This window comes from Schistocerca nitens, chromosome 4, assembly GCF_023898315.1.
Source record: "Schistocerca nitens isolate TAMUIC-IGC-003100 chromosome 4, iqSchNite1.1, whole genome shotgun sequence".
Taxonomy (NCBI): domain Eukaryota; kingdom Metazoa; phylum Arthropoda; class Insecta; order Orthoptera; family Acrididae; genus Schistocerca; species Schistocerca nitens.
The window spans coordinates 448287048-448799662 of NC_064617.1; the positions used below are offsets into that span (position 1 = coordinate 448287048).

At 42.2% G+C, this 512615-nt stretch overlaps 1 protein-coding gene across 1 annotated transcript; it reads left to right on the forward strand.

The window, feature by feature from the left end:
* The first annotated feature begins 52492 nt into the window (after positions 1-52492).
* On the forward strand, positions 52493-390615 carry LOC126251627 (low-density lipoprotein receptor-related protein 6). The gene is made up of 22 exons (XM_049952171.1): positions 52493-52788; positions 309478-309563; positions 331207-331326; positions 333022-333212; positions 333309-333599; positions 333733-333974; positions 334083-334246; positions 335816-335989; positions 341035-341268; positions 342217-342526; positions 345114-345258; positions 345345-345475; positions 346272-346425; positions 347500-347749; positions 350922-351210; positions 351289-351440; positions 353967-354217; positions 369280-369468; positions 373534-373720; positions 377847-378159; positions 382147-382335; positions 384961-390615. Exons 1-22 carry the CDS (start codon positions 52734-52736, stop codon positions 385830-385832), a joined length of 4989 nt encoding a protein of 1662 aa, XP_049808128.1. The 5' UTR covers positions 52493-52733; the 3' UTR covers positions 385833-390615.
* Positions 390616-512615: the final 122000 nt, after the last annotated feature.

The following is a 512615-nucleotide window of genomic DNA, read 5'->3' on the forward strand; positions in this document are numbered from 1 at the left end:
ACGTAATTATTAAAAAAGCATGTGTGTGTGTGTGTGTGTGTGTGTGTGTGTGTGTGTGTTTTTCTCCGTCAGTCTGCTAACTCAACGAATTATTTTTATGCTTGCTGTTTGGTCTATTCCGCCATATTTTATGGCTGGTTACACTTGACAAGAGCGATATTTCGACATGCATATATCAGTACACCCGCAGTGCAGTTATGTAACATCTTTTTCCTCATATGTGTAGGGTAAATACAGTAAAAATAAATCGAAGCGTAACACACGAAATAGACACCCATGTATCGTAACATGTGATACAACAGTATCTCGATTTCCTCGTTACATAATTAAAACTATAGACATGTAGATAACAATTCACGTTTGGCAAACTTGTTCGTTTTTCTTAAGACCTACGAAATAACATTGCACGACGATATTGAGAAGAAAAAAACACTTGCAGAGTGACATAGACGTTATTTTCCACACGACATCCGATTTGACCGGTAAACGGAATGTTCGGCCTGAGAAGCTGGGTTTTCCAAACGTACCTAGTCAATAATTTTAGGTTTTTTTTTATATACATGACATATTCACTGTGCTTAGGGGCTCGAAATATCTTACATGTTACTTACCACCATTTTACTGACTATGCTATGATCTCATACACGCTACAGTGCCCAAGTATTTGAGCTCACCACTTTTTTATCTTTAAACACATTGACGCTGTGGTGGCTAGTAAAAGTTCGTCTTTTCTAATGGAGGCAGTGTTTCTAATCATGCTGAAGCAAACCACACAGTTACTCCAAAAGCATCTAATTCTTCGATTATTTTATGCTTCCGGTTTGGTCTATTCCACAATTTATATGGCTGGTTACATTTGAGAATGCCGATATGTCGACATCCATATATCAGTACACCCGCTGTGCAGTCGTGTAATATCTTCTTCCTCATATAAGAGGTGTCAATACTGCAAAAATACATCGAAGCGTAACACACGAAATAGACTGTCATACATCGTAACATTTGAAAGAACAGTGTCTCGATTTCTTCGATAAATAAGTACAACAGTTAGATAATAGTTTACATTTAGTACACTTGTTCTTTTTTCTTAAGACCTACTGAATAAAGATAATGTGAAGAAAGAAAAGCCGCTTTTATATAATACTTGCATAGTGAAAGAGTCGTTGTTTCACACACAATATCCAATTTGACCAGTAGACAGAATGTTCGTCCTGACAAGCTGGGGGCTTCTAAAAGGACCTAGCAATTATTTCTAATTTTTTTCGCGTAAATAACACATCAACCACCCTTAGGGCCTTATTACTGCAGCAGACACCTTGCAGAAGATCACACACAGGTAGATATTTTTTTACTGTATGCAGAGAGGCCTGTCAGTGAAATGTGACAGCAGGTTACTGTGGAGCACTTCCACCTTGAACGTTGCATAGCCTGGGAAACATATATATCATTTGTGGTTGCTATGACTGATAAAAGTAGCACCCTTCAGTATTGGAACAAGGGAGATATGAGCGGAAAGTACTGTTATCCAAGATGGCTACGATGACGTCATCCAAGATGTCGGCTGTGACGTCAATCAAGATGGCGGATTTTGGTGGGAAGTATGAATTTTGGCAGGAAAGAGCCACAGCACCCTCCCCCAGAAAAATGGCGTTATGTTCAAATTCCAACATGATAATGCATCACACCTAAGAAAATGGCGGGAAAAAAGGACTTGCCTTTATTATTTAACCAATTTCAAGCAGATGTGTTCTGCACTAGGTGTGGACTACAACCGGCTTATTTCATATCGTCGCCACCAAAGGACGCCACCGTGACGTCATCTGATGACGCAAGTACCGTTATTCAAGACTTACATACCCAGTGTGTTCACGACGACCTGAAGAGCCCAGCTCCCTTAAAACATATCGTGGCCACCAGAGGGCGCTATTATGAAGTCGGGTGATGACACAAGATTGTCCTCTCTCTCTCTCTCTCTTTCTCTTTCTCTCTTTCTCTCTTTTTCTCTTTCTCCCTTTCTCTCTCTCTCTCTCTCTTTCTCTCTTTTTCTCTCTCTTCTCTCTCTCTCTCTCTCTCTCACTCTCTCTCTCTCTCTCTCTCTCTCTCTTTCTCTCTCTCTTTCTCTCTCTCTTATGCACATTATAACCGAACACACACTGGGTCAGCGGCCCGCAAGAAAGTGATCGCTTACATCATAGCCTCAAATGGCACCTTTATACTTGCGCCAGACTTAGTCTTCTGAAAATATGCTAACGAATTTAACTGAACACAAGTGACACCAACATCGCTCATCTAACCAATCAATAACCTAAGTACTTACTTCCATTTCAATTTTAATCAAATTCAATAAGTCAATTATAAATTTCAGTATTCAATGATCAAATGAGAATTTCCACACTTTCCCCACTAGCAGCGCGGTGTTCATTCATAACCTAGCACCCCCATCTCTAGAATGCGGCATTAGAGAATTTACATTCGATGTTCCAAAGCAATACTTCTTCTGGAACTTCAACATAGAAGGCTTTTAAGTGTAGTCCATCTCTTTATCACCCCCCCCCCCCCCCCCGCAAAAAAAGAAGTCCTAGGCCTCAAGGCCTCAGTGCATTACAAGATGTGATGGTGGATTCCTCATCAGAGTTACCACTGAGGATATTACATTCATTGTGCGAACTTTCCATTTTGTGATTTGATGTAAATTGTTGAGAGCAGGAAATCCAGGCTCATCTTGTATTCACAAAATCAGAGCAGGTTGTTAGGATGGAATATTACTCATTCGGCAGCTACTAAGTTGCTAAGTTGTGGAACAGGCACTGTCAAGGTGCCACCACTAACATGTGGAACTATCATGCCTGTCTTGGACAAGAGGCTGTCTCTTCCGACAGTCTGGGCCCTGAAGATTGCTTGCCACAAGTCAGGATAAAAGAGGAGTGAGAACTTTGTTTCAGCTAGCCTGGCTGATAGTACCTTGTAAGGACACATTGCCAGAGTTACGGTGAAGACCTGAACAGCAGCAAAAATAACCCAGATTAATTCACAGTCTACAAAGACGCCATGGATTACTCAAGGAATAAAGGCATATAATAAAACAAAAAGTAAACTACCTGGCAATCAGAAACAGCCCTGATGTTGATCCTATAGCTCAATACAAGACATAGTGCTTAATATTTTAGTTAGTAACAGAGACATCAGATGAAATACATTGTAAGAAAAAAATAATGAAACCATGCAAAACAATAAAGACGGTATTTGATATAGTAAAGAAGGTGACTGCTGCAATCAGGCATGAAGAGGAGCAGCGCCCATTAAGAATAAAAAATGCAATGGTAGTAGATTTGTGCAGTGTTGCAAAACTTTAACAAGCTTTTGTAACGTTATGCTGTTTCAAAATCTGCTGAAGTGTAAAAGAATTTGTCGCTGTTCGTGACAACAGCTAATATAGCTAATATTGCGAATAGTTCATTGGACATGGGTGTAAATTCAGCACAAATATTTATCTTTTTCTTTTCTTCTTTGCTGCAGCAGCTGATTCTCATAGATAATGTGGTATTCTCCTGACCTGCAGATTTTACAAGTGACATGTGTAAAAAATAAAGTCTACAGACACATAATTTCAAATAATGCTGTTTATTATCACATTGTAGGGCCAACAACAAACACAGATTCTGCCTCAAAATCTGATGGAAGACTGACCTGCCGGTTTCAAAATTCTGCCAGTATTTATAGTAAACACTATAATGGGTCAGTTGTTATAAACAGACTTTAAGTGAATCACAATTAAAAGTTTTACATTTAGCTGAAAATTCAGATGGTAAAATATTTCTAATCTTCAGGTACGTGTACAGTCGTGCTCAAAAGTATCCGAACGACCTGAATTGCATTTCGCCTGATTCGCATGCAACCCACATAACGCAGCTGTCTAGCAGGTCCTCTAATTGCTCCTTGGTACAGTCGTTTGACTATTGAAAGTGGCTCCAACAAGTCACCCCTAAAAAACTCGGCTCTGTAATGCAATAACTCAAAATTTAAAGTAATACCACGATACTATAAATATCAGGGAACACCTTATCACAGATATGACTGTCCTTAAGGCTTGTAAGCTCGCATTTATTGCAATAAATGACATACCTGAAATGTTACCACTCTCATTATTACGTCAGATACGTAATGCACCTAGTAAGTTCGTCGAATTCATGATTTCTTCATCAAAGTAACATACCGTACTTCTTATTTATAACAAAATGACATTAAACATTTAAGTTATTCACGAGCAGCTAGTTGAGAATATGAATGAATTTCAAATGACACAACGAACCGTCTCGTTCTGCATATGGATTCAAACCCAGGTGATGCAGACTAATATTTCGTGACTGACGGAATCTGACAGTCATCCCTGACTAGGCATACAGAGAGTGATATACCTCGATTTCAGACAGTATCAGTTAGCAAATATCTACTTTAAATTACATAACGTAAACATTTTTAACGAACGCGAATTCCTACCTAGCCTCTATTGTCCCTGTTAACGAACTACGAGAGATGTTAAATATTGCTTCTTCACAGGTAACTTTCTTGAAATGCCATAAAGTAAAGCTTTGCGTTGGACAGGGATTCGAACCCAGAACCTAATTGGATTGTTATCGAAGCACAATCAACTGTGACATATCGGATGTTCTCGGTAGTAGCTAGATGTTTTAACTGAAATGACGAGACGAAACATTAATTTATTGCTTCCCAGGACTCCAACCCGCAACCTATCGCTGTTATATTCTAGAGAAAACGAACGTTAAATATGGGTTTGTTACATCAGCAGAGACATGTGAGCATGTTTGAACTAGAAATAATATGACGAAAGGCTCAGTGCTGACTGGGAATCGAACCCCACACATACCATTGTTGGCTACACACAGAGACGTCAGCTACCGAATGTTTCTCCACCAGCAGCTCGGAAACACATCCTTGAACTTACAGTGATCTCTCAAATAGTCCTGAGTCTCACTGGGAGTCAAAACCGTCAGATATCGTTAGTGTTGACAACGAATGAAAATGCATTAAAAATCAAAATTATTATCCACCAGCAGTCAGGTGTTCTCATGCTAGAGCTTGATAATAAATAATGAAAACTTTGGTGCCAGGCCAGCATTCGAACCCATTCAAGCGCAATATGTGGAGATGTTGAGGAATGTGCAGTTTTGAACAAAAAACAAATTGTAGTCGAGCTGTATTGTCACGAATAGATGAAATTCCACGTTAAGTTGCATTCCAAGTTCAGAACCAATTATATCGACATACAGAAGCTCAAATAAAAGATGCAATAAGGGTCCTGTGACCCTACATAGCGTTTGTTGCGTCACTAGAAATAAATAACTAGTATAAGAAAGGTTACTGGTGATAGAGTTCCCACATTTCGCCACCCCTGACTTTTACGTTTACTTGGTAGAGAAGGAATATCATGTTTAAAGTGAATTTCAGACCACAATGCCATTATACCTTCTTCACTTGGCGTAGCCAGAAGAGATTAGAATCTGTCTCTCCCTATGAAAAATCATCAGCAGAAGTTGGAATCGAACCCACACCATCATCATAGGAACCTATCACCAATCCAACAGACCACCAACGCCCCTTCTGTATGACTCATTTTCTATCATGACACCGCTGCGGCACACTCGATAAGAATTCTGACACACAGGCTCCCTGTAGTGGTTTGCAGCGTGTTCAGTACATTCATTTACTTGGTTGATCGAATCGCCATGAACTAGCTGCCTCGGCTACGCAGTGCATACATTCGACTATTTTGTAATCACCGAAATAAAATCACGTAACTGCCACCTACACAGAACTTGCAACAGTGTAGGAATGCAGAAATGTAAATAGGAAGTGTTCCTTTCCAGTTGAGCTACTCCATTGCGCTATCTGTTTGTTGAAAACGTCCTGTAGTGCAAAAGAAAAGCTGTAACTGTCTGTCTCTCAGAAGTCTAGAACCGGCCATATGGATTATATCACAGCACTGTGGAATGCGGAAGTTCTGGAAGAACTGTTGTCGATTTCTGGAGGCGCTGTAGGTAGATGACAGCTAGTAGCGTCACGGTAAGTGTCGCGCACTGTGGATAAGACATCGCGAGTTCTATTGCATTCGCTGCTACATTTTTTACAACGCAATTCTGCTGTCTGCTGAAGTTACCAATTTAATTGAACTTTGAACATAATTCCCTTCACTTCTCAACCCAAAATAGCCGCATGTGGAAAAAGGGCTAACTTCTGTGACATTTTGTTCTTTTCAGGTTTAATAGACGGCCAGGCAGCAGATGCATCTCGAAGCTTTTGTATTATGAATGGGGAGAGTGCATTGTGCCAAAATAGTCAGAAAAGTATTTTCTACATTAGCTGTCGTCTGGTAGTGGCATTTTATTCTTCTTCAAACCTTGTTTGACAGCTTTAACTCAGAACAAGTTTTCTACATGCATGTAATCAATAAACTGCATGTGCATTGTCAGACTGTCATAGATAACATCAGGGAATTCGCATATATCGTTGATGATTAATTTCTCTCTCATGTTTAGTATTGTTTTAACAACACTAAAAGAAACCTTACGAAAATTGTGCACTGCATAATTAGAAATGAAATAAAACTACCCACGATAACCTTACATAACCTTACAACGAAAGTCTCTTTGATGAAACTGAGTATCTGTACACAAGCGTGATTCTATCGGCACGAATTAGTAAAATACTACTCACTTAGATTTCGATTGGGTCTTTGTTTAATTGGTATGCTGTGTCATACTCGACAGGTATGCAAATGTGGCATTTCATAAATAAAGTTATGTATTCCTAGAGACCCAGAATTTGCTTGTAAGCAGCGGAACGAGGCGTTACCTGTCGCGCTGCATTGTAAGTTTTTCACCATTGCACTATGAGCTGATAGTATTTTCTTGTGATTTCCTTATCGATGTTTGATCTGACTGCTTGTAGCTCTTTCACAGAAGGGATAAAAACGTTACATTCAGCGAGAATGGAACCGCGAACCATAACAGACGCTTTTTTCAGAGGTCAGCACGTCACCACAGAGCTAGCAAAGAGGTGTGTGTTGTGCATTCCTCTTACGAGGCGAATAGTGGCTAGAACCCGTAAACTGCTATTTAAAGGACGAGTTTAGTTGCGATTTCCACATGCAACGACTTTTCTGGGCCGAAAACCGTAAATTTACAATCCTTTGTTACAACTCAAGCGATAATAACTCAGATTATTCAATGGAAATGACAGGAAAAATCAAGTGAACTTTGAGGCTTAATTCCGTGCACACCAGGAAGTAACTCGTCGATCACCGAGTTGCCAAATATACCTTGCCTTGTTGCCAAATCTCAGTTACAGTACTAAACATGAGAGAGAAATTAATCATCAACGATATATGCGAATTCCCTGATGTTATCTATGACAGTCTGACGATGCACATGCAGTTTATTGATTACATGCATGTAGAAAACTTGTTCTGAGTTAAAGCTGTCAAACAAGGTTTGAAGAAGAATAAAATGCCACTACCAGACGACAGCTAATGTAGAAAATACTTTTCTGACTATTTTGGCACAATGCACTCCCCCCATTCATAATACAAAAGCTTCGAGATGCATCTGCTGCCTGGCCATCTATTAAACCTGAAAAGAACAAAATGTCACAGAAGTTAGCCCTTTTTTCACATGCGGCTATTTTGGGTTGAGAAGTGAAGGGAATTATGTTCAAAGTTCAATTAAATTGGTAACTTCAGCAGACAACAGAATTGCGTTGTAAAAAATGTAGCAGCAAATGCAATAGAACTCACGACGTCTTATCCACAGTGCGCGACACTTACCGTGACGCTACTAACTGTCATCTGCCTACAGCGCCTCCACAAGTCGACAACAGTACTTCCAGAACTTCCGCATTTCACAGTGCTGTGATATAATCCATATGGCCGGATCTAGACTCTGAGAGACAGACAGCTACAGCATTTCGTTTGCACTGCACGATGGTTTCAACAAACAGATAGCGCAGTAGAGTAGCTGAAATGGAAAGGAACACTTCCTATTAAATTTCTGTATCCTACACTGGTTGGCAGTTCTGTGTAGGTGGCAGTTATGTTATTTTATTTCGGTGATTACAAAATATAGTCGAATGTATGCACTGGGTAGCTAAGGATGGCGATTCGGTCAACCAAGTAAATGAATGTACTGAACACGCTGCAAACCACTACAGGGAGCCTGTGTGTCAGAATTCTTATCGAGTGTGCCGCAGCGGTGTCATGATAGAAAATGAGTCATACAGAAGGGGCGTTGGTGGTCTGTTGGATTGGTGATAGGTTCCTATGATGATGGTATGGGTTCGATATCAACTTCTGCCGATGATTTTTCATAGGGAGAGACAGATTCTAATCTCTTCTGGCTACGCCAAGTGAAGAAGGTATAATGGCATTGTGGTCTGAAATTCACTTTAAACATGATATTCCTTCTCTACCAAGTAAACGTAAGTCAGGGGTGGCGAAATGTGGGAACTCTATCACCAGTAACCTTTCTTAGACTAGTTTTTTATTTCTAGTGACGCAACAAACGCTATGTAGGGTCACAGGACCCTTATTGCATCTTTTATTTGAGCTTCCGTATGTCGATAAAATTGATTCTGAACTTGGAATGCAACTTAACGTGGAATTTCATCTATTCGTGACAATACAGCTCGACTACAATTTGTTTTTTGTTCAAAACTGCACATTCCTCAACATCTCCACATATTGCGCTTGAATGGGTTCGAATGCTGGCCTGGCACCAAAGTTTTCATTATGTATTATCAAGCTCTAGCATGAGAACACCTGACTGCTGGTGGATAATAATTTTGATTTTTAATGCATTTTCATTCGTTGTCAACACTAACGATATCTGACGGTTTTGACTCCCAGTGAGACTCAGGACTATTTGAGAGATCACTGTAAGTTCAAGGATGTGTTTCCGAGCTGCTGGTGGAGAAACATTCGGTAGCTGACGTCTCTGTGTGTAGCCAACAATGGTATGTGTGGGGTTCGATTCCCAGTCAGCACTGAGCCTTTCGTCATATTATTTCTAGTTCAAACATGCTCACATGTCTCTGCTGATGTAACAAACCCATATTTAACGTTCGTTTTCTCTAGAATATAACAGCGATAGGTTGCGGGTTGGAGTCCTGGGAAGCAATAAATTAATGTTTCGTCTCGTCATTTCAGTTAAAACATCTAGCTACTGCCTAGAACATCCGATATGTCACAGTTGATTGTGCTTCGATAACAATCCAATTAGATTCTGGGTTCGAATCCCTGTCCAACACAAAGCTTTACTTTATGGCATTTCAAGAAAGTTACCTGTGAAGAAGCAATATTTAACATCTCTCGTAGTTCGTTAACAGGGACAATAGAGGCTAGGTAGGAATTCGCGTTCGTTAAAAATGTTTACGTTATGTAATTTAAAGTTGATATTTGCTAACTGATACTGTCTGAAATCGAGGTATATCACTCTCTGTATGCCTAGTCAGGGATGACTGTCAGATTCCGTCAGTCACGAAATATTAGTCTGCATCACCTGGGTTTGAATCCATATGCAGAACGAGACGGTTCGTCGTGTCATTTGAAATTCATTCATATTCTCAACTAGCTGCTCGTGAATAACTTAAATGTTTAATGTCATTTTGTGATAAATAACAAGTACGGTATGTTACTTTGAAGAAGAAATCATGAATACGACGAACTTACTAGGTGCATTACGTATCTGACGTAATAATGAGTGTGGTAACATTTCAGGTATGTCATTTATTGCAATAAATGCGAGCTTACAAGCCTTAAGGACAGTCATATCTGTGATAAGGTGTTCCCTGATATTTATAGTATCGTGGTATTACTTTAAATTTTGAGTTATTGCGTTACAGAGCCGAGTTTTCTAGGGGTGACTTGTTGGAGCCACTTTCAATAGTCAAATGACTTTACCAAGGAGTAATTAGAGGACCTGCTAGACAGCTGCGTTATGTGGGTTGCATGCGAATCAGACGAAATGCAATTCAGGTCGTTCGGATACTTTTGAGCACCACTGTACGTGCTTTTAAATTCAATGGCCATAGTAATTTTTGTTCTCATAGTGATATAAGAGATGTTCAATTTAACAATAATTCAGTTACTTGTTTCTTTACTTACAGCCAAACTAGTTAATAAAAGGAGTTCCTATCATATTGAGAGATGAAATTAAGTATAGAATTTCGCACTACATGCAAAATTTATGTATCTGGCTTGTTTGTCAGAAAGTCAGATTTGTCTACATCTTCTAATAAAACACTCATCGTGAACTGTGAAGTTTTAAAAATTAAGTTGTTTTAAAATAGTAACTTGTTTCTGTAGTTCTGAAGACATGAGAAGTTTCAGAACATTGAATAGAAATACATTTGGGTTAATATTACATTGAAATATAGTTGTAGTAATGTTTGAGAAATTATATTGCATCATTCATTTTTGTCATTACGTTTTTGCAAATTACAAAAGAGCCAGATAATCTTATTCGTCCTTGCCTATGTCAGCAGGACATTTCAATACATAGGACGTTATTACATAGTTATTATCTCCGTAATATTTCCCTAAGGTGATTTCTACTCATGTTTGGCTGTTTTGAATTATTGTCTTTTCATATTGTTTACTTCTATGGTTACATGTAATTGCATGTAAATTCAATATATATGTATATCAGATCTGGACATCAGTATCTAGTAAACCAATATTCTATATGTGACTTTGCGTATGATCGATATCTGCAATTACACATAACTATCACTGAAAAAATATTGTTGTCAGGTTCAGTAGATGCTGTGGTGGAATATCTCAGACCACTCATTACAAACAACTTAAGTGATATGAATATGACCTTCACTACACTAGCACAAGTAATGTAAACCATAAAATCTTTAAAATAAAAAAATACTAGTGGTTACTATAAAATATCAAGAGAGTGTGATTCTGAGTTCAGTAATATTTATTTATCTGCATAAGCAGTTGTTTATTAGTGGAACATTTCCTGAATGCATGGAATGTACAAAAGTTAAGCCCTTCTTTTATAAATAAGTATAGAAGTGCAATCAAATTTTTGTCCAATTTTACTTTCGCCAATATTCTTGAAAATTTTGGAATAGGTAATATGCAAATGACTTCTTACCTATCTAACAGCAAGTAATATATTGTCAAAGTCACAGTTCTGATTTCTAAAGAGTTCTGATATTGAGAATGCTATTTGCACATAGTGCAAGAACATACTTAATTCATTCAATGATAAATTATGTGCTACTTTTATACTTTGTGATATGTCAATGGAATTTGACTGTGTACATCACAATATCCTAACAGGATGCTGCAAAACGGTTCAAATCCCATATCTTTGAAGTAAACAAGGGGAATCATTAGGAAAGAGACATGTACTGAACTTTCAATCATCATCGAATTGGGAACAAATTATATGTAGGGTCCTATGAGGTTCCATCTTAAGACCATTACTTTTGCTTGTATGTATCAGCAACCTCTCATCTTTATCATCACTGCAGGCCCAGTTTGTTTTGTTTGCAGAAGATATGAATGTTGCAAAAAATAGCAAATCAAGTATAGTGTTAGAATGATCAGAGAATGGAATTTTCACAGCCATTAATAAATGGTTCCCAGCCAATTCTTTACCACTAACGTTTGAAAAAACATGTTCCATGCAGCTTTTGAACTTATAAGAGATTTCCCACCAATATATGCTAAAATATGACGACAGACAATTATAGAAAATTAACAGAATTAAATTCTTGGGGTAACAGCTTGATAATAAATTTGTCTGGGAGGAGCATACCACAGAACTACTGAAGCACCAAAGCAAATATCCTTGTCTGCAATGTGAATGTTGTCAGACATAGCTGATACAGATATCGAAAAGCCTGCACACTATGCTTACATTCATTCTATAATATCTTGAGGATTATTTTTTAGTGTAATTTAGCAATCCAAGCTAAAGTTTCCCAGCTCCAGAAGCGTTTAATAAGAATTATTTGTGGTGTTAGCTCAAGAACATCCTGCAGAGGTCAATTTAGGGAACTGGAACTACTGCTAACCAATGTATTTATTCTGTAACGAAATAAGTTCAAATTCCAACATGATAATGCGTCACACCTAAGAAAATGGCGGGAGAAAAGGACTTGTCTTTATTATTTAACCAATTTCAAGCAGATGTGTTCTCCACTGGGTCTGGACTCCAACTGGCTTATTTCATATCGTCGCCACCAGAGGGCGCCACCGTGACATCAGCTGATGACACAAGTACCGTTATTGAAGATGGCCGTACCCAGTGTGTTCACCACGAGCTCCGGAGCCCAGCTGGCTTAGTTCATATCGGTGCCACCAGAGGGCGCTCTCCTGACGTCAAATCAAGATGCAATTACCGGTATTCAAGATGATCATACCAAGTGCGTTCACCGCCAGCTCCAGAGCCCAACTGACTTAGTTCATATGGTAGCCACCAGAGGGCACTATTGTGAAGTCGGGTGATGACACAAGATTGTCCTCTCTCTCGCGCGCGCGTGCGCGCGTTATAACCGGACACTCACCAGGTCAGCAGCCCACGAGCGAGCGACCACTTACATCACAGCCTCAAATGGCATCTTTATACTCGCGCCAGACATAGTCTTCTGCAAATATGTAAACGAATTCAACTGACATAAGTGACACCAACATCACTCATCTAACTTATCAATTACCTAAGTACTTATATGCATTTACATTTTAATCATATTCAATAAGTCAATTAAAAATTTCAATATTCAATGATCAAATGACAAGTTCCACATTTTCCCCACTAGTAGCACGGTGTTCATTCACGACCTAGCACCCCCCGTCCCTAGAATGTTGCACTCCTATTGGCTACTGCATTAGTCATGTGATTCGACTCCATAGAACCTAGAACTTGGAATCAATTTTCACCAATGCCACACCCACCTGGACTTGGAATCAAATAGTTAAACTCTCCACCACAATCCTCAACCCAGCACCACGCCCCCTTACCGACCCATGTTGGCAGGCAACATGTACTAACGTGCACTAACATACACTAACCTGTACTAACATGTACTAACATGCACAGCTCATGACATCATCCAAGATGGTGGGGCGAAATGGAGGAAAACAGATCTGAGCACAAGTCTTTATTTTGCAGGCGTTCTCTCCGCCACGAGATTTACTGTCCAACTGACATAGTACACATTACTGCCGTCAGATCGTACCGTCATCCCTCCGATGACCTAATCCCAGATGCTGCCCTGTAGGGGTAAAATGGCGTGAAAATGACTCTTGCTGCACTGGGCTGTTGGGGACAGTAAGGAACAAGTGCACACTATTTATTTTTAAACAACTTATTTAGGCATGCAGTATATCACACTGATACAAAACACTCGCCATCTTATGCTTGGGATCATGTTGCACAGCCCACAGACACATAAACAACTAATTTCAGTACAGACCTGCAAACTGCTCCTAAATAATGGTTCACACTGACGTGTAGACACGCTCAGTACTCGTAATCTGCCAAATAGATCATAGCACGTCCTACAGAGCTGCTCGCGAAATAATGCAATAAACGCACGCAAGCACAGTCCGCCGCCCCCTGTCCAGTAGAGTACACAGGAGGTAGAGAAGTGACGCATCTGTCAGATGTCAAACTTTGCACAGGCACTGCTTCCGCAAGCATGAGGTGGCGGCACCGCCATTCACACATAACACCTGAGAAATTCCTAACGGCTAGACAACGCGGCCGTCAGCTGTCAAAGCACTCATGGATGTCCATTTAGGGCCGCACATGCTACAACCCCCACAAAGTGAGGCGGTCGCAGTTCGGGTCCCGCGCACTCCACCACAGTCACTGAGCCAGCGTCCTCGAACACCGGTGAAAGCTGCATGCCTCTGTACAGTCACTGTTATATTGACATCATAGCATTCCAAAGCGTGCTCGTGCGAGTCTCATAATTGAGGCATCTCTAGGAGTCTTTACCATTGAAGGCAGAATAGCACAGAGTGTGTTGACACAAGCGTTCAGCCAAGCGTACCCGCCATCAAAAACATTCTCAATCTTATTCCTACCTGACATGGCTTTGGGGAAAAAAAGTAAGAGCCAAGTCCAGCTCTCCGTAATATCGACGAATCCAGTTGTCCTCCAAGACATAACGTGATTGCCTTCCTGCCCTCAACATACGCAAATGTTCTCACCGCTCCTAAATCCCAGCACAATCATTCGAGCATTCTCATTCACGCTTATCGAATTTACCAGTCGAATTACTAACACCATTGGTATCGAAGCATCATCCACCTTTTCTTTCTAGGGCTTTCTGTGGTTATTTTGCACAGATTGCTAAATTGCACCGACACTTCCCTCGATCTATACGTCCCCAACCTGTTCTTTCTTTCTACAGACGCTACACTCAGCGGTAACAAACTATTTACACTGATCACCATTTTGCATCGACAACTAAACTTCGCAAAGCTGTCTACAGGTCATCAAATACATACTAGACTCGCAAGAATATTGGAGCGTCAAACTGATTTCCAACCAGGGAATATATCACCGCCTCACATGTCGATGTAGTAAAGATACAGTTCATATCCTCCACCATACAAAATCATCCCTTTTACATCAGTGGACCGAAGTCGCTCTCAGAACTTTTCAACAAATTCCGGATCGTTTCCCCTCAGCACAAACGCGTTACTCTTTCCGCTTACTTGCTCGCTTTTCTGCAGACATCTCCTGACTCGCGGATAACAAGAACACCCATATTTTCGCTATAATATAATTATTTTCGCTGTACTTCTCTATATCAAGCACTAGGCGCCATCATACCGATCGCTAACGCAACATAATGCACAAGATATACACTGGAAATTATTTCCCCACAAACACCAACTTTAGCGAGGTGCAGCGTGCTGTAAACCACTGACTAACTGGAAACAAATAGATTAAACTGATATTTGCACTCTCGAGTACCGAAGTCGATGATGTAACAGATTCCAGATGATCAATATAGTTTACAAACCAAGTAACGCCTTTCCAACGTCTAGAGAACAAGCAAACGTGTGTCCAACACAGCACAATCGATCTTCCCTCAAAGGCGCCAAATGTGCAAAAGCAGTCGACCGAACAATTTATATGGGAAGGAATAACGCTCCAACGCAAACACACTATCTTCTCAAAGTTCCACTTGATCACGAAAGCCACCCAACACATACTAAGTATTAACTTCGCTATTCGGTCGTCTAGAGGATGGTAAAGTTAACTCTGATAGATTCCCACACTCCACCAGGCCTCTGCATTTGGAAGACTGCTACTGTTAACATGGGAACGCGAATAAATACCACCACAGACTTTGCATACACGGACACATTCTAGAAAACCCCTCAACTATATCTTCTATTATTATACTTACAATTAAATGTTACGATCGCGGTCTCAATTGGACGGTATTCGGCAATGAGCGAAGTATCGGAAATACACACTGCTGACCGCTGTGGCTCTGGAAATACCTGTACCCTCCTTACAACTAGACACTCTTCCGTTTGCTATCACAGTAGTCCAAGTAAAATCCATTACCTCCCTACAACAGGAGGTAGACAAATGGGTCAAATGGCTCTGAGCACTATGGGACTTAACATCTGAGGTCATCACTCCCCTAGATCTTAGAACTACTTAAACCTAACTAACCTAAAGGACATCACACACATCCATGCCCGAGGCAGGATTCGAACCTGTGGCTGTAGCGGTCGCGTGGTTCCAGACTGTAGAACTTGGAACCACTTGGCCACCCTGGCCGGCGGACATAGATATTTCCTTTACACAAACACACATACCTTATGAACCTGATGCTCAAATGCAAACATATCACACACCCAACACTAATTTTAAGTATAATATTACCTCATCAATAACTGTTTGCATACGATACGAAATAAAACTGACAGAAAATCAACGATACGTGTGCATGTCTCTTACATTCTTCCGGCGAGTCATACCACCGTGTCAGATCTGTCCATGCGATCACGACATAACTGTTCGGTCTGGGTTCTAAAATTGCCTGTAAATGTAACGCAGCTGCCAACACCTAGCCCAACTGCACTAACCGGGAGGCATAATATAGCACTGTACTCGACTGTATCCAGTCATCTGCACATTTGGGGAGCGTTTGCCCTGTTTTCTGTATGTCTGTGTATATGCACGCCTCGCAGACGGTGTTGGATTTACTGTAAAATTCATCATGCTATCAAGTGTGTTACTTAATATTACAGAACATCGGTGGTGTCATTTCCATCCCATCCGTGCATTGGTTGCCACATAATGATTGAGTGACAACGCTTGTTTGACTTGGGGAACACGTTTTGTGAATCGGTGACAAATTCTGGGGGTTGCTAGCAGCAAAACAGTGATCGCGTACATGAGTGCAAAATGAGGAATCTCTCGAAATGGAACACGGAGACATCTATTCCATCACTGTGACATGAGTTTAAGTGTAGAGGCCATCAATCACTTTCGGATGGTAGTTTGGAAACTCTCCACAACGCTGCCAAACTCTTCTGGCTTCCTTATGTTGTAACTGTCTTTTATTTAAAAATGATTCCATGTTATGCCATCTGCCGTAATAATATCATTTACACCGTGTGATGTCTAGTTTTCTATGAGAGGTCATGAATCAGAGCATCTTAATGTAAGTTTAGAATCTGAGACAGGCATCAAAGTCATGGCAGAAAAACGAAATGTTTGGCGTTGTACAAAAGCACGTTAGAAAACGTTGTTTGACACAACTAAACAGGGTCAGAGGGAGCGTGTCATACGATAATTCGCTTAGAGTATGGGTGATTAACTTTAAAGTGGTCTCTGTGGTGTCTGTATATTTAATAAGATTGTGTCCACATAGGCAGCAGCGGTTTGATGTGTGAATTCGATGATACCGTTAGGAATGCTTCGATGGCCGCATGCTGAGTAATTCTGGGGAAGTATTGTGATTTCTGTTTCTCCGCGCTGGAGGCCGACCACAGCTGTGCGTCTTTGCCCCGACATCGGTGCCTTCGTGACTTCTAAATCTTATGAGCTTTTGTAGTTCGTAATTTTTCACTCTTTGAGGGTGGAAAATAACGATGATAACATGTTGGCATGATAGATTTGAATGGACGCGGATCTGTAGTACTTTTATCTAGTTTCGGAAAGTACCACATTGCGCATATTTCCGCCGAATGGTCATAGCACGGTCCTGTTGCAGTAACTCAGGTCGTTCTGTCTCTACACGGGGTACAGAAGGTGTCGGATATGTCTTTCTCTAACTTAAATTGAAATTAGCACTTGTGGAAAGCTGTAGGGTGCGATTAAAATTTTTTACTGTAATTTTACTGTATCATACAGGTTCGAGGAAGGTGACTCTTTTAGAGATATGAGAGTGCCTGAAATATGATTCACTTGTGGGTGTGAGACTATGCAAGTATGTGCTTCAATGGACATCATTTCTAGCAGATAGCGTAACACTAGAGATCTGAGAAGCTAGTGTACATTTTTCTTCTAGCGACCTCAATCGGGATATCATTTACTACTACTGTCTGTCATCGCCTATAACTCAGCGGATATATCGCGGAACCTCTGATATGGTCTCAAGACAGAATGTGTTGCAAATACTAAAGAATTATCTAGCTGGGTTCGGTGTGATAGAGTCGCAAATAACGCTTGCATACCACGTTCCTTAGCCAAATCACTTTCAAAATTCATTGAATACACACATTTCTACGATTACCGTCACGGTATTTGTCCGAAAAACACCACCTCATTCAGAGATAATATCGTACCTCGATTCGTAAAGCGGGTATAGGTTTTAACATGGATACTTGGGTGCACCTGTAGAACGAAGAGCGCTTGTCAGAGTAACATGCAGTAGTTATTGGGAGCGGGATTTTTTCATTACCATCTGGTCGATTACGTCTATGACACGGTGGTATGACTAGCCGGAAAAACGTAAGAGACGTGCACACGTATCGTTGATTTTCGGTCAGTATTATTACGTATCGTATGCAAACAGTTATTGACGAGGTAATATTATACTTAGAATTAGTGTTGGGTGTGTGATATGTTTGCATTTGAGCATCAGGTTTATAAAGTATATGTGTTTGTGTAAAGGAAATGTCTATGTCCTGTTGTAGGGAGGGTATGTATGTTACTTGGACTAATGTGATAGCACAGGGAAGAGATGTCTAGTCGTAAGGAGGGTACAGGTATTTCCAGAGCCACAGCGGTCAGAAGAGTGTATTTCCAATACTTCGCTCATTGCCGAATACCGTCCAATTGAGACCGCGATCGTAACATTTAATTGTAAGTATAATGATAGAAGATATACGTGATGGTTTTCTAGAATGTGTCCGTGTATGCAAAGTCTGTGGTGGTATTTATTCGCGTTCCCATGTTAACAGTAGCAGTCTTCCAAATGCAGAGGCCTGGTGGAGTGTACGAATCTATCAGAGTTAACTTTACCATCCTCTAGACGACCGAATAGCGAAGTTAATACTTAGTATGTGTTGGATGGCTTTCGTGATCAAGTGGAACTTTGAGAAGATAGTGTGTTTGCGTCGGAGCGTTATTCCTTCCCATATAAATTGTTCGGTCGACTGCTTTTGCACATTTGGCGTCTTTGAGCGAAGATCGATTGTGCTGTGTTGGACACACGTTTGCTTGTTCTCTAGACGTTGGAAAGGCGTTACTTGGTTTGTAAACTATATTGATCATCTGGAATCTGTTACATCATCGACTTCGGTATTCGAGAGTGCAAATATCAGTTTACTCTATTTGTTTCTAGTTAGTCAGTGGTTTACAGCACGCTGCACCTCGCTAAAGTTTGGTGTTTGTGGGGAAATAATTTACAGTGTGTATCTTGTGCATTATGTTGCGTTAGCGATCGGTATGATGGCGCCTAGTGCTTGATATAGAGAAGTACAGCGAAAATAATTATATTATAGCGAAAATATGGGTGTTCTTGTCATCCGCGAGTCAGGAGATATCTGTAGAAAAGCGAGCAAGGAATTGGAAAGAGTAACGCGTTTGTGCTGAGGGGAAACGATCCGGAATTTGTTGAAAAGTTCTGAGAGCGACTTCGGTCCACTGATGTAAAAGGGGCCGGCCGAAGTGGTCGTGCGGTTAAAGGCGCTGCAGTCTGGAACCGCAAGACCGCTACGGTTGCAGGTTCGAATCCTGCCTCGGGCATGGATGTTTGTGATGTCCTTAGGTTAGTTAGGTTTAACTAGTTCTAAGTTCTAGGGGACTAATGACCTCAGCAGTTGAGTCCCATAGTGCTCAGAGCCATTTGAACCATTTGATGTAAAAGGGATGATTTTGTATGGTGGAGGATATGAACTGTATCTTTACTACATCGACACGTCAGGCAGTGATATATTCCCTGGTTGGAAATTAGTTTGACACTCCAATATTCTTGCGAGTCCAGTATGTATTTGATGACCTGTAGACAACTTTGCGATGTTTAGTCGTCGGTGCAAAATGGTGATCAGTTAAATAGTTTGTTACCACTGAGTGTAGCGTCTGTACAAAGAGCAGGTTGGTGACATATAGATCGAGGGAAGTGTCGGTGCAATTTAGGAATCTGTGCAAAACAACCACAGAAAGCCACAGAAAGAAAAGGTGGATGGTTCTTCGATACCAATGGCGTTAGTAATTCGACTGGTAAATTCGATAAGAGCGAATGAGAGTGCTCGAATGACTGTGCTGTGATATAGGACCAGTGAGAACAATTGCATATGTTGAAACCAGGAAGGCTATCACGTTATGACCGGGAGGAGAACTGGATTCGGCGATATTATTGTAAACAGGTTCTGTTAGGCTAGGAATTTTGGTGCATAGAAGCCGAGACAACTAGAAAGGGTGCATTAACTATTTCTGGGGCAGTATAAAATTATAGAAAGCTGGACTTGGCTGATATTTTTTTCCCAAAGACATGTGACGTAAAAATAAGATTGAGAATGTTTTAGATGGCGGGTACGCGCTGCTGAACGTGTGTGTCAACACGCACTGTGCTATTCTGCCTTGAATGGTAAATGCCACATTTGCATACCTGTTGAGTATGACACAGCATACCAATTAAACACAGACCCAAACGAAATCTAAGTGAACAGTATTTTACTAATTCGTGCCGATAGATGCATGCTTGTGTGCAGATACTCAGTTTTATCAAAGAGACTTTCGTCGTAAGGTAATGTAAGGTTATCGTGGGTAGATTTATTTCATTTCTAATAATGCAGTGCAAAATTTTCGTAAGGTTTCTTTTAGTGTTGTTAAAACAATACTAAACATGAGAGAGAAATTAATCATCGATATATGCGAATTCCCTGATGTTATCTATGACAGTCTGACAATGCACATGCAGTTTATTGATTACATGCATGTAGAAAACTTGTTCTGAGTTAAAGCTGTCAAACAAGGTTTGAAGAAGAATAAAATGCCACTACCAGACGACAGCTAATGTAGAAAATACTTTTCTGACTATTTTGGCACGATGCGCTCTCCCCATACATAATACAAAAGCTTCGAGAGGCATCTGCTGCCTGGCCGTCTATTAAACCTGAAAAGAACAAAATGTGACAGAAGTTAGCCCTTTTTCCACATGCGGCTATTTTGGGTTGAGAAGTGAAGGGAATTATGTTCAAAGTTCAATTAAATTGGTAACTTCAGCAGACAGCAGAATTGCGTTGTAAAAAAATGTAGCAGCGAATGCAATAGAACTCGCGATGTCTTATCCACAGTGCGCGACACTTACCGTGACGCTACTAGCTGTCATCTACCTACAGCGCCTCCAGAAATCGACAACAGTTCTTCCAGAACTTCCGCATTCCACAGTGCTGTGATATAATCCATATGGCCGGTTCTAGACTTCTGAGAGACAGACAGTTACAGCTTTTCTTTTGCACTACAGGACGTTTTCAACAAACAGATAGCGCAATGGAGTAGCTCAACTGGAAAGGAACACTTCCTATTTACATTTCTGCATTCCTACACTGTTGCAAGTTCTGTGTAGGTGGCAGTTAAGTGATTTTATTTCGGTGATTACAAAATAGTCGAATGTATGCACTGCGTAGCCGAGGCAGCTAGTTCATGGCGATTCGGTCAACCAAGTAAATGAATGTACTGAACACGCTGCAAACCACTACAGGGAGCCTGTGTGTCAGAATTCTTATCGAGTGTGCCGCAGCGGTGTCATGATAGAAAATGAGTCATACAGAAGGGGCGTTGGTGGTCTGTTGGATTGGTGATAGGTTCCTATGATGATGGTGTGGGTTCGATTTCAACTTCTGCTGATGATTTTTCATAGGGAGAGACAGATTCTAATCTCTTCTGGCTACGCCAAGTGAAGAAGGTATAATGGCATTGTGGTCTGAAATTCACTTTAAACTGTTGTGTCTTGTTCATACAGCATAGACACAATGAGGTAGCTAGGTGCACGCTAAACTAACGCAGACGGGCTTGAAGTTCTGGAACATGAGACTTATTAATGAATAAGAAGAAAAGTACGTATCGTTTTAATACTTATCTTTAATTCTCTTGTTGGAATACATCTCTCTTGAATATTAGTACGCTATTAGCACTGATACAATTGGCGCCTTGCTAGGTAGTAGCTATGGACTAAACTGAAGGCTATTCTATCTGTCTCTCGGCAAATGAGAGGAAAGCTTCGTACGTCTGGTCGCAAGCTATGTCTTCCGTACAACTGGGGCGAGGTCTAGTCCGTGTCTTGTGACCTGCCATGTGGTGGCGCTAGGTTTGCGATCACACAGTGGCGACACGCGGGTCCGACATGTACTACAGGACCGCGGCCGATTTAAGTTACCACCTAGCAAGTGTGGTGTCTAGCGGTGACACCACATAAACATGATACTCCTTCTCTACCAAGTAGACGTAAGGTTGAACCACAATAAAGTCAGGAGTGGCGATATGTGATATCACCAGTAACCTTTCTTATACTAGTTATTTATTTCTAGTGACGCAACAAACGCTATGTAGGGTCACAGGACCCTTATTGCATCTTTTATTTGAGCTTCTGTATGTCGATATAATTGGTTCTGAACTTGGAATGCAACTTAACGCGGAATTTGATCTCTTCGTGACAATACAGCTCGACTACAATTTGTTTTTTGTTCAAAACTGCACATTCCTCAACATCTCCACATATTGCGCTTGAATGGATTCGAATGCTGGCCTGGCACCAAAGTTTTCATTATGTATTATCAAGCTCTAGCATGAGAACACCTGACTGCTGGTGGATAATAATTTTGATTTTTAATGCATTTTCATTCGTTGTCAACACTAACGATATCTGACGGTTTTGACTCCCAGTGAGACTCAGGACTATTTGAGAGATCACTGTAAGTTCAAGGATGTGTTTCCGAGCTGCTGGTGGAGACACATTCGGTAGCTGACTTCTCTTTGTGTGTAGCCAACAATGGTATGTGTGGGGTTCGATTCCCAGTCAGCACTGAGCCTTTCGTCATATTATTTCTAGTTCAAACATGCTCACATGTCGCTGCTGATGTAACAAACCTATATTTAACGTTCGTTTTCTCTAGAATATAACAGCGATAGGTTCCGGGTTGGAGTCCTGGGAAGCAATAAATTAATGTTTCGTCTCGTCATTTCAGTTAAAACATCTAGCTACTGCCGAGAACATCCGATATGTCACAGTTGATTGTGCTTCGATAACAATCCAATTAGGTTCTGAGTTCGAATCCCTGTCCAACACAAAGCTTTACTTCACGGCATTTCAAGTAAGTTACCTGTGAAGAAGCAATATTTAACATCTCTCGTAGTTCGTTAACAGGGACAATAGAGGCTAGGTAGGAATTCGCGTTCGTTAAAAATGTTTACGTTATGTAATTTAAAGTTGATATTTGCTAACTGATATTGTCTAAAATCGAATTCTATCACTCTTTGTATGCCTAGTCAGGGATGACTGTCAGATTCCGTCAGTCACGAAATATTAGTCTGCATGACCTGGGTTTGAATCCATATGCAGAACGAGACGGTTCGTCGTGTCATTTGAAGTTCATTTGCTGCTGCAGCAAAGAAGAAAAGAAAAAGATAAATATTTGTGCTTAACTGAATTTACACCCATGTCCAATGAATCTGCAGGTCAGAAGAATACCACCTATGAGAATCAGCTGCTGCAGCAATGAAGCTGCTCGTGAATAACTTAAATGTTTAATGTCATTTTGTGTTAAATAAAAAGTACGGTATGTTACTTTGAAGAAGAAATCATGAATACGACGAACTTACTAGGTGCATTACGTATCTGACGTAATAATGAGAGTGGTAACATTTCAGGTATGTCATTTATTGCAATAAATGCGAGCTTACAAGCCTTAAGGACAGTCATATCTGTGATAAGGTGTTCCCTGATATTTATAGTATCGTGGTATTACTTTAAATTTTGAGTTATTGCGTTACAGAGCCGAGTTTTCTAGGGGTGACTTATTGGAGCCACTTTCAATAGTCAAACGACTGTACCAAGGAGAGATTAGAGGACCTGCTAGACAGCTGCATTATGTGGGTTGCATGCGAATCAGGCGAAATGCAATTCAGGTCGTTCGGATACTTTTGAGCACGACTGTACATGTACCTGAAGATTAGAAATATTTTGCCATCTGAATTTTCAGCTAAATGTAAAACTTTTAATTGTGATTCACTTAAAGTCTGTTTATAACAACTGACCCATTATAGTGTTTACTATAAATACTGGTAGATTTTTGAAACCGGCAGGTCAGTCTTCCATCAGATTTTGAGGCAGAATCTGTGTTTGTTGTTGGCCCTACAATGTGATAATAAACAGCATTATTTAAAAGTATGTGTCTGTAGACTTTATTATTACACATGTCACTTGTAAAATCTGCAGGTCAGGAGAATACCACATTATCTATGAGAATCAGCTGCTGCAGCAAAGAAGAAAAGAAAAAGATAAATATTTGTGCTGAATTTACACCCATGTCCAATGAACTATTCGCAATATTAGCTATATTAGCTGTTGTCACGAACAGCGACAAATTCTTTTACACTTCAGCAGATTTTGAAACAGCATAACGTTACAAAAGCTTGTTAAAGTTTTGCAACACTGCACAAATCTACTACCATTGTATTTTTTATTCTTAATGGTCGTTGCTCCTCTTCATGCCTGATTGCAGCAGTCACCTTCTTTACTATATCAAATACTGTGTTTATTGTTTTGCATGGTTTCATTATTTTTTCTTACAATGTATTTCCTCTGATGTCTCTGTTACTAACTAAAATATTAAGCACTATGTCTTGTATTGAGCTATAGGATCAACATCAGGGCTGTTTCTGATTGCCAGGTAGTTTACTTTTTGTTTTATTATATGCCTTTATTCCTTGAGTAATCTATGGCGTCTTTGTAGACTGTGAATTAATCTGGGTTATTTTTGCTGCTGTTCAGGTCTTCACCGTAACTCTGGCAATGTGTCCTTACAAGGTACTATCAGCCAGGCTAGCTGAAACAAAGTTCTCACTCCTCCTTTATCCTTACTTGTGGCAAGCAATCTTCAGGGTCCAGACTGTCGGAAGAGACAGCCTCTTGTCCAAGGCAGGCATGATAGTTCCACATGTTAGTGGTGGCACCTTGACAGTGTCTGTTCCACAACTTAGCAACTTAGTAGCTGCTGAATGAGTAACATTCCATCCTAACAACCTGCTCTGATTTTGTGAATACAAGATGAGCCTGGATTTCCTGCTCTCAACAATTTACATCAAATCACAAAATGGAAAGTTCGCACAATGAATGTAATATCCTCAGTGGTAACTCTGATGAGGAATCCACCATCACATCTTGTAACGCACTGAGGCCTTGAGGCCTAGGACTTCTTTTTTTGCGGGGGGGGGGGGGTGATAAAGAGATGGACTACACTTAAAAGCCTTCTATGTTGAAGTTCCAGAAGAAGTATTGCTTTGGAACATCAAATGTAAATTCTCTAATGAAAACTGGGAAACAAATAATTGAAATTATTTTTATAGTATAACCATACACAGTGGTGGCGGAAGTCATGTGATAGCGATATGTACATACACAGATGGTGGCAGTACTCAAGGTATAACCGTTCAGTTCATTTGTCGAGCTGTCATTTTTACTCAAGTGATTCATGACAAAAGGTTTCCGACATGATTATGATCTCACGACGGGGATTAGCAGACTCTGAACGTGGAATGGTAGTTGGAGATAGACGCGTGCGACATTCCATATCGGAAATCGTTAAGGAATTCAACATTCTGACATCCACAGTGTCAAGAGTGTGCCAAGGATACCTAATTTCAGGAATTACCTCTCACCACGGATAACGCAGTGGCCGACGGTCTTTACTTAACGACCGAGGCCAGCAGCGTTTCTGTAGAATTGTCTGTGCTGAGAGACAAAGAACGCTGTGTGAAATAACTGCAGAAATCAATGTGGGACGTACGACGAACTTATTCGTTACGACAGTGCAGCGAAATTTGGCTTTAATGGGCTATGGCAGCAGATAACTAACACGAATGCCTTTGCTAGCAACATTACATCACCTACAGCGCCTCTTCTGCGTTTGTGAGTATATTGGTCAGACCGTGGCCTCGCCAAATGAGCCCCCATTTCAGTTGGTAAGAGCTGATGATAGGGTTCGAGTATGGTACAGATCCCACAAAGCCATGGATCCAATTTGTCAATAAGGCACTGTACAGCTGGTGGTGTAGCTGTGTTTACATGGAATTGATTTGGTCCTCTGGTGTAACTGAACAGATCATTGTCTGGAAATGCTTATGTTTGGCTACTTGGAGACCGTTTGTAGCCATTCATGAACTTCATATGCCCAAGGAATAACGGGACTTTTATGGATGACAATGCGCCGTGTCACCAGGCCACAGTTGTTCATGATTGGTCTGAAAAATATTCTGGACATTTCGACGAATAATTTCGCCTCTCAGGTCGCCCAGCGTGAATCCCATCGAATATTTAAGGGACATAATCAGTAGGGGGTGATGGGGGTGGAAGCACACTTTTAATGTCAAATTAATCAAACTGATCAATTAATTACCCACACGCCCTGATAATGTCATGGTTTTCCACAGTGGGCACGAGGGTCCTTTCCCCCATCCTTCTGGGGGAGATCCTGGACCCCTCGTCCATCCCTTCCCCCTCCACCACCACTCCCCCCACCCAGAAAAGAAATGGAGGGAAACTCGCTCAGTCTGTGTTGAGCTGCTGGACTGGGAGGATCATTACAGTATTTATTTAAACAATGTCAACCTATTTATTTATTTAAACAATTGGAAACAATTTCACACCCTTTATTTAAACAGTTTGAGGGATGGATTCACATTCACTACCAAATATTGCTGGAGTGTCTTCGTGTGCTCATAATACAGATGTTTATTTAAACAATTTGTGGGAATATTCTTTATTTAAACAATTTGCAGGAGAAATTTTCCTATGTGCTACCCACTCACCGACAAGAAGTTCGACAACAATTTCATACATTTAAAACATTACAAAGTCTTTCTGTAATAGACCACGATTAAAAAAGTAGTTAGATTCCGACATACTGAGCCACTTGGAACAATTTATTCTACAAAGCAACAGATCGCGATAAAAAACGTAGTTAAATTCCGACATTCTGAGCTACTTTGTTTTACAAAGTAATAGATCGCGATAAAAAAAGAGAAAAAACATTAAATTCTGACATACCGAGCCACCATGGATAGTTGGAACCTTCCACATCAGGATCATTTTATTCTACAAAGTAATATACCGCTCACATTGGAAGACGTCTCAGTACAATAGATCGTGACATTAAACATGGTCCTGAGAATCGTAGTACAAACCATGTAATTAAATTCTGAAAAACGTGAATATATACGAAGTCTTCAAGCGAGAATACTGTTGCGCCAACAAGCTCTAAAAACAGCTGAGTAAGCGACGAACACCTGCCCCGCCAGGGTTGTGAAATGTCGCTTCGTGGCTGGGAGTCCCGACAGGAAACGGTGATCAAAGGTGGCACTGATCTTAAGCGGTTACTTCCTGTCGCAACACCTGTGCATCAGGCTATGTGTGGGGCAGTCGTCGAGCCTGCTCGGACCTACCTACTCTCTCTCTCTCTCTCTTAAACGGTTACTACGAAACCTGATACTTGAGATAACCTCTTTGTGAACACCTAAAACAGCTCTCCTATTGGCTAATACAGAATCGGCGAAGGTATTTAAAACCCTACCTCCCCCCCACCCCCTACCCCACTCTCGAGCTCAGTCAGTTATTGCTTATGACTGTGCTTAGATTAGATTAGATTTACTTTCATTCCAGTTGATCCGTAGTGAGGAGGTCCTCCAGGATGTGGAACATGTCAGAAAAACAACAATACATGACAAATATTTACAACTAAAACAAATAAGCTAATGTACCATTCCACAGGTCCCAAGTGGAATGATCGTCATTTTTTAATGAACACTAAGGGTCATTTTACAAATACTAATGCACTGAATTTAAAATAAAAAAGTTTTTTATTTATTTATAAGGTAATACAACTACTGTAATACTTATTTACAATGAACACATTACTGCACTGAAATGTGAAATGGTGCAGAAGTTAGATTATACTAACATACACACACACACACACAAATTTTCAATGAACACATTACTGCACTGAAATTGTGCAGAAGTTATGTTGTACTTATATACAAATCAGTTGGTTTTACTAAGAAATTCATCAATGGAGTAGAAGGAGTTGGCCACCAATAAATCCTTTAGGCTTCTCTTAAACTGAATTTCATTGGTTGTTAAGCCTTTTATGGCTGCTGGCAAGTTATTGAAAATGTGTGTTCCTGAATAATGCACATCTTTTTGTACAAGACTAAGTGACTTTAAATCCTTGTGAAGATTATTCTTATTTCTAGTATTGATTCCATGAATTGAGCTGTTGGTTTGAAAAAGTGATATGTTTTTAATGACAAATTTCATTAAGGAATAAATATATTGGGAAGCAGTAGTTAGTATCCCTAGTTCCCTAAACAGGCTTCTGCAGGACGTTCTTGAGTTCACACCACATATAACTCTCACTGCACGTTTTTGTGCCCGGAAAACTTTAGCTTGGCTTGATGAATTACCCCAAAAAATAATCCCATATGACATTATGGAATGAAAGTAAGCATAGTATGCCAGCTTTTTCATTTTTATATCCCCTATGTCTGACAAAATTCGCATTGCAAACAGAGATTTGTTAAGACGCTTCAGCAGTTCTGTGGTGTGCTCCTCCCAGTTGAATTTATTATCAAGCTGTAATCCCAAGAATTTAACACTGTCCACTTCTTCTATCTTCTTGTCATCGTATGTTAGACATATACTCTTGGGACACCCCTTACAAGTTCTGAACTGCATGTAGTGTGTTTTTTCAAAGTTTAGTGACAAAGAATTGGCTAGGAACCAGTGATTAATGTCCACAAATATTTTATTGGCTGATCTTTCTAAGACTACATTTGACTTGCTATTTATTGCAATGTTTGTATCATCGGCAAACAAAACAAACTTGGCATCTGGTAATGCTACTGATGAAAGGTCATTGATATACACAAGAAAAAGTAAGGGCCCCAAAATGGAACCTCGTGGGACCCCACATGTAATTAGTTCCCAGTTGGATGAGGCCTGATAGCTTGATACATGTCTCTTTCCTAATAACACCCTTTGTTTCCTGCCAGAGATATAAGATTTGAACCATTTTGCAGCATTTCCTGTTATACTATAATATTCTAGTTTACTTAAAAGGATATTGTGACTTACACAGTCAAATGCCTTTGACAGATCACAAAGTATACCAGTTACCTGCAATTTTTTGTCTAATGAATTAAGCACATTTTCACTGTAAGTGTAGATAGCCTTCTCAATATCAGAACCTTTTAGAAATCCAAACTGTGACTTTGACAGTATGTTATTTGAGATAAGATGGTTATAAAGACGACTGTACATTACTTTTTCGAAAATTTTTGAGAATGCTGGCAACAGTGAAATTGGACGGAAATTTGATGCTATTTCTTTATCTCCCTTCTTAAACAGTGGCTTAACTTCATCATATTTCAGCCATTCAGGAAATATTCCACTAATAAACGACTGGTTACACAGATAGCTTAATATGTTACTTAGCTCAGAATCACATTCTTTAATTAACTTTGTTGATATTTCATCATACCCACTAGATGTTTTTGATTTTAAAGATTTTATGATGGACATTATTTCTGTTGGGGTAGTGAGGGTCAAATTCATATTAAGGAAGTTACTTGAAATGTCTGGTCTAAGGTAATCCATAGCAGCATCTACCGAACCTGACAACCCCATCTTTTCAGTAACAGTTATAAAATGTTTGTTAAAAAGTTCTGCAACACTATACACATCTGTCACCAATGTATCATTTACTCTTAATGCTATTTGTTCCTCTTCATGTCTGGTTCTACCGGTCTCCTCCTTCACTACATCCCATATTGTCTTTATTTTGTTATCTGATATGACTATCTTTTCCTTGTAATATATTTGCTTTGACATCCGTATTACAGTCTTTAATATTTTGCAGTATTTCTTATAATGTGCTATAGCATCAACATTGGAAATGTTTCGGAGTGACAGATACAGTTTTCTTTTTGTTTTACAAGATACCCCTATTCCTCGAGTAATCCATGGCTTCTTTGTAGACTTTGCTCTAACCTTGGTAAGTTTTGGGGGAAAGCAGTGTTCGAATAAGGTAAACACTTTATTAGCAAAAATGTTATATTTTTCATTCATGCCATGAACGCTGTAAACATCAGTCCAGTGAATGTCTCTGAGGAGTGTCCTAAAATAATCAATTTTTGGCTTACTGATTACCCTTTTGAGCTCAGATTTAACAGATTTTATATCCTGTTCAGTATTAACATTTAACAGAAGGAACTGCATGTCATGGTCTGAGAGGCCATTGACTATTGGTTTTGTAATATAATTTTGTTCATTGGACTTTTCTATAAAGATATTATCAATGGCTGTTTGTGAACAAGTGGCTATCCTAGTGGGGAACTCTACTGTGGGAATTAAGTTGAATGATAGTGTTACTAACTCAAACAAGTTCTTATTGGGAGAGTCTTTAAGGAAATCTATATTGAAATCACCAGCAACCACTATTTCTTTGTTTTTGGTTGTTAAATGGGCCAGTACAGCTTCAAGGTGGTTGACAAACAGATTAAAGTTACCTGCAGGTGCTCGATATACACTTAATATTATGAAGGATTTTTTGTGAAATTCTAATTCTGTTGCACATGCTTCCATATGCTGTTCTAGGCAAAATTTATGAATGTCTATGTTCTTAAATTTATGACAGTTCCTGATGAATGTGGCAACTCCTCCTTTCTCCATTTCTGATCTACAAAAGTGAGTTGCTAACCTAAACCCTGTAACACTTAAAAGTTCTATACCAGTGGTCACATGATGTTCAGAGAGGCAGATTATGTCAGCTGGGTTTGAAGACTCTAATTCATCTATGCAGATAGTTAATTCATTAATTTTCTCAGTCCTCGAATATTTTGATGCAATAAAGATAGCTGACATTTCTCATTGACTGAGTTAAAATTGGGTGGAGTTAAAATATCTGCTGACAGTTGAAAATTCTTAACCAATGGCTGTTTATGCTGATGTAATAAGCTGGAATTATGTTTTTTGATTTCTTTCTCAAACTGAAGATTTGTCTCAGTTCTAACCTCTCTTAAAATTTGCTTTCTTTCTGTCCTCCCTACCCTAAAAAAGGGTCTTTTCTGAATCCTATAACCACTGGTATTTTACCACTCATGACAGTGCCTCCCCCCTTTAACTTTCCTGCTATTTCCCCAGCCAATTTACCCTTCCCCTTCCTGTTGGGGTGAAGGCCATGCCTAGTATAATCCCACCTACTGAGAGAATCAACAGGAACCACACCAATGTATGACCCCGCACCCGACATGAGCAGCCGTTCCAGCTCCAAATTAACTCTCTTGACAGAAGAGTTCAAATGAGGTCGGTCATGGCGCCCAAGAACAGATACAAACTCAACACTAGTATGCTTCAATGCTGATGCAATCTTCGCCAGGTCACACTCTATACTGTACCCAGGATCTCTGTCAATACTGTTACCTGCCCCACCCACTATAACCACGGTGTCTTCCTTAGTGAAATCTTTGCAAAGTGATCCTAAATCCTCTGTCACCTGCTCCAGACCAGCACTAGGTTTAAAAAAATTGGTGACCTGGTATTCTGATCCTAGTTCATCCTGCAAAAGTTGGCCAACACCTCTTCCATGGGAACTACCTAACAACAACACTTTCTTTCTCTTTACTGATTTCCCTACATTCTTACTTTTCAATTTGCTGCTGAAAGTTTGTTGTGCCCTGTCTACACCTGCAACTGCTTGAGGCTCACCAGCTTCTAACTGAAGCAACAGGTCAAATCTATTTTCCACATTCACCATAAAGCTGTCAGACAAAGTTCTAGGCCTGTTCCTCCTGTTGCCTGTTGCCACTTCCCACCTCTCTTTACCCTTCTCCCTCCTTAACCTGTCAAGATCTCCCCTGGCCTTATCTAACTCAGCCTGAAGGGCGGCAATTTTCCCCTCCTGTTCTAGTATCTTCCTATCTCTACTACAAATCCTACAAAACCACTGATGAGTCTCATTTACTTCCCCTATTCCCACGCCACTACAGTCACCCACATGGAAAAAACTACAGCACCCATCACACCAAAGCCCCGACCTAACAATTCTACGGCAAGTCAAGCACTTTTCACTCATGATAAACGTAATAGTTTATTAAGAATAAGTCAGTTAAATTACAGATAAACACGAAAATATGGTTACACAAATTTGGCCTATTCGCAACTGTTTACGCAACTGTGTGTAAACAAAAACAAAAGTGCAAAGTTTCTGAAACAACAACTTAAACTTTACGCTACTTTCCGGAAATGCTAGTTAAATAATGAAGAGGTACGCTAAGTTAAATTGCTGGAGAGAGCAAGGAACAACTAAACGAAATTCTATAGATTTGCTTCAGCAGAACGTAAACAGAAAATACGACTGTACGGTCTTTTCGTGTTTTCTGCTATATTACGTAAAGAAAAATGAAACCTTTAATGGTAGACTTAAACGGCACACTAATACACTTATTTACCACGTATTCAGTACTAATCTATATGTTTTATTATCTAAAATGACTTATCTTTACGAGAACACCAAAACTCGCGCTAGTCGCCTGGCTGCAGGGCTGCTCACTTGTGTCAGTGAGTCTCGTTTATACTCTGTGTCTCGTTGCCAGTTTTCTGAGAAAAATGAAGAGTAGCAGCAGCAATACCAACGATAGTGGTGCCTGCAAACGACATAGAGAGTCGAAAGACACTGGATTACCCTTTAAGTAGGCATTCAGGTCTGATTTTTGTAACATCTGTTCATACACGAGTTCCATAGAATGCGCAATTTTTTATCTTTTTACAGCAGTTTTCCACGAGATCTTAGCTGACCTCGACCAGCAGCTAGAGGCTGAAAGACAGTAGAGGTAGCCTCCAGCAGAAGTTGAGGCAGCAGTACATCAAGAAAGTGAGTACATATATTTTTTTCGTCGTATCTGATGACTTGGGTAGTAAGTAACGATTCTATAGACATTTTTCGTAGATTTGTGTATAAGTTTTAAAATCAATATCTTATTGTAGGCAATCTCGTGGAGTTAGATCGATGGCACCAGGCCGATTCTGACGAGGATGAGATACAAGAATGGGTCAGGGAAATGGCGGCGGAAGAAGAGGCGCAAAGGCGCCGTGATCTGACCCTTTCAGAGGAAGAGGACTTAACGGAATGAGTGGGGGATAGTCCTAATTACTCACTATGCTTATAACAACATGATGGTCATATATAAAACCTGTATTCTTCTTCTTCTTCTTCTTCTTCTCCTCTCTAGAACGTTATACTTAATTTTCTTTATTCTCTCTCTCTCTCTCTCTCTCTCTCTCTCTCTCTCTCTCTCTCTCTTCTACAGCGGTGGTTAGGGTTCCAGGGGCGGTGGCGGCCAAACCAACGGCTGCAAAGCGTGTGGCCCGACGAGGCACGGGTACCCGTGCAAGGTACCTGTCTGTAAACTCAAGAGCGAGCAGCGCTTTTGGTGGGGAAGTGGCCTTTACCTGAAGAACGCTGTCACTGGCCTATAGGGACACCCAAAATCAGTTACCCGTTACCTGTCCAGCGGTGTGGATCGGCGTGCAGCGATATATGCTGTTTCTGTTCGGGGATCGTAGTTTCCAGTGTCGGTCAGTTAACTATATATACTCATTGATATACTTAGGTATCCGGAAGTGATGGATAATCGCCCTGCATTGCAAGAAAATGTGCAAAATACGAAGAGGAGGTATCTGCGGAGTAACGAGGGTTCAGTCGTCTCCAATGTTATAACAGCGTGTGCAAGGAAGCGACACAAAAAGAACTGTTTGCTAATTTTACCAGTCCCAATCAAACGGCTGCAATTTATGCAAACTTCAGTCTCGCCACAATAGGACACATAAGGAAGAAACGTGAAAATAAGCCGCATGGTTTACTGGAATCGCCACGAAAGAAAATTAATAATTTCTGGAGGAAACCCATCGTTATAGACAGTTTCACAAAGTCAGTCATACGACAAACGGTGGACTTTTACATAAACCAAAAACTAGTGCCGACATTACGGAAATTGCTTACTGCTGTGAAACAAAAAATATTTTCCTTGGCAGAAAGATGTTTTACAGAAGACACTACGTGGAAATGGGATTTACCTGGAAAATATCTGTAAGTAAAAGAAAGATTCTGGTAGAGAGAACGGATATAATTGACTGGAGATGTAAGTACCTGAGCCAAGTGAGGAAATTAAGGGAGCTAGGCAGATAATTCTTTTACATTAATGAAAGTTTGGTGGACAACAGCATTACTTACAGAAAACGTTGATACACTTTATTCCATTCTCATAACAAAATTTAATACAGATTCTCTAATCTAGGGTTATACAAAACAAACAATCGTTGCTGCTACCAAAGCACAAACTTTTTTGACAACTGACAAGAGTAAGTATCCAAATGCATAACATTGTACAGATACTTTTCAGACTTGTTTACGAAGACAGGCAAAAAAAGTAATACAACACACGAAGTTATAAATTTCTGGTTACTTGTTAAACACACTTCGTATTGCAAGAAATGTTAAGTTTCAATGCAGCCCTTCAAAGGAAACTTCTATCCTTGAGTAGAAACACAAAGTAGGAACAACCTTAAATTCTACAGATTGGCTGCACTATATAGAATTCGTTTTACGAGTAGCAATAGAGGAACATATATTGACATGAACAGGCATTCGGTTCTATGTTTGTAGTAGAATTCTGACTTCCGTTCTTATGTTAATATTGTTTACTCTATAATGTTGTGTTTCAGAAGAAGCTATCGTCTTTTGTATTCCTTATAGTCTTAACATGGAAGAACCCTGGAGATACTAAAAGGTATCAGATAGATTATATAATGGTAAGACAGAGATTTAGGAACCAAGTTTTAAATTGTAACACATTTCCAGGGGCAGATGTGGACTCTGACCATAATCTATTGGTTATGACCTGTAGATTAAAACTGAAGAAACTGCAAAAAGGCGGGAATTTAAGGAGATGGGACCTGGATAAACTGAAAGAACCAGAGGTTGTAGAGAGTTTCAGGGAGAGCATAAGGGAACAATTGACGGGAATGGGGGAAAGAAATACAGTAGAAGAAGAATGGGTAGCTTTGAGGGATGAAGTAGTGAAGGCAGCAGAGGATCAAGTAGGTAAAAAGACGAGGGCTAATAGAAATCTTTGGGTAACAGAAGAAATATTGAATTTAATTGATGAAAGGAGAAAATATAAAAATGCAATAAATGAGCAGGCAAAAATGAATACAAACGTCTCAAAAATGAGATCGACAGGAAGTGCAAAATTGCTAAGCAGGGATGGCTAGAGGACAAATGTAAGGATGTAGAGGCTTATCTCACTAGGGGTAAGATAGATACTGCCTACAGGAAAATTAAAGAGACCTTTGGAGAAAAGAAAACCACTTGCATGAATATCAAGAGCTCAGATGGCAACCCAGTTCGAAGCAAAGAAGGGAAAGCAGAAAGGTGGAAGGAGTATATAGAGGGTCTATACAAGGGCGATGTACTTGAGGACAATATTATGGAAATGGAAGAGGATGTAGAAGAAGATGAAATTGGAGATACGATACTGCGTGAAGAGTTTGACAGAGCACTGAAAGACCTGAGTCGAAACAAGGCCCCCGGAGTAGACAACATTCCATTGGAACTACTGACGGCCTTGGGAGAGCCAGTCCTGCCAAAACTCTACCATCTGGTGAGCAAGATGTATGAGACAGGCGAAATACCCTCAGACTTCAAGAAGAATATAATAATTCCAATACCAAAGAAAGCAGGTGTTGACAGATGTGAAAATTACCGAACAATCAGTTTAATAAGCCACAGCTGCAAAATACTAACACGAATTCTTTACAGACGAATGGAAAAACTAGTAGAAGCCGACCTCGGGGAATATCAGTTTGGATTCCGTAGAAATACTGGAACACGTGAGGCAATACTGACCTTACGACTTATCTTAGAAGAAAGATTAAGGAAAGGCAAACCTATGTTTCTAGCATTTGTAGACTTAGAGAAAGCTTTTGACAATGTTGACTGGAATACTCTCTTTCAAATTGTGAAGGTGGCAGGGGTAAAATACAGGGAACAAAAGGCTATTTACAATTTGTAAAGGAACCAGATGGCAGTTATAAGAGTCGAGGGACATGAAAGGGAAGCAGTGGTTGAGAAGGGAGTAAGACAGGGTTGTAGCCTCTCCCCGATGTTATTCAATCTGTATATTGAGCAAGCAGAAAAGGAAACAAAAGAAAAATTCGGAGTAGGTATTAAAATCCATGGAGAAGAAATAAAAACTTTGAGGTTCGCCGATGACATTGTAATTCTGTCAGAGACAGCAAACGACTTGGAAGAGCAGTTGAATGGAATGGACAGTGTCTTGAGAGGAGTATATAAGATGAACATCAACAAAAGCAAAACGAGGATCATGGAATGTAGTCGAATTAAGTCGGGTGATGTGAGGGAATTAGATTAGGAAATAAGACACTTAAAGTAGTAAAGAGTTTTGCTATTTGGGGAGCAAAATAACTGATGATGGTCGGAGTAGAGAGGATATAAAATGTAGACTGGCAATGGCAAGGAAAGCGTTTCTCAAGAAGAGAAATTTGTTAACATCGAGTATAGATTTAAGTGTCAGGAAGTCTGTTCTGAAAGTATTTGTATGGAGTGTAGCTATTTATGGAAGTGAAACATGGACGATAAATAGTTTGGACAAGAAGAGAATAGAAGCTTTCGAAATGTGGTGCTACAGAAGAATGCTGAAGATTAGATGGGTAGATCACATAACTAATGAGGAAGTATTGAGTAGGATTGGGGAGAAGAGAAGTTTGTGGCACAACTTGACCAGAAGAAGGGATCGGTTGGTTCTGAGGCATCAATGGATCACCAACTTAGTACTGGAGAGCAGCGTGGAGGGTAAAAAGAAATGGTTCAAATGGCTCTGAGCACTATGGTACTCAACATCTTAGGTCATAAGTCCCCTAGAACTTAGAACTACTTAAACCTAACTAACCTAAGGACATCACACACATCCATGCCCGAGGCAGGATTCGAACCTGCGACCGTAGCAGTCCCGCGGTTCAGGACTGCAGCGCCAGAACCGCACGGCCACCGCGGCCGGCGTGGAGGGTAAAAATCGTAGAGGGAGACCAAGAGGTGAATACACTAAGCAGATTCAGAAAGATGTAGGTTGCAGTAGGTACTGGGAGATGAAGAACCTTGCACAGGATAGAGTAGCATGGAGAGCTGCATCAAACCAGTCTCAGGACTGAAGACCACCACAACAACAACAACAACATAGTCTTAACGCATTTGTATAAATATAAACGCAGCCGGAACGTATCTGTACAGGGCGTCGCCACCGATTTAAAGCGCGGGCCCGGCAGGGCATCGATTACGTTGTAAAACAGCCTGTAGAAGCGCCTAGTGATGCAGCATGGTAGGCAGAGTGGGGACTGGCTCGCTCGCTCCTCAGTTTACCGACAGACTATACAGTCGCGGCGCCTGAAGCTGCCGCAGCCGCGGCCGCCGCTCAGCCCGCTCCTTGTTCTGCCACGGCTCCACCTCCGCTCTGGCGCCCCTGGATGGGGCATCACGAAGAGCAATGGGCCCCCACCCCTCTGGCTACCGGGTCAGGCCTGCAACAACAGCAACAGCAGCGTAGAGAAGCATCACCACAGCCAGGCTGCCCTCACTGGCCTGACCCAGAAGCCTCGCCTCCTACGTCATCTCGTCCCCACCAGAATCGGCGTCAAGGAAAGGTGTGTGTGCCTCGGTGCATAGCCGTTAGCTCCTGACCAGCTTCATCATCAACCAGATGGACATCCACACGTAGTAGTAGCAGTATTATTAGTAGTAGTGATGATCCTGTGGCTAGCGGTTGTTCTCTCTCCAACCCTTTTAGTGAAGTACATAAGGTCAGTGAGGTCATGTTCCATTAGAATACTCGGCGGTTGCTAAGGCCTTTGCGGGTGAATCTCTTTCACAAGAATTGAGAACCCAGCAGGAGGGCTCAGAGACCCAGCCTGGTTTCTGGAAGCGTCCCTTCCTGTGTAGGGAACAGAGCTCGTTTAAGTCATTTGTGATTCACGATATCCCGCCATTAAATGCAGTGCTGCTCTCTGCTGCGAATTAAAGTATCCTCCCAAAATAGCAAGGCAGTGTTCAGGAGAAGAGCCTTAATTACATTTGGGGGGATAATGGCGTCATATCACAGAGCACATCAGTCGCCGAGTGGTTTTGTGAGTCCACCTTTAGAGCTATACTGTCCTGATTTTCCGAGATGGAAGTTAGGGGATCACGTTAAGCTGTCAGCCAAATACTACACCTCAACATCCACGTATATGTCTGTAATCCAATAAATGGAGGGTCAAGTTATATCGAGCTTCCTAAGGATACACCTGCTAAGCAGGCATGCATTAATGTCAAAAATAAAACCGACCAGGCTTGTTTTGCATGGTCAATCCTGGCTTGCGAAAGAAATTAAGAGGAAAATCCGCAGTGTACGTCACGATACAGCATAGTTATTGACTTTCGTAAGTGTTACAACTTTGACGGTATCGAGTTCCCCGTTAAACTGTAGGATATACCTAAATTTGAGCCTCATAATACCGTCATATACGTTAATGTCTATGACCTGGAGAAATGCAAGTCAGATGACCAGAACAAGCGTATAGTCGTCGGTCCCCTCCATTTTTCAAAGTTTGCCAGTGAGCGCAAGATGCGTGTGAATATGCCCTTATTCTCTGGTGACAAAAATAAGGAGAAAGGCAGTTATCATTACGTTTGGACCAGAGACATGTCCCGACTTCTACTCTCTCAACTAAGTAACCACAAGTGTAAAAAGCATATTTACTTAAGGTGCCACAATGCCTCTTTGCACAGACACTATTAGCAAAGCATCTAGTAGATTGCACTTCCAAGGTCACAGTATGTGTTATTATGCCTATTGAGGAAAACAAATTCATAAAGTTTAAAAATGCCAACCACTAGGAGATGTGTCCATTTGCGGTGTACACTCACTTTGAATGCCTCTTCGCTCCTGTGACCCACTCTGAAGGTAACCCCACAGCCTCACATACTACCTTCATGGAAAAACTCATAACATATGCGGCTGCATTCTAGATTGTATCGTCCCATGTTTCAGGTCCAAACCGCTGCAAATCTTATGTTGGGGATAATCCTACGGTTTGGCTTCTCACTGAGTCTGAAAAACCTTCATGGAAGGTTTATGAGCTTCACGGTGACTACGTTCACATGAATAAATCGAAGGAAATTATCTGTACAATAACGCGGTTGACTGTCATAATTCTGAGCTGCTGTTAGATAGGAAATGGGAAACTCCTTGTAGGGACCAGTCATCTTATGGGGAAGTTCCGTGGTGCACCTCACAATACCTGCAATTCGAAGTACCAGTTACAAGGCACATAACCGTTTTCTTCCCTAAGTGAAGCTGGTATGACGCTCGCTCACTCTCTTTCTGAGCACTAGCCTAGTTTCAGCGTGAAGAAAGATCAGGTTAGTGTCCTGCCTCAGATCATTGAGAAATGCATTTCATTATCCAAACGAATGACGCAAAGAATGACGCTCCGCTTCCTTGACTCGCTTTGCAGGCACCACTCCAGAAACTCGTTGAAATTCTACGTCGTGGGGATATGCACATCACTCGAGCTCCAATTTGCGTTGAGGAAAGGTTCCAGCTTGTCAATAGGAATGGGGTTTTTCCATACGAGTATCTGGATAGTATGACAAAATTCAACGAAACCAGGCAACATGACATAACTGCATTTTCCAGTAACCTTACACGCGGTGCCATAAAGGATGCAGAGTATGAGCATGCTGTGAATGTCTGGCGGGAATACAATATCTCCACTTCAGGGGTGTATGAACAGCTTTACATGGACACAGACGTGCACTTGCTTGCAGAAGTTTTTGAGAAATTTGCGAGTCTGTGCATGACCACATGTTCTCTGGATCCTGCCTTTTATTGTATGGCACCTGCATTGTCTTGGGACGCAATGCTCAAGAAAACGAAGTGCTGCATCGAATTATTGACTGGTGCTGACTTGCTTCTCTTCTTTGAGTTAAGGATCCGTGGAAGATTTTGCCAATGTGTCCATACGCACGCCAAGGCAAACAACCCAGGTATGAGTGACAGGTTCAATGCATCCCTTGATATGAGTTACCATAGTGTACTTGGATGTCAATAACTCATACGGGCGCGCCATGCAACAATCACTGCCCATTAGCGAGTTTCAGTAGGTGCCCAAAGAAGAATGTAAGGGATTAGGTGGAAAAATCAAGGGTATGACGGCTGATTCTGATTGGGGTTATGTAGTGGAGACAGAACTCACATAACCTATTGGTTTGCATGATGCGCACGCCGATTTACCGCTGTGTCCACAGCAACTAGTCCTGGGAGGAGGCTCATCCCAAAACTTTGTTAACGCTGGGGAGTAAGCAGAGATACATTATTAACTATCGTAAGCTGCAGCAGTGTCTATAGCTTGGGAAGAAACTGGCTAGAATCACCCAGGCTATCTCCTTCAAGCAATCCCCCCGGTCGAAGGGGTATATCGATCTGAATATGAAACAGTGTTTCCGTGATGTGTAAATTTATGAAAGATTTTTAAAAAAATTTATGAATAATTCTATTTTCGGCAAGCAATGGAGAATTTGAAGGCACTACGTGAAATTTCGATTAGAACCGAGTGGGATGGGCCAGATGGGCCAGACCAAATTTTAAATGGGTCGCAATATTCAGTGAGATCTTTGTTGCTGTAGAGATTGTAAAGGTTGCAATAGGGTTCAACAAACCTGTTTATGTAGGGATGTGCATACTAGATTTAACCAAACTCCACATGTACTACTTTCATTATGAGTTTGCAAAACTCGTTCCACAGATCCAAAATTAATTTATATGGGTCCAGGTAGTTTTATCTATTGGGTGAAGGATTGCGATCCATATGAAGTAACGAGGTACCATGGCAATGAATTCGACGCATCCTCATACGTGGGCGATAATCCTTACAGTATTGTTCCACAAAACAAGGTTATCGGCCTTATGAAGGACAAGACGAATAGATTGCCGATTGTGGAGTTTGACAGCCTGTGAGAAAAAGTATATGTGTATCGCACGTTGGAAGGTGCCACCCAGAGGCAGGTTACAGGTGTGCATTTTATGGTATTCAAAGCCTCTCTATCGAAGACTACTTGCAGTGCCTGTGCAGTGGTGTTCACGGTGCTCTGCCGCAGACGCGGCCATGGCACTTGATATGCCTAACTAGTATCGGAGCGAGAGGACATGAAGTGTATGCTGTGCTGCAATCTAAAACCAGCCTGTTGCCTTGTGACAACAAGTGTCATTTGTGATGATGGTACTGAAATTCGCCCCGTATTCACACTATTCACTTGTTGCGAAAGAGGGGGTGAGAGAGTCTGAGTGAGAGGGAGAGAATGAGTGAGAGAGTGTATGTGCAGAATATTAGGGTCCTTTTATCTAAGTGTAAGTGTGTGTGTGTGTGTGTGTGTGTGTGTGTGTGTGTGTGTGTGTGTGTGTGTGTGTGTGTGTGGTGTAAATATTTATTTACATATATGTGGACTGTGTACCATACACACACACACACACACACACACACACATATATATATATATATATATATATATATATATATATACGCTGTGTGTGTGATGAAAAAACTAAAAAAAGAATGAACAAATATATGTCTATTGCTAGTCATCTAAATATTTATGTACTGTGCGCACACAAGAATATATCTATGCGCCATGTGTTTCACGTAAATAGAATAGGTTTGAGTTTCACATACTGCTAGGCATCTAGTGCAACTACTTTTTAAGTGTAAATGTATATAGATCCTCTCATTCCATTATAAATTATTTCATGCATTGGGGGTGGGGTGGAAGTGTCGATCTATTCTAAATCAGTCATAAATTATTATCATATCGTCTGTTTGCATGGAGAAGTGAAGATCCATACAGTTCATTTGTAATATATACACTCCTGGAAATTGAAATAAGAACACCGTGAATTCATTGTCCCAGGAAGGGGAAACTTTATTGACACATTCCTGGGGTCAGATACATCACATGATCACACTGACAGAACCACAGGCACATAGACACAGGCAACAGAGCATGCACAATGTCGGCACTAGTACAGTGTATATCCACCTTTCGCAGCAATGCAGGCTGCTATTCTCCCATGGAGACGATCGTAGAGATGCTGGATGTAGTCCTGTGGAACGGCTTGCCATGCCATTTCCACCTGGCGCCTCAGTTGGACCAGCGTTCATGCTGGACGTGCAGACCGCGTGAGACGACGCTTCATCCAGTCCCAAACATGCTCAATGGGGGACAGATCCGGAGATCTTGCTGGCCAGGGTAGTTGACTTACACCTTCTAGAGCACGTTGGGTGGCACGGGATACATGCGGACGTGCATTGTCCTGTTGGAACAGCAAGTTCCCTTGCCGGTCTAGGAATGGTAGAACGATGGGTTCGATGACGGTTTGGATGTACCGTGCACTATTCAGTGTCCCCTCGACGATCACCAGTGGTGTACGGCCAGTGTAGGAGATCGCTCCCCACACCATGATGCCGGGTGTTGGCCCTGTGTGCCTCGATCGTATGCAGTCCTGATTGTGGCGCTCACCTGCACGGCGCCAAACACGCATACGACCATCATTGGCACCAAGGCAGAAGCGACTCTCATCGCTGAAGACGACACGTCTCCATTCGTCCCTCCATTCACGCCTGTCGCGACACCACTGGAGGCGGGCTGCACGATGTTGGGGCGTGAGCGGAAGACGGCCTAACGGTGTGCGGGACCGTAGCCCAGCTTCATGGAGACGGTTGCGAATGGTCCTCGCCGATACCCCAGGAGCAACAGTGTCCCTAATTTGCTGGGAAGTGGCGGTGCGGTCCCCTACGGCACTGCGTAGGATCCTACGATCTTGGCGTGCATCCGTGCGTCGCTGCGGTCCGGTCCCAGGTCGACGGGCACGTGCACCTTCCGCCGACCACTGGCGACAACATCGATGTACTGTGGAGACCTCACGCCCCACGTGTTGAGCAATTCGGCGGTACGTCCACCCGGCCTCCCGCATGCCCACTATACGCCCTCGCTCAAAGTCCGTCAACTGCACATACGGTTCACGTCCACGCTGTCGCGGCATGCTACCAGTGTTAAAGACTGCGATGGAGCTCCGTATGCCACGGCAAACTGGCTGACACTGACGGCGGCGGTGCACAAATGCTGCGCAGCTAGCGCCATTCGACGGCCAACACCGCGGTTCCTAGTGTGTCCGCTGTGCCGTGCGTGTGATCATTGCTTGTACAGCCTTCTCGCAGTGTCCGGAGCAAGTATGGTGGGTCTGACACACCGGTGTCAATGTGTTCTTTTTTCCACTTCCTGGAGTGTATATTTGGTTGGATCCTTACGGTCCATTGTGAAAAACCATTATTTCATCTTTTAAGGTGGACATATACATACATCCAGTTCATTGTAAATTATTTCTTCTGTTTAGATGGAATTTCTTTAGTATTAGTGTAAGAAATAACTTACCTCTGCATTAGTTATAATCCTTTGTATTGTGATGTGAGCTAAGATATTTCAATCAGTGCCACTTTGAATCTGTGATGTGGGTCAAAATATTTCAAATAGTGTTACTTGGAATCTGTGATATGAGTCAAAATGTTACAATTACGGATACTTTGAACCTTTTATGGGGACCAAAAGAACTATGTAAAATATTTCAAACAGTTGTGATCTGAACCAAAAATCTGTCGGTAAAGTATTTCAAACAGTGCTACTTTGATCTGTGATATGAATCAAAATGTTTCAAATAGCACTACTCTGAATCAGTGATCTGAACCAAAAAAAAAAAAAAAAAAAATGTGTAAAACGTTTCAACCAGTTGTGATATGGATCAAAAGAACTTCATAAAATATTTTACATTATATGTATAGCTAAGGACTGTGTCAATAGCCACCTGCACGATGTTTGGAAAACAATGATATTTGGTGAATGTATGAAGAAGATGAATACCCTTCATGAAATAATGAAGATGCAGCAGGATAGGGCAAACATATAGTGATAAATGCCTGTGCTGTAACTGAAGATAATTCGATAAAAGTCCAGTCAGTCCTCTGAAGTGCAAGAGACGAGGCATTTACCCCAGAGTCTGCGCATCTGCTGGAAGAGGGGCCACGCACTGGGCTCACGGCACTGCAATGTGGTTGCCGCATGGGCGGCCGCACGCTGAGTACTCCCTGCACGTTGGATATACCCGCAGCCTTCCTCTTTCCCATCCCCAGTGCACGTATACTCTTTGTCGTTGAACACGAACTGTTTCAGACGTTATTAATCTGGTGTTTAAGCAGTGTGTGGAATACCGTCACATACATCACTTGAAGTTGTCATGGGAACTAAATATCAGCACAATACGAAAATATGACATTAACACTTATCGCAACATTAAATGGATTCGTAAGGTGGCGTTTCGGTCTGTCTTGTCAGATGGTGTGATGGCAGTGTTATCCACACTTTATGTCATTGGAGTTGTTGTGTATGAGAAAGTACTCTGAGATGAAAGACGCATGGAAGAGTAATATTCAAATGAACTGCGACTCTCCAAATCAAAAAGCATCTGCAAGGGTCTCATTTAGGCTTCATTGATCAAATTATGATTCAGTTTTTTATGCTGTGGGCAATACTTTTAAAAAATAAATAGATATCATCACGCTTTTCTTCAGCCAGTCTTTTCATTAAGGTTTCTCTCTCGGCCCGCCGACAATTCATCAACTCCATGATTTTTTCATTTTGTCGTGACCTTTTCCTAGGTGGTCTGACCGACGCGATGTCTGCCACGCCTTCGGAAAAAAAACTCTTTTTCTGAAAAAGTTGGCAATGTCTGGCACACCTCTCTGTTACTCGGTTCACAGAACTCAGTAGGCTTTGAACTCCCAAGCGTTACTGAATAATCTTTAAAAATGTATATGCACATTATAATAAATTCAACTTTTATAACATAGATCATGTTTTGGTATTCACTTTGTGTACACTTCATTATTATAATTATAACTGAATATTATGTGGGACGATGCTACTTATTCTTGTTTATTACAGTATGCATTATTTGCGTGACAACTAAGTAATAAAAATTATGGATAAACAGAAAGTATATAGTACTTTTCTTACATGTTCTTTCCACGAATTCCGCTATCTCTCTCCAACCATTATGCTTCACAGTTTGGTCCTTGTGTACTGGTAACGATACATCGTAGATACAAGGAAATTTAGAAACCATTTCTACCAGTTTCTCATCTTCCACCACTGTGAACAGTACTTTTTCCTCGGACATGCCGTCGTGTTCTCCTTTGCGGCTGCGTCTAGACTGCTCTCAGACCGGCTGGGCCGCAGCCGCACGCGGCCGTAGAGTCAGCTGCATGCAACTGACGCAACTAGGGACACAGTCCCGTTTAACACCACCTGTAGCAGTACAGTGCGACAGAGGCACAACGGCTGCCGCATGCGACAGACGCTGCATAGGAATCCCACCTTAAAAAGATTGCTGCGCACATATGAATCCTCCTTGAGACACATCACACGCTTTTGTGGGAAATAGATCCCGAAACCGATATCATCTACAATATCTGATTTTAGACGTCAAAACGAGGGTATTTGGAAGTCGAAGTCGAAATAAATATCTCTGTAGCTCTAAACAGGACGCTCACCACTTTTCGAGTTTTAGCTTCTTGTTTGAAGGCACTGCCGGAGAGAGAGAAAGAGAAAATTTTCTGAGTCTTACAGTTGCTGTGATGTTCACCACTGTTCTGAAACGGCGAGTGGGCTTAGTTTATATTTTCTGCTGGCGTCAGATACGTTATTTTCCTTACTTCTCGAAGCACACACTGGTGTCTAAACACAGGCGGGAAAATCAGGACGATTACACAAGCATAATCCGAAGCACTGTCCTACAGACGAGAGAAATGGCTGAAATTTTCGGTGATTTTTCGATGTCCAGCAGCTGCTGGTCTGGAGATACTCTAACGTCACAATGGCGGTTGAGGGACAGCATCCCACGTGTCCGAACCAGAGGAGATATATTTTCACATCCTTTGCCAGAATATATCATTTACGCGATAGTTCTCGATATCAGCCACATAGAAGTATACTACCAATCGCTTACACAGTGTAATTCTGAAGATAGAGTGGAAATTATACCTCTAGAAACCCGAAACTTTTGCGAGGTGCAGCGAGGCGGAACATGCTGCAAACCACTGAGTAACTAGAAACCTATTTCTCCTGCTAAGAGTTTTACTCGAAAACTCAAAGAACTGAGAGCTCCATAATGAATATCTATGTCAATTATATAACATATTCCAAATCATCCTTGTACTGTTCTGGGTTTCTCATGTCTAGAAAACCAGCAAACGTCTCTTCACCTGTTTTTCACTATCTAGATGCACACAACACACATCACAATCCATGTTCTCTCAACCAAATAAGGACGGAAAATGTGTACAAGTAGTCAATTGGGCAATCTACATGGGAAGGAATAATTGTCGAGCACACACACATGGCCATATTGAGTGTGCTAAAATTTCCATGGAGAACACATGTGATCATGAAGGCCGCTCAACACATACTGAGTATTAGTTCGCTATTCAGCTGCATAGTGGGCGACGTGGTTAGGTCAGCTGCGTGCTTGTACTCCAGCCCCTCTAGTTTAGACGTCTCCCTCTGTAAGCAGGAAATGTCAATCATTCCGGCCACAGGCTACCGCATCAGAACCGTCCTAGGAAGCCAGCAACATATTTATCACTGTAATTACAAGTAATTATTACGACTGCAGTATCAATCTGCTGATATTCTACAATGAGAAAAGTATCGTAAGTACCCCCGTCCTGATGGCTGTGACTCTAGAAATACGAAAATTTGTACCATTCTTCTGATTGACCATAATTTTCCACTTAAAAAACCTTTCCATCTCAAATTGGTACTACACTGGGCAAAAGGAGGTCCAACACGATGTTAGGAGTTATCCCATGACATCTATCACCTCTGTGTTTACAAATTTTAACAGTGCAGGAAACGATATTCTTAGATGAAAATCTAGCTGATACACAACACTACAGAATTTACAGCAGTTAGAATAATGGAAAAGATGCCAAGGTTTGGACAGCATTCTACATAAAAAAAAATTCGTAGATAGTGTAACTGAATTTAAGTCGATTTGAGAATGTCCATGTTAACAACAGAGAGCAAGGATAAAAGCTACACTCTTATAAATTCGATGCACCTGTAAATAATAACAGAAGAAATATGCAGAAAGTAAATCAGTTTTGGGACCTTTTAGAATCAGAAATCACCAACATACCTAAAAACAATGTTAAGATACTTATCAGCGACTTCAACGGGCTAGTTTGTAAGGAAAAGGAATTTAAGTATATTGTAGGTGAACATCCATCCCACTTTCAAACAAACAGGAGTGGCGAAAGGTTGACTGATTTCAAGAAAGCTTTCGATTCAGTAGACAGAGAAACAATAGATAAAATGATTAGAGATTTTGGTATTAAAGCAAAATTAGCAAACATAATTTGTGGAAAAACTAACAAATACTATTTCTAAAATTAAATTATGGAAAAAGTATCTCAGCCATTTATAATAAAAACTTATGTTAGTCAATGGGATGGCTTGACACTTTTACTGGTTAACTGTATTTTAGAAAAAATGCTAATCAAATGGAATTTGGAGCTAAGAAAATCACAAAATCGAACCAATAATTCTACAAAGGGAAACAAATGGAATTGAGGTAAAATGCCTCACTTTTGCAGACATTTTTGCTATACTTTCAGAAAATCTGACAGTTATTCAGATAAATCTTCTGGAAGAAATAGCAAACAGAACTGGTCTCAAAATTTTAGCTAAAGAAACTAAATTCATGGGAAATATTAAAAATGCACCAAAATTCATAGAAACACAAATAGACAAAACACGAGTAGAGTGAGGAAGTAAATTTAAATGTTTTGGAGAAATTATACAACAGAATGGACTAGAGATGGTTGCAAGAAATGTAAGAGTTAACAAAATTGAGAGAGCATATAGTTTGGCAAAGGGTTTTTACAAGAAGATGTGCATATCCGTAAAAACAAAATTAGTACCTTATACTACATTGGTATGACCCAAACATTTATATGGCTGTAAATGCCTAATGATGAATGTACAGAACACAGGTATCTGAATGACAGATTATTAGAAAAATACTGGGTCCCATAGAATCTAAAGATGACGGGAAAATGAGAAGTAATGAGGAGATCTACAAAAATGTAGAGAGAATATCAGAAAAGAAAATTAATCTTTTTTCGACGCCTCTACTGAATGAATGAGAACAGGCTAACGAAACTATTACTCTTGAATTTCTGTAAGAATAAATCGGCAATAGCCTGGATTATGGAAACAAGGAAAGAACTAGTAAGAAAAGAATCGGAAATAACAGACAGAAACCTTTTATAGAATAAAATACTTAATTTAGTAGGCTTTCAATACAGAAGAAATAAGAAAACAAGAACATTGACAGGAAGAAGGAGAAGATAACAGGAAACAACAAGGAAAGATGAGAAACTAAAGTTGTTTTATGATCCTAAATGGTGAATATGAAGATTAAAAACTAAGTGTTATTGAAAGCAAAGTGTTATATTTTTCATTCATGCCATGAATGCTATGTAGATTCCAGTTCATGTCTTTCAGCAACGTCCTAAAACAATCAATTTTCTGCTTACTGACTACTCTCTAGCACTCACATTTAGTAGATTTTATATCGTGTTCAGTATTAACATTTAATAAAGGAACTGCATGTCATGGTATGAGAGGCCATTGACCACAGATTTTATAATATAACTTTGTTCATTAGATCTTTCTATGAAGCTATTATCTGTGCCTGTTTCTGAACAACTAGCTGCCCTAGATGGGAAATTTATGACAGAAATTAAGTATGATAATAGTGTTACTGACTGTAATAAATTCTTGCTGGAAGATTTTTTAAGAAAATCTACATCAAAATCACCATAAACCGCTATTTTCTTCTTTTGTTGTTCAACAGCCCAATAGAGCTTGAAGGTCATTTATGAAAAGATTAAAATTACCTGCAAGTCCTTGATATCCACTTACCATTATGAAGGATTTATTATGAAGTTCCAAATCTTTATAGCTTCCTATAGTTGCCAAAAATCGTAATGTTGCAACTAGATAAATTTGCTTTCCACATACCGGTGTTTAGTCGTATTATTTGAGGATTTAACGAACTTCAGTAAATAATTGGATTTAAATCTAAAGGACAACTGTCAGTCACGACAAGCCATACTTAATTGCAGTAGATATAAATTTCCACTATGACACATGAAATTTGCGCCAAGTTATTGCATTCACAGACACCTGCACAGATACCAACACAAAGTGCAATGTGTGGCACCATGGGGGTAAAAATAATTAGAGTTGTCATAACCTCAAAACCATAAAGCTGATGTCCACCATCTTAGTTGCCTCAAAACAGTACCTTCAGGTGTTTTGAATTGTTTCAAGTCATGAAAGTTGTTTGATCAAAAACGCCAGCTTGAGTCGTTTGTCAGTGTTTTACTCGGTCTGATCGGAGTCTGATGGGTAAAGAAATTGCATTTCATTCCTAAGTTAACTCACTGAAGAGACATTTCATTAGGCCCTTTGTTGGAAAGTATTTTCTCATATGCATAAAATACATATTTCCCAGAAGAAAGCAAATAAATCTTTAATAAATAAAATGATGATTAGCTGCGATAATATGCTTCGTTGGTTGAAATAGTAGGAAGTGGGAGACTCTTCTGGCAAAAGACTGCTTTCTTAGTAACAGATTTTCTGGGCTTCAAACATTAAGAAGCTCTCACCTCATAAAACATGTCTACTTTCCTCTTGCAGTTTATTTTATGTCGTTAGATATTGTTTCAGCTTATTCAAGGTTTGTATGTGAGTTACGTATTTCTTTCTTGCTGTTCATCTGTAAATCAAGTTTACAACAGTAAGCTATACATTTGTCACACATAGAACACATCTCATCTCTGTTGTAGTTAGTCATCAAAATCGATCAATATTATTTCTGTGACATTGAGTTTAGAGGATTTTTTTTAAATATAACAGGTGTAACTTTCGGATATTAAGTTCTTCTGGTAAATATAGCTGTCTACCATCATGAAAACTATAGTGTGATTTGCAGCCTCTCAGTAACTGTATATGTTAATGTCCTTTAGATACAGTTCCTTCTTTATGTTTGTTTGGTCTAGTGTTATGTTATCCTCTGGCCTATACAAGTGCTTTACCTGTAGTATCCAATAACTTTTTACAAATAATTAGACATCTGCCAAGTGCCAAGAATTCTGATTAACATACCTGAACATCCTTTGTCCACCTCGATTAATGTGCACCTTACATACATAAGAAAGTCTTCGAACACAGCTTCATCTGGACTTTTCTATTGTCTTCTTAGCATCACAGAATTTACACTGATAAGTCCAATCAGACGAATTTTGTGTATCATAGGAAGCCATTTGACTGAATTCCTTCATTAATCTATTCATTTCCATATATGGAACGTTCTGAAAACTTAGCAATCCCAAGCACTTACAATCATTATCTGTCACAACGTCCTGTAATCTATTTCAGGAATCATAAACACGCCCCAACACTTTTCTTCCCCTTGTATTCTGCACAGGACTGGAATGTTCATCTTCATTCTCCAACATTTCTGTTGCCTTCCTTCTGGTAAGAAATAACTTCACCAACGATCTCAGTAACAGTTACAAATGAGTGGTTCTGCTTAACCCACTGAGAAAGACTCCTTTCACAGCCTATTCGGATGCTCAAGGTGGCGCAGATTTACATCAGTCTTTGCTTTATTACGAAACAATAGAACAGTTTGAACTTAGTTTAAAATTTGTCAGTGACTGGCAGATATTGTTGGAATGCCAGAAACCTGAAACTACGGCAATATAAGAAGAAGTAGAAAAGCAGAAGGAAAAACTCCAAGTAGAAAATGGAGTTTGATCGTTTTTCCTCAGCACTGAATGAAGATTGATCGTTTTCTTTCACATACATCAAAACCTTAGCTTAGGTTATCGAGCACCTTGACTGTTTCTACAAAAACTAACCTTTCCACATTACATAACTTGCATTCACCTATAATATGGTATTATGAACTAAATTTCAAGTTTTGATGGACATTGATCATTATTCCTGTAGATCCGTCATATATACACAATATTTCTTATTCTGCATGATTGTATCTGACAAGTACACTGTGCCAAATTTGATCTTCAATATTGCGGACGAATGAATAAATAAATGCAGTATTTGTGTGGCATCCTAGTATTATTATTGGTTTATCACAAAGCTTAGTGTATACTTATGTACTTTGAAAATCTCAAAATGAAATTCAGAAGTAAAATCAGGCAATTTATTCCTGAAAAACTGACATAGAGAGGACCTGGCAATAAATATTCTGGGAAATGAAGCAAATCGGCTAATGTTGAAAATATACAATTATTTAGTGCGAAAACCAAATGTTGTTATTTAAATGTTTATTGCAATGTAGTTGAAACATCTGTTTAAGACCTATGTACATGCTACAGAGGTTAGGCTATCATTACTAAAAAATGAGTTACATATCATACTTGTGGAAGCAAAATATCCATTTTACAGGGTTTAGGCTATTGAGACCATTCCTTTACTCACAGTGAGGTCTTTTGAACTAACTAATATAGGAGGTATAAGTTTAAATCCTTATTTATACCATCAGAATTGTCTACTAGTAATGTTTATTGAATTGCAAATTGCTGGAATATGCTTTCAAAAATGAATTTATCGTTTTTTGCTATTATTGGCCACACACTGAATAACTCTTTATAGCGAGAAGATGTGTACAATACAATAACATTGATTCACTAACAGTCCAATAAACTCAATTCTGCACAGAGCTGTACCTCTATGCAGTTCTTTTCTTTCAAGAATCTTCCACTTTGTTGACATTCACAAGTCATGACAGCACATCTTGCTTACTTGTTTCCTCAATGCACACATTTATGGACGAAGAAAGAAACGTAATTAGTTTCTACCAAACCTGAGCATTAGGCATGTGGTGCAAATAATTTGAATGTTGTAAATGTACCGAATAATAATAAGTACCAGTAAGCAAACAAGCATTGTTTTCAGAGTTTTAGCTTCATCAGCTATCGAGGCAAATACAGTGAAAGGGATCGAAATGGGTTACGAAAATATCCTTTTCGCGTTACATACTTCTCGTCTTCGTTATTTGAAACGTATAAATAAAAAAAAAACAAAAAGAAAGTTAAATTTACGAAGGCAAATGCGTCGTATTACTGGATGAAGTACGCATTTAAAGCCTGAGAAACGTTTGAATAGGCCACCCTAAATGTAATATTTACTATTTAAAACAACCGTCGCGTGCACACGACAGATATTACCAACAAAAAGCAATCGTAGACAACCTTCACGGCGGCAAGCTCAATAGAAGTTGTGTGTATGTCTTTGCTCCACTTACGCAGTCGATGTGGAAACACTTATCGAACTACTTATCGACTCCGCGCGACGAGTAGTTCTCTGATACGCCGCTTGGCGGCGGTTGCTTAGACTAGAGTATCTTTGCCAGAAACCTTGTACAAACAGTACCTAAAAAGCCTTGGAGCGGTGGTGTGTAGGTGACGCTATGTTGTGGTATGACTGACAACAAACCGAGTGGTGCAGGTGTTTGTATACACTGTGAACAAACGCCGGTTTGGAATACATCGACTATAATTTTAGAACGGTTCGGGCGATCTTAAGAACACAGCTCTTTTCGTGGACTGGTGTTCCCATCGTCTTGAGTCTATTTATTTCCAAGGCTTGGTAGTTATGTGGAGCGAACGTTCATTTCACCAGTAGAATGTTAGTGGCTTCGTGGATCGTGTTCAGCAGTTGTTTCTTAACATGTGTGACCGGTATGTATGCACGCATGCATTACATTTTGGTATTATATCCCAACAGTTGTGTGGCTTATTAGTGGCAAGTTATTATGGCATGAGTAGGCCTCTCAATTTCATTTGTGATCTCTTGTCAGTTGAATGCACGGAAACATCCTACGTTTGAATAAGCATTAGATAAGCACAAGCAATTTACTTCCAGAGGCTTGTTTGACTTCTGTTTGATTTGTGTTTCTCTATTTGCCTTTTAACGTGCCCATTGCCAGTAAAGATAAGTATAAAGTGAAGGGGTAATATTTAAAAATAACGTGCATTATTCTTTCTCAATACGTGTATGTACTGATTTGACGAAATGTTATTTTCATCAAGGGTAATCTAAATTCTGGTGTAAAACTCCTTCGAAAAATATGGAGAGACTGAAGCTTCTGTGTCACAGATAACTGTTACTAAACTGCTCGTATATATGTTATGAACATTGTGATGCTACTGTAGTTAAGCTATTGTTTGTTTCACGTGTGACTAGTAACGAGCTATAAACAAACGAGTAGTTGGTATCACTTCTTTTATGTTGTATTTGAAGCTGGTATGAGTGTGGAGCGTATGATTTACTGTTAGTTCGTTTCAAACCATTACAACAGTCTGCTTTTGTGTAAAGTGCCTTAGCATTTCATATGAAGGGGTTAAGGAGGTATGAATATATAGCACCTGATGACTGTAAACACACAAAAAGCTGTTGTTCGTATCGTATACAATACTTGGAGCGTATGTATTTTTATCATAGCAACAGTGATGGTTGCATGGAACTGTTTGGATTTCGTTGTTCGGTGAACTCAGTTAAGTAATTCAAACTCTTCACGATGTAACTGTACAAAGCAATTTTCGTGCTTCCTCTTTCAACCCGGTGTGTTGGCTGCAGATGATTTTACGAAGTTCGGTTAATGTTTACAGTAGGTGCACCTGTATTTGGAGTTTGAATGTTTTCTTTCTTTCCTTGCTGCTCATATTGTTGACAATGACAAAATGTACGGTGGGCGTAGCCCACAATTCGCCTAGACAGATGTGGAAACTCATTTACAAGCCATAACTTGGGAAAATATTACTTTTTTTCACCATGATGAACAGCAGTTACACTAGAGAACTGAATTTTAAAATTCCAAGAACCTTACATGGCCGTTATTTAGTTTGTTGTCTTTTATTCGTGTTTCGGCAAAAGACTAACATCGAGGCGGAATTCACCTGAACAGAAAGATAGGAATCAGCATTCTCTTAGGCGCCACCCCAAAAGCGTTCATCAGCCTACCAATGCCTTTGGATACTGGGGGCATGAGGACCTTGGTTTAAAATATTCATTTAAGTGGCCAGCTGTTTCAGTTCTCCTAATAGTAGTAACGAATGTTAAAATCGTTCATTTTGTATATCCGTTCTTGGTGAACTAAGGCAATGTTATGTTTTTTGAGAATGATGTCTTCGGGCCGCAAAATCCCAAGAATTCCTAACCTCGGGTTTTTCGAGTCGCAATTTTTTAACTGGTTGTCAGTGAATAGATAACACCGTCTCGTAACTAGTAGGCCACACTACTTTGCCTATGTTGACAGGTCTTCGAGGTGCAGACGCTGCGTCACATGTTGCCGTGACAGGTAGCAGCACAGATGGTGAACGTTGTAGTTATTACTGTATTCAGGAGGAATTTTGGACAGATCAGTTATCGTTGACTAAACTTGTTTTCAGGTACTGGGGACAGCTTTGAAATACAATGCGCATTTTCTTGATTTCTGCGAAACTTGTCAGCAAGCCAAGTTAGCCCATTTACGTTTTAATAAAATAAGGCATACTTTGAGGAATGTTGAGCAGAAATGCGAATGTGATAGACTTTGTATTGGGGATTAAATTGACCGTACGAAAGTATGTGTTGGGTACTGCACCGATCATCTGACGATTGACATATCTGTTAAAAAGGAAAAAAAAGAGGAGTTAGTGCTTAATGCATTCGCAAACCCGTAAAATACACAAAATCTTCAACATATAAAGACGATTACTAATTAATGGGAAAGGGCACTTCGGCTCATTCGATTTACAAAAGAGCGAAAATATAATTTTCCACTTAGTGACAGTGTACGGATTTATATTGGCATATTCGGACGGGAATCAAACGCTCAAGACGGCGTCATCTCATACAAACCACTTGTAGTATCAGTATAAACTTTTCAATGTTTTCATTAGTCTGTAGAAACTTTACGAGTTTCTTCTAATATGCATCAGTGGAAGTTCCTTTGGAAGGTTTATTTTTTAATTCCTTCTCAACTATGTGGAATTAACTTCTCCGATATTTATCTCGGTGACAATTTTTTTTCCCCTCCAGTAATGGTCACTACATCGCCGCTGTGCGGTTTCGGTGTCTTTCGCTGACCAGAATTGGATCAGTGCTCTGCTCATTCTTAGGATAATTGAGTAGGAAGGGAAAGGCATAGAAATGTCCACAGTCCAGTGGTATCTCAGATGGCTAATTACTCTCTGGTAAACACTTGTAGCTCTGGGTTCTCCAAACGGCCACTGTGGAGTGTGTTCCGCAATGCATTGTTGTATTCCACTCTTGGGGATCAGTTGTGTGTTAACACGCTGGTTAAGACACATCTTTTCCTTTGGACCGAAACACACGCGAGGGAGATCGGTTATCAGGACAAGCATCGAAAAAGATCGTGTGCGACTCACCTTTTCTGTAGGATCAGAATTTCTGGATGACTTGTGGTGGTTTACGCAAATGTATATATGATGAAATACCTACGTTCAAATCACATTTGGGCATGATATTCGATCGAGTGTCGTAAACCAAGGGGATTTTCGTCTAGTCGTTACATGAAAGGTTGAATTTGTCATTGCCCTTTCCTGATACTGTAGTGTGTCAGGTATGTTGCAAGTACATATTATTTGTATAATAATGGGATGTGTTCGAAGCAAAGCAAAGAGCGGAAGTATGCGACATCGTACATGATCAGATTCTCCTAAGAGGAACCAGGCTTCTAAGCAGACTTAAGTCGCCCACCGGTGAACTAATATGCTAATAATAAGCAGTTGTTGATGCGTATCCAAGTAAAAGAAGCTGTACACTGCCGCTAGCCAAAAAACAATGAATTTTTCCTATCATCTGACTTCATATGGTTTCTAGTAGACGTCGTTTTAAAAACATTGAGGATGAAGTGTCCCTCGGTGGGAACGCGAAATGGCGAGTGGTCATGAGACTGGATTCGCATTCGGGAGGACTGGGGTTCAGTTCCCTATCCGGCCATCCAGATTTAGGATTTACTGACTTTCCCAAAATCGATTAAGGCAAATGGCAGTAGAGTTCTCTGATGAAAACACATTTCCTTTGACTGTCCGAGCTTGTGCTCCGTATTTAAATGACCTCGTCATCAAAGGGACGTTAAACACTAATCTTGTTCCCAACGACGAAAGGAGGCAGAGGGAGGTGTGTGTGTGTGTGCGCAAATATGAAGCCAACCTTAATGTTGATGAGAGCCTTACTTTACGTCTAAGAATCAAATGCAGAATGCTAAACGTGTAGTTTTCATCTGAGGCATGAGTAACTTCGGACTTGCCCAGCAAATCGTAGTATCACAGTTCATGGTGTACATCTATGTACTACTGTATTTACGTATATAGTGTACACCGCAGGTACCAATATTATTCATAGGCTGGCCTTTTCGTTTCGTGTACTAAGCAAGAAACAAGTGACACTCTACGCTGAGGTGTGGGATACCTCCGAATATCGTGTCAGACCTCCGTTTGCCAGACGTAGTGCAGCTACTCGACGTGAAATTGACTTTAACAAGTCGTTGGGAAGTACTCTGCAGAAATGTTGAGCCGTGCTGACTGGATAGGATGTCAGAGGAGAGATTACCACAGAGAATTATGGAATGGGTTCAAAAATGGTTCTAATGGCTCTGAGCACTATGGGACTTAACATCTGAGGTCATCAGTCACTTAGAACTACTTAAACCTAACTAACCAAAGGACATCACACACATCCATGCCCGAGGCAGGATTCGAACCTGCAACCGTAGTAGTCGCGCAGTTCCGGACTGAAGCGCCTAGAACCGCTCGGCCGGCTAAGGATTGGGAGCCACCAGGAAGAACGAAAAAGAGGGAGACAGCCGACCACATGGATTAAAAGAATTCAGACCTCCGTGAGAAGAAGAAACATTGAAGAAAATGGAGGCTGAAAATCAAATTTACTCTTTAATCTTGGGCTACCGGAAAATGTAAAATGTTACATTGTGAAACCGTATAATAAATAAAATATAAATAGAGTACGCTGTCTATCGTGGAGATCCCTGACGCTTTTCGTCAGAGTACAATCGGAGAAGTCTCTGATAATGTTGGTGTATCAGTTGTCACATGCCATTTAAATTTTTTCTCTTGAAACATGTGACAGCAAAATTTGGGAATTTAGAATAAAAGCAGAGGCGAATGCAAGTTGCTGAGGAGTCGCTAGACGAAGTCAACAACAATACAGGACGACGTAACGGGTGGCGGAGCAAGGGTTTAGGTATGTGACGTCGAAAATAAAACTCAGTCGACCTAGTGGTAGCTTTCAATATCGCCAAGACCGAAAAGAGCTCGAACAAGTCCAGTCATATGTGGAAGTATGCGCACTATGTTCGTAGTTTTTAACAGCATATTGCAACAACGTCGAATCGCCAGTAAAAAGATAACGCCGTTTGCATTAAGCAAACCAAAATAGGCTAAACAATTCGAGTTTTTTTGCACCACGCAGTCACTTACTTCGTCGTCCGTTCTTGGATTTTTATCAAAAGATAATACAGTAATGATGCTCCAGCCTCCATATTACCCAGACTTGGTTCGATGTGACTTTTCCTGTTTCCAGAAGTAAAGGGTCGCTGTTTCACGAATATAGACGGGATTAAAAACGCAGCTGATACGCAAAGATGCTTCCAGAAATGTTTCGGGGAATGGAAAAGGCGCGGGCATATCTGATGGGATCTATTTTGAAGGGGGTAACGTTGTTGTCGAGTAGGGGTCTCCAGAATACGGTCAGCGACTGAATGTTACCCGGCCCGCGCTTGAGCGAACGTTTTTTTAAGTAGCGCACGTATCTTCCCACTCGTTTAGCTCTGTTGTTGTTTCAAGTTTTCTTTCTTTCGAATACTGTATGAAATATGTCCATTCGCACTAGAAAGAGGAAAGTGAATAGTGAGTGTAGTATTTTCAGTACAACATGGGCCGTAAAATATTTCGGTATAGAGGAAGACAACAAACCAATATATGTTACATGTAAAGAAGTTATTGCTGTTCTTAATCCATTGAGGACCAAGCATTAAAATAATACAATGTTTTTGAAAAAATGTTTATTTGAGCTAATTGTACACTAATATAGACATAAATATACAAAAAGAGATATACAGGTCCTAATTAAAGCACAGCAAAATGTTGCGTTTACGCAATTTGGGACTATAAGGAGTCTTATTTCGTTCTCTTATGAAATGATTGAAAACAGTTTGAATGGAGAAGCACATTACATATTTTGCATTTGTAAATTGTACTTTTACATAACCTACATCTTCTTGCTTTGTTTTCCTCCTCTATTATCATGTGACCTACATCATCATAGTGTATTTCTTTCAGAAGGGAGCATTTGGAGGGACATCCGCAAATGCATTTTCCTGTGTCCTGGGGGGGGCTGCAGTTTCATTGTTTTCTTCATTCTCGGTTGCAGTATCTTCTGATTTCATTAGGATCTAGCATAAGTATGATCGAAATTCAAATTGTGACATATTTCCTTCATTTGCAAGATTGTGTATTTTCCATGAATTCACAGGTACACTGTCTATCAAGTTGGTGAAGACAGGCCACCACCATTTCTTGCCTCTTATCCAAATTCTGTAATCAATGGCAATAGCATTATCGTGTAAATCACTGCCAACCATATGCTGATTGTACTGAGCGATTACCTTGGGTTGGAGCATAGAAGTCATTCCACTTTACCGTCATTACTTCAGTTTTGTCGTCAAAGAGAAAGTCACACATACCCTTGCCTTTTTTCTTAACGCTTGAGGTGGATTCCAAAGGGCACTTTGCAGTGCGGTTCTCCGGAATAGTGTCTGTGGCAAAAAAATCTCACTTGTTTTAAAATGCGAAATAAAGAGTAATTGGAAAAGAAGGTATCAAAATATATACAATGCCTAGGCGGGTTTTCAGCCAGAGAGAGAAAATTCAGATGTTCCACATCCTGCCATCTTGCCACTTAAGGAATGAATTTGTACAAGTAGCCATTTGAACCGCGTAAACACCACAGTCTGAAGCCAAATCTGACAGGTTTTCCTTTGATGAAAATCTTGCTTGAATGTCTCCCAAAATAAGGGACCATTTCCTCGTCAAAAGGGCAAATTACATGAAAATATTCCAAATTGAAGATATTTTTCATTGATTGCATCAAAGGTTGGCCTCACTTTAGAAAACTTCTCAGTTTCATCCAGTCTGTTATTATCAGACAAATGGATGTTTTGTTTGATTGACAAGAATTTATTACGACGTATGCAACTTCTTGCAGTTGGTAATCCTTTGTCTTCGTCTTTTGACCAGTCCAGTTTCATTCCTAGAAACTGCTTCAGCAATGGAACAGTTATTTGAAATTAATGGCGATTATTTATTCAATATCTTCTTAAGTTCCGCAGTAGATAAGGGTTTCGTGTAATAATTAGACGTTCATATACAAGCAGTTATCCCTGTATGTACTGTCTGCATTCGTTTACGGTAGACCTGTGGCAAATTACGATTCAATTCGTAATACGCAAAAGTAAATAAAATGCAAAATTTCAATAAAACCGACTTGCCGGTAGCGAATATTTGATCAGAGTTATTGTTCCGTCTGTAAACACACTGAAACTGCAACCAAACTGAATGAATACCTTTCAAACAAAGGATAACAGTAATAAACTGTTCGGTCAACAATGGAATACCGACATGTTATTATAGTAGAATGAAGCAGCCGTGTTTCACAAATATACTCGGCGGTCCCAAAGTTGCGTAAACGCTACATTATTGTAAATAGCAAAAAAATAGTTCGAATTCTGACGTCTCTAAACAGTAATGTAGTATGATAACAGAAGTTTGAAAGAAGTTCACTGTATAAATTCTTTTAAAAATGATCACGTGCTAATTAGGAAAGAAAATGAAAACTTTCGCAGTGAAATACACAAATTTACCTGGAAGTTTGAAAATTCACGGTGGTCAACGTTACGGTCAGTGATATAATTAAAATGCCAAAATTAGTTTTTTCAGATGTGCCCTCAATGCTGTAATAATGAAATTTGAAATTAGTGCAACGTATTTTATATAAAAAAATTACGAATGAAGTGTTGCGTTAGCGCAACTTTGGGCCTTGATAGGTTAAGCGATACACCACGAAAAAACGCTGTTCAAGGTATGGTGTGTAATTCATCCAAACAGTTATAGGAAAAGCCATCTAAGTTTGCTTGGTAGTCAGTAGCCCTGAATGAACCTGCAGACATGTCTGACACTGCTGAAGTGGTGGTGATTTTAGAGGCATTCAAAGTTACTGAAGATCTAGCAGATCCGATTTCCTTGCAAGGTATGGAGGGAGAAATATGTGTGGAAAATATGCAATGCGATTGGCAGATACCCGAAGATCCTGAGATATTATCCTCAGAGAAGAAGGAGAAAAGGAAGACCGAAGGTTGCGTGGTGAGGACGGGTAAAGGAGGCCATGTGAAAAAGCAGAATGTGAAGCCAGTGGTGTTACCAGCCCTTGACAATGCACTGTGTCATTCATCAGGAAGCATTTTCTAAAAATGTCAGTGGACATATCCTGTGTGTTGAAGCCTGTAATTTATGTCGTCAATTTCATTACATCATCAATTCAAGTCTTTCCTAGAAGAGGATATCTCTGTCAAGTTATCTGTCATACCACGCGGAAGTGAATCGGTTAACCTGTGGTAAAATTATACCAAGCTTCTTTACTTTGAGAACAGAGATTGAAATAGTTCTGGATGAGAAAAACAGTCCTTTAAGTCCTGCCGGACAAAGAATAGATATCGTTTGTTGGCTGGTACTGCTCTTCATTTGAATGAAAAATTTGAAGAAGAGGGCAAGATTATTTATAGCATTTACACACATGGTAAAGCTTTCAGGCAGAAATTCATACTTTTTGAACACATCGCGAGACAGTAAATTTCTTCGCACTTCACCAATCACCAGTCGTTGAATGGTGGACATGGTTTTCCACTTTGGAATGGAATTTTTCGGTGATCTGAAGAAAAAGCTCTCTTCCAGGTTCTCAGAGTTGAAAGTTCTTTCCAAGGAGAAAAATTTCTAGAATCCATTTTCTTATGAAATGGAAGATGTTCAAGCAGCACTGCAAATGGAAATCATTCATCTGCTCTGCAGACCGATGTAACAGTGAAGGTCGCATTTAAAGAACAATCCTTGTTCAGTTTTACAAATTTCTTCCGGAAGAAGACAGCTCCAAGACCAAAGACTTTTGCGCGAGGTTTGTTATCTGTACTTCCTGGCAGATTAACACTGTGTGCCGGACCGAGACTCGAACTCGGGACCTTTGCCTTTCGCTGGCAAGTGCTCTGCCAACTGAGCTACCCAAGCACGACTCACGTCCCGTCCTCACAGCCGTACTTCCGCCAGTACCTCGTCTCCTACCTTCCAAACTTTACAGAAGCTCACCTGCGAACCTTGCAGGATAGCACTCCTGAAAGAAAGGTCCCGAGTTCGAGTCTCGGTCCGGCACACAGTTTTAATCTGCCAGGAAGTTTCATTTATGGGATATTTTACTCATACAACAGACTTAAGTTAGAGCGACAGTTTGAGAAAATTTTGGAGCCAAAAGATAAATATCTTACCTCTCACTAAACGGAGGCCTAGTAAAGAGTAATAAAGTGTACTTGACGTTTTCACTGAATACTTGATTTTTGTTAAAGACAGTAAATAGCTTCATAATTTTCTTCTAGGATTTCTGAGAAAATATGTTATTCGGTCCCACTGAGATTCAAAACTTGATATGTGGCCCTCGAGGTCTAGCAATTTTGCGAATGTTGTTGCAGACGAGTAAGTAAGTCTGTTCAAAAACAGAAAAAAAATCCATTATTCTTTTGAACACCTCTCGCTTGATATGAAGACAAGTAGGGCTTTCGTTACTTACGCAAGTAAAGTCTTTTTGTTAATGAATACTGTGTATGTTGGTTTTAGATTGTAATCCGTTAATGAGACTAGCTTTTTACCAATTGGCATCTCACCCCGTCGTATAAAAAGTGGATCTGTGATGTGCGGAGAGTTTCTTGGAATTCTATGAATGACAAGACTCAATTTCCAGCGTTATCTGAACAATCTATCGTGTTCAGACCACAACGAACATTTAGGCAGCGACGTTATCTTGCTGCGGCGTTCCATTATCAGATTGACGGGGACAGACACGCCCTGCCGTATGACAAGTCCGTTCAAGGCTGCTGGCAACCTGGCGGTCTAGAGACAGCCGGCAGTAATTCTAATTAACCACTCCGCACTGCTGCCCGCCTCTCTTGAATGGCAGCTGTCTGCCTTTGCTTACTCGCACTCGAGCTGCAATAGCGCTCTGACGACGACATTCGTGAGACCCGGTGGCAAGGAGCCTGTACTCCAGGCTTCCTCGAATACCATCGCTTTTTACGTACGTCTCTAAAAAGGTCAAGTGCTTGAAGAGCTCGCTCGTATGACCACTAAGGACGTGGCTCCTGAGCAATAATGCGGTGACGAGAAACACTCCATGTCGCTGACAACCCTCCCGAACAGTATTCTGCTTGTAGGCTAATTAGACTGTAATTTGTGCGTAACACATAGAGTAAAACTGTTGGAATGTTCTACCTCGTGACAACAGTATCGCAGTGCCTTTTAGTGGGAGGGTACTTGAAAATGTTGACTATTATCTGTTGTAGAATCTTAACGTTAAGCTCGACAGTTACACTTCTGCTATTCAAGCAGCAGATAGCATACCTGTGCCCCCAGCTATTTCCTTAATGTCCTACAGTGAACCATTATCTCCGTCACATTGTAAACTAACAGTGCTTTTCTTCCCCATTTCTATTTCCGTTTTCTTCCTTTCACACCAACTGCTACTCTTAGCCTATTATTTCTCTCTCTTCCTCAGGTCTGCGAACTTCTCCCCATTGATGCCTTATTGCACTGTTGTCATAGGTTTGTTAGTTTGATTACTCACATTAAATAAGCCCGTTACGAGGAGATTGCTTAATGTTAATAACTCTGACATTTCTTAAATCCCAGGTGTTCATTATTATTACATTGCAGGATTGTCAGTTTTGCTGTATTCCTGTTGTCTTCTGCTAAATCACTCTATTTGTGTATACCACGCGCTCTGTTATTTTGTTGACGTGTCTTTCAAGAACGTCGGGTCTGCCGCGCTTACGTCTGCCAGATGGATTCCAGTCGAATTTTTTCTTTGACCTCCAATGATAAGGCATTCTTAACAAATGCACATAGCATTTAACGATTCTCTATCTATCACGGTTTTATTTGCCCTGATTCGAGCTCTTACTTCGTCGTTCTCTTTCGCGTTTCTTGATATATTTTTTAATTTTTTTGTGGGACTCAACTGCTAAGGTCATCAGTCCCCAAGCTTACACACTAGTTAACCTAAATTATCCTAAGGACACACACACACACACACACACACACACACACACACACACACACACATGCCGGAGGGAGGACCCGAACCTCCGCCGGGACCAGCCGCACAGGCCATGACTGCAGCGCCTTAGACCGCTCTTGATAATTACGCCCTCCTTCGTAAATAATCCATTTCCATAGCTATTTGTCTTCTTTTGAGATCAACATTTATAATCCATAATTCTGATCCCTAGCATAGGACAGATTCAACCATTAGTCTACCCACTTCTTTCTAATTGTTGTTAGAAATGTTCGTGTCCCGCCAAAAAGAAATCATATACCCTATAACTGTAGTCCCCATTGGTCATATTCCTGATACAAAGGTTGTAATATGAACTCAAGATCATTTTCATCTTGTGCTAATAACCTAGAATGGACTGATCATTGTCAAAATTTCATTAACACCTCTACATCATTAACAATGATTCCCATTCCTTCACAGATGTTCTTCCACCTGCGGAGAACAACTTCTATATATGTGCTGAATAGGATGTCTTAGCCCTTTTGTGACATTAATATGTACCCTATTATCTCTGTGAATTTCAATAATTATGTGCGAAAGATTGTCATCTTTATCTTTCATAGCATCCCAGTGTTTTTCTGTTGGAACCATTTCGCAAGCTTTCGCTAAATCTACAAAGACAGTGTGTAACTCCTTCCCCACCGCTATAAATTTCTCCATTAGCTGTTCTAAAATAAAGAGGTTATCTGAACAAGATCGGTTCTGCCTGAACCCACTCTTGTCTTCCCCAATATGGTGCCCAACATTCTGCCTTGCTTCCTAACACCAATTTTTGCCAAAAAAAGTGGATCATCATGCAGTTCACACTAATGCCTCTGTAGCAGTTGATGTCTTTTTTTATTACCTGTCTTAAATCTGGAAACCTTATAATCCTTTCCAATCTGATGGAATTTCAATCCATTGAAAGCAGTTGTTCATCAGGTGCATTATTCTTTTTTTATAAGTTGTGTCCCCCAGGTTTCAATAATTCCACAGGAATATTCGTTTTAGCTGATGTGATGTTCACTTCCTGTATCGTAATCACTTCTTGTATGGTAACAGTCATATTTCGAACAGTTCCTTCAGTCTTACCATCTTCCTCTTTTGTGAACTGGGGTCTGTCTTCAATTAGAAGACCTGTAACACAATTTTTCCATTTATTTAAAGGAATTAACTTGTTTACTGCTTTTTTAACCCATTTTCTTCATACTTGTAATTGTCCTTCACACTTCTGTGGCCTATGATCCATCTGTTAAACTATCAGTTTTAATGAATTCCTTCCCAAAAGTTGTGTTTTTCTGATGTAATCCCGTTACTTAACTCTTGATTTATTGCCTGGTAATTTAGTGTATCTTGAGGTGACCTAATTGATAAACATTTTTTGTATAAATTCTTCCTTTCCCAAATCAACTTCTACATGACTGCTTTGCAGTTCACATCGAAGTACTTGACAGAGGGTTCACAGAACCAGTTTGGCCATTTCTCGACCTACCCACTCTCGAATAGCAAGTGGGGAAAAATGAACACCTAAATCTGTATTCATGAGCACTGACTTCCCTTATTTTATCTCAGCGGACCTTTCTAACTATGTAGGCGAGAGTCAACAAAATATTTTCACTTTTGAAGGAAAAAGATGGTGATTGAATCTTCGTGGAAAGATTTCGCCGCAACGAAACATGCTGTTGTTTTAAAGATTTCAATTTCAACTCACTTATCATATATGACATTATCTCCCCTGTTTCGCTATAATACGAAAAGAGCTGTCCGTCTTTCAACTTTTTTCAGTATCCTCTCTGTCCTATCTGCTAAGGATCGCATATTTCACAGCAACGCTCAGAGAGATTTCGGGCAAGCGTTTTTGTAATAATCTCTTCAGTAGATTTGTCCGCAGCTCGTGGTCTAGTGGCTAGCGTTGGTGCGTCTGGCTCACGGGGGTTTGATTCCCGGCCGGGTTGGGGATTTTCTCCGCCTGCGGACTGGGTATTTGTGTTGTCCTCATCCTCATCATCATTCATTAAAGTGGAAAGATTGGACTGAGTGAAGATTGTAAATTTGTACGGGCGCTGATATCCGCACAGTTGAGCGCCCAACAAACCAAACATCATCATCTTCAGTAGATTTGATTACTTAATAAGAGTTCTGTCAATAAAGAGCAGTCTTTGGTTGGTTTTTCCTCACAGAAGTTCTTCGCAGTACTTCCGCTTTGTTATTCGTAATTGTAATTCCCGAAATGACAATCCATAACAATCGAAAAATTTGTATGATTTACTCGACATAACTCGCGGAGCTATGGTTAAGCCCTACTTGTACATCATGGAACATAGAGATTTCACTTTCGTAGAATAGTTCGTGAAAACGTGCTCTGCTGAAAGGTGTTGGCCTAGTACACAAGCCCTCACCGCAGTAAATTTTTGGCAGTTTTTTTTTCTTTTTTTTGGGGGGGGGGGGAGGGGGGGGGGGAGGAGTCGTCAATCTTCTGACTGGTTTGATGCGGCCCAGCGCAGATTCCTCTCCTGTGCCAACCTCTTAATCTCAGAGTAGCACTTGCAATCTACTTCCTCAATTATTTGCTCGATGTATTCCAGTCTCTGTCATCCTCTACAGTTTTTGCCCTCTATAGCTCCCTCTGGTGCCATGGAAGTCAATGTTTTCCACATATTCCTTTCCTCTCCGATTCTGCGCAAAATATCCTCATTCATTACCTTATCAGTCCACCCAATTTTCAACATTCTTCTGCAGCACCACATCTCATAGTCTTTGATTCTCTTCTGTTAAGGGTTTCCCACAGTCCATGATTCACTACTATACAATACTGTGCTCCAAACGTACATTCTCAGAAATTTCTTCCTCGAATAAAGGCCCAAGTTTGATACTAGTAGATTTCTCTTGGCGGAATGCCCTTTTTGCCAGTGCTAGTCTGCTTTTGATATCCTCCTTGCTCCGTCCATCATTGGTTAATTCGCCGCCTAGGTATCAGAATTCCTTAACTTCATCTGCTTCGTGTTCATAAATCCTGATGTTAAGTTTCTCGCTGTTCTCACTTCTGCTACTTCTCAGTACATTCGTATTTTTTCGTTTTGCTCTCTGTCTATATTCTGTACTCATTAGATCGTTCATTCCAATCAGCATATCAAGTAATTCTTCACTTTCACTCAGGATAGTACTGTCATCAGCGAATCGTATTATAGATATCCTTTCACCTTGAATTTCAGTTCCACTCCTGAACATTTTTTTTATCTCCGTCATTGCTTCTTTGATGTACAGATTGAAAAGTTTGCGCCCTGACCTGAGACAGTGAATTGTTGCCGAGAAGGAGATAAATCCACAGAAACAAATCATTTGATGAACCAGTGCTGATCAGCAACGGTGATATCATACGAATAGCGCGAAAAAGAAATGCAGGAGATAATTGCAGCAGTCGTATTGTTATCTGTTTCTAAATGTCAGACCTAGAAAGAGTGTAGAGTTATCAAACTTACCGCCGGGCAGGAATGGAACTATATGCACGCTTTTTGTCTCGCTGTGTTTTGTAAAGTTCTCGATTTACTTCCATGTATTTCTTCACTTTCAAGCCAAGTATAAACGACATATGTTGGAATCACAAGCCCGCGTAACAAGCATTAAATTTGTAGTCTGTTGGGAATGCTCTAAAACAGGGCCGGCCAGAAATTCTGCACGCGTGCGGTGCTCCTGCACGTGTGCAACTTCCGGGTCACAGTGTACACGCCGCAGCCGTCATCGTTCATGTAGTGCATGTTTCTACGCACGTTCTAGTGCTCTATCCACAGCTTGCAAGCCAACCATGGGAAGCTATTTCGCGTATTAAACATTTAAAATACTGTCACAGTCTATTCATTGAGACGTCTACCTTTATGTTAAGTTTAACCCAGTAAGACAAGTAATACAGTTAACAACCGAGGGTTTTTATTAAGTCAACGTGACTGACTGCACGTAAATACGCTTAATGTTTTTGATGTAGTATTTAAGAAAGAGAGCACTTAGCGACTTCCAACGAACCTTATTCATGATTGCAAATAACATTAAACTAATGCAAGGTTTCCTGTAACTAATTCTCGGTGCCCTCAGTTACACCCACATAATTTCAGTCTCACAGACCTCTAAACAGAATGATAACCGCAGACCTGTCGATGATCACCTGTTATTTCAATTTCATTATTGCTATATCTTTCATCAGTTCCGTCTGAAATCTGCATAATAACCGACAATTAGATGAATGTTATGTTTTATCGACGAGCTGAGCGTAGTCCTTCACACATTAAAAAAAGACCCCTAAATGTAAGTATACATTGGAACAAACGGTTTAATGACCAATTTTCCTGATAATAATGTAACATGGAGCAGAATGAGGCAATAATGCGCAGTTAGCAAACAATAATTTTTAATTATGGTTCAAATGGCTCTGAGCTCTATGGGACTTAACTTCTGAGGTCATCAGTCCCCTAGAACTTAGAACTACTTAAACCTAACTAACCTAAGGACATCATACACATCCATGCCCGTGGCAGGATTCGAGCCTGCGATCGTAGCGGTCGCTCAGTTCCAGACTGTAGCGCCTAGAACCGCTCGGCCACCCCGGCCGGCTTTTTAATTATGAAAGGAATAAATCCAAACACGTGTATCACTGGTCATGAGAAATGATATAGTTAATATCGGGCACAAAAGCACGGCTCATTGACAAACGCAAGCAGTTGCGGAGATTTTCATCACTTATGCTTGATCGAAACCTTGGTTTATTCATTTTCATCACCGAGAAAAATCTTTCACAAACATATGTCGACCCGAACATGGACATAGCTCTCGCGGCTTCTCGGTGCAGGCGTGGAAATTCTTGTTGTATAAAATTTTCGTAGAATTCTTTTGTATTTCGCACTGCAAAGAACTCGTTCTTCAGTCTTGTATTGCACTGTAGGTCGATCAGTTCCATCTGTAGATCATTCTGAGCATCTTCAGCTGACGTCGAGAACGGTCGAGCAAAGACGCGAATGACAGGAGACAAACTCGTAACAGCTGCAAATCGTGCTCGAAATTGTTTCTTAATTTTTACAATTATTGACACGTATTCTTGAAATGTAGCCCTTTCATGGACCAGTCCAAGAGTCGGGAAATGTACAATGTTTTCTGTCAATAGCTGGCTCTCCCAAAGCGCAAGATTCCTTTCAAAGGCATTTATTTTTTCCAACATGTCCGAAATTAAATTATTTTCACCTTGCAAACTGACGTTCAGGCTGTTCATGTGAGACGTAATGTCCACGAGAAAAGCAAGGTCTGATATTCAACAAGGGTCTTTAAACATAGGTTCACTTTTTCCCTTCTCATGTAAGACTGTTACTATGAGCAAACGTAAATCAAAAAATATTTTCAGCATTTTACCTCGACTGAGCTAGCATACTTCGGTATAGTAAGGTATGTCGCCATACTCGGCTCCAAATTCCTCCAAGAACCGCCGAAACTGGCGATGCGTAAGCCCATGTGTCTTCAGATAGTTTACAGTACCCACAACAATGTGCATGACGTTTGCTAACGTTACTGATTTTGCACAAAGCGCCTCTCGATGCAGAATGCAGTGAATTCCATACAACGTCTCGTCTGTGCGCCCTAGTTTTTTGCGTATCCGTGCTATGAGTCCTCTCTGATGGCCTTGCATTGATGGTGCTTCATCTGTGGTCACTGAGACTAACCGATCCGACACCATCAATCGCTTGCTCGACAGCTTGGAGGAAGTCCGCACATGTAGTAGTCCCTTTCAAAGGTACTTAATCCAAAACGTCCTCTGTTACACAAAGTGCGTTATCGACACCTCGTATGTATATCACAACCTGGGCTGTATCTGCAAGATCTGTTGCTTCATCGAGCGCAACAGAAAGCAACAAAGTCTGGAGCCTTATTTATTAGCTGCCTGTGCACATCGCCGGCCATAGCACTGATACGTGTTGTGACTGTTTGTTTGGATAGACTGATTTCTTGAAACCTGCTAACGTTCGTGGGACACAAAAGTTCTGCAGCATCAGACACCCTTTCACAAACTCCCCTTCGGAAAATGGTGTCCCAGATTGTGCAATTCTTAATGCGATTTTAAAACTTGCTCGCAGTGAAAATTCAGTGTGGTTGTCATTCTGTAAAATTGAAAACAGTACATGATACAGTGTGCAGTAAAATAGACATAAATGTAACACAAGAAACTAAGAGTTCAAGAAGTATCGGTTACTTTGACGTACAGTAAAATCGAGTTGATGTGTCTCATTCATTTTCTTAAGGACATTTAATTTTGCTTGCCGTTCTTCACTGTTGAGTACACTACACTCGTCTTTGTGATATGTATTGTAGTGTCTTTCAGTTGAAAACTTACGCTGGAAGCCTATTATTTAGCGGCACAGCAAACAATGTGAGTTTTCGCCAACGGCTACAAAAAAGAATTGCAGTTCCCAGTCATTTTTAAACGACTGAGAACATAGATCTCTCGTCCTATGCTTTTTCACAGTACCGGCCATTTTTCAGTACCTTTCTGTTAAGGTTACGGTCACCAGGGGTAAACGAGACTTGGTATGTTGCGCTCTTGCTTGTACCACATAAACAGGGAAGTGGAGCCGCCGCCGTTCATTTAGGACACATGTCTAATAACAGATGTCGCTGTCGCACACTTGCACACATGTGCTGCACTACCGCACGTCTGCACACTGTGCAGCGTTTGGCCGGCCCTGCTCTAAAATATTTGAATTATTGGTGAAGCACCTTTGTGTAGCATTTCCATTGTAAAACGCAAGGAACCTGGAAGCTACCAGGACACGCTGAAAAGTAAAGCCTCCGAATTTTTTACGTGAAAACTTGAAAGCTTTTTAAATGAAACAAACCGTATTAACATATTACATCATTATTATTTCAAGTCTATACCTTTATTTCCCAACATAATCACCCTGGAGATGAGCACTTTCTCGCAACGATAGATCAGTTTGTTGATATCGTCACTGTAGAATGTTTGACTTTGTTGACGGAGCCACACTCTCACTTCTGCTTGCACCGCTTCATCACTATCAAAGAGAAGTCCCCGAAGTTTGGAAACAGGTGAAAATCGGATGCGACCAAGTCTGGACGGTAAGGAAGGTGATCGACGACAGTGAACCTAAGGCATCGGAATGTTGCACCACAATGTTGTGTGGTGTGGCGTTGTCATGCTGAAGTGTGTGGACAAACTCATAAGAGTTTGTGCTTTCAGTTTTATGAGGGTCTCGAAGTACCTTGCGGTGCTTATAGCGGTGCCTTTAAGTATGAATTCCAAATGCGCCATACATTGAATATACCAGAACAATGTGAGGATGAGGATGACTTTTTCTGATGATGGCATGATCTTGAAATGTTTTGATGTCTGTCATTCTTTGTGGGGAACTACTCTTGCTTTCGGGGTGCCTAGATTTCATTACCTTTCACAGTGTCGTTAAGAAATCTTTTTACCCTCACGTCCGAAACGCAAAATAAATTATTGACTGATGTCCATTTCTGTACCGCAATTCTGCAGTGATGGCGCGTACGCGCTCTCGTGGTATGCCTTACTTACGTGGGAGATGTGTCCGTGTTATTTGGCGGTTTTCTCTGACTACTTCAGCAACACAATTCCGACTATTCTTGGTTGCTGTACGTGATCGTCCACGTCGAGCTATGTCACGCACACGTTGAGGTTAGCACCAACCACGCACACGTCGAGGGCCGTTTCGTTCATTACGACCACGAATGACCCAGCATTGCACATTACTGATGTAGATACAATCATCGCGGTAAACAGAATTAATTCTTCTCCGGATTCCAATTGGAGGCACGTTTTCTGCGGCTAGAAACTATTGCAGCAGGCTATTTCTCATGCACCGACGCAGTAACAGTACACACCGTCATGTTACACGCTACAATTCGGAGCCCTCTAGCGGCAGATAGTTGCAACTTGCGCCAGCGAAGCGGGAAGGCCGACAGAAGCAAAGCGGCGAAAAGTCGACCGACCAATACGCGTGACATGTAATACTCCACCAGTATTGAGAACAGAATAAAGAATTCTATCGCTATATTTATCATTTTCATCGCAGGTAGTCCGGTGCTGTTAATATTTCATGAATTTTTGACGTTTAAAGTAAACCAGTCGTCAATCCAAAAATTGTTTCCAACGCTACAGTGTTTTTGTAGGTATGGTATTGTTGGTGTTACATCGTTGTCTCCCTCCGACCTTTGAGGTGACTTACTCAGCCAGTTATAGGGGCACATACAGATTAACGAGGATTCCGAAGCGCGGTGGAACTTAGTATCTTTTCCGCACGAGAAACAGCCAGAGGTGAAAGAAAAGATAAGTGATAGATAAAAATCGTAGTATTGACAACTTTAACAGCCCTCTGTGTAAAACGGCAAGCTATAATCACAAGAGCACATGGTAAGCCTTCCTCTTCTTCTTCTTCGTGTGTCCTTTACGGGCTCCCGAAGAACGTTGGCTCGTCAGTCATGCGGCAGATCAAATTGGCATTGGTGCTTCGAAACCCTTCTGCATTCTTCTCTGTCGCCCAAACATGATTTTTCTCTTATCTCAAACCACACTTCTCTATTCTCGTCCTGTGGTATCAATTTCCAACAAAAGTTTGTTTCCTCTAATAATAGGGCCAAGGAACTAGGGACGAGTGTTCACATTCGCATTTCAATCTGTGAAAGATTTTAATGTTCTTTACCCTTTTCTAGTCTACTGTAACCAAATGGTTGTTCGGTAGACATTTTGAATCTTTCAGTGGATGTAAAACGTAACCGAATTTGTTTCGTTTGACGTTGGTGGTGGTGACGACGACGACGATGATGATAGTTATTATTATTTTTATAGTTATTTTATGCTATTTATTTTCATATTGTGTGATTGATATTACTACTAAGCAGTATTCTTGTTCTATTGAAATTTGCCCAAGCTACCTCTGTCAAAAAACTAAACTCCTCCCGAACAGGCCTTGAAGGCCCAACGGTCCGACCGGTCGCCGTGTCATCCTCAGACCAAAGGCGTCTCTGGATGCGGATACAGAGGGGCATATGGTCAGCACACCGCTCTGCCTGCCGTATGTCAGTTTCCGAGACCGGAGCCGCTACTTCTCAGTCAAGTATCTCCTCAGTTTGCCTCACATGGACTGGGTGCACCCCGCTTGCCAATAGCGCTCGAATCGTATAACAAGGATGCTGGAACAAAATTCTTTTGCGTGCGTATTGTGTGTTTAAATAATAATAATAATAATAATAATAATACGGAATGTAAGAATACGAACGCCTGCAGCACTAACGAAAAGAAAGATATTCTGTCGAGTCAGGAGAAATCCACCTTGTTCGACAAACAGAGTATCTTTTGACAATAAAGTGACAAAAGTTTGCGTAATACAATATGTAACAAAGACATCTCTGTTTGGACGCTTATGTGCTGCAGCGGCAGCAGCATTTATTCGCTCCGTGTCAGCGGGTGGTCACCCACGCACAAGTGATACCGCAGAGTGTATCAGTGGCGCTCATCCGGTGGACATTAGCAGGCTGTAGGCCGGTGTCGTGAGTGGCCTGCCGGCTGCCATTCTTACGGGTGCAGCAGGAACGAGGTGCATTATTGTATTCTGAGGTTTCCGCAGAGATGTAGTTTCCTACATATTCGCACAAGGATCCAGTAGAGGCAATAATGGCGGTTGCTGGGCGATGCAAGACAAACAGATCTACATCCAAATTTCGAAAGGCACTTTATTGCGTTTAGCGGAGGGCGGTTCTACTTTGTGTACGTTTCATTGTTCCCCCCCCCCCCCCAAATCCCCGCCCCTCTTTCCCTTTCCTGTTACGGTTGCGAATGGCGCAGCGCGAGAGGAACCTAGAAACTTACGCTCTTGGAATTTTAACAATGAAGCATATTATGCTGTACAACGCCATTTAGTGAAATATTATTAGTGCCTCTTCTCGATACACCTAAGAAAAATTCAGGCAGAATAAAGATATCAGAGTGTTCAAAACGCTTCTCGTCAGATGACCACTGAACTGATCTCCTCTTTCGCATATGAGAATGATGTACACGTCATGATTTAAATTCCCCAGCGATATCATCCATTTTCAGCGCTCTGAACTTCCAGCCGGAAGTGGAATTTGGCAGCGAACCTGCGAGGTTAAATACCTGTTTCAGCAAATTAGATGTACTGCTTTGTGATGACTAAGTTTTGTAAGTTTACCGATCCGGTCGATTAAATGCTTTGGCGTATCATTTGAAAGCGACATGAAATAGAACTGGAAGGTAAGGTAGACTGTACGGCAAGCGAATAGTCGACGGTTTTTTTGGGGAATCCTAGAAAAGCGTAGATTATTTATTTATAAGAGAGACAGCTTACGGAACACTTTTTCGACACATTCTCGAGTATTGCTCGAGTTTCCGGGATGCCCATTGGGTCTGAAGCGTGTTGTTAGGTGAACAGAAATGGAAATCGCAGGAGGGTAGAAGACGTTCTTTTCGCAAAGCACTGTTGAGAAACTTGAGAGTACCGGCATTTACGGCAGATAGCAGAACGATCCTACTGCCAGTAACGTGTATCTCGCCTAAGGACCGCGAAGACAAGGGAAATCAGGACTCGTACGAAAGAAGAGTCTATACAGAGTGGTTCGACACAGTCCAAAAGTTTGTAAGGATGATGCAAGGGAAATTGTACTGAGAAATAATTGTTAACGAAAAAATTCGATACGTTGCTCCATTTCCATATCATTTAGCAATGAAGTTAGCCAGTCAGGTCGTTGGGCGCGCAAATTCAAGCACTTGCACGCCCTAAAATGTGATAATGCACAGACATATGTGGGTCTTTGAGTTACCACTTTTTTTACCGCTCATTACCAGTTAAAAATGTGCCTTTAAAGGAAGTTATAAATTTAAGCTAGGTGAGCAAAAGCTACGTCTGTTCGATTTGAGGAAACCAAACGAAGAACACGTTTGGTGACACCGCCTCTGGCAGGTTGCTTGGATTTTCACGCACGACTACCTGATTGGCTAACTTCAATGCTGAATAACTTGGAAACAGCGCAGGGTATGGAATTTTTTCTTAACAATTATTTCTCAGCACAAACTCCCCTGCAACACAATTACAAGCTTCTCAGACTGTTTCGACCACCCTATAGATATTCGTATTTCCTTCGCTCCATTTGCTAGTTGAACAGGAAGCTGAATGACAGTGATACAAGATGCCCTACGCCATTCGCCGTATGGAGATTTGTGGGGTGTGTATGTAGATGCAAGATCTTCGAAAGAGAACCTGACACTGTAGGACGTCACAGGCTTTCTACACCGCACGCAAAGTACTTGAACATGAAACATTCGTTACCATTCTCCCAAATGCCAAAGCGCCAGCACTTCATTTATTCTAGAAAAAAATGGGTAAGTCGTTTATCAATTAAGTGCGTGCTAGAGACGATGTTCGCGATAAACAGAACGTAGGAACAAATAAGCGCACAGTTTCTTCCGTGGCCGTAGGATGACGTACGAAATGGAGCAAAGAAAGCGAATGAGAAGAGGCGAAGAATAAAAAGGAAAAGGGGAGTAGGGTAGAACACGCCGAGTATTGGAGCCAGCCAGCGGTTGGCACTTCTCTCGCCCTCCGCAATACCCGCTCTGCGATAGGTTTTGCTTGACTGCGGAGCACTTCAGAGGCAGCCCCGGCTGGCGCCGCCAGTGTGCCAGGATACGCGGCCGCCACCGGGCCTCATATGGAAGGGGCGCTGCCTTCAAAGGCGACAGCCGCAGCTCGCCTTGCCCGCTATGATTGCCGCGCGCAGTATTTGCTTGTCGCTGGCGTGCCTTATATTGCTCCTGTTCTGTCAGTTCCTTATCAGGTCTTGCTGTACAGTGTCTGGAAGGCAGTTTTCAACGGTAAATAATTCCCTTCATCATTTATACAAGTACTGCAGTACTTGACCGAATGCCTTTTCTTATAAGATACAGTGGAACCTCGTTAATAAGGACTAGGTGAGGCCGCAGATCATCGATATTATCGAAAATCCCTAGATTCCAGATATTAAGAAAAAAGTTAGACTAACAAGGTGTAAATACAATACACACTCGCACTGTGGGACTTAACATCTTAGGTCATCAGTCCCCTAGAACTTAGAACTACTTAAACCGAACTAACCTAAGGACATCACACAACACCCAGTCATCACGAGGCACAGAAAATCCCTGACCCCGCCGGGAATCGAACCCGGGCGCGGGAAGCGAGAACGCTACCGCACGACCACTAGCTGCGGACCTGTAAGTTTCATTTGCGCCACATTCGCACATTGTTTATGCTTAGTACGATCACAAGGTGCTTCGCCAACATTAGTTCGGCTGATGCTGTGCCCTCCTGGCGTTCCAATTAAACTATTACTTTGTGCCGCTGTGTTGTTGTCTCTGTAGGTGCCATAATGTCCTCAGATTAGATGCAAACTTCGCCAGCTAATTTGTCAGCGCTATCATCTGTCTGTAGACGAATGAACGGCGATAATTTCTCCACGAAAGAATCCAAAGTCTTCAACTTTTCCGGTTATTTTTGGAATCTGACGTCGTTGAAATTCAAACAAAATTCAGCAGCAATTTATCTAACAATTCTCCTTTATCCACCCTCTCAGAGCCTCTAAATGCTGCCCGTGGACACACACAATTTCTCTTTGGTGTTGTTTTGCACTCTCAGCAAACAGGGGCAATACAGTACAGTAAGATTCAATGTTAAAAAGTTAATTGACACCATGCCAAGATTAATGTGTACTCATTGGCTGAATTTAAATTCAATTATGATCATTGTCGATCGTTGCCGCTGTTTCTTCCGGATTATCAGTCGGAATGAACAAGAGTTCCCGGAATAATGAGGACCGGATAAACAAGGTCCACTGTAAATAATAAAAAAGACGAGCATTAAGCTACACGTGTGTACTCCGCAAGCAACCGTATGGTGGACGGAGGATATATTGTACTCGTATACTACTGTCACTACTCCCCTGTTCAAGTGGCGAATGGCGCGCGGCAAGAACGATGGTTGGTAAGTCTCAGCGTGGCCGGCCGGTGTGGCCTTGCGGTTCTAGGCGCTTCAGTCTGGAACCGCGCGACCGCTACGGTCGCAGGTTCGAATCCTGCCTCGGGCATGGATCTGAGTGATGTCCTTATGTGAGTTAGGTTTAAGTATTTCTAAGTTCTAGGGGACTGATGACCTCACATGTTAAGTCCCATAGTGATCAGAGCCATTTTTTAAGTCTCCGCGTGAATTAGAATCTTTCTAATTTTATCTTCATGGTCTTTTCGTGAGATATACGTGGGCGGAAGCAATATATTGATCGACAATTTTAGAAACGTACGCTTTCGGAATTTTAATCAGTAAATCACACAGTTGTACACAACACCTCTCGAGTAGGGTCTGCCACTGCAGTTAAGCTTTCGCCCTTACTTGTGACGAAGCGCGCCGCTTTTCTTTGTATCTCTCTATTTCATACATCAAATATGGGTCAGACGAGGAGGGTTTTCTAAGCTACGTCCTTCGTGGGTGTGACTGCTTCCAGTGATTGTCCGGCAATCGTGTCATGATACGACAATGGATTTACCTGCCTATGTGTGCACAGTTCGTTACGTTTGCATCTGTTGAGGGTCAACTGCTAATCCCCGCACGAGGCGTCGGTCCTGCGTTCCTGCATACACGATCGGTTTAATTCCTAAAAGCGGGCTTGTGCTGTCTCTCTGGTGACCTCTTTGTCGAAGGAATGTTAAACCGAATGTTCTGTTCTCTTCATTTTCTTCCCTCCCTTATAAGAAAGCATAGTTCTTGTTCTTTCGTTTATTCCACTCAAGGAGCGCATTTGAACGTGGTACAGTCGACTCTTACACATTCGAATTTCAGTAATTGGGAATAGTTGTGCGGTCCTTTGGAAAAACATCGATAGTTAAAATAAATCACGTATGTTTTGGTACAGTCGATAATTCGAATGGATAGTCAGGACACGTCGCCAGCAAACACGCTTATAATGCAAAGTTAGCGACTATCTCACCTTCGGTAATGCGAATTGTTTCGTCACTTGTTTCTGTATTTGTTTCATCACTTAACTCTTCGCGGCACTCCTTTGTGTACTCAAAATGCACAATGTGTTACCACAGTCTGGTTTCGACGCAGGCGAGGAAAAGGAAAGGGAATCACTTTATACATCTTCCCAGCGCGTACTCTGGAGGAACCTTCGACAGCGCACTTCCTCCCGCCGCTTGACCTTCACTTACATATTCACTTATATATTCTTTCATCGATGCTGTCACTTTATTGCTCACCTTTAGTCATTTCTTGTGACAGCGTCAGAGCTCTTTACCGGATTGTCCGTATTACTCACAAAACTTCTGTTTTGTTGATTATGAGGTGAAGATACAAAAAAACACGATGTTGAGTCCCTTGTAAGCAGCACTGTGCCGCGCACCGTACGGTGGTCTGCGGACTAAAAATTCTGGTGGAGATTGTCTCCTCGCTTCACACACAAGACACAAGCATGAGTGCAAGAAATATTGGGCCAGTGCCTGCTGCGTCTCCTCATTCCCGAATCGAATGTTCAGGGGAGGATGGACAAGTGAGGATATCCGGTCGTAACTTTGGCCTTCAGCAGCAGCTTCACCGGCACGAGGCTACAAGGGAAGGTCGCCGCCCGCTTGCTAGGCAGAGAGGAATCTTAGGAAAGAGGCCGCACCACGCAGTACCTCCTAACTACGGCGCCTGATTGGTGCTGTCAAAACAGCGCGAGGCAGCCTTATCATTCGTTAGCGTCGATTCCGATGTACTCCGTCCCCTCCACTCCTCATTCTACTCTCCAGCCCCTTTCTGTCTTGCTACGCTGGGCCGTAATTTCCCTTCCCCTTTCCTCCGAGTCTGCGTTGCTCGTTTTTATTCCTTCCTCTATGTCCTTTTTCCCCGCAGCCGGCGCTGCCGCCGCGCCCTTCACGAGCCGGCTGTAATTTTCTCCTCGTTTAGGAGCAGAAGAAACACCACTCTGCGCGCTCGGGCCCGAGGTGCTGCGGTGGTCTTGGCTTCTTTACTACTCGGCCCTTGTCGCCTCGGCTATAAAACTGCGCAAGACCCTTCCGAGTACTGCGCTCCGTGCGTGCGAACGTTTCGATTTGCGTTTGCATATGAGAAATTCTCTACCTCACTGCCGGAGCACAATAGGCGCAAAAATGATGGAAAATTGGAACCGACAATTCTATAAAGAAGAGAAATCGTGGCGGCGGTGGGGATTGGTGTAGAGAATTATCTCGTCCTCTCTCTCTCTCTCTCTCTCTCTCTCTCTCTCTCTCTCCCCCTCCCTCCCCCCCTCCACACACACACACACACACACACACACACACCTGAGAAGATTGCATTACCTTGCAAGAAACTGATTTTTAGTGCCATAGGGAAATTTGCAGCCTTTCTTTTTAATTTGCTATTTCAGTGCTGTTTGTCTTGTAAATAACTATTAACTCGTCTTTAGCAGCAGGAGCAGTATTATTATTTTTAGTCAAACCTGTTTCACACGTAAATCTGGGCTCGTACTGCCGAACACAATCTATTTTTTGTATTTATTTATTTATTCTTTGCCTGAGCGTATTACTTGCCATTTCAGAGTTTCTCGTTTTGTATCTATAAAATATTATACAAAACTTTCGGTTGGCTTTGTGTTTGAGGCCCAATAATATTCGCTTTTACTAGTTTGTGTGTGTGTGTGTGTGTGTGTGTGTGTGTGTGTGTGATAGCAACATAAGCATTGATATGTGTGAAACATTGATATATGTGAAAAATGTCGCATCTATGCATGAAGTTTTAATACATTTATTCTTTACTTCTAAGACACTCCTACAGTCGAGTCAATTTGAAGAAATACCTGACGTCTAGTTGCGCTTTTGACAGCTTTAAACTGTGTAATCGCCGTCTATATTGCTATAAAGACGCGTTGTCATGGAGACATTTATAGAACCGCTTGTAGACACGCGGAGAAGATGCGCCTGACTTACGGAAACTGTCCGGCGTGTTACACTACAAACGCTGTTCCTTTTTTGTTTTCCTTTCTAATAGAAAATTGGCGAAACGCATACCCGGGCAATGCCGGGTTTATCGGATAGTTATCAAATAATTACACTTAACAGAAGAGTGGATTTACTTGTACTAAAACAACTATATAATAATTTAAATGAAATTGACAATCGCTAAAATACAAAGATAATTCAAGAAAAAAGTATTGAAGAACAGCTGGAAGGAGTATTACACTAGGAAGGTAATGCAGAAACAGAGTAAAGAACAGAATTGGCAACTGTAAGAGGATAAAATGTATATCTTCAATGTTGTTCTCCATTACTGTATAATCTTTGATAACGATGATCAGTCAGATCAGTGATCAGAGTCGAAGACAATGGTCTGATCATGGCGTTATGAGCCGAAAATCGGTTAACGAAATAACTTATTAATATAGAGAACACCAACAGTTTGACGCTTTTCATTTATAATTATGAAGTACCAAGAAGCGATGGAAGAATCAATTAGCAGATTTTTGTATACCTTTTCCCGAGAGTAATGCAGTGGGTGTGTCGTACTTCGTCATATTGTGTATCCTTTGTGCGTTGTAATTATATGCAACGTATTTCACACCTTTTTTGCTTCGTACTCACCAGGTATCGCAAATTTAATAAGCAAAGACGACATTTGAGAAAACTTCTGTCGTCACTCTCGTGGAAAGATGTTACTGCCGTTGCTCATTTGTTTGTAGTGTTGGGTTTTGCGCACTGTGGAACTAATTTTGGATGCTTGCTGTAGGACTTGAAATTAGCGTACAGTATTTGATTTTTTTGTGCGTGTTTTAGGCATCTTTAGTGGGCTACAAAGATATATAAGAAATACTTCTTTGTTAGCTGTGAATATTTTATTTTGACATACGTGATGGCATTATGAATCTGAAATATTATCAGCATTACAAGTACCTAAGTTCTGCAGGCTTCACGTGCTGCAGCACCGCACTCATATTTCGCACGACAGCTACTTACCACTTTTCAGTTTCGAGGCGTGCTATCGGTTAAATTTGTTTACGCTGCCTGTTTACGTGTACAATTTTTTTTACCGCCCTCTGATGTGATGCTGTACTTGCATACATTCTCAGACCTATGCAGTAGTTCAGACGAGACAGAAATTTTAAGTTCTGCTTCTTTATCGAGAAAATAATGATAATAAAAGTGTTACGGCCAAGTTTAACAAAAAGCAAATTTATGGCTTACATCTTCTCGTCAGAACAACTCGAAGGAGAGTTAGTTTGAAAACAAATCTCCTTCTTTTCTACAAGTCACAAATTAGTAAAATATTAGAATAAAAAATAATAGAACGTCAGGGAAGGGTCACTTGCATCACATGTGACACGGTTTTCACATAGTATTAGGGGAAATGAACTCTTCATTCACCGATGCGCCTAGTATAAGACAATGAGCTTCGCGTAATCCCTTGTCATTACTCTATATATACGAGGGTTTTTTGATAGGTCTGGTAAAACACACACGCCCACACACAAACACACACACACACACACACACACACACACACACACACACACACACACACACACACACACACCACCACACAAGAAAGAAATTTTTGTTTTGTGAACAACTCGTTGTACTACTCGACAAAGTCCCTTTTGAGGGATATACACTTGTTTCCCCGATCCTCAAACATTTGCATACCATCGAAAAATAGGTTCTGTCAGACTCAGCCAAGTACTCGTTGACTACAGCAATCACTTTCCTCATATGATGAAATTTTTTTCGCAGCAAGCCAAAGTTTCAGGGAACAGACAGAAGTCATTTGGGGCCTGAGTCTGGTGAATAGCGTGGACGAGGAACCAATTCGTACTCTTTCGCCATTGTTTTCGCTGACGTGTGGGATGGTGCATTATCCTTGTGAAAGAGCACTTCTTTGCTTACCAAACCTGGTCTCTTTTCAGCCAGCGCAAGTTTCAAACGATCCAAAAATGAAGCATAATGTGGTCTAGTTACGGTCCTGCCTTTTTCCAAATAATCTGTGAGGATCATTCTTCGGACATACCAAAAGCAGTGGCCATCATCTTACCAGCTGATAAAATGATCGTTGCCTTCTTCGGTGCACTTCCACCAGCCTTTGCCCCTTGTTTTGGCTGCCGTTTCCACTCTGGTGTATACTAATGGTTCAAGGTTTCATCTACCGTCTCAAGTTGGTGCAAAAAGTCGTACAGATAGCGATGAAACACCGCCAGACATGTGTTGAAAAGTTGTACTGGATGCGTTTTTGATCGGCTGTAAACAATCACGGCACCCACCTCGTATACAGCTTATTCGTAGCCAGTTCTCCATGCTGGATGTTATGCACTCGCCCAATTGAGGTGGCTGCAGTCTCAGCAGTGTCACGATGTTTTATTCGGCAGTGTTGCATTGCCCTATCATGGATTTTGTTAGCGGTTTCCTTTGTGGTGGTCTCAACTGGACGGCCGGAGCGCGCTTCGTCTTCGGCGCTTGTGCAGCTGCGTTTAAATTCATTAATCCAAAAGTAACCATTTTCAATGGCAGTGGACACGCTGATCAACTCAGATCGCTATCAACAGAGAACTGTACGCTGTATATTTTTGACGTTCCTTATTCGATCCTTGAGATAATCAAGCTTACCAACTATGAAGGCACAACAAAAATATTCCATTCTTTCATGAAAATTTACCATACTTATCAAACCAACCTCGTAGTACAGGAGCGTGAAATGCTGCATCATACAAGGCTTTGGGCTGAAGACCACAACATCGACAGCACAAGTATTTCAGTTCTCATGTGGTTCATTCTCTTTGAGTTAATCGGCACTTCTGTCTTGAGTGCGGAATATGATCTCGATGCTGGCTACTCTGTACAGAAATATTTGGTAGATACGTTTTATACCCTGTTTGTTGTGACACTGAACATTTCAGAGATGTGGATTCGTAAGATGTTGACCGTTACGCGACTTTAGATCGCAGTGGCGACCAAAATAATTACGCGGTATTCGCTCTGCCTTGACGCCAATGCAATAACAACAGAACACAGGGATGATTGAAGTGCGCTGTTGCCTGCAGTGGTAAAGCATTCTAGTCTAGAGAAAAAAACTAAAGGAGTGAAAGGTGAGGGGATTGCTTATGCGAGGAAAGCCCGATACCTGCCACAGATGCCGTGTGCAACCCCGCTCCTCTTCCCCCTCCCCTCTCCCATCGTCGCCTCAGCCCCCTCTCCATGGGCACTAATAACACACCGCTCCCCTTCCAGTCAGCCACAGCTTGATTGGGCGGTAGACCATTGTTTGTGTAGCGCTTCACCATCTGCCAATTATGGTCAGAGGATCACTTTAGCCTGTCTGCGCGTGTTTTGGGAGCATTGAGTTATTGGGAACGGAGACCTTCAGCTCAACCCAAACCCGATCAGCAAGGAGAGTTTTAGAAGTCTATTCCAATTTAAATATCAAAAGGGGAGTAAAAGTTACGGCTATCGAATGTGAAGTCAAGGAAGCTGAGAGTAGCTTATGAACTACGATGGTGGGCAGTGATAACGACTGTGTAATCAATGAAGTGCCGATAGTCATCTCCATGCGGAGTAAGCGTAGTGGTGCCAGACACAACGTAAGCGATAGTCGAAAACAAGTACCCAAGTTTCGACATAAACTGCACAGTTCTTAAAACTAGATAAACTGTGACGAAGAATTAAAGGAAAAGAAAATTAATTTCCAAACTGCTCATCGCCGTTGTCCAGACAAAATGGGTAAACTCTGTGAAACCTTTCATTTGGATTTATCTTTTAAGTTCCATCACAGTGATCGATCAGTTGTTATTATTGTAGCCCAAACCTTATTTCTGAGGTTTCTGAATTGTTTTAAAAAAATGTGCGAAGTATTTAATATAAATGCTTCGCCTAATCCATTTCTTCAACAAAGTTGCATACTGATGACCTTCACATCAGAATGTTAGAAATCTTTTATTGTTAAAAAATAAAAAGCTTTTGAAATGCATGCCCCAGAAGGATTGTTGGAGCGGTTTCCAAAAACGGAGTGGACCCAAGAGGCAATTGCTGTTACCCCACAACACACTGTGCCTCTTCGCCTGTCCCCAAGGAGCTTCAGAGTAACAGACTGAACAGCAGAAACCCTTGTGTTGATTAAATGTGTAGTTTTATTTATCTACTGGCACGATTCTGTAGTTTTATATGCTAATGCTATATTTTCCAAATATTTCTAGATACTGGAAATAACTGAAAACCATTGGACGCTTGACTGGGAAGTTGCTGTCTGGGGAATATCATTTGGGAGATTGGAGAGGGTTGTTCTTTTACGGCTCAAGTAGTCTACCATGATTTTCCAGAACACGATTAGTAATCATTTCCAGTTACTTCAGCCGTAAGCCTGATGCGAGGGATGGTTGGTTGTAATGGTAAAGTTTTGATAAATTCGCTTCCAGATTCTTTTACGCAAAGCGGAACCATACTATCACCCCTAACCAGGTTAGTCAGGTTGGTGAAAACGAAAAACATTGCATTGAGTTCTGGGCAGGCAAAACATGAGTGCATTTTTCATTGTGTTGCGAGCGGACTCTGTCAGAAGGAAAGGAACAAGGTCCTATATTTACACCAATTCTCAGCAATCTACCGCGAAGTTATGTGGTATAAGGTACTAAAAACGTTCTCTGAAGTTGTCCATTAAACATGACACGCCTCTGAGTAATCCAAAGTTTTCAGACTTAATCGCAATGATCACTAAGTGATACTCATATGTAAGAGATATAATAAACGGGAATAGCAGCTTCCCTGCATCGCCTTTGATAGGAGACCATCATATATGTATCTGCAGTTCTTGCGATGGCTATATGAATCCACCACGACTCATGCATCTGATATTTGAGTTTTGTTTTTGAATGAAATAATTTTGTATATTAGGTCGTGTCATTATAAAATACTAAAACAACTCAATTGCGGACGTTTCGACAGATTTTCTGCGGTTTTCTGTTTTTAGAGCTACGTGCGTACTTTACAAGCCAAGGTACAGTGTATGGCGGAGAGTACTTTGTATCACTGCTAGTCATTCCTTATTTTGTTCCACTCGCAAATGGAGCAAGAGATTATTCGTTTCTGCATGTCTCTCCATACGGCCCCAAATCTCCCTTATTTTGTCACGGTTTTTACATGGAACGAATGCTGGAGACAGTAGAAGTTCTGCAGTCTATCGGAAACGCTGTTTCTTTAACCTTCGTCAATGACGTTTCACGAAAAGATCGTCTTTTGCCCTCCAGGGACATTTCCTCAACACTCGCGCACTTCTCGAACAGATCAGTAACAAATATAGAAGCGCGAGTCTGAGTTGCTTTGATGTCTTCTTTTTATGCAACCTGGTTGGGATGTGAAACACTCGAGCAGTACTCAAGAATGGTTGCAGAAGTGTTCTGGGCGTGATCTCGTTTATAGTGCCATACATTTTCCCCACAACGCTCCCAATAAATCTTAGTCAGCCATTCGACTTTCTCGCAGTTGATCTTATACACTACATGAAATTTTTTCCTACCTATCTGCAATAACTTGAATTTTCCCACATTTTAAGAAAGCTGCCATTGGAAATTCTGTGTAAGTCATCCTGAACCGCCCTGCAGTCTACTCAGTAGTGGTACGTTTCCGTACACAATAGCATTGTCAGCGAAGTCTCAATCTGATGTCCACCATATCTGACATATCATTTATGCACAAGGAGAACTGGAGATATCCTATCACACTTTACTTAAGAAACTGCGGACTTACTTTTCTCCGTTATTCCAATTTCGGCTCACCTTTGTGCGTACCACTGAATGCTAGACTGATGAGTCAAAGAAAGTCGGACGTTTTATTTGTAAGTGACTGGCTTCGTAATCGAATTACTCTTAGTATAAGCACCTCCGTTCCGGCCACAGATGGGCCAATCGGGCCCGACCGACCCCCGTGTCACCCATCATCCAGTGACGTCATGTGGATGCAGTATGGAGCGGGGGTTCAGCACACAGCACTTCCGGCCTTTGTCGGGTTAGCAGACCTCGTGTCTCTAGCACTCGCTCAAGTAGCTCCTTAATCGGCTTCACGAGGCGGAGTGAATCCCGTTCCAGTCCTCCTACCAAGGAAAAATCCATAGCAGTACCAGGAATCGAACCCGTGTCAGGAACACTGACCACTCAGCTGCGGAGTCTGATCTTAAGTAGCAGACCCATGTTACTACTTAATCCCAACCTGTCATCTACCCACAAGTGATTCGTGGCCGGTACGTTACACATTAATGTATCATCGACAGTAGTAGGGTCATTAGAGTCGAACTAGTTCAGGTGAAGTAGGGTAGGAGAAGAAATCGATCGTAGCCTTACCGAAGGAGCCAGCCCGGCATTCATCATAACCGATTTGGTATAAAACTGTGGAATGTCTGGTCTGGAATTTCTGGACGGGAGCTTGCTTTCCGTTCATCCCGAATACCAAGTCAGATACTTAACTAGTGCGTCAGACCTTATTGTTTATCTATAAGGGCCTTCATGCGCTGGCCGTGAGGAGGAGAGACGGATGTCCAAAGGGTGGTGAGCAGCAACTAGGATCGCGGCCAGCCTAGTCTGCGCGCAGTCGCTCTGCAGCTGTGTGCATCCATCGCCACTCTCGTTGGCCGCTGTATGGACGAGTCTAGGCGGCTTTCTTCGCGGGCGACCACAGCCGGCCTAAATAGTTATCTGGGCAGTCACGATCGGCCGCCTGACCACAACCTGCAATTTGCGACTACGTGATCGTTTGCTTTACAATTCCCCGAGAATCTTCCGCTGGCCGTCCTCCCTCCCCTCCCCGCCTCACTCCCCTTTCCCCCGCTGGACTAACCGAGACGCCGCGGTTGCTATCCTGCGTACTGATTGCCGGGTCGCTAAGTTTTTGAGCTCAGTGCTGGCCTTCTCCAGGGGCCTCTAGCAGAGCTATTGTGAATTCATTCCCTCTGTACTTTCACGAGATTCGGAGCATCGTAGGCATAGGCGCCCAACCCGATACCGTTTTCCCTGACTTTCGAAAGACATAAGGTTCCGCGCTGCCGTTTAGTGTACAAAATACGACTACATTGAGTATTGAGCTAGATTTCGTAGCCTGCTGAACTCATCAAGTCGTTCTTAACGGAACGAAATTAGCAAATGTTTCGCAGGAAATTAAAACTCAGTGCCGGACTATGACTCGAATGCGGAACGTCAGAGGAATGTTGCAAAATGCAAGAACGCCTGCAGAGGATAAACGACTTGGTACAATGACTGGCAGTTGGCCCCGAACGTAAAGAAATGTAATGCATTGCACTTAAATAGGCGTAAAGATTCACTGTTCGATTATACTTTACGCCGTCAGGCCCAAATGACCACGCACAACTACAAGGTTTCTCTTTCATTAGATTCTGTTTTGTTTCTTTTGTCTCCAGTCGCCCTCTATGCCTCTCGCCCTCATTGATTCCATCTCCTCACCTTTTCTTTGTTCTTGCTGGTGGTCTTCTTCTGCTGGGAGGAAAATCCATGGGTTTCAAAGGCCAGCTCGAACTAGGCTGACGAGCTTCCTGGCTATTCCAGACAGTTTTATTTATTTATTTAACCTGATCTTATTAGGGCCACCAGACCCTCTCTTACATCGGACCATGGTTTTAGACTTACAGTACCTTTTTTACATCGTAATTACCTAAGAACTAAGTTTCAATATGTCTTCTTAAAATCCATGAAGAGCACATGCAGGTCTTCGCCAGATTCCCACATATTCTGGGTGAGCTGTCACAGGACAGACGTTGTCAACAGTCGAACAACCCTTTCTGAAACCACCTTGATATTCCCCAGTCACTTCTTCTGCAAATGGCTGGATTCTATTCAGTATCCAATTGGACAAAATCGTGTAGCAGAAGTTCAGGACGACGATTCCTCTGTAGTTGGTGCAGTCCATTTTTTCACCTTTCTTGTGTACACAGCAGATGATCGCTATCTTCCAATCTTCTAGGATCTCCTCATAATCCAGATCCTCTTGATTAGTTGATGAATTTTCTTGCGGATTCTCTCCCCTCCAACTTGATGACTTCTGCCTTGATACCATATTCTTTTGGACATTCTTTCTTTTCAGCTTCATTATCTGATTCTTTTTTTCCTCCAATGTAGGTGACGATTTATCCAAATGTACAGTGTACAGATCTTTAGGTTCATCACAGTTGAGAAGCACCGTGAAGTATTTATTGTCTGCATCTCAGCAATTATGAACTCATTCGTGAGTATGGTTCCATTATTGTCCTTGTCAAATTTTTGCGGCTCTGGCATCCCGTCTTCAAGAAGTTAACTTTGCGGTACATCTTTTGCGCCTCTTTTCGCAAGAAATCCTGTTGTGCCTCCTGTATAAGTCTTGTGACGTATATTCTCATTGCTCTTCTCAGAGTTTCTTGGGTAGTTCTCTGTTCGAACTGTGCTTCGCCTTGAGGAAAATCGTCGGCTTCTCTTCTCTTGGCTAATGCCTTGATGCAGATGCATTCTTCCCTAGACCAAATCATCTTACCTCCCCCCCCCCCTCACTACCTCTGATCAGCTAGACTAATGGCGATAAATCATTGAAAACAATAGCAACTGTAAAATACCTTTGAGTAAGCGCATGGAGCGACTGTAAGTGTAACGACCACATGAAGCTGGTTGTAGGGTAGGCAGATTCCAGGCTGTCGTCCATCAGAGGAATTTTGAGGAAATGTAATTCTTCCACGAAAAAATTGGCTTCCAGAAAACATGTTCGACCTTTTTTCGGTATGAACCCTTTATTCTGGGATGACTGCGAGGTTCGATTAATAGGATAGGGAGAGAAGATCGAACGGAGAGAAACGTATTTCATCAGGCGATCGTTTAGTAGGTGCTCAACAAACAACTATGACACACGCTACGAGAGAGGCGTTGTGCATCACGGAGAGGTTTCCTGATAAAATTTTGTGATCTTACATTCCAAGAATGTCGTATAGCATATCACTTTGTCGCATAACCATCTCTTGAAATGTTCAAACAGAGAAAATCAGCAAATTAGATCTCATACAGAGATAAACAAATAAGCGGTATTCCCACGTATCATTCGCGAATGGAGCAAGAAGAGGTGGGGAGGGGAGTGAGAGTGGTAGTAGAAGTTGCACTCGGCGCACACCGCAAGGTGGAGTTGGCTTACGGAGTATGCAAAGTGAACTGGATGTGCACCGACATACTGTAATTTCGAAGATTATTCAGGGATATTTTCTATTTTGGTACAAGGCACCCGTCGTGGCCGATGGCTCATTTCAGAGTAATTGAATTTTGTTTTGATTTCTTACTCCCATTTATCTTTGTACCTGCATTCTACCGTAAACTTTTCCACAAAAGTGCAGCTGTGAACGCGTTCTGTCTCGTCTGTAAACAAATTTGTACCTTTCGGTCACGGTACTTTCTGCTGACCACAGTAACGCCCACTTTACTCGTCGTTCTCAAACTTGTTTTCAGTACTGCAGAGTTCTGCCTTAATGTTTTTACAGTAGTGTTAATTGTACGTTAACAGTGATGAACAGAAGTCTTGTGATTGCATGTAGTGCAAGTTTTTTTGACTGTTGTGAAGGTATTTTGATAGGAACAGACGTAACTGTTGTAACAAGCCAAATAAATCATAATTACATTAATATGTAACAATGAAATCCCAGGCTGGAATAACAATATGAAAACGATAGATTGCTGCTCACCACACGCCGGAGGCGTTGAGTCATAGAATGAAGTCCGGTAAACTTGTAGCTTTCGGAGAGAAACCGTAGTGCACATAATCGTAACTGTGTTCTTGAACAGATTACAAAGTGTACATCGCCCAATACTATGGTGAACCGTCTAAAAATAAGATAAACATTGTTTATTATTCTCGCACGTCTCTTGTATGGACGACGACGACGACGTCACCGGCACTGCGACTACTGCCCATAGACATTCACCGCGCGAACAAGATTCAGTGGCCTTCACAGCTCGATTACTGCCTCCACAAATCGAAGCACTGATGGGGCGTTAGTGTGGTGGCACACACGACCCAAAGGTCACAAACTCCAGTCTCGGTACTTGACTGACAGGGGAACAAGAGGCACTGGGGTGTGAGCCATTGTTCTACATTGATTTACAAACACTTTTCTCTGTGTCCCACAGAATTTTGGCAAATGACACTGTTAATGGAAATCCCATCGGATGGGAGCATTTCCTTCCTGTTCAACTACTCATCAGCCACCCATACTCGACGTACGGGTATTAATCCCACGCAGAGATGAAGTGTGCTCACTAGATAAACTTTCGACGAAGTTCATTGACGTACAAAACGTACAAGAGAACTACATTGAAAAGTAATTGGAAATTCTTACCTAAAAATCCACTCTTCCCCAGTAAGTTCCGAAATGTTTACCTCCCCCCTCCCTTACGTACATGTTGGGTGAAAGGGCTTCCAATACGACGTGGCCATGACCCTCGTTGTTATGACGCCTGCGCAGCGCACGTGGGCCCGTCGTGTAGGGCGTAATGTCGCCCGCCGTTCCCGGATGTCGTGCCGCCCGTGCGTCTGCCTCATCGCTGATGCAGTGCCCGGGGCGGGCGTAAATCAAAACGGCTCGACAGCTATTTGTGTAACATCCGCCGGGGGCCCAGCGACAGCGCGATGGATGGACGTCCGACGATGCGCTACCATTCATCAACGCCAGAGTCATCGGCCGAGGCCAGAGCGGTGCGCCCTGGGGCATTGTCCCCGCTAGCCGCCTGCTTTTCTCTATCCCTCTCCTTCCGTCCCCCCTCCCCCTCAGCCATCCAATCCACCTCCACCCCCCCCCCTCCAGAGGCACACCAAGAAACAGTGCTGTGGTGCTCAATAATAGCATACTGATAGGCTTTTAGGAAAGACACGGGAAGGAAAAAACGCACCACGAAGGAATTATCCAAATGGGACGCAAATTGGTAGACGTGATGTACATGTAAAGACAAACAAATGATTACAATGTCAGAAAAAAATGGATGATTTATTCAAGAGAAAAACTTCACAAATTGGGCAAGTCAATAACCTGTAGCCTTGTGCAAGCAGTTGGCACTCATTAACAGAGTTATTCGATGTCCTCCTGAGAGATATCGTGACAAATTCTGTCCAGTTGGTGCAATAAATCGTCAAAATCCCGAGTCCATTGGACGACCCTGTCCACAATGATCCAAACGTTCTCAATTGAGGAGAGATTCTGCGACCTCGCTGGCCAAGGTAGGGTTTGCCAAGCATGAAGACAAGCTGTAGATACTCTCGCCGTGTTCTGGCGGCATTATGTTGTTGAAATATAAGCCAAGGCAGGCTTGCCATGAAGGGCAACAAAACGGGGCGTAGAACATCGTGGACGTACCGCTGTCCTGTTACGGTGTCGCGGATGACAACCAAAGTGGTCCTGCCAGGAACTAGCACCCCCAAACCATCACTGCTGGTTGTCTGAACGTATGGCAGATGATAGTCAGGTTAGTGTCCCATCTGTGTCCGCGGCGTCTGTAGACACGTCTTCGCTATTCATTGGGGCTCATTTCAAAGCGGAACTTGTCACTGAAGAAAACTGTACTCCAGTCAGAGAGATTCCAACCCGCTATATGACCCGACAGCCATGAGTGATGGTCTGGGGTCCAATTTCTTTTTGTAGTAGGACCGCTTTAGTTGTCATACGTGACACCCTTACAGCGGTAACCGACTAAATTCTCCGTCCCGTTTTGTTGCCCTTCATGGCAAGCCATCCTGGTCTTACATTTCAGCAAGATAATACACACCCCCACACGGCGAGTGTGTCTACTTCTTGTCTTCGTGCTTGCCAGACCATGCCTTGACCAACAAGGTCGCCGGATCTCTCCCCGACTGAGAACGTTTGGAGAATTATGGGCAGGCCCCTTTAAGCAGCTCAGGATTTTGACGATCTAACGCCCCAGTTGATCTGAATTTAGCACGACATGCCAAAGAAAGACATCCAACAGTCCTATCAAACAAAGCCAAGCTGTTATTAAACTTGCATAAGGTCCAAAGGTGGACCGAAGCGTTATTGACTTTCTCAGTTTGTGAAGCCATTCCTCTTGAATAAATAAATTTTTTCTGAGACTTTAATCATTTGTTTGTCTGTAAATGTAAATCACTTCTGTCGATATCCGTCCGATTTGGATAATTCCTTTCTGATGCGTCGTTGGACCGTGGACTTGGCGTTAAAAGACTACATTCTGTTTTTGAGAATTCTCGCAGAGATAGGTCCCCTACAGCTTCCGGTGCCTTTCTTACAGTTATGGCACCCTCCAAATTGCTTTCATTCCAACAGTCAAGAACGACTCCCGTTGAGAATATTTTTGAGCAACGAAAGGCGCTATGATAGTGTACTGTGAGAAACTCAGTGCTTTCTATAGCAACGTTTTGTAACATGGTCCCGGAAATAAATAAATAAATAAATGTTAGGAGCCAGACGTAGAGCTAAAACAGCAGCAGCTGCGTTCTCCAGTAGGGACAGCTGCAGATACAACAAATTTCGCTGTCGCATGATTTCCATAACTGGCTGCGGTCAGCGCAGTCACAGAGAACTTTTAAAATGCCCTGCAGCACCATATTGCTCTCTCCATCTGTGACCGCAGGAGAGCGCGTGCCGAACAGTCTAACTATAATCGTTGCGGCTGGATGTACACAGTCGACACATGCGTTTAGCTTTTTTTTTTTTTCGTTTAACACGCGCTACCCCTCCCCACCCACCCATCCACCCTCTACAGTTGCAACGGACACTAAAATTCCTAAAGCCGTTCAACGTGGGTCATGGTATGATGCTTAAAACCGAGTGTGTGGGGAGTAAAATTCTCACTCGAGCTGGAGCGTGTTGAGGAAACAAAGAAGAGTACCGATAGGAAAATACCGTAACTCCGATGGTAGAATTTCGGACGGCACCTCAAACCTCGACGTACTTTTGAGGAGACAAGTGGTGTGCGTGATCGAGAAGACATTTCACAACCTCACGCACAGTGTGAATCGTCTTTAGCCAAATTTAATTCCAATGTTGGGTCAGGTTGCACAATAATGTTAAGAGTTTACGATATCTGGAGAATAGTTTTGTGGGCTGCGTGTCTTTCATTGAAACGCATGAGCTTCAATATTGCGCCTTACTAAAATTGGTTTGACTTAAAAAAACATGGGCATGCATGCTTTAAGAGCTATGAGCACTTCTTCATTTTTGCGACTGCGGAACTTCAGAATCCATGCGTGTTTTTTTTTAAAAAACTTGTTTGCTTCGAACGATCGGTCCTGTCATATTCTTGAATATTGAACATTCCTTCTGGGACACCCTCAGATTTGTGTGATTTGTGATCAACGAACCGTCTAACAGTGCTGGCGAACCTTGATAAAGAGAAGACAAGAAATGGGAAATTGATTTCAAACGTGGCCCTGATTAAGTTGAACCACGTGAAGACTGCCCCAAAACAGCTAACTCAGGGAAGTAGATAGAGAAGATGCGCAGTATCGTATTGGACTGTAGACGATTAAAGATTAGACATGTCACAAGTAATAACATGGTGGTGTTTTACATAGAAAAGTTATCTACGAGAAAGTGTTATTTACGATGGGCAGCTTTTGAATATCGATCAATGTGAAAACTGAACACCATTGTTTTAAAGTGTGTGAACTTGATTTTTCGTGTCCTTTTTAAATGTGGGTCAGACATGGATTCATGTCACTCCACAATCAAAACACCGATAAAACAGTAGATGGAAGCAAATGACACTGCAGAAAAAAAACAGCCGAACCTTTTTTCAGCATAAATCACCCCCCCCCCCCACGTGGTATTTTTGGCAATGGAGAAACAGTACCTTTGAAAGTACAAATTGTTGGAACGTTCATTCTACTCCTCAGTTTCTGCACCATTTGTCTTCTACGTATCTGCCAGGAAACTTTTGTGTGGCAGCTGTTGATAGGTATTTTACAGAACGTCTAGAACCACGCTTCAGGTGTAAGTTAATTTTTTTTTTTAAAGCCATAGACTTCCATTGCCTTGCCAAGAACTTTTGACCTTACCCTCGTACTTGCTACTTAGTACTCTGCCAAGCAAGTATGGAAGGGTCCTCCTTGTTCACAGGTATATACACTCCTGGAAATGGAAAAAAGAACACATTGACACCGGTGTGTCAGACCCACCATACTTGCTCCGGACACTGCGAGAGGGCTGTACAAGCAATGATCACACGCACGGCACAGCGGACACACCAGGAACCGCGGTGTTGGCCGTCGAATGGCGCTAGCTGCGCAGCATTTGTGCACCGCCGCCGTCAGTGTCAGCCAGTTTGCCGTGGCATACGGAGCTCCATCGCAGTCTTTAACACTGGTAGCATGCCGCGACAGCGTGGACGTGAACCGTATGTGCAGTTGACGGACTTTGAGCGAGGGCGTATAGTGGGCATGCGGGAGGCCGGGTGGACGTACCGCCGAATTGCTCAACACGTGGGGCGTGAGGTCTCCACAGTACATCGATGTTGTCGCCAGTGGTCGGCGGAAGGTGCACGTGCCCGTCGACCTGGGACCGGACCGCAGCGACGCACGGATGCACGCCAAGACCGTAGGATCCTACGCAGTGCCGTAGGGGACCGCACCGCCACTTCCCAGCAAATTAGGGACACTGTTGCTCCTGGTATCGGCGAGGACCATTCGCAACCGTCTCCATGAAGCTGCGCTACGGTCCCGCACACCGTTAGGCCGTCTTCCGCTCACGCCCCAACATCGTGCAGCCCGCCTCCAGTGGTGTCGCGACAGGCGTGAATGGAGGGACGAATGGAGACGTGTCGTCGTCAGCGATGAGAGTCGCTTCTGCCTTGGTGCCAATGATGGTCGTATGCGTGTTTGGCGCCGTGCAGGTGAGCGCCACAATCAGGACTGCATACGACCGAGGCACACAGGGCCAACACCCGGCATCATGGTGTGGGGAGCGATCTCCTACAATGGCCGTACACCACTGGTGATCGTCGAGGGGACACTGAATAGTGCACGGTACATCCGAACCGTCATCGAACCCATCGTTCTACCATTCCTAGACCGGCAAGGGAACTTGCTGTTCCAACAGGACAATGCACGTCCGCATGTATCCCGTGCCACCCAACGTGCTCTAGAAGGTGTAAGTCAACTACCCTGGCCAGCAAGATCTCCGGATCTGTCCCCCATTGAGCATGTTTGGGACTGGATGAAGCGTCGTCTCACGCGGTCTGCACGTCCAGCACGAACGCTGGTCCAACTGAGGCGCCAAGTGGAAATGGCATGGCAAGCCGTTCCACAGGACTACATCCAGCATCTCTACGATCTTCTCCATGGGAGAATAGCAGCCTGCATTGCTGCGAAAGGTGGATATACACTGTACTAGTGCCGACATTGTGCATGCTCTGTTGCCTGTGTCTATGTGCCTGTGGTTCTGTCAGTGTGATCATGTGATGTATCTGACCTCAGGAATGTGTCAATCAAGTTTCCCCTTCCTGGGACAATGAATTCACGGTGTTCTTATTTCAATTTCCAGGAGTGTATCTACACGACTACTCTAAAGTGTTCGGCAGAGGGTTCGTAGAACCACTATGAGGTTTTTTTCGACCGTTCCACTTTCGAACAGCACGCGGGAAAAATGAGCACCTAAATCTTTCCTTGCGAGCTCTGGCGTCTCTTGTTTTATTACGATTGTCATTTTGCCTTGTGTAGTTGGCACTCAACAATCTAGTTTCGCGTTCGGAGGAGAAAATTGTTGATGTCACCACAACGAAAAACCCCTATGTTTTAAAGATTGCCAACGTAGCTCGCGTATGTTACTCGTGACACTTGTCTCCTATATTTAATGATAATACAAAATGACCTGCCCTTATTTGAACTTTTTCGATGCCCTGTCAATCTTACCTGGTACGTGTCCCACACCGCGCAACAGTACTGTATAAGAGGACGGACAAGCGCAGTGAAGGCGGTCCCTTTGGTAGTACATTCGTTGCATCTTCTAAGCGTTCTGCCAATAAACGTTGTCTTTGGTTTGCCTTCTCCACAGCTTTTTCTGTATGATGGTTCGAACTGTCTTGAAAGAGAACTGAGCGCAACCAGTGTTGATACGTCTTTCGATCTTACTGCGGTATTGTAAAATCCCTGCTCATTACTGCAAACCAACAGAAACACCCTTTCTTATTATTTCGAGCTGCGGTATATTTGTTCTCCGGAAGTCGGCGGCTGATGGAAATTGTATCAAATACAGATAGTAATTTAATGAATAAAAAAACATGTCAGTTTTGTAACTCAGGATGAATTATTCTTCAGAGCACAGAAATAGCGTGTTTTGTAGACAGCGCAGTCCATGAAATCACCCAGTCAGAACTGAAGTACCCTAAATCTTTCCTTTTTCAGTATATTTTTTACACTCGAAAATATTTAATAACTTTTGCCAGGAGTCGACTACACAGATGAAAGTCAATTGCACTGCTCAAACCTAATCAATCGAAACAGCAGAGAAGTGCGGAGACGGAACTAACGGGACATTATGCTTATCGCTCCCTCACCACACAGGGGTGGTCATTCACAACAGCCGCGGATCTTAGTTGTCTATTTAGGTATACTGTGCTTCTCTTTACTAAACTAAAATTTGCGTTGCAGCGGCAAAAATTCTCTGACGGACGCACAGTATTTTCTTCTCCCCCTGTAGGTCCGCTGAGGCTAGTGCCTTTGTGTGATCTTATTGTTGAAAGACATTTTAGTCTACTGAAACACCTTTCAACAGTTTAAATTTGCTTGAATTTCCGTCTTGTACTCTGTGCCGAGCGTTTTATGGATTTAACGCGCCCCACTCGCACCTCTCCGTAATGAGACGCTGTTGTAACAGGCGTATTACGCATGCTGGTGTGAATGACTTGTCAGTATGCTACACAGATTGCCGAGACAATCTTCTGGAGAGTGTAATGGGTGGTGGTAACTGCACCGGCGGCCTGATAAACATGCTGTAAATGGCTAATGTGCGATAGCGGTGATGAGATGCTAAGGAAATAAAACAAGCAAAAGGCCAGCGAAACTGCTTCTTGAGGACCCTCCGTGGAGATTGCCTTCGGTCGCGCTAATTGTTATCACTGGGCAGCACAGTTTGTTGGAACATTTTTGTAGCGCGCAGTCCGGAACCGCGCGACTGCTACGGTCGCAGGTTCGAATCCTACCTCGGGCATGGATGTGTGTGATGTCCTTAGGTTAGTTAGGTTTAAGTAGTTCTAAGTTCTAGGGGACTGATGACCACAGATGTTAAGTCCCATAGTGCTCAGAACCATTTGAACCATTTTAGTAATGTTTTCCGAGAATCCAGTATTAGTCAGAATTTAAAAGAGCTGGGAAGACCTGAGATCAAATAAGGCAGAAGGTATAGACAATATTCCCCCGGAATTTCTATAACCATTGAGGGAAGTGGCAGTGAAACGGCTGTTCAGATTGGTGTGTAGATTCTATGAGACTTTCGGAAAAATATCATCCATACAGTTTATAAGGTAGTAAGAGCAGATAACTGCGAAAACTGCCATACAATCATCTTAACAGCTCGTGCGTCTAAGCTGTTGACAAGAATAATACACAGAGAACAAAACAGAATATTGAGGAACAGTTTGATGATGATCAGTTTGGGTTTAGGAAAGTAAAGATATCAGAGTAGTAATTCTCACGTTACGATTGTAGTCGAATTAAATCGGGTGATGCTGAGGAATTAGATTAGGAAATGAGACGCTTAAAATAGTAAATGCGTTTTGCTATTTGGGGAGCTGAGTGGTCAGCGTGACAGACTGTCAATCCTAAGGGCCCGGGTTCGATTCCCGGCTGGGTCGGAAATTTTCTCCGCTCAGGGACTGGGTGTTGTGTTGTCCTAATCATCGTCATTTCATCCCCATCAACACGCAGGTTGCCGAAGTGGCGTCAAATCGAAAGACCTGCACCAGGCGAACGGTCTACCCGACGGCAGGCCCTAGCCACACGACATTTCCATTTCCATTTGGGGAGCAAAATAACTGATGATGGTCGAAGTAGAGAGGATATAAAATGTAGACTGGCAATGGAAAGGAAAGCATTTCTGAAGAAGAGAAATTTGTTAACATCGAGTATAGAGTTAAGTGTCAGGAAGTCGTTTCTGAAAGTATTTGTGTGGAGTGTAGCCATGTATGGAAGTGAAACGTGGCCGATAAATAGTTTAGACAAGAAGAGAATAGAAGCTTTCGAAATGTGGTGCTACAGAAGAATGCTGAAGATTAGATGGGTAGATCACATAACTAATGAGGAGATATTGAATAGAATTGGGAAGAAGAGGAGTTTGTGGCACAACTTGACTAGAAGGGATCGGTTGTAGGACATGTTCTGAGGCATCAAGGGATCACCAATTTAGTATTGGAGAGGAGCGTGGAGGGTAAAAATCGTAGAGGGAGACCAAGAGATGAATACACTAAGCAGATTCAGAAGGATGTAGGTTGCAGTAGGTACTGGGAGATGAAGAAGCTTGCACAGGATAGAGTAGCATGGAGAGCTGCATCAAACCAGTCTCTGGACTGAAGACCACAATAACAACACTATTGATTGTGGAAGAAAGGTTGAAGAAAAATTAATAGACGCTCATAGCATTCGTCGACTTAGAAAATGCTATCGACAATGTGAAATAGTGCAAGATGCTCCAAATTCGGAGTAAATTGTAGGGAAAGACATTTAATATACTATATGTACAAGAACCAAAAGGGAACAATGAGAATGGAAGACTTAGAACGAAATGCTCGGATTAAAAAGGGTGTAAGACTTGTTACAGTCTTTCGCTCTTACTGTTCAATCTATGAGTCTATGACCGATATAATAGAAAAGTGGAAGAGTGGGATTAAAATGCAGGCTGAAAGGACATCAGTGATAAGATTCGCTGTTGTCATTGCCATCCTCAGAGAATTTGATGAAGAAATACAGGTTCTGATGTGCGGCACGAACAGTCTAAAGATAAAGCATATGGATTGATAGGAAACCGATAAAAGACAAAGATAATGAGATTTAGCAGAAATGGGAATAGGGAGAAACTTAACATCAAAATTGGCGATCACGAAATTGACGAAGTTTTAGGAGTTCTGCTACCTTGGAAACAAAATTACTCCTGACGGACGAAGCAAGGACGACGAAAAAACAGGCTGGCGTAGGCAAAGAGGGCATTCCGGGCCAAGAGGATTTGAGGAAGAAGTTTCTTAGAATGTACGTTTGGAGCACACAGCATTTTGTGATAGTGGATCATCGACGGAGGGAAAACCTAAACAGAAGGGAATCGAAGCGTTCAAGATGTCGTGCTACAGAAGAATGTTGAAAATCAGGTGGACTGATAAGAAATGAGGAGGTACTCCGCAGAATCGACGAAGGAAGGAAAATATGAAAACACCGACAAGAATAAGGGACAGATGATACGACATGGCATCAGGTATTAAAGGGAACCGTAGGGGAAGACGGAGATTCCAGTACATCCAACAAACAATTGAGGACTTAGGGTGCAAGTGCTATTCTGAGATGAAATGTTTAGCGCAGGAGAGGAGTTCGTGGCGGGCCGCATCAGACCAGTCAGAAGACTGACGACTAAAAAAAAAGTAAAGTTTAAGTAACTAATAAACGATAATAAAATATAAATAGATTTAATTGACTGTCGGAAACGACGCGTCTGCCAGTTGGAGTGAGCCATCACGATGCTGATACAGAATTATTTTTACGGTGAGTATACTGCTGGTACTTTTGGAGTCATCAGATTTCTGACTGGTTTGATGCGGCCCCCTCACGAATACCTCATCTTTGTATTTGGAGTGTTCGTGTACATACTTGGACAAACAGGGAATGGAGAGCACGTCACGGAGCAAGAACCAGGGACCCAAAGGCATCAAGCTTAATTCGATATCCTCTTAGCCAACTCTCTCTAGCGCACTGAATTGTGCTCAAGAATAGCACTGCCATTAGGATCTGAGGAGTTTCTAGGAATTGAATGCCTTTGTGATTTACGTATACGACATACAGACTCTTAAAATAACAGGAGCATCAAACATTGGCAGAGAGACCATCTTAAGAGAATAAATGAGAGACACTGCTGTTACACAAGATAGGTTGTGGCGATTAAAAAAAGTTTTTTTTTTGTGCAGCATTATCAGCCATTATGTTTAGGAGATTAGCAAATAGCCCGCATCTCGTGGTCGTGCGGTAGCGTTCTCGCTTCCCACGCCCGGGTTCCCGGGTTCGATTCCCGGCGGGGTCAGGGATTTTCTCTGCCTCGTGATGGCTGGGTGTTGTGTGATGTCCTTAGGTTAGTTAGGTTTAAGTAGTTCTAAGTTCTAGGGGACTGATGACCATAGCTGTTAAGTCCCATAGTGCTCAGAGCCAATTTTTAGATTAGCAAATATGAACAGACGGACACAGTTCAAAACAAGGGTCGTGGCCAACAAATCGGTAAAATTGTAGACGAAAATCAGTGGGTTCCTGTGTGACAAGATGAATTAGTCACCCATAGTTACAGTGAATCATAATGCATTGAATGGAAGAGAGAGTTCATTTTTAGTTCTTGACAAACGCACAGGGCTCCAGCTAGAGTGAAGGATTAGACAGTATAGATAATTTGTCATATTTGTTGTATGGAGCACACAGGTGCATACATAGGGCAAAACGATTTGCAGTGTTGCAGAAGTATGTTTTGCAAGGTAATTCGTATTTTCTCCCAAAATACGTTTTTGCGTATTTCATGCTACCTCGAACTACATTTCTCAGGGCGTTCTCCTCGACGTCACATGCAGGTTTTAACCGTATGACTACAGAAGTCTGAGTAGTTAAATCGACGCATTGAATTACCTTAAAGGGACGAGAGAAAGAGGTGATAACTCTCCCATTAGCACAGATTCGCGTTTAGGTCGTTTTTAATGGCAACCGGTTTCATCTTGACGTGTTGTGTGGTAGTAAAATTTTCCTTTCTTTTTTCGTGGTCTGAAATTAACAGATACTCCAGATAGTTGCATCAATTTCGAAGGGTTATATTAAACGGCGTGTTGTAAATAGTTCTAGGTAAGAGACGAAATATGTTATCCAAAGCGCTATGTTTACTTCGTCCGACAGTAGGGAACTTAGATCATAAATTAAATCTTTCACACAAACGCCTCCGCTTAAATTAATTTTCGTTCCAGTACAGGCGGACATAATCTGCACGATATAGGAAAATCAGTAGTGCTGTATTACAATGGGTTATTGTTACTGGACAGTCTCTCTAATGCATTCACTTGAGTAACGGCCACTAACTCCAGAAATACACAGATGTAATATTGAAACATCGGCGATGTAGTGTGTGCCCTTGTATCGTATCAGTCTGGCGCCAGCGTGCAAATAAATATCTCCTCAGGTACTTATAAAGTAGGTGTGACGCGTGTCCACTCCCGTATCTACCTGCTACTGTTGCGCGTTGGGCAATCTGAGAGCAAACACAGCACAAAAAAAAAAAAAAAAAAAAACACACACACACACACACACACACACCAAGCGTGGGACATAGTTGGTTACTAAGTACTGACACTTGATCCACGTTGATTTTGTCAGTAGACATGGAACACAAGCTTCTCAGTACGCTTAATGAGCTGTGATATGGTCACTCTTTTTAAAAGTGTTCCACTCGTGGGCTCCCTGGCACTAACGTACAATAAATGGACATAATTCCGGATTTCTCTTAGTCTATTTCATATTTAATAAGTAACTTTTGAACAGACTAATGGGGACTCATGGGAAGCCCCCTCTCCCTCTTGGTGGCGTTTCATGGAGGATTCTTCTGTAGCTCTTGAATCAGTAGGAGTCAAACTGACTGGTTTTTTGAGTTATGCTGCTCACACTTCCGTCGCTCACACGCACTTACGTTTACAGTCCTAGAGTTGTCATCAAGCGTCCCGTCTAAGAGCAGTCTTCCTGGTAAATGGATACTACGCCCGGCAGATCAACAGGGCATTCTGGTAAAGCAAAAAACCAATAATCGGGCAATGAGGATGATAAACCGGCAATATTCGTAGGTTTGTTAGCAGCATCTCATTCTAGATAGCCAGAATCCTCCGGAAATTTCAAGTTGCAATGTCTCTTCTGTCCAGCGTATACGGTTAAAGATTGTGTTGGATCAGTGAAGTACGATTTGTTATTACGGAATACTGGAGTATATAAATCTTGCCAAAGTGGCATCGCCTATACAGGTCTGACGACACACATGGTGCGTAGAATGAGAGCTACATTCGCCTTGTGCAACCCATGAACAGTGATATTTTGTGAATATTGTATAAGGGGGCGACCAAAAGTTTCCGTTTGAGGCAACTGCTGCAGCGTATAAGCACCGACATGTAGCCAAGGGATCAGTGTGGCATTCGTGTATTTCTGACGTGCGTGCGGTAAATGCGGCATCGTGAACTATGGCGACGTTATTATCAAATGCGCCGAAACAGAACCAGCGTGCTTCTGTTTTTGGCAGCCGACGAACAGACACAAGTGGTCATCCGTCGGAGAGTGAAGAACACGTATGGGGACGTGATATGATATATGTCGAAAACTACCGTTGTTGAGTGGTATGCAATTTTCCGTACTACTTCTTGATAACGTCCCGATATCGCAATGTCGTTGCTCAGAAGTTACGCCAACTCAAGTGGGAGAGACTCCAGCTCCAGCTCCTGCCCTGTAGACCAGATCGCTCCCCATACGATTATCACGCTTTGGGTTCCTTAAAAAAGGCTTTGAAGGGTCGGCGATTCCTGTCGCGAGGATGTGCAGTAGGCAGTTACGTTCTTCTTCACGAACGACTACGTGTTTTACCAAACGGTTATCTGCAACATGGTGCGTTGGTGGAATGATTGCCTCAGTGTTCGTGGCAATTTTGCCTGATCGGCATACCGTTTCTGGACTGTACGACCTTCGAACGGAAATTTTTTGATCGGCCCTTATATCTCAATCAGGCATAAAGTGAAATATCATGAGACCGAATAACTTTATTAAACAGAACAGTGGCCATCAGTTGGTTGATCGCGTTGTTTCGAAGATTTGCCCTCAGCGAAGGCGACGGAGTGCGCCGCAGGCCGCGACGAGCGGCAACCCACCAGACAGCTTAGTTCCGCATTTTCGTCATCGATGGCGCTGCCTGCTGGCGTTGTGGCCGGTCTTTCTGTTTTACGATCGCACCGCATTCACGAAATGCATACAGCGTGCTCATAAATTATGCGACGTGCGTAGCCGATATCACTCTTCGAAGGCTCACCTACAGGTGTCTGGCAGGCGGCCAGATGAAATATCTTTCGATAGTAAACGACGATCAGCTGAACTCACGGAACATAGAGTATTCAGTACACCGCGAAAGTTTTAAGATTCAGAGTGCGGAAACTGTTTCACCAGATAACTCTAAAAGTTGATTAGACCTAATTTCCGAGATATGTTTCAGTTTCAGCCACCGTTTCACTACACAAGCTGCGGTGAAGACAAATTGTCCTCGACTGGCGATTTTAGCGCCCTATTTAACTTGGTGGAACGACGCGTCATGCACGCAGCTCTATTCTCTGTCGTGAGACTGCTGGATAGGCCCTCTTCTTCCCTGAGCAACAATTATGGAGGAATTATACTTGTATTCTGATTGAGCTATAGGTGGCTAAATGTTTCTCTGTTTTCGGACCGCGTCAGATGTGTTTCAGTGATCGCCTGTATCGTAATAATTGCCGTTGCTATTAGACCGCGTGATACTTTGGTATCTGGCTGGCTGGATTGTCAGGGAGACGAGTAAGGGAACTGCGAGAGATGATGTCGATGTCTGTGATGGAGAAGCATTAGTAGCGATGCTGATTCCGTTTTAGGGTGGGTAATTAAACTTATTTTTATGGAGCTTTCCAGCTACCGAGTTCAGCTGTTCTGGTCAAAACAAGAGTACAGTTCCAAACTGCTCGGAAGAGCTACCGTACAGGCGAAAGAAAACCTATAAATCGTTTGGCACACGATATACTGAGAAATCTGAATCTAACAACAAAGCTGCGTCAACTGATTCGTCTACAGAGGATACTAGGATATGTTACAATTAGGGGCAACGAACGTGTAGACCAGATTGTGAAAATGGTACAGCATCTACTCTCCACCAACCTACCCGAACCAAACAGTGATTTTCGTTGCAGACTCGCCAACCTATAGCAAAAATTGGATTGCACGAAGTTGGTGGAAATCGACCGTAACATCAGAGGCACATTGTATTGTACGATTCTGCAACAGATTCCACGCCAGCCTTGATTTCCTAACCGGCGCTCACGAGAAGAAAATTTGTAACGATTAACAGACTAAGAGTAGGTCAGATGAATACTAAGGTGGCGAGAAATTTGTTAAAATTAATTCCCTCTGCAAGCAGTGATTCCTCTCATTGACGAGGGTATTGTACATATAGTAAATGCAGGGTGTCCCCCCGGAGAGTCGTCAGGCGCAACTTCTGTGACGGATGTTTGAAATCCGTTTTTGCAGTGTGTATCTGGATTCAGTCCAAACAAATACTAATCGTCATGTCTTTCATGCCACGCCCAATACCGACCGAAAGCGTCTGTTTACTGTCCTTAAAGCGGAATTTTACGTGTGCCTTTGATAGTGATCTCAAATTAGACTAGTTCTATCGTTCTGTGCTAACAGGCACAGTAAGCACCGAAGAATAACGATGAAGCAAATATCGCACCAACTGGAGACAGCTTCATTAAATGAGAACGTAAAATTCCGCTTTAAAAATCGTTTAGCTTGTAACGGGAAACAAACTGACGCTTTCGTCGACACTGGGTGACGCATGAAAGATATACTGAACTCTATTTCTTTAGGTTGACAAAAGCTACACATTTCAAGAATGAAATTGGAAATACCTGCCGAAGCATCAGAGAAAGTGTGCATGACGACTCGTAAAAAGAACACCCGGTAAATTGTGATGCATAGAAACATCCAAGAGTATTTACACTGTACAGCATTTCAAGAAATAACGACTGTCTTTCTCTTAGAATAGCTCTTAGTACTATGGATAGGCCCGTTCCCTTTGCCCGATGTATATGTCATTTCATCCGTCTTTTTAAAAGGGAACTATAGAATTTGTGGTTATTTTTCTATAACTGGGCTTTACGGTAAAATTCGTGGTTTTTATTGTAACAGTGTAGCCAGGATAATGACTTCGTTGACTAAATATCTTGTTCAGTTATGTTTTATATTTTGTAATGAAATCTGACCGAGTCCTGTTCCATCGTTCGGTGGAATAATAGTCTGCTGAAATGGGCTCTGCTTGAAACCAAATATATTGTAATAATAAAAAAGCTGCCTTTCGTGGAGAGATGTGACCATAGCTGTTAGCTGCTATACTGTTCAAACATTATGAATTACCTCGAAGAAACCGATCAGTTGACACACAGTCAACATGGATTTAGAATACATCGTTCTTGTGAAAAACAGCCAGCTCTTTACTCGCATGAAGTGTTGAGTGCTATTGACAAGGGATTTCAGATTGATTCCGTATTTTTGGATTTCCGGAAGGCTTTTGACACTGTACCACATAAGCGGCTTGTAGTGAAATTGCGTGCTTATGGAATATCGTCTCATTTATGTGACTAGATTAGTGATTTCCTGTCAGAGGTCACAGTTCATAGTAACTGACAGGTCATCGAGTAAAACAGAAGTGATTTCTGGCGTTCCCCAAGATAGTGTTATAGGCCCTTTTCTGTTCGTTTCTATATAAACGATTTGGGAGGCAATCTGAGCAGCCGTCTTAGGTTGTTTGCAGATGACACTGTCGTTTACCTACTAATAAAGTCATCAGAAGATCAAAACAAATTGTAAAACAGATTTAGAAAAGATATCTGTATGGTGCAAAAATTGGCAGTTGACACTAAATAACGAAAAGTGTGAGGTTATCCACATGAGTGCTAAAGGGAATCCATTAAACTTCGCTTATACGATAAATCAGTCAGATCTAAAGGCGTAAATTCAACTAAATACCTAGGAATTACCATTACGAACAACTTAAATTGGAAGGAATACACAGAAGATGTTGTTGGGAAGGCTAACCAAAGACTACGTTTTATTGGCAGGACACTCAGAAAATGTAACAGATGTACTACGCTTGTCCGTCGTCTTTTAGAATACTGCTGTGCGAGATCCTTACCAGATAGGACTGACGGCAGTACATCGAAAAAGTTCAAAGAAGGGCAGTACGTTTTGTATTATCGCGAAATAGTGGAGAGAGTGTCACTGAAATGATACAGGATTTGGGGTGGACATCATTAAAACAAAGGCGTTTTTCATTGCGGCGGAACATGCTCACGAATTGCAATCACCAACTTTCTCCTCTGAATGCGAAAATATTTTGTTGACACTGACCTACGTAGGGAGAAACGATCACAATGATAAAATAAGGGAAATCAGAGCTCGCACGGAAAGATGTAGGTGTTCGTCTTTCCGTGCGCTATACGAGATTGGAATGACAGAGAACTGTGAAGGTCGTTCGATGAACCCACTGCCAGGCACTTAAATGTGATTTGCAGAGTATCGATATATATGTAGATGAAAGGCACGCAACGAAGGTGCTTGACCAGCAGTTGGGCCACGCATTCCGGGCGTGCATCACGGCTGTGGTGAAACTGCGTACCGTTAGCTGCAGGCCTGCTGAGTTGGGCACCTGGCGGCGCACAGAAAATAGAAATAGTGCCTAATAGTAGCCGCCTCCGCGGCGCCGGCGTCTGCCTCTGCGTTGGCGCTCGGGTCAACACACGGGGCGCTCGCTGGTGGAACTTGGCCGGCGCCGTACCTGCCGCTCCCCTGCACTCCCCCACCATTGTGGCTGGGGACTCGAGCCATGCGATAAACCAGGCGCGCGAGAAAATAATTCTCGAGAGAGCTGCACAGGTGCACCCGATCTCTGTCGCACGATACAAAGTCATAGAATAGCGATAGGCACATATACCGATGGCGGTAGTATCGGTTACGCAAGGTATAAAAGGGCTGTGCGTTGGCGGAACTGTCATTTGTACTTAGGTGATTCATGTGAAAAGATTTCAGTCGTGATTATGTTCGCACGACAGCAATTAAGACTCTGAACGCAGAGTGGTTGTTGGAGCTAGACGCATGAGACATTCCATCTCGGAAATCGTTAGGGTATTCAATATTCCGAGGTCCACAATGTCAAGAGTGTGCCAAGTATACCACATTTCAGGCATTGCCACTCAGACGGGCACTTAATGACCGAGAGCAGCGGTATTTGCGTCGAGTTGTCAGTGCTTACAGAGGAGCACCACTGCGTGAAATAACCACAGAAATCAGTGTGGGACATAACGACGAACGTATGTGCTATTGCAGCAAACGACCGACGCGAGTGCCTTTGCTAACGCCACGACATCGCCTGCAGCCCCTGTCTTGGGACCGTGACCGTATCAGTAGGACCCTAGACGACTGGGAAACCGTGACCTGGTCAGATGTGTCCCGATTTCAGTTGCTAAGAGCTGATGGTACGTGTCCAGTATGGCGCAGACCTCATGAAGCCATGGACCCAAGTTGTCAACAAGGCACTGTTTAAGCTGGTGTTGGCTCTATAATGGTGTGCGTTGTCTTACGTGCAATGGACTGAGCCCTCTGGTGCAACTGAATCGATTATAGACAGCAAATTGTTATGTTCGGCTACCTGGAGACCATTCACAGCCATTCATGGACTTCAGGTTCCCAAACAACGATGGAATTTTTATGGATGACACTGCGCCATGTTACCGGGCCACACTCGTTCGCGACCGGTTTGAAGAACATTCTGGACAATTCGAGGGAATGATTTAGCCACCCATCGAACATTTATGGGACATAATCGAGAGGTGAGTTGGCGAACAAATTCCTTCACCGGCACACTTTCGCAGTTGTGAACGACTGAAGAGGCAGCATGGCTCAATATTTCTGCAGGGGACTTCCACCGACTGGTTGAACCTATGCCACGTCGGGCTGCTGCTCCACGCCTTGCGAAAGGAGGTCTGACACGATGTTAGGAGGTATCCCATGAGTTCTGTCACCTCAGTGTGGAATGGTGTGCAAAACTGAAAGACGAAAGTAACTTTTGCATGATGTTCACTGCCAAGTAACATAGCTCGATGAAGCTTCGACCTTTCATACAAAGAACCGGTACAGTATGCTACAGAACGTAACTGAAAGAAATACGCAGTGAGACGCACATAAAAGACAATAATTGCATTAGAATCACCGCGAATAATGATAGTCCCCCGGCCATTGTTCTTAATAGGGAACGCAATTACCATGTTAGGCCATACACGCTCTGGAATGTGCTCCCATGCTGGCCACAAGATTGGTAAAGAATATCTGTGGCAGGGCGTTCCATTCCTCTGCCAGCGCTGTTCATAACTGCTGGATGATCTTTGGTGCATGGGAACGTGCTGCAGTACTTCTTTCCAACGTATCCCAAACATGTTCGATGGATTTTAAGTCGCGGTAACGGGCAGGCAAATTCATTCGCCTGCGTTGTTCGATGCGGTCGCTTATTGTCATCGATAAAAGTGAAGTCACGGCCGATTACACCTCTGAAAAAGAACCGTGACCGGTTAGTGTACTGTGTGCAAAGATTTTGAGGTCACTACGACCACGCAACACTATGCCTCATTACACCACGGCACCTGGATCACCAAAACGGTCACGTACGACAGTGCTGGATGCACCCTCATATTGCGCCGCTTCCGTAACCTCGTCGTCCGACGAAAACTGTAATTCGTCTGACTAAAAAGATGAAGACCACTTGGCGCTAGGTCAGGACTGTACGATAGCCGATCCAGCAGCTCAGAACCAAGTTCCCGAATGCACTGCATTGTTTTTCGTGTGTGAGAGCGGGCGTTGTCCTAAAGCAAAGCCACAGCTTTTGAAAGCTTCCCTCTTCTGTTCGTTTTGATTTTGGTTTCCAGGTCTCGCAGTAACCCATAGTATCTGTCATTATACACTGCTCGACGTTTAGTGGTGTAATGAATCAGACCCGAACTTTTCGACTCTGTATGTTCAGAACAGGGAATCAGTGATCATAAGGCCGTTGCAGCATCCCTGAATATGGAAGTTAATAGGAATATAAAAAAAAGGAGGAAGGTTTATCTATTTAGCAAGAGTAATAGAAGGCAGATTTCAGACTACCTAACAGATCAAAACGAAAATTTCTGTTCCGACACTGACAATGTTGAGTGTTTATGGAAAAAGTTCTAGGCAATCGTAAAATGCGTTTTAGACAGGTACGTGCCGAGTAAAACTGTGAGGGACGGGAAAAATCCACCATGGTACAACAACAAAGTTAGGAAACTACTGCGAAAGCAAAGAGAGCTTCACTCCAAGTTTAAACGCAGCCAAAACCTCTCAGAAAAACAGAAGCTAAAGGATGTCAAAGTTAGCGTAAGGAGGGCTATGCGTGAAGCGTTCAGTGAATTCGAAAATAAAATTCTATGTACCGACTTGACAGAAAATCCTAGGAAGTTCTGGTCTTACGTTAAATCAGTAAGTGGCTCGAAACAGCATATCCAGACACTCCGGGATGATGATGGCATTGAAACAGAGGATGACACGCGTAAAGCTGAAATACTAAACACCTTTTTCCAAAGCTGTTTCACAGAGGCAGGCCGCACTGCAGTTCCTTCTCTAAATCCTTCCACAAACGAAAAAATGGCTGACATCGAAATAAGTGTCCAAGGAATAGAAAAGCAACTGGAATCACTCAACAGAGGAAAGTCCACTGGACCTGACGGGATACCAGTTCGATTCTACACAGAGTACGCAAAAGAACTTGCCCCCATTCTAACAGCCGTGTACCGCAAGTCTCTAGAGGAACGGAGGGTTCCAAATGATTGGAAAAGAGCACAGGTAGTCCCAGTCTTCAAGAAGGGTCGTCGAGCAGATGCGCAAAACTAGAGACCTATATCTCTGACGTCGATCTGCTGTAGAATTTTAGAACATGTTTTTTGCTCGAGTATCATGTCGTTTTTGGAAACCCAGAATCTACTATGTAGGAATCAACATGGATTCCGGAAACAAGCGATCGTGTGAGACCCAACTCGCTTTATTTGTTCATGAAACCCAGAAAATATTAGATACAGGCTCCCAGGTAGATGCTATTTTTCTTGACATCCGGAAGGCGTTCGATACAGTTCCGCACTGTCGGCTGATAAACAAAGTAAGAGCCTACGGAATATCAGACCAGCTGTGTGGCTGGATTGAAGAGTTTTTAGCAAACAGAAAACAGCATGTTGTTATCAATGGAGAGACGTCTACAGACGTTAAAGTAACCTCTGGCGTGCCACAGGGGAGTGTTATGGGACCATTGCTTTTCACAATATGTATATAAATGACCTAGTAGATAGTGTCGGAAGTTCCATGCGGCTTTTCGCGGATGATGCTGTAGTATACAGAGAAGTTGCAGCATTAGAAAATTGTAGCGAAATGCAGGAAGATCTGCAGCGGATAGGCACTTGGTGCAGGGAGTGGCAACTGTCCCTTAACATAGACAAATGTAATGTATTGCGAATACATAGAAAGAAGGATCCTTTATTGTATGATTGTATGATAGCGGAACAAACACTGGTAGCAGTTACTTCTGTAAAATATCTGGGAGTACGCGTGCGGAACGATTTGAAGTGGAATGATCATATAAAATTAATTGTTGGTAAGGCGGGTACCAGGTTGAGATTCATTGGGAGAGTCCTTAGAAAATGTAGTCCATCAACACAGCAGATGGCTTACAAAACACTCGTTCGACCTATACTTGAGTATTGCTCATCAGTGTGGGATCCGTACCAGATCGGGTTGACGGTGGAGATAGAGAAGATCCAAAGAAGAGCGGCGTAACCGTGATGGCGGCGTAACCGTGATAGCGTTACGGAGATGTTTAATAAACTCAAGTGGCAGACTCTGCAAGAGAGGCGCTCTGCATCGCGGTGTAGCTTGCTGTCCAGGTTTCGAGAGGGGGAGCGTTTCTGGATGAGGTATCGAATATATTGCTTCCCCCTACTTATACCTCCCGAGGAGATCACGAATGTAAAATTAGAGAGATTAGAGCGCGCACGGAGGCTTTCAGACAGTCGTTCTTCCCGCGAACCATACGCGACTGGAACTGGAAAGGGAGGTAATGACAGTGGCACGTAAAGTGCCCACCGCCACACACCGTTGGGTGACTTGCGGAGTATAAATGTAGACGTAGATGTGGTAGAAGTGGACCTTTCGTGTCCGAAAACACTGGTAAAATACATTTCCCTGCAGAAACTTGTCTTGCTAACTTTTTTACTTTAGGCGACAACCGATGTTTCCGCACCATGCTCTGCCAGTTGCTGTGCACCTTGTCCTGATGGACACTCGTTCCATCAGTGAATTCTATGCGACTGAGAAAATCTTCTCCTTCCTCTTCAAAACGCCTTAAGTGATTTCGATATTCCCAGACGCTCATGGTCGTGTTGTCGGTTGACCTATACCCTACGAGCACAAACGTGTCGACAATTTATAGATTGCTGGGCGACTGCAAATGCTGAACGGTGGCTGGTGTTCACTTCATGTGCAATGTCGTCAATTATGGCACGACGACGACGACCACCATCGCGTATCATATGCTCACATTTCTCGATGTTTTTGTCCAAATACAATGTGTATAGTCTATCCCAACGCTCTTCGTCAGACAGATTTGCGTCTGCTTGTAAATTTTTCGTGCTCCAATACAGCCATGCCCATACTGCAGCTGCTCTCTGCGAATAATCACCGCAGCTTTAGTCCCTCAGAGTACTGAAAACGTATGATTCTCTTTTTTTCTTCTTTGGTGCAAAAGGGCTACGGCTCACTAATAATGAATCCTCTGAAATCCACACGAATAGAGTTGTCCACCGAACCAACGCAGATAACGCACGAGAACAAGAGTGACGTAAATGCATGCCATTGTTCGATCACTGATGTAAATCTGTGGAGGAGAAAAATAGTTGCTTACGATTATTTCATCCGTCTGCAGAAGGTTGCTTCTGATCGACATATCCACACAAAGGACAGAAATGCATTTCCAGTTTTCCATCGCCACTGTAAGAAGATGCATCCCTCAGAATATTGCAAATGAACGTTCGTTGAAAATGTTTGGTTGTTGGTTTTCAGAGATTTTCTCCGCTCAGGGACTGGGTATTGTGTTGTCCTCATCACTTCAACCCCATCTCCGACGCGCAAGTCGCCCTATGTGGCGTCGAATGCAATAAGTACTTGCCCTCAGCGGCCGAACTTCCCCGAATGGGAGACTCCCGGCCCACAATGCTGTTCGCTCATTTCCATTTTTTCAGAAGTTCGGATTTTCGCTAACAACCAAAATCCAAGCCACATTGTTATAAGATACTGGGGCCAAAGTTGAAGAGGAGCTACATAGGTGCTGAGAGTAACGTATAACGTTCGTAACACTGCACTTGGAGACGAGCACAGAAGCGCGTGCCTAGGCTTGAGGTGAATTCCACGGTGAAAGCCGTTAAATATGTAGAGTGGAGCCTCGCTCGCGCCTCGTTAGCTCCAGCTGTTACTTGGGGCTGTTGCTGCCGGGAATGGTATTTAACGGAGCGACAGTGACATGGAGAACAGGGCGCTTCCCAGAAGCCACAGCTGGTCGCATGGCCGCCTGCGATGCAAAGCACCCGCTCCTTCCCCTCTCAGCATGTGCTTCCGCGAACAAGCAAGCCGGCCCTACCAAAAGCGTTCATCAGCTCGTTAGAAGCGTGGGTCCTATCCTGCTGCCCGCTGTGTCCGGCTACTGGACGCCGTTACAGACGCTGCGCTAGTGAGTAGTAATGACAACAACCGAATAGAAACTGTCGATATATTCGGTTGTCGAAAAACAATCGACTCGTTTGCTTGTAGTTTCACATATCGGTTCAGTTTATCATTCATTCTTTTGACTGAAATCAGTCTGTGGGACCAAACAATTAAAGCATTATTGTTGACAGTGCTCTGTTATTGCCTGTCGTCACCGTTGTTCCGATATTGTGCCAGTAATTAATTTTTAGTTCAGTTTTTCGTCCATGTTTATGAATGGACGTTTTCTTAATAATGAGCATTGTGTCAGAATGCCGAAAGATTCAGTGGCAATAGGAATGGAAGAAACAATATAACTGGTTAAAAAGTGATCCTCAAGATAAATTCTGTGGGGTTCTACCCACTCGTCTCGTGCCTAAAGGATGCTGCTTTCTTGGATAGCTATAGAACCATTCAAGCAAATCACATTAATGGTTTTTATTACAGTAAAGTAGATTGACAATACTTAACTTTGGTTTACAAAGAGTTGCCGCAAGTGTCCATACAAGCGATTAATATAAGGCACTTGTCTCAGTATAAGTTAGGCTGACGGCTCCTCTACTGCGTGGTTTGCTAGTACCTGTCTACTACTGCCTGGTCGAGGCTGGCAGGAGCGGCTCTTATATTCTCTTCGGGTAGAGTTCGCTCCTGTCGTGGTGACCTAGTCAGCGTGCTATTGGCTGACGTCGCCTCACAGCCTTCTCTGCTCTTGCATTCTTTGTCTTCGTGTCGGCGCTTCTCGATACGCCGGAACAAATTCAGTGCGGTATATAGTATGTGCAAAAATAATTCATATTCTGAGACTATATTAATTAAAGAAATTCAAACGAAGTTAACAAATGATGACAAATCCGTCTCGGAATAAATACTTGCGACAGGTGACAGTATATGCTTAAAAGTCAAGTAATTAAGCCACGAAACAGTTAAAAAAAATTGTATCTTCCATGCTTTATGTTCGCGTCACCTCAGCGTTTACCGAAACGGAATTATCGGTGATGGGTGCAAACCAGCGAGAAGAGAGAGACAGAGCTTCAATAAATTTAAATAAAGAAGTAGTTGTTCATTTATTTAAACATAAATTTTTTAACGTAGCAACAATTAGTAACCTTTTAAAACCAATCAAAAATCCATATTCAACAACAGAAATAAAATTAATACGCATTTATGTAAATTTTGAAAACATTTCAGTTTAGGAATATAATTGTTATTCACATCTCCTTGAAATAAGACCCGTTATTTGTGTCTAAAAGTTGGCAGCTCTAGTCATCGTGACTGAGACTGAGTGAAAACATATAACCGGCCTAATCGTGAGAGACTTGCCAGACAGTTGTCTCATCTTAAGTGGAACCGTTGAAGTTTGGAGAGTGAGTGAAAACGTGCATACAGCTGACTTGGCTGCAGAGACTAGTTTCTTTCTTTTTCATTCAACTGGGTTATTTGTGCACATTGCTTTTCTTGACGGTGTGTTTTCAATTTTCATAGTACTTATTTTGCCTCTTCTGTAGAACAACAACTTTCTGCTATCGTCTTCGTGTTAATGACCTATTTACATTAGCCTGTGGTTGGAGGATCACTAACATCACAACACCTTAATATCTTTCTCTTTGTTGCAGGTAAGTGGTGGCCAACCAACAGCGCTTCATGACGACGATGGCAGCTGAGTCTGCAGTATCACCATTCTGTGAGCTGACCTGTTTAAACTATTGTCATTATTTGAACTGAGGACAATACGTTAGTGCATGGTGGGAGGCCCAACAACAACACCTTCTTCTCGGAAGGTAATGCACAGAGAAAAGTCGTGGAAAGGACATAGTAAATTGAGTCGCGTTCCGTTTTGTAAAGAGTTGCGATCTTACGTCGAGCCCGAGATTCGATTCACCGATTGAACCTTTTGAACTTTTTTTTACATCTGTCATTGCACACTGATGAGAATAGGGCAGACTGTTGGAACTCTTCGTTGTTTCCAGCCAAATGCCTGCAAGCTGGAAATGGAGCAAAGGGATACTTAGTTGAGAACAGTTCAGAGTGAATTTTGAGTTTCGGCATTCGCGTAATACCGAAGGGAAACTTTCCGAAAACCTAGATCGAAACAGAGGGAGCTGGACTATTTTTCATTCGTTTCTGGACAAAATTTATTGATTAAAAATTGCGTAGTGACTGTGGGATGCAAAACAACCCCAGATTTATACGCGGAAAGTGGCAGAATGTTGGTGGCCTGATGATGTGAGGGGGAATCAGAATTGGATAACGTGCAGATCCCCACACCATCGTAAGTAATTCTTTGTGAGGTAGACAGTGGTGCAGACTTTCGTTGTTCTGTATGTTTATTCTTTCCTTTTTATGCTCGTTGCTAGACTGTGTGATACAGGGTGAAGGAATCACTCAAATTCCGTGGTAAGCGTGCTTAGCGGACGTAATTCTGTATTTCAGATGTTATACAACCTAGCGACCGTCTCGCACGACTATTAATGATCTGGAGACTGATTTTCGTAATCGGTGGAGTAACGTTCACCAAGGTTATCAATAATTTCATTGTGTGTATTGCAAGCAAGCAGGAAACAGTAACTGCAGTTTATGCAAGCAGCTGCACCAGTCTTCGTTGCTGGCAGTGACATGGTTGTTTTCCATGTTCCGTGGATCGTAATGGGAACCTTTCGCTACTTTCTCAGTAAAAATATGGCAACGTGCTGACCATTTACATGATTGTTTCAAGCTGTGTACCCATTAATTGTTCTTTTGTTTTCAGGCTGTAATTGATAGTTGCCAAAATAGTTCCTAAGGGAGTAAACGTAGTGTGACACACACACACACACACACTGAAGAGCCAAAGAAACCGGTACACCTGTCTAATACAGTGTAGGGCCCCCTCGAGCACGCAGAAGTGCCGCAACACGACGTCGCATGGACTCGACTAATGTCTCAAGTAGTGCTGGAGGGAATTGACACCATGAATCATGCAGGGCTGTCCATAAATCCGTAGGAATACGATGGGGCGGAGATCTCTTCTGAACATCAGGTTGCAAGGCACCCAACATATGCTCAATAATAATTGTGTCTGGGGAATTTTGTGGCCTGCGGACGCGTTTAAACTCAGAAGAGTGTTCCTGGAGCCACTCTGTAGCAATTCTGGACATGTGAGGTGTAGTATTGCCGTGCTGGAATTGCCCGAGTCCTTCGGAAGGCACAGTGGACATGAATACATGCAGGTGGTCACAGGATGCTTACGTACCTGTCATTTGTCAGAGTCGTATTTAGACGTACCAGGGGTCACATATCACGCCAACTGCACACGTCCCACACCATTACAGAGCCTCCACCAGCTTGAACAGGTCCCTGCTGACACGCAGGGTCTATGGAGTCATGAGTTTGTCTCCATAGCCGTACACGTCCGTACGCTCGATACAATTTGAAACGAGATTCGTCCGATCAGGCAACATGTTTCTAGTCATCAACAGTCCAATGTCCGTGTTGTCGGGCCCAGGTGAGGCCTAAAGCTTTGTGTCATCCAGTCATCAAGGGTACACGTGTGGGCCTTCGGCTCCGAAAGCCCATATCGAGATGTTTCGCTGAATGGTTCGCAGGCTGTCACTTGTTGATAGCCCAGCATTGAAATCTGCAGTAGTTTGCGGACGGGTTGCACTTCTTTCACTCTCAACGATTATCTTCAGTCGTCATTAGCCCTGTCCTTGCAGGATCATTCTCCGGCCGCAGCGATGTCGGAGATTTGATGTTTTACTGGATTCCTGAGGTTCACGGTACACTCGTGCAATGGCCGTGTAGGGAAAATCCCCATTTTATCGCTAACTCTGATTTGCCGTGTCACATTGCTCGTGCGCCGACTGTAACACTACGTTATAATTCACTTAAATCTTGATAATCTGCCCTTGTAGCAGCAGTAACCGATCTAACAACTGCGCCAGACACTTCTTATCTTATAAAGGCGTTGCCGAATGCAGCGCCTTATTCTGCTTGTTTACATGTCTCTGTATTTGAATACGCATGCCTATGCCAGTTTCTTACCGCTTCAGTGTATATTTGAGGTAAAATGTGATGGCTGTACTATTTCTGGCCTAGGGAGCCACAATACATGTAATTTATCAAGGTAAGTATTATGCTTGAACTATGCTATGTGTTACTTTGTATCCGTGCGTTTGTTAAATCTGTTGTTAGCAGTTTATGGCTTTCACTGCTGCATGTTCCGTTAATGAAAGAGCCGTTTGAATCTTAGTTCACTATGTATCTTCATTACCTGAATGATACTTTCTAAGTAAAAAAATTGAATGATCGTGTGGCATTGTTGGCCGGGAGGCCCCAACCGGGGAAGTTCGGCCGCCGGGTTGCAAGTCTTATTTCAGGTGACGCGACATTGGACGACTTGAGTGTCGGTAGTGATGAAAGTATGATGTCAACCCAACACCCAGACCAAGAGCGGAGAAAATCTCCAATCCCGCCGGGAATAGAACCCGGGCCCGTTGCATTGTAGGCAAACACGTTACCACTCAGCTAAACAGACGGACGGAACCTAAGTGTTCTGCTTCGATTCGGCAGGGGACAAAAAGGCGTCTCCTCAAACCTCCTGCAATCACAGTAAAAATGAAGACAGTAAAGTGCGATGCGTGATAACACCGTGGAGGGAATACGATCCGCAAAGAGCCTTTTGCACTGACGCCATATGCAGTTGCAAGTTTCCGAGCGATTCGTCGCATTTCTCGCCGTATGGTAGAATTGGGACAAATTGTGTGCGCCAGCTACATACGAGATTTCCTGCGTGATGAGCAGTAGAGTGCAGAAACTGATATGGGAATTGATTTGCGCATTTTTCAGGCAGCTGGCAACAGCGCCTTTTTGTTAAATTCTGCCATGGCGGAGATAATGTTGTGGTGCTGGCAAAAGGTGGTAGCGGCGATCGTTTTGCGCAGAAGACTCCTTGACAGTAGTGGCCTCGGACCAGCGAGTTGAGAGCAGCGCGCTTAGCGGTACGCGACGCAGAGCCCGTAATCGGCGCCCGCGTTTCACAGCGTCCGTGCACTTGGGCGCCACCGCCGCCGCTGCCGGTTAAAACGGAGCCGGTAATTGAGCGCCGCGGAGCAGTCACGCCAGCAGCTCGTCATTTGTTTCCCGTCGTCGGGGACCAGCCCGCCGCCCGTTTGTCAAGGTGGCCAGGGCTGGCCGCTCGTTACTCACGCCGTTATTACGTGTGCATCACTCTCCCGTAATGGCGCCGCATCCTAATGAGCTCGTGCCCGCTCCTCTCTCTGCGCATGCGTCCTTGTGTCCTTCCCCCTCCCAACAGCTCCCCTCTCCTCCATCCGTTACTCCGCCTACAACACTTTTAATCCTCCTGTCCACCGCCACCCTTCCTATTGCTTCAGCAATTAGACGCTTGTTTGTGATACCGCTAGAAGCGGATCGTTTCCCTTTTGCGCAGCTCCCAGGAATCCGCCGTGTGATGAAAAACTGAGGTTGTGGAGAAGTGGAGGGGGGAGGGGAGAGTTTGTGACATTCGCACCGCCTCAGAAAAGTATACAACAGTTTTATTATTTAAAACTTGTCAGCGGTAGCTTCGGATACATAGGAGGGATTGCTGAAAAGTTTATAACTTTGCCTAGGATGAATAAAGCTAGCGTTTTGGAATTACCCATTTATTCAATATATTCTCACCGGAGATGATACACTTGGTGTATTGCTGTTCCAACTTTTCTAGTCCGTCCAAACAAGTCATGCGGTCGGTCGCGAAACCATCTCTTCTCAGCCTCTTTGACATCTTCGGTGTCTTGAAAAAGGTTACCCTTCAGGTGTTTCTTAAAGTTCGGAAACGAATAAGAGTCCGAGGGACCTAGGTCCGGCAAATAGTGAGAGGGTGGTTGAGTAGTTGGAAGCCCAGGGTCGTCAAATTGAATGTGTGCGCAGTTACATTGTCATAGAACAAAAAAATCCCTTTGACCAACTTTTCGTTATTCTTAATTCTTTCCTCCAACTCGTCCTGCACGTTAGCACAATAGTGCCTGGTTATAGCAGATCCCTGAGGTAAATAATCCCAGTAAACGGATGCAGTTTTTTTTTTTTTTTGCCGCTTTCTGGGTACGGACCTTCTTCGGCCATGGAGGCCCTCAGTGGCGCGATTCTTTTGCTTGTTCTTTGGTTTCAGAATCGTAAACGTGAAGCATAGTTTCATCCTCAGTCATTGACGTCGCCAAAAAGGTCCACGGAGCTTCAAAATGGAAAAAAATAGCTTTCGATGTCTTAACGCATTCTTTCCGTTGACCACAGTTCAAACATTTCAATGAAACCAACGCGGTCCCGGGAGATGTCCAGGACCTCGGCTATATTTCTGGCGGATATTTGTCGGTCCCGAAGAAATCAGCTCTTGAACAGCTTCGGACGTCGCAGTGTCTGTTGCGGTTTTAGTGCGACCACTGCGGGGCTCGTCTTCAACTGTGAAATGGCCAGTCCTGAAACGAGATATCAAAGTTTTCATAGTGCTATAGTAAGCACACTGCTCTCCCAGGGTATGTGATACCTCAGTATGAGACTCCTTTGCCGACTTTCCCTATAGAACCGAAAACTACTTGACCCGTAACTCCAGTGAGGAGAAACTTGATTGTGACTCTGCCATCTCGGCTGTCGCCTGCAACAGAACAAATTGCACGAACAGTGAACACGTAATATTTACTCAGTTACATATTAAAATTTCAGACTTTCAAATGAGCTTTCCAACTATAAGGCAACAAAACCAGGAACCTTTCAGCAACCCCTCATATGTTCATACCAGGAAGCTCTCCGCAGAATCGGCGAGGAGATGAACATGTGGGAAACATCGACAAGAAGAAGAGGCAGAATGGTGGGACATGCGTTGAGACATCAGGGAATAACTTCCATGGTTCTAAAGGTAAAAACTGCAGGGAAGGAGGGGGGGGGGGCGTGTTAGTGCTAGTCACAGATGAAGAGGGAGGGACAGAAGAGGAATTCGTGCCGGCCTGCATCAAATTAGTCAGTAGACTGCTGGCTGAAAGAACTGTAGTAATGACGTGTAAAATATCCGTTTGCCGCGCGGAATGCCCGCGAGGTTTGAGGCGTCATGTCGCAGTGTAGACCCTCCCGCCGGATGTTCGAGTCCTCCCTCTGGCATGTGTGTGTGTGTGTGTTCTTAGCATAGGTTAGTTTAAGTAGTGTGTAAGTCTAGGGACCGACGACCTAAGCTGTTTGGTCCCTTAGGAATTCATACACATTTGATTTTTTTTATTTGATTTTTTTTAACTGTCCGTTTAGCAGATTCTGCGTGTATCAATGAACCACAAATAACAATAAAAACCAAACAAAATCTCTACATCTAAAATAAAATGTTCTTGGGATTAATAATCTTCTTCAGATGTAAAAACTTCTTGCAGCTAAATCCTTGGTGATAAGTATTTTTCTGATCGTTCACTGTTTCTCTAATATATATTATTTCGTTGTTCAGTATAAAATCTCTCCCGTGAGAGGAAAAAAAAAAGAAAAAGAAAACCACACAACTTAAATAAGGAAGTTAGTAACGCTGGTCAAAACTCGATCTCTTCCAAATACGGGCTTAATCGCGACAAACGAACCAGAGGACGAAACGAGGGGGGACTTGCCGCATTTCGGTGTCCATTCTAAAGGAATTTGGTACAGTTTTTGTTTTGTTACGGCGTCCGTAGTATCGTCGTACCAAGCGGATCTAACGCATATTGGCAGTAGAGAGTGGTGAACATTATCCTAAATTTTAAATTTTAATTCCATTGTAACGTTGAAATTTAAGTATCATCGCGTGTGGTAAGTGAAGCACGTAGAGTTTTCAAGTGTACCTTCTCCAATGACAGTACTCCCTAAGAATACGCTTATAGTGAATCTCGCGTCAACGGAATTGACGTTGGTTGGTTGATAGTGTCATATTAGTGGGCTTAAATAGATTAAACATTTTCTTGGTGATGGCATCACGACCAAATGTGAGAATGTTAAGCCCGTTACAAGAGCTGGTTTCTGGCCAAAATAGAGTACTCGGTGTGGATACTCGTCATGTGCTCGCGTGTAAATGAGACGTCAGTGATCAGTTGACTGTGTGTGTCTTTGGGGCGGGGGCTCTAAAATCTTGAGTATGCTGGAGACCGCGCATGCACAGACACAGGGGACTGGGTTCGTCTGCTAACATAGGCATTTTATCAGTGTTGCCACACTCACTTCAGTGACAGTAATGGATTTTGTGTCTTCTTAACGTTCATTTTGATGTTCATCTGAAAGCGAATGTATATTTAAGTTTTAAAATACATGGACAAAGAAAAATACATGTTCATAATTAATAACGTAAATTAATGAAAATTTTAAGGGAAGTTATTTAAACTTTTACAAAGTTGAATGTGTCTAATGAGAAAAATTATTTTCGATATTATTTGACACGTAAAGAAAACAAGATACACAGGATAAAGTAAAAAAGGCACCATCTTTTGCCTTCTAAATATTATTTCTTGTTTTTGTAATTACGCATTTTCTCGAGCAAATAAATTTAGTTTTGAAATGTTTCACGACACTATACCTATTCTTTCAGTTCTCAGGAGTGTGGAGAATTAACCATATGACGTTTGTCACGAAAAGCAGCAATGAATTTTGTGTTGTCGTTAGTAAAGTCCTGATTATTCTGTTACGCTATAGAGATTTTTTCGTAAAAAAAGGGTTGTCTTTCATAACCGCACATTCAGTGTTCGTGTGCCTAACTGCCCAGCAGGCAGCCCTGACAGCACAGACAGTTTTGGGACAGCTTTGTAAACGGAAACGAACATTCTCGACGCAGGAGAGTCACTGCAGGAATAAAACACCAGGAGCGCTGCAGTACGCTTACCACGAGCAGGCGATAATCACTCGTGTAAAAGGGGCTTTATATGTTCGCTATACCACCGAGTCGCCGATTATCTGGAGATATAGTTGTAATTGTTGCGGAAAAATAACTATTTTAACAAGTATGTCCATCAAGGTCTTCTCTCTGTTTGTTATAAGAGTATTTGTAAGGAGTACGCCCGCACTGGACGTGCTGTGGTGACCTCGAGAGCTGTGCGCTGTGAGGAGGCTGTTGAGAGTGCAGCCGGCCGCCGCCTGCGACGAGGGAAGAGTCCGATTAGTGCACCTCGTGCCAGGCTAGATTAAGGGGGAGGGCGCCGGCCGTAATCCTTTCTTTCCGCTGCTGTAACAAGAGTGCTGCGCGAGGCGAGGCGAGAAGGCCCTGTTGCCGGCGCGCGTTCAAAGCCGGCCGCTGCCGTCCGAAACCAATCCCCCGCGGCAATCGCCATCTCCACGCCCTGTTCCGTACCGCCGGGCTGCTCTCGATCTTTTTTTCCTCCGGTTCTAATCTCCCACGTCCCTTTCATTTCCCCGGTCAGCGTTGCCGCGGCTGGACGTCTTCCCGAAAGTGCTTTCATTGATCTGTTTTCTTTAATTTAGAAGCCTCACGATTTATTGTTAAGTTTCCTTCTGGAGGGGCAACTGGGCTGGGAGGTGGACGGAGTTTGTCGAATGAAGCGCCTACTCTTACGCCGAACAGTTAGGTGCGTAGTGGTCAAACACCGTGTGATACTACATTTTATCTTATTAAAAAATCTGTTCTTCTGTATAAAGGGTGAACGTCAATAAAACCGACAAAGTGCATGGACGGACTGGGAATGGAGGAAAAGACGTTCTGTGAACATCTGTCCGGAATTGCATCGGCAGATGACGAATGAAAGTTCCCCTGACCGTGTGTGTGTTTTCCTTGTGTCATCTGCAACATCTGTTGTGACGTGGATACAATGCAACTCTGTACTGTGTTCCGGAACGATCTGTTGTCGCCTCACTCACACTGTCCATTCACCGGACACATGTTCATAGGGCCTTTTTTCCTCCATTTCCAGTCAGTAATGCGTCCCTGCAGTTTGTCGGTTTTATTACTATTCACCCTGTATAGAGCAGAGTGTACGTGTGTGTCTGGGATCTCCTCCCTAAACGCCTGGATCGATTTTAACTACATTTGGCACAGAGACAGCTGGCCTCATAAGAATCAGCACTGTGGTTCAAATGGTTCAAATGACTCTGAGCACTATGGGACTTAACATCTTAGGTCATCAGTCCCCTAGAACTTAGAACTACTTAAACCTAACTAACCTAAGGACATCACATGTGCAACAACTGTGCGGATTAATGCCCGAGGCAGGATTCGAACCTGCGACCGTAGCAGTCCCGCGGTTCCGGACTGCAGCGCCTAGAACCGCACGGCCACCCCGGCCGGCCAGCACTGTGGGGTTTCTACTTTTTCAACAGATGTACTTCCCTGAATTACAGACTCTCGGAAATTACGCCAAGAAGGTATATTAAGCATTAATATGAACAAATTTTTATATTAGCCATGTTATTGCTATTATTAGCTAATCTCGTAGGCATTTGTGGCGTTTTAAAAGTGGGCGTGACGGTAAGTTATAGTATGAACCCTAGGAAAAAAATGGTCTCCACATACAGAACGCGAATCCTGCCTCACCACATATATACACTCCTGGAAATGGAAAAAAGAACACATTGACACCGGTGTGTCAGACCCACCATACTTGCTCCGGACACTGCGAGAGGGCTGTACAAGCAATGATCACACGCACGGCACAGCGGACACACCAGGAACCGCGGTGTTGGCCGTCGAATGGCGCTAGCTGCGCAGCATTTGTGCACCGCCGCCGTCAGTGTCAGCCAGTTTGCCGTGGCATACGGAGCTCCATCGCAGTCTTTAACACTGGTAGCATGCCGCGACAGCGTGGACGTGAACCGTATGTGCAGTTGACGGACTTTGAGCGAGGGCGTATAGTGGGCATGCGGGAGGCCGGGTGGTCGTACCGCCGAATTGCTCAACACGTGGGGCGTGAGGTCTACGCAGTGCCGTAGGGGACCGCACCGCCACTTCCCAGCAAATTAGGGACACTGTTGCTCCTGGGGTATCGGCGAGGACCATTCGCAACCGTCTCCATGAAGCAGGGCTACGGTCCCGCACACCGTTAGGCCGTCTTCCGCTCACGCCCCAACATCGTGCAGCCCGCCTCCAGTGGTGTCGCGACAGGCGTGAATGGAGGGGCGAATGGAGACGTGTCGTCTTCAGCGATGAGAGTCGTTTCTGCCTTGGTGCCAGTGATGGTCGTATGCGTGTTTGGCGCCGTGCAGGTGAGCGCCACAATCAGGACTGCATACGACCGAGGCACACAGGGCCAACACCCGGCATCATGGTGTGGGGAGCGATCTCCTACACTGGCCGTACACCACTGGTGATCGTCGAGGGGACACTGAATAGTGCACGGTACATCCAAACCGTCATCGAACCCATCGTTCTACCATTCCTAGACCGGCAAGGGAACTTGCTGTTCCAACAGGACAATGCACGTCCGCATGTATCCCGTGCCACCCAACGTGCTCTAGAAGGTGTAAGTCAACTACCCTGGCCAGCAAGATCTCCGGATCTGTCCCCCATTGAGCATGTTTGGGACTGGATGAAGCGTCGTCTCACGCGGTCTGCACGTCCGGCACGAACGCTGGTCCAACTGAGGCGCCAGGTGGAAATGGCATGGCAAGCCGTTCCACAGGACTACATCCAGCATCTCTACGATCGTCTCCATGGGAGAATAGCAGCCTGCATTGTTGCGAAAGGTGGATATACACTGTACTAGTGCCGACATTGTGCATGCTCTGTTGCCTGTGTCTATGTGCCTGTGGTTCTGTCAGTGTGATCATGTGATGTATCTGACCCCAGGAATGTGTCAATAAAGTTTCCCCTTCCTGGGACAATGAATTCACGGTGTTCTTATTTCAATTTGCAGGAGTGTATATCAATTCAGTATATCGCCATTCACCTCGAAACTAATGAGCTCCCTGTCCCCGCCCCCTCCTCCTAGTTCTGATTCTCGGTTCTTCGTACAGCATTCTACTTCTTTTGTGATTCGAATTAATCCGCACAGTTGTTGCACATTTGAGTAAATTACTCAGCAGCTTGTCTCGATTGATCCAGTTCTCGTTTGCTTATTATCTCCGTGAAACTTCGTATTGACTGAATAATGATAATTATTTTAAAGGGACTTAGCCAGAGGGTTGGGTTAGTAGTCCCTCAGTCTCCTCATAGCGTTCTGGTAGGTAGATATGAAACTTCCTTAAAAATAATTATTATGCTATCATGTGTATTATACCCGGTAAATAAATAAAATTTGGTCTTCATTAATGTAAAACTAGCCCGCCCGGTTGGCCGTGCGGTCTAACGCACAGCTTTCTGGGCGGGAAGGAGCGCCTGGTCCCCGGCACGAATCCGCCCGACGGATTTGTGGCGAGGTCCGGTGAGCCGGCCAGTCTGTGGATGGTTTTTAGGCGGTTTTCCATCTGCCTCGGCGAAAGCGGGCTGCTTCTCCTCATTCCGCCTCAGTTACGCTATGTCGGCGATTGCTGCGCAAACAAGTTCTCCACGCACGCGTACACCACCATTACTCTACCACGCAAACATAGAGGTTACACTCGTCTGGTGAGAGACGTTCCCTGGTGGGTCCACCGGGGGCCGAACCTCTCAGTAACCCTTTGTTCGGTGTGGGGCGGCGGAGGGGTGAAGTGGACTGCGGTAGTCGTCGGGGGGTTGTGGACCACTGCGGCTGCGGCGGGGACGGAGCCTCTCCGTTGTTTCTAGGTCCCCGGTTAACATGCCATACAATACAAGGTAAAACTAAGATTTTTTTTTACTTTAATGGCTTCGAGACGTACCTGTACAGCTATTTCAATAGGGGAATGTCAATTATGGCAATACGAACATGAGGACAATACCAAGCGCCCGAGCCCTGAATCGAATGCGGGCCCCTTCGGTTAGCAATCCGCCGCGCTGACTGTGCAGCTATCGAGGCGGAATAAAACTAAGGTTATTACTTAAAAAATAGTTGCAACCTAAAAACTGCAGTTTGTATTTGGTATGGCCAATAATAGGCATAGAGAGATATTTCATAGTGTTAAGTGAGATGAGGCAAGAAAACACGGAATGGGTTACGCTTCAGGGCTCTCCAACCGCCCTCTCTACTGCGTCCAACATCCAGCTGTACAGACTTAAGATAATGTAATATCCACTTCTTCGTAGGAAGCGTAATATACGGGTTATTGACGTTTCGCCAACCGCCACGATCTGTTGTTGGTGGTATCCTAGATAGAGGTGACGTCACATATGTTTGTGCAGCTGTTCAGTCTTGAGGACGTGCTCCATAGAAGCTCTGTGCCGTAGTAATAAATTCGTGAGTAATTTTTGTATGTGAAATTCGGCCGTGACATCGGCCAACGGCTTCTCTTCCCGAGCCTCATAGCAATGTCTGCCAGACGGGGTTGATGCGTTTTAATTGTTACTAGTTTATGGCATTTTGCAGTATTTCGCCATTCTTCTTCCTCTTTGAAATGCGGCATTTCATGTTCGTCCTTAAGGCCAGCACATGGAATGACCAGTTGTAGAGTTTCCAACCCCATTGTTTCCCTGGTAATCAGGTGTCCGCCAAACTGCACAGTAACACGCCAGTGAATTTAGGCGTCTAAACTCAATGTTCCGTTGCTAGTTTCTGTACTGATTTAAGTGGATTATGCATTCTCCCTTTCCCCCTTCTCCCTCTCTTTGTGTGTGTGTGTGTGTGTGTGTGTGTGTGTGTGTGTGTGTGTGTGTCCGTGCAGAGAGGAATGGGGCAGCCATCTCAGACAAGGCGTGATGGAGGGGCGAGGCGAGGAACCAGTGACGTCACAAAGGCGCCGCCGCCGCTGAAACTACTCTCACACATCACAGGTCGTTAGAACATCCGAGATACGCCTGATTGGATGTCCAGCGCGGCCGGATCTCCGGTTCTCGGGACTGCGCCATGCTGGGGTCCAGCCCAAGGTGGGGGTGGGAGGAGGGAAGAGTACAGCGAGAGAGCGAGGAGAGCTCATCAGTCGGTCTGGACCCTGGTCATTAAAATGTATGGAATAGTTCAGTCCCCGTGCCGGCGGCCGTAGAAGTGGGGAGGGGGGGGGGGATAGGCGGCTAAATCTGTCGGAGGCAGCTTGAATCTTGTGTGTTTGGGCTCCGGAGGAGATTTTTGCGTTCTGCGCCACAGTCATTTGTCGGCTAGCCAATTGTTCGCTAGGGCTTCAAATGGCTCTGAGCACTATGGGACTTAACATCTATGGTCATCAGTCCCCTAGAACTTAGAACTACTTAAACCTAACTAACCTAAGGACATCACACAACACCCAGCCATCACGAGGCAGAGAAAATTCCTGACCCCCGGGAATCGAACCCGGGAACCCGGGCGTGGGAAGCGAGAACGCTACCGCACGACCACGAGATGCGGGCAATTGTTCGCTAGACTTCCCAGGTATTAGAGAAAGCTGCCCTAGTTGGGGCTCATCATATCATATGCATGAGGGCAATTTTTTCCAAGATCCGATCGGTCGCGAAATGGAAATCCCAGTGAAACTGAAAAATATTTTTCTTTTTGCAACATTTAGCTATACCTTCCAGCTACATAGTATCCGCTCCGACTCGGAGACATTTGTCGTACCATCTTTTCCATACATTCGTCATAGAAGGCAGCCGCCTGTGCTTACCGCAAGTTCTCTACGCTGATCCGCCACTTGTCGTCTGTGGCAAAATGCTGTTATCATAGCCATCAGTTCATGTGAGCAAAAAGATGGAAATCTGATGAAGCCTAGGCCGGGCCGTATGGTGGGTGATCAAACACTCCCATCGGAAGTGCTGTAGGAGCGTTTTTGTTGCAGATGTAGTGTGCGGCCGAGCATCGTCATATAGGAGGACAGTACCTAGTGACAACATTCCTCTTCACCTGTTCTGAATTTCCTTTGGTAGACGAATTTCTCAAATCGCCCGATACACTCGCTTAGCAAGACCATAGGTGGTCACTCGCTTTCTTCTCTGCATCATGAACATCTATAGGCCCTGCTTCAAAAGTTCCTTGCAGCGTTGCCGACTTTGCTGCCACGCATGACAGTTGAGTCGCGTGCGCTGTATGAAAGTGGAAGAAAGATCTCAGCATGAGGAAATCTAATGACAGCCCGTACTTGGCAGGAGGCTCAACTTTCCATCTTTACCTGCTCACTGTGCGCTCAGAACTGAAATGTGGAGCGTGACGTGAGTGATCGGGCATCTTAAAGACACCGTGCAACACATGTGGACAAGACGTCATCGGATTTTCACTGTGGTTTTAATTTCGCGGCCGATCGGAAAAAATAGCCCCCGTATTTCAAATTAATTCCATATTAAGAGAATGAGTGTAGGGGAGGACTTGTAGGAATTCTGCGCCTCTGTTCCAAGCAAGATCATAGTAGGTATGGTTTGCCGTTGTCTTCCTCCAGCCTTTTATGAAGTGTCAAAGAGTGTATGGGCTTAGTGTGGATGACTGTGATTAGTGCTTGTATATTGTAGTGTTGGGTTTGTGTTGTTGTGGATAAAGGGTAGGGAGCCTATTCCTCTCGAACAGCACCAAGAGGACGTCGCGCTGAACATCCCCATGCGATGGACGAATCACCGTCACTTCATTTGACACTGCAGAGGTTTGGAATTCAATCCAGGACATTGAAGCAAAGACTGGTGATCAGGAGCTTTACATGAACGTCTCTCCTCCTTCTGCCGACCAGATACCGCCAATAAAAAATTTTCACCACCAGGATTAGAACCGGCTTACCTCAGAGTCGAGCGCCACCTCAGAGATGTGCCTTAGCTACCTCGGGTATGCAGGCGTATATGGTGCATGGGGAATGGCGTAAATAACCTCGCTTTGCTGTGTTGTTAATTTTTTTTTTTGTCAGTCAAGTACCAAGCAGTATTGCCAAAAGTCGAATGCTATCGAACGTCACGTTTCACTGTTGTGGAAGCATAGTTTTAGACATCGGAGCCCAGGTGGTCAAACGGAGGTTGTAGTAGTCCCGTGACACGTAGGATTGTTTTGCAGTAGTGTAGAATAGTGATAAAAACTGATCCTGGTACATTAATAACAGGTGTAACCACCAGAATGTTGAACGCAAACTTGCAAGCATTGTGTTGTACAGGTGATGGATCTCAGTTTGTGGGATGGTGCTCATACCTGTTGCACTTAGTCGGTCAGTATACGGACCATTAATGCTGTTTGTTGGTGACGCTGGACTTGTCGTCCGATGATGTCCCGTATGCGCTCTATTGAAGACAGATGTGGTGATCGAACAGCCCAAGGCAACATCTCCACTCTCTGTAGGGCATGTTGGGCCACAACAGCGGTATGTGGACGAGTGTTATCCTGTTGGAAAACAACCCCTGGAATGCTGTTCATGAATAGCAGCACAACACTTTGAATCACAAGATTAACGCACACATTTGCTGCCGGGGTGTGTGGGATGGCAACGAGAGTGCTCGTGCTGTCATGCGAAATCAAACCCCAGACCATAATTCATGGTGTAGATCCAATGTGCCTAGTGTGCAGACAGGGTGGTTGCATGCTCTTCACTGGCATCCTCCTAAACAACATGTGGCCTTAACTGGCACCGAGACAGAACCAGCTTTCATCAGAAAACACCCTGCCCTCCAATGAGCTCTCGCTTGACATCACTGAAGCCGCAAATGACGGTGGTCTGGGCTGAGTGCAATGAACGCTATAGGGCATCTGGCACGGAGCTGTCCTTGAAGTAACCGATTTGTAACAGCTTGTTGTGTCACTGTGGTGCCAACTGCTGCTCAAATTGCTGCTGCATATTCAGCAGAAAGACCTCCAGCTTCTCATAGCCCTGTTTCACGATCTCGTTCAACAGATAATAGCGTCTTCGTCGTCTTAAAGGCATTCTTGATTAACATCAACTCAACACGTCCAGTCACAAAGATAACTAACGCTCACGACCGTTACAGCTTCTGTTTAAAGCAAATCTGTTTTGCATCCTCGTATTGGCGATAGTAGCGCTACTCTTATACGATTGGCGCGAAATTTGAGTAGGCATCATTGTTCCTATGTAGAAACACGCCTACCAATATTCGTTTATCTCGCACAACTCTTCCTTGGTGTTGCGATTTTTTTTCTGACTGTGTATAACGACCAGCCATGGGACTCTTAAGACGGCAGAGTCAGATGTAACAGCAGTAAAGTTCTGGAGTCGCCTTATTTCTCTGTTTTCACCTATCATATGCTTCTAAGCTTGAACCTGCAATTTACTCATGACTTTGTTGAAACACGGTTGTTTCAAGACCCGTGAATGTTTACAACGGTACGGTACTGTCAGAACGAGGCGCTAGCCACCAATTCATGGTAGCAAGGGAGCTCTGAGATGAATAATGGTTGTGAACCACTGGTTCAGAAAATCCTCCTGAGTATTGTGTTTCAAATCCGGTCTTTCCAAGTATGAACCAGACATTTTGAGGTTTCCCTGAGTACGCAGACTGTGCTACACAAAGCTAACATGGAGGAAAACAGATAGACGATGAACACTTTGCGTTTACCCTAAGTTGTAAAAGAGATTAGTTGTAGAAATCAGCAGGGCGTAGTACTAGGTATGTGGGTAACGTCATCATTCGTATCAGTAGCAGTGCATGAATGTCACCAACTGGCTTCCATCAAAGATAAATTTAGCTTTTGGTTTAGGTGGTCGTTCATGCTTCGCTTAATTGGCAACACTTGCGATCGATATGGGTTACCAGTACGAAAATACCCGAAGAATGTTGCGAGACGGTTGCTCTTTTAAGGCGGAGAGGAAACTCAATTGCACGGATTAAAGCGCAGTGAGCTGCGCACTGCCCCGACATACGGGACACTCGGCAAAACTTTTTCTAGCCCGAGGCACGGCTGATTTGAAAGCTCTTATTCTCCAGCCTTGTGGAATCAAAAGACCTGCGATGCGTAGTTCCAGACTCAGGAAACGCACACCATTCTGCTGATTAATATGTGTCTTTCATCTGCCTAAACAGAGCGCAGTATTCAGTGGCTGTCAAAGGAAGTTGGTTGCTAATGCTGGTGGCTTACTTCTCGCTCTGAAGTGGCTTGCCGAAAAATTTGGATGTCAGTGTTATTGCGGCTACATTCTTACTTAAGCGTGTTTTTATCCCCTCAAACAGCCCGAGTTTACTATTAGCAGTATTGCTCTGGTGCATTCTCGTGTGCGTGTGCGTGCGCGTGTAAATTTAAAGAAGCGGCAGCAGCAGAACATAGAAAGTTCGAGAATCTTTCTGTAGAATGTGATGACACCGTGAAATTATCACTATCATTCCAACAATTGAACAGAGCGATGTCGCTAAGACTCGCTTTCGGTAAAACTTAAGTTTCCCGTCTCGTCATTCAGGGAGGACGCAACCTATTTGCTTGCTTATCCTTCCGTAATCAGACTCTGCGCTTCGTCTGTAATGACCTCGCTGTCGATGGGACGTTAAGTTGTAGTGAGACAGTCTGTCTTGCTTTACAATAATCTAGACTAAAAGCACGGCAGTAGCCTTTTTATAGTCAAACGATTTTGTAGCAAATAAAGAAACAGCCAAAGGCTTTCTCAGAAACGCCGCTCCATGTTTGTAGCGCCATGTCATTGCGAAATTGATACTGATAGTCCATGAAGGTCTTGAGCGCACATCCAGTATCTCTGGGTAAATTCTTATTGATAAAGGTACTGGCGAAAGTATAGCGATTAAGGCGGATCGAGATTCGAATTGAATTGCTCAGGTGCTAGGGCTCTTGCCCGTCGAAAGAGGAAGATTCGAGTCTCGGTCCGGTACGCTGTTTTAATCTCACAGGTTTCAAATCAGTGTTTACTCCGCTGCAGAATGAAAAAGTGTTATGAGAATATATTCTTTCCCGACGTTGATCATTCAGTGGTATACGGCTCGTTTTATTTTTTTAATGTTCTATTATTACCTGCCTTCTGACATCATCAGTTTAACGTAACGCGAGAAGTTGAGAGTCCTGTACATGATGTCAGTAAATGAAATAAATTTTGCATAAACCAGCACACACATTTTGTTCGGATGTGGCTCAACTAACAGGAACTGAGTATTACCTTACATGAGCAATAATTTGTTGGAAAATTTGAAGAATATAAACGGCAGATAAACGGAAACTGAACACCCGACACAACGGGACCATGGAATGGTTCCATTCAAAGGTAACCAGCACTCGCGTTAAGACATTTACCCCACTGGGAGACCAGACGATCTATTTCGTAGAATGCGTTCGACCGCTGATGGGTCCAAATCCGCACCCACTCTTGCACTTCCTCGTCCGACAGAAATAGAGTCCACGCTAGTCTTTCTTCAGGTCACCAAAGATCTGAAAATCACTCGATGAAAGAACCAGTCTTTACAGAGAATGTTGCTGCATTTCCCAACCAAATCACAGAAGTGTGGCCTTCGTCCGATGGGCAATGTGGAGGCGGGCGTGATCGTGTAACAGGATGATTCCGTCCGACAGCATTCCTGGGCGTTTTCACTTTACGGCGCATCGAATTCTCTGCAAAGTATCATCAAAGTGCACCGCATCGATTGTGGTTCGCCGGCCGAAGTGGCCGTGCGGTTAGAGGCGCTGCAGTCTGGAACCGCAAGACCGCTACGGTCGCAGGTTCGAATCCTGCCTCTGGCATGGATGTTTGTGATGTCCTTAGGTTAGTTAGGTTTAACTAGTTCTAAGTTCTAGGGGACTAATGACCTCAGCAGTTGAGTCCCATAGTGCTCAGAGCCATTTGAACCATTTTGATTGTGGTTCCACGCTCGAAGAACTGGACGGACTTAGAGCCTCTCCGGTCGGAAGAGGTCATCATGCCCTTACCGGAACGTATGTGAACAGCTTTGGATTTCTTTGGCGTGGGAAATGTGGGATGTTTCCACTGTTGGCGTTTCCGTTTGCTGTCGGCATGATGTCGGACAGAATTATCACGTTGCACGATGACGCCCGCCCCCACAGTGCCAGTCGAACGAAGGCTACGATTCAACTATTTGGTTGGAAAACACTGCATCATCCTCTGTACACCCCGAATCTTTCACCGTGCGATTTTCACGTCTTTGTGATCGGCGACCTGAAGAAGAACACGCGTAGGCGTCGGTTTCAGTCGGACGAAGAAATGAAGCGCAAAACAGGGTGCGGTTGTGCAAGTCAGCGGTCGACTTCGCTCTAGGAAGCAGGAATTGGTCTCCCAGTGGGATAAATGGCTTAATGCGTGTCGTTATTATTTTTAAGTGGAACCATTCCATGGTCCCGCTACGGCGGGTGTTCGGTTTTCATTTGACTGCACCTCATGACATAAGAGTGGGGTGGCATGGATACTGACCTGTCCAAGTATAGCTTTGAGTAAGTTGCCCACATCAGCTTAGGAGAGACCTGTGTTTCTTCTTCATACGCATATCAGAAATACGGTACTCGGTTAAAAAATGAAAACATACATAACAAAATGTACATTATACGAAGTCTGACCGCATGTGTAACGTTTCTGTGTCCCTCTGGGCTTTTTGTAAGGTTGTAGTGTAGAAACGCGAAAGATAATCGGCCACAGGGATAAAATGAAGCTAATTCCAAGATAAGCTATTTGCCTATTCGCGAAGAGCAAATCTTGAGGGAGCTGCAATAGAATCAAATACAAATTTTATGACGTTAACGAAGTAATTGTAGAGTAGTCAATTCATTTGCCATGGCGACGTGAGGGAGAAGTATGGGGACGGGGCGGGAGGTTTGTGTACGATGATACTTCACGGAAATACAGCTTAACTCGAATGAGAAAAATAGACTGTTCGAGGAAGTTCCTACGTATTCGAGCCTCTGGAGAGGGTCAAAATTGTTCTTGACATCGCAAGAACAAACGGCGGCTCATTCCGAGAATACAAACGTATGCAACTGCCCAGTTAATTATCACTAATTGCGTGGATTCTTTGTTTTGTTTATACTGCCTACTGCTGCCTTTGATATAACGCTGCCTTCGCGTCTTTTTCGTAAGTCGATGGTCCTTCCAGTGATTCGCCTTTGATTTTCTTGCCATACGGTTATGGTCAGCGTCAGTGCGTTTTCTTTTGATGAAATAGCTTTAATTAGTGTAACTGGGAATATTTTTTGATGCTGTTCTAAGTTCCTAGTAACATTCTAATGATTTAGATGTCTTAGTACAATTGAACAAATGCAATTTACGTTTTTTTGTACTTGTTTCGTCGCTGTTTAATGAAGTACCTTCAGTGGCCTGAATACAAGCACATTTTCAGTTAGATGCAGTACTTCAAGTATTTTAAAAAATGAGTTCAGTGGCAGAAAATTTGTATCTATTTCTGACCAATGAAGATGCTTCAAATTATTGAGGCGTAAAACATGTGACAAAATGTGAATTAAAATTATTCATCCTTGGCAATTTTGGTTTCACGGACATTAAGCTGTTGTCTCTGGCACGTGCCTAATTTTTTGTCAACTAATGCTGGAGGTGTCAGAAAGTCTATTTCCTGAGTCTTAATAGCCTCTTACGATGTCTCCAGAAAATCATTATTTAAAACACATAAAGAGCAAGGATTATGTATGTGTATATGTCCAGAATCTCCTCCCAAACCCATTGATCGAGGGAGAAGAAGGTATGATCAGAGAGAGGGGATGGAAAAAATGGACAAAGAATGGGGGAGGAGGCGAGAACAGACAGAGTGGGGAGGGGGAGATAGACAAAAAGTGGTGTCAGGGACACCGAGATGGGAAGGAGATTGTGTGTTTTCAATACATTCATATATCAGTTGTATATTGGATGCACCCAACATTTTTGGTTTTAAATCCTGCAAGTATTTTCATAGCCATAAAAATGCACAATCTGCTTGGGACTAGGAGAAATTGTTCTGTACTCCACTCCGATTTAAGACATGGCGTATTAAAAATTCATTTTTATGTAAACAATTATATTCCGCTCTGGGTCTCGTGTGTGTGAAATTTTTCAATCGATTTCAAGCATTTTTATGAGATTAAAACAGAGATATGTGATGATTTTCAAGTTTATTTCAGTTTCTGTTCACCTGGGTCTGCCAGTATATTGCTTCCTGCATCGTATATTTTGCAAAAATACCGGATGGCAAAAATTAGAGAGATTTGACCACTTATAGAGACCTACCAGCAATCGTTATTCCCGTGAGCCAGTAGCGACCTCGAACAGGAAAGGGGGGAAATGGAAGTGGTAGACAACGTACCCTCCGCCACGCACCAAACAAGAAAGCAAGTTAATATTTCCTTGTTATCCAGTTCCAGCTGTGTTGAATGTTTAAAGTCTCTAGCTCGCCGGGAAGTTCAGATCAATTGCAAGATTTGTAACCAACAGACAAAGAGCCGGACAAGAAAGCGACCTAAAAAAAAAGTGTTTAAATTACTGAGTACGCAAATTCCGGCCGTGAAAGCTTGCATTGCACAATTATTCATCTACACACAGACATGACCTCAAAATCATTAGTATAAAATAGCAAAGAAGATCGCTGTAAAGCGCTTATGCGATCTCTCGCCACAATGACTCGACCGAGCGATTGTTGTCGACATCGGGCGCGTGCAGTTGCGGCCGGAAGGAGAGATGCATTAAGCGCCTCCGTAGCTCGCAGTTAACGCGACAATATTCGAGAAACGCAACAGGAATTCGTTGTTGGCGATGCAGAGGACTGGGAAGCCAGTGACGACACAGCTTGCGACAAAAGGGCTTCGATGGTGCCGGCCAGGTGTGGCTTGGTATGGTGTGTGAAGAGTTTGACGTGTTTTTGTTGGCACTGGACGTAGCCGGGGGTTTTTGCTTGCATGCGCTGCGGAGTCGCGTGCCGGATCGGCGGGAAGTCGGAATGCAGACAGGTGGGCGGGCGGGCGGGCAGTAACGAGAACTGATGGCCGCCGCCTCGTCCGTCACGAGCCGCGTAATTCCGGCGCGCTCAATGGACCCAGAAAAACGCCACCACCACCACCACTACCACCACCCCACTCGCTCCTACATATTCATGGCCGCCGCGCTCGCGCTGCTTTCTGGAGTGGCGTGTGGGCCGCAGCGGGGACTTGCTTCTGGCTTTCTGAATTGTGAACTTCCGTCCTGCTACGCACACGCTCAGCCCTGTACATTCTACGTAAGACTGTACCAATAACAACTTGACTTTCTAATGCTAATACAAAACCTTGACTATAGTACGAGGAGCTTTCAACAAGTAATGCAACACTCTTTTTTGTCTCGACCTTGGTTGAAAAATAGTGGAATTTCTTGTGGGACAACGTAACAATATTCCAACTTCAGCCCCTATAGTTTCATGAAGTTCCAATAGGTGGCGGCGACATATGTGGCCTTCAAAATGGCGGCTGTAACCAACACCGACTCAAAGGAAGGCCTCGGCTTTTGTTGGTGACGTCACGTCAGCTAGGCACGGCGAACGCCGGGTCTGTTGCAGGCAAAAACGCCTGGGCGTGCTTATCACTATAAATCTCTCATTTTTGAACAAAATGTTATTGTTTTGGATTCTGCAGTTTTATTTAGATGAAAGATATTCTTACTATCGTAAAGCTACAAATGAAGATCATAGTTCTGTATTACTGAATCCTGTCGAAACAAACGTAGATCAATATGAGAAGATGCTTTGCCCCATTGCAAGCTTCGGAAATTTTACATTCAAGTAACTATATTTACTTGATCCATTTTGCTATCGAAACTTACCACAACCCCCTTACAATTAACTCGTTTCTTTTATTTATTTATTTATTTTTGTTTGAGATCGTCACTGGAAATGTGAACTAATTTACATGTGTAAATGTCCAACTGTTGCCAGTCATTAGATTACAGTCGTTTTCAACGAAAGGAATTCTAAACAGGAACCAAAATAGCTTCATACATCGAAAATACTGCTGAGCTTAAACTTTTTTAAACGTGCACATTAGAAAAGATAAATATTCCCCTCTTGCAACTGAAAGGAGAAACCTTATATGATAAAAAAATTTTATTTGATAAAACAAGTATCTCTCTGTTGCCTCTTCTTCTGTCCCCCACCCCCTCCCCCAACGTGTACAATCGCAAGATATTTCATTAACATTCAGTGCTCCTCACCCCATAGTCAACCAAGATACCTAAAGAAGAGCACCAATATGTTCAGTTTCTTGTAAAAGCAACCCAGTACAAACGTAACTTCTTCAGATTTACAAATAAGGTAAAGAAGCACGAATTCTATTGCTGCTGGACCATGAAGTTGTTCTTGTACGTCAATCCTTAAAACAGGTGGAAATTTAAGTTCAGGAGTACACTATTTGTTAAGAAGTGTAATGAATTGCACAATTAATTGATTGCAGAAATCTCTCAGAACAATGTGTGTTGGTCAACTACCGCCGATAGTTTCACATTTTCCTGTGTCAGAGAGGAAGACACCACCATTATGAGTATGCCTACAACAGACCTGGCGTTCGCCGTGCCTAGCTGACGTGACGTCACGAACAAGCGCCGTGGCCTTCCTTTGAGTCTGTGTTGCTGTAACTGGGCGCGCAAGCAGAGAGCTGTCGTTGAGTTTCTGTTGGCGGGAAACCAGAACATCGCAGATGTTCATGAGCGCTAACAAAATGTCTGCGGAAACCTTGCAGTGAACAAAAGCACGGTGAATCGTTGTGTGAGGTGTCTGTCATCATCGTAACAATATCGGGCAAACCTGCCCGATTTCCTGCGTGCCGGCCGACCGCACACAGCTGTGACTCCTGCAATGTTGGATCGTGCGGGCACTCTCATTCGAGGCGATAGACAGGCAAACACCTCGCTGCAGGTGCGTGCACGCTGGATTCCTCGCCGCGTAACAAAAGGCCAAAAAGAGCAACAAAGGCCAGGCCATCTGTGCGGAATTGCTCCATCGCTGCGAGGCTGATAGCGACAATTTTTTGTCGAACATCCTCACAGATATGAAACATGGGTTGATGGCTTCGAACCGGAAACACAGAGTGGCGACACACCACCTCTCTCCCCAAGGAAAAGTTCAAAGCCGCACCCTTTGCCGGTAAAGTCATGGTGATGATCTTCTGGGCCTCTGAAGGGGATATTCTGTTTCATTTCCTCCCTCGTGGTGCACCGATCAACTCTGAAGTGTATTGTGCTACCGTCAGGAAACTGAAGAAACTAACTTCAACGTGTTCGTTGCCACAAAAATTCAAACGAACTGTTCCTTCTCCATGACAACACAAGGCCTCACACAAGTTCAAGTGGCTCTGAGCACTATGGGACTTAACATCTGAGGTCATCAGTCCCCTAGAACTTAAAACTACTTAAACCTTACTAACCTAAGGACATCACACACATCTATGCCCGAGGCAGGATTCGAACGTGCGACCGTAGCAGTCGTGCGGTTCCAGACTGCAGCGCCCAGAACCGCTCGGCCACCCCGGCCGGCTTTTCATCCACCCAGCAGCCCTATCTCGTATCTTCCAACTTCCATCTGTTTGGTTCAAAGAAGGATGCACTTCGTAGGAAGCAGTACGTGGGTGATGGGAAGGTTATTGATGTAGCAAAATTTTGGCTCCGACATCTGCCAGTAGAATGGTACCTTGTGGTCATACAGATCCTCCCAGTAAGGGGGCGTAAGGCAGTCGCATTGAACGGAGATCGTGTTGAAAAATAGGGTTTTCTAGCCACAGAGTCGGGTGTGGAATCTTGAACTAAGCCAACCAGCTTGCAGAAAAGTGTTGCATTACTTACTGAACGCCCCTCGTATATCCCTGATCACAACTCTACACACACTAAGAAACATCTCGCTGCACAAATTGAACCACGTACCAATCCCAATCGGCGAAATATATCGTGACATCTATATTTCGCCAGCTCTCAGATGTGATTCTTTTCGTAACGACCAAGAACCAGGCAGGCTTTCACAATAAGACTTGTATCTCTCCCTCCCTCCCGCTCCCTCTCCCCCCCCTTCCCTCTCTCCCCTCTTTTTTCCGGATCCACAAACTCTTTACATCAGAGCTCCCCAATTAGCCCATACTACACTATTTGGTTAGAAGTATTCGGTTAACCATATGTAATGCGGAATTGACCACTATATGTCCCGGCTCACTAGCGTAAAAGAGCTGTGTGTTGTCAGTAAGAGAAGCAGTGGCAGCCGAATAGGTTGGTCAGGAGAACTCATTGAATTCGAACGTGAACTAGTCAGTGGGTATATCACCTGAATAACAGTTCAATCATGGACATTTCAACCCTTCTGAAGCTGCCAAGTAGACTGTTGGTAATATAATTGTGAAGTGAAAACTTTTTACAGCATTCTGTACTTCATATGTTAGAGAAACAGTTCGGAAACGATGTTTGATTGTTCCAGCATGAGAATCTACTCTGTCATAAAGCAGCATCTGAGAGGCAATGGTTTGTGGACAATAACATTCCAGAAATGGACTGGCCTGCCTAGAAACCCGACATGAATCCAATGGAACATCTTTGGGATGAGTTTGAATGTCGCTCCAGACCTCAGCGTCCAACATCACTGCTTTCTATGGTTTCAAGTCTTGGGAAAAATGGGTTGCCATTCCTCCACAGACGTTCGGACACATCGTTGAAAGTGCGCCAAGCAGAATTCGAGCCGCGTAAAGGCGAAGGGTGGTCACACTCCATATTAAAGTCCACTAATAGGTGTTCGGATACTTTTCATCAGATAGTTACTGTGTGCACCTGGCCACCCCCTCCCCTCCCCTCCACATAAAAAAATCAGTGTAACGCAGTAAATACCTCATTACAACTCCATCACACGTGCGAGCCCTTGCGTTCCACATCTGTACTCCGGAAGTCACCTTACACTCTGTTTAATCGTATAACAAGAAGCAGACACAGATTGAAGTTTTTAATGCACAAAGACATGTGAACTAAATAAAACCTTACAAATTGCAGGAGAGAAGCTCTCAGATGTTCCATCAACACAAAGGAGAGAGCAGGCCAAACGATTCGACAACCTTTACCTCACGCAGCACTAAATCCCGAAATACGGAAGTCTTTTCCTGTTTTTGACGACCAGTCAAACATGTTTGAGATTTCTACACTTCAAAGACGCGGTAAATAAAATTAAAGAAAAATAAAATTCGTCGTCCACGTGTGTTTCAGCTAGTTTGTTAACCGCCTGCGTAATTTAAATGGCTAGACAAAGTTATCTCAGACTGTCCGCCATTTCAGTAGTCAATCCCTTATAAATAGTGCTCACGGAACGAGTGCAGCAGCAGCAGCAGCAGTAATTCACAGAGAGAAGGCACTCCCAGCCGAGTCCAGTCGTTGTACCACCAACACCGCGTCCCACACGCGAGTACAGCAAGCAGCAAGGCGGTCATGAATATGCAGCAGCAGCAGCGCCTGTGGGCCCTTTTTACAGCGACTCGCACTCATCGAGGCCATCTGAGACGACTGCGGGCGCTTTCCAGTTGTGCTTCGAGTAGTACAGAACTACACTTGCTGCTGTTCACTTAGTGGATGTATTCCTGCTAAAACGATAGAATCTGGAGATAAATTACGCCGCACAGCGGTATAACATCTAATGGTGAAATTGCGCGCTGTTGTCGATGCTAATGAATTCAGATTACTTCAGATTACGTCAGGATGCAGTATTAATCTTTTAAACACTCGGTGCTCTGCAGGTCTTACGAAACTCAGGAACTTTATTTTTGATAACTAAGTCTAAGACTTATTTTAAAGTTATTATGTCGGACCCGTTTGGGGCCAATTGTCCATTTTAGTCCGCAGCTCGTGGTCGTGCGGTAGCGTTCTCACTTCCCGCGCCCGGGTTCCCGGGTTCGATTCCCGGCGGGGTCAGGAATTTTCTCTGCCTCGTGATGACTGGGTGTTGTGTGATATCCTTAGGTTAGTTAGGTTTAAGTAGTTCAAAGTTCTAGGGGACTGATGACCATAGATGTTAAATCCCATAGTGCTCAGAGCCATTTGTCCATTTTACGCGATACTCTTTCATTTCTCTTTTGGAATGAACACACATGATGGGTGATTCAAAAAGAAAGAACATACTTCAATTGTTTGAAATAAACTATAAAACAGAGAAAACACATTGCGCATGTCACTGGATAGAGGAAGGTTCAAAGTTTTGACGCAGATGCGCGCTGTTGTTTGTTTGTAGCAACATGACGACTGCAACACAAGGGAAATCCTATTGTGTATTGGAATTTGCGCGAAGTCAATCCATTGTTCAAGTGCAACGTGCATTCCACCGTCGATTCAGCAAGAAGCGGCCTCCGCATAAGCAGATTCATGACTGGGATAAAGAGTTCTTGGAAGGTGGTTGCATATGCAAAGGGAAGAGAGATGGTCGGCCACGCACGTCCGATGAAAACGTCGAGCATATCAGAGATGCGTTACACGAAGCCATCGAAAGTCCAGAAGACGGGCGGGTCAGGAACGTCAACTTCCCCAAACAATGGTATGGCGTGTTCTGAAACGATGCCTGCATGCCGGCCGGAGTGGCCGTGCGGTTCTAGGCGCTACAGTCTGGAGCCGAGCGACCGCTGCGGTCGCAGGTTCGAATCCTGCCCCGGGCATGGATGTGTGTGATGTCCTTAGGTTAGTTAGGTTTAATTAGTTCTAAGTTCTAGACGACTGATGACCTCAGAAGTTAAGTCGCATAGTGCTCAGGGCCATTTGAACCTTTTTTTTTATGCCTGCGTTTGAAGCCTTACACGTTGCAGTTACTGAAGCAACTGCGTCCGGACGACCATGACAGAAGGTACGAATTTTGCATTTCAGTTCTCCAGGACATGGCAGAGGGCACTTTTCCGAACGACTCATCTTTTCGGACGAATTGACGTTTTCTCTATCGGGTAAAGTAAGCCGCCGTAATATAAGAACTTGAGGCTCACAAAATCCTTTCATCGTCATAGAACATCAAAGAGGCTCACCGAAACTGGCGGTGTTGTTTGTTGTTTCCGTTCACAAACTTTGTGGACCATTGTTTTTTGTGGAGGAAACTGACGGGAATATCATACCTGGACATGCTGCAAAATTGGTTGTTTCTTCAACTTCATGAAGATTCCAATGATTTCATTTTAGACATGACGGTGCCTCGGCACACTTTCACCTTGAGTGCGGCGTTATCTTATCACTACCATCCCACGACGTTGTGCTGGAAGAGGTGGACAACAAGAAATTCTTCATTGGTTTTGGCCTCGCAGCTCACCAGACTCCACACCTTGCGACTTTTTTTTCTGTAGGGGTGCATAAGAGTCTTTCAGATCTGTGGCAGCTACTCTTCTAGAGCTGAGAACTCAAATGGTTGAAGCTGTCGATACAGCACCAGAGACCTGTTGATCCGTGTGTGGAATGAAATGGCCTAACGTTTCTATTTTACCCGAGCAACTCATGGTACTTGTATTGAGTGTCAGTGTAGTGTCTGTGCCAACATAAAACTTTGAACCTTCCTCCATCCAATGATATCCGCAATGTGTTTCTGTCTTTCGTAATTTCTCTGTAATAAACAACTGAAATCTGTTCTTTCTCTATGAATCACCCTGCATATTGATTTTTGACATAACCGATTAACTACTTTAGTCGACGACTCCTCAGATTAGACGTTAGTATGAATCCAACATACAAATGTCTACTGTTAATTGTTTCATCCGAGTGGGGCATATATAAAACTCAGACGTATGTCCGAGGCAGCAGTGGATTCCGCTTCACTAGATTTACGAAAATGATCAAGTAACAAAAAACACGCATTCTTGTTGATGTCTCTTATTATAATGGGCTGCTCAGATATTCTGGTAGAATAATGATTTATGTAGTAAGTTGGTCCAAAGTTCGTAGCGTTTTTCCATAGGTTTAAAACAGATACATATAACAGAGATTTCAGCCATCAATACTATATTATCCTTCACTATTTATAACAGTTCATTATTTATAACGCTGGGATAACTTTTCGATTCCGAACTGTAGAAATCATATGGTTAAGAGTCGAAGAATTCGCCGAACCATGTTCGGAGTGCATTTTCATCCAGAAAGGGAGTCTCTTGAAGGTTGTTCGATAGAGAGCGGAAAAGCTGAAAATCTGAGGGTGGAAGATCGGGTAGTATGGTGGGTGCAGAATGGCTTCCCAACCTAACTCCTAGACAGTGTTTTTTGTCAGTCCATCAGAATGCGGGAGGCCATTAGTAGCATCACTGCACGCAGTCTTCTTGGTAGTCGTTCTGGGTTTCGTCTACAAGACGTCTCAGTTGTCGACAATTTATCGTACACCACACCGCAGCTGTTCCACCAGATGCACATTATCTTTTGTGGATGCGCGCAGGTCTTTGTACGGTGAGTTGGTGCTTTGCGTGGGATCAGCCATTCCTTTCTATTCCTTATATTAGCTTGAAGTCGTCACTTGTCGCCACGAGTAACCATAGAGGATGCGAATTCTTCGTGTTGTTCACGAGGTAATTGATCACGAGCAAGAAGAGATGCACATATGGCCAACGGTGAATTTTTGTGATTTTGGCCTAGAGCAAGCGGTACCTATACACCCAATTTGTGGACCTTCCCCATTGCATGCAAATGTCGCACGACTGTGGGCTGCTCACAGTTCATAACGTTTGCCAATTCTCTAATACGCTGACGTGGATCATAGTGGATTAATGCGCTTAGACGAACTTCATCAAAGCCCGAAGGTCTTCCTGAACGTGGAGAGTAATTACAAAACGATCCTTCTTAAAAAAAAAAAAATAAATTCTTCCTGTGCTGTGTCCAGTGTCATTATCCCCACACACGGCACAAAGTTTCTGGCTGCCTCCGCTTCTGTCACCCCTCTACTGAACTCAAGCAGAAGAACATGTAGTAAATGTTCAAATTTCTCCACTTGCCACACCATTTTCTAGCCTTCACAGCTCCTCTCATTATTACCAAATGACAAAATGACATTTAAACTCATAGCAACAACGAACTACAAATAAATCCATAGCAACCAGAATACCAACATGCAAAACAAGAACTCGACGCGAACTTATGTACCAAGCTAATGATATATGAAGATCCAGTAGAAAACAAAACAAATTCAAAGGGGACGAAAACAGTGAATCAAGAAGTAAATTATTGAGTAGACCTGAGTTAAAGACCGAGAGGGATGAAGCGAGATGGTGTATTTATCCGTGATTGTAAGGGTTGTGATATTACATGACAATGATGAAGGGAGAATGATGTTCAGCTTTGTGCTCTGGGGCCGCCAAGCAATTCGGCGCACAAAATTTTGGTGTCGTTTCCTGCAGCTGTTTGTTACAAGATTTTGTGCTGTGTGTAGAAATCAGTGTGCAAGAAATAAGGGGACGTGATGCTAATGTTGATTGCTGCAACTGATTTATTAACATAAAGACTGACGTTCCCTTTGAGAGTTAACCCGCCCTGATTTCCTCCAAACTAGCTGACGTAGCCAGAATAGGGTCACACACATTTAGCTACGGGTCAGCGATAATTGCGCCTTTCATTGAAAACTTTGTCACGGTCAGCAGATTGATATATGCTTATCGTTGTTGTCGCGTTATTGTGTACAAGCGAACGCGCCGCCGTATCACCGCAAAGTTTAGCTCGGGCCTGACCTCTGGCCCTGGCGCTACCATTGAAGTTCTGAGAACCGGCGACGGCAGCGGCGGCATCTTTTGAAAGGACTTTCCCTCTTGCGGACACAACGACCGCTCTTCCTCCTCTATTGGCAACCGGCGCACGTGGTAGCAGCTGGATGCTGTATACAATGAGTGTGGAATGCCAGGAGTCTTGGTGACATACCATAAGGGATTGGGCAGTTTTAGTGGAGAGTGCATTTATTCGCATATGTTGCGGTTTTCACACATTGTTATGTATGTCTGCTTGGAGCGACGTGCTTCCCGAAATTACGCAACAAAATGGCGCGCTCACACCCATAACTAGGGAAAGGGTGCGTTCTGACGTGACCGTAAAATTGATTTTTAGTTTCACAGTTATTAGTTTGAAAAAATCCTTTCGTAATAAAACCAGAGTTTAACATATTGACGACAGGAGAACTGGTCTTCTGGAACAGTGAACAGGAGGTGTGATGAAGACAGTCTTCTGTGACGTGAATGGTGCGATGCGTGTGGATGTCTCGAAAGAGAGAGGCACAGTTAATACTGTGTACAGTTAGTGTAGACAGACAACTATTTGACAGTGAAATGTAAATATAACCAGCCTGTAGTTGTTACAGTTTTATTTGCCATGCGGATAAGGACATTGTCGTAGGGAACATAGACGGCCCCAGACGACGTCTTAATTCTGCTATTCCGAATGACATTCCTGAACCAACAAACAGTAATATACAGGGGGGAGAGGGGTTATAATTAAACTTCTGCTGCTTGATAGGGCCCCTATCAAAAACAAATGATCGTAAGACGATGAAACTTTCTGGAAACATTTGTAAGAACATGCGAAAGAAAAACGAATGGACCGTTGAAAGAAACACAATTTCCACATGATACGGTAACGTGTGTTAACTGCCTACCATGTTCACGTTCCAGGTTACAAACGTTGCTCATCGTGACGACCGTCACGATCCACAACAGCTTGGAACCACAGTTGAGTTACCATTTCACAATTGTCTGCAGCACTTTTCGAACGGTGGAGTATGGAATGTTCAGCTGCCGTGATACAGCTCGTGCACTACTTGAAAATCGCACATTGCGTTCAGCGTTGTCAGCCATGGCAACACCAATTTCAACAGTTTGTTGCGCCATTGGCAGCCGTCCCCTCTCCCAGGAGCAATTCCCAAGTCGCCAGTTCATTTCAACTTCCCAATCATGTTCTTCAACCTCTGCGTATTCCTTATGAAGTTGGGTACAGATACGGTAAATAGATTTCCGTCTACACTGGGTCAAATAGCGAATGTGTAATTATAACCACCCTGTACTGTAGTCCTACTCTAGAAGCCTTCGCTCTATCTTCCATGCATTCCTAAATTCACCTACGTTGTTGTTATTGTGGCTTTCAGTCCCAAGATTGGTTTGATGCAGCTGTCCTTGTGTTAGTCTCTTGAACCTGCTTAGTGTAGTCATGCCTTGATCTCCCTCTTCAGTTTTTATCACACACACACACACACTAAATGTGCTGTTCTTTGATGTCTCAAGACGTGTCCTATCATCCAATCCCTTCTCTCATTCAGTATCTACAATGCTTTATTGTTATTTGCATTCAGCAAAGAGCTCCTCTGAGAGAATAAATGTTTAAAATACTGTAAACCAGTTCAATATTGTGGCTACGTCAGAACCACAACCCTCCACACAATAAACTGACCAGGTGCGAATAGAACTAGCGGGTTTACGGCTCTTTACAGACTTACTTACATGTACAGACAGTTCATCCATTCGAGCATGTGACGATTTTTGCCTGTTATCGACATTTCCGTCTCGGGGATCCCAGGACATTCGAGAATGCCTTAATTTCAAGTGTAATATCGGATAACGAAGGAGAAAAGAAATATTTTTTTCGTGTGATGCAATTAATTAAAATTAACACTTTCTGATTTTTTTTCTTTACTTGCATCGTGAAGCCTTTCTTCGGACCAAATTTCATGATTCTAGACCAATGGGAAGTACGTTGTAGGCTTTGTTGAGTGAGTTCGCGAGTGTCAAAATATGTGACATAAATGGGCGTATCTTTTGATCACATTGACTTGGAAGCTAACGTTTATTATACCACCAAGGAACCATAGACATTAGTATGTGACATAAATTTGAACTTGATTTGTCTGTCTGTTTCGAAGAAAAGGGGTCTGGATGGATGGATGGATGGATGGATGGATGGATGGATGGACAGACAGCCTGATAACAAATGACAAAGTTTTTTTCCGTAGGATATAATTACCATTTAACAATTTCGGATTTTTTTTCCTTTGATTGTACCGCGAAACCTTCCTTCTTACCAAATTTCATTATTCTAAGTCATCGGGAAGTAACCTGTAGGTTTAGATGATTGAGTTTGTGAATATCAGAATATGTAACATAAATGGATGTATCTTTCTATTGTATTGGCTTAGAAGGTTGCATGTACGACACCACCCAGTGACTATAGACTTTAGTATGTGACAGAAGTTCCAGCTTGATGCGTGTGCCTGTTCGTGAGAGAAAGATGGCTCGACAGATGGACAGACCGACATGACTGAGAAGAAAGTGATCCTAGGGTTCTGTTTTTACCGATCGAGTTACGGAACTCTAAAAACAACTCAGTTATGTATACAGTGGTGCCGGCGATGTAAGGACACTGTCTCTTGAAGAACTGACGTACTTCGGTGGAAGTATCTCCTCTCTTTTCCGACTTCCGAGGAAAATATTAACTGATTCTCGTCAACATCTATATTAATAACCTCTAAAGTAAGGGTTTATGTGACTTCGTGGATCAATGGTTAACTCTCGGAAAAATCCCTAGTTTTAGGATGCGAATTTTGCTTGATCCGAACATTTTCGCCTCTGACTGCATCCTCTGTTTGTGACAGATGTGAGTTTGCATCTAATTTCGGGTTCAGAGTTAAAATATCATTACAGCCATATGTGGCTGTGGATTACCCAGTTCACAGGGTGGGGGAAAGATAAAGCATATCTGTATCAGTAAGGATAGAACCATAGTAATATTTTTTATTTTTACGTTTTTAGCAAACGCAGGCATCGCCTATGGGCGACACAGCGCCCGCTGGAGATAATGTACAGATAAATGGCCACAGTTCTCGTGTTATAAGTTATTTGATGAATTTCGTGTATCAGACGCTAGCATCTTCAGGTGATCTTTTCCCTGCTGGCAACATGCTAATGGTTTAAAACACCGTGCACCCCCAACTCACACACTTTGTTAGACAATGGTTCCGAGTGGTGCTTTGAATCTTTAACATGGTGCCGTTAATGAAATGTATCTCTCTAATTTTACATTCGTGATCTCCTCGGGAGGTATAAGTAGGGGGTAGCAATATATTCGATACCTCATCCAGAAACGCATCTTCTCGAAACCTGGACAGCAAGCTACTCCGCGATGCAGAGCGCCTCTCTTGCAGAGTCTGCCACTTGAGTTTGCTAAACATCTCCATAACGCTATCACGCTTACCAAATAACCCTGTGACGAAACGCGTCGCTCTCCTTTGGATCTTCTCTCTCTCTCCTCTGTCAACCCGACCTGGTACGGATTGGTTCAAATGGCTCTGAGCACTGTGGGACTCAACATCTTAGGTCATCAGTCCCCTAGAACTTAGAACTACTTAAACCTAACTAACCTAAGGACATCACACACACCCATGCCCGAGGCAGGATTCGAACCTGCGACCGTAGCAGCCCCGCGGTTCCGGACTGCAGCGCCAGAACCGCACGGCCACCGCGGCCGGCCCTGGTACGGATCCCACACTGATAAGCAATACTCAAGTATAGGTCGAACGCGTGTTTTGTACGCCACCTCCTTTGTTGATGGACTACATTTTCTAAGGACTCTCCCAATGAATCTCAACCGGGCACCCGCCTTACCAACAATTAATTTTGTATGATCATTCCACTTCAAATCGTTCCGCACGCATACTCCCAGATATTGTACAGAAGTAACTGCTACCAGTGTTTGTTGCGCTATCATATAATCATACAATAAAGGATCCTTCTTTCTATGTATTCAGAATACATTACATTTGTCTATGTTAAGGGTCAGTTGCCACTCCCTGCACCAAGTGCCTATCCGCTGCAGATCTTCCTGCATTTCGCTGCAATTTTCTAATGCTGCAACTTCTCTGTATACTACAGCATCATCCGCGAAAAGCCGCATGGGCCTTCCGACACTATCTACTAGGTCTTTTGTATATATTGAGAAAAGCAATGATCCCATAACACTCCCCTGTGACACGCCAGAGGTTACTTTGTCTGTTGACGTCTCTCCATTGAGAACAACATGCTGTGTTCTGTTTGCCAAAAACTCTTCAATCCAGCCACACAGCTGGTCTGATATTCCATAGGCTCTTACTTTATCAGGCGACAGTGCGGAACTGTATCGAACGCCTTCCGGAAGTCAAGGAAAATGACTTATACCTGGGAGCCTGTATCTAATGTTTTCTGGGTCTCATGAACAAATAAAGCGAGTTGGGTCTCACACGATCGCTGTTTCCGGAATCCATGTTGATTCGTACAGAGTAGATGCTGGGTTTCCAGAAATGACATGATACGCGAGCAAAAAACATGTTCTAAAATTCTACAACAGATCGATGTCAGAGATATAGGCCTATAGTTTTGCGCATCTGCTCGACGACCCTTCTTGAAGACTAGAACTACCTGTGCTCTTTTCCAAACATTTGGAACCTTCCGTTCCTCTAGAGACTTGCGGTACACGGCTGTTTGAAGGGGGGCAAGTTCTTTCACGTACTCTGTGTAGAATCGAATTGGTATCCCGTCAGGTCCAGTGGACTTTCCTCTGTTGTGTGATTTTAGTAATGTACCAAAACTACCGAACCGCATTGATTGTAAACCGCAGCTCGTAGCCACGTCCCCCAAGTTGCTGTGTTGTCTTCGTTCCAGCACAGGACGACGGCGCGGGCCTCCCTGTGTGCTTTGGGAAGCCGCCGCCCTGTCGACAAGTGGCGCCCCTGCGCGGCGGCGGGCGGCGCTATCTGCCAGTAAGGCGCGCCGTGATCCCCGGGTATTAGCGGCCACGCCTCGCCTCGCCCGTCCCGCCGGCTCTCGGGGGAAATGCATGCAGATCAAAGGCCGCCCTCGCCTGCTCCACGCCAGCCTCTCGCCTCGGCGTTCTGACGCGCTGCGCCAGCCAACCGATTCCCTGCTGCCCGCATTCTCAGCCGGCTATTACTTAGAAACATTTCTCACTCTTTTGTTTCGCGCGTAATTTCTAACTTTCAGGATGCCCGTCGGGAACGATGCCACGCCCAGTGGCGTGTCGTATGGGTAGGATGGCGCAGTCTCGCATTCCAGAGGGAGAAAACTTTTTTTTTTTTATTTGCAAGGAAAGATCAGACCCTGAAGCAGCAGAAATCGGAAAGGTTTTGTAAAGTTTTTTCAGAGACCGCTACAAGTCACAAAATTTGTTGACTTATCGAATTACTCCCTTTGTCAGGAAAGTTCGAGGACAGGTTTTTTTTTTTAAAAAAAAAAGAAAATTGCACTTCCAAATGCTGATCATCCCTCCTATAGAAGTAGTCTCCTTTGCTTTCTATACAAAGTTGCCAACGTTTCTGGAGCTCTTAGAAACGAGCTTATAAGCTCATTTGTCACAGTCCGTTGGACGTCTGCGATTTCTTGGTGAAGCTTTCCTTTCAGTCGCCTTTTCACTCGCCTAAACAAGAAAAAATCGCATGGCGACAGATCGAGTGAATATGACAAATGTGGGATGGCAATAATAGAATGTCTGGACAGATACTCGGGTAACAAACAAAGCAGATTGGGGTCTTGCATTGTCGCACAATAAGAACCAGCCCTGAAAATACTACAAATCAGGGTGGCGACGTCAAACTGCTTGCTACAAACGTTTCAAGACTTCGATGTAAAGACTTTGTTTCTCATGTTAACAGAATGTTCCGTCGGTTCTTGGTAGAACAACATTATAATAAATGAAAAGCACGAGTTTGCTTTTGTTCTACAGCATTAATTTTTATTGTGTTAACTGGTTTTCGGCATACAGGGCCATCTTCAGACATTTACTGAGTATTGTAACCAAAGAAGCTACAACGTTTGCAAACAACATTGGAAGAGAAGTAACACGTCTAGACTGAAGCAGAAACATACAGTAAATAACATCTTTGACAGCGAGGTGGTAATGCAATGAAAAAGTAAAAAATTGAACAGTAAGTAAATAAAAATGGAGTTGACAGGAGAAACTTTTAACACAAAATAGGAACAACATGCCTACAGAAGTTACCATTAATAAACAAAACTAATAAAATAAAATAAGTACTTGACAAGGCTACATTAGGAGGTATAAAACATGGAGCGTCATACACAAACCAATTTAAGGAAGATACAATTATAAAAAAAATGGCTCTGAGCACTATGGGACTTAACATCTATGGCCAGCAGTCCGCTAGAACTTAGAACTACTTAAACCTAACTAACCTAAGGACATCACACAACACGCAGTCATCACGAGGCAGAGAAAATCCCTGACACCGCCGGGAATCGAACCCGGGAACCCGGGCGCGGGAAGAAACAATTATCAGTGTAACTACAGAACACACAAGGAACTTTAGCAATATCAATAAGATAAACAGAAATAAATAAATGCAGGAAAATGGAGTAGTTTGAGGGAACATACAGTAAATGCAATAGTTGAGAGAGTGGTGGTACTGCATTTTAACATTAACGTCATATTCAAAACTGAGGCTATGTAACAGTTTGCGTTAAATAAATGAACCAAGTAAAATATAAATAATATTTGATGAGACAACTACAAGAAGTGTTAAACATGGACAGTAATACGAGTAACAATTAAAAGAAAGCCTTTACAGTTAAAACTACAGTCTATATGGAATACATAGACAACTTCAATAAAACAAAAGAACTTCATGAATACAGGAAAATGGGAATATGTAGGAACAGACAGTGTGGAAAGTAATGAAATCAGAGATGATTATATGAAGTTTAGGAGAGGAGAAGTGTTGAGATGTGCCCGGTCATTTAGGAACATACTCATGGTGAAATGATCCTTGATATCAAAGAATGCGATCAACATTGTCTTAGTTCTTGAAGGTCGTCGTTTGATTATTTTTCGAGGCTGGTAATCTAGGACTTCGCCTTTCAGCAGTTTGACGCTTCGTGTGAGGGTCATGCTGGTAGCACCAACTTTTATCCCCAGTAATAATCTGAGACAGAAATGTGGGATCACGTCTTGCACTATCCAATAGTTCAGCAGAAATTCTGCGTCTTTCCTCTTTCTGTCCGTCTGTTGGTACTTCCCTAAATCTTCGCATAAAATCTTATGGCTCACATCACTATTCGAATTACGTTCTTCTGATATCGCGCGGAGTGGCCGCGCTGTTTGAGGCGCAATGTCACGGATTGCGCGGCGCCTCCCGCCGGAGGTTCGATATCGCGCGCACAGTTACACAACGCACTTCTTGCAACAACTGCCTTATGCGCTCCACGTTAGCATCGGTATGTGCTGTAGACTGGCGACCAGCTCTGGGTTCGTCTTGCACTGAATCTCTGCGTTCGCGAAACCTTTCGTGCCACTCGAAAACACGGCTTCTTGTAAGTGACTCGCCTGCATATGCTTGCTTCATTATTTTCCACGTTTCACTAGGGGTTTTCCCTAGCTTAACGCAGAACGTAATGTACACTCTTTGCTGACAATCAGCATCCATTGTGTCACCGTAACTAATGCTCCAAGAACCCAAACAGTGTGTTGCTAAATACAGACCTGTCACCTAGTGAGCTTGTGTGGAAACATGACCAAGGTCATTTCAAGGACACACACATACCAGGTAACATAAAAACAACGTTTGTTCGTTTTACTATTGCAAACTCATAAATTTAAAAAAAAACTGTTCTGGAACTTTCTGACAAAGTAGTTAAGGGGAGATGTATTAAAACTGGGTAAAAAAAAGTTTAAAAAATTTTTGCCATCAGATGGTTCAGTAAATACATGGTCTCCACATTTCAGTATTTAATTCATGCTACAAGTGATGTAAAAGCCACCCTGTATCAACCAATGTGTGCTGCCACACCCCTTGTCCACACAACTACATCCTTGTTTGCGATATTTTATTATTCCCTGCCTTAAGAGAAGACATCTGAAGAGTATAGAAGGCTGTGAGCCCGTTTACGATGCGATTAATTATGATTTATCAAAGAAAGGCACTCGTGGTGGAACACAAAACCTGAAGGAAAGTTTTAATAACCTCATTTAGAAGAGACGCCCCAAGCCAACTTTTTGCTCATCTATTATCATTAAAATTTCCTCATAAGATGTTTCTCTGGTGTTCAGTAATGGTTCAAAAATGGCTCTGAGCACTATGGGACTTAACATCTGAGGTCATCAGTCCCCTCTAACTTAGAACTACTTAAACCTAACTAACCTAAGGACATCACACACATCCACGCCCGAGGCAGGATTCGAACCTGCGACCATAGTGGCCGCGCGGTTCCAGACTGAAGCGCCTAGAACCGCTCGGCTACAACGGCCGGCTGTTCAGTAATGGCTACACTGGAAGAATCAGGACCATTATGAGAATAGGATTTGATGCAGGTTGCTCGACTGAAAACCTGTTGAAGAAGATTGACAATGTGTGTGTATTGCTACTCTGAAATGTCAGTGAAAGATACTTGCCGAAAGAGCACAGCAGAAGGATTAGACTAGAAGAAAAGACCAAAAACACGAAATGTATAGTTGTGGACAACATTAAGGTACACTAGGTTTGTTTATAAATAACTCATCTGCTACCAGTCATGAGTTATTTATAGACAGATCTATTGTTTTTACAGTCGCAGGCTTTCAGAACCATTTATAATGGATCAAATCAGATTAGGGAACACTATGTGATCAAAAGTATCCGGACACCTGGCTGAAAATGACTTAAAAGTTCGTGGCGTCCTCCCTCGGTAATTCTAGAATTCAATATGGTGTTGGCCCGCCCTTAGCCTTGAAGCCAGCTTCCACTCTCGCAGGCATACGTTCAATCAGGTGCTGGAAGGTTTCTTGGGGAATGGCCCATTCTTCACGGAGTACTGCACTGAGGAGAGGTATCGATGTCGGTCGACGAGACCTGGCACGGAGTCGGCGTTCTAAACCAACCCGAAGGTGTTCAATACGATTCAGGTGCGGACTCGGTGCAGGCCAGTCCATTACAGCAAATTATTGTCCTGTAGCCACTCCGCCACAGGCCGTGCATTATGAACAGGTGCTCGACCATGTTGAAAGGTGTAATCGCCATCCCTGAATTGCTCTTCAACAGTGGTAAACACGACCATAACATACCACCGCTTCCGGATTTTACTATTGGCACTACACACGCTGGCAGATGGCGTTCACCTGGCATTCGCCATACCCACACCCTGCCATCGGATCGCCACATTGTGTACCGTGATTCGTCACTCCACACGACGTTTTTCCGTTGTTCAATCGTCCAATGTTTACGCTCCTTACACCAAGCGATGCGTCGTTTGGCTTTTACCGGCGTGATGCGTGGCTTATGAGCAGCTGCTCGACCATGAAATCCAAGTTTTCTAACCTCCCACCTAACTGCCATAGTACTTGCAGTGGATCCTGATGCAGTTTGGAATTAGTATGATGGTCTGGATAGATGTCTGCCTATTACACAATACGACCCTTTTCAACTGTCGGCGGTCTCTTGTCAGTCAGACGAGTCGGCCTGTACGCTTTTGTGCTGTACGTGTCCCTTCACGTTTCCACTTCACTATCACATCGGAAACAGTGGACCTAGGGATGTTTAGGAGTGTGGAAGTCTCACGTACAGACGTATGACACAAGTGACACCCAATCACCTGACCACGTTAGAAGTCGTTGAGTTTCGCGGAGCGCCACATTCTGCTCTCTCACGACGTGTAATGACTACTGAGGTCCCTGATATGGAGTACCTGGCAGCAGGTGGCAGCACAATGCACCTTATATGAAAAACGTATGTTTTTGGGGGTGTCCGGATACTTTCGACTACATAGCGTACTTGTTTCTGGCGTAAATGGTAGTAAACATTTTTTTCGTACATACCCTGCAACTTTTATTTTTCATTTTATATGTTACATTTTCTGCTGAACTTTGCTATAGACTTTGTACGTACTATAACACCTTGGGTAGAAAAAATTTCAGCGTGAGTTACTGTCAATTTTTTTTATTATTTTTTTTGACATAAAGATTGCTATGTATCATACACATAGATGTAAAAAATTGTTGCGAGAGTTCTAAGACTAATATTTAAAAACTGGTGTACAGATCCGTTTAGCTAATTTCTAAGAACAACCTATCACATTTTGAAAGTGAGAAGAAAAGGAACCTTTGAGAAAGAAATCCTCTTGCGATAGTATGTGTGCTGATAAAATTATTTGACAAAAAATTGAAAAATATCCAGATTATAACCAATAACACACTGACAACATGTGCGAAATTTGTTTTAATTTTCTCTCAAATAATGAAAGCTACATCAGCTTAATATGTACCCGTCTATTTCCTCATACGTTCCCCCCTAATGAGGCAACATGTTTCGAAGTAGAAACTTCGTCTTCAGGCAACAATGGTAATAAGGATACGTCTAACTAGAAGTTGTTCTGTACAACTCTTGACATGTGCCGTGGTCATCCTGCTGAGAAAGAGAGGGCAAAACCAAATTCGATGGATAACTCACTTCGTTTGTAAGGCTGCTTTGAACACCAGTAATGTCAAATTATCATTCGCTTTATTTATATGAAATGGCTCTCTTCTTGTGGGATGTTCACTTGCCTACATTGCTGTGGCTCCTTAGGTCTTCGCAAGATCCGTTCATAAACTTGCAGGGGTCACTTAAAACACGAGTTCACCATCAACTCTACTTAACAGTAGCAACAAAGTGGCAGTCAGAACAAAACCTGTTTCACTTTAACGGTTGATCTGATGTGACATTCCTGGCGTTATCAGTCACTTGCAATGCCCTCTGCTCGTCTTTCTGTCGCATCGTTGATATTGTTCAACGAAATGTGTTACATAAGAGATTGAGAATTTGGTGTTAAAATGACAGTATGAAAATTATTTTAAAGAATTACGAAGATACTGCTACTGCAACTCAGATTCATGCATATTCTTAATTTTTAATATTTTCTTTTTTAACGTTATTGAGTTGAAGTTGATGAAGAATTCAGAGTTCTTGAAACCTATAGTTTAATTTAGGATCTCGTTTTCCCACTTCTGGCCAAGAATGATTATGTCCATTTCCTCCAAGATGTTTACTTTCGAGATCTTCTCTGAAGCATGCAGTACTGTAAGTTCGTTGTATATTTGCAACACTGTCTCTAATGACTGCGATGTCGATAGGACAAACCCTAGCTTTCTTCTGCTATTGAAACACTGTGTCCTCTTTTGTCCATGTGCATCGCTATAGCTGACCTATTAATTGTGTCAAGTCTGAGATAGTATATTCTGTAAAACAGATCTTAAAATTTCTGTTTGTTTTGACAATTTAGTATGTTGCAGTGAGTGCATAGTACTTTATAACTAGAAACAGTCACGGGCGATTAACTGTCTAGATGGTTTTAAAAAAAATGGTTCAAATGGCTCTGAGCACTATGGGACTTAACATCTGAGGTCATCAGTCCCCTAGAACTAAGAACTACTTAAACCTAACTAACCTAAGGACATCACACACATCCATGCCCGAGGCAGGATTCGAACCTGCGACCGTAGCGGTCGCGCGGTTCCAGACTGTAGCGCCTTTAACCGCTTGGCCACCCCGGCCGGCAGGTGGTTTTAAATCGAAAAGCTTTGACATAGTAGTCGGTAGGTCTAACTTGTCTCCCGCTATATTTTGCTGTTTCGTAAGTGAAACAGTTTTTTTATCGTTTATCATGCGTAAGGGATTTTAAGAAACTGAACACGCTTTGTACTTCGTTGCTTAAAACGATAACGCGTTACTTTTCTTCGCGAACATTTGTGGTATTCTATTTTAAGTGAAAATGGTAGGTTTGCAAGGATAGTAGAAGTAGTTCATACCATTAACTTTGTTTATTCGTAAGTAACGCACTTACTAATAATAGCTAGACCGAACCATCTCATGTTAGTATTTAAATGTATCCCAATTTCACACAGAAATTTTTCAAATTAAATTATCGCGCTATAACAGTTCACGGTAATCCCTGACAGAGCCACTGGGATGTTAATCCTGTGCAAGAGTAGTAACCATCACGCAGAAAATGTTTTTGTAAACGAGCCAGAAACTGTGTTTTGTTGGCAGAACACTTACGAGGTGCAATAAATACGCCACATAGACTGCCTACACTACTCTTGTCCGTTCTCCTCTGGAATATTGCTGCACGATATAGGATCTTACTGGATAAATCTGACAGAGGCTATCGAAAAAGTTGAACGAAGGTCAGCTCGTTTTGTGTTACCGCTGAGTAGGGTATTGGGGGCGGGGGGAGGAAGTCACGGATATTTTGTGCAAGTTGGGATGGTAATAATTAAAAGAAATGCGGTTTTCGTTGTGGCGATACCCTTTCACAAAATCTCAAACACCAAATGGCAGAATATTTTGTGGACTCCTACCGACATTGGGAGAAACGACGGTCGTGAATAAAATAAAGAAATCAAAGTTCGTACAGGAGGACATAGGTGCTCATTTTTCCCACATGATATTAGAAAGTGGAACAGTAGAGAGTGTTTCTACGAAGCATCTACCAAACACTTACTGAACTGTAGAGTAATCTAATAGATGCAGGTCACTAAACTTCCGTTTTAACGGCTTTCAAATAAAATCTTCTGTTGTAGAATAAAGTCCTAAAAATTTGGCAATAAATTAGGGACACAATTACTGGAATACATTTGCTGTTCGAGAAAGAATAGGTGTCGCAGCAAATGATAGCAGTTAGAAATCGACAGTAACGTATGCCTTTGTTTACTTTTAAGCTGTCTCTGCTTGTTCTGAGGTTGGAGTATATTTACTTTAGTGTCTTCAGTTGGGTTTGACTAACTCTTTCTAGGAGAACAGGCGATGTGTAAGGAGTTTCGTAGTAATGACTTGGGGTTTCAGCCTCTCTAAAATGCTCCGTATTTAATATTTTCCGAAGAAAGATCGCATGGGTAGAACAATGCCCTCATCTATAACATCAGTAGGATTATTTATGGACGTTGCCTTTCCAGCCACGTGAGCGCCGTTAAAACTACTACAGCTACACTCCCTGTAGTAACCACGAAACACACAACATGAGGACAACAGCGGCTGCCTCCCACCTCCTCTCACCACAACCGAACTGTCCGCTCCCGCAGAATAAATACACACACACACACACACACACACACACACACACACACACACACACTTATCTTGGTATGCTAGCTCCTGTATTGAAACCTATGGGCGTGTAGGAACTTTGTTTTATGGTGCTCGCCTTATTTATGTCGGAATAAAGTGACCTTGGAACGATATACTACGAAAGTAGAAGCCTCCTTTTTGATCGGGTATCTTCTATTCTGTCTGCAGCTGCATAGAAAATATTAATAAATATGAAGCAGATTACGTTATGAGTGTTTCGTCTCATTACCAATTTTCTACCGTACCGTTTGTTTTTGAAATAATTGTCACGTGTCGTAGTGAGTAGTGGGAATCTCGTTCGGAATGTAGTGTACTCCACATAAATCATTGTCGTGTCGTACTGTTTCGTTTACACTATGTGTTGTGCTGTACGATATTCGTTATTTCTCACGTCGTCTGCTTCGACACTGAAGAGCTTCCTCTATCAGAAAGAAGTAATTAGTTGGAGCGTCTCTTAGAAAGAAAGAGGATGCTGAAATGTGTAATTTCTTCGAGGAAAGGAGGACGCTGCAAGGGAACGAAAGATAAATTCTTTATATTAAGATCGCCTATCACGGCAACATATTTCTCTTCGTTATCTTTTCGGTTAGTTCATACAACCCCATCTAATTAAGTTTGTGTATCATGTCGATTTTTTTTTTAAAAAGTAAGAGAAAAGGAAGACAATTTCTGCTATCTTAGCTAGCAATCACGGTCGCCTGATTAGCAGCCGAGACTTCGCTTGAATCATTAGTGCTGCGATATAAATTATACCAAGAAGTCTCATTCTAGTCTCGGTCCTATCTTCATCACACCATTAGCGACTCGGTAATTCGTCTCCCTGCTCTGTGGATTTATCCAAGTGTTCTGCAGCCGAACGAAAACTAAAAGCTGCAAAGTGTGTGTGTGTGTGTGTGTGTGTGTATGTATGTATATATATATGTGTGTGTGTGTGTGTGTGTGTGTGTGTGTAGGGGCGCGCGTGCTATAGTCCTCTCTCTCTCTCTCTCTCTCTCTCTCTCACACACACACACACACACACACTTGCATGCGATATACAAAAATGTCTGCTCCGATTATACACACATCAAAAAAAGTTTTGCATCACCCCGTTTCCCAGAACTCCTGAAGATAGACGTTGACTGTGGATATTGTATCACAGACACAGTCCCTTTGACTGTTCAGACTAAACCGCCCGAAGATGTAAACAACCATGCATGAGCAGCGCCTATTAGACGGCGGGGGTCCGACAGCCGATCAGTTCCAGTCATTCCACCAGGAAGGAGGTACACGGCCCGTGTTGACTGTAGTTCAATCATGCCTAGATGGTCAGTACCACAGTTCGATCGCGTACGCATTGTTACTTTGTACCAGGAAGGGCTCTCAACAAGGGAAGTGTCCAGGCGTCTCGGAGTGAACCAAAGCGATGTTGTTCGGACATGGAGGAGATACAGAGAGACAGGAACTGTCGGTGACATGCGTCACTCAGGTTGCCCGAGGGCTACTACTGCATTGGATGACCACTACCTACGGATTATGGGTAGAAGGAACCCTGACAGCAACGCCACCATGTTGCATAATGTCTTGTTACGACTCAAAATTGTGCGCAATAGGCTGCATGATGCGCAACTTCATTCCCGACGTCCATGGCGAGGTCCTTCTTTGCAACTACGACACTGTGCTGCGCGGTACAGATGGGCCCAACCACATGCCGAATGGACCGCTCAGGATTGGCATCACGTTCTTTTCACCGATTAGTCTCGCATATGCCTTCAAGCAGACAATCATCGGAGACGTGTTTGGAGGCAACCCAGTCAGGCTGAACGCCTAAGACACATTGCCCAGCGAGTTCAGCAAGCTGTAGGTTCCCTGCTGTTTTGGGGTGACATTATGTGGGGCCGACGTACGTCGGTGGTGGTCATGGAAAGTGCCGTAACGGCTGTTCGATACGTGAACGCCATCCTCCGACCGATAGTGCAACCATATCGTCTTCATGGACAACAATTCGCGCACCCATCGTGCACATCTTGTGTATGACTTTCTTCAGCATAACGACATTGCTCGCCTAGAATGACCAGCATGTTCTCCAGACATGAATCCTATCGAACATGCCTGGTATACACTCCTGGAAATTGAAATAAGAACACCGTGAATTCATTGTCCCAGGAAGGGGAAACTTTATTGACACATTCCTGGGGTCAGATACATCACATGATCACACTGACAGAACCACAGGCACATAGACACAGGCAACAGAGCATGCACAATGTCGGCACTGGTACAGTGTATATCCACCTTTCGCAGCAATGCAGGCTGCTATTCTCCCATGGAGACGATCGTAGAGATGCTGGATGTAGTCCTGTGGAACGGCTTGCCATGCCATTTCCACCTGGCGCCTCAGTTGGACCAGCGTTCGTGCTGGACGTGCAGACCGCGTGAGACGACGCTTCATCCAGTCCCAAACATGCTCAATGGGGGACAGATCCGGAGATCTTGCTGGCCAGGGTAGTTGACTTACACCTTCTAGAGCACGTTGGGTGGCACGGGATACATGCGGACGTGCATTGTCCTGTTGGAACAGCAAGTTCCCTTGCCGGTCTAGGAATGGTAGAACGATGGGTTCGATGACGGTTTGGATGTACCGTGCACTATTCAGTGTCCCCTCGACGATCACCAGTGGTGTACGGCCAGTGTAGGAGATCGCTCCCCACACCATGATGCCGGGTGTTGGCCCTGTGTGCCTCGGTCGTATGCAGTCCTGATTGTGGCGCTCACCTGCACGGCGCCAAACACGCATACGACCATCATTGGCACCAAGGCAGAAGCGACTCTCATCGCTGAAGACGACACGTCTCCATTCGTCCCTCCATTCACGCCTGTCGCGACACCACTGGAGGCGGGCTGCACGATGTTGGGGCGTGAGCGGAAGACGGCCTAACGGTGTGCGGGACCGTAGCCCAGCTTCATGGAGACGGTTGCGAATGGTCCTCGCCGATACCCCAGGAGCAACAGTGTCCCTAATTTGCTGGGAAGTGGCGGTGCGGTCCCCTACGGCACTGCGTAGGATCCTACGGTCTTGGCGTGCATCCGTGCGTCGCTGCGGTCCGGTCCCCGGTCGACGGGCACGTGCACCTTCCGCCGACCACTGGCGACAACATCGATGTACTGTGGAGACCTCACGCCGCACGTGTTGAGCAATTCGGCGGTACGTCCACCCGGCCTCCCGCATGCCCACTATACGCCCTCGCTCAAAGTCCGTCAACTGCACATACGGTTCACGTCCACACTGTCGCGGCATGCTACCAGTGTTAAAGGTTGCGATGGAGCTCCGTATGCCACGGCAAACTGGCTGACACTGACGGCGGCGGTGCACAAATGCTGCGCAGCTAGCGCCATTCGACGGCCAACACCGCGGTTCCTGGTGTGTTCGCTGTGCCGTGCGTGTGATCATTGCTTGTACAGCCCTCTCGCAGTGTCCGGAGCAAGTATGGTGGGTCTGACACACCGGTGTCAATGTGTTCTTTTTTCCATTTCCAGGAGTGTAGATTGGAAAGGGCTGTTTATGGACGACGTTATCTGCCAGCCACTCTGAGGAATCTACGCCGAATCGCCGTTGAGGAGTGGGGCAATCTTGACCAACAGTGCCTTGATGAACTTGTGGATAGTATGCCACGACGAATACAGGCATGCATCAATGCAAGAGGACATGATGCTGGGTATTAGATGTACCGGTGTGTACAGCAATCTGGACCACCACCTCTGAAGTTCTCCCTGTATGGTGGTTCAACATGCAATGTGTAGTTTTCATGAGCAATTAAAAGGGCGTAAATGATGTTTATGTTGATCTCTCTTCCAATTTTCTGTACAGGTTCCGGAACTCTCAGAACCGAGGTGATGCAAAACATTTTTTGATGTGTGTATTTAATAGAATGTAACTTATTGACATATTTATCTGATGATGGAAGAGAGCGATATGGATTTTTGTGACAACCATGATTGTGAAGATGAGTATGCATAACAATAGCGTTAGTCAGTACACGAACTATTTATTGTGATTACTACATCACCGAAGTGAAGATGCGTTGAAATGTTTTGAAGCTGGAACGCAAACATTTATATTATTAAAACATAGTGCTGAGTACTGGAGCTCGTTTTTCACTCTAGTAGAAATCACTGATTCGATATAAGTCGAGGATCGATGTATGCTCACATTGATCTGGTAATTTAGGCATAATTAATGGCTTTCGTAAAATGAAGAACAAACCGCCTTCATTTTACGAAAGTAAAACAGTCGCGGACGAAACACGGAAAAACAATGGATAAAATTAAGGAATAATTAATGTCTTCAGATAATTTAGCTTTACTTTTACTAGCAAGTGTATCGAAAGTAAATGCCGTAAGTGTATTTTTAATGTCGTGGTCAAATTATTTACTGTTGTAAAACTGAGGGTGTAACTACGCAGTAGCCTTCGACACAGGCTCTGTTTATCAAAGTGTCATTGTTTTATGTATGTTCCTGTTTAGTTCGTCTCTATTCGTATCTATTTGTAGAAGCGCTAATTTTGATTCTTGTTAGTAAATATTTACCTTTAATTTTAAGCCCATATTTCTGAAATTATGTTTAATCTGATTTTCATGTCTATGATCTAGATGTCCTGATAGCTTCGATTGTGATTCGATCCAATTTTCTAAAGAGTGACTTAAGTATTTGCGCTGTTGATATGGAATGGTTTGCCTTTAGACAAAACTGCGAGGTGAAGGTATTTTTGAGCTGAAACGCCTTAGCTCTGCTGTATTTGTTGCCCTGTCCCGTATTCTTAACTGACGTGATTTACGAGCAGCCTCCTCTCGACCAGGCTGTCTAACGGAAACGTATGGTTTGATAAGGTCTTAGTTTATTATTGCGAGAGCTCATCGCGAAATGATGTTCTCTTCGCGCGTATCTCGTACAGTTCCACTGTAGTCTTGAAAGGCTGTTTGTAGCGAATAAGTTTGCGGAGATTGATGCTCGACATAACTGTAATCCATTTTACAGATAGACTTCAACATTCTAAAACGGAGTTCAAATATCCAAAGTCACTGGAAACGTTAAGGCAATAGTAACAGTTCAGTAAGGAGAGTGAGTTTGTTAGTATCGCTGGTTGACGTATGAAAGACAGTGCTATTTTTGGTAAATAGTTGTTTTTGTAACACGGGAGCTCATTATATCGCTTGGTATATTTTGCGTAGTTGATGCCTCACAGATCGTAGCTATTTGAAAAAAAAAAAATGTTACTAGCAGCTCTTGACCAGTTTTATTTCAGTGTTATGTATGAGGAGCATTCAATAAGTAATGAAACAATTTTTTTTTCAGAAAGCAGGTTGGTTTTATTCAGGATTCCGACACACCGTGTTATTCCCCCACTCTTTTGGCTAGAAAGCCCTATTTTTCAACGTAGCCTCCGTTCAATGCGACTGCCTTACGCCACCTTACTGAAAGGGCATGTATGCCTAAATGGTACCAGTCTACTGCTCGATGTCGGAGCCAACATGTTACTGGACCAATAACCTCAGCATCATCCACTTGCGTCTTTCATTGTCCAAACATATGGCCCTTCGTTACTTTTTATGGTCTTTCGTTAGGCGGCGAGGATCCCAGCGGCCGCACACCTTTGAGAACGCCAATCGGTGGACGAGTGTATCTGCTTTACCAACAGGGACATCTACTTGTGCTGCGAAGTGTTTGTGATCCCATCTCGAATGAGTCTGTCCGCGCGTCCAACACTATGGAAGTGCGAGTGCGATGTGAGAGAGTTACAGGCAGCCACGTAGGGTAAACAACGAAACGAGAGGGCTGTGTGTTCTGGAGAAGGCCTGATCTTGTAGAGTCCGTAAGAAATTTGCGTATGGTAATAATAACTTAAGACATCGGAAAGAGCTGTCAAAATAAGTAAAATCTCTAAAAGGGCAAGTGTGCACGAAGAACTATATGAAGTCCAAAGCGCTACAAAACATAGTTGGTTGGAGAACAAGCTTTATGATAGCTAAACTAGATCTTCCTTCCCAACACTCTGTACAAAAGCTGGAAAGATGACCAAAAGCTTATACGCATCAGGCAATTCGTGTATTGGTCCCTAAATTAGTGAGTTGCCGGTTTAGTATGGGCTGGCCTCCGTTAGCAAAATAAGTACTGCATATTTTTATAAGACTTGAATGTGTGAAGTTTTTGGAGTATGCCGTCTTAATTTTCAGTGTGAGGTTGGTCTTTTTTGGAAATTTGCCGGTTTCCGCTTCTCGGGCAATGATTATCCGGTCACTAAAACGTCATTACAGTAGAGGAAGTGTCTTGCCAAATGTAGTAGAAATACAATTGTTAATGACACTGTATGTCCGTAAACTACATCCTACTCATTAGAATAATGACGTTTTAATGATGTCAAGGCGATTGCCTGACGTATCGATACAGGTCCTCAATTTACGACCAAGAAAAATCTGACATTGAAATAAATGTTAGTTTCACCACGGTTCGTTATTATACGAGGGGCGTTCAATGAATAATACAACACGTTTTTTCCCTCGGCCTATTTCGGTTGAAAAAATGCGGAATTTGTAGTGGTACACCGTGGAATATTCCCGCCTCAGCCTCTGTAGTTTCATGACGTTCCAGTGGGTGGCGGCGCTATACCTAGCCTTCAAAATGGCAACTGTAACGGAGGTGCGTCCCAAGCACAGAGCTGTGACTGAGTTCCTTTTGGCGGGAAACCAGAGCATCGCAGATATTGAAAGACGTTTGCAGAATGTCTACGTAGATATGTTAGTGAACAAAGGCTCGGTGATTCGTTGGGTGAGGCATCTGTCATCACAACAAGGTCCCGCAAACCTTTCCGCTCTCCCGCGTGCTAACCAGACGCACACAGCTGCAACTCTTGCGGTGTTGGAACGTGCTGACACATTCCTCCACCATTTTGGGTACTCAACGGTGTGTGCCAGCTAAAGTCCTCACCGCTTAACGGGAAGACCATAAAGAGCAACAAAGGACGATATGTGCGGAGTTGCTTATGCGTTACGAAGTTGATCGTGATTTCTCACAGCCGATGAAGCACGGGTTCATCGAATCAGAAATCCGTGGATTCATCACTTTGAACCGGAAACAAAACGGCACTCCATGGAATGGCGCCACACTGCGTTTTTCTCCGCACCTTCAGCCGGTGAAGTCATGGCGACGATCTTCTGAGATTCTGATGAGGTTATTCCGTTTGATGTTCTCCCTCAGTGTGCAACGACCAACTCGGAAGTGTATTGTAGTACCCTCAGGAAATCGAAGAGACGACTTTAGTGTGCTCATCGCCACGAAAATGCAAACGAACTTCTCCTTCACAACAATCCAGCGCCTCGCGCAAGTCTACGCACCCGAGAGCGGGCCTCAAAACTTCATTGGACTGTTCTCCCTCACCCACCATACAGCCCAAATCTCGCCTCTTCCGACTTCCATCTGTCTGGCCCAATAAACGATGCAATCTGGGGGAAGAGTACGTGGATGATGGGAGTTTATTCATGCGGCGCGACGTTGGCTCCGACGTCGACCAGTAGAGTGGTATCATGCGGCAATACAGGCCCTCGCAGTAAGGTGGTGTTAAGTTCGTCGCTTTGAACGGAGATTGTGTTGAAAAATAGGATTATGTTGCCAAAGTAGTGGGGAATAATATGATATATTGGAATCCTGAACAAAGCCAACCTGCTTTCAGGGGAAAAAAAATTTTTTTTTTCTTTTACTTATTGTACGGCCCTCGTCCCTCACCTTGAAGGTATCGCTATGATCATCATTATTGATATTTGTGCCGTCTCCGAAGAAACATCATTCGTTGTAGCGACACAAGTGTCTGGTGGTGGTGGTGGTGGTGGTGGTGGTGGTGGTGGTGGAGGATGAGGAGGAGGAAAGACGGGGTTCGAGCCTAGTGCGGGCGTATTTCTAGTCGTCCGCCCGTTGAGTGTATGGTTGCCTTGTAAATATGACTTTCGGTGGCAGTAATACTCTGCATACAGGTTTGTTTTCTTCCTAGCGTCAGGTACCTATTGCAAAATAATACATCTTGACCTTGTAATGGAGTGTGGTACACCGCCATCGCCCATTTTACGGGAGACATTCCTTTAACGATGTATTCGCGCAGTAAGCAGCTAACATGACGATGTAAGAGAAGTCAGCTGTGCAGAAGACACGGTTGACGTCGTTTCAAGCGCTGCTTGTGGCGCTTTCGCTGCTTGTGGCACTCAAAGCGGCCGTCGTGACCCAGGGACATGGCCGGTCAGACGTGTGCCACGGCGCGGACGTTAAAGACGTTTCCTGGTAGAGCGCTTCCGGGCCGCCTCAGAGGTCGCGGTCGCGGCGCTCCTACACAGGGGGACGGCCCCTTTGTAGTGGCATTCTGCCGCCCACCCCCACCGCACCACGGCACACGCACCACCCCGTCCTATCAGATGCTGCGGAGGCGGAGGAGGCTGCGGCTCGAGTGTCTGGCCGGATGGCGCAGGCCACAGCCCGCGCTGCCACGCGCCACGTGCTCCGCAGAGCGCTCCCTGCTTAGCCGTGCGGCCTGTTGAGAAGGACAAAATTCTCCCTAGACTACCCCGTACATGCTGTCACCTTCAGAACTGACGGTGTTTCGTACGCTGATTATCCAGAACATCACTACCACCGACCTACTATTGATATAAACACGTCCAGGGGGTGGCAACGTCACCTATCGAGGAATGACTGCTAGTCAGAAACATGCACGGTGTATGTAATAACAGTGAGCGTTCTGTCCGTGTTTAGAATGAGGAAGGCGCGCGATCTAGCGATATAAGAGTTTCCCCGAGGACAGATTGCGATGTCCCGGAGGCTCGGCACGAGCATTTCGGAAACTGCACGACTTGTCAAGTGTTTGAGGAATGCAGTGGTGACTGTCTTCAACACGTGACGAAACCAAGGTGAAACCACATCCAGGCGTCATGGGAATGAGCGGCCATCCTTCATGACAAATGTTGGACGTCTTAGGCTGGCAGACTGGTAAAACAGGACAGGCTGCGGACTGTGTCGGATCTAACATCAGACTTTAATACTGGGCAGAGTACAAGTGTGTCTGAACACAGTGCACCGAACTCTACTAACGATGGACCTCCGCAGCCGTCTACCCATGCATGTGCCAATGTTAACACCACGAATTGGCAACTACGACTGATATGGGCACTTCAATGCCGGTACTGGACGTTGGCGCAGTGCCAGAGCGTAGCATGATCTGTTGAACCCCGATACCATCTTCGTCATGCCGATGGGTGGGCACGAAACCCTCGTCTTCCAGAGGAACAGCCCGCAGCTCGTGGTCTCGTGGTCGCGTTCTCGCTTCCCGAGCACGGCGTTCCGGCTTCGATTCCCGGCGGGATCAGGCATTTTCACCTGCCTCGAGATGGCTGGGCGTTTGTGGTGTCCTCATCATTTCATCCTCATTCATAAAAGTGGCGAGATTGGGCTGAGAAAAAGTTGGTAATTTGTACGGGCGCTGATAACCGCGCAATTGAGCGCCCCACAAACCAATCATCATCATTATCATCATCCAGAGGAACAGCTCCCTGACACCTGTACTGCGGGACGGAGACAAGATGGCGGCGGCTCCATTGTGCTCTGGGGAACATTCACGTGGGCATCCATGGGTCCAGTGGAGCGCACGCAAGGCGCCATGACGACCATGTTTTCCGACGGCAATGGCGTTTTTCAACAAGAAAATGCGCCATTTCACAAGGCCAGGTGTGTGATGGAGTGGTTCGAGGAACAGATTGGCGAGTTCAGATTGATGTATATACAGATATAGGTGTATACAGAGTGTTGTGCAGCTCGAACAGATCTCAAAACATTATGGCGACTAAAGTCAACATCGGCTGCTTAGGATTCTGTTGCCACTCTAATGGCTAGCCAGTTGTCACGACCGTAGAAAACATTGATAATTTTAATTATATAAAATGTTGATAATTTTGATTACATGTTAGATTGCAACTACAAGAGACACTGGCTTTCAGGCGCTTGGAACAGATGGATGAGAAACAGGATGAGGTAACGAGTCTCAAGGCAACTGAAAGCTGTTTGCTTCTCAGTTGCTGACTAAACACGACAGTGAGGATTATTCTTGATGATTCGCCAAGGCGACGAGGGTCGAGGTCATAGCGACAGTGGTAACCATCCGATGCACGTAACGGAGAAATTTCTAATGAAAGGTAGAACGATAGTAAAACATTAAAACGATTAAATCTCGGGGAAAGCTTCCAACGGAATATTTGCAACAGATATTGCAGAGGTCCGCGCAGCCGGCCGCTTTGGCCGATTGGTTCTAGGCGCTTCAGTCCGGAACCGCGCTGCTGGTGCGGTCGCATGTTCGAATCCTGCCTCGGGTATGGACGTGTGTGATGTCCGTAGGCTAGTTAGGTTTAAGTACTTCTAAGTCTAGGGGACTGATGACCTCAGACGCTAAGTCCCATAGTGCTTAGAGCCATTTGAAGAGGTCCGCGAGCACCCAGAATCAATGTAGAAAGGAATAAAAGCTCAGAGGGGACAGATTAAAGGAGAATAGAGATTCAACCAGTAGTCCGAGTAGTCGGAGTGCAGTGACACTCCCCAGCAGCACCTGATGGTGCAGTAGACATTTTAGCTACAAGAAGGCGGCGATAGTCTCTGGTGGACAAAAAGCAACTGCAGGCTGAGTAGCAATTTTCTGTATTCATTGGAATAGCATTGAACAGAGTGTGAGTGTTTCTGTCTCAAAAGATTAAGTTCGAGGAGTTTCAGTGAATAGCAGGAACAAGCTATTGATTGGTATTGTTTCTAGTACTATAGAGTAAGTGGCCCTTGATTGATAGTGAATTATTTCAAAGTGTTGATAATTTCTGATTTAGGCCAAGTGGCCACTAGTTACCAAACCGAGTAGCAGTGGAACCACTCGTCTCTGATAAGAGGTCCTTCCTAGTGATTGTTGAAAGCATCTGACGTTCTGTTAAGGGGCTTTAGTCTGACAGCTCAATAAACGAATGTGTTGGCTAGAACAATAAACGAACTGACTAAAAATAATAACTTGCTACTTCATCTGATCACGCCTGCCAACTCCGCGAGAATTACCAACCTTTTGTAACCGAACACCCATCCCAACCAAGGAGAGCTCCTCCCTCTCATCTCCGCTATCAAAATTAACAAACAAGTTATGTAAATCGGTATTGTCGTTTTATAAAAGGAGGTAGGAAGTGTTGGGTTGTCAGTAGAGATGCAGAAACAGCAGAATGTGTGTGTCAGAGGAGCTCAGTGACTTCGTAAGTAACCTGAGTAACAAATCCATCACGGACATTTCAACCCATCTGCAGCTTTCCCAGTCGACTGTTGGTGATAAGACTGTGAAGTGGAAACGCGAAGGGACAACCACAGCTAACCGAAGACCTGGCAGACTTCACACACTGATGGAACGGGCCATCGAGCATTGCGGAGGTTGGTTGTAAAAATTCGCGTGGAGTCAGCGGAATGAATCACTCTTGAGTTCCCAAGTGCCTCCAACGTTCCAGTTTAGCAGCTGTGCGTCGGGAATGGAAAAGAATGGTGTACACTGGTCGAGCTGCTCCTCATAAAGCACGCATTCCTGTAGTCAGTGATGAGCGAGACTTCAGGTGGTGCGAAGAGCGACGGCACTCGGCAATGGATGACTGGAAACAAATGATTTGGAGTGATAAATGACGCTATATGTTTTGGCAATCCGATGTAAGGGATTTTGGTTTTGGCGAATGCTCGGTGACCATTACCTTCTGTCATGTGTAGTGTCAACAGTGAAGCGCACAGAAGCTGGTGTCATGGTATGGAGATGTTTTTCATGAGTGTGGCTCATTATTGAACTTAAGAAAACGCTAACTGCGGAAGGATATCAACGCATTTTACAGAATTGCGTACTGCGTGTGGTAGAGCTACAGTTTGGAGACGATGCTTGATTGTATCAGCATGAGGGTGTACCCTGTCATAAAGCACCATCACTGAGGGAATACTTGTGGACAGTAACATTCCTGAAATGGACTGGCCTGCCCTGAGTCCACACTTGAACCGAGTGGATCACCTTTGGGATGAGATGTAACGCCGACTTCGCTCGAGACCCAGCACCCAACATCACTGCCTTCTATGGTTTCGGCTCCTGATGATGACACCTCATCGAAAGTGTCGCAAGCAGAGTGAAAGCTGTCATAAAGGCGAGAGCCGACATACCTCACATTAATGACCACAAATAGGTGTCTGGGTACATGTGGTTAGATAGTGTAGATTACAGAATTGTGATAGAAAATTTAAAAACGAAAGAAACGTAATAATAATAAACGAAAATTTATTAGAGGGTATACACGGCCTGGGGCGCCGTGAGCAAACGAGTCACCGTTAAGACCTCGATCGGTGCATGTATTTTCGGTAGGCTTGCTCACACAAAAAATAAAGATGAGTTGCATGTATTTAACATGAAAGGCAAGCCAGAACAACTGTCAGCAGCGTAGCGTTTGGTTAATAGCTGTTTTCAGTGGAGGATGTGTTTTTTAAAAAATCGCTGATCCTAGCTGCCCTATAGTTCTGATTTCACATTGAAATAAATTTACTTAGTGTCTTCCTGTGAAATACATTTACTTGTTATATTTCTGTGATTAAATCACAGTCGACTTTGTTTCTGTACTACTCTCAGATGAAAAGGGCTATTGCGTTTGTCTCCCACCCGAAAACACGACAAAACTTAAGTCAAGCTTGTTCATTCTATACTAAGATAAAGTTCTTTTCTTATTCGCAGCAGAAATGTAACTTTGATATGTGGAGGTTTTGCGCGTAAGTCCAAAACAAACGAGAGGGATGGGGTGGGGGCGTCTCGTCTCCGTTCTTTGATATATGGACATTATGTATCGTAGAGAAACCTTTCAGCTCAGATTTGAAGACTTGGGGGGTTATCACTCAATTCACTTCAGTTCTGCTGGAAGCTAATCGAATATGAAATCTGGTCAAAAGTGCAAACTTTTTCATACAGTGCTTAAGGAAGTGTTATCTAAGCGCGAAACGTTTTTCTGTCTAGTGTTCACCGAATGAATGTTGCAGTTTCTTCTTAATACGTCAGTACCGCGTAGTTAGTATTCTCGTAAACGAAGTTCGCTCATTCAGGCCGCAGATCGCCCGGCTGCCCTTTTCTGGGCAAAACGTGATACCATAAGGAGATATTACAGTGAAAATAAGGGTTATCATACATATACATAGATTGACTGTAACAAAAGTATTAAAGATTGTTCCTTTGTTGTAACGATACTTGAAGTGTACCTCTGAAGATGGGCTGGACACTTAATACCGGCCCTGCTTGGAAGATTTTAATTTTTTAAAATAATTCCTATACAGCTAACATCTAAAGTTAGTAGGACGTTCCTGAGAACTGGCTCTAAGCTACCACCGATTCTTGCTTCTTTTCTGTTTAGGGGTGGTTCACGTAGTACATAAATCGGGCGAAGATCCATCTTAGCTCAGTACTCATCGTTACTGCTATGAACGTGTTTCTCTGTAGTGTCCATTTCACACGTACTCCATTCATATAGCTGTTTATGATTAGGGAACGTCAAATGTTTAGATATAATTTTGTAATACTCTGATATCGAAGCTGAACTGTTGTGTGCATTTGAGTGTTAATTTTGTCGCCTTAGCTGTTGTTTGCCTTCTGCCGAAAGTGTTGGAAATTTCTAGACATGAGTTGCGATGCTTTACTTCCTGACTAAATGGCAATAACGAACTGAAGACTGTAAATGTGAAACGTACTACGTTACAAAATGCACTTTCGGTGCCACTGCGTTCTGCGCACTCTAGTGCATGCCCCTAAACTTGTTCCACATGCCAAATCATGGAGAAAAGTCAAGCTCATCTTCACAGATACACTTCAGGTATCGTTACAACGCCGAACACCGTTCAATAAATTTGTTACAGTCAGTCGTATGTATATGTATGGTAATCATTATTTTCACTGTAACATCTTCTCATAATGTCATGTTTTGGCGGAATGTGCACTTACCATGAATATCCTTAGCCCAGAAAACAGCAGTCGTGCAGATCTGCGACCTGAATTCGCGAACTTCTTTTAGGAGAATACTAACTATGCGATCCCTTTGTATTTGCTCCACCACGGGATTTGTTGTTAATAATACTGACTCATTCATAAGAAACTGCAACATTCCTTATGGAGGACTACGTGCCATGAGTTAAGTCCCCTCCGTTCAGTTGATGCACAGTTAGCATAGCAAATGAGGAAAGGCCATGGCTGTTGTATGCCATGTCGTGCTTCATCTGATGACCAGTAATGCTAGTCAGTTGCAAAACAGGAAGACTTGTTGACGATGTTGCCATTCCTTCGTCAACAATACTGGGAGTTCTACAGTGAACTTCGCAACATCTGATCCCCAGAATGGAGTTGTATGAGAAAATAGACAATACTAAGATTTTTTCTTGAATTTGTGGTAGTCCCTTGCAAAAGATTTAAAAGGTATGAAAAGTGTCTTTTGTTGACATAGTACTAGTAATTAAAACATTACTGCTGTATTTCTGTGCGTGTATTATCGCAAATCAGAACGTAATGCCTCCGTATTAATGGCACATGAAACAAAAACTTTATTGTGACTCTTCAGGCTTTCCCGGCGGATGTGTTGTAAATAGTCTTCACGGATTTGCCGCTGGATCACGTTGTGCAAATTCCTCAATATTTCCTCGAAGCAACTGTCCGACATTTTCTGGTGGTTCAACCTTGCTGGTGGCTAGGTACGACCGACAGTATCCGCACGTCGAATAGGTAGACGGTGTCACCATCGGAATCCCTCTGTCTCCTGTGGTGGCCAATTATTTTATGGACGATTTTGAAGAAAAAGCACTACAGTCAGCCACTCTCAAATCCCCTTGCTTTCTGCGGTATGTGGATGATACATTTGTGGTGTGGCCACATGGACTTGATACTCTACCTGCGTTTCTTCAGCATCTGAATTCACTCCATCCGAATATAAACTTCACAATGGAAGTGGAAAAAGATAGTACTTTACCTTTTCTTGATGTTTTGGTACGAAGGAAAGCAGATGGAACCTTGGGACACAGCATCTACCGCAAGCCAACGTATACAGATTTATATCTGTATATAGATCTGACATCCACCACTTTGGCCTTTTTGCCGTATTTTGGTGCCATATCGTCAAGAATCGGAAGAGTCCTCGTAAGATATGGAATTAAGTGTGGTTTTCAACCATCTGCAAAACTGAGAAACCTGTTGGGTTCGGTTAAGGATGACCTTGACCTGAGGAAATGTGGTGTGTACAAGATTCCTTGTCAATGTGGGGCAGCGTATATAGGCCAGACATGCCGCACAGTACAAGAACGCTGCGATGAACATCAGCGTCAACCGGAAAAATCGGTAATTGCGGAACACCGTCTGAATACAGGACATCGGATGATTTATGAAAAGACGGAAGTTTTATCCATCTTTCTGGGATTGCGTCATTAAGGAAGCAATACATATCCGTACAGCCGATAATCTCAACAGGGATACGGGATTTCAGCTGAGCACTGCCTGGAACCCTGCATTGGCTGCTATTAAATCACGAAGCGAAAATAAAATTTCTTCGGTAACAAGCCCGTCGTAACATTGGTCTAGTACGGCCGTTGGTGAGCAACATCTGGCCCCACTGTTGGCAAACGCAGCGTACAGGGCACACGCAGGAGAGCCGCTCTGCGATTTTCGGCAGAGGGAGTTTGAATGTGGCATCATCTATCTGCAAATCATTGCGCATGCCTGATTTACGCGCCTGCATTTTCTTCGCGCACGTGTTCTAGAAAAGGGGCGTCGACGTGCGGATACCGTCAGTCGTACCAAGCCACGAGCAAGGTTGAACCACCTGAAGATGTCGGACAGTTACTTCGAGGAAATATTGTGGAATTTGCACAGCGTGATGCAGCGGCAAACCCGTGAAGACTACTTACAAAAACTTTATTATTGGCACTTAGTTGGCATTTAGAACCAGTCAGTTCCCTGGTAGGGCTCGTAGAACGTTCTAAAAAATTATTCATTTTCTAATTTGTCTCATTTTTTGCAGTGATAAAGTGAGCAGCATAATTCTAAGACATCAGAATACTTTCTCAATTTTTTTCTTTTTACATGCGAAGAGTCATGTACAAAAATACATTCTATTTTTTTATCTCCTAGCAAATGTGAGATTTGACACTTCCAGTTTTCAGTTTAGTCTATGTTTCTGTGACGAACTGTGTTTGTAATGCTCAGTCAATTGTGCTTAGTTCAGTACATATCTGCGTTCTTAACGAGTGCCATAATTTCTTCAGGATCTTCCGATCTGTCAACAGGATTTGAGTTGCCACTTTTTGATCTTGTTTAGGCGTTCTCATTTATAAAAATATATGAATTCTACTACGGTACTCTATAGTCTGAAGGTAAAGTAAGAGTGTTGTAGATTTGGAAGATTTTTTCAACTTTCTAAGAATATATAAAATTTGTTGCAACTGCTGATCATTGCAAGGACAGTCGGGAGCCGCTCTGATGTTGGTCAGAAACACTTCTGTTATCTGCGATTTTCAGGCCTACTGTAGTTGCTGAGATGTTTATACGCAGTTTTTTTTATCCCATTAGGCACTGAGAGCGCGCAGGCATATACAAGAAAAAGACGAACAAACACAATGTGGATTTCGAGCTTCAAAGCTCCGTCTTGATGAAATAAAGCTTCATATTTGTAAGGTCTGGGTTACATTCTCGTCTTGTCTTTGAGATACGGGAATAGTTATCGGTTTCTTGCCTCTCTGGCCGTCATTTTATGAAGTGACAATATACTAAACAATTTCTGTAACGTCGAGAAAGACTTGATTTGAGCGTGGTAATTCATTTTCCATAAGATGAATTACAAAGACCGTTAGAAGTAGTAGTTGACAGTCACTTGAAACTATTGTGTTTACTGTTAGTTTTCGTTTTATACACTATTTTAGCAATTGCACTGTTTTGAAATGCAAACCATATATGGAAATTCAATACTGGAACACTCTAGCGTAAATATGTGTGTACTAATTTAAAAAGAAATTAAAAGTTTATATTGAAGACTTCATTCGTTTCGTCAAAGCCGTTTGAGATCATACACTTCCTGTTGTTCGAAAATGTTTTCATATTTGAACTGAATTCATTTACGTGATAAGCCCACAGGCTGTGGATTACATATTCTGTCGCTTTCATAATAATTTTTTGTTGGATGTGGCAGCGGCCGTACGCCTTACTGAAGTTGACGACTACTCTTACATTTCTCCGAAAGTAGATCGGTTTGACTACAGTTGGTGAAATGATCGAAATGTTGTCATTCATTGTTTTCGAATGGAAATCCATTCTTAATAAGATGGCCGTTCACAGAGAAGATACACAGTTGTATTTACTGTGACAAATGAACAAAGTACACACACTGCGCCACAAAGCGTCATTTTTAGGGTATCTGCAAAATGCCGCACCATCGGCAATATTTCAGTAATTCCTGAGATGACAGCATTTTTCACCTTCGACTGTTACTATAGGGATCGCCGGAAGAAAGTGCTAACCCTCAGCTTAGAAAAGATTATTCTGATCACATAGTCTGTTGTAGTTTGGAAAGCACCGCATGCCTATGTACCACTAGAAACAGGTGTCTAAAATGTATATTGTTGTGTATAGTTGTATTTATGTTCTTGTGTTTGAATTTAACCAAACATATAACAGGTAATGCCTCTTAATAGGCTTTTCTTTATTCGCTCTTTCTTTCACCGACCAGTTCAGCTTTCTTTATTTTCCATTAGAGGTCAGTTTCGGCTGTTAGGCCGTTTTCAAGCTGTAGTTGACGTACATGAGCACAAGCCACCAAACTGTTCATCCACCACCATAATAAGGCACACTTAAAACCTTCGACAATAGACGTCTGTGCAGTTGGCACAAAAACACTTCAAAAATAAGTTGACTCCATTGAGAAGTATTTTCGTTTCAGCTGCTACTGTACTTTCAAAGTGTTTTTATGCCAATTGTACGTTTTATGTTTACTTGCCACGCCGGTGACTTGATAGCTTCGTGGCATGCTCTCATGTACGTTACACTGCTTGAAAATTCCATGATAGCCGAAACTGACTAATAGTGGAAAATAATAATTACAAGTGAAGCCATGAAAGTTATTTGTTAAATGGACTTTGGGTATTGGTTTTTATGGAGATTTATAAATTGTCGAGGACACAGAGATAGAGATACAGATACAGTCGCGACTCTTTTCGCTGTTCGCCGTAGATTTAACTTACACCAAGAAGCTTAATCTATCAGAGTCTGGCTACCGTGGGGCATATTTGATAGTCATTGCTAACAAATCCAGTACTATGCAAAAGTGATGTGCAATCAGTCTCTAATAGCCCGAACCTGTTTTTTAGCATTGTACTTAAGGTGCAAGACTTTTCAGGCAACCCACTCTTCTTCCACACAGTCACTGAACGTTAATCCCACCTCTCCTCTTACTTGGCGGACATGTGGTATTAAAACTACATGACAGCTTCCTGACGGTCATCATCTGTAATAAAATAATATTGGTTGCCCCGACCTTCCATTGTCACAAACGTCGACATTCTTAGACGTCCTGACACCTTCGTAGAAGACTGTCTCTTGATACATTCACCACCAGACTGAACACAGCTGACAAATGACCTGCTCACTGAAAAGCTACAAACATTTCTTTCGATCACAGTGACGATCAAACAACAGACGTTTTGTGTAAAATTCTGCGGAATTATTGTTGAAGGTAGAATTTTACACTGTACTGATGCAGATTACCACATTACTTAGTCATTTATACTTAGTACAGCTGGAAAAGCGTCGATAAATTTTCTAAAGCGTGTACTGCGCTGCAGGTGCGTCAAACTGTCGAGATTTATAGACTTGACCGCCACTTGGTTATACATATTCAGTGTCACAGTTTTTTGGCTGTTGATCGTAATTATAGGCATTTCTGTGCAATATATTGCGTGTACTACACTGGCGCTGCCACAGAAAATGATGTAGCCGCGTTGGTGCCACTCTAGAAATTTCTTATCCGCGAGCTTATAAATATGTAAGAGTATCCGGTCTTGCGAACTTTAACTCCTGTACTGCTAACGAGCTTCGTGTTGAAATACGGCTTGCTGTAAGGCTTTATTGAAGATAGGCTGCAAATCTCTGTCAAGACAGGTCTTTCATTGTGTATTTATTTCTAGTTCCTTCTGAAATTTATGCACACTTTTTCGTTGTGCAGACGATCTAACGTAGCACTCGAATGGATGAATTCCACGTACTGTAAAAACCGCAGTTTACCGTTATAATCTTCAGGGTGTCCACAAAGAGCGAATCGGAGTGGATGTTAATCCATGTAGGAGGCGACTGACTGTCATATCCCAATGCGACATGGAGCGAAAGACAAAACAACGCGGCAGGATTGCAATACCACATTAAAAAAAAATCAGATTGGAGCTCTGAGTTCGTTAGAGAAGAGGCTTGTGGATTCCTCGATGATTCATACTCTGATTATCGGTTTAGTAACTCGAAAATTCTTGCGATCAGAACTAGAATGGTTCAAATGGCTCTGAGCACTATGGGATTTAACATCTTAGGTCATCAGTCCCCTAGAACTTAGAACTACTTAAACCTAACTAACCTAAGGACATCACACACATCCATGCCCGAGGCAGGATTCGAACCTGCGACCGTAGCAGTCCCGCGGTTCCGGACTGAAGCACTTAGAACCGCACGGCCACCGCGGCCGGCAGAACTAGAATAAATGAATGGTAATGCAGATGAGAGAGAGAGAGAGAGAGAGAGAGAGAGAGAGAGAGAGAGAGAGAGAGAGAGAGAGAGGGAGGGAGGAAGGCTCCACTGTCGAAACTAGAGCTCAAAGAACGGAAAATCGTAAGGAAAATACGAGGGCCAATAAGAGAAGAGAATGGCATCTATAGGACCAGACGTAACAGTGAGCTGTACCATCTCCGAGAAGACATTAACACACCTATGAGGAAAAGGCACTATTCTACGGACATTTAACCTGCATGTACTCCTGTTGGCGCCCGAAGAGGATCTTCACCTCTACAGTTGGAGGAAAGGCGTCCAAGAACAAGTCAAATCTGAGGCATCTTGAAATTATACTAGAAACCATATAGGACCGGTCCAGATTCCAGCAGACCCTGCAAGGGGCGTTGGCAGTGTTCCCTTGCCATCAAAAGGAGTACAGCAGCCAGAAGAATGAAGTGCACGGCTAGAAAATGGAAGGTTCCTGGGCTACGAAGAAACAGGAGACCCTTGTAAGAGTCGAAACAAACCCCGTGGTCCTAAGCAGGTCCAAATGATAAGAAGAAGAAGAAGAAGAAGAAGAAGAAGAAAAGAGATAAAGAGCACGATAGTATGCGATTACAATATTAGTGGCGAACATTTGCAGCACCTCACATCGTTTAAATACGTATTTAGGGGTGACACACCAAGAAGAGAAAAAATTGGACAAGAGAAGATTGTAAGAGAAATGAGGAGATAAAGAATGATTTAGACGTATATAACGTAAACGAAAAAACAAAAGAAAATAGAAAATTGTAGGAACATGGTGACCGTATGAGTGGAGAAAGATTGCCGGCAAAGACTCTCAGTTATAAATGCACTGGAAGAAACACTGTAGGACGGCCACAGAAGACATGAAATACCGTAACAGACAATTTACCTAATACATGAAGTGAAGAAGAACAAGATCAGGAAGTGATTCGGAATGGGACGATCATGTAAAACAAATATTAGGGAAGGCTAGTGGGATACAGATCGTTCTTGAGGACACTAGGAAAGTAGGACCTAACCTTAGTGGAAACAGCGAATGAGGCGCTAGTGCGACCATTTATAGAATATTGCCCCAGCGCTCGTATCCCGTTTCAAGTATATGTGGCAACAGATACCAAACGAATGCAGAGGCGCGCTGCTAGAATCCTCGGAGAATTTAGTGGAGTTTGTGGAAGAAAGAGCACCTTGTTTTTGATAAACCGTGTTGGGTAAAAATTTAGAAAACCTGCATTCGAGGGAGACTGTTCTACAATTCTGCTGGCTGCCACCATCTCAAATCTCGTTCAGGGACGCACCGCCCATTAAGCAAATAGAACGAATCGAACAGAAAATGTTCAGTATTAGTGATCTTCTCCACGCACTGTTGAGCGAGTTAAGGAATATGCGAGTATTTTTAGATGTAGATGTGAGAGTTCCGGCACTACTTAATGACTATCATGTCTCAAAAATGTCAAAACCCTCACTTGAAACCGTATTTAGAGCTTCATGTTAAAATTGTAAAGCGATTGGAATGCCCAGTTTTTCTTACAAAGAGTTACACGAACTTAACAGACTGTACATAGAGAGGCGAGGAACTATAAGCTGCGTATTCGCTTGGATTGCGACACTTGCCGGTACAGAGCGCGGTCTCTTTCATGTCAGGCACATAAGCAGTCTGTGAGTTCTGCAAATATCAACAGCAGCCTCACATTGTTTGCTAGGAAACATCTTGTAGGCATGCATAATCTGCGCGTTGGCTAATACACAGTCTCGCGCAGAGGCCGCACGGCAGTATCTTGCCCCCGTTTGTTAGAAACACCCGACCTCAGGTCTAGAGTTCTCGGCAACACATGAATTTGTATGGTTGCTTCTTATAGCGTGTAGACAAGTGAATGTTACCTGGCGCAGAATAGGCTAAGTTTACTAGTATAGCCGACCATTAATACACGTACAATGAAAAGTAAATGCTTACCGCGTGGGTGGCTTAACTGACTTTGACACTGACCGTTTCGTATTTTCAACAAGTAACATGTTTGCGAGGAACAACGACGAGGTCCATACAGAATGTCGTCGACCGAACAGGTTGGTGCAGTGATTACCATAGTGGACTCGGCATCCGTGAGCTCTAGTCCCCGCTTGACCGTCCAGATGTAGGTGATTTTTAGTTTAGCTAAATCGTTGGCGGTAAATACCAGGATGATTTCTTTGAAAAGATGCTATCTCCTTGCCCCTTCCCCAACCCGAGATTATTCTGTTTCTCTGTTGCAATCCTCCCTCCCCCCTCCACCTCCTCCACCCCCCTCCCCCTTCTCCCGTCACCTTCCGCCTCCAATACACCACGGCTTGAAGTCACTGCTTACAACCCTGATCGCTAAATTATTTACATTATATAAATCGTCTGTCACAATGACATTTAAGTAATGTGTGGCGCACAGTGCAAGTAATTTCAACTGTTTGGGCTTCATGAAGTGGTCTCTCCACATTCTGTTCCAACTCCATCGTTGCTACGTTCCGTAGAAAAGTGCATTTGCCCTGAATGTAAGAGCCCTTCGCTTCTGTCCAGCTTAGCAGTAGAACTGTACAGCATTTTGCCGCAACAGTATTTAAGTTTGGGCTATACAGAGTGTATTCATATTTATAAAAATTTATCAGGTACGAGCCTACAGTTCGAAAATGGTTCAAATGGCTCTCAGCACTATGGGACTTAACATCTGAGGTCATCAGTCTCCTAGAACTTAGGACTACTTAAACCTAACTAACCTAAGGACATCACACACATCCATGCCCGAGGCAGGATTCAAACCTGCGACCGTAGTGGTCACGCGGTTCCAGACTGAAGCGCCTAGAACCGCACGGCCACACCGGCCGGCTGAGCCTACAGTAATTTGTAACATGTAACGTGCTGAAGCAGTATTATATTTCTCGTTAAGGCAGGCCAGGGGGAAAATTTGAGCGCAGTTAAATGCGACGTATTCGAAAAGTTTATATGTCGAATTTATATGCATTTACTAGGATAATGTTTCCTATTGAAGTCAATGGCTGCACGGCACCACACATTCGCAGATACTTTGCAAACGCCTTGTTCACAGACCCATGTGTACTCAACCGTTTCTGCGTTGTTATCGTATATCTTGATCAATGTCAGTTTCCTCCGTGTGTTACCTTTTATTTCTTAGGATCACAGGTGCATATATGTTCCATGATGTCCGCGATAACAAGATTTTTTGTTGCAGTGGCGGTCAGGACCAGAAGGATGTGACACTCACTACTAAGAGGGCTTGCTGAAAAGTCATGCCTCCGAATTTTTTATGACTCAATCCTTAAAGCTTTATAAATAAAACAAACATTACTAACATCATATATCCTTATTCTTCTTGTCTACGTATTTGCTGTCCTCCGCCGCTAGACGACGCGGAATTGTAGCGTGTAACATGGCGGTGTGTAACGTAACTATGTCGGTGGCTGAGAAACAGCGTGCTGTAATCGAGTTTCGAATTTCTAGAGTTCGTCTCACCTAGAGCACGCTTCAGCATGACACTGCCAGACCACAGACCAGCGCTGCGACGTCTGTAACAATCCGACACCTTGAGTTTAATGTCATCGATCATCCACCATACAGACCCGTCTTGGCCCCATCCGGTTTTCATGTTTCGAAAACTTAAAGAACACCTTCGATGACTTCACTTTGGTAGTGATGAAACGGTGCAAGCAGAAGTAAGCTTGTGGCTCCGTCAAAGAAGTCAAACATTCTGCAATGACGGTATCAACAAACTGGTCTGTCGTTGGAAGAAATTTGTTCGTCGCCAGTGTGACAGTGTTGAGAAATAAATATTAAGACATGAAGAATAAATATGTAGAATAACGTTTGTTTTATTTTTTTAAAAACGTTAAGAGTTTTCACATGGAGACTTCGGAGGCATTACTCGCCCTCGTACGTAGTGTTTCCGGTAGAGGAGTGATGTAGAGGGAAGTATCAGCGACTTCATCTCTCAGTGATAGCATAATTATTTGTATTATTTACTTCTAAAAAAATGTCAGTGGCGTACAGAAAAACCAGAAAATAGAACAGAGAGAGCCTCTTCATTGATTTTAACCAAATAAGCACGAACTTTGTGCAGTGCACACAGTGCATAATTGAGGCGTAATTACTACTGCACTTGTGTCAAACACAGTGCATTTACCAGCTGAAATTTCGAGAGACTGGAACCAAGAAAAAAAGACCAACATAACTCAACTTGCCCTGGTAACAGCGTGGATAGCGGAAGAAGCCAATCCATCGCTTCCGGGAATCGGGGAGTCGAGCCTCCCTCGGAAGGTATCCGCCTGTGGCGGATTAACGAAGAGGGCCAGTGACCGAGACCAAGAAAGATGTGGCTGTCAGGCGGTTTCGGACATTCAACTAGGTGAATGCCGGGCAGGTACCCATGTCTCGCTTCAGATAAACGCTACGATGATGTTTAGAGAACATTCCCACACTTAAAGACGAGATACTTCTGACAGTGGAATACATATACCGCTACTGTTGTTGCAAAGCTTGCAGTGTAGCAACTTTCAGAGGTCGTAGTAAGGAACGAAACAAGAAAAAAACACGGGCTCTAAAATGCGTAACTTAAGAGCTATGAGCACTTGTCCGCATTGGATCCTGTGAAACACATCTCTTCTATTGAACAAATGCTCATAGTTCTTAAGGTATGCATTTTAGATCCCATGTTTACTAGATATTTTTCTCTTATTTTGGCCTATACTACAACCTCAGAAATTTGCGTACCCTACAATCTTAGGAAAAACACTACCGGTACAGGTGTTCAACTTTCAGAGGTAACAGAATGATTTTCTCGTCCAACTCTCGAGCAGGTCGTTTCCGGACCATGGACTCTTACTTCAAAATGATAAAAAGGTACCGTTTTCCATCATCTCTCAAAGTTTGTAACACGATCACGGAATCATCCTGTGGACGCAGACAGACGTGACACACAGATTCGGCCTGGGGGTGAGTCGTGGCTTGAGGAGGATGGCATCTGGCGACGAACTGTCATAAAGATTGGTTCAAATAGCTGTGAGCACTATAGAACTTAACTCCTGAGGTCATCAGTCCCCTAGAACTTAGAACTACTTAAACCTAACTAACCTAAGGACGTCACACACATCCATGCCCGAGGGAGGATTCGAACCTGCGACCGCAGCGGTCGCGCGGTTCCAGACTGTAGCGCCTAGAACCGCTCGGCCACTCTGGCCGGCAAATAGATTGGGAAAACAATGCTGACCACCGTAGAGGAACAGGCGGAGGAGGAGGAGGAGGAGGAAGAAGAAGAAGAAGAAGAAGAAGAATAGTGGATCACTTACGTCCGCTCCCAGCAATCCCCCGACCCCCCGCGCTGTGTATCACATTATTCTGCGCTGCCTTAAGGTGTGAAAAGTCGTTATTTAGGTCACCTTCTGCTGGCACACCTTGAAAACGTCATACTGGGCAGAAGTTTGGGGAAACACCTGTTCTAACACAGCAGAACAGTCCGTAGCTGACGGTTTGCACTCACGAACAGCAACTCCCTTGCAGCCATACTGAACATCGGTTATCGAGCAGCGTCTTATTGGGAGGCGAACGCAGCTCGGCTAGCAGACAGGGGTCTCGGCGCTCTCCGACGGGGAGCCATTATCCGGGCCCGCTGTGTGTGTGCGTGGGGCAAGCCCAGGAATTCGTGTTTCCTAGATAATGTTGGGTGTTGACTTTAAGATGGGCCACATGATATATAAGTACGTGTGCGTGCCTGCCATATCGTTTCAGGGATCCGAGTCGCTCGTTAAGTACACTCGCGGCCCGCTGCGGCAGCCGTGGGTGCCGCGTCCACCCGGCCGCCCTAACCGGTCCTGGCCGTCCGCCGACGCCAGTGTACCCGTTTCTCCTCCTGCAGCCTCCGCCTCCACAGGCACCTGACTGTAGCCGCTGCGGCAAAACGAAGACCGCAACGCCGGAATTATAAAGCACAGTTTGTAGCCTTGTTGATTGTAAATGCGAAGTACACTGCAAGCACGGAGGCTTCTTTTTTTTTCTCCCCCACTCCCCACCCGCCGGTCTCCCTCCCCTCCCTCTATCCTCTCCGTACTTCTTATTTATGGACCTCGAGCAGGACATGGCTTGTTGTTACCATCTAAATTGTTACTTGGCCGTAGCCTTGAAGTAAACGCAATTATTGTTATTACGGGCCGGCTCCGGGGCGACAGCGGATTGTGTCTTGACGGGGAGGAGGAGGAGGAGGAGGAGGAGGCAGCAGCAGCAGCGATCGGCGTTGACGGAAAGGTAGTGCCGTGTGCTCTCCCCACACAGCAGCGCGGCAGAATAGGACCATTACTTTTAACGTTTGAGATTGTATCACAGAGGCGGCGCACATCGGTATGGCTTTGGCCATTTAGTTTCTGGGCGAAAAACTTCACGAGCTAATAGAGATTGCCGTCGCTCGTCTTCTATGTGTTTTTTGTGTCCTCTCTTCCATTTTCTTACCCTTGTCACTCTTGGCTCTTCGACGTCGTGGTTGGAAACCGCAAGTGTCATTTCTTGTGACTTCCGGCCCACCATGCAGCAGTTGCAGAATGAGTTTCAGGTGCGCTGTTATATGCTACCTGAATTCCAGTCAGTGGCTGCTGGCTCCTGCGTTTTGAGCTTCCAGTCCTTCTAGCTGTACAATTTTGTCTAAATCCTCTCGCGAAAAGACGATTTCAGCTGAAGCACTTTTTAAATTCCTCGATCAAATGAAACAAAGTAATAGGCAGTTGCTGCGCCGAACATACGCTTTTTTTCTTTTTTTTTTCTTTTTTTTTTAAGCGCCTCTCTCTTCATGTTGTCCTAGAAGCTCATTTTAAGGCCATGTTCTCTTTCAAGTGGATAATTATGAAAATACGGTGAGCAAACGCATATTATTATTGTTTAACAGCAAACACTTGACGGCTAAGTTTAAAGTGCCCAATGAGTTCATATATTTTGTCAAATACAATGAAAAAATTCCGCATGGTAATATATGCAGTTGCAGAATTGTGGTATTTATATTTATTACATATTAACATAAGTGTATACATCTCAGCATCACATATTGATATTTATGTGGCTTCCTTGTCATTTACGGCACAGCTAATATTTCGCCCCAGTTCGTCTTCTGTAACTATTCAGATTTATTTACGTATGCTTTCCAGGGCACGTCCTTTTGACACATGAAAATCGTGGTGGCATTTCAAGAATAGACGAGAAACGCTATTCTGTACATACACATCATGTGTAGGAACTACACACATCGAATCAAGCGTAATTCAGTATGATATATTGCTACGAGACAATAGCATGTGACTTGTGGCCCTTGATTTTGGTCAACGTCATAAATCACTCAGCGTGTTGCAGCAGTTTCTGTAACTGCAGTGCAGTCAAATATGTCAAATATACTTTGATCTCTCGCAACGACTAACTCTCCGCTGAATATTTTTATAACATTCTGACAATAATAATTTCTTGTGTCTCAATGGCCTGCTGTCACTACTGTTTAACGTGAAAACCGAACCATGTGTTGTTTCTGGAGACTCCTCACATTGTCGAGAGAGGAAGGCTATGTTATAACGCAGACTGAAGAATCCCTGGTCCGACTGGGATTCTGTCCTGCAACCTGTCGGTTTACATACGCGCACTTGACCGGTAGAATTCAGTAGTGACTAGTAACCATTCTTCACATACAGGTACACAAGGTTCTTATTCTTTCTTTCTTTTGTGGGGTACGCGTCATCAGAATATACACAATGAATCGGAATCTAGTTTTCCTGCTTTTCACAACAGACATGTAATCATTCCAACTTGTAACCTTTTAAACGGTGACGTATAGATATCTGACCCTGTCACCGACTCGAGTGATTCATCTTATATGCATCACTGTTGCGCATTTGCGTATATTCTCCGAAAGGCTCATCCCAGAGATTTCTCCGCCGCCCGATGAAAGCTAGCTCATTTACGTGTACAGTAGGCTGGCAGCATTTCATCGACGGCGTCTCTTCTCACGTGCTGCCGGTAGTCAGCCCTTCCCGTGCGAAGTTGTGCTGCCATCGTTAGAGTAACCGGGCGACAATTACCTTTCCGGGGAAAATTGTCATCTACTTGGAAACATTCTGGTACAGCGATTGGTGAAAGCAGATCAGCTCTGGATTCAGCGTTCTGTTCTGAGGGAACGAGTTGGAGGAGAGAAGATCACCAGTTTTGATAATTCAGTCCTCCCCCTCCCTCTAAATACAAATTACCATCAGCCCTCAATTTTAATGTACTTTAGATGCCTAGGACTTCAATATGATACCTAACTATGTATAAAATGTATTACGAATAATATAACAATACTAGTTGCTTTGTATCAGTGATCAGTCAAAGAAATGTCATTTGAAGAACATTTGTCAAAAAATTGAGAAGTACAAGTCATGTGATAGTTGCTATTATAGTTCTTAAATCAGAGTCTCAACAACTTTGACTACATCATAGGTTACACGACATAAAATCGAAGCGTGCACTAAGATTGTGAGCTCAGGTTTGTGGACTACGGCTGCGAAAAACTAAACTCCTCCCGAACTGGCCATGAAGGTCCAACGGTACCGATCAGCCGCCGTCTCATCGGCGTCACTGGATGCGGATATGAAGGGGCATGTGGTCAGCACACCGCTCTCCCGCCATATGCTAGATTACGGGACCGGAGCCGCTACTTTTCAGTCAAATAGCTCCTCAGTTTGCCTCACAAGGGCTGAGAGCACCCACTTGCCAAGAGCGGTCGGCAGACCGGATGGTCACCAATCCAAGTGCTAGCCCAGCCTGACAGCGCTTTACTTCGGTGATCTGACGGGACCGGTGTTCCCACTATGGCAAGGCCGTTGACTGACTACGGCTCCTTCAGCCGTTCCCGACTGTTTGGAAAAGTTCGTCATTTTGTTGCCTGAGTCATGGTGGAGCGTGTTTCTCTTTCTGTTTTGCCTTAGTTGAGCGTATGGTCAGCCTGTGGATGTGCTTTGTGTCTTGTCTAGAATGTTTCCTGCTGCAGGCCAGGCCGCATGCCCATCCACATGGGCTAGTCCTCGTTCATCAGAAAAGAATTCAAATGGCTCTGAGCACTATGGGACTTAACTTCTGAGGTCATCAGTCCCCTAGAACTTAGAACTACTTAAACCTAACTACATCACACACATCCATGCCCGAGGCAGGATTCGAACCTGCGACCGTAGCGGTCGCGCGGTTCCAGACTGAGCCTAACTTGTAACACACAAAATGAAACGTGTGTAATATTTAAAATGTAGCCCACCGAGTCATATGCACAAGAAACATCCACCGAAAATCCTTCTTGTTTGCCCGCATCTCGTGGTCGTGCGGTAGCGTTCTCGCTTCCCACGCCCGGGTTCCCGGGTTCGATTCCCGGCGGGGTCAGGGATTTTCTCTGCCTCGTGATGGCTGGGTGTTGTGTGCTGTCCTTAGGTTAGTTATGTTTAAGTAGTTCTAAGTTCTAGGGGACTTATGACCACAGCAGTTGAGTCCCATAGTGCTCAGAGCCATTGAACCTTCTTGTTTTGGTGGAAAACTATGCAATTCAATGATCACTAATCAACCATTAGTAATGAAGAATGAGGACTGATGGAGAAGAACGAGATTCCACTTACTTTTCGACTTTATTGCTGTGCGCGAAGGATTCCTCGTCTTGGGTTGAACTCAACAAGTTGTTAGAAGTCCCCTGCAGAAGTATGAGCAATGCTGCCTCTATAGCCGTCCGTAATTCTGAAAGTTTTGCTGGTACGGGTATTTGTGAACGAAATGAACTCCCGATTATGCTCCATAAATGTTAGATTGGATTCGTGTCAGGTGATCTTTGTGGCTTGATAATTTGTTCGAATTGTCCAGAATGTTGTTCAAACCAGTCGCGAACAATTGCGGCCTGGTTCATGGCACATTTTCATCCAAAAAAACAAGTCCGTGAATGGCTGTAAATGTTCTCCAAGTAGCCGAAGGTAACCATTTTCATTTAATGATCGGCTGAATTGGACGAGAGGACCCAGTACATTCCATGTAAACACAGCCCACATAATTACGGAGCCACCACCAACTTGCACAGAGCCTTGTTAACAACTTGGGTCCATGGCTTCGTGGGGTCTGCGCCACGCTTGAGACCTACCATCAGCTTACCAACTGAAATAAAGCTCATCTGACCAGGCCACGGTTTTTCATTCGTCTAGGGTCCAACCGATATGGTCACAAGCCCAAGAGAGGCGCTGCAGGCGATGTCGTGCTGTTAGTAAAAGCACTCGGTTCGGCCGTCTGCCGCCATAGTCCATTAACGCCAAATTTCGCCACCCTGTCCTATCGGATACGTTCGTCTTGATTTCTGTGTGGTTTTCAGGCAGTATTACTTGTCTATTATCACTGACAACTCTACCCAAACGCCACTGCTCTCGGTCGTTAAGTGAAGGCCGTCAACCACTGTGTTGTCCATGGTGAGAGGTAAGGCCTGAGATTTGATATTCTCGGCACACTCTTGACACTGTAGATTTCGGAATATTGAATTTCCCAACGATTTCCGAAATGGAGAGTCCCATGCGTCCAGCTCCAGCTACCATTCCGCGTTCAAAGTCTGTTAATTCCCGTCGTGCGGCCATAATCACTTCGTAAATTTTTTTATATGAATCACCTGAGTACAAGTGACAGCTCTGCCAATGCACTGCCCTTTTATATCTTCTGTACGGGATACTACCGCCATCTGTATATGTGCATATCGCAATCCTATGAATTTTGTCGCCTCAGTGTATACACTACCAGAGAAGAAACTTGCAACACCCTCAACGATAAGTCATTTTATTGACAAGTGATGTCACAGGTAATTTGTGATTGTAGGAGTATATTCAGACCAAATAAAACACATGCGTTGCAGGAAAGTGTACCCAAACAGTCGCATCAGTACACAGTGTACCCCATTTTGGCGGCAATGCAGGGGTGTATTGTCGCATGCAAACGATCGTAAAGGTGCCGAATAGCATCCTGCTATAGGACTGTCCCAAGTAGGCTTTTGTTGCAGTTTGGCGATGGTTCTTACAGAGCCTGGAGAACGAAGTAGTTCCCACTTTACCATCTCACTTGTACGTCTTCAGTTGGCGAGAGATGTGATGATCTCATTGGCCAAGGAAGTTATTGTATACTACAAAGAGGACATTGCGTTGCAGACGTGGATTGTCATGCTGAAGAGGCACAGCACGGCAGTAGTGCGGACGTAACAAACTATGCATGTTGTCATGGGCGGATGCACTCCGGAATTCGCGGCTCACTAGCTCTACGCCGCACATCAACTGTGTCGTTCTATTACCCAGTTGACTCTTTCACGACACCACAGTATCCGACCTCGACAGTGTCATCATGCCAGTGCTAGCTTGACCAGAACTACACGTGTTATTAGCCTTGCTGCAAACAGACAGTTCCCAGTGGTTGTTGGTGACACATCAGATTTGTTCATCGCTGCTCGCAAATTCATGGTTTTGTCGTGTGTCTGTACTGCGCGGACGGGTACGGGTGTGGGGCTTCCCGCAGACGCACAATATGACCGCTTTCAAACGGCTGAAATTGCTCAACAGCATTAGGTCATCGGTGGAGCATGGTTGTACCCTAGAATGAATGTTGCAAACACTCTTCAACTCGAAACTTAGCACAGTTACTGACTGCCTCCTGGACGCCACGTGGTCGCCGATGACCATGACAAATGAATCACTAACACTGCAACCCCTCAGTGAACACAGTCCTTGAGAGTGTTGCATTTTTTTCGGCTGTGTATGTGCCTCCTGAAGTAGAAGTTTGAGGCCGCCGTTTTTCGTACGAGAACAGAGATACACATTCTCCGTCGATGTTTTCTATAATGAAGTATCCAGTATCGGCTCAAATGGGTCAAATAACTAGTCCGATGCGCTCACAGTAGGGATGCTTCATTTGGCTGCTACCATAAACAGAGGGTGGACGTTCCGAAGCCGTAGTGTGGCTGGCATTATTCTTCGTGCAAGCGAAATCCTTCTGCAGTGGTGGTGTGTTGACCTGAGCTGACGAGAGAGCAACAAGTAGATAAGGATAATTAGTTAGAGGGGCTGATGTCAATTGGGATGTTGAGGCAAAAACCAGTCTGTAGCCACAGTGTTGACTGACACGGTTGAATGCTGAATGTTGAACGATGTGGGCTGCTTTCGATTACAAATAGAGGAGAGCAGAAAGCCACCTCGATTGGTTCAGATCCCTGTTCGTCGATCCAGATTTCAGCTTTTCCTTTCCTTCGCCATCCTTCCGCAGTCAGTGCTTACGTTCCGTCTCTAATAACCTCGTCATCGACGGGACATTAAACCTTGATCTTTCTTTCTCGAAATTAGAGGATTTTGTTTAACAAGAATTGTATTCTATAGTTCAACGTCCGCATCAGGGGCAGCTAGCAGCAGTTCTCGAATCAGTTGTGCACTAGCGGAAACTAACCAACCCCGACTTGTGAGCTACAGCGATGTTGATAACTCTAATTAAAATTACTTGTTGGGCTTTGTAATCGAGGAGGTTGCTCCGGGCCTATTTGTTTTGCCATATGTAGGGGGACATTGGATCGTGGTTCTGAATCGTGTGCATCACACATTGTCTTCACTACACTGGGTGAAACTGAATTCTGTCGCCAAAAATTCTGAATTTGTCAGTGATGTTTCCTGAATATTTTTGGTATGAAGGACGCGTAGTCTACTAGCTAGAATAATAATGTAATTGTAGCTTATTCAGTTTGTTACGCCAGCTACATTTGTTTCTCTGAGAATATCACAACAGTTAAGAGTCCTGAAATATCCAAGAGAGAGTAAGGCAACAAACGATCCTTTGAGAGAAGCAAATGAATTTTAATGTGGTTGCCGTCTGAGCGTTGCGCCGTTATGCCGCTCTTCCACTGCATTCAGTAAACCAACGCACGAGGTGCACGTCTGCCAACTCGTAACCAGTAAACGTATTCATAATGCTGTGTATTACTGTGTACATATAAATAACGTTGCCGGACTGAATCGAGCAGTACGGGATGGAATCTTAAAGGTGAAAAGTAAAGTGGGGATTACTGTCAACAGCAGGTGAATGGAATCAGTAGTTTCCAAACAAGACACGCACCGCACGCCGTCGACATTTGTCCTAATACGTACTGTAGATATTTTCAGTGCAATACAGACACAAAGAGAAATGGGGATAATAAACCAAACGAAATGCAAATACTTGGTAGCGAACCACCGGACACGAATACTCCCTCATAGTAAAATACTGCAGAATATATTCTTTAACTTCTGTGTCTGTGAGGTTCGGATTCATCTCTCTCTCTCTCTCTCTCTCTCTCTCTCTCTCTCTCTCTCTCTCTCTACCGTGGAGTAGAAGCCCTCTTGGTACTCACCGTCACCTTCGTCGTGCCACAAGAGTGGGTTGACCACAATGAAAGTGCGGCTGGTCCCGGCGGAGGTTCGAATCCTCCCTCGGGCATGGGTGTGTGTGTTTGTCCTTAGGATTATTTAGGTTAAGTAGTGTGTAAGCGTAGGGACTAATGACCTTAGCAGTTAAGTCCCATAAGATTTCACGCATTTGAACATGTTGAACCACAATGAAAACAGAGTATGGTATTCAGCCCATTCAACTGTTAACATACTTCACGCAAAATGGACTTCGTCGTTACCAACCGTTAGTGTCTGTCGCCTTTACGCTGCAGTGTACACTGATGTGACTAAATACATGGCGTAGCGAGATACACATACACAGATGGCGGTTGTATCGCTTACACAAGGTATTAAAGCGCAGTGCGTTGGCAGAGCTGTTATTTGTACTCGGGTGATTCATATGAAAAGGTTTCAGACATGATTATGGACGTATGACGGAAATTAACAGACTTTGAAAGCGGAATGGTAGCTGGAGCTAAACGCATGAGACATTCCATGTAGGGAATCGTTGGGAATTTCAATATTCCGAGATCCACAGTGTCAAGAGTGTACCGAGAATACCACATTTCGGGCATCAACTCTCACCAAGGATAAAGCATTGGGCGACGGCCTTCACTTAACGACCGAGAGCAGCGACATTTGCGTGAAGCTGTCAGTGCTAACAGACAAACAACATGGCCTGAAATATCCACAGAAATCAATGTGGGACGTACGACGAACGTATCCGTTAGGACAGTGCGGCGAAATTAGACGTTAATGGGCTATGGCAGCAGACGACCGACGTGTGTCTTTGCTAACAGCACAACATGGTTCAAAATGGCTCTGAGCACTTTGGGACTCAACTGCTGTGGTTATAAGTCCCCTAGAACTTAGAACTACTTAAACCTAACTAACCTAAGGACAGCACACAACACCCAGCCATCACGAGGCAGAGAAAATCCCTGACCCCGCCGGGAATCGAACCCGGGAACCCGGGCGTGGGAAGCGAGAACGCTACCGCACGACCACGAGATGCGGGCAACAGCACAACATCGCCAGCAACGCCTCTCCTGGGCTCGTGACTATATCGGTTGGGCCCTAGAAGACTTGTAAACAATGGCGTGGTCAGATTTCAATTAGTAAGAGCTGATGGCAGGGTTCGCGTGTGGCGGACTCCACGAAGCCAAGGATCCATGTTGACAACAAGGCAGTGTGCAAGCTAGTGACGACTCCATAATGATGTGGCTTGTGTTTAAATGGAATTGACTGAGTCCTCTGGTCCAGCTGAACCGATCATTGACTTGAAATGGTTACATTCGGTTACTTTGAGACCATTTAGGGACTTAATTTCCCCAAACAAAAAGGGCATTTTTGTGAATGATGAAGCACCATGTCACCGGTGCACAATTGCTCACAATTGGCTTTAAGAACATTCTGGACAATTCGAGCGAATGATTTGGCCTTCCAGATCATCCGACCTGCATTCCATCGAACATTTATGGGACATAATCGAGAGGTCAGTCCGTGCACAAAATCCTGCACGGGTAATACTTCCACAATTATGGACGGTTAAAGAGGCAGCATGGCTCAATATTCCAACGACTTGTTGGGTCCATGCCATGTCGCGTTGCTGCACTGCGCCTTGCAAAAGGAGGTCCGACACAATATTAGAAAAATCCGATGACATTTGGCACCTCATTGTACAGTTCCGGCCGGCTGGAGTGGCCGTGCGGTTCTAGGCGCTACAGTCTGGAACCGAGCGACCGCTACGGTCGCAGGTTCGAATCCTGCCTCGGGCATGGATGTGTGGTGTCCTTAGGTTAGTTAGGTTTAATTAGTTCTAAGTTCTAGGCGACTGATGACCTCAGAAGTTAAGAGGCATAGTGCTCAGAGCCATTTGAACCATTTTGTACAGTTCCTTGTATATGAAGGACAGTAAGTCAGTCATTCGTATGAACTGCGCTTGATCAATGAGCTGCATCATTATCATTTGGATCGCATAGCAGTGTGCTGTGATACTGTGGCTCGAGGATTTCGATGCGTGCTAGGACTGCAAACTTACGTAAGTAACTTCAATTTTTTTTTTACGTGGCAATTAAAACTTCAACCTCCTTCTCGTGCAGCGAAAGTGTGCCCCCATTTGACGTCGTCTGCGGCTCATAATAGACTAAAGTCACATTATGTGCTACTTCGGGCCCTATTGGGCCGTCCTGTATAGCATAAGATGTGTATTTTGAGAAGTTTCGACTGAAGCAGTGCCATGGTACTATATTGTAAGCCGCGTTTTTGGATGCCAGAAGGAAGCGAAATTTTATACGATTCCTCCTGAAAGGGCCATGCATTACGTATTAATAAACGGGAAGCTCGCCAGACTTTCCCTCTACAGAGCTTTTGCAAGAATTGGCCATCAGAGCTTTGTCAGTGGAGTTTCCCCTGCGTTCTTGAGCTGAGCCAGCGGCCCGACGGCGGCCTTGGGTTCGGCTGCGATGGCGAGCAGAAAGCGGCGCGGTGTGTTCCCCGGCCGCAGAACCCTCGGGGAACCGGTCGTCCGGCGGTTCTCGCTGGTTTATTTTGGCCGGCGCGGCGTCGTGCATCTCGTTGTCGGCTTTACTTTAAAGCGGCCGCCCCTGTAATTTCGGCACCGGCGCGCTGTTCGCGGCTGGTTGCCTTCCGCTCCACAGCACGCATTCACGCTTTAATTGCTGCCCGCCGTCGCCCTTCGTTTGGCGTCGTTTCTGCCCGATTGTTTTTTAATCGCCGTATCTCCGCCAATTGTCTCGATCATCACCTCGTGAAAAGTGAATGCCGCTTACTGCGCTCGATAACAAGCCCAGAGAACAAAAATATCGTTCACTTCCTGCACGCACTGCCGTGGGAAGTCTCGTTAACCGACTGGACGACACTCCACGCGGGAGTAAATGTGCCTATCGGTTGCTTCGTCGTGCGCTTAGTCCCAGTTGACCCTTCCAGCAACGCTTAGTAGTCATAAGATCTTAAACCTTCACCTCGAAAAAATCATGCTGCGGCCACGAATGTTGGCGATTGTCCTAGTCCTCCACGTCTTCACCCTTCAATGCGGCACTTTTCCCAATGTTGGACGACTTGCCAGAGACGTTTCTCGCTGTTTAGGGAACGCTATAACTCGAAAATGGCGTCGCCCTCGTGCTGACGAAGGTTTCTTCACCCGAAGGGAAGATAAAAAAATCGATAACCGCCATGTAAGGAGAATACGCGGATGAGGGAAATTTGATAGCTCATAGAAGCAGCATCTTTGTCCTGTGCAAATTCAGCTGTGCGTTGTCGTGAACACATCCTCTTGTACAGCTGTTCCGCGGCGCTTCGTTCTCACGAGCTCCCGTTACCTTATTAGGATGTTCCGGTAGAGTGCTCCTGTGGCGGTTTGTCCCTTACGGGCAAAATCGGTTTGCACCAGATGGTACTCCTTAACAACACTCACCGTCACCTTGTTCGATGACGGTTGAGATTTTGACGTTTTCATAGGCGGTGAATCCATGTGTTTCCATTGCTTGCCTTGTTCCTTCCCCTCCAAGTCAAAATGATAAACTCAGCACTAATCCACGTTGATTAGACAGATAAAGAAGCGATCTGTAATGGTTTAACTTCGCCACAATACAGGGTGTCTCAAAAGGTACAGTTCAGATTTAATGTGTTATACCATCCAAACTAATTAAGACATTCACACCATGTTTGGCTTACACTATGTGATCAAAAGTATCCGGACACGCCCAAAAACATATACGTTTTTCATATTAGGTGCATTGTGCTGCCACCTGCTGCCAGGTACTCCATATCAGGGACCTCAGTAGTCATTACACGTCGTGAGAGAGCAGAATGTGGCGCTCCGCGAAACTCAACGACTTCTAACGTGGTCAGGTGATTGGGTGTCACTTGTGTCATACGTCTGTACGCGAGATTTCCACACTCCTAAACATCCCTAGGTCCACTGTTTCCGATGTGATAGTGAAGTGGAAACGTGAAGGAACAAGTACAGCACAAAAGCGTAAAGGCCGACCTCGTCTGTTGACTGACAGAGACCGCCTACAGTTGAATAGGGTCCTAATGTGTAATAGGCAGACATCTATCCAGACCATCACACAGAAATTCCGAACTGCATCAGGATCCACTGCAAGTACTATGACACTTAGGCAGGAGGTGAGAAAAGTTGGATTTCATGGTCGAGCGGCTGCTCATAAGCCACACATCACGCCGGTAAATGCCAAACGACTCCTCGCTTGGTGTAAGGAGAGTAAACATTGGACGATTGAACAATCGGAAAAAGTTGTGTGGAGTGACGAATCACGGTACACAATGTTGAGATCCGATGGGAGGGTGTGGGTATGGCGAATGCCCGGTGAACGTCATCTGCCAGCGTGTGTAGTGCCAACAGTAAAATTCTGGGGCGGTGGTGTTATACGGTGTGGTCGTGTTTTTCATGGAGGGGCTTGCACCCCTTGTTTAGCGCGCCACTATCACAGCACAGGCCTACAGCGATGTTTTAAGCACCTTCTTGCTTGCCGCTATTGAAGAACAATTCGCAGATGGCGATTGCGTCTTTCAACACGGTCGAGCACCTGTTGATAATGCACGACATGTGGCGGAGTTGGTACACATCAATAACATCCCTGTAATGGACTGGACCTGAATGCTGTAGAACACCTTTGGAATATTTTGGAACGCCGACTTCGTGCTAGGCCTCACCGACCAACATGCAGCACGCCGTGAAGAGTGGGATGCCTTTCCCCAAGAAACCTTCCAGCATCTGATTAAACAGAAATAGCTTTTGAGGTCAAAAATTCCGTGAAGAAAGTGGCCGTGTGACGAGGTTCGTCGTCATGATGGTTTCAATTGCCTGAGACTGCAGTCGTGTGTGTGTGTGTGTGTGTGTTGTTGACAGAGGCCATTGACCGAAAGTTTTAAGTGTGAAAATCTTTTTGTTGTGCCTATCTGCGACTCAGCATCTCCGCTATATGGTGAGTAGCAACTTTCCTTCTCATAATATTGTTACATTCCATCCTGGATTTTCCGTTGTTCGAAAAAATCTATTACGTAACTTTATACTTTTGGGACGGTGATTAATCTTCACGGCTACCTCTCGAAGATGAAATGCTAAACCCGATATCGTTTCGTTAAAACAACGCCTAGTAGTCACCATAACGCGCCTTACATCAGATATCACGACATATCCGTTTAGATCATTTAGAAACCGATTCTTTCAACATGCTTTAGTTTCTGACTGTAGTTTAGACTGTAAAATAATTGTTTGTATTTTTAAAACTGTAGGTAAATACGCAACGTTGAATTAACGTTCAACAATTAAAACTCGCATGTTTTTTACGTGTGAGATGGTTGGTATTGCTTATTTCTAACAACCCTTTTTACATTCGGCTTGATCTCTGTCAATGCACATCGTCAATTGTGTTCAGAGTTCAGTCGGTTCCTTGCTTTTGTTCTCATTGCCAAAGTCGCAAATCCATTTGCATATTTATAAGTTGTGGCAAATACAGTCAGCATTCTTAAGACGTTTTCGGATAACAATGAATAATCGTCACCAATCATTCTGCAAAATGTCCCTGCTTCTGTTTCAGAGATATATATTTCCAGTGTCCTGTCTTCACGTAGCCCAACAAATTCTGCTTTGGCTTGAACTTCACTATCCGAAAATATTCCTTCATTCACTGAAAACCGTCTCTAAACCGCGGCATTTACTTGTCGATTCCGCAGTTCAGGAAAATAGTTATTGATAGAGTTTATTACTGATGATAAGTGCTAACACTTCATGACTTCACGTGTGAATGAGCATTTTTCACTGTTGATGTTCTGGGAACATCGAAATGTCTTGAACTTCAACCCTGCGTTGGTAAATCTCAAATCTTCGAAGAAAATTAGCAACTGCATTTTATGCTGTAAAAATGTTCATTGTATTTCCTTGCAAGCCTTAGTTAAGAGGATTTATTTCTACAAAGAAATCAGCAATATATGCCACTTAAGAAGTAAAAGTATTTCCTGTTATTTTGTGTAATGAGCCTTCCACCTTTTTCCGTCCTCGTTCTTTCCAGAAACAAAGCACTATCTTGTCGAAGCTCGAGCAAGCTATGCAATATCTTGCCACGTAGAAGTCATCGCACTTCTGCGTGAAATAGAAACCCATCGAACTTGGCTCCAATCTCATTGCACAGTTCTTTGAGCGCTCCTATGTTGTGCAGTACCTCGAACGTGGTTTACAAATTAGGTTTTCACTGACAAACCTTAACGAGGTATAATATAGGGGTTGATCGTTGTGTTTGTAGCAAATTCTCTCATCAATGTGTGTTTACTCAGCGCGAACAACCAACATGGAAGGTTCTCCGTCTTTGCATACAACTGCCTACTTCGACCAATGCATCTCATTTTCCTCAACGAATTACTTACCGGAAAACGTCTTCGACACGTGTAGTAGTGTTCAGTGACTTAGAGAACAAGCATTCTTCTTTCAGACCGTCATCTTTCATGTATCGAAATATACAAGCAGCTGGGAACAAGATGCAACATCAGTCGATTCATCTAACTTTAGTGCAGAGAAATGACTTTATCTTATTTAGTTGATTATAAAATCGAAGATATGTCATGTCCTCGTTATGGCTTGTGAGTGTGTTGTTAGAAAGAGATATCTTCTTCATCACGTGTAACTCTTCTAGAATTAGCTTCGTCTAGTAAACAAGGCGTAGTGAGATCCTCTCCTATGTATGAGGGTTCTTGGTTTCAGCATTTCGAATACGATGTGTAGTTTCAAGACCAGTCTCTGCTGACCTGAAAAAATTACGAGATCAATGCATGAATGAATTTTCCGGTGCAGCATCTATGCGTTTGTACAGTTGTTTCTTTTCCAACGAACTCTAAATGACTCTCTTCAAAGTGGCCTTTTTATTTGCTGGGTTTCTTATTCTCTGCTGTTAGCACTTCACTGCTCACAACATTCTGGGGCTTTTAATTAGCTTTATCAACTTTAATCGTAAATCCCATTACAAAAACGCGTCGTTGCATGATCTTTTTCAGGTGGCATGGTTGCTGAAAAAAAAGGAAAAATTTCCTGAAGTAAGAATATCTAAGAACAAGTAGCACACGATAATGCATTTTTGAAAAAAAGATATCGCGAAAATGTAATATTATTAGTCAAGAATATAATGCAACTTACGTTTAATATTGTGATTTGGGGTTACGTCTGTTTGCAACTTACTTAATACAAGGAAAAGTCTAGAAGAGTCTTTATCCATGTGTCTGTCAAAAGGCAGTCATGACATCGCCATACTGAAACTCTTTGTTTTCATTCATCAGAAAATATAATTTTAACTCCGAGGATGTTGGATATCACTGATTTAGATCGATTTAAGGTGGAACATCCACATTAACGTAGCTGCGACGTAGGCATACATAGCGGGATGGGCATAGGTAAAACAGAGATGCGCATTCGAATCTAGGTCCGTCACGGTTTTTCAACTGTCGTGATGAGTAACATCGCGACGACTGCGGCCATGAATTGATTTCCTTTACGTCACTGTTTCTATGAGTATTCATGTCCACAGATCTGTAACATCCGTTTCTCTGGTGGTGCTATTCCTGTATACTCCGTCCGAGAACAACCGATTATGGTGTTCGGAAATGATAGGAAAAAAGCATTGATGATATGGGAACGTGCCTTGATAGCGTAATCGAAAAATCTGTTCAAAAGTTCAGGCTTAAACGAGTACATACTGACAGTGAGTCTTCTATTTGTTATGTCATCCGTTATGACAGGTACTTAACGCGCTTAAAATTAGACTTACGCCATATGAAAACCTGACACACTGTTGCATAAAACTGCAGCATAATAAACGCTGTTTCGTCCTTGACGCATCTGTCATTCATAAAGTAGTTTTTGCAAGGGAGCTGTGACAGCTTGAAGTTGTAGATGTTTGTTCACCAGATCTGCTTTTAGTGGTAGTCGTCTGAGTGCTGTTGTCTCTCGCATCTTGGACTGCAGCTGGAGGTAAGGTATTTACTCCAGTAGCTCTTTCTACGTTCTTCGTGACACGTGACTCTTTTTCTCACAGTTCCTGTTAAGTTGCTCCTACACAGGGGAGGAGGTCACGGTATTCTCTTTTATGCACTGCAGAGAGCAAGCAGTAAATCTCCCCGAGTGTAACGGGTCTTGGCGCCCAGTCCAGAGGCGTTTTAAACTCTTCTTAGTGTTGTTGCCTGTGGGACATTGTTTATGATTTCCGGCGACGACAACCATCCTGCAAAGTAAAGGTGATAGTAGCGCAGTGGAGGTAATGTAGCAGCCTTTAGCATTGCCTATTGATTAACGAATGCATGGCAATTAAATCAGGAATTTATGCCTTTTTTCAGCGTTTGTTTTTATACTTGTCAACGATTTTCTTAATACCAGTATACAGCGCAGGCTTTCTCACTAAACTCATGCAATTGAAAGTGCCCGGTAACATGGGCTTTAAAATGCATACCTTAGCAGCTATAAGCACTTGCTCATCTTCGCTACTGTGAAACACATATCTTCTGCTGAACAAGTGTTCATAGCTGTTAAGGTATGCATTTTAGATCCCATATTTCTTGGAATTTTTTTTTATTGTTTTGGTCCACACTACTTCTTCCAAAAATATAAACCAATGACCTTGCAGTAGAAGAAATGTACTTCACATTATAGAAAATGAAGAAGTGCTCATAACTTTTAAGGTATATAATTTAGGGCCCGTGTTTAGTGGACTTTTTGCTTCTAGTATCGTGTACTATCAATTTTATGCATTTTCGCCATTAATTTTGATACACCCTGTATATAAACGAACATTTTCGGAAAGATCGCACAGAATATCTTATACCGCATTATTAAAATATGAAGCAGAAAGACATTACAGAGAACAGTATCTACAGAACGAAACAGAATCAACACCACTAATAGTTACAGGTCATGACTGCTTGCTGGGGAGCATGAACACAAATAGCTTTGAAAATAATATGGCCTTCTTTATCAATTTCCTCTTCTTCGGTGAAGTTGTTAAACTTTTTTCATAAAGCGATTATTAACAATTCTGTCAACAGTTGCAGTACTCACACAGTATTTGGCGACTAGTTTCAAACCGTACAGCTTCATTTTCAAGTCTCTCTTACTGAGGCTGCTCTGATAATTCCTGATTTCAATGATAAACACCAAAGCGGCAACACATACTATACAAAATGTTTGCAGAATAAATGTCCCAAGTGCTTCTTAGCAAGTTAAAATTAAACTCTGTTGACAGATTCATTAACAAACGCTTTAGCAACTTTAATGAAGTTTCTAGTTCCCTCTCAACAAAATGTTGAAACTGAAAAAAGTTGAACTTATTGTCTTCTTTCTACGTGCCATTGTAATAACTCGTCGGAAACGTTCGAGACGAACCACTTAATGAAAAAATAATAAGCCAAAAAAATCGCCGCTGCCCATGTTGAAGTGACCCTTCTTCAATTCGCCTGTAATAATTTAGGAAAACCGCTTGTCTCCCAGTAATAATAATAATGATGATGGTGGTGGTGGTGGTGGTGGTGGTGGTGGTGGTGGTGATGATGATAATAATAGTTATCACTTCATATAAAAGGCAATGTCCTGACTGACTGACTCACTCGTCATCGCCCAGCCTAAACTGCCAAGAATAGAAACGTGAAATTCGATGAAGGTGTAGATCTTATACCGTAGGCGTTGTTTAAGACGGGATTTTTCGAAATTCCGACCGTAATGGGGTGAAATACGGGATGAGCGGTTTTTTGAAAAATGTGGCTGTTAAGGCAATTTTGAAGCTAGACCTACGAAAATGGTATTTGGTTTCCCGCTTAGAAATATGTGTTTCAGCCTTTTGGAAATTTAACCCTGAGGGGGTGAAGTAATGGGAGAAAGCTTTTTAAAAATATATCATTATTAAAGAACTACTAAAGTATTTTTAAAGCTGCACCTATGAACATTGGTATTTAACTTCTCCGTTAAAAATAAAAAAAAAGAGTTCCAGTGTTCTTGGGAATTGAACCCCTAAGGAGGTGAAATACGGGATGAGATTTCTATGAAAATATTTTACTATAAAAGAATTTTCAAAGCTAAATCTATGAAATTTTAAATTTGGCTTCTCAGTTAGAAATTCTCAGAATTACATGTTTCACTGTTTCTGAAAATTCAGCCTCTAAGATGGTGAAATGGGGGATGAAGGGCTTTTTGAAAGTATGGCGCTATTTATGGAATTTTGAAGCCAGAAATACGAAAATTGGTATTTGGCTTCTCAGTCAGAAAGTAAAAAATACGTGTTTCAGCATGTTTGGAAATTCAGTGGGGTAAACTGGTAGGTGAAAGTTATTTTTTTAAATAATTTCGAAATAACTACTAAAGGATTTTTAAGGCCACATCTATGACAATTGGTATTTGATTTCTCGGTTGGAAATCAAAAAATACGTCTTTTAGTGTTTCTGGAAATACAATGCCGAAGGGAGTGCAGTAGGGGATGAAAATTTGTAAGAAAATATTTCTTTAGATTTAAAAAAATTTAAAGCTAAATTTATGAAAATTGATATTGCAATTCTCGGCTAGACATAAAGAAATATTTATTATGGGATGAAAGTTGCTATGGAAATATCTCCACAAGAACGCAACAGGCATTATTGACAAAAACTTTGGGCTCCACCTGCCAGAATCGCTTTTTGGTGAGAAGTACAGTCGGAAGAGACGATGCTTGTACGGTGTGACTGTCGTGCCTCTAAAAATCGACACACTCCTGATTGAGAGTCCAGTTCGTAAACTGCCAGTTGTAAGTGTCTAAACCATTTTGACATTTAGGACTACAGGATGACAGCTATTTAACTCTATGAAATGAAATCGTCATAACTTCTGAACGGTTTGCGGTAGCACGTTCAAACTGCATGGTTGGCCGCCGGGCTTGATGGGAAGTAGTATGGTTTGATGTAACTCTTCAGGCTTTCCCGGCGATCTAATGACATCTTGGGTTGTCGGGTGTTCTGCCGGATATCAGCGTCGTACTTGCACGATATTTCGGTCACGTAGCTCGTAACCTTCATCAGTCTCAGGTCGCACCTGATGAAGGTTACGAGCTACGTGACCGAAATATCGTGCAAGTACGACGCTGATATCCGGCAGAACACCCGACAACCCAAGGTGTCAGTATGGTTTGGTTTAGCGACGAAGCCCACTTTCTTTTGACTGGGTTCGTCAGTAAGCAAAATTGGCGCATTTGGGCGACTGAGAATTCGCAATCGAGAAGTCTCTTCACCCTCGACGGATGACTGTGTGGTGTGCAGTATCCAGTCACAGAATAATCGGTGCGATATTCCTTGATGGCACGGTGACTACCGAACGGTACGTGAAGATTTTGGAAGATGAATTCATTCCCATTATCCAGAGTGACGCTGATTTCGACAAGACGCGCTCTATGCAAGACGGAGCTCGACCCCAATCGAAGGAGGAGTGTGTTTGATGTCTTGGAGGAGTACTTTGAGGACCGCATTCTGGCTCGGGGGTACCCAGAGGCCACTGGCATGGGCCTCGATTGACCGCCATATTCTTCGGATCTGAACACGGGAGACTCCTTTTTTGGGGTTATATTAAAGACAAGGTGTACAACAATAACCCCAAAACCATTGCTGAGCTGAATACAGCCATTCAGGAGGTCATCGACAGCATGGATGTTCCGAAATTTCAGCGGGTCATGCAGAAGTTCGCTATTCGCCAGCGCCACATCATCGCCAATTATGGCAGGCGTATCGAACTTATCATAACCTAAATCCGAATATCTGTAGTGACGTTTGCATTTTGAATAAAGTGTGTGTACGCCGTAGTTTGCAAATAATTTACTTTCTTTCATATAGTTAAATAGTTGTCACTCTGTAGTTGCTTAGAGAGGCAGCTGAATTCAGTCACTTCGTGATGCATCGCTGAATTCCATCCACTTTTGATGGTAGGCAGACCTTGGTCGCGCCAGCTAAGAAATGTGGACTAAAAAGCCTGTGCGACAAAATGTGGAATTGCACCTGGCCTATTGTCGTGGACGTTGGCCCTTAGTACGAGCTGTCCGCGGCGTTTCGGATGGTTAAGTTCCGACAGAGGAGGTAGACGCGTGTCATACTTGGTTGCGCAAGGGAGGTAGCTTGACCTTCAGGGAAATCCTGTAAGTGTTACTGATCCCCCGAGATGCAGCGGAGCGCGAAATGAGTGACAAGACCTGGCTGTGCTGTTAGCTGTTTATCGTGAAATCCCTTCAAGTTGTATCTTGATACTTGCTGTATCTGATCGTTCTTGCCCTGAATGAATTTTTAAAAAACGCTTAAGGTCGGATCTTGATATCATATAATACAGCCGGGAATGTATTGCGTTCATTGGACGTCAATTGCATGGCGGCATTCGATGCGCTAAGCGTAACTGCAGATATCTCGATGTGATGTGACGCGGTGTGAATCAGCTGTGTTCAGGCGCCACACCATCGTAATATGCAGTCGCAGCGTGTCGTTCGCGGTTAGCGGTCTGTTGTATGCTGATGACTGGGAGACAATGAAGTATTACCTCATTGTACTCTGCTCGCGCTGAAAGCGACCCGAGATGACGACATTAACATACAAGACGATTAACAGTGCGTGGCGTCTTCGATACGCGCGCGCGTTTGGGATTGTGTGTGTGTGTGTGTGTGTGTGTGTGTGTGTGTCTTAATGTGTGTGCGTGCGTGTCTTAATGTGTGTGCGTGCGTGTGCACTGTCGACTCATGTACCTCATTCGCAGCAGCAGTTATGACTGTGGCAATAATATAATATTACGCATCTTTACACATGCTGAATTTGCCGTATTGGTTGTATATGGGTTTACTGAGGAAATGACTTTTTTTGAACTGTATATAACTACATTAATATTCTGTTCTCTCTAGATTTCGGCTTCTGTGCCATTACAAAGCACAAAGCTAAAAGTTTTTTGGCCTTTATGATGTCATATCTGTTAAGGCAGTCTTGCTTTGAACTGATAAAGATAGTTAGACCCCGTCAAATGGCGGTTTACTCTGTCAAAAAAACTTACATGACTGTGATTCAACACCTTCGAAAACCTTTTGAGGAAATGTCGTTGCTGATAGTGAAGTACTCATTAGTCAATATCCTAACCGTTTTATATCTGGTACAAAAACGTTAAATCATTTTGTCGACAGAATTCGGGAGACTGCTGAATTACATGCATTATGGCTCCCTAGGCCTGAAATAATACAGCCATCACATTTTACCTCAGATATACACCGAAGCGCCAAAGAAACTGGTATAGGCGTGCGTATTCAAATACAGAGATATGTAAACAGGCAGAATATGGCGCTGCCGTCGGCAACACTTACATAAGACAACAAATGTCTGGTGCAGTTGTTAGATCGGTTGCTGCTACAATGGCAGGTTATCAAGATTTAAGTGAATTTGAACGTAGTGTTACAGGCAGCGCAAAAGCGATGGGACACAGCATCTTCGAGTTAGCTATGAACTTGGGGATTTTCCCGTAAGACCATTTCACGAGTGTACCGTGAATATCAGGAATCCGGAAAAACATCATATCTCCGACATCGTTGCGGGCGGAAATTGAACGCGGCCAACGACGACTGCAGAGAATCGTTCATCGCGATAGAAGTGCAACGCTTTCGCAAACTGCTGCAGATTTCAAGGCTGGGCCATCAACAAGTGTCAGTGTGCGGACCATTCAACGAAACGTCATCGATATGGGCTTTCGGAGCCGAAGGCCCACTCGTATACCCTTGATAACTGCACGATACAAAGCTTTACCCCTCGTCGGGGCCCGTCAACACCGACACTGGACTGTTGATGACTGGAAACATGCTGCCTGGTCGGCCGAGTCTTGTTTCAAATTGTATAGAGCGGATGGACGTGTACGGTTATGGCGACAACCTCTTCAAACCAGGGGCTGTTGAAGCTGACTGGAGGATCTGTAATGGTGTGGGCCGTGTGCAGTTGGAGTGATACGGGACCCCTGATACGTCTAGATACGACTCTGACAGGTGACACGTATGTAAGCATATTGTCTGATCACCTGCATCCATTCATATCCATTGTGCATTCCGACGGAATTGGACAATTCCAGCCGGACAACGCGACAACCCACACGTCCAGAACTGCTACAGAGTGGTTTCAGGAACATTCTTCTGTGTTAAACACTTCGACTGGCCACCAAACTCCCCAGACATGAACATTATTGATCATAGCTGGATGCCTTCCAACGTGCTGTTCAGGAGAGATATCCACGCTGTCGTACTCTTATTGGTTTATGGACAGCCATATAGGATTAACGGTGTCAATTCCCTCCAGCACTACTTCAGACAACAATCTAGTTCATGCCACGTCGTGTTGCTGCACTTCTGCGTGCTTGCGGGGGCCCTACACGATATTGGACAGGTGTTCAAGTTTCTCAAGTTTCTTTGGCTCTTCAGTGTATATTACTAAACGACTAACACAGGGAGCGATTTAAGCTACAAGTTGCCTATCTAACAGCTTCCAGGGTCAAAAAAATTTTACTTCCAGGTTCCGTACCTCAGTCGGTAAATCTGGAACCCTTATAGAATCACTTTGTTGTCTGCTTGCCTCTTAAAAACAATTTCCTTCTTTCAGGAACGGGTACACTTATCAAGTAGACATTTATCTCACATATTGAGGTCTGTGGTTCTTTGGCGGAATAATAAATTGAAGCTTCTAAGTCAATACAATCAAAAGCTACGGCCGTTTATGTTACATATTTTGATCCTCGCAAACTTACTCATCAAAACCGATAGTGTACTTGGCTTACTATTATGATATTTGACAAAAAGGAAGGTTTCACAGTACAGCCAAAGCTGAAAGTCCGAAAACTGTAAATCTGTAAATATATCACACGAAAAAACAAATTTTTGTCCTTTGTAAACTGACTGACTCTCTCTCTGTTCGTCCGTCTGTTAAGAACTCTTTGTTTTTCTCAGGAACGGGTAGACGTATCAAGTTGAAATTTGTCACATATTAAGATCTATAGACCCTTGGCTGTGTAACAAAAGTAAGCTCCCAAGTCAATACAATTAATTTATGTGACATATTTTGATACTCGCAGACTCAATTATCAAAACCTGTACAGTACTTCCCGTTGACCTAGAATCGTGAAATTTAGCAAGAAGCAAGGTTTCACAACAAAAGTAAAGGAAAAATCCGAAAATTGTTAAGTTGTAATTATTTCACACGAAAAAAAAAAATTTTATCGTTTGTTATCGGATGCCAAATTTGAAATTAAAGTTATCAGTGGCTCTCCGTTCAGTTGACTGAGTCGCAAAGGTAATAGTCAAACGTTAGGCAAGGTATGACGTTATTCTTCGTATGACGCGTTTCGGAATTTGTCCATTATCAGATATCCAGGAGCGATTGCTGCACGTACAATTGGCGTTTCAGTTTGTATGTGAAACGCTCTACTTCAGGCACTGTAACTCGTGGCACGCAAATTATGTGAACTGTATTCATCCAGTATTTGAGGATGAGGGAACTTACCGACTACCAACAAACTTTCCACATAATTTCAAACCTTAACGAAACATTTTCGCGGTGACCATTCACCCCCCCCCCTCCCTCCCTCCCGTATGATGGAACGGAAAAAATGTTTGTCGCTTACTACATTCCCGCTGTTCATGCAGCAAAACTTGAGCATCTGACAGGTTGTTTTAATTTTTTGTGCTACTAATTCTATTTGCAACGCATTTTGCAGCATTATCCATATGTACCACTCAGTACATCTACAAAATTATATCGTTGTACGGCACACAGTCAGAAGACACGAAACACTGGGTTTCCTGATAAACTATCTTTTGCTTCAGTCGGAGCACAAACTCCCCAGACTATACTCATCCAGAATTTGATAATGGGAGCGTTCAACAACTACCAACAAACGTTCAACATAATTCCAAACGTGTACTAACCTTTTTCTCGCTTACATGCTGTCACATATTTAGCACATGAATTCATTTGTGAAGTTATCAGAAGTTTGAAGCCGTTTATACATGGGAGTTTACTTGTTTAAAGAATCAGAGGTGGGGATTTTACTGGTTTCTTCTAGACGAGCAATTAAACAAAACGTGGATGAAGTAAGAAAAAATGTTCAAATGTGTATGAAATCTTATGGGACTTAACTGCTAAGGTCATCAGTCCCTAAGCTTACACACTACTTAACCTAAATTATCCTAAGGACAAACACACACACCCATGCCCGAGGGAGGACTCGAACCTCCGCCGGGACCAGCCGCACAGTGCATGACTGCAGCGCCTGAGATCGCTCGGCTAATCCCGAGCGGCGATGAAGTAAGAGCCATTGTTCAACCGGCAGAACATACCATCCGAAAAACGAAAGGAAATTCACTATACTTTTGTATCGCGCCCACTAAAGTTTGACAGGCATTACGTCAAAGTTATTTGTGTTCATGCTATATCGGCGCGCGCAACGCCTTCACAGAGGTTGCATAGCTTAAAGAATTAGAGTCCTGCCGGTGGATGATCGCTAATGCCAGATTAATTATATTTGTACTGTCTAGTAATAACTGGGTTTGACGGGTGACAACAGTAACGCCACATGTAAAGCAGAGTGTGGCAAGACAAATACCCATTTAAGTTATGTTGGTACATTGTAAACATTCCATGTGTACTCTGGTCGCTGCACGAGAAGTCGTCTTGTCAGTGGGGCTAGAGGAAAGTGCCCTCTCTGGGCGCTTGCGCAACACGTGTTCAGACAAACATCAGCCGTCTCATTGTAAGCTTTGTACGTGGGCTGAAATCGGCAGTTACAGTTGTAAGCGTCGGCACCAACTGACGTTCGTAAACTGTAGAGACTTGTGGTGCGGTGATGGTACTGCTTGCTCGACAGTCGATTAAGTGGGATTGCTATCTTGCCGAATCGACTACCAGGGGTCACCTGTGAACTCTTGTTTCGCAATGTGGTAATACACATATCAGAAGACTTTACTGTCTGGGAAACTTCTTTTGCATGCCTTGCTTTTTCCATCCACCACACAACGTAACACGTCATATAAATCTAACAGTACCTTACTGATGGCTTATTGCACCTGTGACCTTCGTTAGCAACGATTTTGCTGGCCGTCACTCCATTAGAATTTACTGTGTGAGAGTGGGTGAAAGGCAGTCTCCAGAGAAAACGAGCTCCTAAAGCGAGATACAAATTTATCTCTAGAGTTCATTGGTGATCTCAGGAAATATACTCGGAAGAAATACTGTTAACATTGCAACGAGAGGATTTTAAAAGTTACATTGAAACCCTAGTAATTTAGTTGCAATGTGGTCCACAGCGAGTACGATGACAGTAATCCGCCACAATGGCTGTCGTTGCTTCGGTTAATGTATGTTTTTGTTTTGTGTGGCCGTTTTCAAACGTGTGGTACAACCTGTCAAACGTACATATTTGGCTTACAGTTGGTAATGCATCGTTAAACGCAGTGGACGTGGCGGAATTTAAAATAAACAAACGTGACACACTGTGTTTCTTGAAGAGCTGTAATGAAACATTACTACTTGCAAGTGTAAGAACGTAGTCTGTCATGTAAAGCCATACCATTAGACCAACGGGCCAGAGAGAACTTTGTCTCTCATTGACTTATAACTCACGTCGCCTTGTATTGAAGTATGTGCTTCTCTGTCCAAGAAAAGCTTAAAAAACGCGAGGAGTAAAAACCTTGCTATACTGTTGCCTTTCTTCAGATATTATCTAAGCATGGATGTAATTTTAGGTATTAGCATCGACAACAAATATTATGTAGAATCAAGTAAAAGCGCCCAAGAGGGGGAGGGGGGGTGAAGCGAGGCTACTTTCTCGGTTCCCTCTCGATGATGTAAGCGCGCATGCACGCACGTCCCACACGGAGAGGAGTCTCTGGCTGCGTGTCTTCTTCACGAGTGGTACCATGTACTCTAACGATTTAAGGGACGTTTCCACGCCATAGAGCAGACTTGCTTGCTGCTTTTTTTTCCCCCTCAAGAGTATACTGCCATCCATAATTTACACATATTAACAGTACTCAGCTTTGACTGTTAACCATGTTCAGTGATATGCGTACACTAATAATTATATTACTGGCAATTGCAGAGGGAGAATCATTAAATCACTTACGAAATATTAGTATAATTTCATAAATTCGTAGTAAAATTTTCCGTATGTATGCATCACAATGAGTATGTCCATTTTGTTTTGTGTCGCTTTGAGTAGCTGGACTTGGCTCCTACAAGCGATGTTTTATTCGATTCTGTTCCCCATCTGATGCTAACATTGAGGAATCTGCGTATTCATATGCGGTCTCGTACTGCTGGTGTGTTCAGATGTGTGTGAAATCTTATGGGACTTAACTGCTGAGGTCATCAGTCCCTAAGCTTACACACTACTTAACCTAAACTATCCTAAGGACAAACACACACAACCATGCCCGAGGGAGGACTCGGACTTCCGCCGGGACCAGCCGCACAGTCCATGACTGCAGCGCCTGAGCCCGCGCGGCTAATCCCGCACGGCATACTGCTGGTCTTCTCCGGCTCTTTCCTGGATTTGTATGTTCAAATGGCTCTGAGCACTATGGGACTTAACTTCTTTGGCCATCAGCCCCTAGAACTTAGAACTACGTAAACCTAACTAACCTAAGGACATCACACACATCCATGCCCGAGGCAGGATTCGAACCTGCGACCGTAGCGACCGCGCGGTTCCAGACTGTAGCGCCTAGAACCGCATGGCCACTGCGGCCGGCGTTTCGTAAGTCTTTCAAGTGATGTCTACAGCGGAAAATAGCAACTTACTTGCAGGATTGAAAATTTCTAGTGCCTGTAGTCAGGCACTCCCAACCGCTTTGAAAACTATGTTCAGAATCTCTGATGTCTGTTGCTCCGTACAGAGTAGTAACGCAGTGAGAGCTTGTTTGCCCCATATCACCCAACTGTTAGGCTTCAATTATCGTCGTCAAAGAAAAGGTATTACATATGCAAGGTGATGGAGAAACACAGCCGGCCGGAGTGGCCGAGCGGTTCTAGGCGCTACAGTCTGGAACCGCGCGACCGCTACGGTCGCAAGTTCGAATCCTGCCTCGGGCATGGATGTGTGTGATGTCCTTAGGTTAGTTAGGTTTAAGTAGTTCTAAGTTCTAGGGGACTGATGACCTCAGAAGTTAAGTCCCATAAGGCTCAGAGCCATTTGAACCAGTTTTGAGAAACACGAAATACATAAGTTAAAGTATATATCAGTGGTACGAAGAATTTTTGTTAGTATAAAGTACACGTACGTATAATAAGAACAACAGAATATATGGAATACTTAGACAATTACTGTAAAATAAATACAGGAAAAAGATGGCGGTGTGGGAAGAACTTGAGAAATGTGCTAGTAAAATGAAGTTTGGGAACGGCGAAATGGAGCGCTGTGTTTCGTCGTTTAATGTTAAATGATGACTGACTGCCAGAAGTTTACTGATTTTCAGGGCTTCCAAATTGATACCTTTTGTCCTTGGTTTGCTTAGCGGAGGACACGGGACTGCGGCTGGTAACTGTGCCCTTAGCTTCTTTTCTGTTCACTGTAGTTCCTTGCTCACTTTACCTCCCTTTCCATGTGTAAAATCTTACTCAGTGTTGTTCATCAGTATTGCATCTTCTTTGATGACGATAGTAAACGTTTCCGGACAACCTGATACGACGTTGTTCGAGTCTCTTTCGTCTCCACATGTACAGAGAGGAAGCGTCAGTCGATTCCAGTCGCGACACTGAAGACAATAGTCGAGGTAGATTCCTCCAAATTTTTGGGTGTGCATATTGACGAAAACTTCAACTGGAAGAAGCATATTACTGAGCTGCTCAAACAATTAAGTTTAGCTACTTTTGGTCTTCGCATAATTGCTCTACCTGGAAATAAAAGAATAAACCTCCTAATGTATTTTACATATTTCTTCTCGATAATGTCTTACGGGATAATTTTCTGGAAAAAGTCTTCACTTAGAGAGAAAATATTGATTGATTGCACAAAAACGAGCAGTAAGAGTAATATGTGTTATCTACTCGCTGTCATCTTGTAGATGCCACTTCAGGGAGCTAATGTAATTCTTCGTAATAGTGACGTCCATACCTACGGCACTAGGAGAAAAAAAAGGCCTTTATTACTTAAGTAGTCAGAGATTCTCAAAGGAATTCAACATACATCAATGAAAATTTTGGTCATTTGCCAAATAATTAAAACGACTGACAAGTAGTAATGCAAGTTTTAAGTGTAATCTAAAATCATTTCTTGTGGACTATTCGATCTATTCCGTAAACCAATTTTTGTTTGAAAGCTGGTAGCCTTTTTAAAAATGAAAATAAAAAGAAAGAAAGACACTTACACTCAAATGTAGTAGATGACTGTGACTGAAAAATATATTTATTGATAAATTTAGGTCAGTTTGCTACTTGGGAACTTGTAAATGGCCAGTTTGCAGCCATTCACTGACGCTGGTCATGTATACAGATCCTGTAAAGAATCCCGTTCCACATGTTTCGAAGAAAAGAAAAAAAAGGTCTTTCAGATCTATGAAACATGTAATTAACGATGTAGGTAAGTAACTAGCACTGCGAAAGGGAAAGTAATTTTTATACCTAAGTCATCTTGTAAGTCATTGGGACCATGTTTCTATAAAATATTGCATTCCACACCATGAGCGCTGTTCACTTTTCAGTTTGCAGACAGATTATGCGTGATGATCATTGGGGTCTGCGTGAGAGGTGAAGAGGGGCAAAATCTTAATTACAGACATTCATTATTACTGAATTTTCACGCATTTCTAGAAACGATTGTCTGTGATTCGACAGCTGTTTCAGCATCACCGAATGCAACGGCAAACACTGTGGATTTAGATAGCGCTACAGAAATTCAGTTTTTCAGACCGTTCCCAGTAAATTATACTGTTTTCTCGTCGCGCCGGCGTTTTCGGCTTGATTGTTCAGTCCTGATGAATGTGATGCTGCACATAAATCTGCCGAAACAGGGTTCTGAATCTCGTCTCGGTCGATTACTCGTACACCACGTATCAAGTTGCAGAAACGTACAATCAATTCGTATCACAAAGCAAACATGGCCCATTCCTTGCTACACAATTTAATCACAAACATAGTTAACGTTTATCTGTGGACAAAGACGACGCGTCATACTACATTAATGGTAGAGAGATTGCAGTGGACTCTGAAGGACAGTGTTATGGTGTACTGTGGTAGCGTTCATGTATATTTAATGTAGGGATGAAAATCAGTCGAAAAGAAGAAATACCATTTTACACACTGGAAGACACTGAAAAAGTGTTTAACGTCAAGGTCGAGAAGGTGAGTTGTAATGATTCGAATCTGTATGTGTGCAACACAGGGCCACATGCAGTGTAGTAGTTACATCCTCTGCAGTTCATTTGGCAAGGCTTGATAACAAGCGCGTCACACGATGGATATGAGGACTGTCTTGGTTCAGGCCTAGGCTGCTAAGAATTAGTTCTACCGGCTAATTTAAGGCTTATTTTGGACGGTTTTCCACGTTAATTTTGTGGAATTCTGGTCTTCCTAGGTTAAAATTCACCCACACAAGGCAAAAATTGGAGCTTTCTAAACACATTTGATTCAATTTTAATTGTGCCAGTCAGTATTAAGAAACGGAAGACATGAAAATAATGCCTGAGTCCATTAAGATGATCAGATGTCACGTTTTGTAAGAATAAGAGTTATAGACGGATGGTATCAAAGTTTTTTTAAGTTTCCTGTTTCCCCACTCTGAGGAGTAGTAATGTGTGGCATTTTTTGCGAGTATTTAATCAGTCGTTCAGATTTTTTCCTTTTTCATGTTTTTAATATTCGGTATCATCGCAATATTATTTGTGTTTAAATAAAAATAGGCGTCTTGAATATTTTACTAAGTCATTGGAGCGGTTGACGTCAGTCTAATAAAGGTGTAATTTCAGAATGTTTGTTGAAAAACGTTGTGATGGCCATCAAGTTTTGCTGTTGTAAGAAGTTTCATGGCTGTTAGAATCTAGTAATGTAAGGAGACACTTGGTGCGTGTAGCAACCTGCCGGCGGAAAGCAGAGTGAGCTTGTCTGTCAACACGGGGACGAAGGCGGTGCGTCACAGCGGCGGATACTGCCGGGACGATAATACGTGTGTATGCAGGAGCAGTAACCGCAGCCAGACAGCGGGGGCCATCGCGGAAACGGTAGCAAGGATGCCGTATTTGAGAATCATTTTCTGTTGTGGTTGGACATTTCCAAAAATTAGGAAGACCTTTAGAATCATCAGGCGAAAGCAAAGCTGCTATAGAAACTCGCATAGAACTATCTTAAAAGTGAGTGTATACTAGACTATCGCACAGGTCCAAGTCAGTCGGAGTCAGTACCATGAAGGAATCATTACCAGGAAGCAGCTAGTACAACAGCCGAGTCGTCGGGAGCCGTCATTGTAGAGTGACAGTTTGATACGGATACGGATACAATAAAAACCAGGAGAAATCTTTGTAACGTTAGGAGGAGGCTAAGTGAGTTTCCAATAAGGATCCAGCAGCAGTTAAGATCTTGAATTTTCTTCCTGTTAGTAAAGAACAAGCTCTGCAGAATTTGTCTCTGGTAGTAGCAACGAGTAATAGTTGACATTTTCTGTGTGTTGAAGCATGGAAAGGAAGAAGCGCTGTTTCGCACTTCTCTCGGTTGACTGCGTGTTGTCGTAACATGTTGCGGGCACAACGCTCGTCTCGGATAGCGAGAGGTGGAACTCGGGAACCAAAGGGAGTTACTGGAAAGGACTAACATGTAGAACGACAGGGTGTAGTCATTGGTGTGCAAAAGTTTAAAGCCACTGTAAGACACCTCGTCGAATAACACTGAACAGTTAGGAAATAAACTGTTTTAAATTTAATCCTTAAGTGTTTACACCCTTATTCACCTTCTACGAAGTCAACAACGTATCATCTCCGTTCCAAAATCAGTAGTACTAAGCGTCCTACGGGACTTCCTCCCTCTCAGTTCGTTAAAGGTAACTTAGTGGATCTCATCCCGCATTGACAACGTCCTGGTCGCGCCACGCAGAGCACACCTTCGTCCAAAGCTAATGATAGGACCTGTGCCGAGACGCGACAATGTGGCATCCTTATTATCAATGTAAAAACTGTCCAAGTGCGAAAATTGATCCATTACAGTAATTGAGAATCTCTAAGATTTTTGCGTGTTATCGACATTGATACTGGTAAGATATCAGGCCCGGTGATTCCTACACTTTCGAGAATAAATGTCCTGGTTTGAAGTCTGATAACAAATGATAGTTTCTCGTTTGACACGGCCCGGGGATTCCTACACTGTCGAGAATAAATGTCCTGGTTTGAAGTCGGATAACAAATGATAGTTTCTCGTTTGACACAATTACAAATCAACAATTTTCTGGTTTTTCCTTTTACTTGTACTGTAAAACCTTGCTTCTTGCGGAATTCCATGATTGTAGGTCAACGGGAAGTACCCAACAGGTTTTAATGAGTGAGTATGCGAGTGTAAAAATATGCGACGTAAATGGCCGTAGCTTTTTATTGCATAGACTTAGAACATTCAATTTTTTTGCACCGCCAAAGGCCCGTAGACTTTAGTATGTAACATAAATTTGAACTTGATACGTCTACCCGTCATGAGAAAAGAGTTTTTAACAGTGGGAAAGACAGACAGACAGATGGAAGGACAAGACAGTGATCCTATAAGGGTTCGGTTTTTACCGACTGAGGTACGGAACCTCGATTACCTTGCGTATGGTAGAGAAATATGCTTACCATTTTGGTATCAAAGTAATTGATCTTTAAAAAAATTGTTAGATAACTATTAAGAGTTTGAGGCACAGTTTCTTGTACTTCCTGTAAAATTTGTTTTGACACGTCACGTTCTCAAGCTCATCGAATCGCTTATGTAATAAGAAAATGACAATTTTACAAGTTTTGCCCCCTCTTGGATAAATTCCTGTGAGCACCTATGGTGGTGATGGAAGTACACGCTGAGCCGTAACGACGGTCGCCGTCGCCACGTGTCGGCGCCGACATGCGATCGTGCGTTCCTACAGGCGGCGCGGCGTGATGCGGTGCGACCTTGTTAACACGTATTTAGGGCGGCTTCCACGCGTCCTGGGTGGCGGCTGCTTCTCGCGGCCTTCCGCTCCTCGCCTCCTTCCGTTCGCTCTTCCTCCTCCTCTGTCCCTTCCTCCTCTCTCCCTTCCTTCCTTCCTCCTCCTCCTCCTCCGCGTTGTCTCTCGTCGCCACCGTGCTCCCTCGGAGCGGCCGTTCCTCCTCCAGCATCCTCGTGATTACGTCCCGACGAGCGACTGGTAAAAAGGAAGCAATATGGCGTGCCCAGTTCCGTCCTGTGATTAGAGGGCGTCCGGGCCAAAAGAAAAGTGCGCCAAGTCGTGATTTGACGAACGAGCGGAGCAGCGGCCGAGGATAGTGAGTGAGTTGAGTGAGCCAGCGGGCCGAAGGCAGAAGAGTTCTGTGACTCGGCGACTACAGCGCCGCAGTCTGCCGGATTGTGGAGATAATGCGAGGCGCAGGCAAATTACTGACGACGAGTAATCACAGAGGCGGCGCCGACAAAGGGGAAAAAGGCCCACGCGGTGGGATGAGGCGGGCTCGACTGGTCCGCCGCATGCATCTGTTCTCTACTGCCCCTTCCCCCGTCACCCCTTTATCCACTCCTACCCCTCGCCGCATCGACCCGCGCCGTTCGCGATCAGTATGCGCAGAATATGAACCGGCGGCCCCTTTGCAGCTTTTTTCTCCCCTCTTTTTTATCCCTGCAGGAGCCGAGTTTATAAGGCCGAACGTGTCTCCGGTTGCCTGCGGCGTTTCATATGCCGCCAGCCCTGTCACTGCTTTGACCGTACTCACGTTTGATAAGACCCTCGTTCTATAGCTTGCAGCGTGCGTCGCACAAGTACCCTCGCGGGTCCATACAGTACAAGTCTGTAAACAGGAAACCGCGGAGCAAATTTATTGCAGGAAAAGTACCTAAGAAATTTGGTTGACGGCGCTGAGAAAAGCCTTTGTACCAATCACGTAAGTACAGGTTGCCTGAGAGGCTGCCTTACAATGTTTATGTACTGTATCGCAACTAAGTAAAATGCAGGGTGAACCAGAACTCCACAGACAAACTTTCAGACATTGTTCAGAGATAGATTTTGTGTATTTTGGCATAAGGGACCAACGATAACTGGCGGCTCATTACAGAGGTATTGCATTTCGTTTGGTATCTTACCCCAATTGATTTTGTACAAGGTGGTTATAGTTAAAGTGCAGCTACTCACGGAGTTTCACTCCTGGCTGTAATCATCATATGCAGCGGAACTTGGTAGATATGCTAATGCGTTAATGCGGAACCGATTTAAGCAGGAAAATAGTTAGTTCCAATTTTGGCCACCAGGTGCAAATCTGGCGCTGTACAGCATCTCGTCGTCTCCTGTCCCCATACTGGACAAATTGTAAAGGCGGCGGTTAATCATAAAGTCAACATTATGTTTTTTCACTTGGTTCACCTTTTCTGTTCACGCCCAATTCCTAAACATTTACACATGGAAACATTTCTATACGTATGTCTTGTATTCAAAGCGCCAGATTTGCAAAAATGGTTCAAATGGCTCTAAGTACTACGGGACTTAACATCTGAGGTTATCAGTCTCCTAGACTACGTAAACCTAACTAACCTAAGGACATCACACACATCCATGCCAGAGGCAGGATTCGAACCTGCGACCGTAGCAGCAGCGCGGTTCCTGACTGACGCGCCTAAAACCGCTCTTCCACCGCGGCCGGCCCAGATTTGCACCTGATATCCAAAACGTTAGTGGGTCCCGCATTAACGCTTTAGAAATATACACAATTCTGCATACAATAATTGCAGATCACATTGGACCTCTGTCAGTAGGCTGCACTTTTATTGTACCCCCACAGTATCTGTATTTTACTGAAAATAGTGCACAACAGTGCAAATGTCGACGGCATGCTGTGTGTGTCTTGTTTAAATGCACTCACGGTGCCTGCTGTTGACAACAGTAATCTCCTCTGTAGCCCTTTGAGTCCCAACAATACGGAGAAATATATAATTTTAAAATTTTTCACAAAATTAACAATCATAGTAAGCAACGAATATAAGAGAAATTGTTAAACACTAAATAATCACTTGTTTTGAAGGGTGGTTTTACTTTGGAACCACTGGGACATACCGTTTTCAACCGCCCATCATTTCATGTGATATATTTGGAAGCAATTTCGCTTTTTTCCTAGACACAATTGAACATTTCGAAACTTCCATGAACTCATAGTGCCTAAAACAAATTATAGTACTAAATAACAAACAAAATGTGCCTAAAATTTAAAAAAATATGTATCAAAAATGCACACTGCCCCAGTGCTTTCATTTTGAAACTACTAATAAAAACAGTAAAACACTCAAATTTACGTTAAAATAACTTAAGATATGCTTACTTTCTTTTCCACTCACAATCCATCAAATTTGTAAGGTTGGAGTGGTGGAGCTTTCAATGATTGTTCGAGATAGAACTGAAGAGTTAATCCAGAAGGTGAAAGAAAGAAGTGAACATCAAATAGAATTTGTAACGCGGTCCTTAGTTGGCCAATTCTTGTAAATAAATAAATTTAAAAAATGCTTACTTTCACTGTCAGTGGTCAACAAAAAAAAAAAAAAAAAAAAAAAAAAACACATTTCACAAGTTCCTACAATCACTCAGCACAATCTTCGCGCCACTGTCACTTTGAACGCTGACCTACGACGAACTACATTCGTAGAAGTATCTCAGTGTACCATTAGATGTCTCTGTGTTGAAATACCATCGGTGATTTCATGCTAAAGGTACTGGTACTTCAAAACAAAATTAGTAAAATAAGTTTGTGGCAGAAACCACTGGCGTTCAAAGGGTCAACGCTTTGTCCTCAAGTTCGCATTCAGAACGGCTCGATTCTGTCTAGGTATTTATTTTGCGGAAGTGTTAGTTGTGCGTGAACAGTGATATACAGCAGTACTACGGAGAAGTTTACTGACGTAGTGGAAAAGCGATACGACGACGCTATGGTGAGCTGTTCCCGTACAGACGGCAACCACATCACAGCAATTTTGCATCTGAGGGTTGTTGCCTTACTCCGTGTTTTATATTTTGCGTGTTGCTGATTGTAAATTACAGGCTTTTTCACTGTTGGGAAACTATTTTCAGAGAAACAAAGCCGGCAGGAGTGGCCGTGCGGTTCTAGGCGCTACAGTCTGGAGCCGAGCGACCGCTACGGTCGCAGGTTCGAATCCTGCCTCGAGCATGGATGTGTGTGATGTCCTTAGGTTAGTTAGGTTTAATTAGTTCTAAGTTCTAGGCGACTGATGACCTCAGAAGTTAAGTCGCATAGTGCTCAGAGCCATTTGAACCATTTTAGAGAAACAAAAGTGACTTGTATAACAAACAGAATACATCATAATTACATTATTACTCTCTAATGAGTTGCCGGAGACCATGGGTTCCTTGTACCAGAGTGCTCTGAAGGCATCCGTGGCTAACCTCTGTAAGTTGGTTAGTGGATTTCTGGTTCAACCTGTATATAACATTTCTTGCCTTACACGATTAACAAATTTGTAATAAAATGGAACACCTACAGACATCCTTATGATGTCATTTATTGTATGGCTACCAGTTTCGGTGCTTCAGCGCAACATGTTCAGGCCTTAGCTGATGATTTTCGTAGACTACCTGTGAGCGCGATGTTGTCTATCCAGCCATCATCAACTTGTCGGTCCGTATGACGGGCGACAGTCAGGTTAGTGTCCGGGACGTCTCCAGACACGCCTTCACTGGTCATTGGGTCTAAATTCGAAGCGGGACTCATCACTGAAGACAATTCTACTCCAGTCAATGACATTCCAGGCCAGAGACATGTCTGGAGTCGCCCTGGACAACGGTGGAATACGAACCTGACTGTCGCCCGCCATATGGCCCGTCTACCGGGGGTAATTGTCAGGGATGCCATTTATTTTCATAGCAAGAACCTTTTGGTTGTTATCAGCGGCGCCCTTGCAGCACAGCGGTAAGTCGAAGATATTCTAGGCCCTGTTTTGTTGCCCTTGATGGTAAGACATCTTGGGCTTACATTTCAGCAAGATAATGTCGGCCCGCATACGGCGAGAGCTTCTGCTGCTTGTCTTCGTGCTTGTCAAACCATACCTTGACCAACAAGGGCGCCGATCTCTCCTGAATTGAGAACGTCCCTCCAACCGTCTCGTGATTTTAACCATCTAACGGACCAATTGGACAGAATTTGGTATGATATCCCTCAGGATGACATCCAACAACTGTATCAATAGTACGAAGTCGAATAACTGCTTGTATAATGGTCACAGATGGACCAACGCGTCATCGAATTGCTCAGTTTGTAAAGCTGTTTCTCTTGAATAAAGCATCCAATTTTTTTCTGAATTTGTAATCATTTGTTTGTCTGTACGTGGAGATCACATTTACCGACTTCCGTCCAATTCGGGTAATTCCTTAGCGGTGCGCCGCATTTTTTTAAGTATATAATAATAAGTTGATTGGGCCTATTGTGTTACCGCATCGTCTTCAGGACCCAGTTACTTAGACTTCCTTGAAAACGAGGTCCCAGCGTTACTGGAAGAAGTTACTATGGTTACAAGGATGGGCATGTTCTTTTAGCTTGATGAGACCGCTGCACAATCTACTCGTCAGGTGACACATTACATAAACGTAACGAGCCAGGCGTCGTAGCGGTTAACACACGGAAGGAAGTTGGTTGAAATTTGCGTTCAGTCATTCAGATCCAGGTTTACCACGATTTCCATAAATTGCTCCAGGCAAATGCCTGAACTGAACTGTTCCTTTAATAGAGCGCGGCCGATTTATTTCCCCATTCCTGAAGCAATACGAGCTTTTGCTCCGTCTCTAATGACCTCGACGGGACATTAAACTCTAATCTTACTTTCTTCCTAACAGTCCACAAAAGGTTGTTGTTGTTGTTGGTGTTGTCTTCAGTCCTGAGACTGGTTTGATGCACAAAAAATAGTTCGGCAGAAATGGTCACGTTTCTTGGCCATCTAGGTCCCCAGACGTTACCGCTCTAGATTTTTGCCTGTGGGATTGGTTGAAAGGAGTTTGTGACAGTTGTGTGGAGATGGATTGTGTTGACATTTCTGAGGTAGTTTCTTCTTAGACTTTCGTTGGCTTCGCCAACTCTCAACCAGACTGTCACATTTCAGTCTAACCTAAACCTCGGGCTAATCTACAGATAAGTCTGTCATCGGAACCAGGTTTTTCACTTTCTTTGGCCTCTCAGACTACCTGCGAAAAGCCATTGTCCCAGCAATAACCCCAAGGCTCCGCAGCAATCTCTCTTCGCAGGTCACTTTGCACACGTGTTCCAACCTTGGCTGGAAAAAAAAAAAAAAAAAACTAGAGAGTAAGTGGTCGTTCAGATTACGAGTAAGTGCTGCCTCCATAAAAGAACGCCAAGACGTCCACAGAGGAGTTATATGTGGTTTTGTCAAGACAGTTCGAAAGTGCATTGAAGTCAGAGGTGGAATTTATATGAAAATCGAGTTTGAAATTAACCGTATTTCATCGTGAATTTTAAAATTTTCCCGGTAAACTGAATGTTCAAACAAATTTCAAGCTTGCAGCCGGCCGTCGTTCAATACATTGGACGATATTGTGGCTAGGCACCGACCACTCATCTTCAGGCGAGGCACGACTAAATTTATCATCCTTTATAAGGGAAAAATTGAAAATAACACATGCAAAAACACACAGATCATCAGGGACAGGATGGCAAGCAATGCCTTTCACCTTCACTTTATTTTTCTCCTCGGCTCCGGTACTGATTTCAGTATTGTCAGTGACCTTGTAAACTGTAGTGCTTGGTCGTCATAATTTAACGTACTTTCAATATTTGAGAAGTTTTTAGTAAGAATATTGGAACAGTTTACTTTTATTAATCGATGCCTTTTGTACCGAGGACTTGTTGACGTCGTAAGGTAGATTTATGTATGGTGCAAAGGTTATGTTGTTTTTGAAGATGTAAACCTTGTTTTGGCTATTTGAATGTGTATTACCTTAATATAAAACCCAGATCTCTTCTCCCCCCCCCCCAAAAAAAAAACTAGGCATTGATCTTGCCGTAAGCCGAGAAGCTATTCTTGGTGTTGTAGCTCTCAGGGGAACCTTGGGATGCTCTGTGTGAGGCACCCATGTGCATCTATGAGAGTCGTGGTCCATGATATGCTCATGCGCAACATTGGATCGTTTAGTAGTAGTATAGTTTGTGTACTTGTGATCTTCACCTGCGGTCTTTGATGGCTCACGTGAAGGTGACCGGCAGGCGCCCAGTCCAAGTGTCGTGCAATGAATTAAATGAATATCGGCTGCGAGCTCGAAATTTGTCTCAATGTTTTTCTTTGCTTAACACCACGGGTGAGTATGTGAGTATTTGGATTACTTTCTAGCAGCTGTGTGTGTCTGTAACCAATAAAAATTGGACAAATGCTGTATGGAATAGTTTATTCTAATTAGCTTATTATACAAGCTAAATTATGTACAATTCCGCCTGAAACAACATATTCAGAACCTCGTAGAGCGCTATAAGAAGGAAGTTGTGTGTGCCGTCGCTGGGCAATGTGCGCCAGTACCAAGAAGCTGACCTCACGCAGCTCGTCAAGAAACGTTTTACGATCGCAAAGTGCTCTTACTTTTTTGAGGGCACGACCGCAAGACGAGTGTCTCGAGTCGCTCAAACGAAACGTTATGACAGTTTTTCCGGTCGCCGGCGGGAGATTATAATAATGAGCGCGGCGGCCGTGCGGGCCACGATGGAATGTACACAGCCGGGGGGCGCTGTTCGGGGCCAATTACCTGCTCGTTTTGCTCCTCCCGCCTTGTTAGCGGTCCGGGGCCCCGCCCGCCGCCGCCGCACACCCCCGACAAAAACCGCTTCATCACTATGTATATGCCTGGCCCACGATTTACATTTAGGCGAGTGCTTCGCCGGAGAGAGAGATTACTGCGGGAAATGCTGGGAACGGTAGAGGAAGTGACCGCTGTGCACTGTCCTTTCAGGTCGTGCAGTGGTAATCGCGGATGTTGCAGAAACGTGGGACTTCCAGAATCTGCCATTGATGTGGAATTAGCGTTGTTGCGGGACGAGGCGTCACAGTGATCGAATATCGTCCGGCTACCTTAATGTAGGTTTTCTGCCATTTCCCGGACTCACTCCAGGCGAATTCAAGGATTCTCACAGAGGCCATGGCAGCAGCTTACGTGTTTCTCTCCCTCCTCCCCCCAATTCATTAAAGTCTCACAGAGGAAGCATAGACCCAAACGGATCATTGTTTGGATGTGATAATTAATGCTGTTCTAGTGCGATACGCTTCTGAACACAAATCTGGGTTTAAAGCTTTACGACCGTGTAGAATAACACACGATAGCGGCAGCCAACGAGCAGCGGCACTACCGCAGCTGGGTGAAGTAGCAGACTGGTAGACTGTCTGTACTGCGTTCAACTCTCGAACTCCCGCAATTTTTTTCCTAATCTTCCACTAATCAGTTTTACCATTACAGCGAATTGTGCTTCATTGGTTAGGAACAATAGTAATGATGATGAACAACACATACTACACGCAGCTGGCGGCTGTCGAATAATGCTAACAAAATTTCGCTGACTCACTGTGAACAGTCGGCCGCTTTGGCCGAGCGGTTCTTGGCCGAGCGGTTCTTGGCGCTTCAGTCCAGAACCGCGCAACTGCTACGGAAGCAGGTTCGAATCCTGCCTCGGGCATAGATGTGTGTCATGTCCTTAGATTAGTTAGGTTTAAGTAGATCTAAATTTGGTGTCACCACCAAACACCACACTTGCTAGGTGGTAGCCTTTAAATCGGCCGCGGTCCGTTAGTATACGTCGGACCCGCGTGTCGCCACTATCAGTGATTGCAGACCGTGAGCCGCCACACGGCAGGTCTGGTCTAGAGAGACTTCCTAGCACTCGCCCCAGTTGTACAGCCGATTTTGCTAGCGATGGTTCACTGTATACATACGCTCTCATTTGCAGAGACGACAGTTTAGCATAGCCTTCAGCTACGTCATTTGCTACGACCTAGCTAGGCGCCATATTCAGTTAGTAATGATAGTATCTTCAAGAATGTATTCTGAACAGTTAATATTGTGAATCATGTACCGTCAAGAGCGACGTTCATCATTAATGGATTAAAGTTAAGTATCAAACTAATTACGTCTGCTTTCTGAATTCTAATTCCTTGTCATGTTCCAGACCTCACGTCAGTATAGTTCTTCCCTCCTCACGTCAGCCTGCGTGAGCTAAAACGCGTGCATTTCGGCCTCCACTAGTAACACGGTGTTGGTTCTTCTGCCAACACAACACTAAGTTCTAGGGGACTGATGACCTCAGATGTTGTCCCATAGTGCTCAGAGCTATTTGAACCAACTCACTGTACACAGAGTAAGTCAGGAGCGAAAAGTACATGCTTTGAGGGGCGTTAGTGTATTAGTGATTCTGAACAAAAAAATTCACATGAACATACATCCTATTCGTTACAGTTTCCGAAGAAATTATCGAAAACAGTGGGGAACAGTACAAATGCAGGTGACAGTAAATGAAACATTCTGAACTAATGTTTTGCTAAATTCTGAATATTTCCTCAAAAAAGATGCTCAAAACGTCCACCGTCAAGTGCATTGCAGTGTAGACAGCTGCATTCTTGCCAATTTGAGCTTATTCGTACACGGTCCTGTACTTAAGCACACGCATGTAAAACACGAGCGAGAAGTTCCTCGTTTGTGTACAATCTGCGCTTGAGGACGTCGCTCTTTAGTCAACCCGCAAACAGTAATCTAAAGGGCTAAGATAGGGTGACCTCTGTGGCCACGAAATGAGTTTAAGCGGACCAGTCTAACACCCTGGATACGTTCCAGTGAGGTACTATGTGAAGTGCACGTTGAAATGTTTAGTAAAGACAACACTACGCAGCCTAATGTCGCCGTTTTGGTTTTCGCATGTGAGTGCTGGTGAAGGAGGAGACGCGACTGACGCTCGTGATTTTCAAACAGCTCTATGTCGGATACAGTTAAGAAAAAAGGCATACGTTCATTTGAAGTTTTTTGTTCAGTATCACCAATACTTATACCCCTCAAAAGCATGTACCTTTACTTCTTACTCACTCTGTTGTAGACAGTGGCATCATGGTTGAAATGGCTCTAAGCAATGTGGGACTTAAAATCTGAGGTCATCAGTCCCCTAGGCTTGGAACTACTTAACCAAACTAAGGACATCATACACATCCATGCCCGAGGCAGGATTCGAACCTGCGACCGCAGCAGCCACGTGTTTCCGGACTGAAGCGCCTAGAACCGCTCGGCCACCGCGACTGGCTGACATCATGGACACAGTGTGTTTTAACGTGAACAGTACTGACTGTCAAGAATGTGTGAATGTTATCCTGTCAAATTATTTCATTAATCGCATGAGAACGACTCGGATAATAGTTTGAAAATGAAAGAATAACTTTGAAACTAGTCACCAGTAACTAAAGTGTGAAGCGACCAACAAAACAGAGTAATAAATAATAATAATAATAATAATAGTAATGAGAACGATTATCCTTGTTGTAAGTTTCGGCGAGGAATATTAAGGAACACTTATGAAATGAACTTATATTTATCGATACATTAAAACGAATATCTCAGTGAAGTCATACCGATATATACCTTCTTAGAATAATAGCCTACGTGTTGTCATATTGAGTATTAATAACCGCTTATGCTGTATTGGGTCCTTTATTATTGCACCACTACCGGTTTCGCGGCACTAAAAGGCACATATGACTAAAAAATTAGAGCTGAAAAGCTCGGAATCTTTTTACCCAACATTCTTTGAAACAAACCACCGCTAAAAGACGGTATGTCATAGATTAAAAACTGCGAGATTCCAATATAGTGGACGGGTCCAAAACAAATCGTACCATAGTAATTGCTTCTCCGATCTATACGGAACCGCGTAGAAGGGACGTAGGTTCCGAAGCTCTGTGCAATTGGTATTTTCCACATTAACATATCATTACTAGAGCTGAAAGAAACGATAGGTGACATAAAATATTCTTTAAATGACTGACGATTGAACCACAGACCAGTAGGATTTGTAATGTGGCAGCCACCAATCTTCTTGGGATCAAATTTCTCTGATTTCACCGTCACGGTCCTTCTGCGAGATAGATGTGCTGTCAGAGTAGTATAGTACCTGAATCTTCTTCGAATGCACGTTCTCCGTATTTTAACACACACGCATTGTTCATGTCTGTACAACCCCCCCCCCCCCCCCATTTCCTCCATTAATACTAGCTGGTAAGAGTGCTCGACTGATGAGCAGTACTTAACAACGCTTTTGCAAGCTGCTACCTCCGCGGGGAAAATTACATTTCCTTAGCAACTTCCTGTGAATCTCAGTTCGGAATCTGCACTTCCCGAAGTTAGTGTTGTGAGGTTGTCCCACTTTAAAAAAAGTTGGATGCATACTACTAGATTGCGCAATTGTAACTATTGCAGTGGTTGATTCTGTCTAGTAATCTTCCTGAAATACGTTAAATTAAGTTACATATTGAAGGTAAAGTGCCAGTTCCTTCACAGTTTAGACGCTGCCGGTCGACCTGAGTTACGCAGCAACACTAGTGTGTTTCATCGCGAGACCACCTTTAAAAACGGCTGCTATTCTGAAAGTCTTGGCCCCTAACACGAAGTCAGTGCGAGGAGCTGGAACGAGCAGCTTATCTGCAGGATCCGTCTTCACGGTCAGAAAATAGTTTAGTCCGTTAGCAACGACAGAGCTATCGAATACAACCATTATGAATTTAAAATTTCTTTTAAGAAGTGATACTTAAGAGCGTTGTCCGGAAGGTAAAGGAAGATGCAGTCGCCATTACTCACCACAAACGGTTAAACTTTATAACTCGTACAACAAAAATTGTTGTTCGGTACAGTTTTCATTATTCAAGGTAATGGTTGCCATTATGTAAATACTGCGCGACGTGGATACTTTCTTTTGCATTCCAGAGCCACATTTGAGTCTGATTTTTGAACTCGTTATTGTCGTGGAAATGAAATGTTGTAATTTGAATCAGAAAACAAATGAGTGTTGGTGGGTGCAAAGTCCACGCTGCAACGCAGATCGCTCAAAATTTTCCAGTGATTTTTCTTGTTATCCCAAGCGTTGTCATGGACCAGTATGGTTCTATTTGACAGCATTTTCCTGCGCATGTAACTCCGACTAACTACCAAGGTTTAGAAGAATACTGGGGTAACGACTGAGGGTAAAAAGAAACATGACATCAGTAATCATACCTTCCCGTTCGACAAACCAGGAGCGGAGAGATTTACGGTGTTGTTTAGAATTTCACGGCTGTGTACGTAGCTTTCCATGATGTTCCCATAAGCGACTCTCGACTGGTCGTACAGAGGAGCCGCATGACGGACCACATGTTGGCGCAGCCCCGAATCCACTTGCGGTCAGAAAAATGGTACCGAATCCTCCCAAGCCCGCAAGGCTCTGAAAAACGATGGGACCGAATCCTCCCGCTTGAAGGTGGTAGAAACTCTAAACGTTATGAATACTCCAAGCAGGCAAAGGAAAGCATATGAAGTTACAGTAGAAGATGTAAAAAATTTTCAAAGTTTTATGTTTTATCTTATTGAGATAAAGTGCACCCGGCACACCGCCAGCGTCCAAGTCCCGCTCAAGGTCACGCGCAAATCGTGCATAAGTGAATCAATATTTGGGAGGGGTAGGGGAAGGAGATAAGGAACATGGCAGAGATAATTATATTATTGTCTATAATGCAACACACAATGTGTCCGTTTGGGAGGATTCGGTCCTGTTACCTGCTTACCTACCTGGTTTCAGGAGGAAACGGGTCTGCGCCCTCACAGGTCGCCTTTGGCGGGAGGGGGATCGCCCAGCCATTGTAAACATGTCCTATTCACGCCACAGTCAATGCTGAACTGTAGGGCGTCAGAGAGGGAATGCAGAACAATGAAGGTCGACCACTGTGTTTCCGACGTAACGTTCTCTCCCCTCCCACACAACGACGTACATTTTCTGCCTGTGCGGAATTTACGCTGTTTTTCTCTATATAGTTTACCATTATGTGCATCATTCAATTTATATGGCGATTTAAGCTTACAATGATTCATTAGTAGATCTTGCAAACCCAAAAGTTCAATCCACGCGCTACGCTCAGTACTCAGTGCCAGTTCATCGCGTTTAAGGCTTTTATAGCTCAAGTTACACGAAAGTCATGTGTGAACGGTCGACTAGACCGCAGATGACCAGTGTGCACGCGAAGCCTTGCAGAGGACCAGAGCAGTCCCAACGCTAGGCGTACTGTGGTCTCGACTATCGTTTGCTAGCTCGTTAGTTATGTAACTCAGTCATACACAGGAGGCCCAAAGTTTTAAAGTGAAAATTATTTAGGTGATGGAAGACCCTAAGCTTCCGTCAAAAAAGGAACTAAAGCGCCGAAATGATTACAGTAAAAGCCCGATATAGCGCGGATTTGGATATAAGACGGTGTAAAAATCTTATTACAGTCAGCTTTCAGAGTTTCCCTAGTGCCAGAGTTATATAATGATGATGATGATGATGATGATGATGATGATAATAATAATAATATAGGCCAAGAATAAAAAGACGAGATAGTGCAATGAGGAGTGTGAAGAAGCACTAATACAAAGAGCTCAAAAATGGAGATGTTCGGAAAAAGTGGAAGACCTTGTACAATTCAGGCGACAAAGGAAAGAAACATCAAAAATAATCCGGAAAATCAAAAGAAACTTTGAAAATTCTCAGCTTATTGAAATAAAAGAAAATTTCACCAAAAATAACACTAGAAATTTTAAACAAACTTATAAACACATACTTAAAGGATATCGGGCACCAAATTTTTGTTTCAAAGATGAAAATGGCAAAATGGGAATAAATAACAAAGAAAATTAGCAAAATTTTATGAAAAGCTGTTAAACTCTCCAGTTCAAACAGATAAATTAGAATTTCCAGTGACGCCTCAAAATCTAGAGGAAGATTTCCCATCAACAGAGTTAGAAATTCATGAAGTCATCAAAACACTCAAAAACAATAAAGCAGTGGTGAAGACTCCATTACAGCAGAATTGTTGAAGTGACCAGAACAAAAAACCATAAACGATCTACAGCTGCTTTTTGAGAACATTTGGAAAACTGAAGAGATTCCAGTTGAATGGAAAACAGCATTAATCCACCCGCTACATACAAAGGGAGACAAACAAAAGTCCGTAATTACATAGGAGTGTCACTTCTGCCAGTGGCATACAAAATATTATCAAAAATTCTCCTGAACAGAGTGGCAGATACTTTTTACAAACAACTGGGAGAATATCAGGGTGGTTTCGGAAAGGGAATATCCTGTGCAGAACAAATTTTTAACTTAAAGTCAATAATTCGCCATAGAATGTTAACCGGCAAACCAATAATAGTCATTTATTGATTTCAAGAAAGCATTTGATTGTGTAGACAAAGAAACAATAGATAAGGTCATTAGAAGAATTTGGTGTTAAATCAAAATTAGCAAATATAATCCGTGAAACACCAACAGGTACAACATCAAAAGTCATGGGAGAAGTATCTCAGCCATTTGAAATAAAAACTGGTGTTAGACAAGGTGACGGTTTATCACCTTTACTGTTTAATTGTGTTCTAGAAAAAACTGTGAGGGTCTGGAATTTTGGAGCTAAAAACCCACAAAGTTGAACCAATAACTCCGAGAAGGAAAACAAATGGAATTAAGGTAAACTGCTTGGCTTTTGCTGATGATTTTGCAGCACTTTCAGAAATACTTACAGAAGCAGTTATTCAGGTAAACCTTATGGAAAAAATAGCAAACAGAATTGGTCTCAAAATTTCAGCTGAAAACACAAAATTCATGACAAATATAAAAAATTGCACCAAAATTCATAGAAACGTAAATGGATAAAATAAGAGCGAGTAAATAAATTTAAATATCTTGGAGAAGCTGTACAACAGAATGGACTAGAAAAATCTGCAATAATGTGAGAATTAACAAAATGGAAAGAGCATATGGTTTGACGAAAACTATTTATAAGAAATGTATATCTAGAGAAACAAACCTAAAACACTATACTATAGTGGTACGACCAGAATGTTTTTGTGGATCTGAATGCCTAACGATGAACTATAAAATGGGCAAAACTAGAGATACTGGAAAGAAGGATTATTAGGAAAATAATGGGTTCAATAAAAGCTGCAGATGTTAGGAAAATAAAAAGTAATGAGGAGATCTACAAGAATATAGAGAAAATATCCGAAGTAATGGTCAAACGAAGATAAACCTTTTTCAGACACATCTACCGAATGGATGGAAATAGTCTTAACAAGAGAAATACTGCTATATTTCTGGAAGAAGAAATCGACAGTAGCATGGATTTCAGAAGTAAGGAAAGATCTAGAAAGAAACATCAAAGAATCAGAAATATCAGAAAGTAACCGTTTTAAAAATAAAATACTAAATTTGGAAGGCTTTCAAAGCAGAGGAAATAAAACATCGGGAACCACATGGACAGAAGAAAGGAAGAGATTTCATGGGAAGAAAATGAGGGAATACCGGAAAAATGGGAAACAACAACAAAGGAAGAAGAGGATCTGAAGTTCTTAACATGATCCCAGTTGATCAATACGATTTTGTATATATATGAAGAGAGATTCCTATATTTCCCGAAAGCGTTTGATAGTGTCCCACTGCAGACCGTAGGTCCGAGCATACAGAATAGGTTCTCAGAAATGGAGTGCCTCGAGCCGTGCGGAGTAACCGCGCGGTTTGAGATGCCATGTCATGGATTGCGTGGCTCCTCCCGCCGGAGGTTAGAGTCCTCCCTCGGACGTGTGCGTGTGCGTGTGCGTGTGCGTGTGTGTGTGTGTGTGTGTGTGCGTGCGTGCGTGCGTGTGTGTGTGTGTGTGTGTGTGTGTGTGTGTGTGTGTGTGTGTTGTTGTTGTTGTTGTTGTTGTTCTTGGCATAAGTTAGTTGAAGTAGTGTGTAAGACTAGGGTCTGATGACCTGTTCTGGACGGCTAGTGTTCATCAGAGACAAGGGTATGGTCAGGAGTACCCAGGGAAGTGCGACGGAGCTGTTCTTGTTATCTTTGTATATAAGTGATCTTACTGATAGGTTGAGTAGCAATCTGGGATAGTTCGCTGATGACACTATAGTGTACGGGAAAACGACGTCGTTCTGTGGCTGTAGGTGGACACAGGATGACTTACACTGAATTTCTATTTAGTGTGACGAATGGCAGCTTGCCCTAAATGTAGGAAAATGCAGCTGAGTAGGAGCAACAATCCTGTAACGTTCGAAAGCGATATCGGTGGTGCGCTGCTTGACACAACCACAACGATTAAATATCTAGGCGCAACGTTGCAAAGCGGTATTTAGTGGAACGAGCACGCAAGGCCAATTAGTAAGGAAGGCGATTTATTGGGAGAATTTTACGAAAATTTAGCTCATCTATAAAGGAGATAGTGTATCGAACACTAGTGCGAACAACTCTTGAATACTGCTCTAGTGTATGGGAACCCCAGCAGCTCGGACAAAAGGGACACATTTAAACAACTTAAAGGCGGGCTTCTAGATCTGTTACCGGCAGGTTCGATCAACACGCGAGTATTACGAAAATGCTTCGTGAACTCAAATTCGAATCTCTGGAGGTAAGACCGTTCTTTTTGCTAAACTCTATAGAGAAAATTTACTGAACTGGTATTTTCAGCTACTGCTGAAAGATTCTGCTGCCGCCAACGTAAGTGTCAAGAAATTTCCAGTACATGTGAAATATTGGGTAATATAAACAAGGTGGTTATGTGCAACAATAACAAAGTGAATCAAACCATACTCAGTTGTTGCAACTGGTGAGCATGTAACTATGCGCACACAAAAAAATGCCTGAAGTGATCCAGTAAAATTGGCCGAGCAGTCGAAGGCGCTGCAGTCATGGACTGTGCGGCTGGTCCCGGCGGAGGTTGGAGTCCTCCCTCGGGCATGGGTGTGTGTGTTTGTCCTTAGGATAATTTAGGTTAAGTAGTGTCTAAGCTTAGGGACTGATGACCTTAGCAGTTAAGTCTCATAAGATTTCACACATTTGATCCGGTAAAAAAAATTAACTGACTTCTTTAAAGCAGTGAAAAAAGAACCTACAGTAACTCGCAGACAGTGTTGTAAATAGTCGTACATTTTTTATTGTGTTTTATAGGCTATACCACACTGCAGTACAGTATTTTATTTGGAAGTTTTGTAGTGTTATTGTTTGCTCGCCGTGTGCTTGATGTTTAGGTAATTGCTTTAATTAGTAAGCTTTTTAAATGTTCTATTTCTAATGTTTTCTAAATTTAAGTACTGTACAACATTTAGTACAGTATAAGGTTGTATTACGTGCTTTTCCAAACTCTCAATACTTTGCTTGTCTTCTCCTCGGCTCACTCCCGATATAGGATTGACCTAGTAGATAGTGTCGGAAGTTCCATGCGGCTTTTCGCGGATGATGCTGTAGTATACTGAGAAGTTGCAGCATTAGAAAATTGTAGCGAAATGCAGGAAGATCTGCAGCGGATAGGCACTTGGTGCAGGGAGTGGCAACTGACCCTTAACATAGACAAATGTAATGTATTGCGAAAACATAGAAAGAAGGATCCTTTATTGTATGATTATACTATAGCGGAACAAACACTGGTAGCAGTTACTTCTGTAAAATATCTGGGAGTATGCGTGCGGAACGATTTGAAGTGGAATGATCATATAAAATTAATTGTTGGTAAGGCGGGTACCAGGTTGAGATTCATTGGGAGAGTCCTTAGAAAATGTAGTCCATCAACAAAGGAGGTGGCTTACAAAACACTCGTACGACCTATACTTGAGTATTGCTCATCAATGTGGGATCCGTACCAGATCGGGTTGACGGAGGAGATAGAGAAGATCCAAAGAAGAGCGGCGCGTTTCGTCACAGGGTTATTTGGTAAGCGTGATAGCGTTACGGAGATGTTTAACAAACTCAAGTGGCAGACTCTGCAAGAGAGGCGCTCTGCATCGCGGTGTAGCTTGCTGTCCAGGTTTCGAGAGGGTGCGTTTCTGGATGAGGTATCGAATATATTGCTTCCCCCTACTTATACCTCCCGAGGAGATCACGAATGTAAAATTAGAGAGATTAGAGCGCGCACGGAGGCTTTCAGACAGTCGTTCTTCCCGCGAACCATACGCGACTGGAACAGGAAAGGGAGGTAATGACAGTGGCACGTAAAGTGCCCTCCGCCACACACCGTTGGGTGGCTTGCGGAGTATAAATGTAGATGAAGATAGCGCGGTTACGGTGTGACGCAAGGATAAAGCATGTCCCCTGACAACCGCGTTATATCGGGCTTCTACTGTGCTTAGCCTTTAATTGATATAAACCGCTTGTAACTCTGTTCATAACAACTGCAAAAAGTGGCGGGTGCCTGTGTCACTGCTGACGAGGGAACCTCCCCATCGCACCCCCCTCAGATTTAGTTATAAGTTGGCACAGTGGATAGGCCTTGAAAAACTGAACACAGTTCAATCAAGAAAACAGGAAGAAGGTGTGTGGAACTATGAAAAAATAAGCAAAATATACAAACTGCGTAGTCCATGCGCGAGATAGGCAACACCAAGGCTAATGTTAGCTCAGGAGCGCCGTGGTCCCGTGGTTAGCGTGAGCAGCTGCTGAACGAGAGGTCCTTGGTTCAAGTCCCCCTTGGAGCGAAAAGTTTACTTTCTTTATTTTCGCAAAGTTATGATCTGTCCGTTCGTGCATTGACGTCTCTTCACTGTAATAAGTTTAGTGTCTGTGTTTTGCGACCGCACCGCAAAACCGTGCCATTAGTAGACGAAAGGACGTGCCTCTCCAATGGGAACCGAAAAAAATTGATCGCAAGGTCATAGGTCAACCGTTTCCTCCACAGGAAAACACGTCTGATATATTCTATACGACACTGGTGACGGCATGTGCGTCACATGACAGGAATATGTTGTCCACCCACCTAACTTGTACACTTGGCGAATGGGTAAAAAGATTCTTCTACTCTTCCCGATTTAGGTTTTCTTGTGGATGTGATAATCACTCCCAAAAAAGTGATGAAAACATAAGAGTTTGTCACATAAACTGAAAATAAATTAAAATTTTCACACGAGGGAAGATTTGAACCAAGGACCTCTCGTGCCGCAGCTGTTCACGCTAACCACGGGACAAGGGCTCTCCGGAGCTCATGTTATCCTTGTGTTGCCTATGATGCGCATGGACTACTCAGTTTGTATATTTTGCTTATTTTTTCATAGTTCCACACAACTTCCTGTTTTCTCGATTGATCTGTGTTCAGTTTTTCAAGGTCTATCCATTGTGCCAACTTATAACTAAATCTGAGGGGGGTGCAATGGGGAGGTTCCCTTGTGAGTAATCGATTGACGGAGTTAACCTCTGGGTTCAAAATAATGTGGCCCATTATTTGCACACATTGTGTACTATAAGGGGCGTAATTGGTGCTTCAACAGTACTGTTCACACTGTATTCAATGATGTGTGCTTTTCATGACCAATTTGACGTCTGCTTAATGATTAACCTGCCACCACAAGATCTGACGCCATAACAAAAATTTACGCTATAGAACCCATTCTTTGTAGAGGCATTTGGTCAAATACCTGCGGCCTCAACGACCGAGTCTCTCGAAAATTTCTATCCGTTCGTTTAGGATGACGCCTGCCGTGAGATTTTGTCCTGTGCATTCGCTCGCCTTCCGATCACAGCGTCGTGATGCGTCACATATTTTATACCAGTAAAGTAAGTCCCTGTAACTAGTGGTGACCAGCCTCTGTGATGAGTCATGAACTGGAAACAATGGTGAACTTGGCCATGGAACATCACAGATGAGTGTGTGTTGTTTGTCATGGTAACGCAGTGAAAGTGAACACAACAGTCCGTCGTTTGTTAAGAAACACAAGCAATTTACTAATACGTGCCATGCAAGTATTGTTTATTCAAGATCTCCTACCGCCAGAAATTTTCATTTCCGACGCTTGTTTTCTTACCTCAGAATATTCAGTTAATCCTTCCCTGCGCTATGTATAATGTAGATCAATGTTTGAAACTCTCCGTGTAGCACCCCTAAAAGTGGATTGCTGGAATCAGAAAAGTAATGCTCAATGATCGACACAAACACATGAAATATTTCGACGCTGTATGGCTATAACAAACTATTAAATTACTTTTATTTGCCATATCGATTAAATAAAATACGTTACTGGAGAAAGTTGTCGTGTTTTCTCGGAAACGTAGCACGACGTCTTTTTTGCTCATTCTGTTCTGACTGAGCTAATTCTCCGTCCCTAGTAATGTCGATGAAACGTTAAGTTCCAAGTTTCCTTCTTCAGTTAACGAGGCCAGTAAAGCGATATTTGGCTTGTGTAGGGAGGAGGAGGAGAAAGCCAGAGCCCGTGGTTCTTTAGGGTGGGCGAACGTATTTAGCGGACCGTTGTTTGGGACGATGAACCATGGTTTTAATTGGTAGGCTATGACCTTGAGGGTTCGATTAGGATGTGACGCAGACGACACTGCGCGGTGAAAGTGTCCCTACAAGAGATGCGCCATGTTGGTAACTTGCTGTTGTTATGTGTCGTATTTTTTTGAAGTGGTATTTTCTAATTCTGTGATGGAATTGGCCACGCTGGATGTACACGTGCTCTTTCTCATGAACTTATTTCACATTATAATTGACACAGTTATCCGCGACGATTGCGCGACTTGTCGCGGAGACAAAATCATCTCCTAGTTGTCTGGAGAGGTATAGAGGAATTTTTGAATAGTTCTGTTGACTTGTGTACCTAGACAATGAAATGTATTCTGAATAATCGCTGCATGCTAATTCTGTAACAGTTTGTCGTCTGGGAAACTCTGTTTAATTAAAAAGACAGTGGTACGTGAGCAATTGCACTTTGACGGCACTAGACAAGTGTTCCGTCTACTTTGGCGATTCGATGGACGTTTATATGTGAGCTGTGCCTTCACTGACGACGACGACGACGATGATGATGATGATGATGATGACGATGATGATGATGATGATGATGATGATGATGCACTCCTCGGCGAATACGCTGACGGAGAACTGACTCCTCTTTTAGAACGTTTGTTGATGTGACCAGAAGAGCGAAGCTTCAACTTAAAGGTGTGATAGCCGACTTGTCAGAACAACTGTTTGCTACGGGTGAATCATATAGACACTTGAATATCACGCCCATAAAGGATGGCATGAGGGCTGTGACTGTTGATTTAAGTGAAAGATTTTACTGCATCAGTCGCTTATTTATTTTTTTCACCACGCGTTTCGATGGTCCACACCATTATCTTTAGGTGGAGAATTTAATAGTTACATAGCTGTCGAGTGAACAACACATGTGCCTTTTTATAGTAGCAGACCAAGTACAAAGCAGGTTACGTTGCGTCTTTTGAAGGCAAGTAGAGTCGAAAAAATACTGCATACTGTTAATTGTTGCATATGCTCTTGTCCGTGTATTTGTGTACATTGTCAATTAGAGTGGTGGTGGTGGTGGTGGTGGTGGTGGTGGTGGTGGTGGTGGTAAGTTCCTATGGGACCAAACTGCTGTCACCGGTCGCTAGGCTTACACACTACTTAATCTGACAAGTTAAGGACAACACACCCTCCCATGGCCCGAGGGAGAACTCCAATCTCCGACGGGGCAAGCCGCGCGAACCGTGGCAAGGCGCCCCAGATCGCACGGCTACCCCGCGCGGCCTCTTCGGAGATGTGCAATAAGGAGCACATACAACAAGTAGCAGTATACAGTGTTTTTTCGACTCAACTAGCCTTCAAAAGACTCAGCAGAACGTGCCTTATATTTTGCTGCTCTCCACCAACACCAGCAACATAACAACACAATTCTCTACCTGAAGACTATGGTGTGAACCAGTGAAATAAATGACTGACACAGTAAACTGTTTTATTTGTGTAGAGTTGAGTTTGCAATGTATTGTGTGGCATTAAAGTTTTCCATGCACATCTTTCCAGATGCTTTAATGCTTTTTCTTTTGCTTTCTTCCTCGTGCTTTTGTGAAGCAACCTGCGGCCAATCGACGACGAGCAGTAGCGAATAGACATGGACCTGTAAGAGATGAAGGCGAGCGAGTGGGCGCACCCCCTGGGCTGGGCTGCGCTTGGCGACTGCACGCCTGCTGCTACCTGTTGCTGGCTGGCTAGGGCTGTTGAGCTAAGTGCACCCTCAGCAGCGGACGAGGGCAGCACGCCGACTCTGCGAGCTCTCCTCTCCTCTCTCTCCTGCCCTGCCGCGCAGACCACATCCATGCGCCGCCTCCGTCGGAAACTCTTCACCGGGAAAAAGACTGCCAAAGAATCACCCCTTACCTCAGGAACGGTCCTTGGAAGTTTCCCAGTAGCTCTGCCCAAATACCTGACCAAATTGGGAAAAGGAATGCCATTAACATGTCAGGCTACACACTGATTAAAATGTATTCGGTGCATTTATCACGTTACCTGTCTATAGAAATCAAGCTATTGACTGTATACGAGGGGCATTCAATAAGTAATGCAACACATTTCTTGCTGAAAGCAGGTTGGTTTTATTCAGCTTCCCAATAAACCATATTATTCCCCACTTTTTTGACTACGAAACCCTATTCTGCAACATAATTTCCGTTCAGTGCGACGGCCTTACACCACCCTCCTGGAAAGGCTTGTATGCCCACAGGGTACCACTACACTGGTCGACGTCGGAGCCAACGTCTTGCTGCATCAATAACCTCCCCATCATCCACGTTCTGCTTCCCGCAGAGTGCATCCTTCATTGGGCCAAACAGATGAAAACCGGAAGGTACGAGGTCTGGGCTGTAGATTGAATGAGGAAGAACAGAATAATGAAGTTTTGTAAGCTGCTCTTGGGTGCTCAGATTTGTGTGAGGCTTTGCGTTGATGTGAAGAGGTTCGTTTGCATTTTTGTGGCGACGAATGCGCTCAAGTCGTTTCTTCAATCTACTGAGGGTAGCACAATACACTTCAAGAGCTGAGTGTTGCACCATCATGGAGGACATCGAAGAGAATGATCCGTTCAGAGTCACTCAGAAGACAGTTGCCATGACTTTCCCGACTGAAGGTGCGGCTTTGAACTTTTTCTTCGGAGGAGAAGTGGTGCGGCGCCAGACCATCGATTGCCGTTTTGTTTCCAGTTCTAAGTAACGAACCCATGTTTCATCGCCCGTGACGATATTCGACAAAAAATTTTCACAGTCAGCCTCGTAACGCGCGAGCAATTCCGCACAGATAGTTCTTCGTTGTCTTTGTGGTTTTCTGTTACGCGGCGAGGAACCCAGCGGATATACACCTTTGAGCACCCCGACTGATGAATGTGTCAGCACTACAAACAGAGACGTCCATTTGAGCAGCGAGGCGTTTGTGATCCGTCGATCACCTCGAATGAGAGTGTCCGCACGTTCCAACACTGCAGGGGGCACAGCTGTGTGCGGCCGGCGCGAGGGAGATGCGACCGTGTTGCGATGTTGACAGACACCTCGCCCAACAAATCATCGTGCTTTTATTCACTGCTAGGTCTTCGTAGACAATCTGCAAGAGTCTATGAATATGCGCAATTCTGTAGTTTTGCGCCAAAAGAAAGTGAATGACAGCTCTCCGCATGAATCGCACCTCCATTAGAGGTGCCATAGTGAAGGCTACGTATAGCGCCGCCACCTATCGGAACTTCGAGAAACTATCGACTGACACGGGAATACGCCACAATGTACCACAACAAATTCCGAATTGTTTCAACCAAAATTAGCCGAGAAAGAAAAGTGTTGAATTACTTCTTGAACGCCCCTTTTATATATCAGGCAGCCTTGAAGGCCAGTGCTGTAATCTGCGCGATCCGTACGCTCCTTACAGCCCATTCCTCTTTGAGGTCAATCAGTGTTAAGAATTGGTCTTCCCCGCAGAAGCCGGTGACAATCCCATTGATAAAGTGGAGACGGGCAGTGCCATTTTGATTGCCATAGCGGCGTGCTATGCTACTATGTCGCTGGATTTCAATGTGTACCTGTACTGCAGATAGGTGCCTGCAAACAAACAAAACTCTGTTTTTTCGAGGTCTAAAATTTTGACTGCCGGTCCCGTATTATTGATTGCACCTACTCGAAGTCATCTTCGGTACAAACTGTCGTAAGCGTCGTGGATGACTGACACGGATAATTGTTAGGTTTTGTTTAGTTTCATAAACAGTTGTAAGCTGTACCACGTGGACGGAACACGGTAACCGTGCGTGGCTGAGGGCCTCGTGCTCAACAGGAAGAGCGCCAGTGCAGCGGGCGGCCGGCCGGCTCTGTGCGCCGCTATTTCTGCGTTTCTGCCTGGCCGCGGCGGCGCGCGTAAACTTTGCTTCCGGGTCTCGCTGCACATGCGGCGCGCCACGTGCTGAAGGAGCTGCCGTCGATCCGTCGGCGCCGCCGGAAAGCAGGCCCGAGGCGCCGCCGTCTGCCGCGGCCGCAGCCTCCGCCGAAAGCCGGCGTCCGGGCCTTGTTTTTGTAGGGGCAGGCGCGTGCAGCGGGACCGTGCCGTACCAAAGTGCATTACCATTTACACTACTGGCCATTAAAATTGCTACACCACGAAGATGACGTGCTACAGACGCGATATTTAACCGACGTGAAGAAGATGCTGTGATATGCAAATGATTAGCTTTTCAGAGCATTCATACAAGGTTGGCGCCGGTGGCGACACCTACAACGTGCTGACATGAGGAAAGTTTCCAACCGATTTCTCATACACAAACAGCAGTTGACCGGCGTTGCCTGGTTGAACGTTGTTGTGACGCCTCGTGTAAGGAGGAGAAATCCATACCATTACGTTTCCGACTTTGATAAAGGTCGGATTGTAGGCTATCGCGATTGCGGTTTATCGTATCGCGACAATGCTGCTCGCGGTGGTCGAGATACAGTGACTGTTAGCAGAATATGGAATCGGCGGGTTCAGGAGGGTAATACGGAACGCCGTGCTGGATTCCAACGGCCTCGTATCACTAGCAGTCTAGATGACAGGCATCTTATCCGCATGGCTGTAACGGATCGTGCAGCCACGTCTCGTTCCCTGAATCAACAGATGGGGACGTTTGCAACCATCTGCACGAACAGTTCGACGACGTTTGCAGCATCATGGACTATCAGCTCGGATACCATGGCTGCGGTTACCCTTGACGCTGCATCACAGACAGGAGCGACTGCGATGGTGTACTCAACGACGAACCTGGCTGCACGAATGGCAAAACGTCATTTTTTCGGATGAATCCAGGTTCTGTTTACAGCATCATGATGGTCGCATCCGTGTTTCGCGACATCGCAGTGAACGCAAATTGGAAGCGTGTATTCGTCATCGCCATACTGGCGTATCACCCGGCCTGATGGTATGGGGTGCCATTGGTTACACGTCTCGAGCGTTCCACATTGTGCTGAGCGCTCTGCTCTGAATGTTGTAAGCCGTGCGTGCATTAAATGTGATTGCACCGAGTTATTTAGTGAATTTTTCTTCCATTTGCTGCTAGTTGTCATGGCTGATAATGGAGGTCAGCGACAAATTCTACACAAGCCAGCGAGAAATTTTGGAACTTTGTGGTAACATCTAATGGGACCAAACTGCTGAGGTTACCGGTCCCTAAACTTACACAGTACTTAATCTAACTTAAACTAACTTCCGCTAAGAACACACACCCATGCACGAGGGAGGACTCGAATCTCCGATGGGGGGGAGCCGCGCGGACCGTGATAAGGCGCTCGCGCGACTAGCCCGCGCGGCTAAGCAAGCGAGAGACATAATTTGCGGATACACGCTTTCATCGAGCGCAAAGCACGTGTATGCGCGTGCCGCAACTGTAGCATGGAACCGGGAACAATGAATACCCTGTCCTTCCTTGTCTCGACCTGCACGAACCGCCATCGTTCGTGGATCGGACTATAGTTGCCGATTAATTCACCGAAAGGTTAATGAAAATGTCAGAATCAAAGTTTTTCACACATCTAAATGTTTATGACGTCCTATCTCCTGATCTTTGTCTCGTACAATCGTATAATTTTGCAGGTAGCTTATGTTCAGCGTTGTATGCGGACACAATCCGGAAAATGTGTTGCGAGTAGAATTAGCAATAAAGAAGTAGTAAAGTAAACGTTATGCTTGATGCAAAAATTTTACTGCGTGAACCGAAAAAATGTTAGCGACGAACTATTTTCCTCTCATTATTTTGTGGGGCATATAAGCGAGAAAAAGTTACGTATAGTTTCGTATTATGTTTAAAGTTGGTTGGAAGTCGCAAAGTGCTCTCATTCTCAAATACTGGATGAATATAGTTTGCGTAATTTACAAACCGTGAATTACACTGCCTAAAAACGTATAAACAGTTTCCAAATCAAGTACTAGACTAGAGTTGTTAAACCTTTAACATAAGATTATAGCTCTTCATGCCTTTAGATCAAGATCCTGCACGCCTGGAAAGACAACGCTGATTTTGATCCGATGACTGCATATGGCACATGGGGCATGGTAGATGTATTAATGATGGTTTCAACGTCGTCCGCCGAGAAATAGTGTAGTGATGTAGCTACGAGGGCGCTATCCGTGTCCTCCTTCTAATAGGAAATATTCACAGCCAGAAGCCTCAGCTTGGTACAAACGTATGAAGCAAGCAGGGAACCATGCCAAGGAGAGGAACTCGTGCTTCCTACAGCGAACTGAGCGAGTTTGAAGGAGGTGAGATTGGTCTTCCTAGTGGCAGAATGGTCCCTTCGAAGAATTTCCACACAAGTTGGACCCGCTGGTTCCAGTGGTCACGTGAACGTCCTCACGCCGGTAGACGACTTTCTGGACGTCCACGCATAAGAGACGTCCTCCAGGATCATCGTGTTGTAAGGTCAGCAGTGGCAGATCGTGTAGCTACCGCAGCACAGATAAGATGGTTTGTGAGCCCAGACGTGTCAACACGATATTTCGAACCGGTTATCAGCAGGAGGACTACGGGCACACAACCTCTAGCCCGTCTTCCACTCATGCCAAGGCACCAACATGCAGGGCTCGACTCATGCCATCAGAGGATCACCTGGAAGATGCAATGCCGGGCCATGGCCTTCAGCGATGAAAGCAGATTCTGTCTGCACACAAGTGATGGTCGTTACCGTGTACGACATAGACCTGATGAGTGCTGTCTCGCGGAGTGCATTCGTCCAAAGACACAGTGCCTCAACCCCAGGCATTTTATGGTCTGAGGTTCTATAAACTACAACGCCCGTTAATATTTGGTGTTTCTCGAGGGGGCACTAACGAGCGCTCGGTACGTTCAAAATGTTAGATCCGTTCTTTGGTCTCTCTTTCAACAGGAAGGTGGTGTGTTGCTCCAACAGGATAATGCCCTCCCACACACTGCCCGTGAAACTCAACGTCCTATGCAAGACGTGCAGCAACTTCCCTGGCCAGCACGATCTGCCAACTTGTCTCCAACCGAGCACATGTGGCATATGATGGAACGAGATGTGATTCGTGCGACTCATCAACCGACAACTCTTACAGAACAAGGTGAATAGGTCGAGCAGGCCTGGCGTAAGGTATCCCAGTACAGTATTCACCGCCTGTACTATCGAATGGATGCCAGAATCAGCGCATGCATTGCCGCCCGTGGACGCTACTATGTACTAATATGCGGTTTCATCATGGTTCGGTACCTGTCACTCAGAACCGCATGTGCTACTGATCTGTAAATGTAATCATTTCATGTACACCGTATGCACTGTTGCAACAATAAATCTTGAGTGAATAGAAAACCTCTAAAAAGTGTACTATTTTTCCCCCCTGCGGCGTAGATCTCCTAACATGTCGGCACATTTGTACCATCGTATTGGGTATATTCATTCAGATCTCACTGTCTAATGTATTAGACTCGGTAGGACCTTTATTACATCATTATTGACCTTGTCATAATTATTTTCCATGTACCTGTCCTCATCTGCATGCTTTTTGAAGTTCGGTGTTTTAACTTGCACTCTGTTTCCGTGCGTACTTCTACAACGAGGATAGGTACCACGCCAATAACTACGGTAAGCTGTGTAATAATGTAAAGAAGGTTCTACTGATCTTAACATTCTAGACAATAAAGACCTGAATGAAAGCACCCACTGATAACAACACAAATGTGCCGAAACATATTTCGGCATGAAACAGAAAATTTGCCGGCCGGAGTGGCCGAGCGGTTCTAGTCGCTACAGTCTGGAACCGCGCTGCTGCTACGGTCGCAGGTCTGAATCCTGCCTCGGGCATGGATGTGTGTGATATCCTTAGGTTAGTTAGGTTTAAGTAGTTCTAAGTTCTAGGGGACTGATGACCTCAGAAGTTAAGTCCCATAGTGCTCAGAGCCATTTGAACCAAACAGAAAATTTGTTTTGAACGACCGGCACACAGTTTCAATCTGCCAGGAAGTTTCATATCAGCGTATACTCCGCTGCAGAGTGAAAATTCATTCTATAAAATTGTTTGTTTAACAGACAGACCTGAATTAGCATAAAGTCTATTACCTTGGACACTGATAATGTATACTCAGTTGACGTTAGGATTTGATATATACCTAAACTTTTTTTTGAGCTACGGGTTTTGCTTTAGCGGCCAAGAACTTGTTTCCGAGCCTTGCTGATACAAACTTTCCTGGTAGAGAATTATCCGGTAGTGATTTTACTAGAGGAGTAGATTATGAATGTGGCACGTGAGAGGGCCACAGCCTGATAAGAATTTCTAATAATTAGGACTGCAGCGAGTGTTCCGTTCGCTGTCGACGAGAAAGACCCATTCCACTCACGTGCAGTAGGTATTTCTTTTGCTGGTAAACAGTAGCTTTGGTTGAGTTTCCCTAAGACAAGCCTACGTGACGTTCAACAATGATATCAGTAGTTACAGAAATCTTTCCCGGCAGCTCCTGAAGTAATCTTAATGTCAGAATGATTTTTAAGACGTCGGCAGAGATTGTTATGGAAGGAAACACATAAATAACAGCAAAGAGAGGAGGATGATGGACAAAGTAGAGAAATGTAAGTAGCGAAATGGGGGAGCGCGAGCGTAACCAATCAAAAGTTTCGTTATTGAGGTCGTAGTCTGATAGCTGAAAGGCTAAATGTTGTAGTTTTTCTCCAGGCCCATTGACGTCCGTTCGAGCAGAAAACTGACTCATCGGTCGTGGCTATTCGTGGCCAGTCAACTATAGTCCAGCTTCCATGCTGTTAATCAGCCTCTATTGTGGGATCATTATTTTTTGCTTCTACGTTCATAGATAAAATGCTCTCGGTTTTTTGGCGCGTTAGGCGTAAACGGTATTTTAAAACCTACAAAGCCTTCCCCATCAACAGAAACTGTCGTCAGAGTTCCATCCAGATGACGTCTTAAAGACAAAGGTATTCTAAAAATATTATTGGTGATTATATCAACGATGGAGCGGCTCTTACAGAGCCACCGATCTCCTTCGAAAGTGAACAACTAAGCATTGTGAAACGCGTCAGGCTGTAGCCAGATAGATTAATCTATCGACATGATCGAACGAAGACTTCCGCCATAAGAACTCACCCTCATTCTGCCAACGGCCTTGTCAAAGAGGGCGGAGGAGCGGACAAAGGTTCATGGCACTCTCTTGTCCTAGGGGTGGGAAACTGCCCCTAAAGGCGGAAGAATCAGCAGTAATTAACGGCATGAGGATGTAGAAGGCAATGGAAACCACTGAATTAAAGACACGTAACGTGTATCCATAGGACATGTGGCCTGTAATTGAAGAAGTGTCATCATGATCTCCCCGTTGGCAAAAGATACCGGTACAGTCCCCCATTCGGATCTCCGGGAGGGCACTGCCAAGGGGGAGGTTACCATGAGAAAAAGATTGAATAATGAACGAAAGGATAACGTTCTAAGAGTCGGGGCGTGGAATGTCAGAAACTTGGACGTGCTAGGGAAACTAGAAAATATGAAAATGGAAATTCAAAGGCTCACTCTAGATATAGTAGGTGTGAGTGAAGTGGAGAGAAGGCAAGGATTTCTGGTCAGATGAGTATAGGGTAGTACTAACAGCAGCAGCAAATAGTATAACGGGAGTAGAATTCGTTATGAATAGGTAGTGCAGAGAGTGTGTTACCGTGAACGGTTCAGTGGCAGGGTTGTTCTTATCAGAAGCGACAGCAAACCGACAACGGTAGTTCAGGTATACACGCCGACGTCGCAAGCTGAAGATGAACAGATAGAGAAAATGTATGAGGATATTGAAAGGGTAATACAGTATGTAAAAGGGGATGAAAAAATAATAGTCATGGGGGACTGGAATGCAGTTGTAGGGGAAGGAATAGAAGAAAAGGTTACAGGAGAATATGGGCTTGGGACAAGGAATGAGAGAGGAGAAACACTAATTGAGTTCTGTAACAAGTTTCAGCTAGTAACAGCGAATACTCTGTTCAAGAGTCACAAGAGGAGGAGGTATACTTGCAAAAGGCCGGGTGATACGGGAAGATTTCAGGTAGATTACATCATGGTCAGACAGAGATTCCGAAAACAGATATCTCTAAAAAGGGACAGAAGTTGGGAAGGAAAACATAGGTACAAAGAAGGTAACTGCGAAGAAACCATGGGTAACAGGAGAAATACTTCAATTGATCGATGAAAGGAGGAAGTACAAAAATGTTCCGGGAAACTCAGGAATACAGAATAAAAGTCGCTGAGGAATGAAAGAAATAGGAAGTGCAGGGAAGCTAAGACGAAATGGCTGCGGAAAAATGTGAAGACATCAAAAAAGAAATGATTGTCGGAAGGACAGACTCAGGATACAGGAAAGTCAAAACAACCTTCGGTGACAATAAAAGCAAGGGTGATAACATTAAGAGTACAACGGGAATTCTACTGTTAAATGCAGAGGAGGGAGCGGATACGTAGAAAGAATACATTGAAAACCTCTATGAGGGGAAGATTTGTCTGATGTGATAGAAGAAGAAACAGGAGTCGATTTAGAAGAGATAGGGGATCCAGTATTAGAATCAAAATTTAAAAGAGCTTTGGAGGACTTAGGCAGAACGGGTAGATAACATTTCGTCAGAATTTCGAAAATCATTGGGGACAGTGGTAACAAAACGACTATTCACGTTAGTGTGTAGAACGTATGAGTCTGGAGACATACCATCTGACTTTCGGAAAAGCATCATCCACACAATTCCGAAGACGGCAAGAGCTGACAAGTGCGAGAATTATCGCACAATCAACTTAACAGCTCATGCATCCAAGTTGCTTACAAGAATAATATACAGAAAAATGGAAAAGAAACTTGAGGATGCGCTAGATAACGATCAGTTAGGCTTTAGGAAAGGGAAAAGCACGAGAGAGGCAACTCTGACGTTGCGGTTAATAATGGAAGCAAGACTAAAGAAAAATCAAGGCATTTACGTAGAATTTGTCGATCCGGAAAAAGCGTTCGACAATGTTAAATGGTGCAAGATGTTCGAAATTCTGAAAATAGTAGGGGTAAGCTATAAGGATAGACGTGTCGTATACAATATGTGCAACAACCTAGAGGGAATAACATAAAGAGGGTGTAAGACAAAGATGTAGCCTTTCGCCCCTACTGTTCAGTGCGTATATCGAAGAGGCAATGATGGAAATAAAAGAAAGGTTCAGCAGTGAAATTAAAATTCACGGTGAAAGGATATCAATGATACGATTCACTGATGACATTGCTATCTTGAGTGAAAGTGAAGAAGAATTACATGATCTGCTGAACGGAATGAACAGTCTAATGAGTACAAAGTATGGATTGAGAGTAAATCGAAGAAAGACGAAGGTAATGAGAAGTAGTGGAAATAACAACAGCGAGAAGCTTAACATCAGGATTGATGGTCACGAAGTAGATGAAGTTAAGGAATTCTATTCCCTAGGCAGTAAAATAACCAATGACGGACGGAGCAAGGAGGACATCAAAAGCAGACTAGCAATGGCAAAAAGGGCATTCCTGGCCAAGAGAAGTCTACTAATATCAAATATCGGCCTTAATATGAGGAAGAAATTTCTGAGAATGTACGACTAGAGTACAGCATTATAAGGTAGTGAAACATGGACTGTGGGAAAACAGGAACAGAAGAGAATCGAAGCATTTGAGATGTGTTGCTACAGACGAATGTTGAAAATTAGATGGACTGATAAGGTAAGGAATGAGAAGGTTCTGCACAGAATGGGAGAGGAAAGGAACATGTGGAAAACATTGATAAGGAGAAGAGACAGGATGATAGGACGTCTGTTAAGACACGAGGGAATGATTTCCAAGGTACTAGAGGGAGCTGTAGAGGGCAAAAACTGTAGATGAAGACAGAGATTGGAATACATCCAGCAAAGAGTTGAGGACTTAGGTTGCAAGTGCTACTCTTAGAAACTTAGATGAAGAGGTTGCACAGGAGAGGAATTCGTGACGGGCCACATCAAACCAGTCAGAAGACTGATGACAAAAAAGGATGCGTCTAATTAATCAATAAATTCCGATGCATATGCTAAAGAGCGGTGTTAGACGGGGGTGGGGGTGATGGTTGTAGAGAATTTCCTTTAACTTCTCTTAGTTCTGAGATGCACGTTGAATTCATTCTGGTAGTTAGCGGGGGTGGAAACATGGCCAGCGGACGAGGCGGGTGACTGAACGCGACCTTTGCGAGGGGTGGTGGCGGGGGGCGGGCAACGCCGGCCACCTGAGTATTATGAGCGGCCCTTCGCTGTCGCATTCACCGCGGCAGAGGAGTGCGAGCGTCTTTGCCTAGTTAGCAACGCTCGGGGAAGGATCCACTAGCGTGCTGAGTTCAGGGAACTCGCCCTGTTCTCGCCAGTTGGTGAATGTGGACATGGAGGTTTATTCGAAGGACACACCACCAATGCAAATGGCGTGTCCCTTACGATAAAGTGGCAATGTTGTGCAGTTTCCACGGGACACCTCCACGAGCGAGTCTTTTGTCTAATACCGACGGGCCGCTGGCGCCTTAGACGTAAACACTAAGAAAACAAAGTTACGGAAAGTTATTGGTGGGACGCCCGATGATAGGTCGGTACTCGGAGACGAGGTGCCGTAGGGAAGCACTCGCAAGTTTTTGGAACGAGGAGTTGGGATATGTCGGCGTTCGGAGTCTTCGAAAAAAGCCACGCCAAACCTTCCAAAACAAAATTATTAGGACTTTTCGGATTGGAGAAATAAAGTATGCGGTTTCAGATTGGTCAGAAGGGCAATTCTGGTCGGGCCCACACGTCTAAGGAGCAGGAGAGCATAGTATCAAGACCTTCCTAGTTGGAAAGGGTAGAGAAAAGACTTCGTCACCGAGGTGTTGAGGGAATACGTTTGGTTGACGCGAGAGAGCAACGGACCCGGAAAGGAGCAGTCGATTCCCGAGCAGACGGCCGCGCCGTGACACCGTCAGTTCCCGCCTGCGACTTCACCGTGCCCCGTCTCCCGCGTATGATGCAAGTGTCGCAGCAACAGCCTACGAAGTTCGTACGGGATGATAGGCGCACTGGTTAAGATTAATCAGTCAGTCACTGTGTGGCGACCTTTCGACTATGATTTTATTCTTTGGGATTCTATTTCTTTTTACCCACTAATCTTCCGTTCTTAATAATCACCAATTTCGCGATTAGCAGTCAGTTAACACGATTTCTTGTTCGTTCAGCCTATTTTAAGAGAACTTTTCCGGCCCTTTCCCTCTGAAGATCCAGAATTAAAACATGCTCATATGTGTGTATGCACTTACTCTATAGTGATGAGAATTTGATCTTTGTTGTGAGCAGCCATTGAATTCACATCACTACTTAACAATTATTTAATTAGTGTTTAATCAAGGCACGTAACTACAGTCCATGTGTTAGGGCCATCCCTTTCTTTCGGTTTCCGTGCGCACTATTCTTGTACATACATCTGGACTGTAGTGGTGGACTTGCACCACAAGAGGGGATACTCAGTGTATGTCAGTGGCAAAACAGATTGGCTAGCGCCTTACCCCAGTGGCGCCATGCAATTGCCCTCTGAAACGTGTCAGAATCGAGCATGGCTTCCGTACGACACTGCGGTGAATGTTGCTGCACTATCTGTCTTGATGGCTTATTTTCTTTTAATAATAGAATTTCTGTAGGTCGCTCTGTGGGTTTGTCTGCAGAGCAGTGATCGACTATCACTTCCATCTCCCCCCTCCCCCCTCCTCCCCCAGCAACCGATGGCTGTCGTCGAACTTCAACGGATACTCACGAAACATTATCACCCGAGAAGCACGCTGACAATTCAGAAAATTTGCTGTTCGTTTCAGGCCCTATAGTCTGAAAACCGATGATATTTTCATTTCACTAACCGGAAAAAAATCGCCTCTTTCATATTTGATAGCAGTGGGCGAAAGTGCTGCTGATAATGTAATTAAATAGTGCTGATGTAGTGTTGACCTTTGAGGTCCATTGGTCGACAAATTTCCGTGTTTCGCAAGGGTCGGCTTCACACAACGGATTTTGTTTGTTCTCTTTACCGTATCGGGAAGTTCCTACGTGTCGCTCACTGCGAACAGAAACCGCCAGGACACCAGTAAAAGGAGTCTGACACGGTTACTGCAGCTACATCATGGAGATAAACGGAATGGCTGGGGAAGCCATGCAGGGAGCCGTAACTTCATGTAGCATTGTCTTTCACCGCGCACAGTGGAATCTCTGTTCATTTCGTCCTTATCTGCTTAAGTGCTCATTAAAGTGGGGATGAGCTTTTGATGCAATGCTCATTTCATCAGCAAAAGTTGGGCGGAATGTTCTGGCGAAACTGGTTCTTGACGACATGTTGCAAACGTTGTTAATATCTTAGTCAAAGACAGGGGAATCATGGGTCAGGTGTGCTCCGGTGCAGTTCCCTTAATGCAGGACTTTGCAAAGGGAGGCGTTTGCCAGTTCATGTGCTGCAGCACGATGATGATGATGATGCAGAATGATTACGACTGCGATGAACCGCCAGAAAATTCCACTGTTAGGGAGCTGTTTGATTCAAAACTAGACGTCTGTGTGTGTTCAGTATTTCGAGAACGTACTGAAACAAGTACTCAATAAAAGATGCGTCACAGTTAGAGTTGGCGACACGAAGACTCTTATCCTCCTTAAATTTCAGTTTAGGCACCTATTTTTGTGGCCCGTGTAATATCCGATTTCAGTGCATTGCACTGTCCTCAACAAAAGTTCTTGCATTAGAACTTGAGAGTTTCCATGGCGGGAATGTCTTGGTGTCGTTTATTCATGACTTAGGGACATTTGAAGTATTACTTGTGATCAGAAATCGAAGTATTATGATATGTGCTAAACAGGAACGTTGTGTGGGGCTACCGATGTGAATAGAGCATTTTTCTGTAATAACATTGAAATTTTATTTGTGGAGCACAGCATAGTATGGACAGGAGGAAAACTTAAGAAATTCTCGCTTTAAGCTGAAAAAGCTTAGAAGCATGTTATTTCTCGATGTTGCTTTCTAAGAGAGAGCAGTCAGTGAGCATTTGTTGCGTAGGAACTTTTGAAAACATATCTGCCTTGACTCAGCAATACGTTTTGGAATGGCATCAGTGTCATTTAAGAGAATATTATAATCCGTAAAGTTTCGAACCTTTGCTAAAGCTGCGATGTTAAGTATAGACGCGCAGAATGAAAGTAATTCGGCACCGGAAATTAAATTTTATCGTTTGTGTTGCTAGATGCTGGAACGGTTAGTAAAACATGTACGTTCTAATTAAAACTTGGTCTCTCTCTCTCTCTCTCTCTCTCTCTCTCTTTCTCTCTGCATGTGTTTGGCTTTCAACGTAATTACATGGTTGGTTGGTTGGTTTGGGGAAGGAGACCAGACAGCGCGGTCATCGGTCTCATCGGATTAGGGAAGGATTGGGAAGGAAGGCGGCCGTGCCCTTTCAGAGGAACCATCCCGGCATTTGCCTGGAGTGATTTAGGGAAATCACGGAAAACCTAAATCAGGATGGCCGGACGCGGGATTGAACCGTCGTCCTCCCGAATGCGAGTCCAGTGTCTAACCAGTGCGCCACCCCGCTCGGTAACGTAATTACATGAAAACACTTTCAGCTGTAAGGACTTCTGGACGAATTGTATGAGATCCGTGTCCATCTTGGACTTACTTCGTTTGCGAAGAAAATAACTCCGGCGTCGATCATTAGCTCGACATTTCTGAGGCTTCGAACGCAGCTTGGAGACAATGGCTGTAAGCTTCAACGTGGTGTATGATAAGCTTTTGTTGTCGACCAAGAACGTTTTAGTTTTCGCCTTTTAGACCGGTGTTCGATTTTTACTGCACAGCTCTTTACCCTTTATCAGGCGACACAGATTCTCTAAAAGTTATATACTCGGATTCCCTCGGTGCTCTCCATAGCCTCTGTGAGCGGTACACGTACCATTCTTTAGTATATAGCGAATCAAGGTTTCTCTCGCTGATGTCGCCAACGTGTCGTCCGTATGGTTCCTGGACACGATGGCCTTTCTTGGAATTAGGGCGCTGATACTGCTGCTAAGGCTACAATTCTACTATGTAGCCTCTTAGTTATTCTTTTGCCACGGACGAGCGTGGTGTTGCTGACGGTAGGAAAATACTGCCGTTGTGGCACAGACACTGGTTGTCTCTTCGTAGGAACTTACTCAACGATATTAACCCCAACAACTTTGTCTCGCCCATCTCGTCGCGAGGAGACGGTTAAGCTAGACTACGTATTGGGTGCTGTCCTTGCAGCTTTCATTACCTTTTAAGCGACGACCTAGCACCTGCTTTGCTCTCACTGCAACGAACCACTGACTGTGCGCCACTACCTAATACAGTGTCTGTGTTTTAACCGATTTACGTTCTAATGTGTGTCTGTCACCGCTGTTCGACGTTTTAGCAGATACAGCACAGGCTGCAGAACGTGTTCTGCTCCTCACATGGCGAAGAAGTAGCTGTTACGATGCGGCCTTTTAAAAGGGTGGTTCGTTATAATTGTTCATTTCACCTCTCCGCCACATTTCATCTCTCCGCCCTGTTTGTTGCTTTTTAACTGGCATTGCACTCACTGGTCCTTCAAGTTTTAATGCCGTTTAGGCCCCTGTGTGTTACTTGAAGTCAAGAACCACGGAGTGCTTTACTCGCAAACCGGCCCTTTTTATGATTTCGGCGTTTTGAGGAGGAGGAGGAAGGTCATTAGAGACGGAGAACAAGCTCGGATTAGGGAAGGATACCGGTCTTGCTATTTCAAAGGAACCATCCCGACATTTGTCTGAAAATATTTAGGGAAATTACGGAAAACCTAAATCAGGATGGCCGGAGACGGGTTTGAACCGCCGTCCTCCCGAATGCGAGTCCAGTATGCTAAACCACTGCGCCACCATTTTGCACCCTAAAGATAAAAGAGAAAAAGGAAGCCTAGGAAGAAACTTCGTTAATGCGATCCGTTTTGTAAACGAATAGTATTGTTTGGCCCACCGAGACTAAGACATTTCAGTGTTTAACACTATATCATCATATACAAGACTTATCGAAAAGTTTACATTTCAAATACCCTTGTACTAACCGAGACAGTATTTGACACTATAGTCAGTGATAGCTGTTAACCATGTATTCGCAGTTCTCTCGTAAATGGCTCGTTTCCGGACGCGTCATTCTTTCTTCTGTAGCGATCAGTCCGAGGACAGGTTAGCTGCAGATCACCTCTCTTCACGTTTTTCCGATTACCTCTTCATTTCTCCGGAGATCTTACATCCCACAGCCGCGCGGGGTAGCCGTGTGGTCTTAGGCGTCTTATCAGGGGTTCGCGCGGCTCCCCCCGTCGGAGGTTCGAGTCCTTTCTCGGGCATGGGTTTGTGCGTTGTCCTTAGCGTAAGTTAGTTGACTTAGTGTGTAAGCCTAGGTACCGATGACCGCAGCAGTTTGGTCTCATAGTCCTTACCACCAATTTCCAATTTTACATCCCACATCTTACATAATTTGGCCTATGTATCTTATTCGTCATGTTGCTTCAGGTCTCTTTCCATTAACATTCGGCACTAGTATTGTGTTCATTTCTTCATTTCTCATGAGGTGCCCAATGAGTTGCTCTCTTCTTTGGGCAACAGACTTCGGAAAACTTGTCTCCTAATCTGCATTTTTAAGGCCTCCTCGTTTGTAATCATGTCCGTCCGTATTACTTTGAGCAAGCGTCTGTAACGACCACACCTCGAAAAAATTTTGTTTCTTCTCTTCTTCAGTTCACTCTGGAACGCTGGACGAGGAGCTGGTGACGTCACAGCGTGGAATTCGACGTTTCACTATAGTGCCGAGCGTGAAATAAAGACTCTGATATATCAGATTTTTGTGTCGTGAAGAGGATCGTGGCCAGTGAGATGCATAGTATTGTGTGGGTTTTCTTTCTCACAGAGTGCGCAGTATGTATATAAGCTGTTTCAAAGCATCAGCAAAACGAGGATATCTCAATAACGTGTTGGTTTAACTACGACTTGTTGTAGTAAAACTACGTATCAGCAGGTAAAGACTTCCCGTAGTTCATGGTTTAGTGCTAGGAGAGTATACCGGTCAGCGCTATGGTACAATGATGATTTATCAAAAGCGCGTCTTTTTGGTACAATTTGGATAGTAAAATATCAAAAATTTTGAGTTGCGGAGAAAAAGGTAGGAGATTCGAGTCCAGCTCTTTCCAAATTTTTCACCTGTGACTTCTAAAAGATTATACGTTTTTCTTATTAATTTAATAGAAATATTATCTCAAACGTCGATGTAATTTGTTGTAAATAATGTATTTGATGGAATTTTTGTTGCAAAGGCCAACGACTCAAATATTTCGCCAGTGGTCAGAAAGTTCAACGCGAATGTTTGAAAGTAAACACAAGTTACACACTGGACGTTCTTGGTATTGTGAAATTTCTGTAAAATATACACTACACCTGTCTCTGGGTGTAATTATTCACTTATATTTGTATCCTGCCGGTAAATATCTTTTCTATTGATGGTGAGCAGCTTGGAAAAAAATGTCGTCTTTCATTCGAATGAAATTACGAAACGGACCTCGTTCTTCAAATCTATGTGATGAATAACGTTATATGAGTGTTTTGGTACTCAGTGCAACATCGAGAATATCTATATTACGCATGCAGAAACTGATATTTGACACTATACTTCAACTAGATTCAATTTAAAACCGAAAACGGGATGAAAATTCAATTGTGTTAACGAATAACTTCAAGTATGTATCTCAGATCGTTACACAGCATTGTGTAGTGTTCCAACACCACTAGTTACCTGCTCAACCTGTTGATGAGTACAGAATCTTTTACGCGATTTTTTCCGCTGTTCTCCGACAATCGCTAACAGAGTTAACGCACTTATTTTACGCGCTTCCCTTTTCGTAAACAAACTGTGTGGTTTGAGAGCCAAATAAAGCCGATAACGATCGCTGGAAAGCGCTGAGAGCGGAAATCACGTTACCCAGCACGTCTCCTATACCGACGACACTGTGTTTCCTGAGGTCGGATTTCCCGTCCGCGGCTTCCTCAATGTTAGCTGCCGCGTCCCCTTTGAGGACGGCCTTAGCCGGCCGTATTGGCCGTGTGGTTCTAGGCGCTACAGTCTGGAGCCGAGCGACCGCTACGGTCGCAGGTTCGAATTCTGCCTCGGGCATGGATGTGTCTGATGTCCTTAGGTTAGTTAGGTTTAATTAGTTCTAAGTTCTAGGCGACTGATGACCTCAGAAGTTAAGTCGCATAGTGCTCAGAGCCATTTTGAGGACGGCCTTAGGGGCTGGACAACATTCGCTTGGTGTGTTTCTCATTTTGCTTCTGTACAAAAGTTGTTTCGGATGGTCAAGATAAATAGGACACTGTATAGTGCAGATTAACGGTCCTTTTAACACTTATATGGCACGCTGGAAGTTAATTTTAAGCCAAAGATTCCTCGCCACTGAGTATAATGCAGTATTGTAATCAATATAGATGTTTCGTTGAAGATTGTATTTGCTTCCTCTCCTCTAGGTCCGTTCAATAACGTATGACGGTGTAGAATCAGTCCAAACAGACCTCGAAGGCTCAACGGTTCAGACTGACCGACCGCCGTGTCATCCTGAGCCCTCAGGCGTCAGTGGATGCGGATATGGAGGATCATGTGATCAGTACACTGCTCTCCCAGTCGTTGTTAGTTTTCGTGACCGGAGCCGCTACTTCTCCATCAAGTAGCTCCTCAGTTGGCCTCATAAGGGCTGAGTGTACCCCACTTGCCAACAGCTGTCGGCAGACCCGGACGGTCACCCAACCAAGCGCTAGCCAACCCCGACAGCGCTTAACTTAGGCGAAAGGAACTGGTGTTACCACTGCGGCAAGGTTGTTGACTTATCACAGTGCAGCATTCACATAAACTTGTGTTAAAAACGTAACAGAGGCTGCGGAAACATAAGCAGCGTGCAAAAGAAAGGTATTTATGATGCACCCCTGCCAGTTTATGGAGGAGCGGGCCAGCCGCGAGAGAACTTTGGCAACAGCCCGCACCTGTTGCTTCTCGGCTGAAATACGGACTAGGTGCGCCACAAATTCGGCAGCGGCGCAGCGGGCGGGCGACAGCAGAGAGTTGTACAGAAAGCCGGTGGCTGGGTGATGCAGCCGTGCTGTGCTGTGCCGTGCCATGCCGTGGTGTCAGATAAAAAGGCGTCGCTCGCTTATTGCGGCGTCACGCCGCCGGCCGGCTTGTTAGCCCGCCGGCCGGCGCGGCTAACAAGGCGCCGATGACGCGGCAGGAGGCACGACCGCCCGGGGAGCCGGCCAGGGCCCCGGGCCTGGGAATGCGGACCGGGCAGGGATAGGCAGGCCGGGCCGGGCTGGGCTGGCCTATCTGCCGACGCATCGACGGCCCGCGCTGCTCTCCTGCAGCCTCTACACTCTCCACACGAGCCAGGTCGCCCGCAAAACTTACCCATGATCAAACTGCAAGCTTGCAGTCGACGTCGCTCCCTTTAAGTTGTGCGTACACGGGACGTGAAACCATTCGTGGACAAAGAGTTGATGGAGTTCTGTGACGCCGCACCGTGGAATTTCACGTTCCACGGCATTGCGGAGCGTGAAGTTAGATTTTTGATTCGTAGAGAGCAACGTGGCGCAGTGTGGTACAAGATCGCGTTCCACGTCAGAAGCTGAACTTTGGAGACTCCATATTGGATCACGTAGTGCACGTGGCAAGCCATGATGCTGAGAATAAAAGGGTTGCCACACGAAAACGTAAGTAAAAACGAATATAGGCGTGAAATATCGCGAAAAACTAAATTACGTTTAAATGATAGGTTAACTCCCAACAAAATTTCTCATCAACACCGTTTGTTGGCAGATGACAAGTTACCTGTAATAAATAATATACAAGTTCTTCTGAAAAATCTTGCCAACCAAGTGTAAAGGTATTAACAAAAACGAATTATTCATCATCATTTAAGACTGATTATGCCTTTCAGCGTTCAGTCTGAAGCATAGTCCCCCTTATAAAATTCCTCCATGATCCCCTATTCAGTGCTAACATTGATGCCTCTTCTGATGTTAAGCCTATTACTTCAAAATCATTCTTAACCGAATCCAGGTACCTTCTCCTTGGTCTGCCCCTACTCCTCCTACCCTCGGCTGCTGAACCCATGAGTCTCTTGGGTAACCTTGCTTCTCCCATGCGTGTAACATGACCCCACCATCTAAGCCTGTTCGCCCTGACTGCTACATCTATAGAGTTCATTCCCAGATTTTCTTTGATTTCCTCATTGTGGACACCCTCCTGCCATTGCTCCCATCTACTAGTACCTGCAATCATCCTAGCTACTTTCATATCCGTAACCTCAACCTTATTGATAAGGTAACCTGAATCCACCCAGCTTTCGCTCCCATACAACAAAGTTGGTCGAAAGATTGAATTGTTTGAACTAAATATCTGCATAATTTTTGTAATAATTTATTAAAAATGTTCACATTACAGATTAAATAAAACGGAAACGTATTGATGATGGCACAGTGGTGCTGAAACATGTTTGGGAACGTGGAAAAAACGGTATTTTGCATAACTGGCGGACCTTACATCCTACAAAGTCATGGGATAGTGATACGTACATATACAGGTGGCTGTAGTGTCGTACACTAGGTATAAAAGGGCAGTGCACTGGCATAATGTCATTTTTACCCAGATTATTCATGTAAAAATGTTTCCGACGTGATTATGGCCGCACCATGAAAATTTAACAGGCTTCGAACGCATAATGGTAGTTGGAACTAGACACATCGGACATGACACTTCTGAAATCGTTAGTGTATTCAATATTCCAAAATCCACAGTAGCGAAGAGTGTGCCGAAAATACCAGATTTCAGGCTTACCTCTCACCACGAACAACGCAGTGGCCGACGGCCTTCACTTACCGACCGAGAGCAGTACTGTTTGCATGCAGTTGTCAGGGCTAACAGAAAAGCAACACTGCGTAAAATAACCACAGAAATCGACGTGGGACGTACGATGGACATGTCCGTTAGGGCAGTGCGGCGAAATTTGGCGTCGATGGGTTATGGTGACACACGATAGACACTAGACAGCGCCTCTCTTGAGCTCGTGACCATATCGGTTAGACTCTAGACGAATGTAAAACCGTGGCTTGGTGAGATGAGGCCCTATTTCAGTTGGTAAGAGCTGATGCTAGGGTTCGAGTGTGGAGCAGACCCCACGAAGCCATGGCCCGAAGTTGTCAACAAGGCAATGTTTAAATTAATGGTGACTCCATAATGGTACTTGCTGTGTGTACATGGAATGAACTTGGTCCCCTGGTCCAGTTCAACCCATCACTGACTTGAAACGATCATGTTCGGCTAATTGGAGACCATTGGCAGCCATTCATGAACTTCATATTCGCAAACAAAGATGCGCCATGTCAGTGAGCCACAGTTGTTCGCGATTAGTTTGAAGTACATTATGGACAGTTCGAGCGAATGATTTGGCCACACCGGTTGTCCGACATAATCGAGAGGTCAGTTCATGCAGAAAATCCTGCACCAGCAACACCTTCGCAATTATGGTCGGCTATAGAGACAGCATGACAATATTTTGCAGGAGACTTCCAGCGACATGTTGAGTCCGTGCCATGACGCGTTGCTGCACTATGCCGGGAGAAAAGAAGGTCCGATATTATGTTAGGAGGTATCCCATGACTTTTGTCACCTCAGTGTATACTGAGAATACTGTCGCGAGCATCGAGCCGCGTCAAGTGGTTTAAAATCCACGAGGTTTCGCCCGATTGCTCATCGGCCATTGTCAGTTTTCATTCAGTAGTTGGCAGTGGCCGAGGAGCACCGGGCCGAAAGCTCGTGGATTTCAAGCCACATGACGCTGTTCGAAGCACGAGATAATTTTTATCGTTACGTCTCTTCTTTGGAAAAATATGGTCGACGCGGCTCTGCCCGTGCTAACGCACTGTGACCTCGCCCATATACACTCCTGGAAATTGAAATAAGAACACCGTGAATTCATTGTCCCAGGAAGGGGAAACTTTATTGACACATTCCTGGGGTCAGATGCATCACATGATCACACTGACAGAACCACAGGCACATAGACACAGGCAACAGAGCATGCACAATGTCGGCACTAGTACAGTGTATATCCACCTTTTGCAGCAATGCAGGCTGCTATTCTCCCATGGAGACGATCGTAGAGATGCTGGATGTAGTCCTGTGGAACGGCTTGCCATGCCATTTCCACCTGGCGCCTCAGTTGGACCAGCGTTCGTGCTGGACGTGCAGACCGCGTGAGACGACGCTTCATCCAGTCCCAAACATGCTCAATGGGGGACAGATCCGGAGATCTTGCTGGCCAGGGTAGTTGACTTACACCTTCTAGAGCACGTTGGGTGGCACGGGATACATGCGGACGTGCATTGTACTGTTGGAACAGCAAGTTCCCTTGCCGGTCTAGGAATGGTAGAACGATGGGTTCGATGACGGTTTGGATGTACCGTGCACTATTCAGTGTCCCCTCGACGATCACCAGTGGTGTACGGCCAGTGTAGGAGATCGCTCCCAACACCATGATGCCGGGTGTTGGCCCTGTGTGCCTCGGTCGTATGCAGTCCTGATTGTGGCGCCCACCTGCACGGCGCCAAACACGCATACGACCATCATTGGCACCAAGGCAGAAGCGACTCTCATCGCTGAAGACGACACGTCTCCATTCGTCCCTCCATTCACGCCTGTCGCGACACCACTGGAGGCGGGCTGCACGATGTTGGGGCGTGAGCGGAAGACGGCCTAACGGTGTGCGGGACCGTAGCCCAGCTTCATGGAGACGGTTGCGAATGGTCCTCGCCGATACCCCAGGAGCAACAGTGTCCCTAATTTGCTGGGAAGTGGCGGTGCGGTCCCCTACGGCACTGCGTAGGATCCTACGGTCTTGGCGTGCATCCGTGCGTCGCTGCGGTCCGGTCCCAGGTCGACGGGCACGTGCACCTTCCGCCGACCACTGGCGACAACATCGATGTACTGTGGAGACCTCACGCCGCACGTGTTGAGCAATTCGGCGGTACGTCCACCCGGCCTCCCGCATGCCCACTATACGCCCTCGCTCAGAGTCCGTCAACTGCACATACGGTTCACGTCCACGCTGTCGCGGCATGCTACCAGTGTTAAAGACTGCGATGGAGCTCCGTATGCCACGGCAAACTGGCTGACACTGACGGCGGCGGTGCACAAATGCTGCGCAGCTAGCGCCATTCGACGGCCAACACCGCGGTTCCTGGTGTGTCCGCTGTGCCGTGCGTGTGATCATTGCTTGTACAGCCCTCTCGCAGTGTCCGGAGCAAGTATGGTGGGTCTGACACACCGGTGTCAATGTGTTCTTTTTTCCATTTCCAGGAGTGTATTTTGTCTGATGTACAGCCTGACGCCTCCCAGAGCGCATTTAAGGTGTGCTGTATAACGTGAGATTGCGTAAGCGAGGTAGACGGAGAGAAACGGGTGTAAGGAGAGGGCGAACGACTTGGCAGGCAGGTGTGCCACCGCAGTCATTCTCATAGTGCTTGGAGATGGCGCGGGCTACCGAGGCGCAGCCGCGGGGCAGGGCTTATCTGCCTCAGGGCTGGCTGGCAGCCCCTTCCTGCTCTCCCACAGTCATTCATCGCTGCGCAGGTACGGCCATCTGGGCCTCTCGAGGGGGCGGCGCAGACCTCTGGAAGATTCCGCCCTTCCCGACTCAAATGCTCTCCTTTGTTCTTCTCGCTCCTTTTTTACTGTCCGTAAGCCCGTCCTTAATGATTTCTGTCAGCTGCGGTACTCGTGGAGTCAGCGTGGGAGGGATGAGCTGTTGATATGCGGCAAAATGTGTTCCACATGGCGCAGGTGTTCAGCGTATGCAGCCCGAACTGTGACGTAACGATCGGAGAGACAAATTTTATCTCCATACCACTATCGACTCTGTTACAGGTCCCCCTCCTCAGCAGTTTGGTACCGTTCATCCCAATTTGTACTAATGGTGCTTTCAATGTGCAATACGACAAAACTGTGAAAAGCCATTCTTTCTAGTAAAAATTGTCATCAATCTGAACGTTGGTTGAACACCACAATGCGTTCCCACGCATGCTCCTATTGGAAATGGTACTGAACAACAATCTTCTAAATTCTGAAAGGAGTTGGGTAAAATGCATGGAACAAAAGGTTATTTCCAACTTGCACAGAAAGCGGATTGCAGTTATGAGTTGCAGGACAGGAAAGAGGAGCTGTTGTCGGAAGTTAGTGAGACAGGGTTGTAATCTATCCCCGATCTTGCTCAACATGTATATTGAACAAACTGTAAAGGAAATCAGTTAGACATTTGAAAAGGTTGGCTCAGGGAGAAGTAAAATATTTGCAGTTTCTTGGAAAATTCTCGTTTAATCTCCAATCTCAGTTGCATACTTTTTAGATACAGAACATGTTTCGATCTCTGTGGATCATCCTCAAATCTAAAAGTAAATGTTTTATAACAATTAGAAAAGAGTACTACATAAATGTAGAATTGATCTGTGTAGTTGCATCAAAAATCCGCTGTGTCTGTGTCACAACCTCTTATCAGAGTACTGTGTTTTGCGACTGCAGCCAATGTTTTAAATTGGTATTTGGTGGATGTGAGTGAGAGGGGACGCGCGGAAAGGAATAATGAAGAGAGGTTGATTGGGAGAGGGAAATATTTGAAGATGATCCAGAGAAATCGAAATGTCATGTATTAAAAAAAAATGTGCAGTTGAGATAGAAAAGTAAATGATAATTGTTTTAAATACCAGTATGCTGATGACATTGTAGTTATGTCTGCAGTCTTCGAAGAGCAGTTGGACGGAATGGATAGTGTCTTGAAAATGCGTTGTAAGTTGAATATCCACAAAAGTAAAACAAGGGTAATGGTATGTAGTCGAACTGAATGAGGGAGGGGGACGGGGCGATTACATTAGTGAATGAAACACCAAAAGTTGTAAATTAATTGTGCTGTTTGGACAGCAAAATAAATGATGTTGACCCTAGCAGAGAGTATATAAAGTGCAGATTGGCAATAGCAAGAAAAGCTTTCCTGAAAAATAGAAATTTGTCAACATCGAATATTAATTTGATGGTCTGGAAGTCCTTTTTGATGGTTTTCTGCAGGAGTATAGCCTCGACCGGATGTGAAAGTGGTTCACATAAAAACAGAATTCACGCTTTTGAAATGCTTCGCTGCAGAAGAACGCTGAAGACTAGATGAGTAGATTACACATTTAATGAGAAGATAATTAAATGAATTGGGAGGAGAAGAAATTTGTGGCACAACCTGATGAAAATAAAGGAATCGGTTAATAGGATTCCTGCGGCATCAAGAAATCGTGTTCCGTAATATAGGCAAATCTGTTAAGTAAAAACTGCAGAAGGGAGCCTAATCTCAAATAGAGTAAGTAGATTCTAACGAATGCAGTTTGTGATTAGTATGCAGAGATGGAGACAGTTGTACAGAATAGAATAGCGTGGAGAGAGCTGCTTAAACCGATCGTCGGACTGAAGATCACGACAACAACGTGACGTTTCTAGAGGTCAGTGCGGTTAACAGAAAATTTCTGCATTTAATGCAATCTGCAACTTTCTGATCCCTGTCCGCACGTAAAATTTTATAAACCACTATAATTTGTTCGGTACGCCGAAGCACTGGCGGTAGGCCTGCGCTCGACCTGCAGTTTCGTCTGCTTCGGTTAGACGTCGAAAGTAGAACCTGTCTTGAGCATACTTTAACACAAAGCAGCATAACATATCCATCATATGTTCAATTACACGTATCTTCGCAATTACTGAAACCGATTTGTTAAGTTTTCTGCGGTTCAATTCCTCTACACTGGAAAGTCAAGTGAAGGCGTTATAAGTTGTTAGACGGTCATAAAAAAATTAGTACATCCTTTTGACGTCTCCAATTCACTCAAGATTTATTATTACAACAGTGCATATGGATTGCATCAAATGGTTAAATCTACAGATCAATAGCGCAAGCTGTTCTGAGGTATCATGTAGACCCATGCTGAAACAACAATATTAACACGTGGCGTAGCCTCCACGAACGGCAATGCAGGCCCTGACTCTGGCATCCATTCTATCGTACAGATGACTAATACTGTCCTGGGATACGTTATGCCACGCCTACTCGACCTGTTCACGTTGTTCTGTAAGAGTTGTTTGTTGGCGAGTCGCACGAGTCACATCTCGTCCCATCACATCCCACGTGTGCTCGATTGGAGACAAGTCCGGAGATCGTGCTGGTCAGGGAGGTTTTTGCACGTCTTGCAGAGCACGTTGAGTTTCACGGGCAGAGTGTGGGAGGGCATTATCCTGTTGGAGCAACACGTCACCTTCCTGTTGGAAGAACTGCAAGAGAACGGGTCTAACAACATTTTGCACGTACCGAGCGCTGGTTAGTGTCCCCACCAGAAACACAAAAGGTGAACAACACCGTAATGAGGGTGGGACTGGTGTGTCTTCGACAAATGCGCTCTACGAGACAATAGAGAGCCTATAACACTTCCTTGGGCAACGCCAGATATTATCTTTTACTGGATGACTTGCCGCCAGTTACTACGAACTGTGACCTTTCTGACAGGAAATCGGGAATCCAGTCACACAACTGAGCACATGGGCACGCAGTTTGGTTAGAAGTCGCTTGTGAGGTACGGAAATCAAAAAATATGGAATCAGTTTGACAGCCCCTGTCAATAGCACTCATTACTTCCTGAAAACAAAGTGCTAGTTGTGTTTCACAAGTACGATATTTTCGAATCCATGTTGGCTGTTCGTCAATAAACCGTATTCTTCGAGATAACTCTTAATATTCGAACGCAGTACATCTTCCCAAATCATACTGCAAGTCAAAGTTAGTTACTCCTATTTCCTCCTAAGTATTGATGTGACTTGTGCAACTTTCCAGTCTTTAGGTACGGATCTTTTAACGAACGATCGGTTGTACATGACTGCTAAATATGGAGGTATTGTGTCAGCATACTCTGAGAGGAACGGAGGCCTTGCCTTTATTAAGTGATTTAAGCTGGGTTGCTACACCGAGGACATCTATTTCTATGTTATTCATGTAGGAAGTCGCCGAATTCTGGAATATTTACCTCGTTTTCATTGGTAACTCTTCTTAAGTGGCACTGTAATTTGCAACATCACCACTGTTGATGTGCCGTGAAGGTATTGATTGTGTCTCTCCGCAGGTGTACTTTACATACGACTAGAATGTCTTTGGATTTTCTGACAGATTTCGGGACAGAGTTTCGTTGTGGAAACTATTAAAAGCATCTCGCATTGGAGTTCGCGCTACATTTCGAGCGACTATACAACTTCTCTAATGTTGAGGGTTTTGCGTTCTTTTTAACTACGACGATCCTGACAGCAATCTTTGCTGCGTGGACGTCCAGAACCTCATCTATGGGAGTGAGAATGTTCACTTGACCACTGATACCACCATTGTTACACAACTGACGCAGCACGCTCAACTGTAACAGCTCTCTGACTGTACTATACCGCAGTCGGAAGGCCACAATTTGACCCCTTTTCAAACTCGCTCATTTGGCTGTGGGAAGCACGAGTGCGTCTCCGTGGCATGGTTGCCTGCATGTTTCAAACGTGTGCACCCCACTGAGCCTTCTGGCTGCGAATGTTCCGTATTAAAGTGTAGACACAGATGCCGCTCTGGTAGCTATGCCCTCACGCTGTCTGTTGGTGGACGACGTTGAAACCTTTTATCAGGGTCTCTTGTGCCCTCCAGGTGGCACATGTCATCGAATCAAAACAGACGTCGACTTTCCAGGTGCACTGTTTTTTTTTCCGGCAGTGTATATTGCATATCAAATGTTTCTAAGGTAGTTCGTTCATCAAATGTAGATGAATTCAACATAATATTGAATCGTGTTAACGTGCTACACTTCCCAATGCAGTAAGAATTGAAATGTGTGTTTGTCAATGTGTGTAAGAGAAATGCTGATTCACAAAAAGCTAAACATTTTCATGAACATGAAATGTTAACACATGCACTTACAAGGTTATATTTGCCAAAATATAAGTTGTGGTTCATTCTTTCTTTATTCATGTTCGAAATGCAAATGTGGATTGTTAATGAAATGGTTGAAACTCAACGAAATGGGCAGGTTTAGGTCTACTCCACTACTGCTGCACGAGTTTTCTGTGCTATTGATTCAGCTCGAGTGTTACTCCAAATCGCTTTGAGAGACTATAGGGACTGGTTCCTTAAACACAACCATGTCCGAATTCTTTCACTATCCGTGTCCAATGCGGGGTTGCGCTTCGTTCCAAATGACATATACGGGACGTTAACTTCTAGCTTTTCTTCCTGCAGGAGCACGTGAAAATGACCAGCGGAAGATGAGGAATGCACAATGAAGTGTAAGTGTGCTGATTTTAGCGATGACTTTTTTTTTTAATAATAACGCCGTTAACAGAACTGTGCTAACAGAGGAAGGATTGTACCTGACGAGTAATTAAATTAGATTCGTCGTAACCTGTCAGCAAACGGAGGTGTATCATGACTGAACAAGACGATCCCAAGACAATAGCGCGATAAAAATTATATAGGCAACGGCGACAGTGTGGAAATTTGGACACGTTGATAAAAAATTTCTTTCCATGTAGCAAGTTGAGTGTGACATCGTATTTCTGTTACCCCCTCCTTCCCTTCCCTTATGAATATCTGGTGCTATGCTATCTCTGATCTTTGATTAGTGTAAAGCACAGAGACTGGAGAAACCCTCTGTTTGAACTGTTGGACTACTATTCAACGTTGCTCTCGTGGGTATGTTCCGACCCTAAAGTTTCAAAAAATTAATTTAGCGTGTTCGAAATCTTAGTCATTACGTTCCGATTTTTACTAAGCAAATAGTTTCCTAAATGATAAGATTAAGAAAATGTTTCCGAATAACAACTCACTTGCTTTTTGAATCGTTGACAAACGCATTTCACTTGTACGCACGAAGACTTTGTTTCATCTACTTTAGTTTTCGTTGATGTTACTCTTACAAAACAGCAGCACTGCTGACGATCCTTCATTTGTGTGATCATAGTGCCCACTAAAAACAAATATTGATTTTACCATACACGTTTCGTTTTATGAATGAATGTTTAAAACGTTGCTTGTGCGCAAAGTAGCTGTACGTCTGGCGGTCACAAAAGAAAAATTGAGAAGTTATCTACAGACGTTGTAAACACTACTGTATACGTAGTGTAGGCATAAGACAGTTATTCAGATTTTCCTTTCGATCGTCGGGACATTTTATTTTCAGAATATGTTATTTACTTTTTTGTGCAACATCTATGTCTGAAGCTTCTTCTAAATGTAAGGGCTATTGTAGGAGAACGGTAGTCATTCTGTTTCCCAATCGAGTGAAACCGAAATGAACTCCAGGGTTCCCGAAGGAGGTATTATCGGCATTCTGCTGTTCTTAATCTATATAAACGATTTAGGAAACTATCTGAACAGCTTTCTTAGATTGTTTATTAGACGGTAAACGACAGAATTACCTGGAAAGTCACCAGGAGATCAAAACGAATTACTAAACGATTTAGACAAGATATCTGTATGGTGTGAAAAGTGGCAATTCCCCCTGAACAACAAAACGTGAGAGTACTCCGCACGAGCGCAAAAAAGCTGTTAAATTTCGGTTACACGATAAATCACACAAATTCAAGTTGTCGGTTCACCTAAATACGACTGGTTTACTATTAAGGACAACTTAAATCTACTAACGAGACCTCTTCTGGAATATTTCTGTGCGGTGGAGGTTACTTGCCAGACAGGATTGACAGAGGACGTCTAAAAAGTTTAAACAATGGGAGATTATTTTGTATCATCATTAAATATGGGACAGAGTGTAAGGGGTACGGTAAGTGTACTGAGATGGCAACAACTGAAACAAAAGCGTTTCTGTTGCTGCTAAATCTTTTAACGAAATTTCAGTCACAAACTTTCTCCTCAGATGCGAAAATATATTGTTGCCTTCCATGTACATTACATCGTAACAGAATAAGGGAAGCCGGAGCTCTAACGAAAAAGTTTAGGTATTAATTTTTTCCGTGTACTATTAGAGACTGGAACGGTCGAGATATAATCTACGAGCTGTTTTGTGAGCCCTCTGCCAACCACTTACGTGTGAACTGTAGAGTAGCCATGTACGAGTATACTTAGATGTATGCCACAGTCGCAGCGTTCAAGAACGCCCTCATTTTTTTTAGTAGCCTGCGAGTTGAAGAATTCGAGATCAGAATTTTCGTGATGATTCTAGAAATTGGTTTGAAGATTGGAAGGCGTGGCTGAGAGCTACCTCAGACGAAATTGTCGGTCGGATGACTTCGGTAGCAGCAGCAACAGCCGCCTTCGAGTTCCCAATGGCCGTGCAGTTAGTGGTCCGCCGGAGGGAACTAGGCGGGCGAGCGAGGGCATGGCGTGGCGTGGCATTCCCTTTTACAAGCCGGGGCGAGGGGCTGCCTGAATAAACACACACGCACGCACACACGCGCACCGTGGCAGGAAAATAAATCGCTCCCCTGTCCCAACACCTGATCCCCTCGTCCTATCCCGCAAAGCCTCAGGACCTCGCTTCCTCCTCTCCCTGCCTCTTCCCGTCCTTCTCCACCATCTTCTCCCACCTCCTCATCTTCCTCCCCTAGTGCTGCAGCCCCCCTCCTCGCCCCCCCCCTCCCCCTCATCCGTAGGCGGCTGTGGCTACGGAGTTGACCGGCACAGGCGTGGCGGGGTGGTGCCTGCTTGGCCACAAGGACGAACCCACAAAAAGCCTCTCAGGTTGCGCAGTCGCGCGTTCCCCGCCGCAGGAAATATAGTATTTCTTGAAAAAAGAACAAGAGGGGAACGGGTGAAGGCGTCGCGTCGCGTCGCCCGGACCTTATTTCGAGCCGGTGTTTGCCTACATGATTTCTGACGCGCCTCCGTCGCCGTCGCGTACTATTTAGCCGCGTCCACCACGCCCCACTCCACCCTGGCCCGCGTCTTTCCGGCGAGCAAGCAGACCTCGGGTGTCGCTCCTCGCGCTCTTCGGTGTTCCTCCATCCACGGCTTCGCTCCTGGTCCATCCCCTCCACTGGTTCTCCTTGTCCGTAAATCTTAGCCTCTCCCGTCTCCTGTTTTGGGTTTTTCTTTTCTGACAATAATAATAAGGGTAAGTTATTGCAGCCGTATTTCTTGTTCATAACGCAGTAGATTAAAACTGACGTGCTGCGTGCTGTTGTAAGCGTCGGCAGTCGGGCGGGCGACAGTGTGTGGGAACGGATGCTGTTTTGTTTCGCTCCTTGTGCTAACACCTTATTCAGTTTCTACTGTTCCTTTTTTGTTCTTTGTTGTCTGGGTTTTGGTCGCCGATACTGATATATGAAAACTGCGCCGTGGAAACTGCCTGTGCGCAAAGAAGTGCGAGGTCGCAAGTTCAATCTTTTTTTAAGGCTCATTTGAAAGTGTCGTGTTAACAATTACGACAGGAAAAATATTAGCTGCTAATGTTCATCAGGAGGACGACAGAAAATTAGTGTATTGGAGGTGCAGAGATCTATCTTCTATGGGGTGTACGTATTACACTTCACAAAATGAGCATCGTCGATGTTCAAGGAATATCCAAAATAACATTAACTTGCACCGTGAACAACGAATAAAAATGACGCGCCACAGTGATCACGAAGGGTTGCACCATCAAAATCGATGGCGAACTCCTTGTGAGCTACAAACAATGAAGGATGTTCAGCTAGGTATCCACTCTTAAAAAATGCGGATAACTGGGTAATCAGAACTGATGGAACGTGATGCCATGACCGAATGTGAAAGTCTGTTTTGGAACTTATCGCGATACTGGTTATCCTTTTAAGGCGTAGCTGCAGATAGTGCTATAATATGTTTTACAGGCACGGTAAAAACAAATACCCATAGGTTGAATTTTGTCCAGCGGTTCCAGGTGGTAAGAAATGCAGTGTCACACACTTTTCAGGAGGAATAGTTTGCTCTAAAGGAGTATGATTCTTATACACAGGCCATAAATAAAGCAAAAGCAAGTTATTATGACCTGCTGTTGGCCAAAAAGCAGTGCTCGTCCACAGTTATTGTTCTCTTACACCCATTTTCCCACTCTTGCTTGCTGTGACTACTCTTGCAAGGTCACGCACACGAGAAAAAATCGATGGAGGCAGACCACCTCCAACTTCTCGCAGCACAATAAATAACTTCCCAGCCAATTTGTCCTCCAGATTAACAGTCGGCATAATTGTACATGAATGGTTTAAGGCATTGATGTTAGTTGATCTTGATACAACTCTTTTGGTACCTCTAATTTCCAGGTTTCCTTTCATATGCATTTCCTCATCAAATCCCGATTGGTCGGAGTCGAAAACAAGTTCCTTTCTGAACGGTGAGATAAGTTTGTTTATCTCATCTACAAATTTTGGGGCTGTGCAGCAATATTTTGGTTGCATGGTAGACAGTATGTGGGTCGTCGAATGCCGTAAACATCATTGGCCTCTGCGGCCTCGCACTCAAGTTTCTCGTAAGTCACGGCTTACCTGCAATTCTAAGTCCTCGTCCACCTCGGTGAATCACCGCTTGACCATTCACCCTTGATACGACACGGACTTCGACGGTGTTCGATATGGAAGTGTCAGCGACCATCCGCGGTACGCCTTGTGGGTACTATGAAAGTTACTCGTGCATTATCAAGAGACCCGAAGTAGACGGGACTGTGATTTGTCACTGTTCAGAACGGAGGACTGCTTAAAACCAAAGACTGCAAGTCGCTGTGTTCAAATGATCTTCAGTGTGGAGCTGTAGATGACGCTTGCTTAGATGTATGGAAGACCCATTCAGGCGAAGGAGGAGGACGAAAGGTCAGAGAAAATTTGGAAATTTGTGGTAACTTTCTATGGGACCAAACTGCTGAGGGTCTTCGGTCCCTAGGCTTACACACAACTTCATCTAACTTGCGCTAAGGACCACACACACACACACACACACACACACACACACACACACACACACACACACACACACACACGCCCGAGGGAGGACTCGATCCTCCGACAGGGGGAGCCGCGCGAACCGTGGTAAGGCGGCTCAGACAACGCGGCGAAACCTTAGAGACTTCGGCATCCAAAATGTATTCCGAAGGGTTAGATGATATGCACGATTTTGTTAGGGAAAATGCAGAAAAGCAAGCAACAAAGAGAACTCTATTCAACCACTAGGCCAAATCTCACGTAAATAAGTAGGAACCAGAATGACGGCAAAAAGTTGATCTTCAAGCAGAGGCCAGTAGTTTTCTTTTAAGTGACAACAACTTTGATAATAGATCCACAGTTGTTATGGGAAAAACAGGGAATCTCTAAAGCATGAAGAATACTTTTTATGCATGCTACTTTCAGTACAGTACGAAGCATTTTGTTTTTCAAATATGTACTATTCATGCACACTTGTGAAGTTAAAAAATGAAAGAAATCCATCAGTTGGTCTTTGCACTCTTATCATACAAAAGGAAACAAACCTTTATCCGTCTCTTCCGCAATATGATCAATAATATAACGGAATGGAATCAAAAAAAATGTCAATATGTAGCAGTTTCTGCGCTGAAAGTTACTCTCATCGGTTGATGTGCATTGACGAATTTGTACACGAAGAGAGGGAAGTACAAGATTTGAGAATTACTAGCGAAACAAAGAAAATAGAGAAGTAAGGCTGAAAATTGATATGTGTGGTGCTCTTGACATTCAGTGCACTGGAAGATCCGAAAATGGTGGGCTCGAAATTCACTCATAAGCACAGGATGTCACTGAGCTTTCTCAGTTTTTCGACTATTTTACGTAAGAAGGAAAACAATCGATGATTACTTTCGATTATACAAATTTGGCATTGAAGTTCTTGTTCGAGCACCTCCATTGCGATCAGTAGTTATTAGTAACTGAAACGATACATAACAAGCATTTGGCTCTTCTAATTGCTGGGCCAGTTGCGTAGTTCGACCGGAGGAGGGTAGGTTGGGTAAGTGGACCTTTCCTTGATCTTCTCCGAGCACAAATTTAATTGGGTACAAATTTCACTGGGCGCTGTTTAAAGGACACCGCTGTACAACTGGCTCCTAAAGGACGAGCGTTCTTTAGCATAACTACGTGGTCCAAGGGTTAGAGACTCGTAATGAGCAAGTCGGTTGTTAACAGAGTTTCTTCTGGCATAGATGTGTGTTTTCAATTGTTTGTTTGTTTTGGAAACGTACGTTCCACAACTACCCATTGTTTTTATGTTATGAATTTGTGTTTCGTGATTTGTGATTAGTTTTGAGATCGCAGTGGTATTCTCAAGCCATCAGTCAAAGTTCACAGGCACCAGACATGATGCCATTTATTTATCACCATAGCTACCTCATTTGGCAGTCATTACTGGACAGACTGTGTTAATGTTACCAGGTTAAGATTAACAATCATAATAATAAAATAACAAATTAGCACAAGTATAGTATAATACTTAATAACATACAGATAATTTTTTTTACATATACATGTTCACTAAACAGTAATTAAATTCATAGAGTGGTGCGTTCTGTACGCAGTCCTTTGCTGTACTACTGTCAAAAAATTCATTCAAACTGTTCAGTAATTTTTGACGTACATTAGCCAGTGTGACACCTTTCCTCTACATGTTACTAATTCCAAGGACTGAATTCCAGTATTTAGATGTGTGAACATTTTAATAGCCATTGCTGGAATACTGTCCTGTGTAACGGAGAGTCGACAGGTTGGCATGTCAATGTTTTCCTTATTGCGTTTGTTGTAATTGCGGATATCACTCCTGTTCTGAGTGGTTCGTAATTTTCCTTCACATACATGAGGTAGTTGAAGGCACATTGTGTGAAAATAGTTTTCGCGCTGAGACGTATGAAAAAATAGGTACGTGGCTGTGAAGCAGTGAACAGTATATCATTAGCAGATGCTGATAAGGTGTCAGAAGTTTCAATTTCCTCAGCAGGTACATAACTCGTGACAGTTTGTCACACATATGTGCAGTGGGCTCTTTCAATGTGAATTTCTGTCCACCAAAACAACTCGGAAGTTTCACAAGTCCTACACAGTTATGGGTTGCAGCCTAACAGCTTGACTGATGGCAGGATTGATTGCTTGTGAAGGGGGCAACGATCCCGAAACTAGTTACAAATAATGAAAGATAAATAAATCAAGAACAAATGTAGCTGTGTACGACCACTTCCAAAACAGTTTATCAGCCACGGACCCGTCAGTAAAATTCTCCTTCAAAGGTGATGGAAATCATCATGAATAAATTTTTTTAAATTTGCCGTTACTGTATCGTCATTGAAGAAACAGTACCGGACTGTGTGTCAGTTTGTCGCTCTAATGCAAAAACGCACATAGCCACTGTACTTTGCTATTGCTCGTTTCGGGTATCTCGTGTTGGCAAGCAGTTCTTCAGTGAAGGCCTCATTTGATGGATATAAACAGCGTTTCACAGGACGAACTTTTCACGGAGGAAGAAGTCGTTCCTCACTTGAAAGTAGCGTATGAAAGCGAAGATTTATTTTTGAGATTGATTGACAGCTGCCAGATACTGTACCAACCACTGGCCTGCTGCAAGTCTTCGTGCATTTCGCTGCGGGCTTCTGGCGTTGTAGCCTCCGCATAGACAACAGCGTCGTCCGCGACCCACCTCACCAGAGCTTCCGACGCACCAGTTACGTGGTTTCTCATTCTTTTGTAGGTAGGTGGTATTTGCGCCTTTTTCACATGTCTATCAACACAGAATTTAGGATTTATTTTAACATGGACGTATTTCGGAATTATCTTAGATTTTCAACACACTTTGTTGAAACGCACACTCTCCACACTTTCGACCATTTTTTTCTCGAAGACACTAGATATGCTAACAGATTCCTATTTTTCTTCCTAGCTGTATGCGAAGGATCTCAAATACATTTTGTTTCACTGAGGTACATAAGTCTGCAAATAAGGAAATGAAGGGTGTGCCCTTTACGGGTTTGGACCTTAGACAATAGAAAAACAAGAGAGAAGACGACTAGACGCCCTGAAACTTGGTGCTACAGAAAGATGATAATGATGATCAGCTGGAGAGCTGGCGTTCCCCATGAAGAGGTGCTGAGAAGGGTACAGGAAACCAGAATTTTCTGGGGGCACATGCATACAAAAGACAAACTTGTAGGACACATTTTAAGACACAATAACATCATTGAAACAATAGCAGAAAGTGCTTACTATTGAGAGAAGAAATCGTCGGCGACAACCAAGGATATCATACATGTAGCAGATTGTGAATGATGTCCGATGCGCTACTTACGCGGAAATGAAGAGGAAGGCAGGCGGAAGACACCGTAAATGAATTCATCTCCCTCTGTAGTTTGTTAACCTAAAGGTTTCCTAATTTTAACCTTCTTTCAAAATGGTTCAAATGGTTCTGAGCACTATGGGACTCAACATCTTAGGTCATAAGTCCCCTAGAACTTAGAACTACTTAAACCTAACTAACCTAAGGACATCACACACATCCATGCCCGAGGCAGGATTCGAACCTGCGACCGCAGCAGTCCCGCGGTTCCGGACTGCAGCGCCAGAACCGCTAGACCACCGCGGCCGGCTAACCTTCTTTATTTCCATTGTTAGTAGTACTGCTGTAGAAACATTAATGGGATTACTGCCCCACTCTGTCCCTTAACAACGTAGCCTTATATTATCGGATATGTAGACACTATAATTAAAAGTTCTAATAACGCAGTTTATCAATTTCTGAGGACAGGGCAAATAATAAAACACTGGGTCGTGCATTGTAACGAATGCGTAATGGCTTCATGCCCCGCACAAGACCAATGAAGATATATTGTTATGGATAAAATCGGTCGACTGTCCTTGACGATGGAACTTTCGCTCCGAAAAATTTTGAAAGCCGGAAGACTCGCAGTAGATGGGCTTTATTGGTTAGAAATGGCTCTGAGCACTATGGGACTTAACTTCTGAGGTCATCAGTCCCCCTAGAACTTAGAACCACTTTAACCTAACTAACCTAAGGACAGCATACACATCCATGCCAGAGGCAGGATTCGAACCTGCGACCGTAGCGGTCGCGCGGTTCCAGACTGTAGCGCCTAGAACCGTTCGGTCACATCGGCCGGCGATGAGCTTTATTCATGCAACGTAAATGGGATGTTCCAACTGCCCATACTGATTTTTATGCAACCCACAATGTTATATCTTGTCTTCAAAAACCACGCGACGTTTTCATATTCTCTCTCGCTACGCAGAAACTGTTAGTCCTGCAGAAAAAAGTGAAGGGGACCTTTTTGTAGGAGAGTTAATGTAGTTAATTTTTGTTCCGGGGTATCTTTTCACTGGAGGCCACAGATTTCGTCTTGTTCAATAAAAAGTTATAAAAATTACTTTCAAACGGACTTCCATCCCACACTCTATTCTCAACAGGATTTCTAGTGTGTTGTTCAAGGCACTCCCTTCTGCAATAGCACAAAAATTTCCGATTACACAAACTATTTCCGGTAACAGACATTTTTGGGGGTCTTGATTCGGCTATTACTCCACCGGCACAGTCGACCACTTCATTAACATTACTGATTTAAACCTGCTCGTGGAGGTAATGAAAGAAAAACGACTTTCGTAAAGTTTGTGATAAATTACGCTGACAGTTCGATCCAAATTTGACCCTTGTAATCACAGCAGTTTCGTAGTCGGAAGGCCTGATTAATACAACGCTATAATTGTTTATTTTATGCTATTAAAAGTCACTAAATTGTTTTTATTTTACAATTTGTAAGTGCTTGACTAAGTCGGTAGCGTAATATAGCCAGTAAATGAAGACCAAAAATGATCGATTGCGGGAAATAATTCACGCAGTTGGAAATATTTGTACAGTGATAGGAGGGAGTGCCACGAACAACATACTAGAAAGCCTGATCGGTGGAGGCTGAGTATGGGAATAGGGGTGCGTTTTATGTCAGTTTGTACTTTTTCTTCAACAAATTGAAAACTGCGGCCTCTAGCAAAAACGGGTCCCAGTACAAAATTTAACTACAGTAAATTTCCTACAAAAAGGCGCCCATATTTTTTTTTCTGTAAAACTGATAGTTTGCTCAACGCGAGCGAGAGATTATGTAAATCTCGCGCATGATTTTTGATGGCCAGATATAACATTTCCGTTGCATGAAACAACGGTAGTGACAACTGACGCTTACTGGATCACGAGTTCCGCTAGTTATTGCATTCTTGCGCAGGTTGCTTTACTGTGATAGATTTTTGTTCCAGTTAACTTGTTGCTAACAGGTCACGGAATAAACAGATTGATAAGACGGCCACAGAGCTTTAAAATGCTAGCTGTATTTCGGACGATGGATGCCTTGGAGGGCGAGAGATGCTGACCCTATTGACCAAGGCACGCGTCGTCTCCTAACTTGCCCCTGCACGACGGCTTCCCGCTGGACGGGCCGCGCTGCGCCACAGCTGCCCGCAGACAAAGCGATTCCCCTCACGGCCGGAAGAACATTGTACTGTTTCCAGAGTTCGACCGGACTCGCAGGCTTTCCCAGATAGTCCACAGGTGGTCTTTCCGCATTACTGTTACAAAGATAGCCACAGAAAGTCTTTCCGAAACAAAGATTTAGGGACCTTGAATCCTCTTAAAGCCGGAACCTGGGTAAGACAGAAACTTGCCGTCACGGAAAAGAAATTCCCAGAACGGTTCGTACACCAGTGTAGTACTCCCTTGAAGCCCCGAAGCATGCAGCTTGCGAGGACAAAGCGAATGCATTGCCATTATACGAGGAAAATAACTGAAGTAGGCAATAAAATTTCGTTATACTTCATATTCACTATCATGCGGAATGTGTGTGTGTGTGTGTGTGTGTGTGTGTGTGGTTGCCATCTACAGGTTTCTGTGTAGAAATACCTAAGCATTTTTATTTAAGAATAAATTTGTCTATGGCACAGGAGGATTGGGTAAGGAGAAAAATCTTCAATCTATGTACCAAAACACCTTACAAATAATTATCATTAATTTCTTTTCTGCAATGACTACTTTCTAGTTAAGTTGGGACTTGCCTCAGAATATTATCCCATAAGACCTCAGTAGTAAAAATATGCACAATATCTTAGCTTACTGACTTACATATCTCCGAAGTTTCCGGTTATTCTTATGGCAAAAATAGCCGAATCGAAACTTTTTAGCGTTTATGTTATGTGGTTTTTCCACTTCAAATATTCCTCAGCATACACGTCTAACAAATGAGAACTTTCTGTCCTATTTATTATGTCTTCTTGGTAGACTAGGTTAATAGGAGATCGGATATTTTTGACAGTAAAAAACTGAATGAGCTTATTTATTTATTTAAAGATAGCCCATTTGTTCAAAACGGGTCAGTAACTTGCACGAAACACACCATTTACTATTTTCCCGGTTGATACTCCTTAGCTCAGCTTCACAACAACGTTTGTATCGTCTACAAATAGGGCTAACTCTGCATCATGATTCAAATAAAACTGCAGATAATGACATGCAAGAGCAGTAGTGGGCCAACGCTAACAAATAGTCACGGCTTTCGGCTTCTTTGGCCGTCGTTAAATAACTTTAATATTAAGTAATCTGATGATAGTCTAAGAAGCCGAAAGCCGATTCGTAATGAACTATTAAATAAATACTATTGTGGAACATTAACACTGTGTTTTGAAGTTATTAATATATCTATGTTCCTCCAAGAAACGACAGAATATTCAATAAATATTTTCTTTGTTCGTTGTAGGCCGAATAATAGCATTCAGTAAACCAACAACACGCAAGGTCCATAAGATTGATAATACGTAGGGACTTCTGAAAGTTAGGTAAAGATACACATGTCGTCCCAAGGTAAGACCATAGCGCAACAGGAGTGGCTCATTGTCAGAATAGAGTACATGTTGTGGGCTTCCTGCATATATGCTGCATTTTACTGCTGCGGTACCCATAACAACAGACGCATCAGAGTGCAAAACTGAAACGGCGCGGCAGCGGGAAACGTACGGTACTCAAAGTTATTAACACGCCTATCTACGTGGGACAGTACGATTGTAGTGGGCAAAACAAGTAAACAGCGCATGGATTCACAATTCTTGCGGTAAATGGATCAAATACAATGTCTCGCCCATCCGTATTGAATTAATAACAACAATTTGGCCAAGGTCGGAAGAAACTCCAGATCGTGCACCCTGCTGATTTTTTCTCTCTTTTTTTTTCTTTTTCGCCAAGCTGAGAGAACATGTGAAGGGAAAGAGATATTCCAACGATGAGGACGATTTCGAATGGCTCCGTGACAAAGGAGCGGATTTCTGTAGTCGAGGAACTGAACGATTGGTGGAGAACGTTCCGACCGTTGTTTAAGGGGCTTACTGACGAAGTTGAACCATAGTGTCATTTATCTGTGTCACTTTGGAAGTGTTCTGCGGCATTCAATAAAGGTTGCTTGGACGTGTCACAAGTGTAATGCAGTATTCAATAAAAGTTACTTGGGCCTTCCTTAATAATTTATTCTGAAAATGAACCATCTGCATTGTAATCCCTCAGTAGTTCAAGAATTGTGTTTGCAATTTTCAAAGGTCAGTTTTTTTGTGTGAAAATATTTTGTTTTTGATGAAGTACATCACGTATCGGGGCCCGAAGTGGCAGTTTATTGAAGACGTGGAAGTGATTGAAGAGTACTTGTAACAAAATACGGAAGGAATTCAAAACGTACAGCCAAGATTATTTCAAACGGCTTGAAATGTCTAGGATAAGTGGAATGTGTTTTATTCCTATCGATCTTCAGAATTAAAAAATTAATCATTTACCGTATAATCTGAATTTTCGCTGCTGATTATTCAGTATTCTGTATTTTTATACGTGTGACTGTAATAAACAAATTGCAAAACTTGCGCAAGTGGACAGGCGGTGTCCATTTGCGGTGTGTGTGTGTGTGTGTGTGTGTGTGTGTGTGTGTGTGTGTGTGTGTGAGGGAGAGACAGAGACAGAGAGAGAGAGAGAGAGAGAGAGAGGAGTGAGGGGGGGGGGTTACGGTACAGTTATGTTGTTTCATGAATAGCGTTTTTTAACAATGATGTGATAACCCATTTTATCAATCACCCCGTTATACGTATAACAACTAAGAGAAATGCTAGGCTTTCTGCAAGGCTGGCTTTCTACATGGCTTTTAATACCATTCTTTACAAGTGGCTTCTAATCAGATTGCATGCCTATGGAGCACATCCGTTGCGCGATTGGATTCATGATTTTTTTGTACTGGCTTCGTGATTTCTAGTCAGAAAGATCACAGTGCGCAGTAATTGACGGAAAGACTTTGAGGAAAACAGAAGTGATATCTGGCGTTCCCTAAGGCAGTGTTACAGACCTTTTTCTTTTCCTAATATGCATAAGTGATTTGGATGACAATCTGAGCTGACTTCTTAGATTTTTGCAGATGATGCTGTAGTTTACTCATCAGAAGCTCAACTACAAAATAATTCAGACGAGGTATCTGTATGATGCGGGCCGCGCGGGATTAGCCGAGCGGTCTAATGCGCTGCAGTCATGGACTGTGCGGCTGGTCCCGGCGGAGGTTTGAGTCCACGCTCGGGCATGGGCGTGTTATGTTTGTCCTTAGGATAATTTAGGTTAAGTAGTGTGTAAGCTTAGGGATTGATGACCTTAGCAGTTAAGTCCCCTAAGATTTCACACACATTATTTATTTATTTATTTATTTATTTTGTGTGTATATGATGCGGAAAGTGGCAGTTGATTCCAAATAATTAAAATTGTGAGACATCCACATAGAAGGAATCTGTTGAATTTTGGTTACACTATAAACAACACAAATATGAAGGTTGTGTCACGGTTCGCGCAGCTCCCGCAGTCGGAGATTCGAGTCCTTCCTCGGGCATGGGTGTGTGTGTTGTCCTTACCGTAAGTTAAGTTAGATTAAGTAATGTGCAAGCTTTGGGACCGATGACCTCAGCAGTTTAGTCCCATAAGACAATACCACAAATTTCCAAAAATATTTTTAACGAGGTTGTTGGTGCAGTTAAATACCAAGGGGTAACAAATATGAGCAACGTAAATTGGGACGATGACATAAGTAATGGGTTGGGGAAGGTGAATCAAAGATCGCTTTCTACCGGCAGATCACTTAGAAGATGCAACAAATCCACTAAAAAGACTGTCTACACTAAGCATGGCCGTCCTCTGCTAGAGTTCTGCTGCGCAGGATGGCTTCCTTACCAGACAGGATTGACGGAGTACATCGAGAGTGTTCAAAAGAAGGGCAGCTCGTTTTGCACATTCGCGAAATAGGGGAGAGAGCATCACGGATGTGATGCGCGAGTTTGCGGTGGCGGTCATTAAAACAACGCCGTTCTTCATTGCTGCAAGATCTTTTCACCTCCCCTGAATGCGAAAATATTTTGTTGATATCCACCTACATAGGGATGATCATCGTAATAAGGTCAGAAAAATCATAATTCGCACGGAGAGATATGAAAGTGATTCGATGTACCGTCTGCGAGGCACTTAAGTGTGAGTTGCAGAGTTGCAGAGTTGTCGTTTAGGTGTAGACGCTGAGTTTTATTTTACCCGCAGTGATGTTAATATTCACCTGTCTTGGCTTTTTTCCGCAACTCTCTTGCACTAGAGGAATTTTTTCTCAGTGACGATTACAAGTCATGCGTTTGCCATGTTACTTTCTGACTAGCAACAGTGACGACCCTGCACAACGCAGCTAGCTACTCGTAACTGAAATGTTGAGTTTTATGGCACAGTGCCAAGTAGGAAAAAGCCTGACAACCCTAGGTGAACAGAGGAAACAAGAAAAGATTCATCGCCAGAGTTACGATGCATATCTCGATGAGTTTAGAGTTGAAGCCACAGTGGTTTCACGTTTTATCGTGCGGTTACCCCTTCTTTGAACTGCTGAAACGGTCGTACCATTTTGTTTCTTCGCTAATTCGAGACCTTCACTTTCTTTGCTCGAGTTCATTCGAGTGGCAAATTAGTCCACTCTGCCTGAGTCAGGCTGTTTTCTTTTGCCCTGCCCTTCTTACAGTAATTTCCTGCTATTTCTTCTACTGTTACATTTCTTCCTCTACGATCTCTTCCGCCGAGATTTAATTTTCAACGTTGTTCTGCGCCATTAAATTGACACGGTTGCTGATTTCCTTCATCTCAGTATTCGAACAGTGCCACATTCCTAGGAACATTCTGTCGGTTATGGTTTGAAAAATTTGGTTATCATACAAATGTTCGATACCAAACTGTTTCTTTATGATGCAAGTTCCCTTGAAACAAACGTATTAATACATTATCTTTCTCAGCATACATACGGAATTTTCTTTTTTAAAACATGAAACGTCCGTTTCCGTAGAAGTAGATTAACTGCGTTTGTTACATTTCGGAAATTTTGTTCAACGTTCAAACATAATAATCCGTTGATCATAGAATAAACTATTTTACTTCTCCTTTCTGTACTTGTCCCCACACAGAACCTTCTCTTTGTGGTGTACCATTTTTATTTGCCAGAAAGGACAGCACCCTTTACTGTGTTATTATGTTCTTGCCAGAGGAGCGTAAGAAAATCCGTGTTCATGTCTGAAATAGCGATGACACAATTGTATCAGATTCTGTGGGAACAGGTCGAATCCTAGTAATGGAAGGAATTTTCGTATTTAGAGGAAGGAAAGTTGTGACCTACAGTTCCCAATCACAATGATGCGGCAGTCTCCTTACGTTCGTAGATGGTTTGTATTGATCCATCCGCTTGGTATAGGTTATTAGCTGCTCCCCATCCCCTCTTTCTCTCTCTCAATAAGCTGGAGTCCAGGAGGTACACAAAATTCTGAAAGCTTTGTTAACCCTCTCGTCGTTAGCTAAGAAGGGGGCAGATTCAAACCGTAGCAACAGTTCTCTGGTCTGCACAACATCGGCACTCCTTTAAGGGTTGTTTATGGGCAGTTGCACCCCACATGAATCACAGAATCGGGGATTTTCCTCCATAAATACGAAGCCATGCGTTGATAGACAGTGTACTACTCGGAGATTGGACAGGCTGACTTAATCCCGTCGCAGTGGGTGCTGTAAGGTACTCTGTGGGCGGTTGGTTGCTTTAACGACTCAGCTTATTGTCCCTCATGCCTTGCCCTATCTCCTCCCGCAGTTGAATGACTTTTTGACATAACAGTGAAATGACAGCCTGCAGAGTGTGGTACATAGTCACATTGAATTATCTGCTGGCATCGTTGGCTGTTACGTTTGCTTGCTCATTTCTTAAAATTCTTACATGCCATGGTACGCAAAAGAATGATACCTGCTTCGCCTGCCTCCCCTGCTGTTGAAGAAGAGCGGTTTGTCTGGTGTTAATTGGTTCGTTTCCTCAACTCGGTACATTTCCCGCAATGTTTATAGGGCAATAAGTGAATCGAAGCAGGTAAGAAACTTTTTGCTTCGATGACGCCTCATCTGCTTCATTGCTTTCAGGATCGCATACAATTGTATCGGCTAGAATGTGTGGCGCCGAACAAAGACAGCGAGCACTGTGGCGACGCCGCGAGGTAGGTCCGTCCCTCTCTAGGGAAAACACAACTCGCATATGCCGCCTTACTTGACGTGACGGAACAGAACGTCAAGTGCATTTCAAATGGCAGCATTCACACAGATCTTCAAAAGGAACAGGACGGAACGATTCGTTGAAGCCAGGGTTTCACGGAAGTAAAGCTTTGACGTCAATGTCGGTTTTTTTGGGGGGGGGGGGGTGACGACGGCGTCGTCATCGTCGTTTTCTAACATCGGAAGTTAAGCCATTTTACCGCCCCCCTCTCACGGTATACTAGTGGCTTCGCGCTTTTGCATCTTCATAGTCTTTATTTTATTTTTATATTTTGTTTTTGTAACATAGTGTAAATTTTCCATAACGATTTGGACATTTTTTGCACCTGGCGTTCTTTCACATGACAGGCCAGATATCATAAACGAAAAATGATTCAACTTTTAGAATAACTGGGCAGATAAGCAGCCTATACTGTGTATAAATAAGAAGACAAATTGATAAACCAGTTTTCATTAACGGTGAAAAAGTCAGGTTTATTAAAGGAGGAGAATGCCGACATGTGATACTTAGGAAAAGAATACCTCAATGGATAAGGTAAACAGGCTCTACTGCGTGTTGACTGATAAATAGAGTTTGATATGTTGGTGTGTCTACATATTCATTAACAAAAAAAAAGTTGATGTTTTAAAATGTTTGGAACTCACTTCAGTTGTTTCACCTCTCAGCAGCTTACCGTACGAATGTAATTGCCAAAGCAAACTTCATAAAAGATGTTTTTGGTAAACTTTATCAGTAAAGTTTTGGTGAGATAAATGCAGTTACCTTTGCCGATGTAATGATGTGGGGTGAAATAGAAGAGTTAGTTCAGACCAGACCCAATATTTGGACATCCCAAATCCAGGAATACAACCTCCACATTAGCGAAACCGAGACAGTGGTGATGGCAGTCAACAGAGATCAACATTCCGCTAGTGTAAAACTATGAGACCACGAGCCACAGTTTGTACACAGTGTCCCGTAACACGGAAGTGTAATCCCCAGGGGTAATTCGATTACACGGGAGATACCAAGAGAGTGCAAAAAGGTACTCAATTTTACCGAGTGAGAACCCTTTTATGGAGATAGACATGATTCAAGTTAAACCGAAATCGTTTATGTTCAGCTGCTACTTAATACCAGTGTTGACTTCTGGTATCGAAGCATGCGCCCTCCCGTAGAGACTTCAGGAATCAAATCAAATTCCTTAGATCCATCATCCAGAAGACCAAATGGGTAATTCTACATCTACATCTATACTCTGCAAGCCACCTTACTGTGTGTGGCGGAGAGCACTTCGTGTACCGCTGTCATTTTCCCCTTTCCTTTTCCAGCCGCGGGAAGAGAGATTTCTAGTAAGCCTCCGAGTGGACTCAGAGATCTAGTTTTGTCTTCGTGGACTTTCCGCGCAGGAAAAAGCAATATAATGGACGAATGTTTTAGAAATTTAGGCTCTCGAAGTTTTAACGGTAGACGATACAGTGATGCAGAACGCCTCAGTTGCAGCGTCTGTCTCTGGAGTCAACCGAACTTCTCCGGGCGCTTTCGCGCTTACTAAATGAACCTGTAACGAAACGTGCTGCTCATCCTGGTATTTTCTCTGTGTACTCTATCAGTACTATCTGGTGCGGATCCCAAGCTGTCGAGAAGCATTCCAAATATAGGTAAAACGAGTTTTGAATCTGCCTGGCATCTGCCCTTCCTGCCATTAATTTTATGCGGTCGTTCCATTTCAGATCGCTTAGTACGCATTTTATATTTTTTCTACATTTTATAGAAGTAACTGCTTTCAGTGATTCCTCTGGAATCGTGTATCCGAAAATTATAACTGTAAAATGCACTAATCATTGCAAAAATGATTTTCGAATGTTTAGATTTGTAGGTAATCCTGAACGAAGAAAGATAGGTCATAAATTACCGCAGAGACAACTGGCAATCAGGACATGGCGCTCAAGTGTATACTCAAAGTACTCCTATCTTTTAATAAAAGTTGTTATAAACATGAAACCAATTGTATACAGTAGCGTTTCTTCCTCCAATCGAAAACTATACTGAAGCAGTTCGTCTTAAAATTTTCCGATTCCTGAGATATTTTCGAAATTGGCAAAGTGGAGATGAATATTTATTGTGCTGTATTTATAGGTCGTTATGGTAATCACATACACAAACTGAATAATATTTAACCGCATTTCTTGTATAGGTACGGTAGAACGAGTGATAATTATGACAATTTATAGCAGACTAGTCATTGTGAGGAGAGCCTGCACAAGTAACATAACCTTCAAAGATTAAAGTTTTGATCAGAAGTCAAGAAGCGACAAAGTTTCTATTTTTTGTGGTAATGATAAAGACATTTAATAAAGGCATGAATTCCTGATAAACAAAATTTACATTTGGTGTTTGGTGGGGTGGTTACTCAGATCTCCATATTGGGCAAGAACTAATTTAACGTACTGAACAAAAGAAAAACATAAAATGTTATTTTTGCGTAATAGGCCTATATGAACATACCTCTAGGGCTGAATTCATGCATGGTACAATTCGCCCGCTGTTCAATAAAAATGGCGCATTTCTGAAAGTACCTACTTATGACTGAAAAATAAAAACTACTTTAGCAAGTGACTTTATAGGGCAAAAACTGATAAATAGACACAGGTTGTTACTGCATAACACTCATATTTGAAGACATTGGTACCGAGCTCTTAACTCACTACATTTAATATTTACAAACTACCACACAAGTTCCAAGCCAACATTTCTATAGCTGTGTAATAGTACATTTCAATTTTTCTGTTATATGAAAATGATGTCTCTACAGGCATTAATTACAATTCGGTGCATTTCATACATGTGATGTAAAATATTTAATAAATATTGTAAAAATTTGCGTGAACAAGGTAACAACTCACAAGGTAAACATGCCGAACCCAGAGAGTTGGGGGAAAACATGGCGGACGATTCAGCCTGTTACATAGGAGCTCTATGTCGTTCCGTTCTGTTGACGTCTAGTGTGAATCGTCCTCCACTTGTACACCAGTATATGTACACTATGTGATCAAAAGTATCCGGACACCCCCAAAACACACTTTTTTCATAGTAGGTGCATTGTGATGCCACCTTCTGCCAGGTACTTCATATCAGCGACCTCTGTAGTCATTAGACACCGTGAGAGAGCAGAATAGGGCGCTCCGCGGAACTCGCGGACTTCGAACACGGTCAGGTGATCAGGTGTTACTTATGTCATACATCTGTAAGCGAGATTTCCATACTCCTAAACATTCCTAGGTGCACTGTTTCCGTTGTAATAGTGAAGTGGAAACGTGAAGGGACAAGTACAACACAAAAGTGTACAGGCCAACCTCATCTGTTGACTGACAGAGACCGCCGACAGTCGAAGAGGGTCGTAATTTGTAATAGGCAGACGTCAGTCCAGACCATCACACAGGAATTACAAACTGCATCAGGATCCACTGCAAGCACAGGGTGTCCCACTCAAACCTCCCTGATTTCAAAGACCCAGGAAAAAAAAACACAGTAGATACGACAATGAAAAATGCACGATATTGTAGAGCATCTCAAAGAATTTATTTATCATCAGTACACCTCCACATGTGAACCATTTGTAACACGAAGAATATCGAGTCTATATTCAATTTCTTGCCAAGTTCTTTGTAACATTTCCTCTGTTATTGTTGCAATCCATTTAGTGATACGATGTCGCAACGTAGGAATATCGTCCACTTTGGTCGCATACACGCGGCCCTTCACGAATCCCCACATGAAGGAATCAAGCGGCGTAATGTCGGGTGAATGTGGTGGCCAGGTAATGGGTCCTTCGCGTCCTATCCAACAATTGGGAAATTTCCTGTCCAGGATCTCAAATGGCTCTGAGCACTATGGGACTTAACATCTATGGTCATCAGTCCCGTAGAACTTAGAACTACTTAAACCTAACTAACCTAAGGACATCACACACAACACCCAGCCATCACGAGGCAGAGAAAATCCCTGACCCCGCCGGGAATCGAACCCGGGAACCCGGGCGTGGGAAGCGAGAACGCTACCGCACGACCACGAGATGCGGGCTGTCCAGGATCTTGCGAACAGCCGCTGATCAATGCAGCGGAACTCCATCTTGTTGAAAAATGATGTTGAGTTGCTAGTCTTGTATCTGAGGGTACACACACTGCTCCATTCACTGATGATGTTCCGCCAAGAAGAACGGTCCAACAATACTGTCGTGCATTAGCCCGCACAAGACGTTTAGTTTAGGGCTATCACAAACATGTTCAATGACAACGTGCAGATTTTGCGAACCCCAAATCCGAACATTATGCCTGTTAACCCTTCCTGATAGATGAAAGGTTGCCTCATCTGAGAATAAACATCTTTCCAGGAAGCTGGCATCCATATCAATACGATGCAGCATATCCGTAGCAAATTGTTGTCGGCGTGGTTTGTCGCTCGGCGTCAGATGTTGCAGAATTTATACTTTGTAAGCACACATACAAAGACGCTGATGAACTGCACGATGCAGTGTTGGTCGAGATACATGAAGTTGCCTAGGTGGTTGACGAATTGACTTACGTGGGCTTCTGAGAAACGTTTGTCTGATGTCCTCCACTGTCTCTTCTGAAACTCCGTAACGTGCACCGCCAGAATGTTTCAGAACACTTCCAGTTGCCAGAAATTTCCTATACCATTCCTTAATTGGTTCATATCAGGTGGATCACATTCACACACACGACGATTATTTCTTTGCACAGTAATCTGCGATTTTCTTTCTGCAAACCACACTATTGCTTGCGCGCGCTGCTGTGGAGTCGCCACTTTCACTTCATGCGACCATGCTGCACTCTGGCAACGATACTTGGCACTTCTGACAGGGAATATAAGTTCTTTGAGATGCTCTACAATGTGGTGCATTTTTCATTGTCGTATGTACTGTGGTTTGTCTCCTTGGTTCTTGAAATCAGGGAGGTTACAGTGGGACATCCTTTACTATGACAGGCGAGAGGTGACAAAACTTGGATTTCATGGTCGAGCGGCTGCTCACGAGCTACAAATCACGCCGGTAAATGCCAATCGGCGCCCCCATTTGGTGTAACGAGCGTAAACATTAGACGATTGAACAGTGGGAAAACGTTGCGTGGAGTGACGAATCACGGTACACAATTTGGCGATCCGATGGCGGTTGTGGGTATGGCGAATGCCCGTTGAAGAACATCATCTGCCAGCGTGTGTAGCGCCAACAGTAAACTTCGTGGGAGGTGGTGTTATGGTGTTCAAATGGTTCAAATGGCTCTGAGCACTATGGGACTTAACACCTGAGGTCATCAGTCCCCTAGAACTTAGAACTACTTAAATCTAACTAGCCTAAGGACATCACACACATCCATGCCCGAGGTAGGATTCGAACCTGCGACCGTAGCGGTCACGCGGTTCCAGACTGAAGCGCCTAGAAGCGCTCGGTCACACCGGCCGGCCTGTTATGGTGTGGTCGTTTTATTTTATTTTTTATTTTTTTTTTCATGGAGGAGGCTTCCACCCATTGTTGTTTTGCGTGGCACTATCACAGCACAGGCCTACAGTGATGCTTTAAGCACCTTCTTGCTTCACACTGTTGAAGAGCAATTCGGGGATTGCGATTGAATCTTTCAACACGATGGAGCACCTGTTGATAATGCACGGCCTGTGGCGGAGTGGCTACACGGCAATATTATCCCTGTAATGGACTAACCTGCACAGAGTCCTGACCTCAATCCTGTAGAACATCTTTGGGATGTTTTGGAACGCCGACTTCGTGCCAGTCCTCGCCGACCGACATGGATACCTCTCCTCAGTGCAGCATTCCGTGAAGAATGGGCTGCCATTCCCCAAGAAACCTTCCAGCACTTGATTGAACGTATGCCTGCGAGAGTGGAAGTTGTCATCAAGGCTAAGGGTGGGCCAACACCATATTGAATTCCAGCATTACCGAGGGAGGGCGCCAACTTGTAAGTTATTTTCAGCCAGGTGTCCGGATACTTTTGATCACATATTGTAAGTATCGACAAGATGTGAAGCTGCTAAGTGTAGTGGCGTAGTAGCGTGCTGTGGGTTTGGATAACGAGTGTGGCCTGGCAGGCAGGCGGGAAGGTTGTGGTGGTGGCGTGTGGGAGAGGGCTGGCTGGCTGGCAAGGCATTCCAGGCGAAGGCGGCCGCGGCCGGTCCCCCGGCGGCAGTAAACGTCTGCGGTGATGGAGCACCAGGCCGCGTCCCCAGCGCAGCGCCCACCTTGACACCTGCCCTCGTCCTCCGCCGCTGCCGCACCCTGGTCGCAGCGCCCAGCCTCACAGGAACCTCTTCGCATTGTCCCGCTCGCCTGCGCCACGGGGAGCGCCGCTGTAAAACAGCATGCAGTCCGCGCGTTGCGTCGCTACGTAGGTGGCGGGGCGTGATTTACCACCGTCACGTGTACCTACGCTCAGCTCGTTGATATTATATGTGTCTGCATTTGAAATGACCATTCAAATACTTCCACATTCATGTAGCTTCGTAGGTCCCAAGAATGACTGAACCTAAAGAGTGAGCAGCGGCTGCGTAGGAGGAAATGGCTTCGCCCTGAGCTACGCGTAGACTGCCGTTACAGAATGACTAACGGTACGTTTACACGGGTCATAGAATGGCATTATTGCCAGCCACAAGAACTGCAGGCGTGTGTTAGGCAGCATTGCCGTCCACTGAAGCTCGGCAATACATTTCCGGGTCAGAACTGTTTATATAACCACCGTATGGTCGGGAAACGGACGAAAGCGAGCTATCCATTTCTTTAAATAGTGGAGGTAAGTGCAGCGCCTTTGCGTTTGCATTCTACAAGGAAAAAACTTTGTAAGAAAAAGAGAGATCGGCCATTTTGGATGCGTTCTTTTTTCTTTTAACGAACCGATCTGTTGAACGCAATTTTTATTCGTGAACTGGTGCGGGATACTTACCTTTCCCAGGACACTGAAACGAATTTTGCGGCTAGCTTTCGGGATCCCTTCAACAGTTACCAATTCAGCCATGTCCACTTGCTCCCCATTGCCGGCCGATGTGGCCGAGTGGTTCTAGGCACTTCAGACTGGAACCGCGCGACCGCTACGGGCGCAGGCTCGAATCCTACGTCGGGCTTGGATGTGTATGATGTCCTTACGTTAGTTAGGTTTAAGTAGCTCTAAGTTCTAGGGGACTGATGACCTTAGAAGTTAAGTCCCATAGTGCTCAGAGCCATTTTTGAGCTCCCCATTCCACGATTCCATGAATTGTAAGTGTCTCTAGAATCGCTGCGTCCTGTGACCTTTCACGAGGTCGTCTACACCGATCAGACGCCATAACGGAAGTGAGACTCATCGTTGAACACCACAGAATGCCACTCAATGTTCCCACACTTGACGGCTCGTGGTGACGCGGCCTAAGCTCTGCCCATACTTGACCTATTGTCATCTGTTTAGTTGTCGGTGCCAGTCGAACAATCGTACGATCTTCTCACGGTGTAGCTCTCCCGCAGGAACCCTTGCCTACCCCCCTCTTACAACATTGTTGCCTGAGCCCGTTTTTGAACAGTTCATTTTGTGCCTTTGTGGTTTCTTTATTTTACTGTTTACATCGTTCTCGTGACACGTAGCGAAGTTTCCATGAAACATGTACTTCTTTATGAGTGTTCTGACACAAAAGTGCCCAAATAACTGTAAACGAGAAATGATTTTGGTTTTATAATAGGTCGATAACGAAGCACCCTATATTTACTGTCTAAATAAGAAGTTTCGTGAGAAACGTTTCTTGATCAGTGAAGAAGTTAGCTGTGTTTTAGGAGAAAGCCGGCCATTGTGACCGAGCGGTTCTAGGCGCTTCAGTATGGAACCGCGCGACCGCTACGGTGGCAGGTTGTAATCCTGCCTCGGGAATGGATGTGTGTGATGTCATTAGGTTAGTTAGGTTTAAGTAGTTACAAGTTCTAGGGGACTGATGACCTCAGATGTTAATTCCCATAGTGCTCAGAGCCTTTTGAGCCATTTTTTAGGAGAAAAATATTATAGTTGTTCACATTATGTTGTATTTAGAAAGACAACAAAACGTTATGGGTAATGCAGAAATCCTCTATATGTCGCCTTTTAAAGTATTGTTCATGTGTTTGTATATGTTTGGTCGACCAAATAAATATTAGTGTTCTGAAATGTTTGGACAACACCCTATTCTTTGACGTCTCAGCAGTGTGGGAGATTTACGATACAACTTATGTGAAGAACATTCGTGTGTGGTTTGGAAACTTACGGGTGCCCAACGGCGAGGTTATCAGCGCAAGAATATTCGTTATGAATTTCACTTTGGCCATTAGTAAACTTTAGCATTGCTAGTTCCCAAATTCTGATACTGCATTCAGACTTCTTGTCAGCGTTGGTATTTCATAGCCTCACTGAAACCGTTCGGTGCTGAGTTAAACGAAGTAGCGTGTTGTTGATCTGTATAGCGTGAACTCAATTCCGTTGACGAAGACGTTGCGTTGCGCTATTTCTGTCGTGTTACCGTGGTGTCCGATGTGAATCGACCTTTTAAATATAAGCAGACGGCTCCTACTTTTCGAGTAAGGATCGTAAAACTGTGATTGAATAATAAATCGATACATACATGTTCGTCACATGCTCGGAAACAATAATACATGTGTTGTCGCTTGAAACTGTTACCATAATCATGATCATTACTATGAACGACGGCGGCGTCGTCGTCGTCGTCGTCGTCGTCGTCGTCGTCGTCGTCATCGCCACCACTACATTTACATACATACTCTGATGGCCATAATACTGTGTATGGCGGAGGGTACCTTATACCACTTCTAGTCACTCCCTCCGCTCTTCCACTCGCAAATGGAGCGAGGGAAGGACGATTGTACGAGACCTGATTTCTTCTATCTTGTCTTCGCGGTCCTCAAGAATCGGCCACACAAGCGTTCTGTACGCGTTCTTTTTCCGTATCCGGAAGAAAGACTTCACACATTTCCTCTCCAGAATTTAAAAGATCTTTAAAAGATAGTCTCGTCCATGTTTTGGCATATTAGTAGGTGGTTAAGTGTCTGCGTTGCTCCGTAGCTGTACGTAGCGCCCTCCTCATACACTCATATGATCAAATTCATTATGCATCGTGAGACTCCTGTTCTTCATCTATTAATGGTTCTCCAGGTAATCTAATGTAGGTGGTAAGCGCAGCTAATTTCTTCGCTTACAATGAAGCCCTCGTTGCTAGAAATACTTTCTTGCCACATGAAAACACGTCTGACATCTGGCATGACGTCTAATAGTAACGCCGACTGCAAAAAACTTTCCTCGGCTTTATGTGACGTGTTGCAGGTATGTAATTGTACATCAGGTGTTTTGCGTGTTCAATCTCCCTCTTCCGTTCTGTTCTTGCCGCCACTATACGTCGTGTGGGTGGGGGTCCAACGGCGACAAGGGGGTAGACTTCTGGGATGGAGGTTGGTTCTGAGGCATCCTGTAACTTAAGCGGACTGACTGGTTTTAAGGCCACGTCCACATACCTGATGTGAACCGAAACTCACTACACTGGGGAACTACACTTTCCTAGAATTCTCGCAGTAAACCGAAGTCCAAGATTTGCCTTCACTGTAATCGGCCTTACGTGCGCGGTCTATTTCATGTCACTTTGCAACATTGCGCCAAAATATTGATCGATGTGATTGTGTCAAGCAGCACAGGACTAATACTTATTTGATTACTGGATTGTTTGTTTGCATGGCCATCTTCCGCAGCAGCTCTGATGTATAAGTTATTGTTGTTTTTCTAATCGTACTAAAATGTAAAGGTGTTTTGCACCAGACGCATCTCATTTTATTTACACCACATATTCACTTGGCATTCTGGAAACGCGAGATACATGTATTTAGGTACGTGTTATGGACTCCATGTTAGGCATTTCAAAGTGGCCTACAGTAGAAGTTTGGAAGGATAGATCTCAATATACATAAAACTGTCAAACGCGCAAAGTTTAGCAATATTTGCAGATATAATACGAGGGCTAGTCGGAAAAGTAAGGTCAGATCGGTTTCGAAATGGAAACCACTGTGAAAATCAACAGTGCAACAGTAGGCTACACCTTCCAGCTAGTTTTCTGCATAATAGCCGCTCCGAATTAGACATTTGTCTTAGAGTTGTACCAACTTCCCAATACCCTCGTCATAGAAGGCAACCGCATGCGCTTTCCGCCAATTTTTTTATACTGGTCTGCTGCTCGTCTGCAGCTCGCACGCAAACGCAACTCACACTCAAATGCTGCAGTCTCTGGCAGCTGAAGCCGTTGTGGACTGCTTCATTTGTTAGGTTGTACTGTTTACTTCCTTCTCCGTGCTTCTCGTAGGGTGATATTTTCATGGCTGGCTTGAGTTCGCAGTTTTTTATTATAAGATTGTGTCGCGATTCTTGATTCGTCAATCCGTTCATTTCGTTGTTCTTTTGGTTCCTCAGCTTCTCACGGTGCTCATGGTCGTTCATTGGGAACTTAAACGTGATTCGCTCTCTTCGTCTGTTTAGTTTTTTCGCTGTTTTTTGTTTTTGCCGTTTTACTTCAGAGCTGGTAAAATCTCCTCCTCTTTTACGTTTGGTAATTGTCTGAAATATAAATCAAATCAACTTCTTATTAACAAATTCAAAAAGTACGCTTTACACTCTTTTCGCACTTTATTTTCGATTTATATTCAGCCGCTATGTCACTTTGACTACTCACACTTCTATGTTTGTTTTATTCACTCTTTTTACTACGTCTTCGATTGCCCCCTTCGTCACTGATGAGAAACTGGCGTTAGAACCCGAGAAGGGTCTTGTTTTATATTTATAAATGCTACCCACGGGTAGCTCCACCAGTGGCAAATTCCAGAACATACCAAAAAGGCTTCGGAATGGTCCACAATGTTCCAGACTATTCCCGAACATCCCGGATCATTGTGGAACATTCCGAAACGTTGTGGAATGCTTTCGAGTACTGTCAGATGTTCTGGAAATTTCTAGAGGGCAAAACTTCCCAGCCCTTATATCTTAAAAATCACGACCTTCAGGTAAAGATGGGGACCTTCTTCATGGACGGGGAGGGGGGGGGGGAGACTACAACACCATATAACTCCCTTATTTGTACCAGGACTCGTTTCTGAGTTTCAGTGGCACACATTATACACTAACTCTTATGAAATACACTCCTGGACATTGAAATAAGAACACCGTGAATTCATTGTCCCAGGAAGGGGAAACTTTATTGACACATTCCTGGGGTCAGATACATCACATGATCACACTGACAGAACCACAGGCACATAGACACAGGCAACAGAGCATGCACAATATCGGCACTAGTACAGTGTATATCCACCTTTTGCAGCAATGCAGGCTGCTATTCTCCCATGGAGACGATCGTAGAGATGCTGGATGTAGTCCTGTGGAACGGCTTGCCATGCCATTTCCACCTGGCGCCTCAGTTGGACCAGCGTTCGTGCTGGACGTGCAGACCGCGTGAGACGACGCTTCATCCAGTCCCAAACATGCTCAATGGGGGACAGATCCGGAGATCTTGCTGGCCAGGGTAGTTGACTTACACCTTCTAGAGCACGTTGGGTGGCACGGGATACATGCGGACGTGCATTGTACTGTTGGAACAGCAAGTTCCCTTGCCGGTCTAGGAATGGTAGAACGATGGGTTCGATGACGGTTTGGATGTACCGTGCACTATTCAGTGTCCCCTCGACGATCACCAGTGGTGTACGGCCAGTGTAGGAGATCGCTCCCCACACCATGATGCCGGGTGTTGGCCCTGTGTGCCTCGGTCGTATGCAGTCCTGATTGTGGCGCTCACCTGCACGGCGCCAAACACGCATACGACCATCATTGGCACCAAGGCAGAAGCGACTCTCATCGCTGAAGACGACACGTCTCCATTCGTCCCTCCATTCACGCCTGTCGCGACACCACTGGAGGCGGGCTGCACGATGTTGGGGCGTGAGCGGAAGACGGCCTAACGGTGTGCGGGACCGTAGCCCAGCTTCATGGAGACGGTTGCGAATGGTGCTCGCCGATACCCCAGGAGCAACAGTGTCCCTAATTTGCTGGGAAGTGGCGGTGCGGTCCCCTACGGCACTGCGTAGGATCCTACGGTCTTGGCGTGCATCCGTGCGTCGCTGCGGTCCGGTCCCAGGTCGACGGGCACGTGCACCTTCCGCCGACCACTGGCGACAACATCGATGTACTGTGGAGACCTCACGCCCCACGTGTTGAGCAATTCGGCGGTACGTCCACCCGGTCTCCCGCATGCCCACTATACGCCCTCGCTCAAAGTCCGTCAACTGCACATACGGTTCACGTCCACGCTGTCGCGGCATGCTACCAGTGTTAAAGACTGCGATGGAGCTCCGTATGCCACGGCAAACTGGCTGACACTGACGGCGGCGGTGCACAAATGCTGCGCAGCTAGCGCCATTCGACGGCCAACACCGCGGTTCCTGGTGTGTCCGCTGTGCCGTGCGTGTGATCATTGCTTGTACAGCCCTCTCGCAGTGTCCGGAGCAAGTATGGTGGGTCTGACACACCGGTGTCAATGTGTTCTTTTTTCCATTTCCAGGAGTGTATATTGATTACAGGTAGGGGGCGCCACATAACCAAGGTAATCGTCGTCGGCTGCATAAGGCATCCCTGTGACTGTGAACGTGTGACTGTGTGGGGTGCAGCGTGGCTTGTTTGGCATCATCGGTCGATATTCTTTGAGAACCTTCATGACGGTGTGGTAACGGTTACTAGCCATCGCTGTGTCCAGATGTAAAATGACTTATGCCTTCCACGTTTGAACGACGGTATATGGTTCCAAGAGGATAGGGCAACAGCTCGTACGGCCGACCATTCCATGAATGTCTTGCGGCATCATTTTGCTGGTCTATTGTTTTACAGATTTGAAGACATTCATTGGCCAGCGCGGTCGCCCGATTTGATTGCCGCTGACTTCTTCTTGTGGGGGTACTTGAAGAGTAAAAACTCCGTCACTGGCGACTCATTCAAAACGGTGTTAGTATAAAGCCATCCTCCACCGTGCTCGCTACACGCCCTCATACTGTGGCTGAACTCCAGGAAAGAATACGTACAACGGTGGAGGAAATCTTATTGGAGACGCTGAATCGAGTGATGGAATTTGTTCGCCTGGAGGAATGTACGGAACGTGATGACAACCATGTGTGAGGTATTACATTCAAAACAAAGTTAAAGACTTATGCGATGTGTAATGGAGTATATTTTTCTGATGTGTTTCAAGAAACTTGTTAATTTGTTTCGAAGTTATGTCCTTTTTTATATCGTACAGTTCATTCTGCCGGATCCAGTATAATCTAATTTCATCACACTTGCTTTCTTTGCCTGAGTGATGGCTGTTTTTTGTCGGTTCCCTGATTCTCGGAAAGAACGTATTTTTAAATGTGCCATTGTAAGGCATGACTAGCGGCCTGGTTGTGTGGCCAGCGGCGCAGCTCCGGTCGCATGCGTGCCCGTGAAAGCGCTCGCGCCGGCCGCCTCATAACCGGTCAGCTGGAGTGCGGGCTCGTGGCGGACCACGCCTCGTTAGCCCGGCTGCCACCGCGCGTTAATTTTCAATTTGGCGGCGTGCGGCCGCACTCGCCGTGTCCGAGCGGGCGCCAGCCGCCTTGTTTCTGGCTTCCCTTCTCACACTGTCATTCTCCTCCTCTTCTCCCTCCTCTCGCTCCCGAGCGGCCTTGTCCACGGCCGCACTGGATGTTCTTAAACGCCGTAATTCCTCCACCTCCCCCTCCCACATCCAGTTTTAGCGTGCAAATTGAGTTTCGTCACGCATGTATCAAGTTATGGCTTAAGCCGCCCGTGAAACTGACGCAGGTGTTCACGGGAAGAATTAGCGGCCTTATTCTACTTTTCTTCAGTGATTACTCGTGTGCTATCTTGCCTTAGCGGCACCTTCTTACTCACCTACTGCAGCACGCACTGAGCGTGTCTGAGTGGTATTTCTGTAACAGTATGTGGATCGACTGCTTACGAAACACCTTACTCTGTGGACCCCTTTCCTGCTCCTTGTCAGCTGCTTGGCGTATCTACTTTTCTTCTCTTACTTCCCCTTTAAGTTAATAATGTAGGTCCGTCATCAGTACATAGGTATTCATAGATAACTAGACTGACACGGAGAAATTAGTATCGACAGTTTTGTCTGTGTTCTTTGTGACAAATTTATTTCTTTTCAAGGCACCAAAGGCGCATATGTCCGCTGTCCTTAAACTGCCATCATCTTTCTTTATAGTTAACACACATTTCTTGAGCTCCTGAATTCTTAGACCAACTTCGTAAACATATTAGGAGCGACAGTGACTACATCGAACTAGTAATAAAATGTTATACAGAAGAGTATTAATCGCATAGAAACACCGTTATTCATAAGTAGTAACTGGTTTCGACCATACGCCAGTGACGACGCGTGGAGACGATGGCACGGAGCAGGAACTGTGGATACCACTCACTGATGTCGACATCAGATAATAAAAGTATCAATAAAAGTGTTTTTATGCGATCAGTAATGTTCTATATATTATCTTTTTTATATCAACATCTAATATTTCATTTAACTGTTCATACGAGTATAGCTTAACGCTTTAGAGAACCTTTTGTGTTGACTGGCCTACACTCTTTCAAATTCTGAACGTAGCAGGGAGAATATAACGGGAGCGAAAGGTTATTTACAAGTTGTACAGAAACCATGCTTCAGTTATAAGAGTCGAGGGAAGTGAAAGGGAAGGGATCCATGCAGGGTTGTTGCCAATCTCCAGTCTTATTCAACAGTAACAGTAAAGGAAACCAAAGAAAATTTGGAAAGGAAATTGAAGTTCATGCACAAGAAATAAAAAAAGTGTAACGTTTGCCGATGACAGTCTAATTCTGTCAAAGACGGCAAAGGACTTGAAAGAACAATTGGCTGGAATGGAGAAAGCTGGAGGGAGATTATAAAATGAACAACAACGGTAATAGAGTGTAATCGATAAATCAGGCGACTCTGAGTGAATTAGATTAGGAAAAGAGACACTAACAGTAGTAGTCCAGTTTTGCTGTTTAGGTACTAAAATAACTGCCGAAGTAGAGAGGATAAAAAATGCGTACTGGCAATAACAAGAAAAGTGTTTCTGAAAATAGGAATTTCGTAACATACAGTACAAATTTAAGTGGTGTGCTGGAGTGAAACGTGCATGGTAAGCAGTTCAGACAAAAAGAGAGTATAAGCTTTTGAGATGTGCTGCTACAGAAGAATGCAGAAATATTTGTAGATCGAATAACTAATGAGGAAGTACTAAATAGAACTGCGGAGAAAAGAAGTTCATGGCATATCTTCACGAAGGCACTGGTTGATAGGACACATCCTTAGGCATCAAGGAATTGTCAGTTTGGTAGTGGAAGGAAGAGAAGGATAAAACTATAGAGGGCAATAAAGACAGGAAACAGGTTCAAAGTGATGTAGGTTGTGGTAGTTATGCAGAAATGAAGAAACTAGCGGAAGATAAAATAACATGGGGAGCTGTATCAAACAAGTCTTCGGGTTGAAGCCCACGACGACGACGACGACGACGTAGCTTAACGTGCAGCGCGTTAGCTCGCGAGACAGGGAACTGAAGCAGCACCTTCCTTCCTCCTAGGAAATAATAGATTACTTCTTCGTAAACCTAGACTATTTCCTGACCTGTCACACAGGAACACGTATCATTTCAGTACCGGTTAGGAGAAATCCAGAACGTATCACTGACCACTTGCAATTGTTTCCAGAGCCATCTGTCGCTGGCAGGGGTTTTCGCAAATCAGAATATCTTTTTGTTTGCCACTAATTCTGAAGAAGCAGGATTTAGAACATCGAGGAGGACACTGTCAAGAATTGATCGGATAGTCCCACTGCCTTTTGTTATAAGGGCACCAACCCGTGTATCGATATGGACGACAGGAATACTTCCCAGCTTCAGAGAGGTTGCTATAAGATTCTTGGCAGCGTTAACTCCTAATTGCGTTCAGTCTCCCAGGAATATTCCAAATACTTAATTTAACTTGATAAAAACAAAGAAACCCAAAAAGAAACTCTCTCTCTCTCTCTCTCTCTCTCTCTCTCTCTCTCTCTCTCTCTTATTCTTAGCAATTGTCGTGCCTTCGTAGTGGGGCTGCTTCGTGATACGTCTTTCTGTGTGACAGGGCGGATACGAGTTCTGTTTACGAATAGGTAACTTGTCTTTTTTTTCCCTAGGGGGAAGGGGGAAGTGGTCGCTTAAATAAGAAAACGTCTCTCTCTCTCTCTCTGTTTCTCTTTCTCTTCCTCTTTGCCCACTAAACCACACGAAAAATGCGTCGTCTAGCGATTAATTTTTCGCTTTTTTTCTCAACTGTCTAAACCACCGTTTGTCATCAATGTGAAACAAGTGTTCAATTTATTTTAGGTTAGACCTCCAAGCTGACACGTTGAAGTTCAAACACCAAATTCAGCGGCGATGTTTTTGAACATTTCCGCTTTATCCCTCACATGCAGCGCATTTAACTTTTTGTCCATGGGCACCATCACCTCCTGTCTCTCCGATGTCATTTTACACTCGCATCAAACGGGTGCAACACAGTACTGTCCAACTCAATTTTAACTTGGTAATTGATACCGTGCCACGATTTATATATTGACGGATGGCCCGATTTACACTTCATAATTGTCTTCGTCGAATGTTATCGCTATTACGTCCGGAGTATCAAGTACTTTAAAGTTACTGTAACGCAAAAAAAAGTGCAGTCTGTCCCGTACTCAGGATGTGAGTGAAGGGGAGCAGATGCAGGAATCCTGCACCACCGCTTGTGGCAGGGTCGTAGTGGAGGTTGTTTTCCGTTGCTTTCCTCCGACCTGATATGATGTGTGAAGTATGTGTCTGTGGCGTGTGGATGACTGTGATGAATGTCGGGGACAGTGTAGTGTAATGTTCGGTTTGTGTTGTTACGGATAAAGGGAAGGAATAGGGTCAAACCTGGAGCCGTCACATAGGCTATTCCTCGCGAAAACCACGAAGTGGGTAGCGGAGCTTAACGTTCCAATCACGACGGACGGATCACTATCAACAGTGTCACATGGCCTCGCTTCATGAGACACTGCGGAGCTTAGAATCGAGCGCCACCGCACTAGCGTTAGCGACCTAGGCTACGGAGGCAGCCACGCGCGCTCGCTCTCTCTCTCTCTCTCTCTCTCTCTCTCTCTCTCTCACACACACACACAAATCCGGATGTACCGAAGATGTAGATTAATGAGGGTCGGGTAAACGAGGTTCGACTGTACCTGGACATACGTGGCGTGATGTTGCCAGTGAAGGGAAACCGACGCCTAGCCAAACATGGCTGGCCCAAGCCAGGGCACTTTCCTGCCGTCGGTGTGGGACGTGGAGAGGGCGGGGCTGGCTTTGCTGCTGCCGCTGCTTCTGGCCGTGGCAGCTGGGCGCTCTCAAAGGCGCTGCTCCTGCTCGGAATGTCCTCCCGCCGCAGGAAGCGTGTGACGGGCTGTGTCCGCTCGGTTGCGCTACTCCATCAGCGACAATTTCACGGTGCTTTCCCAAGCCTCGCAGGGAAACAGTTTCCTTTCGTTCGAAAATAGCAGACAGCCTGTGTAGCAGCAGGTAGAAATGACTTTTTTTTTCCTTCATGTGGAAACCCGTTGTGACAGATCGATACCGATGAGCTAAACAACTAGCTCTATACTTCTGTATTGGGCCCGCGGATCACTTTCACTATTCATCCGTGGATCACTTTCATTAGCATGTCGGATCTGTGGTATTACAGTTCAGAACAAAAACATAGTTTATATATATGTTCTGAAAAACTACTGTAGATACATGCCTGGGACATGTTTTATTAGATTCACCAGACCAATAACAACAAAATAAAAGGAAATCGTGCTTTACTTTAACCTCGTACAGTTTTGCGATGGCTTCATATTAGCGAAGTTGCTAAATTTCAGTCAGAATCTTTTATTAGCCGTAACTCCGTAACTAAACATTTGCGAACCTATGTAATTTGACAAGGATGGCTTTATAATAGCAACCAATCCGGTATTTTGCCTGAACTAACTTAGGGAAATCACGGAAAACCTAAATCAGGATGGCTGGCTGGCTGGCCTGAAGAGTGCATCCTCCATCTTCCCGAGTACAAGGCTAGTCTTTTAAAAACGACGGATATCCATTCGATTTGTCGCTGCTGTACGATACTGTTTTGCAGCGAAGTACTCATTAATGAAAAAAGCTAATGCAAAATTGTTCATTAATTTCTCATTACCGATCGTCGCCCACACTACACACACTATAAGTTGACATCACGACCATGACGACGATGTTCGGTTTTCATTTTGTGCACGGGAACTTCTCAGCTCAGGTATTAGTGTGGAATGCTGACTCAACTTCTCAGGAAAGCACATGAGATCAGAAACAGGATAAAATTTTTCTGTTAGCGATTGCAGGTCTCTGGAGCATAGTTTCTCAGATAAAAAAACATTTTTCAAAATTTTGGGTAAAACCGTGATCTTTTAATCTACGTAAAATCAGTGAAAAAAAGTCTTAATCGCGATGGTTATTTTATTAAAATGACCGGTTTCAGCCTACGTTTAGGCAGTCTTCAGACAGCACCATCAGCTGAACTTGATGTTGCCGAAGCACAGTCAGTTGACAGCAGTCGCTGGAACTGCAGTATACTTTAGTTGTCCAAGTAATCCTTCTCTATACAGCATGTATTGCTTATCAGATACTTTCTGTTTTGCAAGTTCATTTGTTTTAGCAATCTCTTTTATCTCTCTGGGCAAAATACCAGACATTCATTCCACTGTAAAAAATGAGTACTGGACTTATTCTTTCTTGGTAAATGTAAGTTCAGTCTAGATCACGTTCCATCGTCATGGATAGAGCTGTTTGTTAACTAATTATCAGGGTTACTTTTGAAATCACATCTGATCGGTAAATCCAGTCACGTGGTGAGGCTAACATCCTCTATGGTTTGGACAGATTTTTACGAAGAGCCTGGTTACTATTTTTTATTATTATGCTAATTGCCCTCTTCTGCAGTTCGAAAACTGTTCTCTAATTTTGTGCATTGGTTCCCCAAAAATTTCTGGGAAATTGCGTGCACATACACTGTCCATCCAAAAAAGTGCTGAGACTGGTTTTATACCTGGCGTATAAGCGAAGTTAGCGCAGTAACTAAGATGACAGCTTGAACTAACAATTGTAAGCAGATGAAGTGCTTTCAACCAGTCAGTTGTGAGCAGGCAGTGTTAAGCAGTGGGCAGGCGGTCGTAGTGTCTAAACGTTGTTTTGTCCAGTGTAGCAACATATCTAACTCAAGTGTGCAAGACTTCCTCCAGAATGTTTTGAAGGGGATCGAAGTTTGTTCTGTACACCTTGCCTCCTGAACAAAAAAACGTTGTGTGTAGGTCAGCCACTACTTGATTGAAATGAAAAAAAAGAAAAAAACAATTATTTTCTGGAAAAGCATAATGGACGATGAGATTTGGCGTCATCAGTATGAATCTACCGCAAAACGAAGAGAATCGATCTATGACTGTTATCAAAGACTTTAAGACTGACGTACGACCTGAACAAAATCCCAAAGGAGGACTAACTGACAGTTTCATGTGGTTGTATGAACGTTCTTTGCGTTGTACTCAAGTCGGGGAAGACCATGTAAAATACGTTAGCATGAAACCCACTACCTTAACTTTTATCAATTTTTTTTAATTAGTCTCGAAACTTTTTGGACTGACTGGGTAAGAATTGTATATAACTAAGAAACGTTGGGGCATAACATTAAATTCCGCTCTTTGGCGGGCAAACTGATTGGGAGCGGCTTGCAAGTTCTTTCTCTCGTTTGTGATCGTTTCTACCGACAACGAGACATTCATGTGTTTGTAATGTACAAAGATCAAACGTCGTGGCGCTGGTTTAGCCCGAGTGCATTACTGAAGAAGCGTGTCTGGATCCGCACTTCGGTGCAGCTGCCTGCAGCATTGCGTAGGTGGCGCGTGAAGTCTGCGGGCTCTTTTTGCAGTGGCATTTTCCACCACCTGCCCATTTCAACTCCGGCTTTGCGCCCCCTCCCCCTTTCCGCCCCTCTTCCCCCCACGTCCTTCCCCATCGCCGTTCGTGCCGCAGCCCTCGCGTCGTCCGCTTACGCCTTTTGTGCTTTAAACGGTGGCGCCGCACCTCAATGGACGGAGAAGAAAAGAAAATTATTTCGCGCTTGTGTGCTTATCCCATTGAGATGCGACGGGCAGCATTTCTGAGCCCCTCGGATTGCAGGTGTGAATAATCGGTGGCGCGAGGGATCGAGGGACAAGGGCGTCCAGCAGGGTTTCTGGCATTCCTACGGCACTAAGTTTTATTGCGGCAGTGCATGGCCGACCGCTCCTCTCACCTTAATATAGGTACTCTCAGACGGGGTAATATAGGTACAGATAGATATACTCTCAGACGGGGTAATATTATATTTGTTATTTTTTCGCAATAAACGTGTTTATTTGAAGTATTTCAGAGACGACTTCACACATCATCACATCTTTTTCAATCGTGTTTTGTTTCTGCTAACTCTTCGAGAAGTCGGAATTGTGGTCACGATTATTTTCATCGCCGTTTATGCTTTATTAATTAATATTGGACACACGTTCACCGAGCAGCTGCAGCGCATCTGTTTCAGCGTTGCGGCTTGTAGCAGTTTCAAACATGACGTCATAGTCACGAAGACTACCGATATACGGTCATCGAAAAAAGTATTTATACACCGCTGTTCATGTAGAGTAACTTTATTTATTAGAACTAAAGAACACTACCAGAGATGTTATTTGGTATACTAACAGTATGAGGTTTCCTTCGTAATCGATATATATATAAAGGAATTAACTAAACTAGCCTTCTGCCAAAAGTAAATAAAAGTTCTGTGGCAGCTGACTTCACACAGTGGAGGAAAAAAGTATTCATACATTAAAAAAAAATTGTAGCGTACATCAATATAATGACAGTGTTAATACTTTGTAGGCATTCCTCTTCTATTTATAGCTTCTGTTAACCTCTTTGGCATGGAATGAACCAATTTTTTTGGCAGTCCCTTGAGATAATATTTTGGCGTTCTTGGTGTATACATTGTTTCAGAGCACTCTTATTTTTTTCTGACCACTCTTTCAAGCGTACTTCAAAGATGTTCACTTACATTAAGGTCAGCACTCTGTGCTGTAAACTTGAGAACATGGGGAATATGACACAACAACAACAACAACAGACGAACTGTTTCCGTTGTATACTTAGGATATTTTGTCTTGTTGAACGTAGAAGTCTGTGCTTAAACCTAAGGTATCAACACTTTTTTGCAGATTTTTCTTTAGGATATTTAAATACTAAAATCTATCCACATTACCTTTAACAGAAACAAGCAGCCCAACAGCAGATGTAGTCGTCCATCCCCATAACATAATTCCTCCATCGCCGTGCCGTACTGTGGGTTGAATGTGCTTGGGAGCCAGCTCACTATTTGCTCCTCTCCACACCCAAATTTTGGCATTATTTACAAATATGTTAAATTACCTTTCATCTGTGAACAATACGCCGACGCAGAAACTTGTGATCTTGCTTATATGCTCTCGAGCGAACTCAAGTCTCAGTTTCTTGTTCTTCTTGCTGATGAATGGTTTTCTTCTAGGTACTGTGGCTCCATAACCTTCACTATTTAAAATATAGCGAAAAGCCGTTGTTGCGGTTTCCTTCCCGAGCTGATTATTAACATGCAGATACAATATAGAAGCTGTCAATTTAGGATCTTTCCTTACGATCGTCATTAACACACGGCCGTATCTTTGCATTAGCATCTGTGGTCGATTGCTTCTTTTGCTATTAATGAGAGTATTTCTTTCTCTAAATAGCGATGCTATGGACAGCACAGTTGCCCTGCTTCTTCCAATAATATCAGCAATTCCTGCAAGTGATATTTCCTTTTCTTACTGGGAGATAAGTATTTGCCTTTTCTTTACAATTGTTTCCTTCCCTTTGCGGTCAATTTTGCTTAGCGTTCATCACATATTAGAACCAACATGCTCGAGACGCAGATCGCCACTAAAGGCGTTCCTTGCTGCAAGCGGTTCGTTATTGGTTTCATGTTTACATTTCCAGTAGTGTATGAATACTTTTTTCCAACCTGTGTGGAGACAGCTGGTACAGAAATTTTTACTTACTCTTCACAAAAGACTATTTTAGTTAATCCATTACAGAAACCCCATATTCCATATTCTTAGTATATCAAATAACATCTCTGGTTGTGCTCTTTAGTCCTAATAAATAAAGTTATTGTGCACGAAAGACGGTGCATGAACACTTTTTCCATGACTTTAAATGGAGCAGAATCAATGCGCAAAGTAACACTGCTACGGGGACATACGGTAGCACATGTTGTTTTAGTTAAATCCTTTGGTGTTATTCTTTTGATTATAAGAAATTATGGCTGGGGTGGAGAGCGGGTGCATGATTGAAGAGGTGTGTTCCAGTACCCAAAATTTTAGAAATTAAGCACTGCTGTACAATATGGCACCAAAAAATAACAACAAACGTTACACACCCAATTCTGAACAGTGAACAGACTCCAACCATAACGTAGTATCACTCAACAACAGTGATGTTGGCCCACTTGAGTCTGCAATTAAGTTTGCTTATTGCTCTGAATTGGCCACACAATACTGTTGTTTGACTGATCTTACGTTATGGTTGCAGTCTGTTCACTGTTTTGAATTGGGCGCGTAACATTTTTTATTAAGTGGTGCAATATTACTTCGGAGTATGTGATGTTCTTATTCAGAATGTTTCATCGATTTCTAACGTTCAAAACTTTTCCTGTGGTCACTTTCGTGCACAAGCATGTGTTATATTGATGACAATGTGGTCCCACCCAATACTGTGATTAGACACTGCACTCGTTCTTTTAATTGATCCGAAGTCTGCTGATTTCTCAGCCGAAACTAGTAAGCAATGATTGTTAAAAAATGCGACGTGCACTATTGAAGGAGTTTACATACAAAAGCATTAACGTTTAACATCGGTTTCTCATGATAAAGTCTTGAGTCGTTAGGCGGCGTCGTATACCTCTTAAAACTTCATAAGTTATCGACGTTTCTTTTTCTTTGCTGGGGTCATTTTCAGGATTCTGCTAGTGTCCTTGGATGGCTGACCGCGCGAGGTAGCGCAGTGGTCAGCACACTGGACTCGTATTCAGTAGGAACACGGATCAAATCCCCGTTCGGCAATCCAGATTTAGGTTTTCCGTGATTTCCCTAAATCGATTCATACAAATACTCGGTGCTCAGTCTTAAGTTATCTCCACACCGATGAGACTTGACCACTCTACCTTTCACGTTTCATTTTGCAATGACTGACATCGTTTGTTTTTATCACAACACAGCTCATTTATTCCTCCGTGTTATTCAGTTTCAAATATTCTTTGAATGTGGTGTAGCATTTCATCGCCTCTGACTTGTAGCCGACGTATCACATGTGTAATTGGAACATTAGAAGTGTTAGGCATAGTGTGGTGCACGTCTTATTAGTGTTGTTGTTCGCTAATATGGAGTGAATGGACAGACGACTAACACAGAATCTGATCCTCGCGAAAATCACTAAAGGGACCAACAAAGTTAGTTTTCCTAAGCCACCGACAGATCACAGTTGCCTCAGTCTTGAGTTTCTAATCTGTAAGAGTTTGTGTGGTGGATTAAAGTTTCATCCAAGAGGTTGGAGCACCAACTTAATGATCAGGAATTGTAGGCTACTATTTCTTCTCAATTGTTGTTGCTTGATGCAGCTCTCAAAGTTTGTCTATCCCGTGTTAGCCTCTTCACTTCTGCATAACTGCTACACTCCTCATCCAAGTGAACCTGCTTACTGTAATCATGTGTTGATGTCACTCTACAATTTTTAATCCACACACTTCCCATAATTACAAATGAACAATTCCTTGATACCACGGGACGTATCCTATCGCCGTATCACTTGGTGGTACAAAGCTATTTCCTCCCCATTTCACTGCAGTACCTCTTCATTAATTACTCGGTCTACCCATCTGATCTTCAGCATTCCCCAGTAAAACCACACTTCAAAGGCTTCTGTTTTCCTATTGTCAGTACAAATACTTGCAGAAGATATTTCCTTAACACTTAACTTTATAGGTAAGGCCTGATATTGTCAGGAATGGAGGAAGCGGTATTTATGTAATTTCTTAAAATTAAATAAAAGTTAAAATCTTTTAATGTCGTGACCGCATTTAGATAAAACGCTTAAAATGACTAGCTTGTTTCGGTTACAAGTAGCAGCCATCTTCAGATCGTGCACAAGCAAAATGGGGGTTGGAAGTAACAGCAGTAATCGTCATGCTGTGACATGCGTTCGTGTAGAAAGTAACATGAATAAGAAAAATTTTGTTTGAACAGCAACTACAAGCCTGAGCCAGGCTGTACGCCATATTCTTTTGAGACGCAGGTTGAACAAACCGGCTGTATCAGTAAAAATCACACCAATCAGTAAGTAGCAAATGAATGAAAGGCAAGTTCAGCCAAAAAGGTTCTTATGCAACAGCACAAGAATTGAAATAGTACTTATGAACCAGCGTGTTGAGTCTTTCTCAACTTCTGTGCCGTCGTGTAAAGCATGTTTTGGCTTAACTTACCTTCCGTTCATTTGCTCGTTATTGATTAGTGTGATTTTTACTGGTACAGCGGGTTTGTTCAACTTGCGTCTCATAAGTATATGACGTACAGTCTGGCTCAGTCCTTTTGTTGCTGACCAAACAAAATTTTTCGTATTCATGTTGTTTTATACAGGAGCGTCTGTCGCAGCATGGCGATTACTATTAGTATTTGCAGATCGTGTTCAACCCTCATTTTACATATGAAGGTGGTCGTTACTTAAAATCGAAATATAGCTTTTCATCGTAGTTTTCCTTGTGTAAATGCGTTCTAGGGAGTAAAAGATTTTCGTAAATTGTTTTTAGGGATTTTAATAACTTGAATGCATATTGGATATTAACAGATTTCTCTTCTTCAAAAACTAATTTCTTGCTATTGCCAGTCTGCGTTTTTCATCCACTTCTCTTTGGCCGTCGACAATCATTATACTGCCAAAATGGTAAAACTCATCTCCTACTTTTAGTGTGTCATTAAATTCCTTCAGTATCGCCCGATTAATTAGACTACATACCGTTACCCTTGTTTTGCTTTTGTCGATATTCACTATATAACCTCTCTTAAAGACACAATCCAGTCCGGTTCAACTGATCTTTCTAGTCCTTTGCAGGCTCTGACAGAATTATGTCATCGGCAAACCTTAACGCATTTATTTCGTGTCCTTCCAACTTCAGTAATTTTTTTCAGATTGCTCCTTTGCTTCTCTTACTGCTTGTTCTCTATAAAGATTGAATAACATCGAGGATAGGTTGGGACTCTGTCCCACGCCCTTCTCAACTACTGCTTCCCTTTGATGTCCTTCGACTACTATAACTGCTGCCCCTTCCTGTACAAGTTGTTTTCTTCCCGATGATTTCCAAGTTTGAAAGAGATTATTCTAGTCAACGTTGACGAACACAGTTTGTGTAAAATTGCACATGCTGTAAGAGTTTTGTCGTGCTTCGACCTATCTCCTCCCTTTTTCAACTACATCTCTCCCACCATTACGATTGTGGGCGATTATTTCCGTGGTTGAGTTCCATAGCATCACAGCGACAGGGACTTCGCCGATTGTTATTGTTGTGGTCTTCAGTCCTGAGACTGGTTTGATGCAGCTCTCCATGCTACTCTATCCTGTGCAATCTTCTTCATCTCCCAGTACCTACTGCAGCCTACATCCTTCTGAATCTGCTTAGTGTATTCATCTCTTGGTCTACCTCTACGATTTTTACCCTCCACACTGCCCTCCAGTGCTAAATTTGTGATCCCTTGATGCCTCAAAACATGTCCTACCAACCGATCCCTTCTTCTAGTCAAGTTGTGCCACAAACTTCTCTTCTCCCCAATCCTATTCAATACCTCCTCATTAGTTACGTGATCTACCCACCTTATCTTCAGCATTCTTCTGTAGCAACACATTTCGAAAGCTTCTATTCTCTTCTTGTCCAAACTAGTTATCGTCCATGTTTCACTTCCACACATGGCTACACTTAAATCTATACCCGATGTTAACAAATTTCTCTTCTTCAGAAACGCTTTCCTTGCCATTGCCAGTCTACTTTTTATATCCTCTCTACTTCGACCATCATCAGTTATTTTACTCCCCAAATAGCGAAACTCCTTTACTACTTTAAGTGTCTCATTTCCTAATCTAATTCCCTCAGCATCACCCGATTTAATTTGACTACATTCCATTATCCTCGTTTTGCTTTTGTTGATGTTCATCTTATATCCTTCTTTCAAGACACTGTCCATTCCGTTCAACTGCTCTTCCAAGTCCTTTGCTGTCTCTGACAGAATTACAATGTCATCGGCAAACCTCAAAGTTTTTACTTCTTCTCCATGAATTTTAATACCTACTCCGAATTTTTCTTTTGTTTCCTTTACTGCTTGTTCAATATACAGATTGAATAACATCGGGGAGAGGCTACAACCCTGTCTCACTCCTTTCCCAACCACTGCTTCCCTTTCATGCCCCTCGACTCTTATAACTGCCATCTGGTTTCTGTACAAATTGTAAATAGCCTTTCGCTCCCTGTATTTTACCCCTGCCACCTTCAGAATATGAAAGAGAGTATTCCAGTTAACATTGTCAAAAGCTTTCTCTAAGTCTACAAATGCTAGAAACGTAGGTTTGCCTTTTCTTAATCTTTCTTCTAAGATAAGTCGTAAGGTTAGTATTGCCTCACGTGTTCCAACATTTCGCCGATAGAGCCTGGTAATTCTAGAGTTCACTGTACAATATTACAAGGAAACGTCAGCGTAAAGAAAATCGTGGGACGGGGCTGGGGGAGAAACGTACAAGCACAGTTTCGATATAGAAACTTCGGCGAGTCTGTCAAAACGAAGCGTGCAGTCTATTCGGTGTCACCGGAGCAAAAGACGACATAACATGTTTTGCAAGAGTGTGATGCGTTTATTCGCTGAGTGACAGGAAGAAAAAAAGTCTATGATAGGACAGGCGCATGTTTAGACAGCATCGGAGCGTTGAGAGCCCTCTCGGCTGGAACCGCCGGTTGTCAGCGGTCGCAGCCCGAGTCGTGTCCGCCAGTGAATGAAGTCACACTCCCCCATTGGAATGACGCCAGCAGTCTTTCATCGGCTGCCCCTCTCGAGGGCGCAGAAAAAGTGAAACAGGGACGCTTATTTGAAAGAATGACGCGACGCAAAAGCGTAGCCTTCCCACGGCGCTCTCTTCGACTTTGGAATGCTGGCTCCTTCGACGGACTTGCGTATTTTCTTACCCCTCCAAGCTGAACGCCCAGCTTCCGGCTGTCGCCCAGCTGCAGTTCTTGGAGTGCTGCAGCTACAGAAGGCATTCAACGGGCCACTTCGTTTTCCGTCGGCGCACACTAGAACTGCATTTAAGAGAAAAGTAAAGTACAGCACTTTCGCTTGCTGTTGAAGTAGAAAGGCAAGCTTATGTGTCACCCTATTTCGAAGATTTCTGCTGCCCAAGCCACTGTGGACCTGTTTGCACCTCTATGCAGTCGATAATTTATGCTAACATACACATCACAACTAGTTGCTACTAGAGATGAACCATAATGCTGTTCTCTTATACTTCTGTTTCAGTTTTCGAAAAAACAAACGTTCACTTACTAGCTAATAGAATAAAGTAAAATTTCTGGGAAGAATGTATCTAACCTAATTTTCCAATTAGATAGCCTAGCTTCTGCATGATTTTAAAAGAAACATTTTTTACTGATGATTTACAGCCTGCCTACGGAAATAATCCCCTTTTGTGTGTGATGAATTTTTAGTCATTTTCGTACCCCTGAAAAGGACAGCTGCAAGTTTTGTCACAATGATTCGCGATTGTGACGTACCATACCGAAACAACAACAACACGAGTTAGCTCCCGATTCCAGCGCAGGTGCTTTACTTTGAACCATATAAAACTCTTACGTCTGTTTGATTGTACGCTTTCTCATTAGGCGACTTAATATCTAGGATTTTCTCTAAAAGACACAGCCAAAGTTTCTTGAGGAAAATAAATTTCCTGCGTAGATTATATGTTTTTTTTAAATAAAATGATTATTTCTTGCTTTATCTACGAGCTATTATTTCGCACAGTTGGCCATTTTCAAGCTGCCTCTGTTACTTGTTACAGTGAAAAACTGTAATCGTATAACATTTTATGTTCCACACATCTGTTTGTCGGAAGCAACAGCTGATGGCGTCTTTAATAAGTGTTTCTTACGATCATGGTAGGGGCACTGATACAAACGTGAATTCCGTATGCTAAAAGAGAAAAACGCGACCCATGTGCAGGTTTTGTCATAAAGCCAGGTTACAACTCATTAAAATACATTAGTTTCGCACTTCAAATAAAATGACACATAGCGTCTTAAAACCAAATTCGCAGTTGCCTTTCACGTAAACTGTGTTTCTGGTGAAAAACCGCAATGATTTATTGAGAAGAATATCGCAGTTTCGTTATAAATCACCAAAAAAGAAGCATTCACTTTCGACGACAAAAATGCGTGCAATATTTACGCTAGTAAAAAGAGAACTGTGTATAACGTACACCTCTCAAACGCGAAAGGGTACCACAAATAATTTATGCGCATAAGCCAAGGACAGTAGTTGCTGCACGATAATGAAGCTGTGGAGGTGGGGACTCCGGTAGCTAACTTGGTAGCTGCATTACTGCAGTTGGAAAGGATCGCGTTAGAGTCAGAGACCTGTACAAGGTTTTAATGTCAGAAAGTTTCATAGAATTTATGTTATGCTGGCAGCTCATTCGTAAATGGATCCCATCAAAACAAAAAAAAGAAAGGACGATTAGTGTTTATCGTCCTGGTGACAGTCCAGTCAATACAGACGGAGCCGCAAGCCCGAATTACGAAACAATGGGGAAGGAAATCGGACGTGCCCTTTTCAAAGGAACCATCCCGGCATTGGAGCAATTTAGGGAAATCACAGAAAACCTAAATCTGGAATACCGGACAGGGATTTGAACCATCGTCGTCCTGGAAGCGGGTCCAGAATGCTAACGACTTAACGCCCTCGCTCGGTGAGATTGCTTCGTATTCTACTACGTATTGCCTCGTATTCTACTATTAAGGGATAGAGCCGTGGTTTGTTCAATGCAGATGCGTACAAAATTGTGTGAACCGCACAAATAAACTATTTTTTTTTTCATCTGTAGCTTGTATATTTCATTAACGGGCTAATCATTCGCCGTTTCAGAGCTCATGAAACCACCCTTAAAAATTATGCATGCGCTGTTTGCTTAAATTTTATCTAATGAAAGCACAAAATTGGCATATTGTTAATATTTAAAATTTTTGTTTACAGCGTATCCGTACCTGATTTTCGCCACTTCCAAAGAGATTCGGATTGCCAATGTCTCCAAACCGACGAAGATTTCTACAGTCGTCAGGGTAAGTAATCCTGTCCATTGATCTAAAAATGCTGAACATTATCCTCATTAAGACTCTCAAAACCTACTCGTAAATGGTTCTAAAACGCTCGCATTGTTGAGAAAGTTAATATCGAAGATACCCCTGTAGCTCAGCCACTTGATGTGACTATAGTGTAGGTGAGTGCAAATCAAACCAACTGTATGAAAGTACGAGGCTTACATTGAAGTGACAAAAGTCATTGGATACCTCCTAATGCCGTGTCGAGCCCTCTTTTGTGCGGCGTAGTGCAACATCTCGACATCGCATGGACTCAACAAGTCGTTGGAAATCCGCTGCGGAAATACTGAGCCATGCTGCCCTTATAACCGTCAGTAAATGCGAAAGTGATGCCAGTGCAGGATTTTGTGCACATACTGGCCGCTTGATTGTGTCCCATAAATGTTCTATGGCATTCATGTCGGGCGATCTAAGTGGCCAAATCATTCGCTGGATTTGTTCATACTGTTCTTCATACAAGTCATGAACAATTGTGGCCCATAAAAATTCCATCGTTGTTCGAGATCATGAAGCCCATCAATGCCCGCAAATGGTCTTCAAGAGGTTCATTTGGACCAAAGGAACCAGTCCATTCCATGAAAACATCGCCCATAGCATTATGAAACCACCACAAGATTGCACAGTGCCTTGCTGACAACTTGGGTCCATTGCTTTATGGGGTCTGCGCCACAATCGAACCCTACCATCAGCTCTTACAAGCTGAAATCGGGACTCATCTGATCAAGTCACGGTTTTCCAGTCGTCTAGGGTGCAACCGATATGGCCACGAGCCCAGTAGAGATGCTACAGACGATGTTGTGCTGTCAACAGAGCTATTCGGGTCGGTTGTCTGCTAACATAGCCCATTAACTCCAAATTTCGCCGCCTGTCCTAAAGGATAAGTTCGTCGTACCCCCACACTGATTTCTGTGATTATTTGACGCACTGTTGCTTGTCTCTACGAAAACGCCGCTGCTGTCGGTCGTTAAGTAAAGGTCATAACTCACTGCGTTGTACGTGGTGAGAGGTAATAGCTGGGATTTGGTATTCTAGACACATTCTTGACAATATGGATCTCGTAATATTGAATTCCATAACGATTTCCCAAATGAAAGGTCTCATGCGTCTAGCCCCAACTACCATTCCGCGTTAAGTCTGTTAATTCCCGTCGTGCAGCCATAATCACGTCGGACACCTTTTCACATGAATCACCTGAGTACAAGTGACAGCGTCGCCAGTGCACTACCCTTTTCTACCTTGTGTACACGCTGCTGCCGCCATCTGTATATGTGCATATCGCTATCCTATTGACTTTTCGTCACCTCAGTGTATAGGGCTCGCTTGGTCATTGCCTCATACCATTCCATTACAAAAAAATCCTATCATCCCAATGCAAATCAAACCAACTACACTCCTGGAAATTGAAATAAGAACACCGTGAATTCATTGTCCCAGGAAGGGGAAACTTTATTGACACATTCCTGGGGTCAGATACATCACATGATCACACTGACAGAACCACAGGCACATAGACACAGGCAACAGAGCATGCACAATATCGGCACTAGTACAGTGTATATCCACCTTTCGCAGCAATGCAGGCTGCTATTCTCCCATGGAGACGATCGTAGAGATGCTGGATGTAGTCCTGTGGAACGGCTTGCCATGCCATTTCCACCTGGCGCCTCAGTTGGACCAGCGTTCGTGCTGGACGTGCAGACCGCGTGAGACGACGCTTCATCCAGTCCCAAACATGCTCAATGGGGGACAGATCCGGAGATCTTGCTGGCCAGGGTAGTTGACTTACACCTTCTAGAGCACGTTGGGTGGCACGGGATACATGCGGACGTGCATTGTACTGTTGGAACAGCAAGTTCCCTTGCCGGTCTAGGAATGGTAGAACGATGGGTTCGATGACGGTTTGGATGTACCGTGCACTATTCAGTGTCCCCTCGACGATCACCAGTGGTGTACGGCCAGTGTAGGAGATCGCTCCCCACACCATGATGCCGGGTGTTGGCCCTGTGTGCCTCGGTCGTATGCAGTCCTGATTGTGGCGCTCACCTGCACGGCGCCAAACACGCATACGACCATCATTGGCACCAAGGCAGAAGCGACTCTCATCGCTGAAGACGACACGTCTCCATTCGTCCCTCCATTCACGCCTGTCGCGACACCACTGGAGGCGGGCTGCACGATGTTGGGGCGTGAGCGGAAGACGGCCTAACGGTGTGCGGGACCGTAGCCCAGCTTCATGGAGACGGTTGCGAATGGTGCTCGCCGATACCCCAGGAGCAACAGTGTCCCTAATTTGCTGGGAAGTGGCGGTGCGGTCCCCTACGGCACTGCGTAGGATCCTACGGTCTTGGCGTGCATCCGTGCGTCGCTGCGGTCCGGTCCCAGGTCGACGGGCACGTGCACCTTCCGCCGACCACTGGCGACAACATCGATGTACTGTGGAGACCTCACGCCCCACGTGTTGCAATTCGGCGGTACGTCCACCCGGCCTCCCGCATGCCCACTATACGCCCTCGCTCAAAGTCCGTCAACTGCACATACGGTTCACGTCCACGCTGTCGCGGCATGCTACCAGTGTTAAAGACTGCGATGGAGCTCCGTATGCCACGGCAAACTGGCTGACACTGACGGCGGCGGTGCACAAATGCTGCGCAGCTAGCGCCATTCGACGGCCAACACCGCGGTTCCTGGTGTGTCCGCTGTGCCGTGCGTGTGATCATTGCTTGTACAGCCCTCTCGCTGTGTCCGGAGCAAGTATGGTGGGTCTGACACACCGGTGTCAATGTGTTCTTTTTTCCATTTCCAGGAGTGTATATGTATATACGACGCTTGTTCCTAGGGTAAAGTTATATTTTTTCCGTCTACTGTGTATTTTCGACAACGAAGTAAGCTATGGATCCAAATACCCGCGCTGTTGAGCGCCGATGAACAACAGCGACAAGATGTTTGCCAGCGCGATTTCATTGTAGATACGACGTCTGACAAGAAATGTTCATCTGCCTGCACAAAGCCCGTTCTGTGGGAATCCCAATAAAGGAAGATCAAGCGTACATAGCTAGTACTGCCGCTGGAGTCATGCCATATCCGACTTTATGATTCTAAGTGTGTTTGTCACATTGTATGTGTCATTAACATATTACTGTGTTCTATCTTGATCAAGAGAGAGACGTGGATAGCCAGCAAGAGCATCCACTTCAGTGTGCTTAGTAAGGTCTCAGACAATCCGACACATGTTGACGTGCTCAAACTTGCACGTGTCTTAATCCTCATACTACAGATATGGCGGTTGAAAACGTATCAGGTGTCTGCCAGGGAGGGGGGGGGGGCAGTTGACTTTTCAATAGTAATTGCCGTAACTGTTAACACATTTATACCTTTGTGATACAAGATGGTCAGTGCCTTCCTGGAAAAATGTTTGTGGCTTTTCTACGGAAAAATGATTTCACCCAGGCGTGCACCTCTTTGTACGAAACAAATCGACGGCCTCTAAAAATGTGGAAGTCACATTGGAGCAGATCGGAATTGTAAGGAGGATGTGTGTGGTCTCCCAGCAAAATGTGTCCAGTGTACTCGCAATTACCTTGGCAGCATGTGGGCATGCCCTCATGTACCAAAGATTGTTTCGAATACGCTGTAGACGTTTTGCTGGATGGTCTTTATACATCATCCCTACAATAGCAGGTCGTCTACAGTCATCTATTTCCATCACCCAGTGGTAATACGATAGACCACATTCACGGTGATATCCATTGGACCACATCGGAGAAACAGTTTCCCTGCGGAAGCATAAAAGCGATGCCGCATGCGGGTAGGATTGTTGCGTGCCGTGTCCCCTCAGACTGCTCGTCAACAAACAAGAAGCTGCCTATATAAAGCGCAAGCAGATACGAGGAACGAGACTTAAAGAAGTTTCAGAACAAAAATGAACTGCAGTTATTGTCAGGAGATAGTCCATCACGGAGAGCCGGACTCGTGCAATAAAAAGACGCTGCGGATCAGGCTGGCACAAAAAGCGGAGGCGCCAATAGGGCGCCGGCGGCGATGTCGGTGGCGCCTCTGGCGGGTGCCGACTGAGCTGCTCAGCGCCCCACCGGCCCGTCCTGTTTTCTCTTCGGCGTGCCGGACGTTGCCTGCGGGAGTGGCAGCCGAAAGATGCCGCCCGCACAGGCGCCAGTTACGTCTGCACCAGGAGGCCACCAACTCCGGATCTACGATATTTCCGAACTGGGCGAAAACTTGACAGAGGCGCCCCCCCCCCCCCCCCCCCCCACGAGTGTTTGAGATAGGACGACAAAAATTTTAAAAACCATTTTTTTCTAAAATACGAGGGTTGTCCAGAAGGTTATGTGCCGCATTTTTTTCCTCCAACAATTCTTTATCGACTATAATGAGATTTACACACATGGAAAGAATGTTGTTTTATCTACACACCCTATTTTTCCACGTAATCTCCACCCCTTTCTGTAGCCTTCTTCCAGCGCGAAACAAGGGTGTGTATGCCCTGTCGGTACCAACATTTGCCCTGGTGGTGAAGTCAGTGCTTCACTGTGTGAATCACCTCCTCATCGTCCTCGAAATGTCTTTCACGAATGGCATCCTTTAATGGTCCAAACAAGTGGAAGTCCGAGGGGACTAGGTCAGGGCTGTATGGTGGATGGAGTAACACTGTCCAGCCCTGTTTAGCGATGTGTTCAGCAGTCCTAAGACTTGTGTGGGGCCTAGCGTTATCGTGTTGCCGCAAAACATATCCAGAGTTGCTGTGGTGCCGACGTCACCGGAAGCTCGTCTTGAGTTTTGTTAATATGTTGACACGTCCTTCTGAATTAATGGTGCCGCCTCTTGGCATCGCATCAATGAGAATCACACCTTCACAGACCCAGACCATTGTGATCATGACCTTACCGGCAGAAGCAGTTACTCTGAATTTTTTCTTCTGTGGGGAGTGGGAATGGCGCCATTCCATCGATTGTCGTTTTGTTTCGGGCTCAAAATGGGGAACCCAGATTTCATCACCTGTCAGAATCCGGGACAAGAAGGCCTCCCCCTCAGCTTCAGACAAATGTTTTTTCTGTGGCACACACCAAATAAGCGAGACTGTTTTGACACAAATGGTCATTTTTATCTATAGGTACCTCATTTACAGCTGGCCGTTGTGACCGAGCGGTTCTAGGCGCTTCAGTCCGGAACCGCACTGCTGCTACGGTCGCAGTTTCGAATCCTGCCTCGGGCATGAGTGTGTGTGATGTCTGTAGGTTAGTTAGGTTTAAGTAGTTCTAAGTCTAGGGGACTGATGACCTCAGATGTTAAGTCCCATAGTGCTCAGAGCCATTTGAACCATTTTGAACCTCATTTACATAAATAACACGACAGAATATAATACACGAAGTACCAGTGTCAAATGCCTATTAGGCATACTGCAAACAAAACATTTTATGTTAGTAAATAATTTCACATTTCGTTTATACGCTCCAGTTTCTCAAACATGAGATCGAAAAGTAGTAGTACAATTTTTTTTTATAAATTCGGAATCGTCATATTCTTCCATATAATTAGTGTGGTGTCTCAGTTTCTTCTCTTTCCTCGTTCTAACAGTCAGTCTTGTCATCGCTAATTCTGTAACTCTTCCTGCCCTTGTCAAAACTTATTCTCCGGTTAACTTCACTAATCTTGCAAGATCACCGGTTCAGTTATACAACAGTTATTCTCCGGTTAGGCGTTATTACGTATTCATACAACGTGTTTCCCACGCTATTCCGAGTATAGAACTTATGCGGCTGCTAACCGGGGACTGTACAACTGGCATAGCGATCTGGTAAAAGTTTTCTGTCAAAATTTCATTTTCTTGGATACACTGAGAAGATTAATATGTAATCTTTCGCATCTGTTATTCCTGATAGCCGTTTATTTCCACTCTGGTAGTCTGAATCTATGGATATTTCGCTGATAATTACAACTACTTTGATCATTTGCACACCCAAACAACCACGTAAACAAACAGCGACTGGCATTCATCCGTTCGAGTTCATTCGACCCAGCTCATATAGCCCCGTCCCCTTTTGTCTGCGGGAAAGCTTTTATTTCCAGATGCGACGACGATTCCCCTGGCAGAGACATCACGTACGCTATGCACTCATTCAAATATCAACTTATGATTCGTTCAGAAATCAACTTAGAATGTGTTCGAAAATGTTCAAAAACCAACAGGGATGGGTTTCAAAATTATATGAATAATCCGTAGACCAACGTGCACTGGATGCTAGGCGCTTTATGAAAAAACAATAGTATGAATTTGACGCCCCGGTTTGTTCCCGCCCAACCCCCATCGCTCCGCCTAGATCCGGAGAATAAGTTTTGCCAGGGGCAGGAAGAGTTACAGAATTAGCGATGACAAGACTGACTGTTAGAACGAGGAAAGAGAAGAAACTGAGACATCACACGATATTATTAGAGGGGTGGAGGAAGAGGAGGAGCAACACTGGGCGAAAGGAAGAGGCAGATAGGAAAGTATCCGCATGCTGATTAATATTTCATTCAGGCTACAGGAGCTTGCAGTCCAAAAGGGGTGTGCCTGAGAGAGAGAGAGAGAGAGAGAGAGAGAGAGATATCTAGTTTTTCCTGCATACTGAGCTATGTTGATGCCCAGTAATAACATACCATTTATGATGTCTACAGTTTGATGACGAGTTTTTGTTACATCTCTTCACGCCAGTGTGCGATTTGCAGGGAGGGGATGGGGGGGGGGATTTCCCCCCCTCTGCATCAGACCATCCCCTCCTCTGGTTTTAGTTTATGCATCCCAACCAGGGATGTTTATTTCCCACGCACTGGAGCTAAACTTTACATATAATTTAAATTTGTGGAGCCGAACACTGAAAGTTTTTACTAAGTCTTAGTATTAATACTATTAATATATTTCAGTTTTCTATCATCAGAATAAGTGCAACTTTTCACAAATGTGCGTCTGCTTTTTGAATTCCCCTCGTATATCTGTACCCGTATGTAGATGATTTTGTAAATAAGCTTTACCTATAATGTACTTTTAAAGATATAACAAGGGATGGATTTTCTGATAGTGTATATGCGTCAATAGTGAGTTTCAGCATTAACATCTATTTATAAATAGCTGTTTAAACATGCATAACGCCACGGTCCAAGCTAGTAGCATATATAATTCTACTAACCCCCTAAGACATCCCCCCCACTGGTAAAAGCACAAATCGCACCCTGCTTCACGCTAGTCTATCCTGTGCAAGTCTTTCCATCTCTGTTTAAGTACTGCAACCGATATTTATTTGAACCTGCTTGCTGTAATCTAGTATTTGTCTCTCTCTACAAATTTTAGCCTCCCTCTCCCTTCCCCGTACTCTCCGTTCCCTCCATTACCAAATTGATTTTGCCTTGATGTCCCAGTGTGTGCTAACCGGCCGCGGTGGCCGTGCGGTTCTAGACGCTCAGTCCGGAACCGCGTGACTGCTGCGGTCGCAGGTTCGAATCCTGCCTCGGGCATGACTGTGTGTGGTGTCCTTAGATTAGTTAGGTTTAAGTAGTTCTAAGTTATAGGGGACTGATGACCACAGATGTTAAGTCCCATAGTGCTCAGAGCCATTTGAACCATTTTTGTGTGTCCTACTAACTGCTCTCTTCTTTTAGTTAAATGTGCCAAACATTTCTTTCCTCCCCAGTTCGATTCGATAGCTCCTACTTAGTAATCCGATCTACTCATTTAATCTTCAACATTCTTCCCTAGCACCGCATTTCAAAAACTTCTATTCTCTTCTATGTAGAAACTGTTTATCCATCCACATTGTAATTCCGCACAAGGCTACAATCCGGACAAATACACTGGTGTGCAAAACTTGAGGACGCAAATAAATCTCGCATGATGCGTCAGTGACAAGTAGTATAGCTCAATGAAACTTGGACCATAAGGAGAAAGAATAGCTACATGCAATACAGAAAGTAACTGAAAACAAGCAATGAGACAAATAGAAATGATACTTTTATTCAAAGGCAATAACTCCACTTAAGTCACTGTAATTCATGATGGTTCCCTATATATTAAAATTTGGAATATGTTTCGTAGTAGGGCGTGTGTTCACCACGGACAGCAGAGCGTGGTCTCCAAAGTGTTTCCCATGCTGGCCAAAAGGGGAGTAAGGAGTTCATCATAGGGCATTCCATTTCTCCACCATTGGAATTGACATGACAACTACTGGATGGTCGCTGGTGCATGTGGATGTGCTGCAATGCGCCTCACACGTGCCTGCTGGAATTTCAGTCGCAGAAATGGGCAGGCCAGTCCTTTTGCTGAATATTCTCTCATTACAGAGCTCTTACAAATGCGCAGCTCTGTGCAGCCATGCATTGTCTGATATATGGAAAGCAGTGTGTACGTGTGTACGTGTGTGTGTGTGTGTGTGTGTGTGTGTGTGTGTGTGTGTGTGTGTGTGTGTGTGTCCAGGATCTCCTCTCAAACCCGTCTATCGATTTCAGCCAAATTCGGCACAGAAACAGCAGGCGTCGTGACTATCAGGACTCCAGTAGGAGCGGAGATACGGGAGAAAACGTGCTTTCCCCTCCCTGGCTTATAGTATGCCTTGCATGACAGGTGTGCTGGGTGGCAACGGTATCGACACTCCAAATCAACCTGCTTTGGAGGGCAACCTACATGTCAGGTACAAGAAACAATTTCCCAGACCCTGCATGACAGACATTTTGTGGGAGTAGTACCAGCCTGCTTTATTGAACTATATTTCAGGGGCTACACATGCTGATGATCATGGCTGGGGACAAATTAAGGGGGAGGAGGGAATGGACAGAGAGATGAGAGGAGGTGGGGATGCATTAAGCACGTGCAAAAGGAAGAGAGGGTGGCAGAGATGTAAAGAGAGAGAGGGGCACGAGGATATGGTCAGAGGGAGAAGGGAGAAACATACGGTCAGAGAGAAGGTGTGGAGGAAATGGACAAGGACAGGGGAATGAGGAGGTGAAGAGATGAAGAGAGCAGGGGTAGGAGATAGAGGAGGAGGAGGAGGAGGTGGCCACAGAGAGGGAAAGGAGGAAGTGTGTTAAATATATGTGACAAACACGTATGCAGGCAAAGCTGTGGGGAAAAGGCGTTTCCACATCCACAACTTGAAATCGCGGGGTGGTAGGCTGACATTCATTACAAGGCCAAAAACACTGGCCCCCTTCTCTAAGAGGACAACTTTGCCATTGTAAACCAAACCTACATGAGCTGACGCGCATAGAAAAGAAATTCTCATACCTCACCGTTCATGTCCATATGGGCCAACATATGATTCTCATACAATTTCCAGTATTTGAATATTCGTTTTACTGTTCCATTTGTAAGATCAATATTATCCATTATGGATGTCTCAGAACCTGTGGCTGTTTATTCAGTGTAAATATATAAAACTGCAACCAGTTACCTTTTTTGAAATAGTTAATTATTATTCCATGAACTGGTTTTCAAACCTTTTCAGGCTCATCTTCAGACGAGTTTCCCTAAGTTACATATCTGTTTCAAGTGTAATGTTATGTGCTGGCTTGCGACAGTACAGGTGGCTTTTTTTGTTAGTATCAATCTGCCTGCTTCCATTGTGATGGTCATTTGGCACCACATCACACACTTTTACCCAATATGTATACATATACACTGTGTTAGCGAAACTTTGCTAGCATCCAGCATGTTCTGGATCCTAACAAAAAGAGCCGCCCACACTTCTCATGCCAGCACCCAGCATTATGCTTGAAATAGATGTGTAACTTTCGGAAAACCATCTGAAGATGAGCCTAAAAAGGTTTGAAAACCGGTTCATGGAATAATAACTATTTTTTTTAAAAAAGTGACTATTTGCAGTTTTATGTATTTAAATTGTTCCACGTTCGGTTTTCAGTTGATTGCAGTACACTTTTTTAGTCTGATTCCATCAGAAGGTTCTGGAGCCCTGTTCGACGAACATATTAGAGTGTCTCTAGAACCGCTATAGCGTTTGCGGTAAAAATTGAATATGGGGGCAAAAGAAATTGCTTGAAATATATCAGCTCGGTGACAAGAAAAGCACAACCTTGATGTTGAAAGCATCAGTGTGTACATGAACAAAGTGTGGCCATTTAGGATGAAGGTAAGCACTGAAACTCTGCCAAATCAATTTTTCGCATACTGTAATAATGAATGTCTAGGTTTTCCAGTTGTAATTCCAAATGGGGCTATGTAGATATCTGTTTGAATCCAACGATCGATGTTACGCACTGACTAATGCCATCACTAGTAGGGGGAAGATATGTCGTACTCGAAAGTAAAGTTCTATGTACTGACTTGGCAGAAAATCCTAAGAAATTTTGGTCTTATGTCAAAGCGGTAGGTGCACCAAAACAAAATGCCCAGATACTCTGTGACCAAAATGGTACTGAAACAGAGGATGACAGACTAAAGGCCGAAATACTAAATGTCTTTTTCCAAAGCTGTTTCACAGGGGAAGACTGCACTCTAGTTCCTTCTCTAGATTGTCGCACTGATGACATAATGGTAGATATCGAAATAGACGACAGAGGGATAGAGAAACAATTAAATTCGCTCAAAAGAGGAAAGGCCGCTGGACCTGATGGGATACCAGTTCGATTTTACACAAAGTACGCGAAGGAACTTGCCCCCTTCTTGCAGCGGTGTACCGTAGGTCTCTAGAAGAGCGTAGCGTTCCAAAGGATTGGAAAAGGGCACAGGTCATTCCTGTTTTCAAGAGGGGACGTCGAACAGATGTGCAGAACTATAGACCTACATCTCTAACGTCGATCAGTTGTAGAATTTTGGAACACGTATTATGTTAGAGTATAATGACTTTTCTGGATACTAGAAATCTACTCTGTAGGAATCAGCATCGGTTTCGAAAAAGACGATCGTGTGAAACCGAGCTCGCGCTATTCGTCCACGAGACTCAGAGGGCCGTAGACACGGGTTCCCGGGTAGATGCCGTGTTTCTTGACTTCCGCAAGGCGTTCGATACACCCCACAGTCGTTTAATGAACAAAGTAAGAGAATATGGACTATCAGACCAATTGTGTGATTGGATTGAATTCCTAGATAACAGAACGCAGCATGTCATTCTCATTGGAGGGAAGACTTCCGAAGTAAGAGTGATTTCAGGTGTGCCGCAGGGGAGTGTCGTAGGACCGTTGTTATTCACAGTATACATAAATGACCTTGTGGACGACATCGGAAGTTCACTGAGGCTTTTTGCGGATGATGCTGTGGTATATCGAGAGGTTGTAACAATGGAAAATTGTACTGAAATGCAGGAGGATCTGCAGCGAATTGACGCATGGTGCAGGGGATGGCAATTGAATCTCAATGTAGACAAATGTAATGTGCTGCGAATACACAGAAAGAAAGATCCATTATCATTTAGCTACAATATAGCAGGTCAGCAACTTCTTCTTCTTCAGTAGCTCTACAGCCCTTGGTGAGCCTTGGCTTCTTCAACAATCTTCCTCCACACTTCTCGGTTATTTGCTGCTCTTTTCCACCCCCGGACTCTCATATTGCTGATATCCATTATTACCTCATCGATCCATCTTCGTCTAGGTCTCCCTTTTCGTCTAACTGAATGGATTACATCCTTTATCCGTTTCCTTTGCCGGGGTCGTGATACATGCTTTCCATCCAGTTTCCGAGGCTTCTGTTGAATTTCCGTAATATTCTTTTCTTTTTTTTTACAGTATGGGGTTATTAGCCCCATGCCCAACCCCCAACCTGGAGGACCAGGATTTGTATGAGGTTTACTCCTCTAGGGAAGCTGGCTTCACTACGCCTCTAGAGCCCTCCCTGCCCTATGTTGTGGGACACACTCTGTCTGGCTCCTCTGTCGAGACCAGTCCGGCTTCGGAGACCCTGCCAGAAGCTATGCTACCGCCGGCATAGCTCTCGACTTCACCGAAGCACGAAAACCCTCCCGCCCGGCACTGAAGGTGCCTACTATAAGGCGGTGTCCCCTGGGAGGGTCAGGTCAGCAACTGGAAGCAGTTAATTCCATAAATTATCTGGGAGTACGCATTAGGAGTGATTTAAAATGGAATGATCACATCAAGTTGATCGTTGGTAAAGCAGATGTCAGACTGAGATTCATTGGAAGAATCCTAAGGAAATGCAATCCGAAAACAAAGGAAGTAGGTTACAGTACGCTTGTTCACCCACTGCTTGAATACTGCTCAGCAGTGTGGGATCAGTCCCAGATAGGGTTGATAGAAGAGATAGAGAAGATCCAACGGAGAGCAGCGCGCTTCGTTACAGGATCATTTAGTAATCGCGAAAGCGTTACGGAGATGATAGATAAACTCCAGTAGAAGACTCTGCAGGAGAGACGCTCAGTAGCTCGGTACGAGCTTTTGTTGAAGTTTCGAGAACATACCTTCACCGAGGAGTCAAGCAGTATATTGCTCCCTCCTACGTATATCTCGCGAAGAGACCATGAGGATAAAATCAGAGAGACTAGAGCCCACACAGAGGCATACCGACAGTCCTTCTTTCCACGAACAATACGAGACTGGAATAGAAGGCAGAACCGATAGAGGTACTCATGGTACCCTCCGCCATACACCGTCAGGTGGCTCGCGGAGTATGGATGTAGATGTAGATACTTCCGCTTATGAGCGGAAGATTGTCTCTCATATTTTGTAGGATCGTGATTAGTCTACTACTCAGCTGCTGACTCTTTTGGCAAATAAATGTTCTCGAAAAGAACTGACGTCGAACGAACAGCAGAGATTCAGCAGCCTCTATTAGTAAGGCGTTCGTCGGAGTCGATCGCATTGCTCCTGTGGCAGGGTGTCGGAATTGTACCATGTTAAGGCTATGCAGTACACGTTTAGCAGCACTGTCCAGTCACATTGATGTGACCTCTTGTCAAAAGCTTCAATAACAACCTTTCGCAGCGCAGGCCGCTGGCAGATGTGTAGGCAGCGTCAGTGAGGTTCTGGAAGGTTCCGTCACGGACGTGGGGCCATGCCGACACTAGTGCCTTGGCTAGCTGTATTAGGTTTGTCGACTGCATTTAAATCCGTGGTGTTTGATGGTCAGGCGAGTGCGGTAAACTCCTCCTGATGCTCTTCAAGCCACGCATGTACACTGCGAGCTGTGTAGCACGTTACATTGTCCTGCTGGGAAATGCCATCGTGCGGAGAAAGAACAAGCTGCATGTAGGGCTGAACATAGTCCCCAGGGATAGATGCAAAATTGTGTTGATTGATTATGCCTTCCAGAATGACAATATCGCCCAGGGAATATCACGAAAACATTCCCCAGACCATAATGCACCCTCCTCCGACCTGATCCCTTCTCGAGATTGTGACAGGGCCGTGCATGCCAACAGCCTTCTGTTCGATGGAGCATCAAAAGTGATTCATTTGAAAAGGCCACCTGTCGCCGCTCAGTGGATGTCCAGCTGTGTTATTGGCGTGCAAGTTCCAGCTTTGATTGCCGATGAACAGCAGTCAGCATAGGTGCATGAACCAGACATTGAACGATCGTTGAGGAGGTACTGTTGGTATAGCCACTTGGTTCACCTGGGCGGTCAGCTGTTGAGCAGTTGGCGTTTTTGTCCGATCGGAATTTTTACCGTCGCCGCCGTACCAGTAGTGGGGCGTAGGATAGTATTGCGACGTACACATTGTGTGGAATACTGGACGATCGGATTATTTAACGCTGACGGCAGCAATGCAGATACTCACTGCCACTACAATCGACGGATTTTTTTTACCGTCTGCGTCGAAATGGTGGCCTGCGTGACTAAATGCGCGGTTACACACCGTCCAGTCTGCCGCCGACCGCTGTCGTGTACGCGTTGAGAGTGGAGTAGTGGTGTGATTTAATCGTGGCCGACGTGGTTGTAATTGACAATGAGTTACTAATTCATTTTGTACAAGAAAGGCTTGTGCTCTGGGACAAAACCGTGGACATTTTTAAAGATAGGAACGCCACAAGGAGTGCGTGGCATGAAGTTTGTCTTAAACTTAGGAATGATTTTGATAAGCTGGAAGACAGCGAAAAGAGTGACTTTGGTAGGTAAAAACAGTACCTACTGCAACCTACATCCCTCTGAATCTGCTGATGCCTCAGAACATGTCCTGCCAACCGATCCCTTCTTCTAGTCAAGTTGTGCTACAAACTCCTCCCCAATTCTATTCAATACCTCCTCATTAGTTATGTGATCTACCCGTCTAATCTTCAGCATTCTTCTGTAGCAACACATTTCGAAAGCTTCTATTCTCTTCATGTCCAAACTATTTATCGTCCATGTTTCACTTCCATATATGGCTACACTCCACAAAAATACTTTCAGAAACGACTTCCTGACACTTAAATCTATACTCGCTCTTAACAAATTTCTCTTCTTCAGAAACGCTTTCCTTGCCATTGCCAGTCTACATTTTATACCCTCTCTACTTCGACCATCATCAGTTATTTTGCTCCCCAAATAGCAAAACTCCTTTACTACTTTAAGTGTCTCATTTCCTAATCTAATTCCCTCAGCTTCACCCAACTTAATTCGACTACATCCCATTATCCTCGTTTTCATTTTGTTGATTTTCATCTTATATCCTCCTTTCAAGACACTATCCATTCCGTTCAACTGCTCTTCCAAGTCCTTTGCTGTCTCTGACAGAATTACAATGTCATCGGCGAACCTCAAAATCTTTATTTCTTCTCCGTGGATTTTAATACCTACTCCGAATTTTTCTTTTGTTTCCTTACCTGCTTGCTCAATATACAGATTGAATAACATCGGGGAGAGGCTACAACCCTGTCTCACTCCCTTACCAACCACTGCTTTCCTTTCATGTCCCTCGACTCTTATAACTGCCATCTGGTTTCTGTACAAATTGTAAATAGCATTTCGCTCCCTGTATTTTACCCCTGCCACCTTCAGAATTTGAAAGAGAGTATTCCAGTCAACATTGTCAAAAGCTTTCTCTAAGTCTACAAATGCTAGAAACGTAGCTAGCTTCTAAGATAAGTCGTAGGGTCAGTATTGCCTCACGTGTTCCAATATTTCTACGGAATCCAAACTGATCTTCCCCAAGGTCGGCCTCTACTAGTTTTTCCTAGTCTTTAACAGTCTTAAATTTATTTATTTTTTATTTGCAATTTTAAACCTACTAACAAATGCAAAGAATGAAAATTTTAAAAACGAATAAAAAACACCGTGCGTTACACAAAAGGGAAAACAAGACACTAAAGCATTATTACAAAACAACAAAGATCTTACAATAACACCAGTAGATAACGGGATGGTCATAGTACTAAGGAATAAATTACATTATCTTCATCGTTTAAAACAAGGCTTGATAAAGGAATTCTCAATTTCGAAATGTCGCCGAAGCAAAAGTAATAAAGAAATCAACAAAAAAAAAATTGTTCGAATGGCTCTGAGCACTATGGGACTTAACTTCTGGGGTTATCAGTCCCCTAGAACTTAGAACTACTTAAACCTAACCAACCCAAGGACATCACACACATCTATGCCCGGGGCAGGATTCGAACTTGCGACCGTAGCGGTCGCGCAGTTCCAGACTATAGCGCCTAGAACCGCTCGGCCACCTCGGCCGGCAGTAATTAACAAATCATTTCTATTATACTAAATAGATGTAAAACTATTAATGTCAGTTAAATAGAGTTTCAACTAATAATTAATAGTCTTTAAATTATTTTTCAATATCATTGCATTTATTTTACATTTTTATAGTTTCAATGAACATAGTACCTGTTAAATGTCGAATTGTACTAATCAGTGAGATTGGAGTTATTTTTTTATGCCAAACGGTGTCAAATCCGTCCACAATTTGTGTGATTATGCTTATGTTTCGTGGTTTCACGTATCTGGTCCTCAGGTCTTTGATATCTGCCATGGAATGCTTCCAACACTTGGCACGAAGTACTTGCACAGAATGTTTCTCACGTTGTTGGCTTTCAAACCTCCTCTTGAACAGCACTCTATTCGGATGTTTTCAAGTCATGTAATTGACGTAGCATCCTCAGCTACGTACCCATCTCTGTCTCTACCATAATTGTGAAGCACAATACAGGCCTTGACAACATCAGTAGCAAAATCAGGTTTTACATTCAAGGGACGATGAAAAAATCGCCTTTTGTTACTGAGTATTCCGAAAGGGCACTCAATGTACCTTCTTGCTCTACACAGTCTGTAGTTAAATATCCTCTTTTTCAACAGTCAAGTGAGTATCAGCGTAAGGTCTCAACAAATATTTATTAAGCCAAATGCAGCGTCAGCAACAAAGAAATAAGGTACTTTCGGGGTTTCTGTTCCTGATAGGCACATCTCTTCCGGTAGATTATGTGAACCACTTTCAAATGATTTCCACAGCTTAGTGTCTTTGAAAATAGAAGAGTCACATCTTTTCCATAATTTCCAATTTCCAGGAAATCTAAGCGTCTCAAAGCATTTTCCCGAAAACTGGAAAGCGCATTGACTACGGATTCAGTCGTATATTTTATCAATCGCATCGCTTCTAAATACGATTTCCGTTTGCTGTGCAATGAGAGTTGGGCACTTCTGTAACGGACAAAGTAATTCTTCAGCTGCCCCTTGAGGTATACGTCGTAAGAGTGGTAGAACTGCATACGCCCTGGAGCAATAACTTCTTAAATGAAGATGTCGATATTCCGATTTCATCGACAACTAGGCCATCGGATAAAGAGGGATAACTTTGCACGTATCACAGGCCCCCACAACCGCACGAGTGGTCGACTGTGAAGAGCGGACAAATTGAATAGCTGGGCGGCGGCCATTAGAGTGGTAAACTGACGCGCGGAGTTCGAATGTTTATACATCGCTTTTGGTTATAAAATGCCTTCCCTCGAGTTAGGTCACAAACATAATGCCTCATTTAAATACGTTACGACAATATACTTTTTAATTTATGGACAAACAGCAACTAGTCACTGTTTATGAATTTATCTTACGTACTACATGGACTTTGCCGTAGCTAAAAGTTATGTACTGGCCCCGTAGCATTTTTCGTAGTTCATTCACGATAGATGTACGCAAAATGCATCAAAATACTCGAAGATTTGCCCACTATGTTAATAGATATTTTCTGACTCTACCTTGCTTTACATTTTATGACGAGAAGTGCGTTATATATGCCATTGTGCTTTGGCAACTCACGACCAAATTATCAAGTTTCAATCTAACATAGACCATGAAAACACTACCGATCAGCCAGCTACAACAAACAAGACTTCAGGCAGGCATCCAGTATCGCACTAGTCACAACATTTACTTTTGAAGATGTACACTTCAGTTTGTATGTGTGGTTTTTTCATCAGTTTCTGAGCAACTTCACAGCCCCACTGAATGAAACATGTGAAATAAACAAACATTTGCACAAGTACTGTCAAAAATAACAGGTACTGTTCAAAAATGTAAAGGCAGTAACGTATCACTTCTGAAAATTATTATTTACAAGGTCTTTGACGTATCACGAGTCAACAATGTACAGAAACGCCTTCACTTTTACGCAAGGGCACAAAACTTTGTCAAAAAATTTGACGATAGGTATATTCGTGAGCTTTCCAGATTTGGTGGCTGTTGCACACATGATGATGCTGTTCCGTTAACTGGTTTACGTCTTGTTGGACTCGAGAATTAAATTTGCCACTAACTTCTTGGAGACAAACAAAAACTGTTGGTAACAGTTTTTCGGAACTGTTAATTCATACTAGGGAGTGTACGAATGCGCACGTTCCCAAGTACAAAATAGCTATCGAGCTGGAGGACCCGAGTGACAAGCGGCGGATCGACTCGAGGTAAATATAAAATGATTGATTCGTGTGTGTTCGATGGTTTTACAGAGGCTAGAAACAATGGATATGTGGTTACCAAGTCTACGCGGGCATTGTAGCCGTGGCCAATGGCTGCAGGCAGCCTCATTACTGTCAAGAAAGTTTTGAAGTCAAAGTCTCACAACGTGGTGCGATTCTTTCTAGGGGCAACACAGAATTCAGTGGCATCGTGTCGCCAAATAAACCTGCACCAAAGACAAGCGTACGTTTGATGAATTATTGGAAACAGCAAGATTGTTATAACTTCAAACCACCAGTATAATTGATTACGTTTTAAGTACGGATGAAACAGAATGTATCACGTCTCTGGTAAGAGAACGTTATGATTTTGAAGTGAGAAAGCTGTCGGTCAGTTGAAAAAAAGAAATCTATCATCAATTTTTGGAAAAAGTTTTGCGATCTAACCTAAAAATTTTCTGTATATTATTGACTCGTGGGGTGGGCCACGTTCGATGGCCTGGTTGTCGATGAAATCAGAATATCGACGTATTCAATAAAAGTCATCCCTCCAAAGTGCAAGCCGTTCTGTCAACGCTATGACTACTTTTACTGACAGCTGAAGAATTACATTCGCCCGTTACAGGAATGCCGTATTCTCATCGCACAGCAAACAGAAATCACAAGTTGAAGCGACGTCCATTTTTGAACCAAACCTGATACGTATATCCCTCACTGTCAGGAAACAAATGCTGTGGCGATAAGAACCTGTCATAGTTCAGGGGATTTGACGTCATGAACACTGAGGTGCGTGAAAAACAGCCGCTTTATGTACGAAGTTGTAATACAGGGTGAGGCAAACAGAAGTAGTTAGGAGACAGAGTTCGAGGGTACGAAGAAACATAGCAGAGGAAAGGAAATACTGTACTAATCTGACCATAGTAGATGTTGAAAGTGACTGTAATTCATCTCTTGGCACGTTTGGGCCTTGGTCGGCAAGTCACTGAAGGTGGATCGAAGCTGGCTGCTGCAGTCTCATCCGAAATGTTCTGCTGCAATTCTTTTTGCGATACACCTTAGACTTGAGGGCTCCCCACAGAAAATAATCGCACACTGATAGATCGGGTGACCTTGGTGGCCACCTAGGGCCGCGACCAGACTGACCTCTGCTAACAACTCTGTCAGGCGAGAAGACTGTGTAAATGTACTCCAAGGGTCGGCCGGCTGTATGGGCAGTCTCTCCAGCCTGTTGGAAAATAGTTACTTTCAACATCTGCTATAGTCAGGTTAGGACTGTATTTCCTTTCCTCTGCTGTGTTTTACTGGAACTCTGTTCTCTGGGCCAGTTTCATTTTCTCCATTCTGTATATTTATTCATTACTACTAAGACTCCAACAGTCCAGTCAACTCAAGGAAGTCGCAGACGTCTGGCAGCGTGTTCGAGAGCTTTCAACTGCGAAGCGCAAATGACAGTAGGCGAAAACAATAGCCGTTTATAGCGCGATGAAGAGGCTGTTCCATAGAGACGTCTACAAAACCGCGTTATGGAAGCGCGAAGCAGTTGCGCCCACCGTACAGAAACTGTTCGGGGTTACTTTACTTATACGTCAGTATATTATGCGTTTTTCTTTGTACGATAGTTTACATTTTAAAGGTGTTTTCACAAATAAATGGAAATCAAATTTTTTCGATGTTACACTAAAAACACAGTTCATTTTTAGTTTTCGTTTGTAACAGAAAATAGGCCAAATGGATACTCAGACAATGCTGGGTTTGTCAGTTAGTAATTAATAAAACACTCTCTTTGATCCGTAACCATTTGCAGGCCCCAACTTTCGAGAAAATGCTTTGATGTGCTTGATTTGTTGTGAAAGTGTCGCCAGATGGTGTTTAACAACATTAACAAGGTTTCTTTTTGTAATCATTTTCACACTACTTCGCACGTTGCGGGCGGTGCTTCGAATTTCTATGCTTTTTGCTGTTTTTGTGCCATATATGACTATTGGGAATGCAGTGGTTCTCTTAAAGTATAAAAGCTTAATATCAAAGCAAAAATTGAAATACTAGAATTTATATGTTTTTAATTTTCAGTTACTGTTAGTTATGTAAGGTTATATACGATTTCTAGTAATAAAATTTATCTTTAATAATATTTGAAATACGCATTTCTTTGGTTAATAATCCCATTATAATTCTCGATCTCACAAGAAATATTGATGTCATTGACGTAAAGAAAAATAAACAACAACATACTATTGGATTCGAGCACTGAGCGCAAAAATTGAAAACTGGGCTCTTACCTTAGCCACTACCCCACCGACTCACTAGGTTTAAAGCCGCGCGCGGGAGCTGATGAAGTAGCAACAAAACTTCATTTTCTCGCAAACTATCGAGTGTTCGTACCTAAGAGAAAATAGGTGTCCCTTTATTCTCAGCTTACTTTCGCTAAGCGAAGTTTGAACTGTCCAGCGAACGACCCACAGTGGGTCCCCCGTGTCAGACAATATTTTAGTCACAGTAAGTTGATCCCTCACAGTTGCAGTGGGCTGGACGCAGCAGGTTCGTGAGCCTGCATCAGCCAATAGCGTAATTTCGTAAACTCTATGGCAACGACGCAATGTTGTCACAGCTGCATACATGGCTATTGTTTCTGGGAATCGTTAGCGCCAGGTTTTCACAGGGAACAGATCCCGCCCATTCATTTACGCTTTTTGAGTTTGCTTATTGCATTCCACACATCAAAGGTCTTTTTGCTTTTTTAAAAGCCCCCTATCTTGTACATCTGCCTTCTGGTATTGCAGATAATCTTCTGATGAGTAGATCTTAAACAATTATGTACTAGTCGGCGTTGGCCAATCACTCGTGAGCATTTCGTATTCCACAATATCACCGGCCTTCTAACCTGTAACAAAGTAGCATGCGTTTGGGGACAGAGAGGTGTGCTGCGTCATTTAACACCTTGCGGAATGCGTAGTAGGCTACATTTCTGGTACCTCGATAGTTGAATTCTCTGTGTGTGTATTTTTTAATAGTGGTAGTTTGATTTGTTGGTTTTCGAAGGATTGTTACGTATAGGAAAGAATTTCACGTCTTTTTCTGTCACATCTTCCGTCAGAATAATAGGGAAATAATCTGATCCTAATGTGGCGTGCAGTGTCGACCAAGTATAAACTGGCATAACGTGATATATACAACAGAGCCGCTGTCGTGGGGAACAGACATCAAAGTAACTGACTAATCATTGAGGCTCATAAAGAGTGATTATCTGCTATTGAACTAACTGAGCTTTGTCCTGGATCGTCTGTCAACACAGTGCGTTCGGATCTGTTTCGCTTATCTCGCTTCTCTGGGAGAATATGGGTGAAAGGTACGGAATGTGATTTAATTCTTACTACTGTTATTAGCAGCTTTGCGGTTGGGGAATTCATCTGTACTTCTAGGAACGTAATTTTTTTTCGTAGTAGTATATTACACCTTCTTTTCCATCTGGTATATCAGTCCTGATAGCAGAGAATCCTCTGAAATTGATATGTCTTTCTGCTTTTACGTTTGGGAAATGCAAGCTGCAGATATACTTTTTGTACGAACCTATCATGGCAGGGTCTATCAATACTTTTCCCCCTCTTATTCTGTTTTCTGCCGAGTACGTCCATAGTAAAACGTCGCACCATTTCGTTGAACCCGCCCGGCGGACAACCATAGTACTTTGTATGAAGTTAAACTTGCCGGAAAGACAACGAGGTCATATGATATGTTCTTTTCAGTGCGATTAACTAGCTGCGAATATTGATTGTTATATTTTTGCAGGGGCTTGTTGCTGCAGGAGCAGTGGACTTCCTATTCGATGAAGGACTGTTGTGTTGGACTGACAATGGACTGGAGATGATACAATGCGTTTCCTATGACGGGAAGGTTCCTGGAGCCAAGGTACGTATATATCTTCTCCAAGGGAGCCCTGAATTTGTTACGACGGCATATTGCGTTAAACACGATTCCTCCAGCAATTTCAGATTCCGTCGCTTAAGTTTTCCTCGCGGAAAAAAACAGGACACATCATTTAACACAGTATCAGAAGAATAGATTACTACGCGCCAGGAAGCGTTGAGTTGAAGACAGGCACAATGAAAAGACTGCTACACATTTAATTTTTCTGGAGAAAATCATCTTTCCGATATAAAACACACACACACACACACACACACACACACACACACACACACACACACACACGTTCACTTAGCGACCGGAGACAGTAGCCATGTGCATATGAGCCGAGCTTGCAAGAGTTTGTGTGTGTGTGTGTGTGTGTCTTCTTTTTCGGAAGAAGAGCTTTTGTCCGAGAAATTAAATGTTTTGTAGTGGGACAGTAGGACGAATACAGTCGTATCGTGTGATATTTAGAGGATGCTTTTGAGAATGTAGTTACTATTGATGCGGTACAGTAAATAAAGGACAAAAGATAGATTTTCCGTTTCTCTTTACTTCTTGCGTGCGTATAGGCAAATGAATGAAAACAGCACGCTAGGATTTGAGAAATAACTATTCTTAGCTCCAAAATCGCAATAAAAGACAGTCGACAGGAGCCCTGTGTCATTTGTAAATCCCGACGTCTCACGCAGCTCCTCAATGGCACATTCTTTAGATATAGCAAGAACATTTATATTTAGCCGTTAAGAACATAGCCAACCAATCGAATCATGTGAAATGAAATGCCTCATGTTCTTGAAGCGGAAATTACTGTTTACGCGATAACGCCAACATCACTAATATCAATCATCATAGAAATTAAGTTCAGTTTCAGCTTTCGCGAGTCGACTGTGGAACCAGATCCAAATTTTTAATAGCGATAGGCGCGTCAATCTTTTTTTTCTGTAATTGCAACGTAATCTTTCTGTTACGGTTTTAGAATATTAAAACCACCTGGTAATCTCACAGGCTTATAATGCAGGCCAGTGATCATCATCCTCCTCCACTTTTCTATAATTGCAAACTGTGAAGTGTGTGTGTGTGAAGGGGGGATAACCCTTTGTTTATATTTCCTGGTCCTATAAGACGGTTGCACATAAACAAATATGGCCATTGAAAATTGTTACACTACATTTCCACACTTTGCTGAACACGAAAACGGAGAGAGAGAGTTTGCCGCAGATCAAGTTGTCAGGAAGCGATGCAAACTTGGGAATATTCAGAGAATCGTGTCTACAATGACGCTTGATGCTAATGTGCCGTTTGGAGCTGTATTTCTGCCACAGGATAAATCTAATGTATGTTGTCAGTATTTGCTAATACATTCTAGGGTTTTGGTCTATAAAACTGTGGCATGTCGTGGCGAGTTTAAATTTTTAGGAGTGCAGTGCAAACTTGTTGAACATTGAGCATAAATTTTAGTTTTATTGTACAGCATATACCTATAAATAATATGTTTGGTGTGTGATGACAAAAATGATTTATCAACATGCTTGATGTCAACAGCTACTTTATTGCTATAATGCTGAGCTCCTGTCAGTGCTGCACGGGAAATGTAACACAAAGGCAATCTTTTCCCTCTAGTTCATTCTATTAAGTTTCCATTCCTATGCTATTATTTTGGTGATTGATTTGTTGTATGCATATGTCCTGCAGATCGATGTTCTTACAACTGGATTAAGTTCTCCAGATGGCCTAGCATGTGATTGGTTCACCAAAAAAATCTATTGGACTGATGCAGAAACAAACAGAATTGAAGTTGTATCTATTAGTGGTGAACACAGGAAGGTACTGTTCTGGGAAGATATAGACCAGCCCCGAGCAATAGCACTTGATCCAATGAGAGGGTATGTACTTTTGAGTTTTTATTTACATTGCGTAACACCATAGATATTTTTTTTTCACAACTTTATTATTTTGATGTATCCAAATATTTATTCCAGCCTTATGTTTTGGACTGACTGGGGTGAGATTCCAAAAATTGAACGCGCTGGAATGAATGGTGACAACTCGACGCGCAAGGTCCTTGTGATAGAGGACATAATGTGGCCTAATGGCCTCACTTTAGATTTCAACAATTCCAAAGTATATTGGCTGGATGCTAAGCTGCTATTTCTTGCTTCAGTTGATTATGAAGGGAACAACAGACACAAGTTTGCTAGTCAAGATTTAAAATGTCCATTTGCTGTTTCTTTTTTCCACAACAAGCTGTACTTCACTGACTGGGAAACATGGTAAGCTCATTGTTTCTTTTGAATGATTATTATTTTGTTGAATTATTGTAGTACATGTGAGCAAAAAGTAGCTGAATAATATCTTCATGTATAACAGGTATGTAGTATAATGAAATGATCTTTATAATTATAGGGGCATACATTCTTACAATCTTGAAGAAGGTGGGAAACCAAAGGAAATAGCTCACAACAAGGACATAATGCCACTTGATATTCGGGTGTGGGATAAGAGCCGTCAGCCTAAAGGTTATTCACCATGTCAAACAAATAATGGTGGTTGCTCTCATTTATGTCTTCTGTCACCCAGACCTCCAGGCTTCACTTGTGCTTGCCCCACTGGAGTAAAGCTGCTGGATAACCGTACCTGTGCCAACGGTATTGTATGATTTACATGTAATGTAGAGAGTAAGTTGGAATGTGTTGAAAGAATTCTATTACTCCTTGTCACGTAAATATTGCCATTATGCCACTTGTTCTTTTCAGGGCCTCAAGAGCTGTTAATTCTCGTACAAAGAACAGATATTTCTAAAATATCACTTGATTCTCCTGATTATACAAATTTTATTCTACCTCTTAAAAATGTGAGGCATGCTATTGCAATAGATTTTGATCCAGTTGAAAATTTTATCTATTGGACAGATGATGATGTGAGTACTGATAGTTTTAACAGTAATATTACTGTGTAACTTGTTTTAAACTTGATCTGTGTTTGGGAGTCACTACTGGTACACATGTGTTGTTGATGAGAATATACCATGATGTACATGCCTTTTAATAACATCTTACATATCACTTACGTCCCATTATTTGTTTACATACTAATCGCTGCAACCAAGTTAACCAATTTTTTAGAAAAATAGTAATATATCACAAACACTTAAAAGTTCTGCCAGATGTCCAATTTCCATTTGAATGCTATATTTTGAGTCTTTTATTGTCTTCTGCTGATCCTTCATTGCTCTCACTTGCATATCTGAATCCAATATGTCTCTTATTGTCTTATGGTATTCAGCTTGCCAAAAAGAAATCTTAGATGATCTTCTGTAGCATGAAAGGTAAGTGAGAGGGATAAGCAGCAGCAGCAATACTGGATAAGAGGGTTTGCAAATCTGAAAAAAATTATGTATGAAGTTACCATTTTCACTTTGGCTGTTATGTAACTAGAGGAATGTAAGCATTTACTGATTAACACAGTTTTCCATATTCTGGAATCCATGTAGACGAAAAAGTAGTGTCTTCATATTTTGCTATTATTTTTCAGGGTGCAGTGCAATTTTATTGTATGTTTATTTCAGACAGAAAGTCACTTATCTCTCTCTTTATTTTTTAATGTACCTTTAAACATTAAACAGTTCTGTAACCATTGTTCAACTAATTCAACGTTAAATTGATCTCTACATTTTCTCCACCTGCTTGTAGTTAATATTTGTACATATCTCAAACAAAGGCTGTGATATGGTCTAAAAGATAAATGGAAGTAGGCTAGTGGCCATAATTACCAACGGGGGAAACAATGATGTGATTGAATCAGTTATATGGGAGCAAAACTTAGAGCATGTAAATATGGGAGTTAAATTGTTGTATTGCTATCTTCTGATGTCATTAATGACTCTTAAAAATAAGAATTTGAAATGTACTGTATGGTTTCTAGATAGTCAAAGTATCACATTTCAGTCTAACCACCATCTCAACCCACACCTTCTATTCACCATAAGCTAGTCAAACAACTAGTGACAGGATCGCATTGCTCAGCTAATGTCGTGCATTTAAAAAAAATTCAAAATGAAATACGCAATTCACCTAAGCTACATTTTACTTAGTACCCTTCACAATACCAATAGAATAACTTCATATAATACATTACAGTATACAATACTAAAATAATGACCAAGTGTACAGGACTGTGAGCCAGGGCGGTTCCTTCTTTGAGTGCCGGATGGAAATAAGAACACACTAGAAAACACCATCTTTTATCCATTTCGTCATTGGCCTACATATAAGTATACTTCATACTTTCGCCAACTTCATGTGTACCCTTCTTTCAATAGCAAGGAAGAAATCTTACCATACAGAGGGGTAAAGATTATCCCTGACAGTAGTATGTCTCTGTGCTCAATCTGTCTGTTTTAATTTACAGCTGCTTTATTTATGATCCTGTTTCTCTGTCAGTCACAACATCACTTTTTAGAGTTGCTCTTTTCTGCTGCTGCCTACAGGCCAAGGCAATAAGACGAGCTCATCTGAATGGAACAGGTCAGGAAGATCTAATCGTGACAGAGGTGGGCCATCCTGATGGAATTGCTGTTGACTGGGTGGCACGTAATATGTACTGGACAGATACGGGGATGGACCGTATTGAAGTGGCACGTCTGAATGGTGAATTACGAATTGTAAGAGCATCATTAAGTATTGTGTTCAGTAGTTAGTTATTCATTTGAGAGGTATGCCTTCTATTGCAGTGTTAAGTACTGTAGTTTGTAGATCTTCTCTCTCTCTCTCTCTCTCTCTCTCTCTCTCTCTCTCTCTCTCTCTCTCTCTCTCTCTGACTATACATAAAATTATGTGTTTATAACACAGTCTAATGCCAGATGAAGCTCTGTTTATAACCACTGCGTCGTTTGTTTCTGTTGGAATTTTGTATCTATAATTTATACATGCTTATTTTATAGTCATGTATTGTACACAATTATGTCTAAATGCATCTCATAAATTTCCAGGATGTGTAGAGTGTGCTGGGTAGTTGCTGATTTGAATAGGTACCCACATCTGAGATGAACTCTTCCTGTGCTACAAGTACAAATGTGAACAATAAAGATTTCCAGTTTTTGTGGGATGTAACTGTTTCAGTACTTTCCTATGATCGCTAACTTCTATGTTTGTAATCAAGTAACTAATCTGGCAAGAATGCCCAGTGCTAAGCTACATGTGAAATGTGAAAATATTCACTGTCACCTTACGTGCTATATCTCTACCTCCACTGGTCGTCCATGTCAGGTTCTACTATAGTAGTGATGGCAAGCGTGTAACGTGGTTACCAAATTAATATTTACACACACGTCTGTAGTTAAATATTCATTTTATGGACACATTGTGCCACATAAAGTCTCTGTTTTATCCGAGTGAATTATAGCATGAGGCTCTTTAGGACGCGACTGCTTTATTTCTCTGTACGTAATATTCGCTTGTTATCATATTCCAAACAAAATGTATTGTAATTGTATTAGATATTTTACTTGCTTCGTAGTTGTTAATGGCTTTGGTAGCTTCCAATAGAACATCACATTTGCTTTTTTTAAAAAAGTTTTTCAATATTTTTTTAATTTTTTAAAACTATTTGGGTACTCACAAGCTAGTTGTCTCGTGAGGTCAACTCAAATGTGGTATTAGGAGAAATGTTAGATGGAGTATCCAGTGCAGTATTTTTTGTGTGTGTTATAATGAATAGGCATTCCTACATGAAGAGTCATGCACTATATACTGTCGTAAGATGCTTGACATTTTCTTTCATAAGGTAACATTCAGTTTAAAAAATTATTAATGTCGTGCACACATAAATGAAGAATATAATATATGCTGTGAAATGACTAGACGGCTTATAATTTCCTCTGTTTTCCCCTGAAGCAGTTTACCATTTGTAACATTTACTGTCTGGGAATAATTTACTAGGGAACTGCCTGAATGCAAAGGTCTCTGAATTTAGCAGTTTCAGTTGTACCACTTCCAGGAGCATTAGTCTCTCATGTTTAAAGTGATCAATGATACTTAACAAGAACTGGTAAACTTAAAAATAAACAATCACATACACGAGGTTTTACCACTGATTAGCTGGTGTGTGCATTGAAGACTGTTTATACAAAAGGTACTAGTATTTTTTTTTAAATAATCCTGAATCCTCTACATTCATATGTTGTAACCAAAGCTTTAACTGCTCATATGTTTTTCATAGCTGTTGTACATGTAGCATCAAGAAGGAAGAAGGGTAGATTGCAGTTAACATGCTATAAACACCAAGGTATTTGTGATGGACCTCAAGTTTAGATTGCACAAGGTTGGGATGGAAATCAGATATGTTGTTTCTAAAGAATCATCCTGCGTTTGCCTTACACAATTTAGGGAAACCACTGAAGACCCAAATCATGTTGGCCTGAAACAGATTTGAACCTCATTTCTCTACAATGAGTGTCCACTGCCCTAACCATTGCATCATCTCAATTGGTTTTACGAGGGTGAGTCAAATGAAAACCTTAAATTTGTAAGAACAAATCGAAATTTCGTGCCGTTATCCTGTAAGTTGGTAAGTGTTCTAAAAACAGTGTGCAGAATCCCCTGTAGGTGGCAGCCTAGTGCAGATGCTCACATACCGTCGCAGTATCAGTATAAAGATGGCCGCCCCACTTGCGACTTGCACCAGGGAAGAACAGCATTCTGTTATTCAGTTTTTGCATAGTGACGGTGTGAAACCTATTGAAATTCATCAACGAATGAAGGTTCAGTATGGTGATGCATGTTTGTCACAGCAGCAAGTCTACGAATGGAGTAGGAAGTTCGCAAATGGTGTGACTTCAGTGGAAGATGCTCCTCGTCCAGGCCAGGCACAATAAGTTGTGACTCCACAGAACATTGCAGCAGTTGAAGCCATAGTGAAGGAAAACTGCCGAGTGACACTGAATGACATTGCAGCATATTTACAGATTAGTCATGGGTCAGCACACCACATTGTGCATGATGAGCTCCAGTTTCACAAATTGTCTGCAAGGTGGGTGCCACGGCAGCTGACTCCTGAAATGAGAGAATGACATGTTGATGCTTGTGAAGAACTTCTTCAGCACTTTGAACGAGAAGGTGATGTCTTCCTTGCAAGAATCGTTACTGGGACAAAACATGGGTTCACTTCAACCAACCGGGAACGGAGAGAGCGAGCAAGGAATGGCACCATTCCTCATCACCAAAACCAAAGAAGTTTCGAGCAGAACCATCAGCAGGGAAGGTTATGCTCACTCTCTTTTGGGACGAAAAAGGCGTCATTTTGGAGCATTACATGCCTAGAGGGACCACTGTCACCAGTGCAACATACACAGATCTCCTAAAAAATCATCTGCGTCCTGCAATGAAATCAAAGCGATGTGGATTGCTGTCAGCAGGTGTCCTTTTGCAACATGACAATGCGAGGCCCAACACTGCCTGTACAACAGTTGCAACAATCACAGACCTGCATTTTGAGTGTCTTCCTTATCCACCATACTCACCAGACCTTGCCCAAAGTGATTTCCATATGTTTGGACCACTCAAAGACGCAATGGGAGGAAAGAAGTTCCGTTCTGATGAAGAGGTACGCTATGCGGTGCATGAGTGGTTGCGCGGACTACCAAAAGAATTTTTTTCTAAAGGAATTTATGCACTTTGTAATTGCTTGAGGACTTGCATTGAGCGTGGGGGAGATCATGTTGAAAAGTAATACAGCTTTGTACCACTTCTGCACAATCAATAATATTTAAAAAAATATTTAAGGTTTTCATTTGACTCACCCCTGTATATAAAAAAAAAGTCACACAAACCCAAGTAACTAGCATTTGGTTTTGCTGTACAGTATTTCTCAAATGCTGGCAGTGGAGAAGTGCTTTGATGATGCTCTTCACTTAGGTTGACTTTCTTCATCTCTCTGTGAATTGAATGTTGCTTCCTTGTGGATCTATTAAAGGAAGACCACTGTATGAAGCACCATCACTTGTTAAAACACCTTTCGTATTTCTGGACCAACACTCAAAGATGAACTTTACCTCAGAATTGAGTAATGTTGTTAAGGTGATTAGAATAGTGTAATGCAACAAGGATAACTCTCATCCATAGCAAGAACCCTGTGTGCTATGTGAATAGGTACAACTCTTGTCAGTTCAACAAATTGCAATTTGTTCCCTACCTACAACCCCCCCCCCTCCCTGCACCCTCCCCTCCACTGGTGACTATGCATGTGACTGTAGAAATATCTAGTTATCAACTGCATCAAATTCATTGACAGTGAGGAGTGGAAATGAGTGACTGTGCTAATGGACAATGTGTGTGCTTACAACATTTTATTTAGCATTGAATAAGTCAATGGTATGCAAATTACATGGCACATGATACTGCGGGGAGTGAAATTTCAGTGTTCAAGAAGAAAGAGGTTAATTATCACAGTTTGTATTCCTTCTTTAATATGTATATATTAATATGTATTTGTTCCCTACCTACAACCCCCCCCTCCCTGCACCCTCCCCTCCACTGGTGACTATGCATGTGACTGTAGAAATATCTAGTTATCAACTGCATCAAATTCATTGACAGTGAGGAGTGGAAATGAGTGACTGTGCTAATGGACAATGTGTGTGCTTACAACATTTTATTTAGCATTGAATAAGTCAATGGTATGCAAATTACATGGCACATGATACTGCGGGGAGTGAAATTTCAGTGTTCAAGAAGAAAGAGGTTAATTATCACAGTTTGTATTCCTTCTTTAATATGTATAATTGTGGTATTTGGTTCCCATTTGTGTAGTAAGCAAAGAATGGTAAGGAAGTACTAAATCTCAGAAAATTTAAAACAGTGAGTTGGCAGCTTGCTACAGTTAATCCAGCCGTAATATAGCAGTGGTTAGTAAGGTAAAGGTACTATCTTCTCACCACCTCATCACATCCTGAGCTTAAAGCTTGCTAGTTGTGGATCAGCAAAAATCAGTAGAAGTCATTTCAAAGAAGGGCAGCTCATTTGTATTATCGTGAAAAAGGGGGGAGAGTGCCATGAACATGATTCTTGGATTGGGGTAGCAATTATTAAAACAAAGGGTTTTTTGTTGTGGCAGGATCTTTTCGTGAAACTTCAGTCACCAACTTTCTCCTCAGATCACAAAGATATTCTGTTGGTGCTCACCTACATAGGGAGGAATAATCATCATGATAAAATAAGAGGAATCGAAGCTCATGCTTGTTTTCTCACATGCCATTTGAGCATGGAAAGGTAGAGAAATATCTTCAACCAGGTTCGATGAATCCTCTGCCGGGCATGTAATTGTGTAGAGTAATCGTGCAGATGTAGGTTTAGGTGTAGATGTAGACTTCAGGCCATGTGTGAGTGTGTTATGTCTTGCTGCTGCAATTTTTAGCAATCTCATATACAGTACCAATGTGTGTGGTAGCGGTTTTGAGGTTATCATGTTGTGCTGTGCTGAAACAGTAAGCACACCTGCAGTGCCAACATCAAATGAGGAAAGCACAGCTTGTTTCACCCACATTGTCACCACCCCATGTCTGTCTGTGGTTTGGATGTTCTTGCATCCTCCACTCCCCGCGGGCTTCACAGAACGGAGTCAGGAAGTCATGAAAAAACAGTAAAGCTGTTTTCAATCTGAAAGTTGATTTGAATACTGCTATTGTATACTATACCTGTTCTCGTGTTTCAGGTTTTAATAACAGAAGATCTAGGTGAACCGAGAGCGATTGCTGTGGCACCAGAGAAGGGGTGGATGTTTTGGTCTGACTGGGACAGTGAAGCACCCAAAATCGAACGAGCATCTTTAGATGGCTCAGATCGAACCATGCTCATTTCTAAGGATCTAGGCTGGCCAAATGGAATAACTCTTGATCTTGCGTACGATAAGATATATTGGTGTGATGCTAAGAAAGATAGACTTGAGGTCTGTATATTCATATGGTAGAAAATAAAAACTAATTGAATTTATTTTATTAATAACAAACAATCCTGTAGAAAAGTGTCATTATATTGTAGTCTTAACTGAAAAGTTACAAATGCAAACAATCAATTGTGTAATAGTAATTTTAACTGAACCTACATCAGTCATTTATTAGCTGAATGTAGGGGGTGTGGTCTCTGTATTTTGTATATGAAAAATCTTAAAGCTTTTTAAATAAAGCAAACATTATTAACATTCTACATCTTTGTTATTCATGTTTACATATTTATTTCTCATCATAATTACCCTGGCAACAAACACATTTCTCCCATAAACAGATCAGTTTGTTGAGACTGTCTCTGTAGAATATTTGACTTGGCTGACGGAGCCACCATCTCACCTCTGCTTGCACTACTTCATCACTATCAAAGTGAAGGCTTCAAAGGTGTTCTTTAAGTTTTGGATGTAGATGAAAATCGAATGGGACCAAGTTGGGACTGTGTAGAGAATGGTTGATGACAGTGAACCAAGTCATCGGATTGTTGTAGATGTCACAGCACTCGTGTGGTTTTGCATTGTTGTGCTGAAGGAGAAGGTGCTCCCTGTTTGGATGAACTCTTGGCATTCAAAACTTGGTTACAGCATGCTGTTTCTAATGCATTGACATAATTTGGTTACACACTGCCATGTTAAACTCTAAAATTCAGAGCCATCTAGTAGCAGAAGATTCAAATGTGTTAACATGAAGACTAAAAATGTAGAATATTATTAATGTTTATTTTATTTAATAGGCATTAAGAGCTTTCACATAAAATGTTCAGAGGCATTGCTTTTGAGCATGCCTGTGTATTTTAGAACTATAAGAAGCTGCTATTATGTAAAATAATACTTAAAAAAGTGAAAAAAGAATTATCTTTGTTTAGCAATGTATAATTAATCTTATCATTTCAGGTGGCAAATATGGATGGAAGTGATAGGCGAGAGATTATTAGTGACAACTTGCCACATCCATTTGGCTTGAGTCTTCTTGGAGATTATCTTTATTGGACCGATTGGCAGCGAAGGTCAATTGAGCGGGTGAACAAAATAACCGGAAATGAACGCAAACTGATTGCAGATCAGTTACCAAATGTTATGGGCCTAAAAGTTATACGCCTTGGTGAAGTGAAGGGAACAAACCCATGTGCAAAAAATAATGGTGGTTGTGATCAGCTGTGCCTTAACAGACCAGGAAATGACTATATTTGTGCATGTAAAATGGGTAAGTAAAGTGAATAAGAAGATGAATATTATTTATTTAACTTAAATTATTTAAAAATAGTAGAAGTTATCATAACTGGTTTCCAATTCGTCAGTATTCAAAATTTTTTATTCTGATTTGCATTTTAAAAACTTGAAATTGTCTGCAACAAATACATATTGTAATGAAACATCCTGACAGATTAAAACTGTGCTGTGTTTGGAATCCAGCACAGACCAGCTCCCTGAGATAGGCATGGGTTCAGCATTGAATCCTTATCCTGCAGACAGTTTTAATCTGCATGAAGTTTCACTGTTAAGGTCTCAATAATCTTGTTCTCATACAAATGCTAGCTTTGTTTGAATGGTGATCTGTGATATTATGTGAATTGGCACAGCTATGCATGTGTGATTATGAAGTTTAAGATCTCTGCTGTGGTCAAATAATTGTTTCTCTCTTCATAGTCCAGTCAGTTGCAGTGCTAATTATTAATGCAGATCTTATTTTGATGCAACATTTGATTTAATCATTTTGCAGCTAAAGTGTGATTATTTGGTGGCTTTTGTACAGTAATATGTATGCTAAGAAAATGCCATGCTTAGAGCCACCAAAGCATTAAAGATTTATCAGAAACACGTTGTTTTGAGTACAGTTTATTTCCATAAAGTATTAGGAAAGTTCAGAGAATAAACATGGTATTTTCAGTCCGTTCCTATTACAGTTCCAAATTAAACGGCTTTTTAATGTTGTACAGCATAAAGTCTCCACTTACATGTACAAAACAGCCATGTGTTACCTACAGAAAACACATAGCAAAACAATGCTGATATAGAAGCCCAGAACAGCATTGAGCAACACAGCTGTCTCTTTTTATTGCTGTTTATTGTTTGGTCCCCTTATTTGTTGTTCTAAAATATATGCACATTTTTTATTAGTTATTTATTTTTCAAGAGAATTTCAAAATGCTGTTACCAGTTTTAGTTGTTCATTCAGTGGTCATCTTTGACAGTCAGTAGATAAAAAGAGGACACAAGAATCATTGTATTATCTATAAAATCTGACAGGTAGTTATCAGTGTGTTATAAAAACAATAAAATCATATCTAAAGGTTTGTGCTGCTAGCAGTTTCTGTTGCATTGTCAATAGTACTGAAGCCAGCAGTAAGTAGAGATTGAGGTTTTGTAGGCAGAATGATATCTTCCTTTTGCAAGTGGACAAAATCTTGCACCCTATCTACTGTTGCTTTCAGTGTTATTGACATTGCAAAGGAAACACATTGGAGCATATTCCTTTGAGTATGATTTTATTGTCTTTTTATCATTACACAGGTAATTAGTTGACAGCCTTCACCTATTATATAATGATTATTTGTGTCCTTTTTTATCTGTTGATAGTATGAAGACGACTCCTGACTGGCCAAAACTGATAATGGCATTAGAAATGCTCATATGATTGTGTCAATAAATATAAAAATAAAAGAGCATGGTCAGTTACTTTATCTCTAAGCATGAGATTCTCTAAGTCATGATAAAGAACCAAATATGAGAGAGGACTCCAAGAAAGATGTGATGAGAAATAATATATACTCCAGACCAACAAGAATAGCTTGCTCTCTCTCTCTCTCTCTCTCTCTCTGCCACATTAGCATACATTTCTGTTTCAAGACAAAACTGTGTGGGAGGTATAGTTCTTCACCTATTAACCCTTTCACTACTGCGGGCATGTACAAACGACCTGTTACGCCATTCCTCAAGTGTTGTGGATGTGTATATGCATGACGCTTAGGTTTTTCTACCGTGTTATGGACATCTGTACATGTCCTGAGTCACCAATCTCTCACTGCTGCGGATGAGTTACTTCCATATCTCAGTGAATAAAAAAGTTTTGAATATTTATCTTTAACCATACATGCCTTCTTGTGTGCTATCATTTGTGAATAACCTTGTTCCAGTATTTTGAATTGTATATGAGACATGGTGATTGCTATGATCGTGAGGAAGGACATGAATGAGTGCATCGTGGGTGACTGTCCAATCAGATATAAAACCTGATGACTTTAAAAAGAAATCAGACATCATTCTGCTTCCAATTTTAAATAAAATTTCAGTATCGTATTTACATTTCATTCTTTGCAGTGTAGAGCTAAAATCTAGCAAATGCAAAGTTTATGCAATGTGTTTTTACTGCTGCAAATTCTTTAAAAAGTTCATGCAACGTTCTACGTAATATGTTTCAACATAGGAAGTACGATGGATAATGGAAAAGAAATTCAGTTCTTTATCGATTGAAGATATCAGACTGCAAGATATGCAAAAATCAAATTTTTTCACCAAATAGATTTCAAAAAATTGGTTAATACATCTTTCATATCGGCCAGAACGCCTTTCCTGAGTGCAGGGACAAGCGTTTGGTGAGCAGTACAGCCATAACAAAAGCCGCCTTCGCATGGAATGCATAGAGCACATGAGTTACAGTGAAAGGGTTAATAGAAAATGGAATACACGATAGTGAAACAAGCTAGTTGTTTCCCTTCGTATACTTCAGTCAAATTTTGGGTGTTTCTTAAAGGAAATCATAGCACTTACGAAAATGAAATCATGTTTTTCAGGTTATGAACTGGCTACAGACAACAGGACATGCGTTATTCCAGAAGCATTCTTATTGTTTGTTCGTAAAGAAAATATAGGAAGAATAAGCATTGAGAACAACAATAATGTGGTAAACATACCAGTTACTGGCATTAAGGATGCAAGGTATTCAAGAAAGTTTTTGTTATGAGGAAGTGTAAGTAATTATTGATTTTAGCATTTGCTACATAACACACATTTTTTTCCCTCAGTGCCTTGGATTTTGACATAAATGATAACCGTATCTATTGGACAGATGTCAAAGCAAAAACAATCACCAGGTCATTCATGAATGGATCAAATGTAGAAAAAATTGTGGAGTTTGGATTGGACTCTCCTGAAGGTGAGCAGTTTTTCCCCCCTCCGTTCACTTTACTCTTCATTGGTAATTCTGAATTCCTTAAGAAAAGGTACTGGAGTATAATGGTGTTCTAATTGAAGAACTTGCTTTAATTGATATGATCTGAAACAAGACATTAAAAAGAGGAGGGTGGTAGAAAGAGGATACAGTGAAAGAGTTTATAGACTTCAATTTTACCAGTTTTTAGTTCTCAGCTGTTCAGAAGGTAAAGCTCTCAGTGAGAATCGGGTTGCTGTTTTGCATTCCTCAGTTTCAGTGCTTGTGTTGTTAGCATCTTCATGTTACGAAAAGAGAATTTTAGTGAAATTTAATTTCATAGCTGTTAATTGTCAGTTAATTTAATCTTTTTGAAAGTTATTTTCCTTATTTTGTAACCTCTGCATTATCATGTTACAAAGTAAGAGTGTTTTATACAATTGTATGTTATATATTTTGCTACTACAATGACAAAATTATCATATTATTTAAAAGAGCATTTGGTCAAGGTAGAATCTAAAACAATAAAAATAACACTTAACCTCTCTGTTGTGAGCTGCAGTTCTGCGGTTCATTTACATTTGATGTGAATGTGAATTAATTTTTGTTAACTTATGTATATACTGTTTCCCCTCCCAGTATATGTGATAATCTAAAGATCAAATGTAGTCACAGGTGCACAATACTGTCAAAAAATTGGCACTGTACTTCCCTTCATCACTTCCCTATTCCATAATGAATTCATATGTTGTTTATGATCCATAATGAAATATGGTGTATTTTCTTTTTCTCTTGTGAAAAGGCATGGCTGTTGACTGGGTTGCACACAATCTTTATTGGAGTGATACAGGCAGCAAGAGGATAGAAGTCGCAAGGCTTGATGGCCGGTCCCGTAAAGTATTGTTATGGGAAGGCTTGGGCGAACCTCGGAGCCTTGCATTGAATCCACGTGATGGGTGAGATTGGAATTTAGTTTTCTGGATATTGTTGACGAGAAATAGTGTTAATGTTAATTTTAGCATCATGTTACACATCTATACCTCTTACTTTTGAAAAACCTTCAACTATTTTACTCTAATATCCACTCACCTAAGCAATTTTTTTCATGAGACCTAATTTTTAGGTATATACCCCACTTTCTGATGCAATAATATTACTTCTTCTTCTTCTTCTTCTTCTTCTTCTTCTTCTTCTTCTTCTTCTCAGCAATCACAGGCCCTGTAGACCAGGCACTGCATCAGCGATCTGCTTCCACCACCATCTATCTCTTGCAGTCTCTCTCTCCACCCTGTGGAAATTCCTAATGCTATGATGTCCTTCCCTATGTCATCTTTCCACCTTGTACGAGGTCAGCCCAATGGTCTTGTTGCCTAGAGAGTTGCTTCAAATGCTTTCTTGGTGATTCTGTTGTTTTCCGTTCTAGCCACATGTCCAGCCCATTGCAGTCTCCTACTTCTTAATTTTTAATTACTACTAACTATATAAAAATATAAAATTAAGTTATAATATCTAATGGCATTCATTGATTTTGTATAATAACAAAAACATTGCTGGAACATTGTCAAAGCTTTCATTAATTCTACATCAGAAATTGAAATAGGCTTGGATTGTGCTATTGTGCCAACGGTATCTGCTGATGAGTGGTAACCTGCCCTCATTTTTGTGTTTTAAGTGTGTGTTAATCAGTATGTGAGAGTGTATGTAATTGTGAGTCATTGAATTACTGACTGAAATCATATTAATACATCTGACATATTTAGAGGGCAGTCATGATATACTGTATAACTTCCATTATCGTAAGTTTCACCAAAATCCTACACTTTTTCTGTAACAGCCCAACATATTGTACTAGTGAGAACCAGAGCAAAAGAAGTAGTAGATACATGCCATGACATATAAATTGTAAGAATGTAATATTAAAGAAATTGTCTCGGTAATTGCATGACTCATTGTTGGCAATATGATTGTTACTTCATTTATAAATTAATGAGAACCACATAATTTTTAATAGAATGATGTTCCATTTACAGGTATATGTATTGGTGTGACTGGGTTACTTTTGGTGTAATTGAAAGAGCAGCATTAGATGGGTCAAAACGTACTGTTCTGATATCAGAAGTTGGTGATGTGAAAGGTCTTACTATTGATTATGTTCAACGCCGTATTTACTGGACTCAGCTTAATCCATCATCTATTGAAAGCACAGACTTAGAAGGTCAGAACAGAATCCAAGTTGTTGGAAAAGATATTGAACACCCCAAAGGAATAACACAGTATCAGGTAAGTGAAACAATGTGAATAAGCATTAAATACTTTTGGATTAAGGGAGACCATTGACTGAATTGTGTTAAGGGACCCCATTTACTGAAAAACAGAAGCCTTGACTTGTCAGCAGGCACACACAGAAGAAAGAAACCTTGCTAGCTTTCAAAGTTATCCTTTAATGAACTATAAAAAACACATGCCTCCCCCTCTCTGGACTAACAGTGCCAGCACTATTTTTTGGCAAGTGGACTGGTTGTGGTGGGTGTAGTGTCAGTTGGAGTGGGTAGATTGAGAGTGAGAGTGAGGTGGGAGGCAGGGAGAGGATCTGGAGGTGGATTGCTAGCGGCTTGGAGGGAGGCACCCGATTTGCTGACTGGGGATGTGGGAGGGAGGGGTGGAAGGTATATGTGCTGGCACGATTATAGTGGCTAATGGCAAGTGGCACACACTGAAGTAATGTGGAGATCTGAATTGTGTGGATGCGATGTGGTAGAGGAAGGGAAATGTGTTGGAGGAGGGTGCGGGGTCAGTGGGTTACCTCAGATTGGGACCAGGATGATTACAGGAGTGGAGAATATGTTGTAAGGATAACTCCCATCTATGTAGTTCAGAGGAGTGGTGGTGGAGGGAAGGGTCCAGATGACTTGGGTTGCGGAGCAGCAGCATGTTGTGCCACCAGGTGGTCGACTTTGTGTTTGGCAACAGTTTGGTCTTGGCCATTTGTACTGGTGGACAGCTGGCTGTCAGTCATACCAATGTAAGAAGCTTTGCAGTGTCTGCAGCAGAGTTGGTATATAACATGGCTGCTTTCACAGATGGCCCAGTCTCTGATAGGAGAGGATAAGCCTGTGACAGGACTAGAGTACAAAGTGCTGGGTCAGTCTATATGGCAGGTTTGGCATCTTGGTCTGCCTCAGGGCTATGACCTCTGTGGCAAGGGTTAGGGAGTAGGAGTGGCATATCGATGGAGTAGGATATTGTGTAGGTTGAGTGGATGATGGAGCACAACTTTAGGAGGTGTGGGAAGAATCCTGGGTAGTAAGTACCTAATTCCAGGCCAGGATGAGAGATAATCAAAGCCCTGGCAAAGAATATGTTTAGTTGTTCCAGTTCTGGGTGATATTGAGTGGTGAGAGCGGCGCTCCTTTGTAGTTGGTTCTGGGTTGGTGGGTGGACTGGGTGTGTGGCATGGGAAATCTGTTTGTGGACTAGGTTTTGGGCATATTTCCTGTCACTGAAGGCCTTTGTGAGGCCTTCAGGATATGGGCAAGGGGAGTTCTCATCACTGCAGATACATTGTCCCCAGGTGGCTAGGCTGTGTGGGAGGGATTTTTTGGTGTGGAAGGGATGGCAGCTGTCAAAATGTAGGTGCTGTTTGTAACCACCAACCATTAATATGCACAGAGGTGTGGATGGAGCCATCAGAGAGGTGGAAGTGAACATCCAGGAAGATGGCCCGTTGTGTAGGTGAAACGGGTGGAAGAAGAAAACATGTTGAGGTTGTGAAGGAATGTGGATGGGGTATCTCGGCCCTGAGTCTGGATCATGAAGATATCATTGATGAATCTTAACCAGACTAGGGATAGGAAGTTTTGGGAGGCTAGGAAGGTTTCCTCTACATGGCCCATAAACAGGTTGGCATTGGAGGGTGCCATGCGAGTGCCCACAGCTGTGCTGCAGATTTGTTTGTAAACTTTCCCTTCAAAGGAAAAGTAGTTGTGGGTCAGGATATAGTTAGTAAGGTATATAAGGAGTGATGTGGTTGGTTTAGAATCTGTAGGACACTGGGAGAGGTAGTGTTAGATAGTGGCAAAGCATGATTAATATTGATGTATAGGGAAGTGGCACTAGCAGTGATGAGTAGGGATCCAGGAGGTAAAGGGGTTGGTCTGTGGAAAGTCGGTGAAGGAAGTAGGTAGTACCTTTGATGCAAGATGCTAGGTTTGGGACAATTGATTAGAGGTGTTGGTCAACAAGAGTGGAAAGTCATTCACTGGGAGCACAATAGCAAGCTACAATGGGACATCCAGGATTGGGTTTGTCGATTTTGGGAGCATGTATAAGTTTGGTGTGTAGGGTGGTGTTGGTGTGAGGAGGGAGACAGGCAATACCTCCCAGACCTAGCCCACATACAGATTTCCTGTGCCATATCCTCATACATTCCAGTAATCTCATCAATCCCCCCCCCCAAGAATCAGCTACAAAGATGTGCACCCCCCCTCATCATCTAGTATCACTCTAGACTGGAACAACTGAACCATATCATTTGCCAGGGTTTTATCTCTCATCCTGACCTGAAATGAATGACACCCTATACAAGATCCTTCCCACCTCTCCTAAATTGGTGTTCTGTTATCCATCCAATCTGCACAACACCTTAGTCCATCACTATGTCACTCCCACACACAACCCATTTCCACAGAGGTCATATCCCTGTGGGAAACCAAGGGGCAAGACAATTTCAATCCACCCAGACTGCACCTCCTACTCCAGTCCTAGCAAAGGCTTATCCTGTGCCATCAGAGGCCACGCCACCTGTGAAAGCAGTCGTGTCATACGTCAACTCTGCTGCAAACCCTGCACAGCTTTTTACATTGGTATGACTACCAACCAGCTGTCGACCTGAATGAATTGGCCACTGCCAAACTGTTGTCAGGAACAAAGTTGACCACTCGGTGGCACAACATGCAGTTGAGCACAACATGATCATTCTCAGTGGCTGCTTCACAACCTGAGCCATCTGAATCCTTCCCTCCACCACCAGCTTCTCTGAACCTTCACTCCCATAATCGTCATGACCTCAATGCTGGGTAACCCACTGTCCCTGCCGCCGCCCCCCCCCCCCCCCCTGACCCAACAGTTTAAACTTCCTCTGTCTTCTTACTGCTTCCCACCAGCTGCTACAGTTGTGCCAACCAATATACCTGCCATTCCTCCCCCTGCGTTCCTAGATAGCAAACCATCCGCCTCCCTCTGATCCACGACAACTCAGTGCTTCTTGTTTTTCGTGAGTGGTCTCCTTTAATACCAAAGTATTTGCATTCTACGAAAACTTTCCTACATAATGAATAAGCATTAAGCTTAATAAACTGTCCACTGAAGAACCATTCATATGTGACAGGAGTCTTATAAACCATTTTCTGTTATTAAAGTGTCAATTTTTTACTTTGTGTATTTTTGCCGCCAGGATTATATCTATTGGACAGACCTGAAAACATTACACATTGAGCGAGCCAATAAGACAAATGGCCAGAATCGGTCTGTAGTACAAGAACGTCTGGGAGATGTCACTGATATGTCCATATTCCATACATCAAGACAGTGGGGTTGGAATCAGTGTGAGATAAGCAATGGTGGATGCTCTCATTTATGTCTTGCTGTTCCAGCTTTTGCACCTAGCGTGGGCCAAGCAACAACTCTACATTGTGCTTGCCCCACACATTATGTCCTTAATGCAGACAACAAGACATGCTCTGGTATGTGGAAGTGTATTAACATGAAATGTTTGCAGTCTTCTTCAGTGAACATTTAATTAATTGTCATTGTTCTTACAGCACCACAATCATTCCTGCTGTATAGTCAGAAGAATACTTTAAGTCGTCTGATACCAAACACAACTGACTGCCCATCTCTAGTTTTACCCATTCAGAACCTGAAAAGTGTACGGGCTGTTGAATTTGATCCAAAAACACAGTTCTTATATTGGGTGAGTAACTTTCTTGCTTTGTATGATTAAATAGGTGCAAAAATCTTTAATCTTGTTGATATTTAATTGCTGTTAATAATATATTATAGACTTTGAGGCTAACATGTATGTGCAACTGAGTGAATGTGATTCATATTTTATCATGTGTGTTTCACCTTTTTTTCTTGATAAACATCTTCAACTGTATGAAAGTGTAAGTAGGTATATATTTCAGTTCTTTGAAGATGCTTCTTAATAAATTATGCAAAATAAAAATTACATTGATCAGTTTCATACAGATATAACCAGAAATAGTTATTATAGACAAAATCTTGAGAGAGTGAGTGAGTGAGTGAGTGTGTGTGTGTGTGTGTGTGTGTGAGAGAGAGAGAGAGAGAGAGAGAGAGAGAGAGAGAGAGAGAGGAAGCACGCCTCTGAGGAAATACAGCTGTGAGGTTTAGTCACCAAGGACCCTGGGTCAAGCGAGAAACTGCTGGGCATAGCGGAAAGATGTTAACAATAAAAACCTACCAACATAGAAGCCTTCAAACTTGAAAGGGCGCTAGAGAGGATAGTTTAAAGATCAAACAGTAATAGAAGTTTAGGTGCCCCACTGAAGACTCTTGATGAAGGTCTGAGCATATGGATTTGGTTCCCAGATATACAAGTAGCTCAAAGACTTCTTAACAAATAGAACCCAATATATTGTCCTCTACAGTGAGTATTCATCAGAAACAAGGATATCACCAGGAATGTCCTAGGGAAGTGTGATAGGACTGCTCTTATTGACTGTGTACATAAATATCTAACAGGTAGAGTGAGCAGCGATTTACAGTTGTTTGCTGAGGACACTGGGTATAGGGAAAGGTTTGTCATCGAGCGGCTGTAAGAGGATAATAACATTATGGAAAGGATAGTTACTACACACCACATAGTGGAGGTGCTGAGTCACAGATAGGCACAACAAAAAGATTGTAAAAAAGTGAGCTTTCAGCCAACAGGGCAAAAAAAAATTCAAATGCATTTGTGTGTGTACGTGCGCACATGCGTGTGTGGTGTCTATTTCTGTCGGAGGGTTAAGTCCAAAAGCTCACTTTCTGACAGTCTTTTTGTTGTGCCTACCTGTGACTTAACATCTCTGCCATGTGGTAAGTAGCAACTATCCATTTCATACTATTGTTACTTTCCATCTTAGATTTTCTGTTGTTTATACGAGGATACTGGATGACCTAGACAAAATTTCTAGTTGATGTGATGAATGGCAGCTTGTTCTGAATGTAGAAAAGTCTAAGTTAATGTGGATAACTAGGAAAAACAATCCTACAACATTCAAATACAGCGTTAGTAGCATGCTGTTGACACAGTCATGTCAGTTAAATATCTAGGCATAATATTGCAAAACGATATGAAATGGAATGACCATGTCAGATTGGTAGTAGGGAAGAAAATGCTCAACTTCATTTTATTGGGAGAATTTCGGGAAAGTGTAGCCCATCTATAAAGAAGATGGCTTATAGAAAACTAGTGCGACGCCTACGCATTCTTGACTAATGATTGAGTGTTGGGATCCCATTTGGTCAGACTTGAAGGAAGATGTTGAAGCAGTTCAGAGGCATGCTGGTAGATTTGTTACTAGTAGGTTAAGTCCGCATGAAAGTATTATGTAGATGCTTTGTGAACTTGAGTGGAGATCCTTGAAGGAATGATTACATCCTTTTCCCTTAGGCATTATTGAGCAAATGTAGAGATCCGCCACTTGAGGTAGACTGCAGAGTGATTCTATTGCCATCAGCCTACTTTCACGCAAGGACTGTGAAGATAAGATGAGAGAAATTAGAGAACATACAGAGGCTTGTAAAAAGTTATTTTCCCCTCACTCTGTTAAAAAGTTGGGCAGGAAAGGAAATTACTAGTAGTAGTACATGGTATCCTCCATCTTGCACTGTACAGTGGCTTACGGAGAATGTACAGAGATGTAAATGTAGATGTACATGAGTACAAAAAAGTGCAGCAGGAGAATCAAAGGAGGAAGAGCTGAAAATATTGGTCAAGAACCAGCCAGAAGTGAAAAAAAAATTGCATGAAAGAGACAAAAAAGTTAAAATATAGGGAAATAATTGCACTGACAATGAAGGGGAGAAGGGGATAAGAAAAGCAAAAACTTGTTGTTTATCTCTCTTCTCTCCCTACGGAACCTTCTTTGACATGAGGTACTGTTTTCTCAAACCTTTACTGTCTTTTGCCAGGAGAAGGAACACAAGTTCCAAAAAATAACAATTGTGTGATTAGCTGTGTGTGCCTCTCTCTGCTAGGTAAGTAGAAATGTTGTTTACATATATTTAATTGTGAGTTAATTTTGAACACACTTTTCCTTCCTGTAGTATGTATTTTTAATGGTTCCTATAAAAAAAAAGCATAAATTATCTGCAGATGAGAGTAGATGTATAAAGGAAGAAATAGTTGGTAACCTTTAGATTCTGAAAAAAAATGTTAGGAATTATTGTACCCATTGAAACAAGAATGTAATGGACAGCTTTCTTGTTCTAGGTTGATGGACGAACACAGTCAGTGAAACGAGCTTTTGACAACGGTACACATGCATCCGTGTTTGTGAGTGCGAGCAGCGAACGTCACCCTTATGACTTAGCAGTGGACCCCTATCGCAGATTGCTCTACTGGTCATGTGCTATGGCTGATGTTATAAATGTTACACGGCTTGATAATGCTTCGAAAGTGGGCTTTGTCATCAAAGGAAAGGGTGAAAAGCCACGAAGCATTGCACTGCATCCAGAGAAAGGGTAGGCTTTTTTATGCTACTTAACATCTTGTGCAGTTGTTGGGCGTGTTTCATAAACTGCCAAATAACAGTTGTTATAATTAATAAATTACATCTATTTTTCTATGTTCTAAGAACATTAAAAGAAGAAAGGAAGTAAACCCCCCTGGGTGGGGGGGAGGGGGGGTGGTATATAAACTCCAGATTGTCAGTGAGATTCTAGTGAATGTGTTTCTTCTGCAGTTACCGCAGATTTGGTATTAATGAAAATTGGCAAGATTTTATTCAATTCTTGTATGGATAATGTATTTTCACACACTTGTGTGTGGGGGTTGTCGTCGTATTTTGTAACATGTTCATGATTCTTGTATTTTTCTCGTGTGTTAAATTCCTCATAAAAAGAGATTTTATTTTTGGAAGATGTATATATTTTGCCAGTGCCCTGTTAATTTCATATTCGTCTTCCAAGTCTTCAATTACTAGATTCTGTTTTAAATTTGGCTTCAGCCTTTTCACCACAGTGCATGTGTTGTGTAATCTCAGTGTCTGTGATTTCTGGAAACTCTTGTTTGGTGACTATGTTCTGGCCACAAGCATTTGTTGAAAATGTTTTTGCTGTGCATTTTGCTGCTGTTTTTGCATCCTTACCACGATGTCCTTCCATCTGTGTTGGCTAGTCTCCATGTTTTCATATAGACTTCAGTTTACCCATACAGAAGATCACCAAGCATAGACTTCAGTTTACCCATACAGAAGATCACCAAGCATATATATATATATATATATATATATATATATATATATATATATATATATATATATATATATATATTTTTTAAATGTTCTTGCCTGTAATTTGTACGCATCAGTGGAACTTGGCAGTCTCGCATTTTTTTCCTCGTATATTGTGCTCCTCCCATTCCTTTTCTTTACCTTCACTGTTCTTGAAGAACACTGTTCCTGCTTCACAAGTTTCTTAGCATTTTAATGAACCTTGAAAATCCTTCTACTAGCACTTCATCCTGTTAACACTTAGCTTCAATGTGTAGTTAAATGGTTTTACTACATTTTCCTGGTCTCTCTCTCCATTCATAGTTTCACAATTTCTGACTCTAATGAATTTATTTCAGTCTTTTTTCACCTGAGAGGCAGCCACCGCGCCTGTTCCTCAATTCCTCTCTCATTTACTACCATCCAAAACTCAATAGTAAGCAGTAGCTCTAAGATTCCTGCTGTAAGCTAATGAAGCACTGTGCAAATTCTAGCAACCCACAGCTCCAGAGACCAAATGAGCAAAACAACAACCAAACATGCACTTGTGTTATTCATATCCTCAAAGTGAAACCACGCAATGCCATTGAGTCTTATTCTGTGTGGCCAATGTTAAGACTTCCAGTTGGTGGTTAGGAGTTTCTGGACATTGGTTCCAATTGGAAAATGTAACTATACTGTTATCCTATCTTACAAGGGAACCACACGGGAAACTGATTTTCGAAATTTTTATATTTATAGTACTTGAAGTTCAGAACTCAAATATTAATTCCCCAAATTAGTTCAGTGGGAATCTCAAAAGTTCTTGAGAAAATCAACTTCGAAGTTTTCGGACCATCTTTAATATGTTAAAGCAAGATCAATTTTTCTCCATAGGTCATGCAGCTGTGAGGTAGAATGCTTGCCTACCATTTGTGTGTTGCAGTTTTGATTCCCAGTCCTTCCAAAATTTTAAACATAAACATTTCCGTGAACAGTAAAATAAATAAGGATGAAAAAGAATTTAATTTGGAATTCTTTTAAAAATTTAAACAATCTCATAATATATCAGTAATTAAGGATTTATATTTGCAATGTAAACTAAACTTACTTGTGCAGTAATTAGAAATAAAAAAGAAGAGCATTTTTCATAAAAATAGCAATTAGATATCAGTTAATTAGTATAAGTTGTGCATTTTCAGTAGCCTGACAGTAGAACAGACCCTCCACTGTTTTTTCGTTCTTTGTTTCTTTCTTCATTCCTTGGCTCCTATCCCTCCTTTGCTTTGGTGTTTGAGGTTCATCTTTTTCTTCTTCCTCCCTGTGTGCTCCTGAAGGCTGGCCCATGCATCTGACACATAACAGGTGACTGGGTAATGTGTAATTCCCAGCCCTGGGTTAATAGGTAGGATTTGCACATACCCCCTGGAACACGCCAGGCCCAGGGAGGGGTGACTGCCTGAGCTGCTACCTTCCCAAATTGCCAGTTGGTCCCTCTGTCAGGTGTGACCTGAGGTGTGAACAATCACACTCCCCTCCACTGAGGGGGGGGGGGTGCCCAGTTGGAAGGGGCGCACCATCGGAGACGCTGGAAATCATGAGGGATTTTCTCACAATCAACCAATCATCATCTTCACCATAAACATTTACTTAAAGTCAGTGGAATGAGGCTAATGATTCAAAGACCCTTCCAGCTGCACCACAGTTCCTCATGGTTGCATGTACTGAAGCCTGTCAGTCCTTTGCTACGCTAAATCCGTTTATTATTCAGAAAGGAGATGATGCAATTGCCAGCCCTGTGAAATCTTGCTCTTGTTTACGCAATGGCACTTTGTTTTTGGAGACTACTTCTGATTCTCAAGCACAACTACTGCATGTAGCTTCGCTCCTCCATGACTATCCTGTTCGTGTCAAGGCCCATCAAATACTGAATTCTTTTCGTGATGTTATTTACATTAGGCTGCTCAATGGTCTGACCGAGGCACAAATCCAAATGTACCTCTCTGATCAGGGCATCATTGCAATCCATCGGGTGATAAAAAAGCTAGATGCATCCTTAGTGCCCACACTTACTCTTTATCTCACTTTTGATGGAGTGGTTCTTCCATCCGAGACCCAAGCAGGCTATGAAGTTATTACAGGCTGACCACACATTCTGAACCCCTCGTGCTGCTACCAGTGTCACTGTTACAACCACACTTGAATGTCTTGTTGAAACCCCTTCAGTTGTGTAACCTGCGGTAGGGATGCTCACGAGGGCAATTGTCTGCCTCCTTCTCCCCACTGTATCAATTGCAATGGCGACCATGCAGCCTCCGTCCGAGATTGTCCTATGTATCTCGATGAGTGGGTCATTCGGGAGATCTGGGTGAAGGAAAAGGTGCCTTATCCTGCTGCCCACAAGTTGTTGGCTAGCTGGAAACCTTGCATTCTGCCATCCGGCACTTACAGTACTGTTCTTGCTACATCTCACTCCATGAAGCACATGGCCACGCAGACATGCTACCTCAAATTCAGCACTGTGATGGTAAAATCACCCATTGTCACTGTAGCAACCCCGTCCCCTCCTCCAGCTGTGCGACAAGCCACCAAACTTCACAGACTAAGAGATCCTCTTCAACAGTGTTGCCACGAGATACCCGGCTGATCTCTGTCGCCGGTGCACACCGCCAACCATTTTTCTGCCCTGGAATCTGCAGTTTGACAGAGGGAGAATGCCGACACCTCTGTAGATCTCATGGACCAGTATCCTCCAGCCTCTGCGTCCTGTAGAAGTGAGTCTTCAAAAACTGGCACTCAGCAGCCGCTAAGGTGACATCCCTTCAGTTTTTCCCTCCTCCCCTTTTCTCGTCGTGTCTCTCCTCCGTTGGAACGTTTGTTGCCATAGATCCAACAAAGAGGTATTACGGCTGCTCTTGGAAATACACATCCACTTGTTCTCTGCCTCCAGGAAACAAAATTGTCTCCTCACGACCGCTTTGAGCTCTCTCATTTCTTTTTGGTCCGCTTTGATCTTCCCCCCAAGGACAAGTACTTGAGCAACCATTTCCTGACTGCTATCCGTTTGCTGACTCCTACCCCACTTACGTGCACACACAAATTGCAGTTTTCTAATGCCAACTAGAAGCTTTATTCCTCTGTGGCAACCTACGATGAACAAAATTTCTTCGACTGTTATTCCTAGGTAGAATATATTACTAGCATTATCTTTACCGCCACAGAACATTCCATTCCTCGTGTAGGGTGATGCGCACTGGTCTCTTTTAGGGTGCCTCAAGGTTGCTGCTTTCATGGGTAGCTAAACAACAATTCAAGGAAATCACATTAATGGTTTTTATTACACTAAAATAGATTGACAGTACTTAACTTTGACTTACAAGTATGTGTTGCAAGCGATGGGTGCCATGCAAATAATGAATGTCGTTTGCTGTGTACATTGTTCAGGTAAGCGATTGATTTATGGCACGAGTCTCAGTATAACGTTAGGATGACACTCTTCTATGGCCTCTTTTAGTGCCAGATCTACTACTGTCTGTCTTCCACTGTGCGGCCGAGGCTGGCAGGAGCAACGCTTACATTCTCTTCGGCTACAGGCTGCTTCTATTGTGGTGCTGCCCTAGTCTGCGTGCTATTGGCTGACGTCGTCTCACAGCCTTCATGCTCTTACGTTCTTCATCTTCACCACCTGGGGCTACGACGAGACAGACGCCAATGGTCAGCTGCTAGAACAATGGGCCGAGGCAAATAACCTCTCACTTCTCCATGACCCCAAGCTCCCCTGCTCCTTCAACAGCAAAATTTGGAAGCGAGGTTACAATCCCTATATTTGCTTCGTCAGCTGGAACATCTACAACACCTGCTGCAAAAGAGTATATGATGCAATCCCAAAGACACAACATCGACCTATTGGAATCCAAGTCTACTCAACAATCAAAACAACCAAAATACCTTTCCGTAGGAGATTCAACTTTAAAAAGGCTAGGTGGTCAGAATATTCCCAAGCGCTGGATGAGGAATTAGCCAGTCTGACCCCAACACCAAATAATTACCTTACCTTTGTTGAGACTTTGCGAAAGGTATCTAGACAATATATTCCTAGGGGTTGCAGACAACACTATATCCCAGGGCTCTCAAATGCCTCAAAGGACATCCTGGAGAAGTATCAAGTATTGTTCGCGGAAGACCCATTCAGCGACGAAACCATCACCTGTGGCACAGCTTTAATGTCAGCCCTCAGCGAGGCACGCGAGAAGAAGTGGATAGCAACCCTAGAAAGAATGGATATGTCCCACAGTAGCAAAATAGCCTGGAACCTGATTAAGAAACTGGATGGTGACCCAAGGCTAAGCAAGGCCCCGGCCAACGTAACTCCAAACCAGGTGGCCAACCAACTCCTTCTAAACGGCAAGTTCAACTCCAAACGTTAGAAAACCAAAATCACACGCCTACTGCCAACGGAAAACACCAACTTCCAGAAACCATTTACCATGAGAGAGTTGAACAATGGCATAAATACCATGAAGAATGGGAAAGCCGCTGGGTTTGATGATATTTGCGTGGAACAGATTAAAAACTTCGGCCTTGGCGCCAGGGACTGGATACTTGGACTTTTTAACATGTGCCGTGAAACCTTTCAAATCCCGAAACTGTGGAGGAAGTCAAAAGTGGTGGCTCTCCTTAAACCCGGGAAGGACCCAGAGTCTCCGAAGAGTTATCGACCCATAACCCTTCTCTGCCATCTGTTTAAGCTCTATGAAAGATTGATCCTCAACAGAATAGAGAAGATCGTTGACTCGAAGCTAATTCCACACCAAGCAGGTTTTAGACCTGGAAAGTCCTGTACCAGTCAAAGTCTAGCATTGACGGAACATATCGAGGATGGGTTTGAGAATAAACTAATGACCGGGCTGGCACTAGTTGACCTAAGTTCCGCCTATGATACAGTACATCACCGGACACTACTGCATAAAATCTACGAGACCCTGAAAGACTACCACCTAGTCAAGATAATCGAATCCCTGCTCCAAAATAGACAGTTTTTCGTAATGCTTGAGGGGAAAAAGAGTCGATGGCGGAATCAGAAAAATGGGCTCGCCCAAGGGAGTGTGTTGGCGCCAGTCCTATTCAACATATATACAAATGACCAACCAACTCCAGACAAAACCAAAACTTTTGTATATGCAGACGACCTGGCAGTAACAGTTCAAGGCAACAGGTTTGAAGCCATCGAGGAGAAACTAGAAACCGCCCTTTCTGTAATGTCAACCTACTACAAAAAGAATTCTCTAAAACCCAATCCCTCCAAAACTCAAGTGAGTGCATTCCATCTGAACTCGAGGCAGGCAAAGTACAGGCTCAATGTTACCTGGGATGGGACATTACTAGAACACACAGATACTCCCACCTACCTGGGCGTCATGCTGGACAGAACATTGACATACAAATATCATTGCGAAAAAACACGCAAAAAAGTAGAAGCACAAAATTCCCTAATAAGAAAGCTGTCCAACAGCAAATGGGGTGCCAAACCTACCATGGTCAGAACTTCAGCCCAAGCTTTGTGCTTCTCAACTGCAGAATATGCCTGCCCGGTATGGTGCAGATCCGCCCACGCAAAAAAGGTAGATATTAGCTTGAATGAAACATGCAGGATAGTGACAGGCTGCATGAAACCTACCCCCATAGAAAATCTTTACAGGGTTGCAGGTTTCACAAACCCTGACTCACGTAGGAAAGCCCATGAACATACCGAGAAGCTAAAACAAACCTTTGATGCTCGTCACTCAATATTTGGCCTAGAGTGTGGCCCCAGCAGACTCAAATCCAGACGCCGTTTCATAAGTTGCGCCTTAGATGAGCCCCCCCCATCTACTATCCACTAAGAGAGGACCCACCAAGCGGCGTTTCTGGTGATTGGAAAACCTGGAGAATGCTTAACCGCATCAGAACTGGGGTGGCTCCTGTGAAATCTAATCTGATCAAATGGGGTTTGTTGAACGAAAATGACGACAAATGCGACTGCGGCACTCGACAGGACATGGAACATCTCCTACAATGCCCAACCTGCCCGCACAGATGCACCCTCGACGATCTATGGCTGGCTAAAGAAGCAGTATTGGACATTGCCCAATATTGGGCAAACAAATTGTAGTTTCCGGACACGAAAAAGTAAAGTAAGTTCATCTTCGTGCCGGTGCTTGTGGGTACGCCAGAAAATTCCTCCTCCCCCAAAGTGATGGACTGTCATGTAGGGAGTGCAACCGTGGCGGGGGAGGCAGGAGTGTGGGCATATTGCTGGACCGGAAGCTGTGCCTGCAGGGCTCATCAAGCTTCTGGTCGTACCCTGCCCTCTGGCCTTTGCTCTGGTGGAAACGTCCCCCGGAAAATTACCAGAAGGGTACAGTGATGTCACCCTCTGGTGGCTGCTGTGGTCGCGCTGTCCTCAGTATCCAAAAAGCCGGCCGGAGTGACCGAGTGGTTCTAGGCGCTACAGTCTAGAACCGCGCGACCGCTACAGTCGCAGGTTCAATTCCTGCCTCAGGCATGGATGTATGTGATGCCCTTAGGTTTGTTGGGTTTACATAGTTCTAAGTTCTAGGGGAACTGATGATCTCAGCAGTTAAGTCCCATAGTGCTCAGAGCCATTTTTTTTTATCCAAAAATCAGGGGGAAGAGATACTGAAAGATTATCATGTACATGATAGAAGCAAAGTTTTGATTTCGATGGTGCCATGGGAAGGGACGATCTCGCCTCGCTCAGACCATCTGCTGCCACTAAATTCCCTGTAAAATACAATATCATGTGGCGCAAAGCTATACTTGTGGCCTTCGTTCACTGCTGGATGCTGAGGAGGGTGGAGCAGGTGGAGCAGTGTCCAATGGCAGCAGCCATGAAGCAATTTCGCCGGTGATGGTCCATCTCATGGGTGCGAATGATAGGAGGCAAGAAACAGTTGCAATGCTTGATTCATGGTGTGTGCGGAGCAAAGTTTGGCCATCTGCTTGCTGAATGTTCTGACAAGATATTCCGCATCGCCGTTTGACTGTGGATGGAACAGTGCACTTGTTAGATGCTGTGTGCCATTGTGCTCACAGAGTGTTTGATTCATTTGACATGAACTGAGGGCCATTGTCAGACACTATGACTTCAGGTAAACCTTTGAGGTAAAAAATAGAGGACAACACCTGAATTATGTTATGTGATGTTGTCGAGCTCATTGACACAGCAAAAGGAAAATTGCTATACGAGTCAACCACAGTCAAGCAACGAGTGTTCCAAAAAGGTCCTGCAAAGTCTATGTGCACACATTGCCATGGTGATTGTGACTTAGGCCAAGCAGAGAATTTATGTGGCGGAGTGGACTGATTTTACGCACATACGTGACACTGTGATGTCAACTGTTCTATTTCGACATCCACACCCTGCCAAGTACAGTGTCGAAGCACTAACTATTTCATACTAACAATCCCTTATGTCCTTGGTGAAGTAACTGCAACACTTCTTTTTGCAAAGTTTTAGGGATCAACACATGTGACTGTCCACTGTCATTTTGTACAAGAATCTCAGCGAGGCTATGCCGACATGCAAAGTATCGGCACACTACAGAGTTCTTTATGCTATGCAAGGAATGGGACCAAGATGTGCAAATGCATGTTAGCAAAGTGTTCAGATCTGAATCACCTTCTATGGCCTGTGTAATTTTTGCATAGTTCAGCAAAAATGATTGAAGCAATGCATAATCCTGAGCATTGATGTGACAAGAAGATACAGCAGAAGCATCAACTTGTAATACAACACAACGAGTTTGTCAGGATCAACGTGAACTAAGCATCGATCACTGAGCAATGCATTTTTTATGTTCTTGAAAAACTACTTGTCATTCATCTGTCCAAACAAAAGGGACATTCTTGCAATGCAAGCTAGCCAAGATTTGTGCAGCATTCGGTATGAAATGAATATAATAGTTCTTGTTCCCTAAAACTGACTGCAATTCTGTGACATTGCGAGGAACTGGCAAATCTCGTATGGCTAACACATGCGACTGAAGAGGATGCACACCTTGACTGTTTATGTTATGACGAAGATACTGCAACTCAGGTTTCAAAAAATCACACTTGTCCAGTCTACACTTTATTCCCACCTCAGATAACACACAAAACAAAACATGCAAATTTGCAATGTTCTTCAGGTGTACAACCTGCTGTGACAATATCGTCCAAATAGTTTGAACAGTTTGGCTCTTACGCAGTCAGCTGTTCCAAGTATAGGTGGAAAAAGGCAGTAGCAGAAACACTGCCAAAAGGCAAATGCAAATATTTAAACAAACACAAATGAGTATTTACTACACACGCTTTTTGAGTTTCTTCATCGAGTGGTAATTGAAGATATGCGTCCCACAAACCAATTTTTGAAAAGTAGCGTCCAGTGCTTAACCTGTCCATGAGATCCTCTGGGCGTGGCAATGGATGAGTATCAGTGACAGTTTGTGGGTTGACTGTAGACTTACAGTCAGTGCAGAGGTGAATGCAACCTGAAGATTTGGGGAGCAAAAATTGTGGATTTGCCCTTTGACTTACTTGTATGGACGTAATAGCTATGCTGTCTTGAAATTTTTTAAGTTCAGCAGCGACTTTGTCCCATAATGCAATGGGAACAGTTCTGACCTGGCATAATTTTGACTGAGCAGTGTCTTTCAGAGTAATATATGCAACAAAATTGTTAGCCTTGCCTAAACCTTCAGAAAAGAGTTCCAGGAATCTTTTATTAAGCTAGCTACACTGTCTTTTTGCATTGAATGTAGACACTGATGACACATTGTCCTGAATGTTAAAGCCAAACAAATCAAAAGACTCAGGACCAAATGTGTTCTCACACTCACTTGATTGTAGGTATCACTGTAAAAGTCACTATTCGCATATGTGAGCAATACATGGCAGGCAATGTACATTTTCCGAGATCGAGAATGTAGTGTCCATTATAAGCTGTCAGTCGTGTGCAACTTTTATGCAGGTGTGGGGAGCTTAACAGTTCGTATGTGTGATGATTTAGCAAAGTGACAGAGGCACCCATGTCCAACTGAAATTTCCCACTTTCCCACAAAGAAGTAATTGAACAAAAAGTTTGTTTGACTGGCATATCACTGAAGAAACTGCACGCTTGCTAGTTTTGCTAATGCGTGTTGCAGACGTTGAATATACTGCATTAATGACATGGGCCACGTGACTAGATTTTTGTGAGTGGGCCGAATTGTTATGTTTTGTCCATTTTTTGTCCATTGGAAACATACAGATGGTTCATGTCCTTTCCTACCAAAAGCATAACTGTGAACTTGTAGGGAGGGGCAGCCTTGGTTGGCATTTGTGCTGTGTATAACACCAAGGGCAAGACTTAATTCTGTTCGCCTTGTAGCCACCTGTTTAGCGAACTGCTTAAGTAGCGCGGCGAGCTAGCTGGGCTAGCGCAAGCTGCCGTGGAAGGGGCTGATCGCAACCAAGGGACTCAACCCGACAAATAGCCGCATGCTCAAATTTATCAGCCAACAGGGCACCTGAATTGTACTGATCTAGTATTTGCACTATCGGCTGAAATGGATCGGACTGTTTCAAAAGCTGTACTCCAAGTTTGACATCAGTTACATCGTACGCGATCGCATCACGCAACGTCTGAATATAAAGCACCACAAACGCATTTGAATTTGCATGTACTTGTCATACCCTGCAAATCTGTTACCTGCTCGTGATAAGTTTGTTCTGACTGTTTTTTTCAAGTAAAGAATTGATGCGTAGCTGCTAGTACATTCACTTGTTGGTTCATAATAGTCAGTTAACAACTGTGTCACCTGTTCATAACAAGTTCACTCAGAGTGGCATTAGGAAAAAGTAGGCGGAACATTGTACTTCGTGCTGTCAATAATAGATAGGGAAGTTTCACGGTAGCTGGTACATTGTGAACGATGACACGAACTTCAGATTGGGACAACCACAGGAGCCATTCCTCTTGTTGTTCACAAAATTGTCAAAAAGACGATATAGCAGAAGGTGTTACTGTAGGTGGTGCTTGTTCTGTCAGGCGCGCAGCATTGGCTAGTAGCTGCTGCATCGTGTTGAGCATGTTGGAGATATGCTGCATCTGAAACTGAAACATCTGCATTAGCTCATATGGCATCCAACGCTTGTGGCTGTCGTGCCTGAGCAGGGGTGCGGGTTAGGTGGGTTGGGCATTTTGGAAGAGACAAATGCAACAAGCAACCAGACAAGGCAGGCAAGCAAGCAAGCAAAATAAGGACTAAAAGCAAAGAAAATTTCTGCAGCACCCACCTGAAAACCCTGATTAGCAAAAATGATAAGAGTCAGTTAAATCAAGTAAACGCCTCTGCAAAGTAAAGACAAGAAAGAATTAAGGCACCAGCAAACACTAAAACAAAAATTCCATGGCCATCAGGGGTCGGGTTTGTTTATAACTCCTTATCGCCAATGTAGGGTCCTGCCCACTCATCTCTTATAGGGTGCCTAAAGGATGCTGCTTTCTCGGATAGCTAAACAACAATTCAAGCAAATGCTACTTTCTCAGATAGCTAAAAAACAATTCAAGCAAATCACATTAATGGTTTCTATTACACTAAAATAGATTGACAATACTTAACTTTGACTTACAAGTATGTGTCGCAAGCGATGGGCGACATGCAAATAATCACTGTCCTTTGATATATACAATGCCTATGTAAGCAATTGATATATGGCACAAGACTCAGTATAACAGTTAGGATGACACTTTTCTATGGCCTCTTGTAGTGCCGGGTCTACTACTGTGCAGCCAAGGCTGCCAGGAGCGGCACTTATATTCGCTTCAGCTCGAGGCTGCTCTGGGTCGTGGTGCCGTCCTAGTCAGCATACTATTGGCTGACGTCATCTCACAGCCTTCTCTGCTCTTGCATTCTTCATCTTTGTGCCGGTGCTTGTGGTTATGCCAAAATACCTCGCACTTCCTCTTTACCGCACCGTGTCACTCTCCACTGGTGGACTGAGGTATGCCGCAGTGCAGTTTGCGCACTGAGACATACTCTCTGCATTCTTAAGTCATCCTACGATGGCAAACTGCATTCCTTATAAACAATTGCACGCATAGTGTCATCACGTTCTTTGGGATAGCAAAGAAGCTAGCTGTATTTCCTTTACTAGTTCTTTTACCAGTTCCACACCCTCTTCCATAATGTGGGTCAGCCTCCAGCGGGTCTCTGGGGCCAAGATCTATTCCCCAATTTCTGGCCCAACCGTCCATAGCCAACGATGTCATAGCAGACCCTGTTGCTATCTCCAATACTTTGGGCCACTATTTTGCAGAGATTTCAAGCTCCATCCACCATCATCCTGCCTTCCTCCGTTGGAAATGAGTGGAGGACTCTCCGGCAATACCCTTCTCTTCTCAGAATCATTAGCGCTACAATACCACCTGTACTATGAGTGAGCTAGATCATACTCTCACTTTATCCCTATTGTCCACCCCACGGCTGGACGATGTTCACATTCAGATGTTGCAGAACCTTTCTCTTGCAGGCAAGCACTTTCCTCTCCATATGTGCAACTTCCTCTGGGCAGAGGCCATTTCCTCGAGGCTGGCATGAAGCCACTATCATACCCATATCGAAAGCTGGTAAGGACAAATACCTTCCTTCTAATTACCACCCCATTTCTCTCACCAGCTATGTTTGCAAGGTGATGGAATGTATGGTACATGCCAGTGCCTCAAGTCTCACAAATAACTAATCGCTGCACAATGTGGATTTTAGTGCACTGTTCTGCAGTTGACCATCTCGTCACTTTGTCAGCCCATGTCCTGAGTGGTTTTCTCTGGAAATACCAGACTATGGTCATGTTTCTCAATTTGGAGAAAGCCCATGATACTTGCTGGAGGACAGGTATCCTCAGTACTCCGTACACCTGGGGGCTTCTGAGGCTGCATGCCACATTTCATTCAGGAATTTTTAAAAGACCAAGTTTTCAAGGTATTTGTGGTTTCTGCCTTGTTGGACAGCTTTATCCAGGAAAACGGCGTGCCTCAGGGTTCCATCCTGAGCGTTGTCCTCTTTGCTATTGCCATTAAACCTATTATGTCCTGTCTTCCGCTGGGCATCTGTGGCTCCCTTTTCGTTCACGATTTTGCCATTTATTGCATTTCTCCACGGACTTGTCTCCTTGAGCAGCGTCTTCCTTCAGCATTGTCTTGATCGCCTACTTGTGGAGCGTCGTCAGTGCATTTTTCTTTCACTGACAAAACCATTTGTATGAATTTCTGGTGGTGCAATCTTTACATATTGGGCCTGTTCCTCTTCTGTTCATTGAAACTATCAAATTCCTGGGGCTCATGCTCGATAGGAAACTTTCTTGGTCCTCGTATGAATGTTCCCTGGCTGCCCACTGTACACGGTCCCTCAGTGTCCTATGTGTCCTTAGTGGTACCTCTTCGGGAGCGGATCAGACCATCCTCCTCCATTTGTACGGGTCCCTTGTCTGTTCATAACTAGACAATGGGTGTTTCATTTATGCATCTGCACATCTATCCCTCTTATACCATCTCAATACAATCCACCATCATGGTATCTGTTTGGCCACTGGCACCTTTTACATTAGCCCGGTTGAGAGTCCGTATGCCGAAGCTACCAAACAACTGCTGTCATACAGTTGTGATTTTTCTCCTCAGCAGACACGCGTATCATTTGTCTGCCATGTCTAGCTACCCATCCTATGTCTCCTTCTTCAGTGACTCCTTTGATCACCAGTGCATGTCATGTCCCTCTTCTCTGTTACCTCTTGGAGTTTGCTTTCGGATATTGCTGTAGCAGCTTAACTTCACACTAGCTGCGAGTTTCCCTATGGGTGTGAACCCTTCACTACCTTGGCTTCGTGTGTGGCAGCCCGTGTTCACCTTGTACTATATTCGCTTCCTAGGGATGCTACTCCAGCCTCGCGATAGTAACTTCATGTACACTGATGGTTCTCAGATTGACCGTGGTGTTGGGTGTGCATTCGTCATTGGCACCAATGACTTTCAGTGTCGGCTTCCGGAACACTGCTCAGTATTTACAGCAGAGCTCTTCGTCCTGTATCGGGCCATGCAATACATCTGGCAACCCAGGCTTTTCAATTATGTATTCTGCTCCAACTCTCTCAGTGCCCTACAGAGCTTCTGTGTGCTGTAAACCGTCCATCCATTAGTGCAATGAGTCCAGGAGAGCTTTCAGTTGCTCTTTCTTCATGGAGCCCCTGTGATGTTTATTTGGGTCAGTGGTCATGTTGACCTGATGTGAAATGAGCACTGATGCTGCCAAGCCTGCAGTCCTTGTACCTTGGCCCACTAGTTCTTCCATTCCCTCCAACAATCTCTGTGTTGCTGTCTATCAGCAGGTGGTGACACTTTGGCAACAGAAAGCCATAGAAAAATTTTACATCTGTTTCCTTGTGTACAATCTAGTTTTCCCCAACTTCAGTAGATCTGGTAAAGTATTTGACCAGCATCTCCTTCAGCTAATTCATAGCTTCCTCATCTGATGAATGACTGTCACCTTGAATAACAACCAATAAATGATTATATAGTCAGGATTGAAACTCATAATTACCTGTCAGCTAACAAGCCATAAAATCATGGATACCTGCATTAAAATATGCATCTCAGCTGTTCCACATTGGGACTGCAGAATGAGTGATTTGTTTCTTAGTTGTGGCCATTACCATCGGTACAATCCCTTTACAGCCAAAAATCAATTTTCTGTTTGAAGATGACATCTGACAATCCATTCATAACGTAGTTTTGCAAACTAGTGAATGACTGGAAAGATTGCCCTCACATTGCAGAAACAACTGGTTGGCCAAAGTTTAGCCCAGAAATCCAGCAAAAATTCACAATGTTTTGTAATTGTTCCCAGACGCCACTCCACACTCTAATATGAGTAGAATCTGCTTCACAGTCAAAAGTTGCTGACAAGGAGTACCAAGCTCTATGTGGTTTGTAACATTTCCTGAAAAACACACTGTATGCATTAACTCACCTCACTGGCTACAGATTTCTCTTACATTGAACTGATAACTTTTTCTGCCCTATCAGCAGAGGTAATAATATCATAATTATAAAAAAGACTGGGTCTGTAGAAATTCAGTTTTTTTTTTCATTTCTAATAGTCAAAATCCTTTAGTAACAGATATAACAGAGCATAGATTGTGGGTGGACTATTATTGTTATTGTTATTATATTGTAGCTACAGACTGAGAAAATATAGTTGTTATTGATTTGTGACTTCTCTGTGTCTGTGTGGTGATGTTGAAAGTTTTCCTGAATTACAGTTTCCTGTTTTGGACTGATGTTGGGGCCGAGCCAAGTGTTAGACGATCCCGTGTTGATGGTGAAAAGAAAACTATAATTGCATCAGATGTGAAGAATCCAATGGCATTGGCTGTTGATAGGTTGGATGACCTGGTGTTTTGGGCTTCTTCTAAGGGAATAGAGAGAGCTACGTTGGATGGGAGAGAAAGGTGAGCCCTTCATGTAGATGTAAATTCAGGAGAACTATGACCACATGTGACAGTGTTATTGATAAATTGTCTTAATTAATTTTAATCAAACAATTAGTTTTCTATTTTTCATTTGAGTATTAATAACAATATATACTATTCATTAATGAGTATTTCTAAAGAAATTATGTACAGTGACTTGAAGAAAGGTTGCAAATAAAACATAAAGTTGAGAAAATCTGCTTTTCTGATAGTATTGTGCTTTTCTTTTGGTTTTATACAAATTCCAATGTATGAACAGTGTTGATGAAAGTAATTCATTCATTGAAAAATAAACCTTTAAAATGTTTTGTGACAGTACTGTTGAAAAATGTGTCATGAGAGAGGCTACTTTTGCAATAGCAATATGTGAAAGAAAAATGTAATATTAACAAGCTATGGGTCACTATCTGTAGCAACTTGGTTATTGTGAATCTTCTTCTGGCAGAGATAAGCTGTTGTCATTTTCCTTACATATTATCAGTTGTGGTTCTGTAGTAAGAATCTCCAAAATTATGAGCACGCACATTCCACACAAAAATACATTTTTAATGTATTATATTATGACAGTGGAAAGTTGTATATTGTGTGCAAGTCATGATTGAAAGGAGAGATCACAGCTCCCTGTAAGACAACATGCAACATGCTGGGTGGCAGGTTGTTGTTCTTGCATATAGTCATCTCTGTTTATGATGGTTCAAATCTGCCACCCAGCACTTCACTTTAGAGATTATTACTGCCCACTCCACCGCCTTTCTTCATTAAGTGTTTTAGCACTGAAATAGAGAACCTTAAAAGTCAAGGGGTGTAAGTGACAAATTTTGGAAGTAAGTGTAGATGTTAGTTGTTAAAGCCGACACAAATCTTTGTGGCCAATAGATACAATTAACAGGCAGTATAGTGCTGGCATCTAGTAGCTGAAAGGAAAACTGCTAAGACTATCTCCTATTTTCTTTGGAGGTCCAAGGGTATAAGTGCACTTGTATCTCTTGGCTACCATGTGATAGCAAACAGCTCTTTGTTTTCCTGGTGAGTGTTTAACAGAAGATATTTAATTTATAATTATTATATTGGTTATTCATGATTTATTGTTATTTTTTATTTCCTACATAATATTAATGTTATTGATGGTTTTTAAACTATAAAAAATAAGACCCATCTGTGGAAAATGTCTGAAGTTTATAAAGAGTTTTGTGCAGAAAATAATTTACCCACTATTAAAGAGTGTTACTATAGATTTATGTTCAATATGGCCTTCAATATGGGTTTCCATACGTCTTGTACTGATAATTGTGTGACATGTAACAGTTTGCAGAACTTGGTGGTTCATGGAGAACCAAAAATGTTCAGATGCTGACTCTTGAATAAGAATTACATTTGCATAAGTCACAGGCAGCTCGTGAAGCAAAAGACAGGACCAAAGAATGTTCAAAGTATGATAGTTCAAAAATAGCAATATGTTTTGACCTGTCCAAGACACTCCCTCTTGCAGAAGTGTATTATGCAAGACAGCTGTGGACCCACAATTTTTGTGTACACGATTTTGTCTCTGGAGTTGCAACGATGTACATTTGGCATGAGAGTCAAGCTGCTCATGGATGCTTTCTGTGTTTTGCACTGCATAAGTAAATTGCCCACATCAGTTCAACACATCACAGCTTTTAGTGAAAATTCTGAAGGTCAAGTAAATACATTGTAAAGTTCTGGCCTTACATTACCCAGAATAAATACATTTAAACTGTAGTTCAAAAATTAATTATTTATGGTGAGATGCAATCAAAATTGTGGAATTATTGAGAAGGATGTCAGGAAAAATACTTGAAATTTTTTATACTTGATGAGGGGCATTGCTTATTTCCAAGGCCATCAGGAAATTCAATGACTGACAATGATTTCATCACACTAAGTGGACACAGTGATTATCTCAAGGACTCTGTGAACGGCTTGAGACAAATGCAGTGGCTGCATTTTCAAAAGAAGTCACCCTTGATGTTGTTTTACAAAGAATCCCTCAATGAAGAGCTGGAAGATTTTCAAAATATTAATAACGAGAAAGCACATTGTTGCAGCAGAAATGTCAGTGTCTTCCCAGCTCTAGAAATAAGAAATGAATAAAGTAAGTTAAAATGTACAAAGTATAGGGAGTTACAGACTCTACTTTCTCTTTTGCCGCGAGTACATGATGAATTTTATCAGATACTTTCAGACCATGAAGCTGCAAGAACATTGAAGCCAGTTAATCAAAATCATGAAGAAGATTGTTATTCAGAAAAATGAACAATTACAGTATGTTAGAAACAGACTCTGAGTAGACTCGCAGTCATGTTCAACTCACATAAAAGGTTACTACCTGCCATTTAAGTGCTCCTATGAATATCACTGTGAACCATGATTTTTAATTGGTTATGAAAAATTACTGACTGACAGAATTCAGCATTGATGTTCTGGATAAGGTAGGCAGTAAAGCTTCAAAAGTGCGCAAATAATTATTTTTTCCTAAGGTATTCATTGAATGTTCTGGAGTGTCTCAACTTTAAACATCTGTTACACAAAATAACATCACATTACATACCCTTTGGCTTCTAAGGGTGTTGTTAACATGTTAAGGAACTTTTTTTAGAAACGTGATTGTTGAAAATGTAGTATTTGGAGGCACACAATAAGAACACCTGCTTACCAATTGTTGAACTGGGGAAAGATGAGGATGAATGTTTCTCTTGATAAACAACAAATCTATTTTGGTTATTTGCAATTTTCAAGTAGCTTGCTGATAGAGTAGCAGAGATTAGTAATGAGATACTCTCATCTGTATGCATTGTGTTAAATATTGTTTTCTGTCTTTCAAGGAGTCCTTAATGCTATCCTATTTTTCATAAATTGTGTTAGTAATGTAATTTATACTTGCTGTATACCTGTATCTTGTCTGTTGAGGAAGGAAGTGAAAGTTCAAATCCTGACTGACAGTGGATGGAAAATGAAGCATCATTAAGAATGACGAATGGCATAGTCCATTGGATTGAAAGCAAGCAAGGCAGAAAAATTAGTTCATAGGATTGATAGTGTTATTTGACATTTTCAGGAGTCAGATCACTAAAAAAGGAAAAAAAAATGTTGTGTTGAATAAATAGAAAAGAAGTATAAATATGTGGTGGATGTAAAAATGGAGAAAGATTCTGCTTAACCAGTGAAAGAATCCCAATACCTAGGAAAAAGGTAAACAGATTGCCTAGAGAAAGAAGTCAAAAATTGGAAAAGTGGATGCACAATGTATTATCATTGACACTGTTTCAAATAGCGCACTGAATAAATCAGTAGGCTACGAAAAAATCTAAAAATTCTGGTGATAACAATATTTGTTTGTTTAAATGTTGTAAAAATTTGTTAGGCATGTTTTTGTGTTATTTTTTAAAACCCATTTAATTAGTGACAAATGACATTTTTCATGCTGCATAAGATATATTGAAAGCAAAAAGACAGGGAAATAACATTCAGAAATGAGCAAGAAATGATGCTAAAAGCCAAGAACTCTTGCTTTTTTCTCTCAAATCAAAACTAACTGTTGTAGAGATGTGACATTTTCAAAGACGTAAAAGAAGAAGTGTTGAGAGATATTTCAGAAAGTGAGTGCAAATGGAGAAATAGCTGCACAGTGCTATAAAGAAGAAAGTGGACGAACTTCAGAGATTGTATTCCTGGGTTTTGCATTTCTTTTCCAAGAGTATGTAATTGCATTTCTTCTCCAAGATATATTTAATTGTTAAAATGTCATATTCTATTAATTTAGTTTACAAAAATAACATCATCTTTGATTCAGTTTTAGGCTTCATTATCTTAATGACAACAATATCAATTAGATGATTGTGTTAACCATTATTTTAAAACATGTTGACTTCTGTAATGTTGAGTAATTTTACTTAGGAAGGTCATACAAAAACAGTTATGGGTTTAAGTATACTGTTGGAAAGTAGAATTGCGGATGCCAGAAGTAACTCTAAGAATAATTCACAATATGTACAAATTTTAAGCAAGCAAATAACTATTTTTCAGAAGGATGGTATTGGCAGAAGTAGTAGTTAAAGAGCATCTTGCTGTTTGGGGAGACTACTTATACTGGGTTGATGGTGATCAACAACAAGTAGAACGAGCAGATAAACTCACAGGCAAACATCAGGAAGCTGTTGTTAGAGCATCTCATCTCACTGAACTTGTTGCTGTGCTTCCATTTGATGAAAAGGTAAATAAAGACATTAAAGAATATTATAACTTAAGGACAACTAAAAAGTAACTGTATTCTGTGCTTAAAAAATATTTCTGGAATAGTGAGGTATTATTGAAACCAAAGTGTAAAGTATTCTTTTGAGTAACAGAGGTATAAAGCTGCTGGCTTTGTAATGACATCACAAAAAAAAGAAAAAAACTGTGGGCATATTTTTTGAAGCCACATTGTATCTATTCTGATTTTCTGGAATTAGTGCCCCATAAACATACTGTTCTGATTTAGAGACTTCAATATCATTAGCTATAACTGTTTTGCTTTTTAATTATGCTATTTCTTACAATAGCATTAGATTTTTCTGACACTGGATTTAGCAGTTTTGGAGTTGCATATGAGAAATAACTGCTTCTAGTCTAATACACTATATCTATTAATCTGTGATTCCAGCATGTCAAGTGGTTCAAACTAAGTGAACTTTCGACCAAGTACCTCCCGAACCATTGTAATATAGTAACTGCTGATTCTATAACATTACAGTGTGCTAATGTGGCTGACACTTACCTTATATCATCACGCTACTACTCCAAACATGAATAGTCCCATTTACATTTACAAGTGTACAAAAGGCCACCTTACGGTGTATGGTAGAGGGTACTGCCAGGTGTAGCGGTATGAAATGAGCGTTAAGATACAAATGTGTTGATAGGGAACATTTGTTGTGAACGAGCCTTAATTTTTTTTTTGTTTGGTCGGTATGACATCTGTCAAAGACATTTAGTATACATCAAGTCATGGAACAAACAACATCATATGTTTTCATCGTGTTAACAATGTCGAATTTTGTACCAGAAAGTGATGATTTGCAGAAAGCATTAATTTTTTGTTTTCATTTGAAAAAAAGTGCTGCAGAGTTGCATCGAATGCTTGTCGAGGCATATGGTGATCATGCTCTATCAGAAGCAACATGGAAAAGATGGTTTCAACGGTTCAGAAATAATGATTTTGATGTAAGAAATGAAGAATGTGGAAGACCACCAAAAAAGTTCGAAGACACCGAATTGTGATCAATATTGGATGAAGATGATACTTTGAGTCAGAAGCAAATGGCAGCAATGCTAAATGTTGCACAACAAACAATTTCTGACCGTTTGAAAGCTATGGGAAAGATCCAAAAGTGTGGAAAATGGGTGTCACATGAATTGAGTGAAAGACAGATGGAAAACTGAAAAACCATTTGTCAAATTTTGCTTCAAAGACATGAAAGAAAATCAATTTTGCATCGAATTGTTACTGGCGATGAAAAATGGATTTATTTTAAGGATCCTAAATGGGAAAAATCATGGGTTAATCCAGGACAACCATCACCATCGACTGCAATTTTGCATCGAATTGTTATTGGCGATGAAAAATGGATTTATTTTAAGGATCCTAAACGGGAAAAATCATGGGTTAATCCGGGACAACCATCAACATCGACTGCAAAACCAGATCAATTCAGCAAAAAGACAATGCTCTGTGTCTGGTGGGATCAGAAAGGTGTGGTGAATCATGAGCTTCTAAAACCCGGTGAAACTGTGAATACTAATCGCTACAGACAACAAATGATCAATTTGAACTATGCATTGATCGAAAAAAGACCAGAATGGGCCAGAAGACATGGCAAAGTCATTTTTTTACCCGACAATGCACATGCACACAAAGCAAAACTGGTTCAGGATACAATGAAAACACTTGGCTGGGAGATGCTACCCCACCCGCCGTATTCACCAGACTTGGCCCCTTCCGACTACCATTTGTTTTCATCAATGGGACACACATTGGCTGAGGAACACTTCGATTCTTGCGAAGAAGTCAGAAATTGGGTGTCTGATTGGTTTGCTTCAAAAGACTAACATTTCTATTGGCGTGGTGTCCACGAATTGCCAGAAAGGTGGTCAAAATGTATAGAAAGCAATGGTCAGTACTTTGAATAAAATGTTTTTACTTTTCAATTGAAAATTAGTGTTTCATTTTCAAAAAAGATGCTCATTTCATACTGGTACACCTGGTAATTGTACCACTATCTCTCCCTTTAGAGTATAAGACCACGTGCAGAAAGTATGGTTAATTAGCATTAACGATAACAGATTTGACAACTAAATGCAGGTGTGCTTGGGAAGTCTGTGGATACACACCAAAGTAAAAGTTTTAATGCTATTTTATTATACTGAAAGGTGAAGAGAGATGTGAATGCTGTACTCTGGTGATACTTTTGTTAATACGTCAATTTCTGGAAGCAACTGAAATAATCATTTGTATATGGGAAGAAAATTCAGTTGCTATTATCAGACTATAAATGTGTGTCAGCAGTTACTAGTGTGCTTTCAGGGTTTCAGCCAAGTTGTTGTTGCCATTTTTCTGCTCAATATTTTGATGACTGACCTAGTTGTCTCCTTCAGATGTAGAAACAATGATATCAGTAACATGGCAGAACACTGGAAAGCTCATTATTAATCTCAAACATTGAGAAAACTAGAGGGATCAGGTCTACAATGTTTCGAATTTGTTGTACTAACACTTGCACTTTCTAGAATGAAAATCACAATATTGTTACATTCATAGAATTCAGGTCCTGATATCTTCTACAAAAGACACAGCAGCGTACTTGGACTCTGTAAAACCATAGCTCCTCATGCAGTATGTCCATTGTCATATGTTCAGTGTGTGTAATTGCTGCTTGTAGAAATTGAATGGATTTTAAAATACTGACCCATCCACATTAGTATATTCAACAGGATGGTACTCGTAAACTATTGTCATGAGTACAATAGTTTGATCGTATCACATTTGCCTCCTATTTACTGAAGTTGAATATGTTGGTCATTTCCATATTTTGTGTATCATAATTGTGACCTCCTGTCAGTATGGCAACAAGCTGACTGTTTGTGTGTTTTCTTAAGGATATTTTTTTTCCTTCTTACATCCATACCGTGGTTCATTATACTTAACTATGTTTCTCTCTCTCTCTCTCTCTCACACACACACACACACAAATCATACTAATAGACATTAAGAAATTATTCCTTTTGTGTTTGATGTTAGTTTATTGAAACACTAAATTCATTACATTACTAGGTAGATGGTCAAAGATTTTCATGGCTGAATGCCTCACTGCTTTCTGTGCCAACCAAAGACTGAGTGATTAATATTATTAGTCATTTGTCCTTCTAGTACTACACTTGTGAATCTTACTGTTGTTTTCCTATGGTGATTGACTGCTGACAACAAACTTCATGTGGAAGTACATCTAAGAGGGAAAAATAGATTAATAAACAAATAAATATTTATACTGAGTTCTTATGTGCATATATCAGTACTTCAGAAAAATGCTGCTCAATCGCATCTGTGGTGTGCATTCAAAACAGGTTTGCTTGCACTTGTAAACAAGTTCAATTTCATTGTTTACACCTGTAGATTCATAAAACAAGTGTAGATAATGTAGATCATGAAGTACATTTTCATTGTTAATGGATACCATTCTACTGAAAAGCTCTTAGACTGGTTTTTCTTTTACTTTGCCTAAATAGTTCCTTTCAGTGTAGACAAGCTCACTACTGCTAGAGTTCAAATAATATTGAAAGCAAGGGAAAAATAATAAAATTCTCACAGGCAGCTTCCTGTTGTTACGGAAGTCCTTACATTCATTTGGAATAGCGAGAATATTATGAAAAGAAGAGTTTGCTATTCATCATACAGAGGAGTGAGTTGCAGCATGCATAAGGGAAAGACTGCTGCACATTGAAGTTTTCAACCAAAACACCCATGCATTATATGTGAAACAAATATAACAATGAAGAAAGAGAGAGAGAGAATGAGAGAGAGGGGGAGAGAGAGAGTGTAAGAAAATTATTTCTCTGAAAGCAAAATAACTGTTCAGTATTGTTTATGCTGTTCACTGAGTTGTTACCTTTACTCCTAAATTATTTACATTCTGCTAAAACTTTCCACAATATATTTGTACTACTAAATATTTTCTGTCTTGCTATTCAGACTGGGGAAGGTCTGTGAATCCTCTCATATCCCTTGCCACTGGCAGTATGCAAGTGAAACTTCTGAAGATTTAGTACTCAGTCTCTGGCCAACAAAAATTTCTTTTTGTTTACAGTTATATGTGGAAAGAACATGTGAGGGATGCTCACATATATGCCTACAGTTGCAAGGGGCAGTTGGTAGTGATGGTCCTGCCTGTGGTTGTCCAGCTGGTTTAGGGCTGCAGGATGATGAACGAACATGCATTCCACCACCTGCATGTGGGCAAGATCATTTTACATGTGCCACAGGGAGCATTTCATTAAAGGACTGTCTGCCTGCATCTTGGCGCTGTGATGGTCACAAGGATTGTGCTGACGGCAGTGATGAAGAGGATTGTCCTGCTTGTCCACCAGATCAATTTAAATGCCAGAGTGGACGATGCATTGGTACTGTCTTTCATGATTTACAAATTTATAATCTCTCTTTTTATGTTTACTGACATCTGCAAAATCTGGTAGGGTTATTACAAAGCCACTATAAGTTGTTTAGAATTAAGTCTCTAGATTTAACTGACATATAAATCAACCACCTTCTGTCAAGAATATCTGTGGAAAAAGTATTGTTCTCCTATCAATGTAGTTATTTATTTATATAACTAAACATAAATGTTGTGATTTGTCACTTGTGTCATTTCTAAAGTCTTGCCATCAGTTCGTCAGCTATAAACTTCCCTCAGAGTATTGAAATTTTAAGACATTGTTATAATTTCTTTTAGCTTTGTTTCTCATCACACAAAGGTAGCTCCACTGATGATGCATGTCAAACCTGTATTTGTTTTTTCATGTGGGAGGCTCTAATGCTTTGGACAACTTAAAAGTGGTGAAGTATGTGTGTAAACTCCCACTTCTTTAACGGTATGACTTACTTGACATTGTCAGCCGACTTTCCTTGCTGGTTAGCTTGCTTCTGCAACCTCCTTTTCTCTTCTTCTCCGAAGTATATTTGCTAGGAACAGGTATTTCTAAAGACTCTTTCTATTTATAAAAGAAATAAGCAGACATACACAGTTTCTTTTGCTTCACTTAACGATGTAAATTCAAATATCAAAACTTTTACAAATCTCCTTCTCCACATAAACAAACACTGTCAGGTGTCGCATATCCAAAGGTTATAAACGAAGTTCACTTACACATAAGAGAAAGTTGGCTTAAAAAACCAATTCCATTCTCATCCTGAATCTGAATACACATCTTATCCTCTCCAAGTTTAAGACGAGTATCCATTTAACAATATTTCAACCTTCCTTCCCTTTTTTTTTTTCTACAATAATCTAAGTTGTAAAACAGTACGGAATAACACAGAAGTTCCTTGCGTCTGCCACGTTCTTTCATTAAACTTCCATGGCGCGACCGGCAAACACTGGTTGGTGCTGTTCGACCGCCGTGACTACAGTCATTTTACTACACACTCTGGACATGCACACACAGACAGTCGACACATAGTAGATACTCTTTCTCACACTTATATTTAAAATATCGTGCATTCGAGATGGTCAAAGGCTGAGTGGTTCTAGAATTTATGCGAAAATTCTCGAAACATTACAAGGCTTATCACTATCTCCTGTACAGTTCCTTTTGTCCGTTCTCAAAGCTTCCGTAGTGCTGCGCAAAGTCACACTCACAGCTGCAGCCAGAATCGACGTGCTCTTGGCAATATGTGGAGCATGAGACTGGTGATGCAATGTACTGCTCCTCAGATTTCATGGACCCAGATTAAGTGTCTACTGTGCTGCACTATTCAGTCAGGTGAAATAAGGGTTGGCCTTTGACACAAAATTATACGTCTCTCAGCTCCACAGTTGTTAATGAAAAGCTGTGTTGCTATGTAAAGCCATTGCCACATGAGACAAGGCAGCTATGATTGACATGCATGCAGACAGGATATCCAGTGTCATGAGAAATACTGCCATAAGCATGCAGGATGAGCTGGTAAATGTCATTTTGCTCCCAGTGCTCTCCAGTGGCAGTTAGTGGAGTTGTTGATTTTATTTGGCTAGCAAACCTTACAGTTTGTCCACGAAAATGGGCAAGTATAAATTTCTTACATTAGCCCTTTTAAAATACAAATTTCTTCTCTTGTGCATATGTTGCTCATGTTGTTCTGTTGTGGTGTAAATAAATTAAAGCTTTATTATACATGAACATGTAACAAGGCAAAAAGGTAAGATACATGTCCAGTCAGTAAGAATGTCACCAAACTGAACAAACTTGTTCCTTACAGAGTGTGCACTTATAATTACACAACATCAAATAGTACATAAATTATTTCTATCATATGAAAATATCACAATCTTTTAGAAAATGAAAGGGTGGGAAAAGAAAAAAAAAGTTGGATATAGTGGGACACGAATCCTGTTTTGATCTACCCTCTGTTCTGTAATGTGACGCATCTACTAACTACACTGCACTAAAGCTTTGCCTTTGGTTAGCTGTTTTTTATGTTGTGGTCTTTTAAAGGCTTTAATTGTCAAACTGTTATTTATTGATGTTTCTAATAAATCCCAACAAGAACGACATTTTTTTCATGAATCTTCCCCTTTAATCACCAGAAGTTTCCTATCATTTTATTACGACAAATTGTACCAATAATGATTCTTTCTCAAGATATTCAATGTGCAGGTGCTTACAAACAACATGTACTCATTGAGTGTAAGGTTTAACGTAAAACCCACCAAATATATATGTCTACTGATATGACAAATACAATATGGCATCTCTCTTTCTGCATGTGATTTAGGGAGCATTCCTGCTTCCTATTGGTTCAACTTTACGTGGCATGTGCCGAAATATCACAGAACTTATTTTGTGTTTCACATAATGAAATGGCTCCTCGATGTGAAATAGCAGAAGTGACATCACAAAACTCATAGAGTGCCACATCAGTGTTAGCTAATCCATTCCTTGTGATGATGACTTAACTGCTTTCAGGTAAGATTCCTAGACGTGACCAGTGGGTTGGAAAGATTCACCACTAACTCTTCAGTGAATACCTTCAACTATCTATTAGTGATTGCTGTTGACAACAACTAACAACTAGATGGGAACACAGTTCAATGCCAACAGAGAAAAGGTCACCCAAAAGCACTACACTCCAATTTACGTAGAAACCAGTGAAATTTATTGACCAGAATTAACCGTAGCCAAGCTACTGGCTCCTTTTTCACCGTGACCTCATAACTCGTCAAAAAAAGTCCACACATGTTACTCCGCAATGGTAACAGACAACAGCAGGAAAATGCCCAACCTGTAATTAACTCCCGCACAGAGGAATGCACTTCCTTATACTTTGTCAGCTTTCTGTTGCAGACATGTGACTTGGTTGATCAGGGAGGATCCTTCACTCCACAACTCCGAAATGAAAACTACATTCAAATAAAAATTCCAGCACAGAGGTGTCATGATTTGCCACCGCAACCCAAAAGGGCTGATGGCTGGCTTTCTCTATTTTGTGTGCTCCCCACCACTCCACAAAATTGTTTAAAATACAGGCTTTTCAGTCAGTTGGAAAAAGGAGCAAACAATAGGCACTGTCATTGGCCATTCCCCTACTCCTGCTTACAAAACTAGTGAAAGGTGCTGCCCTCTGACAGGACATTTAGAACCCTTTCTGCATGGCTGTAATGGGAAAATTTATCTCCCTGTGAAACCAACCATTCAGAAGGTTTATAGAAAATCCAGTCCATCCTCTTCAAGCAGAACACTCCTTTCCCCGGCCGCCGGAAATTGGCTGAGCTGACTACCATACAAAAACAGTGCTACATCATCTGGGTAGCCTGGAAATAATGTTACATAGGTATCAGAATTATGTGAAAAGTGACTCAAAAGTGCCACTTTTATCTCTTGCATCCAAAATTAGTGAAGCCTATGAATGTTCTTGTTTCTCAGTGTGATATTAGACTTGTTATATTTTTATCAGCAGATAAATTTTCATGAGATGCATGTCTGTATAACTCTACATACTCTCACACTGTAGCATTTTACTTCATTTAATATACCTTAAATAAACAAAGGAGAAATCCAGGTTCAAATAAGAACACTAAACTCTCACATTTATGGCCTCTGTTGTCTTTGGCTGCTGTGACTTGATGTGGTGAATAACAATCTCTCCATTCATACCATTGTTTGAAGGAACAAATGAAAGATGATGAACTCAGCATTACACATTTATAACTAGCAGTCTACAAAATTTCAAAATTATAACAGGGTATTATTTTCTGTAAATGTTACACAGTGTTGTGTCTCATGCTGCAGTTATTGCATATCAAGTACAGAAATGATGTTTGTTTTAATTACATAGTCCTAATATTTGGATTGCCAGATGAATGTTTTGATTATATTTAATAGTTCTTATTCTTTTGGTTCCTTTCTCTACAGAGAAGGCATGGGTATGTGATGGCACCCCACAGTGTCCAGATGGTTTTGACGAATCACACTGTTGCAAGTCAAGAGATGAATTTCTGTGTATTGATACGGGAATATGCATCTCAAACACAATGAAATGTGATGGTATAAAAAACTGTAATGATGGCAGTGATGAAGCCCATGCTCTTTGTGTATTGGGATGTGAGTATTTATTTGTGTGTTGTTCACATTAAATTAAAGTATCTGAAAACACTAAGTTAAATTTATCAGTATTAGGAGCTTCATCAGTGTGTTTTGAATCAGGTTATATTTATTATTCTTGTATTAGAATCATCAACAATAGGTACAATCCTTTCAACATTTCAGATATGTGTATAAAATCTACAAAGTAATTGAGCTTTCTACTATCGTGATTTAGCTCCTTTTTCCCATGCATAATAGCTGATAAAGAAAGCACTAAAGTATGTACCTTTGAAGAGAATGAGAAATGAACATCTTCAGATTTTTATATTATTTATGAAGAAGTGAAATGACTGTTATAGTCTTTTCCAGAATTGAAGATATATCATTATGTAGTTGAAGTACATGAGGTTTTTGTATGTTATGCAGGGTGTATTTAGTTTCAAAATATTTTTCAGTTTTTATTCTGCTCAATGTTTGGTTGGCTTTTTGTTAGCATCACTGCTGTTGGCCAGTACGTATTATTTCTGGTGTTTTTGTGTGGTAGAAGATGCTGAATGAATGTTTTATATCTTGGTTTTGTGGAGCTGCAGAGAAAATAAATTGAACCCATGCGGATCTGACTGTGGATGAACTTGAGATGTGTGATCAGCTTGAGCTTTTTACATTGCTTATTTCTTTATAATGTATTCCAAGCAATACAAAGCAATGGGATCACAGTATTTAATGCAATACTTGTAATTTTATATCACTGACATGATTAAAGTTGTAAAAGAATTTTTTTAGGTTTCCCAAGTGCTTTGTTGTTGGTTTCACCAAAAACTGTCATACATGGAAACCTAAGCATTTAAAGTTTTACAGCCACTGGAATAAAACTAAAATGAGACTGAAGTAATATAAAATAACTTAACTGTAAACATTCACTATTTGGTGTGCACCTCTTCTTGTCCTGCATAAGATATGTAACAAAGACATTAAAAGACAAGTTTCTTAATAGCATGAGACAGCTAATAAAGAATCCCAAACACAACTTTTCTTGGTGTACGGCTTGCTTTGATTTGATGCGCCTTACATTATGTTGCCCTTCAAACAAACTTGCCGACAGAATTTTGCAACCATTGTTTGTCCTTAGCATAGTATTCAGAGTTGATCCACCAACCCACAAATTTATTTTCAAGAATTTTACACTTGCAGGCCATTGTGTGTTCCTTTCAGCATATGACCATAGCAGAAGATTATGAAAGCAGTGTCCAAGAAAAGTTTATGATGGATATTTAAATTCATAGTAGAGTTCTGCATTCTTTGAAACAATTCTCTTACACAAGGAAATGAAAATTAGAATACCAGAAACTCAAAAATTAAATTACAATCTCATTATTAACAATAAGGATTAGGATAGATTGCGACTTACCACATAGAGGAGGTGCTGAGCAGCAGATAGGCACATTTAAAAGTAGACAAGGCAAGTGGACACAGTCCTTCCTCCTTCAGATTTATATTCACACACACACACACACACACACACACACACACGGTACACTCTCATATCTAGGCACTGGGAAGCTTTTTTTTTGTGTGTGTGTGTGTGTGGGGGGGGGGATGTACAGGAGGTATGCAAATAAGTGGAAGGGACTATGTAGGTGTGTTGGGAGGACAGAAGGCATTTGTGAGGTTTGAGTGGGAATAGGGAATGGCATATACAAAGGTGGAGGACAGAGACGAGTGTAGGTTGAGACTAGTGCAGCTCAGAAAAGCTGATGTTGGTCAGAAGAATCCATATGGCATGGGCTGTGAAGCAGTTAGTTGAAGTTGAGCACACCATGTTGGATGGCATGGTAAGCAACTGGGTGGCCCAGGTGTCTCTTGGCCACAGTTTGGCAGTGGCCATTCATGCAGACATACAGCTTGTTAGTGGTCATGACCATACAGAATGCCATATAGTGTATAAGATAGTGAACCACATGGCTGTTTTCAGCTAACCCTGGCTTGGAATAGGGACTATTCCACCCCTGCTCCTAACCTCTTGCCACGTGGCTAGCTGCAAGACCTGTTCCATCCATCCACCTGCTGCTGCCTATTTCAGTCGTCACAGGCATTACCTGCTCTGACAAAGCCAGGGCCATCTGTAAAAACAGCCATGTGTGTTCTACCAGCTAAGCAGCAACCACTGTGACGTATTCTATGTAGGCATGAGCACTAACAAGCTGTCTGTCTTTGCATGAACAGCTGCTGCCAAACTTCACCTAATAGACAGAAGAACCGCCCAGTTGCCAAGCATGCCGCCTAAAACTGTGTTCTTGACTGCAACGGCTGCATCACAGTGCATGCCCTATGGATTCTGGACGCCAACAGCAGCTTTTCTGAATTGCGCAGGTGGAAACTGCTCCAGTAACGTACTTCATTCCTGTAACCTCAGTAGCCAAAAACCTTGCTAGTTCCTTTACCTGCCTCTTAGCCCTCCCTGCTCCCACTCCAGTCTCACACACACTTTCTCTTTCCTCCAGCACCCTGTATAGTTCTTTCCCTTTCCCTTTACAAAAGCTGTCTATAATAAAATATTCTGAATCCAAACATATTTGTCAAAGATTTAACAAATAAGTACCTGTGTTAATAATGTGCTAATGCTTTAACATTTTCATTTTACAGCTTCAAAAGGGGACCCAGCGTTGGCAGAAAAATCACACAAAAGTGCATTAGCTGTTGGTGTCATCATCGCTGTGGCTGCACTGATAACAATTGGTCTTTTCTTGTATTACTGCCGAAAACGCTTAATGGGTTCCAACAATATAGCTCTAGATGATGAACTAGATGACTCGGCAGGTGATCCGTTATCACCTAAGCCTTTAAGAGGTGTTCCCAAACCTATTTGTACTGTGACCACACTGCAGAAGAATGGACATCGTTTAGTTAAAGGACCCACAAAACCAGGGATTGATGGTGTGCACATGTCAATGCTGAATGGCAGTACAACTACTACAAATAGCTATGATAGGAATCACATTACTGGAGCTTCCAGCTCCACAACTGAAGGTGGTGGACCTGTAGTTGCTCCAATGTTAATGTCATCTTCATCTCTGCTTTGTTATCCTCGTGAAACACTGAATCCACCTCCTAGTCCTGCAACCACAGCTGATTCTACAAGAAGACTTCACCATAGTTACAATGAGGATTATTGTTGTTCTTCTTCTGGTGCTTCTAGATATAGACCCTATAGGCATTACCGGGCTATTAACCAGCCACCTCCTCCAACACCGTGTAGCACAGATGTATGTGATGAATCAGATTCAAATTATCCACTGCGTGGTGGCAGGTATTATGCTCCTCCTGCCTCTGAGTATGACTCAGATCCATTTCCTCCACCTCCCACACCAAGATCTCACTATCATAGTGAAGGCGGAATACCAACTTCGTGTCCCCCATCACCATCGTCTACTGCAGGGAGATCGTCCACGTACTTCAATCCCCTTCCACCTCCACCTTCACCAGTGCCATCTCCTGGCAGCCGCTGTGATTGCTGATAGTGAATCAGTGTGTGGATTGGAGGCATCATTGTTTTCAGACTCGTAACATTGAACATCTGAACAGTACAGCAGCTTGCTACATGATGTGATCAGTTTGAGTAAGAGGATTATTTCTGGTGCTAAGAATGAAAACAGAAGTGTTTCAAAAGAATGTAAGTGAAAAAAAAAAAACAATTCTGTAATCTAATTTTTGTTTTATGATATAATATTGATCAGAAAGACAGTTAGTGAGAGTTTTATGTTGAATAGAAATTAAGCATATATAATGAATGAGTTTTTATTAAAATCATGATAGCATATGTACTGAAACAATTTTTTATGTTTAGCTATTGTTGGAGGAAGAAGTTCCGCAGAATGTTTGCTATATCCTATGCAGCCATATCCTTTGTACATTAACGTTAATGCCATATACATATATACATATATATGAAAATTATTTTTGTTACATGTGGAGTATTAATCTTTAATAACTGTTAAAATAAAATTTTATATGACATAAATGTTGTGTCACTTGCATGCAATGTTTCAGCATGTTGTGATGACTGCATTGTATTAGACTGATAATATTAGTTAACACAGCAGACTTTTTTTATTGAGACTTTGTTTTTTCTTGTATATTATAAATATGAAATATTAACTGCGCCTTCTGGTAGTTGCTGACATTGTAAATGGGGAAAATATTTTTTGTATTAGATCTGACATGTGAAAACATAATTAACGTATATGTTACAACTATTGACCAGCCTCACCATGGCTTCACACAGGTATCTAAAAGTGGACGACTTGTCTGGCAAATCAGAAATAAATTATATACACAAACCTTCCTCATAAATAAGTCTACCTATTAGAGAAAACCATATCAAAATATCTACCATAGTTCCTGAGATAAGTCCGAGCGAGGTGGCACACTGGTTAGCACACTGGACTCGCATTCGGGAGGACGACGGTTCAATCCCGTCTCCAGCCATCCTGATTTAGGTTCTCCATGATTTCCCTAAATCTTTTCAGGCAAATGCCGGGATGGTTCCTTTGAAAGGGCATGGCCGATTTCCTTCCCGATCCTTCCCTAACCCGAGCTTGCGCTCCGTCTCTAATGACCTCGTTGTCGATGGGACGTTAAACACTAACCACCCACCCACCCCTGAGATAAACTTTCACCTACAGGCAGAAAAATGTGGCAAGCGATGTTAATTTGTAGTATGTGCAGACATTAATCTTCTGGTACATTATTTATTGGTGAGAGCTTTATATTCAAATTTTACTCATTAATTTAATGTCAGCAAATACAAGATCTTCCCTAAATTTGAAAATGATCCTTCACTTTGAAAAGTATACTAAAACTGATTTCATTTAAAAACTAGTACGTTTTTAATAATCAATAAATCATCTGTAAAGTTATGTGCCATTTCAAACTCTAAATATATTTTGTTTCTCTAAGGAGCATAATTTGACATTTCTAGTGTAAGTGCTTCTGTGAAGCTGGACAGTCACTGAAAATACGTATAATAACATAGCCTAGTGATTTGAAACAATTGATGTGAATTTTATGTCAAAATAATTTATGATGTTCATGGCTTAGAAACTACATGTATCAAAAATTGTATTTCTATAGAGTTTCAGTTAGTTCATACTTCATCTTGTTGGAAATTTAGTTTTTCTGTATATTTATATATAATTATGTTGATAATAAGTATTTTTATAAAATGATGTACATTTGTTTATTTAGAGTGTTTTTTAAAATGTGTGTTTTATGTACATGTGTATATTATATGAGGCTAATTTTCCAAGAAATGGGCTGTATTGGCTTATTTGTTGTCAAATTTCCCATTTTATAAACAGAATGGTGTGTTGCTCAACATTTTTGTACTTAACAGTTTCTATATAATGATTGTTCGTTTCAGTTGTGTAATTGTCCTTCAGTGAGAGAATTTTTATAATACATTAGGCTTATGCTTGTAACTTGCTTTGCTACCGTTTACTTTGATGAGCAGCATGATAGTCTAATATGTTTCATTAATGGAAAAAATTTCTTACCTGTTATGCTCAACACACTATTGGTAGTGAAGCATATTTGTGCAGTGTCATAATATTGCCTTATGTTATTTGTGTAAACAAAAACATTCAATCGCACAAAGTGTTTGATTTGGGGGCAGCTAGAGAAATACTTCAGAGGTGTTTATTTCTTTAACTGTGTTAATATGATAGTCTTATTCAGAACAGCTTGTAACATTTATGTTGATTTGAATGTAATCTAACGTGTAAATTTAATTTTAACTTTGTGAGCTGCTTTGGTGAAATCTTTGTGAAATGGGTTGATATGTGGCACATTCATATCAGTCCTGTCAGTTCAAAATATTGGTAAAAGCATTATGAATTTCTTTTATTAAATGGAAAAAATTATGGGCATTCAATTAATAACCAGTTTCTGTTTCTCCAGAGCTTTTGTGTGTTTTTGTACCCTTGCACACAGAATTCACTTCTGATTTAATTTGAGAATAATTTATGAAACAGTTTAATTTGTATAATGTTAACCTGATCAGAAATTGACTTAGGCTAAGCAAACTTTGCACTTACACATACAGAAACAAGTGAACTTCTTTATTCCCACATCGGCATTTATGTTAAAAAGTACACTCATTAACTTTCTCCTCATTTATTTATTAAAGTTTCTTTTCACTACTTTCCATTTTCATTACTTTGCATGTCATGTCTCTATATTCAGTATTTCACCTTTATTATAATGGCATGTTGTAAATGTGTATATATGTTTTTAATATTGCCTTTTACACCTATGACTTGAACATGCAAGAACTACCAACTCAGTTTTTGCCTCTTCTCTGTAGTTGTCAGTTGATACAGTCTATTTTATTTTGCAACACATCATTTAAAACTAATACCAATTTAGATTCAGCGGTATGAGGCTTATCTCTTAAATTACAGTCACAAACATTTTATTAAAAATAATTATTTCCAGTATTCATTTAGTCAAATTGTCGCAGATATCAAGACTTTCAATTGAATTGCATACATATTCAATTGTTCTTGTAATTTGGTTAATTTTTGAAATGCAAATTATAGGATGGCATTCCTATTATTTGAAGGTATTGTAAACAAAATAATGGCTATAATTATTTAGACAGGAGACACACATACAACATTTGGTAAATGTTAAACATTATTCTAAAAGGGTGCCTTAAATAAGTGTTAAAATAAACTGTAGGTAAATTTGTTACTAGGAACAATTTTTTGAAATGGCATTTGCCATTTATAATTTTAATAACATGTTGTGCAACAATAACATATCCTATTTTTGTAATCATATTGCATGGTGTAAAGACATTGTGGTAATTTGTTTTGGAGGCTGAAGAAATCTGTTGGAAGGCATATAAGCTGTGTCGTAAACTAAATGTGTTTATCTTTGTTAGCAGTGTACTTAATTATTCCGTTTTGCTTCATCCTGTTGGATTTTTAGGAAGTGTGACATTCTGAAATGTTCACTAAGGACACATCTGTCACACTCTTCATAGACAAATTCAGTGATTGACAGAAACCTGAATATTTACTTGTCCCGTATTCAGTAGCTGTATTTCAGAGACTGATATAAAAGGTACCCTCTTTACATCCACCGTCAGATCCCTTTTAGAAATTCAAGTGTTGTAACTTTGGCTACGAGAGATAAATATTGAGTTAGAATATTAAGATCTAACAGACTTTCCTCACTTTTATTTCTTGTGATTTCCTGTTTAAAGTGACTGATTGTTCTTAAGACAATAGATATGTATAGGTCCATTATTTGATAGCCACAGTTTACACAATGACAATACGTGCTATGACAATATTATGAAAAGGACAGATTGCTACTCCCAATAAAGCAGAGGTGTTGAGTCACAGATACGAACAACAAAAACACTGTCAAACAAATTGGGTTTTGGCCAAAAAGGGCTTCTTCTGAATAAGACAACATGCACATACAACTCTCTCTCTCTCTCTCTCTCTCTCTCTCTCTCTCTCTCTCTCTCTCTCTCTCTCTCTCTGTGTGTGTGTGTGTGTGTGTGTGTGTGTGTGTGTTTTGTCTAATTCAGAAGAAAGCATTTTTGACCCAAAGGTAACTTGTTTGACAGTCTTTGTGTTGTGCCTATCTACAACTCAACATCTCTGCTGAATGGTGAGTTGCAATCTATCCTTCTCATGATATTGCCATTATTCATCCTGGATTTTCCACAGTATGTGCTATGTTATATTTTGTCAGTACATCTAATACTTACATAAAATATATTATATTTAAGTATCGGAATTTTGCATGGTCATTTCATCTCAAAAGCACCTAATTGCTGCACATTTTATTTTTTAAGTTAAAGATGAGTACTTACTTGGTAATATGAAGGTACCTATTGTCATTATGTAAATCTGTGTATGATGGTAACTGTGTACACCCCTGTATATGTGCTTGGAAAAGTGCCTCTTTTTTCAGTGTGTGATTTATTAAAGTGCAAAACATTACTCAGGACTTATGTGTGTGTATATATACAGAATCATGTGCATTGAGCTTGTACATTAGTTGCATAGTCAAATGTTCCTGAAAATAGCATTTAAATGTTGATATTTTTGTTTTTAAATTACTGTGCCATAAAAGTGAAGCTTAAGACATGGTTCTATTCATTGTTGTTGTAATTCTTGTACAAAGGTCAAAGATATAAGAAAATGTAAATAAGTGTACATTGTGTTTGTAGAATATATTCTTGCTGCCGTAATTGCTAACTGCAATAAATTCTCAAAAGAATTTGTATATTGTGAGTTATCTTTACTTGTTAGATATCAAGAAAACCTGTTCACTCTCCCATCGCCCAAATTAATGTGTTGCTGTAGGTAGAACATTGATTTAGGAGCTTCAGATTAAGTGGTGCAATAGTTAAGACATTTAACTTGCATTAGAGAAGACAGCAGCTCAAATCCCCATCCAGCTATATGGATTTTGGTTTTCCACGATTTCTTGAAACAAGGCATATTCAAAGATGGTTTCATCAAAAAAGAACACAACCAGTTTTTCTTTACATAACTAAGCATGTGCTGTCTCTAATGCCCTAGTCATCGATTGGACATTAAACCCTAATCTTCCTTCAGTTTATGTAACTTCTCTATTGCTGCTCATTTTAAGTTTTTTATAACTGTGACATGATCAGGAAAAATACAGACTGCAGCTCTCGGAATCAAGGGACATGAAAGGGAGGCTGTCGTTGAAAAGGAAGTGAGACAAGAGATGTAAAATATCTTGGATGTTAACCAAGCATGTTGAGCAAGCTGTAAAGAGAACAAAAAAGCAATTTGGGAATGGAGTAAAAGTTTGGGGGAAGAAAAACTTTAAGGTTTACCAGTGACAATGTTATTCTATCAGAGACTATAAAGCACTGACTGCAAAGGATAGTATGTAGAAAAGCAGTTATAACATTGTCAACAAGATGAAAACAAATGTAAAGGAGAGTAATCAAATTAAATCGGAAAACACTGAGGGAATTAGATTTAAAAAAAGAGAGAGACACTGAAAGTGCTAGAAATGTTTTGCTATTTTGGAAGCAAAGTAACTGATGACAACTAATTTAAAATTCATTGTAAGGAAGTCTTTTCTGAAATAATTTGCCCGCAGTGTAGCCTTATATGGAACTGAAATGACGATCATAAACGGTTCATACAAGAAGAGAATAGAAGCTTCTGAAATGTTGTGCTACAGAATAGTTCTGAAGGTTAGACAGGTAGACTGGATAACTAATGAGGAGGTAGTAACTCAAATTTGACAACAAAATGTTATAGTTGAAATTGACAAACAAGGTTTAAGTTTCTAAGACATATCTTTAGGCATCAAGGAATAGTTAATTCACTGATGGAGGTAAGTGTGGGAGATGAAAACTGTAGAGGAAGACCAAAAAGGTTTGAATACAGCTGGTAGGTCCACATGAATGTAGGTAGCAGTACTTACACAGATGAAAGATTTGCATGTGACAGGAAAGTATGGAGAACTACATCACACAACTATTCTTGAATGTTAAGTTGCCTTTTGGTTTCTTAATTTGTGACAAAACTCTATGATGGGGACTATTTAAGTCATAGAAGTGACCATCTTTTAAAATGTTACAGCAAAATTGAGTACAGGTGAAGCTCAACATTGGTATCTATGTTATTGGCTTGACTGTTTTTGTACCAAATACTGCTAAGAATATTTCAATGCAAAAGGTTATTTTCACAATGTGGGGCAAAGGAGAAGATTGTCACATATGCCAAAGTAATTGATCTTTAAAACTATACATTATCCATTGTCTTAAGCAGTACTTCAGACAATTCGTCCCCTCTGAGTCTTCAAACATTTGCTCCAAAAACTAACAACAGTTACTGGCTGTGCAAGTTCTCATACAGGAAGTGTTGAAGTCTCCATCCAGCAATACTTATCTATAAAGTGAACACTGAAATTTGAGTTTTCTGTGAGTCCCCAAAATAACTTAATGGATTGTTCATTTAACAATAATGCAACTGATTTCCTTAGCTGTCCTTGACCAAACTGAGCTCTTGTATACTTGGTCTCCAATGATGTGATCTACAATGGCACATTAAACTAAACTTACTTTATAATTCACAGTTTGAAGACTGGTGCTGTTATTCATCCGACATATTTATTAGTTAAGGATTACAACCATCTACATCTAAGTTATTTAGTGCTGTGACAGACAAATTAATAAGTCCACTGTCCCACGAAGGCAGGACGAATGAGGGAAAAATCTGTTTTACAAATTATCTAAAAGAGGGACAAATATATCCCATTTCATGTGTTCCTTCAGCAATAAAAAGTGGTTGTGGTAAAATACAACTGTTTAGAGCCAATTTTTCTAGAAATAATATCTGTATAGAGCTAGTAGAACACTTATGCTTGATCTATTTGATAGTTCTGGCTTTGCCCTTGTTACTCAAAAGGCTAAATGGCTCTCGTCAAATATGTGGCTTTTGAACCATTAGAGTTGCACATATTTCTGAGCAAGGTGGCACAGTGGTTAGCACACTGTACTCACAATCAGGAGGACAATGGTTTAAATTGGATCCGGCCATCCAGATTTAGGTTTTTCATGGTTTTCCTAAATTGCTCCAGGCAAATGCTGGCACAGTTTCTTTGAAAGGACATGGCCAGCTTCCATCCCTATCCTTGACACAATCTGAGCTTGTGCTATGTCTGTAATGACCTCAATGTTGACGGGGCATTAAACTCAATCTTCCTTCCAGAGTTGCGCACTTTCCTTTTCTTAAAAAAGTCAAAACAACACTACATAAGCCCTGAGTACTGTTTTGGTAATCAAAAACAGCCAGTTTTCTGTTCAACATTCAGTTAGCTCTTCTGAACATCCATTTTGGAAGGGGGTGGGGGTTGTTTTCAGGGACTGATGTATTTATGAGATGTTTTCAGACAGAGAAGTGGTCTTTCGAGTGTAATTCTTTGACTAATTCCCATTGCACAGCATGTGCAACAACAGAATGTGAGGGCAATAGTGACAAATGACACCCCCACCCCAAAAACATATTTATAAAAACATAGCTCTTCCAACAAATGGTGTCACATAGACTTGAAGCATAGAAGAGACTGGTACTGATCCCCATGTCTCTTCATGGGTTATTTAGAACTTTGTTGAGCGGTTCGTAAATTTTCCACAGTGGAGCTGCACACGAAATTATTACTTTTTCAACACCAGTTTGAACAGCTGCTGTGAAAGAGATGGGGGTGGACTGATATAGGCAGTTTGTATAGTTTTTTTTACTCCCCTTCTTGCTTTCTTTCTGATAAGGACATCTGTCCTGAGCACAGGGATGTCATTTGGTTAAAATTTGTCTCCTGTGGACACAACCACAAGGATCTTTCCTATGCTAACAGTTTCAATTTCTCCACTTTTGTTCTGAATCCATTCATGTTTCACAATAATATAGTAGCCATTTAATAATGATGTTTTTGTCTCCATTTTTACCATTTCTCAACTAGAGAATAAGAACCAGATGGGGCAGAACTGAGAGGAGAAACTGTAGTAGACCTCAGTGTGTAACATACGGAATTTTTTATCTGACATAACTGGTGACTATGGTGTGCTTGTTATGCCTATAAACTCCTGTCAGTTTGTTCAGTTGCAGATTTATACTTCTTCTTTCATGAAATTGGCAATGTTTTGCTATTAAAGCATTTCCTACTTCACCAGCATCACTTTTCATAATCATTTGAACTTTTTTTTTTTTTTTTTTTTAAACCAACTGCTGGAGCTTGTTTGAGTTAGTAATAGGCCCACTTAAAACTTTACTTTTACTCGTTAATTTGTACAAGAACTGGTTTGCACTGGTATCTGTGGTCTGCATCTTTGTTTTTGTTGATGCATTTTTTGTTGTTGCTTTTCTCAAGTGTTGCTGAAAAGATGTAAATCAAGGGGCTACTTGAAGAGCCTTTTATTTCTCTTTCACCTCAGCATATGATATGTGCTACTGGATTTTTTTTTCTCTCACTGCCCAAAGATAAGACATTCTTGTTCAACACTGGATGATATCTTGACTAATTAATGAAATATAGCAGTAACAGATTTCATTCCTTCAGCAGGAGTCACCATTCCAAATTTACTCAAGCTACCTGAACATTCCATTCCATAGTAATAAGCCCAAAATTATGGCATTTGAAACATCTAATGGTGTTTAAAATGATCTCTCACTTCCAGCCAAACAAATCCTACTGTATTATGGCAAAACAACCAAGCTGAATAGCAGGCTTGTTTCTAATCCATTACCTACTTGTTGCCTTATATTTTTGACTTTAGTGACCCCTTCATCTGCACATTCCTCCTAAAAATCTGCAGTACCTATGTGCATAATGTCTCAGTACATTTCCATTGTGTATCTGCTACTCAAATTGTTCCTCTTCATTTTTGTTAGTATTTTTAACAGTGCCGTACAAGTCTGTTCTTTGATCTACCAAAATATCTCTTAGTTGTGGGATGATATGAAATTTATCAGTTGTCATGGAAAATCTGTTGTTCAATAAACATTTTATAAACATTGTTAAGACTTGTGGAGACTGTATAAAATTTTTCCATAGGTTCAGACTACGAACCAGATTTTGTTCAGTTCTGGATCATTTCTTGGAACAAAGCAAGAATCTTTACAGTTGCTTTAATCCACACAAGAACATTTTTTATGAAGCAGATAACAAAAATCATGGGGATGTATGACTGTTAGTAACTATCATGGTGATGTATGACCAGTATGACTGTGTTGGTAACTATGCTTTAAAAAATTATGATTGCAAAAACGTTTATTTCTGGAGTGAAGAATGAAATATGGAAAAATGTGCTGGAAAGGAACATGTTTGGACTGCCAGGAGGAAAACTCTGAGAGAAAAGAAAAGGAGAGAAGAGCTGAAAGATGAAGAATTCAGGGTAAGAGAAATATATAAAGAGAGGTTTCCCGAGGGCATGCAGCTTTACTGTATGGTTAAATGATGATGGCGTCCTCTTGGGTAAAATATTTCGGAGGTAAAATAGTCCCCAGTCGGATCTCCAGGCAGAGACTACTCAAGAGGACGTTATTATCAGGAGAAATAAAACTGGCGTTCTACGGATCGGAGCGTGGAATGTCAGATCCCTTAATCGGGTGGGTAGGTTAGAAAATTTAAAAAGGGAAATGGATAGGTTAAAGTTAGATATAGTGGGAATTAGCAAAGTTCAGTGACAGGAGGAACAAGACTTTTGGTCAGGTGAATACAGGGCTATAAATACAAAATCAAATATGGGTTATGCAGAAGTAGGTTTAATAATGAATAAAAAAATAGGAGTGCGAGTAAGCTGCTACAAACAGCATAGTGAACGCCTTATTGTGGCCAAGATAGATACGAAGCCCACACCTACTACAGTAGTACAAGTTTATATGCCAACTAGCTCTGCAGATGACGAAGAAATTGGAGAAATGCATGGTGAGATAAAAGAAATTATTCAGATAGTGAAGGGAGACGAAAATTTAATAGTCATGGGTGACTGGAATTCGATAGTAGGAAAAGGAAGAGAAGGAAACATAATGGGTGAAAGAGGAAGCCGCCTGGTAGTATTTTGCACAGAGCATAACTTAATCATAGCTAACACTTGGTTCAAGAATCATGAAAGAAGGTTGTATATATGGAAGAAGCCGGGAGATACTAGAAGGTATCAGATACATTATATAATGGTAAGACAGGGATTTAGGAACCAGGTTTTAAATTGTAAGACATTTCCAGGGGCAGATGTGGACTCTGACCACAATCTATTGGTTATGAGCTGTAGATTAAAACTGAAGAAACTGCAAAAAGGTGGGAATTTAAGGAGATGGGACCTGGATAAACTGACTAAACCAGTGGTTGTACAGAGTTTCAGGAGGAGCATAAGGGAACAATTGACAGGAATGGGAGAGGATCAAGTAGGTAAAAAGACGAGAGCTAGTAGAAATCCTTGGGTAACAGAAGATATATTGAATTTAATTGATGAAAGGAGAAAATATAAAAATGCAGTAAATGAAGCAGGAAAAAGGAATACAAACATCTCAAAAATGAGATCGACAGGAAGTGCAAAATGGCTAAGCAGGGATGGCTAGAGGACAAATGTAAGGATGTAGAGGCTTATCTCACTAGGGGTATGATAGATACTGCCTACAGGAAAATTAAAGAGACCTTTGGAGAAAAGAGCATGACTTGTATGAATATCAAGAGCTCGGATGGAAACACAGTTCTAAGCAAAGAAGGGAAAGCAGAAAGGTGGAAGGAGTATATAGAGGGTCTATACGAGGGCGATGTACTTGAAGACAATATTATGGAAATGGAAGAGCATGTGGATGAAGATGAAATGGGAGATATGATACTGCGTGAAGAATTAGACAGAGTGTTGAAAGATCTAAGTGGAAACAAGGCCCCAAGAGTAGACAACATCCCATTCGAACTACTGATAGCCTTGGGAGATCCAGCCCTGACAAAACTGTACCATCTGGTGAGCAAGATGTATGAGACAGGCGAAATACACTCAGACTTCAAGAAGAATATAATAATTACAATCCCAAAGAAAGCAGGTGTTGACAGAAGGGAAGAACTATCAGTTTAATATGTCACAGCTGCAAAATACTAACGTGAATTTTTTACAGACGAATAGAAAAACTGGTAGAAGCCGACCATAAGTCACAGCTGCAAAATACTAACGTGAATTCTTTACAGACGAATAGAAAAACTGGTAGAAGCCGACCACGGGGAAGATCAGTTTGGATTCCGTAGAAATACTGGAACACGTGAGGCAATACTGATCCTAGGACTTATCATAGAAGCTAGATTAAGGAAAGGCAAACCCTTCGTTTCTAGCATTTGTAGACTTGGAGAAAGCTTTTGACAATGTGAACTGGAATACTCACTTTCAAATTCCGAAGGTGGCAGGGGTAAAATACAGGGATCGAAAGGCTATTTACACTTTGTACAGAAACCAGATGGCAGTTATAAGAGTCGAGGGGCATGAAAGGGAAGCAGTGGTTGGGAAGGGAGTGAGACATGGTTGTAGCCTCTCCCCGATGTTATTCAATCTGTATATTGAGCAAGCAGTAAAGGAAACAAAAGAAAAATTCGGAGTAGGTATTAAAATCCATGGAGAAGATGACATTGTAATTCTCTCAGAGACAGCAAAGGACTTGGAAGAGCAGTTGAACGGAATGGACAGCGTCTTGAAAGGAGGATATAAGATGAACATCAACAAAAGCAAAACGAGGATAATGGAATGTAGTTGAATTAAGTCGGGCGATGCTGAGGGAGTTAGATTAGGAAATGAGACACTTAAAGTAGTAAAGGAGTTCTGCTATTTGGGGAGCAAAATAACTAATGATGATCGAAGTAGAGAGGATATAAAATGTAGACTGGCAATGGCAAGGAAACCGTTTCTGAAGAAGAGAAATTTGTTAACATCGAGTATTGATTTAAGTGTCAGGAAGTCATTTCTAAAAGTATTTGGAGTGTAGCCATGTATGGAAGTGAAACATGGACGATAAATAGTTTGGACAAGAAGAGAATAGAAGCTTTCGAAATGTGATACTGCAGAAGAATGCTGAAGATTAGATGGGTAGATCACATAACTAATGAGGCGGTATTGAATAGAATTGGGAAGAAGAGGAGTTTGTGGCACAACTTGACTAGAAGAAGGGATCGGTTGGTAGGACATGTTCTGAGGCATCAAGGGATCACCAATTTAGTATTGGAGGGCAGTGTGGAGGGTAAAAATCGTAGACGGAGATCAAGAGATGAATACACTAAGGAGATTCAGAAGGATGTAGGCTGCAGTACGTACTGGGAGATGAAGCAGCTTGCACAGGATGGAATAGTATGGAGAGCTGCATCAAACCAGTCTCGGGACTGAAGACCACAACAACAACAACAACACACTGGGTAAACCAGGGTGGACAGGAAAACAGGAGGAGTTAGAGGCTTTTATGGATACGAGTGAGGTGAGGGAGAAGAGAATGTAAATGACACGACATAGGGCAGCTACTGAAGTCAACATCATGATGTTGTGCACCATGCTGTGAAAGTGGGTAGTCTAGTTGCCTTTGGCCACAATTTGTGATGGGCACTCATACAGCTGGATAGTTTGTTCATATGACATGACTGTTTTCACAGGTGGTCAAGCCTTTAAAGGATTTGGAAAAGTCAGTGACATTACCCTTCTTGGACTTACAAGCACGTTTTACTGCAGATATTAGACACTGTGAAGAAGAACAAATTTCGCTGGCCAGTGCAGCACTATCTCACTTTGATGCTAATGCAGAACTCTGGAATTAGAGGTACCCACTCATCGGCAAATGACCAACAATGTTTTAGCCTTAACTCATGCTGGAGTGTGGTATACAATTTTGATGTTCACACTGCCAAGCTCCAAAGTAAAGTTGTATTGTGACATTGACACATGGTTAGTGCTACCATTTGTGAAATTTTGCCAGACTGCCAACTCCTCGCCCACAGTCATTTCACACCCAGGCTGGAGACATACCATGTCTAGAAAAGATAACATTTTTGTGGACAAGTAGTGACAATGATTCTGAGATGCTTGTCCCACAATGTAACACATGACAATGCAACAAAATCAGATGGCACATGACAGCACCACAATGCACTTCCATGTCATCAAGTTCTGATCAACATTATACACCCATTGCTGTCCTGAGAAGGATATAGTTACTCTCTGACAATAGCTGACTGCTTCTTCCACTGGCCAGAAGTTTTACTGGTGGAAGTTGCAGTGACAACAAACATTGCTAAGACACCTCTTCATAGATTTAACTGTATATTAATAGAGTAAGCTGATGGGAGATGAAAATGGTCTATTTGTCACTGTAAACAAGAAACTTAAATACCCCAAATAGAATCTTAAGGCGCCTGTGAGACTGTTTGTCAAAGCTCAGAATCAAACTTATAAGTGCATATTGGTGATGACCATCCAATGCACCCCCAAATGTGACTGAAGTTGGTGTCACTGAAGCAGATTTTAAGTACCCCACAATCCATTGCGATAATTATGGTTTTGTAAACAGTGGGATTGTCAAGACAGTCTATGAAACAATATAAATGCGTTTTCTGAATGCTACTTAGAACAGATAGCTGGAAACCCACTCAAGATGGAAATATATTTGACCTAATTGCAATACATAGACAAAGAGATCTAATGACAAGAAACAGATTCCTTTGGAGGATGTCCACACTGAAACTGGTGTCAGTGACCATGAAACAATTGTTGCAACTGTGATTGCAAAAATATAAGGGGCAACAAAAACAAATAAAATGATTGAAAAACAAGATAAAGAAGCAGTAGTGTCATTTCTCAATGATGAATTTGAAACATTTAACTCTAGGAAAGAGTACACGGAAGAACTATGGGTCAGGATTAAAAGAACAGTTGAATAATCACAAATCACAAGTAGATACAGTTATAAGATAAAACATTACGACCAGCTGCTTAATAGCATGTTGGCCCATCTTTGGAAGGCAGTACAACAACAAATCTGCACAGTGTGAATTTGACATGTCCTTGGTAAGTTTCCAGAGGTATTGGCAGCTGACCCTTACAGTAAACAAATTTCAGTTACTGCATGTAAATAGGCATAAAGACCCATTATTTTATGATTACACAATTGCAGAAAACTCACTGGAGGCTGTCACACCCACTAAATATTTAGGACATGCAAGCAGAGCAATTTGAAATGGAACAACCACATGAAACTAATCACAGGGAAGACAGATGCCAGACTGAGAATCATTGGAAGAATTCTGTGGAAGCGTAGTCCACCACCAAAGGAAGTAGCTGACATTGCTCTCATTTGACCAGTACCTGAATACTGCTCATCAGTCTGGGATCCTTACCAGATAGGACTGATAGGGAAAATAGAGAAGATCCAAAGAAGAGCATTGCATTCCATAAGAGGATCATTTAGCAAGTGCGAAAGCTCATATAGATACTCAGCCAACGAAAAGCAATATATTCTGCATCAGGGTGTGATTTACAGTTAATATTGCGACAGTATATGTTTGTCAAAGAATTAACCAATATATTGCTTCCATCCACATTATCTTTCAAAATGATCATGAAGGAAAAATTAGAGAGATTCAAGCTCACTATGAGGATTACTAAGAGTCATTCTTTCCACAGACCATATGTCTTTAGAACAGGAAATGGTATTATAATATGTCTTTAGAACAGGAAAGGGTATTATATGCAGTGATACACAAAGTACCCTCCACAACATACTATACGGTGGCTTGTGACATACAGACGTACATGTAAACGTGGCACCAGATGCTCATGCAACTGCCGGCCGAAGTGGCCGTGCGGTTAAAGGCACTGCAGTCTGGAACCGCAAGACCGCTACGGTCGCAGGTTCGAATCCTGCCTTGGGCATGGATGTTTGTGATGTCCTTAGGTTAGTTAGGTTTAACTAGTTCTAAGTTCTAGGGGACTAATAACCTCAGCAGTTGAGTCCCATAGTGCTCAGAGCCATTTTTGCTCATGCAACTGCAATTTCCAAAAATTATTGTGGTTCTTGGCACATCAAGTTCAGATATAGCGAATTTGGTGGCCAAGGCATCAATGTGAGTTCACTATCTTGCTCCCCAATCCACTAAACGACAAATCTGTCCTTGTGAAATGAACAGTTATCTTGCTGGGAGGTGCCACCACTGGCAGGGAAGATATTAAGCATGAATGGTTGCAGGTAGTCCTCAATAATGTTCATTTAGCCAACAGCTGTCACAGAGCCTTTGATTACTACCACAGGTCCCATGGAAGCTCAGGCGTATAAGACTGCCCCCACTGGCTTGTGTCTGTAGCACTCGAAGAGTGATTCAAGAAGCTGTCTGCCTGGCTGACATTATATCTGAAGCTGATAATCAATCCGATGTAACAGGGAACATTTTCATTTGACCAGGTGACAGGTTTCCTTTCATCCACAGTTCAGTCTCAATGATGCCATGAACACTGCAATTGTAACTGACAATGTCTTTGGTCAACATGAGGACATACAGAGGGTGTCTGCTGTGGAGCACAATTTTCAATAATGTGTGCTGAACGATGTGCTCCGAAACACTTGTGCCTGCACCAGCATTATACTCTGCAATCAGATCTCCCACAGACTGCTGCCTACCATGCTTTCCAGAGAGGGCAAGCCTCTTATCTCCATTTCTGTGAAGAGGTGTGGTGTCAGACACCTTCTCACTAACTCACTGTTTCACCATCCTTAAACCACTTTCCATAGAGGCTCACAAAGGTAGAGAATAGCTGAACAGCTTCGCCATTTCTGAAATGCCCTTTGCCAGGCACCTTGTCAAAGTTGCTTGTGTCAATGGATTTCCCCATTTGTCACCTGTATTGTCACCAGAATGATTCGCCATTTGTCACTGTTCCACTTGTACACTTTCCTTACTGCATCACACTTTCTCAACAGCTCCAGGCAGTATTCAATCATGCAGTGGGCAATGGTTTTTAGTTATGTAGCTCATCAAACAGTTCATCATAGGAAGCCTGTCATGATATTCAGATATTGTAAAGAAATTTATAAATCAATAGCAACTGCCACATAACAGGTACCAAATAAAAATATTTATAGAATGGAAGATACTGACAAACATTTTGGGCTGTCAAAACGTCAGTGCGTGAACCTTCCGTGACAAACACAGTATCACCTTACTGGATGATCTCTCACAAAACTCAAAAAAATTCTGGTGGTATGTCAAGGTTGTCAGTTGCACCAAAGTCAGTATGTAGACTACATGGGTCAATATGTGGACACACATGGATGACATGAACTAAAAATGGGGATAGCAGAGAAAAAGTAGGAACATTAAATTTCATTTTCAAATGTTCCTTTATAAAGGAAAATCCAGTACTACTGACCCATTTTGATCTCACTTCGGTCAAAGATGAATGATATATGTCTGGTGTTGAGAAAAAGTGGAAAGCACTGAAATTAAAGAAAGCTACAAGGTCTGATGGAATCCCTATCAGATTCTGTATAGAATTTGCACCTGAGTTAATCCCACTCTCAGCCACAATGTAGATTTGATGATTCAAACAAAAAGGCTATGCCCACTAGTTGGAAGAAAGCACAGGTTACACTCTTCTATTGCAAAACACACACATTCTGAACTCAAACATAAAGAGATATCTCAAATAGAATGAGCTCCTCATTGACAACCAGCATGGATTCTGAAAATATTGGCCACACAAAACCCAATGTGTGCTTTTTCTCGCATGACATCCTGAAATCATAGATCAAGACAGTCAATTAGGTGCAGTTATATTGACTTCCAAAAAGCATTTGACTCAATCCCACACTTACTCTTGTTATCAAAAGTACAATCATATATGGTATTGAGAAGTATTTGTAAATACTGAGGATTTCTTCATAGGACAAACGTGTTATCCTGGATGGGGAGCCCTTAAAAGATATAGGAGAAACTTCAGGCATGCCCCAGGAAAGTGTGTTGGCAGCCTTGCTGCTTATGTTGCATATTTACTTTGCAGACAATATTAATAGCAACCTAAGACTTTTAGCAATGATGATGTCATCTAGAATAAAGAGCTGAATGAAAAATGCTGGTTGGTTGGTTGGTTGGTTGGTTGGTTTGGGGTACAAAGGGACTAACCTATAGGGTCATCAGTCCCTTTTTCCTCATGCAAACAAGTCTCAAGTTAACACAATTCCCAAAAAGGAGTCAGGGAAAGTAAAATGTCAGAAAACTAACAGGGAACCACAGGAAAACAGAAAATGAAAGAAGCTAACCAGAAGTGGAAATGTACACTAAAAGGAAAAGTCATGGAAGGTATTAATATAGCAGATGATCTAGGCTGGCTGATCACATGAATAAAAAAGGATGAGCCAGCCACTCTGCAACACACTAAAATCTCCAGCCTAAAAGACAAGGCGAGATGAACACACATAGGGACAAGAACACAAAGGCAAACAAACAGCAAAGAAAGAGTGAGGAAGAGTTATAATAGGGGGATGGTGGAGGCCTGGGAGAGAAGGCCAGACACCCATCCTTAGGTTGTGTGAAAAAACCTCCTTACCAATAAAATGTAAAATGACATCAGCCATTGAGGCCTTGTCACCAAATACTGGAGGAAGGGTGCTGCGAAGGTTAAAAGGCCACCACAGAGCAACTAGAATTGGCCAGTCTAACAAAATGTGGATGACAGTCATGTGAGAGCCACAGCGACACCGAGGTGGGTCCTCGCGATGAAAGAGGTGACCACGTGTTAGCCAATACAGCCGATGCAGAGCTGGCAAAGGACAATGGAGTCTCTGTGAGTGGCTTACATGGATGATCGCCACACATTTGTTTTTTCCTTGACAACACGTAGTTCATTTGTGTACTGAGAGTGCGCCATTCAGTATCCCAGATCACGAAAACTTTACAGCAGAAGATTGATCAAAGATCAGTCCCCAGCACATCAGTCTCCAGAGCTGGTTTACTGGTGGCCTGTTTGGCCAGGCTGTCAGCAAGTTCATTGCCTGGAATCCTAAAATGTCCTGGGGTCCAAATGAAGGTCACTGAACATCCACTGTTGCTGAGGGCATAAAGAGACTCCTGGCCAAAGGATGGCGAGGGAAGCACTGGTTGAGAGCTTTAGGCTGCTTAAGAAGACGCTACAGATGACGAAGGACTCACCAACACAGGAGCAGATATATCCACGAGCGCAGTGAAAACACTGCAGCCATCCAGTAAGGAGCACTATTCAGTATGTCCAATGTAAGCGTAAGTGAAGCCAATGAGACCATCGACCATTGATCCACTGGTGTAGACTATTTCTGAGCCCTGGAACTCACTGAGGATAGAGAAAATTTGCCAGTGGAGGACCTCAGGCAGAACTGAGCCTTTTGGGTACTCACGATAGGTCCAGATGTAGCTGTGACCGTGGCATGGATAATGGAGGTGTACATAAGTGGACCTGCAGGAAAGGTGGTAGAGGGAAAGTGTCAAGTTCAGTAAGAAGCAACCGAACATGGACTGCAAGAGGATTTCCCGGTCTGGGCCACCGTTGCGGAAGATGACTCGCCATGTTAGGGGAAAGGAGATGGTAATTTGGGTGGTAAGGTGAACTATGAATGTGGGTGGTTTAATTAGCAAGCAGTAGTTTCCACCGGAGCTGCAATGGAGGAACGCCAACTTCCATGAGGAGGCTGTTCACTGGGCTCATTTAGAAAGCTCCCATCACAAGCCGAACTCCAGAGTGATGGATAGGTTCCAACAGCTGCAGTGCGGAGGGTGATGCTGAACCATACAACAGGCTCCCATAATCAATACGGGACTGCACAAGGGCTTTGTTCAGCTGCAACGATGTAGGGTGATCAACACGCCAGTCGGTGTGAGTCTGGCATTGTAGAATATTAAGATGCCACCAGCACTTTACCTTAAGCTGCTGAAGAGGGGAAACCCAGTTAAGCGGGCATCAAACGCTAGTCCCAAAAAGTGGTATGTCTCCACAACATCAAGTAGTTGGTCATCAAGGTAAAGTTCTGGATGGGGGTGGACAGTACAATGACAACAGAAGTGCATGATGTAAATCTTGGTGGCTGAAAACTGAAAGCCATGAGTGAGGGCCCACGACTGCACCTTTTGTATGGCTCCCTGCAGCTGGCGTTCAGCCACACCAATAGAAGAAGAGCAGAAGGAAATACAAAACTCGTCAGGCTATAGGAGAGGAGATACTGAGGACCCCACTGCAAATGCGAGACCATTAACGGCAATTAAAAAGAGTGGTACACTCAGGACAGAGCCCTGTGTGACCCCATTCTCTTTGATATGGGGCGCACTGTGGGAAGCACTGACGCAAACTCTGAAGTGCCGAGTGACAAGAAGTTCCATATAAAAATCAGCAGTGTGCCTTGGAGACCCCACTCATGCAGAGTAGCAAAGATGTGGTGTCACCAAGTGGTATTGCAGGCCTTCGTCAGGTCGAAAAAGACGGCAATGGTGGTGTTGTTGGGAAAAGGTTAATCAAATGGCAGAATCGAGGTGGATCAAGTTGTGAGTGGTCCCACCATTGCAACAGGAATTTGCCATTGCTCCAGATTCAGCTGAAGATGGCAAGAAGGTGGCGCTAGCAATCTACTGACAGATGTTTAATCTGTAGCGGCACTACCGTTTGGGACAGGAAAAGTCAGTTTTGGTGCAATATTTATGAGCACGCAAGTTACAGCAAGGTGCAGGTCTGTTTACAGTGAGTTACGCTCAGCAGCAATTGCGAAGTAAAATAGAGGCCACAGTAGTGTAGAACCACCATAGAAAGTAGACACAGCGGTTTGCTTCGTGCAATTCACAGGCAGAAGGGGCCCACTGACCAACCTAAGTGTTATGAGTGCGTGACCCGGAGTGGCGCGTTTAGCAAAACAGAGGTGCACAGTCGCATATAAATAGGTGCCGGTTCACTAACAAAGCATTGAAGTGTAACAGCTCTCCTGGATGGGAGGGCATATCACACCAGTGGCTACACACAGCAACAGATCGGGCATCAGGGTTCCAGTCCAAAGCGGGTCATTGGTTCAACCATCTGAGGCCAATGAGGGGCATTCAAGTGTGGCAGCTCTCCCGGAAGGCGGGGTGTGTCACACCACCTGCTTCACACAGCAGCAGATGGGGTGCCAGCATTCCAGTCCATGGCAAGTCATTACTTCGACCCTCTGAGGCCAACGCGGGGTCCACAGTCAGCCAGCGGTGGGCCACACTACAGCTTGCTACCGTGGGCGGTCATCTTGGCTCCCAACACGGAGACATCCAGGGTGAGGGCCGCAGATTCGGACGCCGGAACTTGGGCGTTTGTCGTCGGCTGCTGGTGCATCCTGACATTGCGGCCATACAAGGCCGTCACACAGCAGCACGGGTCACTGAGGCAGCCATTCTGCGCCAAACTGTTTTGCAGTCAGCAAAGTGGTGTCAGCATTGTGGGACATGGTGACGCAGACTGGGGGGGAATGCGGCACTGTAGTTGGAAACAATAAATCACTTGGAAAGTTCGGACTAGCGATAATATGGTGCCTTCTACCTCTTCCCTCTACATTTGGTGTCAGAACAGTGGACGTCGTCTGTACAGTACGATGTTTGAGCCCACTGCCTGCATTACAGTCACAAGGTGTGGTGAGTTTTGACCACTTTTGTTTTGAGTGTGTTTGGGGCAGTAAGATGTTGTTTTTCGTGGCATTTGATTACTTTTGTATTGGTTTGAGTATGATGTTACTCAGTATGATGGTACTGAGGTGTAGGGAGTTGGGTTATTTTTGTACTTAATTGTTTTGTTTCAGGATTAATGGGGAATGAAAGCAACACAATGGTAGAGTCAGGAATGCGAGGTGTGTCGGGACCAGAAGCGGTACAGATTTTGTTGGGAAAGGAAGCACATTTGACAGTGGACAATACACAGTTGAGGAATGAATTAACATCTAGAAGTGAGCAGGAAACCGCATCGGATCCGATTGGATCAGTCATTGTTGCCTACAATGCTGCAGCAGGAGATTGATCCAGCTGCTGCGAGTTTGATTATTCCATTTTCTGGCAAGGCATCTGAGGATGTGCATTGGTTTGTGGAGGACTTGGAAACTTCAGCTGTGATGAATGGTTGGTCGGATGAACAGTTGTTACATGTTGCCAAGATTAGATTAACGGGTGTAGCAAAGGCATATGTAAGGTGTTCTGAGGCCTGAAAGGAGGCAGGAAAGTTAAAGCAGTTGAAGGAGGGGCTTTTACAAAGATACAAGAAACAGAATAGCGCTTGGTACTTTAGGGAGAGGTTGAGTACAATGACGATCAGACAGGGGGAGATGGTAGAGAAATTTGCGGAAGAATAAGAGAAATTAACGAGTACACTTATGAGTTGGGTCAAAGCAATGAAGCAAATGGTGTTCTGTTGCAGGAGGCTGAGCAAAGGGCACTTGATGTATTTTTGAGGGGGTTACCGGCGCATATATATTGGAAAGTGCGTGAAGGGACTCCGAAAGATTTGTATTCGGCCATTCAGCTGGCAATCCAAGGAAACAGATGTGGCAACAGGGGTATGTGCCAGACAAACAGTGTTTACAGCGGGTATAAAATGTTATAAGTGTGATCTTATGGGACATGTGCAGAGGCAATGTACCCAGCCACCGAGGAATAGAGGAAGGGGTGGAAATCAGCAGCATGGAGGATGGAGAAGTGGAGTTAGTATAGGTGGACAATCGTTAAATGGCAGAGGGGGCCAAAGATCCACGTAAGGGAGCTCCCGTTTAATTTCCATGCTACAAATATGTATGCAGAGGTGGAATGTTCAGTGGTAGGATCCATAGGAACTAAAACGTTTAAGATGTTGTTGGACACAGGGGTGCAAGTGTCAGTAGCTACTAAGAGTTTAATGGGATGAAGGAAGTTAGACCCACCACTTTATAGGTTGCGTGGAGCGGGGGATAAGGAGGTCACACCTTTGGGGTCAGTGACAGTTGACTTTCACATAGGGAAAGTCCAATTTGATGCATGTATGGAGGTAGTATCACGGGTAAGCGAGGGCTATGACAAGATCCTAGGAGTAGATTTCTTGCATCAACATCATGCCAAAACTGACCTTGGAAAACAAACTGTGGAACTTGGTGGAATGTTATTCCAGCTAGGGGAAACTGCTATCGATGCAGAGCTGTCACGATGGGCGTTCAATGTAATGAACAAACCAACTGAACCGCGTACATTAGCATTAAGGCTTAATTCACATGAGTGTGTGTCTGGTGGCACCGGGAAGTCACTTTGGGTAAGTGTGGAGTCGAATCTACCTGTGGGTACAGTATCTGTTATTGAATCATTGGAGGGTAATGAAGTTTTGGGTCCATTGGGTTGTTTTGTGAAATGTAGTATTGTATGCGTACAGGAGGGGAATGACAGGTGAGTATCACCCGTGAATGTGGATAATTTTATCACTGTAGACGCGAATTTGAGAAAAGGAGTTTTAATAGCAAATTTGGATGTGCCAGATGATGAAGACTGTTGTTTGAGAGGTAGGCAAAGCGATCAACCACTAACTGCCGACAGAACTGCATTGCGTGACAAAATTAAGCATTTGAAAGGAGGAGAAAGAGAGCATATGGAAGAATTATTGTGGGAATTTAAGGATTTGTTTTTTCCACAAGGGCCATTGCCAGAAACTCCATTAGTTCAACATAGGATACCAACAGGAAATGAAGCACCTGTTTACCATAAACCACACAGAATACCAAGGTATTTGCAGCCGATTGTGGAGGATTTCATTGATCAGCAGCTTGCAGATGGTATTATAGAGCATAGTAATAGTTGCTGGGGAGCGGGCATTGTCGTTGTGCCTAAAAAATCTATGGATGGAACTAAGAAATACAGGTTCTGCTGTGACTACCAATACCTCAATAATAAGATAGTAATGGACGCATATCCCATTCCAAACATATTGGAGACTTTGGATCACTTAGGATAGTGCCAGTACTTTTCTACTATGGATTTGACAAGTGGTTATCATCAGTTGGAGGTGGCTCGAGAGGATCACCCAAAAACTGCTTTCTCTACGCCTGGAGGCCATTACCAGTACATCAGAATGCCATGTGGTTTGAAAAATGCTCCAGCAACGTTTCAAATGCTGCCAGACAGTGTCTTGAGGGGTTTGAAACAACGGCAGTGTCTTTTCTATTTGGATGACATTATAGTGTTTTCAAGTAGTATAGAGCAACATAAACGGCAGTTAAGGGAAGTCTTTATGAGGTTAAGAGCAGCTCATTTGACGTAGAGCCTGGAGAAGTGTCATTTTGCATTAGAAGAAGTAAAATATTTGGGTCATATTATCAGTAAGGACGGAGTGCGAACAGATCCGAGGTTGGTACAGGCTGTAAGGGATTTTCAGGAACCGAAAACAGTTAAGGAATTGCAGTCATTCATTGGAATTTGCAATTTCTATCAAAAGTTCGCGAAGGGTTTTACAGATTTAGTACAGCCATTGATGCAATTGTTATGGAAGGGTGTGAAATTTGAGGGAACAGAAGAGTGTCAGAAAGCATTTGACAGACTGACGGAAGTGTTAGCATCAAGTCCGGTTCTTGTGTTTCCAGATTTTGAAAAGGTGTTTATACTAGCATGTGATGCATTGAATCAAGCATTAGAGTGTGTTCTTAGTCAGGAAATTGATGGGAAACAACGTCCTGTAGCCTATGTGTCTAGGCAGTTGAATGCAGCAGAGAGGAATTTCTCAACAACAGAGAGGGGGATGCTTAGCTTAATCTATGGAATCACATATTTTAAATGTTATTTATGTGGGAGAAGATTTTGGGTAGTGACAGATCATGCTGCGTTGAAGTGGTTGTTGGGGTTTAAGGATCCGTCCACTAGACTCACTTGATGGGCTCTGAGGCTTAGTGAATTCGACTATGAGGTGGTGCACAAGCCTGGAAAGAAGCACGGTAATGCGGATGCACTAAGTAGGAAGGTGGCAAAAGTAGAAGTCATAGGTCATGACCTAGCGGTATGGCAAGAATTACAGGACGTGGACAACGATTGTAAATTGTATCGGACACAGCCACAATTTAATATGTACGTCAGTCTTCTGTGCAGGGAAATGAAGTTAGGACCAAGGGTAGTAGTGCCAGCGAAGCTGAGAGATGAGGTTTTAAAGGAAGCACATGATCATGTGCTATCTGGTCATGGAGGGTGTAGAGCGATGAATAGGAGAGTGGCAGAGAGATATTGGTGGAGAGGTAGGAAAGTAGATGTGGATCAGTATGTCAAGAATTGTATACCATGTGCACAGAGAGCAGATTTGAGTTGGAAACAGATGCAGCTACAACGGTTGCCGGAAGCGACATGTCCATTCTCTATGTTGGGGATTGATGTCTTAGGACCTTTCAGGCAAACACCATCGAGAAACAGATTTGTTCTGACATTAATAGAGCATTTTCTCAGGTATGTGGAGATGGTGGCTATGCAAAATCAACAGGAAGCATTGGTCACACAAGCATTAGTAAACAACTGGATTTTGAAGTTTGGTGTACAGCAGACAATAATTACTGACCAAGGGACCAACTTCATGTTGGATTTAATGAAGGAACTGTGTAAACTGTTAAACGTAAAGAAGTTGAGGACGAGCTTGTTGCAGCCACAGGCCAACGGAAGAACAGAATGAGTACACAGGACAATTGGGAAGATGCTGAGTTTTTATGTGGATTCTCATCACTGTCAGTGGGACAAGTATTTGAAGCATATTGTATGCGCATACAATGCAAAAGTCCATACCAATACTGGGTTGTCTCTATATGAGGTAGTGCAAGGGCGAAAGATGCTGTCACCATTTGATTTAGTGAAGCTACAGAAAGGAAGGACCGGTGAATCTGTACATAAATTCGCGACAACAATACAGGATGTTTGGAAACGGGTACAAAAGTGGAATACAAAGGCTTTGGAAAGGCAGGAAGACACAGTGAAGTGAAAAGGAAGTTTACCGCAGTATAGAGTAGGGCAATGAGTAATGCTATCCATCCCCTATACGCCAAAAGGGAAAAACGAAGAAGTTCGCCACGAGGTGTCAAGGGCCATACCAAGTAGTTGAAACCACATCCCCCATTAATGTTAAGCTTCAGCTGCCAACTAGAACAACGATAGTGCACATTGGGCGATTATGGCCATTTAAGGGTTGCCCGGATGTGATTGCAGGCGTGTCACAGGAAGGAAAGAGGAGGAAAGAGAGAGTGAAGAGAGGTGTTCAGCACAGAGAAAACCAGGAATATAGAGTACAGCATGATGTACCATATGCTTTGTGATCCAGAAAGTAGTACAGTATTTGTAGTTTTTTGTGATACATAACATCACTGGGTTTGTGTAGATTAATTAGGCATCGTATATGCTTTTTCGAGTATAGCCTGCTGCGGGCAGCACTCCTTTGGATGAGGGAGGAAGTGTGATGGTGATCCCTGTCCTCAGGTCACTGAAAAAGGGAGCGTTGAGCAAGTTGGTAGAAGTAAAAACTGAGAAGGTATTCCTGATCTCGGCAGTTAACAGCCGGTACGCCGAGATGACAAGGGAGGAATTATGGAGCTGCCATAAAGGGAAGGTAACAGTATGTCCAGCCAGGGTGATAAGCACCAATCCAGACACATGCATGGTGCAGTTATTTTTAGCCAGGAGGAAAGAAATAGACTGTCCAAGGGACATTGTGGAGCCAAAACTGAGCTTGCAATGGGTCGGGATGCATTGGATCTTCTCCACCTACGAGAATTTGGTAGTAGTAGCAAGTTGCTTTGAGCTGGGAGTATTTGCAGAAGTGAAACATATAGAGCTCGAGGGGAGCAGAATTTTAATCAATGGAACTGTGTGTAACATAATAGGACCAACCTTCCACCTGCCAGTGCCAATTTCAGGAGTAACGCAATTGAATGTTACGCAGCCACAGTTGTACTGGCCAGAAGCCACTTTACAGTTTTGCCAAGGCAGAATCTGACCTTGTTAAATCAAACTCTGGAGCCAGGTCTGTTGAGATCTGTAAACCAGTTCATTTTAGAGAAAGAGGGGCGCATATCAGCTGAACAGCTTGTGCAACATGTCGCTCAGAAAAGGGAAAGGCAACGGCAAACAACGATCATTTTGAGTACCTCTGTGCCAAGTGTCTTCACAGCCTTAACTTTGTTATGTGTTGTTTTCATTCTGATTAGGTGGAGAGCCAATTCCAAGAGGGAACCTAGGGTAGTCCAAATCCCAGTGGATTGGATACTGAGGGCGTGAGATGGGAAGGTAAGATGTTGATCGAGCAATGGTCATCCAGTAAGGAATTTTTGCGTTTTAAGGGGCACTAGACCACACTAAAGTTTTCTAAAAATAAGGAAATATGTCACAGGTGCTGACCCAAACAAGTTAAGAGTTAATTAAAGGTCGATCCAGGGACCAGATCTTTCCGAAGGGGGGAATAATGTAGTGGCACTACCGTTTGGGATAGGAAAAGTCAATTTTGGTGCAATATTTATGAGCGTACAAGTTGCAGCTAGGTGCGGGCCTGTTTACATTGAGTTATGCTCACCAACAGCTGTGAAGTAAAATAGAGGCCACAGGGGTGTAGAACCGCTGGGAAAAGTACACGCAGCAGTTTGCATCATGCAAGTCACAGGCAGAAGAGGCCCACTGGCCAACCTAAGTGTTATGAGTACGTGACCCGGAATGATGCATTTAGCAAAACAGACATGCACAGCCGCATATAAATAGGTGCTGGTTCACTAACAAAGCATTGAAGTGTGACAGCTCTCCTGGATGGCAGGGCGTGTTACACCAGTGGCTACACATAGCAGAAGATGGGGCACCAGCATTCCAGTCTACAGCGGGTCGCTGGTTCAAACCTCTGAGGCCAACACGGAGCATTCAAATGTGACAGCTCTCCTGGAAGGCGGGGTGTGTCACTCCACCTGCTACACACAGCAGCAGAGGGGGTGCCAGCATTCCAGTCCATGGTAGGTCACTGGTTCGACCCTCTGAGGCCAATGTGGGGTCCGCAGCCAGCCAGCAGTGGGCCATGCCACAGCTCGTTACTGCGGGCAGTCCCTCTTGGCTCCCAACATGCACTGGAGACATCCAGGGTGAGGGCCACAGATTTGGATGCTGGATCATGGGCGCTCGTTGTTGCCACTTCCTTAGCTATGCTGGCGAGGGAACGCACTGCGGGTCACTTTGCAGCGGTTGGCGCTGAGGCAGCAGAGGCAAAGGCCACTGAGTCGGCTGCTAGTGCATCCTAGTGTCGCGACTGTACAAGGCCAACACACAGCAGTGCATGTATGGGTTGCTGAGGCAGCCATTCCATGCCAAGCCATTTTGCAGTCGGCGAAGTGGTGTCCTTAGCATTGCTGGACCCGGTGACGCAGACTGAGGGGAACGCGGCACTGTAGTTGGAAACAATAAATCACTTGCAAAGCTCGGACAAGTCTCAATATGGTGCCTTCTATCTCTTCCCACTACATTTGGTGTTGCTGTTACATTTGATGTCAGAAGTTGTTACTACAAATCATTTGGGAATGGATGCAGTCTGGGCCAGGAGTGTGTCAGGACAGTCAACAAGGGCACTGAGAAATTCCCACTCACTGAAGGGAGTATTATATGGCTTTGGGTGGTGTGGAGCAAAAGATAGGTGTTGTAATTCAACCCGCAGTTTGAGGAGATGAAGGGTGGGGTGGTAATTCTCAGATGCAGAGGTGCGAGCATAATACTTAACAAGACGCTCTGCAATTATGTCTGGATCGGCAGATACAGCTCCATGTATGGAAAATCCAGGTAAACCTGCAGGTGTCTGATAGCTGTAAAGCTGTCAGATCTTGGGCCAAGCTTGGGAAGGAGAGGTTCATGTTCCAATGGTGGAGACGTATCGTTCCCAACACTCCTGCTTCCATCGTTTGATAATTAGGCAGACCTGGGCATAGAGCCTTTTGAAGGCAATGAAGTTCTCTAGGGATGGGTGGTGCTTATGACGTTGGAGGGCCATCTATGGTCTCTAATGGCTGCAGCAATTTCTGGCTACCATCAAGGCACTGACTTCTGTGGGGGGACAACCTGAGGAACAAGGTATTGCCAATTCAGCTGCAGCAACAATGGTAGCAGTGATGGTGTGGATCACCTCATCGAAGTTGGCATGCAACAGAGATTCTGTGGTGGTAGCGGAGATGAATGCATCCCATTCAGTCTTGGGAAGAGCCCATCATGGCAAGCATCAAGACGAGTGATGCTGGGGTAGGGTCAGGAAGAGTGGAAAGTGGTCACTACCACACAAGCCGTTGTGAGCTCTCTCCAGTGGATAGACAGGAGAAGGCCAAGACTGCAAACCGAGAGATCAATGACCAAGTATGTCCCATGTGTCACACTGAAATGTGTGGGGGCACAGGTATTTAGGTGGTAAAGGTCAAGTTGAGTTAGGATGTCCTCGACATCTTTACCAGGGCCAGTAACCTTGGTTCCACCCCACAAAGGGTTATGGGTGTTAAAATCAACCAGAAGCACTAAAGGTGGGAGTAGATGGGAAATTAGTGCAGCCAATACATGGGACACTGCTTCACCATCTGGAGCAAGATAGATGCTAATTTCCTGCGCTGTTCTCACCCTGACGGTCACAACTTCGAAAGTGTTGGAAGTGGCACAGGTTCATTACAGACAGTGTCACAGTCTGTCACAGTCAGTACTGTTTTCGTAGTACCCCCCCCCCCCCCCCATAGCCACAAAGAGTGGGGGGTCCGCACTACGGGAAACCAGGTTTCCTGAAAGGCAACACAAAAAGCAGGTGTGACTCTTAAGAGTTGTCATAACTCAGTCAGGGGGGAGAAAAAACCATCGCAGTTCCACTGGAGGATAATACGTTTTGTAGTCAGGGAAGGTATGCCTCAGCATCAGCTGCCACTACCGGCTGAGTTTTTGCATCCATTTCCATTGCAGATGAGGTATCTGCGAGATCCAGGTCCTTGAGGGACGTTAAAATCTCCAATTCATCCTCAGATGCAGAACTGGTAGTGAGTGGTGGTTTTGGGGCCATCAGAGGGTCCTGTTTCTTAGCAGACTTCTTCTATGTCTGCTTGCTCTCTCGCTTATCTTTAGGGGCTCGCTGGGAGAACTTATCCACAGTAGCTTTGGGCATGGAAGAAGACCATGAAATCCTTCATCCAGCAGCTCAGTGAATTACTATTGATATAATTTTCACACTCCATGAGCAGAAGACCTCCTCTGTCCATTCCTATCATTGACCTCAATGTGGTATTTGATGCCGTCTGCAGGGAAGACAAGGTGTCTCCTGCAGATTATCAGTGGCTTTAACAGTTATATGTAGAGAGTGTTCTGATATTTGGCAGAAGCTTTGGTGTGCAAAACAGAGGTCATCAAGGGTCTGTACTGGCCACTACCTTGTTTGCTATGTTCTTCTCACTAATTCTCAAAGTTGCTTTTAGTGAAACAAACTTGGGACATTCATCTACATACCAGGACTGATGGGAAACTTTACAACACCATGCTATTTGGATCCAAGCACTACTGTAAGAGCTTACTTTGAAGAAACTTTTTATTCATTGATGATGCAGCATTCATAGCACATACTCAAGATGACCTTCAGGCTTCTTGACTAATCTGCTACTGCATGCAACCTCTTACCTATGTCTATAAGTGTGGTGCAAGGCTACATGGATATTCCTGCCATAAGATTAGATGGCTGCTTGTTGAATGAAATTGACAAATTCTGGTACCTCAGTACCTCTTTCTGGATAACAAAATAACATGTGAATTGGTGAATACTTTTGGGAAAATCTACACAAGAGTATGGGATGACAAACAACTTATGATGGCCACAAAAATACTCATCCATCAAGCATGTGTGTTAAGAAATCTTTTGTAAGGTACGGAGACTTGAACATCATAAGCTAAACAAGAATGAATGTAAACTCAACATCTTTCATGTACAGTGCTTATGCAATGTTCTAGGCATTACATGGAGAGACCATGTCATGAAGGAGACAGTCCTTAATACTTTTAAACTACAGTGCATCACTGCCATTCTCAAGGACATTGCCTAGGATACTTATCTCATATGGACCACTTCCATCTTCCCCAATGCATGCTACTAAGTGAGATAAAACTTGCTAAAATACCATCTGAAAGACCTGCATTGCAGTTTTAAGTATTGGACCAAGCGTGATATGAACTCTTGTAATGTAGACTGTGACAAATAAGAGGAGCTTGTCAAAGACTGCAGCAGATAGAGGAAACTTGTACAGGATGCCAGCAAGTTCCATGACAATGTTCAGTTCAACAATTCAATTTTAAAATGAGTATGCAGACAAGTGTCTAAGTAGTATATCATGATACTACTTGGCTCACAGTACAAGTTTCCACTGACATTAAATGCTGCATTTGCATCATGTCATCAAGATGGTGGCAGCAGGAAGTTAAAAAATCCAAGATGGCAGATAATTTTGAATAAAAAATGGCAGCAGCAAGAAATACAAATGTATGGAATATGGCAGTAGACTTGAAAATTTACAAATATGGAAGATGATGTTGGCAGGAAATTTAAAAATCCAGGATGGCAATAGTGGAAATTTTAAAAAATCCAAACTGGCACCAGTGGGAAACTATTTTGTAACTTCATTAAAACGAAACACCCAATGACAGCAGTGCAATTATTATTATTTTTTTTGGCTTAAAATGAAATAGATCAGGCAGTATGTATGGCCTACCATGTTCAAAAGCATCTGAATATTTTGTACTCTATTAAAAATTATACTTTTCAGTATTTGCAAAGAAATTATGTAAATTCTTTACCTAAATGGTGTAAATTGATGCCATTTATCACAAGGGTGTGCACCAAATAAAGACACACACACACACACACACACACATACACATGCAAAACAAAATAATTCTTCATGATGTTTCAGTTTGTATTTTCACACATACGCAAAACTGACCACTTCCATTGGCAAATGATTAGCATCGCTGCCTTTGGTGCAGAACAAGCAGGGTTCGATTCCTATTACTCCTCAGAGTACTCTGAGGTGGAGAGGTCTGGAATGGAATTTTGTCTCAGCCTTGTGAGGCCAAATGATGAGGAGATAGTAGTAACCCCAAGCTAAATGCTCACCTCATCTGGAAGTATAAAACGTTTATTATCCTGTGCAGATAAACATAGTTTGCTTCTCTATTACAGTAGAAACTACATGCTACTTTGATTGAATTAAATACTGTGCAGTTGTTTTAACTTCTGAATCCAACAACATTACCTGTAGCCACCAATGTTTAACCTATTAAGAGAAGACTGCTTCATACCCTTTCTACGCACATAATGTGTACAGACCTGGTCTCAAGGTCATACATTTTTTATTTCAATCTTATAAACAAACAGAAAAGTCAACAAGTCCACATTGAAACATCCTGTACAACTGCCTCAGTTACCAATTCTGCGTCCCTATGTTTCTGCAATACGAGCAATGTTGAATGAAGCCCTAGAAGCATTCTACATTGAGGTGACAAAAGCCATGGGATTGCGACAGGTGGCTGTAGTATCACTTACACCAGGTATAAAATGGCGAGCATTGAGCTGTTGTTTGTACTCAGGTCATTCATGCAGAAAGGTGTCTGACACGATTATGGCTGCACAATGGGAATTAACTGATTTTGAACTTGGAATGTTGGTTGGAGCTAGATGCATGGGACATTCCATTTCGGTAATATTTAGGGAATCAATGTTCTGAGACCCACGATGTCAAGGGTGTGATGAGAATATCAAAAATCAGGCATTACCTCTCACCATGGACAATGCAGCAGCCAACGGCCTTCACTTAACGACTGAGAGCTGCAGCGTTTGTGTGGAGCTGTCAGTGCTAACAGACAAGCAACACTGCATGAAATAACCACAGAAATCAGTGTGGGACATATGACGAATATATCAGTTAGGACAGTGCAGTGAAATTTGGCATTAATAGACTATGGCAGCACAAGACTCTTGCGAGTGCCTTTGCTGACAGCATGACATCGGTGTCTCTCCTGGACTTGTGACTATGTTAGTTGGACCCTAGACAACTGGAAAACCATGGCCTGGTCAGATGAGTCTGGATTTTAGTTGGTAGGAGCTTAAGGTAGGGTTCGAGTGCAGTGCAGGTCCCACAAAGCCATGGACCCAAGTTGTCAACAAGGCACTGTGCAAGCTGGTGGCGGCTCAATAATGGTTTGGGCTGTGTGTACTTGGAATGGACTGGGTCCTCTCACCCAACTGAACTGAGCATTGACTGGAAATTGTTATGTTCAGCTACTTGGAGATCATTTGCAGCCATTGAAGCACTTAATGTTCCCAAACAAAGATGGAATTTTTGTGGATGGCAATGCACTATGTCACTGAGCTACAATTGTTCGTGATTAGTTTGGCGAACATTCTGGTCAATTCGCATGAGTGATCTGGCCACCGAGATCACTTGACATGAATCCCATCCAACATTTATGGGATGTAATTGAGAGGTCAGTTCACATACAAAATCCTACTCTGGCAATACTTTTACAATTGTGGACAGCTATAGAGGCAGCATGGCTCAATAGTTCTGCAGGGGACTTCCAACGACTTGCTGAGTCCACGCCGTGTCAATCTGTTGCACTACCACCAAAGGAGGTTCGACACAATATTAGAAGGTATACCATAACTTTCATCCCCTCATTGTAAATTTAATATGTGTAATGCTAGGAAATTAACTTTATCTTGCAGTAAAAATGTTTGTCTCCTTCTGCTGATAAAATGAACTTCTGCATTCACACAGTGGAGACTACATGATACTTCACCTCCATACGGCATCATGTTACAGCAAAATTTTAACAATTTGCTTCATACACTGCCAAGTTATAGTAAAATTGCAACAAATTACCCTGTTATAGCAAAAATTGTAACAAATTGACCCATGTTACAGCAAAATTGTAACAAATTGTCTCCATGTTACAGCAGAACTGCAACAAATTTATCCCATGTTACTGCATTTTGTTACAAACTTCTGGGATTGCCATCTTCTTGTAGAGAATGCCTTCAGAACATCAAGAAAGTGCTTCCAATTTGTCTGATTATTTGAATCATAATCACAAGATTAACTGATCTCAGCTGAGGTATGCTATATTGATATCACAGTCTGAGGTGGCAGTTCACATAGTGCGGTGTTGCATTTTGGTAAACACATTTGTAAATAGTGATTACATCTTACATACACAGGAAGTACTATATCATAACTAACAGTAAAAAAGTAGCATAAAGTAAACGCAAGAAACGTTTGCAGTGAACAAGCCGTTTGTGAGATGATTGTGAATTCATGGTTACGAGCCAACACAACTTAATACTGCATGAGACACATGATGTCTACATCTACATTTATACTCTGCAAGCCACCCAACGGTGTGTGGCGGAGGGCAGCTAATGAGACAACTGTGAAATACACATGTAAATGATTGAATGATTGCTGACACATCACCACAAATGAACTGACACGCAATAACACAGCCTGTCATATTCAAAAGTTTTCTGAATTACTTGTATTATTTACCAAAATAGGTAAGTTTCACCAAAATTGTGTAAATTAACACCACATTCAGAAGTTTTCTGAATGATCAGAATTTTTTTGCATAGTGATCAAAAGTGTGCAAATGACCTGAATTTTGCATCATGATTGAAAGTACCCAAATGACCAGAATTTTGCATAGTGACCAAAAGTATCTGAACAATATGAATTTTGTATCATGATCAAAAGTATCAGAATGACCTGAATTAGGCATAAAGTAGCATAATAATCAAAAGTATCTGGAAAGTCTGAACATGCATAAATTAGCACCATGTTGAAAAGTACCCAAAAGACCAGAAAATGTTTGTACTAACGCTTTGAATACCATTGAAAATGATTATAATTTCTTGGAAAGAGTATAACAAATGACCAATCTTGGTTTCTCATTTATGACTGTGAAAATAAGTGCCAATTCATTCAATGGAAAGGCCCAGCTTCACCGAGGGTGTAAATGTTTGAATGAGCAAATAAAGATTAGAAGCAATGATGATTTTTTTTTCATATATTCATGGAATTGTACACCTTCACTGGGGTTCTTGAAGGTCAAACTATTAATGAACATTACTATGTGGTGGTTCTTGCATCAACCCCAAACCCCAGCAGAGTGGAGGAGGGGAGGGCGGGGGGGGGGGGGGTTCCAGTGAACGCCAACAGTGGAAGAACAAGAAGTCATTGGTTCTGTATCGAGACAATGCACCAGCTCAGACTGCACTGTCTGCTAAGAGGTTTATAGCAAAGTCCAAACAAAAGGAACAATGTTTCAGTCCATTGAAGGAGTGGAAGAGAAAGCAGCGCGTGTTATCAAGGAGCTCACAGAGGAAGACTTCTCGCACTGTTTCCATCAATGGAAAATTTGCATGGAGTGTTGTAGGGATAAAGAAGGGGAATATATGGAGGGTGAGATTGAAAATATATATGTTTTTGAAATAAAATGTTTTACAGCAGTAGTCCCATAATTTTAAAGCCAAACTTCATAAATTAGCATCAATATCGATATTATCTGAATGATCTGTTGGATGTTATAACGATGCTCTACTTTTTATCATACTACTGGTGTTATGGATGTAAGTTAATGGTATGATGCTTGAAGAAATAAAGTTTCATGTTTCTATAAAACATTTCATTTTGTTATGATACACTTGAAAACTACATCAATGTGCATGTGCAGACATCAGCAATTGCTGACTCAGCTTAAAGGGGGTTATAATAGCAGGAGCAGCCTCTCTTGGCTGATGATGAACCACAATAGCTGTCATTCAACACTTCCTTCTGTTTTGACACATGCACAACTCTCCAAAAATATAAGTCAGACACATATGTTACTGTTAAAAATCTTACATTTTCTACCTGCTGTAACTCAAGCATGCTATTCCTCATTTAGTGTTGCAGACACTCTGCACTGGCGGTTGTCTATAGTACCTTACTGGAGCAACAGTCAACGAACTTCGTCTGTCACCCAAGATCTGGTCATGAGGGAGATTCAACATGTGTAGCAACTGTGAAAAAAAAGTAAGTTTGACGTATATATTACTATTAACAAACTTATATCTCCACCTACTGATTCTTTTTCTTCCTAAACGTTTGTGCTTGTGCAAAGTATTCTCAAAGCTTTGTCCAGTCATCTGTTTTCTCTTGCAGCCATTTATTATACACGTTTCTGTTTCCTTTTGACAGTTTCCAGTCCATTCTGACCTCACCATATCCATGAATGCAACTACGTCATCTTTCTTAAGACATGTTTTTTCTAAATCAATGTTCCAGACTCTAAAAACAGCTGCAGAGAGTAGTAGCTGTCGTCTCCAGAGCTTTCTGATCAAACAGTGGCCAAAGCAGAGGTGCAGTGTGTGTGTGTGGGGGGGGGGGGGCATGGCTACAGGAAGTAGGGGGCCATGGCTCTGAGTGGCACAGACTGGAGTGGGGGGGGGGGGGGGGGGGAGGCAGGTACAGGCCAAGCTGGATAATCCTGTCTGTGTGATCATTAGATCAGATAACTGTATGGTCAGTGGGACTAGGTTACTTATGCAGAATTTCAAAGCAATTGGATAACTGGAAGTGGTTCAGCATAGTGTTGTAAGGCTTACCTAAACAAATATGCTGTAAGCTAGGGCTACTTGAACCCCAAGGTTTATCGTCCACCCGAAATAGAAAGAAGTTTCAGCCTATTGTCAGAGGCAACAGTTATTGATGAGAGTGTTAGTACTATGATTCACTGATAGACAGCAACAGTATCTTTACTACAGACAGATTTGTTACATAGTTCAAGGGCACCCATATGATACTTTGTAGGCTGGTGGTTGTGGCTAAATCTGGACGTATAGAGTATCTTTTGGCAGACGAATGGGAACTCATAAGTAGGCACAAAAAAGTTCCACTTTCAACCCTTTTAAAAACCTGTGTAATACTGATTTTTAAATCATGGATACATCCAGTTTTAGCCACAGTCGCCAGCCTACAAAGTATCGTAAAGGTACCCTTGAACTATGTAAAAATTCTGTCTGTACTAAAGCTACTGCTGCTTTCTATCAGTGAATCATGGTACTAACACTCTCATCAATAACTGTTGCCTCTGACAACAGACCGAAACTTCGTTCTATTTTTGGTGAACGATAACCCTTGGGGTTCAAGTAGCCCTAGCTTACATTGTATTTGTTTAGGTACACCTTACAACACTATGCTGAACCACTTCCAGTTACCAAATAGCTTTGAAATTCTGTGTAAGTACCTGGTCCCACTGACCATACAGTTATCTGATCTAATGATCACACAGACAGGATTATCCAGCTTGGCCTGTACCTGCCTCCCCCCCCCCCCCCCGCCCCAATCTGTGCCACTCAAAGCCATGGCCCCCTGCTGCTCCCTGTAGCCATGGCAAGCTGTGGAGACGACAGCTACTGCTCCCTGCAGCTGTTTTTAGAGTCTGGAACGAGAACTGGAGTGGGCTCCTCTCATTGCCCCTTGGTATGAGCACCCTTGATGTAGTTCATATACTGGCCACCAACGGCTTTTTTCTGGCTCGTTTGGCACAGCGACAAATTATTGTTTCACTTACGTCTCAACCTGCGTCTATGCATGCACCATCAATGGCTACAGTTGGTTGATAAGTGTAATTTTTAAAATGTCATACCTTTAACAACTTTACCCTTAGTCACCTTAATAATTTTATAATGTAAACCACATAAACATGCAGATTAAAAACTTTTCAATATAAAATATAAAAGTGGACGTCCTGAGCCCATTGTTTTTGTCTCGAGGTTTGGGCTCAAGTGACCCTGAATCACATATCTAACATTCAAATGCGATATTACTATGAGCTCAAGACGAGCATTAAATACTGTTCATCCATGCTAAGTTGACCATTAGAACGATGACGTCGGGAACGGCCCTGTCCCCGGATTAGGCCACCAAGGGAAGAGGAGAGATCAGGGGAATGCAGCTTCGGCTGCTTGCAGCAGTCCTGGCACCACTACCCGTGTTTTGTGCTTAACATGAAATCGCAGGCGACAACCGCGGAATTATTTCTGTCGGATCGGAAATCACCTAATTTGCTGACATATTCATGCTCGAGAGTTTTAGCTATAAATTATCTATTCTTTATGTATCTAAAACAACGAAAAATTAATGTAGATGGTTCAAATGGCTCTGAGCACTATGGGACTTAACTGCTGAGGTCATCAGTCCCCTAGAACTTAGAACTACTTAAACCTAACTAACCTAAAGACGTCACACACATCCATGCCCGAGGCATGATTCGAACCTGCGACCTTAGCTGTCGCGCGGTTCCAGACTGTACCGCCTAGAACAGCTCGGCCACCCTGGCCGGCTAATGTAGATCAATGTACGACTTATGATACTATAAATCGAAAAAAACTGATGATTGGAATCTGCCTACACATAGCATTTATTAAACGAAGACAGCAATAAAGTTTACGAAGTGTACTTAATTGTGCCTGAAAGAACTATCAGAATGATGTTCACTAAAGATCACTGTCATTTGTGTTTATTTCAAGATAATCAACAGCATCACCGCTGGAGGACATGGTATTGATGATAACTTCTTCGATGGCCATCTCCATTATTCCATCTTCGTGTACAACACTCTTGCTCCAGCTGCTGCATTTTCCTGCATAAGCCTTGCCAGTCCTGTGCACTAACTAGAACTAGAAGAAAAGCAGCATTAAAAAGACTGCAATCTTTCCTTCCACATGTCACCAGCGACATTGTTGTCCCTGAAACTGTGTATTATTTGGGCCTATGCCAATTCTGTGGGATTTAGATGGCAGTTGTAGGGCGGTAAAAGCACTACTTTGTATCCTCTGCTCTCAGCGATTTTATCCACGACGTATACTTTCATGACTGGTTTGTTTTCCTTTATTGTAGATAAAAATTCAGCCTTCCTCATAGAGTTGTTGCAGTTTTTTTGACCATCTTGCAACCACTCTAACATCGTAATCCTGAAACCAAATTTATGCCGCATAATCCATACAATCACAGAATTGCGTAGAATATTACGAACAACCATATATGCAAGCTTCCCTCCCCTCTCCCATCTACATCCACTAGTTTCGTCAAATTCAAGAGGTTCCCAAGTTAGTTGAAACAGTTTCTTGCATGGAGCTTCCTGACAAATTAAAATTGTGTGCCAGATCGGGTTCCCAGATTCGAGTCTCGGCCTGGGACATAGTTTTAATTTGTAAGGAAGTTTGAAAGCAGTGCATACTCCGCTGTGGGGTGAAAACTCTTTATAGCTTATTATAGCACCTTGCTGCATGTACTTGTCGAATTTGTCTTTTCGTGGAAATTTCAAATCTACAGACGATGTGTGTGTATTCAAAACTGGTGCGAAAGTTTCATTGTTGAAATGGAGAACGGCACAAATTGTTGAAATGGAGAATGGCACAAATGTTGTTTATTCAGTGTTTTCTATAATTAGCGAATAAAAGACAGGGATTCTCTAATCGACTGCATGAAGTGGAAAAAGCCAAAACTGAACGATATTGTACAAATCGAAGACATCACTGGAAAAATAAAATCTCCAGAAGCTGTAAAGAAAGGATTTTTTACAAACACTTTGAAGCCCAGCTCTTGATGTTTTGTGTGAGTTGACAGTTGTCCAAAAAAGGGTCCCTCCTCCTACAAAAATAATTCAAAATAATTCAGGAAACATTATTTATTAAATGCTGTTCAGTACAAAAAGTCACACATATAATGAAACAGCTACATTGCGCATTGCATGTTACAAAATAAATGTAGTAAACAAATGACTGAAATCTAATTTATTGGTAATACCGCAGTAAGTTTACAAAATAACATGACTTGCATGCGAAAAACGGTTTTCCAAATTCGGTTTTGTCTCTTGGAAAATGTGTCCCATGTAAACATGTGATCACATTCACACCAAATTTCCTCAAGATTGAAATCACGAGAAGTGCTGAAAACATCTGTTACTGCTTCTATTTTTCATAAGATTCGATGATACATACATTAGACTTCCATTATCCTGTGTTTAAAATTTCTAGTCGATGGAAAAATTCAATAGGAAATGTTAAAGTAGGATGTCCACTTTCGCTGATAATCATGGAATCTTGATGCTTTGGCAGATATCAGTCTATCAGTTTGCTTTAACACAGTAATCAAAATTCAGTAAAATTTGTAATCGAAATACACTGAAGCGCCAAAGAAACTGGTATAGACATGCGTATTTAAATACAGAGATATATAAACAGGTAGAATACGGAACTGCGGTCGGCAACACCTATACAGGGTGTTACAGAAAGGTATGGCCAAACTTTCAGCAAACATTCCTCACACATAAATAAAGAAAAGATGTTATGTGGACATGTGTCCGGAAACGCTTAATTTCCATGTTAGCGCTCATTTTAGTTTCGTCAGTATGTACTGTACTTCCGCGATTCACCGCCAGTTGGCCCAATTGAAGGAAGGTAATATTGACTTCGGTGCTTGTGTTACCATGCGACTCATTGCTCTACGGTACTAGCATCAAGCATATCAGTACGTAGCATCAACAGGTTAGTGTTCATCACGAACGTGGTTTTGCAGTCAGTGCAATGTTTACAAATGCGGAGTTGGCAGATGCCCATTTGATGTATGGATTAGCACGGGGCAATAGCCGTGGCGCGGTACGTTTGTATCGAGACAGATTTCCAGAACGAAGGTGTCCCGACAGGAAGACGTTCGAAGCAATTGATCGGCGTCTTAGGGAGCACGGAACATTGCAGCGTATGACTCGCGACTGGGGAAGACCTAGAACGACGAGGACACCTGCAATGGACGAGGCAATTCTTCGTGCAGTCAGCGTCAGAGACGTTGCTGCTGTACAAGGTAACGTTGACCACGTCACTGTATGGAGAGTGCTATGGGAGGGCCGGCCGAAGTGGCCGTGCGGTTAAAGGCGCTGCGGTCTGGAACCGCAGGACCGCTACGGTCGCAGGTTCGAATCCTGCCTCGGGCATGGATGTTTGTGATGTCCTTAGGTTAGTTAGGTTTAACTAGTTCTAAGTTGTAGGGGACTAATAACCTCAGCAGTTGAGTCCCATAGTGCTCAGAGCCATTTGAACCATTTTTTTGCTACGGGAGGACCAGTTGTTTCCGTACCATGTACAGCGTGTGCAGGCACTATCAGCAGCTGATTGGCCTCCAAAGGTACACTTCTGCGAATGGTTCATCCAACAATGTGTCAATCCTCATTTCAGTGCAAATGCTCTCTTTGCGGATGAGGCTTCATTCCAACGTGATCAAATTGTAAATTTTCACAATCAACATGTGTGGGCTGACGAGAATCCGCACGCAATTGTGCAATCACGTCATCAACACAGATTTTCTGTGGACGTTTGGGCAGGCATTGTTGGTGGTGTCTTCATTGGGCCCCATGTTCTTCCAACTATGCTCAATGGAGCACGTTATCATGATTTCATACTGGATATTCTACCTGTGCTGCTAGAACATGTGCCTTTACAAGTACGACGCAACATGTGGTTCATGCACGATGGAGCTCCTGCACATTTCAGTCGAAGTGTTCGTACGCTTCTCAACAATAGATTCAGTGACCGATGGATTGATAGAGGCGGACCAATTCCATGGCCTCCACGCTCTCCTGACCTCAACCCTCTTGACTTTCATTTATGGGGGCATTTGAAAGCTCTTGTCTACGCAACCCCGGTACCAAATATAGAGACTCTTCGTGCTCGTATTGTGGACGGCTGTGATACAATACGCCATTCTCCAGGGCTGCATCAGACCATCAGGGATTCCATGCGATGGAGGGTGGATGCATGTATCCTCGCTAACGGAGGACGTTTTGAACATTTCCTGTAACAAAGTGTTTGAAGTCACCCTGGTACGTTCTGTTGCTGTGTGTTTCCATTCCATGATTAATGTGATTTGAAGAGAAGTAATAAAATGAGCTCTAACATGGAAAGTAAGCGTTTCCGGACACATGTCCACGTAACATATTTTCTTTCTTTGTGTGTGAGGAATGTTTCCTGAAAGTTTGGCCGTACCTTTTTGTAACGCCCTGTATAAGACAAGTGCCTGGCGCAATTGTTAGATTGGTTACTGCTGTTACAATGGCAGATTAATAAGATTTAAGTGAGTTTGAACATGGTGTTATAGACTGCGCACGAGAGATGGGACACAGCATCTCCCAGGTAGCGATGAAGTGAGGATTTTCCCGTACGACCATTTCACGAGTTACCGTGAATATCGGGAATCCGGTAAAACATCAAATCTCCGAAATCGCTGTGGCCGGAAGAAGATCGTGCAAGAACGGGACCAACGACGACTGAAGTGCATCGTTGAACGTGACCGAAGCGCAACCCTTCCGCAAATTGCTGCAGATTTCAGTGCTGGGACATCAACAAGTGTCAATGTGTGAACTGTTCAATGAAACGTCATCGATATGGGCTTTCGGAGCTGAAGGCCCACTTGTGTACCCTTGATGATTGCACAGCACAAAGCTCTACGCCTCGCCTGGGCTTGTCAACATCGACATTGGGCTGTTGATGACTGGAAACACGTTGCCTGGTCGGACGAGTCTCGTTTCGAATTTTATCGAGCTGATGGATGTGTATGGGTATGGAGAAAACCTCATAAATCCATAGACCTTGCCTGTCAGCAGGGGACTGTTCAATGCTGTTGGAGGTTCTGCAATGGTGTGGCACATGTGCATTTAGAGTGATATGGGACCCCTGATACATCTAGATACAGGTGAAATGTACGTAAGCATCCTGTCTGATCACCTGCATCCATTAATGTCCATTGTGCATTCCGACGGACTTGGACAATTCCAGCAGGACAGTGTGACACCCCGCACGTTCAGAATTGATACAGTGTGGTTCCAGGAACACTCTTATGAATTTAAGCACTTTCGCTGGTCACCAAACTCCCCAGACATGAACATTATTGAGGATATCTGGGCTGCCTTGTGATGTACTGTTCAGAAGAGATGTCCATCCATTCGTACTATTACGGGTTTATGGACAGCCCTACAGGATTCATGGTGTCATTTCCCTCCAGCAGTACTTCAGACATTAGTCAAGTCCATGCCACGTTGTGTTGTGGCACTTCTGCATGCTCGTGGGGGCCCTACATGATATTAGGCAGGTGTACCATTTCCTTAGCTCTTCAGTGTATATAGCTTGTTGGACAATAGGTAAACATTTTACAGTTTATTTCTCAACTTCAATTGACAGGTCTTTGAACTGAGAAAAGTACTTCGATGAGTACCATATAAAATTTATCAAACCTTTCATTATTTCAGTAAATTTTCTTGCCAATAAAATGTTTTCCATCCCATCCTGCCAGATTGTATTAAGATAATGAACTTTAAAAGGCATAAATAATGTTCGATGCTCTTCTTTATGTATTCATGACAGCAATACTGAGACTTGTAGTATTTTTAATGTTATGTGTAGATAGAAAGAAATAAAAATTAATATTATAAGGAAATAAAATAAAGCTGGATTTAGCTTTAAAGCTGGATTTCATATTTGTACCTGTATTTTCGGATGTGTAGCCAGTAGGCCTGTTATAATTGGCATCCAAGAAAGATTACCTTTTTGAGATTTTCCTTTTCCCAGGAGGTTGCAGTTTTTTCCATTCTCCTAATAATGATTTTTATGCCATGTACAATTATAATGAAAGACAATCGAACTTGTTAGCTGTGCTTTCTTGTCTTCCACTGCTGGTTAGTATTTGCATTCTGGTTTTAAATAACTTTCAGAAAACATTTCAACTTTCTTGAAGTTTATTTCAATAAAAATATACCGATTTTATCATGAAGTATTCAAACAGGCTCTACTTAAAGTGCAGGTCGTAGGGCAAGAGGTAACAAGTAATAAAAGAAGATAGAAAATCTTCAGTTTTAATTAAGAGTCCTTTGACCCCTTCAGCGATATTATATCTTAACTTTCCTGTACATCTTACACAACTTAATTACAGAGAGTCAATAAAAATTTGTTTTTATCATCAGTCCTACTACCACCTCTAATTTTAAAAAAATCAGCTTATTTTTACCATACATACATTATATCACATATGCCCCCACTGTCTCCTAGAAGCGAAAACATCATTAATTGTTGATGACAGCAGTTGGGTCCTTCATTGAATGCATGAAATTAAAATTTTTGCGTATATGATCACAAAGTCATAACACATTGACAATATGTTTCAAGTTCGTTTTTATATTTATAAGGTACGATTTTGTTTTCCTTGCACACTTGAATACCATTGGGTTAAGATCATGGTCTGGGTCTATATCTCCTTTATTATTGGACGAAAGATAGGTATGTGGTATCAGAAATTATTTTATACCTTAACTTCATTATTGGCACGTATCTACCATAATGAAAGGTAAAACTTAAATTCTACAGAAACACAAAATCTACAAACAATAATTATAAAATACTTAAAGCTACACAAAAGTTATTGTTTTTGAATGTTTTTTTGCTTTGTGCTTTATGCTTTATAGGAGAGCATTTTCTATATAAAAATATCATTTAGTTCTTTCTCAGGGAATGATTTCATAACTTTTCGTTAATTTGTGCCAACCAACCATTGTACATTTAGTATTATGGTTGCACTGTTTTCCTATCGAGTTGCATTGTTTTGGGCCGATCATTGGAATGCACACTGTTGTCGGAACTTTGGTTTGTGTGAGTGAATAAGTACACTAGACATACATTGGTGTTTGCCTCATGCCTCCACGGCACATCTCCAGTATATTACAATGGTTCACCCATGGCCTGGTAGAAACCAAACATTGTACCAGACATGGTATGTACAGCCAAGACATCAGTCCAGTAAGTTCGCCATGTAATTGTAATTTACTTTGATGTAGTCCACCTTACGGCGTCAGTTGCATGCTTAGCTCCACTCATATTTGAAATTCCGATACAAAGCCTACTCTTCACAGTACAAGTCACTTTATCACGTTAACTGAAAACCATTTACACATATTCATCGTAAAATTGTATAATTATTTACCTTCTACAAACTTACTTTATGTAAATCTCATTTATCTCTCCCTCAATGTCGTGATAACAGTCATAGTTAAGTTCACCTTCCATATACACTTTTATGTATAAAAGTACATTAAAGTTCAGTATCTTACATTTGTGTTACAATGAAAATTTTCCTATGTAATAATTACGTCACATAGTTCTCCTTTGTTATCTATTTTGGGCTTTTCATGTGACCTGTTAATTCATAGTTTGCTGTATCGAGTAATTTTCTGAAGGGACTCATTGTTTGTTATCAGTTTTACACTGGTCATTGCAAAATCTTAACTGAAAATCTGTAATCCACATATTTGCAAACATATTCAACAGCATCTAAGGAAGACTTGATTACTGTATCTACTTAGAAGCCCTCTTTCAGTTGCAGAAATCGAGATAAAACTCAGTATAATGTACATTCACATTGTTAGTACTGTTCTGAACTCTCCAACTTCAATACTTTTTATACATTTGCAAACATACATTCATTATTGCAACTGTCATTTGACCTTAATAGTGATACAGCTATGCATCTACTTTCGGTCGTTTTTCCATCAGTCATTCTTATAATTATAAATATTTACAAAATTAATCTCGCTCTCTTGCATGGAAAGTCACAGTAACCCTCATCTCGTTCTTATCCTTATACAGATATGTGTGACTATTCTACTAATGTACTGACATAGTAGAGGTGTTGAGACCATTCCAGGAAATGTACCTTACATAAGCATTTTACCATCTATTACTGGTCGTGTATTAAATTCGTATAAAACGCAAATGGCTACATCATTTCTTCCCAACGATACCTTATCATGAGGCATTTGTGGTAATGGTTTTGCCTACTCATCATTTCAGTTTTTTAGAACATTAACTCTGTCAGCATGAAGCTAGTGGAAGTGTGAGATAGGTTATAGACAATTTATTGAAATAGAGCTGAAAACTCTAGCCATTGAATCTGTTTGCAGGGAACATTTATTCTAACAACCCTGTTGAACTCTTAAACACTCTCCCAGCTGGACTTGCCTTTGGGTGAAAACCTGAAACCAAAATATGCATTATTTGTTGTTCCTTCAAAAAATTCTTCCATTCGCTACTTCTGAAATTTGTGGCATAATATGTTAAGATTTCTGCTGGTTTGCCAATATTTGGTAAATAGTCCTTTGTAATACTCTTATTATAGGGGCTGCAGTTATTGTTTTGATTGATACATACACAGGTATTTCGCAAAAAAGTCATATAACTCAATTACATACTTCACCCCATCCCTAGCTTGTGGTAGAGGGCCAGTTGCATCCAGTGATACCAATTCTAATGGTCTGGTAAAAATTATTGGATGCAGTTCCAAGACTGATTTAAGTGTTTTACCGTTACATATGACACATGTTCTTAAAACTTGTTATACTCAGTGTTTGACCTTTGGAAAATAACAGTAGGATACAATTTTGTCAGTGCATTTTGACATTCCATAGTGTCCCCAAGCATGACGGGTGTACTTACTAAAATCATTAACACAAGCATCAGACGCTCTATCCATTTCACGGTGTTCTTATTTCAATTTCCAGGAGTGTATTTCATTTCATTCTGTTTCTACAATCGTGTTATAATTTCATGTATTGACTCGTTCCATGACCATGGAGACTTCTCCTAAATGTGGTCCCACGGAACAATAAATAAATAAATATAAATATAAAATATACACACCACTGAGATGACTCAGATATGTGGTGATGGAACGGTGCCCCTTCGTGTAAGGTATAATACCTGCTCAGTTCCCTATCATTTCCTTGGAGTTCCTGATTTACACTCTTCCAACGCATGTCCTCCACTAGCAATCGATTCATATTTCGACACATTTTCAAATAATAAGAGCAATAAGTGCCGTTTGCATAAACAAAATACGAAAATCAGAGTTTTGTTCTGTTAACTCAATAAATTCGATTAGACCTTGTAGTAGAAACGAAAGTGCATCTGAAATGGTGTTTTGTTCTTCGTTTATATATACAGTTTCTTAACTGAACTCCTGTAGAAAGAGGGAGCAACATGCTATATGTTTGTGTAACAGCTTGCAAGTCAAAATAAATTAAAAGGTTTGGCGATCGCAAAACATCCAAATGTGTTTACCCCATATATAGTATTGGAATTTTCTGAAGGTTTAGACATCCGTCATGCCTCCAGCTCCATCACAGAATAAGATATTTGACACTCAGTATGGGTTCTACTCAAGATACTGATTAAGCATACAGTAAACTCCCCATCAATTTCTCTAATCTGGATGTCCCCACTCCTTGTACTGATGCATCCATGCTCAGGCAAATATCCTTGCTCATGATAGGGTAGTATAATAAGTTGGCACTCACTAAAGCTTCTTTGATTGCATCAGAATCGTTTTGACACTATTCTGTCCATAATTATGTAGTGTTTTTCTGTAATAAATCTAACAGTAACTAGTTTAATACAATATTTTTAAAGAAGTATGTTAATCCTAGAAATGCCTTTAGTTGTCCATTGGTCTGAGGCGCCAGAAAATGTTTAACTGACTCAATTTCTTCTTGATCCAGAAGGATTCCAGCTAGGAGATGATGTGGGCCAAAAATTTAATTTTCTCACCATCAGATTCAGACTTTCGTAGGTTTACTGTAACACCATGTTTCAGAACCGTTTCCAGCACTTTGCTCAGAAAATTGTTTGTTCTTCCTATATTGTAATTGCAGTTAGTAGATCATCTACGTATACTGTCGTTGTATTTAGCAACTCTGGGACCAGTACTGCATCCAGGGCTGCGAGAAATTCCCCAGCAATTATGTTAATCCAAAAGAGAAGACGGAAAATGATAATTTCTGCCTAAATGAACAAAGCAATATACTTTCAGCTCTCTGGGTGAAATGCAATCTGCCAGTAGTAAGCATGCAACAATTATTCAGCCAAGTTCACTGGATTCGTCCTAAGAGGGACAATAATTTTGTTGATTTCCCTTGCATCTAACACCCAGTTGACATTTCCATTCAGTTTTCTGACTGTCAAGAGAGAACTACAGTACGATGATGGAGTGGTTCTGTTATCCTCCTAGTGATGATGCTTTCGATTTGGCAGAAGGTTTGGTGGGGGTACACTTCTCAAAAACGGGATCGACAGGAAGCACAAAATGGCTAAGCAGGGATGGCTAAAGGACAAATGTAAGGATGTAGAGGCATATCTCACTAGGGGTAAGATAGATACTGCCTACAGGAAAATTAAAGAGACTTTTGGAGAAAAGAGAACCACTTATATGAATATCAAGAGCTCAGATGGAAACCCAGTTCTAAGCAAAGAAGGGAAAGCAGAAATGGTGAAGGAGTATATAGAGGGACTATGCAAGGGCGATGTTCTTGAGGACAATATTATGGAAATCGAAGAGGATCAAGATGAAATGGGAGCTATAATACTGCATGAAGAATTTGACAAAGCACTGAAAGACCTAGTCGAAACAAGGCCCCGGGAGTAGACATCATTCCACTGGAACTACTGACGGCCTTGGGAGAGCCAGTCCAGACAATACTCTATCATCTGGTGAGCAAGATGTATGAGACAGGTGAAATACACTCAGACTTCAAGAAGAATATAATTCCAATCCCAAAGAAAGCAGGTGTTGACAGATGTGAAAATTACAGAACTACCAGTTTAATAAGTCATGGTTGCAAAATTCTAACGTGAATTCTTTACAGACGAATGGAAAAACTGGTGGAAGCTGACTTTGGGGAAGATCAGTCTGGATTCCGTAGAAATGTTGGAACACATGAGGGAATACTGACCCTACGACTTATCTTAGAAGATAGATTAAGGAAAGGCAAACCTACGTTTCTAGTATTTGTAGACTTAGAGAAAGCTTTTGACAATGTTGATTGGAATACTCTCTTTCAAATTCTGATGGTGGCAGGGGTAAAATACAAGGAGCGAAAGGCTATTTGCAATTTGTACAGAAACCAGATGGCAGTTATAAGAGTCGAGGGACATGAAAGGGAAGCAGTGGTTGGGAAGGGAGTGAGACAGGGTTGTAGCCCATCCCTGATGTTATTCAATCTGTACGTTGAGCAAGCAGTAAAGGAAACAAAAGAAAAATTCGGAGTAGGAATTAAAATCCATGGAGAAGAAATAAAAACTTTGAGGTTCTCCAGTGACATTGTAATTCTGTCAGAGACAGCAAAGGACCTGGAAGAGCAGTTGAACAGAATGGACAATGTCTTGAAAGGGGGATATACGATGAACATCAACAAAAGCAAAACGAGGATAATGGAATGTAGTCGAATTAAGTTGGTTGATGATGAGGGAATTAGATTCGGTAATGAGACACTTAAAGTAGTAAATGAGTTTTGCTATTTGGGGAGCATAATAACTGATGATGGTCGAAGTAGAGAGGATATAAAATGTAGACTGGCAATGGCAAGGAAAACGTTTCTGAAGAAGAGAAATTTGTTAACATCGAGTATAGATTTAAGTGTCAGGAAGTCGTTTCTGAAAGTATTTCCATGGAGTGTAGTCATGTATGGAAGTGAAACATGGACGATAAATAGTTTGGACAAGAAGAGAATAGAAGCTTTCGAAATGTGGTGCTACAGAAGAGTGCTGAAGATTAGATCGATAGACCACATAACTAATGGGGAGGTATTGAATAGAATTGGGGAGAACCAGGAGAAGTTCACAAGCTGGGAAGTATTCCAAGCGGAACTGCGCAAGTATTTTGGCGACACGCAACGACAGAAGTGCAAGGCTGAAGATAAATTAAAGTGCAGAGCACAGCGTCCAGGAGAAACTACAGCATCCTACATTGAAGACGTCTTGGAGCTGTGTAAAATAGTGGATCCTAGAATGAAGGAGGAAGATAAGGTTGCACATCTCATGAAGGGTGTTGTTGAGGACATGTATCAAGCCCTACTCCTGAAGGAGGTTTCGACAGCAGACGACTTCATAAGTATATCGAGTCAATGCATCAAAAAAGAATTACACGCAACAAGTTTGAACGGCTTCCAAAAGTTGCAAAAATGTCTGTGATGAAGGAAGGAACTGATTTCACAAGTGTTCTTCGTCAGAGAGTGAGCGAGGAAGTTCAGAAGGCACTTGGATTGTACGGCGAGCAAAAAACCGAGACGCTTCAAGAGGTCATAAGGGAGGAAGTGGAACAAACATTGAACCCAATCTCTCGTCCTTCATTTCCCTTTGAAACGGTGAAAAACTGAAGCCCCAGGAGAAGTTACGTTACTACAATGCCGCATGAGGAACCTGTTTGGGCACCAAGGAAGAATGACATCTGTAGGATCCAGGATAACCAACCAGTATGCTTCCGCTGCGGAAGACCGGGACATGTGGCGCGCTGATATTTGTTGACGCCCGCACCTGAAGACAGCAGACCAAACTCAGCCGACGCCAACACCGGGACGATGAAGATGAACAATAAGATGTGGGTGCAGGACTATGTAGGTCACCATAGCCACAAGCTATCCGCTGGAGAGGACGCTCCCCAATACGCCGATCAAGGTATCTATCGCGAGCGATCACATAGCCGCCGCAACCTGGAAAACTAAAGGGTGCGACTTTCCTTGGAGGTGAGGACGCCGAAGAGAAAAATTCTCCGCCGTCGATCACTACAAAAATGATAGGAATGTACGTTGGTATCCTCATGGATGGCCGACCAGCCCAAGCTCTTGTTGACTCTGGAGCATCATATTCAGTCATTTCGGAGAAGTACCGTCCCAGTTGCAGAGAACCGTATTCGTCGACAACAAAACAGCTCTGCTGAAGGTGGCTAATGGGAAATATGTAAAACCTACAGAAGATGTGTCGTTCGTGTGGGTATAAGTGGCCATACATAGCCCTTAGAATGCATCGTCTTACACGAGTGTAGTCATGACGTCATTCCCGTATGGGACTTTTTGAAAGCGTCTTAGGCAATTATAGATTGTGGTCGCTCGTAGATTATACTAGACGAGATGATATACTGTGGACAGACAGATGCACCTCCGAGTGTGTGGAGACTAAGTGATCATTCTTGCAATCAGCGATAGGAAGGTAACTGTCATGCCATGCAACAACCCATGGATCTCGTAGTGGAATGTAAGAGAAGCATACCACTGAAGAATAACTTGGTCATTCCAGCCTCTGTCGTCTCGTTTAAGAACGGATTCGCTGAATTGTGGATAGTTAACTGTCGCTGAGAACAGCAGATCCTTCCAAGACCCATGTGTATAAGAAACGCTGAGCCTTTCATTGCCAAACAGCTTAGTGTCATAGAAATCTCCAATGCCTACGGGCGAAATTGGCGCTACCACTACGAGACAAGACCTTCTAGCTTGACTGTCACCAGATCTCACTAACGAACAACAGAAGAAGCTACTTGCCATTCTTCAAGAGTTCTCTGAATGCTTCGATCCACAGGTGAAGGGCAAATTAGACAAATCGGTGGTGAAGCACCAGATTATCACTGGAGACCATCAACCAATAAGCCAGAGAGCATGCCGTGTGTCAGCAACAGAACGTCGAATAATTCGCGACGAGGTAGAGAAACTGATGAAGAATGACATCATTAAACCTTTGCAGAGCCCATGATCGTCACCAGTGGTTCTCGTCAGGAAGAAGAATGATAGTTGGCGCTTTTGTATTGATTACAGGTAGCTTAACGAGATGACTAAAAAGGACGTTTACCTCTTCCACGAATTGACGATACACTAGATTGTCTGAAGGTGGCTAAGTTTTTCTCAACGATGGACATGTACTCGGGATACCGGCAAATCGAAGTAGATGTGGCTGATCGTGAGAAAACGGCATTCATCACCCCTGAGGGCCAGTATGAGTTTAAGGAAATGCCGTTTGGTTTGTGTAATGCACCAGCAACTTTTGAACAGATGATGGATAATCTTCTAAGTCACCTGAAGTGGACGATGTGTCTTTGTTATTTAGATAACATTATAGTGTTCTCAGAGACATTTGATGAACATGTAAATATACTTAGGGCCGTTCTTAAGTGTCTCCAACAAGACAGACTGGAATTTAATCCAAGAAAGTATCTCTTTGGAGCAAAAGAACTGAATCTAGGACACTTACCTAAGCCGAGAGAAACTACTCAACTACAGAAAGAGAATGTCTTGCTGTGATCTGAGCCATGTGCAAATTTCGACAGTGTCTCTATGGAAGGCCATTCACAGTTGTTACAGATCATTATTCACTTCGCTGGTTGACAGGTCTTAAGGCTCTATGTCTTCGAGAGTATGACATTACCATAGTGTAGAAAAGTGGAAGAAAACACCAAGGTGCCGACTGTCTCCCAAGAAACATTGTGCAAGAACATCAAGACTTTCATGAAGATAGTGACTGTCTCGCTGCACTCCAGGATCTCTCTGCTCATCAGAAGAAGGACGCCAAGATATCTCTGATTATGCTTGCCTTAAATCGGTCTGAGGATGTGAAAGGACATTTTAAGGTAGATAATGGATTACTTTGCAAGAAAAACTTTGATCCGTTTGGAAAGTGGTGGCTACCAGTGATTCCTAAACACATGCATTTAGATGTCCTACAGAAATTCCATGACACACCTGAGGCTGGAGATTTAGGATTTATTAAGACATATGATATGATCCACAAGAGATTTTTCTGGCCAGGTCAAGAGTGCCAGAGGAGAAAGGCAGTTCCTCAGAAACCACCTGGCCGAGTCATACCAATTCCACCAGCTGAAACACCTTTACAGCATGTTGGGATTGACCTCCTTGGACTAATCTATCTGCTAGTGGCAATAGATGGAGTATTGTTTGCACTGATTATCTGACACGCTGTGCCATTACAAAAGACGTGAAAACAGTCGAAGCATTCGAGGTAGCCAAAGTCATCGTGGAACACATTGTATTAACATAGTGACCCAAGGTCGTTAATTGCGGATCGAGGGAAAGTTTTTAATCGAATCTTGTGACAGAGATAAACCGTTGGTGCAACAGTACTCATCACATGACGACTGCCTACCACCCGCAAACTAACCGGCTTACTGAACGCCTAAATAAGACCTTGGCCGATATGCTATCAATGTTCGTCAATGTTGAGCAGAGCAACTAGGATGAGGTGCTATCTTTCGTGACGTTTGCCTACAACACCTCCAAACAAGACACCACAGATTTACACCTTTTTTACTGGTGCATGGGAATGAGGCGACTATGATGATGGGCACTGTGTTTCCGTTACATCCTGATGAGGTTTACAACGACTACATCAGCCAGGTGTTAACCAGAGCTGAGGAAGCTCGCCAGTTAGCTCGACTCCACACGCTGCAGGCTCAAGAAAACAATCGCTGCAGGTATGACGCAAGCCACCGCCCTGTTGGCTACCAGCCTGGTGACCTCGTCTGGATCTTCACTCCTGTTCGGAAGGTTGGTCTCTCTGAGAAGCTCCTCAGGCGCTACTTTAGACCTTATTAGGTAGTAAAACAGTTATCTAATGTTACTTATGAAGTTGAAGACACAAGACGACGAAAGATCAGAGATATGGTCCATGTCCTTTGAATGAAGCCCTATATGGATCCTGCAACACAGGGTAAATTCGAAGCTCCAGCGACAAGCAACAAGCGGAAAGGTGACGAAGAGCGCAGCGGCAAGGGAAGTTCTAAGAAGATCACTGCCAGGGCGAACATCAGTTATCGGGAGTCGGAGTATTACACCTTCCTCTATGTGACATTATTCTCTCAGATATTATCTCGTTCCTGGACTAGGAGGACGTAACACCTAGAGGCTATTCTCTTAAGGAAGGAGCAATGTCGCAAAAAAGCTGAGTAGCACAGTCACCGGGGTGTAGTGCTTATGATACTATACTGTTGCGTGGAGGGTCGTGAGTTAAAAACTCCTATGGGGTGTAAAATTTTAATTTCTATATTTAGTTCGATTACATTCTAGAAGTATCCACAAATGTCACGATTCATTGTACCGAAATGTGGGTGTGTTCTGACCGGAGGCAGTTCGCTCCGTGCTCTTGTATGTGCAAGTGCTGAGTAAAGCTTCTTTAGGTGAAGTTAGTTTTCATCATCCATCTAATTACACCTTCCTCTACGTGACATTATTCTCTCAGATAGATATTATCTCAGATAACCTGCTCTCGGTCATACCTTGAAAAGTGTACATGTTCACTTTGTGTGCAATCATTATTGGGAGGCTTGGCATGAATGACGTGTTTTCCATCGACCAGGTGGAGTAACACCGTTGTTGTTCACCTCTTCAACTATTCACACTACATGTTCTTTATTACCCAAGTAGTATACTGATTACTACAGTAGCCTTGATCCCCTTGTCTGACTTCTGTGTTTTGTCTGGACCAGCACTCATTGGCATATACTTATTACATGTCTTATTGTTTACTGGCTTATTATATAGAGCGTCTTGCCAATTTCTCAATATATTTTCGTAATCCCCATTGATTACTGTTGAATGGCTGTGGGTCAAACGCACACAAACACACACACACACACACACACAATTATGCAGTAAGAACGGCCATAGCATGTGGAAGAGCAGACAATGACTGTGAAACACTTACGAGATGTATCCAGCTACTACTAATGTCTGCCCTCATCTAGAGTACTGATGTGCAATATGATAGCCTTGCCAGATAGGTTTCTTAGAGCAGGACTCAGTCGATTTACACCCCCCCCCCCAATCCCATCCTGACCTAACCAAAACTTACGCATCCTTGGTAATAAATGTCCCAAAATGCAAAAATGCAATATTTTGTATTAGTACTTAAAAAAATATATAGACAGACAGTTGTCAGCAATCTGTACTTCCGTACTAGATAACTGTGAAATGGTGGGTGGAGAAGCTGATATGGATGACATAATAACTTTACTCTCAATTCCTGTTGTCATATAGATTCCTTCGAGACTTTATGCTGCTACTGCTGAAGCATACGTGCAATAGCAAGTCGATCATCCATGTTTTTCACGCTAAAATCTCCAATCATGTTTTTCAGTTGACAACAGAAGGGTGTTGTGTCTTTTGATTCTGTCACCCCTAAAAGGCAAGTTAGGTATTACTGATCTCGGTATAGAACTTTGATGTCAATTATATCACTTTAACAGGATCCTGGATTGAGAAGGGAAAAAATTTCTACCCAGCTGAAATACAGCACATACATATACTACCCATGTTGTCTGTGTTAGCATTCACCTCCTAGATAAGGTACACTCTAAGACAATAAAAACCTCCTCCCCACGAAGGAGTTCTGCAAATCGGTCACAAATTGATATTCATACAGATATCGACAGAAAATTCAAAGCTCTAAATATTTGTGACCAATGAATGAATGTGTGACGCTTTACCACAATTTCACTATGCAGCTGGCAAGGATAGTAAACAGCGGACATGTCGATACAAGGGCATGAAGTCTTTGCGAATTTCAGTTGGACAGTAACTATGCCTCGCAGACAGGTGAATGAACAATATGCACAGACGTCAACATTTGAGAGAGGACATGTAATCGGGCTCAGAGAAGCTAGTTGGAGTAATCAGCAAATCGTTCGACATTTGAAAAGGAGCGATGCCAATATTCATCGATGTTGACAGGAATGGGTGAACCATGGCCGAATACAGGAAGCAGTCGATCTAGAGACGACAGAATGTGAGGACCGAGCAACCGTGAGAGAGGACTCAGAGCCCTGGATTACTGATTTTCATCAATTCTGCGTGCAACTGGTGCTTCAGTGACCACAAGCACCGTTAACAGGCGACTCACAGAAAGGAGATGAGCTCACAGCGCCTCTTGCACTGAGTACCAGTTGACCTCTGTACACCAACAAGCCCATCTGCAGTGATGTTGGGCACTTTCAGCCTGGAATCTCATTGACTCGAGTACAATTGTCTTCAGGGATAAGTGCCACTTTAAACTGAACTCCGATGAGCAGCAAAGATGTATGTGGAGATGCTCCAGACAGAAATGGGATACTAACCTGACTGTCGCCCGCCAAATGGCCTAAGAACCAGGTGTAATGATCTTGGATGCCATTTCTTTCCATAGCAGGACTTGTTTGGCTGTCATCCGTTACATCCTTACAACACAGTGATACGTCGACGATATTCTTTGCCCCGTTTCGTTTCCCTTCATGGCAAGCGATCCTGAACTTCCATTTTACTAAGATAATGGTTGCGAAACTGGGCCGCCGATCCGGTGGTCTGCTGTGGCGAACTGGATGCACAAAAATGTCTATTACTGTTTTGTAGGAAGGCGAGGCTGGCATAGCTTGGTAAAAGTTGACCGCATGTGCGTTTTGCACAAATGGCAGCGTTGCACACGGCACTACTGTAACCGACGTCGTGTCGCGTAGAGGATCAAAGCACGTGTGCGAATTTCGGTCACTTTGAACTCGTACGAGTGATCGATCGTCACACTATTTAGTAGATCGTCCACTTCACTTTTCACTTGTTGTCCGTAATCCGGCGAAACAAAACCTGAGTACATTGCTTGAAGTAACTGCATAACACTCAGTCATTGTGGAGTTGCTAAAGTAGAGTTTATCCTCGTCGAAGATCATGGATCATTGTCCATTAGCTGCGAAATAACCGACGGCGGAAGGTTGTGTTGGCCTGATCGTAAGAGCTGGGCCTCCAAATCTTCGTAAAGAATGTTCGGTGATGTAGCGATGGCGTCAGACGTGAAACCTGCTGATTCTATACGACCAGCGCGGAAGACGTAGAACTTTTTTGTCCGGGGTCATCAATATGGGATTTTGGATACGGATCGTGATATACACTCCTGGAAATGGAAAAAAGAACACATTGACACCGGTGTGGCAGACCCACCATACTTGCTCCGGACACTGCGAGAGGGCTGTACAAGCAATGATCACACGCACGGCACAGCGGACACACCAGGAACCGCGGTGTTGGCCGTCGAATGGCGCTAGCTGCGCAGCATTTGTGCACCGCCGCCGTCAGTGTCAGCCAGTTTGCCGTGGCATACGGAGCTCCATCGCAGTCTTTAACACTGGTAGCATGCCGCGACAGCGTGGACGTGTACCGTATGTGCAGTTGACGGACTTTGAGCGAGGGCGTATAGTGGGCATGCGGGAGGCCGGGTGGACGTACCGCCGAATTGCTCAACACGTGGGGCGTGAGGTCTCCACAGTACATCGATGTTGTCGCCAGTGGCCGGCGGAAGGTGCACGTGCCCGTCGACCTGGGACTGGACCGCAGCGACGCACGGATGCACGCCAAGACCGTAGGATCCTACGCAGTGACGTAGGGGACCGCACCGCCACTTCCCAGCAAATTAGGGACACTGTTGCTCCTGGGGTATCGGCAAGGACCATTCGCAACCGTCTCCATGAAGCTGGGCTACGGTCCTGCACACCGTTAGGCCGTCTTCCGCTCACGCCCTAACATCGTGCAGCCCGCCTCCAGTGGTGTCGCGACAGGCGTGAATGGAGGGACGAATGGAGACGTGTCGTCTTCAGCGATGAGAGTCGCTTCTGCCTTGGTGCCAATGATGGTCGTATGCGTGTTTGGCGCCGTGCAGGTGAGCGCCACAATCAGGACTGCATACGACCGAGGCACACAGGGCCAACACCCGGCATCATGGTGTGGGGAGCGATCTCCTACACTGGCCGTACACCACTGGTGATCGTCGAGGGGACACTGAATAGTGCACGGTACATCCAAACCGTCATCGAACCCATCGTTCTACCATTCCTAGACCGGCAAGGGAACGTGCTGTTCCAACAGGACAATGCACGTCCGCATGTATCCCGTGCCACCCAACGTGCTCTAGAAGGTGTAAGTCAACTACCCTGGCCAGCAAGATCTCCGGATCTGTGCCCCACTGAGCATGTTTGGGACTGGATGAAGCGTCGTCTCACGCGGTCTGCACGTCCGGCACGAACGCTGGTCCAACTGAGGCGCCAGGTGGAAATGGCATGGCAAGCCGTTCCACAGGACTACATCCAGCATCTCTACGATCGTCTCCATGGGAGAATAGCAGCCTGCATTGCTGCGAAAGGTGGATATACACTGTACTAGTGCCGACATTGTGCATGCTCTGTTGCCTGTGTCTATGTGCCTGTGGTTCTGTCAGTGTGATCATGTGATGTATCTGACCCCAGGAATGTGTCAATAAAGTTTCCCCTTCCTGGGACAATGAATTCACGGTGTTCTTATTTCAATTTCCAGGAGTGTATGTAATAAACAGTTCCCAAGTTTTCTATATATACATATATTTTACCATAAAGATTGATACACATGAACACTGCATGAAGTACAAAGGCAGACTGAATTAGACATGGCGGCTCGTCAGAGCAGTTAATGTTCCAAAAATTGTAATTTGTGTGGTGGATGTGACCTATCGACGCCACACATGCACGTGCGCGCACACACACACACACACACACACACACACACACACACACACACACACACACACACTAACAGTAATATTAGGTTGCTCTTCATGTAGTTCCAGAGACTCTGAAGTTGTGCCTGTTACCACTTTGACCTTTTTTATGTAAGAAAACGGCAACATGCGAAATCGAATGGACTTCAAGAGCAATAATTCAGCCACATTCGCATTTGCCACTAGTGAGGTCCCTGCTCATGCCATACTCTATTGGCACACCCATTGAAAGTGTGAATATCTAATTTTCGGTTGCATCACTGCTGTTGTGCCACTTTTTGCCACGCAATAAAAAGTCCAACTTCGTACTGCAAAGTGACACACTTGATTTGCCCACCAGAGTATAGCATCATCAGCTTAACATCCACTGCTTCACTTGCATAGACTATATGGCCTGCAGAGATTTTTTTGTTTTTATTTAATGGAATTTTTATGTGTTTCATAAATTGCAACATCTACGTTTTTCATGCTAATTAAGGCTGTATGAACATGATCTTTTCCCAATGCACTTCTAACCAAAAAGCGATCATGGCAGCTAGAGTCCAAAGGTTTTGCTAACCATGCCTTTTGCGTTCTTGTGGACATATTTCCATAGCAAATTTCACCAACTAACAGATATAACTGAGAAGTGAAATACCAACTTTCATAAATTTAGCTTTAAAATTTTTTAATGAAACGAAATAATTTCTTAAAGATTTTCATCCTGTGTTGCACTTACTTAGGGGTTAATTTTCAGAAACACTGCAACACATATTTTTTAAATTTCTAATTGAGAAGTCAAATACCAATTATCACAGATGTAGCCTTGAAAATCATTTAGTAATTCTTTACTAATTATTTACTTTCAAAAAGCTATCAGTCACAGTTTTACTGCCTTAGTTGTTGAATTTTAAAAACTGCCAAAAAATTGTTTCTTATTTTATGACTGAGAAACCAAATACCAATTTTCGTAGTTCTAGCTTCAAAATTCCCTTAATAGCGACTTACTTTCAAAAAGCCTTTCACCCCTACTTCGCCTCCTTACGAGTGGAATTTCGGACAATCCATTCTTAAACGATGACTACACTATAAGATCCACAGCCTCTCCAAACGTCAGGTTTCTATCCTCAGCAATGATGAGTCTGTGAATCAGTCTGACCCTATTTCACTCCCTTAGGATTGAATTTCCAAAAACAGTGAAACGTGTGTTGCTTCATCCTTAACCGAGAAGCCAAACACCAGTCTTCAAAGATTTATCTTTAAAAATGCTTTCACATTGAAATATTTTTCATAAATCGTTTCATCCCCTATTTCACTCACTTAGGAGTTGAATTTCCAAAAAGAGTGACATGCACATGTTTTATTTCTAACAGAGAAGCCAAACACAAATTTTTGTAGATCTAGCTTGAAAAACGCTTGTGCAGTGAAATATTTGCACAAAAACTGTCATTCCTCATTTCACTCCCAGGGAGGCTGAATTTACAAAAACAGTGAAGCACGTATTTTTTTATTTTTAACTGAGAAGCCACATTTAAATTTTCATTGATTGAACTTTAAAATTTCTTTTCTAATGAAATATTTTCAAAAAAATCTTGTCCCCTATTTCCTCCACTTAGGGATTCAGTTTTCAAAAACACTGAAACATGTAACTTTTATTTGTAACCAAAAATACTTTGGTATTTCTTTATTAATGATATATTTTCAAAAAAAAGCTGTCCCCCACCATTTCACCCAAATAGGGTTAAATTTAAAAAAATGCTGAAACACGTATTTATTTATTTCTAACTGAGAAACCAAATGCCAATTTTCGTAGGTCTAGCTTCAAAATTTCCCCAGTAGCTACATTTTTCAAAACAAACACATAAACCCCTATTTCTACCCCTTAGGTTTGGAATTTCGAAAAAGGCCTTCTTAAACAATGCCAGCAGTATCAGTATAAGATCCACACCTTCCCCAAATTTCAAGTTTCTATCCTTAGCGGTTTGAACTGGGCAATGATAAGTCAGTCACACACTGGAAGATTTTGCTAATATATATATTGTCACGTAGAAGAAGGTATGTAATTAGATGAACGACGAACACTAACTTCGCTTAACAAAGATTTATTCAGCACTTACACATACAAAAGCGCGGAGTGACCTACCTCCGAGTAGAACACATATGGTATACATACAGTTACAAAACATTCCGATACAATGATTCTTGACATTTCTGGATACTTCTAGTAAAAAATTAATGCACTCGAAATGAATATATAAATTAAAATTTTACAGTTCAGGTCAGCTTCGAAGTCACGACTCTCCATGCAACAGTCTAATAACATTACCACTACACTACTGTGACTGTGCTACTCAGCTTCTTCTGCGACATTGCTCCCCCCTTTTCACGTCTTCTGTAATGGCACAGCGTGTCAGATAATCAGTGCAAACAATACTCCATCTACTGCCACTAGCAGACGTTGGAAATTGTCCAAGGAGGTCAAGCCCAACACGCTGGAAAGGCGTTTCGGCTGGTGGAATTGGTATGAGTCGGCCAGGTGGTTTCTGAGGGAGTGTCTTTCTCCTCTGGCATTCCTGACAGTGCGACACATAGTAATGGGCACTCCTAAATAAACCTGGCCAGGAAAATCTCTTGTGGATCCTATCATATGTCTTAATAAATCCTAAATGTCCAGCCTCAGGTGTGTCATGGAATTTCTGTAGAACATCTAAGTGCATGTGTTTAGGAATTACTGGTAGCCACCTCTTTCCAAACGGATCAAAGCTTTTCTTGCAAAGTAATCCATTAACTATCTTAAATTGTCCTTTCACATCCTCAGACCGATTTAAGGCAAGCATAATTTGAGATATCTTGGCGTCCTTCCTTTGCTCAGCAGCGAGACAGTCACTATCTTCATCAAAGTCTTGATGGTCTTGTCAATGCTTCTTGAGAGACAGTCAGCACCTTGGTGTTTTGTTCCACTTTTCTCCACTATGGAAATGTCATACTCTCGAAGACATAGTGCTCACCTGGTGAGTCGTCCTGTTGGATCCTTAAGACCTCTCAACCAACAAAGTGAATGATGGTCTGTAACATCTGTGAATGGGCTTCCATAGAGATACTGTCGAAATCTGCGCATGAAACAGATCACAGCAAGACATTCTCTTTCTGTAGTTGAGTAGTTTCTCTCGGCTTTTATAAGTGTCCTAGAAACATATGCTATAACCTTCTCTTTTCCATCCGAAATTTGCACCAGAACAACACCGATCCCATAGCCACTGGCATCTGTGTGTAGTTCTGTAGGTGCTCTCTCATCATAAAGACCAAGTACAGGGTCAGTCACAGAGCTTTTCGCAACACATCGAAAGAATCTTGTTGAGCACCACCGTAGATAAATTAAGCATCGGCTTTTAAGAACTCTTGGAGTGGCCTGGCTTTGATACAAATGTCTTTATAAAACGTCGGTAATAAGAACATTATCCGAGGAAGCTCCTCACATCTCTAATACTTTTAGGAATAGGAAATTCCGTTATATATCTCACCTTTTCTGGGTCTGGCCGCACACCTTCGTTTGACACAAGATGTCCAAGTAATGTGATTTCTTTTGCTCCAAAGAGATACTTTTTTTGATTAAGTCTCAGTCCGCCTTGTTGGAGACACTTAAGAACGGCCTCAGTCTATTTACATGTTAATCAAATGTCTCTGAGAACACTATAATGTCATCTAAATAACAAAGACACATCGTCCACTTAAGGTGACTTAGAAGATTATCTATCATCCAGTCAAAAGTTGCTGGTGCATTACACAAACCAAACGGCATTTCATTAAACTCATACAGGCCCTCAGGGGTGAGGAATGCAGTTTTCGCAAGATCAAACTCATCTACTTCCATTTGCCAGTATACCGAGTACATGTCCATGGTTGAGAAAAACTTAGCACCCTTCTGGCAATCCAGTGTATCGTCAGTCGTGGAAGGGGGTAAACGTCCTTTTTAATCATCTTACTAAGCTTCCTGTAATCAACACAAAAGCGCCAACAGCCATTCTTCTTCCTGACGAGAACCACTGGTGACGACCATGGGCTCTGCGAAGGTTGAATGATGTCATTCTTCATCATTTTCTCTACCTCGTCGCGAGTTATTCGACGTTCTGTTGCTGACACACGGTACGCTCTCTGGTTTATTGGTTGATGATCTCCAGTGATAATCCGGTGCTTCACCGCCGATTTGTCAAATTTGCCCTTCACCTGTGGATTGAAGCATTCAGAGAACTCTTGAAGAATGGCAAGTAGCTTTTCTGTTGTTCCTTATTGAAATGTAGTGATAGTCGAGCTAGAAGATCTTGCCTCATAGTGGTAGCGCTAATTTCCCCCACAGACTCGGCATGGGAGGTTTCTATTACGTTCAGCTGATCTGCAATTAACGGCTCAGCGTTTGCTACACACATGCGTCTTGGAAGGATCTGCGATTCTCGGCGACAGTTAACTATCCACAATTCACCGAATGCGTTCTTAAACGAGACGACTGAGACTGGGATGACCAAGTTATTCTTCAGTTGTATGCTTCTCTTACATTCCACTACGAGATCCATGGGTTGATGCATGGTGTTGCTACACACTAGTTAAATCAAGGACACAGTAAACTTCTGCTCACACACACCTTTATTCTCACACGTCCATTTTACAGTTACAGTTGAAATATATCCGCTGCAGAGGGCAGCACAATGTACAGACTTAACAGAACATCAACAGATGGCGTAGGAGTCTTCATTCCCCGACATCCTCCCCACCCTGGTCCATCTCGAGGGGGATGACCAGCTGGACCGGTCGACAGATCTTCATACCATCTGGCTGGCGGAGGATGATGCACCGTATTTTACTGTCTCTGCCATGCCGCACGTCTTCTACCACAGCCATCTTCCACAAGTGCCGTGGTTTGCTGTCTTCTTGGAGCAGAACAACCTCTCCAATTCTCGGTTTCCTTTGCGAAGGGTATCCCTTCACCTCTTAGCAGCAGGAGGTATTCTGTCTTCCACCTGCGCCAGATGTCGTCATTGACCTTTTGTCTGAGTCGGAACTCCTTGGCAAGGTCCTTTCTAGTTGCTGGCTCTGACCCACATGGAATTGTTACTAATTTCCCACCATTTAGAAAGTGAGCTGGCGTCAGTGCAGTGTCACTCTCTCCTTGAGTGATGGGTCGTGAGTTTATTGCGGCTTCTATGCTGATCAAGGTGGTGTTTAAGCTCTCTTCATCCACCTGGGAGCGACCAAGAACTTTCCTCAGGCAGCGCTTGACTGAGCCTATCATGCGTTCCCACCAGCCTCCCCACCAAGCTGCACGTGGTGGTATGAATTTCCAAGTGATTCCATGGTGGGCACAGTAGAGCTGTACGTCAGTATGCTGCATGGTGCTGAAAAGCTCTGCCAGTTCTGAGTTGGCTGCATGGAATGTTGTAGCATTGTCTGAGTAGACAGTGACTGGTAGGCTCCTACGTCCTGCAAAGCGTTGCTTGGCCATCAAAAATCTGTCAGTGGACATGTCAGTTGCAAGTTCAATATGAATGGCCCGTGTTGTTGCACATGTGAATAGGACCATGTAGGACTTTTTTGTTTGATGTCCAGATTTCACATATAATGGTCCGGCAAAATCGATGCCTGTTACTGCAAATGGTCTTGAGGGCTGAACTCTGTCCAGCGGTAGTGGGGCCTCCATCTCTTCATACCGGCGACTGTGTATTATCTTGCATGGTAGGCAAGAGTGAAGAACTCTCCGAACAGCTTGTCGTCCTCGCAGAATCCAAAATTCTTCTCGCAGTTCCCCCAACACAATCCGCACACCGAGATGATGCAGCCTTACATGTGTGTGTCTGATGAGAAGCTCAGTGAAATGGTGACGTCCATCCAATATAACTGGATGCTTCTCTGAGTGTGACAGTGCAGCACATTGCAGCCTACCACCAAGACGAAGGATGCCATCCGATATAAAGGGATTGTATCGATCAATCTTTGATTCCTTGGGCAATTGTTCTTCCTTACGCAATGCAGACAGTTCACTAGTGAATAGTTCCTCTTGAACTCTTCTGATCCAGTAGGTGCGGGCATTTTGCAATTCCAAAGCACTGAAACTGCCAAAGATTCTATTTTTGTTTCTTGTTGTGCTGATAAATCGAAATACAAAGGCAGTTATATGCAGTACTCGCCAATATGAACTAAACCTTGCAATGTCCAGTAGTGGTTCAGTGATGCTGATCAGAGTGACATTTGCTCTCGTTTTGGCTTCTGGCATTAATGGAGGTGGGGATAAGATTTCCAGTGGCCAGAACTGCTTGTCTTCTGAAAGCCATGGTGGACCACCCCACCAGATATCAAGAGTGGCTAGCGGATTTGCTTCTAGTCCCCACGTGAGATGATCTGCGGGATTTTGGCTTCCTGGACAATGCCTCCATTGGCTGGGTGTGGTGTATGTCAATATCTCTGTCACACGATTACAGATAAATGTTTTCCATTTGTTTGGATCACTCCGTACCCATTCCAAAGTGACTGTTGAGTCGCTCCACAAGGTAGCTCTGTTGGCATCAAACCCTGTTTCCTGGCAAAAGTAATGAAGGAGTCGTGATCCGACCAATGCAGCAAGTAACTCCAACCTGGGTAGAGTTACCTTCTTGATAGGAGCCAGTCTGTTCTTGCTACAGACAAGGTGCACAGTGTATCCAGTTTCAGTAGATGTCCTTACATATAAAACAGCGCCGTAGGCTCTTTCAGATGCATCACAGAATACATGCACCTCCGCAGAGCCACCTGTGCCCAGCGTCCCTATCCATCTAGGAATATGTAGTGATGACAAGTGATGAAGCTTTGAGACCCATGAGTGCCAACGACATGCAAGATCTGTGGGCAAAACTTCCTCCCATGTAAGACCCCTCAGCCATGTGTCTTGGAAAATTATCTTTGAAACGAGCCCAACAAGAGTGTACACACCCAGGGGGTCATAAAACTGAGCAGCTGCTCGAAGAACATTTCTCTTGGTAGCCAGTTTGTCCATTAGATTTTCAGCTATCTTCTCGTAGTCACTGCAGATAGAGTCATCTTCTGTGTTCCAATTAATTCCTAAAACTTGGGTTGTGGTCTTTGTTTCAAGGACTTTGATATCCCATATTGCCTTCAGATCATTCGAATTAGTCCCCCATTTGGACAATGGAAGACTTATCTGCTGGAAAAGTTCTGTCAGTTCATGGTAAACAGTTGCAGCGGTGTCGCTGTCTCTAACACTCGCTATGAAATCGTCCATGAACACTGACTTGTTTACAAGTCCTGAAGATAGTGGATATTTTTCACTATTTAGTGCTGCTAGCTCCCTTACGGCAGCTGACAACAGGAATGGGCTTGGTGCAAGTCCAAATGGCAAACGTTTGAAGCGATATGTAATCACGTCATTTGTGGTCATGTAGGCACCACTTCCAGCTTGCTCAACATGATACCAAAGGAACCTCGTGAGGTCTCTGTCTTCTTCTTTCAACGTTAACTGCAGGAAAGCTTGGTCCACACCACACACTAATCCCACTGGAAGTGTGCGGAATCGTAGTAAGATTGCTAGAATATCCGGAAGAAAATTTGGTCCCTTTTCGAGGGCATCATTCAGCGATAGATACTCTGGCTCATGTGAGGATGCATCGAAGACTATTCTGTACTTCACACTTCCACTGATGCATTTCTTCACAATGTGGTGTGGCAGGTAGAATGTGTTTCCAGCAGTACAGTCCTCAGGTGCTACCTCTACCTGGTTCTTCTCAATATATTTCGACATGGTCTCGTGGTAAATGACCTTCAGCTCTTCATTCCCTCGCAGCTTGTTTTGTAAGGAGCGAAGACGCGCTTCAGCAGTTGTGCGGTTGCAGGAGAGAGGCATATCCTTCTTTCGAGGCAGAGATACAACTCTGCGGCCATATTCCACACAGTATGATTCTCGGAATTCCTGATAAATAGGGTGGTCCATGGGTTTTAATGCTCGCTTTTGATGTCCTGTTATCCCGATTGTCTCCAGGTCCCAAAATCGGCGCACTGACTCATCAGATATATCACTGCAGCTGCCCTGAATAATGTTGACAGTTGCTCTGTTGACGGTGGTGCTAGATCTGTTTCCACTGAGAACATATCCAAGGATTGTTGGGAGAAGAACCAATGGTGGTGATACCTTGATTGGTTGTTCCAAAGTCACGATTCTCCAGTAATAATCAGCTCCAATCAGGATCTCAATAGGTAGATCTTCAGTGTCTCCTTTAGGATCTGCGAATGGTGTACCACCCCTCAAGGCCATACCTCCTACATCTTGTGGCACTGTTGGTTGCTGTGAAAAATTATTTGTGCTTTCAAAGGCTGTTACCGATATGTGGGAATTAGTGGAGCACCCCATCATATTAAACTGCACCTTCTTCCGTGAGAGTGATGGACTGTAACTGGATTCGAAAGTAGTTATCTCGAGAGTAGTGCTTCCAATGACACTTAGTTGGAGAGATTCGATCAGTGAATGGTGAATGAAACTCGATTGACTCCCTGTGCCCAGGATGGCACGTGTCTGTTTGCTCTTACCAGTGGGTCCTGTGATATTCACACGAGCAGTCTGCAGGTATGTGAAGTTAGAAAACATAGTTTCAATTTTATTTACTGTTGTGGTATGGCTACTACAGATAGAAATGTGATGCTCCCCCTTACAATTCGCACAGGACGCCTTTCCCCGTTTGAAACACTGATTTCTGTTGTGGCCACGTCTCAGGCATAGAAAGCAACGGTTCATTGTATTGAGTGCGTCGATTCTTGCCTGCAAGCTTGCAATCTTTTGGCAGTCTTGGCCCCAGTGCCGTCTTTCGCCGCAATACACACAGAAGGGCTCTGAATTCTGTTGTTTCTTCTTGTCCCTCTTCGTTATAACCTTTACATGGAAGGCAGAAGAAGTTGGTACGTAATTTTCGTGTGGTACAATATCTCCACGAATTTTGCGTGTGTTGATAGCTCCTTCCACCTCTTCATTTAAGAACTCCATAAGGTTGGTGAGGTTCCCTTCTTCAATCTTTTGCCTTCGGGCATGAACAAGCCAATTTTTGCAAATTTCTTCAGGAAAGGCTCGAAGAAGTTTGGGTGCAAGCACTCTCCCATAAGAGTCCACATTTTCTCCTAGAGCACGTAGTGCTTGGATGCGCTTATGGCACTCAATGTAGGTGGATTTGAGAGCCTCTGGACCGCCTGAAGTCGAAGTGTTAAGATTCTACAAGAAATCCAGGTGACTTTGGATAATTTTGTTCTTATCCCCATATTTGGATTTCAAAATTTGCTTAGTCTGCTCATATGTATCAGCTGTAACAGCAATGCCATCGACCAAGTCCTTAGGTTCCCCATCAAGGTAACCACGGAGGAATACATGCTTGTTCATTGTTGACACCATCGGATTCTCGTCTATGGAAGCTGTGAATTGTTCCCAAAATCGAGGCCAAGCTTCTATATTCCCTGAGAATGCGTGCAGTTTGATAGTAGGCAATTTTATGTCCATACAGGCGTGTTGTTGAGCCGCTGACGTCGCGTTTCTGTCTCCTGAGCGCGCTCCTCCTAGAAGGCCTTTCGCCTTTCGGAGGGCGCGTTTGCATTTATCAGTATATTCCTCACAAGCTTCCGTGTCGGCTTCGTATTCAGAGTCATCCAGCAAGTCCTGTATTGTATCGTTGAGTCGGGTCAACTCTTCTAGTGTTTCCTGTAGGCGATCCTGGAAGTGTTCTACTTCTTCTGCAGCTGTAGAACCATCGAAGGCGTTTATTTGGCTGACGAAACGCGTCGCATTCGATCGCAAGGTCGTCCGCTTCCGGCGCAGCCTCCCCAAGTTCGTAGCTACTGCTTCTGCCATGGTGAGTTGGTGGTTTTGCTTTCTGTCGCGAGAGTGCGTTCAAGGACAAGACACCCCGTCAGTTGGATGCTATCGCGCCGGCCGAAGTGGCCGTGCGGTTAAAGGCGCTGCAGTCTGGAACCGCAAGACCGCTGCGGTCGCAGGTTCGAATCCTGCCTCGGGCATGGATGTTTGTGATGTCCTTAGGTTAGTTAGGTTTAACTAGTTCTAAGTTCTAGGGGACTAATGACCTCAGCAGTTGAGTCCCATAGTGCTCAGAGCCATTTTGATGCTATCGCTAAGGGATGGCGCTGTCCTGGAGTGTGAACCGTTAGCAGCCCCCTAGTGATGTTTGTAGTTCTCAACAGTTGACGCGACCGTGCAGTTTTCAACTTCCGCAACCTTTAGTAGTGGTCGCTGTTGCTAACAGATGGCGCTGCAGTCTACCAATACTTTAGCAAGTCCCCTTTGTGCTTTGCAAATAATACGCCAACTGCCCTCTGTTGCTCTGCCACCAACAAACATGCACCAAGTAACATCACATACAAATCAATCGCCCCACAGTGTCCTTTGCTACAGTTTCAGAGCAATGCCGCAACTTATCTGTGTGAGCTGAACGTGGCGTGACGTGACCGGATTTTGAGATTGAAGTCGCTCAAAACCTTCTCCGCCGGCGTCGAGTCGTCTTTAATGTGTAGTAGCGCTCTATCTCTTCATGTTTTCCCGGGTTTCGGCACCAAAATGTTGCTACACACTAGTGAAATCAAGGACACAGTAAACTTCTGCTCACACACACCTTTATTCTCACACGTCCATTTTACAGTTACAGTTGAAATATATCCGCTGCAGAGGGCAGCACAATGAACAGACTTAACAGAATATCAACAGATGGCGTAGGAGTCTTCATTCCCCGACACATGGCATGACACATGACAGTTACCTTTCTAGCGCTGACTGCAAGAATGATCGCTTCATCCAGTATACATAGTCTCCACACGCTCGGATGCGGATCTTCCTGTCCACAGAATCTCATCTCGTCTAGCATAATCTTCGACCGACAACAATCTATAATTGTATGAGAAGCTTTCAAAAAATCCCAACCGAGAATGACGTCATGACTACACTCTTGTAAGACGATAAATTCTAAGGCTTGTATATGGCCACTTATACCTACACAAATGACACATCTTCTGTAGGTTTTACATATTTCCCATTAGCCACCTTGCTGTCGACGAATACGGTTTTCTGCAACTGGGACGGTACTTCTCCGAAATGACTGAATATGATGCTCTAGAGTCCACAAGAGCTTGGGTGGTCGGCCATCCCCGAGGATACCAACGTAGTTTCCTATCATTTTTGTAGTAATCGACAGCGGAGGATTTTTCTCTTCGGCGGCCTCACCTCCAAGGAAGGTCGCAACCTTTAGTTTTCCAGGTTGCGGCGGCTAGGTGATCGGCTGGAGCTCCGAAACGGCGATGGAGACCTTGATCAGTGTGTTGGGGAGCGTCCTAACCAGCGGCTAGCTTGTGGCAATGTTGACCTACATCGTCCTGCACCCACATCTTCCTGTTCATCTTCGTTGTCACGGAGTCGGCGTTGGCTAAGATTGGTCTGCTCTCTTTTGGTGTAGCCTCATCAAATATCCGCCACCTTTTTCGTCAATAACGCACCACATGTCCCAATCATCTGCAGTGGAAACATACTGGTTTGTTATCCTGGATCCTCCAGATGTCATTCTTCCTTGGTGCCCTAACAGGTTCCTCATGAAGCATTGTAGTAACGTAACTTCTCCTGGGGTTTCAGTTTTTCACCGTTTTAAAGGGTAATGAAGGACGAGAGATTGGGTTCAATGTCTGTTTCACTTCCTCCTTTATGACCTCTTGAAGCGTCTCGGTTTTTTGCTCGCCGTACAATCCAAGTGCCTTCTGAACTTCCTCGCTCACTCTCTGACGAAGAACACTTGTGAAATCAGTTCCTTCCTCCATCACAGACATTTTTACGACTTTTGGAAGCCGTTCAAACTTGTTGCGTGTAATTCTTTTTTGATGCATTGTCTCGATATACTTATGAAGTCGTCTGCTGTCGAAACCTCCTTCAGGAGTAGGGCTTGATACATGTCCTCAGCAACACCCTTCATGAGATGTGCAACCTTATCTTCCTCCTTCATTCTAGGATCCACTATTTTACACAGCTCCAAGACGTCTTCAATGTAGGATGCTGTAGTTTCTCCTGGACGCTGTGCTCTGCACTTTAATTTATCTTCAGCCTTGCACTTCTGTCGTTGTGTGTCGCCAAATTACTTGCGCAGTTCCACCTGGAATACTTCCCAGCTTGTGAACTTCTCCTGGTTGTTCTCATACCATTGCTTGGCAGGCCCTTACAAGTAGAAAAATACGTTAGCCAAATACACGGTGTCATCCCATTTGTTAAATTTCGCTATACGCTCATGCATCTTCAGCCACTTGTTTGGTTCTTGGCCATAGTCACCAGAGAACTTGGAAGGATTTTCAGGTGGTGGCACACAGTTGCTGTCATTGTAACGTCCTCTTCTTCTTCTGTCTCCGATAGATTACGATCTGTTGACTATGGCTCCGGATTTCTCGCCACATAAACGGCGGCTCTGTCGTGGCCTGATGGGAGCCACTGGGTCGCCGATAGCGTGTGCTATCACAAGTTCCAATACCCAGCGCCTCCACCAGAATAATGTCACGCAGAAGAAGGTGTAATTAGATGAATGACGAAAACTAACTTGACTTAACGAAGGTTTATTCGGCACTTGCACATACAAGAGCGCGGAACGAACTGCCTCCGGCCAGAACACATACGGTATATATACAGTTACAGAACATTCCAATACAATCATTCTTGACATTTGTGGATACTTCTGGAATGTATTCGAACAAAATATAGAAACTAAAATTTTACGGCTCAGGTGAGTTTTGAACTCACGACTCTCCATGCAGCAGTCCAGAATAATTACCACTACACTACAGTGACTGTGGTACTGAGTGTTTTCGGACTGCGTCATGTTTGTATTGTTGGCAAATAGTCGCTCCGAAAAGAGTTTCCTCTTCCATTCAAATGAAACTGCGAAACGAGACCAATCTTCATCTCAAAATCTATGTGGTGAAGTACATTACTTGAGAGTGATGGGAATCAATGCAACATCAAGAATATAAATATGATATAAGTACAATTCTTTTTTGTGTAAAGTGCGGTACAATGTCAGTGGTGGAGATTGGTCTAACTGTCTTGGCATCACAGTAATGTTTGTCTATCTTACGATGACGGCACCGCAATGACGTCATAGTATTTCACGCTGGAGGAGTGTGGCGGTGGGACATTAAGTCCTATACCACTCTTCAGTGGTATAAGTTCAAGTTTGCCGGTAAGACGTGGCACAACTGCAGAGGTAGTTAGAGCGGTGGTCACACCAATGATTGCACAGAATGAGTGACCATATGAAAACACACATTGTTAGCTCCTGTACCGCATTTACAAACTGACATTAGACACTATATATTCCATTTAAAACCGAAAATGGGATGAAGATTCAGTTGAGTGAGCGAATAACTTCTACCAGTGTATATGTCAGGTCATTATCGACCAGTATTCGCTATTCAAGCCACTGATGAATCCAAAGTCTTCTCCATGAGTTCACCCACTTTTTTTCGACAGTCGCTAACAGAGTTAAGACAGCTATTTTACGTGTGCTCATTTTTGGCAAGAAACTAACTTACAAGCTAGATGCCACGCCAGATACTGTAGACTGCAACTTTAGGGCACTGAGGCAAATCACGATGAGGAGCACGTTTCTTGATGACAGAAGCTACGTCTGATGTGCTATGAGATGAGACACATATCCTATGGCTTATGTTAGGCTGTTGTATCCAGGCATGACCAAACAGAAAAGCAAATTTACAATACTTATTTACATTAATCGCATTAATGCACTGAGTTTATACAGAAATCAGAATTAACATGCTCTACTCCTTTGCCGAATTTTGAAGTAGAAGAGTAGAAGTTGTTAACCACCAATAAATGCTTTAAGCTCCTCATAAAGAATGAGCTTTATTAGTAGTTAAACTGGTTAGGGCTCTTGGAAAATTATTGAAAATGTGTGTTTCTGAACAATGAATACTTTTCTGAATCAAAGTAAGTGACTTTAAATCGTCTTATTTCTAGTATTGTTTCCATGACCTGAGCTGTTGGTTTGAAAAAGATGTATTTTTAACGATAAATTTCATGAAGGAATAAATATGTTGGGAAGCAGTAGTGAGCATCCTCAGTTTCTTGGACAGGTCTTTGCAGGATGGTCTTGAGCTCAAACTACAAACAATTTATATTACACGTTTTTGGGCTCAGAAAACTTCAGTTTGTGTTAATGAGTTATCCCAAAACGAAACGGTATGAAATTTCAGAATGAAAACAAGCAAATTGTGCTAACTTTCTTATTTTTAAATTACATTTTTCCTCGATATCCAAATTGTAAATAAGTATTTATTTTGGGCCTTCAGCAGTTTTGTGGTATTTTCACCACAATTGAATTCATTATCAAGAAATATTCCAAAGACTTTAGCACTGTGAACTTCTCCTATTTGATTGTTGTCACATATATCTTATCAATATACTGGCAGTGGTACAGCTAGGTAGTTTAGCATCTGGTGCCTAGTTTTGTCACACCAACCCCTACTTCAACAAAACTCACAAAGTATCGAAGAACGCATTTTGAGGAAGAAGCTTTTTAATTCAAGTGGTTAAGTCTGCAAGGTATAATATTAAGTATTTTGCTAGTAGTTTTTATAAACAGAAACAAGTAAATTGCATTTTTATAGATAACACAGTGTAATTGAGTGGTAATGAAGCAACACGAATAGTAACCTTTTCTGTTGCAAGTTTTGAAACTATGACTTCAAAGTCGATACGTTTAGCTACTCTATTTTCAATTGACGTAACTGTCAAACTAAAGAGCCATGTTTCAGTCATGGTGGACCTTAGATAATTCTTAATTAGTTTGAGTTTTGAAAAACTTCTCTCACATGATACTACCGAAACAGGCAAAGTTAAGAAAGATCTTAACGCCAAAATGAGGTTGCGAAAAATCTGGAAAATTCGTATTATTGAACTGTAATAATCTTAAAGATGTCCAAAAAGAGACTTTCTTTCAGAACTCTGGAAGCTTTCAGTAATCTTCTTAGATGTGGAATTTCTAAAAGCATGCGTCTTCAGAAATCTCATCATAATTGTCAACAAAACTTTTTAAAATCGTTGGTAGTTCCGTTTTTGGGGCTTCAATTAGATTGCTGGCCTTAAAATGGCAATACAGTCTCATATACATTCCATGGATTTGCAATGTGTATCGATTTTTTGTAGAAACCTATCGATAACATTGGCCTTCTAGTTCTTGGTGTAAAATCAGCATCTCGTCTGCAACCTTCCTCCAAGTATCATTTTCTTCATCCTGATAGACCTACTTTATTCCCACAGGAATTCCAATTCTGTAACATGTGTCCTTTGCAAATCGAAGTGCTTTGTCAACAAAATAATTTCTCTTGACTTTCAAAAAGAGCTTAAGGCTTCTTATCTTAGTAATATACATTGCAAAGCTTATTCCAAGAACCTGTAAATACTTTTGAGCATGGTCGACTTCTTCTAAAAAGAATACAATGCAGGAAAAAGAGTTTGTGCAGCGCCTCTGGTTCTGTTTACATGGAATCAGACAAGTCCTCACAGTCATCAATAATTTTAAGGCATGGAAACACAGGTTTAACAGCTTCACATTAAGCACTTTATCATATAGCTGGAAGTCTCTTAACTGTACCCCCTAACAACTACTTTTTCAGAAAGATTGTAAACTGTAGATAGCCGTCAAGTAAAACACTTACAAGCTATCATACAAATCATCAAATGCCATTTTAGAAACAAATCATACATTAAGCATCACACAGTGTGGCAATATGAGTCGAAACACCAATTGCACATTTCAATACATAGCCAGAGATCATCACAACTACACCAAAAATGAACCAAAGAATTTATGAGACATGCGACAGACAACCTTCAAAGAATATGAATGATACATATGTATACATATATATAACAACAATGAAACATTAATACTTTCACACTCTCCCACAATGTTTTATATATATGATGAAACAGACACTACACCAACAAGTTCCTTCATCATTTGTAACATTGTGAATGGTACCCCTCTTGTCAGAATGTCTGCTGCCTGTCCATCAGTTGGTATGTAATTCACTTCAAACTTCCTCTCTCTAACCAGTTGACGAATGTAATGATACCTTGTCTCTATGTGTTTTGATTGTTCATAAAACTTTGATCCATTAATAAATTTGATAGCATTTTGGTTATCAATTTGTAAAACAGGAACTGATGACTCATTAACAGCTCCAATTTCTTTCAGAAGTCAGTATAATCGTACAAACGATTTGCAAGTTTCACTTGCAGCCAGATATTCTGCCTCCATTGAAGAAAGAGCAAACACACTGCTGTAATTTACTTTTCCACACAACTGGCCCTCCATGGAACTTTAGCAGGATGCCACTTGTTGATCGTCTAGTGCCTCTGTCTCTACCACGGTCAGCATCACTATAGCCTTCTATACTGCAGTCTTTATCCTTCGTAAGCCAACTGTAATTGTTGATTTAAGATACCTAAATATTCGTTTGAGTAATGCAAAGTGCGCCTGAGTTGGCGAGTCTTGAACTCTTGAGGCAACATTAACAGCATATGGTAAATCTAGTCTTGTGCCTTGTGTTAAATACATCAAACTTCCAATTATTTCTCGATACAGTCCTGTATTATTAAAAGGAGGTGACTCACCTGGTGTTCATCCTCGGTCAGTTGGTAAAGACAATGGTTTTGCATCCATCATATCATATTTATCCAAAATCCTCTTCACATATGCAGATTTATTTATTTGAATACAGTTGTCAAACCTCTTGATTTGTAAACCCAAGAAGTAATCAACTTTTTCCACACTGATTTGAAAACGTTTACCCAACTGTTCAATGAACTTAGCTGTGACATTATCCATCATCAACATAAAACAATAAAACCAGGTTTTCATCATAAAACATACATGGATCCGAACTGCTCTTCTGTAAGTTACATTCAGTAGGGAACCCAACAAGACATTCGTACCAGCATTTTGAGGCTTGCTTTAAACCACATAGACTACTCAGTAACTTACACACCCATCCTGTACCATCATCAAATCCCTCTGGTTGACTCATGCAGATTTCTTCCTCAAAAATACCATTGAGAAATGCTGTCCTCACATCAAATTGCCTTATACACCAATCAAGTTGAATTGCAACACTCAAAAGACATCCCATTGTCTCAAATCTTGCAACAGGGGTAAATGTGTCAAAATAATCTACTCCTAACTGTTAAGTGTATCCTCTTGCCACCAGTCGAGCCTTATATCAAACAACATCATTATTTGCATTTAATTTTGTAACAAAGACCCATCGATTTCCAATCACATTGTTTGGTTAAAATTTTGTAAACTAATTCCCATGTTCCATTATCTTTAGAGTATCCATCTCTTCTTCCATTGCTTTCTTCCATTCTTCAGAATTCTCTGACTGCAATGCTTCTTTATAGCTTCTTGGTGTCTCACAAAGAAACATAATTCTTGGTTGATGAACTGAATCTCCACAGTAACAAGATGGTTTCTTCAAATTTCGCCATTCACGTAAATTGTGGCTTCCTCTTTCCTCATTTCTTGCTTCCCAGTTACTTCCAACTTCTCCCTCAGTGTCATATGACTGGTTTTTAACACCTTAATCACTTATAGCAACATCTTGGTTCATGCAATCCTCTTCTAAATAAACATCTTCATGCTCATTCTCCAAAATATCTGCATTCTTATCTACAGCTGATATTTCAACAAACCTTTTAGACTTCTGAGTACCAATAAGATGTTTCTGTAATGGCTTGCAATTGAACTTTAGATCTCTGCAAACACACATGCACCTTTTTTAGGAAAATAAACATGGTATCCACAATCATCATAACCAATCACATATCCTTTTGGCGATTTTGCATCAGACTTCTTCCATTTCTGTGTAGGAATCCAAGCATAGCATTCAGTTCCAAGTATCACCAAATTATCAAAACAACCTTCTTTCTTCTAAAATATTTAAATTGGAGTTTTTACCTTTAATTTTTGTGGGACCCATCCAATTCAAAGTGTATGTTGCAGCCAGAGCAGCTGCACCCCAGAATGATTTTGGCAGATGTTCAGCAGAGCAAAGCCAAGAACATGCCATCTCACACAGGATTCTATTTTCCCATTCAGCAATTCCAATCTATTGAGGCTTATATGGTGCTGTGTTTGAATGTTTCTGTCCAACTGAGCCAGCAAAGTTTTGCACATCTTTATTATAGAACTTCTTGCCACCATCTGTACATAATTCTTTCACAGTAACATCAGCCTGAGTCTTTAGTATTTTAATGAACAGTGGTATCTTTCCTTTAATTTCATCTTTGTGTTGCAAAAGGTTTGTTACTCTAGAACTGGAAAAATCATCCTTAAAAACAGCAAAGTATCGATGACCCTGCAAATCATTTTCTTCCATCAGACCACAAACATCTGCACACACTAACTCTCCAGGTTTGGAGTGTTTCTGCACTCTTTCACCAAACAGCATCCGGTGATGTTTACCATAGACAAACTCTGCACAAAAACTGTTATCACTTATTGTCTCTACACCGTGATCCTTCAAAAATTGGTGCACAAAGCGTTTATTTTGATGACCCATTTTTTTCATGCCAGCTCTGTAAAGTGTCATTAGTTTCAGTAACAACACAAGACTTTTCTTGACGTACAACCTTCACAGTCAAATGATAAAGCACATTTTCACAGCAGGATGTGGCAATAGCAATTGCAATATTATTTTTGAAAAATACCTATGATTTGCCATCATTTTCGATTATTTCTTTTATTCCCTTCTGTGCAGCTTTCTTAACAGAAAACAAGTTACAGGATCCATCAGGGCAAAACTAAACATCTTCAAAATATGATTCTGTCCATGTCTGTCCATTGAACACCTGTACATCAATTCAGCCTGTACCAAATGCTTCAATATGTACACCATTCTTGACACTATCCATCTTCCTTGTCTTTTCAAATTGGTCATATGTAGTGTACCAATCCCGCCAGTTTGTTATGTGATGTGCTGCACCACTGTCAATGTACCACCCATCACAGTCCAGTGTATTCACATCTGTTGAAAAACTGAATACTGTTTCCACCGATTTTGAAGTATCAGAGTAGCTGCATCTTCTTGAATTATCCACTGACGTTACATTAGTTAACAACATAGCACAATCTTCTCTATTGTCTACACTGCTACATTGATTGATCGATGGGCCTTTTTCTTACATTTAAAACAAACCAACCCTGACTTACATTGTTTTGATAAGTGACCTACTTTATCAGACGAAAAGCATTTTCTGTCTTCATTCCTTTTATAATGAGGCGTTTTTAACGAATCTGCTTCAGAGGAGGCTTGTTTGCGCTTCTGTTGCGGTTTGTTAATCTTCATTTTCGACATCATTGCTGTGGCAGCACTTTCGTCATCGCGATCTGTTATTATTAGTTCATAATTCAAACACTGTTTTTGTAATTTATTACATGTCTTTTCTTAAGCAGGTAGATCATGCCACATAATATAAATATAATCGAATACTTCTGGAAAAGTTTGCAAAAATCGTGCACAAAGGTCACCATCGTCAATCGGCTTGGCCAACAACGAAAGCTGAGTTTGTACATCATCAAATTTGGCTAGATGACCTTGTATACTTCCAGATGCCTCCCACACAATGTTGTGGGATTTATGTCTAAGCAGATAATTGTTTTCAGTTGATTGCACAAACCTCTTTAGCAGTCTTGGATTCCCCAACACGAAGTAAAGGATTCGTGTCAAGTGACAGACTTAGTCTTTTCCTTGCCTTTGCATTAGCCTTTCTCCATGTTGAAAGTTCGGTTTCGTAACTCTGTCCGCTTCCTTCTGGCCTAATCAGTTCACCACTTACGACATCAAAGATTTCGTCACACTCTAAAATAGTTCTCATAATAATTCTACAGCTCCCCCAGTTTTCTGTGCCGGTGTGTTTATCTAAATGTTGTCTTTCATCGGCCATTGTCTTGTCTTTGCACTTCTGTATCGTCGAGTAATTCTTTTCCGAAATCGGCACAACTGTCGCACTTCACACAAACTTCATCAACCATGTTCTGCTACCATGTTGAAAAATCATCAAATGCCATTTTTTAAGGCGTGGAAACACAGGTTTAACAGCTGCATCATATATCTGGAAGCTTCTTAACTGTAACCCCTAACAGCTACGTTTTTCAGAAAGATTGTAAACTGTAGGTAGACGTCAAGTAAAACACTTACAGATTAGATTAGATTAGATTAGATTAACACTTGTTCCATAGATCATGAATACGACACTTTGTAATGATGTGGAACGTGTCAAGTTAATAAAAGATGTCTGTACAAGATATTACATTACACAAAATATTGCATGACACTAACGTTTAAGTTTTTTTTACCCTCCCTTAATTTATATCTAAAAATTCAGCCAATGAGTAGAAGGAGTTGTCATCTAGAAATTCTTTTAATTTATTTTTAAATGTTGGGTGGCTATCTGTCAGGCTTTTGATGCTGTTCGGTAGGTGACCAAAGACTTTTGTGGCAGCATAATTTACCCCTTTCTATGCCAAAGTCAGATTTAACCCTGTATAGTGAAGATCATCCTTTCTCCTGGTGTTATAGCTATGCACACTGCTATTACTTTTGAACCAGGTTGGATTATTAACAACAAATTTCATAAGTGAATATATATACTGTGAGGATCCCTAGATCCTTAAATAGATGTCTGCAGAATGACTGTGGGTGGGCTCCAGCAATTATTCTGATTACACGTTTTTGAGCAATGAATACTTTTCTACTCAACGATGAATTACCCCAGAATATGATGCCATACGAAAGCAATGAATGAAAGTAGGCATAGTAAGCTAATTTACTGAGATTCTTATCACCAAAATTTGCAATAACCCTAATAGCATACGTAGCTGAACTTAGACGTTTCGGCAGACCATCAATGTGTTGCTTCCAGTTTAACCTTTCATCAATGGACACACCTAAAAATTTTGAAAATTCTACCCTAGCTACAGACTTCTGTTCAAAGTCTATATTTATTACTGGAGTTGTGCCATTTACTGTACAGAACAGTATATACTGTGTTTTATCAAAATTTAAAGAGAGTCCGTTTGCTGAGAACCATTTAATAATTTTGTGAAAAACATCATTTACAATTACATCACTTAGTTCTTGGTTTTTGGATGTTATTACTATACTTGTATCATCAGCAAAAAGAACTAACTTTGCATCTTCATCAATGTGGAATGGTAAGTCATTAATGTATATCAAGAACAGTAAAGGACCTAAGACCGAACCCTGTGGGACCACGTACTTGATAGCCCCCCAGTTTGAGGAATCAGCTGTTGTTTCAACATTACATGAACCACTTATTTCAACTTTCTGCATTCTTCCAGTTAAGTATGAATTAAACCATTTGTGCACTGCCCCCCTCAAACCATAATGATTTAGCTTATCTAAAAGAATTCCATGATTTACACAGTCAAAGGCTTTGAGAGATCACAAAAAATACCAATGGGCGATGTCCGGTTATTCAGAGCATTTAATATTTGATCAGTGAAAGTGTATATAGCATTTTCTGTTGAAAAGCCTTTCTGAAAACCAAACTGACATTTTGTTAGTACTTTATTTTTACAAATATGGGAGGCTACTCTTGAATACATTACTTTCTCAAAATGTTTGATAGAGCTGTCAGAAGAGAGATTGGGCGATAGTTGTTGACATCCGACGTATCTCCCTTTTTATGCAATGGCTTTACAATGGCATATTTCAGTCTATCTGGGAAAACACCCTGCTCTAAAGAGCTATTACATACGTGGCTGAGAATCCTACTTATCTGTGGGGAACAAGCTTTAAGTACCTTGCTGGAAATGCCATCAATTCTGTAAGAGCTTTTACTTTTCAGTGAGTTTATTATTTTACTGATTTCAGAGGGAGAGGTTGGTGGAAATACAGTTGTTTCAAACTGCACAGGTATGGCTTCTTCTATTAGTAGCCTTGCCTCTTCTAGTGAAGATCTACATCCTAATTTCTCCACAACATTTAAAAAATGATTATTGAAAATATTTTCAATTTCTGATTGTTTGTTAGTACACTTGTCATTCAGTTTTATGGCACTAAAGTCTTCCTGTGCTGTTGGTTGCCCTGTTTCCCTTTCAATAATATTCCAAATTGCTTAAATTTTATTATCAGAGTTACTGATCTCAGACATGATACACATGCTTCTGGACTTTTTAATAACTTTTCTTAGTACTGCACAGTAGTTTTATAATATTGAACAATTTCGGGGTCAGTACTCCCTCTTGCTGTTAGATACAGTTCTCTATTATGGTTGCAAGATATTCTTATTCCTTTAGTTAGCCAAGGTTTTTTATATGTTTTCTTGGAATTATATTTAACTATTTTCTTGGGAAAACAATTTTCAAATACCCTTAAAAATGTATTGTGAAATAAGTTATATTTAAAGTTTGCATCGGGTTCCTTATACACTTCATCCCAGTCTAGCTGCTGTAGGCTTTCCCTAAAGTTTGCAATATATATATTGTTAATTGAACGCACTGCTTTGAAATTCTGATTTGATATACTGCATGGAGCTATGTCGTGTACTGTAACTAGCTGTGCACCATGATCTGAAAGACCATTCTCAACAGGATAAGCATTTATGTCCTTAAACTTATCTTGGTCTATAAAAAAGTTATCTATCAATGTCCTTATGTTCTTTGTTATCCGAGTAGGAAAATCAATGACGGAGCTGAAATTGAAAGAACTGAGTAATACTACAAGGTCATTCTTCCTATTACACTCCTTCAGGGAATCAACATTGAAATCCCCACAAATGATAATTTGCTTCCCCCTGTCTGACAGATAGCACAACAAAGCATCCAAGTTTTCTAGAAATAGATGGAAATTCCCTGAGGGGGACCTATACACTGGTACAATTATGAAAGTGCCATCATTTAGTTTTAGTTCAGTGGCACATGCTTCCATATGTTGCTCTACACAAAATTTTTTAGTTTCTAAATTTTTTACACTGTGGAAGCTTTTGACATATATGGCAACTCCTCTCATCATATTATCTGTACTTACATATGCAGCTAATTTGTACCCATTGATGCTAACCTTTTGCATATCAGTGACAATGTGATGCTCAGACAGGCATAGTACATCTATTACATTCCCAGTTTCTATATCTTCTAAACAAAGCAGAAACTCATCAATTTTATTCTTCAATCCCTAAGTGTTGACAAATCATCAAATGCAGTTTTAGAAACGAATCATTTATTAAGCAACACACAGTATGGCAACATGATACGAAACACCAATTGCACGTTTCAAAACATAGTCAGAGATAATCACAATTCCACCAAAAATGAACGAAAGAATTTATGAGACATGTGATAGACAACCTTCAAAGAATATGAACGATACATAAGTATATATATATATATATATATATATATATATATATATATATATATATATATAACAACAATTAAACATTAATACTTTCACACTAAGGTCCCAAAAAATGTCACACATGACAGAACTGTTGCAAAAGTGTGTAACTCAAACAGATTGAGAGAGTGGTTCATGCGCTGTACAAACAATGCATTAGGATTAAGTTAACAAACCCTTACTTGAATTTCTCAATGTACTGCAGCCACTGTAGGAGCCTTGTTGTATCCTTGTCCTCACCTCATTGTTATATCCAGATCATCCTGTTCAATAACTTTTAAAATATCTTCAGTTTTGCTAATGGCTCTTGTGCCAGTTTGCTGAACATAATCTAGAAAAAATTCCTTCACTTATACTCTTTTGTTTCCTATGTGAACATATGTTTGCAAATGTGAATTACTTTATGCCTATTTGATGGATGATCTAGCAGCAACTTTGGTTACGTTTAATCACTGTATTTGAGGTATCACTCTGGTTTTCTCCTGAGTTTTTATTCCTCGATTTTTGTACTGACTGTACTAATAAATTATACAGTACTCACACCGCCCTCCTTCAGCTGCACATCACAGTACCCCCAAATGCTGACCAAGACGTTATTTGAAAACACAACGTTCAATGTATGCAAGTCATGTTCTGGACAGATGTCGTTAGAGCACACCTGCAACCACTTTACACTGCCCCCTTTCCAGTCTTAGACAGAGACCCTCACACAGTGTAGCTCTTAATTAACTCCAAACCAAACAGGGTTTCTATTACACTAGTAAAACCAGCATATGACAGTGCACAACAGCCCCCTCTCTGTCGGGGCCATCCTTCTAGACCTTTCTCTGCTGAACTGCCCTCAACTCCACTGTCTCCATCTGCACCCCATCATCATTGCCAATGGTGTCTGCCGCGACAGTCAATCACATGTCGTCAGTCCGTTCTCCTTTCAGTAAGTGCTCTCACTGATACCAGTGTCAGTCCTCACAAGATTGGGCAGGACAATTCAGCACAATTTCCCTTTTCATACTAGAAGCTCCACTCTACAAGAGAGCAGGGCTGTGTGGTGACACAAGCAGTCGAACATGTAATCGACAGTGTGGGCCATCTTTGTGCCTACATGGCGGGCGATCTAGTAGCATCTTTGGTTATGTTTAACAATTTTGTTTGATTTATCTTTCTGGTTCTCTCCTGAAATTTTGTTCCTTGATTTTTGTTCTGATTCGAGTAATAGAATGTGTAGTACTGACAAAGCTTTTATTCAATTGTGAATCATAGTACCCACAAATGTAATGAATGATTTCACTGATTTGACCTGTGTTTGAGATGTCTGGTGCGCTGTAAAAGATGTTGCAAAAACTTACAATTTTTTATGAGATTTAAATTTTATTCCTTAACAATTCCACTCAGAAGTAAGATAAAATCATTTTTTGTACTGGGGAAAAATAATTTGTAAATCTTTTGCCTGACTGTGGATGAGTGGAATTTTGAGCTCGACCAACTTTTCGTACCGCATGGTATTTAGTAGAATGTTTTATCAACTGCCGAAAATTTCCTTCATTTTCTGCTGATGTATGCTCTCTGTGGCCTCAGAACAGAACAGAATATTTTATTCAGCCAAAAACGTCAAGCAGTTTTTTTAAAGTACTGCACCACTTCCTTTTTAATGTCTGGGTAAAGTGATCCACTGTTGTATTGACTGTGTCATCCGAACAAACAGTTTCTCATATGCTCTGATTCTCTTAGCGCCCTCCCTTCGTTGCAGACTTGTACCCAGCAGAGAGAATGGTTCTACAGTGGCAGGGGAAGGAGATGTCATTCTGATGAGTTTGTGTGTATAGACACACACTATATATATATATATATATATATATATATATATATATATATATATATATATATATACACTAAAGGAACTGGTATCAGGATGACTATTCAAATATAGACAACATAAGACAACATAAGACAACAAGTGTCTGGCGCAGTTGTTAGATCAGTTACTGCTGCTACAATGACAGATTATCAAGATTAAAGCGAGTGTAAACATGGTGTTTTCGCCGACATACGAGCGATGGGACATACAATCCTCGAGGTAGAGACGAAGTGGGGACTTTCCCATACGACCATTTCACGAGTATTCAAGGAACCCGGTAAAATATCAGATCTCCGGCTCGCTGCGGCTGGAAAAAGATCCTGCAAGAACGGGACCAAAGACGAGTAAAGAAAATAGTTCAACATGACAGAAGTGCAACCCTTCCGCAAACTGCTGTAGATTTCAATGCTGGGACATCAACAATTGTCATCATTCGAACCATTAAACGAAACATCATTGATATGGGCCTTCGAAGCTGAAGACCCACTCATGTACCCTTGATGACTGCACGACACTATGCTACATGCCTCATCTGGGTCTGTCAACACCAACATTGGACTGTTGATGACTGGAAACGTGTTGACTGGTCGGACGAGTCTCATTTCAAATTGTATCAAGAAGATAAACATGTACAGGTAAGGAGACAACCTCTTGAATCCTTGGACTTTGCATGTTAGCAGGGACTGTTCAAGCTGTTGGATGTACAGTTCTTGTCGTCTGGCAAGAACTGTGGAGATCAGGTGCAAAGAACATCAGAGGCACACTAGATTAAGACAGGTGACTAGATTAAGACAGGTGACTAAGTCAGCCATTGCTGAACACTGTCTAGAACTAGATCATGCCATGAAGTATGAGGATAGCAGGATTCTAGCACAAACACCCAGATTTTGGGACAGTGTTATAAGAGAATCGATAGAAATTAAAATGGCTGACGATCTTATGAACCGTGACACAGGGTACCAGCTAAGCAGAGCCTGGGATCCGGCTCTGGAATTGTTAAAGGAGCAACGGGGCCAGCTGCAACACTGCACAAACAGAAGAACCAGAGACATGGAGATGGAAAACGAGCCTCTGACGGACTGCCAGGAGCACCAGACCGAAGATGGAACACCGAGAAGTGGAACTGGTGGGCGCGGACCGCAGAGGGAACATCCAGAGCCGCAGTGGACGAAAAACGGAGCGGCAACGCTCCAACAGGTCGTGGTGAGCGGGCGCGGACCGCAGGGGGAACGCCTGGTACCCCAGACCGTAGATGAAACCCCCAGGAGCGGGGATGGTGGGCGCGGACCGCAGAGGGAACACCTAGAACCGCAGCGGACGGAAAACGGAGCAGCAACGCTCCAGCAGGTCGCAGGGAATGGGCGCGGACCACAGAGGAAGCGCCTGCAGCCGTTGGTGGAGGGGGAAGGCCATAGGCATAAATACTGGACCAGGTCCACTCGAGGAGCAGTCTCAGGTCGCACCTGATGAAGGTTACGAGCTACGTGACCGAAATATCGTGCAAGTACGACGCTGATATCCGGCAGAACACCCAACAACCCAAGATGTCAATTTCATTCCAACTAATAATAAGGGATATGTGACCATTAACCATTACCAATGTTTTACATGAAATGTTAGTTTTAATCTCCTTGAGAAATGGAATTATATTTTCCTTAAGACATATGAGTCTCCATTTCTTCTTTGATGATGACAGAAGTTGAAGAAATGAATTAAAATTTGTGACATAGCCAGAACTTGAACCCAGATCTGCTACCTACTTACAAGAAATGCTCTTCTTGGTATTTCTTTTTACTGGTGTTCATTTTGTAAAATAGGAGTTTAATGTGCAGACATTTAAGAATTAGAACACAGCAAGGTGGCATGTGGTTGTTTTGTGGCCAACACTACACTTATTGAGTAGATGATTTCATGTGTCCAGCCCTTCCTTAGTGCAGCTGTAGAAAGTAACTTTATTTTACTTCATATATGTCGGTATTGTTTAGTATTCCTTACATTAGAACTAAACAGTGAAGGTCCTTCAGAATACAGCACATAATATGCATTTGTTTTGTAAGACCAAGTAAACTTGAACTCAACATCTCTGTATTCATTAGGCAGGAGATCTGAAAAAAATTTCAAGTTTATTTTTTAATAATGTTCCCACTAAAGTCCTCTACAAGCCAATCAAATTTCTGGCAAGTGGGACACTGGTTTACCTGCATTTATCAATGGTTATGTTCCTGTCTGAATCTTTTATATGAGTAATAAGATGTCGTTTTTCAGGTGAAAGACGACTAGGCTGCCCGAACAAACCATCAGGCTGCATTCCTACATACACTTCAAATGTATACAAATTGCCATTTCTACATTCTACTATAAGAACCACATTTTCTTCCAAATCCCTTTGGATTTTTAGGTTTAAGTGAGATACTACTCATTCGTTAAATATACTGTAGGGGTACAAGCTTTGATGCAGTTTTTTCCTACGAGGATCACAAATTCACAAATAGCCAAAAACAGACACATTTCTCCATCTCATAATCACGTGCTTAATATGTAAATTGATGCCACAATTGCTTCAAATGATCAGTTGATATTGTATTTACTTGTAGTTTTCAATGCCTTTTTGCTACAATATATGATATAACATACCACACAGGTAACTGTGGAGAAAAACAGTTCTGGGTTTATATTAGACCAGCTTTACAGTTATGTTTTGCTTTTCACAGCTGGACACTTGGTCAGTCTAGATACAGGTAAATATGTGATAATAATATTGTGCTTTATTGCAGGAATGCTTTCGCTAAATGGTTACTTGTTTCGTTTGGTTTTACTCTTCACATCAGAAAAAAGGAGCCATTATTCACAGTGACTGTTTCAACTACAAAACTTGAGGGAAATTTTATGCAGTTATTTGCAGAAAATGAGAAGACTTCCTTTAACAGTCCAACTCAATGACAGAAAAATTTAAGTTAATTAACCCCAAAGATCACACATAAGAAGAATGTAATCTTTGAAAGTTTGCAGTCAGTGGATACTTATATATACTTTGTAAGTTATTAAGACCGTGTGAGCACACAATAACTCACATTTTAATATCTATCATATTCACTAGAAGGAAACCCATTTTACTGAAACAATACAAATGTTCTTCGCATATAGTTACTTTGTATTGTATTGTATTGTATGTTAACTGGGGACCTTGAAACAATGGAGACACTCCGTCCCTGCCACAGCCACGACGACTACCACAGTCCACTTCACACCTCTGTTGTCCCACACCAAACCCAGATTTATTGTGCGGTTCAGCCCCCGGTGGACCCCTCCCAGGGAACGTCTCACACGAGACAAGTGTAACTCTTATGTTTGTGTGGTAGAGTAATGGTAGTGTGCGCGTATCTGGAGAACTTGTTGGCACAGCAATCACCGACATAGTGTAGCTGAGGCGGAATAAGGGGAAGCAGCCCGCATTCGCCGAGGCAGATGGAAAACCGCCTAAAAACGATCAACAGACTAGCCGGTTCACTGGACCTCGACACAAGTCCGCCAGGCGGATTCGTGCCGGGGACCAGGCGCTACTTCCCACTCCAGAATATAGTTCCTTTATTCAAGCTATCAGATACTATGTCATATCTGTTAATGAACATATGCTTGATTTTTGTCCTCGTAACATTTTGCTTTAGAACATGTGATGGATATTCACATGTTTCAGTTTTGGATGAGAGCAGTCTATAGAGGCTGATTTTATTGCACTTTGACTGTCACAGTGCATAATTACCGCGTTATTTCCTTGTTGACCGAGTTCAGTTTGTTGCTGTTGAAATCACAGAGCTTCCTACATATACATCTACATCTACATACATACTCCGCAATCCACCATAGGGTGCGTGGCGGAGGGTACCTCGTACCACAACTAGCATCTTCTCTCCCTGTTCCACACCCAAACAGAACGAGGGAAAAATGACTGCCTATATGCCTCTGTACGAGCCCTAATCTCTCTTATCTTATCTTTGTGGTCTTTTCGCGAAATATAAGTTGGGGACAGTAAAATTGTACTGGAGTCAGCCTCAAATGCTGGTTCTCTAAATTTACTCAGTAGCGATTCACGAAAAGAACGCCTCCTTTCCTCCAGAGACTCCAACCCGACTTCCTGAAGCATTTCCGTAACACTCGCGTGATGATCAAACCTACCAGTAACAAATCTAGCAGCCCGTCTCTGAATTGCTTCTATGTCCACCCTCAATCCGACCTGATAGGGATCCCAAACGGTCGAGCAGTACTCAAGAATAGGTCGTATTAGTGTTTTATAAGCGGTCTCCTTTACAGACGAATCACATCTTCCCAAAACTCTACCAATGAACCGAAGACGGCTATCCGCCTTCCCCACAACTGCCATTACATGCTTGTCCCACTTCATATCGCTCTGCATTTTTACGCCCAAATATTTAATCGACATGACTGGGTCAAGTGCTACACTACTAATGGAGTATTCAGACATTACGGAATTCTTTTTCCTATTCATCTGCATTAATTTACATTTATCTATATTTAGAGTTAGCTGCCATCTTTACACCAATCACAAATCCTGTCCAAGTATCTTGTATCCTCTTACAGTCACTCAACGACGACACCTTCCCGTACACCACAGCATCATCAGCAAACAGCCGCACATTGCTATCCACCCTATTCAAAAGATCATTTATGTAGATAGAAAACAACAGCGGACCTACCACACTTCCCTGGTGCACTCCAGATGATGCCCTCACCTCCGATGAACACTCACCATTGAGGGTAACGTACTGGGTTCTATTACTTAAGAAGTCTTCGAGCCACTCACATATTTAGGAACCAATCCCATATGCTCGTACCTTAGTTATGAGTATGCAGTGGGGCACCGAGTCAAACGCTTTCTGGAAGTCAAGGAATATGGCATCCATCTGATACCCTTCCTGAACTACTTTTGCTATCACCATGTATTCTGCCTCTGCTATAGAAAGCAATTTGCACAGATTCCACGCACTACTACCTTTCTGTAACAGAATAACGTAGCCAGTACAGAATCTCCAATATGTAGGGTCATTAACCCAATCTGCATCACAACATCCAGTTAATTCTGTGGAGTCTTCTGTAGTGAACCATAACTGCAGATCCTTGGGTCACTGATGATACCTGAAAACTCATTTCACAGCAAGGCCAGTGCTGGTTCTGTGGATCACTGCAGTATTGACTTAACTTGTTTACAGCATATGAAATATCTTGTCTTGTCACTTGTGCAAGATAAAGCAGTTACTGTATCACTTGCGTGTTGGGCATATTATCTCTTCTTTCAGTAGGATTTTTATCAAATTTTGCATTTAGCCCACCAGGAGTCCAAATCGGTCTGCAATCTGACATTCCAAAAAAGGTCAACACTTCATTGGTATACTTCTTTTGATCTAACTTAATCACATCTGTTTCACTATTTCTGGTTATGTTCATGCCAATAAACTGTTTCACTTTATCAGTATCTGCCATGCAAAATTTGTCTTTCAGATTTTCTGTCGATTGTAGTTTGTTTCGCTGATTGCTAGCAAAAATTAGTATATCGTTTACTCACATTATAAGAAATAACATTACTGATTTTCAACAGAATAATATATTCATGGACAATTCATGAGAGGTTGAGGCCTGTTTCAAGAAGTTTCTTAATCAGTTTTAGATTCCATTGTTGGATAGCCTGGTGCTGTAATAAGTGAATAAACATCATATCCACTTTCTTTAACATTATTATGTTTAAGCATAGAGAAACATCTCACAGGTACCACATCATCATCACCATCATCATCGTCATCATCACAAAGTAATCCTGCAGAATTTTCAGGAATTTTGCATCAAGGAAAAAGAAGTATCTTGTAATGTTTCTTACGAGGAACAAATGATATACAAGAAACATTTGCAAATAATTTTCATTTGCTTATATACAAATAAATTAATACTTTTTTTGATTTTCTGTAGACTGTCTTGCAACTGAAGATGGTCACTGGCTTTGGGTCATGCAGAATGATAGAAGATCTCTAGCAGTTGCATTGACAATGAGTCAGACACACAGTAATGGAAGTTTAATGTGAAACTATGATATTAACTATAAGTCTGATTACACTATTGCAAACATGGGCACAATAAAAGTGAATATGTTGCAGCAGAGAGTTTAAAACTAGACAAAGCAAAATTCTCTTGGCTTATTTTAGTCTGTTGTGAGTACTTATCAATTTTCATCACATAATTAAAAATGTAAAACAGTTCTGGAAATAGTGCTGTATCGAAGAATGTGCTATCTCAACTACATGATTTAACAAATGTAACAGGCATCTCTTCATTGTAAACACAGATGACCAACTAGAGTAACTCATCTAGATGAGAACTATAATTTAATAAACTTACATCAATACACATGCTGAGCTATGGATTTTGTAGAAAAACAATTTTTTTGGAGCCAGAAGACCCAAAAACTGACGTCTCCTTCACTCATGACCTCAAATTTCTTTATGATCACAGTACCTGTACTAAAACGGAATCGTTTTTTTTTTTTTTAATTTTACAGTCTCAGAACTCTGCTTACTCCAGAATGTATCATCACGAAAACCTTTAAAGCAAAAGCAGATTGTAAAAAATTTGAATTCCTGGAAAACTATATTAACAAGGCCTCTATACAAAAAATATCAAACTAATATCATTTACATCATTATATCAAGTGCTGTATTGAAATAATTTTTGTTTATACACTATTTTAGCGGTAAAACGCTTGTAGGCATGCAAATGGGTCAGGCCGAGACTATAAACTCCTAGTTGCCCTCCCGCTCCTGTATGTCACAGACAGCACACAGCTTTCCGGGCGGGAAGGAGCGCCTGGTCCACGGCACGAATCCACCCAGCGGATTTGCGTCTAGGTCCGGTGAACCAGCCAGAGTGTGGATGGTTTTTAGGGAGTTTTCCATCTGCCTCGGCGAATGCAGGCTGCTTCCCGTTATTCCGCCTCAGCTGCACTATGTCGGCGATTGCTGTGCCAACAAGTTCTCCACGTACGCGTACACTACCATTACTCTACCACACAAACATAAGAGTTACACTCGTCTGGTGTGAGCTGGGAGGGGTCCACTGGGAGCCGAACCACACAATAACCCTGAATTCGGTGTGGGGCGGTGGAGGGGTGAAGTGGACTGCGGTAGTCAAATGTTCAAATTTTCATATGTGTATGAAGTCCTATGGGTGTTAACTGCTAAGCTTACACACTACTTAACCTAAATTATCCTAAGGACAAACACACGCACCCATGCCCGAGGGAGGACTTGACCCTCCGCCGGGACCAGCCGCACAGATCATAATTGCAGCGCCTTAGACTGCTCGGCTAATCCCGTGCGGCTGCAATAGTCATCGGGGGGGGGGGGGGGGTTGTGGACCACTGCGGCTGTGGGGGGACAGAGCCTCTCCATCGTTTCTATGTCCCCAGTTAACACACAATACAATACAATGTCTCAGACATGAAGTGACAAAAATATTATTTTTAAAACTTGTGCCACATAACCTAACAAATTTCATCACCTTATTGGAGTTGGTATCCAGTGTAGACTGTATTCCCTGCATCCCCTCTGTATAATGGTGAGGGGGCAGGGTGACCTTCTTATATGTCTCAAAATATTGTTGCAACTCATGCCACAGAATCTACCAAGCTTTGTCACTTCCATGGAGTTGGTACCTGGTACAGAACACACCCTCATGCACCTCGTCTTATAAATCGCTCTTCCATTTAGTAAGCTGTTAGTATTTGTTGTAGTGAATCTAAAAGTCAGAAGAGAGCAGACAGAACAACGAAAATCGGCTAAGCCTATGTTGTTGGTATATCCTTAAAAGGACTGTGAAAAGATTATTATTCAGTTTTGTGCAGGCGAATTAACTTTGCAGTAAAACGACACTAATAATCGGAATTGGACTGTTATCAAGTAATTAAATGAAGGTAGATTCGTTTCCTGGAACATGTTGCGAGCACTTAAGGCTGTGACAGTGGCGGCCTATCCGTTACATCATCGTACTAAGACAACCAACGAATATTTGCTCAAGAACATTAATAATTAATAGATGAGGTCAAGGAGTAAGTTAGATAACACAGGTGAATGTAGTAAATCTTCAGATTTATATAATTCAAGTTCTTTAAACAGTCATAATAAGATGTAACCTTATATTAAAACCATTCACTAAGAGGTCTATGACAGGAAACAGTGAGTGTAACACAGTAATGAGTTACAAGCATTTGTTACAGAAACAAGTTCGTATCGAAAATAAGTCATAGCACAAGGCTCTGAGATTCGGAAGCAGTGATTATACTAACTGTGGGATTACGCAGATCCATTGAAAGACGTTGGCCCAATTCTTCACAATGAATTTGAGAACGCTGTTCAACAAGTCATTACATAATATCCAATCATTCCTTTAACCCTTGACGTACATAACACTTAGTACATTTTATCAGACACCCAAACTAACAAACACACTGATGAGGCAAAACATTATGGCCACTGCCCAACTCGAGACTGAATGCCTCCTGATGGTGTTGCGCGCTCGTGACGCAGTAAGGAAAGAATGTAAGCAGAACAGAGATGCATGGGCAGCCATAACAGCTAAGATGCTGCCCGCAAATGTAGAAATCCACTGATACAAGAGGTTTGTTGTGGCGCTGTGGCTGGAAATGAGAATCTTCGACACAGCGAAGCTGACTGACTAAAATATGCAAATGCTAAGCCTCTGTTCAAGAAAGGGGATAAAGAGATACCAGCAAACTACAGACCAATTTCACTTTTGCCAGCATTCTCAAAAATTTTAGAAAAAGTAATGTACAGGCAGTTTCTCAACCATCTAATCACAAATAACATATTATCAAAACACAGTTTGGATTTCTGAAGGGTTCTGATATCGAGAAGGCTATTTACACCTACAGTGAAAATGTACTTAATTCATTAAATAGCATGTTACAAGCAGCAGGTATTTTCTGTGATTTGTCAAAGGCATTCGATTGTGTGAACCACAACATCCTTTTAAATAAATTAGAATTCTATGGTGTCACGTGCAGTGCTGCAAAATGGTTCAAGTCATACCTCACTAACAGGAAACAGAGGGTGTCAGTGCAAGGGACTAGTGAATTAAGTCATCAGTCATCATCAGAATGGGAAGAAATTTCATGTGGTGTCCCACAAGGATCCATCTTAGGGCCATTGCTTTTTCTTGTGTACATTAATGATCTCTCATCAGTTACACTGCCAGAAGCAGAGTTCGTTTTGTTTGCAGATGACACAAGTATTGCAATAAATAGTATGTCGAGTGTAGTTATAGAAAGATCTGCTAATGATATTTTCATGGATGTTAATAAATGGTTTAAAGCCAACTCACTGACATTAAACTTCGAAAAGACTCACTATATGCAATTCAGAGCCTGTAAGAATTTTCCACCCAGCATATGCATTAAGTATGAAGAAGAGCAGATAGAAGAGGTTGACAGTCTTAAATTCCTGGGATTACAACTTGATAATAAATTCAGTTGGGAGGAGCATACCACAGAACTGTAGAATCGCCTTAACAAATCTGTATTTGCAATTGGAGTGTTAGTAGACATAGGCGACATAAAAATGAAAAAGCTTGCATACTTTGCCAACTTTCATGCCAGAATGTCATATGGTATAACATTTTGGGGTAACTCTTCAAGTCAAACAAAAGTTTTCAGAGTCCAAAAGTGTGTAATACATATTATTTGTGGAGTAAATTCACGGACGTCCTGTAGATACCTCTTCAAAGAACTGGGTATACTAACTACTGCCTCTCAGTATATTTACTCCTTAATGAAATTTGTCCTAAATAATATATCTCTTTTTACAACAAACAGTTCAGTTCATACATACAATACCAGGAACAAAACTGATCCGCACAAGGACTTAAAAGCACTTACTTTAGTTCAAAAAGGGGTCCACTACTCAGGAACACTCATCTTCAATAATTTACCAGCAAACATAAAAAATGTAGTTAAAAATAAAGATCAGTTTAAAAGGAGCCTGAAAGACTTACTAGTGGCCAACTCCTTCTACTCCATTGACGAATTTTTTAATAGAAACAAATGATGCATTGTATATATTCATACTATTAGTATTGTTATTTCATCTTTAAAAAAATGGCATGTTCCATATCCACGAGGATCTCCTCAGCACGGATCTATGGAACGAAAAACTAATCTAATCTAATCTACTACTGTCTTGAGCACCTGTGGAAGGTGGTTGAAGGATGGTGAAACTAGTAGGCCATATGTTACTGGACGATCACGTCTCATTGCACAATGTGGAGGCCAGAGAATCCTCCATTGTGTAATCTAGGTTAGGCAGCGATCTGTGGCAGATCTGACGTCAGAGTACATTGCTATAGCGAAATTGAAGTAGATAGTTTCTGTAAGTTAGTATGGGCAGAGATCATTCTTGGCAACCAGAATAAAATAATAATTTGATTCTTTTACCGACCTTCCATTTCAGATGACACAATTGCTGAAAGGTTAAAAGAAAACTAGAGTTTAATTTCAAACACATACCCAACTCATAACAATTATAGTTGGTGGTGACTTTAATTTACCCAAGATATGTTGGCGAAAATACAAGTTTAAATCCATAGGTACGCATAAAACAAATTGTGCTAAGTGCATTCTCTGAAAATTATTTCAAGCAGTTAGTTCATGAACCCATGTGAATAGTAAATGGTTGTGAAAACGCACTTGACATCTTAGCGACAAATAATCCTGAGCTTATAACAAGAATCAACATGGATATAGGGATTAGTGAACACAGGGTTGTTGTAACAAGACTGAATATTGTAGACTCCAAATCCTCCAAAATATTCGAAAAATATACCTATTAAAAAAAACAGATAAAAATTCACTTGATGCCTTCCTGAGAGCCAATTCCACTCCTTCCAAATTAACAATGTAAGAGTAAACCCGATGTGGCTTAAAGTCAAAGTAGTAGTATTGGTGGCAATTGAAATATTTATACCAAATAAATTAACAAACGAAAGAGCTGATCCTTCTTGGTATACAAAAGGGTCAGAACACTGTTGCAGAAACAACGAAAAGAATGTGCCAAATTTAAATGGACGCAAAATCTCTAAGATTGGCGATCTCTTACAGACACTCGAAATTTAGTGCAGACTTCAATGAGAGATGCTTATAATAGTATCCAAAGTGAAACTTTGTCTCCAAACCTGGCAGAAAATTCAAAGAGATTTTGGTCGTATGTGAAGTATGCTAGCGGCAAGACACAATCAATGCCTTCTCTGTGTGATAGCAATGGAAATACTATAGACGACAGAGCTGCCAAAGCAGAGCTATTAAACACAGCTTTCCGAAATTCCTTCACCGAAGACGAAGTAAATATGCCAGAATTCGAATCAAGAACAGCTGCCAATATGACTAATGTAGAAGTAGATATCCTTGGAGTAGTGAAGCAACTTAAATCACTTAACAAAAGAAAGTCTTCTGGTCCAGACTATATACCAGCTAGGTTCCTTTCAGTGTGTGATGATACAGTAGCTCCATACTTAACAATCACATACAACCATTCGCTCGTCAAAAGATCTGTACCAGAGACTGGATAGTTGCACGGGTCACACCAATATTCAAGATGGGTACTTCTAGTAATACACTAAATTACAGGCCCATATCATTAACGTCGATATGCAGCAGGATTTTGGAACATATATTGTATTTAAACATTATGAATTACCTTGAAGAGAATGGTCTATTTACACACAGTCAACACGGATTTAGAAAACATTGTTCTTGTAAAACACAACTAGCTCTTTACTCACATGAAGTGTTGAGTGCTATTGACAAGGGATTACAAATGATTCCATGTTTCTAGATTTTCAGAAGGCTTTTGACACTGCACCACACAAGAAGCTTGTAGTGAAATTGTGTGCTTACGGAATATCGTCTCAGTTATGTGACTGGATTCGTAATGTCATGTCAGAGAGGTCACAGTTAGTAGTAACTGACAGAAAATCATCGAATAAAAAGAATGTGATTTATGGCGTTCCCAGAGCAGTGTTGTAGTCCCTATGCTGTTTCTTATCTGTATAAACGATTTAGGAGACAATTTGAGTAGCCATATTAGGATTTTTGCGGACAATGCTGTCGTTTATCGACTAGTAAAGTCATCAGAAGATCAAAACAAATTGCAAAAGATATCTGTATTTAGGAAAGGTATCTGTATGGCGCAAAAGTTAGCAGTTGACCCTAAATGACGAAATGTGTGAGGTTATCCAATGAGTGCTATAAGGAATCCGTTAAACTACTGTTACACGATAAACCAGTCAAATCTAAAGTACGTTCATTCAACTAAATACCTAGGAATTACAATTATGAACAACTTAAATTGGAAGGAACACACAGAAAATCTTATGGGAAAGGCTAACCAAAGACTGCATTTTATTGGCAAGACACTTACAAAATGTAACAGATCTACTAATGAGACTGCCTACACTACACCTTTTCGTCCTATTTTAGAATGAGGCTGCGTGGTGTGGGATCCTTACCATATAAGATTGACAGAATACATCGGGAAAGTTCAGAGAAGCAGCACGTTTTGTATTATCGCAAAATAGGGGAGAGAGTGTCCCTGAAATGATACAGGATTTGGGATGGACATCATTAAAACAAAGGCGTCTTTCGTTGGGGCAAAAAAATTAAACGATTATGGCATAAGAGGTAGAACAATAAATATTATGAGGACATTGACTGAAAATAGACAACAAGATGCAGAGATTATATTTCATGGGTGCAGAACAAGCTTTCAACATTCACAGAGTTAAACTACAATAAGGTAACAACAGTCATAAGATACTTCTGATCGTATCGGACCTCTTTTTCTCTGGTGATGGGTAGCAGCTAGACGTGGCATGGACTTAACAACTCACTGGAAGTCCACTGCCGAAATAGTGAGCCATGTTGCCTCTGTAGCCGCCCATAAGTTCCCAAGTGTTGCCAGTGCAGGATTTTGTGCGCAAACTGACCTCTCGATTATGACCTCAAACTCGATTATATCCCATGAATGTTCAGGGGGATTCATGTTGGGCGATCTGGGTGGTAAAATCATTCGCTTGAGTTGTCCAGAATATTTGTCAAACCAGTTGCGAACAATTGCGGTTCTGTGACATGGCGCGTTGTCATCGATAAAAATTCCACCGTTGTTTCGACACATGAAGTTCTTCAATGGTTACAAACTGTCTGCAAGTAGCCAAACATAACCGTTTACATACAATCAGTGATCAGTTCATTTGGACTAGAGGACCCACTCCATCCCATGTAAACACAGTCCACACCATTATGGAACCACTACCAACTTGGACCTTATCAACAGCTTTTACCATTTGAAATCGGGACACTTCTGAGCAGATCATGGTTTTCCAGTCAATGTGGTCTCTGCTGTTAGCAGAGGCACTCGCGTAGGTCGTCTTGAAATATGGTCTCCCGACTGAGACACAAAGTTGAAATATGCTCACTATTTTTTTATTTACTTAAATTTGGCGTATTTCGTGACAGTACCTTTTCCGTGTAATGTTTACAAGGCGATATTTGTCTTGGTTTCAATTGTCTAGTGGAAGTATGATTCCACAATGCATCTTTGTCGGCTGCAGAGGTGACCTGGTTCAATGTGTTTGCCTCATTTTTGGTGCTTCAAATACCATTTCTTCGAAGGTAGTTTCTTCTTAACGTTTATATAAAAAATAGTAACATAATTCAAAATTATTTATGACAGCGACCTGCACATTGTTCTACCGTCAACACACACCAAGAGTTAACTGCCGACTGACTATAGTCAAAGACGACTCCAGCGGCAAAGACATTTTACACAACACACAAGCTTCCACTTGTAATCAGTCTCTTTGCTATTCTTCGACACATTTACTAATAGTAATCAATATGCTTTCACTCTCAAAAATATAAGTAAAATTAACATATAATAACCCAAATTACAATAAAAAAAATTCTGACAAAAAATATAAGAAAACATTTACAATTTGGTATCAACAAATCCAGTAGAAAATAACACATCTCCCAGATCCATTACAACTGCTCCCCAGGGCTTTTGTTGTTACAGACATATACAACAAAATCCCGACCACTCTCAGTAATGGATCTGTATTACACAATTAGTACATTAATGATGCAGTCTGATAACCTCTTCCAAATTTGGACTCTTTGAATCTGTGGATTTGTTACTGGCTGTTGTTGCAATGATTCTTCCCCATCAATCTCATACACAAAAAATTCAAGTAAAGAAATTATTTGACATGACAAATATACATGGTATAAAACATACATGAGAAATATTCTAACATACAGCATACAGATTGAAAATAATGGAAAGGTAAAACTCATTTCCTAGAAGAAGATTTAAATTTTTTTTTGTATTAATGTTAATTTCATTATGCTTACATATTGTACAGTAAACATGATACTGGACATATATAGTGTAGTGTTTTTTTTCTATATATTTGCCTTTTATATATTTTTACTTCTGATTTTCTTTTTTGAATTTTTTTACTCATGTTTTTTGTTTTGTATATTTTTTTGCTTATGATTTTCTTTTAAAAATTTTTTTTATTTTTTTACTCATGCTTTTTTGTATATTTTTTTGCTTATAATTTTCTTGTTTTAGTACAGCTAAAGATACATCAGTATTATCTAAATTTTTTGCAATTATTTATGTACACTTGCCTCTCTACTACAATATTACTACAAGTCACATTCTTGTGAAGAGTACTTTCGCTCCCCACAACATCAGTATAAACAACAATAAATTGCTCATATATCATGAGGCTTTATCTAAAATTGTTTTTGAAACTTATACCTTTGCATACATGTCCTCACATGCATGCCTTCACCCACAGGGAAGACTTAGCTTCCAAAAATTAAAAAAATTCAGAAATGCTCACTATGGAGACTTTTTTTGTAAAAAAGTAAAAATAAATCTTTCTCTCATTCTTTGTTACAACAGTGTTTTTTTCATCAATTTTCAATTAACATGTGACTTCAAATTATTAATTTATACATGCAAATATACATACTTGGTTGTACAGGTAGTTTTTTGTTCCAGCAAGCATATTCCAGTGGAGGACTTTTGTTTTAGATGATAATAGGTTATTTAAATTTTGAAATTATGATTTCTGTTTATATAGTTTCAAAGAGACAACATTCCTGAGACCAAATGATTTCTTTGACTTAGGATGCACCAAACGATAAGCATTAGGGTGTGGATTTTCTATGACTTCTAAAGGCCCAATATAGATATCAAAGAATTTTTTAATTTCTGAAGTTAACATTTTTGATTTTTCATGAGATTTGACCAGAACAAGATCCCCAATTCTGAAAGTGGTTAATTTTACCCTATTGTTATGTCTTTTATTCCTCTTTTCCCCTTGTTTCCTCATAGTTTCCCTGACAATATCTTCTCTCTCTTGCATAGTTAAAGGTGTACATTAGGAAATTCAATAAGTTCTGATATAAGATTTGGAGGTCTAATATTAAACATAATCTCATACGGTGAAAATCCTGTGGAACTATGTTGTAGGCTATTCATAATATCTTCAAAATTTCGAATGTGCTCAAACCAGATTGGATGTTTATGGCTACAATAGGTTCTACAAAGTCTCCCAATTTCCCTCATATATCTTCCTGCAGGATTAGTGGATGGAGAATAAACAGATGTAAGTATATGCTTCAATTTTGATCTTTCAATAAACTTTTTCCAAATTTTAGAGGTGAACTGTGAACCATTATCTGATAATATAGCTTTTGGTTTACCCACCTGTGCGAAATAATCTCCTTCAATTTTTATTATAATTTCATGGCTAGTAGCTTTTTCCACTGGATATAGTTTAATTAATTTTGAAAGTACATCTACCATAACAAATATGTAACAGTGGCCACCTTTACTCTTTGCTAACATTCCATATAAGTCCACTGCGATAAGATCTAAAGGTTTTTCCGGAATAATGTTTTGCATCTCTCCACCACATCTTTCATTGCTCACTTTAACTCTCTGACATTTGTCACAGGTTGCCATTTCTTTTCTTACCTTCTTTCCAATATTGTAAAAATAAACATTTTCTTGTATCTTTTGAATGCACTTCTGTATCCCACAATGACCAACACTTTCATGTATGTAAATGATCAGCTTAACAGCATCTGCCTCTGGCCAACACAGTTTCCAATTATCAGAATCTACATCTGTTCTCTGAAATAAAATCCCCTTATGTAATTTGAAAAATTTATCAAGTTTCTCATACCCCTTCTTGCCTAAACATTCTTTGATTAATTTCCAACTCTGATCCAAATTTTGATTTTTTCTAATTTTGTTATACATAGCTCTAATTGTTTTCTCATTTTCCACCCGTTTCAAGTATCTAATTTTAAATTGCTTTTCCTCCTCTTGTTCAAAAATCTCCTTTTCTCCCCCAATTGGTAACCTTGAAAGTGAATCAGCTACTACATTCTCAGAACCTTTTATGTGTTTGATTTCAAAGTCAAACTGTTGCAGAAATATTGCCCATCTGGTCAATCTACTGTGGTATAATTTGCACTCTTGTAAGTAACTCAAAACTTTGTGATCCGAAAATACTATGGTTTTATGTCCAATAAGGTAAATTCTAAATTTTGTAAAAGCCCAATGAATTGCCATAAGTTCCTTCTCTGTGACTGTATAATATTTTTCATGCTTGAGCAACATTCTGCTTGCAAATGCTATGGTACAATGTATCTTAACTCCATTCTCTACTCTTTCTTGAAATAACTCTGCTCCAAGCCCATAATTACTGCTATCAGTGTTCAAACAAAATGGTAAATTAAAATCAGGTCTGTGTAATAAGTGTTGCTTCCTCAACTCTTGCTTAATTTTATCAAACTCTTCCTGACAACTTTTATCCCAAACCCAAATAGTGTTTTTCTTAAGTAACTGACTTAAACATGGTGCATTCAGACTCTGATCACTTATATGTTTTCGGTAATAACTGCATAACCCAAAGAACGACTTTAATTGTTTTTTAGTCTTAGGAATAGGAATTTCTGAAATTGCTTTAATTTTTTCTGGATCTGCCAAAATTCCCTTGTCTGTGACAACATGACCCAAAAATTTTAATTCAGAAACTGCAAATTTACATTTCTCTACTTTCAATGTCATCCCCCCTTTTCTAAGTTTTTCACAAACTGACTTCAAAATCGAAAAATGTTCCTCCCAATTTTGCCCTGTAACCAAAATGTCATCTACATAAATTATCAGTTTAGACGCAAGTTCTTGCCCCAGTACATGATCCAAAGCTCTTATAAATTCAGAAACCGAAGAATTTAACCCAAATGGCACAACACAATATTGGTAACTCTTACCATTGTACAAGAAAGCAGTATATTTCCTAGAATTAACCGAAAGTGGTACCTGATGAAAACCCGAAGTTAGATCCAAACTTGACATATATTTTATATCTGTAAATTTATAGAGTAACTCACCAATATTTTCGGGATGGTCTGTCTGTCTGAACAAAATTTTATTTAAGTGTCTAGAGTCCAAAACCAATCTTACTCCACCATCTTTTTTCGAAACGACTACTAGAGGATTATTATATGCACTGATACTCCTTTCTATTATATTACATCCTTCCATCTTTTTCAGCTCTTTCTCAACAGCAGGTCTTTTTGATATTGCAATACTGTATGGTTTTATGAAAAATGGTTCATGAGGTTTTACCTGAAGCTCACACTGATAACCCTTTACCCTACCATGTATGTCACTGAAAACATCACTGTATTCCCACAGCAGATTTTCTAACTGTTGTTTTTGCTCCCCAGATAAATTTTGTGTTTCTGAAATTTTCAAATTTACTAAATTCCCAAATTCAACTTCATCAGTATCAAATCTATGAGTTTCAATATTGTCCAATCTATTTTCTTTTAGTAAACTGATACTGTCAAAATTTCCATTACTCTGATCACCAAGTGTATTCACAAAATTTGTCTGAATGTATTCCCTTTCACTAGTTTCTATCAAAAGTTTTCTTCCAACCCAATCAAATGCTGTATTTACTTTTACTATGCAATTCATACCCAAAAGAAAATCCTCATTAAATTCCTGAATTACAAAACATCCATGTGTGAACAACTTGCCTTCAATAAAAATGTCACTAAAGCCTGGCTTTTTACCAATTTACTGCTCTTCCCAGTAGCATCTTTTATCTTTACCCCAAAAACTGGCATTTCAACAAAATCTTTCCCCACTTTCAATTTCTTGCTTAACCTTTCAGATATTCCCGAGATCTCACTTCCTGTATCAATTAAACATTTACCAATCCATGCCCCAATTTGAACTTTTATATAAGGACTGCAAAATTGATCACTTTTCTCAGAACCTGTATCCTCATATAATAAATCACTTTCAATTTCCCCAAACCTATACTTATCAGAATCATATGATATATCATTACATGTATTATTTGTCACAGTTATAAAATTTGCCCAAGATACAAAATTGTCATTAGTACTCTCTATTATCTCAAATAGCGAAGAATTTTCATCCAAATCACATTGTATACTATTGAAGTACTTACCCTTCAGCTTTTCAAAAATAAAATATCTCATCTTTTTCCACCACTCAGGACATACAGTTTCACATACATTAATAAGCATCTTTCTAAAGTTCTTGTCAAAAGAAATAGTTTCACTGTTCAGCCATAGATTCATAAGAAATGTGTGTGTGTCATTAGTATCTGTAAAAGTTTCACTTAGGCTAGAAGTTATATATGTGTCATCATTATTTGTGTAGTCAGATTCTTTACCAACAACATTAAAATTCACACTTTTACATACACACAGCTTGTGAGCCTTATTCATCCTGGTAACATCCCTGGAAATTTCTATAACATTTTCACTATTTATCCATTTTCAACCATGTGTATACCCAACTCCCTATTTAAACTAATAAAATACCTTTCCTGAACATCATCATCAATACCATTACTATCATAATCAACTTTTATCATCAACATCATTATCATTATACATATTCAGGTCATACACATTCAAATTATTCCCCAAAATATAATTTCCCCTTTCTAAAGTTACCAGATCCCTTTCACCAATATTTTCATTCTCACAGCATGCATTCTCTCTTTCATTCACACACGTCTCTGAACTACTACAAATTACATCATCTGACAAAGTGATGTTCTTTTCTGCCCAAGTGTAAAACTCTGTTAAATTAAATGAATCACAATTACTTTTATCCACTGTATATTCTTGTGTACTGAAAATTTATCTTTATCAATATCATTATTTTCCTCTTGAAATTTCTTCAATAAGTAACAACTAATGACCTCATGTGATAGCTTAGGTTTGGAACTGTCATGTTTGGGTTTATGATAGTCACATCCATTGGTCCTTACATCATGCTTACCTTCTGCCTCAACCTTGCGGACCTTCAAGGGGGCGTCTACTCGTTTTTTATTTCCTGAATTACAACTTGTTCCTGCTTGAACTGTTGATTGTGGTTCTGCCAATGACTATGATCAACATTTCTGTTCCCATTCCTATGCCAAACATTACCTGATTGTTGGTAGTTTCTGTTGTACTGATCTCTAGCAAAATTTCTGTGATTTTGATCCCTAAAGTGTTCTCTATTTTGTTGATTATTTCCGCGAAAATGTTCTTGTTTTGGATAAAAATTATGGTCCTTCTTTTGAAAATTGTTATATCCCCGTGAATTTTGACTGACACCATGATAATTGTTTTGTTCCCTTTTTTGAAAGTTGTCATTTCCCCAATTTTGACCATTACTTTTCTGAGTAAGCCCACTGTGTGTTCTTGTTGTTACCCTATCCAACTTTTCAATATAATTGAGAAACTGCTCTACATTACTATCAGGACGATGAACTAAACTCAACTGCATTGCTGATGGCAATCTTTTCTTTAAGGTATCAATTTTGATCAAGTCATCCAAAGGTTTTGTTAAATGAATTAAGTTTTTGAAGTTCACTTTTGCAAAACTGTTTCATGTTCCCATCTGATTCTCTATAGTTTCTCCCATTCAAAAATTCACTTTTGATTCTAGTTTGTTTAAGACCATCCCAAAAATTTTCCAGAAATTTTGATTCAAATTCTGAAAAGGTCATCCCCAAAGTTACAATCTGGTTTGCCCAAGTCAAAGCTTCCCCTTCCAAGAATTCTTTCACAAAAATCTGGTTTGCCCAAGTCAAAGCTTCCCCTTCCAAGAATTCTTTCACAAATTTAATTTTCATATCATCTGGTGAGTGAGGTAAAAAACAATCCTTACAATACTGTATAAAATCAACGGGATTTAAGGGTCCATCTACCGAAAAGTGCTTCACTGGAATATTAGATACAAGATTACATGTGTTGACATTGTGATTTTTGCTTTGAAATTCAATGTCAAAACTTTCAATTTTTTCGCTAAGTTCTTTGACAGATTTTTTGTTTTCTAAATCAATGCACTCTACTTTTTTTCTAGAGTAACCAAACGATTGTCAGTTTCTTGTTCTACATTTTTTACTAAAACTTTTATGTTCTCATCCAAATTTTTAATTTCCCCTTTTATCTCATTAAAATCAATTAAATTTCTTTCCCTATCTGCCAGTAACTCATTTTTTACAGTATTAATTACATCGCTCAATTTAGCATCAATTTCATTTACTTTTGCTTCCACAGATTCAATCTTTTCCTCAACACTGACAACTCTGTTCGAAAGATCACCCACTTGGGTATTGACTGCTTGGACTTGCAACAAAATGTTATCAATTTTTTCATCCCAGTAAGTCTTATTGTCGTCAACTGATTGTTTAATTTCTTTCGTGAAATTTACAAGAAAACTTTTTAAATCAAATTGATATGTTTTTTCTGTTTCATTTGACCTGTCCTGATTTTCGAAGTCTATTAAATTACTACTTTCTACTTTAGGCACAATACTCTCGAAAATCTCATAAGTCATGGTGAAGAAAAAAAATTTATACACAACAATACAAAACAAGATAACAAGATTGTTTTAACAAAATACAAGGGTTTCGTGACTTATCTGGAACGCTCTTTTATTGTTGCAAATCCACGTTTTCCGTCCATGTGCTTGTTGACCAAAATTCTTGAAGTATTTTCTTCTGTCGAAAATTATATTTTTTCCCGAAACATTTCTTCTCCAAAACTTTTACTTCCCGATGAACACAAATACTGTAACACACATTCTGAAAAAACTGGTATTAACACACACAAATTTTCTTCCTCGTAGCACTGTTGAAGATCTCGTGAACACAATATCCCAGCTACAGTCCCCAGTTGAAATATGGTTTCCCGACTGAGACACAAAGTTGAAATATGCTCACTATTTTTTTATTTACTTAAATTTGGCATATTTCGTGACAGTACCTTTTCCGTATAATGTTTACAAGGCGATATTTGTCTTGGCTTCAGTTGTCTAGTGGAAGTATGATTCCACAATGCATCTTTGTCGGCTGCAGAAGTGACCTGGTTCAATGTGTTTGCCACATTTTTGGTGCTTCAAATACCATTTCTTCGAATGTACTTTCTTCTTAAAGTTTATATAAAAAATAGTAACATAATTCAAAATTATTTATGACAGCGACCTGCACATTGTTCTACCGTCAACACACACCAAGAGTTAACTGCCGACTGACTATAGTCAAAGACAACTCCAGCAATTTCGCTGCACTATCCAAACAGATGCGTTCGTCGTACGTACCATTCTGATTTCTGTGGTTATTCACGCAGTCTTGCTTTCTGTGAGCACTCACAACTCTATGGAAACGCCGCTGCTCGCGATCTTTAAGTCAAGGCCATCGGCCATTGCGTTGTTGTCTGTGGTGAGATTTAATGCCTGAAATTTGGTATTTTTGGCACACTATTGACACTACGGATCTCGAAATACTGAATTCCTAACGAATTATGAAAGGGAATGTCCCATACATCTGGCTCCAACTGCCAATCTGTGTTTAGATTCAGGTAATTCCCGTCGTCCGGCCATAACCACATAGGAAACCATTTTGCATGGACCAACTTGTACAAATGAAAGCTGTGCTAATACGCAGCCCATTTATACATTGTGTATGCGATACTGCCACTATCTTTATGTGTGCATATCGCTATCCTATGACTTTTTCCCCTCAGTGTATAATGTACTGCAAGTTTCAGTACTGGGGCCATTACTGTCTACCGTACGTGTAAATGACATGCCAGAAACTGTTAAAGAAACAATGACTATGTTTGCTCTTGATACATCTTTGGCGGTCACCAGTGAATGTGCAAAGAACCTAGTAATGAGTACATATTTTGAAATAGATAGGCATACAAAATTTTGGGGTGCAACCTTTTTATAAATGGAAGTAAAACAACTTTCACATGAACACAAGTAGACAGGGCAGTCAAAACCGATATTCTTGATATCAAGCTTGGTGACTCAATACTGTCCAGAAGTTTATTGCAGCAAGTCTGGCATTCATTGTGGACAGTTTCATGTCATGGGAGCTGTATATAAAAAAAAATCTGTTAAAAAATTAGCACCAATATACTTCTCCTAAGAAAAATGTCACAAACTGCTGATTGTGCAACTTAATGAAATACTTATCACGGTCTTATTTCGCCACATATCTTGTATTGTATACCTGTGTTGGTCACTGTAGCTAATGTGCATATATTTAAATTACATAAAAGAAGTGTCTCAGGTGCATTTTAAATCCATCATGAAGCCAATACTGCAAAAATAAATATAAAGAATTCCAAATATTGACAGTGCCTACACTGTACATATATTAAACAATTATGTTCTTAAAGATAAACTGCACAGTTTTGCAGAACAAAAATATAAGTTATTACAGCAGTATGTGTGAAGATAATAACCACATGTGCATGTATAATATAACAAACTTCCATGTAGCATCAGTAACTTAAAAATACTGTCTACATTGAAACAAAACTAAGATTTCACCTGGTCTCAACCTGTTTTTACGATGTGAGGGAATTCTTAAAACCAGTGATATAAATCCTTAAATCAGAAATTCTTCTACATATTCCACATAAAATCATGCAATGACATTATGCTGGTAACTATATCTATGTGCCACTATACTTTTTAACTCTGTGTGAAACTATCCTGTGTGTGCATGCGCCCCCGTGTGTGTGTGTGTGTTTTTACAGAAAACCGCTGTTGATTGTCTTTATATTACATGGTGTAAACTTCAAATCATCACAATTTTGTCACAAAAGTGTAAGACAGTGCATACTTTTTCTGTACTTCTATAAATACAAAAAACTTCGTAACTCATCTATTTATATTCTGAAATTTGCAAAATCACTACAGAAGTGATCAAAGCATGATAAATAATATATAAATAAATTGTTAACACCAAGGAATTTGATAATGAAATTCCCTTAGAATTAAATGATAGCATAACAACATTAGAAACCACTCTGCACGTCCTGTAAAGTGGTAGTTTATTAAGAACATTTCATAACACATCCTTAAAGAAAAACTACAGTACCACATGGTGATCATTGCAATGGTACATGGAAGTTACAATTACCATTGATAATTTACCTTGTGTGTGAATTCCAATTGGAATGTAATGGGCTATGTGTCATTATGAATTCAGTATGTATTACTAGTCAAACCATGTGACCAAATTCAGAATGTAAACAAATGCAAGTAGTATGATTCCCATATTATTTAGATTGTTCCACAGAAATTGTATCTGAAGCACACAAATTTCTAATATTGTGAACATGTTAGGAATATCAAAATCAACTTGATTGGAAAGTTATTAAATAATTCGTAATACATGCTGTTAATCCAACTTAAATCACATATTTACAAAATTTACTGTTAATAAATTATCAAAGCAATTATTCTATGCTCCAATCTATGTCCAAACAATGTCTAATATACTCCCAAATTACGCAGATATGAAATATCATAACTGTAAACTTCTTAATGTAGAGATTTAACAATGTAATTTTTCAACCTGTATTATTTTGATGTGGTGGAGGCCACATGGTCGAGTTGTTGCTCAGTTTCACAGTCAGTTACTGTTGGTCAGTTTTAGAGTCTGTGTATATTTTTCATAACATAATAAACAACTTAAGTAAAAGTTGCAGCGTGCAGTTGATAATTTAGCAGTTAGAGCACTAGGAAATAGATTCAGAAATTCCTTACAAGGAGTTCCAGTAATATCAAGACAAATCAATCGCCCATTTTACAGAAATAAAGTGCTACTCTGACAAACTGAAGATTTAAAACATTGGTATTGAGACTGCATACTATGAAGCTGCATCAGTCTGGTGGAGTATAGGTTGGAAACTTCTGAAGCAACAGACTATTCTCATATTGTAAAAAGGACAAAAATTTGGAAGTAAGCTACAGGGGAATTGTAGAGAAGGAATTTTGTGAGAAGCAATTAAGACAATTAATCCACTTATATAAAATATCCGATGAACTTACACAAACAGATACATTAAAGAGTAGGAAAAGTACAGTAGGACTGATTTTGGGGCAGATGATTCTATTGAACAATTTTTAAAGTATATAGAAAAATTGGACAGATCATTAAAGATAAATAATATATACCTAATTTTCATAAGAATAGATAAATTGGGTCTCAGTAAAGGGTGAAATCAAAATGCCAATAATATAGGGAATTATTAGAGAAGAGAAAGAAGTTCTTGAGAGATTATTATCAAGGAAGAGGTGACAGGAGAGATTCACAGTGGAATTACAGAAATGGAAATGAGAGTAGAGAGCATGAAAACAGGAATGAACAACAAGAAGAGAATAAGAGACCATTTGATAACAGAAATAATGAGAAAAGAGGTAATACCCAGTAAAACAAAGGGTCGTCCCATTGGTTGCTTGTCAGTTTGGAACATGAAGAAATGATCAAAACTGGACTAAAAATCACTGAGAAAATTATCAGGCAAGGAGAAATAGAATGTTTTTTGAGACAGATTTTTGGAAGCCAATTAACATTGATTTGTGTGTGTGTGTGTGGGGGGGGGGGAAGAAAGGTATACCTTACTCACACTGAGGAAGTAGAACAGAATGCAGAATCACTAAAAAATCTTTACAGCATATCGCATAATGAAATTTTGGTGGGAGAAGATATGACAAGTAAAGGCTTTGATGAAGCTGATGATTGTGGACACAATAGAAACGAAAGGTGAACTGATATTGAGGCTGGTGAGCCCAACAATTGTGTACCTAGGAGGGAAGAAGTTATGTCAGGTATTCATAAAGAGAAGGCTGAAGAGGATGACATTAGTAAGGAGGTTGTATAAGAGAACAGTGTTGAGAATAGTGAAGATGTTGTTGAAGAAATCATGGAAAGTGAGATTGATTTTTGTGAGAAGTTAGGTAGTGTGAACAAGTGACCTTTTCAACATCTGTGATGTATGTATACAGAATGAAGCAATGAATGAAAATTTGTACAGAGACTGGGATCTGGAGTTGTGTCTGTTGCTCAGGGTAGACAGATGTGCTAACTGCTATGCCACCCTAGCACAGTGTCTTTGCACAACTACGTGGACTACCCTAGCATGCCTCCCTCCTCAATCCAAATTCCCATTCATGCTACAATCCACTGGTATTCCCTCTAAACCAAAATGCAATTGCAGAGACTCCAGTCTACATATAATCATAGATGTTTGAGACTTGGAAAAGGTCTCTGAAACCACATAGTTTCATTTGATTAAAGCACACGTGCCTGCATTTCGGGCAGGACCCAATATAGTTGGACTGCATCTGCAATGCTGTTCGAGTTTAGAGGCAATAACAGTAGGCTGAGACATGAATGGGAATTTGGTTTGAGCAGGTAGGCAGGAAAGAGTAGTCCATAAAGTTGTGCAAAGCCATTGTGCAAGCACAGCATAGTGGTTAGTGCATCTGCCTAATATGAATTTTCATTTGTCGCTTTGTTCTGCATGTACGCATCTCAAGTGGTGTGATTTTAAGGAAGATGCAATAGAGGAAGATAATTTTGCGAACAGTATCTGGGGAGGCCAGAGCACTTGTAGGGAGGTACAGGAGTGTGAAAGTTTTCCAGATGATATTAGTAAAACAGTGAGCACTTGTAAAGATAAACGGAATATGCAAAATGTGTAAATGATGAAATATTGAGAGTAGCTTAGGAAAACATCACTAGTGATTGTTGTAGCAGTGAAAATATAGGTACCTTAGAAAGGATGTGTGAAAGTCCACATACAGAATGCTGGAAACAGACAATAAATGATTTGGGTCACAAAAATTTGATATGGTTGTAAGTGCAATGAAACCAAAACTTGAACCATACAACAACAAAGATGAGATAAAGGAAAAAAGGGTTCAGAGAAATGGAAGAAGATCTTTTATGTAAAGCTGAGAAGAAAAATGATTGTGATGTACAAGGGAGTCCATATATTCATACTGAAATAGATAACTGTGATGGTAACTGTTTAATTGACACTGGGAGTTCAATTTGTGGGGTTTCTAAAAAACTGAGAGCTAGAATTAAACACAGTTCAATTTTGTTGAGTTACCTGTGACAGGGATTAAATTAGAGGAACTATTGAAATATATAGAAAAGTTGTGAATAAACAAATATTACAGCCATTCAGAATTAACAACAAGGCATTTGTACCAGGTTTCCTTGTAATGCTCAAGTTGAGTGAGAATCTTATTCTGAGCATGGGTTTGAGTTCTCCAAAGTAGGATAATGTTGAACAAACAAGGAACTAATTCTTACAGAACCTAGAAATGCAATTTCATCTCAAACAAAATTAATCATGGTGAACCCAATACGCGATATTACTTAAGTCAGAAGGATGGAATATGTAGATAATAGAAGCTATGATGAAAAATAGAAGTGTCTTGAGGAAAGGAGAGGTGATGAACAATACCATAGTTCAGCGGAAGTCAAAGTAGAATGTGTAGAGAAGCTAGGGCAGAATCAGAAAAAGGATTTAAGGACATTTTTATGGAAGTATTATGCTGTATTTAAATAATGAGCAGCCTGGGAGAGTAAAGAATTACCAGTGTAAACTGAAACTAAAATCGCACAAACCGCTCTTTATTAAACTATGGTATACCAATGTCAAGGAGGGAGCCTGTAGAGAGAGAACTACGAAAGATGGAGAGCTGGAGAATTATAGATAGGAGTTGTACTGTATACAGTAATCTGCTTGTTGTGGTATGCAAAAAAGGTGGACAAATATGCCTAGTGTTACAATCAAGATATTTAAACAAAGTTTTAGAAAGAGAAGCCAATCGTCATAAAAATATATACGAGGGCCGTTCAGAAAGTAACCTCCGGTTGATTTAAAAAAATACACCAAGTTAAATAAAAATATTTTAATATATACATCTTACAACTACATCTTTGCACTATTTTTCTACATAGTCTCCATAGCGATTGAGGCACTTATCGTATCTCTTCACAAGCTTTGAAATTCCTTCTGCATAAAAATAACCCGCTTGTACCTGGAGCCAGCCTGTGACCGCATCTTTGAGCTCTTCGTCGTCATCAAACCGTACAAGAGAGTCTTAGAAATCTGTGGAAAACCAGTAGACAACTCCGACATTGAGAAACGTCGATTTTCACGAACTTTTGCATCAACTGTCTGAACGAGTTCGTCAGTCACCAATGATGGTCTACCACTCCTCTCTTCATCATGAACGTTTTCTCGTCCACTTTTAAATAAACGTACCCATTCACGGACAACTCCTTCACTCATAACTCTTGGTCCGTACACGGCACAAAGCTCACGATGAATAGCTGCTGCAGAATATCCTTTGGCTGTAAAAAACCTTATGACAGCACGCACTTCACATTTGGCGGGGTTTTCTATTGCAGCACACATTTCAAACTGCCACAAAACTAAACTAGCGCAGGTATGACGTTCACTCGACCACGGCTTGATGCCGACTGACCTGTTGAGTGCGTGAACGCACAGATGGCGTCGCTACTCCCCCCACAACCCGCACTGTGACCAATCGGAGGTTACTTTCTGAACCGCCCTCGTACTTGTTATTACACAACTTTGAACATGTAACCTATATGTCCAGTCTTGGCCATACTTGTGGACTTCATCACACATCACTTGAACCCAAGTCTAGAAAATACACTCCTTTCCTGTATGTTGATAGAGCCTATCAGTACTTTGGTTTATACATTTCTGAAGCAGAATTTATATGTGGTTAAAATTTTGTTGTGGGGAAGCAATTGTTACCAAAGTTGACTATTTTCGTAGATGAGATTCCGATTTCAGGTAGAAGTTGCGAAGAACATTTAGAACTGTTAACGGAAGTAAGTATAAAATTAAGTTGTATGTTATTCAAATTGGAATAGGCAACTTTGCTGAGAAACAGTTGAAATTTCTTGGCGACAGCGCCACTGAGGGTCGAATTTGGCTTGATAGTGACAAAATCTTAGCCACAGCAAAGTTCTGTGCCCCTAAGACAAAAAAGCCAATTTTGATAGCACACAAGTAGTAAGTTTGAATAACCTCTCCTCTTAAAAAAATAAATAAAATAAAATAAAATTTGGGTATGGTTTGATGAGTGTTAACTAACTTTTGATGAGAGCAAGAGTCAGCTCAGTGATAACAACATTTTACACAGACCAAATATTACCTGATTAATAGTAGTGAAACAGGAAATTGAGCTCATTTATTCCAAGAGGACAAACGAACTGGCAGGCTTTTGAAAGCAAAACACTACAAAATCATGAGAAGTATTGCCCTGTCGCTGAAACAGAAATTTTAACAATTCACTGGGGTTTTACTAAATTTAGAAGCTATTTACTAGACACAAAATCAATGTATATTTGAAGAATAAGGCTTCAAGTTATCTATAGAATGTAAACTGTATCACAGTAGTATCAGAAAATGAGCACTTTTCTTACAACAGTTTGATAATTCGGTAAAATATATGAAAGGAAATTATTGCCAATGCTCTATGTAGAGTGCCAGTAGGGGTGGGGTGGGGGTTAGGAGGTGTGAATGTGAAACCAGCAGTGGTCACAAAGAAAGATTTCAAAATTACATATATGGAAAGAATTAGAGATGGAAAAGAAGTTCACAAGAGTGTATTATTTAGCTGAAACAGCCCAGACAATGGAAATTGGAGGTTATGTTGGACAGAACAGTTTACAGGTACTCCGATAAAATATATACACAAAAGTTTTGTACATTGTAGAGCCTTAAACTGTAGTCAAAAATTCAGGAAAATTTATATTTTTACGATTCTACCACTTGTAAAAGATGTCAACATGTGAAAGTCAGAAACGAAATAAGTACAGGGTGCATGCAGAACAAAGTTAAAAAAAATGGATATAACTGGAGAGAGTTGACTTGTTTGCACAATTGCTGAAAACAAATTAAAATTATTTTAAATATGTGGCTTTAACAGTGGTTATTCTTTCTGATAATGGATCCTAGTTCACCTTTAAAACTTTGAAGAATATTTCAGAAGAAGAAAGCATTAAGCATGCATTAATTTCAGCGTATCATCTATCTAGCAACCCAAGAAGAAGCAATATATGAAAGAGATATGGAGCCTATATAAGACTTATTGCCACTAGGAACACTCTGATAGGACAGAACATGCAGGTAGCTTTGAAGACGTTTTAATTGATTTACAGTATTCAACAACTGACTTTTCTCCTTAAGAAATCTGTTATAAAAAGGAACCCATCAATGTCATAAATGAATTTAAAGAATTCCTGGCTAAATGACATCTTACTGCTGAAGAAAGGGACAAAGTAGCCAGGAAAACAATGGAACAGCAATGTAACATCAGAAAACAGTGACGGGAGTGACATTATTTAAGATAGGTATTCTTATATTTATGAAACTTCTAAATCAAAAATCTTTTTCAGTTGTATCAGACAGTATGAGTTATTTGAAATTCCTCATCTAAATGCTTATAGGTTAGTTTTTCCAAAATCTATGAAACTATTTGGTGTAAGAAGCATTGCATAGTTGCAACAATATAAAAATGGAAGCAACGTTGGTAGCTAAGTTCAAACATTACAAGAAAGCTATAACCCAGTATCAATTGTGTACAATTTACTTTTTGGTTCTCAGATGTAAAATCTTGTTCCTCAGGGATAATGTAATTCCTATGCGCATCAGTGTCTGGTAAACACACCCCTATCCATGTGGTGCTTTTTTAAATGATTCGATTTCTAGTGATACATTTTCTCTTTTCTTACCTGTCATTCAGTCCTATACATTCATATGTCTTGCTTTCTTAATACATCGATTACACACCTTATAATGTTGGTACTACTTCATTATGACTGAACTTTGATTGAAATTGTAACATATTATTATAATATTTGTTGTGAGGTACATCTCATGTATTCTGAAATTTGTACGTTTCTGATTCATTATTGTTTGTACATTATCGATGTAGAACACAGAAATAATCATGTGAAAATGTTCATAACGCTTACCATGTGCATCATGTGTAAGTAGATACATGAAAACTGAGACACAGATGTTCATATGACTCAGATTCTAGTAGCAATAAGAGCTTTGCAGAGTAATTATAAGGTTTACTCTCTAATTGATACATAAAGTAATATGTCAATAAGTGTTATACAGTGCTATTACAAAAAAATTTCACGATATAACCCTTAGAATTAAACTCAGTTCAGAAATTATTGCTTGTTGTCAAAAATATCCTGTAAATAATGAAAAACAGTTATTCAAAGGGTAAACTTTTAGATGTTTTTTTTTAATTTAGTCAGATCCTCAATTACTGATTTTTCATGACCTGGAAGTTTATAGTATGCTTTTGTGCTTGAGTAATGTACTTCTCTCTGTTTCATGCTTCGATTTTTTTGTCTTTGTGAAAATCATATTTACTTCTTGTATCTTGATCATGGCATCTACTGTGTATTTTGTACATTGTACGACTCTTGGTGACAAAGCACATAAGTGAAAAATGTTCTGCCATGGCATGGTGAGAAATCACGTTGTTTGAATAATTTTTTTCAAAGCATATAGGGTGCACTCTACCCACAATTTCTATGAGCTTCAGCCATAATTCTGATGACCCTTTTCTGTGCAATAAGACTGTGGTAACTTGTGACTAGTTTCCCAAAAATATGATGCCATTTGTCATAAATGAATGGAACTATCCAATACAGGCAGCTTTGCTGTTTCTATGTCACAAAGAGATGCAATCGAGTGAATGGCAAATGCTGACAAGTTCACTTTTATTACATTGTTTGGTTTATCCTTAATGTGTTGTCCCAGAAATTTGGAAGACTTGACTCGAAATACTTATTTGTTGCGACACTTTATTTCGAAACTTCCTGTTTCTTGTGTGTTGTGTGAAATCGAGTGAACTTAATTTTGTTAATGTTGAAGGACACAACGTTTGAAGTAAACCAATCTAGATTTTCTTTCAAAATATTGGTCAAAATGTTCTCTTGACTGCAGTTGGGTGCTTTGTCGATGCTAGTGTTTGTGTTGTTGCAAATAAGACGACGCATGCTTTTTGTTTCATGCACCATAGTGGGTCATTGATGAAGATTAAGAATAGGAAAGGACCAGACACTCAGGCCTGTGGTGCTCCACATTTCTCTGTGCCATTACAGAATTTCTGTCTTCTTGATATGACTGAAGCCACATCCCTACTTTACAGTTTAATCTGTAGTGCTCAGCCTTCTTAAGGATAATTTTATGATCTATGTCATCAAATGCTTTAGTTAGACCACAGAAGATTCAGCTGGTGATTCACAAATGAAAAAAATGGCATTTTCAGTTGAAATACCTGTGTCAACTACACACAAAGTATCGCCACTGACAAGTGACTTCTCTCCAAAGTGTACAATCTTTGGCACTACTGTGTGGTGAGGCAGTGCTGTCTATACCTCATTGTAACACAGATGTGTCTTACCACTGTCTCTCAATTGGGCAAAATGAAACATCATCATTCCATTACATCATGATGTGTGTCTATTGAACTGGAAGTTTAGAGTATGCTTTTGTGCTTGAATAATGTACTTCTCCCTGTATCATGCTTCGATTTTTTATATCTATGTGAAGATCATATTTACTTCTTGTATCTTGATCATGGCATACGTTAGTGACATGTGATAGCCATACATTATGGCAAATACATCATTAACTGGATATTGTACAATAACAATGAAGCCAGCATGCAGCTATGTGCATTGTAATTAACAAATTATTTGGTTAGTAAGTTACATGTTCCATGGATCATTTTCCAAGATAGATCGTAATGATGTGGAATGAGTCATTTTAGGGCCGGCCGAAGTGGCCGTGCGGTTAAAGGCGCTGCAGTCTGGAACCGAATGACCGCTACGGTCGCAGGTTCGAATCCTGCCTCGGGCATGGATGTTTGTGATGTCCTTAGGTTAGTTAGGTTTAACTAGTTCTAAGTTCTAGGGGACTAATGACCTCAGCAGTTGAGTCCCATAGTGCTCAGAGCCATTTGAACCATTTTTGAGTCACTTTACATTTTTTTATAAAAAGAGAAAAGATATACAGATGTGAGTTAGTAATTCCTAGCCACCACCTTTTACACATTACATTAATATAGTAATAGAATTTCTTCTGTGGAACAAAAGGAATTGTCAAGGAGTAACTTTCACAGTTTGCTATCAAATTTTACTTTGCTGTCTGTCAGACATTTTATGTCACTGGGTAAGTGACCAAAAATTTTTGTTGAGGCATTGTGCACCCTTTTTGTACTAAAGACAACCTTACTGTGGAGTAATGAATATCACTTTTCCTTCTGCTATTATAATTATGTACTTCATTGTTCCTTTTGAACTGTAGTGGATTATTTATGACAAACTTCATGAGAGAACAAATACACTGTGAAGCAGTAATCAGAATACTCAACTCTTTAAAATAAGATAATCGTGGGTGAGCACCACATATTATTCTTACAGGAAGATTTTGCGCAATGAAGACTTTCTTTCTTAAGGATAAGTTACCTCAGAACATTAATCTGTATGACATTATTGAATGAACATGTGCAAAATATGCCAACTTGCTGATTTATCTCTTTCCAAAATTTGCAATATTTCAAGTACAAGTGTGTTTGAGCTACATTGTTTTAGGAGTTCCAAAATGTGTTTTTTCCTATTTATATTCTCATCAATAGAAACCCCTAAGAATTTTGAAGTGTGCACCCTATTTATTATTTCCTCACCATGTGTTACATTTAACATTGGTGTAGTACCTCTAGATGTGCAGAACTGAATATGTTTGTGTCTATTTAAAATTGAGGGTGAAAGCAATTGCAGAAAACCAGTCAATGATAATTTTAAGAACTTTGTTTACCATTTCTTATATTTCTGTACATATGCTTCAATTTATTGCAATACTAGTATCATCTGGAGAAAGAACTAATGCTGCTTGTTGTATAATAGACTGAAGATTGTTTATAAATATGACACAATAAATGACGTCATAATGATGGCTGTAAGTGTTTCATTTCCTTACATATATGAGTTTTTATTTTTGAGGGAATGTATAATTTTCATAATTTCAGAAGGAGAAGTTGGTGATAGATTTATATGACTGAATCACTGCTGTGATTTTGCTCTTGGACTATTTGTCCCTATGCTTTCTACTAAATTTAAGGAATGATTATAAAATGCATTTACTCGTCATTTATAGCCCTTTGATTCAGATCAGTAGTGATGCTGTTTTGTTCTGTCGCTGCTTGTTCTGTCTCTCTTTTCACTACATTCCATATAGCCTTGAGTATGTTGTCGGAAGTACTGATTTATGACATTACAATCATGTTCCTTGATTTTTAATGACTTTTCTTAATAATTCTGAGTTGTTTTTGTAGTATGCTACTACTGCAGGATCCCTACTTCTCCTTGTCAAAAGATACATTTCTCTTTCTTTAGTGATCCATAGTTTTCCACATGGCTGTTTAGTGTCCTTTCTGATTAGCTTCTGCGGAAAGCTATTTTCAAACAATGATATGAATCTATCATGGAATAGATTAAATTTTATGTTAACATTTGGTTCATTATAATTACATTCCATGTCATCTCTGTAAACTATTCTTAAAAACATTTGTCCTCGAGTCACTAATTATTCCAACTAGTTTCCACTGGGACATATCCATACTGTAAGGTGATATGTTATTTAACCTTACTAAGTGTGCATCACGACCAGAGAGAGAATTTGCTAGTGAGTCAGCAATTATTTTCTTACTTTGAGCTTCATCAAAGAAAACATTATCAATTAGGTTCCTACTGACTATCCACCCATGTTGGAGAGTTAAATGCAGAGATGAAATTTTAGGATCTGAATAAAGTTTCCAGATTTATTTTCCCATACACAGATAATCTGCATTGAAATCACTACTGTTTGACAGATAAGTCAATAAGGAATCCAGATTCGTCAAAAGTTCCCAGTGGGTATCTATATACAGTTACTATTAAAAGTGAACTATTTTTCAGCAAAAGTTCACAAGCACACACTTCTTGTGCTAATCAGTAATAAATTTACTTGTCTCAGTATTTTGGAACTTGTGTTCTGTCTTAATGTCTGTAACAACTTCTCCTTTTCCCATGTTACTTCTGCATGAGTAAACTGCAATAGTGTAAGCTTTTATACATAAATTACCTAATCCCGTGGTTGTGTGGTTTTCAGACAGGTACAGGATGTCTATCTTTACAGAGCTCTCTACATTTTCCATACAGACAAGAAGCTCTTATGCCTTACTACTCAGTCCTCTAATATTTTGATGAAATAAGATAACCTCACAGTTTTGTGCATTATTAATCATTTTGTGGGGATATTATGTTATTTTCACTGCTTTCGACACAGGGTGTCTGAATCCTGATTCTAACCTAAAAAAGGTCCCCCTATGACATCAGTAACCACAGGGATCTTGCTGCTTGTAATTGCGCCACCCCCTACCTACCCCCCTCTCCCATAAATTACAAATTATCAGCAAGAAGCTCAGCCAACCTATCTTCGCCTCTCTTATTCAGGTTTAGGCCATATCTAGTATACTCCCATCTCCCAATTGTAGCAATTGGCGCTGCACTGATATGAGACTTTGTTTTAGTCAGCAGCAGCTTGCTCATCTCATTGTTCACATGGCTCACAACAGTGCGTACCTGGGGCTGGTCATGGCACTGCAGGACCTCCACGAAACTCACATTTGTGTGTGCATTTGTTGTTCATATTACATTCAGGTCACCGTAATGCTGTGATTACTGTTCTTAGCCAGGCTGTTCCCTACTCCACCAACTATAATAACCTGACACTATTTGCCAAAACCTTTGCAAGAAACTTCCTATGACCTCTGTCACGTGGCTAAGGCTGGCACTTGACTTCATAATGCTTGTAACCTGGTACCCTTGTCCCTAATTTGTCCTGTACCATCTGGCCTACATCCCTCCCATGACTACTACCTAGCAGCAAGACTTTTTTCTTCCTACTCTCTTTTGCTACCGACCTACATTTTTCTTTGCTAGAAATCTGCTGCACCCTACTGCAACCTGTGGCTGGATGACGCTCTTCCTCTCCTACTTCAGGTAAAAAGTCAACTTTATTCGATACTGTTAGCTGAAATGTAGGTGAAATTGAAGAGCTGTTCTCCTTTCGCCCATTACTTGTTACCGTTGCCCAGTTACCAAGATCTTTTCCCATTTCAGCCTATCTAGTTCAAATTTCGTGTGATCTAATTCAGCCTGAAAGTCACAGATCTTGGCCACCTGCTCAGCGATTTTGTTTTCTTTTTTGGAGAGACTGCAGTTCTATGGGAGAGCCTCATTCATTTCCCCACTACGTTCACCCCAGTCAAATTCCGACCTACAGTCTACACATACCACTCCCTCTTTGACTATCCTACAGCAGAACCCACACTTAATGCGCATTGAACACAGATTACATGCTTAAAAATACGAGGGTTGGAACTTTAATAGTGGCAACTATTTATTTACAACTTATACAAAACAGATACGTGTTTCAAAGTTTTACTGCCCTTCCAAGAAGTCACCTGCATTTTATATAACCCGTTGCCAGCGATGTGGAAGTTGTAGGATACTCTTAACAATGCCAGATGTGTTGACAGTTCGAGCGGCACGGTCTATTGCCTGACGAATTTGTAGCAGTTCCGAAGCGAATGTCGTGAAGTGTTTCCTTCAGTTTAGAAATCGAGTTGAACTTACGAGAGCTTCTGACAGGGGAGTGCAGTAGGTGGTATAGCACTTAGCAGACCCATCAGTCAAACAAATCAGTAACAGTTTGCACTGTACGTGCTTGAGCATTGTCCTGCAAAATGGTGATCAGGTCCTGCAGAAAGTGCCATCACTTCTGTCTCTAAGCTGGTCATAGGTTGTGTTCCAAAACAGAACAGCTTAGAGACAGAAGTGATGACACTTTCCGCAGGATCTGACCATCATTTTGCAGGACAATGCTCACACACGTACAGTGCAAGCTGTTACTGATTTGTTTGACTGATGGGGCTGCTAAGTGCTATACCACCTACTGCACTCCCCTGACTTAAGCCATCGTAAGTTCAACTCGATTTCTAAACTGAAGGAAACACGTCACGGCATTCGCTTCAGAACTGCTACAAATTCGTCAGGCAATAGATCGCGCCACTCGAACTGTCAACACAACTGGCACTCCTAAGGGTATCCAACGACTTCCACATCACTGGCAACGGGTTATACACGATACTGGTGACTACTTCGAAGGTCAGCAAAACTTTGAAACACAAAAGCTCCCAGACAAACAGAAGCTAAACGATGTCAAGGTTAGCGTAAGGAGGGCTATGCGTGAAGCGTTCAGTGGATTCTAAAGTAAAATTCTATGCACCGACTTGACAAAAAATCCTAGGAAGTTCTGGTCTTACGTTAAATCAGTAAGTGGCTCGAAACAGCATATCCAGACACTCCGGGATGATGATGGCATTGAAACAGAGGATGACGCGCGTAAAGCTGAAATACTAAACACCTTTTTCCAAAGCTGTTTCACAGAGGAAGACCGCACTGCAGTTCCTTCTGTAAATCCTCGCCCAAACGAAAAAAATGGCTGACATCGAAATAAGTGTCCAAGGAATAGAAAAGAAACTGAAATCACTCAACAGAGGAAAGTCCACTGGACCTGACGGGATACCAATTCGATTCTACAAAGAGTACGCGAAAGAACTTGCCCCCCTTCTAACAGCCGTGTACAGCAAGTGTCTAGAGGAACGGAAGGTACCAAATGATTGGAAAAGAGCACAGGTAGTCCCAGTCTTCAAGAAGGGTCGTCGAGCAGATGCGCAAAATTATAGACCCATATCTCTGACATCGATCTGTTGTAGAATTTTAGAACATGTTTTTTGCTCGCGTATCATGTCATTTCTGGAAACCCAGAATCTACTCTGTAGGAATCAACATGGATTCCGGAAACAACGATCGTGTGAGACCCAACTCGCTTTATTTGTTCATGAGACCCAGAAAATATTAGATACAGGCTTCCAGGTAGATGTCATTTTCCTTGACTTCCAGAAGGCGTTCGATACAGTTCCGCAATGTCGCCTGATAAACAAAGTAAGAGCCTACGGAATATCAGATCAGCTGTGTGGCTGGATTGAAGAGTTTTTAGAAAACAGAACACAGCATGTTGTTCTCAATGGAGAGACGTCTACAGACGTTAAAGTAACCTCTGGCGTGCCACAGGGGAGTGTTATGGGACCATTGCTTTTCACAATATATATAAATGGCCTAGTAGATAGTGTCGGAAGTTCCATGCGGCTTTTCGCGGATGATGCTGTAGTATACAGAGAAGTTGCAGCATTAGAAAATTGCTGCGAAATGCAGGAATATCTGCAGTGGGTAGGCACTTGGTGTAGGGAGTGGCAACTGACCCTTGACATAGACAAATGTAATGTATTGCGAATACGTAGAAAGAAGGATCCTTTATTGTATGATTATATGATAGTGGAACAAACACTGGTAGCAGTTACTTCTGTAAAATACCTGGGAGTATGCATGCGGAACGATTTGAAGTGGAATGATCATATAAAATTAATTGTTGGTAAGGCGGATGCCAGGTTGAGATTCATTGGGAGAGGCCTTAGAAAATGTAGTCCATCAACAAAGGAGGTGGCTTACAAAACACTAGTTCGACCTATACTTGAGTATTGCTCATCAGTGTGGGATCTGTACCAGGTCGGGTTGACAGAGGAGATAGAGAAGATCCAAAGGAGAGCGACGCGTTTCGTCACAGGGTTATTTGGTAAGCGTGATAGTGTTACGGATATGTTTAGCAAGCTCAAGTGGCAGACTCTGCAAGAGAGGCGCTCTGTATCGCGGTGTAGCTTGCTGTCCAGGTTTCGAGAGGGTGCGGTTCTGGATGAGGTATCGAATATATTGCTACCCCCTACTTATACCTCCCGAGGAGATCACGAATGTAAAATTAGAGAGATTCGAGCGCGCACGGACGCTTTCCGGCATTTGTTCTTCCCGCGAACCATACGCGACTGGAACAGGAAAGGGAGGTAGTGACAGTGGCACGTAAAGTGCCCTCCGCCACACGCCTTTGGATGGCTTGCGGAGTATAAATGTAGATGTAGATGTAGATGTATCTATTTTGTACGAGCTATAAATGAATAGTTGCCACTATTAAAGTTCCAACCCTCGTAGAATTAAATCACTCAACACACTTTACACTACACGCAGTTTCGTTACGTATGAGCAGCAAAAATTAGGCCTACAGATTAGTGCTTCAAGTGTATGATGTAACATAAAAAGTTATTTATTTCCGCTTACAACAAGGACTTAATACTCAACTGCAGTATCCATTAAATTATCTTAATCACAACAGGATATAACTTTATTGTGTGCAAACTGCACATGGTTGTCGTTCTAACGTCCTATAGGGATGCTGCAGTAATGTTGAACTTGCTGTCGAATATTTGCTTTCTGCTACTGGAGCCAAGACGATGTCACTAACCAAGTCTACATGTTCCCCAAGGTTGGTTAGGAGTGTGACGAATTTAGACGTCATTCATGATGTTATGGGCAGCAAAGTCATTGTCCAATATGACGAATTATATGAAAGGCTGAGCCGAGCAAAATCGTGAAAGCTTTGGTAAAACGCTAAATCTGAAGAGTTGAAGTCAGTGGTTGATTGCATTTGTTGCCATGGAAACGTGTGCAGTGATAATGCAGTCGAATGTCTCATTGAAGTACGTGGTGTAGTTGGTAGCGTGTACTATAGTGCGAGCTATGTAATGCATACGCAGATGTGGAGGTGCCAATTCGAAATCTGTTTCATGCAGTGTATTAGAAAAGTAGATCGTGGTAGGTGGTTGCGTAGATGAGAGATGAGTATGGTAAATGTTCAGTGGGTACTGCATGCAAAGAGGTGGTGGTGTCAAAGTGGCACAGTAAATCCACCACTATTATTCGGCACTGATACTGTTTTTTAGTCACTGCAGTAACATGTGTCACCTGTCACTTTTTACTAGAACACTTCGTGGAAAGGTTGCTTGTGGAGCACTGTACGATGAAGCATTGCACTCAGGGGCTAACACTGTATTGCTTGTAGCCCTGCGCCAGGCGAGACATCCGAGTTTTATCCTCTGGTAAAGATTTAGATTCTAATAACAGTACACACATATGAGAGCTTTTTTTAAAGCATTGCTATTAAAGGTGCCACTTTCCTCTAGGTATTAGTTCACAAAATGCGAAAAGATTGTAAGGTTGAATTATAATCTTATATTCCTTTATGTTTTGGCACAATTAACTTGGAGAAACCCGCTTAATTGTTCTTTTTTTCTTTCCCACAATTAATTTTAGCATATCCACTCACTGCTATATTCATGTTTCTGGAAAGAAGCGGACTACTGCCCCATGCTAGGATAAGGTGCCCCAATTCCAGGTAGGTGGATATTTGCTCCCTGGTCGGTGCTGCCGATGCAGAAACTAGCTGAAATGCTTGTACATCCATCATTTTAGTGTACTGCTAACTGCTAAGCACATCTGTCACCTTCTCTGCTTGCAGTTGAGTTTTTCTTAATATCTTTCATTTGAATGCGATATTTTGCAGACACAGTGTAAGCATCACAGCTACATGTCCAGTAGTTTTGATATTTTAGCCTTATTTATTAGTGACATATCATATTTAATGAAACTTGTGAGTAGTTTTTAAATGCAATAATTATTAAATATTTCGATAGTTCACCCATGTTTGTCAACTGGTACCTAATTTCGGATACTGCTAGGGTGCCTAATTTCGACTCTCAGACAAATGAGCCCTTTATAGATTCCGCTTTTTATTACTTTTCTGGAGGTAGCTGGAAATAAAAGAAAGTGTTGGGCAGAGGAAAATATTAGGAAGGCAATGGAAGCCATTAGAATTAAAGAAATGGGATTCTTAAAGGTGTACAAAATGTTTCAAGTGTCAAAATCTACACTTTTAGATTACATAACAGCAGTACACTTGGCACATAAAGGCAGAATACTTGGAAGAGGAACTGGGGTCTGGGATACACAGTAAATGTGCTTCAGGAAGAGCCTTCAGCTCAAGACAAGCTAAAATGCAAGATGGCAGTTTTAGAAGAAGTAGCAGGATCTTCCAAAAGGAGGAAAAATCAAAGCATCCAAAAGGCCAACCAAAACACCAAGAAAGCTAAAACAAGTAGCTAACAAAGAAGACGACATGTGAGTTATCATCTGCTGATGATTACGAAAGTTCTGTTTCCTTGTTTCGAAAGATGATGAAGACAGTGCAGATGAGGAATGCATCTATTATTCTGTCCTATACCAGGAAGATAAATCTGGAGAACATTGGATAAATTGTTTAGGATGTTTGTACTAGGTACATGAATTGTGTGCTGGGACTGAGGAACATGGCTGGAAGATGTATAGATGTGAAAACTGCAAATGATAGCCTCAATATAGTTAAAAATACATCATACTGTAAAGAAACTGGAACATCTCTACATTACTTTTTGTATTTTTTGTAATAAAATAATATTTTTATAGGTAAGCAATTTTGAATTTTCCTTATGAAATAATCCTATCCGAAATTAAGAACCACATTATCGGAAATTGTGCACACTTTTACTACACCCTCCAAAATGCACAAGTTTCTTTGTCATAAATTATGAAATTTTTAAATTTCTTTTAATTTTTCTATGAAAGTTTATATATAACTAAAATCTATCATGTTTTACATGCATCAATCATTTTCTAAAGCTTTCAGATGATTTTAAACCAATCATATCCTTTAATTTCCTTAACTATCCGAAAATATGGCACCTTACCCAACTACTGATATTGCACATAATTCAGTGGTGACACTCATAAATGTCGTCTTCCTTGTGACCACCCAAATGGTGCATAGGGTTCACTGCAGGGGCACCAAATGGGGATGCCCAAAAAAGGTCACATCGTTTCAAGAATCGAGGGTTCATCATGTGCATCTTGCAAAAAGTGTAAGGGGACCCACAAGCAGACAAGGTAAAAGCCCCATGATTCCTGGAATCAAAGGGGTACATTTTTATTTTAGAGTCAGAATGTATTGGAAGAAATTAGAGCAGCACAAGATCATAATATGTGTAAAAGTTTCCAGAAAAAATTAATTTGTTTTATCAGAACACTACAGGATTGAAAAACAAGGTACATGAGCTTACTGCATCCCCAGAAGGTGAGGGAAATTCTGAAGGGATAGATGTTCTGTGGCTCTCTGAACACAGTGTAACTGCAGGGCTAGAGAAGTTAAATGATCAGACTTGCATCATTTTCGTATAGTGTTAACATGGAAAAAGAAGAAGTTGGACATAAAGTTAAAAATATTGAAACAAACAGTTTTTGTGTTGTTCAGAACTTAAAAGCATGTGCTTGTGAGTTTTTACTGCAGAATACTTCTCTGATAATTGTAACAGTCTACAGATATCCTCTAAGAAACTTTCAGCTGTTTATAAGAAATATAAATCGACTATTGAGCTGCCTGACAGAAAAGAAGGAGCAGTTAGTAGTTTGTGGACATTTCAACTTAGATTTCTTAAAAGATACAGACAGAAAAATGAACTAGAATTATTATTTGTGTGTTTCAATCTAATTTCAGTAGCCAGTTTTCCAACTCATGTGCTGTAAAATAGTAGGTCACTGGCTGATAACATATACATTGATCAGACTGAACCAATTATTGTATACTCAACTGCTAATGGACTATCTGATCGTGATGCACAGTTAATGGAAATAAACAGTATTGCACCTTACATCAGAGGGAGGTTCATACAAAGCAGTGAGGCTTATTAATGAAAACATAATACAACATTATAAGAGCTAAGAGGACTGATATAGGATGATATTTGTGTAGAAAGAGATGTTAACGCCAAATTCAATTTATTCCTTAGTAAATTTGTGTCAGTATTTGCAAGTTGTTTTCCTAAAAAATTGGCCAAAAATCTATTAAAACAAGTAAGTCATGGATAATCATGGGAATTAAAATCTCATTTAAGAGGAAGAGAGAAATTTATGTGAAAGCCAGCATAAGTCAAGATCTGTCATTAATTGCATACGGTACTACAAAAAAAACTGTATAATTTTACGAAAAGCCATTAAAATGTCTAAATGTATGTATGTACTGATGGAAAGAAATAGTGCATATAATAAGATTAAAACTATATGGGACATTGTGAAATGGAGGACAGTAAATCCAGCCAATGCACAAGATCACATAACAAATTAAATGAGATGTTATGACTGATAATTCAGAAGTTGCAAGTACTTTTAACAATCACTTTCTAAACGTAGCAGCAAATATATGAATAAATGGTTCAGTTGAAGAAGCAAGAGAATATATAAAAATTGTACGAAATTTTAAGCAACTAAAAGTACAACCAACATCCAACAGTGAAAGTAATACAGTTGTAAATATTCTAAGAAACAGAATTCCGAAGAGTTGATTCAGCTTAATAGGTAATGTCCTCAGTGATACATGCAGTGCATCACTGGCTTAGGGAATTTTGCCAGGCAAGTTAAAATACGCAATGATTAAACCACTTCATAACAATGGTGACAACACAGACTTAAACAATTATTGTCCAGTTTTCATATTGACATATGTTTTTAAAAAATATTCAAAAAGCAATGTGTTGAAGAGTAGTCACACACTTAAATCGAAACAATTTATTTGGCACATCACAGTTTAGATTGTAGAAAGGCCTCTCGACTGAGAATTGATAAGCAGATTGCAATACTATATTGATACCTGTGGTCATCACTTCGAGCACCTACTGTAAATGGACATTCATGCAACAGCTGCTGCATGTCGCAAAACTATACAATCCCATTTGAAAAAACAAAGTTGACCTTCATATCTCTGACATGACCCCACCTAGCAACCAAAAACCAACATCATATTATGGCTCCCATTGTCCCATCCAACATTTGTCCCACAAACTTTTCAGCTACTATCATACTTCCAGAGTTATTCTAGGTGGCAATAGTTAGTGACTCATATATATATATATATATATATATATATATATATATATATATATATATATATATATGTATGTATATATATGAGTCAGGAGGAAAGGTACCTGCTTTGATGGCTGATAGTATTGGTAATTCTAAAAAAAAATTTCAAATGAACATATGAATTTTTCTTAACTGCATCCGACATACAAGTGTTCCAAAATCATAGTTGTCAGTCACATGTCCTCCTTCACCAGTACTCACAAGCAAATACAAAGAAAGCAACGTTAGGCTGGGTAGTGTTGTCTTTACTGACCACAAGAGTCGACACAAAGGAGGAGTATCTAGCTTGCATTTTACACGTGTGTGCTCAAGTAAAGGACCATATGAATAAGATCAGCAGCACAGCAGCTGTCTACAAGAGCAGCAAAATGC

Bases quoted from the DNA above. Each gene is read 5' to 3' on its own strand.
- LOC126251627 (XM_049952171.1), top strand. From the start codon at position 52,734: ATGTTAGTGGCTTCGTGGATCGTGTTCAGCAGTTGTTTCTTAACATGT. The intron at 334,247-335,815 runs GTGAGTACTGAT...TGCTGCCTACAG, and splicing joins TCTATTGGACAGATGATGAT to GCCAAGGCAATAAGACGAGC. The intron at 373,721-377,846 runs GTAAATAAAGAC...TTTTGTTTACAG, and splicing joins TGCTTCCATTTGATGAAAAG to TTATATGTGGAAAGAACATG.